At 43.0% G+C, this 576,716-nt stretch overlaps 1 protein-coding gene, 1 non-coding gene and 1 pseudogene across 2 annotated transcripts; 1 reads left to right on the forward strand and 2 right to left on the reverse strand.

The window, feature by feature from the left end:
- Positions 1 to 93,229: 93,229 nt before the first annotated feature.
- LOC126366001 (uncharacterized) lies at positions 93,230 to 444,495 on the reverse strand. The gene is made up of 6 exons (XM_050008830.1): positions 444,382 to 444,495; positions 270,485 to 270,700; positions 248,537 to 248,857; positions 205,676 to 205,879; positions 123,257 to 123,453; positions 93,230 to 93,691 (listed from the first exon to the last, which is right to left on the reverse strand). The coding sequence occupies exons 1-6, from the start codon at positions 444,466 to 444,468 to the stop codon at positions 93,472 to 93,474; spliced, it is 1,245 nt and encodes a 414-aa protein (XP_049864787.1). The 5' UTR covers positions 444,469 to 444,495; the 3' UTR covers positions 93,230 to 93,471.
- Positions 236,511 to 236,628, reverse strand: LOC126268266 (5S ribosomal RNA; annotated as a pseudogene).
- Trnat-cgu (transfer RNA threonine (anticodon CGU)) lies at positions 372,339 to 372,413 on the forward strand. The gene has a single exon. It is a non-coding gene; the product is annotated as a tRNA-Thr (tRNA).
- Positions 444,496 to 576,716: the final 132,221 nt, after the last annotated feature.

Genomic DNA, 576,716 nt, shown 5'->3' on the forward strand with positions numbered 1-576,716 from the left:
CTGCATACGACACAGTAAACCACAGAAAGCTCTTGCGGAAATTATATCACCTCACAGGGGACTGTAAGTTGACGATGGTTATTGGTAGTCTTCTGCAGAATCGAAGATTTTACGTCTCCCTAAATGGTAAGAACAGTAGGTGGCGACTGCAGAAGAATGGCTTACCACAAGGAAGTGTACTTTCTCTCATCCTTTATAATGTGTACACTAATGACCAACCTATACCTCAAGAAGCAAGACTGTTCGTATATGCTGATGACACAGCTGTGGTGGTCCAGGGGCCCAATTTTGATGCAACATCTGGAAATCTCTCTAGAGCGCTTGAAGAACTGGCTCAATACTACGACGCCAATCACCTCAAGACAAACCCTGACAAAACCCAAGTATGTGCTTTCCACCTGCGCAATAGAGATGCTGGAGTTGAGCTCGACGTTACATGGCAAGGTAAGAAGCTAAAGCACTGTCCAACACCTAAATACCTTGGAGTTGTACTTGACAGAACGCTTTCCTTCAAGCAGCATTGCCAAAACACCAAGGCTAAAGTCTGGTCCAGGAATAACATCATCCGCAGGCTGACAAACTATGAATGGAGAGATCAACTATCAGTACTGAGAACATCAGCGCTTGCTCTGTGTGTTTCTGCAGCAGACTATGCAGTGCCAGTATGGGAAGCATCTGCACATGCTAAACAGGTTGATGTAAGTGTAAATGAGATAATGCGAATTGTTACAGGCTGTCTCGGACCCACACCAACGGGTAATTTGTACCTACTTGCTGGAATTGCCCCATCCAAGATCAGAAGGCAGGTGGCAGCAGACGCTGAGAGAACAAAGAAAGAAACAGATTCTCGGCTCCCACTGAATGGGCACGTCACTCAGGCTCGGAGGCTCAGGCCTAGAAATAGCTTTATTGCAAGAACCAAGATCCTTAACGGTTCACAGGAAGATAATAGAGTACGTAAATGGGAGAATGAACAAACCGTACTATAGATAATACCAAAAGAGCAAATGGCACCTGGAAACAAACTTCCTTACACAGTGTGGAGAACACTAAATAGGCTGAGGGGTGGTGTACCCGGATGCAAAACTAATCTGTGCTAGTGGGGACTGCTGACTAACGATGACGACGTTCTTTGCGGATGCGGAGAGGTACAAGACGAGGCACATCTGCTCATGTGCCGACTACTGCCGGAGCCCTGCAGTTTTAGTGGCCTGCTACAAGCCAACGACAAAGCCGCAGCGCTGGCTAACTATTGGAAAAATAAAATTTGATCTGGACACGGAAAAGTAAAGTAATTAAGAAAAGAAGAAAGCACAGTAAGTAAAAAAATAAGACAAAATATGTCTGTGTACTTTGTTACCTTATTTGGTTTAATCTTAGGTTTTATTCCCGCAATATTATATTTCACTCTATTTTTTAGGTTTAGTCATTTGTGTATTTACTTGTCCACTGAACAAAAATATAAAGAAGTGTGGCAACAGTATTCGGCAGAGACAGGTTTCTCTCACACGAGCGTCAACTGGGCGCTGTATCGGAGCGTCTCCTGACTATGTGTCCTCACAAATGGTAATTTCACACTGTATTGTATGCCATAGTGTCGTATGCCGTAACATCTGTAACAACGTCCAACAGTTTGAGGAACTAAAAAGCAGAGGAGCTCTTAAAATACTAGATAAATAAACGTGGCTAAAATCCAAGATTGAGAGCAATGAGATTTTTGGAGTAAATCTAAGCGTATATGAAAAGAATAGGCTAATGGAAAATGAAGGTGGTGTATTCGTAACAGTAGACAACAAACTCAAATCCACCGTAAAATAGAGGTGGCGCGCGAGATGGTTTACGTAAGACTCAGTATCAAGACTGGGCATAAACTTATAACTCCCCCAGTTGACCACCACACTCTTCCAAGAAGTAAATGAAAACGTTAGGAAAAACTTAAAGTCGATGACACAGACATATAATTCCCAGTTGTGCTATCGTCATTGTAGGAGGCTTTATTCATCCAACAATCAACTGGGATATTTACAGTTTTGTAAATGGGGGGCTTGGCAAGATATAGTCTACTGAGAAATTATACTGAATGCTTTATCTGAATTCTACTTTGAACAGAAGCTTTTGAAGACCATACTAGACGAAAATATTTTAAATTTAATGGTAACATATAGACCAAATGTCTTTGAAGATGTTCACAACGAGAATGATACCTGTGAACACGAGGGAATTGGAGCAACGATGACTCCTTGGGAACAAAGATCAAACCAAGATAAGCTAAAAGATTTACACGTTCATTAAACTAGATAAAGATGAAGTAATGTCATATTTCAAGCAGGAACTGAGAACATTTAGCGGTGAATTAGAGCAAGCAGAGAAACTTTGCCTCAAGTTTAGAAGGCGAGTTGCCCGAGCACTAGATGGAACGGTTAATGATTGGAGGGACTCTTCAAGGTATGCAGTCATTGTAAAACCATTATAAAAGAAACAGCGAGTACTGCACAAAATATGTAACACAAATTATAATGCTGTAGATAGAAATATGATAAATGAAACAACTTCGACTGCCAGAAGAGCAATGCACGAAGCCTTCAGCGACTACCACAGCAGATCTCATTAAAAAAACGTATCTGATAAAACACAAAGAAAATGTGATAATATATGAATACTGTCCATGACACCCAAGTTAGAAGTATAGTCCAGGAGCTCATACATCGACGCAATAATGACGATAAAAAGTAACTGAAATTGGCATCACTGGACAAGACTCCAGGCCCTTATGGGTTCCCTGTCAGATTCTATCAGATTTTACAGCTGAGTTAGCTTCTTTTTTAATCGAAGTGCACTGTAAACCGTTCGAACAAAGAACTATGACTGTGCGGCTGGTCCTGGCGGAGGTTCGAGTCCTCCCTCGGGCATGAGTGTGTGTGTTTGTCCTTAGGATAATTTAGGTTAAGTAATGTGTAAGCTTAGAGACTGATGACCTTAGCAGTTAAGTCCCGTAAGATTTCACGCACATTTCAACATTTTTTGAAGAACTATGAGGGGCGTCCAATAAGTAACGCAACACTTTTTTTCTCGACCAGTTTTGGTTGAAAAGAAAAAAAAAATTGCAGAGTTTGTGTGGGACATGGTGATAAATTCCCGCTTCAGTCCATGTAGTTTCATGAAGTTCCGATAGGCGGCGGCACTATACGTAGTCTTCAAAATGGCGTCTGTAACGGAGGCGTGTTCCAAGCAGAGAGCTGTCATTGAGTTTTATTTATTTATTTATTTATTGCGGAAAATCAGCGCATATATCCATAGGCGCTTACAGAAAGTCTACAGAGACCTGGCAGGTACTCGCTTTGGCGGTACATATACTAAAATTGAAACCAGCGCAAGGATGAAACGCAAAATTTTGAAGCGTTCCACATTTTTTCACCAGCTGGCGTGCCGATCGGTCTACCATTCTACGACTGTATCAGGCGTTGATTCAGTCCCGTCTCGATTGTGGGAGCCTGGCTTATGGTTCGGCATCGCCTTCCATGTTGGGGTTGATCCGACTTGCAACTGGAGCTTTTTGTACAAGCCCTGTAAACAGCACACTTGTGAAGGCTGGTGTTCCTCCATTGCGGATCGGGCGCCAACGACTACCGGCTGCTTTTGCTGCACATGTTTGTAGCTTGCCCGGGCATCCAAATTACCATCTCCTGTTCCCGGGCATCCAAATTACCATCTCCTGTTCCCTAACTCGGTCGTCCACCTTCCAGAACGGCGCCCCCAGTCGGGGTGACCGGACTCTTCTCTCTGGGCTTGAGTTTTCCCTCTCCCATCTCTTTTCCACGCCCATATAAGTATACCCCCAGGCCTTCAGGTGGATTTAGCACAGGGCCCGAAGGACTCAGTCCCTCCTGAAGCCCTCCCGCTTTCTTTCCATCCTTGCCGCGTTTCACGGCTCTGACGTGGTCTATACCGACGGTTCGATGGTTGCTGGTCGAGTTGGCTATGCTATTACTCTCGGAGATCATTCTGAACGACACTCATTGCCAGTTGGCTGCAGTGTTTTCACTGCCGCCCTAGAGTATATTCGCTCCTGCTCAATAAGTCCCTCGTTATCTATAGTGACTCCCTGAGCGGTTTAACTAGTGTTTTTCTTGCTCTCGTCTGGTGGTGGCTATCCAAGAGTCCATCCATACTCTTGCACGTTGCGGTCACTCCGTGGTTTTTATGTGGACCCCGGGTCATGTCGGCATCCCGGTGTAACTCCGCAAGGACAGAAACTCCCAATTAACAAACTTTGGGGAAACTTACAGTAGGGAAGTGAATCATCTTGACAGTGACGGCCACTATTGACGATAAAATCTACACTGCTAATGTTTTGATTAACACCTATATCGTTCAGATAGTGAGAACAGCATACAAAAAGGGAAGATAAAAGGGAACGATTATAGATTCTTTATCAAACAACTATAGAATAAATTCAAAATCATACGAATGAAGATTAAATCCCAGAAAGTAATTCAGTCAAAGATAACATTTACCATGGAAGAGAGTTGTAGCCGCATCGAAAATTTGCCATAGTTGTCTGGACGCGAACGCTAATAGATTGTTTCAGTTTTGGGAGTTTGGTAATTCGTGTGTTAGAGAGACTGAAGTATTGCTCAGTCATTCGACTGATGAAAGATAATCTTTACCGTTCTCAACGCGACGGTATAGTAAGATGAGTGTTAGACTTCAATTGAGTGATACTGGTTTATCGGACTTAGCCTTCGTACTGATGAACAGTTACAAATCTTGAGAGTAATAGATCAACGACAGAAAAACAATTCGTAGTCTTGAATAGGACACAACAAAACGAAGACACGAAGAAAGACAAATACGCCGATTAGTCAAAAGTTGTCGTCAACGTCACGGTTACTGAACTGAACAGAGGTTAATATTGAATGATGTATCGGTGTGCGTGTGTTGTAGGGACAAACAATTAATTACTGAAAGAACAATAAAATCTCATTAAACGGACAATACAGTGTGTATTAATGCAAGTTGACTGGCACTTTAAACATTATAAGCGACTAAGTGAGCACATGAATAATGGACAGTGAAAAATGTTTAGTTTAAACCAGTATTACGGCTTATTAAAAAAACATTTACTCCAGCGTAAGTTATCTCTGGAGTTACGTCGGACCGTTGTTAATATCTTGACGTAGCAACGCCATAGCAACGGAATAGCAGGCAGCAAAATTTCATCCTCGCTATGTATGATGTGAAAAACGACCGTAGTGATGAAATCAAGAATCAAGATTTTACTTCGTCACTGAACTAACCGAGCCTAAAAATAAAAATAAACGACTGCAGTTTACCTGTTCACACAAGTTGAGAAGGCTGTTGCGGACAGATAACAGAATATTTCTAAACCACCAAAGGACTTGCGTTCTTACGAGAGTTACAGGTGCTGATCCACGTCATACCGACGGGGACGAACATCGTTACGAGTCGCGTCTTTTAAAAAAAAAAAAAAAAAAAAAAAAGATCGCTCTGAGCACTATGGAACACTACCGCACGACCACGAGCTGCGGACCTGCGTCTCCTCCCGGCGAGTGAAGAAGGAGGGAAGCGGCGTCACACCGGGTAATGAATATGTTGACACGCTGGCCAAACAGGCTGTCCGTGCACGGGTCCTGGAGACTGGCCTTTTGAAGTTTTGCTGCAGAAGGTACTTCATACCTGAAGTGATGAATGGCACACCCTGCCTTCACCCAGCAAACTTCGGGTCGCCAAGGAGACTACCGGTGTGTGGCGCTCCTCCTTGCGGGCCTCTCGCAAGGACTCCGATGTACTCTGCCGGCTACGCACTGGCCACACCTGGCTGACGCACGGTCATATATTGCGCCGCGAGATCCCACCTGTATGCCGCTGTGGATCAGCAGTTGCGCTCAGGCAGACGTTTGCGCTGCCTGATAAGCTCCCTGCCCTTTTTCGGATGACGATGCAATGGCAGGCTTAGTTTTGAGTTTTATTAGAGCAGGGGGCTTTTATCGCTCGATCTTTGTGTTGAGTCTGGCATTTGGCCTACGGTTTTAGATTGGGGTTTTTAGTGTGTCTCTTGGTGGTTGGCTTTTCCTTTTTTTGTTTCCATGGTCGGCTGACCACTGAAATACTATGTGTGCTTTTAATTCCTCTTTTCTGGTCTTTGTCTATGTCTTTATTGTTCTGTGTCGTCCCTTGTCACCTCCGTTGCTTGTTTTTCTTCCTTGTGGGTTTTTCATGATCATGGAAAAAGGGACCGATTGGCCTTTGTAGCCTGGTCCCCTCAACCCCCACAAACCAACCAACCAGACCTAGCAGTGAACAAAAGCACGGAGTGTCGTTGGACGTCTTCATCGCAACAACGACGCCCAAAGTTGTCCGATCCCCCGAGTGCTGACCGGCCTCACGAAACTGTAAACTGTGACCCCTACAATTTTGGAATGTGTGGGCACTATCGCTCAAGATGATCGACGTGTCTCAATCAAACACTTCGCCGCTCAACTGGACGACTCTGTTGGTAGTGCTGACACACTGGTCCACAAGTTGGGGTATTCAAAGGTGTGCGCCCGCTGTGTTCCTCGCTGCCAATAGAAGATCGTAAAGAGCAATGAAGGACTATCCGTGAGGAATTGCTTGCGCTGTTAGCGACATTACTTTTTTTTGCCGAATATCGACACAGGAGATCGAACATAAACGCTTTACTTCGAACCGGAAACAAAATGGCAATCCGTGGAGTGGTGCCTCACCACCTGACCTTCGAAGAAAATGTTCAAAGGCGCACCTTCAACAGGTAAAGTCATGGCGATGGTCTGCTGGAACTCTGAAGAGGTGATTTTGCTTGATTTACTCCCTCATGGTCCGACGACAAACTCTGAAGTTATTGTGCTACCCTCATCAAATTGAAGAAACGACTTCAGCGTGTTCGTCGCTATAGAAATTCAAATGAACTTCTCCTTCTCCATGACGACTCTAGGTCTCACACAAGTCTGAGCACCAGAGAGGAGCTCACAAAACTTCACTGGACTGTTCTTCCTCATCCACCCTACAGCCCAGATCTCGCGCTTTCCGACTTCCATCTGTTAAGCCCAGTGGAATATGAAGGAAGCAGCACGTGGATGACGGAGAGATTATTGATGCAGTAAGACGTTGGTTCGGACATCGACCAGTAGAGTGGTAACGTGTGGGTATACAGGCCCTTCCAGTAAGCTGGCGTAGGGTCGTCGCATTGAACGGAGATTATGTTGTTTCGCAGGCAAAAGAGTGGGGAATATGAATGTTCCCAGAATGAGATTTTCACTCTGCACTGGAGTGTGCACTGATATGAAACTTCCTGGCAAATTAAAACTGTGTGCCCGACCGAGGCTCGAACTCGAGACCTTTGCCTTTCGCGGGCAAATGCTCTACCATCTTAGCTACTGAAGCACGGCTCACGCCTGGTCCTCACAGCTTCACTTCTGCCAATATCTCGTCTCCTACCTTCCAAACTTTTCAGAAGCTCTCCTGCGAACCTTGCAGAACTAGCACTCCTGAAAGAAAGGATACTGCGGAGACATGGCTTAGCCACAGCCTGGGGGATGTAACCATAATGGTAGAGCACTTGCCCGCAAAAGGCAAAGGTCCCGAGTCTCGGTCGGGCACACAGTTTTAATCTGCCAGAAAGTTTCATATCAGCGCACACTCCGCTGCAGAGTGAAAATCTCATTCTGGAAACATCCCCCAGGTAGTGGCTAAGCCATGTCTCCGCGGTATCCTTTCTTTCGGAGTGCTAGTTCTGCAAGGTTCGCAGGAGAGCTTCTGTAAAGTTTGGAAGGTAGGAGACGAGATGCTGGCAGAAGTAAAGCTGTGAGGACCCTCCGTGAGTCGTGCTTCGGTAGCTCAGATGGTATAGCACTTGCCTGATGGTAGAGCACTTGCCTGCGAAAGGCAAAGGTCCCGAGTTCGAGTCTCGGTCAGGCACACAGTTTCAATCTGCCAGGAAGTTTCAATATAAATGTTATTAAAAAAGAAATTCATAACTACCATATAACATGTAGAGCGAACCCCCACATTCCTTATCACAGACAGCATCAGTTCGATCCGAGACTCGCGCTAGCGCCACCTCTCACACATGGCTCCTAATAACTACTCATCAGTTCAATTTACGCTGGCGCCGCAGATATTTCTATGATGTCTGCTACGTGGTAAGACATTCGAGGATCTATTACACTTCTCTATCGAAGTTAAGACTTACTAATGTTAGTTCCTATAATTATACAGGAGTCAGAAATTTAAATAGTTTCATCCTACTTCCTCTCATTCATAGGAGCGGCCCGATCGCAGTCAGTCTGATCATAGACAACCGCTTTTAGAACATTATTCGTTTAATATAGACAATGAAAAATGGGAATTGGCTCTTAGCATTTACTTTTGCCGCCGGCCGCGGTGGTCTCGCGGTTCTAGGCGCGCAGTCCGGAACCGTGCGACTGCTACGGTCGCAGGTTCGAATCCTGCCTCGGGCATGGATGTGTGTAATGTCCTTAGGTTAGTTAGGTTTAAGTAGTTCTAAGTTCTAGGGGACTGATGACCACAGCAGTTGAGTCCCATAGTGCTCAGAGCCATTTGAACCATTTTTTTTTTTTTTTACTTTTGCCGCGCCGTGACTGAAAAGATACAGAACTTGAGAGTACTCAGCTCTGATTGATATATAGCGCTTTATGGTATGGCACATCTATTTCTAAAACTATTGTAATTCTTTAATGTGGATTGGCAGAAATGGACTAGTTCCATGCCCCCGAGATCACCTGATATTGCTCCCTAAGATTTCTTTCTTTAGGGGTACGTGAAATATATTATACAAAACAGCAGTTCCTGATGTTGTGACATTGCAACAACACATCAGAGATACCATTGGCACTATGACATCAGAGATATTACAGAAAGTATGGCAAAATATTGAATACCGGCTCAATATTTTGCGTATTATGGCTCTGAGCACTATGCGACTTAACTTCTCAGGTCATCAGTCGCCTAGAACTTAGAACTAATTAAACCTAACTAACCTAAGGACATCACACACATCCATGCCCGAGGCAGGATTCGAACCTGGGACCGTAGCAGTCACGCGGTTCCGGACTGCACGCCTAGAACCGCTAGACCACCGTGGCTGGCTTTTGCGGTATTACCAGGAATGCATATGGTGAAGTGATTTAAATGATTTACCCGTATCAACCTCTTATGTAAGGTTCAAAACTTTATGAGTAGAGGCATATGTGGTATAAAAATGTTTCATTTAATGTACCCAATAAAGATTTACATCGTTTTCTTATCAGTGTGAATATTCACTGGGCTCAGAATGCCAGTGTCTCAAAATTCACAGTTATTTATGCTGCTCTGAGGCGCATTTGTTGCAGTTTTGCCCAGCTCCCGGTCACGTAGCTTGTAACATAGTTTTAGCCCTGGTGTGCTAACACCACCCTGCCCAATCTTGCTATTACCGTTGTGGGGCACGGGTTTCGCAGAGGACGCAGAGGACGAGTAGTCCGTCTCGCAATTCTTTTGAGTACATGTTGGTACAATCTGCATGTCGCCACATTGTTATTACTGGTCAGTGGTAGCTAACGCAGTGCTCCATCGCAGCTTCTTACAAATTTCTCCTGAGACCGGGTAGTGGCGCTAAACTGGCCCCTCCACAGGAGAGATCTGCTTCCTCGGTCTTTCTCAAGATCGGTTCCCCACTGTGAACTACTTCTACCGTTGAATTACAAAACAAGTGACACACTCCCAAGATTATACTCGGCTAGGAATGTTGAAAACCATACATTTATCATACTACATTAAACTTTATGGCTGCTTCCTTGTAACTCATTCATCACATCCACTGCTGTCCGTATTGCGACCACCGCACTTGGTGCAGGCCGCACGCGGCTTTCTCCATGCTTCTAACCTTCCTCGAGTCTAACAAATGCATCTTTTACAAATATACTTTCCATCTCACGCTCAGAGGATCCAGGGCTAGTCTCGATTAGCCACGGGTCGGGTTGCTGAACGGTTGTCCGTCTCAAATAAATAAAAGTATGCAAAACGAAATCAGAGTCACTCTAGCGCTAGGAACTGCGACACCCAGGATCACGATTACCGATCGTCTACCGTCTCGATACTGTTCAACGTGCTGCATTAGTTAATAAGCAGTGATCCGCCCTCCTATGCGGCTATCAGCTGATTCAGAGAATGAAAAATTTGGTTCACTGGTATCATTTAGGCAGGTAAGGCTTTCCTTAGCGAACATCTACAAAGATCCGTCCAGCCAGTTCAGCTGTGGTTATGTTATGCGCAAGTGCGAAACTCCGGACATTATAGTTGGCAAATGAAACATTGGTACTGCCTCTTAGCTCAAAGTATCTCATTCCCATGTGCTCGCACAGCGAGTATGCCCAGTGTCGACCGGCTTGCTGAAAGTATGGTTTCTGTTCCATCACCTCCTTTCGGCATGGCTGACCCTCTGCCTTGCCTCTGAACAGCTGCATGGCACACGCGTTTCCTCCCTTCTGGATCTCGCGAGTAGGACATATGGCGACTACCCCGTTTTTAAATTGCTGCAATTCTTTTTCGCTCATTACTGCATGCCGATCCCCATCTTCTGTTCTTAGTAAAACACCACTCTCTTTTGTCTGCACAAACTTCCCTACTGTTTGTAATCTTACTGGATAGGTGTGTACCGTGTAACTTCTAAACAATGCATGGTTGTTCGCCACTGGTACTTTCACTAATACATGCAACCGTGCAGCATCTGTTCATTCCTCCTCAGTTGCTCCATGATGGTATAAAGACAGATTTTGATTATTAGGCTCTGCTATTAACTGCAGTTCCGGTGATAGCTCTTTCCACATCTTTCTCAATCCCTTCAGATATTGCTTGGGTGACAATAGGACAGGACTCAATTGCCTATGCAGAGCCTGATTAGTGGCTTCCTTCAAGGTCGTTAACTCCGCTCTTGCATCCCAGACACTATTCTGCAGTGATTGGAAATGTCTTGTTACCGTTATTCTCACACCCAGCATTTTCATTTGTGCCTTAACTGAGCCTAAATCCCGGTTTAGAGTGCTAGCTGATGCTCTGGCATAATTCATTTCTTTCCCAGGTAGATGTCGAGACATGTATGTGTTGTTCAGCACAATGCTGTCCAAACTCACAACCCGTGTGGAACGCCACTCGACAACTTCGCTACGTATTCCCTTCAGCCAACTCTCTCGTGGCTTCCGCTCTCCTATTTAGCTGAACCACGTCTTGTGCATCCGCTGTCACAAATATTGTTTTGAGTATCCTTCCCCCAGCAGCTATCCAGCGCCCTCTTTGTCCTCCGTAATTCTCGTGGCGCCATCGCTACTACCTCTTGCTCTTGTTCCTTCAGTCGCCCATACGCTATGTTTAACTTCTTATGATCATCTCACAGCTTCTTAAATACTCCATTGCTGCTCGCTAGCTGCTACAAACCCGAGAATACCACTTCCAATCTCTTTATTTAGTTTTGTAGTTCCCGTACATTAAATACGAAACTTAACGTCTATCTACAGGGTATGACTAGATAATACCACATACTGATGCATGGAAAACAAAACTTCTCCTTCCAGCTGACGATCTCGTAGTGCCCCCACCCCAACCTAGGTGAAGAGGTACAGCACGGCCAAGACTAGCATCATGCGTTCCTCGTCCTCGTCGAACGGCAACTTGATTACAGAGACCAATATCACTCCCTTCCCTCCCCCCCCCCCCCCCCCCCACCCGAAGCCTACTTTGTCCAGTCAGCATCTCTCACACAATAACTTGAGACAATCCTTAGTCTTACACATACGTACGATCTACCCAACACTACTTTAACAACCTGCACAAAATATCCCAAGAAAAAGAATAAACTTATCAAAACACATGAATGAATATGGCGAAAACAAAGTGCATGGTCCTCCTCCTTCTCTTGTAGCATACTTCTCTGCTACTTCTTTGCTCTCTTCTTTGGTTCCAGCGATACTCCACCTGGGAATGACTCTGGCGCACCCTTGAATGGTCGTAAGCTTCTCATGTGTACAATTATTGACCTTATTGGTAACCGTAACTTCACATTCACAGGTGCCTAGGTACAGGCCCTGGTATTGTGTCACAAACTTCTCTGGTTTTCCTTTTGGAGTACATGGACTTGACATCACCACCCACTGGCCCATATAGTACTGAGGTAAGGTTCCCGTGCACTGCACTACCTTCTCCTGCCACACCACCACATTGCTGTTCGGTTTCTGGACCCTCTTCGAAACTTTTTTCACAGTTCTCACGAACTCTCAAATTGTCTCTACGATCTTGCTCCCTTTCTGCTTAATCATATCGAATGGCGACAGCATCTTTTCACTGTACACCACCTTGAGGGGCGACAGCTCCATTCTGTTGTGCACGTTCGAATTATATGCACTCATCACAAATGATAAACACGTATCCCAGTCAGCTGGTGGGAGGTGACATAATAACTGAGCACCCTCCTAATAGTTGGATGAACCTGCTCTCCTTCTGTCTGACTAATGACGGATCGCATCTTAATTTCTTCACTCACAACAAACAACGTTACTCCTCATCATGTCCAATATGAAGTTCGCCCCCTGATCCGTTATTATTGCCACCGGCAGCCCAATCTTCTACATCCATCTATTCACCAACGCTTGTTTGCCGGTGACTGCCTGCCGCCACAAGTACCATCTCGATATAAAGAGACACCAGCCAGTACAAAACGATTCCCTGCTGATTCCGTTTAAATAGTTCGGACACATCAATCCCAATCGTCCGATATCGTTCTCTAGCTTCTAGCAATCTCTGCAGTAATACACTACTGGCCATTACAATTGCTGCACCACGAAGATGACGTGCTACAGACGCGAAATTTAACCGACAGGAAGAAGATGCTGTGATATGCAAATGATTAGCTTTTCAGGTTGGCGCCTGTGGCAACACCTACAACGTGCTGACACGAGGAAAGTTTCCACCAGATTTCTCATGCACAAACAGCAGTTGCCCGGCGTTGCCTGATGAAACATTGTTGTGATGCCTCGTGTGAGGAGGAGAAATGCTTACCATCACGTTTCCGATTTTGATAAAGGTCGGATTGTAGCCTATCGCGATTGCGGTTTATCGCATCGCAACATTGCTGCTTGCGTTGGTCGAGATCCAATGACTTTTGGGAGAATATGGAATCGGTGCTTTCGGAACGCTGTGTTGGATCTCAACGACCTCTTATCACTAGCAGTCGAGATGACAGGCATCTTATCCCCATGGCTGTAATAAATCGTGCAACCACGTCTCAATCCATGAGTCAACAGATCGGGACGTTTGCAAGACAACAACCATCTTCACGAACAGTTGGACGACGTTTGCAGCAGCATGGACTATCAGCTCGGCCACCATAGCTCCGGTTACCCTTGACGTTGCATCACAGGAGCTTCTGCGATGGTGTACTCAACGACGAACCTGGTCGCACGAATGGCAAAACGTCATTTTTTCGGATGAATCCAGGTTCTGTTTACAGCATCATGATGGTCGCATCCGTGTTTGGCGACATCGTGGTGAACGCACATTGGAAGCGTGTATTCATCACCATACTGGCGTATCACCCGACGTGATGGTATGGGATACCGTTGGTTACATGTCTCTGTCACCTCTGTTTCGCATTGACGGCACTTTGAAGAGTGGACGTTACATTTCAGATGTGTTACGACCCGTGGCTCTACCCTTCATTCGATCCCTGCGAAACCCTACATTTCAGGAGGATAATGCACGATCGCATGTTGCAGATCCTGTAAGGGCCTTTCTGGATACAGAAAATGTTCTGCTGCTGCCCTGGCCAGATCTCTCACCAACTGAAAACGTCTGGTCAATGGTGGCCGAGCAACTGGCTCGTCACAATACGCCAGTCACTCTCTTGATGAACTGTGGTATCGTATTGAAGCTGCATGGGCAGCTGTACCTGCACGCGCCATCCAAGCTCTGTTTGACTCAATGCCCACGCGTATCAAGGCCGTTATTACGGCGAGAGGTGGTTGTTCTGGGTACTGATTTCTCAGGATCTATGCAACCAAATTGTGTGAAAATGTAATCACATGTCAGTTTTAGTATTATATATTTGTCCAATGAATACCCGTTTATCATCTGCATTTCTTCTTGGTGTAGCAATTTTAATGGCCAGTAGTGTATTTGTTTTCGACTCAAATGTGCATGTTGCACGCACTGCACACAAGTCTTGACGTCCTGATAGACATCACGTTTGCTTCCTTTCCACCAGTACTTCTCTGCCACACTCCGATCCGTTGCTCTGCACCCATCAGGGCCAGACAAAATGTGGTCATGCATATCTTTTAAGCACGTCTTCCCTTAGCTTTGCTTTTACTATCACTTGTAGTCTCAGTCTTGTCTCCTTACGTAACAACCTGTCATACTTGCTGAACTGCTGCTGCGTACTGTATTGCCGACATTCTTCGTCAGTGGTCTGCGCTGCATGGCATGCAGCAAGATATTGACCTAGTGCCTATATCACCACTACCTTCTAGCTTAATATGTCTGCCTTTCCCAGTTTCTTCCCTGGTTTGTGGATTACTTGGCGCTGAAATTCAGTGAGTTTTAATGCTTATCTTGCCAGTCTACTGGACAGGCCCTTAAAAACCCAGCAACCACTCAAAGCAGCATTACCAGTCACTACCTTAAACTTTCTCCTGTAAAGGTAACAGTTAAGTATGTTACTCCATGCACCAGGCTAAGGATCTCCGTCTGAGAAGTAGAATAATTTCTCTCGTCTTCGGTCAGTTGTCTCGACACAAAAGCAGTACAGGGCTCTTCTCCATCGACATCCTACCTCAAAACAGACCTGAGGTACATCGAATGACAGCACAAATTTCTCCTGAAAATTCAGGAACACCGACATCGGACTCGCTGTCAAAACTTTCTTTAGCTAGCCAAATGCTTTCTGTTACTCATCATACCGCACAAATCCCATATCCATTCTCAGCAATTGCGTAAGCGGACACGCTATATGTGCAAACCCTCCACAAATTTCCTATAATAATTCTTGAGGCCCAAGAACGACTGTAATTCTTTGGTCGTCCCTGGTACCGGAAAATCTCGCACAGCCTGTATTAGTCTCGGATCGGCCCTCACACCATCCTTACTAATTACAGGTTCCAAGTAATTCACTCTTCAGAAGTAGAATGACACTTATTGGTACTCAGCGTTAAATGTGCCGGCCATAATCTCCTGAATACTTCTTTCTGTCATTGCTTACACTTTTGCATATTTCTCAAAAAACACTAAACACTGACGAGGTTTTAATCCCTTCAACATCTAAATGCTTAAATGTTGCTGGTCTGTTCTTCAAACCAGATGGCATTCTTCTATGCTGATAATGTCCTCATGACAACGAAAACACAGTCTTTGGGCTGTCCTCTGGAATCACCTCCAACTGTTGTTACGCAGCCCTCAAATCTGTTACCGAGAAATAGCGGTACTGCACAAGATTATCAATTATTTCTGTGATGTCGGAAATGGGGTAAGCATCTATGATCATCTTACTGTTCAAATAGTGGTAGTCGCAGCAAAAGTCAATACTTCCTTGAACTGTCCGTAGATTTTGTGGGTATGATTACTTTTCCTGTCCCCATGGGCTTCTACTCTCTTCTGTTATCCTTTCGGTTAGCTAATGATTGAAAAATTATTCTAAAACTGGCTGCAAGTACCACATGATATTTTGTATGGCCTCCGACACTCCGGCACTTCGTTCCATGTAGGAATCCTGTGTTGCATCATGAGCGAAGCAGGCAACAGCCCCTATGGAAAAAGCAAATTTTTACATCAATAGTTCCTCCACATGCGCTCATCTGTTCGTTTCAAAATGCTTCACCTTCTCAAGCAATGCGGTCTTAGTAGAATCCTGTGTCTGTTCATAGCTTACACGTTCAGTGCAGCAATATTTCTCTTCTGGGATCTCTAATGTTTCCGCTAACGCTTCCTTTAACATCTTCACCTCCTCGGCGCCAAAATTATCTCCAATGGTGTGCATTACCTTGTCGTCTCATAAATCACTGCCCTTGAGCATTTCCGCTAAAACAACATACCAGCTGATAATGTCAGGCTCCACACCCACCTACAGTGACTTCCCAGTGCCACTCGACATTCAGTCATGCAAATTAAACATTAATGTCATTGTTCACTGTTTGCCTGGGTAGCCTACTGCGATAGACGCTTTTCTTGACAGATCAACACCGATGACGGCTTCCCATAGCTGAATGTCTTCCCACTGAGTTTCATAACACCTCGCCGAAGGTCAGTCATGGCATGATGCTGATGCAGGAAGTCTGGGCATAGGATCATGTTACAGCCTTTCCTTACAAGACACACCACATGTTCACACTGCCGAAACGTATTACCTCCAATTGAACTGTCATTATGCCTACCCCAGAGGCTGAATGTCGTTATCGACCAACTCACGAAAACTATAACGTGGGGGGTCCTATTTCCTCCTACCTACTAGGCTGCTGACAAATGCACACCTGTGTCCAGCAGACGTATACCTTTCACCAAATACAGTATCCTGCAATCATTTTTACAGGGAATGCTTGTCGTCACCTCTGGGGTTCCCTTTTGAGCTCAACGGGTATTTTATACCACTCTGATCACTTCTACTAATATTCCCGTGTTACTGCTGATGGTTCACACCTCTTCTATGCCGGCCGCGGTGGTCTAGCGGTTCTAGACTCTCAGTCCAGAACCGCGCGACTGCTACGGTCGCAGGTTCGAATCCTGCCTGGGGCATGGATGTGTGTGATGTCCTTAGGTTAGTTAGGTTTAAGTAATTCTAAGTTCTAGGGAACTGATGACCACAGATGTTAAGTCCCATAGTGCTCAGAGCCATTTGAACCATTTTTGAACCTCTTCTATTTCCTTCGTGACTGGCAGCACCACTTCTGCCCACAGTTAAACTATTTTACATTAGCTTTAAACACACTTCATTAGATCTGGGAAACGAGCCAGCGGCCCGTCAATATGCCAAAGCTCTGAAGTAGCAGCGCTCTCCTTCTTCTTACTGTGTCGGCCCTCTGATGTAAACTCCTGGAAATGGAAAAAAGAACACATTGACACCGGTGTGTCAGACCCACCATACTTGCTCCGGACACTGCGAGAGGGCTGTACAAGCAATGATCACACGCACGGCACAGCGGACACACCAGGAACCGCGGTGTTGGCCGTCGAATGGCGCTAGCTGCGCAGCATTTGTGCACCGCCGCCGTCAGTGTCAGCCAGTTTGCCGTGGCATACGGAGCTCCATTGCAGTCTTTAACACAGCGACAGCGTGGACGTGAACCGTATGTGCAGTTGACGGACTTTGAGCGAGGGCGTATAGTGGGCATGCAGGAGGCCGGTTGGACGTACCGCCGAATTGCTCAACACGTGGGGCGTGAGGTCTCCACAGTACATCGATGTTGTCGCCAGTGGTCGGCGGAAGGTGCACGTGCCCGTCGACCTGGGACTGGACCGCAGCGACGCACGGATGCACGCCAAGACCGTATGATCCTACGCAGTGCCGTAGGGGACCGCACCGCCACTTCCCAGCAAATTAGGGACACTGTTGCTCCTGGGGTATCGGCGAGGACCATTCGCAACCGTCTCCATGAAGCTGGGCTACGGTCCCGCACACCGTTAGGCCGTCTTCCGCTCACGCCCCAACATCGTGCAGCCCGCCTCCAGTGGTGTCGCGACAGGCGTGAATGGAGGGACGAATGGAGACGTGTCGTCTTCAGCGGTGAGAGTCGCTTCTGCCTTGGTGCCAATGATGGTCGAATGAGTGTTTGGCGCCGTGCAGGTGAGCGCCACAATCAAGACTGCATACGACCGAGGCACACAGGGCCAACACCCGGCACCATGGTGTGGGGAGCGATCTCCTACACTGGCCGTACACCTCTGGTGATCGTCGAGGGGACACTGAATAGTGCACGGTACATCCAAACCGTCATCGAACCCATCGTTCTACCATTCCTAGACCGGCAAGGGAACTTGCTGTTCCAACAGGACAATGCACGTCCGCATGTATCCCGTGCCACCCAACGTGCTCTAGAAGGTGTAAGTCAACTACCCTGGCCAGCAAGATCTCCGGATCTGTCCCCCATTGAGCATGTTTGGGACTGGATGAAGCGTCGTCTCACGCGGTCTGCACGTCCAGCACGAATGCTGGTCCAACTGAGGCGCCAGGTGGAAATGGCATGGCAAGCCGTTCCACAGGACTACATCCAGCATCTCTACGATCGTCTCCATGGGAGAATAGCAGCCTGCATTGCTGCGAAAGGTGGATATACACTGTACTAGTGCCGACATTGTGCATTCTCTGTTGCCTGTGTCTATGTGCCTGTGGTTTTGTCAGTGTGATCATGTGATGTATCTGACCCCAGGAATGTGTCAATAAAGTTTCCCCTTCCTGGGACAATGAATTCACGGTGTTCTTATTTCAATTTCCAGGAGTGTAGAATACCACTGCCCAGACGATCCAGGAATGTCTCGCGTCTTCTGTGTAGACGAAGGATGACTGTGCGCAGGGCATGACCTGCTGCCTCCTGGAAGATATCTGGTGGTAGCTCGCGTACTCAGCAGGTGTGCTGTGCTGTGGCACCAGGCCCTCTAGGGTGGACTTGTGCTTGAGGCTGCTGCCCCGTCCTGGTCTCGAACCCATAGTTGCACCTGATAGTGCCCAGTCATCCTGTCGCCTAACTTAGCGTTTGCGTAGTGGTAGTACTGTTGGGCTCTGAATGCCTCTGTCTCTAAATTCACACTTGTTTATTCTGTTCTGGTTCAAATGGCTCTGAGCACTATGGGACTTAAATTCTGAGGTCATCAGTCCCCTAGAACTTAGAACTACTTAAACCTAACTAACTTAAGGACATCATAACACACATCCATGCCCGAGGCAGGATTCGAACCTGCGACCGTAGCGGTCGCGCGGTTCCAGACTGTAGCGCCTAGAACCGCTCGGCCACCTCGGACGGCTATTCTGTTCTGGAGCTTATTTGTTGCACTATTATCCAGTTTCTGGTTACGCAGTTCACATTTACGTGGATACTCTGCAAATCACATTTAAGTGCTTGGCAGAGGGTTCATCGAACCACTTTCACAATTCTCTATTATTCCAATCTCGTATAACGTGCGGAAAGGACGAACATTTTGTAAGTAGGCTGTTTAGGTTTTTATGTTGGTAACGCCACGTAGTGCTCTGCATGAAAATCACTGACTGTGCTGTGTGCAGTCTGTGGTTGATTTGCATTGTTGGAATATTTGCCATGGTAGTGTTGGGCAGTTGGAGGTGAACCGTGCGTAGCGTTGCGCAGTTGGAGGTGAGCCGCCAGCAGTGGTGGATGCGGGGAGAGAGAGGGCAGAATTTTGAGAGCGGGCGATCTCGACATGTGTCCGTCAGAAAAAAGAAATTTGTAAGACTGGACGTCATGCACTGATACATATATATATATATTATGCCTTTTGAGCACTATTAAGGTAAATACATTGTTTTTTCTCTATAAAAATCTTTCATTTGCTAACTATGCGTATCAGTAGTTAGCGCCTTCAATAGTTAGAATCTTTTGTTTTGCTGGCAGTATTGACGTCCGCTGGATTGCAGTAGTTCGAGTAACGAAGATTTTTGTGAGGTAAGTGATTCATGAAAGGTATAGGTTTTTGTTAGTCAGGGCCATTCTTTTGTAGGGACTATTGAAAGATTGCGTTGCGGTAAAAAAATATATTGTGTCAGTTTAGTGTTGAACAGAGTAAGTAAAAAGGGAAATGTCTGAGTACGTTCAGTTCTGCTCAGCTGTTTGAAAATCAAATAGCGTAAGAGGGTTATCAGCACAGTAATTCATTAATTTTTGTAAGGGGATGTTTCAACCTACATCTTTCCGTAAGAGCTCTGATTTCTCTTCTTTTATCGTGGTGATCGTTTCTCCCTATGTAGGTCGGTGTCAACAAAATATTTTCGCCTTCGGAGGAGACAGTTGGTGGTTGGAATCTTGTGAGAAGATTCCATCGCAACGAAAAATGCCTTTCCTTTAATGAAGCCCAGCGTAAATCCTGTATCATTTCTGTGACACTCTCTCCCATATTTCGCGATAATACAAAACGTGCTGCCCTTCTTTGAACTTTTTCGATGTACTCCGTCAGTCCTATGTGGTAAGCATCCCACACCGCACAGCAGTATCCTAGAAGAGGACGGACAAGCGTAGTGTAGGCAGTGTTCTTAGTAGATCTGTTGCATTTTCTAAGTGTCCTGCCAATAAAATGCAGTCTTTGCTTAGCCTTCCCCACAATGTTTTCTATGTGATCCTTCCAATTTGAAGTTTTTCGTAATTGTAATGCCTAGGTATTTAGTTGAATTTACGGCTTTTAGATTACACTGATTTATCATGTAACCGAAGTAATTCCTTTTAGCACTCATGTGGATGGCCTCACACTTTTCGTTATTTAGAGCCACCTCCAATTTTTGCACCATTTAGATATCTTTTCTAAATCGTTTTGCAATTTGGTTTGATCTTCTGATGACTCATCTGCAAACAAGCTAAGACATCTGCTCAGATTGTCCCCCAGATCGTTTATATAGATAAGGAACAGCAATGGGCCTATAACAGTACCTTGGGGAACGCCAGAAATCACTTCTGTTTTACTCGATGACGTTCCGTCAATTACTACGAACTGTATTCTCTCTGACAGGAAATAGCAAATCCAGTCACATAACTGAGACGATATTCCACAAGCAAGCAATTTCACTACGAGCCGCTTGTGTGGTGCAGTGTCAAAAGGCTTCCGCAAATCCAGAAACAAGGAATAACATAGTTCTAGCACTGGCTTGGCGACACCGCTATGCTCGCTCCGACTATTCCCGCTGCGCAGAGCAGGTTTCACTGAGCCCAGGTAACCCGGCTCGCAATCGTCTTGTTCATAAGTTGCTATGACTACATGTCGTCATATTGCGCTTACCCACCACCGGCAGCTAACGCAACGCTTCATGGCAGCTTCTTACAAATTTCACCTAAGACTAGGTAGTGTTACTACGTTATTAACGATTGGCTAACTTTGGAATTTCCTGTCCCACATGCGTTCTCAAGCTCTTTCACCTGCTGCCCAAACAACCACCGCACCTCGCTGCAGAGATACATGCATGAGTCTTTGACGCCAGCGATACTGCGGAAAACTCTCCTTCCTGATGCTGCCCTAGCTTATTCTGTGGCCAGGTAACACATTCACTTAATATAAACAGAAATATCGATAGCGCCAAGCACACTGACTTGAACACCTTAAAACTTACCAGGGAGTTTCGAATCAGGGTAACTCCCCCCGAATTAAAAGTCGTTCTGAATGCCTCCCTGAGTTTTTTGCCTATTTCTCGTTGGCTGGTTTAAAGGCTGACTGGAAAGATAAGTTCAGGAAAATTAGCAGATATTGATACTGGGCACACAGGATTAATTTATGACTAAGACCCTCGAGCTGTTACATGTTGATGTCAGGATACAGTGTCTACAATATACTGGTCGCCTTGCCTACTGTAGTAAATTGGAACTGCAGTGTTCCTAACAAACTTTTCTTCATGTTCAACTGTATCGTCATTTTTTTTATAAGACGGCTTCTCCTACAGAGAACTGGTTGTACTGTAATCCGTACTTACGATGGAAGATGTTAACGTTACTGTGTTACCTGAGACTAGGACGTTCCTCGTTATCTGATCATAAAATTTGTCTCTAACGAGCCATCTGTGGGCTTCAGTGCTGTTAGTGTAATTTCTGTAAGCGCGATCCACTCGTGGCATTGAACGAAAATTTTGGCAGACAAAGAATGCGCTCAGGCGCATACGGAGCTAAATTTGGAACGATGTCAACAAACACCGCGGCATCTCAGAGGTTCGTGTGCGCTGGTGCGCTGCGTTCGTTAGCTTTATCTTTAATACCTGAAGCTCACCTTGACCTTACAGCCCAAAGGTTTGTTTAAAAAAAGAGCTTGGCAAGGGTTGTATCAAACACAGCAATGAAGTTTGCTTGATGACCTTTTTGCCACCGATAGCTATTTAGTCATATTGCAGTGTCAAGAAGTATATTTTATGGTACCACTGTTTGAAATTTTTCTTTTCTCAGACAGCTTACTTTCCTGTAATATGCCTATCATCTTCTTTCTTTCCAGTAATGTCGTAAAAATCTATGTTTCCGCCTCCATTACGCCCTTTTGTCTGTACACTGTTGAGGTGATGAGGTTGATGGCTTGTAGTTACAATGCCTTTTTCTCAGTGACCGAAGTAACAATACTTTCGTGTGGCTTACAAGCCTGGTGCAATTCCTTCAATTGGACGCCTCTTCGGCGACTTGTGTGTACCTAAACTACCCCAGTTATCCAGTCCGCAGCTTGTGTTCTAGAAGTTATCTACCCCTGGATCACGGGTTTGATCCCCGGCCGGGTCGACGATTTTTTCTGCGCAGGGACTGAGTGATCGTGTTGTTCTTGTTATTTGATCATCATTCAGGAAAATGACGAGACTGGAAAGTGATAAAAAAATAGTGAATTTGTATGGGCGCTGATAACCACGCCGCTGAGGCCTCCTCAAACCAAAAATCATCAACGTCATTATCACAGTTATGCAGTTAGGAAAAGAGGAACAGTAGTTTAAAGTGGAATCCAAAAGAAATGTCATTCCTGTCGATTCTTCACACCAATGAAAAGTAAAGGCAAGATTGAAGGCAGATTGAAAATTTCGGTAGTTCGACCGGAATTTGAGCCCGTCTCTTCACTGTTTCCAGGGATGTGTTTTACTTTAGACCACCAGCCACTACAAAATAGTAGAAGTTGAATGCCGCAGTCTCGTTTGAACAGAAGTGTAACGGAACAATGGTAAAGAGGTAAGATTCGCGTACCTTGAATATCAGGTATCTGGTAGAACATCAAATCTCCGATAACACTGCGGTCGGAAAAAAGATTCTGCAAGGACGGGACTAACGACGACTGAAGAGAATCGTTCAACGTGACAGAAGTGTAACCCATCCGCAAATTGCTGCAGATTTCAGTATTGGGCCATCAACAAGTGTCAGCATGCGACCATACAACGAAACATCATCGATATGGGCTTTCGGAGCCGAAAGCACACTCGTGTACCCTTGATGACTGCACGACACAAAGCTTTTCGCCTCGTCTGGGCCCGTCAGTACCGACATTGTACTGTTGATGACTGGAAACATGTTGCCTTGTTGGGCGAGTCACGTTTCAGATTGTATCGAGCTGATTGGCGTGTACGGGTATTGAGACAACGTCTTGAATCCATGGATCCTGCATGTCAGCAGGGGAGTGTTCAAGCTGGTGGAGGCTCCATAATGGTGTGTGGTGTGTGTAGTTGGTGCAATATGGGACCCATGATACATCTAGATACGGCTCTGACAAGTGACACGTACCTAAGCATCCTGTCTGATCACCTACATCCATTCATGTCGATTGTGCATTCCGACGGACATGGGCAATTCCAGCAGGACAATGCGGCATCCCACACGTCCAGAATTGCTACAGAGGGGCTGGAGGAACACGCTTCTGAGTTTAGACACTTCCGCTGGCCTCTCAACTCCCCAACCATATCTGGGATGCCTTGCAATGGGCTTTGCGGAAGAGATCTCCATCCCGTCGTACTCTAACGGATTTATGGATAGCCCTGCAGGATTCATGGTGTCAGTTCCCTCCAGCACTACTTCAGACATTAGTCGAGTCCATGCCACGTCATGTTGCGGCACTTCTGCGTGCTCGCGGGGGCCCTACAAGATGTTATGCAGGTGTATCAATTTCTATGGCTCTTTAGTGTAAGAGGCTGTGGATGTCACTCTTCTGCTGTAGAAACTTCGTCTTTCAGTTGTTAGCCTTATAGCAACCAGCTGTGTTTACAGTTCAGTGTTCGCTCTGTGAGTTAGTGGTTTGAGTCTAGATTTCCGTTTGCGTTCGTTAGGAGTTTTATCTGCCTACTTGTTATTTTTAGTGGTGAGTGACATAGTTTATACTATGCCTACGAGTGCACAATTATTTAAAAGCCCAGTTTCACCTTTTGTGTAAGTGATTCTGCTGGAATTTCTTATCGCTCTCGCAGTAAAACATATCTTCATATAGCAGCCTATTCGTGTTCCATATCACCATAAAAATCCTATCCCATTGGCTGTTACGGAAGCAACAGAGATTTGGGGTATCCTGATCATCTCAGAAAATGTCTTCATGTTTCTACAGAGTATCAAAACATGTCGTTCAAGAATCTCATATGAACTCGTGTGCTTAAGAATGTATTTGTTGGGATGAGAACTGATAGTGTTATTTCGTGTTCATTTGATGTTAATACTATCAAAGATCTCCAGCTTCTGGACAAACTGCGACTAAGCAAGGCTCAGTATGCAGCTGAATTTAATACAAAGAAAGCAAGGCCAACAAGAGGAAGAAAGCTTCTAGGTGAAGAAGAAGAACCAGAAGATGACCCTGATTTCACTGCTGGACACTTTTAACAATTACTGTTGGACATTTATGATGATAAAATGAAGGATATTTGTGAATTTCCGTACTGAATTACTTTAAACTCATTTTCTAGTATTTGACATTTTCTGTGTCATTCCTAGCCTTATCGCAGAGTGACATTAAACTTTTCAGAAATGCTACAAAATAGTTCACAGCTGATACTGAACTAGAATCATGACAATAACTGGCTTATTCTCTGCCTCAGGGAGATTTATATGCAATTTTCTCCAATTTAAAATGGCTTATGTGTAAAAAATTCAAAATATTATACCAACAAAAAACATTGATTGTAGTTCAGCGAGTTAACAACACTTTCTGAGAACAGCTGTCAAAATTCCAGTGTCCTACGTATATCAGCTACAGAGCAAAAAGTATATATAGGTAGCAAATTTAACATTGGCGATGTAGGGCATTCCAACTCCACTTAAATCTGCCACTACCTGGCCTGTACACGCGTTTGTGTCACGTGAGTCTACGAGTTTCTGCCACTTACAGTCACTTGAGAATGGCAGAGACGTGTATTTGCATTACGAGAAATAATTATTTTAGTTGCGCCTTTGTGGTATATCTGACGAAGCACAAGACCGGTTTTCTTGCTGCTGATAGTTGAGTTACGTCACACTGGGGCCCACGCACGGATACAGACGCTTTGCCGGGGCATTTACATCTCGGTCAGACCCTCGCAAGCTGCGCAAGAACTGCGGCACTGCGACTCTGCTTCTGAGCTACGTATCGTTCAGAGTTTATGAGGATGAAGACTAGAACTTTTTACTAAAAAAAAAATTACACTCGCCAGGAAGTAAAGCCAAGCAGAAGGCAAGGGCACTGAACATCCTGATCTGGACATCTTTTTGAATTTTCGGGTCAGCCTAGTGAAGCTAATGAGGGAAAAGGAAACTGCAGAACACGTTTGTTAATTGGCTGTGATGGCTGAGGGAAAGTGCAAGCCGGCCTCTGAGGCCGAGCGGTTCTAGGCGCTTCAGTCCGGACCCGCGCTGCTGCTGCGGTCACAGGTTAGAATCTTGCCTCGAGCATGGATGCGTGTGATGTCCTTAGGTTAGTTAGGTTTAATTAGTTCTAAGTCTAGGGGACTGATGACCTCAGATGTTAAGTCCCACAGCGCTTAGAGCCACTTGAACCATTTTTGAAAGTGCAAGGCGATTACAGCGTTCGTTTGTCCCATATCTGTATAGTACACGGAGGTGACAAAAGTCATCGGATACCTTCTAATATCGTATCGTGCCTCCTTATGACAGGCGTAGTGCAGCAGCTCGACGTGGTATGCGCTCAACAAGTCGTCAGAAGTCCTCTGCAGAAATATTGGGCCATGCTGCTTCTATAGTGTCCATAACTGTGGAAGTGTTGCCCGTGCAGGATTTTGTGCACGAACTGACGTCTCGATTGTGTTCCATAACTGTGCGATGGGATTACTGTCGGGCGATCTGAGTGGCCAAATCATTCGCTCGAATTGCCCAGAATGCTCTTCAGACCATTCGCGAACAACTGTGGATCGCTGAAATGGCGCACTGTCATTCATAAAAATTCCGTCGTTGTTTCGGAACATGAAGTCGATGAATGGCTGAAAATGGTCTCCAAGTAGCCTATCATAACTGTTTCCAGTCTAGTATCGGTTTCCTTGGAGCAGAGGATCCAATCCATTCCATGTAAACAAAGCCCACACCATTATGGAGCCTTCACCAGTTTGCACAGTGCCCTGTTGACAACTTGGGTCCGTGGCTTCGTGGGGTGAAATCTTTCAGCCACTGCGTTGACCGTGGTGAGAGGTACCGGCACACTCTTGACTCTGGATCTCGGAATACTGAATTCCCCAACGATATCCGAGATGGAATCTCACATGCGTCCAACTTCGACTGCAATTCCGTTTTTAAAGTCTATAATTCCCGTCCTGCGGCCATAATCACGTTGACCACCTTTTCACATCACCTGAGTACAAATGACAACTCGATCAACGCACCGTCCTTTCATACCACTTGTACACGATGCTACCGCCATTAGTGTAAGGGCATATTAATATCCCATGGCTTTTGTCACTTTAGTGTAATACTCGTAATGAAACCTTGGGCCAAAATGAAAATTCCGGAGTTGCTGTTCCGAGAAAGGTCATAATGGACTTGGTTTGCCATTGTCTTTTTGTAACCTACCACGAACCATTAGGTGCGATTAAGTATAGTTCGAAAGTGGTAATTCACCTCGGAAAAATAAAGCTATGACCATGGGAATTCGTGTTACACATTCAGCCTTCTTTCTAATATTGTCCATCGTAAGGAATGGAAGTAACGGTTGTTAAGGTAGTTATAAATATTTTAGCATACAGCCGCTAATATTAGGAACATAATCAACAGCAACGAATTTCGTGAGTTGAGTTCCCATCATCTGGTTGTCTAAGTTAATCCTATGTAAAATGCACGTCAGAAACACGCAGGGTCAAAATATAAAAACAAATACAATTATTTGGACATACAGTACTCGTTGTGAGCGATGTGAGTGCTATTCTGTCATTCTGCGCAACGGATTAATCTGAGATGTACCCTTTACCCTCTGGCTCCTGCAAGATGCAATTTCCACCCCCATACTACTACAGAAGTCAGACAGACCCTTCTAACTTTCTAAAGAGAAATAGCTGCAAAACTTTAAGCAATAAATAGCTTCTGGAGTCGTTCTTTGTAAGGAAATGACACAAAAATTCACAAAATTTCTTACGTAACTAGTGGGATACTTGGGTACTTGAGTAGTGCTAGTTAGTGTAAGAAAAACATGAAACTAAAGAAAATTATTATTTATTTTGCAAAAATTCTGAGAAATCACAATGGCACTTTTAGTTATGAACTGAATAATTTATTTCCGGGCTCTTTTCAGAACGTGAAGTTACCTCTTAAGGATAGGATTCGCTAATGAAATTTCTATACAAAGTTTGAGATTGTTATTGACTTGGCAGAATGGCTGAGAGCCGCGCCTACTCAACTTGAATAATTATCAGTTAGAGTGTTGCTAGATACGGTCGAGGCTGTCGCCTGTGAAATGCAGTGAAGTGTACTGTTGTGGAGGAAATATGGAGCTTGCAAGAGCTGTAGCGCACAATACCGTAAGTTGCGATGACTGCTGTCTGCGCCGCTCACTGCTGACAAACAAGATAACTCTCGTCCTATCTGGATTGACTTTCACCAATCAAACTCTCCCTATGCCTTGATGAAGTCAAGGACTCCTATTCGCCCATAGTCTAACTATTGGCGTGGTACACCGGTCAGATAAACAGTCCACTGCGATGTCACTCAAAAATTTGCTCGCAGGCGTTTAACTATAACTCTATCCGTTCACACGGCACAATAAGTGTGGTGGCCAACACAGTGAACATCGCTTAATCCCAAGGACGCAGTGTAGAGTCGCTCTCTGATTCGCTCTTGACAGAGGTGCTCTCCCAGTACTGAGGAGAGACTTGTTCCTCGCTTTTTGAGTAAACGTACGAGCGCACACGCTCTCGTTACGTGTTCTTGCTCCAAGAGCGACAACGGAACGGCCCCTCTCCACACCAGACGTGAAGGGGTATATCTTTCAGTCTCTTCCATTACTCCTTCAGCTCAAGGCGTCAGGAATATCATCTGCCAATGAGCACTGCTCTACTAAAACGGGAGAATGACGTTTCGTTTAAGGCGACCAATCCGGAAATCTGTAGCATCATCGTTTGGCGTTTGCTGTCTCCCTGTGAAAACTTCTGAAACTTTGTGCTATGTTTATAAAGAATGTGTAGGCTGGGCGCTCCCACACAATGTAGTGGAATTTGCTTTTAAGCCAACACAGGGTCATTCTCCCTTTCACTTCGGCAAATGCTGTCTGCTCTACGGGTGGTCACAGGCCGACATAGATAGGTTGACCCATCCTCTGAAGGGACCAGCCTCCTGGCATGCAGTTTGCCTCTCCCGAACTAAAAGCTTTTGTGACCGTCGTGTCTTGAATGTGTGTGTGTACGCCAGCCTCGAGTATTTCAATCTCGGTGCGCACTTGCAATTTATTTGTTATTTGCATATCGTTTACAAGAATTCATACAACATTGATTTTATCTTATCAAGTTTGGGTTCGAATGAAGCATCTTGATGTGAGGAATATGATTGTGAGGGCGGAATATGTAAGCAATGAAGGTCAGGAGACCACGACGTCTTACATACCTCCCTTCTTCTGACAAAATTTTTGTCTGAGGTTTGTCAATGCCGAGGAATACATTGACAAAGCCAGGAAAAAATTGTTCTTTTAGCTTTTCCAATAAACTTTTTTCAGTCATTCTTAACAATTTTTCTAATGATTTCTTTATAGTTATTGTTTCTATTTTGTAATTCTACAATTTATGTTTTGTTGTTAGGCAAATATAGACTTTACAACGGTTGTTATTCTATGTCGTTGCCAGTATGTGTCTCTGTTTTTCTTTTTCATTTCCAAAAATTGTTTTTACAATATTATTTTTTCTAAACTCGTTTGTGTACAGTGTATCATGTTTTAGTGTGGTTATATCTTTTCTTTAGTTAAGTTTCTCGTGAATGTTCGCAAAAGCTCTGTTGTGTGACTTTGTTTTATTTATTTAGGCATTATTTTTCTTTTTTTGTCACTGTTTTAAGAGTGAAGAAGTGTTTTTTCTTTATTCTATCCTCTTTCAACCTATGATTAACCAAAACCTTTTTTAAATAAAAAACTTGGCTTTACAGGGATTTTTGAGATTATCTACGTATACTAATTAATTTTCTTTACATAATATTTCAAGGTCTCTGTCACATTATGGGCTTTACATACATGATAAAATAATTACTTTTAGAAAAAGGAAAAAAATATTTTTACAATTATATCATTTTCTTACCGCGACATTTTTATTTTATAAGGCTTTTCGTTCTGTGCTACGTCAGTTTCTGAGCTCGACGATCCCCACTGAAATACTGGAAGGCATCGACTCATTTGTATGGGTGTCACAAATCGTGAGAGAAGCACTCTAGCATGCGATGCCGGGTCTTCCTTGTTGACATTGTCATCATGGAGTGGTACTTTTAACCGATGATGATGACTGTGGTTTACTGCATAAACAGTGATGTCTTGGTACTCCTTTGCTGTCACACCTGGGACAGTATGGCAGTTCGATGATTATAGTTGACTAACGACGGTCGTCACCCAGTATTGTGTTGTGACGTCTTGGTACTTCACACATGGTTTGGTATGGCAACTTGATGATGTGGTAGGGAGAATACTGTTCATTTTGCTGAATCTATTTCTAGATAATGTCGGTAGGTACTACATAATATTCCGTGTGACATTCGCTTGTATTTGTTTGACGATTCAAGGTTTATTTTTGGAGAGGTGGTTGTAGCAGTTGCCATGTGTCAAAGTTCATGGAAATCCTTTTTTGGCAATTTGCTTTGTACGACAGGAGAGAAAGGTATTTTGCTGTCTTCTGCCCTTCTTCATCTTGCATCTTTTGTTCTTCTCTTCTTTCTTGTATTTTTCTGTTCTTCTTGGGCTAGGAATACGTGAATTTTAGTGTAGGAGTGATATAGCATTTGTAGGATCTGACTGCCTTTCCAAATGTTACTTGATGAGTTTGTAGATATTACTAACTTTTTGTACCTTCATTGTCGTCTCATCATATTATGATTCTCTCCACGCTCTTCCGTTGTGTAGCAGTGACGTGACATATGAAATGTCCATGCTGCGTGTTGTCCTCCTGAAGTCCAACCTGGTTGCAGCCTGCATTTCCAGTGTGGCGTTGGTCTTCATGTTGTTGTTATTGCTCTAAGTGCTTTCTCAACATGTCTGTACCCTCTCCATCGCTATCTCGAAGCATCTGGTGTTAAGGGAACTGGTGATTGGTGTTGGTGGCGATGTCTCTTTTTTCGTGTAGAGAAATTTTATAATGTTTTGTTTTATACAAACAACAAGAGATTTTGACTGTATACAATGCATTGCTTATAAAATTGAAGAAAATTATTATTTATTTCTCATATGATAATTTAATTAAAGCACATATCTATCATTTTTGTAGCCTACCACTTCTTCATTCTTTTAATTGCTGTGTGCCATTTATTGTTTGTGTGGATGTTGTAGTGTACTTGATACTACAAGAGACTGTTAGTGTGTAATGTGTCTCTTTTTATTTTAATTAATGTGTTCTGTTGACCTATTAATTTAACTTGTATTTAGTGATTAGTATAAGATAGGATAGACGTTAGTTTGCCTAACCTCTTCCGCATTTTTCACTTCAATATTTACGTTTTGCAGTATTAGGTGGTCTAGCTTTTACTTCTGGTTTCTCTTTGCTGTGTTGTTCTTATCTCTGTGGATCATAATTTCCCCTGTAATTATTCGATCTTTGGTCTCGCCAGTTGCTGTTTCTAACATCGTGACCTCTTTCAAAGTACCCTTGACTGTTAGCATTTTGATTCCTAAACCCATATCAGCCACTGTATGAGTGTCCATTACCGTTCCTATTTCGGTACCAATTATTCTGGTTATCGTTTCTATGCCAACTGTCCCCATTGTGCCACTGTCCTTGTCTGTTAAATTGCCTGAAATTATTGGTGTTAGGATTACGATTATTATTATTGGAATATTCGTTCCTAGTCCTCTCAAAAAATGGCTCTGAGCACTATGGGACTCAACTGCTGTGGTCATCAGTCCCCTAGAACTTAGAACTACTTAAACCTAACTAACCTAAGGACATCACACACGTCCATGCCCGAGGCAGGATTCGAACCTGCGACCGTAGCAGTCTCACGGTTCCGGACTGAAGCGCCTAGAACCGCTCGGCCACACCGGCCGGCTAGTCCTCTCCTTTTTCTGTTACCTTTCCTTTCTTTCTTCTTTTACCTCGTCTTCTTTAAACATAAATTCAAGTTTCCTTAAAACCTCTTTGAATTTTTCGGTATTTTCATTTTTTCCTGCTGTCGCCTGTTGATACTTTACCGGTAATTACATTCTACATAGACGTATCAACTCTACGTTACTGTATGGTTTGTCGAGTCATTGTTTCTTTTTGTCCGTTGTATCAAAGAATTTTACCACGCTTTTCTCTCCTGAGTTTTAATATGGTGTCATCTGAAGTAACTCGTATTTAATTTTGTTTTGCGCCTCCTTAGACCAATATCTTTCGAGAAATGCTGTTCTGAACTTTAGGTAAGACGTACAGGTAGCCGCGATCTTTTGCATCACCTCTGCTACTGTCCCTGACATGTGTGCACAAATGAAGTCAAGTTTGTGAGCTACGCTCCAATGGTTTGGTAAGCCTACTTGAAACTGATAGATGAATGTGCGTGCATGCAAGCTATCGTCTTCTTCCTTGAAATGTTGAAATTTTCTAGCTGTAAGGAAGTGGTCTGTATCATATCTACTCATAAATCATGTTTGTGGTTAATTCATGGACTCAAATAATCTGCCACTGCTTGTGTCATCGTGTTTATTCTCCGGTAATCTACTGCCTGTCTGCCTGTTCTCAATTTCCTGACTCATATCCGCGTCATATCGTATCATTGGTGAACAAAAGTGTTGTTCGTGTGTTTCTACTCTCGTCGTTCGCGGTATAGTACCTGTGCTGCTATTATGTTGTGTCATTGGATTTACTGGTTCAGTTGCCTGTCTTTCGATTGGTATCGGCTGAGTATATGTGTTCCGTTTTTCTAGATACTGTACCTGGTCCTATGGCATGTCATGTATTACTTTAATCGGGGTTTTCTGTTTCGATTTCTGCGCGAGTGTTTTACGTCTAGCCTTGGTTCTACTTGAACGTTCTTAGACGGCGCGTGTTCGTGTGCTGAATTAATGCTTGACGTGTCAGTTGTTTCGCTACATGTGTAATCGATCTCGATCTTTTTTTCTGTAGATTTTATCAACTCTGTTCGAAGCTTTTCAAACTGATCTTTGTTTTTAAGTTCTATTTAATTGATTCGCTGATCATATTTTTTCAGTGCAACCTTTACGACCTTGCTTTGAATTGCTTGTTCTTCCGAAATTTGTATAGTTGTTCGAGTGGCTTTTTTCGTAAAACGTTCTACCTTTTTGTCAACGTTTACAGTGTCCAATTGGACCTTGTCCACGTCAGTGCGTAATTGCTGCTGACCTTGTGTTAGTACCTGAATTCTTTCTCTAGATTCTTTCACGTCTTTGTTTATCTGTGTGATCTATCAATTCTGGCGATCCCCTCTTCCATCTGGATTTTAACCTGTTGGATCTGTGTCTTAATAGCCTGATTATCCTATTTCAGTTCCTGTTTCAATTCCTGATACTGTTTTGTCATCTGTGTATTCTGTTTCGTTATCTGTGTATTAACATCCTGATTCTGTATCGTCATACTAGCGTTCATTTTTTGCAACACCTCCATGATCGCGTCCTGTCCTGTAACACTACCTTCTGCTGAACTATGTATTCTCGATCGATTGTTTTCTACTCGGTCAGTTACGTCGTTTACTGGGCTATGCTGTGGCGTTTCTAAGTTTGATAACTGCAATAACCCGTGCTGTCTGTGTTGAGGACTAGTTGCGTTTGTCATTGAACAATTACGTGGCGCAAACAACTGCGCATTCTGCCCTCTCTGTTTCATATGTCTTGTGTTTGCAGGTACAGTTGCGTCTGTTACGGAACCTTTTCGTGTGGGTCGTAACTCCGCAAAATTCTGTGTCTGTTGTTGGGGCATATTTAGAATGTGTACGATAGGTTCGACGTATTCTAAATGTTCCCCCTCTTCCTCACTGTCTACTTCTCTTTGAACGTTAGCTAACTGCCGGTTCATTGACTGTATTGACGCGTATTCTGTCCCTGAATATGCGGCAAACAAACGCGTTTCCTGTGCTCGTTTCGCTTCTACTCTTTTCCATTTCCTACGTGGGATGTCTATTTCTGGCTCAGAATGTGCCCTACCTGGAATTTCCTATTCTGGAAATTCGATGTTCTCGTCCCTTCGATTCCCATCTGTCTGATCTGTCTCAATTTTATCCCAGTCTAGCTGAACCTGCTGATTCTGCAGCTCCCTGACTGTCCTATTCTCTGATTCACCGTCTGCCCTATTCTCAGGTTCACTTTCTGTCCTATTCTCAATAAGCTCGTTTACTTGCTGTCTATCTGGTTGATTCTCCTCCATCTTGTCTACTTGCTGTCTCTCACGTAACCTTTCGGCTTGTGCTCTCGTTAACATGGAAATTCTTTCAACACTCCATAACCGTATCTACAAAACTGTACGACCACTTACCAGTTGGTTGAACCAACAACAACAACGTCGTGACTTCTCGGCTAATGTTTTGTCTGCTCTGCTACAGTCTCCAATCTCCACCTGTACGCTTACAAAGGGAGAAAAATGTTATTTCTTAATTCTAACTTATATGAGGCTGCGTCACACTGCGTCTCTGCGTCACTCTGCGTCTGTGCCTATTACCTGAAAATCCTATGCGCTAACAGCTACATAATAATCGTAAGAAAATGTTAAATTTTCCAACACAATAACACATGCCCTTTTCGCTACAATTCTGCTTTCTTCACTACCTGTATCTATTCTGATCCCAGTCTTTGCAAATAGCAATTTAATACATCAAAGATAGTTCGTCAAAGTGCTACTGCTGCGACCTACCGTACTTTCAGCAATGAATGTCTTCTGGAATCGTCCACTGTAAGGAAATGACACAAAAATTCACAAAATTTCTTACTTAACTAGTGGGATACTTGAGTACTTGAGTAGTGCTAGTTACTGTAAGAAAAACATGAACCTAACGAAAATTATTATTTATTTTGCAAAAATTCTGAGAAATAGCAATGGCACTTTTACTTATGAACTGAAAAATTTATTTCCGGGTTCTTTTCGGAATGTGAAGTTACCTCTTAAGGATGGGATTTGCTAATGAAATTTCTGTACAAAGTTCCAGATTGTTATTGACTTCGCAGAATGGCTGAGAGCCACGCCTACTCAACTTGAATAATTATCAGTTGGAATGTTGCTAGATATGGTCAAGGCTGTCTCGTGTGAAATGCAGTGAAGTGTTCTGTTGTGGAGGAAATATGGGGCTCGCAAGAGCTGCAGCACACAATACCGTAAGCTGCGATGACTGCTGTCCGCGCTGCTCGCTGCTGACAAATAAGATAACTCTCGTTCTATCTGGATTGACCTTCACCAATCAAACTCTCCCTGTGCCTTGATGAAGTCAAGGAATCCTATTCGCCCATAGTCTAACTATTGGCGTGGTACACCGGTCAGATAACCAGTCCACTGCGTTCCCACTGAAAATTCGCTCGCAGGCGTTTAACTATAACTCTGTCCGTTCACACCGCACAATAAGTGTGGCGGCCAACACAGTGAACAACGCTTAATCGCAAGGACACAATATAGAGTCGCTCTCCGATTCGCTCTCGACAGAGGTGCTCTCCCAGTGAAGTACTGAGGAGAGACTTGTTCCTCGCTCTTTGAGTACACGTACGAGCGCACATGCTCCCGTTCCGTGTTCTTTCTCCAAGAGCAACAACGGAATATCCCCTATCCATGGTCTTCCATTACTCCTTCAGCTCAAGCGGTCAGGAATATCGTCTGCCAATCAGCACTGCTCTTCTAAAACGGGAGAATGACGTTTCGTTTAAGGCGACCAATCCGGAAATCTGTAGCATCGGCATTTGCTGTCTCCCTGTGAAAACTTCTGAAATTGCATGCTATGTTTGTAAAGAATGCGTAGGCTGGGTGCTCCCATGCAATGTAGCGGAATTTGCTTTTAAGCCGAACACGGGGTCGTCCTCCCTTTCACTTTGGCGAATGCTGTCTGCTCTACGGGCGGTACCTGACCGATGTAGATAGATTGACTCGCCCTGTGAAGGGACCAGCCTCCTGGCATGCGGTTGCCTCTCCCGAACTAAAAGCGTTTGTGACCGTCATGTCTTGAATATGTGTGTGTACGGCAGCCTCGAGTATTTCAATCTCGGTGCGCACTTGCGATTTATTTGTTATTTGCATCTCGTTTACATGAATTCATAAAACATTGACTTTATCTTATCGAGTTTGGATTCGAATGAAGCGTCTTGATGTGCGGAATATGATTGTGAGGGCGGAATATGTAAGCAATCAAGGTCAGGAGAACATGACGTCTTACACCGTCATACTTAAAAAATGGCAACACCAGATTCTCTGCTCCGATATCCATTTTACCCTACATCCACCAAAATGTTGCTTCCGTGATGTGGTGAACACCGGTCACATGAGCTGCCCCTCTGGACGCCATTATTTTGTAAACATGGGTATTCTGATATAGACTGCACTGAGTCACAACGGTTCCATACCATTTCAAACACGTTACAGTGGACATGGAGAGACATCATACCAATTATTATCTCTAAAAAATCGCTCGTAGATATCGTACTAACACCAACCCTAAGAAAGCTCTAAAAAGCCATTGAAGAAGGCATTACTAGTCTCGTAAGTTTGCATATTAACACTAGTACACTAAAGTGGGGAAAATGTTACGTTGTAACTACACCATCGTAAATTTTACTACTCCATATTTTATTCAAAGGAAGTCATAATTAATAGTTTATGTACTAATTAATTACAGTTGTAAGGTCTCCAATGGCATGTCACATAGAATGTGGGGAAGATTGTAAATGAACTGGAAGAACAAAGTGGCTTTAGAAGGGGCAGATGACATCTTTATCCCAAAACAGATCGTGAAGAGGAGACTGGAAAGGAATATAAGCAGTCATTTGGTCTTCGTAGATCTTGAGAAAGCAAATGACACAGTTCAACTAAAATTATTGTTCGTGGTTCTGTGATCAGAGGAACTGCCAAAAAACTTTGTAAGAAGTATCATACACCTATACATGTCAGCAGATAATGTCATTAAAGTATGGAAAAATATTTATACCACTTCTAGAAACAAAAGGGTGAAGATACTGGAATTAATGAATTGAAGAGCATATTTCTTGCTTTGTTTCATACAAATATTTAACGATGTATCAAAACATTATCCTTGCCACAAAACAACTCGTTAATTTATCTTTGGCGGTGCCTATTAACTCATTCACTTTACATGTAACTTACATATAAGAAAAGAAAAGAATGAAAAAATAATATGATTCAACACAAACTGCGAATCGGTGTCAAATGCAGTTGTAATTACGAGAGTTTAGTAATCTAAGGTTAAGTATATCATCAAACTTAAACCGTTGGATTGCTGTTTATAGTTCCTCAAGCCAGTCGAGTTTCTTATCTATATGCCTTTATGGACGTTTTTTCACAGATAACGATTCGTATAGTGTTTCTCCATGCCCTTTGTAACATCTTTTGAATGTTACAGAGCCGCTGATGGTTCGGTGCAGTATTTCAGAGCCGTAAGCATGTTTACAAACTAGTGGTTCAGGGAGAGGCAGTTGATGTAACCGGTGTTTACAGACTCACGGAAGCAAGGCTTTGGTTGATCTGCGGTAACACTGAAAGCGGAGCAGAGAATTTGGTCTTGACATTTTTAAAGTAAGACGAGGACTGCATATTCAAATAATTTTATTTGTCAGTTGCTGTAGTTCATTAGAAAAACGTCTTTTGCGTGCTACACATTAAGTTTCTTTGTTTAAGATGTGCGCCGTGGCGCGTTTGGCCTAGTTACAAGGCATCTTCAGTGAATGCCCTGAAATATATATTTTTTTCTTTTGCATGTATAGCTTATGGTTTGTATATACAGGCTATAGGTTTAAAATAGTCCATTGAAGTTTTTATAATAAAATGGAAAAGCACTTACGTCTGTTCATTATTCGTAAGCCAAACAGCTATCTCTCATGTGGCGAACTGGTGGAAAGTTTGCAGTTTTCCTTGCGGTAACTGTTTTAAGACACTGTGACTACCAGTTTCTGTGTCTAGAGCGTCATTTGCTTCTGTAAGTGTTGCCAGTTTCCTCAGGTAGAAGAAGTACTTCAGTTAATCGATGAAAGGAGAAAGCACAAAAATGTTCCGGGAAACTCAGGAAGACAGAAATTCAAGTCGCTGAGAAATGAAATACGTTCGAAGTGCAGGGAATCTAAGACAAAATGGCTGCATGAAAAATGTGAAGAAATCGAAAAAGAAATGATTGTCGGAAGGACTGACTCAGCTTACAGGAAAGTCAAAACAACAATCGGTGACATTAAAAGCAAGGGTGGTGACATTAAAAGTGCAACGGGGCTTCCACTGTTAAATGCAGAGGAAAAATGATTGAAATGGCGCTAAGCACTATGGGACTTAACATCTCAGGTCATCAGTCACCTAGAATTAGAACTACTTAAACCTAACTAACCTAAGGGCACCACACACATCCGTGCCCGAGGCAGGAATTATGCTGCGACCGTAGCAGCCTCGTGGTTCCGAATTGAAGCTCCTAGAACTGTTCGACGACAGCGGCCGGCCGCAGAGGAGAGAGCTGGTAGGTGGGAAGAATACATTGAAAAACTCTATGAAGGGGAAGATTTGTTTGATGTGATGGAAGAAGAAACAGGAGTTGATTTAGAAGAGATAGGGGATCCAGTATTAGAATCAGAATTTTCTAAAATCATTTGGGGGAAGTGGCAACAAAACGACTATTCAAGTTGCTGTGTAGAATGTGTGTGTCTGGCGACATACCATCTGACTTCCGGAAAAATATCACCCACACGAATCCGAAGGCACAAGAGCTGACAAATGCGAGAATTATCACACAGTCAGCTTAACAGCTCATGCGACCAAGTTGCTGACAAGAATAACATACGGAAGAATGGAAAAGAAAATTGAGGATGTGCTAGATGACGATCAGTTTGGTTTTAGAAAAGGTAAAGAGACGAGAAAGACAATTCTGACGTTGCGATTGATAATGGAAGCAAGACTAAAGGAAATAAAGAAACGTTCATAGGATTTGTCAAGCTCGAAAAAACATTCGACAATGACAAATAGTGCAAGATGTTTGAGATTTTGAGGAAAATAGTGGTAAGCAATAGGGAGAAACAGGTAAAATACAATATGTTGTTCAAATGTCAAGAAGGAATGATAAGAGTGGACAACCAAGAGGGAAGTGCTTGGGTTAAAAACGGTATAGGACAGGGATGTAGCCTTTAGCCCCTACTGTTCAATCTGTTCATTGAAGAAGCAGTGACGTAAATAAAAGAAAGGTTCAGGAGTGGAATTAAAATTCAAGGTGAAAGGATATCAATGATACAATTCGCTGATGCCATTGCTATCCTGAGTGAAAGTGAAGAAGGTTCAAATGGTTCAAATGGCTCTGAGCACTATGGGACTTAACACCTGAGGTCATCAGTCCCCTAGAACTTAGAACTAATTAAACCTAACTAACCTAAGGACATAACACACATCCATGCCCGAGGCTGGATTCGAACCTGCGACCGTAGTGGTCGTGCGGTTCTAGACTGAAGCGCCTAGAACCACTCGGCCACTCGGGCCGGCAATGAAGAAGGCTTACATGATCTGCGGAATGGAATGAACAATCTAATGAGTACAGAATATGGACTGAGAGTAAGACGAAGAAAGGCGAAAGTAATGAGAAGTATCAGAAATGAGAACAGTGAGAAACTTAACATCAGGACTGATGGTCACGAAGTAGACGAAATTAAGGAAATCTGCTACCTATGCACTAAAATAACCAATGACGGACGGAGCAAGGAGTACATTGAAAGCAGACTGACAATGACAAAAAGGGCCTTCCTGGCCAAGACAAGTCAACGAGTGTCAAACATAGGCCTTAATTAGACGAAGAAATTTCTAAGAATGTACATCTGGAGTACAGCAATGTATGGTAGTGAAACACGGACAGCGGAAAAACCGTCAGAGAAGAGAATTGTAGCTTTTTAGATGTGGTGCTACAGACGAATGCCGAAAATTATGTGGACTGATAAGGTAAGGAATGAGGAGGTTCTGCGCAGAATCAGAGAGGAAAGGAATATGTGAAAACACTGATAAGGAGGAGGTACAGGATGATAGGACATCTGTTAAAAATGATGGAATGAATTCCATGGTAGCAGAGGGATCTGTAGGGGGCAAAAATTGTAGAGACTGGGATACATCCAGCAAATAATTGAGGACATAGGCGGCAAGTGCTAAGGTTGGCGCAGCACAGCGATTCGTGGCTGGTCGCATTAAACCAGTCAGAAGACTCATGAAAAAAAAAAAGCTAGAATATTTAAACGATTCACCCTTCAATGCGACTCACTTTTCCCGAGGGTGGAAGACCTGGTGGAGATCTTGGTGTACATGTCTGAATTTCGGCTGTCCAGGAAATGATCCATCTCTAAAGCCAGTATGTCGCCATTCTGGAAGTGCCTGCCACGTAATGGTTTCTTCATCCACGGAAAGATGAATAAATGACTGGTTGCTATGTCGGGAGGATATGGAGGTAAGGTAAAATTTGGCAGACCAAAGAAGCAGCATGTGTGACTCTGCCCTGTGTAGAATGAGAGGGGGCGTTGACGCTGAAATAAAATACCGTTTTGCAAAACTTAACGTGATGAATCTTCCCTACAGCTTCGTGTAACCTCGTCAGATTTTGGTATGAAGCTCTTGTGGTCGCTTGCCCCTTACAAGCATTGTCTGTTAGTACCACACCATGGCATTACCAAAAAACGCCCTGCATCTATATCTACATACACTCTGAGCAAGCTGCAGTACGGTGCCTGACGGACAGGGGGAGAAAGGACTAACTGTCTATGTGCCTCCGTATAAGCCCCAATTTCTCGTATCTTATCTTCTTTGTCCTTACACGAAATGTGTGTTGGCGGCAGTAGAATCGTTCTGCAGTCATCTTCAAATGCTGGTTCTCTAAATTTTCTCAAGAGTGTTCCTCGAACTTTGCCTTCTCTCCAGGCCTTCCCATTTGAGTTTCGAAGCATCTACCGGTAACAAAGCTAGAAACCTGCCCCTAGGTTGGTTGGTTGATTTTCCAAACAGTAAGGTTATCGGTTCCATAGAACTAAGGAGGGACGTCGGGCGTGTCCTTTCATAGGAACCATCCAGCATTTGCCTTAAGCGTTTTAGGGAAATCACGGAAAACATTATGCAGGATGGCCGGATGCAGGTTTGAAACGTCATCCTCCCGAATGCGACTCCAGTGTGCTAACCTCTGCGGCACCTGTCTCGCTAACCCGGTCCAAAATGGTTTCGATGTCTTCTTTTAATTCAAATCCCCAAAACTCCAGCAGAACTCAAGAATGACGCACAACGTCTCATATGCCGTCTGCTCTACAGATCAACCATACTTTCCCAAAATTCTCCCAGTAAACCGAAGTCGACAATTCACCTTCCCTACCACGACACTCAAATGCTCGTTGCCTTTCATGTCACTCTGCAACGTTAGGCCCACATATATAAATGACGTTTCGCACAAGCTATGCTTTCTAAAACCGTGCTGATTCGTGGACATAAGGCTTTCCGTCTCAGGGAACTTAATCATATTCCAGCTGATAATATGTTAAAGTATCAAACAGCAAATCGTTGTATTGGATATTGGGCTGCAGTTTTGCGGGTCTGTTCTTTTACCGTTCTTATATATAGGAGTCACCTGCGCTTTTTTCCAGTCGCTTGGTACTTTGCGCTGCGAGAGGGTTTGCTATAAATACCGACCAAGGAGACAGTGCCGTAGAGCTCTCCTTGTAATCCCAAACTCGGATTCCATCCGGACCTAGCGACTTATTTGTTTTGAACTCTTTCAGCTGATTCTCTATGCCAGAGATGTCACCCTTACGGCATCTTTCCCGATGAGCGTCACCCTAATTGCCGTTTTCGGTGGTGGTGAATCCACATCTTTTCTCTGCTTGCTTTCCTCCTTTGTAATGATATTTAAAACTAATCTGTGGCCGATTTTCAATTTATCTGTTATAACTTCGATTCTTATACGCCGGTCTGCAGCTCATGGTCTAGTGGCTAGCGTTGCTGCCTCTGGATCAAGGGGTCCCTGGTTCGATTCCCGGGCGGGTGGGGAATTTTCTCTGCCCGGGGACTGGGTGTTTGTGTTGTCCTCATTGTTTTATTATCTTCATTATCATCCGTGACAGTTGGTAAGGTGGATTGAGTTAAACATTGGACTGTGTTAAAATTGGGACTTTGTACGGGCGCTGATTACCGCGCAGTTAAGCGCCCCAATAACCAAGCATCATCATCATCTTATAAGCCGGTTTTGTGCACCACACCCTCCATTTTTCTGGCGATTCCCGGTACTTCGCAGAGAGAGATAGTGTACCAGTTCATCCTTCGCCATTTAGATTTGTTTGACGGCACTGGAACCATCTGCGCGACCCAACCTCTTTCTCAGTTGTTGTCATATGATGGCGGGTTGTTGCCATAAACGTCCTACAACTCAGCATGCATTGTGGCATCGTTGTTGCCCTTCAAAGCACGCAAAAAGCGCATGATACACCAAATTGTCAATGTGGCTGAGCCAGTTTCTCTAGAGGATGCTCTAGAGGCTTGTTACCATACTGTGATGAGCAGATTTTAGTGAGTACCAGGGATCTACATCTACATCTACATCCATACTCCGCAAGCCACTTGACGGTTCTCTCTTCTATTACAGTCTCGTATTGTTCGTGGAAAGAAGGATTGTCGGTATGCCTCTGTGTAGGCTCTAATCTCTCTGATTTTATCCTCATGGTCTCTCCGTGAGATATACGGTGGAGGGAGCAATATACTGCTTGACTCCTCGGTGAAGGTATGTTCTCGAAATTTCAACAAAAGCCCATACTAAGCTACTGAGCGTCTCTCCAGCAGAGTCTTCCACTGGAGTTTATCTATCATCTCCGTAACGCTTTCGTGATTACTAAATGATCCTGTAACGAAGCGCGCTGCTCTCCGTTGGATCTTCTCTATCTCTTCTATCAACCCTATCTGATACGGATCCCACACTGCTGAGCAATATTCAAGCAGTGGAGAACAAGCGTACTGTAACCTACTTCCTTTGTTTTCGGATTGCATTTTCTTAGGATTCTTCCAATGAATCTCAGTCTGGCATCTGCTTTACCGACGATCAACTTTATATGATCATTCCATTTTAAATCACTCCTAATGCGTACTCCCAGATAATTTATGGAATTAACTGCTTCCAGGTGCTGACCTGCTATGTTGTAGCTAAATGATAAGGGATCTTTCTTCCTATGTATTCGCAGTACATTACACTTGTCTACATTGAGATTCAATTGCCATTCCCTGCACCATGCGTCAATTCGCTGCAGATCCTCCTGCATTTCAGTACAATTTTCCATAGTTACAACCTCTCGATATACAACAGCATCATCCGCAAAAAGCCTCAGTGAACTTCCGATGTCATCCACAAGGTCATTTATGTATATTGTGAATAGCAACGGTCCTACGACACTCCCCTGCGGCACACCTGAAATCACTCTTACTTCGGAAGACTTCTCTCCATTGAGAATGACATGCTGCGTTCTGTTATCTAGGAACTCTTCAATCCAATCACACAATTGGTCTGATAGTCCCTATGCTCTTAATTTGTTCATTAAACGACTGTGGGGAACTGTATCGAACGCCTTGCGGAAGTCAAGAAACGCGGCATCTACCTGGGAACCCGCTTCTATGGCCAACTGAGTCTCGTGGACGAATAGCGCGAGCTGGTTTTCACACGACCGTCTTTTTCGAAACCCATGCTGATTCCTACAGAGTAGATTACCAGTCTCCAGAAGAGTCATTATACTCGAACATAATACGTGTTCCAAAATTCTACAACTGATCGACGTTAGAGATATACACTCCTGGAAATGGAAAAAAGAACACATTGACACCGGTGTGTCAGACCCACCATACTTGCTCCGGACACTGCGAGAGGGCTGTACAAGCAATGATCACACGCACGGCACAGCGGACACACGAGGAACCGCGGTGTTGGCCGTCGAATGGCGCTAGCTGCGCAGCATTTGTGCACCGCCGCCGTCAGTGTCAGCCAGTTTGCCGTGGCATACGGAGCTCCATCGGAGTCTTTAACACAGCGACAGCGTGGACGTGAACCGTATGTGCAGTTGACGCTCACGCCCCAACATCGTGCAGCCCGCCTCCAGTTGTGTCGCGACAGGCGTGAATGGAGGGACGAATGGAGACGTGTCGTCTTCAGCGATGAGAGTCGCTTCTGCCTTGGTGCCAATTATGGTCGTATGCGTGTTTGGCGCCGTGCAGGTGAGCACCACAATCAGGACTGCATATGACCGAGGCACACAGGGCCAACACCCGGCATCATGGTGTGGGGAGCGATCTTCTACACTGGCCGTACACCTCTGGTGATCGTCGAGGGGACACTGAATAGTGCACGGTACATCCAAACCGTCATCGAACCCATCGTTCTACCATTCCTAGACCGGCAAGGGAACTTGCTGTTCCAACAGGACAATGCACGTCCGCATGTATCCCGTGCCACCCAAAGTGCTCTAGAAGGTGTAAGTCAACTACCCTGGCCAGCAAGATCTCCGGATCTGTCCCCCACTGAGTATGTTTGGGACTGGATGAAGCGTCGTCTCACGCGGTCTGCACGTCCAGCACGAACGCTGGTCCAACTGAGGCGCCAGGTGGATATGGCATGGCAAGCCGTTCCACAGGACTACATCCAGCATCTCTACGATCGTCTCCATGGGAGAATAGCAGCCTGCATTGCTGCGAAAGGTGGATATACACTGTACTAGTGCCGACATTGTGCATGCTCTGTTGCCTGTGTCTATGTGCCTGTGGTTCTGTCAGTGTGATCATGTGATGTATCTGACCCCAGGAATGTGTGAATAAAGTTTCCCCTTCCTGGGACAATGAATTCACGGTGTTCTTATTTCAATTTCCAGGAGTGTAGGTCTATAGTTCTGCACATCTGTTCGACGTCCCTTCTTGAAAACGGGGATGACCTGTGCCCTTTTCCAATCCTTTGGAACGCTACGCTCTTCTAGAGATCTACGACACACCGCTGCAAGAAGGGGGGCAAGTTCCTTCGCGTACTCTGTGTAAAATCGAACTGGTATCCCTTCAGGTCCAGCGGCCTTTCCTCTTTTGAGCGATTTTAATTGTTTCTGTATCCCTCTGTCGTCTATTTCAATATCTATCATTTTGTCATCTGTGCGACAATCTAGAGAAGGAACTACAGTGCAGTCTTCCTCTGTCAAACAGTTTTGGAAATAGACATTTAGTATTTCGGTCTTTAGTCTGTCATCCTCTGTTTCAGTATCATTTTGTTCGCAGAGGGTCTGGACATTTTGTTTTGATCTACCTAACGCTTTGACATGAGACCAAAATTTCTTAGGATTTTCTGCCAAGATGTGTAGGCGTAAACAGCCGAAATATTAATTATGCAACTTTCTTTATTTACGAGATGATAATTAGAACTTCATGACTACCTTTCTGTTAACGATTAGGTTAAGTACCGGGTGTTTACAATTAAGTGCAGCTGCTCACGGAGGTCCAGTGTGGGCTGTTATTATAGTACGGCAGTGAAATTCAGTAGTACGCTAATGCGTTAACCTGGAACCGATTTACGCTGAAAGAAATTAGTTCCTATTTTGGCCAATGTGCGCAAATCTGGCGCTGTACAGCAACTCGTCCATATGTCAAGTGCTCATATTGAACAAGTTGCATAAGCGGTGGTAAACCTGTGTCGTACGAGCAACACACGGCCAGGGCAAAAGCACCACAGGTGCAGAGACTCGAGCTGGAACCAGTGCCGCAGAGTCGGGGCAGCTGCGCGAGTTTGAGAGTAAAGATATCCACTTCACCTCGGCCAATCTCCAGCTTAGTAAAATCCGCAAATGATTGGACCATAAAGCCTACTCGGCAGATAGAAGAGCAGCTCTCGCACACTTCGTTATAGATCATCGTGCAGGGCTGTCTTAGACAGGGAACGTCGTCAGATGGAATCCTAGAAATGAACAGAGAGTTGTTGTAAATTGCATTTGCTATGTTCTCTGAAGTTTACCTACGATCATTTGCACGTGTCCATTGAGGGCCTTGTTTTGTGTTATATTAGATGCAGTGTTGCACATTTAATCATTCATCTAGTTACAAAGAAAGTAAACCATTTAATTCATTTATGTGATAAATGAAAGGCACCAGTTTGCTTTTGCTCTACAACATTACTTTCATTGTTAACCTGTTTTCGGCTTACAATAAAAGTAATATTGTAGAACCAAAGTAAACTGCTGCTTTTCATTTATTATAATGTTGCTCTACCAAGAACCGACGGAATATTCTGTTAATATAATTTATGTGACTTTGTTACTGATTTGTTTGAGTGCTGTAGAACCTTCGTTCTCCTATCCTGTTATCAGATCTGAGGTCATACCTGTGTAGTAGTGGCAGGAAGAAGTTGTCTTAGCGGTCTGCTACACCAGAAGCCGTTTCACGAACTCACGAACTCAGCATACCGTAAAAACAGTGGCAACTCGGCCTTCACAGCAGTAGCGACAACGCCTTTACAAAACTGTCCACGAGAGTTTACAAAAATGTTTCCTCACTTGTTTCACCTCTACTGCCCAAGTCCCGTTCCTAATCAATTACAAATGGAAACATTTCTATAAGTCTTTCTTCCATTCACAGCGCCAGATTTGTGCCTGGTGTTCAAAATGGGAACTAATGTTTTTCCTGCGTATGTCGGTTCTGCATGAACGCATTAGAATATCTACGACGTTTCGCTGCCATACGGTAATTACAGACTATGGTGGAACTCTGTGAGTAGCTGCACTTTAATTATAACCACCTAGTACTTGCGCAGTGTAGTGTTATATGTGTAATATTATGGGAGAATAGGGAGTAATATCCAATACTGGGCCGGCCGCTGTGGTCTAGCGGTTCTAAGCGCTTCAGTCCGGAACCGCGCTGGTGCTACGGTCGCAAGTTCGAATCCTGCCTCGGACATGGATGAGTGTGATGTCCTTAGGTTAGTTACGTTTAAGTAGCTCTAAGTATAGGGGACTGATGACCTCAGATGTTGAGTCCCTTATTGTTTAGAGCCATTTGAACCATTTTGAATCCAATACTGGTATAAACACTACTTCTCTTGAGGAGCTGTAGCGGGCTGTCGAGTGTAATGTCCCTTCCACGTGGACGTATCACTATCAGAAGTGTTACATCCCTTCACTACAGTTGTGACACTGTGAATAGATTCAGCATGTTAGCATGTAGCCTATAACACTGCCACGTAATACGTCGATCGGGAAGTGGATGTCCTCTTTACCCGTTACCTGAAAAATTGATGAGAACTACTTACACTATCAAAATCAGAACCTGCTAACCTTACAGGTAAACGAGCAAGTTTAACATTGAATGTCTACACTGTTACGGACAATGGACAAACCGAGTTGAAGAAGAATGCGAGAAGCTGTTGTGACTTGTACACCCGTATTCAGCCGCTTTTATTTTGGCCGACCACAGAGGCCGTGAACAAGTAGCTGCAGAATGATTGGCAAAGAGCAGTGTTTTCCAACAGGTGGCTCTTTAAGGCCCGCTTCACATGAGAGGAGGAGCATCTGGATGCAGTGAACCGGTTCCTGCAGCCGGTCTCCGGCATACTGAGCCCACGCCGCGCTCTCTGTAGCGCAGATATTACGTTGCACCTGCAGCGTGTAGTGCGACAAGATATTGCTCATACAAGTGAAAAGACGTTGTAGTAATTTAATAGATGTTAAAGAGATCTATTGATGCGAATTTAAAAGATTAGATTTTGTGTAGTGCAATATTATAATATAGTATATTTCATAAATGTCTTGGATTTTTTTCTGTTTCACATAGGGACCACGAGCGACGCAATACGCCGACGGCAGAATCTCGATTACAGCGGTCATGAACGTTGAGCTGGCCACTGCCACAGCTAATGCGAAAGCCAACAATCGCAACGAGATCCCACCGTCCACTGTTTCTTGATATCTGACCTCACTGTAAATGAGAATAACGCATTGTAAAAAAATAAAAGAAATCGAAGAATTCGTGCATCTGTAATGTAACACGACATCACGTAACGTTCGCTTATGACTCAATCTTCATTAAGCTCACAGGCATTCATGTTAAGTGCTACAGAGTGCCGCCCGGTGTGGCCGAGCGGTTCTAGGCGTTTCAGTCTGGAACCGCGCGACCGCTACGGTCGCAGGTTCGAATCCTGCTTCGGGTATGGATGTGTGTGATGTCCTTAGGTTAGTTAGGTTTAAGTAGTTCCAAGTTCTAGGGGACTGATGACCTCTGATGTTAAGTCTCATAGTGCTCAGAGCCGTTTGCTACAGAGTAGAGGAAAGTGCCGCAAATCAGACTACGTCATAAGGTCTTTTGGTTTTGCATTCTACTGAACCTTAATGGAGGACAAGTGTAAGTAATAGTTTATGCTTCGACCACTCTGTAGCAGAATGTACAATTCCTTTCTCTTGTTGCTGATTAGTTCGCCAATACATTTTTTGACAACGGAAAAAAGTTGTTACATTGTGCTATATCTTACGTTATTTCTCCTAGATATTGCTACGTCAATCGAAAACTGTATGTTTTCTTCATTAGTAATGTTTAAGATTAATGTTTATGACTAAACCGTTTCATTTAGATGTTTGGTTAAAAATTTATTGCGTTAAGAAAGGCAGGCTATAATCGCATAAACTGGATACCATTCACTTGCTCAAATCGGACTCCTCATTTTTTTAAAATGTGTAGTGTCTGCCTGTAGTAGTACGCAATTATGTTCTCTTGGAATTCACTTGCAGGTGCAAAGAGGATAATGGGGAAGGCTGATCAAAGAAAACGGAGTTCACCTAAAACGACTAAGGCTATTGATGTAGTTCAGAAAATGAAGATGGTTTGGAAGGTCAGCATACAGTTTAATGTTCCAAAAACAATGTTTACGAGGTTGTTCAACAGGTCGTTCGGTACACCTGAAGAAACAGCAAAAACAAACAAAAGGAGACCTACAATTTTGGGTAAACATCTCTTGAAGAAGAGCTGGTCTAGTATTGTCTTGCTACTAAGTCTTTGCACGTTGGCCTTACTTGTAATTAATAGTAAAGAATGGCCGTACAATTGCCAGTGAGAAATAACATTAAACACTCTGTCATAGGCTATATAACTGGGAAAAATTGGATTAGTCTTTGTCTTAAACGCCACAAAACCAAGCTGTCAGAAAGTAAGCCTACAGGAACTTTTTACTGCAGGGGTCTTGGATTCAGCGAAGGAAACGCAGAGAAAGTCTACAACCTTCCGTCAGATGTTATGTTACAACTACTTTGAAACTAGATTGCGTTTCATGTAATACCTTTGTATAATTTTGTGTAGTGTTGTTTTGATTATTTTTAGAAGGAGTCTTATTTTGGAACTATCTTTCAAAAACACTAAGTTAAAATAAATTTTTTTTCACAGTAACTTTTAGTTGCATTTTCTGAGAGTAAAATAAAAATGGCGCAAAATATTATGAAGTAAACATTGCCTGGTTTTAAAACATAGTTTTCTACTATATTGTAGTTTAAAAAAATAAAAAAATGAGGTTCCCTTTTGGAAACTCTGCCTGCCATGCCACAACAGTATATTGCCTTAATCAAAAAGCATGCGTAAGCAATAAATTCATGGTAAATGCAGTCGCATCTAATGATGTTCTCATCTTTAAAGACTGCTGGCCAGAATTTTACTAGAGGACCTGTTATTGAGTAGCCACGCTTGGGATAAAGAGTAAAGAGAAAATTAATGTTTTCTGCAGAGAGTTTAATGAATTTGCTTACTCAAGCGATAAACCTTGATTTGCCAGTGATAATATTTACAATGGTAATAAAGTTACTCAGCTCATATTTTCTATGTGGAAACCTGACACTGGATGTGTAACGTTGCCCATACAAAAGGCATAGAATGGAAAAATTTCTGTTAATACGAAAAAGCTCCAGAACATTCAAAAAGCGAAGAAGTACATTCCAACAGCACATATTTCCTTCTGTGAAGACAAACAGAACTGACAAATTCGTGACACGGAATGTGCTGACTTTTAGGCATGCTCACTTTGAAATATGTATTGTGAGACTGAAATAATTCGTTATTAAGCGACAGTAACGGTTACCCAGAGCAAGACTGGAAAATAGCAACACCGATTCTTCTTCATATGCAGTGCCTTACATGTTTCTTTTATAGGAGAAATGAAGTTTATAAACTTCACAATATTGTGAAATACAGGGTACGCCCTTGTATACTAACGATAGGAGTGACTGTCACAGGGTAACTATTATTGAACTACATGAAATAAAATCGTCACAACTGATGAACGGTTTGCGTCAGGACGTTCAAACTGCACATTTGGCTGCAGGGCATGATGGGAATTAATAAGTGCATGTATGGTTTGACTTAGCGACGGAGCCCATTTTCATTTGGATGGGTTCACCAATAAGCATAATTGGCGCATTTGGGGGACTGAAAATCAGCATTTCGCGATCTAGAAGTCTCTTCACCATCAACGGGTGACTGTGTGGTGTGCAATTTCCATCACGGAATAATCGGTGGGACATTGCTTATGCCACTGGACATCCGAACGGTAGGTGAAGGTTTTGGTAGAGGATTTCATCTCCATTATCCAAAGTGACCGTGATTTCGACAAGATGTGGTTCATTCACGACGAAGCTCGACCCCATCGAAGCAGAAGAGTGTTTGATGTCCTGGAGGAGCACTTTGGGGACCGAATTCTGGTTTTGAGGTACCCAGAAGCCATTGGCATGCGCCTCGATTCGCCGCCATGTTCTCGGGATCGGAACATATGCGACTCCTTTTTGTGAGGCTATATTAAAGACAGGGTGTACACAATAACCCCAAAAGTATTGCTGAGCTGAAAACAACCATTCAGAAGGTCATAGGCAGCCTCGATGTTCCGACACTTCAGCGGGTCATACAGAGTTTCGCAATTCGTCTGTGCCACATCATTGTCAATGATGGCAGGCAGGCATGTCGAAAACAGCATAACCTAAATCCGAATGCCTGTAGTGACGTTTACCTGTTGAATAAAGTGTGTGCATGCCGTAGTTCGTAACTAATTTACTTCTTTCATATAGTTCAATAACTGTCACCTTGTATGTACTTTTAGAACAATAACTGTGTATTGTAAAAACGCAGAAAGACACATATGTTTGCTATTACAGGATTCGATATATTTCTGTGGCATTGTTACATTAAGTTATTACACTTTTTTCATTATGTCCATCATTTTACCCACTTTCTGTTTCTTTTCTCACAGCAAATAATTTAAGGAACACGTCAACAACCGTAAAGAGAGAGATAAATTTTTTGTAAATTGTAAATTGTATTCAGAAAATAAAATAAAAGACTAAAAATTTGTAAGTTAGTTGCATGTTTCATAGGCAATTCACAAGATTTTCATCGAAATTACCAACATTAGAGGTCATGTATAAATTATTTTTCATATATGACTTTCAAAACTACGAGCGAGATTTTCATATTCTCTCGCTCGCTACGCACAAACTGTTAGTCCTACAGAAAAAATGAACATGGCCTTTTTGAAGAAGATTTAACGTAGTTAAATTTCGTACTGGGGTACGTTTTCGTTGCAGGTCCAGTTTTAGAGTTATTGAAAAAAAACGTACAAAAGTGACCTTCAAAGGCACGTCCACTCCCACACTCATCCCTCACCATTCAGGATATTTAGTACGAGGTTTGGAACTTTAATGGTGACAACTATTTATTTACAGCTAGTACAAAATACATACGTGTTTCAAAGTTTTAGTGACCTTCAAAGCAGTCACCAGCATTGTGTATAACCCGTTGCCAGCGATGTGGAGGTCGTGGGATACTCTTAGCAGTGCCAGTTGTGTTAACAGCTTGAGCGGCGCGGTCTGTTGCCCGACGAATTTGTAGCAGTTCTGAGACTAATGCCGTGAAGCGTTTTCTTCAGTTTAGAAATCTATTTGAACTCAAGTCAGGGGAGTGCAGTAGGTGGTATAGCACTTAGCAGCCCCATCAGTCAAACAAATCGGTAATAGCTTTCACTGTGCGTGCTTGAGCACTGTCCTACAAAGTGATGGTCAGATCCTGCACAAAGTGTCATCACTTATGTCTCTATGCTGTTCATTTTTGGAACACAACCTAAGACACGCTTAGAGACTGATTTGTTTGACTGATGGGGCTGCTAAATGCTGTACCACCTACTGCACTCGCCTGACTTAAGCCCTCGTGAGTTCAACTCGATTTCTAAACTGAAGGAAACACTTTACGGCATTCACTTCAGAACTGCTACAAATTCGTGGGGTAATAGACCGCGCCGCTCGAACTGTCAACACAACTGGCACTGCTACGACTTCCACATCGCTGGCAACGGGTTATACACGATGCTGGTGACTACTCTGAAGGTCAGTAAAACTTTGAAACACGTATGTATTTTGTACGAGCTGTGAATAAATAGATGCCACTATTAAAGTTCCAACACTCGTATGTTGTTCGTGGTACTCTCTCCCACCACTCCACAAAAATTTCCGACTGCGCTAACAATTCCCGATATTCAGCCTAAATTTCCGACTGCGCTAACAATTCCCGATATTCAGCCTATTTCGTCTCTATTGTCTGGGCTATTACGCCACCAGAATAGTCGGCTATTTGGTTACCATCACTAATTTAAACGACTTTTGTAAACGTTACGTTAAAACTAATTACTTTGACGATTCGACTCAAACTTAACCACTAAAAGCAAAGTAGTTTCGTAGTCAGAAGACCTGACGAATACAGCGATATAATTATTTATTTTATGTTGTTAAAATTCACAACATTGTTGGGTAAAAGTTACACAAACGTCAATTTTACAATTTGCAAGTGGCGTAATAAGGCCAGTCAACTAAGACGGAAGAAGGTCGAATGTGATACATAATTCGTGCAGTCGCAAATTTTTGTGGTAGGAGGGAGCGCCATGAAAAACGCACTAGAAATCATAAAAGGTGGGGGCTGAGTGTGGGGGTGGACGTGCGTTTGATGGACTCTTTATTTATTATTTTAATAACTCTAAAACTACGGCCTGCAGCGAAAACGTATCGCAGCACAAAATTGGACTACATTGAATTTCACACAAAAAGCCTTGTTAACTTTTTTTGTAGGCCTAATAGTTTGTGCATAACGAGTGAAACCATATGAAAATCTCGCGCGTGGCGTCTGGAAGCCAACTGTAACATTGTGGGTTGCAAAAACATCTGTAGGTGCAGCTGAATCGCTGTGTTACTGGCGTTGCAGTTAATTTTTTTGATTCCAGGTGATACCACTATTAATTACTAAAATTAATTTATGGTATAGAAGGAGATGTCTAGAAGAAACGAATTTTAGACTTTATCCAAAATTTGCTTTGCTATCTTTCAAAATTTTATGTTATCGATCAGAAGTCAAAGATTTCTGAGGCAGCACTTCGCCTTCTTTCTGAGCCTCTGACAGCCTTAGTAATAAGTAACAAACATCGTATCTTGCACCAAATTTTATAGGTGTGGGCATACCTATTCTTCATAAATTGTGGTGAGTTATTTGTGACTATACGCAGATCCAAAGGCTACGGTTCAATCCCCAGAACGTCCGTCACTTACAGCTTCTTTCGACTCTTGCTTTATTTGTACACTACTAGATATTAAAATTGCTGCAGATGATAAACGGGTATACATTGGACAAACATATTATACTAGAACTGACATGTGATTACATTTTCACGCAATTTGGCTGCATAGATCGTGAGAAATCAGTACCCAGGACAAACACCTCTCGCCGTAATGACGGCTTTCATAGGCCTGGGCATTGAGTCAAACAGTGCGTGGATGGCGTGTACAGGTACAGCTGCCCTTGCAGCTTCAAGACGATACCACAGTTCATCAAGAGAGTGACTGGCGTATTGTGACGAGCCAGTTGCTCTGCTACCATTGACCAGCCGTATTCTGTTGGTGAGAGAACTGGAGAATGTGCTGGCCAGGGCAGCAAACGAACATTTTCTGTATCCAGAAAAGCCCGTACACGAACTGCAACATGCGGTCGTGCATTATCATGCTGAAATGTATTGTTTCGCATGGATCGAATGAAGGGTAGAGCCACGTGTCGTAACACATCTGAAATGTAACGTCCACTGCTCAAAGTGCCGTCAATGCGAACAAGAGGTGACCGAGACGTGTAACCAATGGCTTCTCATACCATCACGCCGGGTGATACGCCAGCATGGCGATGACGAATACATGCTTCCAATGTGCATTCACCTTGATGTCGCCAAACACGGATGCGACCGTCATGATGCTGTAAACAGAACCTGGATTCACCCGAAAAAATGAGGCTTTGCCATTCGTGGACCCAGGTTCGTCGTTGAGTGCACCGTCACAGGCGCTCCTGTCTGTGATGCAGTGTCATGGTTAACCGCAGCCATGCTCTCCGAGCTGATAGTCCATGCTGCTGCAAACGTCGTCGAACTGTTCGTGCAGATGGTTGTTGTCTTGCAAACGACCCGATCTGTTGACTCAGGGATTGAGACGTGGCTGCACGATCCGTTGCAGCCAAGCGGATAAGATGCCTGTCACCTCGACTGCTAGTGATTCGAGGCCGTTGGGATCCAGCACGGCGTTCCGTATTACCTTCCTGAACCCACCGATTCCATATTCTGCTAACAGTCATTGGATCTCGACCAACGCGAGCAACAATGTCGCGATACGATAAACCGCAATCGCGATATGCTACAATCCGACGTTTATCGAAGTCGGAAGCGTGATGGTACGCATTTCTCCTCCTTACACGAGGCATCACAACAACGTTTCACCAGGCAACGCCGGTCTACTGCTGTTTGTATATGAGAAACCGGTCGGAAACTTTCATCATGTCAGCACGTTGTAGGTGTCGCCACCGCCGCCAACCTTGTGTGAATGCTCTTAAAATCTAATCATTTGCATATCACACCATCTTCTTCCTGTCTGTTAAATTTCGTGTCTGTAGCACGTCATCTTCGTGGTATAGCAATTTTGATGACCAGTAGTTTATATGCAAGGAATGCCAAATCACGCCATGGTTGGAAACCTTCGTTAAAATGTTGGTTTACATTTGGCTTACATCTACGGCTACATACGTACTCCGCAAGCCACAGTGCCGTGCGTGGCTGAGTGTACTCTGTATCACTACTACTCGTTTCCTTTCCAGTTCCAGTCGCAGACAGAGCGAGGGAACAACGACCGTGTACGTTCCTCCGTGCCTTATCTTCGTGGGCCTTACGTAAAATATATGCTGGCGGCAGCAGAATCGTTCTGCAACCAAATTCAGTTGCCGCTTCTCTAAAGTTTCTCAATAGTGTGTCTCGAAATGAACGTTGCCTTCTATCCAGGGATAGCCACTTGAGTGCCCGAAGCACGTCCGTAACACTTGCATGTTGGTGAAACCTTCCAGTGACAAAGCTAGCAGCCCGTCTCTGAATTGCTTCGATATCGTCATCTAGTCCGACTTGGTGTGGCTTCCAAACACTCGAACAATACTCAAGGAAAGGTCGCACTATTAGCCCAATTATGGTCTCATTTACAGGTGAACCAAACTTTCCCAAAAATCTGCAAATAACCCGAAATCGACTATTCCTCACATGCTCGTTCCATTTCACATCGCTTTGCAACGTTATGCCCAGATATTTAAGCGACGTGACTGTCTGAAGCAGCACACTACTAATGCTGTACTCGAACGTCATGGGTTTGTTTCTCCCACGCTTCTGCATTAACTTATAGTTTTGTACATTTAGAGCTGGCTGCCATTCATCACACCAACTATAAATTATGTATAAGTCATCTTGTATCATCCTACAGTCATTCACCTTCGGCACCTTCCCGTACACCACAGCATCATCAGAAAACAATCGCAGATTGCTGCCCATCCTGCCCAACAGATCATTTGTGTATACAGAGAATAGTAGCAGTTCTCTCACAATTCCCTGGAGCACACGTGACGACAGCCTTGGCTCTGATGAGCACTCGTGGCCCTTCTATAACCGGATTAGTAAGTGAGTTGAAAGGTTAGACCGTGTTTAATACAGAACTCCGGTGTTCGAACTAACCTTCTGATTGAGAACAGATTATATTATAGCCTTCTTCCATCCATTACACGAAATTCATGATCCACCTCAATTGGACCTGGTAATCTTCGCCAAGGTTTGGATGACTTTTTGGCATTTGTTGCGCAGATACTAATAAACAGTATGGTCCATTTACCCAGTGTCAAATGTTAAACTGTTTACTGGAATCGTTTTTCAAAGCAGTAAATGTCGCAGAAATATACACATACCTGGGTGTTGCGTGACGCTGATGGAGGTTAAACGTTATGCCACAATTTTTTTAAGTCTCAGAAAAAATATCTCAGCAACTGAAAAGCGATGATAGACGGAAGTGGCGTAATTACGAGATAAAAATTAAGAAATAAACTATAGTATAATGCGTAGAGACAGGATAATTGTCGTCAATTATTGCCAATGCTCTGATTAACTCCAAACGCAACTGCATCACTCGTTTCAACAACAGTCAATGAATTCGAAAGAAAAATTCTGCCGATCCATCTGAAGGAAAATAATAGAAGTTTTTGTCTTACGTGACATCAGTAACCAACTTAGAAGCATCTATTCAGTTACCCTGTGAATATACTGGCGCTGTAACGGAATATGAGTACAGAAGGTCAGAATAGGTGCACTGCGGAATATCGTAATATAGTTTGTCCTTCCAGTCATCGAACGGGCACCGAAAATGGGAAATATTGAGGTAAGGACTTGTAGAATGACAAAATCAACTAAAGTCGGTCAACAGAAGAGACGTGTCTGCACCTACTGAAACACTTATACGTTTCTCTACAGATTGTGCTAGAGGACTTGCTCCTCTTCTAAGAGCAGTTTTCCTTAGGTTACTGAAGCAAAAATATTTCCAAGCGACTGGAAAAATGTGAAGGTGTTTTCTGTTTACAAGAAAAGTTTTCAGGCTGGGGCACATAATTCCAGGCTTCTGTTGACGACGTTAAACTGCTACAGAATTATGGAACACGTTTTGTCCCCACGTTAAGACATTTTTGGAGGTCGAATACCTCCTTTATAGCGATCAGCACGGAGTCGTCATATAGCGTTCTCGCGAAAACCAGTTAGCTCGGAACTTCCGTGAAATCTAGAAGGGCGCAGATAACAGCGCCCCGGTTCATGTTGTGTTCCTTGACTTCTGGAACGCATTCGACACCGTTCCGCACTGCCGCTAAATGAACAAACACGGTGTTATGAAATAGTGGACCAGCTTTGTGATCGGATTTATTGCCTCCTAGCAGATGAAAACCACCATGTGATTCTCAACGGGACGAAATCATCAGAGGTAAATACAGATTTGAGAGTATCCCAAGGTATGTCTCACGTTTTATATGATCTAGTGGTCAACGCCGTGAGAACCAATGAAGCTGTTGTGTAGCAGACAATTGCAACGCTATAGAAAAATAGCAAACTGCAAGCAGACCCGCAGAGAATCACGCAGTTTGCGTGGGGAAAGGCAGCTGACCCTGTACGAAAAATACATGTATGATCATCACCTTTATCATTATCATGTTCCTCACATTGAGGGATTCGGTGTGATGCCAGTTCCGTCTTGGGTAGTCAGCATTATTCATGCCACTTCTTCTTGAGTCTTCCAAGACATTGTTTTCCACATGATGTATATATTGCACGGCTTGCACTGATATCCAGTGTTCTAACTTATGGTTCTTACGTTTATCCCAACATTCATCTGTTATAATGTTTAGCTATTCAACTTTCAACTCTTTTCTAATGTATTTGCTTGTTGACAACGTCGAAAGTTCCACGAGGCTTTTCGCGGATCACACTCTTATATACAGAGAAGTTACTACGCCAGAAAGTTGTAGCGAAATAAAGTGTAGTTATAATTAAACATTGGCCACTTGAGCCAGTGTAGATGGAAAACTATTTACCGTATGGGTACCAAACTTTATAGGGACGACATTCAGACTGAGCGTTGCAGGATTCGCTTTGTTAGTAGTGTTAGTGTCACGATTCACCGTTAGGCGCCGGTACTGGTACGGTGACATGCGGTTAGGACAAAAGCATCATAGCGCTTTACAATTGCAGACAGTTAACGTGGGTCTCCACAAGGTAAGCAGGGCTTACTGGTAAAGCTCTTTAGCTCTTTCATAAAAAAAACAGCAATGGTGCTGCTGCTCTTTGCGAGAGTCGACGAATTAAAAGGATACGGAGAAACCCTCTTTCCGCAACATGGTTGAAGAACATGATTCGGAAGTATGAATTAACTGGTGATTTTGGAATTACTCCTGAGAGAGACCGACGATCGATTGCATCACAAATTGTTGAATACGTTACTGCTGCCACGACCCAGAATGCTGGACTCAATGTGCGTTCTTCAAGCAGAGCATGAGCTTCGACACGACTGCTGAACACTCCATGGTCCACCGTTGTTTCGAGCAGCAGTAGAGCAATCTCTAGTGCGGGTCCAGGCTATAGTGGATGCAAATGGTTGTCACTTCGAGCAACGTTTGTAACGTGGAACGTAAACCTGGTACGCAGTTAACAGATGGTACCTTTCCATGTGAAAATGAAAATGTGTTTCTTTCAATGTTTTATTCGTTGTTTTTCTTCCATACGTGCTTAAAAATGCTGCCACAAAGTTTAATTGTCCTACGATCACTAATTCTTCACGGGGGCCTTCTCAAGTAGCTAAGCTTTGATTATATCACTCTGTATAGAAATATGTAAGGCAACGGCCTTACCGCAGTGGATACACAGGTTCCCGTGAGATCACCGAAGTTAAGCGCTGTTGGGCGTGGCTGACGCTTGGATGGGTGACCATCCAGCCGCCATGCGCTGTTGCCCTTTTTCGGGGTTCACTCAGCCTCGTGATGCCAATTGAGGAGCTACTCGGCCGAATGGTAGCGGCTTCGGTAAAGAATACCATCATAACGACCGCGAGAGCGGTGTGCCGCTCCTATCCGCAGCCTCCCCTGAGGACGACACGGCGGTCGGATGGTCCCGGTAAGCCACTCGTGGCCTGAAGACGAGGGCCTTTTTGTAGAAAGATCTGCAGGGAATCGACGCTATGTGCAAGGTTTGGCAGCTGACTCTCAACAAAAGCCAATGTAACGTATTTCGTATTAATACCAGGATGACCTATTGTTTTTAACCAATCGCAGGGAAGGCAGATACTAGACTGAGGTCACTGGAAGAATCCGCCGGAAATGTAATCAACTTACAAAGGAATAGTTTTAAAACCCTCGTTCGACCAGTACTTGAGTATTGTATGTCAGTCTGGATCAATACGAGATAGGATTGATGGGAAAACTGAGAAGATGCAAAGAAGAGCAGTGCGTTTCTACACGGGTTCCTTTAGTCCCGTCTCCGATGACCTTATCGATGGTGTTCTTCACGGCGGCGTTTACTGTTAAAGTTCCGGGAGAGTATGTTCCTAGGAAAATCAACAATTTGCCATTTCCTCCTCCTACGTATGTCTGACGAAGCAACCGTGAAGTAAAAGTTATAGAGATTCGATTTCACACGGAAGCTCGCCAACTGTCGTTCTTTCCGCGAACCATTCCCGACTGGAACAGAGTGACAGTGGTACACAAGGTACGCGATCAGTTGGCTTTTGGAGTGTGGGTGTAGATGTAGATGTAAATTCGTAATTTTAATTCTAATTTTAGATATATTTTCATAGCTTTTTGGAATATCATTCTGGACTCTTGAATGTCATTTCTCTCTCGTTTGATAACGGTTCAAATCTCAGTGCTGTATAGAAGTACGGAATTGTCATAGTTTTATAAAATTTAAGTATAAGTCCTGACCTCAGCTTCTTCTTGAAAGTTCTGTTACAGTACGAGGAAACCATTAGCATATGCTCACGATACATGTACTGCTCTTCACAAGGGTGACAGGACCTTCATTGTTAGATTACACTATCGCCGACCAACCGGAATCGTATCTAGGGGTAACCGTCCAGAGCTACTTTAAACAGAACCACCATTTAAAACTATTAGTAGGAAAAGGAGGCATGAGAGAGGAGCTCTTACGACGGCTTGCCGAGATATGTTCACCCTGTGTGTCGTTTGCTGTTGGCACAGGAAAGGGATGAAATCATTGTGGTAGGAAATGTGTCCCCTGTGACACACTTCGTTTCTTCCTTGACACGATTATATTTTCATTTACACTTCGTAAGTCACCTATTGCTGTGTGACGGAGAGTACACTCCTTTTACAAAACCCCTTGGTACATTCAAGGTACCTTCTAGTGATATGTGGACTGTGTTTTATTGCTGCTAAAGTTTTAATTGCATTTCGCCCATCAGCTGCTGCCTTTTACATTGACATATTTTATCCTTCACACTTTCAGGAACCGGAATTTTTAAAAATTATGTTTCCAAAGACATCTCATGAGGGCTTGGCGAGGGCGGAATACCTGTCAGTATAGAACCGCATTGCTGCTCTGACAGTCTGCCGACATTTTTACTTTTTTCGGATAACACTTGTTCTAATTTAATTTCACTCGTCCTTGATAAGGTCACTGGAGACAGAGACAAGACCGGATAGTGTAATGATTGAAACTCGGTAGTATCTTCCAAAGGGACCATTCCATTCGATGTGGGGAAACCTTAATCCGATGTACGAATGAGTTTCTGGACCCCTGTTTTCCGAAGGCGAGCCAAGTGCCTCATACCGCGCATCCTCTCACTCCGTAACTTTAGTGCCAGTACTACAGTTACTTGTAGTGGTTATAGAGAAATAGTCACCTATCTGGAGAACGCAGTCACATAGTCTGCTATTCACATAACTACGTGGCATGGCAAACAACCGCTGCGGATAATGTGCGAAAGAAATCACTGTTCTCCATTAGAATTGGCGATAAAAGGAGTATATATAAGAGATTGCAGTAGTAGATAGAGACATAGCAAACATTTATCAGTACATATTATTTGCTGTCGAGAATGAGTTATTTTGTACCTGAAATTGAAGTCTTTTCTTTTCTGTCCATTTTTTCCGCAGGTACCGATTTGCTGTAATAACAGTGCATAAGTAGCAGAATTTTGGACGAATGTTGTCAATGATATTTTCGATGTCAGTCTAGTCTGTTTACTACTATCCAAGAGAGACCAGCCTAAAACGTGTAGCTAATATCACTGGATGCACAACTCACAGACGGCCTAACAAGAAATCTAGCAAGGATGGCATCAGCACCGAAGCATACTAGTGTTGAGTTTGTATCTGTTCTTGGGGCCATGACCGACCTCATTTGAACTCTTCTGTCAAGAGAGGTAATATGTAGTTGGAACGGCTGCTTATGTTGGGTGCAGGGTCACACATTGGTGTAGTTACTGTTGATCCTCTCAATAGGTGGGATTATACTAGGCATGGCCTTCACCTCAACAGGAAAGTGAAGGGTAAACGGGCTGGGAAAATAGCAGGAAAGTTAAAGGGGGGAGGCACTGTCATGAGTGATAAAATACCCGTGTTTACAGGGTTCAGAAAAGATCCTTTTTTAGGGTAGGGAGGACAGAAAGAAACCAAGTCTTAAGAGAGGTTAGGATTGAGACAAACCTTCAGTTTGAGAAAGAAAACAAAAACACACTTCTATCTTATTATATCAGCATAAACAGCTGTTGTTTAAGAATTTTCAACAATCAGCAGAAATTTCAACTCTACCCAATTTTAATTCAGTCAGTGTGAAGTGTCAGCTATCTTTATTGCATCAAAATATTCGAGGGTTGACAAATAAAATTAATGAAGTCATTATCTGCATAGATGAATTAGAGTCCTCAAACCCAGCTGACATAATCTACCACTCTGAACGTCGTGTGACCACTGGTATAGAACTTTTAAGTGTTACAGGATTTAGGTTTGTATCCTACTTTTGTGGGGCAGAAATAGAGGAAGGAGGAGTTGCCACATTCATCAGCTACTGTCATAAATTTAACAACATAGACATTCATAAATTTTGCCTAGAACAGCATATGGAAGCTCAGCAACAGAAGTAGAATTTCACAAAAAATCCTTCATAATATTAAGTGTATATCGAGCACCTACAGGAAACGTTAATCTGTTCATAAACCACTTTGAAGCTATACTGGCCCATTTAACAACCAAAACAAAGAAATAGTGTTTGATGGTTACTTCATTGGAGATTTCCTTAAAGACTCTCCCAATAAGTACTTATTTAAGTTAGCAACACTATCATTCAACCTAATTCCCACTGTTAAGTTCCCCACTAGGGTAGGTAGCCAATTGCTTACAAACAGCTATTGATAATATATGTAAAAAAATTCCAATGAACAAAATTATATTACAAAACCAATAGTCAATGGCCTCTCTGACCATGACATGCAGTTCCTTCCATTAAATGTTAATACTAAACAGGATATAAAATCTGTTAAATCTGAGCTCAAGAGGGTAATCAATAAGCCAAAAATTGATTTTAGGACATTCCTCAGAGACATTCACTGGAGTGACATTTATAGTCTTCATGGCATGAATGGAAAATATAACACTTTTGCTATTAAAGTGCTTACCTTGTTTGAACACTGTTTTCCCCCAAAACTAATCAAGGGTAGGGCAAAGTCTACAAAGAAGCCATGGATGACTCAAGGAATAGAGTTATTTTGTAAAACAAAAAGAAAACTGTATGTGTCAATCTGAAGCAGTTCTGATGTTGATGCTATAGCACATCATAAGAAATACTGCAAAATATTAAATACTGTAATACGGATATCAAAGCAAATATATTAGAAGGAAAAGATAGTCATATCAGATAACAAAATAAAGACAATAAGGAATATAGTGAAGGAGGAAACTGGTAGAATCAGACATGAAGAGGGCCAAATAGCATTAAGAATAAATGATACATTGGTGACAGATGTGTATAGTGTTGCAGAACTTTTTAACAAGCATTTTATAACTGTTACTGTAAAGACAGGGTTGTAAGGTTCTGTAAATGCTGCTATGGAATACCTCAGACCAGACATTTCAAGTAACTTCCATGATATGAATTTGACCCTCACTATACCAACAGAAGTAATGTCCATCATAAAATCTTTAAGATCAAAAACATCTAATGGGTATGATGAAATATCAACAAAGTCAATTAAGGAATGTGATTCTGAGTTAAGTAACGTATTAAGCTATATGTGTAACCAGTTGTTCATCAGTGGAATATTTCCTGAATGGTTGAAATATGCTGAAGTTAAGCCACTGTTTAAGAAGGGAGATAAAGAAATAGCATCAAATTTCTGTCCAATTTCACTTTTGCTAGCATTCTCAAAATTTTTGGAAAAGTTAATGTAATTGTTTCAGTTGTAAATAGTTGTCAAGTATTATTGCTTTTCTGACATGTTCTACATCCTGGAGGACCTCCTCACTACGGATCAATTGGAATGAAAGTAAATCTAATCTAATATAATCTGTGAGGGATAAGGTGTGTTATACAGCAGCAGGCACGTTGTAACTCTGGATACGGACTTTGTACCTGTTTTCTAAAGAAAACAATACTGCCAGTACACACTATAGTATCTACTCAGTACCTGTAATATTGTGTGACATCGAACATGCTCACTAAAAGATCATAACAGATCAGTCTTTCTTCACTGCTAGCCATTCAAATTACATCATGGCAATGTGTATCTGGCAATCCATCTGGTCCCATCATGCCAGATACTTAGATGTTTTGTCCCATTCTGCACAGATAACTGTGATCCTTCTACATAGATATTTATGGATCGTTGTATCGACCTTTCGGGAAACACAAAGTGTCCGCACGCTCAGCAGACATAACACCTCTTGATTTTAACCTGCGGGAAAATTTGAAGAAGTGCTGTAATTGTAGAAAAACGCTGATTACGCTAAAGAGATGGAATGCCGTATAACACCTGCCTGTGGTGTGGCAAGTCTAGATGCCATTCAGCGTTTTAAATGCATCACCTTCATAAGGCACTGTTTAAAAAAATGTAACTCTTTGCTGTAGCTCTGTGGAAAATAAGTAAATTGTGTTCATAATTCCGAATAAAGAATAATGTTTCTTACGTTTATCTATATATAAATAAATAATCCTTTCGTTTATTATCTTGGAAGTTACAGTGAAAAACGCTTTATCTGTGACACACTGTGTGTGTGTGTGTGTGTGTGTGTGTGTGTGTGTGTGTGTGTGTGTGTAAATGTAAAAAGTAAAAAATTGACCAAAAATAAAATAAAATTATGGCCAGACTTACTTCAGGATGCGAAATGTTTAGTGCTGCCGATGGAACCATACGAAGGTACAAGACATTCTCCCAGCTTTCGGAACTGTTAATTCCTTCATCCGGAGGGGGAGGGAAGGGATAGGTATAGATTATCAAAGCTTAAAAAGACCTTCAGGATGAGAGAGACACACTTGCTATGGCTTGTTTTGTTATGTCTCCCAGTAATTTTCATCATTCGTCTCTCCACTGATCGCTGAGAAACACTCTGTCAGTGCATACTGTTTGTGAATTCTCAGTTTCTCTGCTGTTTACCAAAAGCTCTCCAGATTATTTTTAGCCCCCCCCCCCGCCGTTTATTTCATTAGGCATAATTCCAACCGAGGTATCCAACTTCCGTCAATCCAAAGCTCATAAAAACATTGTATGGGATTTCGCCGTTAATTTGAGTAATTTTCTTTTTGATTTGGACATTATACATTCTTCCCTCTTAGATATTGGTTTGTAGGACCAATTTCAAACTTTATAAATTTATACCAGTAGTTGTCAAAATGTATTTGTATTAGAGGGAAAGAGTACATGCCATCAGCAAAACTAAAATTATTCAGGTATATTGCTTTTACGTACATTACTCCTACTTTTCTCCAGATTAGAGAATAGAAAACTTCCTCTAAGTCTGCTGAAGCCAGGTTTGATGATATGGAATTTCCATCAGTACTGCCTCCTCCTTCAGTACTGAAATTTCTTTCATCGTCTTGAAGTACCATTGTCGTATACAGTTTTCGATATACTTACAACGATGGAGTCAGTTTCTTGTTTCTGAAAGGCTGTCGGTACATATTTTTGTGAATGTGCACCAAAGGATGTCGTAAAATGATTGATGACATCTGGCGTTCATCAAGGCTCATTCTTTCTCCTCTACAAGAATTCGGCGTCCATTTAAACATCCACTAGACTCAGTACCTATAAAAGATTCCGTCGTGAAACTCTAAAAAAAGCACTCTGTCTTCAGGTCACAAGTGGCCCATCGGGACCATCCGACCGCCGTGTCATCCTCAGTTGAGGATGCGGATAGGAGGGGTATGTGGTCAGCACACCGCTCTCCCGGTCGTTATGATGGCTTTATTTGACAGGAGCCGCTACTATTCGAGCGAGTAGCTCCTCAATTGGCATCACGAGGCTGAGTGCAACCCGAAATAGGGCAACAGCGCATGGCGGCTGGATGGTCACCCATCCAAGTGCCGACCACGCCCTCAGCGCTTAACTTCGGTGATCTCACGGGAACCTGTGTATCCACTGCGGCAAGGCCGTTGCCCGTGGAACTATACAAACTATACAAATTAATAGAGATCCTCTTACCACATTCCAACATAAAGATTCTCGACTGCATAGTGACGGCTATATGAAGGAGGATGTGCGATCGAGAATAAAAGAGACCTAGATGTGACTGAGTCACTAGTCTTGTTTGTGATAAGAAGATGTCTACCTACCTAACATCAAAGACATACTAGAAGGGTGAGACCAACTGCATTTTATGAAACCAAATATTCGGTTGCACCTAGAAGTTCTTAACACTCACTGCATGGCATGAAAATGCGGAACTTGAGAAGATCTTTAGGCATTTCGCTGCTCGTCCACATCAACATTTAATGAGAAAGTGTGAAACGTCTCCTTAGAAAAATTTATACAAGACTGGTCTATGTGAAACGTCCTCTTTGAACAGTTATACACGAATGTGCTTAAACTGACACACAATATTTTTAGCGCAACGCAATCTGACTTCCAAAAATCCCTACAAACGAATGGCCCGGACTAACATTAATCTATACCTTTCACAAATCACTTACCTCAGAAAAATCTTCGTTACTCGAACTACTGCAATACAGCGAGCGCCACTACTGCCAGCTAACTAAAAGAATCAAACTACGGAAGGCACTAACTACTGATAGGTATAGTTAGCAAATGAAAGATTTTAATAGAGAACAAACAGTGTATTTACCTTAATAGTCAATATATATATATGGTAGTTCATGACATCCAGTCTTACAAATTACAAAACTCCGCCATTTCTCTCCTCACATCCACCACTGCTGGCGGCTCGCCTCCAACTGCGCAACGCTACGCGCTGTTAGCATCCAGCTGCCGCTGCCCAACACTACAATGGCAGACAACAATGCAAACTAGCCACAGACTGCGCACAGCACAGCCAGTGATTTTTCATACAGAGCGCTATGTGGCGTTACCAATAAGAAAACCTAAACAGCCTACTTACAAGTGCAAATAATGGAGACTTCAGTGATGTGGACACATCATACGGGCACCACCTACTTTGTTCGTCAGCTCAACCTATTGTTTCACTGTCGAAGGCGAGGGACAAGTGAAAGAGTCATACTACGGTGGCTAGTCACTATAGACGCAGATCTGAGATCAGGAAGTTTAAATCCACAGGAAGCATTGGACAGTAAGAAATGGCGTGCATTGACACAAAAACTGGACCACGCTCCAGGGGTAATGCACTAATAAGACATGAAGAAGGAGAAGAAGAAGAAGAAAGAGGAGGAGGTCGAAACTGAGGAGAAGCGAAATTCTGAATAGTGTTACAAAACGATACCGACAAACTTCGAAGGGTTGTACAGGCTGTCTTGAGGAACAAGTTGAGGATAGGAACCTGTGCCTCTAGACGTCATCCAACGAAATTACAGAGTGGCGCCTCTCACTGGGCCACCCCTCTAGCAGCAAACGTGAATATACACAAACGGACTGTAGGCGGAACATCTTGCAATGTTGTTTGTCATTCAGTAGTCGCGACTGATTGTCGCGATCGCCAGTTGAGAAGATGGAGCCAGCTGCTGCATGAACAGGCCTTGTCTCCTATGAATGCGATGTCCTGTTGTATTGGTGGAGGACGATTCCGGACACTGGGTTTCATCTGCAGTTTTCTCCTGTATACCGAAAAACAGTGGAGATTTAGGAGGATTCCAGGAGAGAAACTACAGATTGAATCCCGTGTTCGAAGCCGTCATTAAAGGAGGCAACAGAGCATCGCATTCATAGGAGAGAAAGCCCGTCTACCCAGCAGCTAATTCTATAGTCTCCACTGGTGATCGTCACAATCAGTCGCGATCACCGAATAACAAACAACACTGTGTGACATTCCCCTATCTTCCGCTATGGACCGTCAGCGAACAGACTCACGTTTTCTGCCGAAGAGGTTGCTTAGTGGCAAAGCACTGTGTAGCGTCACTGACTGACGATTCCGACACGGGTTCTTATCTTCAACCTGTTTCTAGAGACACCCTCTACAAACCGTGGAAGTTTGTCGTTATCGTTTTGCAACACCCTGTATAATTTCACGGCTTACAATGAAATCATTGTTTACAATTGAAACAGCAGGAAAAATAACATGTGATGAAATTTTACTTATAGTGCATATACAATGCATGTTGAACTTAGTAGGTAATTTGGGCGTGTACTGGGTGAGAAATTTATTTCACTGAGCTGCCACCTCTAGCAGCAACAACGGGTCTATCACGGATGAGCATCGAGTGGAACTGAACTTGAGTGATAGATAATGGCTACGTCATTCCATGGTGCCTCAACTCTGTTCCTGATTTCATCTCTCATAGTGACTGGAGAGTGGTAACATGTCGGTGTGTCAGCAACCTTTGACTAATCGTTTTCAGTGGGCGATAAATACGGAGAACATTTTTGCCAGGACAATAGTTGAGCAAATGCTGTAGGTAGGTGGATCAGGACAACAAGGGAGAGATGCAGCATTGCGTTATCCTGTTAAAACATAACGTCACAGCGGCGTCGCCACTGACCCTAATGCGTAAGACACATGGCTGCTGACTTATTTCCTCGCTATGCGAACCTGAGGTGATCCTGTTGTGTGCCCTGTGAGGCCCCATACCTACAAGGGAGGTCCGTTCGACGACAACAAACGAAATCTAGCAACGATCTCCTCGGAGTATCCACACATTGTCGTTATGCTGTCCCTAGAATATGATGAGATGATGTCATTCCTGTGTCCATTATTGTCTTGGACATACCACGGACGACGCGCCATACTCTGCTGCCGCTTCAAGGGAAGCCTCAACAATGGTCGCAATTCTAACAATCCATGTTTTTCCATACGTCACGGCACTCTACGTGCTCGTGTGGATACTGGTGTTTCTGCAAATAAGTCAATTTCCTGTCGTGGTTGTACGAATCTCTGCGGCTTGGTGAACAATGTGCGTGCCTCTCGGGCGCTAGGTGCGTGACTGGGGTAGAAAGGTCTTAAGTGATGTGTCTCTCTTGGAACTAAGCCCAAGTGACGAGCAAAGACGAGTCTGACAACCAGGAATGATGGCCTGGGGTGCCATTTCTTTTCATATCAGGACCCACTTTGTCATTTGTGACACCATTCATAGCACAGTGGCACTTCGACGTTATTCTACGCCCCGTTTTGATGTGCTTCATGGTAAGCCATCCTGGGCTTACATTTCAGCAAGATAGTGCGAGTCCTCACATGGCGAAAACTTCTACATCTTAGTGCTTGTGTAACCCTGCAGCAGGGTCACCAGATCTCTCCATAATTGAGAACGTTTGGAGCATCATGGGCAGCGCCCTTCAACCAGCTCGGGATTTTCACGATCTAACGGGCCAGTTGGACAGAACTTGGCACGATATCCTTCAGAAGGCATCCAACAATTCTATCAATGCTAACCCGAATAGCTGCTTACATAAGGATTAGAGCTGACCAAAGCGTTATTGACGTTCTCAGTTTGTGAAGCTGTTTCTCTGGAATAAATCATCCAGTTTTTCGGAAATTGTAATGATTTGTTTGCCTCTACGTGTACATCTCATCTTCTGATTGCCGACACATTCGGATAATTCCTTAGTGGTGAGTCGTTCTTTTTATCTCAGAGTGTACATATCCAAGTACGTACAGCACTTATTTTCAGTTTGGTGTTTGCTACGTGTCACCTTCAGGCTGTTACAACTGAAACGGTCCTCAGTGTATTTGAACTTCTCAAACCAGCTTCTACAGTTGCCTGAGTAAATGAAATGCTTTTTGTTTGCAAATGACCATGAAAGTGATAATTTTAGTGACTTAGTGACTGTATTACAGACAGGGGGCTGATATGTCTATGGCTTTTATGTCTTGCCAGTCGTGTCTCTTGTGAAATAAGATAATTACAGCATTTTCAGGTTTCCATAACTGAATTACTCTGCAGACATTGTCTAAATACTCCTGCGAATTCTTTACTGTGACTTTTCTTGCAACCATAATCACTTCTATTGCAGCACAATTTACATAGGTTGAGTGATGGTACACGCCTTAGTGTCGATATGTGATTATTCAGATGTTTGCATTGTACAAGTGACTAATCAGAAACACAGGTAGTTAACGCTGATGCCTTACTTCAGTGGCAGTTGCGATTTAATGCAGGCGATTTCCGGTTCCGACCATTATCGCTCTTCGTTGCATTGTAAAGCGTCAACTTCATCGACGTCTAGGCCTGCCTCAGCTCTAAAATACGTTAAATTGTTACTAATCTGGGAATTATTAAATCACAATTGTAACTGAAGTAAATAATCAGCTATAAGTTTTCAATAGGTGCTCCACCTCTCCACAGACGTTATGTCTATCCTTGTGAAGTAGATAATTAACGTGTTTTTGGTTTAATTCTCTAACTCTGCAAACTTTCAAAGAATTCTTCAGTTGTTTAAAGACTTGTTAGAATTTTTACTGTGTAATCAAACGCTGTGTCGTCTTTTATCTTAACTGAGGAACAGTGATGTCTATCTAATGTAAGCTTAGGCTTCCTTCTCTTTACGTACTTATTGTGTACAGTCGTCTTTTAGTCAAATCTTCATTGTAACCCACCTCCCCACCCCAAATCTTCTCAAAGATATTTCTAACTAGTTTTTTAAAACTTTTTATTTTACAATTCTACAAACGCTTCATCTTCCTTCATAACAGCTGATGTAAGCAAAACACTTCAGCGTTGTTTCAATGGCTATGAAGTGCAGATGGAGTTTTGACGTTTGTTACCAACAAAAAAAGATTTGATCCTTGTCTGATTACGCCGTATTGCGAAATTTGTGCTTGTTTCCTTAATCACGAAATACCAATTTCATCCCTGGTTGTGTTAGACGTTTCAGAAGGACTTGATAAAGAAAGTCTTGGTAGCAGACACTCCCGCAAATCAGCTGTTGGTGAGAAACTGGATGTTGGAATGAAGAAGCATTCATTTTAAAAATCTAGAAAAAAGTTAAGGTCTATCATGGTCACTTTTTCGTTTTATTTTGTCCAGTTTACTGCCTGCATTTCCATTACTGTACATTGTAATTATTCTGGTGTCTGTTGGATTATTTTTACCTACGATGTGAATTGTGAAATGAAAAGTTGTTAGAATAAATAAGATTTGGTTGACCACATCTGAACTAAGGAAGCTTCATTTTTTGTATTTTATTGTTAATATCACGACAAGTGCACTATCCTCTTCCACCAGATCAGTCGTTAGCTTCATCGAGTCAGTGTGCAATACAGCTAGATTACAGGTGTCTTTGTACTGATATTTTGTAATGAGTGTACACGTTTGCATAACCAAAACTGTTCATGGTAGTCCTAATATTTTTATGACGCTTGTAGGATATCAAAGTCATTGCAACACATTAAAAGCTTTACTTGCGTTGTAGTACGCCTATTCGGTTAGAGACACAGGTTACTTTAATAAATTTCATTCTACCCGTTATGGATGACGAACTGCGCCTGTGATTTAAACTGGAGATTTGTTTTTTTTTTGGATGTTACATACGATTTAGTGTACCATTAATTAGTATTCCAACCACGATTCTGTGGATAACTGTGAAATAAAGTGCTGCTTAACACTGTGCATATTTGTGAGTACCCCTGATAGGAAAGAATTTGCTATGAAAACCACAATGCAGTGTACTCCCCATCACCACAGCGTCTAGGTACATTTGGTCCAAGACATAATGTTCCAGTAACACCTCCATCTGATGATGAGCCTCCAGTGCCTCGAAAACTACACTCCTGGAAATGGAAAAAAGAACACATTGACACCGGTGTGTCAGACCCACCATACTTGCTCCGGACACTGCGAGAGGGCTGTACAAGCAATGATCACACGCACGGCACAGCGGACACACCAGGAACCGCGGTGTTGGCCGTCGAATGGCGCTAGCTGCGCAGCATTTGTGCACCGCCGCCGTCAGTGTCAGCCAGTTTGCCGTGGCATACGGAGCTCCATCGCAGTCTTTAACACTGGTAGCATGCCGCGACAGCGTGGACGTGAACCGTATGTGCAGTTGACGGACTTTGAGCGAGGGCGTATAGCGGGCATGCGGGAGGCCGGGTGGACGTACCGCCGAATTGCTCAACACGTGGGGCGTGAGGTCTCCACAGTACATCAATGTTGTCGCCAGTGGTCGGCGGAAGGTGCACGTGCCCGTCATCCTGGGACCGGACCGCAGCGACGCACGGATGCACGCCAAGACCGTAGGATACTACGCACTGCCGTAGCGGACCGCACCGCCAAGCCACTTCCCAGCAAATTAGGGACACTGTTGCTCCTGGGGTATCGGCGAGGACCATTCGCAACCGTCTCCATGAAGCTGGGCTACGGTCCCGCACACCGTTAGGCCGTCTTCCGCTCACGCCCCAACATCGTGCAGCCCGCCTCCAGTGCTGTCGCGACGGGCGTGAATGGAGGGACGAATTGAGACGTGTCGTCTTCAGCGATGAGAGTCGCTTCTGCCCTGGTGCCAAAGATGGTCGTATGCGTGTTTGGCGCCGTGCAGGTGAGCGCCACAATCAGGACTGCATACGACCGAGGCACACAGGTCCAACACCCGGCATCATGGTGTGGGGAGCGATCTCCTACACTGGCCGTACACCGTCATCGAACCCATCGTTCTACCATTCCTAGACCGGCAAGGGAACTTGCTGTTCCAACAGGACATTGCACGTCCGCATGTATCCCGTGCCACCCAACGTGCTCTAGAAGGTGTAAGTCAACTACCCTGGCCAGCAAGATCTCCGGATCTGTCCCCCATTGAGCATGTTTGGGACTGGATGAAGCGTCGTCTCACGCGGTCTGCACGTCCAACACGAACGCTGGTCCAACTGAGGCGCCAGGTGGAAATGGCATGGCAAGCCGTTCCACAGGACTACATCCAGTATCTCTACGATCGTCTCCATGGGAGAATAGCAGCCTGCATTGCTGCGAAAGGTGGATATACACTGTACTAGTGCCGACATTGTGCATGCTCTGTTGCCTGTGTCTATGTGCCTGTGGTTCTGTCAGTGTGATCATGTGATGTATCTGACCCCAGAAATGTGTCAATAAAGTTTCCCCTTCCTGGGACAATGAATTCACGGTGTTCTTATTTCAATTTCCAGGAGTGTAGTTAATGGTACAACAGACCGTGTCTACAATCCGAAAATAGCGACTGGTTCCATATTTGTAACCAGATAAATCGCCACTGTTAATAAATGTGAAATCTAGTTTACGTTGGCCTTTCCTAACATTTTGTTGTTGAATACTGGATCACAAAAACAATGTTTCGTATTTCACGAAATGTGTAAGTCTTTGATTTGGACGAGGTTGTTGACATGTGTTGTGTTATAGGGAGGTAGAGGAATACGGAAGAGAATCTATTAATAGCTATTTTTCTGCCACACGTCACCATCATCACATACGTTTGACCCACACCTTCGACGCCATTGAAGAACGGGCCTCTTCTACCTTACAACGTTGGTGGAAAACGGATCAACGTAAATCCATGACAACTTGATGGAAAAGTGGTTGACGGATTTGTTTTGGTGCACGCAGTTAGAATGCACCATTGCCTGTTCTAGAGGCATTTACCTTTTAATGTCCCGAGTGTAGCATGTGCACATCCTTAATAAACTTAAAATACACAAAGATAAAGGACCATCGACTTCTTCATTTCGTCCGCAGCTGGTGTAATACTCTATTCTACGCACCCTTTGTGCGCGTCGTAAGTTGTGGTACTTACGCGATGTCGATTCCATCATAGAGATACTCTTATGTGAACAAAGTGGCGTCCTTTCAAGCTAATTTGCGAGCCAGGTTTGTAATAAGTTGGGATGAAATTGTTGATGATCATCTGTAGCACCCGCCGGCCGCGGTGGTCTCGCGGTTCTAGGCGCGCAGTCCGGAACCGTGCGACTGCTACGGTCGCAGGTTCGAATCCTGCCTCGGGCATGGATGTGTGTGATGTCCTTAGGTTAGTTAGGTTTAAGTCGTTCTAAGTTCTAGGGGACTAATGACCACAGCAGTTGAGTCCCATAGTGCTCAGAGCCATTTGAACCATTTTAACCATCTGTAGCACTGTCTCATTTTTGCATCCCAGTCGACGTCCAGAGCACATTAGAACGTTGTTCCGAAAATATGCTTTTAGTGATGTGAAGGAACTTGTGGCTCTAGAATCTGGACACGACGATTGACGTTAGTTTGAATTTACAATCACATTATTTGCGCAGGTATCGGTATTTTTTGAGGATATTTGGAAAATATTCTGTTGGCTTTCGTGAGGGGTTATTAGGTGGTTATTAGAAGTTCATGAATAAATTTAACGCAAATGCCAGGCCTGCCAGAGGTCGTCATTAATTTCTGTAACGTGCGATGTTCGTCTATATTATAGTTTGAGAACCACTGTGAAATCCATGATGGAAAGTACTTCGCATTGTATTTCTTATTAAGGCTTCCTCCTCTTCCATGCTCTTGTAGATAGCAGGAAGAATGATTGCTGATATGTTCTGTGGTTAGTCTAATTTGTCTTCACGATCTCTATGCAAACGGTTGCATTCGGAAGACTGTATTGTATTCCTAGATTGCTCACTAAAAGCACGTTCTTGAAAATTTATGAGTAGGCTTTAGCGAAAGAGCTGATGTATGTCTTCAAGCTACTGTCATTTCTCCGTGACGCTGTCCTATGGGTCAAAAAAACACGCGCCTCTTCGTGTTGTCATTTATATACGTTAAATACTCGCTGTCAGCCCTATTTGGAGCAGGTATCAAACACTTGAATAATATCCTACGACGGGCCACACAAATATTTTGTATACAATCTCCTTTGCAGACTGGCTGCACTTTCTCTGATACTCTACCAACGAATTGCAGCCTGTCATCTGCTTAACCCCTTCACGCATTCGAAGGCAGGCTGCAACAGAAGTGGAGAAGAAAAAACAAGAAATCGGCCCTAGACATCCTTTGTTCAGACATGACCCTCAACAGCCAAGACTGAGGTCAAGAAAAAGCTTCCTACAGAAAGCTATGGCAATTCGTCCATCTCCCAGAACTCGCAGAGAGGAGGTTTGGCGAGACTCTCAAGCTGAAGACAATCACATAAAGGCCAAGGAGGATATAGCCGAAGGTTCACACCTGTCGTACGTGACCTGGAAGACTTTTGAACAGACTGCGAGTAATCCCATAGTGCTCAGAGCCATTTGAACCAACCTCAGGAAGTGGGGCTTCAGTAATGAGGAGGAAACTTGTCAGTGTGGTGACGTACAGGACGAACAACATCTGCTAGTCTGCAGGAACCACCGGCTTCATGCACTATCTGTGATCTTGCTGCAGCAAGCGAAACTGCTGTGATAACCGCCGAATACTGGGCCCGTCAAAAATATAATCATCTTGCTGCTTGTTTATCTGCTGCTTGTTTGAATATATTATTGAATCTGTGTCATAAATACTACTGTACATATTTAATTTTGCAAATTTGTTATGTGAATCAATACTTATTACTTTTTGTAATTATTTTATGTCCTGGACTCGAAAAATAAAAATAAATATGCTTTGACTTTCACAGAACCTATACGATCGTTCCATTTTATACACGTACAAATTGTTACACTCATGTGTCTGAATGACTTGACCGACGGGAATTATAACTCCCTGATACTGTAGTCATAGGAGATCACGATTATTGCTTTTCGTGAAGTCCGCAATTTTACATTTCTGAACAGTTAAAGAAAACTGCAAATGTTTGCACCTCTTTGAAATCTTATCAAGGTTTGACAAAATTTGTGCAGTATCTCGGGCAGTACTCCATTAACGTACAACATGAAGAAAGTGGTAACACAGTTCCGTGCGGCACTACAGAAGTTACTTGTTCATCTATCCATCCAAGGTAATATACTATGCTTTCCTTCCATGGAATCTTCAATCGTGTCTCAAATTTCGCTTGATAACGCGGATGATCTTACTTTCGTTTAAAAGCGTTGTTGTGGCACCGATTAAAGGATTTTCGGAAGTCTAGAAAAACTGCCTTGGTATGTGACTCCCAGAAAGTCGTGCGAGAAAAGCGTGAGGTGAGTTTCACATGACCGACGTATTCTGAATCCACACTGATTGCCATGGAAGAGGGTTCATTCTATTCCACATATCTCATTGACTTTGAGATCAGATTATTTTCCAAGAGTCTTCATCGTACATTGTTCCTGAAGGAAACTTAGTAATAACGGTCGTTTACATAACTCGTGATATAAAGGTAACGTAACAATTATCTTTACAACGCAGCTTTGTAATTCGGCGCAGTTCGCTGCGTTTTATCGTAACTTTGATTTGCATAAGTCAGTCACTTTGCTAACTTAGCTCCACCTGTAGTAATCGGCATTATGCACGAGCTGCTCTGCTTAACGATTTCTTGCAGCAAAATGGCGTATTCGTGTCAAAGACCGGTTTCTCCCTTCTTACCACAAAACTTGCAGGTAGCCAGTAACACAAGCAAAGACAGTCATCTGAAGTCCTGCCGTCAAGCTCTCTCTGATGTGTCCAAATCGGGGTCTTCAAATGAGGTTCATGAAGTCGTACGTCTATTTTCTTTAAGAATACTCTCATCGAAGTGCACAAATAAGCCTTCGAACGTGCTAAAGCATCTTGAAAGTGTATATTCTTGATTATAGAAACGAGAAGTGTTGGTATGACTTATATGTAAATGTGTCCAGTAGGTAGCAATCGCATTATGATTTGTGTCTTAATGTTACTCTTCAATTTCTCTCTTTAAATCTGTATTGGTTGTATGCAGATGTGATGTTCAACATACCAGCATCTTGAAAGTCTATATTCTTGATTATAGAAACGAGAAGTGTTGGTATGACTAATATGTAAATGTGTCCAGTAGGTAGCAATCGCATTATGATTTGTGTCTTAATGTTACTCTTCAATTTCTCTCTTTAAATCTGTATTGGTTGTATGCAGATGTGATGTTCAACATACCAGCATCTTGAAAGTCTATATTCTTGATTATAGAAACGAGAAGTGTTGGTATGACTAATATGTAAATGTGTCCAGTAGGTAGCAATCGCATTATGATTTGTGTCTTAATGTTACTCTTCAATTTCTCTCTTTAAATCTGTATTGGTTGTATGCCAGATGTGATGTTCAACATACTGGCTTTTGGGATTACTTTACTATTTGCAACGTACTTTTCTGCGCAAATTTGACGAATAGCTCCTTCTCTAGGCTACAAGATTTCATAACAGTCTGCCAGATCTATATTATCTGCAATAATCTTTTATTTTTTGTTTATTTTTTTTAAAGGCAGGGGTCTTCTGACTGTTTTGAATTCCTCTCCTGTGCTAACCTTTTTATTTCGGAGTAGCACTTGCAATCTACGACCTCAGTCATTTTCCGGATGTTTTCCAGTCTGTTTTCCTCTACAATTTTTGCCCTCTACAGCTCCCTCTAGTACCGTGGAAGTTATTCCCTGATGTCTTAACAGATGTTCTATCATCCTGTTCATTTTTCTTGTCAGCGTTTCCCATATATTCCTTTCTTCGCCCATTCTGCGGAGAACCTCCTCATTCCTTACCTTATCAGTCCATTTAATTTTCGACATTATTTTGCAGCACCAAATCTCAGATGCTTACATTCTCTTCTGTTCCGGTGTTTCCACACTCGACGTTTCACTACCACACAATGCTGTGCCCCAAACTTCCTCTCTCATAAATTTCTTTCTCCGATTACCGCCGATGTTTGATACTAGCACACTTATCTTGGTCAAAAATGCCCTCTTGGCTCGTGCTATTCTGCTTTTGATGTCATCCTAGCTTTGTCTTTCAAGTGCTATTTTGTTTCTAACATAGCAGAACTCCCTCACTTCGTGTACAGAGCGGTCCTCAAGTTTGATGTTAAGTTTATCGCTAATCTCATTTCTGCTACTTCTAATTATTTTCGCCTTCTTTCACTTTACACTCAGTCCATATTATGTACTAATTAGACTGTTCATTCCGTTCAACACATTCTGATATTCTTATTCACTTTCACTGCTGATAACAGTGTCATAAACGAATCTCATCACTGATATCATTTCATCTTGAGTTTTAATCGCACTCTTGAATCTTGCTTTTTCGACGAATATATTGAACAACAGGCGTGAAAGACTACATCCCTGTCTTAGACTACTTTTTATCCGAGAACTTCGTCATTGGCCTTCCATTCTTATTTTCCAACTTAGTTATTGTACATGTTCTATATTACCCCTTCCCCTTTCCCTTTACCTTATTACTATTTCTTCGGAATTTCGAATCATTTCTTGGATCATTTTACATTGTCGAATGCTTTATTAGGTCGACAGTTCCTTAGCCTTGCTTCCATTATAAATCGCAATATCAGAACTATCTCTCTGGTGCTCTTACTTTCCGAAAATCTGAACTGATCGTTATACAACAGATCATTAGTGTCCTTTTCCATTCTTGCGTATATTATTCTTGCAAGTGTGATGATTGTGGTGTTTATCTGACCTTGTTGTCTTCGGGAGTGTGTGGATTATGATTTTCCGAAAGTCTGGTGGTAGGTCTCCAGATTCACAGTTTCTACACATCAACTTGAATAATCGCTAGGTTGCCACTGCTCCTAATAATCTTCATGATGTTGAGGCTACAGCTGACACTAATTTAATAGTTAAAGAAAACCACCTCGGCTGTTTCATTACGCATTTATTGTGCTAGACCGGTTTCTTTCTTAGGTTCTTCAGATTGCCGAGTTTGCTAAAGGCGTGATACAAATGTTTCGTTTGTCGTAAGTAATGTTAAAGACCAAACCCAGAAACAATCATGATATCTGGATTTCGTCTTTAATATTACGTACGACAACCAGACCATCTATATCCTAACATTAGCACAATTCGGAAACGTGAAGAAGTTCTAAGGACTAAACTGGTCGTAGCACAATAAATGTTTAATAATACAGATGAAGTGCTTTCCAGTAATGTTTAAAGCTTCCCCTAATGATTCCATAAATGCCGAAGGATTATTGGTTATTCCTTCTGCCTTATTTGATCGAAGTCTTCCGAAGATCTTTCGAACTGTGCCTCTAATACTGGATCCACCGTGTCCTCCATATCGATTCGCTTTCCTCCATGAATCATGTCAGCAGACAAGACCTCCTACTTGTAGAGGCGTTCTGTGTACTCTTTCCACTTATTTATGATCTCTCCTCTGCGCTTAATAATGGAATTTCGACTGCGCGCTTAATACTGAAGTCCTTTCTTTTAATTCGTGGAAGGTTGAATGGTTCAAATGGCTCTGAGCACTATGGGACTTAACTGCTGTGGTCATCAGTCCCCTAGAACTTAGAACTACTTAAACCTAACTAACCTAAGGACATCACAAACATCGAGGCAGGATTCGAACCTGCGACCGTAGCGGTCGAGCAGTTCCAGACTGTAGCGCCTAGAACCACTCGGCCACTCCGGCCAGCGTGGAAGGTTGATTCGACCTTTGGTTTGACTTCCCTGCACGGTGAATCAGGCCTTACGACAATCATTTATTTTTCGATTACTTCATATACATTTCACAAAAAGAAAAAAAAGAAACAAAATGAAAGAGAACGACGCACCACGATGGAATCATCCTAATGGGACGGGAATGGGTAGATGTGATGTACATGTACAAACAAATGATAACAATTGCAGAAAAATTAGATGATTTATTAATGTGGAAGACACTAACTGGTTGGTCCATCTCTGGCATTTATGCAAGCAGTTATTCGACTTGGCGTTGAGTGATAGAGTTTGTTGGATGTCCTGCTAAGGGGTATCGTGCCAAATTGTGTCCAACTAGCGCATTAGATTGTCAAAATCCCGACTTGGTTGTAGAGCCCTGCTCATAATGCTCCAAACGTTGTCAATTGGGGAGAGGTCCGGCGTCCTTGTTGGCCAAGGCAGGGTTTGGTAAGCAGTGGAAACTCTCGTCTTGTTCGGGCGGGAATTATCTTGCTGAAATGTGAGCACAAGATGGCTTGTTATGAAGGACAACAACACGGGGAAAGAATATCACCACCTTCCCGCTCTGCTGTAATGGTGTCGCGAATAACAACAAAAGAGCCCTCCAGGCCATCACTCCTGGCTGTCGGACCTTATGGAAGGCGACGGTCAGGTTTGTATCCCACCGCTGTCCGGGGCGTCTCCAAGCACGTCTTCGGCCTGGAATCTCATTGCCTGGAATAAAACTGTCTTCAGTGTCGAGTCCTGCTTCGAAGTGAGCCCCGGTGACCAGTGAACACATGTTGCCCTTCAGTTTGAATATAATTAATATTCTTAATTAGTTTGATTGCTTTAACTGTAAAATTTTCAATCCCATCTCCCACCATAACTGGGGCCACTAGCAATTAATCCCGGCCCCTACTTTCTACTGGGACATGAATGTGCTGCCAACTTTACCCACCACGCAAGGCGTAACCCGCAGAGATCGCCCCTGCGGAGAGACTTTGCGGACGCAACATGTGGCATCAGAGAATCATTACACCTAACTACACTACTGGCCACTAAAAGCTACACCACGAAGATGACGTGCTACAGACGCGAAATTTAGCCGACAGAAACAAGATGCTGTGATATGCAAATGATTAGCTTTTCAGAGCATTCTCACAAGGTTAGCGCCGGTGGCGACACCGACAACGTGCTGACAGAAGGAAGGTTTCCAACTGATGTCTCATACAAAAACAGCAGTTGACCGACGTTGCCTGGCGAAACGTTGTTGTGATGCCTCGTGTAAGGAAGAGAAATGCTTACCATCACGTTTCCGACTTTGATAAAAGTCGGATTGTAGCCTATCGCGATTGGGGTTTATCGTATCGCGATATTGCTGCTCGCGTTGGTCCAGATCCAATGACTGTTGGCAGAATGTGGAATCGGTGCTTTCAGGAGGGTAATACGGAACGCCGTGCTGGATCCCAAAGGCCTCGTATCATTAGCAGTCGAGATGACAGGCATCATATCCGCATGGCTGTAACGGATCGTGCAGCCACGTCTCGATCCCGGAGTCAACAGATATGGACGTTTGTAAGACAACAACCATCTGCACGAACAGTTCGACGACATTTGCAGTAGCATGGACCATCAGCTGGGAGACCATGGCTGCGGTTACGCTTGACGCTGCATCACAGACAGGAGAGCCTGCGATGGTGTACTCAGCGACGAACCTGGTGCACGAATGGCAAAACGTCATTTTTGCGGATGAATCCGGGTTCAGTTACAGCATCATGATGGTCACATCCGTGTTTGGCGACATCGCTTTGAACGCACATTGGAAGCGTGTATTTGTCATCGCCATACTGGCGTATCAACCAGCGTGCTGATATGGGGCGCCAGTGGTTACACGTCTTGGTCACCTCTTGTTCGCATTGGCTGCGCTTTGAACACTGGACGTTACATTTCAGATGTGTTACGACCCGTGGCTTTACCCTTCATTCGATCCCTGCGAAACCCTACATTTCACCAGGATAATGTACGACTGCATGTTGCAGGTCCTGTACGGACCTTTTTGGATACAGAAAATGTTCGACTGGTGCCCTGGCCAGCACATTCTCCAGATCTCTCACCAATTGAAAACGTCTGGTGAATGGTGACCGAGCAACTGGCTCGTCACAATACGCCAGTCACTACTCTTTATGAACTGTGGTATCGTGTTGAAGCTGCATGGGCAGCTGTACTTGTACACGGCATCGAAGCTCTGTTTGACTCAATGCCCAGGCGTATCAAAGCCGTTATTACGGCCAGAGGTGGTTGTTGTGAGTACTGATTTTTCAGGATCTACGCACCCAAATTGCGTGAAAATGTAATCACATGTCAGTTCTAGTATAATACATTTGTCCCATGAATACCCGTTTATCATCTGCATTTCTTCTTGGTGTAGCAATTTTAATGGCCAGTAGTGTATTTTATATCCCACTTCTTCACACATTGATTCTTTCAGACGAATCCCTTGAAGTTCAACCTGATCCTCATCATTACTTAATTGCGATTGGAACAGATATCTGTTTCTGCCTTACTAATCAGTATCTGGTTTCGGAATTTCTCTCTGAGCATGATGTAAAACAGTTGGAATATTCCCGTATCTTCAGGTCTTTTCTAAGCATAGTTCCTTCTCTTTTGAATTGAGATCAGTGTATTCAATATTACTATCTGAAATTTGTTGCACAACTCAATTACTCTTTCTCCTCTCTCATTTCTACTACCAGACGCTGGCCGTTGTGGCCGAGCGGTTCTAGGTGCTTCAGTGTGGAACCGTGCGACCGCTACGGTCGCAGGTTCGAATTCTGCCTCGGGCATGGATGTGTGTGATGTCCTTAGGTCAGTTAGGTTTAAGTAGTTCTAAGTCCTAGGGGACTGATGACCTCAGATGTTAAGTCCCATAGTGCTCAGAGCCATTTGATTACTACCAAACACGTATTCTCCAGTAACTGTTTCTTCTATACCTTCCACCATTACCGCGTCCCAGTCGCTCATGATTAATTATTAGGTCATTATCTCCTTTTACCAACTGAATTATTCCTTTAATGTCCTCATATACTTTTCAACCTCTTTATCTTCTGCTTCTGGCGTCGGCATGAATACCTGAACTAGCGTTTCTTCCACAAGTTAAAAAAATCAGCCAATCAGTTGCAAATAAAGGTTTAGTGGAACCTTTGACCTAGGTTTCGACAATTTTAAAATTGTCTTTTTTGGAAGGTATAATGGACCTTTCACATCCGATGTTGATTAAGTACGCAGAATAAAGACAAAGAGCTCTTGTCATATCCGACATCCGTATTTTGAACACAGAAAATCAAAAGCCATGACTCAGGATAACAGCCCTATAGTATTACAGGTGTATGCAAGCGTAATGGCAAGTTTAAAATTATCGAAACTTTGGTCAAAGGTTCCAATAAACCTTTAACAGCAACTAGTTGGTTAATTCTTTCGATCAGCCCAAGTTCATTGTCACACAGTTGCTGAAGTTGCAGCCATGTTTAAGATTTTAAACTGCTGTTGTTTTTCATTTGGTTGCTAACGATTGTGATGAGAACAACCCTATTAGTGAACTGTTCGCAGTTACTCGCTCTCTGCCCCACTTTCTTATTCACAAAGAATGCTACTGCCGTTGTCCCATTTCCTGCTGCTATTGATATTACTCTATACTAATCTGGCCAGAAATTCTTAAAAATGGTTCAAATGGCTCTGAGTACTATGGAACGTAACATCTGAGGTCATAAGTTTCCTAGAACTTAGAACTACATAAACCTAACTAACCTCAGGACATCACACACATCCATGCCCGAGGCAGAATTCGAACATGCGACCGTAGCGGTCGCGCGCTTCCAGACTGAAGCGCTTAGAACCGCTCGGCCACAACGGCCGGCAAAAATTCTTATCTTCTGTCTGTTTCGCTTCACCGAGCACATTAGTTAGACTGAGACTTTGCAATTCCATTTTCCGATTTTCTAGCTTCACTAAAACGTTCAAACTTCTGACATTCCACGCCCTAACTCGTAGAACTTTACCTTTCCGTTGGTTATTTTGTCTTTTTCTCGTGGTTACCTCCTCTGAAAGTTTTAGCAAATTGGTAAGTTTATTTTGGCTTACCACTAGCTCAGTTAACCTTCCTCTGCACAGGATTCCAGCAGTTACAATGACATACCTGCATCGTGCATTTGTTTTAACAAAAATCAGAATAACGCTCTACCGTTTTCTCATTTACTAATGTATTTCTTACGATTATTTGACATTTGACGTTGACGGTGGAATGTGTGGTATTGTGCTTCAAATAACAGATTACTTTCAAAAAATTGTTGCAAATACATGGTTCCTGCATATTGCACGACTATTACAACAAATAAGCTTTAGGAAACTGCAGATACTTTCTGAGATTACTACTGACATTAGAAGCATTGAACAATGCAAGTTAAGCATACTGTCTGTTAATTAATAAAAAAAACTATGCTTTCTCTTTGAAACGATTTTTGATGTTAGACAGTTATCTTAAGTTTACGTTCTTTGAAGAACCATATTAGAACTTAATAATGAACTCATTGTTTCCGAACGTTCCTCCAGCAGTGTGAATTTTCACTCCTCAGCAGACAATGCACGAATCATGACGTAATTTGTTAGGAATGTGGATGGGTTATTGGGAAAACACAACAGTGGTTTCGTAAAAATAGTTCAAATAGTCTAATGTTACCATTTTAGTCTCATTGTCATTTTATAACATGTGGACAGCACTGTATAATGTTGATCAGTGTGTTTCCTCATATCACAAAAAAAATCTTTGAAGATAACAAAGCAATGGACATAATCATTTCTGTATGTTTGTGGTTGTCAAATACTTCGTTCGATGCTGAGGTACTTTTATTACCACTATGTTTATCTATTTTGCAATACCTTTATGTCGAAACATTACGATGTGTTACTTTCATTTACCTTCTGTTTAAGATTCGGTAAACTGGATTTACTTTGCGAAGGACAATTTGTCTGAGCCCAACCAAAGGGGTTGCGGGCACTTTGTAGCAGGGATAGCTGGTCACGATATGGATGAGAGACTGTGTAATATACGAAAACTAAGAAGAACACGTAAATGCCAGCGTATCAAAAAAAATTTTTTTTGCTGTGATAATTTGATTCCTCTATGCTGAAACAGTATTTTGTGTGTAGTGAATGCAAAGTGGACTGGTAATTGTATGCAGCAATGATTTTTTACGACTAATGCTTCCTGCTGCATCGAGGAAAGTGCAGATGTGGCTGATTAACGTTGGGTTTTGTAGCAGTCAAGATAATTGTGCACACTTCGAGTATTATGTAAACCCAAATACTAAGCACTACGCTACACGGTCTTTGTTTTAGAAGCACTAGCGTGGGAACTCGCCTCTCATCTGCTAGGGTAGGTGGCGGTAAAGCCCAGCAATTTTCAGTTTTTCTAACCTTGTGATTAAAGAGTAGTAGATTTTCCAAAGATTTGATACTGAAGTCATAGAAGGAGCTGTTAGCCGTAACCCATCCAAATTCCAGATCTGGACATTAATTACAGAGAAATTTACAAATTAACAAGAGAATAATTGTGGGCTTTTAACCCACAAAATGGGGTAAAGCCCCGCAGTGTGGATCTTTACTCCGTCTTCAGTAACTGAGGGTAAGCTACGCTATGTGATATAGGTATGCGTATTCAGATACAGAGATACACTATGTGATCAAAAGTATCCGGACACCTGGCTGAAAATGACTGACAAGTTCGTGCCGCCCTGCATCGGAAATGCTGGAATTCAATATGGTGTTGGCCCACCCTTAGCGCTGATGACAACTTCCACTCTCGCAGGCATACGTTCAGTCAGGTGCTGGAGGGTTTCTTGGGAAAAGGCAGCACGTTGTTCACAGAGTACTGCACTGAGGAGAGGTATCGATCTCAGTCATTGGGGCCTGGAACAAAGTCGGCGTTCCAAAACATCCCAAAGATGTCCTACAGGATTCAGGTCAGGACTCTGTGCAGGCCAGCCCTTTACAAAGATGTTATTGTCGTACAACCACTCCGCCACGGGCATTATAAATAGGTGCTCGATCGTGTTGAAAGATGCAATCGCCATCCCCGAATTGCTCTTCAACAGTGGGAAGCAAGAAGGTGCTTAGAAAATCAATGTAGGCCTGTGCTGTGATAGTACCACGCAAAACAACAAGGGGCCCAAGCCCCCTCTATATAAAACACGGCCACGCCATAACACCATCGCGTCCGAATTTTACTGTTAGCACTATACACGCTGGCACGTGACGTACACCGAGCATTCGCCACACCCACACCCTGCCATCGGATCAGCACATTGTGTACCGTGATTCGTCACTCCACCTAGCGTTTTTCCGCTGTTCAATCGTCCAATGTATACGCTTCTTACAACAAGCGAGTTGTCGTTTGGCACACGTGATGTGTGGCTTATGAGCAGCTGCTCGACCATGAAATTCAAGTTTTCTCACCTCCTGCCTCATTGTCATAGTACTTTGCAGTGGATCCTGACGCAGTTTGGAATTCCTGTGTGATGGTCTGGATAGATATCTGCCTACTACACATTACGACCCTCTACAACTGTTGGCTGCCTCTGTCAATCAACAGACGAGGTCGGCCTCTACGCTTTTGTGCTGAACGTGTCCCTTCAGGTTTCCACTTCACTATCACATCAGAAACAGTGGACCTATGGATTTTTACGAGTGTGGAAATCTCGCGTACAGACGTGTGACACAAGTACACCCCATCACCTGACCACGTTAGAAGTCCCTGTGTTGCGTGGAGCGCCCCATTCTGCCCTCTCACGACGTCTAATGACGACTGAGGTTTCTGATACGGAGTACCTAGCAGTGGGTGATAGCACAATGCACCTAATATGAAAAACTATGTTTTTAGGGTATCCGGATACTTTTGATCACATAGTGTATCTCGGTATCCAGTAAATATTAGACTTCTTTAGATCCTCAGAGAAAGTTTTTGCATTATGGAACTGTATCGCGGTCGTTCCTGTGGATTTTAACAGTATCATTATCACACTGCCAGTGCCAGTTAATGACTCTTGCTGTGTCTCAATAACGTTAGTAGGATCCTGGAATTTGTTTTAAACGCAGCCATCGTTCTCGTGTATAGGAATTATCTTGGCCACAAAGAGATTGACTCAGTTTCCGGTTTTCCCGTGCTCTTTTAGTACAGCGAAGCCACTGGGTTATGGGGAAATCTGATTCTTCATTGAAGTTCCAGGCTCTTGTGCTTCTTCTTCGGATACCTTTTTTGCTAAATAGTGTGCCAGTATCTATATGTTAGCTGCCATGAACTGAGAAGTCTGAATTTGAAGAATAATCAACTGTCTATTTGATCTGTTTTCTTCCTTTTTTGGGCAGCGATATAGTGAAGTCTAGCTTACGTCGTTTTGTTCCTACAGGGTGCTCTTTTCTTTCTTTGGCACGTCCCTTCTTCTCAATAAAAAGTTTTTCTTTTCCCAAGAATTTTTCTTCCATTTGGTCTTTATTGGTTGTCGACGTTTCAATGCTTTGCCAAAACGTTTCCTTTTCATCTTTATTTTACTGAGTAGTGTTACATCTTCAGCTGAGATAATCTGTCGCCGTGCGTGTTGAATGACATCTTGTGCGGGAGTTAGCACTGACCAATTGTCTTCACATTTTGTTTCTTTTTTGTTTCCAATGGGCCGGCAGCTCGATTTAAGTCGTGTAAAGACATTATGAATTAAGTCCAAAAAGCTGCTTTTATTTTGAGATATTTATTTAATCACGACAGGCCTGTTTCAGCACTATTTCCATCATCAGGCGACCTATAACATCGCTAGTTAGTCACTCAAGCATTTATCTTACGTCTTTTAAAGTTATTTTATGACGTAGCTTTCATAGGCTATAATTTGCAACAAAAATAGCCTACGAAAGCTACGCCATAAAATAACTTTAAAAGACGTAAGATAAATGCTTGAGTGACTAACTAGCGATGTTATAGGTCGCCTGATGATGGAAATAGTGCTGAAACAGGCCTGTCGTGATTAAATAAACATCTCAAAATAAAAGCAGCTTTTTGGACTTAATTCATAATGTCGTCACATTGTTGCAGCTGCAGTGATTTATCCACAAATACCTGCAGGGATTTAACTAGAAACAACTGCAGGAATTTACTCCATTTCGCCGTTCTCTGAAAAATGCAGTGTTCATTTGGATGTCCAACTGGAACACTCATTTCCACACGAAAGTGAAAATTAAATTCATTAGTGTCCACGAGTAATTTGTTGATCCTTCTACAGTATACAGTGTTCAAGCATAACATAAAAATGTTACATGTAAATAATAGAAAACAGACTTACCTCATTTTCTCATCTCCGGAGCGACCTGCCGGGACGAACTTTCGTGGAACGGTAAGTTACAATAAGATAAACATACCACTTGGTCATCAACTCCTGAATCGCTGGCGGTTAATTAAAATACTCGGTTCGGGTTTTTACCCCACGCGGGGCTTTATCTCCACCTACAGCTAAGTGACTGAAACTTTACACAGTCAGGAAGCTCTCACTCCGCAATATATTGTCATAATACACTCATGTTCAGAAAAAACTGAATACCTTGAACGACTACAGATAGGATGTTCATATTCACAGGGCATGTGCATTAGTATGTTTCACAGGAATGATTAGCATTTGAACCATGTCAAGGTGCAAGGTCAACGTCGATATCACAGCGCAACGTCACCTACGTGTGAAATGTGCCTGTGGCTCTTGTTGACGCTACAAACCGAAGGTAATGGATCAGTGTGACTTGAGCAGATGCGCAGGATGCCTCGCAGACGTACGTGCGAACCGTACCATCAAATCAGTGAGTCTGGAAGAGGGTGCAATTATTGGCACAAGAGATTGTTACGTATCCATCCGAGAAATTGCTGCTGTTGTGCGACGAAATGTTTAGTCAGTGCAACGTGTGCGTACAGAATGGTTCACGGCAGGCCGTAGAACACGGCGAGAGGGATCAGATCGCACTACACCGACCCTCAACCGACTGACATTGCGGGACAGATCTGCCTCGTCCTGGGCTCTGGGACAACAGTGTAACATCGCACACTATCAAGGTGACAATCCGTCGCAATTTATTGCGGCATGGGTTATGTGTGCGTCGTCCAATTCCCCGCCTACCTTTGAGGAATGTGCAGAGAGGTGCTAGACGCCAATGGTGTATAGAACCACGTCACCGGAGACAGGAATCGCATCAGATAGTGTTTTCGGACGAATCAAGGTTCTGTTTGTATGAAAATGATGGCCGCATTTTGGTTCGCCGCAGAAAGTCGAGAGGCATCACAGTGACTGCATTCGCACAAGACATACAGCACTAGTTGAAGGCTTTATGGTATTGAATGCCATTGGATACAACCACGAATCACAGCTGGTGCGTGTCCAGGGCACTGTGAGCGGTGTGACGTACGTGAATGACGTCCTGCGACCTGTAACCACACCCCTTCTGCTCAACAAACTAGACACCATTTTTCAGCAAGACAATGCCAGACCACATGTTGCTGCACGAACACATGCCCTGTTGGTGTCAAAGGATGTCTGTCTTTTGCCCTGGCCCGCTAAATCACCAGATTTGTAGCCAATCGAAAATATGTGGTATATGGTGAAACGACGGGTGCAGCGCTGTGACCCAATGCCAACCACCACAGATGGACTTTGGAAACAGGTGAATGGAGCACGGATGTCTATACCACAGAAGGATATTTGCGCCTTACACGCGTTAACAGAACGCTTGCTAAACTGAATTTCTGCAGAACATACTAATGCACGTGTTCTGCGAATATGAACGTCCTGTCTCTACTCGTTCAGGGTGGTCTATTTGCTCTGAACATGAGCGTATTTAACGTAAAAATAGTATCTCTTTAGAATAAGTGTTCGTTACGGAGTATTCAAGCCGGCCGGTGTGGCCGTGCGGTTCTAGGCGCTTCAGTCTGGAACCGCGTGACCGCTACGGTCGCAGGTTCGAATCATGTTTGGATGTTTGTGATGTCCTTAGGGTAGTTAGGTTTAAGTAGTTCTACGTTCTAGGGGACTGATGACCACAGATGTTAAGTTCCATAGTGCTCAGAGCCAAAGTATTCATTGTTGTCACTTAGTAACTATCTAGTCGCCTTAGTCAAATATTTTGTGTACCAATAAGAGCATCAGTATCTCAGTGAGCATAGTATATGTACATTTGCCGCACTTTATTTACTGTGTGAATTTCCATACCTAACATTCTTTAGTTTACTTGTTGATGATGATGTTTGGTTTGTGGGGCTCTGAACTGCGCGGTCATCAGCGTCCGAGTTTATGTGTGTGTCGTAATTTCTGGAATTGTGTACACGATATCCGATATATGTTATCTTCCTTTTAACTGTTTGTGTATGTAATTTTAAAGTGATTTGTTGAATGTACTTTGGTGTGCGTGGACGACTAAGGATATTTATTTCGAAATTTGTCTGAAATATTAGCGCAGTTTAGCGTCTTTCATTGCCCTGGGCCCCGTCGGTCAGTCAGATGGCAGCTGTGTTCGTCATTGGTAGAATGTACGTACGTAGCGGAACATATTACATCGACAGCTCGCACATGACATCAGTATTTCTTTACATTTTGGGCGTCTCTTGGACCACTCCTTTCTGGTTAGTGGGTGAGTTTTTACGCTTCAAGTTTTTATACATAGTCATTACAACACCAATAGGACTCCAGAATAGGACTGTTTTAAGAAAATGAAAAAGTGTTTTACTTTTATTTTCTAATTTTCGCTTTCTTACCTCACTTACGATTGGAGTTTAGGAATTATATTTTAACTCCAATAGTAGTCGATGAGGTTTTCCATTTTAGAAACGATTGTCTTAATTCTGAAATTATTACATTTTTATTCTTGATATATGGTAATGACGAGTGCATATATGGCGTTACTCGATTCCATCACAAGTATAACTTTTCGTAGAGGAACATATCCTTTGTTTATGGGTTATACTTATGAGTGAGGCACAGGAAACACGTTGCAACCAATTTGTTGTTAGTAGAAAGCCAATTTGTTGTTAGCATGCTTCTGAGCATTCTATGTGCCGGAACAATGGTTTGCACGTTAAGTTCTGGATCCACGATAGAGAACGAAACCATTTGGGAGAATTGTGTGGATACAATCTGCAGGAAACTCCCTATTGTGCATCTCTTATGGAATTTGTGCAACAATTTCTTCTTCAAAATGCTATGACAGTCAGACGACTGTATGGGATCCGTACCACATACGACTGTTAGAGGAAACCGATAAGATCCAAAGAAGAGCAGCGCGTTTTGTTGCAGATTCATTTAGTAAGCACGAAATCGTCACAGACATGGTCAATCGACACCAGTGATGGTCACTGCAAGAGAGGCATTCTGCGTCAGGACGAGGTTTGTTGTTAAAGTTCCGAGAGCGTACATTTCTAGAAGAGTCAACAAATAAATTACAACCTCGCACGTAGGTCTCGCCAAAAGAACATGAAGATAAAATTAGAGAGATTCAAGCAGACACGGAAGCTTACTGACAATCGTTTTTTCCGCAAACTACTCGCGATTAGAATGGGAAAGGGAGGAAGTGACAGTGGTATACAAAGTACCTTCCTCCACACGTTACAATCTGTCTTGCGAAGTATAAATGTATATGTATATGATGTTGACTTCCACACATGTGTTATTCACAAATGAGTGCCTGCTATTTTAGAGGTCACTGTAGCCACATCTGGAGCTACGAGAGCCCTCAGGTGACTGCCTTTAGATCTCATCAACAGAAAAATTACTGTGAACGCTTGGGCTTAAATTGTTAATATCGTCTTCTAGGACTTGAATTTTTTGCAGCTCACTAAACTGGAGTTGCTGTACTTACCTTTCTTATTAAACTGGTGGACACAGTACAGTTTACTATGGGCAGCAAGTTTTAGTACCATTTCACTGTAGCTCTAATACATTTCAAAGTTAGTGCTAAAACACACGTAACTGTTTTCTTTAAGGAGCTTTCCACAAGCCGAACAGGACGCACTGCCATGTTTAACGGTCACCATCCATCCGCCACGCGATGTTTTTCGTCTAAGACAAATAGAGAGTTGAACAGATCGTCCGAAACCGTGATTTAGTACCGGTCGGTTCAATAGTTGTTGTATTTTAAGGTAACGGCCCGTGAGTTTAGATGAGAATCCTTGGATAGAAGAGAACCTGCATGTACCACAGCCCGCAGAACGATGGTTCATACAGAGTGTTTCAAAAATGACCGGTATATTTGAAACGGCAATACAAACTAAACGAGCAGCGATAGAAATACACCGTTTGTTGCAATATGCTTGGGACGACAGTACATTTTCAGGCAGACAAACTTTCGAAATTACAGTAGTTACAATTGTCAACTACAGATGGCGCTGCGGTCTGGGAAACTCTATAGTACGATATTTTCCACATATCCACCATGCGTAGCAATAATATGGCGTAGTCTCTGAATGAAATTACCCGAAACCTTTGACAACGTGTCTGGCGGAATGGCTTCACATGCAGATGAGATGTACTGCTTCAGCTGTTCAATAATTTCTGGGTTCTGGCTGTACACCTGGTCTTTCAAGTGCCCCACAGAAAGAAGTCACAGGGGTTCATGTCTGGCGAATAGGGAGGCCAATCCACGCCGCCTCCTGTATGTTTCGGATAGCCCAAAGCAATCACACGATCATCGAAATATTTATTCAGGAAATTAAAGACGTCGGCCGTGCGATATGGTCGGGCACCATCTTGCATAAACCACGAGGTGTTCGCAGTGTCGTCTAAGGCAGTTTGGACCGCCACAAATTCACGAAGAATGTCCAGATAGCGTGATGCAGTAATCGTTTCGGATCTAAAAAATGGGCCAATGATTCCTTTGGAAGAAATGGCGGCCCAGACCAGTACTTTTTGAGGATGCAGGGACGATGGGACTGCAACATGGGGCTTTTCGGTTCCCCATATGCGCCAGTTCTGTTTATTGACGAAGCCGTCCAGGTAAAAATAAGCTTCGTCAGTAAACCAAATGCTGTCCACATGCATATCGCCGTCATCAATCCTGTGCACTATATCGTTAGCGAATGTCTCTCGTGCAGCAATGGTAGCGGCGCTGAGGGGTTGCTGCGTTTGAATGTTGTATGGATAGAGGTGTAAACTCGGGCGCATGAGACGATGCGTGGACGTTGGCGTCATTTGGACCGCAGCTGCAACACGGCGAACGGAAACCCGAGGCCGCTGTTGGATCATCTGCTGCACTAGCTGCGCGTTGCCCTCTGTGGTTGCCGTACGCGGTCGCCCTACCTTTCCAGCACGTTCATCCGTCACGTTCCCAGTCCGTTGAAATTTTTCAAACAGATCCTTTATTGTATCGCTTTTCGGTCCTTTGGTTACATTAAACCTCCGTTGAAAACTTCGTCTTGTTGCAAGAACACTGTGTTCTAGGCGGTGGAATTCCAACACCAGAAAAATCCTCTGTTCTAAGGAATAAACCATGTTGTCCACAGCACACTTGCACGTTGTGAACAGCACACGCTTACAGCAGAAAGACGACGTAGAGAATGGCGCACCCACAGACTGCGTTGTCTTCTATATCTTTCACATCACTTGCAGCGCCATCTGTTGTTGAAAATTGTAACTACTGTTATTTCGAAAGTTTGTCCGCCTGAAAATGTACTGTTGTCCCAAGCATATTGCAACAAACGGTGTATTTCTATCGCTGCTCGTTTAGATTTTATTGCGTTTCAAATATATCGGTCATTTTTGAAACACCCTGTATCAAGTAAGCACAGTACGGAAATAAAGAAGGATGATGTGGGCCTCATACAGAGGCACGAAGGCAGTGCTCCGTGAACTTAGATGGTAATCATTGGATAGAGGAAGACGATCCTTTCAGGAAACACTATTGCTCGTTTTTGGGAATGGAACAGGAAAGCGACTGAGTAGCAATGCGACGAAGTACCATCCCCAAGCACTGTACAGTCATCTGTGGATTGTCTATATAGATGTAAAGTAAATGGGTATTGCCATCAAGCATGTAATAAAACATAGAGAAAACTGTCTGAACACATGTTGTAAATTTATTCAAAAAATGGTTCAAATGGCTCTGAGCACTAAGGGACTTAACATCTGTGGTCATCAGTCCCCTAGAACTTAGAACTATTTAAACCTAACTAACCTAAGCACATCACATACATCCATGCCCGAGGCAGAATTTGAACCTGCGACCGTAGCGGTCGCGCGGTTCCAGACTGAAGCGCCTAGAACCGCTCGGCCACTCCGGCCGGCTAACTTTATTCGATCGTGATTTTAGTAAGCTGTAATCTGTCTCTCATTCTGACAAACATACAGTGATGTGCGTTAATTTCAATCGACAAGTTAAAAATATTAATCCTTCAACAATAAGTTATCATCATTTTGTGACATATCGTTCCACGAATATTGTCGGTAAGGCTATGTAAAATTTAATGTTATCAGAATTTTTAGATGCTTAGGAGAAAGACAGAGCCTCAGACCTCTAAGCTTTCCAAATATTCTAAATAAAAACAAAAATATAATAAATAAAAATAAATAAAAAGTAGAATAAATAGATGACCTTAAAGATGCAGAGACAATAAAACAGAAAATGCAATACGAATAATTTCAGGACTTGACTTTGTACCAGGCAGAAGAACCCAAGAAGACAGAATTACTTAGTCAGAGGATAGGGAAATAGCGCATTCTGAGGAAGTGGAGGTAAAAAGAAGGGCTGTAGTAAAATTCTGTAATGCCCTTTGTAGTATACATTGTATGGTCCAGCAGGACCCACATAATAATAAAATGTATGGCTTTAGAAGTCAGTAGTCGGCAACGGATGTGTGCCCGAAGGGCAGCTGCTCTCAGACTGAGGACACGCTCCAGCTGGCCGCAAGCCGTTGAGCACGTTGCCGGTGGGTAGCGAGTTCTCGATGCCGCCTGTACTGGAGAGGGGTGCGCGGCGTCTCAGACACCGCTACAGTTGCCCACTGTCCACCAGCTCCTTGACGAGCCCCGCCATGCGCCGCGCGCACTCCTCGGTGCACTGGTAGCTCCAGGCCGGGCCGGCACCGGCTCCAGAATCGCCGCCCTCTCGCAGCCGGGGCATTTCTCCAGTCTCGCACGTCGTGATAGGTAGCATGTCCAGCGCGAGGCCCAGACCGAAGCGGCCGCAGTCTCGCATCTCCACCTCCAGCCTGGAAACGACAGCAACAGAACCTTGAATGTAAGCCTATCTTTATGCAGATGGTTGAGGAACTTCGCCTATTAAACATGGAGTGTCGAATCAAAAGATCTTCAGCCGCCTAAATTTCCATTTGTTGTTTTACACTGAACCGACAAAGAAACTGGTATAGCGAAGTGTATTCAAATGCATCTACATCAACATCTACATGTACATCTACATTTATACTCCGTAAGCCATCCAACGGTGTGTGGTGGAGGACACTTTAAGTGCCACTGTCGTTACCTCCCTTTCCTGTTCTAATCGCGTATGATTCGCGGGAAGAACGACTACCGGAAAGCCACCGGGCGCGCTCGAATGTCTCTAATTTTACATTCGTGATCCCATCGGGAGGTATAAGTAAGGGGAAGCAATGTATTCGATACCTCATCCAGAAACGTACCCTCTCGAAACCTGGACAGCAAGCTACACCGTGATGCAGAAATTGCAGAGTCTGCCACTTGAGTTTGCTAAACATCCCCATAACGCTGTCACGGTTACCAAATAACCCTGTAAAGAAACGCGCCGCTCTCCTTTGGATCTTCTCTATCTCATCCGTCAACCCGATCTGGTACGGATCCCACACTGATGAGCAATACTCAAGTATAGGTCGAACGAGTGTTTTGTAAGCCGCCTCCTTTTTTGATGGACTACATTTTCTAAGGACTCTCCCAACGAATCTCAACCTTACCAACAATTAATTTTATATGATCATTCCGCTTCAAATCGTTCCGTACTCATACTCCCAGATATTTTACAGAAGTAAGTGCTACCAGTGATTGTTCCGCTATCATATAATCATACAATAAAGGATCCTTCTTTCTATGTATTCGCAATACATTACATTTGTCTATGTTAAGGGTCAGTTGCCGCTCCCTTCACCAAGTGCCTATCCGCTGCAGATCTTCCTGCATTACGCTGCAATTTTCTTATGCTGCAACTTCTCTGTATACTGTAGCATCATCCGCGAAAAGCCGCATGGAACTTCCGACACTATCTACTAGGTCATCTACATATATAGTGTGAAAAGCAATGGTCCCATAACGCTTCCCTGTGATACGCCAGAGGTTACTTTAACGTCTGTAGACGTCTCTCCATTGATAACAACATGCTGTATTCTGTTTGCTAAAAACTCTTCAATCCAGCCACACGGCTGGTCTGATATTCCGTAGGCTCTCACTTCGTTTATCAGGCGACAGTGCGGAACTGTACCGAACGCCTTCCGGAAGTCAAGTCAAATGGCATCTACCAGGGAGCCTGTATCTAATATTTTATGGGTCTCATGGACAAATAAAGCGAGTTGGATCTCACACTATCGCTGTTTCCGGAATCAATGTTGATTCCTACAGAGTAGATTCTGGGTTTCCAGAAATGACATGATACGCGATACAGAGATATGTAAACTGCAGAATACGGTGTTGGGGTCGGCAACGCCTATATAAGGCAACAAGTCTCTGGCACCGTTATTAGATCGGTTATTGCTGCTACACTGACAGGTTATCACGAGTTAAGTGAGTTTGAACGTGATATTACTGTCGGTGCACGAGCGATGCGACTCATCATCTCCGAGGTAGCAATAAAGTGGAGATTTTTCCGTATGACCATTTCACTGGTGTATCGTGAATATCAGGAATCCGGTGAAACATCAAATCTCCGACATCGCTGTGGTTGCAAAAATATCCTACAAGAAGGGGACCAGCGATGACTGAAGAGAATCATTTAACGTGACAAAAGTGCAACCCATCTGCAGTCTGCCGCAGACTTCAGTGCTGGACCATCATCAAGTGTCTACGTGCGAACCACTCAACGAAACATAATCGATACGGGTTTTCGGAGCAGAAGCCCCACTCGTGTACTCTTGATGGCTGCACGACACAAAGATTTACGCCTCACCCGGCCTTGTCAACACCAACACTGGACTGCGTTGATGACTGTAAACATGTTGCATGGTCGAACGAGTCTCGTTTCAAATTTGATCGAGCGGATGGACGAGTAGATGTATGGAGACAACTCCATCACTCCATGGACCTGCATGTCAGCAGGGGACTGTTCAGGCTGGCGGAGGCTTTGTAATGATGTGAGGCGTGTGCAGTTGGAGTGACATGGCTCAAATGGCTCTGAGCACTATGGGACTTAACATCTAATGTCATCAGTCCCCTAGAACTTAGAACTACTTAAACCTAACTAACCTAAGGACATCACACACATCCATGCCCGAGGCAGGATTCGGACTTGCGACCGTAGCAGTCGCGCGGTTCCAGACTGAAGCGCCTAGGACCGTTCGGCCACACCGTCCAGCTGGGATCCATGATACGTCTAGATACGGCTCTCACAGGTGACACATACCTAAGCATCCTGTCTGATCACCTACATCCATTCAAGTCGATTGTGTATTCCGACGGACTTGGGAAATTCCAGCAGGGCATTGCGGCTTCCCACACGTCCAGAATTGCTATAAAGTGGCTCCAGGAACACTCTTCCGCTGCCCACCAGACTTCTAAAAACATGAAAATTATTGAGAATATCTGGGATGGCTTGCAACGTGCTGTTCAGAAGAGATCTCCACGCCGTCGTATACGTACGGGTTTATGGAGAGCCTTGCAGGATTCATGATGTCAGTTCCCTCCAGCACTACTTTAGACTTTAGTCGAGTCCATCCAACATCGTGTTGCGCCGTTTCTGGGTGCTCGCGGGGGCCCTGCGCTATATAGGCAGGTGTACCACATTCTTTGGCTCTTCAGTGTATTTGAGTAACCAGTTTCAGCGCTACATTACGCCACCTTCAGGCACCCTGACCGACGTGTACGAAGAATCCCACCTCTGCTCCATTCAAAAAGAGGCCAGCATTCAGTGACTGGTATCCGTAGATTTCTTCGTAACACAGTGATCTCTTCCACTATCACTTGCTGAATCGTCGGCAATTGTTATTTGTGACAGTATCACTGAAGAACTTCAGTGATATTAGTAAACTGAACTGTGCTTATTATGTACAAACGTTTTTACCGACGGTATGAACCCAGTTACAAACTTTATATCAGTTCTAGGTCGCAAAAATATTCTGAACTTAATTTAATGATAATGAATAATCAAGAATTAATTTTGACCACACAAAAAATTATCAAAGTTGAAGTGCATCTGGTTATTTTAATTGATGGAGTTTCAGAATATACCCTAGCGAGTTTTTGAGTTTGTGATGCGTCATTCGAAACGTATCTTCCTACTTGTGTAATTCACACTTTCAGATACAACGTGTTGGAGTGTGGGCAATCAACGGTTGCAGTTTATGTATCGTCGCAAGATGACTGACCGATATAAACTGTGTCGTATTCTGGTGATACATGAGTGAAAGTACTAATGTACCCAGCAGTTTGTTTTCTTACTAATTCGCAATGTACAGGTATAGGCAACGTGGTCAAATATCGTAATAAAAACAGTACAGATGTACCGAGAAAGCTCGGGAGATGCTTACATCAGTGACTCTCGAGATATTTGATCTAACCATGAATGTTTGCGTAAGATACGTATGGATGTATATGACCATTTAGACCACATGATTTTCACACAGTTCCCTTTATTGGTATCTTAGCGGCTGATAGCCTCAACAACCCTCCTCGCATATCAGTTATGTATCATTAGTCCACTGATTTGCAAGATCTGCTAAATCCCACATGTTGGTTGTACCTACACATAGCGCTAAATCTTTCTCCATATAACGGGTGATCAAAAAGTCAGTGTACAATTTGAAAACCTAATAAACCACGGAATAATGTAGATAGGGAGGTAAAAATTGACACACATGCTTGGAATGACATGGTGTTTTATTAGAACCAAAAAAATGCAATGCTCCATCCCATATTACTAGATTCGTGAAAGTTCTCTTGCGACCGTCGTTTGGTGATGATCGTGTGCTCAGCCACCACTTTCGTCATGCTTCGCCTCCCAGGTCCCCAGACCTCAGTCCGTGCGATTATTGGCTTTGGGGTTACCTGAAGTCGCAACTGTATCGTGATTGACCGACATCTCTAGGGATACTGAAAGACAACATCCGACGTCAATGCCTCACCATAACTCGGGACATGCTTTACAGTGCTGTGCACATGATTCCTCGACTACGGCTATTGTTGAGGAATGATGGTGGACATTTCCTATAAAAAACATTATCTTTGCTTTGTCTTACTTTGTTATGCTAATTATTGCTATTGATAAGATGAAGCGCAATCTGTCGGACATTTTTTGAACTTTTGTATTTTTTTTTTGGTTCAAATAAAACCCCATGTCATTCCAAGCATGTGTGTCAATTTATACCTCTCTAACTACATTATTCCGTGATTTATTCAGTTTTCAAATTTATGCTGACTTTTTGATCACCCAGTACTTCTGCGTCACAGATGTACGACTCTGAAAGAAACTGCGAAGGAGAAATCCAAAACCACTCTGAGCTATTCTATCACTGACGTAGCTTCACTCTCAGTATACCTCAGCTGTCATTCATGTCTCCAACAGCGAATTAATAATTCTGAGAAAGTGGCAACATTAACCCACCTTTACTCATCCATATCGATATCTGTTTAGTTTTTCTTCTTCTATCTCAGCTCTGATTCTACTCCACTTGCTTCTCTCTCTGACCTGGGTCAAATGGATTCTCCTGCGGCACCCGAGACATGCATTACTTTTCGACAGGAATCTCATATTATCAAAAAAAATTAACACATTGATAGTAAGACTAATTTTACTGTAGCAGCATGTATTCATTACTGTAATTACCATATTATTTATGTAGATGAAATAAGTGCATAAATAAAGAAAGTTATTGTTAATGACAGAAGGTACCACAGTTGTGTTTGCTTACTAACCACCTGTTCTTCGTTGAGGAATGATGGTGGACATTTCCTATAAAAAATATTATCTTTGCTTTGTCTTACTTTGTTATGCTAATTATTGCTATTGATAAGATGAAGCGCAATCTGTCGGACATTTTTTGAACTTTTGTATTTTTTTTTGGTTCAAATAAAACCCCATGTCATTCCAAGCATGTGTGTCAATTTATACCTCTCTAACTACATTATTCCGTGATTTATTCAGTTTTCAAATTTATGCTGACTTTTTGATCACCCAGTACTTCTGCGTCACAGATGTACGACTCTGAAAGAAACTGCGAAGGAGAAATCCAAAACCACTCTGAGCTATTCTATCACTGACGTAGCTTCACTCTCAATATACCTCAGCTGTCATTCATGTCTCCAACAGCGAATTAATAATTCTGAGAAAGTGGCAACATTAACCCACCTTTACTCATCCATATCGATATCTGTTTAGTTTTTCTTCTTCTATCTCAGCTCTGATTCTACTCCACTTGCTTCTCTCTCTGACCTGGGTCAAATGGATTCTCCTGCGGCACCCGAGACATGCATTACTTTTCGACAGGAATCTCATATTATCAAAAAAAATTAACACATTGATAGTAAGACTAATTTTACTGTAGCAGCATGTATTCATTACTGTAATTACCATATTATTTATGTAGATGAAATAAGTGCATAAATAAAGAAAGTTATTGTTAATGACAGAAGGTACCACAGTTGTGTTTGCTTACTAACCACCTGTTCTTCGTTCCAGAAAACTTTTATCAAAAGGAGCTACACGACTTTACGGTTATTTACCAAAATGCCAAGCCGTGAGACATAATGGAACATTAGCAACAGCCCAGCCGCCTCTGAAGGAGGCGCCATTTTGTGCAGTTAAAGTCTTGGGGAAACATTTAATTGCTTCTTTGTAGCGCCGTAATTAATTTTCTTGTCACGCCGCATGGAAAAAGAGGCCGCTCCGTGCCAGCGCCATTTAAGTAAATTAATTTGGAGACTTCCGAAGAGGTTGTTCGCCGTCGCAGTGAGCAATATCCGTAAAACTAAACAATTGCGCGCCCAAACTGTGTAGGAGAACGGGCACATACAACTACATGAAAATTTCGAAGTTAATTTTGGTGAAATTTCGGAAGTGTTCTACAAACAGGGCTTTCATGTCGCTGAACAATTACGCCGTTTCCGTATTTTGGGTATAACGCTCACTTGACACTTAAACTACACGAGGGCAAACTTGGTAAAACATGAACACAGAAAACAATGAAAAACGGAAAAGAATTTTCTAGTGCAATGCAAGAAGAAGTTTCTTTTAAAGAAGGATGGAGTTGGACTGTTGTGTGGTGTTGACAACAAAATATCTTAATGAAGCCTGTCCCTGCATAACCCATTTACAGCGGAATCAAAACCGGTTATAGTGGGAATATGTAAACACTTTCTAAAAGCAGTAAACATTTATGGTGTTAACAACAAACCTCTATGCTGTACAATAGTGAGTATTAATCTGAAAGGACACTGAGATATAATAAATAACTATTTTATGCCCCATCGGCTACATAATCTGAGCATGAACGTAGGTGAATGTTCACTCGTAAGAACGTCTTAGAATAAAACAAAAGTAGTTAAATTACCACATTTGTCTCTTCTTTTGATCCATGGTGTAATTATTCATAGTCACAGGAAGTAATTAATACAGTAGCATTTTCTACGTTATACATTAAACAACATTATTTCACAATCAAATGTTCGTTTAAATGGTTCAAATGGCTCTAAGCACTATGGGACTTAACATCTGAGGTCATCAGTCCCCTAGACTTAGAACAACTTAAACCTGAGGACATCACTCACATCCACGCCTGAGGCGCGATTCGAACCTGCGACCGTAGCAGCAACGCGGCGCCAGGTTGAAGCGCCTAGAACCTCTCGGCCACACCGGTCGGCTTGAAACAATCGCTAGATTATTTTACTACTGATTACTGTCTTGAGCACTTAACATAAGAAAGTACCAGTAAGAGGGCCGTTCAACAAATAGTGCAAAACTTTTTTTTTCTCGGCCTATTTCGGTTGAAAAAATTCGGATTTTGTAGTGGAACTTTTTGGAATATTCCTGGTTTGGCCCCTATAGTTTCATGAAGCTCCGATTGGTGGCGCCGCTATACGTTCAAAATGGCTTACGTAACTTAGGCACATTCCAAGCAGAGAGCTATCGTTGAGTTGCTTTTCGCGGGAAACCAGAGCATAACAAATATTCATAGGCGCTTGCAGAATGTCTACGAAGACCTGGAAGATTAGAAAAGCACGCTGAGTCGTTGGGCGTGGTGTCCGTCATCGTCGCAACAGGGTTGGGCAGACATGACTGATTTCCCGCTTGCCGGCCGGCCGCACACAGCTGTCACTGCTGCAGGTTTGGAACGTGCAGACACTCTCATGCGAGATGATCTACTGATCACAATAAAACACCTCGCCGCTTAAGTGGACGTCCCTGTTGGTAGTGCAAACACGCTCGTCCACCCGTTGGGGTACTCAGAGTTGTGTGCCCACTGCGTTCTTCGAATTCCGACTTCCAAGTGTTTGGCCCAATGAAGGATTCACTCCGCGGGAAGCAGTACGTGAGTGGTGGGAGGTTATTGATCCAGCAAGACGTTGACTCCGACGTCGACCAGCATACTGGTACCAGACGGGAATACACGCCCCCCTAATAAGGTGCTTTGTAGCCAAAAGAGTGGGGAATAATATGTTGTATTGGAATTATGAATAAAACCAACCTGCTTTCAGAAAAAAATATGTTGCATCGCTTATTGAACGCCCCTGGTATTTGGAATATCACTGAACCTCTATTGACCTATTAGGCAGCAGATCTCATAGCATAACTTCTAGAAAGCACAATATTATTTTCATGAGAGAGTTTTTGTATGGCATAGTGAAATGTATTTTTAAATGTAAAATTTTGAACATGTATTCAACTCGTGCGATATTTAGTTTCATTTTTTGGACAACTATACGTAAAACGCATCAAATAAACAAATGAAAATGCTGAATATTGTGTGCTTACCTATATGAGAGAGGAAAATTTGGGAGAAAAGTAATGGACAAGAATGTGAAATGAATTACTGATTTGTTGCGTACCACAGCTTGATATTCGATATTTTTGTGAGGCTTTTATTGGTCTTGGAATGTTATGACATCATTTAGAACAAAGCTGCAGCATAATTTATTACAACAGAAACTCGACAGTACGATAAACTCAAGTATAAGACACAAGAAACAGCGTTGCTATGCCTTCTCGGCCTTTGCATTTTGTTTTTCAAAGCCTTAAATCAAGATCATTAGAGATTTTTGTTTACTCATCAGTCTTCTGACCGGTTTCATGTGGCCCGAAACGAATTCCTCTCCTGTGTGAATCACTTCATCTCAGAGTAGCTCTTGCACCCTGCCCCATAAATTGCATGTTGGATGTATTCAAATTTATTTTTCCCCCTACAGTTTTTATCCCCTACAGCTCTGATCATTGCCACGCAAGTAATTTTCTGATGTATTAACACATGTCCTTTAATTCTGTCCCTTCTTCTTCTCAGTGTTGTTCATATGCCCCTTCCTTCATCGATTCTGCGGAGAACCTCCTCATTCCTTATCCGTCCATCTAATGTTCAACTGTCTTCCGTAGCACCACGTCTCAAATGCCCTTCTTTACAGGTTTTCCCATGTCCAAGTCTAACTACCATACAATGCTGTTCTCCTTCGCACGTTCTCAGAAATTCCTTTCTCCAATTAAGGTCTAAGTTCGATACTAATAGATGTCTCTTAGCCAGCAATGCATTCTTTGTCTACGCAAGTCTGCTTTTTAAGTCCTCAAGTGTTATTTTGTTGCCTAGCCAGCAGATTTTCTTAACTTCGTCTTCTTCCTGAGCACCAGTTTAATTTTAAGTTCTCATTATTCTCATTTCAGCTACTTCTCATTACTTTCTTCTTCCGGTTTCATCTCAATTAATATTTTGTACTTTAAAAAGGGAAATGGATAGGTTAAAGTTAGATATAGTAGGAATTTCTGAAGTTCGGTGGCAGGAGGAATACGACTTTTGGTCAGGTAAATACAGGGTTACAAATACAAAATCAAATAGGGGTAATGTAGGATTAGGTTTAATAATGAATACAAAAAGTGGAGTGAGGGTAAGCTACTACAAACAGCATAGTGAACGCATTATTGTGGCCAAGATAGACACGAAGCCCACGCCTGCTACAGTAGTACAAGTTTATATGCCAACTAGCTCTGCAGATGATGAAAAAATTGATGAAATGTATGGTGAGATAAAAGAAATTATTCAGGTAGTGAAGGGAGACGAAAATTTAGTAATCATGGGTGACTGGAATTCGACAGTAGGAAAAGGAAGAGAAGGAAACGTAGTAGGTAAATATGGATTGGGGCTAAGAAATGAAACAGGAAGTCGCCTGGTAGAATTTTGCACAGAGAGTAACTTAATCATAGCTAACACTTGGTTCAAGAATCATGAAAGAAGGTTGTATACATGGAAGAACCCTGGATGTACTAAAAGGTTTCAGATAGATTATATAATGGTAAGACAGAGATTTAGAAACCAGGTTTTAAATTGTAAGACATTTCCAGGGGCAGATGTGGACTCTGACCACAATCTATTGGTTACGACCTGTAGATTAAAACTGAAGAAACTGCAAAAAGATGGGAATTTAAGGACATGGGATCTGGATAAACTGAAAGAACCAGAGGTTGTACAGAGTTTCAGGGAGAGCATAAGGGAGCAATAGACAGGAATGGGGGAAATAAATAGAGTAGAAGAAGAATGGGTAGCTTTGAGGAATGGAATGGTGAAGGCAGCAGAGGATCAAGTAGGTAAAAAGACGAGGGTTAGTAGAAATCCTTGGGTAACACAAGAGGTACTGAATTTAATTGATGAAAGGAGAAAATATAAAAGTGCAGTAAATGAAGCATGCAAAAAGGAATACAAACGTCTCAAAAATGAGATCGACAGGAAGTGCAAAATGGCTAAGCAGGGATGGCTAGAGAACAAATGTAAGGATGTAGAGGGCTATCTCACGAGGGGTAAAATAGGTACTGCCTACAGGAAAATTAAAGAGGCCTTTGGAGAAAAGAGAACCACTTGCATGAATATCAAGGACTCATATGGAAACCCAGTTCTAAGCAAAGATGGGAAATCAGAAAGGTGGAAGGAGTATATAGAGGGTCTATACAAGGGAGATGTACTTGAGGACAATATTATGGAAATGGAAGAGGATGTAGATGAAGATGAACTGGGAGATAAGATGCTGTGTGAAGAGTTTGACACAGCACTGAAAGACCTATTTCGAAACAAGGGCCCGGGAGTAGACAACATTCCATTAGAACTACTGACGGCCTTGGGAGAGCCAGTCCTGACAAAGATCTACCATCTGGTGAGCAAGATGTATGAGACAGGCGAAATTCCCTCAGACTTCAAGGAGAATATAATAATTAAAATCCCAAAGGAAGCAGATGTTGACAGATGTGAAAATTGTCGAACTATCAGTGTAATAAATCACAGCTGCAAAATACTAACGTGAATTTTTTACATACGAATGGAAAAATTGGTGGAAGCCGACCTCGGGGAAGATCAGTTTGGATTCCGTAGAAATGTTGGAACACGTGAGGCAATACTGACCCTACGACTTGTCTTAGAAGCTAGATTAAGGAAAGGCAAACCTACGTTTATACCACTTGTAGAGTTAGAGAAAACATCTGACAATGTTGACTGGAATACTCTCTTTCAAATTCTGAAGGTGGCAGGGGTAAAATACAGGGAGTGAAAGGCTATTTACAATTTGTACAGAGAGCAGGTGGCAGTTGTAAGACTCAAGGGACATGAAAGGGAAGCAGTGGTTGGGAAGGGAGTGAGACAGGGTTGTAGCCTCTCTCCGATGCTATTCATTGGCCGATGACATTGTAATTCTGTGAGAGACAGCAAAGGACTCGGAAGAGGAGTTGATCGAAATGTACAGTGTTTTGAAAGGAGGGTAAAAGATGAACATCCACAAAAGCAAAACGAGGATAATGGAATGTAGTAGAATTAAGTCGGGTGATGCTGAGGGAATTAGATTAGGAAATGAGAAACTTACAGTAGTAAAGGAGTTTTGCTATTTGGGAAGCAAAGTAACTGATGGTTGAAGTAGAGAGGATATAAAATGTAGACTGGCAATGGCAAGGAAAGCGTTCATGAAGAAGAGAAATTTGTTAACATCGAGTATTGATTTAAGTGTCAGGAAGTCGTTTCTGAAAGTATTTACAGGGTGTTTCAAAAATGACCGGTATATTTGAAACGGCAATACAAACTAAACGAGCAGCGATAGAAATACACCGTTTGTTGCAATATGCTTGGGACAACAGTACATTTTCAGGCAGACAAACTTTCGAAATTACAGTAGTTACAATTGTCAACAACAGATGGCGCTGCGGTCTGGGAAACTCTATAGTACGATATTTTCCACATGTCCACCATGCGTAGCAATAATATGGCATAGTCTCTGAATGAAATTCCCCGAAACCTTTGACAACGTGTCTGGCGGAATGTCTTCACATGTAGATGAGATGTACTGCTGCAGCTGTTCAATTTTTTCTGGATTCTGGCGGTACACCTGGTCTTTCAAGCGTCCCCACAGAAAGAAGTCACAGGGGTTCATGTCTGGCGAATAGGGAGGCCAATCCACGCCGCCTCCTGTATGTTTCGGATAGCGCAAAGCAATCACACGATCATCGAAATATTCATTCAGGAAATTAAAGACGTCGGCCGTGCGATGTGACAGGGCACCATCTTGCATAAACCACGAGCTGTTCGCAGTATCGTCTAAGGCAGTTTGTACCGCCACAAATTGACGAAGAATGTCCAGATAGCGTGATGCAGTAATCGTTTCGGATCTAAAAAATGGGCCAATGATTCCTTTGGAAGAAATGGCGGCCCAGACCAGTACATTTTGAGGATGCAGGGACGACGGGACTGCAACATGGGGCTTTTCGGTTCCCCATATGCGCCAGTTCTGTTTATTGACGAAGCCGTCCAGGTAAAAATAAGTTTCGTCAGTAAACCAAATGCTGCCCACATGCATATCACCGTCATCAGTCCTGTGCACATTATCGTTAGCGAATGTCTCTCGTGCAGCAATGGTAGCGGCGCTGAGGGGTTGCTGCGTTTGAATGTTGTATGGATAGAGGTGTAAACTCTGGCGCATGAGACGATGCGTGGACGTTGGCGTCATTTGGACCGCAGCTGCAACACGGCGAACGGAAACCCGAGGCCGCTGTTGGATCATCTGCTGCACTAGCTGCTCTTTGCCTTCTTTGGTTGCCGTACGCGGTCGCTCTGCCTTTCCAGCACGTTCATCCGTCATGTTCCCAGTCCGTTGAAAATTTTCAAACAGATCCTTTATTGTATCGCTTTTCGGTCCTTTGGTTACATTAAACCTCCGTTGAAAACATCGTCTTGTTACAACAACACTGTGTTCTAGGCGGTGGAATTCCAACACCAGAAAAATCCTCTGTTCTAAGGAATAAACCATGTTGTCAACAGCACACTTGCACGTTGTGAACAGCACACGCTTACAGCAGAAAGACGACGTACAGAATGGCGCACCCACAGACTGCGTTGTCTTCTACACTCCTGGAAATGGAAAAAAGAACACATTGACACCGGTGTGTCAGACCCACCAGACTTGCTCTGGACACTGCGAGAGGGCTGTACAAGCAATGATCACACGCACGGCACAGCGGACACACTAGGAACCGCGGTGTTGGCCGTCGAATGGCGCTAACTGCGCAGCATTTGTGCACCGCCGCCGTCAGTGTCAGCCAGTTTGCCGTGGCATACGGAGCTCCATCGCAGTCTTTAACACTGGTAGCATGCCGCGACAGCGTGGACGTGAACCGTATGTGCAGTTGACGGACTTTGAGCGAGGGCGTATAGTGGGCATGCGGGAGGCCGGGTGGACGTACCGCCGAATTGCTCAACACGTGGGGCGTGAGGTCTCCACAGTACATCGATGTTGTCGCCAGTGGTCGGCGGAAGGTGCACGTGCCCGTCGACCTGGGACCGGACCGCAGCGACGCACGGATGCACGCCAAGACCGTAGGATCCTACGCACTGCCGTAGGGGACCGCACCGCCACTTCCCAGCAAATTAGGGACACTGTTGCTCCTGGGGTATCGGCGAGGACCATTCGCAACCGTCTCCATGAAGCTGGGCTACGGTCCCGCACACCGTTAGGCCGTCTTCCGCTCACGCCCCAACATCGTGCAGCCCGCCTCCAGTGGTGTCGCGACAGGCGTGAATGGAGGGACGAATGGAGACGTGTCGTCTTTAGCGATGAGAGTCGCTTCTGCCTTGGTGCCAATGATGGTCGTATGCGTGTTTGGCGCCGTGCAGGTGAGCATCACAATCAGGACTGCATACGACCGAGGCACACAGGGCCAACAACCGGCATCATGGTGTGGGGAGCGATCTCCTACACTGGCCGTACACCTCTGGTGATCGTCGAGGGGACACTGAATAGTGCACGGTACATCCAAACCGTCATCGAACCCATCGTTCTACCATTCCTAGACCGGCAAGGGAACTTGCTGTTCCAACAGGACAATGCACGTCCGCATGTATCCCGTGCCACCCAACGTGCTCTAGAAGGTGTAAGTCAACTACCCTGGCCAGCAAGATCTCCGGATCTGTCCCCCATTGAGCATGTTTGGGACTGGATGAAGCGTCGTCTCACGCGGTCTGCACGTCCAGCACGAACGCTGGTCCAACTGAGGCGCCAGGTGGAAATGGCATGGCGAGCCGTTCCACAGGACTACATCCAGCATCTCTACGATCGTCTCCAAGGCAGAATAGCAGCCTGCATTGCTGCGAAAGGTGGATATACACTGTACTAGTGCCGACATTGTGCATGCTCTGTTGCCTGTGTCTATGTGCCTGTGGTTCTGTCAGTGTGATCATGTGATGTATCTGACCCCAGGAATGTGTCAATAAAGTTTCCCCTTCCTGGGACAATGAATTCACGGTGTTCTTATTTCAATTTCCAGGAGTGTATATCTTTCACATCACTTGCAGCGCCATCTGTTGTTGAAAATTGTAACTACTGTAATTTCGAAAGTTTGTCCGCCTGAAAATGTACTGTTGTCCCAAGCATATTGCAACAAACGGTGTATTTCTATCGCTGCTCGTTTAGTTTTTATTGCCATTTCAAATATACCGGTCACTTTTGAAACACCCTGTATATGGAGTGTAACCATGTATGGAAGTGAAACATGGGCGATAAATAGTTTAGACAAGAAGAGAATCGAAGCTTTCGAAATGTTGTGCTACAGAATAAGCTGAAGATTAGATGGGTAGATCACATTACTAATGGGGAGGTATTGAATAGGATTGGGGAGAAAAAGAGTTTGTGGCACAACTTGACTAGAAGAAGGGGTAGATTGGTAGGGCATGTTCTGAGGCATCAAGGGATCACTAATTTAGTACTGGGGGGCGGCGTGGAGAGTAAAAAGCGTAGAGGCAGACCAGGAGATGACTACACTAAGCAGATTCAGAAGAATGTATTCTGCAGTAGGTACTGGGAGATAAAGAGGCTTGCACAGGATAGAGTAGCATGGAGAGCTGCATCAAACAGTCTGAGGACTGATGACCACAACAACAACAACAACAACAACAACAACATCAATAACTTATTAGACTGTTCATTCCATTGACCAGGTCCTGTAATTCTTCTTTACTGTCACTAGTGATAGAAATATCATCAGCGAATCATATTGTTCGTAGGCGTTTATCTCAAATTTTAATCCCACTCTTGAAGATCTTTTTTATTTCCGTCATTGCTTCCTCAGTGTATAAATTGAACAATAGTGGAGAAAGACGGCATTCCTGTCTTACTCTTTAATCCAAGCATTTCGTTCCTGGTCTTTCAAACTTAATGTACCTCCTTGGTTTTTATATACATACTGAACATTACCTGTATTTCGCTATAGCTCACTGCTTTTTTCTCAGAATTTCAAGCATCTTGCACCATTTTACACTGTCGAATGCTTTTCCTAGCTCGAGAACGTGTCTATGAACATGTCTAGCTAAGAGCGTGTCTTGATGTTTCTTCAGTCTAGCTTCTATAATCAAGCGTAGCGCCAGAATTGCCTCCCTGGTGCATTTACCTTTCCTGAAGCTAAGCTGATCGTCATCTAACACATCCTCAATTTTATTTTCCATGCTTCTGTATATTATTTTTGTCACCAACTTGGATGTATGAGCTGTTAAGCTGATAATCCGGTAGTTCTGGCACTTATCTCTCCTTGCCCCCTTCTGAATTGTGTGGATGATATTTTTCCAAAACTCAGGCGGTACGTCGCCAGTCTCATAGATTCTGCCCACCAACTTGAATAGTCACTTCGCTCTCACTTCGAATTTGATTTTTAGATATGGAGTGTTTGTTGTACCAGACGAAATATACTCGTCGGCACAGTGGTGGATTCTTAGTTTTACTCCTGAAGGAGGCCGAGATGATACTGTTGTTGTTGTTGTTGTTGTTGTTGTTGTTGTTGTTGTCTTCAGTCCTGAGACTGGTTTGATGCAGCTCTCCATGCTACTCTATCCTGTGCAAGCTTCTTCATCTCCCAGAACCCACTGCAACCCACATACTTCTGAATCTGCTTAGTGTAGTCATCTCTTGGTCTCCCTCTACGATTTTTATCTTGTACGCTGCCCTCCAATACTAAATTTGTGATCCCTTGATGCCTTAGAACATGTCCTACCAACCGATCCCTTCTTCTGGTCAAGTTGTGCCACAAACTTCTCTTCTCCCCAATCCTATTCAATACTTCCTCATTAGTTATGTGATCTACCCATCTAATCTTCAGCATTCTTCTGTAGCACCACATTTCGAAAGCTACTATTCTCTTCTTTTCCAAACTATTTATCGTCCATGTTTCACTTCCATACACGGCTACACTCCATACAAATACTTTCAGAAATGACTTCCTGACACTTAAATCTATACTCGATGTTAACAAATTTCTCTTCTTCAGAAACGCTTTCCTTGCCATTGCCAGTCTACATTTTATATCCTCTCTACTTCGACCATCATCAGTTATTTTGCTCCCCAAATAGCAAAACTACTTTACTACTTTAAGTGTCTCATTTCCTAATCTAATTCCCTCAGCATCACCCGACTTAATTCGACTACATTCCATTATCCTCATTTTGCTCTTGTTGATGTTCATCCTATGTCCTCCTTTCAAGACACTAACGATTCCGTTCAACTGCTCTTCCAAGTCCTTTGCTGTCTCTGACAGAATTACGATGTCATCGGCGAACCTCAAAGTTTTTATTTCTTCTCCATGGATTTTAATACCTACTCCAAACTTTTCTTTTGTTTCCTTTACTGCTTGCTCAATATACAGATTGAATAACATCGGGGAGAGACTACAACCCTGTCTCACTCTCTTCCCAACCACTGCTTCCCTTTCATGTCCCTCGACTCTTATAACAGCCATCTGGATCTGTACAAATTGCAAATAGCCTGTCGCTCCCTATATTTTACCCCTGCCACCTTGAGAATTTGAAAGAGAGCATTCCAGTCAACATTGTCAAAAGCTTTCTCTAAGTCTACAAATGCTAGAAACGTAGGTTTGCCCTTCCTTAATCTAGCTTCTAAGATAAGTCGTAGGGTCAGTATTGCCTCACGTGTTCCAACATTTCTACGGAATCCAAACTGATCTTCCCCGAGGTCGGCTTCTACTAGTTTTTCCATTCGTCTGTAAAGAATTCGCGTTAGTATTTTGCAGCTGTGACTTATTAAACTGATAGTTCGGTAATTTTCACATCTGTCAACATCTGCTTTCTTTGGGATTGGAATTATTATATTCTTCTTGAAGTCTGAGGGTATTTCGCCTGTCTCGTACGTCTTGCTCACCAGATGGTAGAGTTTTGTCAGGACTGGCTCTCCCAAGGCCGTCAGTAGTTCCAATGGAATGTTGTCTACTCCGGGGGCCTTGTTTCGACACAGGTCTTTGAGTGCTCTGTCAAACTCTTCACGTAGTATCGTATCTCCCATTTCGTCTTCATCTACATCCTCTTCCATTTCCATAATATTGTCCTCAAGTACATCTCCCTTGTATAGACCCTCTGTATACTCCTTCCACCTTTCTGCTTTCCCTTCTTTGCTTAGAAATGGGTTTCCATCTGAGCTCTTGATGCTCATACAAGTGGTTCTCTTTTCTCCAAAGGTCTCTTTAATTTTCCTGTAGGCAGTATCTATCTTACCCCTAGTGATATAAGCCTCTACATCCTTACATTTGTCCTCTAGCCATCCCTGCTTAGCCATTTTGCACTTCCTGTCGATCTCATTTTTGAGACGTCTGTATTCCTTTTTGCCTGCTTCATTTAATGTCTTTTTTATATTTTCTCCTTTCATCAATTAAATTCAGTACCTCTTGTGTTACCCAAGGATTTCTACTAACCCTCGTCTTTTTACCTACTTGATCCTCTGCTGCCTTCACTACTTCATCCCTCAAAGCTACCCATTCTTCTTCTACTGTAGTTCTTTCCCCCATTCCTGTCTATTGCTCCCTTATGCTCTCCCTGAAACTATGTACAACCTCTGGTTCTTTTAGTTTATTCTTGTCCCATCCCCTTAAGTTCCCACCTTTTTGCACTTTCTTCAGTTTTAATCTACAGCTCATAACCAATAGATTGTGGTCAGAGTCCACATATGCCCCTTGAAATGTCTTACAATTTAAAACCTGGTTTCTAAATCTCTGTCTTACCATTATATAATCTATCTGAAACCTGTCAGTATCTCCAGGCTTCTTCCATGTATACACCCTTCTTTTATGATTCTTGAACCAAGTGTTACCTATGATTAAGTTGTGCTCTGTGCAAAATTCTACCAGGCGGCTTCCTCTTTCATTTCTTTGCCCCAGTCCATAATCACCTACTACGGTTCCTTCTCTCCCTTTTCCTACTACTGAATTCCAGTCACCCATGATTATTAAATTTTCATCTCTCTTCACTATATGAATAATTTCTTTTATTTCATCATACATTTCTTCAATTTCCTCGTCATCTGCAGAGCTAGTTGGCATATAAACTTGTACTACTGTAGTAGGTGTGGGCTTCTTATCTATCTTGGCCACAATAATGTGTTCACTATGCTGTTTGTAGTAGCTTACCCGCATTCCTATTTTCCTATTCATTATTAAACCTACTCCTGCATTACCCCTATTTGATTTTGTGTTTATAACCCTGTAGTCACATGACCAGAAGTCTTGTTCCTCCTGCCACCGAACTTCACTAATTCCCACTACTTCTAACTTTAGCCTATCCATTTCCCTTTTTAAATTTTCTAACCTACCTGCCCGATTAAGGGATCTGACATTCCACGCTCCGATCCGTAGAATGCCAGTTTTCTTTCTCCTGATAACGACTTCCTCTTGAGTAGTCCCCGCCCGGAGATCCGAATGGGGGACTATTTTACCTCCGGAATATTTTACCCAAGAGGACGCCATCATCATTTAATCATACAGTAAAGCTGCATGCCCTCGGGAAAAATTACGGCCGTAGTTTCCCCTTGCTTTCAGCCTTTCGCAGTACCAGCACAGCAAGTCCGTTCTGGTTAATGTTACAAGTCCAGATCAGTCAATCATACAGACTGTTGCCCCTGCAACTACTGAAAAGGCTGCTGCCCCTCTTCAGGAACCACACGTTTGTCTGGCCTCTCAACAGATACCCCTCCGTTGTGTTTGTGCCTACGGTACGGCTATCTGTATCGCTGAGGCACGCAAGCCTCCCCACCAACGGTAAGGTCCATGGTTCATGGGGGGAGATGATTCTATAACATTGTAACTAAAGCAGGCAGAGCAGGTGTTCCCCAGTTTATACTCTGGGAGCCTCTTTGTTGTAGCCTCACGTGAGAAAGGCAGCGGGCTACGGGATCGACCCCAGTCCGTCATGGAGAGTGAATATTGGACAATGCCATCGACTCGTAGTAGCGAAACGGCAAAAACATCCTTAAACAAACGCCGGCAAAAGATCTCGAGACGGAAAGCAACAAGCAGTACCTAATCAACAATGTTTGATATACTTTATTTACTGTTAGGCCCGCATATACTTTTAGCAAGTGCCAGAATTACCTTTTCTTTAGATAGATTCCTTTTTTGCTATGCAGTGAATCATGTGGTTCGCCACTCACGTAGTACTGATAGGGCGAATTTCGCTTTCATATGATTCGTGAAAAGTATTAACAAGAAGTTGAAACACAGAAACAGAAAACTTATTCGGTTTCATCCGTAGTGTACGTTTTCCATAAAGTGGGATTATACGTCTTGTGACTGTTATTAAATACAGGAGAGATTCTGGAGCAATAATAAAACAAAACGCAGAATAAAGAGGAAAACTCGATTATTAAGAAAACTGTTGTAGTGATTCAGAAAACGTTAACAGTTCGTCTTCTCAAAATATTTGTTTGTTGTCGCTACAGTAATATCGGTAAAAGTACAGATTAAATGCGTGTTACATTCAAAGTAAAACTAAAAACCAGTGGAACAGCATTTGACTTTAGTTCCGTCCGATACCAGATGCCTAATTGCCAAACCGGCCAGACGAAAAAGTATTCTACATAGCTTAGTGCGGTCGTTTGTGTAAAAATTCCTCCTTTGCGAGGCAAGAGTTCAAATGTCCATTAGTATTTTAGCAGACGGAAAACTGTAGTCGTTATTAATAGTAACCTACAAATAAGTTTAAATTTTTTGTAACTGTCACAAAAAGAAAAAAAGAAAATGTTTTAGTTATGACAAAATTTTTACACTATGCTGTTTTTTATTCACATGATAACTCGACGTGAAGGCCAACTTAAAATGAACACGTTTCATAACAAAAAGATATTTTTAGACCCAAAAATGGCAGCAAAGTCTGTCGAACCGGTTGTTTTAAGTGAAGAAATATTTATTCGGTCTTGACTTTAGAATGTTTTTAGCAATATACAGCACAAGAAAGAAAAATAAATGTTTAATGCCTGAGCCGTCTGAATCCTGACCGAGATGTTCGTATTAACGTTATGACGTCATGCACTATCTCATTTATGGTCTAAGGGTTGTGTGCGCAGGTGGAATGTTATTTTAGTGAACTTGAGTTGGATGTTTGGAATGCAAATTGAGCATATAAACAGCTGCTCAAGGTGGAACGGTGGATCATCCACTTTCAGAGTATGAGTTAATGAAACGTATTATCGCCGTCACGGCGTTTTAAAAAGCATGGAGAACTGCGTATCACGAATTAAGTATAATTTTATTCTCCGTTTCAACAGTCAGTCAAGTCGCGAGTCGGGCTCAACGACTTGTGTCATGTGAATGTTTAATGTGAATAATACTGTAGACTTTCTGTGTTGTTTGGCCCACTGACTACGTGCAGTTTAAGTATCGCTGTGGACAACGGCCTTTTACGAGATCCTCGACTGAAAATTTCCATTGAATGCACTTGACTTCGCAGTGTTCACTCTGAAACTGGTTAAAATGCTGACAGTTTACGGAAAGTGTTGACACTAGTTTCGAGTCGCTGTCGGTTACGATATTTTTTGCTATCCTTATGCCGTGTTACATGTCTAGTATTTTGAAGGAAGACTGTGGTTCAGCGTACCATCGATATCGGGGCCATTACAGACGGAACACAACCTCTGACTGTTTCAAGCATTGGGAAGGAAATCGGCCGTGGCCCTTCAAAGGGAGCGTCCTGGCATTTGCATCTACCAATTTAGGAAATCAGGGAAAACGTAAATCTGGAGGGCCGGACACGGGCTAGAGCCGTCGTCCTTCCGAATGCGAGTCCAGTGTGTTAACGACTGCGCCACGTCACTCGCTGATGATGTAGAATATAAATAAACTGTAAAACATTAAAATATGATAACTGAGGTCAGAACAGTGTATTTAATGTCAAAATGTAGACACAGAGATTAGTGGCTGTGATTTAGGAGTGCACTTACCCTGTGTTAAATAGCTAATAGCAGCCAGAATTAAATATCTCGAAAACTAAGATCGGTAGACGAGGGCAACAAAACTTACGTTTATTGTGAAAGCTGTAAGAATTTTATACACTAGTTTTGAAGTAGTTCGAAAAGCTGAAAGCTGCAAGCGGATGACGTTCTAAGCTGTACATCTCGTACAGTGTCAGCGGGCGTAATTAAATTCGTTCTCTGAAAGGAGTCTTTGCATTCATGTCACAATGCTTAAGAAATTTCCACAGAGGTGATGCAAACTAATAACGAAATTTGGCATCACGTCTTGTAGTGTCTCAATGAAGGTGGATTCAGATGCCACACAGATCACCGATTCAAGCGTGTTCAGTGTAGTGGGATGGTTTCAGTAGACAGTGTCTTCCAATGTGTCCCCGAGTAAGATCGGGCAAGTATGAGGCCAATCCGTCCCTGGGCCAGTCATTTTGCAACACTCCAACGCAATGGGTCTATTTCCGAAGCATTCATCAAGAAAACGAAACTCCTGTTCGGTGTGACGTGGTCTGGCCCCATCTTGCTTGAACCACTTGGTGTCTAATAACTCCTCCAACGCTAAATGTGTGGCGACAAATTTTTCCAAAACTACAACGTAACGTTCACAAGTGATCTCTTCTCGCATGAAAGAAGGAAAAAAATGCCTCTGCTCCACATCGGAGCCAAAACAGTAACTTTGGGAGAATACAGTAGTTTCGCTTCACATTTTCAGAACTCCATAATCGCCAGTTTGTTTACTCACGATTCCATTAAGGCGGAAGCGTGTTTTCTCTGTGAACCAGATGCAGGCAACATGAAATCCTTAATTACTAATCATTGTGAGGATTTGGTTCGTAAAGTCGGACCTTCGTCGCACATCTCCTACACGTATGGCCTGTTGTGTTAGGTTTTTGAATGGAATCATGTATACGCACTGTCTCAGTATTTTCTGCGTGATGGAAAGCTTTAAACCAGTCTCTGCTACAATTCTTCGGACGGATTTTCTTTGACTGACAGGATAATTCCAGAAACCGTGGCGACATTTTCAGAAGTAACTACAGTTTGCTCGGGCCCCGCAAGAACCATTACCGGATTGCAACAAATGGTGCAAGACACGTGAGAAAATTTATCGCAGTATGTCATTACGCACCCTTATGACCGTCTGCATGCGAGAATACACTGAAGCGCCAAAGAAACTGGTATAGGCATGCATATTCAAGTACAGAGATATGTAAACTGGCAGAACACGGCGTCGCCTATATGAGACAACAAGTGTCTAGCGCAGTTGTTAGACCGGTTACTGCAGCTACAATGGCAATTATCAAGATTAACATGAGTTTTAACGTGGTGTTGTGGTCAGCGCACGAGCGATGGGACACACCATCTTCGAGTAGCGATGAAATGGGGATTTTCCCGTCCGACCATTTCTCGAGTGTACTGTGAATATCAGGATGCCAGTACAACATCATATCTCCGACATCACTGCGGCAGGTAAAAGGTCCTGCAAGAACGGGACCAACGGCGGCTGAAGAGAATCGTTTAACATGATTGAAGTGCGATCCTTCTGCAAATTGGTGCAGATTTCAAAGCTGTGGCAACAAGAAGTGTCAGTACGCGAACCATTCGACGAGTCATCATCGATATAGGCTTCGCAGCCGAAGGCCCACTGGTGCATACTAGATGACTCCACGACACAAAGCTTTACTCCTCACCTGAGCTCGTCAACATCGACATTGCACTGTTGAGGGCTGAAAACATGTCGCCTGGTCGGACGAGTCTCGTTTCAAATTGTATCGAGCGGTTGGACATCTACGTGTATGGAGACAACCTCATGAATCCATGGACCCTGCATGTCAGCAGGGCACTGCCCGAGCTGGTGGAAGCTCTGTAGTGTGGGGTGTGTGTAGTTGTGATATGGGACCCCTGATAGGTCTAGATACGACTCTGACAGATGACACGTGCGTCCATAGTGCATTCCGACGGACTTGGGAAATTCCAGCAGAGCAATTCGACAACCGACACATCCAGAATTGCTACAGAGTGGCTCCAGGAACGCTTTTCTTACTTTAAACAGTTCCGCTTGCCTCCAAACTCCCCAGACATGAACATTATTGAGCGAATCTGGGATGCCTTGCAAGGTGCTGTTCAGAAGAGATTTCCACCACCTCGTACTCTTACGGATTTATGGACAGCCGTGCAGGTTTCTTGGTGTCAATTTTTTCCAGCACTACTTCAGACAGTCGATTGCATGCTACGTCGTGTTGCGGCATTTCTGCTTGCTCGCGGAGCCTAGACGATATTAGAAAGATGTACCAGTTCTTTTGGCTCTTCAGAGCATGTGCCTGCGTTTCCGCCAGAGGAGGTAGAGTGTGTCCTTTTACTGTGACAAGTGTGGATTTACAATATACTCCTACCTGTGACTTCACTTGTCACTAAAATGACCTTGTCCTTGAAGAAGTTGAATTTTTTCCTGGCAGTGTACATTCTTCTACCAGCAACATGATATTCTCTTCAGCCTACTCCATCGCTCAACCAGCACCTGTCATTAACAACAAAAGTGGACAAGATAGCACGCAAAAGCTTTCTGTACTGCTAGCGTCTTATCAGAGAGGGCACGAACTTTCTTTGATGGCTTGTTAAAAGATCGACAACCAGCTGAACAGGCCGAACAGTAGCGAAAGCGAATCGAGTATGACCAAATGTACGCTGACGGAAAAAACGTCGCACTTGTTAGGTGTGTCTCTACATTCGAGAGATGATGTCTATTCAGATTTCGTGCCAGTCGCATAACAGTGGCAACAGTAGAGCCACTATGAACATGAAAATCAGATTTGCTTTAAGTATACGCTGTCACGGTCGTGAACGCTATTTACCTTTGAGATTGGACGTTGATCAAGAACGCAGTTATAAATACTTCACCGAGTTTGAACGATGTTGTGTAATAGGGCTACGAGAAGCTGGATGTTCCTTCGGCGATAATGCAGAAAAACGTGGCAGAAATGTATATGATTGCTGGAAGCTGTGGTCACGATAGTGTACGGTCGCAGGAAGACTGAGTTCCGGACTGCCACGTGGAACCACTGTGAGGCTTATGGCTCTGGCGCATCGTACTGGATCTGCAGCAACAGCAGCAGCAGCAGCAGCACAGCAGGTGACACCATAGGATAGCTCCGAGCCAGACACCCTTAACGTGCATTCCACTGATACCAAACCATTGTCATTTGCATCTTCAATGGTATCAAGCGTGAGCTCAATGGCAAACAAGATGGAGGTCTGTAGTGTTTTATGATGAAAACTCGTTCCGCCTCGTTGCCAGTGATGGCCCTGTGTTGGTTAGAAGGATGAGAGTTGAGCTCTGCAACCGACCTGTGTTCATGCTAAACTTAATGGAGCTACACACTGGAGTTATCGTCTGGAGTGTGATTTCGTATGACAGCAGGAGCACTCATATGGTTAACCCACGCATCCTGACGGCAAATTCGTTCGTCAGTCAGGTGGTTAGACCTGTTGTGCTGCCAATCGTGAGCTGAATTTCAGGGGATTTGCACCAATAGGATGACGCCAGCCCAAATACCGCTGTTGTACTCAACATGCTCTACAAAGTATCAAATGGTTCAAATGGCTCGAAGCACTATGGTACTTAACATCTGAGGTCATTAGTCCCATAGACTTAGAACTACTTAAACCTACCCAACCTTAGGACATCTCACACATCCATGCCCGTGGCAGGATTCAAACCTGTGACCGTAGCAGCAGCGCGGCTCCGGACTGCAGTGCCTAGAACCGCTCGACCACAGCGGCCGGCTTACAGAGTGTCGACATGTTGCTTTGGCCTGCTCCATCACCAGATCTGTCTCCAGTCCAGCACATATGGGACACAACTCCATCGGCTTCCACAGATAGCGTTAACTGTCGCTATATAGACCGGCCAATTGCAACAGCTATGGAACTTCATCCCACAAACTGTCATCAGCAATTCTTATAACTGTGTGCATGCATATCTGCATGCTTGAATTGAACATTCCGTTGGTTATGCCACTAATTCATGTAACAGCATTTCAGAATTGCAATGGCCTATCTCGCACCTACGTTAACCTGTGAACTTGCAATGTTATCACTTAAATATGTTACCTAGACAAATGTTTACGCGAAATTTGGTTCTACATTAATTGTTTTCTAGTGTTGCGATTTTTTTCCGTAAGTGTAATTCAGTCTCGTTAGCCAACCGGAGAGAATTCTCATTCTCTGATGCCCATACGCTTGTGTTCGCTCTACATCTACATGATTACTCTGTAGCTGACAATTAAATGCTTGGCAAAGGGTTCATCAAACCGCCTTCAAGTTATTTCTCTACCGTTCCACTCTCGAACAGCGTGCGGAGAAACCGAACACGCAAATCTTTCTGTTGGAGCTCTGACTTCTTTTATTTTGTTAGGATGATCATTCCTTCCTACGTGAGTGGGCGTTAACAAAGTATTTTCACATTCGGAGGAAAAAGTTAGTGATTGAAATTTCATGAGAAGATCCTGCCACAACGAAAAATGCCTTTGTTGTAATTATTGCCACTGGTGTAAACAAGGCTTCACATCAACCAAGTAGCATCTGATTTAGTGACGCTAGTATTGATCGCCTCCACTACACCAAGCCCACAGCTGAGTGTGAAAGAGCGGTTACTTTGGTGTGCTAGCTAGACATGAACAGTGACGAAATGTCACGGTTTGTTCTCTGCCTGTCCTTGTCTGTAGCGCGTTCGTTTTGAAATTCCCGCTTCGCGCTCTGTTGTTACCTTATCGTAGCCTGAGGGGATTTGCCATGTTTGCGGGAGAGCGTTGGTCTGGAGGAGGAACTCTAATTGCGGGGATCTGGGAGCGTACAGGAGGCCACGCCGTTTTGTTGATGTTTGGCGTGTCTCGTGTCAGGTGTGATGCATCGTTAAAGCCATGATAGCAGCCAATGTTACTGTCTTAGTCGCAGACGGATCAAAGGGGATGAGGCCTGGTTGTCCATTGAAACTCCTATCCTACTGATGTCGTCGGACTTTACGTCTATTACGTCTATGGTCACAAACTTTTTGTTAACAGGTTACCGGTTTCGGTCTATAATGACCATTTTCAGATCTGTTGTTAAAAACAAAGTCCTAATAGCTCGTTTTAAACAGTAGTGATACTGATAACATGACTCGTGCATATGATGTTATTTATACATATTTGACGATGCTTTTGCTGATTCTGCATTTAACATTTGACGATGCCACTATGGCTGCAGTAGATTAGGACTTTGTTTTTATGAAACAGATCTGATGATGGTCATTATAGACCGAAACCGATAATCTGTTAACAAAACGTTTGTGCCCATAGACGTAAAGTAAAGGAAACTTATTGCATCTACGGGTCACTGTTTTATTCGCGACAATGTCGCAGCTTGTGATTAAAGTAAGACGTTTTGACCATTATTTTGAGTTGTTTGCAAGCAACTGGGCATTCCGCCGTCTACAGTAATTCGGTGAAGATTATTTGTTTCGTCGGTGTGTAAATGACCGAACAAGGAGCAGTTTATTTAATGTTCACCTTATGCTCGTGTTCTGCGTGGGCTGTTTGCGAGTGCAAACGTGACTCTCACCATCATCTATTGATTTGGAGCGCATCATCAAGTACTGGATCTAAGTAGTGACTTTCAATTAATTAGCTGGCTTCGTCCTTTGGCCCGTCACGACCCCTGTTAAATGGCAAAGTAGAATTGTAGACCTTAACCTGTTACTTCATTTTCTTAGCTTCAGTAACAGAGCCTAACCTGTTAACTAATTAAGGCACATGGTAAACAAAGGTATTTAAGTATATTGTTTTATAGTATTATCTCAAATGTGTCAATAATTTATGTTGCGCTAGTTGATCCTGGGGTATGAACGGATGTGTTGGCACGTCTGCCGTGTAAGGGAATCCTGCTAGTTTTGATTACCGTCTGACCAGGGTCCTTTAAATACACCGCTAACCTAGTTAGCGTATGTTGTGGCTATTTTAAATTAATCACTGCTCAATAGCCCAATCCAGTTTGCCGGCCGTCAGAAGCCGTGTGTGTGTGTGTGTGTGTTATTTATTCCTTTATCCTAGTCTGTCGATAAGCACGCTATTCTTAATTTGTTACTCTAGGTAGCCATTAAGTTGCTATTTTTGGGGTGTTTAGATGAAGTGCGGCTCCTTTGAGTATACATTTGTCAATTTCCAATTCATTGTTTTTCCACAAGTTTTTAATTGTGCTTATGCGTGTATACGTATTTGTATACACAGTGTCGTCCATTGATAGTGACCGGGCCAAATATCTCACTAAATAAGCATCAAACGAAAAAACTACAAAGAACGAAACTTGTCTAGCTTGAAGAGGGAAACCAGATGACGCTATGGTTCGCCCGCAAGATGGCGCTGCCACATGTCAAACGGATATCAACTGCGTTTTTTTTAAAAATAGGAACCCCATTTTTGATTACATATTCATGTAATACGTGAAGAGATATGATTGTTTTAGTTGCATCACTTTTTTCGCTTTGTGATAGATGGCGCTGTAATAGCCACAAAGTACGTGGTATCACGTAAAATTCTGCCAGTGCGGACGGTATTTGCTTTGTGATACATTACCTGTGTTAAAATGGACCGTTCACCAATTGCGGAGAACGTCGATATCGTGTTGATGTATGGCTATTGTGATCAAAATGCTGCTCGTTATCCTGGACGACATCATCCAAGTGTCCGGACCGTTCGCCGGATAGTTACGTTATAGAAGGAAACGGGAAGCCACATGTGAAACGTCAACCACGACCTGCAACAGATGATGATGCCCAAGTAGGTGTTACAGCTGCTGTCGTGGCTAGTCCGCACATCAGTACCAGAGAAATTGCGCTAGACTCGGGAATCTGAAAAACGTCGGTGTTGAGAATGCTACATCAACATCGATTGCACCCGTACCCTATTTCTACGCAGCATGAATTGCGTTGCGAAGACGAACGTCGTGTACAGTTCTGCCACTGGGAACAAGAGAAATTACGGGACGATGGAAGATTCTTGCACGTGTTCTATCTAGCGACGAAGCGTCATTCACGAACAGCGGTAACGTAAACCGGCATAGTATGCACTACTGGCCAACGGAAAACGCACTATGGCTGGGACAAGTGGAACATCAGCAACCTTGGCGGGTTAGTGTATGGTGCGGCATTATGGGAGGAAGGATAATTGACCTCCATTTTATCGATGGCAATCTAAATGGTCGCAGTGTATGCTGATTTCCTACGTAATGTTCTACCGATGTTACTACAAGATGTGTCACTGCATGACAAAATGGCGATGTACTTCCAACATGATGGATGTCCGGCACATAGCTCCTGTGCGGTTGAAGCGGTATTGAATAGCATATTTCATGACAGGTGGATTGATCGTCGAAACACCATACCATGGCCCGCACGTTTACCGGATCTGACGTCCCCGGATTTCTTTCTGTGGGGAAAGTTGAAGGATATTTGCTATCGTGATCTACCGACAACGCCTGACAACATGCGTCAGCGCATTGTCAATGCCTGTGCGAACATTACGGTAGGCGAACTACTTGCTGTTGAGAGGAATGTCGTTACACGTATTGCCAAATGTACTGAGGTTGAGCATTTATTGCATTAATGTGGCATTTACAGGTAATCACGCTGTAATAGCTAGCGTTCTCAGAAATGGTAAGTTGACAATGGTACATGTATCACATTGGAACAAGCAAAATGAAATGTTCAAACGTACCATTCCGTATTTCAATTTAAAAAACCTACTTGTTACCAATTGTTCATCCAAAATTGTGAGCCATATGTTGGTGACTATTACAGCGCCATCTATCACAAAGCGAAAAAAGTGATGCAACTAAAACATTCATATTTCTTTGCGTACTACACGAATATGTAATAAAAAGTGGGGTCGTACTTTAAAAAAAAAACGCAGTTGCCATCCGTTTCACCTATGGCAGCGCCATCTAGCGGGCCAACCATAGTGTCATCTGGTTTGCCCCTTCAAGCTAGACGAGTTTCGTTCTTTGTAGTTTTTTCGTTTGACGCTTATTTCGTGAGATGTTTGTCCCGGTCACGATCAATGGACCATCCTGTATATGGGTGGAATCTAAAGTTTTTTTATTACTATTGAGCTGTACTTAATTTCATATTGTAAAGAAAGGAAATTATTGGAGGTTAACTGTGTTTTCTGTTATTCATTTTAATGTTCTAGTCAATGTGTAAGCTTGCTAATTATTTTCTCTTTACATGGGGTGTGCCTGCCTTGAAATTATAAGCGATCGTTTCATAACCTACGCGCATATATATATATATATATATATATATATATATATATATATATATATATATATATATATATATATATATATTTGGGAGAACTAAGTGTTTTGCCCTGTTGAACTTTAACTAAAGTGCAGGAAACTGAATCAGGTGTTTATTTTTTGTCTAGTGCTATTATCTGTCAAGTACGACATTTTCTTGGTCTGTCATCAAGTGTTACAATAAATACCAATTTGCAGTGAAGTGATGTCCTATTTCAGTTGTTCCCGTGATTTCCTATCTCCGCACTGGTTAATCTAAACTCAGCATATTTGTTTAAATAGTGGAGAGAGGTGCGTGTGTCCCAAGACAGGTGACTCACATGTCCCAGAGTTCCTCGGCGGAGGGCTGTTCGCAGCCGAGACCCCGCAGCGTGTCGACCAGCGAACTGTGGTAGTCACGCAGAAGTTGGCGGCCGTGCTGGGCGCGCATCTCGGGCGTGGTGCAGACGTACAGCAGGTTGCTGATGTCCAGCGCGGGCGACGCGTACCGCGCGATCTGGAAGTCGATCAGGCACACCTGCAACAGGTCGGCACCCAAGTCAGCTCAGAGACATTCAGGAGAATCAACACTCAAAATAATTAAAGACATTTGCGCGTAAAAGTGCACACTGTAAATTTGTACAAAACCGGAATTAGAATTCAGATCTCCTGTTTACTAGGCAGATGTGCTGACTGCTTAGACCTAAATTCTCAATTTACACCTCGTACTATTGATGCAGTGCCTCCGCTCATGAGCCTCATTACTCGCGGCTTCTCGTCGATTCCCTCAAGAGTTGGTGTTTGGTGCGCATCTGCACTGGAGGGATCACTGGCCTTGGGTCTGATGGGAGGATTGCAAGGGTAGTCCACGCGGTTATGGTGGCCACTGTGTCTGGACACCCTAGCGGTCAATGCATATGCCTTGTAAGCTGTCTCCAGCCGTTCTGATTTAGGTTTTCCGTGATTTCCCTAAATCGTTTCAGGTAAATGCCGAGATGGCTGCTTTGAAAGGGCACGGCTGATTTCCTTCGCAATCCTTCCCTAACCTGAGCTTGCGCTCCGTCTCTAATGACCTCGTTGTCGACGGGACGTTAAACACTAACCTAACCTAACCTAACCTTATAAGCAGGAGACTCGGGTTCGAATCCCAGCCTGGCACAAATTTTCAACTTGCTCGTTGATGTAAATCAAAGCTCACTGGCAACTAATGTCTTTAATTACATTGTGTCTTCATTCATAGTGGCCGCAGGATCAAAATGGGGCCTGACCCGTCCCGAAGTACAGATATCACATATATTCAGACGTATCATTGCACTGTGCATATCTACCGCAATTGCTCAGGATTGTAATACAAGGCTTTGTAAACTACAAGCTGCTGTACGAGCCAAGTTGATTCCTGGAATTCTTGCTATGTCACAAGATATCAACTAACGCAACTAGCTTTCATACTTCACTACAAAATTATAACTTATTTATGTTACATTCTTTTAGCCCACCCGGTTGGCCGTGCGGCCTAACGCACGGCTTTCCGGGCGGGAAGGAGCGCCTGGATCCCGCCGCGAATCCACCCGGCAGATTTGTGTCGAGGTCCGGTGAACCGGCCAGTGTGTGGATAGTTTTTAGGCGGTTTTCTATCTGCCTCGACGAATTCGGGCTGGTTCCCTTTATTCTGCCTCAGTTACACTATGTCGGTGATTGCTGCGCAAAACAAGTTCTCCACGTACGCGTACACCACCATTACTCTACCACGCAAACATAGGGGTTACACTCGTCTGGTGTGAGACTTTCCCTGGGGGGTCCACCGGGGGCCGAGCCGCACAATAACCTTGGGTTCGGTGTGGGGCGGCGGAGGTGTGAAGGGGACTGCGGTAGTCGTCGTGGGGTTGTGGACCACTGCGGCTGCGGCGGGGACAGAGCCTCTCTGTCGTTTCTAGGTCCCCGGTTAACATACAATACAATACTTTCTTTTAATGTACATGGTGTTCCAAAAAGATTCTCAAAATTACAGTTTGAATTTGTACGGATATGAAATGGAACGATCAGATATATTCAGTCGTAGATAAAATAGATGACAGATTCGGTCAATTGATGCGATACTAGGAAAATGCGATCAGTCAACAAAGGAGATTGCTTACAAAACACTCACGTGACCTCACTAGAATATTGCACATGTGTTTCGGACACATACCACTTATAATTGACAGGGTATTTTGAAGCTACACATAGAAGGGCGGCACGAGTGGTCACAGATCTGTTGGACCAATGGAAGATCGCCAAGGGATGCTGAAAAGCCAGAACTGACAGATGTTTCAAGACAGACGTCATCTGTCCGAGGAAAGTCTGCTTACAAAGTTTCAGAAACCCTTATGAAGTGAGGAATCCAGGAATGCTCTGCAAGGCCCTCCGTATCACGCGCTTAGGGAAAACAAAAACGAGATTAGACTAACTGCAGCGCTTACAGAGGTATTTAAGTAATGATTCTTCCCCACCTCCACATGTTAATGGAATGTGAAGAAAACCTAACAGTGGCAGAATAGGATGTACCCTCTGCCATTCACTTCACAGTTGTTTTCAGAGAGGAGGTTCAGTGCGGATGTAGAAGCTAACAGGAAAAGAGGTCTCGCAAACGTGTATCTCACTGGACGAAACGTAGGCCAGATCGTGACTCAGGTAGGTTTTGTTGGCGAAGAACACAACCGAACACAGTGCCGCAACCGGGTTAGGGCAATCTTACCCCTGCACTTAGCAGAGAAATAAGCGTGTTTTTGCGATCTAGACAACTTATAAAGTGCACTGCATAAAAGGACGACATGCTGATGAGAAATACATTTATGTAACTGCAAAAATTATCAATTTGAAGATGAATTCGTCCAGATATCTGTGCACGCTAATGCGCACGTTCCTGGGACACAGGAGGTCAGCCACCTCATATTGAATCCTCCTCTCAGACTGATGACAAGGGCTGGTGGCCGGATAGCCTGGATATGGTTTTCAGGTGGTTTTCCCCATATCTAAGTAACTAAAATCAGATACACACTGCACACTACACACTACGCTTAGAAAAGGTTGTCTCACTCTCACATGAGATCTACACCAGATGCCGACAGAAAGCATTCCTTCGCAGGTTGGGGGGCAGAAGTGGCATTTGGTCACGAAATGTCACCAACATTGCCAAAACCGATATAACAAAGCCGACACTGTGGAGAAACAGGAAAGGAAGTAGGAGCTGTATGAGGATGGGCATGACACACCGAAATCGATTATCACATTAAAATGAAGGTTATTGAAAGTACTTGTGGCTGGTTGCGTTCTTTACCGACAATACTAAACAGTCGCAGAGTTCACTTGATAGAGCATGGATAAAATTTTGTATGTTTACCTGTCCGATAGGTCATCAGTCGGTTCTCTGCTGTAGTGTGGATTAGAAAACTTACTACTGAACCTCCTTAGACTTTTGCGATGCATACGACAGTCGACAAGTACATAATGGTCTCTGCCTACGGTGAATGACACCAATCTGAATAAATAACACTAATACGGTCGCCAGTCCACTAAGGAAAGATTACGAAGCCTCAGAAAGCAGCTTATCGGGCTGTTAATTTCGATATTTTAACTCAGTTTGCACCACGAATGGCGTAATTTATGACATTTGCGTATAGAAAAAAAACCATAAGAAATCTCTTAATGCTATAAAATTCCAAGGTTGCATTTAAAAACGTATTAACTGGTAACTTTTGAAAGTAATACGTGCCGGCCGCGATGACCGAGTGGTTCTAGGTGCTTCAGGCCGGAACCGCGCGACTGCTACGGTAGCAGGTCCCCTCCCGACCACCCCCCCCCCCCTGCCTTGGGCATGGATATGTGTGATTTCTTTAGGTTAGTTAGGTTTAAGTAGTTCTAAGTTCTAGGGGAAAGATGACCTAAGCTGTTAAATCCCATAGTGTTCAGAACCATTGGAACCAAATAATACATACTAGCAGTCTCTACCCTGTTTACTAAATATGGGTATTGGTGAACATGTGGGTGCTATTCTGTTATTCTGCACAACGGATTAATCTGAGATGTACCCTTTACCCTGTGGCTCCTGCAAGATGTAATTTCCATCGCCACACTACTTCAGAAGTCAGACAGACACTCCTAACGTTTTTAGAGAAATGCCTGAAAACTTTCAGCAATAAATATCTTCTGGAGTCGTCCGCTGTAAGGAAATGACACAAAAACTCACAAAATTTCATACGTAACTAGTGGGATACTTGGGTACTGGAGTAGTGCTAGTTAGTGTAACAAAAATGTAAAACTAACGAAAATTATTATTTTTTTACAAAAATTCTGAGAAATCACAGTGGCACTTTTAGTTATGAAGTGAACGAGTTATTTCCGGGTTCTTTTCGGAGTGTGAAGATACCTCTTAAGGATAGGATTCGCTAATGAAATTTCTATACAAAGTTTCAGATTGTTATTGACTTGGCAGAATGGCTGAGAGCCGCACCTGTTCAACTTGAATAATTTTCCGTTAGAATGTTGCTAGATACAGTCGAGGCTGTCGCTTGTGAAATGCAGTGAAGTGTACTGTTATGGAGGAAATATGGGGCTCGCAAGATCTGTAGCGCACAATACCATAAGCTGCGATGACAGCTCTCTGCGCTGCTCGCTGCTGACAAATAAGATAACTCTCGTTCTATCTGGATTGACCTTCACCAATCAAACTCTCCCTGTGCCTTGATGAAGTCAAGGATTCCTATTCGCCCATAGTCTAACTATTGGCGTGGTACACCGGTCAGATAACCAGTCCACCACTATGTCACTCAAAAATTCGCCCGCAGGTGTTTCACTATAACATTGTCCGTTCACACCGCACAATAAGTGTGGTGGCCAACACAGGGAACAACACTTAATCGCAAGGACTCAATATAGAGTCACACTCCGATTCGCTCTCGACAGAGGTGCTCTCCCAGTGACGTACTGAGGAGAGACTTGTTCCCCACTCTTTGAACACAAGTACGAGCGCACACGCTCTCGTTAAGTGTTCTCGCTCAAAGAATGACAACGGAACGGCCCCTCTCCACTCCAGACATGAAGGGGTATATCTTTTGGTCTCTTCCATTATTCCTTCAGCTCAAGGCGTCAGGAATATCGTCTGCGAATCAGCATTGCTCTTCTAAAACGGGAGAATGACGTTTCCTTTAAGGCGACCAATCTGGAAATCTGGACTTTCGGCGTTTGGCGATTGCTGTCTCCCTGTGAAAACTTCTGAAACTGTGTGCTATGTGTAAAGAATGCGTAAGCTGGCCACTCCCACACAATGTAGCGGAATCTGCTTTTAAGCCGGACATGGGGTCGTTCTCCCTTTCACTCACGCAAATGCTGTCTGCTCTATGGGTGGTCGCCAGCTGACGTAGATGCGTTGACTCGTCCTCTGAAGGGACCGGCCTCCTGGCATGCAGTTTAGCTCTCGCGAAATAAAAGCTTTTGTGACCGTCGTGCCTTGAATGTGTGTGTGTACGCCAGCCTCGAGTATTTTAACCTCGGTGCGTACTTATCATTTGCATATCGTTTACATGAATTCATACAACATTGACTTTATCTTATTGAGTTTGGGTTCGAATGAAGCGTCTTGATGTGAGGAATATGATTGTGAGTGCGTAATATGTAAGCAAAGTGAAGGTCAGGAGACCACGACGTCTTACAGCATGTAATGATGCATGAAGCGTCAGTAAATGCCTATTGGACTGAAGTAATAAGTAAGCTTACCAAAATTGTTTTAAACTGCTCAGTGAACTACGTTTAGTACACTAGCAACAACAAAACACGAAACAACCTTAGAATGCTGCACGCCAAGTAATACACAAGATACACTGTTCCACTATTATGTAAGAAAATTTATTTTAGTTGAAGTTCGATAAAAATTTGTGCCTTTGTCTTTTTTTTAATTTATAATATTACAGTTTTTAAAAGGAAAAGCCCTCAAGTAATGAGTACCCTGGCAATCAAAACTTTGTATCTTTTTATAAAATTAAAGATAAAGTTCATTTTAAAACTTTTATCAGGCCCTTTTGCTTTGTTCTTTTATTCATGATGATACTTTTGCTTCCACATAGGTAACGATGAGTAAGGAAATAAATGTCTCATAACTAACCTCAAAATGGTTCAAATTGCTCTAAGCACTATGGGACTTAACATCTGAGGGCATCGGTCCCCTAGACTTAGAACTACTTAAACCTAACTAACCTAAGGACATCACACACATCCAAGCCCGAGACAGGATTCGAACCTGCGACCATAGCAGCCCCTTGGTTCCGGACTGAAACGCCTAGAACCTCTCGGCCACAGCGGAAGGCACAATTAAGCTACAGCCAGCCTATGTCAATGGTTGTTCCGTCGCAGACGATGCCGCCGAGGACGACTACGTAATAGTGACGTAGTCGTGTGACGAAACACGTCAGTGTTCCATCGCACTTCCTTTAATTATGCCGCCTTGGATCGTCAGAAAGGTACTGGAATTATGAGATGGATTTCTTTTCGCTGACGACAACGCTCGCTCCAAAGTGTCAGATACCTGACGACTAGCACATCTGATATCTAATAAGCACGTCTTGCATGTATTCACTGGTCCTACATTCCATCGAATGCACAGGACAGGCACCCAAAGATGAGAGCAGGCGGCGAATCTGCACGGATTGTTCTTCAAATCAGTTGGTTTGATAATACCCTACGTCTCATAGTCACAGTCTCTAGCATGCCCTTTGTGATGTAATTTACGGATAGCACAAAGAGACATAGTTTACACTGTCTGATTAAAAGTATTCGGGCACAACATATAATGAGGAACAGACCACTAGGTGTCGTGAGAGTCAGATGTGACGGTATAAAATCAGGCGGGGAGTATTTTGTTGCCAGTAGGACAGCGATAACAGCAGACTGGGTCGACCAAGAGAGCAATGTAGAAGCAACATTTTAATCCTTGTATAGCCACCACAGTTGACTGTAGGTGATGTGTTGGGAAGTGGTAACGTGAAGGAACAACGGTAGCTGAACCGGCAACAGGCAGGCCTTACGTACTGATGGACATGAACTGTCGAGCATTGCAGAGAGTAGTTGTGAAAAATCAGTGGAAAGGATCACTCATGAATTCTAAAGTGATAGCAGCAGTACAGCGAACACAGTGACCCTGCACAGGGAGCTAAAAAGAGTGGCGTGTAGTGGTCGATCAGCTCCTCACTAGGCACGCATTTCTATAGTCAACGTTAAGTGACATTGAGGTGTTGTAAAGCAACGCAGCTGGGTAGTGGGTGACCGTAAATGGGTAGTTTGGCGTGATGAATAACCCTGCACCCTGTGGCGAATGCCTGGAGAACGTCCCCTGCCATCAAGAGTAGTGCCAACGGTGAAATACGGAAGAGGTGATGCTACAATGTGGGAATGTTTGTCGTGGTTATTGGCATAAGAAAACGCTAAAGACTGAAGGCTATGAACACATTTTACAGCGTTATGTGGTGCATACAGTAGACGGAAAGGTCAGAGACAATGACTATTTGTGTCAGCATAACTGTGCACTTTGCCATAAAGTAGCATCTGTGAGGGAATGTCTTGTGGACAATAACATTCCTGAAATGTATTGTCCTGCCCAGAGTCCCGACCCGTACCCAGTGGAACACCTTTTGGATGAGTCAGTACGTCGACTTCACTCCAGACCCCAGTGTTCTACATCACTGCCTTCCCTGGTTTTGGCTCTTGAGGAAGAGTGGGCTGTCATTCCTCCACAGAAATTCAGACACATCATCAAAATTGTCCACAGTAGAGTTCAGCCATGTCAAAAATCACTTCTCCCTCACTTTGGAAATGCCTGCCCTGCCATGGTTTCGGCATCCGAGGAAAGTGGATGAAGTTACTTGGTGCCACGACACGAGAATAGTGTGGATGAGACCATATGTGTCTGTAAATGAAATGAAATGATTGTGTGCCATCATTGGCTCCTCTCGGGGATGTTCGACCGTCGGGTGCAAGTCTTATTTTAAGTGACGCCATATTGGGCAACTTGCTCGTCAGTGATGGTGAGATGATGACGATGACAACACAACACCCACTCTACGGGTGGAGAAATCTCCAACCCGGCCGGGAGTCAAACCCGGGCCTGCTGCATGATAGGCAAGCACGTTACCACTCAGCTAAGCAGACGGACTGTGTGACTATGTCCTGTATAGAATGAGCAGGGGCGTTGTTCAAACAAAACACTCAGCATCAACTTTCCCCAGTCCGCAGCTCGTGGTCTAGTGGCTAGCGTTGCTGCCTCTCGATCACGGGGTCCCAGGTTCGATTCCCGGCCGCGTTGGGGATTTTTCTCTGCCAGGGGACTGGGCGTTTGTGCTGTCCTCATTATTTCATCATCATCATCATTCTTGACGGTAGCTAGACTGGACTGCTAAAAAAAATTGGACTGTGTAAAAATGGAATTTGTACGGGTACTGATGACTGTGCAGTTGAGCGCCCTCCAAACCAAACATCATCATCATCATCATCATCAACAACAACTTTCACGATGCTCAATGGGTCTTCGCCTTCGTCGGCGGTGATGAATCCACATATTTCCACTGTTTGCTCTGCTCGTTTGTTCGTCCATGGTGATTAGCTGGATAAAAAAGTCGTCTAAATTGATGCGACACAACTGCAACATATCCATTGCTGGTTGGCTTTTTGAATAGGCACAGTCAGATTCAGAACGCAGAGTTCAACTACCTTTGCCTCGTACCACATTGTTCTGAGAGATGTTGAAAAATGATCCAAGACTGATTTTCAGTTTTTACACTGGCGCCCCGACTATGAGAGAAGTCTGTCTTCAAGCACCAGGGCCTCTGCTTCTCTTGCGATGCCCCGTTTCTCACGAGAGATGGCCATCCATTTCTTTTTTCCTCATTCGGATTTGTCTGTGCTCACCGGAAACGTCTCTGCCACCTAATCTCTGTGCCATACGTTGATGTGCAGTTGTCGTACACTTTCACCAACTCAGAATTGATTGTAGCATCACTGTTCGCCTTCAGACACAGAAAACTAGTTATTACCATACTCTTCTTTATCGATGAGCTACAGTATTGTGGCACAAGGATTCTAGTTGACCACCTAAAAAAGCAGCTTTATTTTTTCGAGGTGATAATCAAAACTTCATGACTACCTGCCACGTACAAGCAATCACAATCATCCACACGGTACAAGACACTTTTTTTTGGTGTGGAACTCCCACTGGCTTTTGTAGGACTTTCGAAAATCACTTGGAGTGCGAGCATATCCAGGGGTGGCACATGTGGCTGCTAATCAGAGGCAGCAAGGGAGGTTGGGCATCCTCACTTTACTGTAGTAGGTGTAGTATGAGGGGAATAAGCAACAATTATTTTCGGAATAAACTTTTGTGCACTTTTGTTAGAGAACTTGAAAGATTATAGCTTGTGTTACTTCTTTTAAACCACCACCACTAGAGAGCAAACCAAAGTGCGAAAGCTTAGACCTAATCTAAAGCAGATAGAGACGCGAAGTATATGGCGAGAAGGTCAGACGCAAGCCAAGCCGCCTGCAAACGCATGGTTGCCATGGCAACTGGTACGTCACTGCTGGGAACAGGAGAGGTGATGCAGGCTGCTTTAGCTGCGTTGCCGTGCGCCTTTAGGCTACGGGAAGCCAGTTGCTACGGTGCCGCCTCTGTAGGATTCCCTTGCTCCCATGTGCAGTGGTATGGATGAAGTCCAACCATGTATGGGTGCTGTTGAATGAGGACATCATTACTTCTTTGTAGGAGCTTTCGTTTTCAATAAGATATGAAACTGAAGGACATAAAACTTCGAAGAAAGGACGCCCAACACCGACGTTACACCTTCTTCAGAAAAATAAATTCGAAATACGTGCAGTACCGCTTCATGGTATAAGCAGCACAAGTGGTTATGTGCTAGTCCTACAAAAGGAAAATTATTCAGCTGGTGATGTTTGCTTTTAAGCACTGTATATTCGCCTGAGGGTTTCAACGATCTGAAGAATATGTCTAGAGGTTTATCACAGCATGCTTCTTCTAAAGTTCATCTAAGTAGTTTTATTTCATTTCAAGACCTATCCAAACAAGTGTTCAGTATTTCAGAGCTACCTAACAAACAATACAAACCAATGAAACTCGTACACAGAAATGAAGTAAAAACTAACGGAGAGATCATGAAAATTCTAACTGGTGCCACATATCTTTCGTGAAATCAGAACTACCATTCAGAGGTCATGATGAACACAGAAGACCCGTCAATCCCAGAAATTTCAGAGCTATTTTTAAACATGGTCTAAACAGAAAAGAAGATTTGAAAGCACACTGGAAGAAAATGGGCTATTTCCGCGATTTTTAGAAAACTGTACAGAATGAACTGGTTGAATGTATAGATGAGTCTGTCTGTGAATAGATACATTCAGGTTTGGACAGAACCTCATTTTATGCTTGCATTGTGGACGAAGTAACAGGAGTGCTGGGCAAGTCACAGTGCTCTGTTTTTATGAGGCTGATGGACTGTAACGCGACATTGAAGAACATTTTCTTGGTTTTCATGGTGTTGAGATCTGCTGCTGCTTGATTCACTGAGCCGAGTGGGGTGTTTCATAATTATGACATAAGGAACAAACTGGTGGCCCAAACCTCTGGCGGTGCTTCTGTTCTGGGAGCAGAATTAAATGGCCTTCAATGTAAGGTCCATGAAATTGCCTCTCAAGCTCGTTTTACTGACTGTTATCCACTCTTTTAAATTTAGTTTTATAGCAGAGCTGTTCTTACATAACAGCAGTATCTTCTACACGCTACAGGGTATTCCTGCTTTTCCCACCGGTCTTCCAAACGCACAGCCATTGTGGACAGTACTGTTGGAAAAGAACACTTCTTCCAATAGTGAACTGAAATAGAACTGTAACGTCAGAATAATATCCGCCATTTTCGAAAATTGTCCGGAGGTAACTGAGGTTTAAATAATTGGCGGTCCAGACGCTAGTACAACGATTACGAGAGAAGCCTGTGCTTTCAAAAATAGCTTCCTAGAGTTTGTTTTTCTTCTCTCTGTTCTAAACATTAATGATGGTGTCTGATTGTTCTATATCGTGTCTCCCTACCACTTTCGCGCAACGATGCTCTGAGCGTGTTTTTTTAGGGAATTGACTAGTTTGAACCTGGGACCTGTTGCTGGTAAGGAGACACCAGACCACACATGATATGTAGAATTCAGAAGAGTTCAGTGAGACTGGCTATGATATAACCAAATACCAAATGATCTCAGCGTCAGCTCCACTGCACTCCCTGTAAAAGAATCTTAATACTAACTAAATTTTGTGGAAGGTGTTCAAGGCTTTCCTATTTTTAGTTAGCTGGTAAAATAGCGTCGAAAAAGCAGTTAAGTTTACCATTGGAAATTTTATTCTACTCACAAAACATTGTTTATAAATTGCATTATTGATAAAAGGAAACGTTTTAATACAGGATGGTAAAAACCAACTGCGTTCAACAAAAATCTGAACGAATATTCCTTGAATGAGTTTCCAAGCTCTACAATGGATCGAAGGATGACCTATGCCATATCACATCTATAATCTAGGTTTAAATTAAGTTTCACAAAAGAGAAAACTATCAAAATGGTCTACAGTGACCCTCAATTATCTCTAATTACTTATCTAACTTGTCGTAAATTACAGTGGCTGATGTGGCTTCTCAATAACTACATAACAGAAAAATCATCGCGTTTCAGATTTTTACTTCAAGTGGCAAATGTGAACACCATGAGCTTTAATTTACGATCGACACTAGTATTACGCAAAAAGGAGGTGTAACAGATGAGACTTCTGCAGTTCTGAGTGAAGCTTTATGCGGTGCTATGCGGCATCGCGTACGTTCATTACCTTGTCGGTGTTCGTCAGGGGGCGGCGGCCGGCGCAACAGCCATCCAGCTCGCCGTCTCGGCAATAACTCTCCACCTAACTTCTCCTTACTACAATTTACCGAAGTTGGTTAAAAAAAACTATCTGGCAGTGTTTTCATCTGGCCAATCAGGGTCTCAATGTTAACCTTATGCTCCGCCTACAAAAATTCTGTCTATCCAATGAGAAACGTTATACTTTTCGTGGTGGGGCAATGTTTTTAAAGTTTGCAGCGTAACAGAGACGCGAAAAAGTCTCACGCTAAAACTTGCAGCTGGTGTGGTCCTTTTAGCGTTATCGTGAGATCTATACTGTTCTTCTGGAGGGCTCTATCTTTTAACATGGTCTGGGGGGTGGTCCTAATGTAAGAGACACGCGAAAAAGTCTCATGCTAAAACTTGCAGGTGGTAGTCTTAGAGGTAGGCTGGCGACGTGGGTGTCCAGTCCGTCCCTTATCGTAGGGCCTTCTAGCTTAACATGCTACTGCTCTCGGCTTCTGTTCTCGTTTCTCCCCTCGGAACTGCATCTGTCTCACGGTGGGAAGGTATGACATGCATTTAGGCATTCTTGTGTTAGTCTGTGGTATTCCATTTGCTCACTCGTTACTCGTATTACTTTGGTTAATTTAATTCACGATTTATTCGGAGCTATGCGACATACTTCTGGATTTGCTTATCATGTCAGGATTTTCATGGAAGGTGTTGGATTTGCCTGACACCTTACACTGTATTTGAAAGCATATTTTTAAAGACTGAATTACTTTTCAGCATTCTTCAGAAAAATAATTGTGCACAGTTTCGCTATAACGCTGTCTCAGAATGCATAGCTCACACAAAAAACTTCAGAAAGGTAGATAAATTGATTGACCTTTTTAAATTCCATGAGATGCTCGACTAATTCTAACCTAAAGCTTCCAAGAACAGAGGTGTAATGATGGATGAATACGTTGGCAATCCATTGACGTCAAAATACAAACAGGTGTACTTCGACGCCCTGGATAATTTTGTAACACAAGTAGAAACAATATTTTCACATGGTAGTTAACAGCTCCTACTTAAATTAAGCGACACTGATGAGTTCGACAATTATGCTCAGCATGTCCATGTAGACTGGCTGGATGAATTCATTAATTACGCGTACATGGTAATGCGCGCGCTGTCCTTACGTCGCTCGCAATTGCGTGTATAACTGGAGACTGTATTGTTCTGTGTAACGTTCCCTGGCAGCACACACACTATTAAGAATTTGAAATGACATTTAATTGTACTATGTACGCCGCTATGCAGCAATTCGTATGTACTGTAATTGTTTAACAAGAAATATTATTTAATTTTGTATAAAGGACGTTGGTTATTATTGAAATATTTTCTGTAATAATATTGTCGATGTATTTATGATTGGAATATTTTTATACTCATAATGTAATTACGAAATATGTTAATATCTGCAATGAAAAAAATGTAAAATATAGGCGCAGAGGAGAATAATGTTGTAGGATTACAAAGAGATGTTAATGGTCAGCAATTATATAAATAGCACTGCATGGCTTGCGTTCTTTGTCATCTTCCTCGAGAGCTGAGAGAGAGAGAGAGAGAGAGAGGAACCTGTGACGTAGCATTATATGAATGAGTAGACTTCGTTTTGTCTGTATCTATCTTTAGCCGCCATTAGAGGAGAAATTGTAAAGGTGTGTAATTTCAATTATTGTTATGGTCTAAATACATTATAATTTATCAAAATTGTGTATTACTAATGTAAGTTAGCTTGTCCATGTCATCTATAATATTTCTTTAAAGAATATTCAGCACTTTTAGCGATTATCGTTGGTGTTGCTGGGATGTGCCGCGACCGAACGATTTGCAGCGGCGGCACATTTAAAAAATTGTTCCGCTACAAAATTAACCAATCCCGTAAATCGGGAGCAGGTAAAATTAGCAGTGAATTACGAAATATTTTTCTTTTACAGCGATCCTGAGGGTGACTGACTGAATTTATTACTGGTTTTACATTTGTGCATTCATAGGCGGATAATTAACGTTGAAGTTGTTAATCTGTTGGTTCTTTCCATTTCTAAAGCAAATAACTTAAACGTATAGTGAAGTGTGTTTTGTCAATGATAATTAAACGTTCAGGTCGGCTTGGCAATATTTAACCATTTTATGCTAACAGAGACAGTCTTGTGTTCCATAGCTAACGCCGGGAAAGAATTCAGTAAATATTTAAAAACCCACTGACTCTAGAAAATGTGTGCCAAGGCCGAAATACGTAAAAAAATGTAACTTAAATAAGTTTCAAATAAATGTTATTAATCGGTTAGTTTGAATTTAACAGCCTGAGAGGGTTGCTAAGGCTCACGTAATTTTAAATGTGCTTAATTCTGTCTACATGAATTTTTATTACCATACGTAATTAAGGGGTTCTGCAACAAAGTTCGTACTGAAAGAGTAAATAACATAAATTTTTAAAGCCATTTCTTCTCCATTTTTATCCATTCACATTTACATAATAATAATTTTTTTTCTCTTTACACCTGTCAGCATAAATAAACATTTTACTCTGTCAGTTTGGGAGACGTAATAAAACAATGACTGAGAATGAAATGGACTAAATTCTTCCAGAAGCTCTCAAACTATTATTTCTAATTGCTGCCTTCCTTACAACAAGTGCTTTAGTTGATAAGACTTTTTCTTGCCTTAAACGTATTTGAGCCACATAATGGTCCAGGATTGCTAATTAGTTATAGCTTGTGCCTCAGCTGAGAGACAAGTACTGCGAATCCAGAATGAGATTCTCCTGCGCAGGAGACCTTCTGTAAAGTTTAGAAGGTAGGAGACGAGGTACTGGCAGAAGTAAAGCTGTGAGTACCGGCCGTGAGTCGTGCTTCGGTAGCTCAGTTGGTAGAGCACTTGCCCGCGAAAGGCAAAGGTCCTGAGTTCGAGTCTCGGTCGGGCACACAGTTTTAATCTGCCAGGAAGTTTCAAGTACTGCGAATGTTTGAAAGCTGAGAGAGATGATATGGCGATGTCATCGAAAGATTCGCGAAGAAGAAAGATCGTCGAGTTGACTTTTTTTTACACGTAACAATGCTCAGAAGCCCAATTTACCAGTTCGTTTGTACATAAAGCTGAGTGTCATTATTATTATTATTATTATTATTGTTATCCGTAGTAGCAGTCGCTGTCCTCGTCCTTTTAGGAGTAACTCTAGTAGTGGTGGTGGTGGTCGTTAGGAACGTTAGGTATGAGTACATTAAAAGGGAAAGAAAGGACGATTTCCAATATGTTTCCTGGCCTCTCCAGAGTTTGGGCCTCTCGACGTGCTTGTAGCGTGGGTCGTGCGTGAAAGTGCGTATGCAGCGGAACAGCTGAGGGGGCCTATCGATCTGCCACGTGGCCTGCGGACGGCAGCGCATTCAGCCTTCTGCGGCACTTCTACGTGGGAGGAACGCCCGCAGTTGGCAGTGCCCAGAAGGCCCCATACCCGCGCAGACTGCCCCTCACGGATCACCTGTTGAATTACCACGGCCTGTTGTTTCTCCCGTCTGCCACCCAGTTTCTACCTGAGGTCCGTCCACTAATCTGACTTCGACGAGTTTCAATTACAATTCTACTTCTGGCGTTTTCGCTATGCCTGCTAACCCTGTTACAGTGTATCGTGTGAGAGCCCATGCTGCCAGTGAAGTGTAGTAATTCAAAGCGCAGGAAGCATCTTAAATATATCCGATGTGGCCGGAAGTCTTTGCACAAGACTCTGGACACAATTATGTAGCCCAAATTCGACGACGCTTAAGTAAAATGAAATGAGGTAATTTATTTAGTGAATAAATTATTAATGGTAAAATTGAAATAATGATTGTTACATGTTCTCAGTTTTAGTTTTACTTACTTTCATATTCCATGAATCATCTGCGCGATAAATTGTAATGATGTGGAACGAATTATTTTACATTCCTCTCGGAAATTAATTCGTAAATATGGCTACATCAGGTTTTCTTTAAAGAAATACACAGATAAGAGTTAGTAATTCCTGTCCACAACTTTTTACACATTATAGCAATAGGAATTCTTCTACGGAATAATAGAAGGTGTCACGGAGAAACTTTTTCATTTTGTTTTCAATTTTTGCTTTGCTGTCTGTCAAACATTTTATACTGGGTTGGTTGTGTTTTTCCTTAAGCTCAATAATCACCATAGACACACACAACAGGGACTTTAGTAACGAACAATATATTTCTTCACTTTTTACAACAGTTTGCCAGCGCTGGGGTAACTTTTAGATTTCGCGACTGTAGAAATCATGTTGTGTTGAGGCGAAGAACACGGCGAGCAATGTTTGAAGCACATTTTCATTCGGAGATGAAGTTTCCTGAAGGTTGTTCCATAGCGAGCGAAAAAAGTGGAAATCCGAGGGTGTATAAGATGGGTCGGCAAATGTAAGTAGGCTGTTTAGGTTTTTACAGGGTGTTTCAAAAATGACCGGTATATTTGAAACGGCAATGGTAGCGGCGCTGAGGGGTTGCTGCGTTTGAATGTTGTATGGATAGAGGTGTAAACTCTGGCGCATGAGACGATACGTGGACATTGGCGTCATTTGGACCGCAGCTGCAACACGGCGAACGGAAACCCGAGGCCGCTGTTGGATCACCTGCTGCACTAGCTGCGCGTTGCCCTCTGTGGTTGCCGTATGCGGTCGCCCTACCTTTCCAGCACATTCATCCGTCACGTTCCCAGTCCGTTGAAATTTTTCAAACAGATCCTTTATTGTATCGCTTTTCGGTCCTTTGGTTACATTAAACCTCCGTTGAAAACATCGTCTTGTTGCAACAACACTGTGTTCTAGGCGGTGGAATTCCAACACCAGAAAAATCCTCTGTTCTAAGGAATAAACCATGTTGTCCACAGCACACTTGCACATTGTGAACAGCACACGCTTACAGCAGAAAGACGACGTACAGAATGGTGCACCCACAGACTGCGTTGTCTTCTATATCTTTCACATCACTTGCAGCGCCATCTGTTGTTGAAAATTGTAACTACTGTAATTTCGAAAGTTTTTCCGCCTGAAAATGTACTGTTGTCCCAAGCATATTGCAACAAACGGTCTATTTCTATCGCTGCTCGTTTAGTTTGTATTGCCGTTTCAAATATACCGGTCATTTTTGAAACACCCTGTATGTTAGTAGCGCCACGTAGCGCCCTGTTTGAAAATCACTGTCTGTGCTGCAGCAGTCTGTGGCTGGTTGGCATTGTTGGTATATTCGCTATTTTAGTGCTGGGCAGTTGGATGTGAACAGCGCGTAGCCTTGTGCAGTGGGAGGTGAGCCACCAGCAGGGGAGAGAGAAGCCAGAGTTTTGAGATGTTAATATGAACTGACAAGCTGGACGTGCGTCCGTCAGAAAAAGGAGATTTACCAAACTGGATGTCACAAATTATACATATATATTATGGCTTTTGAACACTATTAAGGTAAATACATTGTCTGTTCTCTATCAAAATCTTTCATTTGCTAACTATATGCCTGTCAGCAGTTGGTGCCTTCAGTAGTTAGAATCTTTTATTTACCTGGCAGTATTGGCGCTCACTGTATTGCAATAGTTCGAGTAACGACGATTTTTGTGAGGTAAGTGATTCACGAAAGGTTCAAATGTTTCAAATGTCTCTGAGCACTATTGGACTTAACATCTGTGGTCATCAGTCTCGTAGGACTTAGAACTACTTAAACCTAACCAACCTAAGGACTTCACACACATCCATGCCCGAGGCAGGAGTCGAACCTGCGACCGTAGCAGGCCCGCGGTTCCGGACTGAGCGCCTAGAACCGCGAGACCACCGCGGCCGGCATGAAAGATATAGGTTATTGTTAGGCAGGGCCATTCTTTTGTAGGGATTATTGAAAGTCGGACTGCGTTGCGCTAAAAATATTGTGTGTCAGTTTATTGATGATCAGAATAAGTAAAAAGAAAACTGAGTACGTTGAGTTTTGGTCAGCTATTTGAAAATCAACTAACGTAAGAAGCGTACCAGTACAGTCATTTATAAATTTTTCTAAGGGGACGTTTCACAAAGACTTTCCAACCCAACTCCTCTATAGCTGTTCTTCGTCAGTCTAGCACAATGCGGGCGGGCGATATCGTGGAGCAGCATCACCTCATGCAATACTCCTGGTCGTTGTCCTTGGACTGCGTCTCCAAGACGTCTCAGTTGTTGACAATAAACGTCAGCAGTGACTGTCACCCATCGGGGAACTAATTCGTAGTACACATTGTCACTATTCCGCCAGATGCATAGCACTATCCTTTGTGGAAGCACGCAGGTCATTTTACGGGGAGTTGCTGCTTTGTTTGGGACCACCCATTCCTTTCCTTTCCTTGTGCTGGCATAAAGACACGATTTATCATCACCAGCAGCGACACGGTATAGGAATGGTTGGAGTTGTTCACGAACCATTTGACGACGAGCAGGCAGATTTTTGTCGTTTTGGCTTATACCGTGCGCTACACATACTTCCCATTTTCGAACCTTCCCCATTGAATGTAAATGTTGCACGATGTTGGAATGATCACATTTCATCACATCTGTCAGTTCCCAGGTGCACTGACTTGGATCATTGTGGATTAATACGTTTAAAAGATTTTCATCAAACCCCGAAGGTCTTCCTGAACGTGAAGTATCACTAATGTCAAAAGGATCCTCTTTGAGACGAGAAAACTGTTTTCTTGCCGTGGTCCGTCCAGTGGCATTATCCCCATACAAGGCGCAAATGTTTCCAGTTGCCTGTGCTGCTGTCGCACCTGTATTGAACTCAAACAGAGGAATATGTCGGAAATGTTCATATTTCTCCACTTGACACAGCTTCACTCACTATCTCCAAATGACAAGATAACTGTGTGTAAACTGAAATAGCCATAGTGTCCTAAAAATAAAAAATGGCTATCGATAAATAGACCAATAGCAAGCGAAATACCAACATGAAAAACATAAGCCCTACGAACTTGTGCACCAATCTAATATTACTGGATAAGTTATCAACAATTTTAGTCACAAGATTGTACAGCCCTTTTTATGCTGAAGACAACCTTAATCTGGAGTAATCAATGTCATTTTTCCTTCTGGTATCGTAATTGTGTGTATCGCGGTACCTTTTTAACTCTCGTCGCCAGAGTGAGACAGAAATTCGATTATGGTATTCTTTCGGAAGTATTTTTTTGGAAGTTTGTTTTAATTTTGATGTAAGTTGTCTCAATTTTTATTATTAATTTTCGTCACTACAGATTCCTTTGTTCAAAGGAGCGTGCGATGCAGTGGAGGGATAGCTGTGCTCAGGGATAATTTGCAATTGGGACCAAGTAGGATATGGGAATCCAAAGGACGAGTAAAGTACCCTCGGCACTCCTTATGAGAGTGATCTAATTTTTTGGAGGAACCTCTAGTTTGGTGGATAATATAAAATGGTGCAAATCTCGACAATATGCTGTTTTAGTGCTAGAATCGAGTCTTTAAAAGAACCCAGCAAGGTCACTCATTTCGCTGGAACAACCAAACGCAATGTACGTGTCGTCTATTTAATGGTCAACACAACGTATCTACTAGGTGCCATGTTGAGGGACTACTTTTATTGAGAGCTTACAGAGTATGCGGCATAGTAAGAGTTTCTAATTAGATTGTATATCCGATTGCAAATAAAATGTAACTAACAAATAAGTAATATGCAGTTGGTGCAGATAAGTTTTACTTTAAACACCGTTCAACAACACCTGAAAAATGTTGAAGCAGAATCATCTGATGATTTACCCCCAGTTGCTTACTGTCACAAGCAGATACTGCACTGGTAAAAACATTAAAGGTTCATCCATGTACCACGCATGGAGTACGACGCAGCAGATCCTTAAATTAATTATTTTCCACATCTACGATGATTGTCAAATGCCAAAATACTGTCTCCAAATGTGAAAAATTGATCAACAACGAAAAAGGTGCGATGTTTTCGTGAAATTGCCATTAGAAACGTGATATCGAACTCTAAAGAAAGTAGTGCAATGCTGTTTTAATGTCTAATCACATGTGGCCTGCTAAACAGGCAGATAAACTTCATTATGGAATGTGAGAACGAGTAGAAAACATATTATCCCTAAATAGTCAAAAACCAACGTTTGCTTGTGCAATTTAGTAAGTGCATGAGTATGAAGCATACCTTTAGAAAGAGTTAAAAATAATAATTTGTTTGTGCACTATAATTAACAAATTAATAATTTAGAGTTGTCAAAGATGAATTTCTTTTAAGCACTATTCCGCAAAACTTAAAAAACGTGAATAAAATAAACTACTGATTATGATCCTGTTTGTCTTCACAGACAGATAGCAACATCCAAAGTCCGATCTATGACTCACACTTAGTGTAAGACACAACGCAACCTTGAATTAATTATTTTTTGTCAAGTGTCACAACATTCTAAACTGCCTGTAAAATAGATCAGCGACACAAAAAAGTGAAATGTCTAGTGAACGTCACGGATCACCAAGCTATTTTCTACATATGCACATATCCATCGAATTGGTGGTGTAACATGACTCTGAACTGTAAAGTATGCGCCAGAAGAGGTAGGAGCGAAGACAATATATCACTAGGAAAATATATGTAATTGTTACAAATGACTGGGACCGAGTTGAGATATAGCACAAATAGTTGTACCTTTAGTTTATGGCTCAAGAGACTTGTTTTACCTCATCTATTATGCCTTTCAAATGCCACAATATTCTGAAAATCCGTAAAAAATGCGTCAACAATGCAAGAAAGGGTAATAATATATTTACATTACTACAAAGTTTGAACGCGTGAGGTATATTCAAATTGATGATGTGTATTGTCATCACCTAACTTTTCCATCACCGATTTAGGATGGCGCGAAGATAATGTCTCAACAGAAAAAGTAAAATCGATGAAAACTGTTACGAATGGTTAACAAAATGCTACAATCTGGACCATGGCTCCGTAAAAAGCTATAATCAACTACATCAACATGTAATAATTTATCGCCAAAGGCTACACGACTTTGTGAAGAAAGTAGATTTTAATACTTCCATTTTGGGAAGGAAGAAGGTGTTCTACTGCGATGTATCACCTGAACTGAGGAACGACAAGCTTTATCTACACATATTCACTAGATGACCAAAGACTATGACAGAGACTGACACATCCAAAGACAATGATAGAGTCAATATATCAAAAATAAAAATGTTTGATAAAATTATTTATCGTCTATTTATATATGTAACGATTCACATACTTTGCAAGGACAGTAAGCTTTAAATGACCTATTCCAGAAACTAAACTGTGTGCATCACTTATTAAAAGGTTACGCAACTTGCGTAATGGAAATACCGATAAAAACTTTCAGGTTATGATGAAAGTTCGGTAGGCATACCACACTTACAAACTCTATCGATATTCAAACTAAATATTTCCACATACGAATTTTCTGTATAACTTATTAAAATAGACGCAACATGCACGCGTATAGTAATACGCAAGATATCTGCGAAAATTTGAGCAAAATAAATTTGTAAAATATGCAAGATTTCTCACACTCTGTAAGCACAATATTCCAGCACCTAAATAGTCTGTATTAGTTATTAAAATAAACGCAGATCACTTATTGGCACTACTTAAATACATTACAGGTCAGTAGACGACCGTAAGAGAGGCTTTCAGTGAGAAATGCAAGATTTTTTCTCGGCCAATTTAGGCTGAAAAAATACAGAATTTGTTGTGGGGCATGACGGAATACTCCCGCTTCATCCTCTGTAGGTTCATGAAGTTCTGTTAGGTGGTGGTGCTTTAAACATTTCAGGCCCTCTGGCTAAAATTGTGTTCATTAATATTTAGTGTGTCTCGGTTGCAACAGACATATTTAACCTGAATGGAAGCCTCATGTACACATATGTTAATGTTTAGTCTTTTTATCATGCACCAGTGCTCTTACCTGTTGGGCATTACAGTAAAAATATCAACAAGTGAAGGTGATAGCCAGAATTCCTGAAGTTATTGGTTAGTTGGACTCCACTGTGTAATTGAATATTATTATTGTTGTTTTTCATGGTAATCATTGAAGTATCAATTTATTATCAATTTATTTTCTACAACAGAGAATATTTCCAAATTATTTATTTTAGTCCATAAAAAGAAGGCAAATGTTTAAAGTATGAATTGAAAATGGACATATATATATATTTCTATAAATTCTGTAACATAAATCATTTTAAAAAAATCACCTAAGAGTATTAGAGCATAAACAAAAATTTTGCCTTAAAACAGAAAAAAAACAGATCTGAAAGAGATACGTAACCCTCAAAATGGCGTCTGTAACGGAGGTATGTTCTAAACAGAGAGCTGTCAATGAGTTTCCTTCGGCGGAAAACCAGATCATCTTAGATACTCATAGCTCTTGCGGAACGTCTACGGAGACCTGGCAGTGAACAAAAGCACGACGAGTCGTTGGACGAGGTGTCGTCATCATCGCATCAAGGTCGCGCCAAACTGTTGGATCTCCTACGTGCCTGTCTGCCGCTCACAACTGTGACTCCTACAGTGTTGGAACGTGAGGACACTCTCGTTCGAGGTGATCGATGGAACACGAACACCTCGCAGAACACGTCGCTGTCAGTAGTGCTGACATACTCGTCCTGCGGGTGTGGTACTCAAAAGTGTGTGCTCGCTGGGTTCGTCGCCGCCTAACAGAATACCAAGAAGAGCAACAGAGGACTGAGACCTGGTGCTCAAGGAAGGCAGGATTCGGTTACGATTGTGGACGGGGCCGTAATCAGTTACTATTGGTTGGCTTTTCGTTTAATCACTCACAATTTATTTAAAATCAACAACAAATCAAAATAATGACAATAACTTAAGAATTGTTTGACGGTTGAAGGCCTTAACGAGAGTAAACTACGAACTGTTTAGCTTGTTGCAACTTAAAACTACAGTTATTAAAATATTGAAAACAAATCACCAGAGTCTTAAAGGTTAACTGCTACATTAGAATTTTAAGACAAGTAGGGACAGTCACGGCTGAGTGCCTTTAACTCCGAGAATGGCAATTACTTAAAAAATTTAACAAACATAGTGTCAGACAGCAGGGCAATAGCAAGAGTTAATTTAAAAGAAAGGCAACTGATCACCAAACAAGTGACACAAAATGATAGTAAACTTGGTAGCACAACCCTTTAAACATGCTGTAACGCCAAGAATGGCAATTATATTAAAAAAATTAGAATCATACAATAAAACAGCAAATGTAATAACAAAGTTAATTCAAAAGGACAAGAAACTGATCACTTGACAGGTGAGACAAATGATGGTAACTTGGTAATCAAATATTAAAATAATAACATAATAATAAAACACACGGGCGAGTCACAGACGGTGCTCCAGGAACTGACCTCTGAGAAGGTCAGGCCAAAACACTTTTGTGAGGGATGATAAAAGCAGCCAAGAGTTGCATTCACTTCAACAAGATGGTAACTTAGACTAGTGAAAGTCTAACGAATGACTAACGATAATCTACTGAAGCTACCTAACGTCCGACAACCAATGCAAAGATGGAACACCACGCCAAAGCCGGAACCGGTGGTCAGCACTATGTCCTCAGAATGCTGTGTTTAGAGCGTCCAAAAGGAGAAAGGAACCACTACTACCAAAGCAGAAGACACACCAAACGTCCTACAAATCAAGGAAACTGTCAAAACTACACGCCTTACCGGACAGCAGCGGCAAGGCGAGGAAACGTACATTGCCGTTACATACTCTACCCTCCAGGGCAGGTCACTGGGGAGTTAGCGGCCACCAGACAGGAAAATACCGCTGGTTGAACTTAACAAACAGTAACACATAGAATGCAGCAATTAGTAACAAGAATTAGAGGAAATCTAGTTAGATCCGTCTTCCCCCAAGCACTTCATTAGCTACTCTTAGTCTCGGCGACACAGTGAGCAGCAACACGAACCCAAATCACTGGAGAATCGCGAGATCTCACTATGATGGAGGTTTCACTGCTAGGATTACAATCCACTCAACTTAAAGCTTGTTGGATCCAGTTGACGACTATGCCGTGCACCCTCGCGACCACAGCCCTTCCATCCGGCAGTGCATACCTGCCGTCAGCGGTCCCGGCATGTTCCCGCACTGCCCTCTTGGCTCCTCCAGAGTCCCCAACCGAACTGCCCAACTACGTCACCCCAAAGATAGAACCACAGTTACTACATATCGATAACGCTGGTGCTGCCACTAGCGGACAGGCAATGCTTGCAAAACCCAGTGGCGCCAGTCAACACTAGAAGAATACAACAACCGCAACCATGTCGACTAAACGATACCGTCTGGCCTCCAGTAGAGGACGGAAACCTATAACAGCACGAACGCGATCCGCAGCACGGCTCAAGGATCATCTGTGCAGAATTGCTTGTGCCTCACGAGATTGATCCTCACAGTTTTCTGAGATTATGACATCATCGCAACTGGACCATGATACTGCACTGCCGACTTATCAAATCTGTTTGCTGTAAACATCGATCAGAGAATTGCACTCACAGCTATCTAGATCACGAATGGAAAGGTATGAGAATGGGGCACCGTATGACTAAGCAGGAGCGCTGTTGTTCAACAAATAACGACAATGCAACAGAATCGCAACAAAATTCACTACCTGACGGAATCCGCTAACACGTCACAGGCGATGAAATATGGCTTCATCACTTCGAACCGGCAACTCAGAGAGGTGGCGCAATGGTTAGCACATTGCACTCGCTTTCGGGAGGACGACGGTTCAAACCCGCCTCCAGCCATCCCGATTTAGGTTTTCCGTGATTTTCTTTAATCGCTTGCGCTAAATGCAGGGATGGTTCCTGTGAAAGGGCACGTCCGACTTTCTTTCTTAATCCAATGGGACTGATGACCTCGCCATTTGGTCCCCTTCTCCGAATCAACCAACCAACCAAAACAGTAATTCATGGAGTGGCGACACACCAAAGAAAACGTTCAAAGCCGCACAGGCAGCCACGAACGCCACGGAGACGGTCTTCTGCAACTCGGAAGGGGTTATTCTGTTTTATATATGAACTCTGTAGTGTATTCAGCTACCTTCAGGAAACTGAAGAAACGAATTCAGCCTGTTTGTCTCCACAAAAATGCAAACGAACTTCTCCTTCTCTATGACAGCGCAAGATCTCACACAATTCTGCGCATCCGAGAGGAGCTCACCAAATTTCATTGGTCTATAGTTTTAATTCACCCTACAGTCCGAATCTCGCACCTTCCATCTGTTTGGAGCAATAAGGGAAGCACTCCGAGGGAAGCAGTAAGTGGATGTGGAGGAGTCATTAATTCACCAAGACTTTGGAGCCGATTTCGACCAGTAGGGTAGTACCATGCGGGCATACCGGCCTTCCCATTATGGTGGTACAAGGCCGTCAAAATTGAATGTAGATTATGTTGAGGAACAGAGCTTTGTAGCGAAAAGAGTGGGGATTAATATGGTATATTGGAAACCTGAATAAAGCCAACATGCTTTTAGAAAATTAATGTATTGCATTACTTATTGAATACCTGTCGTAGTTCAATTCAAGCACAACGCATTAAATTAATTTAAATGCGTAAGAACTGGTCGCACGTGAGACTACTGTAGATCTTATTACAGCTTAAAAAACAGCAGTATTACTCTCAAGTCTAAAATCACTGGAATGTTTACACCCTTTTACGCACATAACTTGTCTGTATACTCTATTTTAAGCTTGCTTACTGAAATAATTAAATTCATCTAAGGCGCTATTGCAGATCTAGCATACAGTTTCTAATGATGCAGAATTAAAATCCACTAGCTGACATCCATCAAGTGCTGTTGTTGTTGTTGTGGTCGTCAGTCCTGACACTGGTTTGATGCAGATCTCTATGCTACTCTATCCCATACAATCTTCTTCATCTCCCAGTACCTACTGCAACCTACATCCTTCTGAATCTACTTAGTGTATTCATCCCTTGGTCTCTCTCTACGATTTTTACCCTCCACGCTGCCCTCCAATACTAAACTGGTGATCCCTTGATGCCTCAGAACAGGTCCTACCAACCGATCCCTTCTTCTGGTCAAGTTGTGCCACAAACGTCTCTTCTTCGCAATCCTATTCAACACTTCCTCGTTAGTTATGTGATCTACCCATCTGATCTTCAGCATTCTTCTGTAGCACCACATTTCGAAAGCTTCTATTCTCTTCTTGTCTAAACTATTTATCGTTCACATTTCACTTCCATACATGGCTACACTCCATACAAATACTTTCAGAAATGACTTCCTGACACTTAAATCTATACTCGATGTTAACAAATTTCTCTTCTTCAGTAACGCTTTCCTTGCCATTGCCAGTCTACATTTTATATCCTCTCTACTTCGACCATCATCAGTTATTTTGCTCCCCAAATAGCAAAACTCCTTTACTACTTTAATTGTCTCATTTCCTAATCTAATTCCCTCAGCATCACCCGATTTAATTCGACTACATTCCATTATCCTCGTTTTGCATTTGTTGATGTTCATCTTATATCCTCCTTTCAAGACACTGTCCATTCCGTTTAACTGCTCTTCCAAGTCCTTTCCTGTCTCTGACAGAATTACAATGTCATCGGCGAACCGCAAAGTTTTTACTTCTTCTCCATGGATTTTAATACCTACTCCGAATTTTTCTTTTGCTTCCTTCACTGCTTGCTCAATATACAGATTGAATAACATCGGGGAGAGACTACAACCCTGTCTCACTCCCTTCCCGACCACTGCTTCCCTTTCATGTCCCTCGACTCATATAACTGCCATCTGGTTTCTGTACAAATTGTAAATAGCTTTTCGTTCCCTTTATTTTACCCCTGCTACCTTCAGAATTTGAAAGAGAGTATTCCAGTCAACATTGTGAAAAGCTTTCTCTAAGTCTACAAATGCTAGAAACGTAGGTGTCAGGTCAGTATTGCCTCACGTGTTCCAGTATTTCTACGGAATCCAATGATCTTCCCCGAGGTCGTCTTCTACTAGTTTTTCCATTCGTCTGTAAAGAATTCGCGTTAGTATTTTGCAGCTGTGACTTATTAAACTGATAGTTCGGTAATTTTCACATCTGTCAACACCTGCTTTCTTTGGGATTGGAATTATTATATTCTTCTTGAAGTCTGAGGGTATTTCGCCTGTCTCATACATCTTGTTCACCAGATGGTAGAGTTTTGTCAGGACTGGCCTTCCCAAGGCCGTCAGTAGTTCCAATGGAATGTTGTCTACTCCGGGGGCCTTGTTTCACTCAGGTGTTTCAGTGCTCTGTCAAACTCATCACGCAGTATCGTATCTCCCATTTCATCTTCATCTACATCCTCTTCCATTTCCATAATGTTGTCCTCAAGTACATCGTCCTTGTATACACCCTCTATATACTTCTTCCACCTTTCTGCTTTCCCTTCTTTGCTTAGAACTGGGTTTCCATCTGAGCTCTTGATGTTCATACAAGTGGTTCTCTTATCTCCAAAGGTCTCTTTAATTTTTCTGTAGGCTGTATCTATCTTGCCCCTAGTGAGCTAAGCCTCTACATCCTTACATTTGTCCTCTAGCCATCCCTGGTTAGCCATTTTGCACTTCCTGTCGACTTCATTTTTGAGACGTTTGTATTCCTTTTTGCCTGCTTCATTTACTGCATTTTTATATTTTCTCCTTTCATCTATTAAATTCAATATTTCTTCTGTTACCCAAGGATTTATACTAGCCCTCGTCTTTTTACCTACTTGATCCTCTGCTGCCTTCACTACTTCATCCTTCAAAGCTACCCATTCTTCTTCTACTGTATTTCTTTCTCCAATTCATGTCAATTGTTCCCTTATGCTCTCCCTGAAACGCTGTACAACCTCTGGTTCTTTCAGTTTATCCAGGTCCCATCTCCTTAAATTACCACCCTTTTGCAGTTTCTTCAGTTTTAACCTACAGGTCATAACCAATAGATTGTGGTCAGAGGCCACATCTGCCCCTGGAAATGTTTTACAATTTAAAACCTGGTTCCTAAATCTCTGTCTTACCATTATAAAATCTAACTGAAACCTGTCAGTATCTCCAGGCATCTTCCATGTATACAGCCCTCTTTTATGATTCTTGAACTAAGTGTTAGCTATGATTAAGTTGTGCTCTGTGCAAAATTCTACCAGACGGCTTCCTCTTTAATTTCTAAGCCCCAATCCATATTCACAGACTATGTTTCTTTCTCTCCCATTTCCTACTACCGAATTCCAGTCACCCATGACTGTTAAATTTTCGTCTCCCTTCACTATCTGAATAATTTCTTTTCTTTCATCGTACATTTCTTCAATGTCTTCGTCATCTGCAGAGCTAGTTGGCATATAAACTTGTACTACTGTAGTAGGTGTGGGCATCGTATCTATCTTGGCCACAATAATGCGTTCACTATGCTGTTTGTAGTAGCTTACCCGCAGAGCTAGTTGGCATATAAACTTGTACTACTGTAGTAGGTGTGGGCTTCGTATCTATCTTGGCCACAATAATGCGTTCACTATGCTGTTTGTAGTAGCTTACCCGCATTCCTATTTTCCTATTCATTATTAAACCTATTCCTGCATTACCCCTATTTGATTTTGTGTTTATAACCCTGTAGTCACCTGACCAGAAGTCTTGTTCCTCCTGCCACCGAACTTCACTGATTCCCACTATATCTAACTTTAACCTATCCATTTCCCTTTTTAAACTTTCTATCCTACCTGCCCGATTAAGGGATCTGACATTCCACGCTCCGATCCGTAGAACACCAGTTTTCTTTCTCCTGATAACGACATCCTCTTGAGTAGTCCCCGCCCGGAAATCCGAATGGGGGACTATTTTACCTCCGGAATATTTTACCCAAGAGGACGCCATCATCAATAATCATACAGTAAAGCTGCATGCCCTCGGGAAAAATTACGGCAGTACCAGCACAGTAAGGCCGATTTGGTTATTGTTACAAGGCCAGATCAGTCAATCATCCAGACTGTTGCCCTTGCAACTACTGAAAAGGCTGCTGCCCCTCTTCAGGAACCACGCGTTTGTCTGGTCTCTCAACAGATACCCCTCCGTTGTGGTTGCACCTACGGTACGGCTATCTTGATCGCTGAGGCACGCAAGCCTCCCACCAACGGCAAGGTCCATGGTTCATGGGGAGGGATCAGGTGCTATAATACTATTTTAGACCCCACAACACCTAACGCCTAACAAATGACGCCTAACAACGCGTAATGCCTAATGCCTAATGCTCTACAAATAGCTCTTAGCTGCAAACGCCCGTCGCCTAATGCAGAAGGCGTAACGGTTGATATAACACATAGTGAAAATGAAATGTCGTGTGGCTGGGGCCTCCCGTCGGGTAGACCTCTCGCCTGGTGCAAGTCTTTCCATCTGACGCCACTTGGGCGACTTACGCGTCGATGAGGATGAAATGATGATGATTAGGACAACATAACACCCAGCCCCTGAGCGGAGAAAATCTCCGACCCAGCCGGGAATCGAACCCGGGCCCTTAAGACTGACAGTCTGTCTCGCTGACCACTTTTTTTAAATTTTTATTTTTTTTTAATCTCATTTTGTTCGTTTTCGTTCGTTGTATCCGCTCTGGGCCGACCTCGAAAGACACCCGCTTCAGTTCGTTGTTGATCCATTAACTCAGTTTTTTTGTTACAGAGGGCAGCTAGCCCTCTGACCGAGCACTCTGAGCTACCGTGCCGGCTAATTTTTAAATCTTGTTTTTGTTCTGTATTGTTCGTTGACTTTGTTCGTGGCGGACGTCCGATGACACTCGTTCAGGTTATTCGTTGATCCGTTTACTTATTTTTTTTGATTACAGAGGGTAGCTAAACCATCTGAGCTACCGTGCCGGCGACCACTCAGCTACCGGTGAGGGACATAATACATAATGATTGACGTACAATGCATAACGCCTAACACCTAATGGCTACAGCAAGTCTCAAGTTTCCCTAACAATAATTCAGTACTAATGATCTCTAATGTCGGGATGGTTTTCACTATCTGAGAATTCCATCAAGGTAATGAGAATAAGAGTTTAATCAGAAAGGAGGTGCTGACCTTCAGTTAAAATTTACGATTTAATTTTTTCAGGTATTTACAATCATCATTTTTCATGCAGTAATGCACTCCCAACATTGACACATAATTCATAATACATTCCTCTTCAGAAATTTCTTGTAAATCAGAATGCTGGCCTAAAATCCAATAGCTAGCATCCATTGCACGTACGCACTTCAGCTTCTGTTGACACAATATTTTTAAGACGCAGCAGCTGATATCCACTGCACATACACATTATCTGCTGCTCACGATACAACGCTACTTAAGATCTAGTAGCTAGCAATCCCAGTAGCCGACACACCCAGTAGCTATCACCTCTTCCAGTTTTTGACGCTGCCAGTAGCTAACAGTGTGTATGTGCGCTGGTTGTTAGCTATCCGAGGGGAAAACTATATTCCCTCTGTAATATATTATAACGTTGTTCCATTCAGGCATTATGCATTATATGTTATGCATTATGCTTTTGGTTTGAGGTGTCAGGCATTAGGTGTTAGGCATTATGTGTTACTAGGTCTTAGTCGGTATTCTGACATCAGAAGGATGTCAACCAATGCCTCTGAAATAGTATTATATCACTAAAATCTATAAGTTAGATCTTCAGTAGTGCTCTAGTTGTATTTCGTGTTCTCAGTAAGCCAGCTGTGTGTATTTTGAGCGGTACTTCTATACTGCTACATAAAGAAAAGACGTCATTTAACGGTGTCACCAAAAATCTCGAAAAGTTCTTGTCCGATTTATTTCATATTTTTGTATGATACTCTCATAAACATTCAGACGGAAAATGTGCGGTTTAGTTTTCTTTTTCGTAGAGATAGCAGGGCATTTAACCACGAAACAGATTGGTTCTCCAATATATATATACTTTCTTCTTATGTATAATTTTAAACAAGAATTGCATTCACAACAATGCTCTGTTTTGTTTTCTGCCTCGCAGTAGATATTAACAGAAAACAGGAAAGTTGTATTTATGTCTTATTGACTTATGAGTAGAATATTACCACAGGACCTGAATCGTCTGAAATTTTGTAGTCCTACCTGTTCACAGGTTAAAACTCTGCGAATATTAACATTAAAGCTACTGTCCTCTGAGACGAAGCAGGTGGAGAGGTCTCTCTCTCATACCCAATATACCTATGATCCCAACCGATTTACCTACTTGTTTTAAGAGACTTAACTCCTAACCAATATTTGTTTACAATGACAATAAATGTTGCTTAAGGTCAGAGAGAGGTGGGGAGAGGCGATGGATAGAGAGAGGGGAGAAAATAGAAAAAAATCAAATGTGTGTGAATTCCTAAGGGACGAAACTGCGGTAATAGGTCCCTAGACTTACACTCTACTTAAACTAACTTAAACTAACCTACGATAAGGACAACACACACATCCAGGCTAGAGGGAGCACTCGAACCTCCGGCATGAGAGGCCGCGCAATCCGTGACGTGGCGCCTCAAATGGATATAAAGAGGGGAACGAGGCTATGGACCAAGAGAGGGGAGAGAGGAGATGGAATGGAGAGAGAGGGGAGAAGGCAATGGCCAGACAGAGGGGGAAGAGATGATGAACAGTGAGAGGAGGGAGGAGAAGGAAGTGAAAAAAGACAGTTGGGAGGAGGTGATGGATATAGAGGAGGTGGAGAAGAGGATTGGGATGAATATGCAATCAAAGCACATATTTTGCAGCTGCGAAGCATTTCTGGGTTTGCTGGTAGATTATACAGAAAGTTTAGATGCGTAAATATTTAATTTGAAGATCCACTGTTACTTGCAGAGTGTGGAATATCTCACATGAAATACAAACTTGTTTTTCTCGAGTTTTCGTACAGGTCTTGGATATTACGAAAAGCATGCAATCTGTGTGTATTTTAATAAACTATACAGACAATTTGGAAGCGGAAATTAATTTGAAGGTCGATAGAGATTGCAAGTGTGGTATTCCCATCGAACTTTCACCGTAAACGAGCACAGCTTAACCTAAAGGATTTTATCGGTGCCAGCCACCGCTCGCTTTAATCATCAATACTCTCCTGGAAATTGAAATAAGAACACCGTGAATTCATTGTCCCAGGAAGGGGAAACTTTATTGACACATTCCTGGGGTCAGATACATCACATGATCACACTGACAGAACCACAGGACATAGACACAGGCAACAGAGCATGCACAATGTCGGCACTAGTACAGTGTATATCCACCTTTCGCAGCAATGCAGGCTGCTATTCTCCCATGGAGACGATCGTAGAGATGCTGGATGTAGTACTGTGGAACGGCTTGCCATGCCATTTCCACCTGGCGCCTCAGTTGGACCAGCGTTCGTGCTGGACGTGCAGACCGCGTGAGACGACGCTTCATCCAGTCCCAAACATGCTCAATGGGGGACAGATCCGGAGATCTTGCTGGCCAGGGTAATTGACTTACACCTTCTAGAGCACGTTGGGTGGCATGGGATACATGCGGACGTGCATTGTCCTGTTGGAACAGCAAGTTCCCTTGCCGGTCTAGGAATGGTAGAACGATGGGTTCGATGACGGTTTGGATGTACCGTGCACTATTCAGTGTCCCCTCGACGATCACTAGAGGTGTACGGCCAGTGTAGGAGATCGCTCCCTACACCATGATGCCGGGTGTTGGCCCTGTGTGCCTCGGTCGTATGCAGTCTTGATTGTGGCGCTCACCTGCACGGCGCCAAACACGCATACGACCATCATTGGCACCAAGGCAGAAGCGACTCTCATTGCTGAAGACGACACGTCTCCATTCGTCCCTCCATTCACGCCTGTCGCGACACCACTGGAGGCGGGCTGCACGATGTTGGGGCGTGAGCGGAAGACGGCCTAACGGTGTGCGGGACCGTAGCCCAGCTTCATGGAGACGGATGCGAATGGTCCTCGCCGATACCCCAGGAGCAACAGTGTCCCTAATTTGCTGGGAAGTGGCGGTGGGGTCCCCTACGGCACTGCCTAGGATCCTACGGTCTTGGCGTGCATCCGTGCGTCGCTGCGGTCCGGTCCCAGGTCGACGGGCACGTGCACCTTCCGCCGACCACTGGCGACAACATCGATGTACTGTGGAGACCTCACGCCCCACGTGTTGAGCAATTCGGCGGTACGTCCACCCGGCCTCCCGCATGCCCACTATACGCCCTCGCTCAAAGTCCGTCAACTGCACATACGGTTCACGTACACGCTGTCGCGGCATGCTACCAGTGTTAAAGACTGCGATGGAGCCCCGTATGCCACGGCAAACTGGCTGACACTGACGGCGGCGGTGCACAAATGCTGCGCAGCAAGCGCCATTCGACGGCCAACACCGCGGTTCCTGGTGTGTCCGCTGTGCCGTGCGTGTGATCATTGCTTGTACAACCCTCTCGCAGTGTCCGGAGCAAGTATGGTGGGTCTGACACACCGGTGTCAATGTGTTCTTTTTTCCATTTCCAGGAGTGTATATGCCTGAGTGATGCAAAATGTTATTATTTTGACGTAACGATAAGTTATCTCTCAATAACCTTCAAATCGTGAGCTACACCCTTATTTATTTTGTATATGAATTAGCGAATTTACTCATATCACTTTTGTTTCCTATGTCTGTGGTGACTTTCAGATATCTAATTAATTAATTTAATAAGATCGAAACTTAAATTGCTACCGTAAACCTTTACCATCACAATAAAATAAAAACATTGAATGTTTGAGGGAGCGTGAATGAGAACAGTGGCGTATTTAAATTTACAAAATAATGACAAGTTTTATTAACCCCGCTGTAACTACAACTAGACAACTATCTGATAAATCTTACACGAAAATGACAAACACAAATCAAAGAAGGAACGCTCTTTGTTTGGCAAAGCATACATTGGGGTGGAAGCTATGCAAATTCTCCCCTGAATCAATCCCTATTACAATGCAACCAGCCTTTGTTTACGTGAATCCATTGTGGGGCCCGACTCTATTCAGGTGTAATCAACTACGACGAAGCATACCACACAATCTATGGTTCTCCTGAGAACATCGAGTTGCGATTATCATTTAACAACCCTTCACCGGTCGAGCAGTATTTTACCCTTTAACCTAGACTGAGGCAGCAGCAGAAAATGGCGTGCTATGGGCGAGGAGCGGTGCGCTGCGACAGCTGTAATGTTCTGATGCGTTCATGGAAATTTGCTAACTATGCGGTCTGGAGTTCTGATTATTAGAACGCTGAAAATTTACCCATCAGAGCCCTGAAATCCCGGCAGATTTCAGTGTGTGGTGCACCCGTTCACTGGTCTGGCTAACCCAACTTGACACACAGGCACGACGGTACAGGCTGGAATTGTCCAATGTCAGCCAACTCAGGACGAAAAATTTCACCCTCATGACACACGATATGTCCGAGATGATATGCAGTTCCACTGTTGGTACAGTTGGGAACTGCTACTAGGTCTTAGTCCACCACAAGATACAGACTACAAGTCTCACCCACTAGGGAAAGACCAGAATTTCTCCACCAGGGGAGGTCCAGAAACCGAAGAAACAAAGAATTGCAACAACTTTCCACCAAGCCTCAGTATAGGAGCCGAATTAGCTAAAACAAAACTACCCCTACATTGCGCAAACCAATCGAACGATCCTCTACTCCTTGAATCTCCCCACCTGCCTGTTCTATTGGCCTGGTAGCCAATCCAGACACAGCAATGGGGTTCCCACACTGGGGGAGCAAGCCTCCGCTTTGAATATCCTGAGAGGAGCGAATCAACGACTTATAATCTTCTTCTCTCTAAAAAGAAAATTTTAGACTAGGTTGGCATCGTTTTGCTAAAAGAACTACTTAGATGCGACCAAAGTCCCTCATTTATGGATAGATCTAATCTTTCTCGGCCTGTTGTTGTTGTCGTGGTCTTCAGTCCTGAGACTAGTTTGATACAGCTCTCCATGCTACTCTATCCTGTGCAAGCTTCTTCATCTCCCAGTACCTACTGCAACCTACATCCTTCTGAGTCTGCTTACTGTATTCATTTCTTGGGCTCCCTCTACGATTTTTACCCTCCACGCTGCCCTCCAATACAAAATTGGTGATCCCTTGATGCCTCAGAACATGTCCTACCAACCGATCCCTTCTTCTGGTCAAGTTGTGCCACAAACTTCTCTTCTCCCCAATTATATTCAACACTTCCTCATTAATTATGTGAGCTACCCATCTAATCTTCAGCATTCTTCTGTCGCACCACATTTCGAAAGGTTCTATTCTCTTCTTGTCCAAACTATTTATCGTCCATGTTTCACTTCCATACATGGCTACACTCCAAACAAATACTTTCAGAAATGACTTCCTGACACTTAAATATATATTCGATGTTAACAAATTTCTCTTCTTCAGAAACACTTTCCTTGCCATTGCCAGTCTACATTTTATATCCTCTCTACTTCAACCATCATCAGTTATTTTGCTCCCCAAATAGCAAAACTCCTTTACTACTTCAAATGTCTCATTTCCTAATCTAATTCCCTCAGCATCACCCGCCTTAATTCGACTACATTCCGTTATCCTCGTTTTCCTTTTGTTGATATTCATCTTATATCCTCCTTTCAAGACACTGTCCATTCCGTTTAACTGCTCTTCCAAGTCCTTTGCTGTCTCTGATACAATGTCATCGGCGAACCTCAAACTTTTTATTTCTTCTCCATGGATTTTAATACCTACTCCAAATTTTTCTTTTGTTTCCTTTACTGCTTGCTCAATATACAGATTGAATAACATCGGGGAGAGGCAACAACCCTGTCTTACTCCCTTGCCAGCCAGTGCTTCCCTTTCATGTCCCTCGACTCTTATAACTGCAATATGGTTTCTGTACAAATTGTGCATGGCCTTTCGCTCCCTGTATTTTACCCCTTCCACATTTAGAATTTGAAAGAGAGTATTCCAGTCAACATTGCCAAAAGCTTTCTCTAAGTCTAGAAATTCTAGAAACGTAGGTTTGCCTTTCCTTAATCTAGCTTCTAAGGCCAGTATTGCCTCACGTGTTCCAACATTTCTACGGAATCCAAACTGATCTTCCCCGAGGTCGGCTTCTACCAGTTTTTCCAATCGTCTGTAAAGAATTCATGTTAGTATATTGCAACTGTGACTTATTAAACTGACAGTTCGGTAATTTTCACCTCTGTCAACACCTGTTTTCTTTGGGATTGGAATTATTATATTCTTCTTGAAGTCTGAGGGTATTTCGCCTGTCTCATACATCTTGCTCACCAGATGGTAGAGTTTTGTCAGGACTGGCTCTCCCAAGGCCGTCAGTAGTTCCAATGGAATGTTGTCTACTCCGGGGGCCTTGTTTCACTCAGGTGTTTCAGTGCTCTGTCAAACTCTTCACGCAGTATCGTATCTCCCATTTCATCTTCATCTACATCCTCTTCAATTTCCATAATATTGTCCTCAAGTACATCGCCCTTGTATAGACCCTCTATATACTCCTTCCACCTTTCTGCTTTCCCTTCTTTGCTTAGAACTGGGTTTCCATCTGAGCTCTTGATGTTCATACAAGTGGTTCTCTTATCTCCAAAGGTCTGTTTAATTTTCCTGTAGGCAGTATCTATCTTACCCATCCTTACATTTGTCCTCTAGCCATCCCTCCTTAGCCATTTCGCACTTCCTGTCGACTTCAGTATCTATCTTACCCATCCTTACATTTGTCCTCTAGCCATCCCTCCTTAGCCATTTCGCACTTCCTGTCGACTTCATTTTTGAGACGTTTGTATTCCTTTTTGCCTGCTTCATTTACTGCATTTTTATATTTCCCCTTTCATCAATTAAATTCAATATTTCTTCTGTTATCCAAGGATTTCTACTAGCTCTCGTCTTTTTGCCTACTTGATTCTCTAATGCCTTCACTACTTCTACTGTATTTCTTTCCCCCATTCCTGTCAATTGTTTCCTTATGCTCTCCCTGAAACTCTGTACAGCCTCTGGTTCTTTCAGTTTATCCAGGTCCCATCTCTTAAAATTCCCACCTTTTTGCTGTTTCTTCAGTGTTAATAAACAGTTCATAACCAATAGATTGTGGTCAGAGTTCACATCTGCCCCTGGAAATGTCCTACACTTTAAAACCTGGTTCCTAAATCTCTGTCTTACCATTATATAATCTATCTGATACCTTATAGTATCTCCAGGGTTGTTCCATGTATGCAACCTTCTCTTATGATTCTTGAACCAAGTTTTAGCTATGATTAAGTTGTGCTCTGTGCATAATTCCACCAGGCGGCTTCCTCTTTCATTTCTTAGCCCCAAACCATATTCACCTACTACATTTTCTTCTCTCCCTTTTCCCACACTCGAATTCCAGTCACCCATGACTATTAAATTTTCGTCTCCCTTCACTATCTGAATAATTTATTTTATTTCATCATACATTTCTTGAATTTCTTCGTCATCTGCAGAGCTAGTTGGCATATAAACTTGTACTACTGTAGTAGGTGTGGGCTGCTTATCTATCTTGGCCACAATAATGCGTTCACTATGCTGTTTGTAGTAGCTTACCCGCATTCCTATATTCCTATTCATTATTAAACCTACTCCTGCATTACCCCTATTTGATTTTGTGTTTATAACCCTGTAGTCACCTGACCAGAAGTCTTGTTCCTCCTGCCACCGAACTTCACTAATCCCGACTATATCTAACTTTAACCTATCCATTTCCCTTTTTAAATTTTATAACCTACCTGCCCGATTAAGGGATCTGACATTTCACGCTCCGATCCATAGAATGCCAGTTTTCTTTCTGCTGATAACGACATCCTCTTGAGTACTCCCCGCCCGGAGATCCGAATGGGGGACTATTTTACCTCCGGAATATTTTACCCAAGAGGACGCCATCATCATTTAATCATACAGTAAAGCTGCATGCCCTCGGGAAAAATTACGGCCGTGGTTTCCCCTTGCTTTCAGCCGTTCGCAGTACCAGCACAGCAAGGCCGTTTTGATTATTGTTACAGGGCCAGATCAGGTAATCATCCAGACTGTTGGCCCTGCAAGTACTGAAAAGGCTGCTGCCCCTCTTCAGGAACCACAAGTTTTTCTGGCCTCTCAACAGATACCCCTCCGTTGTGGTTGTGCCTACGGTACGGCTATCTGTATCGCTGAGGCACGCAAGCCTCCCCACCAACGGCAAGGTCGGGTTCTAGGCCTATCATTTCTTAAGCTTCCCAGACAGTCATGCCAATGAAACACATGTTTTTGATACTTGCTAAAAGAAACTAGAGAGTTCCTGGTGTCAAGGGGTGGGGGTAGGGAAATTACAGTCTTTTGTCCACTAAACACATACACCAGCCCCTCTGTCCATATCGTCCCGGTTTCTAAATTGAGAATGCACGGAGTTTTATGGCCTTCCCACCATTTGCACAAAGACTCAGTTTATAGCAGCTTTTCTTAAATGTCTTCCCTCACCCACTTTCCGTCAACTGGCCGCCTTCACAATGGGCCGCCGCGCGGGATTAGCCGAGCGGTCTTATGCGCTGCAGTCATGGACTGTGCGGTTGGTCCCGGCGGACGTTCGCGTCCTCCCTCGGGCATGGGTGCGTGTGTTTGTCCTTAGGGTAATTTACGTTAAGTAGTGTGTAAGCTTAGAGACTGATGACCTTAGCAGTTAAGTCCCATAAGATTTCACACACATTTGAACATTTCTGAACACAAAGAGCTGCCGCATGGCATAGGGAATAGTTTTGTGAAACGGTGCCCTTCTCTGGGAGCCTAAGCAGAAGGAGGACCAATCAGCGACTCCAAATCGTCTTGTCTGAAAAAGAAACTTTTAGATTTGCGAGGCGCCGTTTTGGTAGAAAAGATATTCTTCAGCCAGAAATACCTCTGTAGGTACAATCCACTGAGCACTGCTTCCCAGAAACACTCGGACAGGTGGCTGCACTCTGCGTTTATGGGCCCCAATTCGTATCTCTTTCTGTTCTCCATCAATCGCCTCCACTGTGCCCTTTGAGTTCTCTACAGTTTACACATGCAATTATAAGAATATTCTGCCCAAAATTTCCTTGGGTATAAAAAGCCATAAACCACACATACCAAATGTAGTACTGGGAAAGACCGTGATGATGACCTAAAATATGAGTGTTAATCTAATTGACAATTTTATTAAAGCGAGAGAGTGGCATGCCACCTCTCATTGGTAGTGGCAACATACAAGCTGCGTGCATTTTAATAATTAATGCAGACAATTTAGATGGTGAAATATTAATTTCAAGCTCCACTGTGCTTGCAAAGTGAGTGAAATCTTACACATAATACACTAAATAATTAACAATTTTACCAAAAAATTTTATTTTAGAGATATCGAGTCTATCAGCATCTTTGGAGACATCACTTCTCTGTCACGGTCTTCTTCATCTCACGAGTTTGTCTAAACGAAGCATGTTATTCTGCAGTTTAAGATACGTATTGTAATAAAACGTCTTCTTTATTCGTACAACCCAAGTGATAAAAAGATATTCCTTCATAAAATCGTATTGTGTGGGGTGGTATTTTATTAGATGTTGGTGTAGTTGATTTCAGCTTTTTAGGGAGCCATAGTTCAGGCTGAAGAGTGAAGAAATTTAATTTCTTTTATGCAGCTGATTGCATTATATACGACTACGGTTGCAGAGGATGGATAAAATACTATACAATAGTCACATAAAAATATTTGTGTACTTATTGTGAAAGCAAATTAGGGAAGGCTGCTGAGTTCTCTCTGAGACACATAATCTCATGTCATGTAGCGCCACGAGAAAAATGTTTCCTAGGACAAACGCAAAGAATTGTGCGTGAGTCCGATTTCCAAAAATTGAGGATGCACTAATATAAGAGTCTTAAATGTGTTTTCCTTTGTTAGGTGCAAAAACCACATCGCGCTGCAATCTGGAAGAAAAAACGTAAATAGCATCCAATTACGCTTTCCAGAAACTTGGCACTGTGCTTGTCTCTTTACACTTCCACAAAAAATGACGCGACCTTTCGTATTTAGCTTCCAGGCTAGGCACGTAAACTTCTAACTTCTTTCGCTCGTATGACTGTTATATTCCAGCTAGCACACCGCAGTATCTATTTTCACGGTCATAACGGAAATTTTGAAGTTTTAGTTTGGTGACTTTGATATTCATGTTTCGCTGACGTTATGAATTTTTCGGTACCTGTTGGATAGTCTGTAGTCTGTATTCGGAAAGCATTCTTTTGTTTCGCAGATGAGGAAGTTCACTGCCGGAAAGCTTACGGTGAAATATGTTTTACTGCTTTAAAAACAATTATTGTAGAAGGCTATGGAGTATCTGGCCGTATGTGAGATCCAACTAAAGACACCTTAACGATCGCAACTTAGTGCGTTGTTTTCAATGGGGAGGCGTCTTCAAGAGCTAAAGTCTCATCGCATGGATCTGAAAAATATGTGAAGAAATCATGCTGTTCGCAGTATGTAAAATTAATATCACAATTAGTATAAAACATGTTTTTCATAAGTAGTTAAAACACTAACGGTTGCTTATGCAATGTAATTAACGAACTGGTAACGTATAGTTGTCAAAAATGAGTTTCAGTTTTAATACAGTTTTACAAAACCTCAAAGACGTGATATAAAATCAGCTACTGCTTTAAGCTCCTTTTTTTTTTTTTTTTTTTTTTTTTTTTTTTTTTTTTTTTTTTTTTTTTTTTTGCCAACAGGTAGCAGCAGCCAAAGTTAGATCAATGATCCACTCTTAGTGTGAGACACATCAGTGCCAGAAATTAATTATTTTCCACACGTATGATGCTTGTGATATGTCACAATATTCATAATTTGTGTGCAAAATACATCAGCAACTTAAGAGAGTGAAATGTCTAGCCGACATTATGTATCGGTGTGTTATTTTCTACGTACACACATACCGATCCAAGTGGACTGTGAATTCTGAAGTATGTGTCAGGACGGGGAGGGAGGGGGGAGGGGGGGGGGGTCAGCGAAGACAATGTATCGCTAACAAAATATAATCGATGAGAATGGTAGAGACCAGGTTGGGACTAAGCACAAACCGTTGAACGACAGTGTAAGGATCTAACTGGTTGTCTTGCCTCATCTAAGGTGCTTGTCAAATGTCACGGTATTCTTAAGTGTCCGTAAAAATGCATCAGCAGTGCAAGAAAGGGTAGCAGTTATATTACAAAAGTATCTGAATGTGTAAAGTAGTATTCAGCCGGATGCCTTGTACTGTCATGACTTAGCTTTTCATCAACAGTTTAGGAGAGAGTGAAGATATTCTACCAACAGAAAAAAAAAATCGATGACAGTTATCACAAATTATTGAACAAACTTCTTCTTCAGAAGGCTTATTAGCAATATATTTTTTATTGAAACAAATGTGGTAGGAGATCTCCAGAATATTCAGTTTATTTTTCCTGTACCGGTAGATGGCTCTCTGCGTCTGGCTCGACATTAAGTTTAGGATTTTATCCTTTCTCAACGACTGTTGTATATAATTAAATAATAAGCAACCAGTTTCATAAAATAAATTTTATTTCTTTACCAGTTTCAGGCATTTCGGAGCTTAATTTTCATACTTTATAACATTTTTCTGATGAACATTTGACTTCCAGAATAATGTAGTACCTTTTAGCTCTTAAATAAGCTTAGGGCCATTCATACGTTTGAAAAGACCTTCGTGTGATCGTATGCTTATTACTAGCTGACAATTTCATATAGCACCGACCATCATTCAAAAAAGCTGAAAAACAGGAACAGCCTGTCAGTCCGCGTTCAGTTGCCGTAAGCTATTCAGGTGAAGAAAGGTAACTGCGTTCTAAACGATTATTCAGTACTGAATGTTTGCTGTTCTTTCATGAGAAGTTCTCTCTCTGTCTCTTTCAAAATAATACTTAATGAACTATGATCAATTGCTTGAGTTGTATTTTATCATGCGTGGCATTACTCTGCTTGTATCTACACAATCCATTTGAAGGTTCATATGGCAGACGAATTGTGGAAACGTAGAAGAATTTTTCTACCACAAGATCGAGTGATTAGCGGTTGGCCAAATGTTTTGATTCAATAATTTTGCAATGCGCAGAATCTCTTAAGATTACTTCCCACATTTTTTACTGTCTTCCCTGTGATAGTTATTACGGAGATAGATTTAGTTAACCCCAATATTAGTAAGCTAGTTAATGGTTATTAGATTTATTTATTATGCAAGTTTTTGCATTTAAGTATGGCGCTAGCAACCACATCATCTAAAAAAATAGGTGAACTGGATGAGGCTTTATTAGTTGAGTGATAGAGAATATTACTGTAGTTTTATTTATACGGAATATGTCCGTTCTGACCACGTCTAGATTTTTTGCGATTATCGTTTCCGAAACTTATTCTCACACTGTTAATATCTTTCCGTCACACAACATAATTAAGATAAGTGCGAACAGGACTAGCGCTCTGAGTATTAAGTACTTACTTAATAATGTATAAAGACAATAATAACTTTGTTTGGCTCTGTGGTCTGGTGCAAGTCTTTCAACTTCGGCTACTTGAGTGTCCCTAACCTCTCCCAATTATCCAACAGAGGAAAGGGAACCTACAATATTTCGCTCAGTGTGTTTTTATTACAGACAACAGGTCCTCTGACCGAACACCCGAAAATACATTGGTGGCACCTCCAGACCACCAGGCCCATCTTGAACAGTATCATGACTTGTAGTAACTCCCTCTTTAATTACTGCCTATCAGTGACTGCAGGCAATCCTGAATACCTGTTTGCCTCCCATTCCTCTTCCCCTCCCATGTTGTAACAACTTAAGCATGGATACAGATCAGAGCTTGCCAGTATTAAAATATGTGATGTATTTGGCTCTATCTTTTGACTGCATTGACTTAGATCAAATTTTTTACTCCGCCAAGCGGCCGTAGAGCTTAGTATTTGACAAATATTAGCTTGGTACACCTAACCGTTCCTGAGCAAAATGGGTCTTAACAGATGGACTCACAGACAGAAAACAACAAATGGTAAAAAAAAAATTTTAATGTGATATAATTACAAATCAGCAATTTTAGGATTTTTTGCTTTACGTGTACTACGAAAGTATTGCTTTTTCTCCAGTTTCATGATTACGGGTAAACGGGATGTAACAAAAAGGTTTTGATGAGTGAGTTTGCGGGTAGTGAAGTATGTGACATACAGGGTCGTAACATATGAATAGATTGACTTAGAAGCTTAAAGTTTTCACATAGCTAAGTCACTGTACACCTTAGTATGTGACATAAATTTCAGATGAATCTACCAGTACGTGAGAAAAAGGGGTCTTAACAGTCTGACAGACAGACAGATCGACAGACGGAGAACAAAGTGATTTTATAAGGGTAACCGTATTTCCGGACTGAAAAAAAGAGGTCGATAGTATCCTATGCTCATCGTATTAATAATAGCTCAGAGTTGTTTTCTTATATTTCAGAATTTACTTAATATCGGAACACGTGAGGCAATACTGACCCTACGACTTATCTTGGAAGCTAGATTGAGGAAAGGCAAACCTACTTTTCTAGCATTTGTAGACTTAGAAAAAGCTTTTGGCAATGTTGACTGTAATACTCTCTTTCAAATTCTGAAGGTGGCAGGAGTAAAATACAGGGAGCGAAAAGCTATTTACAATTTGTACAGAAACCAGATGGCAGTTATAAGAGTCGAGGGACATGAAAGGGAAGCAGTGGTTGGCAAGGGAGAGAGACAGGGTTGTAGTCTTTCCCCGATGTTATTCAATCTGTATATTGAGCAAGCAGTGAAGGAAACAAAAGAAAAATTTGGAGTAGGTATTAAAATCCATGGAGAAGAAATAAAAACTTTGAGGTTCGCCGATGACATTGTAATTCTGTCAGAGACAGCAAAGGACTTGGAAGAGCAGTTAAACGGAATGTACATTGTCTTAAAAGTTGGATATATGATGAACGTCAACAAAAGCAAAACAAGGATAATGGAATGTAGCCGAATTAAGTCGGGTGATGTTGAGGGAATTAGATTAGGAAATGACACACTTAAAGTAGTAAAAGAGTTTTGCTATTTGAGGAGCAAAATAACTTATGATGGTCGAAGTAGAGAGGATATAAAATGTAGACTGGCAATGCCAAGGAAAGCATTTCTGAAAAAGAGAAATTTTGTTAACATCGAGTACAGATTTAAGTGTCAGGAAGTCGTTTCTGAAAGTATTTGTATGGAGTGTAGCCATGTATGTAAGTGAAACATGGACGAGAAATAGTTTGGACAAGAAGAGAATAGAAGCTTTCGAAATGTGGTGCTACAGAAAAATGCTGAAGATTAGATGGGTAGATCAAATAACTAATGAGGAAGTACTGAATAGGATTGGGGAGAAGAGAAGTTTGTGGCACAACTTGACTAGAAGAAGGGATCGGTTGGTAGGACATGTTCTGAGGCATCAAGGGATCACCAGTTTAGTATTGGAGAGCAGCGTGGGGGGTAAAAATCGTAGAGGGAGACCAAGGGATGAATACACTAAGCAGATTCAGAAGGATGTAGGTTGCAGTAGGCACTGGAAGATGATGAAGTTTGCACAGGATAGAGTAACGTGGAGAGATGCATCAAACCAGTATCAGGACTGAAGACCACACTTTTACAGATCATTGGCAGCCAGTGTTTTACTCTGGTGTATTCCGCTACCAGGCATTGCAGGACAGTGTGTTGCCATTATGAGACTCGTCGCCACTTGAGTGAGACCAGACTTGCTGCGATAGTTGCAGTGCCTCCCAATGGCTGCCATTACGCGCAGCAGCAAAGTCTTCTGGTGCCTCTGACCAGTAGTGGATGTGCCGTACTACAGGCAGAGCATCCCCAGGAAATTTCTCCCCTGGTGTTGCGTAAAATTTTGCCACGGTCCTGTGTACACATCTAACTGACCAACTTCAGTTCTTCATCTCAGCAAACGAATTATCTTTTATCACATTTAATTGATGTGACATATTATTTGCTTTCACCACGCTAAAAGCGTTGTAGCATATCCTTGAGTAACATCTAGTTCGGCATTTGCAAACGTTCGTTCCCTATAGAGTCATCAATACCTCGGGGTTCTTCAGCTGTCTCTATTGTACTATTTATCTTTATCGACGGACTGGAAAATGTACTGTGGTGCATCTGGTCCATCCAGCTATTACAATAGCCTACAATAGCTGGAGATGGTGCCTGCCTCTAGGCGATATTGACGAGAAGGAATGCTTTCTCTCGCTGTCTCCAGGCCAGGTGTCCTCTCAGACACACACACTACGACCTTAGCTGTTCTGATAGATTTTTAGTTTATCTGAAACCACGTCCGCACCCGGTAGCTGAGTGGTCAGCGCGACAGACTGTCAATCCTCAGGGCCCCGGGTTCGATTCCCGGCTGGGTCGCAGATTTTCTCCGCTCAGGGACTGGGTGTTGTGTTGTCCTAATCCCCATCGACGAGCAGATCGCCGAAGTGGCGTCAAATCGAAAGACCTGCACCAGGTGGCGGTCTACCCGACGGGAGGCCCTCGTCACACGCCTTTGTTTGTATTTGAAACCACAGCAAATGTTATTAATATCTCAAATCTAACACAAAAATGGTTCAAATGGCTCTGAGCACTATGGGACTTAACATCTGTGGGAATCAGCCCCCTAGAACTTAGAGCTACTTAAACCTAACTAACCTAAGGACATCAACACATCCATGCCCGAGGCAGGATTCGAACCTGCGACCGCAGCGGTCACGTGGTTCCAGATTGAAGCGCATAGAACCGCACGGCCACACCGGCCGGCCAAATCTAACACAAGGGTACGTTAGTGGTTGTAGCAGGCAGGAGCTCCAGCATGCTTTGCTGTTCAGGTACGTGAGTTCCTTGACGAGCAGTTTATCGAGGCCGTTGGATTCGGCGTGGTTCATCAACATATCCAGCCCCATTGAAATGTCCACCAGGAAGCCCGGATCTGACTACGGCACCCAACTCATCACGAGAAATAATCAACCCTTAAGAGGCGCTACAGCGGCATGAGAGAAAAGAAGAATTGCGCGAAAGGATAGTAGAAACGTTTCGAAGAATAACACCTGGGGTGCTTCGCCGGAACACAAGTACTACATGGAAACGTATAGCTGTCTGCGTGAGGCACAATGGTGCAGCCACGCATACGATGGATACATAGTTTTCATACGTAAGTGCTACAATATACTGTGTTGGCCGAATGGTATGGGGACTTTCGGACATACCGTATAAGTGTTACGGAATTACTCTGAACGAGGTACAAATGACTGGAAAAATGGAGTATTACGGGGTGCACAGGCACACTTGTTGCTGCTGACGAAGTTAATAAGTAACGACGACGACATGGTGACGTAAGTCCTGTTGGGTCACGAAGCGATCTGAATAGACTGCCTGCATCGTATCGTCGAGCGTTTCTGAAGGACAGCCGGTTCGTTCCGGTTCTGGATGGTTTGCGCCACCGAATCACTGGCGATGACGCATGAGTGCACTCAGGTGAAATCTCCTGCGACTTTGTTGCACACCACTTCACTGTTTGTAACGAATAGACGAAGAAGGCATCATGCTAAGAGGAGGTAAAACGTATTCCTCCAGTATATGTGTACAGTATAGCGGCGTCTTATTTAAGCACATTGAGCAAACAAAATTGTCACCCATACAGACGTGACGCTAATGCCGTGTAACACCACTTATAAACGCGATAATGACTGCAGTCCGGCGATGAAGAGGGTCTGTTTCTTTCATGAGGCGCACCATGTCCAGCTGAAGCCATTAATGTATAATTAGGTCGAGTAGAGCTACCAAATTGCAGGGATGATGTCTGCTACCGTTTACTCGCTGTGGAGTAGTCCGAAACACTGCTGATGTCAGCCTGGAGGACGAGCGTGTCCACAGCACACTGATCTTGAAGATATAAAACAAAGGGCGAGGCTTGATAAGTGAATCTTGTAATCACGCCCGTCGTATCGACAGATTGTACCATCCTATCGACACGCTTCAGGACGCCGAAGTCCAGTAGGGTGGCAGTGAGTGGAGAGCAACACAGTGTCTCCGGCCGATGGGTCACGTGGACTCGCAACCAACCGATTTAAAGCCCTGCTGTTGTTCCGTAGCTAACGCGCTACGTTCGACGGACGAGTTGAAGCATCGGTGATGACTCTGCGCTATTATATGTGACTGGGGTAGAAAGGATTCTTTCGACTTATTGTGTTACTTGTTCATGACGGCTAGGTCCGCTAGGGATGTGGATGCAGCGAGTTCGCCTACCGCTGTTAACTCCTCCTTCGCCGGACTTTGCTAATATTCCCGCCAAGTGACTGTTTTCAACTTCGTCCATGAGCAGTTTTAACGACTGTTTCGTCTCCTCCAGCCAATGAATAAGTACAATGAAAAACTTTATACAATGTTTGTTTATTTATCATCTGCAGACTGAAAATAAATTAGACAGAATTTAGCTGAAAATTCAAGACAGCTGAAATCAGTGTCGCCACCATAAAATTATGTCTGACAACAGTTGTAAGTAGGCTGTTAAAGTTTTTATGTTGGTAACTTCACGTAGCGCTCTATATGAAAATCACTGACTGCGCTGTGCGAAGTCTGTGGCTGGTTGGCATTGATGGAATATTTCCTAGTGTAGTGTTGGGCAGTTGGATGTGAACAGCGCGTAGCGTTGTGCAGTTGGAGGTGAGCCGCCAGCAGTGGTGGATGTGGAGAGAGAGAGAGAGATGCCAGAGTTTTGAGCGTATAAGGAAATTTGTTCAATTGGATGTCACATATATATAATGACTTTTGAAAGCTATTAAGGTAAACAAACATGTTCTATATCAAAATCTTTCATTTGATAACTATGTCTATCAGTAGTTAGTGTCTACAGTAGTTACAATATTTTATTTAGCTGGCAGTATTGGGGGTCGCTGTGTTGCAGTAGTTCGAGTAACGAAGATTTTTGTAAGGTAAGTGATTCATTAAAGGTATAGGTTATTGTTAGTCAGGGCCATTCTTTTGTAGGGATTATTGAAAGCCAGACTGCGTTGCGCAAAAAAAAAGAAAAAAAAAGCGTGTCAGTTTAGTGATGATCAGAATAAGTAAAGAGAGAACTGTCTGAGTACGTTCAGGTTTACTCAGCTGTTTGAAAATTAAATAACGTTAGAAGTTTACCTGCACAGTAATTCATAATTTTTCTAAGGGGACGTTTCACAGTGACGTAACATGTGTGGCACCTGTTGCGTCTCTCCTCGCACTTAACACAGATTGCCACATACGTTCAGCCCAGACTGCTTCTCTTGACAGAGTCGCTAATGACGTCATTGCTAGTGTCAAACGAGCTAGACGTCATAATTTCAGCTAGAATTATATTTTTCATATAGGCAGACGAAGAAGACGAATTTTCTGCATGGTACAGTACATCACAACGGAATTGGGAGAACCACCCAGATGGCTAAATCTACCAGCACGCAAGTCATATTTATAATGCAATGATTGAGCTGAGTCAACACAAGGATCAAACAGGAAAAAAAAACATGAAAAAAGAACACCGCCATATTACCAAAATGGTAATGGAATGGAATGCTACACTCAAGCGTATCAATCCATATAATTTTGTCTACGGAGATAGGGATCTGGTATAAGATTCTATGTAGACAGCATGTCTGAGAAGTGATCGATGTTTCCTTATTGAAGTTTTAATTAATTCATATTAATTAAATATTTGTGAAAACAGGACAGACAGTCAAACAGAGAAAATGTTCGTCAACTGAATTGTTACACCGTGCTTCAAAGCAGTCTTTGGCCTGGCCACACTTATTTTCACAGTGGTTCGTCGCCAGTTTCATTCGAACTGCAACATCGTCAGATCGATCAAAGCTGGAAAGTAACTAGTCTTTTATAGAGGTAATCACGACAGACTTAAGACATTAATTTTCACTGCTCAAATTCAAATGGCTCTAAGCACAATGAGACTTAGCATGTGAGGTCATCAATCCCCTAGACTTGAACCACTTAAACTTAACTAACCCAAGGACATCACACGCATCAATGCCCGAGGCGGGTATCGAACCTGCGACCGTAGCAGCAGCGCGGTTCCGGACTGAATCGCCTAGAACCGCTCTCCCACAGCGGCCGGCTTCACTGATCAGCCAGAATATTATGAGCCCCTACCTCATAGCCGGTATGGTCACCTTTGACACGGATAACAGAAGCGACGAGTCATGCCATGGAAGCTATGAGGCATTGGTTGGTCGCTGGAGGGAGTTGACACAAACTCTACACATACAAGTCACATAATTTCCGAAAACTTCGGGGAAGGGGACGATGAGCTCTGACGCCACTTTCAATCACATCCCAGATATGTTCGATCGGGTACAGATCTGGCGAGTTGGGGGGGGGGGGGGGGGGCAGCACATCAATTGGAACTCGCCGCTGTGTTCCTCGAATCACTCCATCGCACTCCTCGCCTTGTGACATGGCGCACTATCTTTTTGCAAAATGCCACTGCCGTCGCGAAATATGTGTAAGTAGGCTGTTTAGCTTTTTATGTTGGTGACGCAACGTAGCGCTCTCTCGATGAAAATCGCTGACTGCGCTGTGTGCACTCTGTTGCTGGTTGGACTCATTGTTGGAATATTGGCTAGTGTAGTGTTGGGCAGTTGGGTGTGAACAGAGCGTAGCGTTGGGCAGTTGGAGATGAGCCGCCAGCAGTGTTGGATATGGGGAGAGAGATGCCAGAGTTTTGAGATGTTAATATGAGTGGACCATCTGGACGTGTGTCCGACAGAAAAAGGAAATTTGTCAAACTGGATATAATGACTTTTGAACACTATTAAGGTAAATACATTGTTTGTTGTCTATCAAAATCTTTCATTTTCCAACTATGCCTATCAGCAGTTAGTGCCTTCAGTATTTATAATATTTTATTTAGCTGGCAGTAATGGTGCTCGCTGTATTGCAGTAGTTCGAGTAACGAAGATTTTTGTGAGGTAAGTGATTCATGAAAGGTATAGATTATTGTCAGTTAGGGCTATTCTTTTGTAGGGATTATTAAAAGTCAGAGTGCATTGTGCAAAAATATTGTGTGTCAGTTTATAAATGATCAGAATAAGTAAAGAGAAAACTGTCTGAGTACGTTCAGTTTTACTCAGCTGTTTCAGTATCAAATAACGCAGAAGTTTAGCAGCACAGTCTTTCCTTACATTCAATGGGGAAGTTTCACATGATCGTCATCAAGGGGTGTACGTGGTCTGAGACCAATGCCACGGTGCCTTGTTCGAACTCTACTGGATCCAAGGATGCCCATGTGAATGGAGCCGCCGCCAGCTTGTCTCCGTCCCGCAGCATAGGTGTCAACGAGTTGTTCCCCTGGAAGACAACGGATTCGCGCCCTCCCATCGGTATGATGATGAGGTATCGGTATTCATCACACCAAGCAACGTTAGGAGTGTTTGGTGCACTGTGTGTTCAGACGCACTTGTACTATGTCCAGCGTTAAAGTATGAGGTTGTTCCGCCACAGTCCACTGCGTGCCCTGCGTTGCCAGTCTACCCAGACTCCGACGTCCGACATCTGTCATGAGGGGTAGTCGCCCAACCCCACGACGTCTGGACGTCGTTCCACCTTGGTTTCGCCATGTGTTGAAGACAGTTACCACAGCACTCCTCGAACACCCGACAAGTGGCGCAGTTTCCGATTTGCTCGTGCCGTGTCTCTGGGCCTTCACAGTGCTCTCAGTTAAACTTCCCAGTTCTACACGCAGATACTACGAGGACTGTGCGTGTGTCTCACTAGCAATCATCCCTCTCCAACCGACGCTGCTGTCACCTATCCGAAGAAAAGCGCTGCTCCAACACCTGTAACCACTCGTATTGTACCACTCATGGCAGTGTCCCCCCCCCCCCTTTTCGTCATCTTAAATTTCCTAACATTACCACAGCCAGTTTACCATTCCCTTTCCTGCTGAGGTGTAGACCACACCTAGTATAATCCCACCTACTAGGAGAATCAACAGGAAGCACACCAATACGTGATCCCGCACCTGACACAAGCACCTGTGACTGTTTTTTAAAGCCCACCACGTACGAGATTTCCAGCGGGCCAAATGACCTTGCGTCGAACCAGATGGACTGGCGCTTTCCGTCGCACATGGGAAGCCCGATCTCAGATTGGGGAACGAAATATTCCCCGTCCTTCTCAAAAGGAGTAATCCAGCCTCGGTGGATAGCGATTTTGGACAGGCTGAAAATATAACCAGACCGGCCGAGCTACTCAAGTAGTTTGAAGTTTTCCCCATGCATGGTCAGATTCATCTGAGCTGTGGCGGCATCAAGAATGACTCACTGTAAATGTACAAAGTTCATTAGCACGTGGTGTCTACAACTGTCTTCCGCCACTGTCGCCACGCTACGGATGTAGAATTAATAAAAGAATTTAACTACCGTCCCTCTCAGCATATTGAGCAGATGCGTCGTTGTCCGGCATATAACGTGGAAGATGGTCTATATGTGCGGGAAAATACGCTTACTGTTTCACACCGCTCTCGGAGCTGCATTGTATAGGAAGCTAGAATTTACATGATACTATACGTAGTTGCGAAAACCTTTCCAAATCTCAATCATCTACGATGTATATATGCAGACTGAAACGACGAATGAAAATTTGTACCAAGGACGTAATTCGAGCCCTCGTCTTCTGCTCACCAGGCAGATGCTGGAACCACTACGCCAGCCTAGCAGATTGGCTTTACATAATTGCACGGACTACCCTAGCAAGCCTCCCTCCTCAATCCAAATTCCCATTCACGCCTCACAGTTAAGCCACCTCTGAAAAGTTTGAAGAAATACCTCTCGGAAGTCGTAGAGAAATGACATATATATAATGCTAATAAACCGAAATTAATAAACAATATAGTTATGAGGGGCGTTCTTAAAGTAAGCAACACGTTTTTTCTCCACCACGTTCGGTAGAAAAAATACAAAATTTGTTGCGTGACTTCGTGGAATATTCCCGCTTCAGCCTCTAAGTTCCGATAGGTGTCGGCGCTAGGGGCTTACACGTGAAAAGGACGGATTGAGTCAAAGATGGGGAAGGAAATCGGCAGTGCCCTTTCAAAGGAACCATTCAGTATTTGTCTGAAGCGATTTAGGGAATCAAGGACAACCTAAATCTGGTTGGCCGAATGCGTATTGTAACCGTCGTCCACCTATAACTAACCTTCAATATGGCGTCTGTAAAGGAACTGGGTTCCAAGCAAAGGGAACGGAGCGGACGAAAGGCACCTCTCGAAAGTCGTAGCTAAATGTCATACACGTGATATGAAAATGGCTTGTAGATAAGCCGAAACCAATAACCAATAAAACTGCGAGGGATGTTCAAAAAGTACCAACGTATTTTTTTTCTCAGCCAGTTTCGGTAGAAAAAATGCGGGATTTGTTACGTGACGTCGTGGAATATTCCCACTTCAGCCCCTATAGTTTCATAAAGTTCCGATAGGTGTAGGCGATAAGGGTCTATACGTAAAAAGAAAAAGGAAGGAGGATTGGGTTTAACGTCCAATCGACGTCATGGTCATTGGAGACGGAGCACGAGCTCTGATAGTCTCAAGGATGGGGAAGAAAATCGGCACTGCCCTTTCTATGGAACTATCCCGGCATTTGCGTGGAGCGATTTATGGAAATCAAGGAAAACCTAAATCTGGATGGCCGGACGCGGATTTGAATCGTCGATGTCCCGGCTTATACGTAACCTTCAAATGGTGCCTGTACAGTATTTGGGTTCCAAACAGAGAGCTGTCATTGAGCTACTTTTGGTGGAAAACCAGAGCATCATAGATATTCGAAGGCCCTTGCAGAATGTCTATGGAGACCTGGCAGTGAGCAAAAGCATGGGGAGTCGTTGGCCGGGATGTCTGTCATCAGCGCAACAAGATCGCACAAACCTGTCCGATCCCGTAGTCCTGCGTTCTGACCAGCGGCACACAGCTGTGACTTCTACAACGTTGGAACGTGCAAACACTCTCATCCGAGGTGGGTGTCTGATCACAATCAAACACTTCGCTGCTCAGCTTCTTCCTCTCAATGACAACGAAAGGTTTAACACAAGTCTGCGCTCCGAGAGGAGCTCACAAAACTTCATTGGACTGTTATCCTTCATCCACCCTACAAGCCGCATATTGAATCTACCGAATTCCCTTTGCTCTAATGAAGGATGTACTCCGCGATGCTGTCGGTGGCCTCCTGAATGGCTGTTTTCAGCTCAGCAATGGTTTTTGGATTATTGCTGTACACCTTGTCTTTAATGTAGCCCCATAAAAAGGGGTCGCATGTGCTCAGATTCGGAGAATATGGCAGTTAATCCAGGACCATGCCAGTGGCCTCCGTGTACGTCGGTCCCCAAAGTGCTCCTTCAGGACATCAAACATTCCCCTGTTACGATGGGGTCGAGCTCCCTCTTTCATGAACCACCTTGTCGAAATCAGGCTCACTGTGGACAATGAAACCATATTCCAAAACCTTCACGTACCTTTCGGTAGTCATCTTGCCATCAAGGAATATCGCACCGATTGTCACTGCACACCACACGGTCCACCCGTTGAGGGTGAAGAGACTTCTCGATCGTGAAATGCGAATTCTCAGTCCCCTAATTGCGGCAATTTTGCTTAATGTTGGTCCCATCCAAATGAAATTGGACTTCGTCGCTAAACCAAACCGTACCAACATACTAATTCCAATCATGCTCCGCGGCCAACCGTACAGTTTGAACGTCCTAATGCAAACCGTTCAGAAGTTATGACGATTTTATTCGCTACAGTTCAATAATTGTCACCTGGCATATACGTGTGGAGTCTGTTCTGTCGGATATGACCTTTAGAATACAGTCGCACACGTTCGACAGAACAGACAACACACGTCTGCATATGTGTGTATAGCTTCACGTCTCTGAGCGCGACGTTTATGACAAATATTTCAGCGTGGATACACATTACTTCCGAACTCTTGGGGGAATCAGAGCGAGCTGCCAGCAGGAGGTGAATGAACAAGGATGATGCTTGCGTATGACAGGATGGTAATTCGGGTCGGATGGGAAGCGTGTCAAGACAACTGAGGCGGTCGAGGCGACAGCTCGCGTTAAGCTGGCAATCCGGATTGGCATTCCCATACGCCACAAATTTTCACCTACCGACTTTGGATTTTTCGAGATTCCGAATGCAGCCGATGTCGTTGATTTCTCTTAATTCATATGGTAGTGGAGTACGAAGATATACAACTTTTCCTACGTTTGTGCTAAATGTCTTGCATTTGTCTGCATTTCATATGAAATGGCATTCAGTTGTTCAAGTGGCCATTTTGTTTCGCGTTTTATTACCGCTATGACACACTCATACGTACGGCACCATCATCACTGGGCAGTCTGGGATGTGGAGAACGAGAGCGGTGCTACCAAGAGCCGCAGGGGAGCTTCCGTCACTATCCGACCAAAAGTATCCGGACGCCCCTATGTTATTCGGAACTGGCCACTAAATGTCACGAAAGACCGATGTACCAGTGTATAACAAGCCGGGGAGTATTGTGTTGTCAGTGGAGAAACAGCAACAGGAGGATGGATCAGGCAGGAGAGCTCAGAGTTGTCGAGGATGAACCTGAGTAACAAATCCATTAGGGACATTTCAGCCCTTCTAAAGCTGCCGAAGATGATTGTTGATGATGAGATTGTGAAGCGGAAACGCGAAGGTAGAAGCAGCTAGATGGTATGTAATGACAGACAGGATCCGTTGAGCCGTGCGAAGACTGGTTGTAGAAAACCACATGAAATCAGAGGAAGGAACCACTTGGCGAGTTCCAAAGTGATACCAGCAGTGCAGCGCAGCTAGCACAATGGCTGTGCGCAGATATCAGAAAGTCAGACACAGTGGTCGTGCAGCTTCTTGTAAGCCTTACATTACTGCAGTCAATGCTAAGTGACGCTTGAGGTTGTGTATAAAACGAGAGCACTGGACAGTAGATGACTGGAAACATCTGGAGTGATGAAGCACGCTGTGCCCCTCCCCCACCCCCGCCCGTTGAAGGTTCGAGTCCTCCCTCGGACATGGGTGTGTGTGATGTCCATAGCGTAAGTTTAAGTTAGGGTAAGTACTGTGTAGGCTTACGGACCGATGACCTCTGCAATTTGGTCCCATAAGACCTTAAAAAAAGCACGCTGTACTCTGTGCCAATGTGCCAATCCGATGGAAGGTTATTGGTGTGGCAAACGCCTGAAGAATGGTACCTGCCATCATGTGTAGCGTCAACACTGGAGTGTGGAGGAGGTAGTGCTACGGTATAAGGGTGATTTTTTGTGGTTAGAATATGATCCCTATGCTGCGGTTTTTTTGAGTCATTACTTTTGTGGCTGGTTTGATGTGGCACGTCATGAATACCCCTCCTGTCCCACCTACTTAATCTCAGAGTAGCACTTACAACCTACGTCCTCAATTATATGCTGGATGTATTCCAGTCTCTGTTTTCCTCTACAGGTTTTATCCCCTACAGCTCCCTCCATTACCATGGAAGTGATTCCCTGACGTCTCAACAGATGTCCGCCCCTTCTTCTTGCCAGTGTTTGCCATATATTTCTGTCCTCGACGATTCTCTGGGGAACCTCCTCATTTCTTACCTTATCAGCCCACATACTTTTAAATACATAAATTTCGTGATTCACTACGATACGATGCATTACTCCACACGTACATTCCAAGAAACTTCTTCCCCAAATGAAGGCCTGTGTTTGATAGCAGTAAATTTATTTTGGCAAGGAATGCACTTTTTGGCAGTGATAGTCTGTTTTTTACATTCTCCTCGCTTCGTCCGTCATGCGTTCTTTTGCTACCTAGGTAGGAGAACTGCTCAACTTTATCTACTTTGTGATCACCAATTCTGATGTTAAGTTTCTCGCTGTTCTTATATCTGCTGTTTCTCATTACTTCTTACTCTCAGTCTATATTCTGTACTCATTCCGTTGAACAGACCCTGTAATTCTTCTTCAGTTACACTGAGGACACCAATGTCATAAGCGAATCTTATCATTCATAGCCTTTCACCTTGAATCTTAATTCCACTCTGGAGCCTTTCTTTTATTTCCGTCATTGCTACCTCGATGTATAGATTGAATAGTAGGGGCGAAAGGCTACATCCTTGTCTTACTCCTTTTCCAATTAGAGCACTTCGTTCTTTGTCGTCCACGCTCATTACTCTCTCTTGGCTGTTATACATATTGTAAATGACCCGTCTTACACTCGTTTTATTACGAGCACTTCGTTCTTGCTCTGCCACTCTTATTGTTCCTTCTTGGCTCCTGTACATATTTTATATTATCCGTCTTTCTCTACAGCTTACACCTATTTTTCTCAGAATTTACAACATCTATTGCCACTTTACATTGTCGAAAGCTTTTTCCAGGTCTTGATTGCTTCCATTATCAAGCTCAACGTTAGAACTGCCTCTCTGGTGCCTTACCTTTCCTAAAGCCAAACTATCATCTAATAATGCATTCTCAGTTTCCTTTTCCATTCTTCTATATAGTATTCTTGTCAACATCGTGGATGCATGAGTTTTTTAGTTGATTTTGCGATAATTCTGACACTCGTCGACCCTCGCAATCTTCTGTATTGTGTGGATGATGTTTCTCCGAATGTCATATGGTTTATCGCTAGATTCTTAAGTTCTGCACACCAACGCGAATAGTCGTTTCGCTGCCGCTTCCCACAATGATTTCTGATGGCATGTTATCTAATCCGGTCTGCCTTATTCGATTTTTACTCTTCCAAAGCTCTTTTAAATTCTAATATTGGATACCCTATTTCTTCTATACAGACTCGTTTTCTTCCCCTCGTAGAGGTCTTCAGTGTATTCTTTCCACCAGTCGCCTCTGTCGTCTGCATTTAGCAGTGCTTTTCTCAGTGCACTCTTGTTGTTACTGCCCTTGCTTTTAGTTTCAGCGAAGGTTGTTTTCATTTCCCTATAAGCTTCCGACAATCATTTCGTTTCCGATTTTTTCATGTTTTTCATACATCCATTTCGACTTCGCTTCCCTTCACTTTCTGTTTATTTCATCCCTAAGTGACTTCTATTTCTGTATTCCTGAATTTCTCTGAATGTATTTGCACTTCTTTCTTTCACTGATCATCTGAAGTATTTCTTCTGTTATCCACGGTTTTTTCACAGTTATCTTCTTTGTACCAATTTCTGTGACTGCTCTTTTTTTAAAGACGCCCATTTCTCTTCAACTGAATCGTCTACTGAGCTACTCCTAATCGCAGTATCTTTAGCCTCAGAGAATTTCAAGCTTATCTCCTTATTCCTTGGTAATTACGTATCCAACTTCTTTGGGCATTGATTCTTCCTGATTAGTCTCATAACCTTCAGCCTACTCTTCATCACTCTTAAATTGTGTTCTGATTCTATATCTCCTCCTGGGTTTGCCCTACAATCCAGCATCTGATTTCGAAATCTCTGCCAGACCATGATGTAATCTATCTGAAATCTTGCCCAGTTCAAAAATGTTCAATGTGTGTGAAATCTTATGGGACTTAACTGCTAAGGTCATCAGTCCCTAAGCTTACACACTACTTAATCTAAATTATCCTAAGGACAAACACATATACCCATGCCCGAGGGAGGACTCGAACCTCCGCCGGGACCAGCCGCACAGTCCATGACTGCAGCTCCTTAGACCGCTCAGCTAAGCCCACGCGGTCTTTCCCTGTCTTCCGTCCTTTTCCTACTTCCTCCTCTTATACCTCTTGAACATAGTATCCGCTATTATTAGCTGAAATTTATTGCAGAACTCAATCAGTCTTTCTTCTCTCTCATTCCCGATACAAAGCCCATATTCTCCCGTAACTGTTTCTTCTACTCCTTCCCCTACAACCGCATTTCAATCCCCCATGATTATCAAATATTCATCTCTCCTTTTAACTGCTGAATATCTTCATATAGTTCCTCTATCTCTTCGTTTTCGGCTTGCGACGTCGGCATGTATATTGCACTATCGCTCTGGTGTTGGTTTGTCGTCGATCTTGATGGGAATAACCCTGCCACAGAACTCTTCACAGTAACTCTCTTTCTGTGCCTTCCTTCTCATAATGAATCCTGCTCCCATTTTAACATCTTCTACTGCTGTTCATATCACATCGAGGGCGGTGGCGCAGTTATTAGTACACTGGACTCGCAGTCGGGAAGACGGCGGTTCAAAGTCTCCGCCGGCCGTCCGGTTTTAGGTTTTCCGTGATTTTCGTAAATCGCTCCAGGCAAACGCCAGGATCCTCTAAAAGGGCAAGGCCGATTTCCTTCCACATCCCTGACACAATCCTGCGTCTGCTCCTCGATGTCGACGGGACGATAAACCCAGCCTTCCTTCTTCCTTCCTTGCTGATATTACGCTGCACTCATCTGAGTATAAATCCTTATCCTCCTGCCATTTCACTTCACTGATCCAGACAATGAGCTTTCGCATTTGCCTTTTCAGATATTCTAGCTTCCATCCTGCGATGAAACTTATGATATTCCACACTCAGACTCGTTGGCTGTCCCATCTTTCTCTCATGGTCACAGCTCCCTTGATAGTCCCCTCCTCGATATCCGAATGTAGTCCAGAACATTTGCCACCGAAGAGGTCATCATGGTATCTTTTCAGTTACAGGCCACATGTTCTCAGGACACACATTATGAGTCTTTAATGTCTTCTGCGTTCTCATGCCGTTGATCATTGCTGATTCTTTCACCTTGTAGAGGCAGTTTCCCAGTTGAAGGGCAAGAGAGTGCCCTGGACCTCTGTCTGTTCCTCTGCCCTCTTTGACAAGGCCGTTGGTTGGCAGAATGAGAATGACTTCTTATGCTGCAAGTTGGGTAGGGTTGGGTTGTTGTGGGGGAGGAGACCAGACAGCGAGGTCATCGGTCTCATCGGATTAGGAAAGGACGGGGAAGGAAGTCAGCCGTGCCCTTTCAAAGGAACCATCCCGGAATTTGCCTGGAGCGATTTAGGGAAATCGTGGAAAACCTAAACCAGGATGGCCGGACGCGGGATTGAACCATCGTCCTCCCGAAAGCGAGTCCAGTGTGCTAACCACTGCTCCTCCCCGCTCGGTATATGCTGGAAGTCTTCAGCCGCGATTGCTGATGATTTTTATTGAACATTTAAGCGGTGGCGGGGTTCTAACCCTGGACCGAGGATGTTTTCATTACTAATCAAAGGCGCTCACCCTAGACTATAGGTAGTTCAATCGTTGTGTACTGCATACCGTAGAAGAATGGTTCGGTGACGATGTCGGTTTCTATCAGTATGAAAAAGAACCCTGTCATAAAACAGCATCTGTGAGGCATTGTTTTGTGGACAGTGACATTCCTCAAATGGACCTGCCTATCCACAGACACGACCTGACCGCAACTAGGATGAGTTAGAACCCCGACCTTTCTACAGATTCCAGTGTTCTGCATTACTGACTTCTCTGGTTTCGGCTCTTGAGAAATAACAGGATGCTGCTCCTCGATAGAAATTCAGACAGCTCATTGAACGTGTCCTCAAAAGGGTTCAAGCCATCGTAAAGGGTAAGGATGAACACATCTCATATTAACGTCCAGTAAAATGTGTTCGGATACCTTTGATTAAATGCTCTATATTGTCGCTGCTTACTGCGAACCTGGACACGGAGCACTGCGTACGGCTTTCTGTCAGGCAACGATTCTTTGACGAAAACACGAATTCGAGGTAATTATCTGTCTGATCCTATCTCTGTTTTTGGTCTACTTTGCGATACGGGGTCGAATCTCTATCGCAAATCAATCTGATCTCATGCGTCAGCAACTGAGCTGATAAGATTAATTATCGTTTCATATTTTATTTCAACTTATAATGATGAGCTTTCGGGCAAGGTTACTGCCGTGAGGGAACCAGAAATTTTTACGGGTATTTGCGTTACGCGACCAATGTCTAAACTTGTGAACCGAACCAACCTCATACACTGTGTAAACAGCATCAACACGACGCCAACTCAGTTTTCCACGCCCAACAGAGTATGCATACCCTGAAAAGTGAGCTGAAGATTTGGCCAGGTTGGCATCACTGTCGTGGTTACACCTGAGACACAGGGGGAGTATGCTGTTGAAGGCTTTTTAATCGAGCGGTCTACATCTGTATTCACCAATCTCCTGCATAGCGCAACAATGACACATTGACCTGCACTGTTGTTGATAATACTACTCGCATCATTCTGACAACATTTATTCTAAGCTTAATGTGCATGATTCGAGCTCTAGTCTAATAAGCGACTGGCAGACTTCATTCGGTATCTACATTTTCTCGCAAAGATCTATTGTAGTATGCCTTTTTTCAAACTACACTACCCGACAAAGAAAGAGAAGAACCCAGAACACATGGCTGGATATCACTATGACTTCGCACATGTACACACCACTGTCGGGTATTAAGTGCAATTCTGTGTGACACATTGAGTAGCTACGAGTGCGCATTAGCGGTGGTCGCGTCCAGCGGTGTTACCAGGTCTCGTAGAGTACATAAGGGGCATGAACAGCGTCAGATGTTGAGTGATCACTGTGAAGCACATGGACTGTTGTGAGATAGCGTTATCAGCACTAATACAGTTCGAAATGGGCCTCTTTGTGGATCTCCATTGGCCGGCTGGTCTAATAGTGCAACAGCCAGTCCATTCGGATGTGACAGCAGCCCGATGTTGCCTTGCATGGGAACTTGAGGGCAGGCACACTCGTAATCAAGGTTTTGGTCGATCACATCTGACCATCGCACGGGAAGATCGTCGTACTGTGCATTAAGCACGTCGTAGATCCTTCCATCTGCTCTTGACATCCGAGGACAAGTTGCGTTTGCGTGACCTTCAGTGTTACGAAGGACAGATATAATAAATTTATTACATTGTACAAATAAAGATTCCCAGGTTTTCGTATTACGATGAAAGTGTAATCCTGGCTTCTTAACATTCGACTGGTTATGTATCGTTTCTGGATAAGAATTTCGTTACCACAAATTCATTCTTGTGCCCTTCTTCATCATCCCCGAATGCCTGGCTTAACATCGTGGAGAAAGCCCTATACTGACGGTTGTGCCAGTAAGTCAAGCGAAAACGTGTTTCACAGATCCATTTATATGCTTCTTGGAGTTGTAAAGGGGACGTAGTACATAACGTTTAGTTAAGGAACCCATATCCAGAAATGTGCCGTTTATACAGGGTGAGTCACCTAACATTACCGCTGGATATATTTCTTAAAACACATCAAATACTGACGAATCGATTCCACAGACCGAACGTGAGGAGAGGGGCTAGTGTAATTGGTTAATACAGATCATAAAAAAATGCACGGAAGTATGTTTTTTAACAGAAACCGACGATTTTTTTAAATTGAACCCCGTTAGGTTTGTTAGCACGTCTGAACATATAAACAAATACCTAATCAGTGCCGTTTGTTGCGTTGTAAAATGTTAATTACATCCGGAGATATTGTAACCTAAAGTTGACGCTTGAGTACCACTCCTCCGCTGTTCGATCGAGTGTTTCGGAGAGCACCGAATTACGTAGGGATCCAAAGGGAACGGTGATGGACCTTAGGTACAGAAGAGACTGGAACAGCACATTACGTCCATATGCGAACACCTTTTTATTGGTCTTTTTCACTGACGCACATGTACATTACCATGAGGGGTGAGGTACACGTACACACGTGGTTTCCGTTTTCAACTACGGAGTGGAATAGAGTGTGTCCCGACATGTCAGGCCAATAGATGTTCAATGTGGTGGCCATCATTTGCTGCACACAATTGCAATCTCTGGCGTAATGAATGCCGTACGCGCCGCAGTACATCTGGTGTAATGTTGCCGCAGGCTGCCACAATACGTTGTTTCCTATCATCTGGGGTTGTAGGCACATCACGGTACGCATTCTCCTTTAAAGTACCCCATAGAAAGAAGTCCAGAGGTGTAAGATCAGGAGAACGGGCTGGCCAATTTATGCGTTCTCCACATCCTATGAAACGCCCGTCGAACATCCTGTCAAGGGTCAGCCTAGTGTTAATTACGGAATGTGCAGGTGCACCATCATGTTGATACGACATACGTCGACGCGTTTCCAGTGGGACATTTTCAAGCAACGTTGACAGATCATTCTGTAGAAACGCGATGTATGTTGCAGCTGTCTGGACCCCTTCAATGAAGTGAGGACCAATGAGGTGGTCGCCAATGATTCCGCACCATACATTTACATTCCACCGTACCTGTCGCTCTATCTGTCTGAGCCAACGAGGATTGTCCACGGACCAGTAATGCATGTTCCGTAGATTCACTGCTCCGTGGTTTGTGAAACCTGCTTCATCGGTAAACAGGTAGAAATGCAACGCATTCTCTGTTAATGCCCATTGACAGAATTGCACTCGATGATTAAAGTCATCACCATGTAACTGATGATGTAGCGACACATGAAACAGGTGAAAGCGGTGACGATGCAGTATGCACATGACACTATTTTGACTCAGTCCACCGGCTTTCGCAATGTCCCATGTACTCATGTGTGGGTCCATGGCAACAGCAGCTAACACACCAACTGCACCCGCTTCTCCTGTGCCGGGCCTGTTACGGACCCGTTTGCGTGCTACGACCATACCTGTTGCATACATTTGGCGGTAGATGTTTTTCAATGTGCGGCACGTTGGATGTTCTCTGTCCGGATACCGTTCTGCATACACCCTGCAGGCTTCCGCTGCATTTCGTCGACATTCGCTATAGATGAGTATCATCTCCGCCTTTTCAGAGTTCGAATACACCATGGTCACAGTTCCTACAACACTACACTATCACAGACGTCTGGTAACACGGTGTACTACAGTTGGTCTGCGTGCGGAGAATGGAGAATAACAATAGCAGCAAGCGCTACATGCGGACACTGCGACAGCTAGACCAAACCACAACAGTGCACTACAGCCACACTCGTAAACACGGTCGTCATCGTAAACATGTACCTGCAGATGCTGCTCGCTGACCGTGGCCCGTGTGTGTTACAACACGCAACTGCACGTCGGAGGTTTTAAGCGTCAACTTTAGGTTACAATATCTCCGGATGTAATTAGCATTTTACAATGCAACAAATGGCACTGATTACGTATTTGTTTATATGTTCAGATGTGCTAACAAAACTAACGTGATTCCATTTAAAAAACGTAGGTTTGTGTTAAAAAACATACTTCCGTGCATTTTTGTATGGTTTGTATTAAACAATTACACTAGCCCCTCTCCTCACGTTCGGTCTGTGGAAACGGTTCGTCAGTATTTGATGTTGTTTACGAAATATATCCAGCGGTAACGTTAGGTGACTCACCCTGTATATAAGAGAAGTTTGAGTATAGGGTCATTCTGAAATCTCCCGCCTCACGGTACGCACAAAAAAAATGAAAAAAGGGAGACGTCGTCAGTCCCTGTTGTAAAATAATGGCATCACATACCCGTTTGGTCGGACTACGATAGCGAGAATCTGTTACGCTCGCAACTAGGAGCGTTGATTGTGCTGCTGTATGGACGCGGCGTACTCTCGCGACTTTGAATAGAACGTCCTTCGTCACGCAGAAGAGCACCCGGCGACAAGTACCCTAAACGTTGCCCATGCCATGGGTTCTTTTAGAGAACACAGCTCAGAGGTCATTGTCTTCACCGTGTCCGTACCTTGAAGCGGGCCATTTGAAAGCGATTCAATTTTAAAATTATTCTGTAATCATACAGTAGATTTCCTTATCAGAACTTCATGTCCTAAGTCCCCCCCCCCCCCCCCCCCCCTTACAAGCTCTAGAAGTCTGTAATAGGAATTTTGAAACACCTTGCATAAGCGTATCGTGTGAGCAGGTTGTCCAAATTTAAGTTCCAGTTACAAAACGCTATAGTAAAAGAATCACTGTTAAGGATGACGTCAAATTTGAACAGCGTATTATTGACGAAGGGGGGAAACAGCGAAGGAAAAAAATAACGAAAATTGTACCAGCAGATGGCGCCGTAAGCGTCAGAATAGGCACACCAACAAACGTGCGGCACACGGCTGTTCTTCATTTTGCGTCCGAGACGCTCGACACGACTGTCTCCATGAAGGATCGGGGGCTGCTGGTAAAGCTCTTTTAGAAGAACGGCGACTGTGCTCCAGCAGTTCTGCAGAAGTTTCAAGAGTGTGAAAAAAGGCGTTGGTCCGATGCCTGCTAAGGGTCTGGAGAAAATGACTACAAAATTCGAAAACACAGATTCTTCTGCAGCTCAATGTGGCAGGAGGAGGAAATCAGTTAGAAACTGGAAATTTGTGGTAAGACCTAATCAGACCAAACAGCTGAGGTCATCGGTCTCTAACCTTACAGACTATTTAATGGGATCACACCGTGGTTAAGGTCGAAAAAATCGATTTTCCGTTTTCATTATATTTAAGGTTTTATTTAAGAACTCTGAAAAGGATTTTGCTGCAAAATATTTTTTTCGAGCCTTTAAAGAGCATTTTACGACCACGTGTGTTTATGTGCCACGCCCACTTTTCCGTCACCCATTTTTCTGCTTATATTTTAGATCTTTATATCCCCTACATTGCACGTTAGGTATCTTTTTACTCCCAAGTGTGTTAGATGTCCTTGTAATGCAACGGTCGGTATTCTTTTGTTTCTGCTGTTTGTAAACAACACGCTTCCAAACACGCGGTTAGTTATGTTCAAGTGTGATTGCGAGTAGTTGTTATAGAAAACTTGCAGGTATACTATTGGCAGGCAGTTAGGTGAAATAAAGAAAATCTGGAGGCAATGAAAGGAGATGTTTGGGTCATATTGCTCCATAAGTACTCTACTGATGATAAGCCACGTCATGAGTTGTGCCCATCAGGAGAAAATTCGTGGTGCAAATACGATAGGGCTCAGGCAACTCGAGAATCTTATTCTCTCCAGCTTTCTCTTCCTGCTGCTCTTATTACAACAATTAAACCTATTTGCAGAGACTTGGCTCATCCTGACCTTCTAAGGAAATGTCTGCATGGGCAGACAAAGAACGCAAATGAATGTTTCAGCAGCATTATGTGGAACCACTTTACTAAAACTGTATTTGTAGGCATGCATACAATGAAACTAGAAGTTCATGATGCTGTTATTACATTTAATTGTGGTAATATTGGAAAGTGTTGGGCACTGAAAAGGCTCGGAATTAATTCTGGTGAAAATATGATCACTGGGTTGCAACACTGCGATAAAATGAGGATAGCCGATGCAGACAGGTCTGCATCTAATATGGCCAAGAAAGCAGGACAAACGTCCAGGAGGGTGAAAAAGAAGCTGAAAGACCTGCCAGAGGCCAAAGAAGGGGCATCATATGCAGCAGGACAGTTTTAATAAACTGTAAGTTACAAATTTCAAAAGTTTTTTCTTTAAAGTCAATTTCCCGCAAACCAAAATTTTCTGTACATATGCCCCATTATATCAGAAACTATGTTAGATAAATGAAGGAAATTTTTAGAGACTCTGCATAACATAAAAAGCCACCTCTGGTAAAAAATTCATTAATATTCCCCCATTAGGAAGTTCACCCATTTTTCTGCTTATACACTCCTGGAAATGGAAAAAAGAACACATTGACACCGGTGTGTCAGACCCACCATACTTGCTCCGGACACTGCGAGAGGGCTGTACAAACAATGATCACACGCACGGCACAGCGGACACACCAGGAACCGCGGTGTTGGCCGTCGAATGGCGCAAGCTGCGCAGCGTTTGTGCACCGCCGCCGTCAGTGTCAGCCAGTTTGCCGTGGCATACGGAGCTCCATCGCAGTCTTTAACACTGGTAGCATGCCGCGACAGCGTGGACGTGAACCGTATGCGCAGTTGACGGACTTTGAGCGAGGGAGTATAGTGGACATGCGGGAGGCCGGGTGGACGTACCGCCGAATTGCTCAACACGTGGGGCCTGAGGTCTCCACGGTACATCGATATTGTCGCCAGTGGTCGGCGGAAGGTGCACGTGCCCGTCGACTTGGAACCGGACCGCAGCGACGCACGGATGCACGCCAAGACCGTAGGATCCTACGCAGTGCCGTAGGGGACCGCACCGCCACTTCCCAGCAAATTAGGAACACTGTTGCTCCTGGGGTATCGGCGAGGACCATTCGCAACCGTCTCCATGAAGCTGAGCTACGGTCCCGCACACCGTTAGGCCGTCTTTCGCTCACACCCCAACATCGTGCAGCCCGCGACAGGCGTGAATGGAGGGACGAATGGAGACGTGTCGTCTTCAGCGATGGGAGTCGCTTCTGCCTTGGTGCCAATGATGGTCGTATGCGTGTTTGGCGCCGTGCAGGTGAGCGCCACAATCAGGACTGCATACGACCGAGGCACACAGGGCCAACACCCGGCATCATGGTGTGGGGAGCGATCTCCTACACTGGCCGTACACCTCTGCTGATCATCGAGGGGACATTGAATAGTGCACTGTGCATCCAAACCGTCATCGAACCCATCGTTCTACCATTCCTAGACCGGCAAGGGAACTTGCTGTTCCAACAGGACAATGCACGTCCGCATGTATCCCGTGCCACCCAACGTGCTCTAGAAGGTGTAAGTCAACTACCCTGGCCAGCAAGATCTCCGGATCTGTCCCCCATTGAGCATGTTTGGGACTGGATGAAGCGTCGTCTCACGCGGTCTGCACGTCCAGCACTAACGCTGGTTCAACTGAGGCGCCAGGTGGAAATGGCATGGCAAGCCGTTCCACAGGACTACATCCAGCATCTCTACGATCGTCTCCATGGGAGAATAGCAGCCTGCATTGCTGCGAAAGGTGGATATACACTGTACTAGTGCCGACATTGTGCATGCTCTGTTGCCTGTGTCTATGTGCCTGTGGTTCTGTCAGTGTGATCATGTGATGTATCTGACCCCAGGAATGTGTCAATAAAGTTTCCCCTTCCTGGGACAATGAATTCACGGTGTTCTCATTTCAATTTCCAGGAGTGTATTTTAGATCTTTGTATCCCCTACATTGCACGTTAGGGACTTTTTTTTTTTACTCCCGAGTGTTTAGCTATCCAATCGATTTTAGGTTTTCATAATATTTAGATAGATTAAGGTTTTATTTAAGTACTCTGAAAAGGATTTTGCTGTAAAATTTTTTTTTCGAGTACTTAAAGAGCAATTTCCTACCACGTATGTTTATGTACCACGTCAGAGACAGCAAAGGACTTGGAAGAGCAGTTGAATGGAATGGACAGTGTCTTGAAAGGAGGATATAAGATGAACATCAACAAAAGCAAAACGATGATAATGGAACGTAGTCGGATTAAGTCGGGTGATACTGAGGGAATTAGATTAGGAAATGACACACTTAAAGTAGTAAAAGAGTTTTGCTATTTGGGGAGCAAAGTAACTGATGATGGTCGAAGTAGAGAGGATATAAAATGTAGACTGGCAATGGCAAGGAAAGCGTTTCTGAAGAAGAGAAATTTGTTAACATCGAGTATAGAATTAAGTGCCAGGAAGTCATTTCTGAAAGTGTTTGTATGGAGTGTGGCCATGTATTGAAGTGAAACATGGACGACAAATAGTTTCGACAAGAAAAAAATAGAAGCTTTCTAAATGTGGTGGCACAGAAGAATGCTGAAGATTAGATGGGTAAGATCTCATAACTAATGGGGAAGTATTGAATAGGATTGGGGAGAAGAGAAGTTTGTGGCACAAAACGACCAGAAGAAGGGATCGGTTGGTAGGACATGTTCTGAGGCATCAAGGGATCACCAATTTTGTATTGGAGGGCAGCGTGGAGGGTAAAAATCGTAGAGGGAGACCAAGAGATGAATACACTAAGCAGATTCAGAAGGATGTAGGTTGCAGTAATTACTGGGAGATGAAGAAGCTTGCACAGGATAGAGTAGCATGGAGAGCTGCATCAAACCAGCCTCAGGACTGAAGACCACAACAACAACAACAACAGGAAGTTCACAAAAGAATATTTTCTGCAGAAAAAACTTAATATTTTTTGTTAATAAATGTAAAAAAGTATTTCTTAAAAACTACATAATGGATGAAGTAGATTTAGTACAGTTGACTCTTTTAGCATCATGTAACATATAGTAAAAATTTTAAGATCCTGCATCAAATAGTTTTTTCAGAAATGGGTCTACAAATTAAAATGGATCAGATAGGCAGAGTGTGATCCCCTTAATCTAACTTAAACTAACTTGCACTAAGGAACACACACACACACACCCATGCCCTAGGGAGGACTCGAACCTCGGACGGGGGGAGCTGCGAGAACCGTGGCAAGGCGCTTTTAGACCCCTCGGCTATCCTGTGCTGCAGGAAAACAGTTGACCGGCATCTGTCGAAGATGTGACCATAGATTGCAAGAGCGGTGGAGCGGCGGTGTGCAAACATGCAGTTCACTGGCAATTGCCCTAACGGTGGACATGTCTGTAAACACTGGGCCTAAAATGCTACGAAACGTCCTAAATTACTGTCTATACAAAGTCACCCCTTTTCTGGAGTTGCCTCCTGCTGACCTTCCTCCAAGACAAATGTTCGCTCTGGAATAACTTGCACGTGTGAAAGTGGACAACAAATGGCCATGGAACATTCTGTGGACAGACGAAACCCATTTCCGTCGCCAAGCACATGTCAATATGCATAACTGCAGAATATGGACAACGGAAAATCCACACACACATCAACCAGCACCACTTCATTCTGCAAAGATGACTGCGTGGTGCGGATTGACAGCATCGAATGTCGTAGTGCCGTATATGAGTTCTGCAGGTCCTGCTAGCTGTAGCGTCACTGGTAAACGCTGAGACTCTTTTGCGCAGCAACATCATTCCAACAGCGTGGACGTGTGGGTGGTATAATTGTTATTCAAGATGGCGCTTCTCCGCACATTGTAAAGCCAGCGAAGCCGTTGCTGCACAGGCATTTCGGAAATGCTGGAATTATCAGCAGTCATTTCCCTCCAGCCTAGTCATCCAGATAATCTGAACTTAGTCAATGTGACCCCTGGTTATGGGGTTGTCTGAAGTATGTTGTGCTCAATGTTCTAATGACGAACGTGGCTGAACTGAAGCCACGCGTTGAGCGACGCATTCTGAACACATCTGAAATGTAACGTCCACTGTTCAATGTGCCGTCAATGCGAACAAGAGGTGAGTGAGACGGGTAACCAATGGCACCTCATACCATCACGCCGGGTGATACGCCATGGCGATGACGAATACACTCTTCCAATGTGCTTTCACCGCGATGTCGCCAAACACGTATGCGACCATCATGATGCTGTAAACAGAACATGGATTCATCCGAAAAAATGACGTTTTGCCATTCGTGCATCCAGGTTCGTCGTTGAGTACGCCATCGCAGGCGCTCCTGTCTGTGATGCAGCGTCAACGGTAACCGCAGGCATGGTCTCCTCGCTGATAGTGTATGCTGCTGCAAACGTCGTCGAACTGTTCGTGTAGATGCTTGTTGTCTTGCAAACGTCCCCATCTGTTGACTCAGGGATCCAGACGTGGCTGTACAATCCGTTACAGCCATGCGGATAAGAAGCCTTTCATGACACTGCTGGTGAAACGAGACAGTTGGGATCGAACAGGGCGTTCCGTATTACCCCTCTGAACCCACCGATTCCATATTCTGCTAACAGTCATTGGATGTCAACCAACGCGAGCAGCAATGTCGCGATAAGATAAACCGCAATCGCGATAGGCTACATAGTGGGAAACGTGATGGTAAGCATTCCTCCTCCTAACACGAGGCATCACAACAACGTTTCACCAGGCAACGCCGGTCAAGTGCTGTTTGTGTATGAGAAATCGTTTGGAAACTTTCCTCATGTTAGCATGTTGTAGGTGTCGCCACCGGTGCCACCCTTGTGTGAATGCTCTGAAAAGCTAATCATTTGCATAGCACAGCATCTTCTTCCTGTCGGTTGCATTTCGTGTCTGTAGCACGTTTTCTTTGTGGTGTAGCAATTTTAATGGCCAGTAGCGTATAAAAAACGAATTGATCTTGTGTTGCAGTCGAGGATCGAAAAACGACATCTGCGTATCACCTACTCGAAATTCTCTCGTGCTGCCAACTGAGAGCGTAAGTTGTATGGAATCAGCGGTTCAACGGATTTGTACCCGTTATCTTTAGAAGATTAGTAGGAACCTCACAGAAGCCAGGCTTGACTCTGTCCGATAACACAAGAATACTTCTTCCGTTGTTTTGTCACGCTCCGTGCACATGTTGAGTTTCTTCACCTGTGCCCTACTTCGAAAGGCACTTCTCGAGACGCGCTGGAAGGGGACCGCCGCCGGTGGATCGGAAGTGTAGTGGGCAGCGGCCGCCGGTGGAACCGGGTCCTCGGTCCTGTGTGGGCGCTTACGTAAGCGACGGGCTATCGCATCATGCGCCCGTGACTCGGCCTCCACGGACACGCGCGTGCCGTGCTGCGCCGCCTTACGCAACCACGGGAGGGACAGCTCAGATCCCTGCCACAGCACGCAGATAGCCGCTGTCTGTGTGCTCTTCCGACCGGACGTGTTGTATTTCATTACACTGAATGGAAAAGACAACATAAAACCGGAATCGTAGTGACGCCGCTACCAACATTATTTACGAAGGACTCTTACACAAGTAGCGACACACTACATATATGTTAACTACTGACTATTGTTCCCGTTCGTCATATGGTTACAGTGAAGTACAATGTTGTGAGATCAGTTGTACTTGCGTAGAGTGTGTTGCTCAAAATCCGGAAGAGGGTAACTATACAGGGTGTTCAGAAACTTCTAGGACTGGCACACGGAAGAGCGAAGATAATGTTTTGAATGGAAACCCAAGTCCGGAAACGTATCGTTTCCTTTCGAGGGTAGTTTCGGTTCAAATTTTTAACTGACCAACTTCGGTTTGAAGGGCTGAATTAACCGTGACGCAGTACAACCATTACGTAACGATTTGAAAGGAAGCAAAGCAAACCTCCATTTATCACTTAAGCAAGTTTATCTCTTCACTACTGGCCATTAAAATTGCTACACCACGAAGATGACATGCTAAAGACGCGAAATGTAACCGACAAGAGGAAGATGCTGTGATATGGAAATGATTAGCTTTTCAGAGTATTCAAACAAGGTTGGCGCCGGTGGCGACACCTACAACGTGCTGACATGAGTAAAGTTTCCCACCGATTTCTCATACACAAACAGCACATGACCGGCGTTGCCTGGTGAAACGTTGTTGTGATGCCTCGTATAAGGAGGAGGAATGCGTACCATCACGTTTCCGACTTTGATAAAGGTCGGATTGTAGCCTATCGCGATTACGGTATATCGTATCGCGACATTGCTGCTCGCGTTGGTCGAGATCCAATGACTGTCAGCAGAATATGGAATTGGTGGGTACAGGAGGGTAACACGGAACGCCGTGCTGGATCCCAACGGCCTCGCATCACTAGGAGTCGAGATGACAGGCATCTTATCCGCATGGCTGTAACGGATCGTTCAGCCACGTCTCGATCCCTGACTCAACAGATGGGGACGTTTGCGTGACAACAGCCATCTGCACGAAGTTTGACGACGAGTGCAGCAGCATGGACTATCAGCTGGGAGACCATGGCTGCGGTTACCCTTCACGCTGCATCAGAGACAGGAGCGCCTGCGATGGTGTACGCAACGACGAACCTGGGTGCACGAATGGCAAAACGTCGTTTTTTTCGGATGAATCCAGTATCTGTTTACAGCATCATGATGGTCGCATCCGTGTTTGGAGACAACGCGATGAACGCACATTGGAAGTGTGTATTCGTCATCGCCGTACTGGCGTATCACATACCGTGATGGTATGGGGTGCCATTAGTTACACGTCTCTGTGACCTCTTGTTACTATTGACGGCACTTTGAACACTGGACGTTACATTTCAGATGTGTTTTAAGACCAATGGCTCTACCCTTTATTCGATCTCTGCGAAACCCTACATTTCAGCAGGATACTGCACGACCGCATGTTGCATGTCCTGTACGGGCCTTTCTGGATACAGAAAATGTTCGACTGCTGCCCTGGCCAACACATCCAGCACATTCTCTCGATCTCTCACCAGTTGAAAACGTCTGGTCAATGGTTGCCGAGCAACTGGCTCGTCCCAATACGCCAGTCACTACTCTTGATGAACCGTGGTATCGTGTTGAAGCTGCATGGGCAGCTGTACCTGTACACGCCATCCAAGCTCTGTTTGACTCAATGCCTAGGCGTATCAGGGCGTCTATTTCGGCCAGAGGTGGTTGTTCTGGGTCCTGATTTATCAGGTTCTATGCATCCAAATTGCGTGAAAATGTAATCACATGTCAGTTCTAGTATAATTTAGTTGTCCACTGCATTTCTTCTTGGTGGAGCAATTTTAATGGCCAGTAGTGTATTAACAATTAATGATTGCGTGTTTAAATTATTCTAAAACAAAAAGAAAGACCCCAGCATACTGTGTACGAATATAACAATACTGATGCATTACAAATGCGCCTCGATGTGGCGACTACCAACTTTGCTATAGACACTGTACCTACAAAGCGTGTTCTGGTACATACTCCCCATCCCAAGTGATCTCTTCAGATTTTATTGCAGCGGCCTCAACTCGTGCCATCATATTTTCCTCTGTCTTTACAAGAGTCTCGTAAAATAAACTTTGCATACGGCCCTGCAAGAAGTAGTCCATATCGCGGTGGCCACGCGGCTGGAGCACGTCAGCCTATCCATCTTTCACCTCATCGTCTGCTGAGACGTCTCAAAACCACAGAGGCAGGTCTCGTAGCAAGCCAGATATTGAGTGACATCAGGTAACTAGCTGACGTAGTATGCGTCATCCTGTCAAGCCTATTACATACCAACACAAGCAGCTCTGAGAATTTTCTCTTTCCCTCAGCAGACGTAGACGCATTACAGGTCTGGACTGAAAGCGTCACAGAGTTTCCTGTTCAAAATATTGCGTATTGACTCCCGCCTACAAGTCCTATAAGTTTGTAACGGGAATTTCCGAACACTCTGTGTTTCAGTCTGTAGTCGTCCTCAATCATTCTGTGAAACACGCATGCTAAGTGTTCGCAGAAAAATTTCCGAATGCCAGTAACTCAGCACAAAGCAGCATATATATCATCAGGTACAGTTTGAAATTTAAAACGGAACTGCATATTTCTTTTATGATTGCACAAGCCATTGTCAATATTGAAAGGAGAATTACTGCAAGTCCAGAAAAAATCACTATTTGAGTTATCATAGCAGTATGGCGCTAAATATCCATTTTGTCGTAAAACTCTTCACAAATTAAAATTTTAACCAAACCGCGCTAAATCTGTGCAACAGCTGAAGGAGACGGAGAAACTGATACTGATTATGACAACTGTCTTCTGAAAACATTGTTAGTGGACAGACAGACATGACGTCGTACTTCATGCCGCACGTGACGTAATTTCATCTGTCCAGCCATGTCACTTCGCAGAATACTGGGATTTGGACACCGAGGAATCCTCGAGAGGTATTCTAGCGTCCACTACACGCTGAGAAAATGGGTGTTTGGGTTGCCGTCTCCGGGAATCGTATAATGGGACCAATATTTTTTGACCGAACTGACAATACACAAGTTTACCTGATAATTTTCGAAAAATTCTATGCGCAGTTAACTCATAATGAAAAATAGTGCAGCTTCTTTCAACAAGGCGGAGCTACGTGTCACAAATCCAACGATTTGCTCAATGGCGTTTATGCAGTTTTCACAGTAGACTGTGGCCTCCATGTTGCCAGAATCGTCTACCTGCAATTCTTTCCTTTGCGGCTACTCATAGGAAAGAGTTCAGGCAGGTAACCCCAAAATAATGATGAACTGAAGGTGAACAGTGAAGGAGCAATCGCCGAAATTGACAACAAAGTTGTGTGTAAGACAATATGATAAGTCGAGCACACAGCTGCATCCTGTCTTCAGTTGGCATGCAGGTTGTCACAACGTCGATGTCCAGTGATCATCTCGCAAGACTTTTGCTACAGTAGTAATAATAAAAGCACTAATGTTAAGAAACGCATCATTTAAACAACTATTCATTCATAAATTTCATTTAAACGTAATCTACAGATTCTACATCGATTACGTTGTGGGTTCGGTTTTATATTGGTCAACCTGTGCAAGAGTAGTGGAATCCTACTAGGGTCTTCTTCTGTACGCTCTGATTATGATGAAGTCCACAACATTCAGATATTTTTCCTTCCAGTTTGTATAGTTCGTAACTTAATTGTTGTTAACGATGATATCTACAGTTCTGTAATTCGTTTGGTGCTGTCTATACTGTTAACGGATCTGACCGTCTTTTACTGGCGCTGCGATTGATTTTGTGTCCAAGTTCATGGATATAGTGGGTCTGAGGCTGTTGTGTCTTTCCGTAGTAGCTCCTTTTAATAGTCGCAAGAACGACAACATGACTGATACCGTAATAAGTGACCACGAAATAGACAAGCAACTGAAATCGCACAACAGGAGGCCGTCCACTGGACCCGACAGAATACTATCATGATTCCACATAGAGTATGAAAAGGACTTGCCGCTCTATTATCAGAAGTGTACCTTAGATCTTTGGAGGAGCGAAGGGTGCTGACAATTGGAAAAAGGCGCAAGTCATTCCCATTTTCAAAGAGGATCGTCGAACACACACACAAAACTATAGACCCGTATCTCTGACGTCGGTTAGTTGTAGAATTCTGGAACATGTTTTATGCTGGCGTATTTTGACGTTTCTGGAGATGAAGATCTCCTATGCAGGAATCAGCATGTGTTCCGGAAACAATTATAGCGTGAAACCCAGTTCGCTCTGTTAGTTCACGAGTCCCAGAAAGCAGTAGATACAGGCGCTAAGGTACATGCTAGCTTCCTTGATTTCCGGACGGCATTCAGTTCAGGTCTGCACTACCTCTAATGAGCAAAATATGAGCCTACGGATAACCAGACCAATTTTTTGATTGGATGTGAAGAGTTTCTAGCAAACCGAACACAGTGTATGATTCTGAAGGGAGAGAAGTCTTCAAACACGAAAGTAACTTAGGGCGAGCCCCAGGGGAGCGTTATAGGACCATTACTTTTCACAATATATATATATATATATATATATATATATATATATATATATATATATATATATATATATAACCTAGCAGATAACGCCAGAAATTTCATGAGGCTTTTCGTCGATGAAGCTGTTGTACATGGAGAAGTCGCGGCGCTAGAAACTTGTAGCGAAAGGCAGGAAAGCTTACAGAGGATCGACGCTTGCATGGAGTACACGAAATGTATTCACAGTTGCGAATATGGGCAGCCAACAGCTCTATAATGAAATGACGAGAGTGAAAATTTATTCCGGAACGGGACTCCAACACAGATTTCCATCTTATAGCGATCGGTCGCCTAACCATTAGGCTACCCGAGGACGCTCCAGGGCCACAACCAAGCTTCCATATGTCGTCAACCATGTGTCTACACCCCGCACTAGTACTTCCATTATGTAAGGTTAGGGGCCCTAATTCCGTCCCTGCTTCTATAAATGGCAACTGATGTTCAGCTGCTTGCACATGTCTGAACTAACTCCATTGTCTTATTGAGAGAGTCTTCTGTGTGTCGTACGTTTAGTTTCCGTTTATGAGTGAACTAATATTTTTTGCGCTGAGGTGAGTTAGTGCTGCAGTGAAATTAATAGTCTGCTATTTCTAGTGTGAGCACTGACTTGTGTTCAAATATGGGGCCGCATTTCATTCGTGTGTTGTAGTTTCTGATGTATAATCGCCATAGTCAAGGGTTTGGCGTATGTCACTGCAGTCGCCATGATGATAAATCTGAGGAGGTGCGTAATTTCGCCGCCTTGGAGTTCCAGATTTCGTTCCCAGGACGAAAATAAAGATAGTTATTAAAATTGGATTTTATTTGCTATTTATAAAGATTATTTTGGTTTTCCCAGTAGGGGAAACGAAGGAGAGAGAAACGGATTTGTTGCTCGAAATGATTGGTTTGGAATGACGAAACATACTCTTCAGCTACAGAGATATACAAATTCATATGTGACACGTGTTTATGAGACTGAAAATAACTTGAGAATATCTTTTATTCAATACTATAAGTGATTTATCGTAGTTAAAGTGTTTGGCAGTATTAGAACAGAAATTACATTTAATTGTACTTTTGAGAAATTTTGTTGGGGATGAATCACGTACACTTGTTTTGTATTTGTATTTTTGAAATGTTAACGTTTGTTTGACATACTGACTATAGTATATAATAATAATTTAATTCTAACTTGCCTTCAAATGGAGAATACATTCAGGAATATATATACCAATTTTTAGCGTTTTCCATAACCTTTCAGGTCCTGTACAGGTCCCTAACTTACCGAAGTGACGAAGTATGGATCGCATATCTAACAGTGCCGTATAGGGGAGACATTTTAATTGGAAGTCGCTCGCCATGTGTCAGTAGATAAAAACTTTATTTCAGTACTTCTGAACAACACAGGCACTGCAATGTCGTACTTGCAGGGAGTGGCAGATGATCCTCGACATATAACGTATTGCGCATAAATGGAAGAAATACCCGTCGTTGTATGATTAGGCAGTTGCAGGAGAATCACTGGAAGCAGTTACTTCCGCAAAATATCTAATACTACGCGTAGAGAGGGATCTGGAATTTAACGACCACATACAATTAATCGGGCGTAAGGCAGATGCCATGCTGAGATTCATTGGAAGATTCCTCAGGAAATGTAGTCCCTCACTAAAGTAAGTAGCTTACAAAACATTCGTTCTTCCAGTACTTTAATATTGCTCTCAATGTGGGATCCGTACCATACACGACTGCTGGAAGAAATAGAGAAGATCCAAAGTAGAGCAGCGCGTTTCGTTACAGGTTCAGTTACTAAGCACGAAAGCTTCAGAGAGATGATCAGTCAACTGCAGTGGCAGACTAAGCGAGAGAAGCGTTTCGTATCACGGTGTGTGGCGTATCGTTAGAGTTCTTAGAGAGTATGTGCCTAGAAGAGTCAACAAATATACCTCTTCCTCCTAAGAGTATCTCGCGAGAAGACCACAAAGATGAAACCAGAGAGACATTCGAGCCCACTCGGAGGCTTACCGGAAATCGTTCTTCTCGCTCACTATACACGACTGGAACAGGAAAAGGGGGTAGTGTCATTCGAGCACAAAGTACTCAGAGTAATTATGAAATGTCCCTAAAACTCTCTCTACGAGACAGGGGATGGAGGGGAGGCGGAGGACGCTTGTGAGTTGTTGCGGATGGGCAACCATTTGGCGGGTGGTGTCTTAGTCACAATACACGATTCTGGACAAACTGTTTACAGGGTGTTTAGCTGGATGTGTGAATCACCAGTATTCTATCAAACTACAGCGGCGTGTTCCAGGACCAACTGGAGAGGTGTCTTGTTGAGGATGACGACAAGGTGATCGGGTAACGTAGCCACTGAGTGTAGCATCAGGTTGAGGCACGTAGGATATCCCGCTTTCCACCGCATTTCCTGAAGATGCTGGTGCCGCCTTGGCCAATGTCGAACGTCCAACGTCCAACGTGATGTCAATATATATACACTACTGGCCATTAAAACTGCTACACCAACAAGAATTGCAGATGATAAAGAGGTATTCAATGTACAAATATATTATACTAGAACAGACATGTGATTACATTTTCACGCAATTTGGGTGCATAGATCCTGAGAAATCAGTGCCCAGAACAACCACCCCTGGCCGTAATAACGGCCTTGATACGCCAGGGCATTGAGTCAAACAGTGCTTGGATGGCGTGTGCAAGTACAGCTACCCATGCAGCTTCAACACGATACCACAGTTCATCAAGAGTAGTAACTGGCGTATTGTGACGAGCCAGTTGCTCGGCCACCATTGACCAGACGTTTTCAGTTTGTGAGAGATCTGGAAAACGTGCTGGATGTGCTGGCCAGGGCAGCAGTTGAACATTTTCTGTATCCAGAAAGGCCCGCACAGGACCTGCAACATGCGGTCGTGCATTATCCTGCTGAAATGTAGGGTTTCGCAGGGAAGGGATGAAGGGTAGAGCCACGGGTCGTAACACATCTGAAATGTAGCGTCCACCGTTCAAAGTGCCGTCAATGCGTACAAGAGGTTACCGAGACGTGTAACCAATGGCACCCCATACCATCACGCATGGTGATCCGCCAGCATGGCGATGACGAATACGCGTTTCCAATGTGCGTTCACCGCGATGTCACCAAACACGGATGCGACTATCATGATGCTGTAAACAGAACCTATGTTCATCCGAAAAAAATGACGTTTTGCCATTCGTGCACCCAGGTTCGCCGATGAGTACACCATTGCAGGCGCTCCTGTCTGTGATGCGGTGTCAAGGGTAACCGCAGTGATGGTCTCCGACATGATAGTCCATGCTGCTGCAAACGTCGTCGAACTGTTCGTGCAGATGGTTGTTGTCTTGCAAACGTCCCCATCTGTTGAGTCAGGGATCGAGACGTGGCTGAACGATCTGTTACAGCCATGCAGATAAGATGTCTGTCATCTCGACTGCTAGTGATACGAGGCCGTTGGGATCCAGCACGGCGTTCCGTATTACCATCCTGAAGCCACTGATTCCATATTCTGCTAACAGTCATTGGATCTCGACCAACGCTAGGCTACAATCCGACCTTTATCAAAGTCGGAAACGTGATGGTACGCATTTATGCTTCTTACACGAGGCATCACAACAAGGTTTTAGCAGGCAACACCAGCATCTGCTGCATGTGTATGAGAAATCGGTTGGAAACTTCCTCATGTCAGCACGTTGTAGGTGTCGCCACCGGCGCCAACTTTGTGTGAATGCTCTGAAAATCTAATCACTTGCATATCACTGCTTCTTATTCCTGTTGGTTGAATTTCACGTCTGTAGCACGTCATCTTCGTGGTGTAGCAATTCTAATGGCCAGTAATGTATCAGCTCTGTTCCATTGGAAATGAGCGTTTCAGGTTGACCGGGTATTTTGACTGATGATAACTGCTCGTCTTTTGCTGCGTTGAAGTCCAGGTGTCACTGGAGAGCCGAGGTCATTCATACCTTGAAGGCGTCAGACAGTCAAGCCATTATTAGTCCGGAGACCGATCGTCGTCAGCACACAATGCAAGCAGCATGCTATCTGCGACCGACACAGTGGGGCGAGCGTCGCTGACGTCAGGCGAGAAACCAATCATTGGTGGAAAACTTGACAGCAAAATTCAGACACAAACCTTTCATGTTATTACATTAACTATTATACAGTTATGGTCCATTTAGCACTAAATTAGACTCTAACGGTTTTATAGAAACAAAATAAATCTAAAATTTTGGTATTATTTTGAACCTCACAAGGATCTAGAATGTTAACGTAAGAAACTAGAGTGAAAGATGAACAATGAGGGCGTTTCTTGGACGGAATGGGGGCTGGGGTGAGAGGCGAGTGGTGAAAGAGACGCCTGAGTGGGTCTTTTGTGAGACAGAAGCAGGCGGTAGGTTGTCACACATTCAGGCTCGCCACTGTATGTGGACGAGATGCGGCAGAGGCTGGAGCAGCCGGCAGAGGTTCATCGGCGAATGCATGTGCACTCGAAAACTCAAGTGGTTTTATACACCTACAGGAACGCCTTCTGGTATATACGTAATATATATGTAATGTAACGGGAAACGTTACAAAAACGTAAATGTTGGTCAATCAACGGAAGTTCTTGACCAACTGGTTTGAAACTTTGACACAACGTGGAACTAAAACAGTATTTTTATGTACCTAATTCTTTAAGGCACGTATATTTTTAATGTATATGTAATATATGTACTATATAGAGATCTCAGAATGTATCTTTCCGATTTACTTAAAATTTTTACGTGTTACTGTGGAAACGTTTACACATGTATAGACTAAATACTTTTTAATATATACAGGGTAACTATTGCCACCGAGAATAATTCCGACAGTATGATATCGCTGAAAAGTTTGTGGGACAAATGTTGCATGGGACAATGGGGGCCATAGTATGAAGTTGGATGTTTGTTGCTAGGTGGGGGTGGGGTCGCGTCAGAGATATAGTCAGCTTCGTTTTCTTTAAATGTGATGCTACAGTTTGGTTCTTATTTTCTGACAGCGGCTATCAAGACGAATCCAATGATGTGTAACAGTAAGGTCTCTGAAGGTCAACGAAGGTGAAAAAGGTGGCATGAAAATCTATTTACACAAGGTGTTCGAAGTGATTACCACTGGTATCAACGCAGTGCTCCAATCTTCTTATCATGGATTGAGTGGTATTCCTTATCACTTCGGCACTTATCGAAGCACATGCACTGACAATTGTCTCTCGTATATCGTGCAAATAGTAAATATTCTTCAGTCTGAAACCGCGCTACCGCTGCGGTCGCAGGTTCGAATCCTGCCTCGAGAATGGATGTGTGTGATGTCCTTAGGTTAGTTAGGTTTAAGTAGTTCTAAGTTCTAGCGGATGATGACCTCAGATGTTAAGTCCCACAGAAAAAAAAGTAAATATTCGCCGAATACGACGTATCCGTCTAATGTGCCATTCGACGGTTTCGCAATACAACAATAACAGAAACGGTAAGACTAGTATCTTCGAATCAAGCGAATGTGAATGATGTATTCTTTCGAAGAACAAGTCGATATGCTTCTCATTTACGGAGAATGGCAACGAAATTCAGTGAGAGCTGGAGACTTATCAGCTGAAACATATCCTCAGCGTACTCATCATACACGTCGAACATTTAAATATGTATATGATAAATTCAGAATAGCTGCATCCTTAACGTATCGGAAATGTATCCGGCAAAGGAAAGTTACTAACGAGGAAACGGAAATTGGTACTCTTGCCACTGTGGTTCGAGATCCTTGTGTTAGTTCGCGTCAAATCGCAAGGGAATCTGGCATGAGCCAGAGTAGTGTCGTTCATGTTCTGCATCGCCATAAATATCATCCTTACCATATCAGTCTCCATCAAGAATTAACGGGTACGAATTGTATGCGTCGCACTGAATTCTGCCTTTAGGCTCAACTTCAGATTCAGAGGGATGACACATTTATTAATTTGAATTGACGAGGCTATATTCATGAACCATGAAGATGTTAATTTACATTACATGCATTATTGGGCAGCTGAAAATCCATGTTGGCTGCGGCAAGTTGCACAACAAAAACCGTGGTAGATGAATGTATGGTGTGGGAGTCTGGAGAACAGAATTATAGGCCCCTATTTCATAGAAGGAAATATTAATGGTAGGAAGTACACCACGTTCCTACAAGAAACATTAGATGTATTATTAGAAGAAATACCTTTGGGAACAAGGAACAGAATGTGGTATCAACACAATGGGTGTCCGGCACATTTTTTGCTGATGGTTAGAAATGAGTTGCAGAGACATCCTCGTTTTGCTTTTGTTGATGTTCATCTTATAGCCTCTTTTCAAGACACTTTCAAGACAATGTCATCGGCGAATCTCAAATTTTTTGTTTCTTCTCCATGGATTTTAATACCGACTCCGAAATTTTCTTTTGTTTCCTTTACTGCTTGCTTAATATACAGATTGAATAGAATCGGGGAGAGGCTACTACCCTGTCTCACTCTCTTCTCAACCACTGCTTCCCTTTCATGTCCCTCCACTCTTATAACTGCCATCTGCTTTCTGTACAAATTGTAAATAGCCTTACGCTCCCTGTATTGTACCCCTGCCACCTTCAGAATTTGAAAGAGAGTATTTCAGTCAACATTGTCAAAAGCTTTCTCGGAGTTCAAAATGGTTCAAATGGCTCTGAGCACTGTGGGACTTAACATCTGAGGTCATAAGTCCTCTAGAACTTAGAAGTAGTTAAACCTAACTAACCTAAGGACATCACACACACCCATGCCCAAGGCAGGATTAGAACCTGCGATCGTAGCAGTCGCGCGGTTCCGGAATGAAGCGCCTAGAACCGCTTGGCCACCGCGGCCTTCTTTCCCTAAGTCTACAAGTGCTAGAAATGTAGGTTTGCCTTTCCTTAATCTTTCTTATAAGATAAGTCGTAAGGTCAGTATTTCCTCACGTGTCCCAACATTTCTACGGAATCCAAACTGATCTTCCACGAGGTCGGCCTCTTCCAGTTTTTCTATTCGTATCTAAAGAATTCGTGTTAGTATTTTGCAGTCGTGACTTATTAAACTGACAGTTCGGTAACTTTCACATCTGTCAAGACCTGCTTTCTTTGGCAATGGAATTATTATATTGTTATTGAATTCTGAGGGTATTTCGTCTGTCTCCTAGATCTTGCTCACCAGATGGTAGAGTTTCGTCCGGGATGGCACTCCCAAGGCTGTCAGTAGTTCTAATGAAATGTTGTCTACTCCCGGGGCCTTGTTTGGACTTAGGTCTTTCATCATCATCATCATCATCATTTAAGAGTGATTATGCCTTTCAGAGTTCAGTCTGGGGCATAGCCCTCTTATAAAATTCCTCCATGTTCCCCTATTCAGTGCTAACATTGGTGCCTCTTCCGATGTTAAACCTTAGGTCGTTCAGTGCTGAAATAAAGTAATATAAAATAAAATAATGACGTAAAGTAATATAAAATAAAATAATGGCATGATGGTCTAAGGATCCTTGTGACAGTGTCAGTGTAGTGGAATGAGTGGTGACGGCCGGAGGTCGGAGCGTAGGACGGCAGTACCTCGACAATGGCGCCGTCGTCGCCGTACCGGAAGAGCAGGTTGTTGGTCCAGCAGTCGCCGTGGCAGAGCACGGCGAGCGGCTCGCGCGGCTGCACCAGCGCCACCATGCGGCCGAAGAAGTCGCCGTCGCAGGCGAAGTCGCGCAGCCTCTGCAGGTAGCGCGCGCCCGCCTCCCCGTCCTCCCCCGCCAGGAACTTGCCCACCTGCGGCACCACACGCTGGCTTTCACACAGCCTGCCGTCGTTATCTGGAGGACGAGCTGAAAAGTCTTGGGACTAGGCTAGTTTGAGGGTAAAATTCCAGAGACTGGACAAAAACTTGGAAACACTGCGAGAAGCGCACGCTTGAACATAAATGCAGATCCTAGCCAAGCCAGCATGTTGCGATGTATTTGATCACGAACGACACCTGTGCAGTACATCTACATCTATATCTACATACACAACTGCGCAATCCACCATACGGTGCGTGGCGGAGGGTACCTCGTACTACAACTAGCATCTTCTCTCCCTGTTCCACTCCCAAACAGAACGAGGGAAAAATGACTGCCTATATGCCACTGTACGAGCCCTAATTTCTCTTATCTTTGTGGTCTTTCCGCGAAATATAAGTTGGCATCAGTAAAACTGTAGTGCAGTCAGCCTCAAATGCTGGTTCTCTAAATTTCTTCAGTAGCGATTCACGAAAATAACGCCTCCTTTCCTCCAGAGACTCCCGCCCGAGTTGCTGAAGCATTTCCGTAACACTCGCGTGATGCCCCTGTACGAGCCCTAATTTCTCTTATCTTTGTGGTCTTTCCGCGAAATATGAGTTGGCATCAGTAAAACTGTACTGCAGTCAGCCTCAAATGCTGGTTCTCTAAATTTCTTCAGTAGCGATTCACGAAAATAACGCCTCCTTTCCTCCAGAGACTCCCACCCGAGTTGCTGAAGCATTTCGTAACACTCGCGTGATGCCCCTGTACGAGCCCTAATTTCTCTTATCTTTGTGGTCTTTCCGCGAAATATAAGTTGGCATCAGTAAAACTGTAGTGCAGTCAGCCTCAAATGCTGGTTCTCTAAATTTCTTCAGTAGCGATTCACGAAAATAACGCCTGCTTTCCTCCAGAGACTCCCGCCCGAGTTGCTGAAGGATTAACGTAACACTCGCGTGATGCCCCTGTACGAGCCCTAATTTCTCTTATCTTTGTGGTCTTTCCGCGAAATATAAGTTGGCATCAGTGAAACTGTAGTGCAGTCAGCCTCAAATGCTGGTTCTCTAAATTTCTTCAGTAGCGATTCACGAAAATAACGCCTCCTTTCCTCCAGAGACTCCCGCCCGAGTTGCTGAAGCATTTCCGTAACACTCGCGTGATGCCCCTGTACGAGCCCTAATTTCTCTTATCTTTGTGGTCTTTCCGCGAAATATAAGTTGCTATCAGTAAAACTGTACTGCAGTCAGCCTCAAATGCTGGTTCTCTAAATTTCGTCAGTAGCGATTCACGAAAATAACGCCTCCTTTCCTCCAGAGACTCCCGCCCGAGTTGCTGAAGCATTTCCGTAACACTCGCGTGATGCCCCTGTACGAGCCCTAATTTCTCTTATCTTTGTGGTCTTTCCGCGAAATATAAGTTGGCATCAGTGAAACTGTAGTGCAGTCAGCCTCAAATGCTGGTTCTCTAAATTTCTTCAGTAGCGATTCACGAAAATAACGCCTCCTTTCCTCCAGAGACTCCCGCCCGAGTTGCTGAAGCATTTCCGTAACACTCGCGTGATGCCCCTGTACGAGCCCTAATTTCTCTTATCTTTGTGGTCTTTCCGCGAAATATAAGTTGGCATCAGTAAAACTGTACTGCAGTCAGCCTCAAATGCTGGTTCTCTAAATTTCTTCAGTAGCGATTAACGAAAATAACGCCTCCTTTCCTCCAGAGACTCCCACCCGAGTTGCTGAAGCATTTCGTAACACTCGCGTGATGCCCCTGTACGAGCCCTAATTTCTCTTATCTTTGTGGTCTTTCCGCGAAATATAAGTTGGCATCAGTAAAACTGTAGTGCAGTCAGCCTCAAATGCTGGTTCTCTAAATTTCTTCAGTAGCGATTAACGAAAATAACGCCTCCTTACCTCCAGAGACTCCCACCCGAGTTGCTGAAGCATTTCGTAACACTCGCGTGATGCCCCTGTACGAGCCCTAATTTCTCTTATCTTTGTGGTCTTTCCGCGAAATATAAGTTGGCATCAGTAAAACTGTAGTGCAGTCAGCCTCAAATGCTGGTTCTCTAAATTTCTTCAGTAGCGATTCACGAAAATAACGCCTGCTTTCCTCCAGAGACTCCCGCCCGAGTTGCTGAAGGATTAACGTAACACTCGCGTGATGCCCCTGTACGAGCCCTAATTTCTCTTATCTTTGTGGTCTTTCCGCGAAATATAAGTTGGCATCAGTGAAACTGTAGTGCAGTCAGCCTCAAATGCTGGTTCTCTAAATTTCTTCAGTAGCGATTCACGAAAATAACGCCTCCTTTCCTCCAGAGACTCCCGCCCGAGTTGCTGAAGCATTTCCGTAACACTCGCGTGATGCCCCTGTACGAGCCCTAATTTCTCTTATCTTTGTGGTCTTTCCGTGAAATATAAGTTGGCATCAGTAAAACTGTAGTGCAGTCAGCCTCAAATGCTGGTTCTCTAAATTTCCTCAGTAGCGATTCACGAAAATAACGCCTCCTTTCCTCCAGAGACTCCCGCCCGAGTTGCTGAAGCATTTCGTAACACTCGCGTGATGCCCCTGTACGAGCCCTAATTTCTCTTATCTTTGTGGTCTTTCCGCGAAATATAAGTTGGCATCAGTAAAACTGTAGTGCAGTCAGCCTCAAATGCTGGTTCTCTAAATTTCTTCAGTAGCGATTCACGAAAATAACGCCTGCTTTCCTCCAGAGACTCCCGCCCGAGTTGCTGAAGGATTAACGTAACACTCGCGTGATGCCCCTGTACGAGCCCTAATTTCTCTTATCTTTGTGGTCTTTCCGCGAAATATAAGTTGGCATCAGTGAAACTGTAGTGCAGTCAGCCTCAAATGCTGGTTCTCTAAATTTCTTCAGTAGCGATTCACGAAAATAACGCCTCCTTTCCTCCAGAGACTCCCGCCCGAGTTGCTGAAGCATTTCCGTAACACTCGCGTGATGCCCCTGTACGAGCCCTAATTTCTCTTATCTTTGTGGTCTTTCCGTGAAATATAAGTTGGCATCAGTAAAACTGTACTGCAGTCAGCCTCAAATGCTGGTTCTCTAAATTTCTTCAGTAGCGATTCATGAAAATAACGCCTCCTTTCCTCCAGAGACTCCCGCCCGAGTTGCTGAAGCATTTCCGTAACACTCGCGTGATGCCCCTGTACGAGCCCTAATTTCTCTTATCTTTGTGGTCTTTCCGCGAAATATAAGTTGGCATCAGCAAACTGTACTGCAGTCAGCCTCAAATTCTGGTTCTCTAAATTTCTTCAGTAGCGATTCACGAAAATAACGCCTCCTTTCCTCCAGAGACTCCCGCCCGAGTTGCTGAAGCATTTCCGTAACACTCGCGTGATGCCCCTGTACGAGCCCTAATTTCTCTTATCTTTGTGGTCTTTCCGCGAAATATAAGTTGGCATCAGTAAAACTGTACTGCAGTCAGCCTCAAATGCTGGTTCTCTAAATTTCTTCAGTAGCGATTCACGAAAATAACGCCTCCTTTCCTCCAGAGACTCCCGCCCGAGTTGCTGAAGCATTTCCGTAACACTCGCGTGATGCCCCTGTACGAGCCCTAATTTCTCTTATCTTTGTGGTCTTTCCGCGAAATATAAGTTGGCATCAGTAAAACAGTACTGCAGTCAGCCTCAAATGCTGGTTCTCTAAATTTCTTCAGTAGCGATTCACGAAAATAACGCCTCCTTTCCTCCAGAGACTCCCACCCGAGTTGCTGAAGCATTTCCGTAACACTCGCGTGATGCCCCTGTACGAGCCCTAATTTCTCTTATCTTTGTGGTCTTTCCGCGAAATATAAGTTGGCATCAGTAAAACTGTACTGCAGTCAGCCTCAAATGCTGGTTCTCTAAATTTCGTCAGTAGCGATTCACGAAAATAACGCCTCCTTTCCTCCAGAGACTCCCGCCCGAGTTGCTGAAGCATTTCCGTAACACTCGCGTGATGCCCCTGTACGAGCCCTAATTTCTCTTATCTTTGTGGTCTTTCCGCGAAATATAAGTTGGCATCAGTGAAACTGTAGTGCAGTCAGCCTCAAATGCTGGTTCTCTAAATTTCTTCAGTAGCGATTCACGAAAATAACGCCTCCTTTCCTCCAGAGACTCCCGCCCGAGTTGCTGAAGCATTTCCGTAACACTCGCGTGATGCCCCTGTACGAGCCCTAATTTCTCTTATCTTTGTGGTCTTTCCGCGAAATATAAGTTGGCATCAGTAAAACTGTACTGCAGTCAGCCTCAAATGCTGGTTCTCTAAATTTCTTCAGTAGCGATTCACGAAAATAACGCCTCCTTTCCTCCAGAGACTCCCGCCCGAGTTGCTGAAGCATTTCCGTAACACTCGCGTGATGCCCCTGTACGAGCCCTAATTTCTCTTATCTTTGTGGTCTTTCCGCAAAATATAAGTTGGCATCAGTAAAACTGTAGTGCAGTCAGCCTCAAATGCTGGTTCTCTAAATTTCCTCTGTAGCGATTCACGTAAAGAACGCCTCCTTTCGTCCAGAGACTCCCGCCCGAGTTGCTGAAGCATTTCCGTAACACTCGCGTGATGCCCCTGTACGAGCCCTAATTTCTCTTATCTTTGTGGTCTTTCCGCAAAATATAAGTTGGCATCAGTAAAACTGTAGTGCAGTCAGCCTCAAATGCTGGTTCTCTAAATTTCCTCTGTAGCGATTCACGTAAAGAACGCCTCCTTTCGTCCAGAGACTCCCGCCCGAGTTGCTGAAGCATTTCCGTAACACTCGCGTGATGATCAAACCTACCAGTAACAAATCTAGCAGCCCGCCTATGATTTGCTTCTACGTGCTCCCTCAATCCGACCTGATAGGGATCCCAAACGCTCGAGCAGTACTCAAGAATAGGTCGTATTAGTGTTTCATAAGCGGTCTCCTTCACAGATAAACCAGATCTTCCCAAAATTCTACCAATGAACCGAAGACGACCATCCGCATTCCCAACAACTGCCATTACAAGCTTTTCCCACTTCATATCGCTCTGCAGTGTTACGCCCAAATATTTAATCGACGTGATATGTCAAGCGCTACACTACTAATGGAGTATTCAGGAATTGCAGGATTCTTTTTCCTATTCATCTGCATTAATTTACATTTATCTATATTTAAAGTTAGCTGCCATGCTTTACACCAATTCCAAATCCTGTCCAAGTCATCTTGTATCCTCCTACAGTCAATCAACAACGACACCTTCCCGTACACCACACCATCAGCAGCAAACAGCCGCATATTGCTATCCACTCTATCCAAAAGATCATTTATGTAGATAGAAAACAACAGTGTACCTACCACGCTTCCCTGGGGCACTCCAGATGGTACCCTCACCTCCGATGAACACTCAAGATCCAGGACAACGTACTGGCTTCTATTGCTTCTGAAGTCTTCGAGCCACTCACATATTTGGGAACCAATCCCAAACGCTCGTACCTTAGTTAGGAGTCTGCAGTGGGGCACCGAGTCAAACGCTTTCCGCAAGTCAAGGAAGATGGCATCCGTCTGATACCCTTAATCCATGGTTCGCAAGATATCACGTGGAAAAAGGGCGAGTTGCGTTTTGCAGGAGCGATGCTTTCTAAAACCGTACTGATGCGTGGATAGCAACTTCTCTGTCTCAAGGAAATTCATTATATTCGAACTGAGAATATGTTCGAGAATCCTGCAACAAACCGATGCTAAGGATATATTCGGTAGTTTTGAGAATACGTCCTTCTACCCTTTTTATATACAGGCCTGCGCTTTTTCCCAGACGCTCGGGACTTTACGTTGGGCAAGAGATTCGCGATAAATGCTAGCTAAGTAAGGAGCCAATGCAGTAGAGTACTCTCTGAGAAACCTAATTGGAATCCCATCAGGACCTGGAGATTTATTTATTTTCAACCCATTTAGCTGCTTCATAACCCCAGGGATGTCTATTACTATGTCCTCCATACGGGAATCTGTACGAGACTCAAACGGCGGCAGGCCTGTGTGGCCATGCGGTTCTAGGCGCTTCAGTCTGGAACCGCGTGACCGCTAAGGTCGCAGGTTCGAATCCTGCCTCGGGCATGGATGTGTGTGGTGTTCTTAGGTTAGTTAGGTTTAAGTAGTTCTAAGTTCTAGGGGACTGATGACCACAGATGTTAAGTCCCATAGTGCTCAGAGCCATTACAAACTCAAACGGCGGTATGTTTGTACGATCCTCCTGCGTGAAAGATTTCTCAAATGCTAAATTTAAAATTTCAGCTTTCGTTTGGCTGTCTTCCGTTGCCAGGCCTGACTGATCAGTGAGTGACTGGATGGAAGCCCTCCATGTGGTTGAATGCTTCGCGCATCGCTCTTTTCACAGCAGCACGAATCTCTACTAACTTTTTCCTTTCCTCATTCTCCCGATCTTTCTTATACCGCGAGTGCAACTGTCTTTGCTTCCTAAGTATTCTCCGAATTGCGTTGTTAAACCACGGTGGGTCTTTTCGGTCCGTAACCCACTTTTTCGGCACATACTTGTGCAATGCGTGATTTACAATGTGTTTAAAATTTGCCCATAATTCTTACACGTCTATCGTACCCTGAATACGTTGCAAGTGTCGGTCGTTCTGTATAGTTGTGAGGGCATTATGTAAGATCTGAGTGCATTCAAATGTAAGTGAATTGGTGGTGCTGGTATGGTGCGTCCTTCCGTAACCAAGGGAGACGAAATTGTTGGCAGCTGGTGAATGACGAAACCAGCCACAAATACTTTTTAAATGTTTTATTTTAGTGAGATAACGGGTTTCTAGCCACGATACCCAAAAGGCTAATATTTTTAGTTACGCAAACGTTTTGATCGATGACATGTCGTCTGCTCTCACACTGCACAAGAATATTTGAGTATTTAGTGCCACTGTATATGTTGTTTCATTAATAAAAATACCCGAAAGCGCTTGCATTCATTTACATGTGGTGCAAAATAGTTGTCACTTACACCAGTTCCAGTAGAAGGCGATTTGTTTCGTAATGGTCAGAGTGGTTTTCCAGGTCGAATTATATGTTGTTGAATTCCACACAACACACATATTATAAATAAATTACTTCGGCACATTTCTTAATATTATTTTATTGTCAGCGCTGAACATCATACATGTGCCATACGCTTGATGTGTTGTTTACAATGCAAGGATTATCATACAGATATTTGATTAACATAACGGTTGATATCATAGTTGCATGAAATACAAAATTAAAAGGTTACAAGGTGATCGATTTCTGTGAACAGTCCAAGGAAATTATTTAGAAAATGTTTATCGGCTAGCTCAGCTGCTCGTTTAGATTGTACTGGGGTGAACTGACGGGGTGAACATATATTTCTAGTTCCCGTAAGAGGTCCATTTTATTGCCTTTGTTAGTGGTATATAATACCTGTAAGTTGTCATTACTGTGAGAAACAGAGTGTTTGTATTGATTCATGTGAGTGGCTATTGCAACTTTTTTTTAAATTTTTCGTTCTAAAGGCATCCATATGTTCACGATATCTTACACTGAAGCTTTGCCGGTCGGTCCAAGTAAAAGATGGGGCAATCGTCACAAACAATCTTATAGATTCCCGATTTTTCTAGGCCCAGGCTGATGGGTTTTTCATTGTGTTATTAACTTGGAAACTAACTTGAACTCCCGTCCTTCGGAATTGATTGACCATTAGATATGAGATTGCGCCTATAAAAGGAATGCAAGCAAATAGTTCCTTTCCTGCTCAAGGTTGTGAATTTATTGCTGATGATTTACTATTTTTAATTTTATTGTACGGTGTTCGACTGTTCACAGAAATCAAACATAAATTGGACCCGTAACAGTCTCACCACTGCAGTTTAAGATACCAGTATATCACTGTGTAAACATAAACTATAATGATCAACAAATATGTTGCTCTCATTCCACCCTCCAATTTTTTAATATCGTATTTCCTGCAACTACCTTATGAACCGTAATGATATTCAAATAACTGTACGGTAATCCTTGCATTGTAATCAAAACATTAATTGTATAGCACACGTATGATGTTTAGCAACGACATTAGGACTATTATGAATTGTGGCCCAGTAATTTATTTACAATATATGGGATGTGTAGAATTCAAGAACGTATACATCGACCTTGAAAACTATATGGATCACAACAAAACATACAGCCATCTACTGGAACTTATGTGACACAACTATTTCTCATCATAAATAAATAAACTGACGCACTTTAGTATATTTTTATTCATGAAACAACTTATAAAGTGGCATTAAATACTCAAATATTCTTGAGCAGGCGACATACTGTTTGTCAAAACATCTTTAGAACTAAAAATATTAACCAACTGAAGATGGACACGGTAGCCCTAAATCGGTTATGATATTAAAATAAAACGTTTAAAATGTATTTGCGGCTGTTTGTGTCATTCACCAACTAGCGTCAACGGCCGCGGAGTTCACAAGATCCAACATGGATAAAATTAGATCGAAATATTTGGTGTTTCAAGACGCACTGCTTCGAAGATTTATACCGTGCACAGGGAAAGCGGAGAAGCATCATCTGCTAAGAACAATGCGGACGAAAGTGTGTGTTGAGTGATCGTGACTGATGGTCATTGAAGACGATAGTTACGAAAAATAATGACACAACAGCTGCGAAAGTCACCGCAGAAATGAACGCCCCGCTCGTGACCGCAGCTGGCACCAAAACAACATGAAAAATGCCATAGGCTGATAATAGCAGGGAGAGCTGAAATTCGAAAGCCACTCGTCAGGGATGCAAAAGCCCGAAAAAGGATAATGTGGTGCCCAAGCCATAAAACCTGGGCTATGGAGCAATGATCGAGTTTAGGTCCCAAGAGTGAGACATGGCGGTGATTCGGCGACGATTTGGGCAGTCATAACATGGTATTCCATGGGCGTAGTGTTTATTCTGCAATGTCGCATTACTACCTGGGATTATGTGAGCATTTTGGCTGATTGCATCAATCCCATGGTTCAGTGTTTGTTCCCCCATGGTGACCCTATGTTCCAAGACAAGACCACTGTTCGCTAAGCTCGCAATGTCCACGACTGGTTTCGTGACCACTAGGATGAACTGTCGCATCTTCCCTGGCTACCACACTCACCAGATATTAACGTTATAGAGCCTCTATGACGAGAAAGTAGCATTTTTTTAAGGTCTTATGGGTCCAAACTGCAGAGGTCATCGGTCCCTAAGCCTACGCACTACTTACGCTTCGGACAACACACACACCCATGCCCGAGGGAGGACTCGAACCTCCGACGGGGGCAGCCGCGCGAGCTGTGTCAAGGCGCTTCAGACCTCTCGGCTACCCTGCGCGGCAGGAAAGCAGTTGATCCGACATCTGTCGAAGATGTGACCACAACATGCAAGAGCGGTGGAGCGGCGGTGTGCAATCATGCAGTTCACCGGGAATTGCCCTAACGGTGGACATGTCTGAGGATACAGGGCCTAAAATCCTACGAAACGTCCTGAGTTACTGTCTATACAAAGTCACTCCTGTTCAGGAGTTGCCTCCTGCTGACCTTCCTGCAAGACAAACGACGGTGGGAACCACACGGACCGTGACAAGGCGCCTCGGACCGCGCGGCTACCCCGCGCGGCTAGGAGCATTTCTTCGCTATTAAAGATACGCTGGTACGTTCTATTTCCCCGACTTTCGGAAGATTAATGTACAATGAAAAATTCTAATATAAAAATAAAGAGTTTATGGTTATGACCATTTAACGTATTGCCTTCAACATGCCTGAGAATGCGTTCATTTTGGACGGGCCGTTTCTTACATCCTGAGATGATTCTCGAGAGAGACTTTCTGCTTGAATTCTGATTCCTTAGGGGTGCTGGGGGGTCTACATTAAATTTTATGGTTTAGCAGCGCCTGGACAAAAGTGCCTTACGTAACATGTTGAAACAAACTAAAGATTCATATTGCGTTAAATACAAATTATGTGAGACACTGAAAAGAAATTTCTCTTTGAAAGAAGGATGCAGGGACCCTTAGGAATTGATAGCAACTATCAATCTTTATGAATGTGTACTCATTACAATGTGTTTGCCTAAGGGAACCCATAACACTAGCCTGGAGAGGAAGCGTTACTATTTATCAGTGCCACCCAGCCAGGCACCTACGTTCATCTATTGTAGTTGCCAGAGGGACAAGATGGATTTCCAGTGCATGTTTTAGTCATGTTAGGTTAAATAACGCAATGGAAGCTTTGGAAGGTCTCTAAGGAATTAACCACTCAGGAGACCAGAAAGGTTTGCAGATATTGGCTAACTAAATGCCACTCAAGATTACGCAGGAGTGGTTTGAGAAAGCAACATTCCTGGCGAGAATGTGTTTCTTTTAGCGTGAGAAAAGGAGGTTTTAGTCAACAGCAAGGAAAGATGCTAGTAATAATTTTGAGTTGACCATTACTATTTAAGTAACAAAATATCACCATTTGGTATGTTCTGTAACCTTTTCAGGGCATTTCATTATGTACATCATATTATTCTCCCAGACAAACTAATTTTTCGTGGAATTGATGGCTTCATCACAGCTGGTTTGAATGATACTTAACAAACAGAATGCGAAAGGCTGTGCTGAATAATTCAAACAATGTCAATGAAAATTTTAGTGACAGGGTGGAAATCACAAACGGAGTCCCACAGGGTTCACTTTTGGGGTCCACATCTATTCCTTATTTATCTGAATGACCTTCCACTTAACATTCAATAAGCAGAATTGATACTTTTGCATAGCATGTTAGTGTAATAACATATCCAATTAGAGAGAAAGCCACAGGAGAGATAGTAAACGAAATTTTCCAAAGCATTATAAAGTGTTTCCATTGTATATTGAGAAAACACATTGCTTTTAGTCTTGTGATACTGTCAACTGATGTAGCACATGAGTGGGAGTCAGTAAATATGACAGAATAGTCCAAATTTTTGGATGTACATACTGCTGAAAGTTTTAACTGGAAGAATCATGTTACTGAGTTTGTCAAACTATTAATTTCAGCTATTTTTAGTCATGGTATAATTGCTAATACTGGAAGCAAACGAATCACACTCCAGACATAGTTTGCATATTTTCGCTCAACAATTTCTTATGGAATACTTTTCTGGGGTAATTCATCACTTGGAAAGAAAGTAGTGACTGCAAAGAAGCGAGCAGTGAGAAAAATGTATGGTGTTCACCAATAGACGTCATGTTGCTACCCCTTCAAGGGGTAGGCATTTTAATTGCACCGTCATAATACACGCATTTGCTAATGAAATTCGTTATAGATAATATATCAAAATTTGAGAAGAAAAATGATGGCCATACCTAGAAGAACTTTAAAATGAACTTTATTACCCATTATTAAAGCTGTTAGTGGCTCAAAAGAAGTGGAATATACAGCAACAACAATTTTTGGTCATTTGCTGAATCAAAAGTCTGACAGGTAGCAAAACAAGTTTGAAATATAACTTAAAATAATTCATAGAGAACTTTTTCTATTCCATCACCAATTTATGTTTAAAAACTGGTAGCCAGTAAAATAATAAAATCATCTTAGTTTCTAACTGTAGTTCATTAGTAGGACTAAAACTAATGTGTTCATTAATGTTGATACAATCACGTGTACATATTGTGTAAAAGACTGGTTCCACATCATTTCGATAAAAGAATCGATCAAATGTTACGTGGACCATGTAATTAACTAACTGACTAACTAACTACCTAGAGACTCCCGCCTATGGGTTCTTGACAATCGATTCTCTCAGCAACAACTCACCATGTTGTACCGTCTGGTAGAGACAAGCACTAAGGCACTCTCATAAAAGTCCTCTGCCGGCAGTGCATGGCAGAGGATACTGCTCACTGTACTCCTTCCCGTTCCATTCATGTATGGTACGCGGGAAGAATGGTTGCTTAAATATCTCTGCACGTGCTGTAATGAGTTTAATCTTTTCTTCGCATTCATTACGGGGGCGATACGTAGAGGGTTGTAGTATATTCCTAGAGTCATCATTTGAAGTTGGTTCTAGAAACTCTCTAATTAGGCTTTAATGGGATAGTTTGCGTCTGTCTTCAAGGGTATGGCAGTTCAGTTTTTTCACAAATGAATTTTTAACGTTAGATTAGCAATGTGTTCACCCGAAACTGTTTAGATCGTGAGGAAAAAGACCCAAAATGCTGAAAATGATCTGTCTTCTTACAATTACTGTGCAAAACATAGTTATAGAGTTACTAAATTGTTTGGGGGACTCAACTGGTCGCTTGTAATGTAGGTCGGAGGTCAGTATGACAAAAACTTCCGAAGAAATTTTGTTTCTCAAAACTCTTTAAATTCTGTTTCAGATTTCGTTCGAGGTTATCTCTAGAGGGCAGCCTAGTACAACAGCTTCAGGTGGGTCAACTGGTCCTTCCCTTCTGCCGCTTTACCCAGCGACCCCTCCCTCTCTGTCCATCCTCCTACACACACACAAACACACACACACACACACACACACATACACACACACACACACACACACACACACACACACACACGCACACTTACATCAGCAAAACACCGTCCGGCCACGAGCGTTTCGCCAAAGTTTCACTGCGGGAGTAACTTGGTGGCTGCCCCATTGCCCAGATAACACACAACTCGGTTTGTGCGGAAGAAAACTCCTGAGATAACGCCGCTTCTTCTCACTGCAGCTGTTCGGCGCTCCCTCTATCTCACGAGATAAACATGCTTATTCTAGAGGTCATGATAACGATCTGAGTCACTGGTCTTCCAGGACAAACATCTGGAAACTGGAAAATTAAGCACATCATAATCTACGTAGCTGAGACCGGGAGATGTTTTGAACTGACATCTGCACCCATGAGTTTTGCCGGTTCTTTTCTGAAACAAGCTGCAGACGGCTGCAACTGTTTGCTCGTGTAACCGGCTGGGTTAAGAGAAGCCTTGTAGTTAATGCTATAGTGACTTCTAAGACGGCCTCATAATGATCTATGCTCTTTGATATGAATTAGTTTTGACAGTCCTCTGACAGTATGTTAAAGTCCGTTTTCCAGTGTGACGTTTCAAAGGCCAAAGATGGCACCTTCCTACAGAAAAGGCAGTAGAAAGGATGGTTCAAAAATGGTTCAAATTGCTCTGAGCACTATGGGACTTAACATATGAGGTCATCAGTCCCCTAGAACTTAGAACTACTTAAACCAAATTAACCTAAGGACATCACACACATCCATGTCCGAGGAAGGATTCGAACCTGCGACCGTAGCGGTCACGCGGTTCCAGACTGAAGCGTCTAGAACAGCACGGCCACACCGTCCGGCTAGAACAGATGCACAGAATGTATACCAATATCGCTGATGTTCGCCTTTTGCAGAATTCTAAGCCACAGTTCGATCACATTATACGTAGATGAAGAGAAATAACCGTTTGTCAAAAATCGTATGAATTCAACGAAAACCTCTCATGTGAAATACAAAATCCTTTATCCGCACGCACATTCTTGCAAATAGTAGACTCAGGTGAACAGATAGACTCTGTTTCCCAAGAGGTCTGATAGGCGATCATCACTGTATGATATTACAGACTGATAAACAAGATACGATCATTTTTATCAGTATTAGCAAGCTACACAAGCTATGAAAGCTCTTCGCTGCTGCTGTCACAATACGTTGCTGGGTAATTCTGTCTTGGCATTTAATTTTACAATTTATCACATGTAAGATTTTCATATCTTTTGTTTTGTTGTCGAACTTGCGTTGTCTTGGTCTTTCAAGAGGTCTTCTCCCTTGACAATATTTTGTGCATACTTGTAAGATTTTCCTTACTTCTGCATTTCGAAGTGCGTGTCCAATCCAGTGAAGTCTCTTAGCTTTACTTTCAGATACAGTGACTCGTGCTCCATATAGATCATACATTCTTTGTTTGTTAATTGTGTCCTTTCGGCTGTATTGTTATCTTGAATCCCGCCAAACATCTACCTCAAAGCTTTCGTGGCTTTTTAATTTTGCTTCTTCTGGTTTTGTTACTGTCTATGCCTTACAGGCACAAGTCAGGACAGGCACGATAAGAGTTTTATATATGCGAATCTTTGAATTCCATGAAATAAGCTTCCTCTTTAATACGTCCAGTAATGCGAAATAACATCTATTCGCTTTAATAAGCTTCCTCTTTAATACGTCCAGTAATGCGAAGTAACATCTATTCGCTTTTTCTATTTACTATTTATTTCTTCTCTGACATTTTCCTCTGTATTTAGCAAGCTTCCAAGGTGAGTGTAATGAGTTACTGTTTCGCTTTTCTCTGTACCAGTCTTAAATGCATCGATATGCTTCAGTTTGCCACGAGGCAATGAGGTGTTCGATTTTTCTGGCATTAATCGCTATTTCGGTTCCGAGTCAACTGTTATACTAGAGTGTGGTGGGTGATTTATGTCTCTTGTTCATGTTCTCATAAGGTTACGATGTCATCTGTATATGCCAACGTGTTACAACTATAGTTTTGTTACAAGTTGTGATGGTTTTATGTTCCCTATGATCTGCTCCGTAACGAGGCTGAAAACTGATGGTGAAAAAACATCTACTTGTTTGACTCCTAAAATAACATGGGCCTGTGCATTTTTAACTCTAAAACTTAAATTTTTAATGCACGTTTTTATCAACTGTATTACTTTATCTGGGATTCCATATACATTCATAGTCATCCATAGTTTCTGTTAATACTATCAAATACTTTCTTAACGTCTATGAAAAGGATGTGTACATCTTAAGCACATTCAGATTTCGTTTTAAGTAGGATTCATAAAATTAAAGTATTATCCACTGTTGATCAGCTTCTTCTAAATCCATCAATCATTTCTTCCAGATATGGTCGCAGGCTTGATAAAATTGCGTTTGTCTTTTCATGGTTTATATTCACAAATAGGAGATCGTCCCGACGATTCTTTGACCAAGAGATCCTAGTGCGTCATACTGGCGAACATTCGGCAGAAATGAAAGTAAAGCGGCATAGTCCAAGGGCGGTTATTGCTGATTTATGAGATAGGATCAGCAGCGCTGTCAGACAGTTCGCTGCCGATGCTCTGGTCTACAGGATAGCATTGTCGTTCCACGGGAAATGCAGAAACACACAGACAAAATCTTTGCTAATTTAACACATGGTAGCTTTTCTTAAATGGCGATGGATGCCTAAAATAAAGAAAAAAAGCCTAATAGTTTCGCTCCCAAGACAAATGATGAATATCTCCAACGTGTGACATCTTTTAAATATACTGATGTTCAGAAGAAACCAGGATATCTTGAACGAGTAGAGACAGGACGTTCATATTCACAGGACGTGTACATTAGTATGTTCTGCGGAAATGATTAGCATTTGAACCACGTCGTCCTCCGGTTTCAAGGTCAACATCGATATCGAGCCCCTACATCACCTACCGGTAAAGTGTGCCTGCGGCTCTCGTCACTTTAAACCGAAGGTAATGGGTCAGTGTGACCTGAGAACGCGCAGGATGCCTCGCAGACGTACACGGGAATCGTTCCGTCAAAAAAAGTGAGTTTGAAAGATGGTGCATTATTGGCACGAGAGAATGAGATGCATCCATTCGGGAAATTGCTGGTCGTGTAGGACGAAGTGTTTCGGCAGTGCAACGGGTATGTGCAGAATGGGTTGACGGAAGGCCATAGAACACGACGACATGGGTCTGGTCGCAACACACAGGCCACCCCCGAGTAGACCGACACAACATCCAAATGGCATTGTAGGACAGATCTTCGTCCTCCTTGGCTCTGGCGCAACATTGGAACAGTGTAACACACCGTAACCATCAGGGGTGACAGTCCGTCGCCGTTTATTACAGCATCGGCTACGTGCTCATCGTCCACTTCTCTGCCTGCCTTTGGCGAGTGTATAGAAACATGCTAGATGACAACGGTGTATGGAACGACTTCACTCGGAAGAAATAGCATCAGATAATGTTTTTCGGATAAATCCATTTTCTATGCGAGTAGAAAATGATGGCCGAATTTTGATTCGCCACAGACAGGGGGAGCGGTATCACAGAGATGCATTCGTACAAAGCATACAGTGCCAACTCAAGGCCTTATGTTGTTAGATGCAACCACGAATCACACCTGTTGCGTGTACAGGGCACTATAACCAGTGTTAACTACGTGAATGACATCCTGCGACTTCTAACCATACCCTTTCTGCACTACACCCCAGACGCCATTTTTCAGCAAGATGGTCCACGACCATACGTTGCTGCTCGTTCCTTCTTGGTATCTCAGGATGTCAGCCTTTTTCCTGGCTCGCCAGATCACCAGGCTTGTCGCCAATCGAAGATGTGTGGGGTATGGTGAAACGACTGGTGCAGCACTGTGACCTAAAACCAACTACCACAGATGAATTTTGGAGCCAGTTGAATGCAACACGGTTGGCTATACCACAGGACGCCATTCTCGCCTTATTCGTGCCGACACCGTCACGCATGGAACAAGTTATTACGGCCTGTGCGTACTAGGCAACAGGAGACATGCTGAACCAAGGTGACTGAAATGCTGATCATTTATGCAGAACATAATGTACGTGTCCTGTGAATATGAAAGTCCTACCTCTAGTAGTTCAAGGTGTTCTGTTATTTTTCTGAACATGAGTGTATTTAGCAATAACACTGAGAAGCGAAATGAAAACGGATGTACACATTAAAACAGTATCAGGAAAGACGAATGGAACACTTAAATTTGTTGGAAGGATTCCAGGGATGTGCGGTGCACCTGTAAAGATAGTCGCACACAAAACGGCAGGGCAGGGCGACCACTTCTAGTGTCATGTTCCAGTGTTTGAAGTCCTTATCAAGTACGCTTGACAAGAGGCACCGAACTAATATACAGACAGACTGCTATGTTCGTAACCAGTCGGTATAGTCCATATGAAAGTGTCGTAGGGATGCTCAGAGACTTAAATGGATGTCTTCTGAAGAAAGGCAGTATAGCTGAGTAGATTTAGAGAACCCATATTCGAAGTCAAGCAGGAGACCAGATAGAAGTACGCAGGTGGCGTCCGCGGGGACCCGAGCTGAGTCTGACGTTGCTTCCACTTACTTGTGTCAGGCTCCTTCTTTCTCCGTCCCTGTCGGCCTCCGTTGGCCCACTCTTACTTTTTCGACCCCACCGGTATTAGGTTTCGAGGCCAGAGGGTGTCTTTCCAATTTTCTTATTCCTACTTGTAACATTACAGGACATATTGGGACATATTGAAGTATTCGATACTGTAGACTTTTAGGGGATGTCGATACAGATATGCAAAATGTAAAGGGAAACTTTGGTGATGTTTAAATATTGTACTGTGTCAATATTAGGACATTTTGCACAGAAAGAACAAAAATAGAATTAATGTAAATATATATTAGTGTTAGTAACCTATTTTCATTCAATTTTGTAATTATATTTCATTTTGTAAAAGAAAGACTCACTGTTTGCTGTAGCTCTGATTAATTGTATAAATTATCAGTTTTGAGCTAAATTATTCCGTATAATATGGACAAGATACTTTTAAAAACTCACCAGCTAAAGAGAAAGTCTGTAAATGAACGTTTAATGTACACTTCTGGAACTTTCTATGGAGAAATTCTATATTATGATCGCAAAAATGCGAAAACTTGTGAAAACTGTTTCATAACCTAATTTCGAAAGACGGTTTGTATCAAAAAATATTGCTAACAAGATTTATTTACGTTTTGAAACACGATTTGAATCATTTTACATATGAATAGTTGTTCTAAATCACTCAGGAAGTATCCAGAATCAAATTTCAAGATATTTCTGGAAACATCAGTACAAATCTGGTGAAGGTTATCCAGAAGCTGGTAGAAAAATGTTATAAAATCTATTTGGAAATTATGCTTGTAAGAATTTATATGTACTGATCCTTTTACTTACTTTAATCTGTACTAAAATTCTGTAATGTCTAATTTAGTTTTAAGTCGTGAATTGCTATCGTATTGTAAACAAAACATTGTCAAAGACTCTCATTGTTTGGAAAGATATTAATACACCTAGGAGTTGTCAGTTGCCTGTTCGGATATGCAGTGCGGTTAGCTCGGAGAGTCAGTTGTTGAGTCTGTGAAGTCTGTCAGTTCTGTTTGTAAATAAACGTCTGTACTGAAGAATTACTTGTTGTCGTCAATATGAACTCAAGACCTTTTGCACGAAGCAGACACCTCCTAATGCAACGTTTTAATTTGGTTGAGGAAGCTGGGATCGCTATAAGTGCAAACAAATTGAAGTGGAACGTTTTAATTTAGTGTTGAGGAGCTGAAATGTTATAATTTGGTGGAGGAGCTGGGATGTTATATACTCCTAACCCAACTCCTGAAGGGAGCCCACCCCTTAAGAAAAGCCAGCAATCCTGTAAGCCGTAAGGGTAACACAGCAGATTGGACGAGATGCCAGCACGCTCTCTTCGTAAAAAATTAAACATGCTTTCAAGAATGCAAGTAAGCCTTGGAACATTACTGACAAAAATTGACGACGTCAATGGCAAAGAAACGGTTTACGATTTTGAACGTGGAATGTAAGGAGTCTGTACAAGACAGGAGCTGCAACCAGTGTTGTTAAAGAAATTCAGAAGTACGAACTAGACCTAGTTGCACTGCAAGAAATCTGGTGGGACGATGCTGGCAGCATTGATGTCGAAAACTGTACTATTCTGTATGGAGCCTGTGAACGAGGTCATCTGCTAGGCACTGGGTTCTGCGTCAGTAAGACTTTGGCCACTAATGTTTCAGAGTTCGTTTCAGCCAACCCAAGAATATCTGTTCTAACACTGGACGTAAAGCACTTGTGAACCGTCATGCTCCCACGGAGGAGAGCGAAAGTGAAGTGAAAGACGAGTTCTATGCACAACTAGAGGCAGTGATGGACGCTGTAACAAATGGACAGCTGAATGGTGATATGAATGCCAAGGTTGGGAAAGAACAAATATTCCAAGACACAACAGGAAGGCACAGTCTACACAACCTAAGCAATGACAGTGGGGTTAGGTTCATCAGCTTCGCTACATATTTAGGACTGTTCATCTCCAGCACAAACTTTCAGCGGAAAAACATACATAAAGGAACCTGGGTGTCACCAGATGGGAGAACTATAAATCAAATAGACCATGTTGCCATTGATCTCAGAGCCAAGAGCTGGGTGTTAGACGTTAAGACAGCGTGAGGTGCCGAAGGTGAAAGTGATCACTTCCTGGTCTGAGGCCATTTACACATACAGTGTAAAGGAAGAACGGGGCCTAAGTTAAAAGGAGTGGAGAGGTACCATGTGGAGAAACTAAAAGATGAAGGAACGAAAACGGACACCACGTGCAACTTAGTAACCGCTTTGAAGCACTCAGTGAAATGGACGCGAATCAGGACTTTGAACTAATTTGGAGAAACATCCAGAGCTCAGTTAGGGATACAGCAAAGGAAACACTCATGGGAAACACAGTGGGCAAGAAGATCTGGTTTGGAAAGAAATGTGCAGATGCCCTGGAAAAAAGGAAGGAAGCCAGGAGCATGTGGCAGAAGGGGACAAATCTGGCACAGGGCAAAGCGCAATTTGAGGAGGTCCAAAAGACTACACAAGCAACTCCGAGAAGAGCAAAGAGGAAATTCATAGGGGATATCATCACTGAAGCAGAAACAGACTTCAGAGGACAAAAGACTAGCGAAATGGTTCTGAAGGTGAAATACCTGTGCAAAGGTCACCAGGCCAAGCAGAAATTTGTCAAAGATTCCCGTTATAAGATCCTGAAGAAGGAAAGCGACATATCTGAGAGATGGAAAGAGTACTTTCGACAGCTGCTAAATTGTGATGAACCCGAATTGCAGTTTGATTTCCAGTACCCAAACACAGCCGATGCAGATGATCGCCCACCTACCCTGGATGAGATAAAAACCAGAATCAGACACCTTAAGCAGAATAAGAGTCCAGGCGAAGATGGAATGCAGGCTGAAATGATCCTGCCAGGAGGAGAGAAACTTGTAGAAAGACTGGCACAGGAAATATGGAAAACAGCTCTGATTTGTCCAACACATAAGGAAGGCGACAAACTGAAATGTGACAACTATCGAGGAATCGCCCTGCTTAACGTCTGCTATAAGATCCTGTCCAATTGTCTCAAACATAGAATTCAGCCAGTGGAAGAATCGGTGATTGGGGAGTACTCGGGAGGTTTCCGGCCAGGGCGGTCAACAGTAGATCACATCTTCAGTCTCCGGCAGCTCACTGAGAAACTGCGTGAATATGTTAAAGATTTGAATATTTTATTCATTGATTTTAAGAAGGTCTATGATTGCATACATCGCAAGAGCCTGCTCAGCTGTTTAAGGGAGTTTGGCATGGCAGAGAAACTCATCAATCTGATAAAGATCTGTCTGAGCAAAACAAGGGGAAAGGTGAAGATGGGAAATCGTGTAACTGAGGAATTTGAAATTGTGACAGGATCCAGGCAAGGTGATGGGTTGTCCCCTATCCTGTTCAACTTTGAACTCGAGGAGATCGTATGCGAGACCTTCCAAGGGAACGAAGGGATTGAAATCGAAGGAAAGAAACTGGCATAGTTAGCCTATGCAGACTGTGGTGTCACCGCCAGACACCACACTTGCTAGGTGGTAGCCTCTAAATCGGCCGCGGTCCGTTAGTATACGCCGGACCCGTGTGTCGCCATTATCAGTGATTGCAGACCGAGCGCCGCCACACGGCAGGTCTAGAGAGACTTCCTAGCACTCGCCCCAGTTGTACAGCCAACTTTGCTAGCGATGGTTCACTGACAAAATACGCTCTAATTTGCCGAGACGATAGTTAGCATAGCCTTCAGCTACGTTATTTGCTACGACCTAGCAAGGCGCCATTATCTGTTACTATTGATACTGTGAATCATGTAATGTCAAGAGCAACGTTCTCCATTAATGGATTAAAGTTAAGTATTCCACCAGCTACGTCCGTTTTTCTCAATTCTAATTCCCTTGTCATGTTCCAGACCTCACGCCAGCCTGCGTGAGCTAAAACGCGTGCATTTCGGCCTTCTTTAGCAATACGGTTGGCTCTCCTGCCAACCACAACAAAGACGACATCTGTTTACTCTCTAGGTCGGAAGAGGAGTTGGAGCAAATGACCAAAGCACTAAAGGGGGCTGCCAGCAATTTTTGGCTAAATATAAACGAAGCCAAGACAGAGTACCTCGTTATGACGCGTGGTCATTGTCAGACTGCTGGTCATCTACAATCACTGCAGGTTGGGGACCAGTCCTACAAGAGAGTGCATGAATTCAAATACCTAGCGGCATTTTTCACTGAGAACTCGTCGTGTGAAGCAGAGATCAATGTCAGAATACAAGCAGGAAACCGATATTATCACAACTGCTTCGGTCCAGATATCTCTCCAGACAGTTCAAGATTCGACTGTACAAAACCCTGATCCAGCCTGTCGTGCTATATAGCTGTAAGACATGGAGTGTCCGGAAACAGGACTTCCATAAGCTCCTCGTTTTTGAGAGAAAAGTGCTTCGGAAGATCTTCGTTCCCGTTCTGGATGCTGATACAGGGGAATCGAGGTTCAGATACAATCAAGAGCATGAGGAACTATACCAGCAGCCCAAAATAGCAGGAAATGTCAAACACAAATGAATGCATTGGGCCGGCCATGTAGACCGGATGGAGGATCACAGATGGCCTCGGAAGCTCCTGGATTTCACATTTACAGGAAAGAGACCCCCAGGGAGACGCAAGAAGCGTTGGAGGGATGGCCTACATGAAGATTTAAAGCAAGTGTCAATAGATGTGGACGGATAGCAGATAGCAGCAATGGACAGAATACAGTGGAGGAGATAAATTGCAGAAGCGTGCAATCCACAGGGCCTGATCACGTAATAGTAGTAGCAGTAGTAGTAGTATATTCGAAGTACGGAGAATATAAGAAGCAGACAAGTACAGCCAATGACATTGCTTGCTAAAAGTTATCTACTTGTATTAAATACAGGCCTTAATCTAAGGAAGAAATTTCTGAGAATACGCCTAGAGCACGGCATTCGATAGCCGTGACTAACAGCGTACGGGGAAACTGGAAAAAGAGACTCATATGAGGTGTGGAGCCACAAAACGATGATGAAAATTAAGTGACGTGTTAAGATAAGAAACGTTGAGGATTCCATAGAATCGGCGAAGAAAGAAATATGTGGAAAACACTAACCAGAATAAAGGAGACACATGTTAAGGCATCAGAAAAAAATTCGGTGGAGCCGTGGAGGTTACAAAACTGTAGTGGAAGGCAGAGCCTGGAATGTATTCAATCAATAATCGAGGGCGCTAGGTGTAAGTGCTAAACTGAGATGAAGACGTTCGCCGAGGAGATGATGTCTTCGCGTGATGTATCAAACAAGACAGGACACAGACGGTAATTAGAATGGAGAAAGCCCGTGTCAAAGTTCTATTACTTCTATCGTATATGTCATATAGTGATTGTGAGAATAAGATAAGAGAGATTATGGTGCGCGCAGACAAACATAGATAGTCATTTTTCGTCGTTCAGCACAGGAATGGAATTGATCAGAATGTTGTTAATACTGGTACGAATTACCCTCCTCCATCAGTGTCTCGCGAAACATATTTGAGGATGTAAATGTTGGTGACCAGGAGATAGATAAGGCCAAGAACTCGGCCGACTGGATTTATAATAGCATTTAAAGGACATAGCATATTCGTGACATACTGTGAATGTTATATACAGGGTGATTTAGGTCCATATCTATGGGTCTTGTGCAACCAAAAACGCCAATTAAAATTGCTACACCAAGAAGAAATGCAGATGATAAATGGACATTCATTAGACAAAAATATTATACTAGAACTGACATGTGATTACATTTTCAGGCAATTTGGATGCACACATTCTGAGAAATCAGTACCAAGAACAACCACCTCTAGCCGTAATAACGGCCTTGATACGCCTGGGCATTGAGTCAAACAGAGCTTGGATGGCGTGCACAGTTACAGCTACCCATGCAGCTTCAACACGATACTACACTTCATCAAGAGTAGTGACTGGCGTATTGTGACAAACCAGTTGCTCGGCCACCACTGACAGACGTTTTCAATTGGTGAGAGATTTGGAGAATGTGCTGGCCAGGGCAGCAGTTGAACATTTTCTGTATCCAGACAGGCCCGTACAGGACCTGCAACATGCGGTCGTGCATTATCCTGCTGAAATGTAGGGTTTCGCAGGGATCGAACGAAGGGTAGAGCCACGGGTCGTAACACATCTGAAACGTAACGTCCACTGTTCGCCGTCGGTGCGAACAAGAGGTGACCGAGACGTGTAACCAATGGCACCCCATACCATCACGCCGGGTGATAGCCAGTATGGTGATGACGAATACACGCTTCCAATGTGCGTTCACCGCGAAGTCGCCAAACACGGATGCGACCATCATGATGCTGTAAACAGAACCTGGATTCATCCGAAAAAATGACGTTTTGCCATTCGTGCACCCAGGTTCGTCGTTGAGTTCAAAAAATGGTTCAAATGGCTCTGAGCACTATGGGACTCAACTGCTGTGGTCATTAGTCCCCTAGAACTTAGAACTACTTAAACCTAACTAACCTAAGGACATCACACACATCCATGCCCGAGGCAGGATTCGAACCTGCGACCGTAGCAGTCGCTTTTTGTCCCGCCCCCCCCCCCCCCCCCCCGTCGTTGAGTACACAGACGCAGACGATCCTCTCTGTGATGCAGCGTCAAGGGTAACCGCAGCCATGGTCTCCGAGCTGATAGTCCATGCTGCTGCAAACGTCGTCGAACTGTCCGTGCAGATAGTTGTTGTCTTGCTAACGTCCCCATCTGTTGACTCAGGAACTGAGACGTGGCTGCACGATCCGTTACAGTCATGCTGATAAGATGCCTGTCATCTCGACTGCTAGTGATTCGACGCCGTTGGGATCCAGCACGCGCGTTCCGTATTACCCTCCTGAACCCACCGATTCCATATTCTGCTTGCAGTCATTGGATCTCGACCAACGCGAGCAGCAACGTCGCTATACTATAAACCGCAATCGCGATAGGCTACAGTCCGACCTTTATCAAAGTCCGAAACGTGATGGTACGCATTTCTCTTCCTTACACGAGGCATCACAAAAACGTTTCACCAAGTAACGCCGGCCAACTGCTGTTTGTGTATGAGACATCGGTTGAAAACTTTCCTCATGTTAGCACGTTGTAGGTGTCGCCACCGCCGCCAACCTTGTGTGAATGCTCTGAAAAGCTAATCATTTGCATATCACAGCATCTTCTTCCTGTCGGTTAAATTTAACGTCTGTAGCAGGTCATCTTGGTGGTGTAGCAATTTTAATGTGCAGTAGTGTATTAGTTCTACAGAAAGAATGAACAGGACATTTTTATAGGACATATGATATAGTTAAATTTTCTCCAGTTATGCTTCCTCGATGGAGGCCATGGTGTTCGAGTTGTTGAAAAAAAAAACGATTTGAAGGTCACTTTTGTATGTTTTTCTTGAATAATTCGAAAACTACTGTTCTAGAGAAAATATTTACAGTCCAAAATATTACTACATTAAGATTCCTACAAAAAGGCCCTGATCATTTTTTCTGTTGGACTAATAATTTGCCTATAGTGAGCGAGACAATGTGAAAATCTCACGAGTGGTTTCTGACGGCGTTTTGAATTGCATGCAACACATAGTCATGTGTAGCTGAATCACTCTATACTTGTATACTGCTGTCTGTTCTGTTGGGCATATCTGACAAAATAGACATCGCACACTACTATGATTCAGTGGCCGTTAATCTCAAAATTCTGGGACATTGTTCAGAGGGCGGCCGCATTAGGGCAGTGAAATTAATGAATGAAGCGACACGAAAAACTGAGCAGGGATGCTCCGCTACTCCATAACGGTTGCTTTACCTGCCTTGGCGATTCAGAAACGCTTGTCGGCCGACTCAAATATCCAACTCGTCATACGCCAAAGTAGCGTCCCCATCCATGTATCTCTCGCTCGCTGCGCGACCCGTAAGCTCACGGGAGGAAACGAAATCTATGTGCATCCACACGGAAGGAATCATATTTGGCTATCAGACCTATAGAAATGTATTTCTACATGCAAAGTGTCAGGAAGTCTTTTCAGAAAGCATTCGTAGGGAGTGTAGCCATGTATGAAAGTGAAACATGTGCGATAACAGTGTAGAAAAGAAGAGAATACATGCTTTCGAAATGTGATGCTACAGAAGAATGCTGAAGGTCAGATGGGTAGATAATGTAACTAATGAGGAAGTTCTGAATAGAAATGTGGAGAACAGGAATTTGTGGCACAATCTGACTAGAAGACGGGGTTAATAAAGCACATTCCGAGGCATCAAGGGGTCACCAATTTAGTATTGGATGGAAGCGTGGAGGGTGAAAATCGTAGAGGGAGAGCAAGAGATGAATACACTAAGCAGATTCAGAAGGCGGTAGGTTGCAGTAGTTATTCGGAGATGAAGAGGCTTGCACAGGATAGAGTAGCATGGAGAGCTGAATGACACCAGTCTCAGGACTGAAGACCACAACAACAACAACATGCAAAAAGTTTTTAATCACTTGTCGAACAAAAATGATTCCTTCATTGCGGAAGCACACAGGTTTCGTTTCCTCTCGAGAGAATACAGGTAGCGTTGCGAGCGAGAAACACATGGACAAGGATACGACACTGAATTTCCGAGGGCGTTTTCCAAGACGGTAACGCTTGCCCATATACCTCTGTTGTAAGATGATATACTCTAGAGAGAGTCGACATGTTGCCTTTGTGATTTCAATCACCAGATCTATCTCCAGTCGCGCAAATATGTGACATCATCGGACGACAACTCCAGCATCATCCACAAACAGTAATAACCGTCCATGTATTGACCGATCAAGTGCAACACGCATGTAACTGCATCCCACTAGCACATATTCGGCACAGCAGAATGCATGTACATTTGCATGCCTACAATCAACATTTTGGTTGCTACACCGTTTATTAAAGTGAAGTGTTCACATTTGTAATGGTTTATCTAGCACTTACATTAGTCTGAGATCTTGCATTGTTAATCACGTAAATATGCTACCTTCATAAATGTATTCCCGAAATTTCATTACTCTACATTAATTGTTCTCTGCTGTTGCAATTTTCTTCCATCAGCGTAGTTGCTTATCTAGTGTCATATATGACTCGCCTAGAGAGTTTCATAAGAAACAGGGCGAATCTAACACAGGACTTCAGTCTGAGTTGCTAGTGACGTGAATTACGTTGAATTTTATGTAGAGGCCTTCTAATTCCGTGCTATTTTCTGAGCATCGGTGCAATGTCCCCCTTTCTTTACATCGTCTTACACCTTCACAGCTTCATTGCCGTTTTTTCTCTCTCAACCCTCCTCTTCTCGTCTCTTCTCCTGCCACTCTTTCACTCTAGTCTTTTGGGCGCTTCGACGGATATTCTCGAGCCCTCGCTGCACGCTCCAGAGCACTTATTAAAGTCCAGTCTTTGATGTCACACTTTGACGTCGCATCTTCGTCTGAGTCAGCAGACAGAGTCTTTGATGTTACTTTGTCGTAGTTTCTCCTTTCAGGGGAAGCCGTGCTCGAAGTATCTCGTTTATTTCTTCGTAAAGTGCGACAGCGAAAGTTGAGTTACCGCGTATTATGCTAGACGGCAGTCCTCTGTCACCGGCCCGTTTCGGTTAGATGTAAGTCAGGCATTCATTTATTTATTTTACTATCACATCACTACACAGGCGGACCTGTACTATACATAACCAGCACAGTCAGGTTCATATTTGCACAAATCACTTTTCTAGCTGCCACTGTCAACACTGTCGGATGTTCAACACTGTCGAATGCCGTTACTTTATCAAACATTCTGCAGACATTCGCGATTTAATTCAATGCACTGGTACACAGAACAATGGTTAGGAACTGTTCGCCGCCACATTTCCTCCTCTTGCCAAGCAAACACTGACGACGGAATACATTATACCTCAAGGATCTGAACCGGCTACCACGAATTGGTGTACCGCACTAGTGTGCTTAAAGTATCTTAGCTACGAAGACATGCAGATGTGTTGAGAAGCCATGTTGGTCCACCGCCAATCAGTATTCAACAATGCACATCTCTTTCTCGAGATGATTCAGTTGCGTCGTGTGTACTCAGTGCCCCACCATATACACAAACATTCATGGGTTTCTTATCCAACAAGAACAAGACTGTTGGCAGATGATGCTAGAAGACAGTATCTACTTGCAGAATGACCTGCAGAGAATTGATGAATGGTGCAGGCTCTTGCAGTTGACCCTGGACGTAAATATTGCGCATACATAAGAAAAGAAAGCCAATGTTGTACAACTACACCGTTGATGAGGAACTACTGGACACATTATCTACCGTAAAATAACTAGGAGCAACTATCCAGAGCGACCTTAGTTGGAATGACCACATAAAACAAACAGCAGGAAGAGAGTTGTCAGACTGAGATTCTCAGGAAGGATCTTAAGGAAATGCAACTCATCCACGAAGGAAGTTTCTTATACGGTTTCTTCTGACCGATTCTTCAATACTGTTCATCAGTGTGGGATCCTTATCAGGTAGGACTGATATAAATAGAGAATATTCAAAGAAGAGTGGCGCGTTTCGTCACGGGATAATTTAGTAGGCTCGACAGCGTTGCGCAACATTTCAACAGATTCCATGGGCAGACGTTTCAAGAAACGCTTTGAACACCGAGGAGAGATTTACTATTGAAATTCCGAGAGAGTACTTTCCGGGAAGAGTCGGACAACGTATTATTTGCTGCCACACACATCTTGCTTGACGGCCAAGACGAGAAAATTCGAACAATACAGAAGGTTACTGACAATCATTCTTCCATACTCCATTTGCGAATGGAAACTGCGTAGGGGGATCAGTTAGGGGTACCAGAAGTACCGTCTGCCACACGCCATTACGTGGCTTGCGTAGTGTAATGTAGATGTATAACGAAACACTGGAATAATGTGCCAAACATTCAAGAAAGGAGATAAAATAGCCTAGCGGCCTAGCTGTCCTAGGCGCTACAGTGTGGAACCGCGCGACCGCTTCGGTCGCAGGTTCGAATCCTGCTTGGGACATGGATGTGTGTGTTGTCCTTAGGTTAGGTAGGTTTAAGTAGTTCTAAGTGCTAGGGGACTGATGACCTCAGAAGTTAAGTCCCATAGTGCTCAGAGCCATATTTTTTAGCTTAGTGAATTGTCTCAAGTTGCTTATGAAGTAATGAAAATTATGTTTTCATAACCTTGTCATCCACTGATACTTTGCTACAGAATAGAACTGACCAAGTAAACCTCTTTCGTAACTCTGAAGCTGTGAACACTCTGACGGCTTGCAGGATCTTGTCAGCCGTTAGTCAAAGTTAATCTCACTCATGATGTACAAGATATTTGTGGTAAGAAAATCCACTCGCTCGCTCTGTGCAGGGATAAGAACGACAAAAAATGGTATGTTACTTGCTGTACTTTTACATATGCCAAATAGAACTGAGGTGAAGAAAGAAAATCCTGTGGTAAGTTTCATTCATAGCTGTTCACCATTAAAGATTCATTAGGTTACGGGATTCCCCTAAAATTGGAACATAATTGGCAATTTCTTTTCATCTGAGTTGCTAAACTTTTTTTCTTCAGAGAAGTGTAATCAGTGACGAGTTCTGAGTAACGCATACGTTTATGTAATTGCCACGATAAATTTCGCTTTTTTTCTTTTTCAAAAAATTGTATACATTGCACAAACCTGGAACAGCTGTTACTACAGGATATAGTAATATCCTGACCACTCGTCTGTTATAGGGCGCCTAGGAATCTGTCTTCTCGGATCGGTAGGCAACAATTCAAGAAAACCATATTAATGGAGTTTATTGCAGTAATAAAATAAACGTAAATGTCTTGTGACTAGGGCCTCTCGTCGGGTAGACCACTCGCCGGGTGCAAGTCTTTCGATTTGACTCCACTTCATCGACTTGAGCGTCGATGGGGATGAAATGATGATGATTAGGACAACACAACACCCAGTCACTGAGCGGAGAAAATCTCCAACCCAGCCGGGAATCGAACCCGGGCGCCCTTAGGATTGATTTTCTGTTGCGTTGACCACTTTTCTTTTCTTTTATTTCTTTTTTTTTTTACACTCAGCTACCTGGAGCGGACATTATAGTAAGTTAAATTGACAATACTTAAATTTTCGTATTCAAAAGAGGTGTCGAAAGCAAATGGTGACATGCAAATAATCAATGTCCTTTGGTGTATAAGATTCCAATGCAAGCAGTACAGTTCAGTTCATAGGTCACTGCTATAGTGTTTGAATGATGGCTTGTCTTCTACTGCCATCGGCTAGGCGAAACGGCGCTTACATTCTTTTGGTCCAGACGCCGCTCCTGTGTTGGTGTCGCCCTAGTCACCGTACTATTGGCTGACGTCGCCTCGCAGCCCTCTCCGCTCTTACCTTCTTGATCTTCGTGTCGGCTTTTGTCGCTACGCCGGAACTGATATTAAAACAGTTTCTTATTAAACAAGCAATGTGCGATCAGAGAGGAGAATACCTCTAGAACACCTCATTGTGTTGGTTTACTGTAACACAAGAGAAGAAAATTCACGTTTATTTTCATGCTAACAATTTTGCTTTTCACTAGATAGCAATGACTTTTAAAAAATCACACTATTGCATTGAATAAAAAAATTAAGTAAAAACTGTAGCTCAAACTATATCGTCGTAGGTAACGAAGTTCCATGTGGTAACTATGTGGCAAAAAAAAATTCTTATCGTAGTGTGCTATCATTTACCAAAATCTCGTTTCGATATCTGGAACGATTTAGGAGATTTGAGGTTTGTTATGAATATTTCATTCTTGTGCGCATCCGGTCGGAAGTGAACTCCCCAGATGTTCCATTTTCTCCAGACAGGAGATAGATAGAGACCTCCTCAAGTCTAAAGAAAAATTAAATACCATAACTAAATTTCATTTGCAGCAACATATGGCGTAATACGCATCAAACGCAAAATAATAGTGACCTATATTCTCCATTGCGAACTTTTTCGAATTTCTCGCAGCATCGTACTTAAATTCGAGTATCACAGTGAGTATGACCATTAGTTAGATAATGGGCACTTTACCATGAAGCTGACCTATAAAAATATATGAAACCTAAAAGTAGTTTTATATGAATATTTTCCGTAAAATCATGTGGGAAAGATACAGAGCTAACGGGGCGTGCATGACTTTCACCCGTGATGGCTGCGTCTTTAGCATTCGTTGTGTGTGCCAGTGTGCGCCTTTAGCTGCGCTGGACAGTGCGGCGAGACGGCAGGCGAACTACCGGCTTTCTTTCTGTTCTTACACTTAGATAAAAAAAAGCACTTCGTCTTCAGGCCACGAGTGGCCTACCGGGACCATCCGACCGCCGTGTCATCCTGTGGAGAATGCGGAGAGGAGGGGCGTGGAGTCAGCTCACCGCTCTCCCGGTCGCTATGATGGTATTCTTGACCGAAGCCGCTACTATTTGGTCGAGTAGCTCCTCAGTTGCCATCACGAGGCTGGGTGCACCCCGAAAAATGACAACAGCGCATGGCGGCCTGGATGGTCACCCATCCAAGTACCGACCACGCCCGACAGCGCTTAACTTCAGTGATCTCATGGGAACCGGTGTATACACTGCGGCAAGGCCGTTGCCATTACAGTTAGATACCTAGTCAAAAACGGGCTCTAATTATATTTTTGGTTTTTGGTCAAAAAATGGTTCAAATGGCTCTGAGCACTATGGCACTTAACATCTTAGGTCATCAGTCCCCAAGAACGTAGAACTACTTAAACCTAACTAACCTAAGGACACCACACAACACCCAGCCATCACGAGGCAGAGAAAATCCCTGACTCCGCTGGGAATCGAACCCGGGAACCCGGGCGTGGTTTTTGGTCACATAGCCGCGTTTACACCTGGGGTACTCCGTTGTACGTAATCAGTGCTTGCAGTTATAAACAATTACTCCAAATGAAATTATTTATCTACGAGTGTAATAACTTCCTTTCAATTGTTTCTTTCAGCTAACGACGAATCATGAGTGAGGCAATGTTACAGTGCCGTTTTGATGAGAATGCCACGCTTTCTAAAATGTCATGAGCGAAGGTCACGCGATTACAGCTGTTACTATCTGATGAATCACCGATACAGATATCAGAAGGTGATGATCTTATCTGAGTGATTCGCGGTATGATAGAACTTGCCTCTCCTTCTAGAACTATGTATCGTCGGCACTGCGGCAGACTCTTGTCCTGTAAAGAGTTAGAGTTAATTTTCCACGCACTGTAACGGGTGTTTTAGATACTGAAATGTCGTGTGACGAGGGCCTCCCGTCGGGTAGACCGTTCGCCTGGTGCAAGTCTTTCGATTTGACGCCACTTCGGCGACTTGCGCGTCGATGGGGATGAAATGATGATGATTAGGACAACACAACACCCAGTCAATGAGCGGAGAAAGTCTCCGACCCAGCCGGGAATCGAGCCCGGGCCCTTTGGATTGACAGTCTGTTGCGCTGACCACTCAGCTACCGGGGGTGAACTTTTAGATACTGTTGTCATTGCAGTACGTCGTACGATATCATATTTTTAGGTAACTCATCAAGCAAAGAAAAAAATTTGCGGGTCGGGAAACGGTGAACTGTGCAACGTCTTTCAAAAGCTTATTCAAGTAAGTGTATACACAAATTACTGATACTCAGTATATTTATTCCTTGATGAAATTTGTCTTCAGTAATATATCTCTCTTTCAAAGCACGTTCTCAGTTTATGGAATCAACGATAAGAAAAATATACGTAGAGAAAAACTAACCCATCTTGAGGCATAGAAGCGGTCACGTAAATCATAGCTTTACAGCAATCGTAAAACATTCGGTTACTTATAAAATATTGTTTATGAGGAGCCCAAACAAGCCTAAATGATTTGCCGGTGGCCAACTACAACAGTGATTAAATTCTTAGGAGAACCAGTTGATGTACTTATTATTAACTGTATCACATAGCGGGAACACCGGCGAGCTGAGAAACTGGACTCGTATTCGAGTGGACTGTTGCTCAAATTCCTGTTCGTCTTAAAGTTATCTCTGATTTCGCTAAATTGGCAAAGGGAAATAGCGGGGCCGTTTCTTTGAAGGGGCATGGCTTATTTCCTTCCTACGCTTTCCCAGTTAGTGGTAGGGCTCCGCCTCTAACGTCCTCGTCGGCAACGAAAAGATAAACCCTAACATTCATTCCTTTTTGGATAACACGAATGCTATGGAATACCTGACTTCTTGACAGTTTCGGTGCAGTAATGTTACCTGTATAAGCAAGTCGGGAGCATACTTTTATTTGACGCTAATCCAGTGGTCTCGGTATTATTTTATGGAGTTTAGTACGTATTAAATTAAATTATTATGCTAAGCATTTTATTAGAGTGTGCATGAGAAAATATATAAAATTTTTGACACTTTCTCATCCTTGAGAACTACCTCAGAATCTGTGTAGGAAATATTAGCATAACTGTTCCTTGGTAAACGCTAGAAAATATTTTATCCTGGCTTTCAACATCTTCGAGGATTTTCTCTCTATGGTTCTACAGAACTAACACTGTAACCAATCTAACATTAACTGAGAGAGCAGCAAAAACCCAAGTTCACTCTGAAACAACGCAATTAAAATACAGGGAGTTTCGAATCGATTCAACCGATTTCACAAGACTACAAGGTATATCTTGTACAAGAATGAAGGCATGCGCTGGAAGAAAATTTTTACTTACACTTCGGAACTAACAGTTTACCGTTGTATTTTACCGATACAGGTCTCCCTGATGCACCTAGATCACTCGTTCATTACACAACTCCCGGAACATGCAGAGAAATTCATTTTTCAACAAGACGGAACACCGCAGAACTGGTACCTGCATGTACTGCGAGAGGAATTGTTAACAGTGATCTTCCAAAGCGATGGAATCATCGTATGGACCGTATGGAAAGCGTGCCGTGCAATTGGTCTCCAAGAACGCATGGCCTCAAAGTATGTCCACAGTTTTTGTTGGAGATTGCTTCCCTTTCAACAACAACAACTACTACTAAAACGGGTGAACTCCGACGCAATAGAGCAACAGCAGTGAACGCAGTGTTGCGCAGTAGAATAGTAAATAAGTACAAGAGTAAAATTTTGTTGATAATCAACGGAGATGGCTAAGTGGGGTGCTGTCTGCATGCTACGATACGGTTACGTAAATTAATATCGGGGAACCCGAAGTACAAATAAACTATGAGCACATTTCATCATCCTATGCGAGAGGGAAGCCAAGAACAACTGTTTCACCACTTCAGGAACACCTCGGAATAGACAGAACAGGCTACTGTAACAAGACTAAATGTAGTAACTTCACTTAGAATGCTATATGAAAACCTTTCAGGATGTAAACTTCTCATGAGGAACGTTTTGAAATGCTACAGTTAAACACTAGAGCAGCCTAAACAGCTGATAGGCTCAGAAAACGAGAACACATTCGGTCACCAGTAGCTGATTGAGTGGGGGGAGGGGGGGGGGGGGGGGGAGAAATCGCGTCATCGGCAGCTGTAAAACCACTGCCCTCCTCAACCTGACTCTCAGAGTTTGGCCATTACATCTGCATTACGGATACCGATGGAAGACCAGACCTATTAAACTGCAGCGTGCTCTGGTGAATTCACCAAGTGTCTACAAGCTGCCGCCATTTTGGACTCCGCTGCTGCAAATCCACAGCCGTATGGCCGGAAGGAGACTTCTGATGAGCAAGTCGCATACCTGTCAGGCACAGCTGTGACTAACTAAGAATGAGGGCCGGACCGATCTCCCGTGGATGAAGAACCAACGTGCCCGTCTGCAAGCTGTTCAGCTTAGGTTCAAATGGCTCTGAGCGCTGTGGGACTTAACATCTGAGGTCATCGGTCCCCTAGAACTTAGAACTACTTAAACCTAACTAACCTAAGGGCATCACACACATCCATGGCCGAGGCAGGATTCGAACCTGCGAACGTAGTGGTTGCCTGGTTCCAGACTGAAGCGCCTAGAACCACTCGGCCACAATCAGCTAAGGTGATTGGCGGCTGTGTCGCCGCTGCCGGAACCGTACAATTACCGCTTTATACACTGATAAGCCAAAGAAACTGGTACACCTGCCAAAAACCGTTTACGGCCCCCGCGAGCAAGCAGAAGTGTCGCAACACCACCTGGCATGGACTCGACTAATGTCTGTTAGAGCTGGAGGGAACTGACACCATGAGAACTTCAGAGCTGTCCATAAATCCGTAAGAGTACGAGGGGATAGAGATCTCTTCTGAAGAACACGTTGCAAGGCACCCCAGATATACTCAATAGTGTTTATGTCTGGTGAGCTTGGTGGGCAGCGGAAGTGTTTAAACTCAGAAGACTGTTACTGGAGCAACTCTGTAGCAGTTCTGGACGTGAGGGGTGTCGCATTGTCCTGCTGGAATGGCCCAAGTTCGTCGGAATGCAGACTGGACATGAATGGGTCCAGGTGATTGAACAGGATGCTTACGTACGTGTCACTTGTCGGAGTTGTATCTAGACGTATCAGGGGTCGCATATCACTCCAACTGCACAGGCCCCACACCATTACAGAGCCTTCACCAACGTGAACAGTCCCCTGCTGACATGCGAAGTCCATGGATTCATGAGATTGTTTCCGTACCCGTACACGTCCATCTGCTCGATACAATTTGAAACGAGACTTGTCCGACCAGACAACATGTTTCCCGTCATCAACAGCCCAATGTAGGTGCTGACGGGCCTTTATGTCGTGAATTCGTCAAGGGTACACGCGTGGGCCTTCGGCTCCGAAAGCCCATATCGATGATGTTTCGTTGAATGGTTGGTACCCTGACACTTGTTGATGGCCCATCATTGAAATCTGCAGCAATTTACGGAAGGGTCGCACGTCCATCGTGTTGGACGATTCTCTTCAGTCATCGTTGGCCCCGTTCTTGCAGGATCTTTTACCGGCCGTAGCTATGTTGGAGATTTGATGTTTTACCTGATTCCTGACATTCACGGTACACTCGTGAAATAGTCGTACTGGGAAATTCCCACTTCTTCGCTATCTCGGAGATGCTGTGTTTCGTCGCTCGTGTGCCGACTATAACACCACATTCAAACTCACGTAAGTCTTGATAACCTGCCATTGTAGCAACAGTAACCGATCTAACAACTTCGCCAGACTGGCTGTCTTGTACAGCCGTTGGCGACTGCAACGCCGTATTCTGCCTGTTTACATATCTCTGTAATTGATTACGCATGACTGTACCAGTTTCTTTACCGCTTGGGTGAAATATGCTACTCGGGTTGTTATTGACGTTGCTGCTGTGTCTTGGGCCTGCACGCCACAAAGATAGGCGACAACATGGGCAGGCACATATTTCTCTAAGTGCAACTTCACCCGTCGAGAGCGCTAAGGCTCTGACAGGCGTCCAGAGCCACACCAGGCTGCAGGGACACACGGCTATCCTTCCTCCTGCGACGGGGCAGCAGTACTGACCACAGGCAACGTCAGGACACGTTCTCAGCAAGTTCCTCTCCGGTCACTGACGTGCCACCCGGCGCTTTCATGCAGCGCAGACTCGGCACGGTCGTTGCTAGGCAACGCGGGGAAGAAGTGATTGCAAACACTCGCCAATAAATGGCTGGTAATTGAATGATGTTTCATTATCTCCAGATGCTCTACAGGATCATTCACCCTTGTTCTCCACTCGACCTCCTGATAAGAAAGCGACACCGGCTCGGGTCGTAACACCAGTAGCTCTAAAACAGGCTATCAGAGCTTGAGACCGACGTTCGTGTCTATGTTTGTTGTGCGCCCGGTGGAGGGGACATTGATGGCTCTGAGCACTATGGGACTTAACATCGATGGTCATCAGTCCCCTAGAACTACTTAAACGTAACTAACCTAAGGACATCACACAACACCCAGCCATCCCGAGGCAAAGAAAATCCCTGACCCCGCCGGGAATCGAACCCGGGAACCCGGGCGTGGGAAGCGAGAACGCTACCGCACGACCGAGGGGACATTAAATAAATGTGAAAAGTCATTGAAAACTTTGCCTCTAACCGAAATTGTGAAAAGTGTAGCATGACTGTGTGTGCGTGCATACAGAAGATATTCCCTTGTGAAATCAGTTGGATCTTTTGAAAACAATAACAGAGAACTGTTTTGTATTATTACTTATTCCAACGAGTCCAAATGAACTATCTCTGACAGTAAACTCTTGTAAATGGTAGTAACTCCGAGAATATGGACCGGATGTTATGTCAAACCACACAAATGATAATTTTCACATATTCACGTTTAGAATGTATGGACGAACAAATAGTATAGAAAATATGAGGCATTGTTATCAGACGAGAAAACGGGGAGAGTGAAAGATTAACACTTAGTTCTTGGCCACGAAACGTCTTCGGATAGCTCAGTGCGTACAATAAATTCAGGAGTCCACTAATACCTACATCAGAAGCTGAATTCATTCCCAACCCTTTCAGTGACCCTAGATAAAAGAATTACTTTTCGTGTTATGATGTTCTTGTCCCAGTCTCCGGAATTTGAGCACTACTCCTCATGTACAGATATATCTGTATGGGGTTGTTGTGCGTTTGTGGAATTTTGTATGGCGACAAATCCTCAAGCTCTTTGACACAGCCTTATAGGTTCATGTGCTGCACATCACTTTTGTTGAAGGTGTCGTATCTCGGGTGACAGAAAAGAAAGCCATACAGCAGTAGCCACACACCGCGAGGGATTAGCCGAGCGGTCTCGGGCGCTGGAGTCATGGATTGTGCGGCTGGTTTCGGAGCAGGTTCGAGTCCTCCCTCGGGCATGGGTGTGTGTGGTTGTCCTTAGGATAATTCAGGTTAAGTAGTTTGTAAGCTTAGGGACTGATGACCTTAGCAGTTAAGTCCCACAAGATTTCACACATATCTAAACATTTGAAGTGCCCAAGGACAGTTCGCAAATCCCCATAACGTGGAAAATTAATCGAAAAGTCTACATTTCAAATATAGTTGCGCTAACTAGGGCAATCTTTTATACAGAAGCCAATGACGTCTCTTTAACCACATATTCACAATTATTTTGCAAATGGCTCATTAGCGGACCCAAATGTACTGGAACGACGTTGCTCCTACTATCGTGTATTTTGACTAGTATCCATCCTGTTAATTATGATACATGTTCAACTTGGAGTTTGTGTTCACAGAAGATTAAAGTAACTCGATGGTCAGTACTAACTCTTCGGCGGTCGGCAGTAATGCGTTTGTCTGTCATGCAGAATTTGAGGCTATACTGAACCGGCGCAGAACCCCGTTGAGTGGGAGATGCCACATTAACACTGTTCAGTGGTCCACATTTACTTATGAAGGAGAGCCGACATCAGGACGAACACTAACTCACCAAATCTGTTGTACTTTTAGTTACATTTCACTAGCAGCACTGTATAGTACGGAATGGTAAGCTACAGGTTATCATACGTTTTCAATGCCCCATCTATAAATCAAATGCCCGTCCTCGACAAATACTGCCGTTTCACAATGATCGTTAACAGTTATGAAAAGATAAGCAGTTCACTAAGAAGCTGAGATGGTACACTGTTACTCGTAAAAATAAAAGACGTATATTAATAAAATAATTTCTCCAAAATTGACTGAGAACCGTTAAAATATTAGAAAAATATGTGAAGTGAAAAGTAATTGTTTATTTTTTTCCCTTCGAAACTAACATTGTCTAATAGGAGCGGATTTTGTAATATTTCTGGCTTAGTCAGCTATCATATTAGGCTGCAAGAAGCTGTTCCCAGAGCAGTGGAGATGTAAGAGGTATATACACTCCTGGAAATTGAAATAAGAACACCGTGAATTCATTGTCCCAGGAAGGGGAAACTTTATTGACACATTCCTGGGGTCAGATACATCACATGATCACACTGACAGAACCACAGGCACATAGACACAGGCAACAGAGCATGCACAATGTCGCCACTAGTACAGTGTATATCAACCTTTCGCAGCAATGCAGGCTGCTATTCTCCCATGAAGACGATCGTAGAGATGCTGGATGTAGTCCTGTGGAACGGCTTGCCATGCCATTTCCACCTGGCGCCTCAGTTGGTCCAGCGTTCGTACTGGACGTGCAGACCGCGTGAGACGACGCTTTATCCAGTCCCAAACATGCTCAATGGGGGACAGATCCGGAGATCTTGCTGGCCAGGGTAGTTGACTTACACCTTCTAGAGCACGTTGGGTGGCACGGGATACATGCGGACGTGCATTGTCCTGTTGGAACGGCAAGTTCCCTTGCTGGTCTAGGAATGGTAGAACGATGGGTTCGATGACGGTTTGGATGTACCGTGCACTATTCAGTGTCCCCTCGACGATCACCAGAGGTGTACGGCCAGTGTAGGAGATCGCTCCCCACACCATGATGCCGGGTGTTGGCCCTGTGTGCCTCGGTCGTATGCAGTCCTGATTGTGGCGCTCACCTGCACGGCGCCAAACACGCATACGACCATCATTGGCACCAAGGCAGAAGCGACTCTCATCGCTGAAGACGACACGTCTCCATTCGTCCCTCCATTCACGCCTGTCGCGACACCACTGGAGGCAGGCTGCACGATGTTGGGTCGTGAGCGGAAGACGGCCTAACGGTGTGCGGGACCGTAGCCCAGCTTCATGGAGACGGCTGCGAATGGTCCTCGCCGATACCCCAGGAGCAACAGTGTCCCTAATTTGCTGGGAAGTGGCGGTGCGGTCCCCTACGGCACTGCTTAGGATCCTACGGTCTTGGCGTGCATCCGTGCGTCGCTGCGGTCCGGTTCCAGGTCGACGGGCACGTGCACCTTCCGCCGACCACTGGCGACAACATCGATGTACTGTGGAGACCTCACGCCCCATGTGTTGAGCAATTCGGCTGTACGTCCACCCGGCCTCCCGCATGCCCACTATACGCCCTCGCTCAAAGTCCGTCAGCTGCGCATACGGTTCACGTCCACGCTGTCGCGGCATGCTACCAGTGTTAAAGACTGCGATGGAGCTCCGTATGCCACGGCAAACTGGCTGACACTGACGGCGGCGGTGCACAAATGCTGCGCAGCTAGCGCCATTCGACGGCCAATACCGCGGTTCCTGGTGTGTCCGCTGTGCCGTGCGTGTGATCATTGCTTGTACAGCCCTCTCGCAGTGTCCGGAGCAAGTATGGTGGGTCTGACACACCGGTGTCAATGTGTTCTTTTTTCCATTTCCAGGAGTGTAGATGACGAAATGTGGTGTGAGGTACCTTTGACAGATGTTAGATTCGGAACCATTCCCGTGAGAAAGACCGCCTGCATAATGCAACTCCTCTGTGATTGGCTGCTGTGTTCGGAGCAAGGGCGCCAAAACGTTATAGTTATTATTATTAGTTAACCTACTCATTGGAATGACTTCTTTTTTAATATAATTATCTCTCAACAGCTGACTATCAATCAGTCATTTTGGAATTATTAAAAACAATTTAAATAAAAAACAAAAGACTGAAGAAATTACAGACGAAGCACTTCGGAAGCGTTCGGGTCACGCCTTTTCTGGTATGGCGCGCGAAGTATTTCGGTCTCTTCGTCACTCTGGATTAGGCAGTCGAGAAGAACAGACATGTTGTCTGTCGTAGGATGTGTTTTCAATTTTTATTTAAGTTCCTGTTCGTCACTCTGGATTAGGCAGTCGAGATGTACAGTCATGTTGTCTGTGGCAGGATGTCTTTGCCAGTATTCGGTATTAAAAGATTCACTCCGGTAGTCATGAGGTACAGACACATGCCACAAATAGTGTAAAGGTACATTTTCTGAAACATTGCGTTTGATCATGTGCTCTACTGTGTATTAAGATCATATAGTCTTCTCGTGTGGCTATTTTAAAATACGCGAGTGGTATCCCAAAGAAGTGATACATTATTTCAGAACAGAACCTCTTTAAAAGTCAGTTCAAGTGTCAAGATACAGAACCTACGACCTGCGTGCTGTTTTCTACGCTGAAGACAGCAGGTTAGTGAACTATAACAGAACCTTCGTATTCCACACAGTGCAATGGAAACAACTAGGCCCCTAGCTTGTACTGCATCCACAGAACAAATGTGGTGAGTGACACGCCATCTGCAGTAATGCAGAGGAGGTGAGGAGGATGGTCGTTATTAACACCAACAATCAGTTCATCCTTCCTTTCTTGACGTAATTTGACAAAGTATACGTTTCTAGCATTTTTAGACTTAGAGAAAGCTTTTGACAATGTTGACTCGAATACTCTCTTTGAAATTCTGAAGGCGGCAGGGGTAAAATACAGGGAGCGAAAGGCTATTTACAATTTGTACAGAAACCAGATGGCAGTCATAAGAGTCGAGGGACATGAAAGGGAAGCAGTGGTTGGGAAAGGAGTGAGACTGGGTTGTAGCCTCTCCCCGATGTATATTGAGCAAGCAGTAAAGGAAACAAAAGAAAAATTTGGAGTAGGTATTAAAATTCATGGAGAAGAAGTAAAAACTTTCAGGTTCGCCGATGACATTGTAATTCTGTCAGAGACAGCAAAGGACTTGGAAGAGCAGTTGAACGGAATGGACAGTGCCTTGAAAGGAGGATATAAGACGAACATCAACAAAAGCAAAACGAGGATAATGGAATGTAGTCTAATTAAATCGGGTGATGCTGAGGGAATTAGATTAGGAAATGAGACACTTAAAGTAGTAAAGGAGTTTTGCTATTTAGGAAGTAAAATAACTGATAATGGTCGAAGTAGAGAGGATATAAAATGTAGACTGGCAATGGCAAGGAAAGCGTTTCTGAAGAAGAGAAATTTGTTAACATTGAATATAGATTTATGTATCAGGAAGTCGTTTCTGAAAGTATTTGTTTGGAGCGTAGCCATGTACGGAAGTGAAACATGGACGATAAATAGTTTGGACAAGAAGAGAATAGAAGCTTTCGAAATGTGGTGCTACAGAAGAATGCTGAAGATAAGGTGGATAGATCACGTAACTAATGAGGAGGTATTGAATAGGATTGGGGAGAAGAGAAGTTTGTGGCACAACTTGACTAGAAGAAGGGATCGGTTTTTTAGGACATGTTTTGAGGCATCAAGGGATCACAAATTTAGCATTGGAGGGCAGCGTGGAGGGGAAAAATCGTAGAGGGAGACCAAGAGATGATTACAGTAAGCATATTCAGAAGGATGTAGGTTGCAGTAGGTACTGGGAGATGAAGAAGCTTGCACAAGATAGAGTAGCATGGAGAGCTGCATCAAACCAGTCTCAGGACTGAAGACGACAACAAAAACAACAACAACAAGTTACACATTATTATGGCTGTCGAAGTAACTTTTATTGAACAATACACAACATTACAAAGTGACAGATTTTTCTACATGGTCACCAAGTCTACGCACACAGCAGTCGGAAAGTTTCACCAATCGTTCAGTTCCTCGATGATTGAAATCTGCTCCTCGGTTATGAAACAGTTCTAGAACCGATGTCTAAACGTTCTCATCGTTGGTAAACAATCTTTCCCGCCCCACTCCCCTCCACCCAACCACCAACCAAAAGTCCTTTCACCTTGCCGAACATGTGGTAATCGCAAGGTAAATAAAATGTCGTGTGACTAGGGCCTGCCGTACGGAGTAGTACGGTTCTAGACGCTACAGTCTGGAGCAGAGCGACCGCTACGGTCACAAGTTCGAATCCTGCCTAGGGCATGGATGTGTGTGATGTCCTTAGGTTAGTTAGGTTTAATTAGTTCTAAGTTCTAGGCGAGTGATGACCTCAGACGTTAAGTCGCACAGTGCTCAGAGCCATTTGACTAGGGGCTCCCGTCGGGTAGACCGTTCGCCGGGTGCAAGTCTTTAGATTTGACGCTACTTCGGTGACTTGCGCTTCGATGGGGATGAAATGATGATTAGGATAACACAACATCCAGTCCCTGAGCGGAAAAAAAATCTCCGACCCAGCCGGGAACCGAACCAGGGCCCTTAGTACTGACATTCTCTCGCCCTGCCCACGTTTCTTTTTTCATTTTGTTCGTTTTTGATCGTTGTGTTTGGTCATTGCGTACGTCACATGACATCTGATCAAGTTCGTATGTTGATCCTTCTACTTAGTTTCTTTAATACGGAGGCCAACCAGCTCTCCGACCGAACACGCTGAGCTACCGTGCCGGAGACAACTCAGCTAACGGGCCGGACAACCGCTAGGTGCAAGATCTGGACCTACCGCTTTGCATCACTCACTCGTAGACGTGTGGGGATGTCCGGGTTGATACACCAAGAAATCGAGCAACTTGATTCATAGTGTGGTCATGGCACGATAGCGTCTTCCACTGTGACACATCTCTATATTAACAAAGGTTACTGCGCTAACTTAGTACGACCAACTGGCGGATACAGCCTTGACTTACGTGAGCGGTGAAGGATCACAGGTTTATACCGTCTACAGCTTCCCAAAGCGAAAGGGGGGGGGGGGGGGAGTAATATTTTGCCCGTTGAGACTAGTTGCAGAGCGAGCCTCGCTGGCGTACCATGGCAACGGCGTTGTCGGCGGCGGAGCGGTAGTACTCGCGGTACCAGGCGCTGTTGTCGGCGACGAAGAAGGTCTCCGTGAGGGCGCCGGCGACGCGTTGCCGGAAGCGCTGGGGCCGGTGGCGCTTCATGGCGAGCGCGAGCCCGTGCAGGCGCGCCAGCTGGCGCAGAGCGGCGCCGCAGTGCGCGGCGTCCAGGCCGCGGCGGCGGTCCGCCATGCGGAAGCCGCGCTCCGCTAGGTCCTCCAGCACCAGCAGGTCGCCCCGAGCCAGCAGGCAGCGCGCCACGCCGCGCCACGCGCCGCCGCCGCCCGCCTCGCGCTGCAACAACACCACCAGCACCGTCTGATGCCGCCCCACTCAACAGCAGTTCTGACGCCAAACACGCTAGCAACGTGCGCCCTTAAAGTCGTATCTACTGGCCACAGCATACACTACTGGCCATTAAAATTGCTACACCAAGAAGAAATGCAGATGATAAACGGGTATTCATTGTACAAATATATTATACTAGAACTGACGTGTGATTACATTTTCACACAATTTGGCTGCATAGACCCTGAGAAATCAGTACCCAGAACAACCACCTCAGTTCGTAATCACGGCCTTGATACAACTGGGCATTGAGTCAAACAACTTGGATGGCGTGTACAGGTACAGCTGCCCATGCAGCTTCAACACGATATCACAGATCATAACGAGTAGTGATTGGCGTATTGTGACGAGCCTGTTGCTTGGCCACCATTGACCAGACGTTTTCAATTGGTGATATAACTGAAGAATGTGCTGGCCAGGCTAGCAGTCGAAAGGCCTGTACAGGACCTGCTACATGCGGTCAAGCATTATCCTGCTGAAATGTAGTGTTTCCCAGGGATCGAATGAAGGGTAGAGCCACGGGTCGTAATACATCTGAAATGTCACATTCACTGTTCAAAGTGCCGTCAATGGGAACAAGAGGTGACCGAGACGTGTAACCAATGGCACCCATACCATCACGCCGGGTGACACGCCAATATGGCGATGACGAATACAAGCTTCCAATGTGCGTTTACCGCGATGTCGCCAAAAACGGATGCGACCATCATGATGCTGTAAACAAAACCTCGATTCATCCGAAAAAATGACGTTTAGCCATTCGTGCACCCAGGTTCGTCGTTGTGTACACCATCGCAGGCGCTCCTGTCTGTGATGCAGCGTCAAGGGTAACCGCAAGGCGTGGTCTCCTAGCTGATAGTCCATGCTGCACCAAACGTCGTCGGACTGTTCGTGCAGATGGTTGTTGTCCCTCAAACGTCCCCATCTGTTGACTCATGGATCGAGAGGTGGCTGCACGATCCGTTACAGCCATGAGGATAAGATGCCTGTCATCTCGACTGCTACTGATACGAGACCTTTGGGATCCAGAACGGCGTTCCGTATTACCCTCCTGAACCCACCGATTCCATATTCTGCTAACAGTCATTGGATCCCGACCAAAGTGAGCAGCAATGTCGCGATACGACAAACCGTAATCGCGATAGGGTACATCCGACCTTTATCAAAGTCAGAAACGTGATGGTACGCATTTCTGCTCCTTACACGAGGCATCACAACAACGTTTCACCAGGCAACGTCGGTCAAGTTCTGTTTGTGTATGAGAAATCGGTTGCAAACTTTCCTCATGTTAGCACGTTGTAGGTGTCGCCACCGCCGCCAACCTTGTGTGAATGCTCTGAAAAAAATGGCTCTGAGCACTATGGGACTCAACTGCTGTGGTTATTAGTCAATGCTCTGAAAAGCTAACCATTTTCATATCTCAGCATCTTCGTCCTGTCGGTTAAATTTCGTGTCCGTAGCACGTCATCTTCGTGGTGTAGCAATTTTAATGGCCAGTAGTGCACATGGTCCGTAATGCTTATAAAATTATTCATCACATACAGTGCATGTTTATGAGGCATATTGTGTCTCTCCTTTACCTCCGTTAAAGATGTAGGCCGAAACAATCAATTAAAATTTATATCAGCTCTGGGATTCTAATGCAGGTTCATGTTCACTAAGACAAATGCGCTAGCACTTACGCCCAATTCACACTGCGACTACCACCGCTGCGTGCGCTACATTAGTGTGAGGAGGGAGACGTATTGTCTGTGCCAGCTGCCGTTGCAATGTGACGTAATGACTAGTGCATCTGCCTTAGCAAGCAGGAACCTGGTTCGAATCCCTGCTGAAAAAAAAAGTTGATTCATTGCTCTAGCCTATAGCATTGTCGTAGATAAAGGTGAAACTCAGTATGACTTAGGGACATCAAGTGCCATGTGATAAGTACTGGGCGATGCAGATAAATGTAGCCTGTGTAAGTACAAAGGAAATGCAGTAAAATTACAGAAATGAAGAATTGAAATGGACGTACCATTTATTTAGAATGAAAAATACAGTGAAAAGAATTTATAGAAGAATTTGAAACTGACCCCCTGCAACATCAGAACGCAGCTGTGCACGCATAAACATACTCAGGTACATCCGGCATTAAGTTCGGATATCGATGGCGACAACCTCACGGCTGATATTGCCTTTAGATTTTTGTATTGCGTGTGCATTTGCTTCTTAGACATTGCTCTTTATGTTACACCTCATGAAAAAAATCACATGTTTTTAGTTGCGACGAACGTGGTGCCCATAAATGTTTGCTGACTGTTCGTTCCTCAGTGAAGACATCATGGACTCAAAATAGTTCAAATGGCTCTGAGCACTATGGGACTTAACATATGAGGTCATCAGTCCCCTAGAACTACTTAAACCTAACTAACCTAAGGACATCACACACATCCATGCCCGAGGCAGGATTCGAACCTGCGACCGGAGCGGTCACGCGGTTCCAGACTGCATCGCCTGGAGCCGCTCGTCCACTTCGGCCGGCGGAAAAGCTTTGTTTCGCACGTTTGTGAGGTTGAGGCCACCGTTCCGGAACTGTAGGGTTAACGTGTCATATTTGATCTTAAATAACACCCCAGTACTAGTATAATAACCAAAGGCAGCAATGAGGCGGTCTGCAATACCCTTCAGTACTGGTAGGATCTGCGCAAAATCGGAAGTCTTGACGCTACGTGGACGTTGGTTTATGCCACACATTGGATCATGTCAAAGGCTCTAAGTGAGTTGTTGCGTATCGTCAGACGAACATTCTGCAGAACCAAACATCGATTTTTTCATCATAGAATGGTCACTGACTCACCATGTTAGGATTCTCCGTTGCCCAGCACCTCGTGTTTTGTGAATTCACGTAACCAGAAAGATGAAACCATGCTTCAGCACTCATGATGTAATGGAAAGGGCCTAAAAAACCATCGTTGATGTTATTGAAAGCCACGTGCATTAATCTACACGTTTCTGCCTGTCATCCTCCCGTCACTGCTGCACACCCGTCACAGGATATGGCTTCAAATTAAGACTTTTTTTCAGTATTCGCTTGCAACTCCTCCTACTTACATGCACCTGTTGGGCCAGTTTACGATTAGACTTCTTTTGGCTCCGAATAATTCTTATGTGAATGTCTCCAATAACTTCTGGTGTGCGAACTGAAGGAATTCTTTGTCGCTTCACATTTTGCAGGGAGCTATAAATGGGGACTCTGTATTGCTCTCTTTCCTGGTAGTCATCTGTGCGGATACTCTACCTCAAAAATTGCGCCAGTTTCCTTAATCAATTCTGTTTTCATATATCCTTCCACAATTTCAATACTTTCTTCTATCGAGAAAGTCATTTTGCAGACTGCAAAGAGAAATGTCTTCCTTCAATTATGAAATAAACTGAAATGCTGACAGAAGAATGCTAACAATTGGTTAGTATATAAAACTGTCTATTTCATTAGCTGTTTAACTATATTTCGGAAATCGTAATATTTCATTCGCATTCAAAGGGGAGGCGAACTACTTTCGACTTTGCCATTCTTATATTACCTGCGCCTTATGTACAGGTAGGATTAACACAATTTAGCCCACTGCCAGGGCGCTAAGCCGTCCGCGATGGCCGTGCGGTTCTAGGCGCTCCAGTCCGGAGCCGCGCTGCTGCTACGGTCGCAGGTTCGAATCCTGCCTCGGGCATGGATGTGTGTGATGTCCTTAGGTTAGTTACGTTTAAGTAGTTCTAAGTTCTAGGGGACTGATGACCACAGCAGTTGAGTCCCCTAGTGCTCAGTGCCATTTTGAACCAGAGCGCTATCCCAATACTGGTTAGCGTCGGTGATACTGATTCATATTTGGAAGAAGTAACGGCCTTTCATATACCTTACAAGGGAAACTCCCGATCGCACCCCCTTCTGATTTAGTGGCAAGATGGCCCAGTGGATAGCCTGTCAAAACCTGAACAGAGATGACATATGAAAACAGGAAGAAGATGTAATGAAGTGTGAAACAAAAAGCAAAACAGAAACAGAAAACGGTCCGAGATAAAGAAGTGCATCAGCAGCGGCGTTGTGGGAGCGTGGTCACAGTGTTGGACTGCCACGTGGGCGAGATGTGTGCAAAACTTCTTCGTGCCATTTATTTTTTTTTCCCACAACATTTTGGACTGTCCGTCCGGTTACCGAAACGTTTGTTCTTTTTCTGTAGTCTTGGCAGTTGTCATACTATATATTGGTTACAGAATATAAATCATCTGGTAAGAATACGTTACCGTCGCAAATAAATGTGATTAATATCGAGAGCAGGCGAGATATCACAAAGACGTCTCACAGAAATGAAAACAATAAATAAACGAGTTTGAACTATGCTACAACGAAGGAATTCAAGAGTCAAGACTTCCAAAACGGAACGCAACTTTAAAAACGTTAAAAACATATGTTTTAACAGAGCACAGAGAAACTATGTAATTTTGAAACTGTTGCGTTCATTTGTTGCAGCTTATGTGACAAGCTATTGAGTTTTCATCATTTCCTTGGGAGTGTTCCAATTCACATTCAACTACAACCGGCAAGGTGTTATACCTCACTCACTTACCAGTCGTACGAATGAGGTCCGTCGATAAGGGATCCCTACCATATGACGCACGTGCTGCCACTAACGCTTTGTATGACACACGAAATGTATTTTCCGATGGAGGATTCGGTTCAATTGTCGCCTCGTCATCAAACGTTTGCGGTTCCCGTTGGAAAGCCATGTCCTTTCGACTGCTAATAGAGGAGTTCTGCAGGATCAATTGCCATTGCAGGTCCCTCCTACCTTATACCTGGACACAGACGCAAATTTGAATACAGCGAAGAGCAGAAAAAAAGTTGGCTTGAGGGAGGCTTGAACCCGTATCCTCTGCTTAGCACTTCAACACTGAAACTGCTTAACCACTACGCCATGTGGTTCAGCAACTCCTGTATATCACACTTCTGAATCTCGAACCGTTCACTGTTTCTATTTTTCTTTTCTTTCACGGCGCAGTACACCTTCTTCCTGTTTTCATGTTGAATCTGCATTCAGTTTTTGATGGGTCCTCTTACCACTAAATCTGAGGGAAGTGCGAAAGGGAGTTCCCCTTATTAGTAAGACGTCGTTTGAAATCCTAGTATTGGCACAACTTTTAATTAATTGTTTTCGCTTACATCAGTATTGTTTATAAAACTGTTAGAAACTGTCAACTAACTGTGATGGCTCAATCAGAGGTGTGTTATCCGAATGGCATGTGCCAACCCATTACCTTGATTAAAGAGGAAGCCAGGAAACATGTTACCCCGCCGAGCCTGAGTAAAATACCTCCATGGCTAATGATCCTTGGTGGAAGAGAATGTCCTGTGTATTGTGCAGGATCTTGGTGCAGGTGGGAAGCAGCTAAGCGCTCATGTTCAAGAGGCCCAGGAAACACTGCACCCAGTAAAGCTGACCTGTGAACGCGAATTTGTTCTAAATAGCTGTGAGAGACTAGCGAGGGGACGTGCCTGCTCTTCATAACCGATTTCTTCCAAATTTATGGTTTTGCGGAACTTGGTCAGAACTAGAAGTGACAGAATTTATGAGTTCCAGATGCCAAAGCATCTACAAAGAAAGTAATCTTGGTGCTGGTCGGGTGAGATATTAGCCAGTTATTCTAGCGTTGTCTCAACGTAGCGGTTGGCGCAATATAAAGAGTACCTAAATATAATAAGAGTGTCGTGGTTCAAACATGGCGAGGAAACTTTTTCTTTACTTTTCTAAATTTTTTATTTTTACGATACTTACACTGCAAATAACCGTAATAATGCTCAGTATACTGTATTTTTTTAATTTGTTCTCAAAAGGCATACAAAGGAAAGTCAAAAAATTGGGATTGCAAATATTTTCCAAGAAAGGATTGTACCAACAGCATCCTCGAGGACACTGAAAATAACTATTCAAGGAGGAATTGTAACCCTACAGAACTTCCTTTTGTGGAACTTTGACCTTAGAGTAGCCCCAAATGATAGGAAGTTCCCTGCTGTTTATGCGTAAATCGTCAACTGTAAAATAACAAAAGAATATAATTTTCAAACCGACTTCAACTTTTAATTCCATCTGGAAATTAATTTACAGTCGCAAATTTTTATTTACTTCCTGCTTTCATTGTTGTTGTTGTTGTTGTTGAAGTACGCAGACTGCGTGCATTGCAGCCGCTCGGGGTTATCTGAAATCAAAAATGGGTAACATGAGTCGATATTACATTAAATTTATAGTAGCTTATACCTAACCACGATTGTTGTTGTTGTTGTCTTCAGTCCTGAGACTGGTTTGATGCAGCTCTCCATGCTAATCTGTCCTGTGCAAGCTTCATCATCTCCCAGTACTTACTGCAACCTACATTCTTCTGAATCTGCTTAGTGTATTCATATCTTGCTCTCCCTCTACGATTTTACCCTCCACGCTGCCCTCCAATGCTAAATTTGTAATCACTTGAAGCCTCAGAACATGTCCTACCAACCGGTCCCTTCTTCTTGTCAGGTTGTGCCACAAACTCCTCTTCTCCCCAATTCTATTCAGTACCTCCACATTAGTTATGTGGTGTACCCATCTAATCTTCAGCATTCTTCTGTAGCACCACATTTCGAAAGCTTCTATTCTCTTCTTGTCCAAACTATTTATCGTCCATGTTTCACTTCCTTACATGGCTACACTCCATACAAATACTTTCAGAAACGACTTCCTGTTTTCATACTCACAGGATAATATTAATAAATACAACATACTGAGCATTACCTCGATTTATTTATAGTATAAGTAACTTATAAATTGAAAATAAAATAAAAGATTTCTGCACTATGTGATAAAAAGTAGCCGGACACCCCCAAAACAGCCGTTTTTCATATTAGGTGCATTGTGCTGCCACCTACTGACAGGTACTTCATATCAGCGACCTCAGTAGTGATTCGACATCGTGACAGAGCAGAATAGGGCACTCCGCGGAACTCAAAGACTTCGAACGTGGTCACATGATTGGATGTCACTTGTGAGACGTGTCTGTACGTGAGATTTCCACACTCTTAAACATCCCTAGGACCATTGTTTCCGATGTGATAGTGAAGTGGAAACTTGAAGGGACATGTACAGCACAAAAGCGTACAGGCTTACCTCGTCTGTTGACTGACAGAGACCGCCGACTGTTGAAGAGAATCGTAATGTGTAAAAGGCAGACATCTATCCAGACCATCACACAGGAATTCCAAACTACATCAGGATCCACTGTAAGTACTCTGACAGTTAGGCAGGAGGTGAGAAAAGCTGGATTTCATGGTCGGTTGGCTGCTCATAAGCCACACATCACGTCGGTAAATGCCAAAGTACGCATCGCTTGAAGTAAGGAGCGTAAACACTGGACGACTGAACAGTGGAAAAACGTCGTGTGGAGTGACGAATCGCGGTACAGGATGTGGCGATCCGATGGCTGGGTGTGGGTATGGCGAATGCCCGGTGAACGTTATCTGCCAGCGTGTGTAGGGCCAACAGTAATTTTCGGAGGCCGTGATGTTATGGTGTGGTCATGTTTTTCATGGAGGGGGCTTGCACCCCTTGTTGTTTTGCGTGGCACTATCACAGCACAGGCCTACATTGATGTTTTAAGCACCCTCTTACTTCTCATTGTTGAACAGCGATTCGGGGATGGCGATTGCATCTTTCAACACGATCGAGCACCAGCAGTCCATAATATAATGCCTGTGGCGGAGTGGTTACATGACAGTGACATCCCTGTAATGGTCTGGCCTACACAGAGTCCTGACCTGAATCCTATATAACACCTTTGGGATGTTTTGGAATGCCGACTTCGTGCCAGTCCTCACCGAACGACATCGATACCTCTCCTGAATGCAGCACTGCAACGGGCAACCCTTCCCCAACCCAACCCTTCCAGAACCTGATTGAACGTATGCCAGCGAAAGTGGGAGCTGTCGTCAAGGCTAAGGGTGGGCCAACACCAAATTGAATTCAGGCATTACCGATGGAGGTCACCAGGAACTTTAAAGTCGTTTACAGGCAAGTGTCCCGATACTTTTGATCACATAGTGACTCAGACCAACAACCCTCGTATTAACGTTTCGTTTTCTTGTTGCTGACCCAACCGATGCTTCAAATAATATAAGAGAACGTAACTGCCCTATGCATCACCCGATCTGTACCAGAAGGTTTTTTTTGTTTTGTTTTGTCCACTTGTTAGAGTAGTTAATAAAGCATAGCGGCTCTAGGCACATTGAGGCTATTTGTCACCACGAACATTCGTACATCATTAGCTCCAACGTGTACTGTTCCCTTTTAGAGCTACGTACCTCACTCTGTGAAAACGAAACCCCTACGGGATCACCTTGTTGAAAGTCTGACTAGCTGAATATTAAGACCCCTTTTCCTCAGGAATGGGTTGACGTATCAAGTTGAAATTTATGTCACATTGATGAGTTCTATGTTTTCTTGACAGTGTAAAAAATTTATGATTCTAAGTCAATGCGATCAAAAGATCCGGCCATATACGTCATAAATTTTGATATTCGTTACCACACTCATCAAAATCTATGTATGAAATATCTTTATCGATGTCGGGTCTGGTGTTCTAGCGGTAACGGTCGTGCCTGCGAATCGGGGTCGAATCTCAGTTGGACCACGGATTTTTCAATCTGCGTTTAAACTAGCTTCCCTTTTCAGTTACTTGAGAAATAACAAGAAACGATATGCGATTTGAATTCCATGTTAAAATGTAGGTACCATTCCCCCAGTTGGATGGGGTAGACTACAGACACGAAAGTCGCTGAAGTGGTATCCAATAAAAGGACTTGCACTGACCCACTGGGCCAAAAAATGGTTCAAATGGCTCTGAACACTATGGGACTCAACTGCTGTGGCCATTAGTCCCCTAGAACTTAGAACTACTTAAACCTAACTAACCTAAGGACATCACACAGATCCATGCCCGTGGCAGGATTCGAACCTGCGACCGTAGCAGTCGCACGGTTCCGGACTGCGCGCCTAGAACCGCGAGACCACTGCGGCCGGCCCCACTGGGCCACACGAAATTATTATTATTATTTATATACATAACTGGGATACTGCGGAACCCACAGAACGCGAGTCCTTTTCGGGCATCTCTATTTTTTTAAATTAACGTTTATGACTTCCAGACGACAGCTGGAAGGGCCTATCACGGTGGTGTAGTTGAAGGGAAACGTGTGATTACTGGAGGCTGGTTTATTATGGATATTTTTTGGGACAATCAATCAAAAGAATAAAAAAAGAACAAATGTGTTTTGTGGTACAGCAGTACTAGAAAGTCGGTGTTCGTCTTGTGTGTAAGGCAAGGGAATGGTGAAGGCTGAGTATGGCGAAGACCTATAGAGACACTGAGTAACCAGCTGTTGGGAGATCTGCCTGGAGTGACGGAAAGCGGAGAGTCCCGCCCACTACATCCTCATCTATGCCAGACTAGTAAGGGCTTCTTCTCCTGTCAAGTCATGCCGCTCCCTAAAAATTTTGCAGTGACTTTCATTCTGCCTCACTTTATTTACCTTTTGACAGTACACGTGATTTATTTGTGAGATAGAAATGTCCGTTCAGAAATCTAAGTCTACTAACTCTTACTTTGTCCTTAGACGGGTTTTGAATCTTCACAGACCCATTTACTCTGACTGTGGCTGAAAAAATCCTCTTTGTTCAGAGCATTCCTCTCTGGAACAAAGTACCAGGTAATGTCGAAAATTTCCCTGTTTCGAGTTTAAACCAAAACACAGTTACTATTATTATGTGAAGGTGACTGCTTTGTTGGATAGAAATATATTCAGGAGATAAGACTGTATATTGGCGATTAATAACTACCATTCACTACTGGCTATCTGTTAGATATATGTATAGAGCAGACTATGTGTGTGTATGTCCAAGATCTCCTCCCAAACTCTTGGATTAAATTTATCCAAATCTGGCACAGAAACATCAGGCCTGAGGAGTATCAGCACTGTGTGGTTTATAACCTCCTAGCTCCAATAGTAGCAGAGATTCGCACAAGAATGTGTTTTTCTTTCAGCTCCTGGTGTATAGGCCGCCCTGCATGGGAGGCATTTTGTATGGGAATATTATTGGCCTACTGAATGAATCTGTTCTGTAGGACAGCCAACACATCAGAGGAAAGAGTTTTCTGGGCCTCAACATGTAGGTTGCCCTGCATGACAGTCATGTTGTGTTGGAGTGGTACTGGCTTGCTTTGGCGACCTGCTTTGCATGGTGGCTTATATTCAGAGGCAAGTAAATGTGTTTCAAGCCTCTGACGTATAGCCTCCCTAGTGTGACAGGTGTATTATGGGAATAGTATAGGCCTGTTTTACTGAACTGTATTGCAGGGCTACAAGTGCCAATGAGCATGGCTTTGGACAGTGTGAGATGTATAGAGGGGATGGACAGAACACGGGGGGAGATGTGCAAGGCAGTTGAAAGATGTAGAGTGGTGGTCAGGTAGAAAAGAAAGAGGAGGAGGTAGAGATCAAAAGGTAGAGACAGAGGAGAATATCGTCAGAGGAAGGGAGTGGAGAAAATGAACAAAGAGAGGTGGAGGAAGAGATAAAGAGACGGAGACTGAAGAGGAGGATATAAATTGAGAGAGATTGAGGGATGAGGTGGCCATTCAGAGGGAGCAAGAGGTGGACACAGAGGGTGAGAAGAGGAGGTGTGTTCAATACATTTGTCGATTGCATATGCGGGTGAAGCTGTGGGGAAAAGATGGTATTCATCCATTTTAATGAATAGTTTCACTGACAGGTCCTCGAACTGTACTTATCCCAATGAAAAATGTACATTCCACATGCACTTTTATATCCGAGTACTCTATGCTATTTAGTTCATACATGACGCAACTAGAGCGAGTCTACATGTAGCCATCATGCATTGCAGGTAAAGGAAACTTTCAGCCACGCTCGTCACAGAACCGAGAAATCCTCCTATTTAAGCCCTCCACTCGTCCCCAGACCGGAGGAATGGGATCAACCCTTCGAAAGAATTATTTAAATCGAAAGCAGCTCTGAGACTTGCATCTATCTCCGAAAATAACCGAGAACAGCCTCGGATTTTAGGCACGAGACATCTTTGTTTTCTTACTGGGATATTTACCGATTGGCTGCATTATACTGAAGTTAAGCCTCTGTATTAGAAAGAAAATAACGAAATACTGTGAAACTAACATCCAGTTTCACTTTTGTCAGCATTCTTAAAATTTTAGAAATGGTAATAGATGTACATGCTCATTGAGGATTTAGTTATTTCATTAGAGAATGTAGTACTTGTACAGTCTTTAGTACGTTAGTTACTTTTGACAGTAAATCACAAAACGTTTTTTAATAAATTGGGATGCTATCGTAAAACAGGAAAAGCAACAAAATGATTCAAACCGTATGTCTACAACTCAAACCATCGGGTGCCAGTGGAAAGACTCCTCCATTAAGCTACTGGTAATCATCGAAATGGGAACTTATCACATTTGTCCCACAAAATTCTAACTTAGGGCAGTTAGTTTTTCTTGTGTACATTAATTATCTTCCATCAGTAATGTCACCAGATGACAAGTAGCGTATGTTTCGTTTGCAAATGGCACAAAATTGCAATATATAACAAATCCAGTACACTTATAGAAAAATCGGTTAGTGAAATTGTAATTTGCATTCATGCAAGGTGCGTCTGGAAAGATCGGTGAATGGTCTCAGAAAATAAAGAAATCAACAATTGTAAACACAATATCTTTAGTGGCCTCCAAAATAATCCCCATTAGCTACAAAACAACTCTGACGTTGCATATAAATCTGTTATGAACTGTCGGCGGACTCTTCTTGTGAAATTGCTACAGGCACCGCGGTCATGCCTTTTTGGATATCAGCATCGTTACAGGAAATGAGACTTAGTGGTACCAATACCATTCAGAGAACAAGCGACAGTCAATAGCATGTCTTCCCGTTTCTCTCGTGTAGAGCTTCATGCTGTCGAAAAAGGCAAGCAACATCGTCTTAACCTTGTATTACGTCAACCGACTTTTTCTTGGGAGGCGGGAAAAACAATGAACATTACACTATTGACTGTCACTCGGTCTCTGGCTCGTACTGCTAGCACTAGGTCTCATCTTCTGTAACGATACAGATGCCAAACGACGTTTTCATCAAAACTTTGATAAGACGCAGTGTATTCAGTTTAGAAGTTGAAATAAAAAGCACTCCGTTTTCAGGCCACAAGTGGCCCATCGTGACTATACGACCGCTATGTCATCCTCAGTTGAGGATGCGGATAGAAGGGACGTGTGGTCAACACATCGCTCTCCCGGTCGTTATGATGGTTTTCTTTGACCGGAGCCGCTACTATTCGGTCGAGTAGTTCCTCCATTGGCATCACGAGGCTGAATGCACCCCGAAAAAATGGCAACAGCGCATGGCGGCTGGATGGTCACCCAACCAAATGCCGTCCACGCCCGACAGCGCTTAACTTCGGTGATCTCACGGGAATCGGTGTATCCACTGCGGCAAGGCCGTTGCCTTAGAAGTTGAAAGAGGTTACCTCCAAATATATATATAAAATGTGATAACAGTTAATAAGAAGAGGATGATAGTGTAAAATTCAAGGTGTACAACTTGATATAAAATTCAGGTGAGAGGCCAAAACCACATAGCGGATTAAGCGTCTGAACAAATCTTTAATTGTAATGAGGCATTTGTCAGACATAGGTAATAGAAAACAAAACTCTTACATACTTTGCTTGCTTTCTGTTCCATAATGCCATACATGACCTTTATTTGGTCAATTAATTTAGCAGAACCACTTTTTCCGAGTGCAAATGCGTGTAATACGAATTCTTTGTGGTGTTAGCTAAGGGACGTCCTATAGAGGCCTGTTAAAGGAACTGCTGATGAAATTTGTCGTAAAAAATGGTTCCTTTTTCAAACCAAAAGCTCAGTTTATGGAATCCATGCTAGAAGTAAAAATAATCTTCGTAACGACATAAAGCTATTCATTTCAATCCGCGAAGATATTCATTATTCAGTAACACATACTTTCAGTAAAATACTAGCAGCTATATAAAGCTTGACTACCAATAAAGTTAAGTTCAAGATGAACTCGAAGGATTTATTGGTAGCTAAATTGTACAACTCCACTGATGAATTTCCTAGTAGACCCGTTTGATATATGACATAAATGTGAAAGGTTTTGTGTAATTAATACGAATATAGTAATTGGAACAAAATACAACAGAATATGGTTACCATAAAATAAAACACACACAGGTAATGATGGAATTGCTGGTGCTCTGATGTAGATGTGGGTGTTGCTTCTGCCAGTTTCATGGTCACGTTTCACTAAGTGCCTCAAGAGTGGAAATGGAGGATGGACGGGTGGCAAAAATGTATTGACCGCTGTCTTTGGGATTGAGGTAGCTGATGTTGGGCTGGGAAGTGCCTGATCGGTAAGTGGTGGGACAAGGCTGGAAGAGGACAGGTTTATGATGTTTAGGAAACTGGCAGGTGTGTAGGAATTTCGGTATAAGAGGATCTGAGGACTAGTATGGATAAAAGTCACTGTGGAGTTATGAGTTAGGAAGGGCGGCCTGTTGAAATTTGCTTGTAATAGGATGATGGGTTTTGAAAGGTGGGTAGGTGGAGGAAATGGGGGGGGGGGGGGGGGGGATTATGCTGAAGAAGGCATGTAGGCATGGCAGCAACTGGGGAGTTTTAAAGGGTCAGAGAGACAATGGAATTTTGATTTTAAAATTTACGGCAATCGTACGGTTTTTGTCGATGTTCTAGAGATTTGCGGGAGAGGGAATTTAATCAGCCGTAGGGAATCCTTGTAGGACGGGGAAGACGAAAATGGAAGTCGTGGCGTAGTGCATGACCCCTCAGTCAGTATGTTATTCCATTCCCCTTGTCACACAATAGGGACTGAGGTCTGAGAATCTCCTGGCCTGAAGTGGAAATGAGTATGAAAAGTCTGAAAGTGAGTTGGGGATCCCTGGTTCACGATAGGAACGGGAGGAAACAGCCAGAGATGAAATAAATTCATAGTTGGGGAGCTTTTTTTGTCATACATCAGTTTTCTAACTGGTTTAACAATACCCACCTCAAATTCCTCTCCTGTGCCTATGTTTTCATCTCAGAGTAGGACTAACAACCTACCTCCTCAATTATTTGCTGGGTGTATTCCGATCCCTGTCTTCCTCTACAGTTTTTTACCTCTATAGCTCCATCTAGTACCATAGAAGTCAATCCGTGATGTCTTGACAAGCGTCTTATCATTCTGTCTCTTCTTCTTGTTAGTGTTTTACACATTTTCCTTTCCTCGCCAATTCTGCTGAGAACCTCCTCATCCGGCCTCATCAGTCCGCCTAATTTTGAGCATTCTTCTAGAACACTTCATCTCAAATGCTGCCATTCTCTTCAGTTTCGGTTTCTCCACAGTACATGTCTCAAATTACATACAGTGCTGTGCTCCAAACGTACATTCTTAGAAATTTCTTCCTGAAATTAAGAGCCGGCCGCTGTGGCCGAGCGGTTCTAGGCTCTTCAGTCCAAAACCACACTGCTGTTTCGGTCGAAAGTTCGAATCCTTCCTCGGGCGTGAATGTGGGTAATGTCCTTAAGTTACTTATTTTTAAGTAGTTCTAAGTATAGGGGACTGATGACCACAGATATTAAGTCCCACAGTGCTTAGAGCCATTAGAACCTGAAATTAAGACCTAAGTTTGATCCTAGTAGACTTCTCTTGGCCGGCCGAGCGGTTCTAGGAGCTACAGTCTGGAACCGCGCTGCCGCTACGGTCGCAGGTTCGAATTCTGCCTCGGGCATGGATGTGTGTGATGTCGTTAGGTTAGTTAGGTTTAAGTAGTTTTACGTTAGGGGACTGATGACCTCGGAAGTTAAGTCCCATAGTGCTCAGAGCCATTTGAACTTCTCTTGGCCAGGAATGCCCTCTTTGCCAATGTTATTCTGCTTTTCATGACCTCCTTGCTCTGTCTGTCATGGGTTATTTTGCTGCTAAATTAGCAGGTTTACTTAACTTCATCTACTTCGTCATCACAAATTTTGATGTTAAGTTTCTCGCTGTTCTCATTAATTTCGTCTTTCTTCGATTTAATCTCAATTCTGTTTACTCTCATTAGAGTGTTCATTTAATTCAACACATCCTGTAGCTCTTCTTAACTTTGACTGAGGATAGCAATATCATCAGCGAATCTTAACATTGATATCATTTCACCTTGAATTTTAAACCCTCTCTTGAACATTTCTTTTAATTTCCGTCATTGATTCTTCGATATGTAGATTCTACAGTAAGGACGAAAGACTACATCTCTGTCTTACTGTCTTACACCGTTTTTAAACCGAGTACTTCATTAATGGTCTTCAACTCTTATTGTTCCCTTTTGGTTCTTGTACATATTGTGTACTCCAATTTTTCCCCTATAAACTACCCATATTTCTCTCAGAACTTTGACCATGTTGCACCATTTTAGATTGTCGAATGCTTTCTCCATGTCGATAAATCCTATCAACGTGACTTGATTTTTCTTCAGTCTTGCTTCTATTGTCAACTGCAATGTCAGAACTGCCCCTTCAGTGCCTTTATCTTTCCTAAAGCCAAACTGATCGTCATCTAACATTTCCTCAGTTTTCTATTCCATTCTTCTGAATATTATCCTTGTCAGCAATTTGGATGCATGAACTGTTAAGCAGATGTGCGGTAATACTCGCACTTGTCGGCTCTTGCAGTCTTTGGAACGATGCGGATGATGTTTCTCCGAAAGTCAGATGGTGTGTCGCCAGACGCACACACTCTGCACACCAACGTGAATAACCGTTTTTTGCCACTTCTCGGAATGATTTTAGAAATTCTCGTGTAAAGTTATCTGTATCTTCTACCTTATTCGATTTTAAGTCCTGCAAAGCTCTTCTAAGTTTCGCTTCCAGTACTGCAGCCTCCTATCGCTTCTCTGTCGACTCCTATTTCTTCATCTGTCACGTCAACAGGCACGTCATCCTCCTTATAGAGTTCTTCAATGCACTCATTCTACCTATCTGCTCTCTCCTCTGCATTTAACAGTAGAATTCCCGTAGCACTCTTAGTGTTACCATCCTTGCTTTTCTGTAAGCTGAGTCAGTCCTTCATTGAATAATTCATTTAGTTACTGATTTCTTCACTTTTTTCATGTAGCCGTTTTGTCTTATCTTCCAGATCTTCCTATTTATTTCCTTCCTAAGTGACTTGTATTTTTGTACACCTGAATTTGCTTGAACATTTTTGTACTTCCTTCTTTCGTCGATCAACTGACGTATTTCTTCTGTTATCCATGGTGTCTCCGCAGTTATATTACTTGAGCCTACGCTTAACTCTCCACCTGCTGTGGCTGCCATTTTATAACCGCCGATCCCCTTCAACTGAACGGCCTAATGAGCTATTCCTTATCGCAGTTTGTATGCCTCAGACAACATCAAGCGTTTCTCTTCATTCCTTAGTACTTCCGCACTCTACGCCTATGCGCATTGCTTCTTTCTGACTAGTCTCTTAAACTTTTCATCATTACCAAATTGTGATCTGAGTCTATATCTGCCTCTGGGTACGTCTTACAGTTCAATATCTGATTTCATAATCTCTGTCTGACCATTATGTAATCTGAAATCTTCCTGTCTCTCTCGACATTTTCCCAATATCGCTCCTCCTACAAATATTGAACAGAATGTTCATTACTACCATCTGAAATTTCTCAATTAGATTTCCTCCTCACATTCCTGGTACCAAGCCCATATTCTCCCGTGACCCTTTCTTCAACTCCTTCCACCACAACTGCGTTCCAGTCTCCCGTGAGTGTTAGATTCAAGTTCCGATTACTTACTGAATTACCCGTACGGTATCTCCGTAGCTCTCTACATCTTCATCTTCTGCTTGCGATGTCGGCATGTATACCTGAATTCCTGTTGTCGGAGTTCGTTTGCTGTCGATTTTGTTGAGGAGAGCCCTATCGCTGAACTGTTGACAGTTCCTCACCCTCTGTCCTACCTTCCGATTCATACTGAATCGTGTTCATGTTACCTTATTTTCTGCTGTTGTTGATGTTACCCTATTCTCGTCTGACCAGAAATCGTTGTGTTTTTTTTCCATTTCACTTCACTGTCACCTACTGTCACTAGATTGAGCGTTACCATTTCCATTTTCAGATTTTCTAGCTTCCCCACTTCCGACACTCTGCCCCAACCCCCTACCCCCCCTCCCCCCACCCAGTAGAACATCGTCCTTTCATTGATCATTCAGTCTTTTTCTAATGGCTACCTGCCCCTTGGTTCTCCGCTGCTGGAGATTCCAATGGGGTCTAGTGGAGAGATCATCGTGAGATTTTACAGTTAAAAGCCATATGTCCTGCGGATATACGTTGTGTCTTTAATACAGTGGTTTCCATTGCCTTCTGCATGCCCGCGCCGCTGATGATTGCTGATTCTTCCGCCTTATAGGGGCAGTTTCCCGCTCCAAAGGGAACGGAGTGGGCTAAACCTCCGTCCGCTCCTCTGCCCTCTTCGACAACGGCGTTGACAGAATGAGGGTGACTTCTTATGCCGGAAGACTTTGGCCACCATTGCTGATCATTTTAATTCAAAATTGAAGCAGTGATAGGTATTGAGCCTTGGACCGAGGACGTTTTGATTATTGGTCAAAGACGCTACCCCACTTTTTTCCCTTCACTGTTCTCGCCGTTTGAACGTGCAAACGTCACAGGTCGCCCCTTCAAGTTGACCATTGTGTACTTCGCTCAGTTTTTTTTATTACAGAAGGTAACTAGGCCTACGATCGGACATGATAAGCTTCCGTGCTGGTGTCTCTCACCTACCGTTGGAGATGCAATGGGTTGAATTTTAAGTGAAAGAAGAGTGAGCTGTGTGTTAACTGTATGGTTGATGGGAAATAACAGTATTAGGCAGGTAGCATACGGCGATTGTACATTAGAGGAGCAACAATGAAATTATTGTATTCGAGATTGCGGAAGATGTAGAATATACAGGAGTGGTACATGTGAGCGAGGAGGGCTAGGAATTTGTCAAGATAGCAGAGGATCCAAGTGGGAAAGATAAATGGATGCAAAAGGCAAGGTGGAGTGCTTAACATTCAATGATTTGAAGGGATTAATATATCCCTTTGGTGTATAGGATATCTAGGCAATGTAGGAATAGGAGAGGAGAGATATTGTGGATAGTGGAGTTGTTTTGGTTAAGACTGAACAGATAGCCAGTCATTGTAGGTATAGGAGACGAGAGAGCAGAACAAGGTTTCGTAGGCGCTGAGAGTAGTGGAGGTGCCTCAGTTAGGAGTGGACGTGCTGCACAGTGATATACGCTCATGCTCATAAATTAAGGATAATTGCAGAATTTGGTATCACACTACGTGGCACTACACAAAACTGTCGCTAATAGCATAGGTACATAGGGAATACACACGACACAGATCTATAAGTTCACAGTATTGGTGATAAGTTGAGAAAACTGTCCCGAAACACATGTGCTACAAAACGCCAATGTTTCCTGCGCATATACCCCGACATCAAAATAGGATATGATCACCATGCACACGTACACAGGCCGCACAACGGGTTGGCATATTCTGTATCAAGTGGTCGAGCAGCTGCTGGGGTATAGCCCACCATTCTTGCACCAGTTCCTGTCGGAGCTCCTGAAGTGTTAAAGAGGTATGAAGATGTGCAGCGATACGTCGACCGAGAGCATCCCAGACGTGCTCAATGGGGTTTCGGTCTGGAGAACGGGGAGGCCACTCCATTTGCTAAAATCTTCTGTTTCAAGGTACTCCTAGACGATGGGGCCGTGTGTTATCATCTATCAGGAGGAAGGTGGGACCCACTGCACCGCTGAAAAGGAGGACATTCTGGTGCAAAATGATTTCCTGATACACATGACCTGTTACAGTTCCTCTGTCAAAGACATGAAGGAGTGTACGTGCACCAATCATAATCCCACCCCGCACCATCAAACCAAGACCTCCATACAGGTCCCTTTCAAGGACATTAAGAGGTTGGTGTGTGATTCCTGGTTCACGCCAGATGAAAACCCGGCAAGAATCGCTGTTCAGACTATACCTGGACTCGTCCGTCAACATACACTGAGACCACTGTTCCAATGGCCATGTACTATGTTTTTGACACGAGGCTTTACGGGTTATCCTGTGACCAGGGGTCAGTGGAATGCACCTTCTACATCTACGTGATTACTCTGCAATTCACATTTAAGTGCTTGGCAGAGGGTTCATCGAACCACAATCATACTATCTCTCTACCATTCCACTCCCGAACAGCTCGCGGGAAAAACGAACACCTAAACCTTTCTGTTAGAGCTCTGATTTCTCTTATTTTATTTTGATGATCATTCCTACCTATGTAGGTTGGGCTCAACAAAATATTTTCGCATTCTGAAGAGAAAGTCGGTGACTGAAATTTCGTATATAGATCTCGCCGCGACGAAAAACGTCTTTGCTTTAGTGACTTCCATCCCAACTCGCGTATCATATCTGCCACACTCTCTCCCCTATTACGTGATAATACAAAACGAGCTGCCTTTTTTTGCACCCTTTCGATATACTCCGTCAATCCCAACTGGTAAGGATCCCACATCGCGCAGCAATATTCTAACAGAGGACGAACGAGCGTAGTGTAAGCTGTCTCTTTAGTGAACTTGTTGAATATTCTAAGTGTCCTGACAATGAAACGCAACCTTTGGCTCGCCTTCCCCACAATATTATCTATGTGGTCTTTCCAACTGAGCCGGTCACAGTGGCCGAGCAGTTCTAGGTGCTACAGTCTGGAACCGCGCGACCGCTACGGTCGCAGTTTCGAATTCTGCCTCGGGCTTGGTTGTGTGTGGTGTCCTTAGGTTAGTTAGGTTTAAGTAGTTCTAAGTTCTAGGGGACTGATAACCTCAGAAGTTAAGTCCCATAGTGCTCAAAGCCATTTGAACCATCTTTCCAACTGAAGTTGTTCGTAATTTTAACACCCAGGTACTTAGTTGAATTGACAGCCTTGCGAATTGTGTTATTTGTCGTGTAATCGAATTCCAACGGATTTCTTTTGGAACTCATGTGGATCACCTCACACTTTTCGTTATATCAACTGCCACCTGCCACACCATACAGAAAGCTTTCCTAAATCGCTTTGCATCTGGTACTGGTCTTCGGATGACCTTACTAGACGGTAAATTACAGCATCATCTGCGAACAACCTAAGAGAACTGCTCAGATTGTCACCCAGGTCATTTATATGGTTCAGGAACAGCAGAGGTTCCAGGACGCTTCCCTGGGGAACACCTGATCACACTTCAGTTTTACTCGATGATTTGCCGTCTATTACTATGAACTGCGACCTTCCTGACAGGAAATCACGAATCCAGTCGCAGAAGTGAGACGATACCCCATAGGCCCGCAGCCTGATTAGAAGTCGCTTGTGAGGAACGGTGTCAAAAGTTTTCCGGAAATCTAGAAATACGCAATCAACTTGAGATTCCCTGTCGATAGCGGCCATTACTTCGTGCGAATAAAGAGCTTTCTGCATTGCACAAGAACGATGTTTTCTGAAACCTTGCTGATTACGTATCAATAGATTGTTCCCTTCGAGGTGATTCATAATGTTTGAATACAGTATATGCTTCAAAACCCTACTGCAAATCGACGTCAATGATATAGGTCTGTAGTTCGATGGATTACTCCTACTACCCTTCTTAAACAATGGTGCGACCTGCGCAATTTTCCAATCTGTAGGTACAGATCTCTCTGTGAGCGAGCGGTTGTATATGATTGCTAAGTAGGGAGCTGTTGTATCAGCGTAATCTGAAAGGAATCTAATCGGTATACAATCGGGACCTTTCAGGTCTGCGTGTTAATAAACCATGTTCAGTCGTCTGTAGACTGTGTGTATCTGAAGACAGCTGTTCCAGTGGCTGCGGTAAGGTGCGGAGCAAGACTACCTGCAGTACTCCATGGCCGTCTGCGGGTAGTGATGGTGAGATATGGGTCTTCTTAGGGTGTTGTGGGTGTCCCGTACTATAGCGTAGCGCCTGGCCACGTTTCCTGTCTGCTGAAATTGTTGCCATAATCTTGAGATCACACTTTGTGGCACACGGAGGGCCCGTGCTACGACCTGCTGTGTTTGACCAGCCTCCAGTCGCCGTAGTATTCTGCCCCTCATAACGTCATCAGTATGTGTTCTGTGAGCCATTTTCAATTCACAGTCACCATTAGCACGTCTGAATACGTTTGCACACTTACTCACTGCACGGTACTGTGACATGCACCAACACACCTCTGCGTATGTGGACTGCTGCCAGCGCCACCGTGCGACGGCCGCAGGTCAAATGCACCGCATGGTCATACCCCGAGGTGATTTAACTCCGCAGACCGCCCACCACAGCGTTTCACCATGTATCAGCATCATCCTCAACTTACGAGCATGAGTGTAGATGCCGGTAGTTTCTGCCCGCAGGGAGACGTCACGTACCTGGAACTCGAGGAGCGCGGGCAACGCCTCGGTGTAGAAGGCGACCTCGTTGCGGAAGAGCAGGTCGGACTTGAAGACCTGCCGCTGCTCCGGGTCGGCGGGCAGGCACTTGCACATGAGGGAGCGCCGCCACGGAGCGCCGCCCTCCGTGCCGCTCACGCTCACCCGGTAGAGCGTCGACGTGTAGTTGTCGCCCGTGCCCGCACCCGACCGCACCTGCAAAGCGGACCGCAGCTGCTCACACGGACTCTGCTCAGCTGGAGGCAACACAGTACGACGCTATCGCATTTCGCTACTCAACGTAAAGCGGTGTACGAGCCATACAAAGTATCGGCGATTCTACATCTACACTCCTGGAAATGGAAAAAAGAACACATTGACACCGGTGTGTCAGACCCACCATACTTGCTCCGGACACTGCGAGAGGGCTGTACAAGCAATGATCACACGCACGGCACAGCGGACACACCAGAAACCGCGGTGTTGGCCGTCGAATGGAGCTAGCTGCGCAGCATTTGTGCACAACCGCCGTCAGTGTCAGCCAGTTTGCCGTGGCATACGGAGCTCCATCGCAGTCTTTAACACTGGTAGCATGCCGCGACAGCGTGGACGTGAACCGTATGTGCAGTTGACGTACTTTGAGCGAGGGCGTATAGTGGGCATGCGGGAGGCCGGGTGGACGTACCGCCGAATTGCTCAACACGTGGGGCGTGAGGTCTCCACAGTACATCGATGTTGTCGCCAGTGGTCGGCGGAAGGTGCACGTGCCCGTCGACGTGGGACCGGACCGCAGCGACGCACGGATGCACGCCAAGACCGTAGGATCCTACGCAGTGCCGTAGGGGACCGCACCGCCACTTCCCAGCAAATTAGGGACACTGTTGCTCCTGGGGTATCGGCGAGGACCATTCGCAACCGTCTCCATGAAGCTGGGCTACGGTCCCGCACACCTTTAGGTCGTCTTCCGCTCAAGCCCCAACATCGTGCAGCCCGCCTCCAGTGGTGTCGCGACAGGCGTGAATGGAGGGACGAATGGAGACGTGTCGTCTTCAGCGATGAGAGTCGCTTCTGCCTTGGTGCCAATGACGGTCGTATGCGTGTTTGGCGCCGTGCAGGTGAGCGCCACAATCAGGACTGCATACGATCGAGGCACACAGGGCCAACACCCGGCATCATGGTGTGGGGAGCGATCTCCTACACTGGCCGTACACCTCTGGTGATCGTCGAGGGGACACTGAATAGTGCACGGTACATCCAAACCGTCATCGTACCCGTCGTTCTACCATTCCTAGACCGGCAAGGGAACTTGCTGTTCCAACAGGACAATGCACGTCCGCATGTATCCCGTGCCACCCAACGTGCTCTAGAAGGTGTAAGTCAACTACCCTGGCCAGCAATATCTCCGGATCTGTCCCCCATTGAGCATGTTTGGGACTGGATGAAGCGTCATCTCACGCGGTATGCACGTCCAGCACGAACGCTGGTCCAACTGAGGCGCCAGGTGGAAATGGCATGGCAAGCCGTTCCACAGTACTACATCCAGCATCTCTACGATCGTCTCCATGGGAGAATAGCAGCCTGCATTGCTGCGAAAGGTAGATATACACTGTACTAGTGCCGACATTGTGCATGCTCTGTTGCCTGTGTCTATGTGCCTGTGGTTCTGTCAGTGTGATCATGTGATGTAACTGACCCCAGGAATGCGTAAATAAAGTTTCCCCTTCCTGGGACAATGAATTCACGGTGTTCTTATTTCAATTTCCAGGAGTGTACATCTACATACATAATCCGCTTGAACATAAATGCAGATCCTAGCCAAGCCAGCAAGTTGCGCTGTATTTGATCACGAACGACACCTGTGCAGTACATCTACATCTACATCTACATACACAACTCCGCAATCCATCATACGGTGAGTGGCGGAGGGTACCTCGTACCACAACTAGCATCTTCTCTCCCTGTTCCACTCCCAAACAGAACGAGGGAAAAATGACTGCCCATATGCCTCTGTACGAGCCATAATCTCTCTTATCTTATCTTTGTGGTCTTTCCGCGAAATATAAGTTGGAGGCAGTGAAACTGTCCTGCAGTCTGCCTCAAATGCTGGGTTTCTAAATATCCTCATTAGCGATTCACGAAAGGAACGCCTCCTTTCTTGTAGAGACTCCCACCCGAGTTCCTGAAGCATTTCCGTAACACTCGCGTGATGATGAAACCTACCAGTAACAAATCTAGCAGCCCGCCTCTGATTTGCTTCTATGTGCTCCGACCTGATAGGGATCCCAAACGCTCGAGCAGTACTCAAGAATAGGTCGTATTAGTGTTTCATAAGCGGTCTTCTTTACAGATGAACCACATCTTCCCAAAATTCTACCAACGAACCGAAGACGACTATCCGCCTTCCCCACAACTGCCATTATATGCTAGTCCCACTTCATATCGCTTAGCAATGTTACGCCCAAATATTTAATCGACGTGACTGTGTCAAGCGCTACACTACTAAGTGTTTCATAAGCGGTCTCCTTTACAGATGAACCACATCTTTCCAAAATTCTACCAATGAACCGAAGACGACTATCCGCCTCCCCACAACTGCCATTACATGCTAGTCCCACTTCATATCGCTTAGCAATGTGACGCCCAAATATTTAATCGACGTGACTGTGTCAAGCGCTACACTACTAATTGAGTATTCAAACATTACGGGATTCTTTTTCCTATTCATCTGCATTAATTTACATTATCTATATTTAGAGTTAGCTGCCATTCTTTACACCAATCACAAATCCTATCCAAGTCATCTCGTATCCTCCTACAGTCACTCAACGACGACACCTTCCCGTACAGCACAGCATCATCAGCAAACAGCCGCACATTGCTATTCTCCCTATCCAAAACATCATTTATGTAGATAGAAAACAACAGCGGACCTACCACACTTCCCTGGGGCACTCCAGATGATTCCCTCACCTCCGATGAACACTCACCATCGAGGACAACGTACTGCGTTCTATTACTTAAGAAGTCTTCGAGTTAGTCACATATTTGGGAACCAATCCCGTATGCTCGTACCTTAGTTAGGAGTCTGCAGTGGGGCACCGAGTCAAACGCTTTCCTTTAAGTCAAGGAATATGGCATCCGTCTGATACCCTTCATCCATGGTTCGCTAGATATCATGTGAAAAAAGACCGAGTTGCGTTTCGCAGGAGCGATGCCTTCTAAAGCCGTGCTGATGAATGGACAGCAACTTCTCTGTCTCAGGGAAATTCATTATATTCGAACTGACAATATGTTCGAGAAACCTGCAACAAACCGATGTTAAGGATTTTTTTTCTTTTGTCATCAGTCTACTAACTGGTTTGATGCGGCCTACTTCATCTCAGAGTAACACTTGCAACCTACGTCCTCAATTATTTGCTTGACGTATTCCAATCTCTGTCTTCCTCTACAGTTTTTGCCCTCTACAGCTCCCTCTAGTACCATGGAAGTCATTCCCTCATGTCTTAGCAGATGTCCTATCACCCTGTCCCTTCTCCTTATCAGTGTTTTCCACATATTCCTTACCTCTCCGATTCTGCGTAGAACCTCCTCATTCCTTACCTTATCAGTCCACCTAATTTTCAACATTCGTCTATAGCACCACATCTCAAATGCTTCGATTCTCTTCTGTTCCGGTTTTCCCACAGTCCATGTTTCACTACCATACAATGCTGTACTCCAGATGTGCATCTTCAGAAATTTCTTCCTCAAATTAAGGCCGGTATTTGATATTAGTAGACTTCTCTTGGCGAGAAATGACTTTTTTGCCATAGCGAGTCTGCTTTTGATGTCCTCCCTGCTCCGTCCGTCATTGGTTATTTTACTGCCTAGGTAGCAGAATTCCTTAACTTCACTGACATCGTGACCATCAATCCTGATGTTAAGTTTCTCGCTGTTCTCATTTTTACTTCTCATTACCTTCGTCTTTCTCCGATTTACTCTCAAACCATACTGTGTACTCATTAGACTGTTCATTCCGTTCAGCAGATCATTTAATTCTTCTTCAGTTTCACTCAGGATAGCAATGTCATCGGCGAATCGTATCATTGATATTCTTTCACCTTGTATTTTAATTCCGCTCCTGAACCTTTCTTTTATTTCCATCGTTGCTTCCTCGATATACAGATTGAAGAGTAGGGGCGAAAGGCTACAGCTTTGTCTTACTCTCTTCTTAATACGAGCACTTCGTTCTTGATCGTCCACTCTTATTATTCCCTCTTGGTTGTTGTACATATTGTATATGACCCGTCTCTCCCTATAGCTTACCCCTACTTTTTTCAAAATCTTGAACAGCTTGCACCATTTTATATTGAGGAACGCTTTTTCCAGATCGACAAATCCTATGAACGTGTCTTGATTTTTCTTTAGCTTTGCTTCCATTATTAGCCGTAACGTCAGAATTGCCTCTCTCGTGCCTTTACTTTTCCTAAAGCCAAACTGATCGTCACCTAGCGCATTCTCAATTTCCTTTTCCATTCTTCTGTATATTATTCTTGTAGGCAGCTTCGATGCATGCGCTGTTAAGCTGATTGTGCGATAATTCTCGCACTTGTCAGCTATTGCCGTCTTCGGAATTGTGTGGATGATGCTTTTCCGAGTCAGATGGTATGTCGCCAGACTCATATATTCTACACACCAACGTGAATAGTCGTTTTGTTGCCACTTCCCCTAATGATTTTAGAAATTCTGATGGAATGTTATCTGTCCCTTCTGCCTTATTTGACCGCAAGTCCTCCAAAGCTCTTTTAAATTCCGATTCTAATACTGGATCCCCTATCTCTTCTAAATCGGCTTCTGTTTCTTCTTCTATCACATCAGACAAATCTTCACCCTCATGGAGGCTTTCAATGTATTCTTTCCACCTATCTGCTCTCTCCTCTGCATTTAACAGTGGAATTCCCGTTGCACTCTTAATGTTACCACCGTTGCTTTTAATGTCGCCAAAGGTTGTTTTGACTTTCCTGTATGCTGAGTCTGTCGTTCTGACAATCATATCTTTTTCGATGTCTTCACATTTTTCCTGCAGCCATTTCGTCTTAGCTTCCCTGCACTTCGTATTTATTTCATTCCTCAGCGACTTGTATTTCTGTATTCCTGATTTTCTCGGAACATGTTTGTACTTCCTCCTTTCATCAATCAACTGAAGTATTTCATCTGTTACCCATGGTTTCTTCGCAGCTGCCTTCTTTGTACCTATGTTTTCCTTCCCAACTTCTGTGATGGCCCTTTTTAGAGATGTCCATTCCTCTTCAACTGTGTTGCCTACTGCGCTAGTCCTTATTGCTGTATCTATAGCGTTAGAGAACTTCAAACGTACCTCGTCATTCCTTAGAACTTCCGTATCCCACTTCTTAGCGTATTGATTCTTCCTGACTAATGTCTTGACCTTCAGCCTACTCTTCATCACTACTATATTGTGATCTGAGTCTATATCTGCTCCTGGGTACGCCTTACAATCCAGTATCTGATATCGGAATCTCTGTCTGACCATGATGTAATCTAATTGAAATCTTCCCGTATCGTCCGGCCTTTTCCAAGTATACCTCCTCCTCTTGTGATTCTTGAACAGGGTATTCGCTATTACTAGCTGAAACTTGTTACAGAACTCAATTATTCTTTCTCCTCTTTCATTCATTGTCCCAAGCCCATATTCTCCTGTAACCTTTTCTTCTACTCCTTCCCCTACAACTGCATTCCAGTCGCCCATGACTATTGGATTTTCCTTTACATACTGATAGTGGTCTGTTATTTTGAAGATCCGTCCTTCTACACTTCTTATATACAGGCGTCACCTGCGGCTTTATCCAGTCGCTCGGGACTCCACGTTGGGCAAGAGATTCGCATTCATGTGCATATCAGACACACGTAACTTAACGATGACTGAGCAGAAAAAATGAAACATCTCGAAGTGGCTAAACAACCTGTTGTAAGATATTACAGTACTTTCATATAGATGGTGTATCCATATAGTTTCCACATTACATTTATCACATTCTTCAGAAAACTATTTCGTCCTTTACTTGTTAACTGTACATTAGCCACAATGCTAGTTATTGGTACTTCCATAATATATTTGTTATAAATTAGTGGCATTGTAGTTGTTAGTTATCTTCAGAAGCACATGCGCTCACAACGTGTTTGCATTTCAGAGCAGAGGATTTGACCAAAGAGTTTACGTCTAAGAAGAACAGAGATGTTACATATGCAGATAGATGACATATTACAAATTATGAAAATGAAATTGTTATATTAGTGTGGAACCACACTGCCAATTGTATTATACAGAATAGTTACTGGCAAATTATATTAAGTTAAATACTTCTTTTCACAAAAATTGCTAGTTGTGAAGCAGCCATGATTTACAATTTTCGATTTTTGAATATTTCATTAAACGTGTGTAAAAATGCCAAGTTTGCAAGGTCTACACAAGCCAGACACAAAGGAGTTTCACTAGAGGGTACAAGGAACACATGGATGCCTCTTGGCTGAGTAACTTTGATAAATGAACTTTTCCAACACGTCTGGAAGAACATGGCCACTCAACCATAGCCGCTAAAGATAACCTGCAGACGCCACACACTTTGAGCACAAGAAAGAAAATTAATCTCCTAGAAGAGCTCTATATTTACATCCTTAATTCCAAATCACCACACCTAACTCTCACTGAACAAGCACATCTTGCAAACAAGTCATTTCTGCACATTTTTAATGGAACATTTAAAAATCGAAAACTGTAACTAATGCCCTCCTCGCAATTTTTACAACTAAGACAACATTTATTTACCCTTATATAATTTGCGTAGAACAATTCTGTTGATCATAGATGACTGTCATATAACAATTCCAGTTTCATTATTTGTAGTATCTGTAACATCTCTGTGTTTTTTAGAAAGCTGTTTGACAATAACGTCTTTTTTTTTAAAAAAAAAAACTGTGATAAATGTAATGTGGAAACTGTATTGATACTCCAGCTATATGTAAGTACTGTAATATTTTAGAACACATGTCGGTATTTTAGTACACTTCCAGACGTTTCATTTGTGTTTATTTAGGTATCATCAGTTATTTGTTTGTGATTTAAACAGTGATTTTGAACAGTTTTTATGCAAACATGTACATAAATATAAAATACCTGAAGATGGGCACAAGCCCGAAACCGGTAGTGCGTTAAATAAAAGTTGTTTCTATCGTGACTGGTAGCGGTTATTACTCTACAACCTATAGTTTCTGACAGCTGTGGAGTAAACCAGAGCCCCGCATAGTGCCGGCCAGTGCAGTGCTGACGTAGCCTTGTGCAGTGTTTCCGCTTCGCCGCTCTCAGGCAATGCTCTGCTGCCGTTGTACAATGGTACTAGCCAGCCAGGGTTAAACTGAGCACGCGTCGAGACTAAGCATTGCGTTAGAAACATACTCGTGCGGGCGAAATGCAAAAAGGCCTGCATAGGATTAAAGATTCTTGTTGGGACTGGCAGCCGAGCCTGAACGTAAATAGATGTAACTTGTTGCGCATAAACAGGCGAAGAGATCCACTGCTGTTCGATACACCGCTGGCGACAAGTCACTGGAAACAATAACTGCCGTAAAACAACTAAGAGTAACCATGCACAGGTAGCTAAATTGGAATTACCTCGCATAAAAACTAGTAGCAGAAGCAGATACCACAGTGAGTATCATCGAGAGACTCTTAAGGAAATGTAATGCGTCCACGAAAGGAGTGGTTTACAAAAAACTTTGCGACCTTACTGCCACAATGTGACGTTACTGTCACACATCACTATGCGATATATTTCATTTTTCTACAGCTGTTTCGCAGTTACCTAGTGAGTTTACTGGAGGAGTGTGTCTGAGAAGGCTGCCATTCGCTCGTCACGGTGGGCAGTATGCCGCTGGGAGCAGCTCTACAGCCTCCTTTGTCGGCCGAGACACAGTCTCTGAATCTCATTAGGTCACATGGACCTACGTTGGAGGGAATGGCTAGTTCGTGCAATACGGGCAACGACACGGTTTGTCGCTATCGAAACCCGGGCTGGCGTCTGTACCCATGGGGACAGTGTACATTACGGCCAGCCCATAACCCCCAGAGAAAACTGAACGTGACATTCTTTTTTTTCTGCATGATTTCGAACGTTCGTAGATAGCGGTATCTCCTCGCCAACATGAGAGTCTCATGCCCTTTCTTTGTGTATAAAAAAACATCCAGTACTATTGGTTTGGATAAAATAATTTTTTTTAAATCCAGAATGACACTGGCTATGGAAGCTTATGAACTTATGTCAACAGTATTGTGTCACTCTGGGCAGAGTTCTTGATGATCAAGGTTGACCGATCATAAAGACACTGCTTTGGATAAGTTCTAACTTTATGCTAGAAAAGTGCATCTTGTCACAAAAGGAGGGAAGTTACATGTGTGGTATCATAGATAGATACTACCCCACCAGTGTCTCACAGCTGGCAACGGAATCGCACGTTTCAGACAGACCCCGACAACGGTCGCGTAGGGTCCCGGCGGATCCAACGATGCGCGCCTGCTGAGCCACGCATTCAGCGGTTGCGACTACGAGAGCCCTCTACCGCCGTGATGTAGGATGGCCGGCAGCAGACATCGCCGACTCCCAGTCGCAGTATTCGACTGTCTTGAGTCTTAGTCAGCCTTCGGCAGTTCGCTCGGGCATTAGTAGCGGGAGCCTCTCATTGCACGACGCACTTTAGTCTGCTTCTTGCAATGGCTAGGGTTTATCACTGGTTGTTCTTTCGCAATATTTAGGGAGTTTACGAGTTAGGAGAGGGTTACTATCTTTTGGATAAAAAATCGATTATTTGAAATTGCGGTTTTGGATCCATAGAAGTGTTTAGAATGCAACCCTGAAACGGTTATCCGAATATGGAACAGAAATGTTTGTTATTCGCGGTTGAACAAAAAAATACACCTGCCTTAAATCGGCCTTTTTCACTCACCAGTTTTTTTCTTTCGGAGGACGAGTCAATGTAACGGTGCTTGGGGGGAAACACACAAAATTAAAATGAAAGTTTGAACGCGTGTGTTTGGAAGTTAACCCTCAAGCATTTGAATTCTGGTGCGGAGACTGTGGAGATTGCGACTTTCCTGGCAGTGAGCACCTTCCACAAAGGGTATTCAGCAATTATGAAGACCATGACAACGATGGACGTCACCCTGAGACTCTGTTCGGCGCAGTTCGCCAAGCATTCGGACGACCACCGGATTCAAGCGGCCGAAAACCGCTTCTCACCGGCCGTACGAGCGGCTCTGGAGCAGCGGAGGATGGCCCAGAACGAGCAGAACGCCTTCTATGAGGAAGAGGAAGGACTAGTTTATGGACCCGGAATAACAGATTGAATGTAAATTGCATAATATTGCATTTATATGTAGTCAAAACTTCAAACGTGTTTTTCTCGAAATGACTTCTTTTTTTTTATCGCTTGGTAGGGTAACTTTAAATCTACTCAACCGATTAGCATGATTCTTTGTTTCCGATGAAGCTAACTGAATTGTCTAGGAGTTGTACCACAATCATTCCGATCGATCAACTGTTAATATTTTGCTTTGCCGACGAAGTCGAAAAATCGATGGAAAAAATCCTATTTTTCTCAAATGGCTGCTATCTTGTTTCCTATGGTCCAAATAATTTACGAGACGTACAACGCCTAAAGAAACTTATATACTTCGCTAACGTCGACTCCAGGTTTATAAACACAAAATCAAATAGGGGTAATGCAGGAGTAGGTTTAATAATGAATAGAAAAATAGGAATGCGGGTAAGCTGCTACAAACAGCATAGTGAACGCATTATTGTGGCCAAGATAGATACGAAGCCCACACCTACTACAGTAGTACAAGTTTATATGCGAACTAGCTCTGCACATGATGAAGAAATTCATCAAATGTATGGTGAGATAAAAGAAATTATTCAGGTAGTGAAGGGAGACGAAAATTTAATAGTCATGGGTGACTGGCATTCGAGTGTAGGAAAAGGGAGAGAGGGAAACGTAGTAGGTGAATATGGATTGGGGCTAAGAAATGAAAGAGGATGCCGCTTGGTAGAATTTTGCACAGAGAACAACTTAATCATAGCTAACACTTGGTTTAAGAATCATGAAAGAACGTTGTATACATGGGAGAACCCTAGAGATACTAAAAGGTATCGGATACATTATATAATAGTAAGACAGAGATTTAGGAACCAGGTTTTAAATTGTAAGACATTTCCAGGGGCAGATGTGGACTCTGACCACAATCTGTTGGTTATGAACTGTAGATTAAAACTGAAGAAACTGAAAAAGGTGGGAATTTAAGGAGATGGGACCCGGATAAACTGAAAGAACCAGAGGTTGTACAGAGTTTCAGGGAGAGCATAAGGGAACAATTGACAGGAATGGGGGAACGAAATACAGTAGAAGAAGAATGGGTAGCTTTGAGGGATGAAGTAGTGAAGGCAGCAGAGGATCAAGTAGGTAAAAAGACGAGGGCTAGTAGAAATCCTTGGGTAACAGAATAAATATTGAATTTAATTGATGAAAGGAGAAAATATAAAAATGCAGTAAATGAAGCAGGCAAAAAGAAATACAAACGTCTCAAAAATGAGATCGACAGGAAGTGCAAAATGGCTAAGCAGGGATGGCTAGAGGACAAATGTAAGGATGAAGAGGCTTATCTCACTAGGGGTGAGATAGATACTGCCTACAGGAAAATTAAAGAGACCTTTGGAGATAAGAGAACCTTTTCACATGAATCACCTGAGCCCGCTCTATTAGTGACTGCCCATTTATGTCTACTTTACGCTATGTGTATATGTGCATATCGCTATCCGAGACTTTCATCACCTGAGTGTGGATCACAATAAGAGTAATAGAGAGCAAAGTTCTGTATAATTCAGATTAAATCATAGAATGACGATAAAACAGTGGGAGGTACCAAAAATTGTGGAAGACTGTATGCAGCTAGCGCAACGAGATCAGCTTACCTGTGCAGCTTGCTTGATCGTAGTCAACATTACAAAAAGAAGCCACAAACATAACCATAACAAGCAACAAATTTTGCAAGCCAAAACAAGCAACAAACAAGCTGCTCAGAACATGGAGCGCATTCCTTTAAACAGCCTTTGTAGGGCAACCAGCATGAAACGTCCGCTGGACATTGCAACCTCTCTATCGGCCCGCAGCAGAACCTCCTGTCCACGACTGCCCAGAACAGAGCACAGTCAACATCCACAGCTCTCAGATCTCTATAATTCTAGATGTAAGGGATGGTGTTGCCCATATGACAGGCGAAAATTATTGCTAAGTTAACGGAAAAGTAGGGGGAGGCATATGCTATTGTGTAACGATAAGGAGAGGTTGGCTACAGTGTTGTGCAGCATCTGTCACTGTAGGAAAAATGGACAGGAGCAGAAATAAATAGCGAACACATAAATACAGTAAACAGAAAGGGTACTTAAGAGGAGGTTTACTATCTTTGGCCAGAAAAAACATATTTTTTGAGAATTTTTTTCTCGGGATGCGTTATAGAGATCAATGTAAAATTTGGAGGAAATGTTTAATGATATTTCCTCTACAAACTGGAATTTTTTCGATCGGAAATAACGAAGATCAAAGGCTGAAGAGTCGTCGGAGCGAAACAAAATTTCGATGTAGACCTCCACGCGATGTATGTCACAGGTCAGCCGGCTCGTCTGAAATCAAAATTGAGTCGACGTTGTTGTTGTTGTTGTTGTGGTCTTCAGTCCTGAGACTGGTTTGATGCAACTCTCCATGTTATTCTATCCTGTGCAAGCTTCTTCATCTCCCAGTACCTACTGCAACCTACATCCTTCTCAATCTGCTTAGTGTATTCATCTCTTGGTCCCCCTCTACGATTTTTACCCTCCACGCTGCCCTGCAATACTAAATTGGTGATCCCTTGATGCCTCAGAACATGTCCTACCAACCGATCCCTTCTTCTAGTCAAGTTGTTCCACAAACTCCTCTTCTCCCAAATCCTATTCAATACTTCCTCATTAGTTATGTGATCTACCCATCTAATCTTCAGCATTCTTCTGTAGCACCACATTTCGAAAGCTTCTATTCTCTTCTTGTCCAAGCTATTTATCGTCCATGTTTCACTTCCATTAATAGCTACACTCCATACAAATACTTTCAGAAATGACTTCCTGACACTTAAATCTATACTCGATGATAACAAGTTTCTCTTCTTCAGAAACACTTTCCTTCCCGTTGCCAGTCTACATTTTATATCCTCTCTACTTCGACCATCATCAGTTATTTTGCTCCCCAAATAGCAAAACTCATTTACTACTTTAAGTGTCTCATTTCCTAATCTAATTCCCTCAGCATCAGCCGATTTAATTCGACTACATTCCATTATCCTCATATTGCTTTTGTTGATGTTCATTTTATATCCTCCTTTCAAGACACTGTCCATTCCATTCAACTGCTCTTCCAAGTCCTTTGCCGTCTCTGATAGAATTACAATGTCATCGGCGAACCTCAAAGTTTTTACTTCTTCTCCATGAATTTTAATACCTATTCCAAATTTTTCTTTTGTTTCCTTTACCGCTTGCTCAATGTACAGATTGAATAACATCGGGGAGAGGCTACAACCCTGTCTTACTCCCTTGCCAGCCACTGCTTCCCTTTCATGTCCCTCGACTCTTATAACTGCCATCTGGTTTCTGTACAAATTGTAAATAGTTTTTCGCTCCCTGTATTTTACCCCTGCCACCTTCAGAATTTGAAGGAGAGTATTCCAGTCAACATTGTCAAAACTTTCTCTAAGTCTCCAAATGCTAGAAAAGTAGGTTTGCCTTTCCTTAATCTTTCTTCTAAGATAAGTCGTAAGGTCAGTATTGCCTCACGTGTTCCAGTATTTCTACAGAATCCAAACTGATCTTCCCCGAGGTCGGCTTCTACTAGTTTTTCCATTAGTTTGTAAAGAATTCGTGTTAGTATTTTGCAGCTGTGGCTTATTAAACTGATTGTTCGGTAATTTTCACATCTATCAACACCTGCTTTCTTTGGGACTGGAATTATTATATTCTTCTTGTAGTCTGAGGGTATCTCGCCTGTTTCATACATCTTGCTTAACAGATGGTAGAGTTTTGTCAGGACTGGCTCTCCCAAGGCCGTCAGTAGTTCTAATGGAATGTTGTCTACTCCGGGGGCCTCTGGTCTTTCAGTGCTCTGTCAAACTCTTCACGCAGTATCGTATCTCCCATTTCATCTTCATTTACATCCTCTTCCATTTCCATAATATTGTCCTCAAGTACATCGCCCTTGTATAGACCCTCTATACACTCCTTCCACCTTTCTGCTTTCCCCTCTTTGCTTAGAACTGGGTTTCCATCTGAGCTCTTGATGTTCATACATTGTCAAAGCAATAAGTATTGAGCGCACTCTTTTTATATCAGTGCTACTTAGTTTCTCAAGATATTGTTTTGTCAAAGCAATGACCATTGTACTTGGCCGCCTTGCGTCAGTGCATTGTACTCGTAAGTGTTTTGTAATGTGAAAGCCGGCCGGGGTGGCCGAGTGGTTCTAGGCTCTACAGTCTGGAACATCGCGACCGCTAAGGTCTCAGGTTCGAATCCTGCCTCGGGCATGGACGTGTGTGATATCCTTAGGTTAGTTAGTTAGTTCTAAGTTCTAGGGGACTGATGACCTGGGAAGTTAAGTCCCATAGTGCTCAGAGCCATTTGAACCATTTATTATGTGAAAGCAACGAGCGTTGTATGCATTCGACTTTCATCACCGGAACACTGGTATAACGATGCAACTTATTCGGCCGAATTTAAAATACTTTTCATCAGTCTTGGACCGTTACCAACTAGGACTAACAGTAGAGACAGAGAAGGTCCAATTGAGAGTGGTGCGATTCGACACTGGTTCGTTTAGTCAATCGATGTGAGAGCGTTACGGAGATGCTCAGCATATCTCAGTAGCAAACACTACAAGAGAGCCGTTGTGCAGAACGGAGAGGCTTGCTGTTGAAATTTAGAGAACGTTCATTCTAACAAGGGTGTGGAAACAAACCATTTACTTCCTCCCCATTTGCCTCTCGAAATGATCTTGAGGAGAAAATGTGTCATACTTAGTTTCACCGGCAACCATTCTTTCTACGCGCTGTTCGTGAAGGGAACAGAAAAGAGAGGGAAAGATAGTGATGACAGAAGTATCCTCAATTACACACTGTAAAATCCCTTGTGGAGTGCACATTCTAACAACCCTACCACAACAGAGGTCAAACTTTAGTAATGATTGTGGTGTTGCTCACGCTGCTAAGTACTGCATTTTCAGGCAACAACAGTCATATTATGTGGCAGGTGTCATTAGAGCACAGTTAATAGTCATTTCATGTTATAATGAAAAAACTAGGCACTCATCTTTTTGTAGTTCCCAAGCTGGACTCGTCGTAAAATCATGTCTCAATCGTTGAAAATCTCGGTGGTTATGATTCCAAGCTCGGATGCAAAGAGGCCTAGGTTTTATTCTGATATATTCAAAAGTTATGCACATGCGCTTCACAAACCATCCTTGAAGATTACACTTTTGCTGGACAATGGTGATGTAAAAAAATAGTCAGCACTCCGAAATTAAGTTACACTTCCTTTTAATTGCTTTTACTGCAATATCACGTAAACACAAAACATCACTTCACAATACAAAACATACTTGAAAACATCTCTCTCACAGTTACTGTTAAAGTTAACATTTTATAAGCGAATTGCGTTATGCGTCTTTCCATTATAACGTCCAACGCTTGACTTTCTCAAGGTCCGACTCTCTAACAAGTTAGCAACTAACTAACTATCGCTTAAGCGCCCAAAAATCAGAGTTACAAGTACGTCAAACATCATAGCGACAAAAGAAATAATACACATAAGAATAATATCATTGCAATATAAACATATCGATGTATCAAAAGTGAAATCAAATCTGAATGTTGTCTCAGAAATATGTTAAGTAATTAACAGAAAGACAGTAGAATATTACTGGTATCGAGAGGTTCAGGTGAGGTACCATAATGGCTACGTAATTCAAGTACCATAACAACATGCATTAGATGTAGATCGTAAACCATGATAAATCTACATCTACATCTACATCTACATCCATACTCCGCAAGCCACCTGACGGTGTGTGGCGGAGGGTACCCTGAGTACCTCTATCGGTTCTCCCTTCTATTCCAGTTTCGTATTGTACGTGGAAAGAAGGATTGTCGGTATGCTTCTGTGTGGGCTCTAATCTCTCTGATTTTATCCTCATGGTCTCTTCGCGAGATATACGTAGGAGGGAGCAATATACTGCTTGACTCTTCGGTGAAGGTATCTTCTCGAAACTTTAACAAAAGCCTGTACCGAGCTACTGAGCGTCTCTCCTGCAGAGTCTTCCACTGGAGTTTATCTACCATCTCTGTAACGCTTTCGCAATTACTAAATGATCCTGTAACGAAGCGCGCTGCTCTCCGTTGGATCTTCTCTATCTCTTCTATCAACCATACCTGGTGCGGATCCCACACTGCTGAGCAGTATTCAAGCATTGGACGAACAAGCGTACTGTAACCTACTTCCTTTGTTGTCGGATTGCATTTCCTTAGGATTCTTCCAATGAATCTCAGTCTGGCATCTGCTTTACCGACGATCAACTTTATATGATCATTCCATTTTAAATCACTCCTAATGAGTACTCCCAGATAATTTATGGAATTAACTGCTTCCAGTTGCTGACCTGCTATTTTGTAGCTAAATGATAAGGGACCTATCTTTCTATGTATTCGCATCACATTACACTTCGCTACATTGAGATTCAATTGCCATTCCGTGCACCATGCGTCAACTCGCTGCAGATCCTCTTGCATTTCAGTACAATTTTCCATTGTTGCAACCTCTCGATACACCACAGCATCATCTGCAAAAAGCCTCAGTGAACTTCCGATGTCATCCACCAGGTCATTTATGTATATTGTGAATAGCAACGGTCCTATGACACTCCCCTGCGGCACACCTGAAATCACTCGTACTTCGGAAGACTTCTCTCCATTGAGAATGACGTGCTGCGTTCTGTTATCTAGGAACTCCTCAATCCAATCACACAATTGGTCTGATAGTCCGTATGCTCTTACTTTGTTCATTAAACGACTGTGGGGAACTGTGTCAAACGCCTTGCGGAAGTCAAGAAACACGGCATCTACCTGTGAACCCGTGTCTAAGGCCCTCTGAGTCTCGTGGACGAATAGCGCGAGCTGGGTTTCAGACGACCGTCTTTTTCGAAACCCATGCTGATTCCTACAGAGTAGATTTCTAGTCTCCAGAAAAGACATTATACTCGAACATAATACGTGTTCCAAAATTCTACAACTGATCGACGTTAGAGATATAGGTCTATAGTTCTGCACATCTGTTCGACGTCCCTTCTTGTAAACGGTGATTACCTGTGCCCTTTTCCAATCCTTTGGAACTCTTCGCTCTTCTAGAGACCTACGGTACACCGCTGCAAGAAGGGGGGCAAGTTCCTTCGCGTACTCTGTGTAAAATCGAACTGGTATCCCATCAGGACCAGCGGCCTTTCCTCTTTTGAGCGATTTTAATTGCTTCTCTATCCCTCTGTTGTCTACTTCGATATCTACCATATTGTCAACTGTGCGACAATCTAGAGAAGGAAGCACAGTGCAGTCTTCCTCTGTGAAACAGCTTTGGAAGAAGACATTTAGTATTTCGGCCTTTAGTCTGTCATCCTCTGTTTCAGTACCATTTTGGTCACAGAGTGTCTGGACATTTTGTTTTGATCCACCTACCGCTTTGACATAGGACCAAAATTTCTTAGGATTTTCTGCCAAGTCAGTACATAGAACTTTACTTTCGAATTCATTGAAAGCCTCTCGCATAGCCCTCCTCACACTGCATTTCGCTTCGCGTAATTTTTGTTTGTCTGCAAGGCTTTGGCTATGTTTATGTTTGCTGTGAATTTCCCTTTGCTTCCGCAGCAGTTTTCTAACTCGGTTGTTGTACCACGGTGGCTCTTTCCCATCTCTTACGATCTTGCTTGGCACATACTCATCTAACGCATATTGTACCATGGTTTTGAACTTGGTCCAAGGATCCTCAACACTGTCTGTACTTGAGACAAAACTTTTGTGTTGAGCCACCAAGTACTCTGAAATCTGCTTTTTGTCACTTTTGCTAAACAGAAAAATCTTCCTACCTTTTTTAATATTTCTATTTACGGCTGAAATCATCGATGCAGTAACTGCTTTATGATCGCTGATTCCCTGTTCTGCATTAACTGATTCAAATAGTTCGGGTCTGTTTGTCACCAGAAGGTCTAATGTGTTAGCGCCACGAGTCGGTTTTCTGTTTAACTGCTCAAGGTAGTTTTCAGATAAAGCACTTAAAAATATTCCACTGGATTCTTTGTCCCTGCCACCCGTTATGAACGTTTGAGTCTCCCAGTCTATATCCGGCAAATTAAAATCTCCACCCAGAACTATAACATGGTGGGGAAATCTACTCGAAATATTTTCCAAATTATTCTTCAGGTGCTGAGCCACAACAGCTGCTGAGCCCGGGGGCCTATAGAGACATCCAGTTACCATGTCTGAGCCTGCTTTAACCGTGACCTTCACCCAAATCATTTCACAATTCGAATCTCCGTCAATTTCCTTCGATACTATTGCACTTCTTATCGTTATAAACACGCCTCCCCCTTCACTGTCCAGCCTATCTCTGCGGTATACATTCCAATCCGAGTTTAGGATTTCATTACTGTTTACGTCTGGTTTCAGACAACTTTCTGTTCCTAGTACTATATGGGGGTTGTGACCGTTTTTTAATGAGAGCAGTTCTGGGACCTTTCTATAGACACTCCTGCAGTTTACTATAAGCACATTAATATTGTTATTCCTTGTTGCATTTTGCCTACTCCTGTCTTGCCGCGTCTCAGGAGGCGTCTTGTCGGGCCTAGGGAGGGAATTCTCTAACCTAAAAAAACCCCATGTGCACTCCACACGTACTCCGCTACCCTCGTAGCCGCTTCCGGCGTGTAGTGCACGCCTGACCTATTCAAGGGGATCCTACATTTCTCCACCCGATAGCGGAGGTCGAGAAATTTGCAACCCAGCTCTCCGCAGAATCGTCTGAGCCTCTGGTTTAAGCCTTCCACTCGGCTCGAAAGCAGAGGACCGCGAACGGTTCTAGGAACGATACTACAAATAGTTAGCTCTGATTCCACCCCGGGAGCGAGGCTTTCCTCCTTCACCAACTCCGCCAACCACCTGTACGAACTGAGGATGACCTCTGAACCCAGACGGCAGGAGTCATTGGTGCCGACATGAGCAACAATTTGCAGTCGGGTGCACCCAGTGCTCTCTATCGCCGCCGGTAGGGCCTCCTCCACATCTCGGATGACCCCCCGGCAAGCAGACAGAGTGAACACTGGCCTTCTTCCCCGACCTTTCCGCTATTTCCCTAAGGGGCTCCATCACCCGCCTAACGTTGGAGCTCCCAATAACTAATAAACCCCTCCCCCCATGTGCCTGCTCGGACCTTGCTGAAGGAGCAGCCACATGTCCACTCACAGGCAGAGCGGGCGATGCCACACGCCAGCCTCCACATTGACCCTCCGCCTCGTGCGCCGCGAACGCCGCTGAACCCACCACTCCCCTTGGGGAGAGCGTGGCCCAACCGCGCCTGGTACCCGCGAAGATGTCTCGACAGCAGGTACAGTGGGTGAAGCATGTAACACCTGGGGTGTACCTTGCGACGCACCAGACTCCCCACTGCCGCTACACTCCGAGGCAGCAGCCTGAAGACGGCTGACCGCGGCCATCAACACGCTCAGCTGTTCGCGAAGAGTGGCCAGCTCCTAGGATGCATTTGTCTTGTTTTACTCTCTTACCTGCATTATTCTTAAGCATATAATCATTAGTTACTAACATGTATGTGATACGATTCCTAATTTATATAAATTTTTTAAATTCTGAACGTCACCGTTTATCTAAATGTAGGACTGGGAAAAAATTCGTAAGTGCAGACTTGTACCGTAGAGAGACTCTGGTAATATTGACGGAAGGTACTGCTTGTGTTGGGCCCTGAGTGGAAGACGAAAATGGCTAGGTCTGTTCCCACTACCTCTATTTCAATGAAAGGTGCTCCGTATTTGAGATTGATTTCTGAGTTAGTGGCCGATGTTGTTACGGCAAGCTACGGTAATGGCGCTATGACCAGATGACGTTGTTTCCATGTCCGTTCGCAGCAGTTTTCTTCATAAGGAATTGACCGGCTTGTTATCGTGGCGTATTATTCCTGATTATCAGACTGCCAACCCTTCAGATTTAGGGTTTTCGTCATTTCCACAAGTCACTTAAAGCTACCGCCGTGATGACTGCTTTGAAAAAGTATACTTCCGATTTCCTGACCCAGCCTTGCCCTGTCCTAGCTTCTGCGTTGTCTCTAATGACATTGGAGTTCGACGTCAACACGCTTTAAACCAAATCCTCATTTTAGGGCTTGCGATGCTGTACATCAAAGTAAAAAGTTGGATGATCTTCTGTTTTGTTGTTTTTGTAACGACTTGTAATGGACAAATGTGTGAGCTCCTTGGTCTCATTACTGACAGTTATCAGTAAGGTAAGCACACGGAAGAAAAAATAGTCACCCGCTGAAGGTAGGATAAAGTTCCTCGTTCTGGCTCTAGATGAGGCAATCAGGCACAATCGACAGACGTGTCATCCATGGGCAATGGCAGCAGGTCAAACCATCAGAGTAACGTACAGTTTTGCAGTCAGGGTGCGTGAGCTAGCGGCGAGAGAGGTCTACAGTCGTACGAAATCGCACTCCAAATTATAACTCCAGATGTAGGTCCAGTGTGTTGAGCATACAGACAAGTTGGTTGCAGATCCTCAGCTGGCTTCTTTCTAAACAACGCACGGCCACACTGACAGCTAGGCAGAACCATCCTTCACCAGAAAATACAACACACCTCCAACCTCCCCTCTAATGAGCTCTCGCTCGACGCCACCGAACTCACAGATGGCGATGGTTTGGGGTCATCGCAACGCATGGGTGTGGCTCGGGGCTGTCCTTGAAGTAACCAGTTTGTAGCAGTTCGTTGTGTCACTGTGGTGCCGACTGCTGCTCAGATTGCTGCAGTAGATTCAGTTGTGATGCGCCAGAGCTATACGCCGAACACGATGGTCTTCCTCTCGATAGTGTCACGTGGTCGTCTTGAGGCCTATCTTCTTGCGATCGTACATTCCTGTGACCACCTTAACAAGCAATCATGTGCAGTGGCTACATTCCTGCCAAGTCTCTGTGCAATATCGCAGATGTAACATTCAGCTTCTCAAAAGCCAGTTACACTACTCCAGTCAAACTCTCAGGAAAATTCGCGTCGTCTAGAACTGGTCATGAATGCCCGAGTCCGATATATCTGTGACCTTCGACTTTTTGATCGCAATTCACCAGCATATGCAAAATTGTCCTGGCTGCGTGCAGACATACGCAGAGATTTCCATACACTCTGTCCCGTCTACTGCATAACGCTCATGTCGGAACGACATGACAGAAACAGACGTTCCCATTATAATAAAATCCTCTCTGTTCCACTGCATCGCTCAGTCACCTTCTCCAAGTCCTTTACAGCAACGGGAACCCGACTGTGGAATAACCTCCCTCGTTTTGTTAGAGAACTCAAAAACAGGCCCGGCTTCAAAAAACAGTTAATGACATATCTACTTAAGCAACAGTAATGCCTTCGTCTGTACATAAATGCACTTCACCTCATTACTTCCCTCTTTCCCCCTCCTTAAATCTCCCTTCCCCAAAATTCGCTTTACTAGTACACATGTACTTAACACATCAAGATATTAATGTACATCTGCAAAAATCTTCATTACTATTGCCAATTTTTCTCATGTTTATCATTATTATTTGATTTTTTTACTGTTATGATTATTGATTTTATCATAATCTGTATGTATTGCACCAGTTATAAAAATACTGCCACATTTACTCTATTAGGTCTTAGTCACCACTCTTTATTCATATTGTCACTAGAGTAATCTAATTTTCTCATTTAAACTATTTTCATGATGTAACTCTGATGTGTGAAATGCTGCACGTGTGGAACACTGGTCCGATGTAAGAGACGGCCTGATGGCCCTAATCTGATCAGGTTAAATAAATAAATAAATAAATAATGTGTTGATAATGGCGTCTTCTGTCGTCTTAAAGGCATTCTTGACTATCGTCAACACACCACGACCAATTCCAAAGGTAGCTTACGTTCACGACAATTACAGCGTGTATTTAAAGTGTTGTGTATCAGGCGGAATTAAGGGCCTCATGGAAAACGGATGACACGGCTGAGTCACGCAATTTGACTCTTAGTCTGATGACAAACGGTGGCCATTAATTGCACACGTTGATCACGTAGGCTGACGTGAGGATCAATGAACTATACTTGACGGGATGTACCTGGAACATCTTAGGTGATTAGAAAGTTAGTAGACAGGAATACAATCAAATATTTAGCTTTAATTCAGCATCAGCGGTGAACGTCGATCTTGACTTTGTACAATAATATTTACAAGTGAAGTTATAGACTGAACTGCGAATACTTCTATACAATTCTGATTGCTTCACACATATAGTGGGTGATCAAAAAGTCTGTATAAATTTCAAAACTGAATAAATAACGGAATAATGTCGATAGAGAGGTACAAATTAACACACATGCTTGGAATGACATGGGGTTTTATTAGAACCAAAAAAATACAAAAGTTCGAAAAAAGTCCGACAGATGGCGCTTTATCTGATCAGAATAGCAATAATTAGCATAACAAAGTAATACAAAGCAAAGATGATGTTCTTTACAGGAAATGCTCAATATGTCCACCATCATTCCTCAACAATAGCTGTAGTCGAGGAATAATGTTGTGAACAGCACTGTAAAGCATGCCCGGAGTTATGGTGAGGCATTGGTGTCGGATGTTGTCTTTTAGCATACATAGAGATGTCGCTTGATCACGATACACTTGCGACTTCAGGTAACCCCAAAGCCAATAATCGCACGGACTGAGGTCTGGGGACCTGGGAGGCCAAGCATGACGAAAGTGGCGGCTGAGCACACGATCATCACCAAACGACGCGCGCAAGAGATCTTTCACGAGTCTAGCAATATGGGGTGGAGCGCCATCCTTCATAAACATCGTAGGTTCCAGCAAGTGTTTATCAGCCAGGCTAGGGATGATGCGAGTCTATAACATATCGGCGTATCTCTCATTCGTCACGGTAGCAGTCACTGACGTTTTGCTGTCCATCGCCATCTGTCGGACATTTTGGGAACTTTTTTTGTTCTAATAAAACCTCATGTCATTCCAAGCATGTGTGTCAATTTTTACGTCTCTATCTACATTATCCCATGGTTTATTAAGTTTTCAAATTTACACTGACTTTTTGATCATCCGGTAGATCAATTGTCATTGCATAAACTGTATGTGGCGCTTGGCTAGGTCGTAGCTACTGACTTAGCTGAAGGCTATGCCAACTAGCGTCTCTGCAAATCAGATCTCTGAAGCTATAACAAGTGAACCATTGCTATTAAAGTCGGCTGTAGAACTGGGTAGTGCGCTAGCTTGTCTCGTAAGACCAGCTGAGTGGCGGCGCTCGGTCTGTTAGCGTCGACAGTGGCGACTAGAGGGTCCGTTGTGTACTGACGGACCGCTGGCGATTTTAAGCCTACAACCTAGCAAGTGTGGCGCCTTGCGGTGACGCCACGTTAAGTAAACCTGATTTGCATCCTCATAGTGGCGCTACCAGAGTCACTCTTATGCGACTGGCGCGAAATGTTTATAGATAACAGTTTTCAGACGTAAAAGCACGACTATCAACTTCCGTTTAAGTCTCAGAACTCTTTCTTGGTGCTGCGATCTTTTTTCGTCAGTGTATTTTTTCCGGGTGAGCGGCATTCGCACTAACAAGAAGCAGACGAGACGTCAGAGGATGGGCAGCATTGTTCTCAGAACCTGAAACCGGTCTGCATCGTGCTAAATCTTACAAGTACCGGGTGATCAAAAAGTCAGTATAAATTTGAAAACTTAGTAAACCACGGAATAATGTAGATAGAGAGGTAAAAATTGACACACATGCTTGAAATGACATGGGATTTTATTAGAACAAAAAAAGTTTACAGAATGTCCAACAGATCGCACTGGACAGCAAAACTGCAACCGTGACAGGTGAGAGGTACGCCGATATGTTACAGAATAGCATCATCCCCAGCCTGGCTGATAAACACCTGCTGGAATCTACGATGTTTATGCAGCATTGCGCTTCATCCCATATTGTTAGACGCGTCAAAGATCTCTTGAGCGCGTCGTTTGGTGATGATCGTGTGCTGAGCCGCCACTTATGTCACGCTTGGGCTCTCATGTCCCCAGACCTCAGTCCGTGCGATTATTGGCTTTGGGGTTACCTGAAGTCACAAGTGGATCGTGATCGACCGACATCTCTATGTATGCTGAAAGACAACATCCGACGCCAATGCCTCAACATAACTCCGGGCATGCTTTACAGTGCTGTTCACAACATTATTCCTCGACTACAGCTATTGTTGAGGAATGATGGTGGACTTATTGAGCATTTCCTGTAAAGAACATCATCTTTGTTTTGTCTTACTTTGTTATGCTAATTATTGCTATTCTGATCAGATGAAGCGCCATCTGTAGGACATTTTTTGAGCTTTTGTAGTTTTTTGGTTCTAATAAAATCCCATGTCATTCCAAGCATGTGTGTCAATTTGTACGTGTCTATATACATTATTCCGTGATTGATTGCGTTTTCAAATTTAAACTGACTTTTTGATCACCCGCTAGTTTCTGTAACGTTGAGTCACACATGACTCGAGACATATTAGGATTCAGTGGTAGCTGCAAACTCGTTGACATCAGCACGGTGGTAGCGACTGTAGTCAACTGTTACAAAATTGCTGAGAAGTAAGATCATTGGAGAGAGCAAGAGAACTCATTTAGGCTGCGACTAGACCTTCACTTAGCATCGAAACGGCGGTCTGCGCCTACGTGTGCGGCGACTCCACTATCCCTTGTCAGGCGCTGTGACGTAAGGCAGGGGTCGTGTCCGGCGCTGGTGAGTGCGGCTGGCTGGTAAACTGCCGCTTCGGCGCGACAGGCTCCGCCTGCTGGCTGGCGCACCTGCCACTCAATACGACGCCTGGGTGGGGAGACAGGAGGCTGCGGGCGACGTTAATTGGAGCTGCGGGACAGCTGCGACGCGGCCGCGTCACCCGCCCCTGCCACACTCAGACGCGGTAGTGCTCGCTCTACCACTCTCACCTGTGGAAGATGTTCCCACGCGCGAACGCTCGCGTAGCGACCTGTGGCTTTATGTCCTCCTCCGTACTGTTTGCATCACGTGACACAAGACAGCCGGAGTCAGTTGCGGCTGTTGTATCGATCAAACGTTTGCGTTAAGCCTTCGGCACCCAGGACGAGCTGGCTAACGTTGACGTGGCGCCCTACGAGTTTTCTGACGTCACTTCCTGCAATTTCACTTTATGGATCCATTTCGTCACATGAAACACAAAATAAGTTCTGCGGCATGTCATGTAAAGTAGAAAAAATAAGAATCAAGAACGCACCCTTCGTCACAAGCAGAAACCTTGATGCCTACAGAGAGTAAGGTGGCATATTGCATCTGTCGTTTTCAGTGGAAGCCCACATTCGGTGAGCTATACGTTATAATAATTTACGTTGTAATAATTGTAATCCCAAAGAAAACAAGTGTTGACAGATGTGAAAATTACCGAACTATCAGTTCAATAAGTCACAGCTGTGGGAGCCTATATTCGGTGGGATTTACGTTATAATAATTCCAATCCCAAAGAAAGCTGGTGTTGACAGGTGTGAATATTACCGAACTGCAAAATACCAACGCGAACTCTTTACAAACGAATGGAAAATCTAGTAGAAGCCGACCTCGGGGGAGATCAGTTTGGATTCCGTAGAAATGTTGAAACACATGAGGCAATACTGGCCTTACTACTTATCTTAGAAGAAAGATTAAGGAAAGGCAAACCTACGTTTCTAGCATTTGTAGACTTAGAGAAAGCTTTTGACAATGTTGACTGGAATACTTTCTTTCAAATTCTAAAGGTGGCATGGGTAAAATATAGGGAGCGAAACGCTATTTACAATTTGTACAGAAACCAGATGGCAGTTACAAGAGTCGAGGGACATGAAAGGGAAACAGTGGTTGGGAAGGGAGTGAGGTAGGGTTGTAGGCTCTCCGCGTTGTTATTCAATCTGTATATTTAGCAAGCAGTAAAGGAAACAAAAGAAAAATTCGTAGTAGCTATTAAAATCCACGGAGAAGAAATAAAAACCTTGAGGTTCGCCGATGACATTGTAATTCTGTCAGAGACAGCGAAGGACTTGGAAGAGCAGCTGAACGGAATGGACAGTGTCTTGGAAGAAGGATATAAGATGAACATCAACAAAAGCAAAACGAGGATAATGGAATGTAGTCAAATTAAATCGGGTGATGCTGAGGGAATTAGATTAGGAAGTGAGACACTTAAAGTAGTAAAGGAGTCTTGCTATTTGGGGAGCAAAATAACTGACGATGGTCGAAGTAGAGAGGATATAAAATGTAGACTGGCAATGGCAAGGAAAGCGTTTTTGAAGAAGAGAAATTTGTTATCATCGAGTATAGATTTAAGTGTCAGGAAGCCGTTTTTGAAAGTATTTGTATGGACTGTAGCCATGTATGGAAGTGAAACATGGACGATAAATAGTTTAGACAAAAAGAGAATAGAAACTTTCGAAATGTGGTGCTACAGAAGAATGCTGAAGATTAGATGGGTAGGTCACATTACTAATGGGGGGGGGGGGGGGGGGGTATTGAATAGGATTTTTGAAGAAGAGAAATTTGTTATCATCGAGTATAGATTTAAGTGTCAGGAAGCCGTTTTTGAAAGTATTTGTATGGAGTGTAGCCATGTATGGAAGTGAAACATGGACGATAAATAGTTTAGACAAAAAGAGAATAGAAACTTTCGAAATGTGGTGCTACAGAAGAATGCTGAAGATTAGATGGGTAGGTCACACAACAATCGAGGAGGTATTGAATAGAATTGGGAAGAAGAGGAGTTTGTGGCACAACTTGACTAGAAGAAGGGATCGGTTGGTAGGACATGTTTTGAGGCATCAAGGGATCACAAATTTAGCATTGGTGGGCAGCGTGGAGGGTAAAAATCGTAGAGGGAGACCAAGAGATGAATACACTAAGCAGATTCAAAAGGATGTAGGTTGTAGTAAGTACTGGGAGATGAAGAAGCTTGCACAGGATAGAGCAGCATGGAGAGCTGCATCAAACCAGTCTCAGGACTGAAGACCACAACAACAACAACAACAACAATCACCAGCACATTGAATGTCTCGAAAACGAATAGTTATTGGTACGATTTGTTGTTATAAAACGATGGTAAACATCATATTGGTGATTGAAGAATTTTAGTTCAAAAATGGTTCAAATGGCTCCCTTAGAACTTAGAACTAATTAAAACTAACTAACCTAAGGAGAGCACACACATCCATGCCCGAGGCAGGATTCGAACTTGCGAACGTAGCGGTGGCGCGGTTCCAGACTAAATCGCCTAGAACCGCTCGGTCACACAGACCGGCGAAGAATTTTAGTATTTAATTATAATCCCATTATAGCTTGATTGTTATGGGAATAAGCCATTGTAAGGCAACAGCACATTGAAGATTCGTGGAAAATGTACCGTTCTTGCTATGATTCTTATAATTAAATATAACTTAGTAACGTTTCGGCGATTGAAGCTTCTACATCTACATTTAGATGGATACTCTGCAAATCACACTTAAGTGGCCGGTTGGGAGTTCATCGAACCACCTTCACAATAATTCTGTTATTCCATTCTCGAACAGCGCGCGGAAGAAACGAACACCTATATTTTTCCATGAGATCTCTTATTTCCCTAATTTTATTATGATTATTGTTTCTCCCTATGTAGGTCGGCTTCAACAAAATATTTTCGTATTCGGAGGAGAAAGTTGGTGATCGTAATTTCAAGAGAAATTTCCGCCTTAACTAAAAAGCCTTTGTTTTAATTATGTGCACCCTAAATCCTATATCATGTCATTGACCCTCTCTCCCCTATTCTTCGATAACACAAAACGTACTGCACTTCTGTGAACTTTTTCGATGTACTCCGTTAATTCTATCTCGCAAGTATCCCACACCGCACATCAGTCCTCCAAAAGAGGACAGACTAACATAGTGTAGGCAGTCTCTTTACAGAAGACAGTGACATAAACGCATAGTTGTTCGTTATGGAGCTATCGCTTAGCATAATACAGAACACAGGTGGGGTAGGTAGAAGGTTCGAGCCCTGTTGCATGAAAAATTTGTTTCGCCTTCGCGTTTGTTGGAAGGCTGTGGGTCTCTCTTACGAAGTTAATGGAAATAATTTCTGTAATACTTGATGTTATGTAAATGTAAGTGCGTTCTCTGTCAGGAGTGAGTTTGTTCGGTTTGGAAAACTTTTTCAAGCTGATGTTCTTTCTGACTGGATATGTATCTTTCCCTTTTGTCATATTACACGTTCGCGGATATTGAAGTTTTTCTTTATATGTACCACAGACAGAACAAAATGACGGGAAGAACCGCGCGTTTTAAAACAGCTGCTGTAGTTATTTTAAGCGCCTCAGTTGTCGTGAACAAACTGTATGGTTTGCGAGCCAAATAAAGCCAACAACTGCCGCTGGAGTGCGCTGAGAGCGACAAATCACGAGTGAAACGAATTCCTGAATCTTTATTCCAATTTGAGCTGCCGATTTTTATCGATATACCATGATTGTAGACGGACTGACTGAAGTTATGATCCACTCACAATAGGATCTTACTCAATTTCCTGATCAAGTGGAGTAGTTTCAAGTCAGGGAAGGTGTGGATAGCTTGGAATTTGTTGGAACTGTTAGAACTTTAGTTAACACGGTGGATTTAGTTCATGGTTTTATTCTAATTCATCTGTAACAAAATTGCTTGTTGCTGTACGAATTCTGTCAACTTCGTCCTGTAACTTCTTATCACCTAGTAAAAGTGCTTATTGCATCTCAAGGGCATCCACGTCCTATCGTCTCTGCATAAAGATGCTTTGCAGAGAGAATGACGTTAAGAATGTTTATTAGAAGTCCATCCCCCTTTTAAAGAACCAGATCAACAAATGTGCTCTGCTTTTTTATAAACGATGAACAGATCGCCACGCGGGATTAGCCGAGCGGGCAGGGGCGCTGCCGTCATGGACTGTGCGGCTGGTCCCGGCGGAGGTTCGAGTCCTCCCTTGGGCATGGATGTGTGTGTTTGTCCTTGGGACACTTTAGGTTAAGTAGTGTGTAAGCTTAGGCACTGATGACCTTAGCAGTTAAGTCCCATAAGATTTCACACACATTTGAACATTTTGATGAACAGGTCGAGAAGGGAAAACTTACACACTAGTAAGCGTTTATTTCATAGTAAACAGCTCGCATTTCGTTTCTCCCACCATGGACACTCTGCTATTTACCTATACCCTCTGCGATCACTAGTAGAAAGGACCCTATTTGAGAAAGTAATCGCAAGTATTTAACGAAACACATCCCTGGACCGTGTACTGAACAGTGTTAGTATCCGTTGCGCTTGTCAAACAACTTGCTAGGTCAAACAAAAGCAAATTCCCTTAAGTGCTTCACTCAACATTGCACTCGGTGGAATTGGGGTACAGCGAGACACTGTTTACTCTTGACAATAAGTATGGTAGCTTCCTAAAGACCGTGGCATACGGAAGTAGGTGCATTCAGAAATGATAATAAATGACATTTCAGTGAGAGTCTGTGTTAGTTATAATAAGGTAGACTGTTAACCAACAATCGATACCTTTTAGCCTTTCATTAACTCATTCGTGAATATAGGTCATGGAGGGATTAGAAATTATATGTGATTCTTTTTGTTTTATTTTTGATGATTTGTAGTGTAGTATTCCAAGTGGCCCGTGGAGGAGGTATGTAATTTCATTACTGAATTTTTGTGCTTTTTTCTTGAAAAATAATCAAAAGTATTATAAACTCTCATAAATTATTTTTCATCCCGAATCCACTTATAACTTACGACGTTTACATGGTCACCTGCCAGTGCTTACTTATCCTTTGTCTAAATTCGTAGTTGATTCAAACACACGTCACTCAATACGTACTGCTTCAGTGTAATGGTTATTCAGATAAGCTGCCATCAACAGTTAATACATTTCGTAGCATGCCTGTTACAGCAGGTGTACGGTAGGTCTGAGTTCCTGAGAAATTCTAGACGTATGCTCATTCCGAATGAGTTGAGAGTGAGTACTGTGATTAATCCTTCTTGGGGACAGGACAATGCAGCGTGAGGTCTACACCTCCACTGCAGAGATTTTCCCATCAAAGACGATGTAACCATACAGGGAGTCCATAATTCCACATCCAAAACGCTGTAGAAAGAGACCCACTGCCCAGAATGACGTGAAATTTAAACAGCCCATAATTGGCGAGGAGAAAACTTCGTGGATGAAATAAATATTTAACGAAAGTCTGAGCAATGGACGATGCGGTAAGGGTCAGAGTATGTTCATCAACAGACGTGCGGCACATGGCAGTTCCTCAGTTTGCGTCCGGGGTGCTTAACATGAATGTCTCCGTTAAGGATCGCGCGCTGCTGGTAAAGTCCTTTTACAAGAAAGGTGGCTGTGCGGTTGTTGCTCTGCAGTAATTGCGATTATTTAAGCGTTCAAAAAAGGCGTTGTTAAGATGTCTGCTAAGAGTTGGAGAAAATGATTATATAACTATAAAAGACAGGTTCTGTTTAAGTGCAATTTAGCAGAGGGAGGAAAGCAGTTGACCCTACGTCTGAGAGCGGAGGTATGCAAACATGCAGGGCACGAGGAACTGTCCGAACGTTGGACATGTTTGACAGCATTCTGCACAAAGTCCTGCGAAACATCGTGGATAACTGTCCACACATAATCACCCACGTTCAGGAACTGATTCCTGCTGACCCACCAGCAAGGAAAACGTTCGAACTGTAATTTTCACGCCGCGCGGGATTAGCTGAGCGGTCTTAGGCGCTGCAGTCATGGACTGTGCGGCTGATCCCGGCGGAGGTTCGAGTCCTCCCTCGGGCATGGGTGTGTGTGTTTGTCCTTAGGATAATTAAGGTTAAGTAATGTGTAAGCTTAGGGACTGATGACGTTAGCAGTTAAGTCCCATAAGATTTCACACACTTTTTTTTGGTGTAATTTCCACACTGAAGTGGACAACGAAAAATCCACACGCATGTCAAGTGGTATCTTTTGATCCTGCAAAGGTGACTGCGTGGTGCGATTTGACGACATCATTTATGGTAGGGCCGTATGTTTTCAAGGAGATGAGTCCTGCGGGTCCTGTTACTTATACCGTCACTGGTAAACGCTATGAGAGCCATTCCAAGCCTTTAACAGCGTTGTGTATGTGTAGGATTACTTTTATGCGAGATGGCGCTGCTCCGCACATTGCACAGCCAGTGAAGCGTCTGCTGCAGATGCTTTTCGGAAATGCTAGAATTTTTAGGCGTAATTTCCCTGCAGTCTGGCCGTCCGAATCTCCTGACCTTAATCCCTTTGAGTTCTGGCTATGGGGTTATCTGGAACATGCTCCAATTACGAAGGTAGCTGAATAGAAGTCACGCATTGCGCAACGCATTCTGAACGTGACCCCTGAGACACTTCGATCTAATGTGGAACATGCTGTTTCTCTATGTCAACTTGCAACCCAAAACGGTGGACGGCTATTGAACACGTCTTGCACCAGTCTCACAACGATCAGAAATTGATTTTTATGAGATTTTCAACGCCATGACACTTAAAAACCGATGTCATATTGCTTTTTATGCAGATTCTGGCCTCAGGACAATTAGAGGCCGACTTTTCCCATCCGATGTGGTACGACCTTGCCGTGATTGATTGGCTTGCTTAACTAACAGTGCCACAACTGTTGACTGCGGAACTCGTGCAGTCATGCACTTTGAACAGTATGGTTGATATAATGTTCAGCTCAAACCATAGCCGTCGTATTGCTATTTATCTGTCATTTGTAGCCGACCACATTTATTAAGACGCTTACAGCGCCATCTATTGTTAAATTTTTGTAATATTATTTTTGTTCCATGACTTTTTCCCCTGCGTCAGAAATATGCTGTTCTAATTTGTGGTCATTCTGAGCAATTATACACTTTCCATATCGTTTTTAAACAGGAACTTTAAGTATGGACGTTCTGTGCATTCATGTTGTACGGGGATAAGTCAAGGGGCAAGATCGTAACTGTATGGAGGATGATGCAGTACTTTAAATTTGAGTTTCGGGAGCGTTTCAGCAGTGTGGGCAGCAGTATGCGGTCGGGCATTGTCGTGCAACAACACAACGCCACGTGACAGCAATCTTCGACGTTTGATTCGAATTGTGGGCTTTAGACAGGCAGTAAGCATCTCACCTTAACGTACACTGTTTATTGTAGTGCCCTTCTCCCCACAATGTTGCAGTACTGGACCTAGTGCGTCCCAAGAAACCGTAAGCATCAGTCCAGCGGACGGTTGGGTCTTGAACTTTTTTCTTGCACGGCGAATTTGGATGTTTCCATTCCGTACTCTGCCGTTTACTTTCCGGCTCGTTATGATGGATCCATGTTTCGTCACCAGTAATAATCCTGTCTAAGAAGTTCTCCCCTTCGTTACCCTAGCGATCCATGGTTTGCAGATTTCAAAGAGCGTTTGTTTATGCAACTGTGTGAGTTGTTTTGGGACCCATCTTGCACAAACTTTATGAGACCCAAGTCTGTTGTGGGTGATTTCTTAGGCAGAACCGTGACTAATTTGCAGACGATGTGCCACTTCGTCAATAGTTAGCTCGATGGTTTCTTCATTTATGGCGGTAGACGGTCGTCCGGCTCCTTCATCGTACGTAACTCTTGTACGACCATTTTCGAATTTTTCAATCCATTCGTAGACACTCCGTTGTGGCAGAACATTGTTCCCGTACTGTACCGAAAGTCTTTGAGGAATTGCGGCCCCTGATACGTCTTCCGACCACAAAAATGGGTCACTGAACGTTGCTCTTCTTTGGTGCAGACAGACATCGGAGCAGCCACGATTAACAGCGATAACGAAACCAACCTAGCAGCTTGAAAATTGCAAAGATGTAACAACAAATAAACAAAGGATTCGTCATCAAGTATAACTAAATTTCGGGCAATAATTGACTTACATTCCCATTAGCAAGTTTGGATAATTGGTCGTAATTCTGCATTACCTCAACCTATGTTCAAGATCCCTATATCTGTCGTTGCTCTATGGAAGTTCTCTTTACTCCCGAATATATCGTAAATGGAAGTCAACTCACGTTATTATTTATCCATGGTTCAAAATTTTGTATACGAAGGGGAATATTTTCAGAGTATGAACGCTGAGTTAATAGCAGTTATCTACTCAGATGATGTTTAAAAAGGGGTATGAGGCTTTCAATCTTCATTATTGTTAAGTACATGTTTTCATGGTTCAGCTTCCTTTTATTCTGTATCTTGAAACTTCTTGTTTCAAATTTATATGAATAACACACATACTTGTAGCTTCACTGGTGTAGTAATGCAACAAGAACTTATTAATGGTGAACATAAGTCTATAACGCCAATGGAACTGGTTGAATAACAGCAAGGCGTCGTGGCGTACACTTAGTTAAGAACTTATTGATTACTAGAGCTGGCACTCATGGTCTATAAATAGGGAAACAACAAATCTGTGTAAATACCCATTTCACATAGAACCAAAGAGAATTAATTCTCTTGGTGTTGAATTTAAATAACACAGTGACCACCAACATCGAAGAACGAAATGAATAACCAATCCCATCCATAAATGAACTTATACGACGTGAACCTGAAAGAGCAAGTGCTACTCACTATGGTGACACAGGCAGAGTGCTACTCTCACATATTTTAAAACCTCCTTTAGACGCCGTTGTCCGGCGCAAAATTTCAGTGTGGGAGTGTTGGAAAGCCACACAGGCGCCAGGTGTTTGCTCAACGAGGTGGATGCTAAAAGCGTGGGAACTGGCTGTTCTAGGCTCACACCAGTATACCAGACAAGCTTTTGAACAGAGTTCAGTGGAAATTTCTATAAATATGCACGTCGGTTTGCTTGAAAAATCGCAAGGTATGATTTTTAAGAGCGGGACGTCTCCAAAGAGAAATAAGAACAACTACCCTAATAACTACTGGTCCATGTGACCCCCAGCTACCCATATATCGGCAAATTGCAGAGCTTATTCATTATGCGGAATACGGAAAAGGATAACACAGGTGTCTGAAGAGGAACACAACAATGAAAATCAGTAAAGAGATGATTCCCTATACCGTTCTGCTCCCAGCTACGAAATATTTAAAGCAAATAGTAGAAGGGCAATGTGTTAGAAGAACTGAAATTAAGTTAAGTATTACAGATAATGATTTCATGAAAAGTAGCCGAAACTGACCACTATCATGACCAATATTGACCATTGAACATGGAAAAAACTGTCTCACTCAGAACAGCAGATTTAATCTGCCTCACAAAGAAGTCACATCAACAGACGTTGTAGGAAGGTAGCAGATGAGGTATGGTGGAAATAAAGGTGTGAGGGCGGGTCGTGAATCGTGCTTGGAATAGCTCAGTCAGTGCTGGAGCTCCTGTTCAGGTTCAGCCGGAGTCTATCACTTCGGACGAACCTCGACGTCCAGATACTGCTTATTTTCCCGTCCGCTAGAACGAACGCTGTCAACTGGATGAAGGACGTGGAACTGTATGACTGTTTGCAAGCCGCGCCCGAAAGCGCTCTCGACTTGTGGTTTCACCTGCCGACCACTCACGCGGCGTTCCACCGCCATGCATTGCACCGGACACACCTGCGAATTATTTGGGTGCATTATTCGAGGATCCCCTTGCCCTTTGGGGCGTTTCGAGTAAGAGAACGCACACCTGAAGACTACTCAAGGACCACGATTGATGCTACGAGGAAAAGGAGTCCTCACTCCATTATTTTGCGAGAAGGCGACTTGGAAGCTTCCGATGGCGGTAGCGGGATCTGTAGGAGAACGAAAAAAATTAAATTTGTCCAAATAAAGATCTCTTTATCCTGTAAGACCCCTTTCCTTCCTTCGCTCCGGGAAGGCGAGAGCGGGACATTGTGATCAGCCCTCGGCAGGTGACCGATGCCCTTTTTTCTCCCGATCCTTCTGTTAAAAACAGAAATAAAAAAAGTGGGAAGAGCATTTTCCAAAGAAAAGCAAAGGTCCCAGGTTCGAGTACCCATCCGGAAAACAGATATTTCAGATTAAGAGAATTGAACTCGTGTAAATACACACAAGAGCAAAAGAAACTGGTACTCCTGCCTAATATCGTGTAGGGCTCCCACGAGCGCGCAGAAGTGCGGCAGCAAGACCTGGCGTGGACTCGACTAATGCATGAAGTAGTGCTGGAGGGAACTGGCACTATGAATCCTGCAAGCCTATCCATAAATCTGTAAGAGTACGAGAGGGTGGAGATCTCTTCTGGACAGCACGTTGCATGACATCCCGTATTTACTTAATAATGTTCATGTCTGGGGAGTTTGGTGGCCAGCGGAAGTGATTAAATTCGGAAGAGCGTTCCTGGAGCCAACCTGTAGCACTTCTGGACGTGTAGGGTGTCGCATTGCCCTGCTGGAACTGCCCAAGTCCGTCGTAATGCACAATGGACATGAATAGATGCAGGTGATCACGCAGGATGCTTACGTACGTGTCAGTTCTCAGAGTCGTATCTAGACGTGTCAGGGATCCCACATCACTCCGACTGCAAGTGCCCAGCATCATTACAGAGCCTCCACTAGCTAGAACAGTCCCCTGCTGACATGCAACTTCCATGGATTCATGAGGTTGTCTCCATACCTATAGATGTCTATCCGCTCTATACAATTTAAACGAGACTCGTCCAACCATGCAACATGATCCTAGTAACGAACAGTCAAATGTAGGTGATGACGGGCCAAGGCGAGGCTTAAATCATTGTGTCGTGCTATCATCAAGGGTACACGAGTGGGCCTTCGGCTCCGAAAGCCCATATCGATGGAGTTTCGTTGAATGGTTCGCACGCTGTCAGTTGTTGATGGCCCAGAATTGAAATCTGCAGCAATTTGCGGAAGTGTTGCACTTCTCTCACGTTGAATGATTCTCTTCAGTCGTCGTTGGTCCCGTTGTTGTAGGATGTTTTTGCGGCATCAGCGATGTTGGAGATTAGATGTTTAACCGGATTTCTGATATACTCGGTACAAACGTGAAATGGTTATACGGGAAAATCCCCATTCGATCGCTGCCTCGGAGCTGCCTTGTTCTATCGCTTGTGCGCCCTCTATAACGTCATATTCAGACTTACTTAAATCTTGATAACCTGCCATTGTAGCAGCAGTAAACGACCTAACAACTGCACCATTGTTGTCGTATATAGGCGTTGCTGACCGCCGCACCGTATTCTGCCTGTTTATATATCCCTGTATTTGCACACGTAATTAGGTGGTCCTCGAACTGCAACGCTCCCAGTATTCTAGTTACTTCAGTTCAGCTATGGATATCTTCTGGTTCATAATGCTACTACTTAATGGTCTAGGTTGTTGTAAACAAGCTTTGGAAGGTATTCCCCAGGCTACCGTATACCTGGTACGATGGAAGGTACGGCAACGGTGTACTATTATCTATTCTCAGTAGTCTCTACCATAGGGCTCTAGCGAGTATCTACTGTGTCACCGGACGCACCCAATGCAAGTGATATTAAACAAATCAGAGGCCTCTAGTGGAGCCACTTTGGAATGAGCGTTCCTTTGGATTACCTTTACGAAAAAAGGAAAATAACCTAAATATAGAAATTAACAAGTAGTTGCTTGCAAGATACGACGGTGTTGCTCGATTTCTGATTAAGACGGAAGCAGAGCTACTAAGTTACACGTGCAACGTCAGTTGGTACTACAGGTAGTCTGAAGGGCCTTCTGGGGCAACGAAATCAGAAATTATTGGCCGCCGAAGGTTATGCTAGATACAAGAGCTACATTTCTGTTACCTTGGAGTTCGTTTCAAAGCTGTTCTGGTTACTCTTGACACAATTAATAGTCACAGATATTAGAATCACATTACCTTTTAAATACTATCACACACTCTCATGCAGACTGTAGTAAAAAGACGAACATGATGCTTCCTCATTTCACAGTACTTAGGGCTGTGTCAAATTCACGTACGCTTGAACTGATGGCACTTTGCTCATGTGTAGACATTTTTGCTGTCGGGAGACCAACAATGCTCAAGTGATGGCTTAATATCGATGACGTCTTACGTCTTACGAACGGCTCTAAACGTCTGCAGGAGTACTTACGTAATAACTATATACATTCGTTTAAGCTAAAATTAACATCTTCTAGGCTACTATGTTGCTTATCCAACAAGTAGGAGATCTAGAAGAGCAAAATTACGACACAGTTGTCAACGGCAGTATTTCGGTTCATTTTGTTATCCTGGACGCTTTTGTCGCGAAATATTAGTAAGCTGCTCTAAAACTTCAAATAGGAGACGTACGAAGAAATACTCGAAAATTTCTCAGGATACATAACACGAGAGTGTAACATGACACTGCTTTCCGCTATTTACGCTACGTATTTAAGTGAGGCAAGAATCCAGATAAACAATACTGGCATCCGACAGGGGAAGCGCTGATAAACCTACTTTTCGATGTCTGGGGGATAATCGTAAAAAAGCTAAATATTTTTCATATTGTGTCTGCAAAAAAGGGAGAACTGTTTAGACGGTTGAAACAGATACAGAGCTGATAAGCACCAAGCGAAAATACTCTCACATCCTCATACGAATAGTGGCAGCCAAAAATAATCTTAAGAATGAAATGAAACTGTCATACTTCTGTTGGCGCCTTAGATGCATCGTATTTATGAAATGACTTTTTATGAAATTTGTTGCGGAGGAAGATAGTAGCGAAACAATAGCGCGGCTGAAACTTCATGTACAGTCCACATTATTTATCCCACAATGAATCGACGACCTACTACAGTGTTGTAGCTACACGACAATAGAAAATGAACCTAACTCATGTCGCTTGGAAGTGATACAAAACATGATTATTCGCATCCCAAAATACGGGATTAGTACCCGTTGGATTTCCGGCAAGCATATTGTTAAGTCCCAAGAGTATAAGATGTAATACCCGATGTCTGGACTGCAGAGTGACATCTATTACAACTTCTGTAATGAAATAAGTACGAAAATAATTGTGAGAAAGTCATGTCTGAATTTTTCTAAATACTCCCTGCTAGTTCCTTTTTATATCTTATGTGCTAAATTTGAAGAATATGGTTAAGAGATTGGACACTCTCTCAGGTGGAACAGGGTTAAATTTACGTCGTAACTCCGAGATTAATTTCTCCGCTGTTTCCGTAAAACCTTTACAGTGTACGTCTGGATGTTTGCTTTGAGTAAGCCGTGGTTGAATTCCTTCCTCACCTTAATATTCAAGGCCGAATCACATCACCATGGACGTCAATGCTATTTTCAGTTTCAACCTACGAAAACCTCGTTTGAAATAATGACGTCGACATACTCGGGATGCAGGTAGTTTTGTATCTGAGAGTGTAATAGATATGTAAAGATAGGAAGGACGAGCACATTTCAGAACGGACGTAGGTAGGATACTGTTTTACGCTCACGTTGAAGACACATAAAGTAATGTCTTTCATTAGAGACTGGTGGCACACGTTTTTACACCGAAAACAGAGTTCTTTCAAGTACTGCACTACATCAGATCGTGGGAGTTGCAGAGCAATGAACAATTTTCTCTACAACTTTTTATGACACGAAGCTGTACATCAATTGAACGAATCCGATTATCTGTGTCAAAATGTGTGGTATTTGTCCGTGATACAATGCAGTTCAGTAGATCAGGCGTCGTGGCTTTCTCCGGTTGACAGAATGTCAGTCTCTTATATACAATAAAGAGAGTCATAGGAAAGAGACCAACGTGGAAGACTAGCAAAGTATGTTAGGATCGTAACGTGAGGCCAACGTTTTCATTTCAGTAGAGAAGGCATGGCACAAGAAAAGTCCTTTCAATATTGGTACTTGAAAATCGAGGCGTCTCCAATCTCAAACCTTGCACTCAATCAAGGTATAATGTAGTGTACTAGTCTCCCCCCCCCCCCCCCTCTCTCTGTGTGTGTGTGTGTGGAAATATTTGCGTGGATAGGGGACATAAGCACATGGAATTACAGAAAGGAAGATTCTGCAGTCACTCGAAATGTGGTTCTGCAGATGGATGTTAAAACATTAAACTTAAACAAATGGAGAAAAGAAAAGATAAGAGCTGTTCATTGGAGTAGGCGGGGAAAGAAATAAAGAGAAAATTTTATGGGTAGAAGAGACTGCTTCCTGCCGCCGTTCGATAAGCAGCTGCCAGCGGCAAGTCGTATACTCTTAGCTCACTTATTTGTTACATAGTTTAATTCGTAATTTCTTTGCGTGTTTTTGGCCCTTGCATTGTTTAATTCATACATTTCGGGCATATTATAGTATTTGAGAGTTGTAGCATCGCGTTTTAGTACCTGAATAGTGAAAAATCGCGTAGTGTCCTTCTGCCGCCAAGCAGTGTGTCAGCAGTGCGCAATGAGCAGCATTACTGCATTTACTAGGCTATCTTGTATTTTAATAACCGTTTAAATTTTGTGTCGAATTGTTTGTGCTCTCTGTAGATTAGTTCAGACGTTCTTTGCACAACAGTTTTTAGCATGGATAGGGACTGCAACTGCTGTGTTCGGATGCAGGCTGAGTTGGCATCCCTTCGCTTCCAGCTTCAGGCAGTGTTGGCTTCGGTCACACAGCTTGAGGCTGTTGTCAATGGGTATCACTGTGGGGGTCCGGATGGTGGTTTGTCGGGGACGGCCAGCTCGTCCCACGCATCCCCCGATTGGACTACGACTGTGGCTGCCCGGGATACTGCCCATATTGAGAATGATCCCTCACCTGTGGTAGAGTGGGAGGTCGTCTAGAGGTGTGGCAGGGGGCGAAATACATTCCGGAGGGCTGAACGGAAGGCCTCTCCAGTTTGTCTGACGAACCGGTTCCAGGCTCTGTCTCAGGCTGATACTGATCTTCGGCCAGACAGGGCTGCTTGTCCTTTTCCAGGGGTTGCCCCTCAGTCTGCCAGACCTGGGCAGTCGCAGAGGGCGGGCTTACTGGTAGGTAGTAGGGAGCTCCAACGTCAGGCGCGTAATGGGGTCCCTTAGGGATATGGCAGCAAGAGAGGGGACGAAAACCAATGTGCACTCCGTGTGCATACCGGGGGGAGTCATTCCTGATGTGGAAAGGGTCCTTCTGGATGCCATGAAGGGTACAGGGTGCACCCATCTGCAGGTGGTCGCTCATGTCGGCACCAATGATGTGTGTCGCTATGGATCTACATCTTCATCTACATCCATACTCCGCAAGCCACCTGATGGTGTGTAGCGGAGGGTACCCTGAGTACCTCTATCGGTTGTCCCTTCTATTCCAGTCTCGTATTGTTCGTGGAAAGAAGGAATGTCGGTATGCTTCTGTATGGGCTCTAATCTCTCAGATTTTATCCTCATGGTCTCTTCGCGAGATATACGTAGGAGGGAGCAATGTACTGCTTGGATCTTCAGTAAAGGTATGTTCTCTAAACTTAACCAAAAGCCCGTACTGAGCTACTGAGCGTCTCTCCTGCAGAGTATTCCACTGGAGTTTATCTATCATCTCCGTAACGCTTTCGTGATTACTAAATGATCCTGTAACGAAGCGCGCTGCTCTCTGTTGGATCATCTCTGTCTCCTGTATCAAGGCTATCTGGCATGGATCCCACACTGCTGAACAGTATTAAAGCAGTGGGCGAACAAGCGTACACTAACCTACTTCCTTTGTTTTCGGATTGCATTTACTTAGGATTCTTCCAGTGAATCTCAGTCTGGCATCTTCTTTTCCGACGATCAACTTTATATAATCATTCCATTTAAATCACTCCTACTGCGTACTCCCAGATAATTTATGGAATTAACTGCTTGTCCTTTTCCAGAGGTTGCCCCTCAGTCTTCAAGATCCGGGCGGTCGCAGAAGGTGGGTTTCCGGCGGCTATCTGATTTAGTGAAGACTGCCAGTCCCGCTAGCGGGTTGAAAGCAGAGCTCACCATCTGCAGCATCGTCGACAGGACTGACCTTTGGTACAGAGCCGAGTGGAGGGTCTGAATCAGAGGCTGAGACGGTTCTGCAACCGTGTGGGCTGCAGATTCCTCGATTTGCGCTATAGGGTGGTGGGGTTTCGGGTTCCGCTGAATAGGTCAGGAGTCCACTACACGCCGCAAGCGACTACACGGGTAGCAGGGGTTGTGTGGCGTGGATTGGGCGTTTTTTTTTTAGGTTAGATGGCCTCGGGCAAGTACAGAAAGGGCAATAGCCTTAAAGGGTGCGGGGCAAAGTCAGAATATGCGGGGACCAAGCAGCAATCGGTATTGTAATTGTAAAATGTCGAAGCTGCATTGGTAAAGTACCGGAACTTCAAGCGCTGATAGAAAGCAAGGAAGCTGAAATCGTTATTGGTACAGAAAGTTGGCCGAAGCCAGAGATAAATTCTGCCGAAATTTTTACAAAGGCACAGAAGGTGTTTAGAAAGGATAGATTGCATGCAACCGGTGGTGGCGTGTTTGTCGCTGTTAGTAGTAGTTTATCCTGTAGTGAATTAGAAGTGGATAGTTCCTGTGAATTATTATGGGTGGAGGCTATACTCAACAACCGAGCTAGGTCAATAATTGGCTCCTTTAACCGACCTCCCGACTCAGCAGCATTAGTGGCAGAACAAGTGAGAGAAAATTTGGAATACATTTCACATAAATTTTCTCAGCATCTTATAGTCTTCGGTGGAGATTTCAATTTACCTTATATAGACTGGGACACTCAGATGTTTAGGACGGGTGGTAGGGACAGAGCACCAAGTGACATTATACTGAGTGCACTGTCCAAAAATTATCTCGAGCAGTTAAACAGAGAACCGACTCCTGGAGATAACATCATGGACCTACTGATAACCAACAGACCCGAACTTTTCGACTCTGTAAGCGCAGAACAGGGAATCAGTGATAATAAGGCCGTTGTAGCATCCCTGAATATGGAAGTTAATAGGAATATAAAAAACTGGAGGAAGGTTTATCTGTTTAGCAAGAGTAATAGAAGGCAGATTTCAGACTACCTAACAGATCAAAACGAAAATTTCTGTTCCGACACTGACAATGTTGAGCGTTTATGAAAAAAAAAAAAAAATCAAGGCAATCGTAAAATGCGTTTTAGATAGGTACGTGCCGAGCAAAACTGCGAGGGACGGGAAAAACCCACCGTGGTTCAACAAAAAAGTTAGGAAACTACTGCGAAAGCAAAGAGAGCTTCACTCCAAGTTTAAACGCAGCCAAAACCTCTCAGACAAACAGAAGCTAAACGATGTCAAAGTTAGCGTAAGGAGGGGTATGTGTGAAGCGTTCAGTGAATTCGAAAGTAAAATTCTATGTACCGATTTGACAGAAAATCCTAGGAAGTTCTGGTCTTACGTTAAATCAGTAAGTGGCTCGAAAGAGCATATCCAGACACTACGGGATGATGATGGCATTGAAACAGAGGATGACACGCGTAAAGCTGAAATACTAAACACCTTCTTCCAAAGCTATTTCACAGAGGAAGACCGCACTGCAGTTCCTTCTCTAAATCCTTGCACAAACGAAAAAATGGCTGACGTCGAAATAAGTGTCCAGGGTATAGAAAAGCAACTGGCACCACTCAACAGAGAAAAGTCCACTAGACCTGACGGGATACCAATTCGGTTCTACAAAGAGTATGCGAAAGAACATGCCCCCTTCTAACAGACGTGTACCGCAAGTCTCTAGAGGAACGGAAGATTCTAAATGATTGGGAAAGAGCACAGGTAGTCCCAGTCTTCAAGGAGGGTCGTCGAGCAGATGCGCAAAACTATAGGCCTATATCTCTGACGTCGATCTGTTGTACAATTTTAGAACATGTTTTTTGCTCGAGTATCATGTCGTTTTTGGAAACCCAGAATCTACTCTGTAGGAGTCAACATGGATTCCGGAAACAGCGATCGTGTGAGACCCAACTCGCTTTATTTGTTCATGAGACCCAGAAAATATTAGATACAGGCTCCCAGGTAGATGCTATTTTCCTTGACTTCCGGAAGGCGTTCGATACAGTTCCGCACTGTCGCCTGATTAACAAAGTAAGAGCCTAAGGAATATCAGACCAGCAGTGTGGCTGGATTGAAGAGTTTTTAGCAAACAGAACACAGCATGTTTTTCTCAATGGAGAGACGTCTACAGACGTTAAAGTAACCTCCGGCGTGCCACAGGGGAGTGTTATGGGACCATTGCTTTTCACAATATATGTAAATGACCTAGTAGATAGTGTCGGAAGTTCCATGCGGCTTTTCGCGGATGATGCTGTAGTATACAGAAAGGCTGCAGCAGTAGAAAATTGTAGCGAAATGCAGGAAGATCTGCAGCGGATAGGCACTTGGTGCAGGGAGTGCCAACTGACCCTTAACATTGACAAATCTAATGTATTGCGAATACATAGAAAGAAGGATCCTTTATTGTATGATTATATGATAGCGGAACAAACACTGGTATCAATTACTTCTTTAAAATATCTGGGAGTATGCTTGCGGAGCTATTTGAAGTGGAATGATCATATAAAATTAATTGTTAGTAAGGCGGGTTCCAGGTTGAGATTCATTGAGCGAGTCCTTAGGAAGTGTAGTCCATCAACAAAAGAGGTGGCCTACAAAACACTCTTTCGACCTATACTTGAGTATTGCCAATCAGTGTGGGATCCAAAGATCCAAAGAAGAGCGACCCGTTTTGTCACAGGTTATTTGGTAACCGTGATAGCGTTACGGATATGTTTAGCAAATTCAAGTGACAGACTCTGCAAGAGAGGCGTCTGCATCGCGGTTAGCTTGCTCGCCAGGTTTCGAGAGGGTGCGTTTCTGGATGAGGTATCGAAAATATTGCTTCCCCCTACTTATACCTCCCAAGGAGGGCACAGATGTAAAATTAGAGAGATTCGAGTGCGCACGGAGGCTTTCAGACAGTCATTCTTCCCGCAAACCATACGCAACTGGAACAGAAAAGGGAGGTAATGACAGTGGCACGTAAAGTGCCCTCCGCCACACACCGTTGGGTGGCTTGCGGAGTATAAATGTAGATGTTGATGTTGACTGAAATGTATGTTATGCGCCAAGGTATCTACATCAACATCTACATGGATACTCTGCTAATCACATTTAAGGGCATGGCAGACGGTTCGTCGAACCATCTTCACAAGTATCTATTATTCCAATCTCGTATAGCGCGCGGAAAGAGTGAACACCTGTATTTTAACGTACGAGCTCTGATTTCCCTTACTTTATCGTGGTGATCGTTCTCCCCTATGTAGGTAAGTGTCAACAAAATATTTTCGCGTTCGGAGGAGAAAGCTGGTGATTGGAATTTCGTGACGAGATTCCGTCGCAACGAAAAACGCCTTTCTTTTAATTATTTCCATCCCAAATATTGTATCATTTCTGCTGCACTGTCTCCCATATTTCGCGATAATACAAAACGTGCTGCCTTTCTTTGAACTTTTTCGATGTACTCCGTCAGCCCTACCTGGTAAGGATCCCACACCGCGTAGCAGTAGTGTAAAAGAGGACGGTCAAGTGTAGTGTAGGCAGTCTCCTTATTAGGTCTGTTACATTTTCTAAGTGTCCTGCCTCTAAAACGCAGCCTTTGGTTAGCCTTCCCCGCAACATTTTCCATGTGCTCTTTCCAATTTAAGTTGTTCGTAATTGTATTACCTAGATATTTAGTTGAATTTACGGATTTTAGATTAGACTGATTTATCGTGTAACCGAAGTTTAACGAGTTCCTTTTAGCGCTCATGTGGATGACCTCACACTTTTCGTTATTTAGGCTCAACTGCCACTTTTCGCACCATTCAGATATTTTTTTCTAAATCGTTTTGCAGTTTTTTTGATCTTCTGATGACTTTATTTGTCGATAAACGACAGCATCATCTGCAAACAACCGAAGACTGTTGCTCAGATGTCTCCCAAATCGTTTATATAGATAAGGAACAGCAAAGCGCCTATAACACTACCTTGGGTAACGCCTGAAATCTCACTTATGTTTTTCTCGATGACTTTCCGTCAGTTACTAAGACTTCTATGAAAGGAAATCGCAAATCCAGTCACATAACTGAGACGATATTCCATAAGCAGGCAATTTTACTACGAGCCGCTTGTGTGGTACAGTGTCAATAGCCTCCCGGAAATCGAGAAATACGGAATCGATCTGAAACTTCTTGTCAATAGCACTCAGCACTTCATGTGAATAAAGAGCTATTTGTGTTTCACAGGAACGATGTTTTCTAAAGCCATGTTGACTATGTGTCAATTGATGGTTTGCTTCGAGGTATCAATGAGTGTTTAACTTGACAATAGACAGAACTCGCAGCTTGTGAAGAAAATAGGCAGCGGACTACGTTGTGTGCAGGTTTGGCGACTGAGGATGGAAGAACATGGAGAATTACAATGTGGAGAAAAATTCGTGCACTTCGACTTTAAAGCGCTCCTTTAGTATATGTGATTACAGGGTTGTCAAAATGCCATTCTTTGACGTTAATTTTGTATCGAAAATTTGGAGGATAAAATTTAGTTTCAGATATTTTTGTATTGCTAATACGCAAGATATAGAGCTGTAAAGTCCAAGTACCTGAATATTCCAGAATGAGATTTTCACTCTGCAGCGGAGTGTGCGCTCATATGAAACTTCCTGGCAGTAATTTGTACAGGATAAAATTTAGGTTCAGATGTTTTTGTAATGCTAATACGCAAGATATATAGCTGTGAAATCCAAGTACATGAATATTCCAGAATGAGATTTTCACTCTGCAGCGGAGTGTGCGCTGATATGAAACTTCCTGGCAGATTAAAACTGTGTGCCGGACCGAGACTCGAAGTCGGGACCTTGGCCTTTCGCGGGCAAGTGCTCGACCAACTGAGCTACCCAAGCACGACTCACGCCCCGTCCTCACAACTTTACTTCTGCCAGTACCTCGTCTCCTGCCTCCCAAACTTTACAGAAGCTCTCCTGCGAACCTTGCAGAACTAGTATTCCTGAAAGAAAGGATATTGCGGAGACATGGCTTAGCCACAGCCTGGGGGATGTTTCCAGAATGAGATTTTCACTCTGCAGCGGAGTGTGAGCTGATATGAAAGGCAAAGGTCCCGAGTTGGAGTCTCGGTCCGGCACACAGTTTTAATCTGCCAGGAAGTTTCATACGTGAATATTCTTTCTCCTTGTGGACTTAGTCAAATGGCTGCTGACAACGGAAATAAGAAGCGTGGTACCATTTGCCACATACCACGCGGTTTGCAGAGCTAAAGGTGGGTGTGTGAGGACAGCGTGGCGGCGCCTCGCTGTCCGGACGGTGTCGACCCCTGCTGGCAGGCTTCCAGTGCGGCCAGGCAGCGGAAAGGTACCGTCACGCGCGCTGAGCTCGTGGTTGTTTAAATTTCAGATGCAGGCAGTCACGCGGCGCCTGTGACGCCTCAGCGGCTGCTGGGAGCAACATTGCTCCTGGAAGGCCTCCAGCTATAAATAGAGGCGGAGGCAGGTCCGGTGCACATCACGGCGTCGCCCCCTCCCGACCTGAGTCACTGCGACCGGTGAGGAGGTTGGCGCATTCGTGAGTTGATGAACACCTCCCTGCGGGTTGGTTGTCCACACAGTTTGAATCTCAGCACAGCTGTTACATATTGCTACACTTCATTGTTGAAATCAAAAATGGTTCAAATGGCTCTGACCAATATGGGACTTAATTTCTGACGTCATCAGTCCGCTAGAATATAGAACTACTTAAACCGAACTAACCTAAGGACGTCACACACATCGATGCCAGAGACAGGATTCGAACCTGCGATCGTAGCGGTCGCGCGGCTCCAAACTGTAGCGCCTAGAACCGCCTACCACCCTGCCGGCCTGCCTGCATGGATATTAAAATTGTTTGTAATTCCCATGAATGCTTTCTCTAAATTATTTTATTTTGGAAAACCACTAAATTAACTTTTATTTAACTTCTGCAAAACCCAAATTCAGAACAACGAAGCACATGGAATGAAACGAGATAATCCAATATCTGAAAATCAACAAAGCTTCAGGAGTAGAGAAAATGAGTGCAGAATAATAGAAAGGTACAAGACAAAACTTCATTATGGTACTGAAATATATTTTTGATTAAACGCAGTGACGCAAGGTCTTGAAAACTGGAATATTGCAATCACACATTCATAAGACAAAAAATGTGATAAGACATATCTAACCAACTCTCGTCAAAAAAAATTTAAATTAAAAAAAAAGGTTGAAATGGCCCTCAGCACTATGGCACTTAACATCTGAGGTCATCAGTCCCCTAGAATTTAGAACTACTTAAAGCTAACTAATTTAAGGACATCACACACATCCATGCTCGAGACAGGATTCGAACCTGCGACCGTAGCGGTAGCGCGGTTCCAGACTGTAGCGCCTAGAACCGCTCGGCCACTCCGGCCGGCTCTCTCGTCCAATCTCATTACTTTTAGTTGCCCTCAATATTCTATACAACTCCAATATCAACCGAGAAGAGCCTCAATTAGTTTCTCAGCTCCGTGAATAATGGCTGATTCAGAATAGGGCGATAGTGCCTAGACCGAAGTCTTAACCTGAAAAATTCGATGGAGCGCACGGCACACGTTTGTCGATTTCAAAAAGCATATGACGCAGTAGAGTGACATGCTCTCTTCACAATACTTCCTGGCTCTGGATTAGCTCACGGTACAACAAACATCATAAAACAAAAGCAAGCAAAGACAAAAGAAAAGGTGAAATTCAGCGAGGATTAAACAAGGAATATAAAATAGACACAGGGATATGACAAGACCATGACTCATTTTTCCAAGCAAGCAAAGACAAAAGAAAAGGTGAAATTCAGCGAGGATTAAACAAGGAATATAAAATAGACACAGGGATATGACAAGACCATGACTCATTTTTCCATTATTTTTCAACTAGTCCTTGAAAAATTGTACCACAATGGGGAAGGGCACATACACCAACAGACCAACTAGCACCTAAGTACAGATATGTAAAACTCGACTGTCTAACCTCTATAGATTACACAGCACTAATTACCAAAGGCTTACGAAAAGGAGCAATTCCCGGAAATAAAGCACAACTTCAAGAAGAAGAATATCAGAGACTCACGATAAAGCTTCATGACCTGCTGTATGAATACTTTCAGTAAATTAATTCTGAAGGACGAACGGAACTGCGACTGTCTGGTTAAGTATTTCCGACTTCTTCTTGACCAATGCCTGATAATGACATTAAATAAAGTGAACATTTTTATTTGCTGAAATAGTTTTGACTATACGCAAACACTTTGATAAAGGGGCGTGTAAAGAAAAAGGAGCTAAAATTAATTTAAGAATAATGTCGATGAGATCGGCATAGAAATTGTATAATAATAAAAAAACTCTTTCTTCAGTGCAATTAGAATAAAAAGATTTTATTTTTTAATCACTGTTCATGGACAATGAATTCACAATTAGGTCCCTCTTGTCTTGGAATGCTCGCAACGGTAGACCATTGAACATTGCACGTCTGTAATAATTTAGTAATTGTTAAAGTATATCATAGAAAGAGTCTGAGCCGTGTGGCTCGATCAGCGATATTCCCACCGCCGGTATGGAACATCTTTCCGGTGGTGTGCGCAGAGCGCGCGGTGGCGCCACCTACCGGGCTGACCGGGGAGCGAGGGGTAAGCTCTAGCAAGTAGCGAGGATTTGGCTTTGGGACGCCTAGCAGTAACATCGTTTGGGAAGTGTGGCGGACAGTACACGTGCTGTGCGAGGCAGCGGGAAGAGCACATCTAAAAGGGGCTGTTTACCGGGTGGCGGCGCCGTAGCAAATATCGCGGGCGTGGAAGCAGTCACGTTACTGCGAAGCACTTGGTGTATTTCGCTTCCTGCATGTTCCCTGGCACCGGAATCTTCAGCGGCTGGCTTCGTCGAACAAGCAAGAGGGCAAGGGCCTTGCCTGTGCTGTAAATTGTGGCCGGAATCGACTACTGGGTTCAGTGCCGTTGCTACTCCTACTGAGTCTGTCCTCGAATGTGTTTACTTTCAACTTACTTAGTACGCAAGGTTCTAGTGAGAGATGTATGTGATGTGATAACATTTACTGGGGCCTGTGGAGTGCTGATACATGCTGTTTGTAGATTGCTAATGTCAGTGTTACACAGCCATTGAAAACAGTTTGGCTAGTTCTTGTCTAAGTGCCGCCTGGTTATTGCAATTATATCACACGACAGAGCCGAGCTGGCTAATTGCTATAGATATACATGGGTAAAATTTTCACTGGATACTATTTTGCTCCGAATTGCAATAACATTACTCTTACGTCTCTATCTGAAGTGATAGTGTGTCTGAGAGACACGTGTCTAACTCTAAATGAGAGGTCAGTTGTTATTGTATGTTTAAATAGTTTGAAATTGATTCTATTAATAAAAGTACAAGAGTTCCTTCAATGACAGTATGTGGATATTCTAATTATTTCTGATTTAGTCACAAATTTAAATGTGACTACTTGCTGTAAGTTGTCTTGTTTTGCGTTGGGGGGAAAAGGGGGGGGGGGGGTGGTCTCGATATACCGTTAGCATTCACGCTAGTTACTTGCATTTGGCTGCTGAGAATATTTTCGGTATGTATGGTGGTTGTCCATGGAACTCTTCAATCCTGACTCAGTCGGCAAGACTCAGCACAACCAGGAGCACCTCCCAAGATATCCAACGTAGCCTTGGATGAATCGTCAGGGATTGAAGATTTCCAAGGACCACGGCCATACAACCCGGTTCTAGGCGCTTCAGTCCGGAACCGCACGAGTGCTACGGTCGCAGGTTCGAATCCTGCCTCGGGCATGGATGTGTGTGATGTCCTTAGGTTTGTCAGGTTTAAGTAGTTCTAAGTTCTAGGGGACTCATGACCTCAGATGTTAAGTCCCATAGTGCTCAGAGCTATATACAACCCGGAAAAATTCTCAGCAGCTGAAACATCTGATCGTGAAAGCCTCTATTGTATATTTGCATTTGATTTCGTTTTATCGGGACTTCTGCTGTTTGTCTTGGTAGCAGGTGCGAGGTCCTGGGTTGCGTCCTACTTGTGCTGTTGTGTATTTTCCGCTCCCTTTGCCCGCGCGTGCCGGCTGGCCGTGTATCTAGTTCGCTCGCGGCTTAGTGTATAATTTACCTTACACACACAATAGATTTGTACTGCTTAGCTGATCTTCATTAATAGGTTTATTGATTATACAGATGATGTGTTGTAACGAATTATTGTCTTTCTACACTCCTGGAAATAGAAAAAAGAACACATTGACGCCGGTGTGTCAGACCCACCATACTTGACCCGGACACTGCGAGAGGGCTGTACAAGCAATGATCACACGCACGGCACAGCGGACACACCAGGAATCGCAGTGTTGGCCGTCGAATGGCGATAGCTGCGCAGCATTTGTGCACCGCCGCCGTCAGTGTCAGCCAGTTTGCCGTGGCATACGGAGCTCCATCGCAGTCGTTAACACTGGTAGCATGCCGGGACAGCGTGGATGAGAACCGTATGAGCAGTTGACGGACTTTGAGCGAGGGCGTATAGTGGGCATGCGGGAGGCCGGGTGGACGTACCGCCGAATTGCTCAACATGTGGGGCGTGAAGTCTCCACAGTACATCGATGTTGTCGCCAGTGGTCGGCGGAAGGTGCACGTGCCCGTCGACCTGGGACCGGACCGCAGCGACGCACGGATGCACGCCAAGACCGTAGGATCCTACGCAGTGCCGTAGGGGACCGCACCGCCACTTCCCAGCAAATTAGGGACACTGTTGCTCCTGGGGTATCGGCGAGGATCATTCGCAACCGTCTCCATGAAGCTGGGCTATGGTCCCGCACACCGTTAGGCCGTCTTCCGCTCACGCACCAACATCGTGCAGCCCGCCTCCAGTGGTGTCGCGACAGGCGTGAATGGAGGGACGAATGGAGACGTGTCGTCTTCAGCGATGAGAGTCGCTTCTGCCTTGGTGCCAAAGATGGTCGTATGCGTGTTTGGCGCCGTGCAGGTGAGCGCCACAATCAGGACTGCATGCGACCGAGGTACACAGGGCCAACACCCGGCATCATGGTGTGGGGAGCGATCTCCTACACTGGCCGTACACCTCTGGTGATCGTCGAGGGGACACTGAATAGTGCACGGTAGATCCAAACCGTCATCGAACCCATCGTTCTACCATTCCTAGACCGGCAAGGGAACTTGCTGTTCCAACAGGACAATGCACGTCCGCATGTATCCCGTGCCACCCAACGTGCTCTAGAAGGTGTAAGTCAACTACCCTGGCCAGCAAGATCTCCAGATCTGTCCCCCATTGAGCATGTTTGGGACTGGATGAAGCGTCGTCTCACGCGGTCTGCACGTCCAGCACGAACGCTGAGGCGCCAGGTGCAAATGGCATGGCAAGCCGTTCCACAGGACTACAGCCAGCATCTCTACGATCGTCTCCATGGGAGAATAGCAGCCTGAATTGCTGCGAAAGGTGGATATACACTGTACTAGTGCCGACATTGTGCATGCTCTGTAGCCTGTGTCTATGTGCCTGTGGTTCTGTCAGTGTGGTCATGTGATGTATCTGACCCCAGGAATGTGTCAATAAAGTTTCCCCTTCCTGGAACAATGAATTCACGGTGTTCTTATTTCAATTTCCAGGAGTGTAGTTACTTAAGGGAGATGTCAGACTGTTGTAGATACCCACTAATTCTGGGATTTTGTGTCCCTATTGGTGCCCTTTGCTGCTCCATTTTGGGGTCCCATGTCGAGCATGTACTGGAAACAGCTGAGTGGGAGGGCCTCCGCTTCTGGGCGTAGTTTGTTAAATCCCACGAGGTTGCTTGGTCACATGAAATTTTATATTTTATATCCTACATTGTAGGGTGTCTGCCATTTAAGTAATGTGGTTGTGTGCCATGGTATCAAATTCGTTGTTCCCTGTACTCTGAATTACTTTTGGTAATACCAATCCCTGAGGTAACGAAAGACTACATTTCCTCGCTAAATTTTAGTAAATTGTTCTTCAGGTTGATCATAGTGTTTGAGTAAATAATTTTTCACCCATTTTTCCAAATGTGTAACAGACCATAAGTGCCGTGGTCTATGAATGTTTAAATTTTGAAGTAACTTTCTCTCACCTAAATAGTAATTTTAAAATTGTATTGATGGTTTTATTTGTTACTTGTCTTGTTTAAACTTGTCAAATAAATGTTCAGTGCAACTGTCGCGGGTGATTGCCTGAAGTGTCACTTGGTCCAGTCCTACCACCTCACAGCCTATTGTGCTGATCTTGTGTCATTGAGTAAAAGATGAATTCCAAATGTGCTGACACATCAGAGTTATTACTGTTTCATTTAAGTAGGCAGTCCTTCCCCATGCAGGAAGTAGTAACATTTATAAATTTTAGTGACTGCATAAAGATCGCGCCGTTAAGTCAATGTTGGCCGCCATTACCGGCCGTAACATTTCTTTTAATATTTTCACAACTTCTCTCAGGCGTAAACACCTAAGAGCGTATAAATAATTTCACATTGACAAGCCTTATATGTATATACACTCCTGGAAATTGAAATAAGAACACCGTGAATTCATTGTCCAAGGAAGGGGAAACTTTATTGACACATTCCTGGGGTCAGATACATCACATGATCACACTGACAGAACCACAGGCACATAGACACAGGCAACAGAGCATGCACAATGTCGGCACTAGTACAGTGTATATCCACCCTTCGCAGCAATGCAGACTGCTATTCTCCCATGGAGACGATCGTAGAGATGCTGGATGTAGTCCTGTGGAACGGCTTGCCATGCAATTTTCACCTGGCGCCTCAGTTGGACCAGCGTTCGTGCTGGACGTGCAGACCGCGTGAGACGACGCTTCATCCAGTCCCAAACATGCTCAATGGGGGACAGATCCGGAGATCTTGCTGGCCAGGGTAGTTGACTTACACCTTCTAGAGCACGTTGGGTGGCACGGGATACATGCGGACGTGCATTGTCCTGTTGGAACAGCAAGTTCCCTTGCCGGTCTAGGAATGGTAGAACGCCTCACACCGTCAGGTGGCTTGCGGAGTATGCATGTAGATGTAGATGTAGATGACGGTTTGGATGTACCGTGCACTATTCAGTGTCCCCTCGACGATCACCAGAGGTGTACGGCCAGTGTAGGAGATCGCTCCCCACACCATGATGCCGGGTGTTGGCCCTGTGTGCCTCGGTCGTATGCAGTCCTGATTGTGGCGCTCACCTGCACGGCGCCAAACACTCATACGACCATTATTGGCACCAAGGCAGAAGCGACTCTCATCGCTGAAGACGACACGTCTCCATTCGTCCCTCCATTCACGCCTGTCGCGACTCCACTGGAGTCGAGCTGCACGATGTTGGGGCGTGAGCGGAAGACGGCCTAACGGTGTGCGGGACCGTAGCCCAGCTTCATGGAGACGGTTGCGAATGGTCCTCACCGATACCCCAGGAGCAACAGTGTCCCTAATTTGCTGGGAAGTGGCGGTGCAGTCCCCTACGGCACTGCGTAGGATCCTACGGTCTTGGCGTGCATCCGTGCGTCGCTGCGGTCCGGTCCCAGGTCGACGGGCACGTGCACCTTCCGCCGACCACTGGCTACAACATCGATGTACTGGGGAGACCTCACGCCCCACGTGTTGAGCAATTCGTCGGTACGTCCACCCGGCCTCCCGCATGCCCACAAAACGCCCTCGCTCAAAGTCCGTCAGCTGCACATACGGTTCACGTCCACGCTGTCGCGGCATGCTACCAGTGTTAAAGACTGCGATGGAGCTCCGTATGCCACGGCAAACTGGCTGACACTGACGGCGGCGGTGCACAAATGCTGCTCAGCTAGCGCCATTCGACGGCCAACACCGCGCTTCCTGGTGTGTCCGCTGTGCCGTGCGTGTGATCATTGCTTGTGCAGCTCTCTCGCAGTGTCCGGAGCAAGTATGGTGGGTCTGACAATGTGTTCTTTTTTCCATTTCCAGGAGTGTATTAGTAACTTTAAGACATTTACAGTATTTCTCGTAATTTGTGGTGTCATTTCACTGGTTCAAATAGGCTGCTTCACGGCGATTGAGTACCATCTCAAAGACAATAGTTTGAGGTACAAAATAGTAAATAATTTACGTTTTCTTATGAAGAGACAACTGTATTTCACCACGCGATACTCACGAATAATATTTTCTCATTCTCAATTTTATCAGCCATACCTTCTGATGTTTAGATTTTCGATAGATCACAATAAACATTTTACGTATAATATTTTAGTGCTGCTCATGCCATGTATCCATAACAAGGCTGGGCGCTGTTATTTTAAACAAAAGTTATTTTAATTAATCATAACAGATTTCAGTATATTGCCCTCCTTTTGTAACTGGAATGATATCCTTTCTTGTAGTATATATTTCATTGCAGTACTTTTCAGAATAGTTTTCCCCTTTATAATAGATGCCATAAAATAACACATTTAAAACACCATTACATTCTCATCTGTGAACCTCAGGTATCCAGAGCACCACCGATAAAATTTCCCGACTGAATCCCACACGAAGGACATAAAAATTAGGATAATAAACGCAAAAGAATAAGAAATCTGGCAAGAACTAAATCGCTGTGGAACTTTTGAACCCGTTATGGAAGAAGGGAGGAAAACAAACGTCATAAACTACAGGGGTGCATCGCTTTTTCCAGTCACATACGAGGGCTATTTTTTAAGGTCCAATTGGTTGCGAAATGGAAACCAAGTAATAATCAAAACTGTTTTATTTCCGATATTAGGCTACACTTTCCATCTACTCCACTCCATAATCGTCGTTCTGGCTTAGGCATTTGTCGTAGTTTGCTACCAGATTTCCAGTACCCTTGTCATAGAAAGGCAGCCGCCTATGCTTCCCGCCAATTCTGTGCTCTAATCAGCAGCTCGTTACTTCTGACGAAATTTTGCTCATAGCTAGCGGTTCATGTCAGCAAACCGAGGAAAATCAGAGGGAGCCAAGTCTGCGATGTATGGTGGGCGATTAAACACTTCCTACTGAAAACGCTGGAGGGGCGTCTTTGTTGCAGGTGCAGTCAGAGGCCGTGCATTATCATGAAGAAGCGCATTCCTATTCGCTTATTCTGAACTGCGCTTCCTTGATGATTTTATCGTATCGCCTGATCCACTAGCTGACCAAGCTCGTTGGCTGACGCTCGCTTCCTTTCCTGACTGCCAGCATCCTACTTCACAGTTCTTGCAATGTTGCTGCACTGTGCTGTCATGCATGATAGTTACGTTATATTGGGTGCATGAAATCGGGAGGAATCCCCTTAGCATGCAGACATGGAATAACAGTACGAAATTCACACTTGCTGGGAGCCTCTATTGTACTAGGCATCTTCTTGCGCTTACTGTGTACTCAGAATTGTAAAATGGGATGTGACGCGATCAATGGGCATATTAGAGACACTGTGCAACACATCTGCACAAAGCTTCATTGGATTTTCACTGACGTTTTAATATCGTAAGCGATGCAATCTTGGAAAAAAAATCCCTAATAGCAGACACTCTTCAAAACACAACGTAATAGAAGTGAGACTCATATACAAAAAGATGAAGCTCCCAGAAGTGGAGAAGAAAGCGAAATTAAATTTCGTGAGTTGAATGGGTATATGATGTTATGTTGGTGATTACAAAATCTAATAAAATTTAGATATAATTTGGCAATATGAGCCAAAGTCTAACAGGGGGTGTGATAATTGGGTATGGGTTTAGGGTAGTAAGCCATTTTTAACAACACTGGGGCTCCAGAACTACCACGTGGCGGCCCCAGTAAATATAAGCACAGCCAAAACGTCCGCAATGGCGGAATATTGCTTATGGAGCTCAGTCGATGGCTAAAAAAATAGGTTTTAGTTGGATATGGGTTCACTGCTGCCTGTCGAAAGTTTGGACCTTATGGAGAATAAGAGGTTGGGACCATTAAAATGTAGGTTAAATGGAATAAATGGAAATTTGTTTTTGCCATGTTCAGAGGTCTTGAGTTTTCAGGTTGAGGCAAAAAATTTCCAGATTTGTGTGCAAGTATAGGCGATCGTTACTGAGACAATTTTAGAGATAGATGTCTTGCTTGAATATCACGCTAAAATTGACCTTTAATAATGCTTGCTGGCCGTTGTGGCCGAGCGGTTCTAGGCGCTTCAGTCGGGAACCGCGCTGCTGTTACGGACGCAGTTTCGAATCCTGCGCTGGGCATGGATGTGTGTGATATTCTTAAGTTGGTTAGGTTTAAGTAGTCTAGGGGACTGATGACCTCAGATGTTTAGTCCCATAGTGCTCAGAGCCAGTAATGCATGGTAGAAATCGATCAGACATCACTCCATCTGTGGGAAACTGCTCACAGTCCCACAATGCCACGAGGTTCATCTGTGGTGCAAGGGAACCACTTAGACAATGTGCATGATCACTCAGGATGAATTTGACCAAAACATACTGAAAGGTATGCGAAAAATACTGTATGTGAGTGTACAAACTAATTTGTTGGTAAACATAATGTATATACTGTTGCTGCAAAAGGTAAATGAGCAATTCGATACAGCACAGTATTTCCTGCATGGATGCAGGAATAAGACATTGACACCCTAAGCTAAAGCTGGTAACCAGTTTAACTGCATTGCAGGAGAATGAAATGCACTGGAAGGAGCAGAGCAGATAGCAATGGAGCAATTATTATTAGAATATAACGTGTTGTTCAATCCACTCAAGTCTTTCCCAGCGACTCGAGTGACATGGAACTGAATACTACCTGCAAGTAAACTACCTGTGTCTTGTAAGCCGCATGATATACCTTATTACCTGCAACCAGTGATGAAAAATTTGTTAACCAACAGACGATGTTATCAAGGAAAAGTCTAGTCTTTTGGGAACATCAATGGTAATCATCTTAACGAGAAGTGCAAATGGAATGAAGGTGTAAAACGTTTCTTGGACTACTGGTTCCTGAAGAAACATGTTGATACAGATGCTTATGCAATCCCAAATACAATGCAAACTTCAGATAACCTAGGGAAATGGAGATATTTTTCTACTACACATGTGGAGTGATTAGCGCCAGCTAGAGGTAGCACGAGAACACAGTTTTAAAAGATCCATCTTGACGTTATCAGTATATGCTGTTTGGGTTTAATAACTCCCTGGCATATTTCAGCGTCGCTGAGGCTGGATACAGCGTTGATTGACACAGCGCCATCACATGCATTTAGATGACATAATTGTCTTTGTGGACGACATGGAAAAGCACATACTGCAGTTGATAGAACTGTTTAAGTGGTTGTGTGTCATGCACTTAACACCCAGATTAGAAAAGTGTTATATCAAGCTGTAAGAAAGAGAGTATTTTATGCATATAATTAGTCTTGTGGAGTCTTCATGGACGCCTGGGTAATAAAAGCCACACAGGATTTTTCTGGACAGTTTATGGAAAAAGAGATGCAGTCTTTCCCGGGGCTAGCGAACGATTACTGGAAGTTTGTACCAAAATTTACAGAAGTTCCATTGCTATTCACTCATCTATTGAAGGAATGAGTGACGTTTCACTGTACACTGGAGTGCAAAAGTATGTTCAGCTGATTGAAAGAATTTTTAACAACTGTGCTGATATTAGTTTTCCAAATTGTCTGAAGAAATTTGTGGTCATAACAAGTAACATAATGCTCAAATGGCCACTATGTTTAAAAGATCCAGTTTGCTGGTTAATGCATTGGGCACTAAAACCCAATGAATGTGATTATAACTGATTCAAAAACCTGCCAAGTTACACAGAAATGCAGATGATCTGAATCAGAAAGTTTGCGTCATAAAACGAGTTGGTTCCAACTTTGTGGAATGGCAGGAGGTGCAATAAGGTGATGTGGCCTGCAAGCTGTCTGCAATACAACCACAATTCAGAGCATGTCAAAGAGTTATGTAAACATACAAACCTTGGACCACATGTTGTGCAACCATACAATTCGCGATATGAATGATTCAAACAGGTACAAGATCATGTGTCGCCTGGACATGCAATTTGTGGAACAACAGAGTGATATGTAGGCAGACAATATTGTAACAGGACATAGAATATTTTGTAAAGAACTGTGTGCCATGTACAAAATGAGCCAAATGAAGTCATCAGCATATTCCACTGGGGATATTATCGGAGGTCAGCAGATCATTTGAGATGACTGGGTTTGACCTTTTAGTTCCTTTTAGGCAGATTCCAGCAGGGTACCGTCATGTTTTAACTAAAATAGGTCAAGTTTCACAGTTCACGGATACGAGAGGTATTCCAAATCAAAAAGCCGACATAGCGACACATGCAATGTTTAATAATTGGTTATTAAAATTTAACTACAGATCAAGGTACTAACTTAATGTTAGAACCAATAAAACATGTTTGTTCTTTGGTATGAACTCATAAATTAAGACTAAGCATATTATGCCCTAAAATAAATGGTATAACAGACCATTCTTAAGTTCACTCCTAACACACCATGTCGACTTTTCTGTTCCAGACTGCTGCCACCATAGGACCGAAAGGATTAGAACTGTAACAGGCTGTTGAAGTGTTGAGAAGTCTGTATGAGTAAATGACTAATTGCCTAATAACAGTAACTGCGCTTATGTTTAAATGCATTTCGCAATATCCAAATGTTTACTAAATGTTTTGAATATTATTTTTCTTCTACTCATTGCGTTGTATTACAATAGTCTTAATTTAATTTCATATTTCATTTCCAAATACTTACCGCATTTGAAGTGACCGTCTCTACAATTCCCATTCAGAAATCCATTTTACTACCATCAGAAGTTTATGCCATTGCAACTTTCGGGTCCAGTCGCGCACACCCTTTAATTGTCAGTATTAGTAGACATGCAACAAAACATTTAGTATCTCACATGTTCTAACCACACGGTGGCCATGCTCATTACCCCTCTGTCCATGAGACAGAGGGCCAACTGTACTTAGCTTACTGCCAAACTCCCCAACGCCAATTAAAATTAAGCACATTCTAAAATATTTATATCTCTGTGTTTTTGTTACTGAGCAGGAAAACTATACTCTTAAGAAGCTGTTAACGTTATCTGACGGTTTTGGATTCGGCTATTAGCTGCTGGATGCATATTATTTAAAAATCTATCTGTGAATCGTGGGATGCACGAATACTTAATTCAAACCATATTCTACCTGCAGACGGCTCTTTGACGACCACTAATTTAGACTAAATAATATTAACTCCTGTCTTAAGAAAAACAGGAAAGCAACGGTCATGTGGAGCGCGATTCGACAGTGAGTTGGACCAGTGGACAAAAGGAATCTTGGCACGAATATACATCATTAAATAATGATTTTCAATCTGAAGAATCCTTTTTTTTATTCTGGACGTTTCGGAAGTTCTTGTGGGCAAGTTAAGTAATTATTACACACTGGTCACTCCTATTGTGTTACAAATGATTGCTGGTAGTAATTAACTACGTGTGTGGCTGCTGTGTTACCAGGGTACTCTTCTGAAATATTTACCCTTCGATTACTTTCCGTATCAGCGACAGGGGATTGACTATAGCAACAGAACAGTCATTCAATAAGCACCCGATGGTCATATTTCTATGAGAAAGTTTTTCTGGGAGCTAAAATAAAAAAGTAGTACAGTCGGAAAGTCACGAGTGTAGAAAAAAGTGACCTGCTTCGTTCACCTTACCCCATAACAGTGATATTATGCTTAACGTGCATGATCTGCTGATAACTTTCAGGTATTTGCTGCTCATCTATGTCAACCTTTGAACTTGTTATTCGACACTGTTTTAAGTCTAAAAGTGTCTGGTAGCATCCAATGTATTCGATATTACAGAAATGGAATGAAACTGGATGACTAACAAATACCAGTATTAAGGTCCACAACTGTCATCGCCGATCTCACTGAAAGTGATGTCCAGCCGGAGGAGGTGTCACTGAAGGTAGACAGCCAGCTACCTTGGTAACAAAATTACGCTTATATTCGACGTCATTTAGAACATAAATAATGGAACTGCTCAGATGAATGAAGACTTTCTCAAAAGAGAAGAAAAGGACATGTGTTTAAAGTGAGACGAAACTCTGATGGTGGAAGTGTCTCGAAAGTAGATATAGATTTTAAAAGTAATAGTTCAGGAAGATCTTAAAAATTACACTAACATTTCAGAACGAAAGTGAACTAAGAGAGTAGAAAATGAAAACAAAACGGTAGCCTCAAGGAGGAAAGAGTACAAACCTTCAGCTTCACTTTCTGACTTCTTCCAAAAACAATATCGTATTTGACTTTTTGAGGTGGCTCGTTAGCTACTTGTCAGGAGGAGACTGAATAAAGCTGGAAAGGAATAAAAGGTGTTAAAAGTCTGAATGTTGTACATAAATCTGAAGTCCTGAATAGTGAACCAGAGAAATTATAATCAAGTGCAGAACGAATAAAAAAATGGACGAATGGGAGCAATACTAGAAATAAGAGTTGAGTAAATTCAGAAACACGCTATGAATTTCGTATTTGCAATGGCATTTATCACTGAATAAAACAAAAATTTTGCAGAAAGAGAAAAATTTTGTACGGAAAATACGAAGAAAATAGGTATTCCTGGAGATGTTGTAAGAAATAAGAACGATAGAAGCGAAAATACTTCCGGACGACTATACAGATACACCTCTCCTAGGTGATTGAACAAATTACAACAAAATCGAGGTCTCAGAAAGAAAACAGTTAGGCACCGAATAGCGAGTTCAGATTGCTCCTTGGCGATGGTGCAGTCCACTGAAGACGGAGCAGCTATAATAAAATCCAACAGGACTTTGAAAAAATTTATGCTGGGATTAAGTAATGGCACCTAGGTATAAAACCGAATAAAGAATAAAAGATGACGCAAAAGGAAATAAATTCCATAAAATTTACTTACATCATAGTGATAAATCAAAGAACTCACAGATATTAAATAATATCCGTGGATAGTGATATACAGCGGTGTAAAGTGGGACACATAATATGAAAGTGGAATGTTGCTGTTACGTTATTTCAGATAGCCTCCATTAATATATTTATTTATGATGCAGCTAGTTTCGAGTATTCAGCTCTCATTTTAGTATGTCACAAAAATAGTCGTGAGCTATTAATGATCTAAAAACATTTATTCTTCTCATGTGAGCCTGAATATAGTTTCATACTAAATAAATTTATTTTAAATCATCTGGCATTGTTCTAAGTTCGTATTAACGTTTCTAATGCTGTTTTCACTTTTCACTGACTCATAAAATTGTTTATATACAATTATAATTAAAAGGAATAAAATAAACCACAAAAGAACAATTTTAATGTCAATTCCGTAATTAGATTTCTAGCTAAGAGAAGCTAATTTTGGAGTTTTCGAAAATTCGTTATCTGTAATTCTGAAAGCACTCACGACAGACATCGGTTCCGAGTAGCATCTGCATGCAGACATGTAACATTAGAACTCATTGATCACTTTGGAGACGTCGTATTGAAGTTGTGCTGGTGTAATGGTATAAATATAAATTTGCTGTCAACAGATATTTATGTAAATTAGTTTTACTATTTTGTTATTTTGCACGGAATATAACATTGCCAAGTGAAGATGTTAATCAGCGATGCTGGAGAAAATTTATAATTTACGCATGCGTAATAGTTAAGATGACTCAGGAAGCGAGAGAGAGAGAGAGACAGGAGAGAGAGAGCGAGGAAGACTAGTGTTGAAAGAAAACAGCCATGTTAGTGCCTTCTGTATATTGATGAAAACTATAACAGTAAAATAATTGGAACTGTAAGCCGTGTATGCTTAATCAAAAAGGGATTAGAGAAGTGACGACCAGTGTGTATCTGTAGTGGAACTAAGACCTGTCTTAAAAATAAGTGCTATGAAGCTCTGTCAACTCTGTCTAAAATAACAAATATAATTGACTACGCGGAGACGCTGGGTGAATATCAATTATTCTAAAATTATTTGTGAAGGCGTTGTCTTATAATTCAGAATTGTTTCATAAAATAAATCCATGAATAGAAGTTATTAAATTTCAATGTCTGTACACACAGCAGAATTTTTCAGCGCTATAAGAATATTTGATGGTCCCCATTTTGAACTGTGATTCTCACAGACTGTTTTTTAGATTTCTGAGGGCGAAATACATTGGCTGAACTGTATGCTGCAGGTCAACTGAATAACAATTTGCCGGTTTCAACTATCGGATGTTGTCGTCGAATGACATCGACAATCAAAGCGAGTTATACACAGACAGCAGTACGGCGAGAACGACATTCACCACAGAAGATATAATCGCTGATACTGTTGTTTTCTAAGTCAAACTAGTGCACCCACCGCGTAAAAGCGAACAGGGGCTTGGAAGTGCAAACCTTAGTTGCTGTTAATGACTCAAAGGGTTAGACTTAGAATAAACATGAAAATTAATAAGGTGGGCTATTTGGCGTAAAACAAACTAACGACGACTTGAAGTCGGGATTACGTTTTGTTGCTATTCCAGAAAATATTTCTTTTAGTCGTAATCTATTCACACACACACACACACACACACACACACACACACTCACACACATACATATTTTATTACTCAAGTAACTTCACTAAATTGTAATTTTTGTGTCCGACAATGGATAACGTTCTCCCAGAAATAAATTGAAATCGTCCCAATCCCGCAGTACGACCATGGTTTTTGGCAGTTTTCCCGTTACTCTCCCAAGTATTGCCTGCCAGCATCCTCGGTACCCCAGTCACAACCTACTGGACTATTAGTCTGGAAAGACCCAAGACTTCATAACGGCATCTCGAACAGCCACAGAGTACAGCCTGAAAGGATTTCTCACCTATGTGGTAATAAACAACGTTTTTGTGCAGCAAAAATTATTTGTAATCTGTTCACACAGTTTTGGGAAATAACTCGAATCTGTTCAACAGCAGCTAACAATTGTACTCTGATTATTCTGACAGGAAACTATAGAGGACGTAGTTGCTAAACTCGTTTATTGTTGTGTGGATGAAAAGTTAAAGTTACTAGGAAACAAACCATGAATTTTATGTAAATGTTACAGAAAGAAGTGAAGTCACCGGACATAATTGTTTTAAATACGTCTGTACGACATTTATATTGCGGTTTTCAGTCCTAAGACTGGTATGATGAAACTCTTCATGTTACTCTATCTGGTACAAGCCTCTTCAGCTCCGAGTAACTACTGCAACATACATCCACCTGAAACTGCTTGCTGCATTTATATCTTTGTCTCTCTCTACGATTTTTACCTCTCACACTTTCCTGCAATAATAAATGGGTGATCCCTTGATGCCTCAGAATGTGTCCTACCAAACGATCGCTTCTTCTGGACAGGTTGTCACAATTTTGTAGGTCTCTAGTTCTGACAAGTACTTCCTCATTAGTTACGTGATCTACCCATCTAATCTTCAGCATTCTACCGTAGCACCATATTTCAAAACCTTCCATTGTCTTCTTGTTTAAACTGCTTATCGTTAATGTTCCACTTCCATACATATCTACACAGCATACAAATAATTTTAAAAAAGACTTAAACCTATATTCGATGTTTTCAAATTTCCCTTCTTCGGGAACTCTTTTCTTCTCATTGCCAGTCTACATTTTATATCCTCTCTACATCGGCCATCGTCTGTTATTTTACTGCCGAAATAGCGAAATTCATGTAAGACCACAAGTGCCTCACTTCATAATATTCCCTCAGCATCACCTGATTTAAGTCGACTACATCCCATTATCGTTGTTTTGGATTTTTATGTTCGTGCTGTATCCACGTTTCAATGTTCTTCCGTCGCTCTATCTGACATAATTACAATGTCATCGTCTAATTTTAAAAGTTCTTACATCTTTTTCCTGAACTTTAATTCTTTCTCCATATTTTCCTTTGGTTTCCTCTACTTTTGTTCAGTGTACAGATTGAATAACAGCCTTTCTCAATCACCGCATCCTTTCCATATTCCTTCACTCTTCTAACTGCCGTCTGTTTGCTCCACAAGTTGTAAATAACCTTTGACTTCCTATAATTTATCTCTCCACACTCGGAATTTCAAAGAGAGGATTCCACTCAGAACTGTAAAAAACTTTCTCTAAATATACAACTGCCATAAATGTTCGTTTGCCTTCCCTTAACCTACCTTATAAGATAATTCGTAGGGTCAATATTGTCTCGCATGTACCAGCATTTCTCCGGAATCCAAACTGATCTTCCTCGAAGTCAGCTTCTATCAGTTTTTCCATTCATCTGTAAGGAGTTCGTGTTAGTATTTTGCAACTACTGTCAGGTCCTGCTTTCTTTGGTATCAGAATTATTGTACTCTTCTAGAAGTCAATGGATAATTTGCCTGTCTCCTGTATCGTGCTCACCAGATGGAAAGGTTTTGTTATGACTGGCTCTCGCAAGGCTGACAGTAGTCTGACAGAATGTCGTACACTCCCGTGGGCTTGTTTCTACTTACATCTTTCAGTACTTTGTCAAATTCTTCTCGCAGTTTGATATTTCCCATCTCATCTTCATCTACCTCCTCTTCCATTCCGTCAATACAGCCTCCAAATTCATCTCCCTTGCAAAGATCCTCTATATACTGCTTCCACTTTTCAGTTTTCCCTTCTTTGCGTATGACTGGTATTCTATCTGAGCTCTTACTATTCATACAGTGGCTACTCTATTCTCCACAGGCCCCTTTAATTTTCCTGTAGAAGATATCTATTTTTCCTTTAGTGATCTGTGCATCTAAATCCTTACATTTGTCCTCTAGTCATTCCAGCTTAGGGATTTTTTACTTACTGTCTGTCTCAAATCAAATGGCTCTGAGCACTATGGGACTTCACATCTGAGGTCATCAATCCCCTAGAACCTAGAACTACTTAAACCAAACCAACCTAAGGACAACACACACAGCCATGCCCGAGGCAGGATTCGAACCTGCGACAGTAGCAGTCGCGTGATCCGTACTGAAGCGCTTAGAACCTCTCGGCCACCACGGCCGGCAGTCAGTCTCATTTTTTAGATATTTGTATTCCCTTCAGCATGTTTCACTTGCTGCATTTTTGAATTTTCTCCCTTGATCAATTAAATTCAGTATCTACTGTGTAATCCAAGGATTTCTACGAGGCCTTGTCTTCTTAACTACCTTCAACTACCTTCACTGATTTCTCTCAAAGCTATCCACTCGTCTTCCCCTGTATTCGTTTCTCCTGTTCTAGTCAATCGTTGACTAATGCTGCTTCTAAAACTCTCAACAACCTTTGGTTCTTTCAAATTACTCAGGTCCTATCTCCTTTATTTTCTACCTTTTTGCAGTTTCTTTAGTTTTAATCTGCAGTTCATAACAAATACACTCCTGGAAATTGAAATAAGAACACCGTGAATTCATTGTCCCAGGAAGGGGAAACTTTATTGACACATTCCTGGGGTCAGATACATCACATGATCACACTGACAGAACCACAGGCACATAGACACAGGCAACAGAGCATGCACAATGTCGGCACTAGTACAGTGTATATCCACCTTTCGCAGCAATGCAGGCTGCTATTCTCCCATGGAGACGATCGTAGAGATGCTGGATGTAGTCCTGTGGAACGGCTTGCCATGCCATTTCCACCTGGCGCCTCAGTTGGACCAGCGTTCGTGCTGGACGTGCAGACCGCGTGAGACGACGCTTCATCCAGTCCCAAACATTCTCAATGGGGGACAGATCCGGAGATCTTGCTGGCCAGGGTAGTTGACTTACACCTTCTAGAGCACGTTGGGTGGCACGAGATACATGCGGACGGGCATTGTCCTGTTGGAACAGCAAGTTCCCTTGCCGGTCTAGGAATGGTAGAACGATGGGTTCGATGACGGTTTGGATGTACCGTGCACTATTCAGTGTCCCGTCGACGATCACCAGAGGTGTACGGCCAGTGTAGGAGATCGTTCCCCACACCATGAAGCCGGGTGTTGGCCCTGTGTGCCTCGGTCGTATGCAGTCCTGATTGTGGCGCTCACCTGCACGGCGCCAAACACGCATATGACCATCATTGGCACCAAGGCAGAAGCGACTCTCATCGCTGAAGACGACACGTCTCCATTCGTCCCTCCATTCACGCCTGTTGCGACACCACTGGAGGCGGGCTGCACTATGTTGGGGCGTGAGCGGAAGAAGGCCTAACGGTGTGCTGGACCGTAGCCCAGCTTCATGGAGACGGTTGCGAATGGTCCTCGCCGAACCCCAGGAGCAACAGTGTCCCTAATTTGCTGGGAAGTGGCGGTGCGATCCCCTACGGCACTGCGTAGGATGCTATGGTCTTGGCGTGCATCCGTGCGTCGCTGCGGTCCGGTCCCAGGTCGACGGGCACGTGCACCTTCCGCCGACCACTGGCGACAACATCGATGTACTGTGGAGACCTCACGCCCCACGTGTTGAGCAATTCGGCGGTACGTCCACCCGGCCTCCCGCATGCCCACTATACGCCCTCGCTCAAAGTCCGTCAACTGCACATACGGTTCACGTCCACGCTGTCGCGGCATGCTACCAGTGTTAAAGACTGCGATGGAGCTCCGTATGCCACGGCAAACTGGCTGACACTGACGGCGGCGGTGCTCAAATGCTGCGCAGCTAGCGCCATTCGACGGCCAACACCGCGGTTCCTGGTGTGTCCGCTGTGCCGTGCGTGTGATCATTGCTTGTACAGCCCTCTCGCAGTGTCTGGAGCTAGTATGATGGGTCTGACACACCGGTGTCAATGTGTTCTTTTTTCCATTTCCAGGAGTGTAAATTGTGGTCATAATTCACATCTGCCCCTGGAAATGTCTTCCAATTTAAAAAACTAATCCCTAAGTGGCTGTCTTACCATTGTACAAGAAGCATTTAGTAAGTAAAGCAACACATCTCCGGCTCCCAGGCCGCCTCACACAGCTGTGATTCCTGCAATGCTGGAATGTGCGGACACTCTCATTCGATGTAATCGAAGGATCACGGTCAAGCTTTTCGCTCTACAACTTTACGTCTCCGTTGGTAGTGCTTACACCTTTGTTCTCCACTTTGGGTACTGAAAGGTGTGTCCCCGTCCGGTACCTCAGTGGTTAACTGAAGACCCTTAACAGCAACGAAGAGCCATCTGGGCGGAATAGTTTGCGCGTTACGAGGTGGATCATGACAATTTTTTGTCGAACATCATTACTGGCGATGAAAGATTGGTTCATTAATTCCAACTGGGAACATAACTGCAATCCATGGAGTGGCTCCACGCCAGTTCTTTTTCGAACAAAAAGTTCAGTGCTACACTCTCAGCCGGTAAAGTCATGGTGACTGTCTTCTGAAACTCTGAAGAAGTTCTTCTATTTGGTATCATCCCTCAAGGTGTGTAAGGTGCCAGGCAAATCCAACACCTACCATGAAAACCCTGACATGATAAGCAAATCCAGTAGTATGTCACATAGCTCCGAATAATACGAGTAACGAGTAAGCAAATGGCATACCACAGACTAACACAAGAATGCCTAAATGCATTTTATACCTTCCCACCGTGAGACAGACGCAGTTCCGAAGGGAGAAACGAGAACAGAAGCCGCGAGCAGAACCGTGTTAAGCTGGAAGGCCCTACGATAAGGGACGGACACCCCTGTCGCCAGCTAACCGCTAGGATCACACCCCAGCAGCAAGTTTTAGCGTGAGACTTTTTCGCGTCTCTGTTATGTCAGGACCACCTCCCAGCCCATGTTAAAAGATAGAGCCCTCCAGAAGAACAGTACAGATCTTATGATAACACAAAAAGAGCCACCGGAACTGCAAGTTTTAGCGTGAGACTTTTTTGCGGCTCTGTTACGTTGCAAACTTTAAAAACATTGCCCCACCACGAAAAGTATAACGTTTCTCATTGAATAGACAGAATTTTTGAAGGCGGACCTTAAGGTTAACATTGAGACCCTGATTGGTCAGATGAAAACACAGCCAGATAGTTTTTTTAAACCAACTTCAGTAAATTGTAGTAAGGAGAAATTAGGAGGGAGTTGCTTCCGAAACGGTGAGGTGAGCGGGGCTGTGCTGCCCGCCGCCCCCTGACGAACACCGACAATGTAATGAACGCACGCGATGCCGCATAACAGCGCATAAAGCTTCACTCAGAACTGCAGAAGTCTCATCTGTTGCACCCCCTTTTTGCGCAATACTAGTGTCGATCGTCAATTAAAGCTCATGGTGTTCACATTTGGTACTTTGAAGTAAAAATCTGAAACGGGATGATTTTTTCTGTTATATAATTATTGAGAAGCTACATCAGCCACTGTAATTTACGACAAGTTAGATAAGTAATTAAAGATAATTGAGGGTCACTGTAGACCATTTTGATAGTTTTCTCTTTTGTGAAACTTAATTTAAACCTAGATTATAGATGTGATATGGCATAGGTCATCCTTCGATCCGTTGTAGAACTTGGAAACCCATTCAGTGAATATTCGTGCACATTTTTGTTGAACGCAGTTGGTTTTTACCATCCTGTATTAAAACATTTCCTTTTATCAATAGTGCAATTTATAAACAATGTTTTGTGAGTAGAATAATATTTCCAATGGTAAACTTAACTGCTTTTTCGACGTTATTTTACCAGGTAACTAAAAATAGGAAAGCCTTGAACCCTTTCCACAATATTTAGTTAGAATTAAGATTCCTTTACAGGGAGTGCAGTGGAGCTGACGCTGAGATCATTTAGTATTTGGTTATATCATCGCTAGTCTCACTGAACTCTTCTGAATTCTACATGTCATGTGTGGTCTGGCGTCTCCTTACCAGCAACAGGTGACATGTTCAAACTTTTCAATTCCCTAAAAAACACGCTCAGAGCGTCGTTGTGCGAAAGTGGTAGGGAGACACGATATAGAACAAACAGACACCACGCAGAATGTTAGAGGTGCAACAGCCAACTCGGAGATGTATAGTGCCGTCCCCTGGAAACGATTTAAGCGCTGACGTCGTCACAAAAAGGCAAAAAAACTCCTTCTCCACGACAACGCAAGGCTTCACTCAAGTCTCGTCAGCCGAGAGGAACTCACATAACTTCACGGGAATGTTCTTCCGCATCCACACTATAGCCTGGATCTAGCACCTTCCGCTTTCCATCTGTTTTGCCAATGACGTATGCACCCTACGGGAAGCACCCTACGTGGCTGTTGTGGAGGTTATCTACGTAACAAGACGTTAGTGATGATTAAATTATGCTCTGTGCAGAATGTATGACTATATGTGTGTATCTAATATTGTGTTATATTCAGTTCGTTTAGTCTTGTAGTGCTTGTCTTATGCTGCACTGAGGTGATTTTCGAGTGTGTGAGATCAATGTGCTATAATTTATTTCTTCTTCTTCTTCTCCACTTCAAGTATTAGGCTGTATTCACAGTGACAACGACCGTCAGACACAGTTGCCAGAGGTCGCATGATAACACTGCAGTCGGTCTCCGTCAGTTTTAGGTGGGGTCAAGGAGATTAGCTTATGTTACGAGATGCATGAGAAAATTAATGAGGGTCGTTCTTATCTACTAAAGTATTTTTTTTTTAACAATAGAATTGTCCCCTTCGCCAGCTATAGGCCGGCGGAGTCATTGTTCTCAGTCTTGGCAACACCACTGAAAGGGTTGAGCCTTGATTTCTGTCCCATTCTTTTGAATGTTCTCCAGGGTCACAAAATGACGTGCTCTTAAGAGTTTTTCAATTTCGCGTAAAGAAAGAAGTCACACAGCACTCATACGAGGTGAATAAGGTTGTTGTGGAACAACAGGGATGCCGTTTCAAGTAAAAAAATTCGTGATGTCAGTGGCCGTGTGACAGGGTGCGATGTCATGATGCAGGACCCAGTTGTTTTCAATCTCCGGCCCCACTCGATTCGCCCTTTTCTTGAGCCTTCAAAGGGCTTATTTGTAAAACACTTGGTTGGCAGTTTGTCCCAGAGGAGCATATTCTTTATGCACGTCACCCCTACTGCCAAAAGTAAATCAGTATTGTTAAGATCTCTGATTTACTTATTCGAGTTTTTTCAGTCAAGACGATGTCTGAATGCGGCGCTCCTCACTTTACCGCTTTCTCAGGATCGTACTCAAAAACTCACGAACTGTGGATCACACGACTGAACCATTCATAGTCATTGGCAATCCTCTCAAGAAGATAAAAGCACATGTTTTTTCGATTGTCCTCACAAGTGCACACACAAGTGAAGTTGGAGGTCTCCCTGAGCTAGGTTAATCTTCAATGTGTTATCGGCCTTCCAAAAACGATACGTGTGTATGTGTGTGTGCTGTAGATAAGCAATGATTCCCATAGGCCTGTTTCAACTTTTCGAAGTTCACACTTGAGGATTCCCCAAGTTTAACACAAAACTTGATCGCACAAACTTGTTCTATATTCAATTGTTCCATTTTCCTAAATCTTCACTGATGGCGTTCTCAAAAAGTCACGTGATGGCTTTACGGAGCTGAAATTCTGACTGAGAATCTGGAAGAGATGAATACACCAATTTACACAAGCAGAACAACAAAGCGATTCCACATCGCTCGCATAGTTGTGGGTCTCTTTGCTTTTCTCACAGACCTCGTAGAATCTATTCTATGTATGAAGTAGGTTAGGTTTTACCCTCAGCGGGTGGGCGGATACCACAACACCTCCGTGCTTGGAAACCATTGCTACAACGTGGCTTTTTCTATTAAAAAGATGTCGAAAGCCTGTGAATGAGCTATATCTGTCTCAAAAAGAACGTGACGAGCACTATACACTCTGTCGTCAGTTACTGGAAATACCACACAAGTCTTACGAATATATAAGATGAAGGGATAAATGTTCTGTTACATACTCGAGATGATTTGTAGTGACCATGAATAACAAAATTACGAACACTCTGTAATCCTGAATTCATTTGAAACTGTGTAGACATACGTCAATTAACCTTCAACGAAAGTCATTCAGGATAGTGTGAAGACAAACATTAAGTTTGGAATAAGACACTCTGAACTCCTAAGGCAGTGAACCGTGGAAACACGCACAACACATTTGCAAACAAGTTTATGAAATAGAATCTCCACCTCCATGGCATAAAAACAGAATGCAGTAACAATTTCTGGACAACTATATAATAAAAAAAGATACATTACTTACAGTAACTCTAAGCATAAGATACACCATCCTTCTCAATCGAACAAATTATTTTTGAGGGTACAATTTACGGCTAAAATTAACCATAAGGTTCTTTATAATATTGCTGTTTATGAATCTGTGTAGTCGTGCAGTATCAGTCCGGTTTATCGGAATATTAATATACTATTCTCTTACCTCAACACATGTTGTATGTATAGCAAAGCGTATAGTGCTTAATCCCATCGAAAGTGAAAGAGCTAGAATTACAACGCTTGTAGAAAAGTGTTTCGCAGCATCTGTCATTTTCTTTTCTGTGATAATGTTGGCTATTAATTATACACTGCATTGATACTTACCGAATAATAATAGAACACACAAGCATGGGAACTGATTGTTACTATTTCAGCCCAGTTCACCAATGTCTAACTCACTGTTTTACAGAGATCACACATACGGTGCAAAATATTGTCCTGATCCACAAATCCAACATGTGCACAGTCTCTACAGTTGGTGCTGTGTACCAAGTACCCTGTTTTCTGTAAATGACTCCAAACACATAGTGCGCTTTTCAGTCTGTTCTGTTGACCCATCATTTTCTGTAAATTCTTCTCCGCTTTGTAATTGTCTTTCCATGGCCATCATTTGCATGTTTATTTTGTTTTGGATCACTTGACTTAAGTTCAGCTTTCTTCAACTCCTGCGCAGACATTATTTTTCTGCTCCTAATCTGTTTTCTCCGGTGGTGAACTTTTTCTTTTCTAATTGTTGAAAGTACTTCAGCAGCCTCCCTCGTGGTCATTTTGTTAGACATAACCTCGCTCACAGCCATTTTCATGCACTCTTCATTCCATTTTTCTCTTATTTTTTTCTCATTTTCCGCCATTTTAGTGTAAAAAGAAGTAAGAGGTAGAGAATATAATTTAAAAAATTACTTCAGGCTGATACTGAAAGACGTTCAGGTGGCCGGTGCTGCATGACAAACACGCAGTAGGATCTTATGGGACCAAACTGCTCAGGTCATCGGTCCATAAGCCTGCACACTACTTAATCTAAGTTAAACTAACTTACACTACGGACAACACACAGACACACACACACACACACACACACACACACACACACACACACACACACATGCACACACACCCATGCCCGAGGGAGGACTTGAACTTCCGACGGGGTAGCCGCACGGACCGTGACAAGACGCCTCTAGACCACGCAGCTACCCCGCGCGGCAGTAGGATCTACTATATTGTATGTTATTTTATAGAAATTATCATGAAACGTTTGTTAGACGTCATTCCTTAAGTAATATAGATAATCGAAATATAGCAACGAAATTAATCACTTACCTTATAGACGGATACCACAGGCACCTAAATATCGAATCCAGTGCACATGGATACAGAAGACTGCTTCTACTTACACTTTTGTCATTTGGAGGCGGAAAGGCAAATCGCAGCAGTGGCCGGTGCTGTAAGTCTGCCGACCTGCACGAGCTTTCCCTACTCTGGTATGTCTTCCGCAACATTAAGAAACCTCATGCCGGTGGCCCGAATCTTAGTTTCTTTTCGTTTGCAAACGGCCCACGACTCGTTTCTGTAGAATGATGTGGGAACGGCCATTACTTGATAACAACACGTTCGTGATATTTTTTGTGCTTTATTTGTAAAGTACCATTTCACTGTTCCGCGGATGTTTACATATTTTGCTACTTTCTTGTGTATACACTTGTTATAGTCGTATTTTTCGTGAAAACACAAAACAAGCCGCCCTTCTTCGAACTTCTTCGGTGTCTTCTATCAATCCTGCTTGTTTATGAGACACTTAGAAAACACAGCTATACTTTCTGTAAAATGTGTAGGGTGTGCTAATGGCTGTGTGACGTCGAACACTGGACCCTAAACGTTTTATGATATCAAGCATAAATGAACGGCGTCCAGTTTCAACGCCGTACTATTCACTGATATTCGTGAGCCTTAGGAATGTATATGAAAATTAGACCACTTGTTTCACACTTAAATGCAAACATCTGTATGAAGTGTTCTTTCAGTTACCGCTTTTCTCTTCTCTTTCGACTGTTGTATTACTGGGAACACAAAGGCTCTAGGCTGGTCCATTAGGTCTAAACGAATCTCCATAAAGAGAATATTCCTGTGCCCGGAGACTGGGTGTTTGTGTTGTCCTCGTCATTTCATCATCGTCAACATTCGTGACAGTGGCTCGATTGGAATTTGAAAAAAAAAAAAAAATGAACTGTGTGAAGAAAGGGAGTTTGTACTGCCGCTGATGACCGCGCAGTTGAGCCCCCTACAAACCAAACCAAACATCATAAAGAGCATATCATCGATAAGAGGTAAATTTGATGGCCTTGTTTGTTGCAATCAGTACTGGTAAGTTATTGCTGATAATATTCATTCTAAGTGACCTTTGCTGCATTCAGCACGTTCAGTGCCAATTAGAAAGTAACGGGAGCGTCTCCTTCCAACTTAACGGTACTTAAGAAAGTGAGTGCAATAAAACGTCTTATCTTGGTAATCGTTGAGGATACTTCAAGTACGTGCTACAGTTTTCTTATTGCTCTGCACCTGGAGACATCTACACTAAACCTGTTGGAGTGCTATGCGAGATACTTCGCCTTTGTTACAGCATATCCGCCAGTTGAGTATTGAACCCCAGTCATCTTGCACCCTGTCCTAATTTCTTTGAAACTGTGTGTTCCTTTCATCTTGTGGTGGGAATTCATGAATCCCACGTTGCTTTTCGTAACACTGTTCACGCATGCGTGACAACCTCATTTTTATCTTTAACAGCAAGCTATAAGACATTCGATTTATCAGTGCAAAAAATTAACCGTATGACGTTGTAACTTCGAAGGAGATGACTGGAATGATGTTCTTCTGCTATAAAGATCCAGTCAGATCTAAATATGTTGTAGGGGGCTCACTCTTACAAAAAGTGGAAGTGACCAACCATGAGTTAACAGAGTGGACTTTAATATGGACGATAAGCGTCCCACGAAGTTTGTAAGGGATTATGGTCTGCAGTTAACGCCACCTGTGCCCTATCCACATAAAGGGAGAATTTTGTGAAATAATCGTATGTTGTAATTATTTGAAATGAAAGACAAAACTGTATGATGCAAACAGTCAGCAGAAATATCGTACAGAGGAAACAACTCACATCTACCGCCCCCAGAAATGCAACTCTAAATATTCATCATAATATACTAACCTCATAATAGACCAACATTTTTGGTATGAGACAGAACTGATTCATATTGCACCGGAGTCGATATTAGAGATGCATAAGCATATCCAACAGATTAGAAAGATTTGTGACACATCTCAATCAACAGGTATTTCAGAAACCTGTCGATGATAACAGGTATGTCACTGATGACTTATAGGGCACCTGTAGAAATGATGTTATTTTGCGGGAAGTAACTTACTGAAGTTGCCTAATCTAGTGCTCTATTTTCTCTATTACAAACATTCTACTGCACCCCAAAGCTGTGCCAATGTTTTGTCGTTTCTTGGAGTTCACTGTGATTTAACATTCCACTTGCACCAGCTCTTGAAGAGTCGAAAGTACAGACGATTGCGGAATCGTTAACTTGAATATTAATGATCTGTTAGCATGTTACAATCTTTCCTTTCTACAGTCATCTGTCAAATATTGCTGGGGTGTAGGAGTGTGATGATCCATCGCGAATAGCCAAGTGGTCAAGCAAATGGCAAGAAGTCTGCGCCTGGCAGACTACAAGCCATAGCCGTAAAGGACCTTTTGCTTCTGAGCGGTACACATCTGTATTATGTCCTTCGTGAAGATTTCAAAACAGTTGCAGTAAGTAACATTCAAAAAATTTTCCGTGTAATCTACCACTTGTCCTTGTGGAGGGAGAAGATCGCAGACAATTAGCTCCAGGTTCTCATTCAAAATTGTCGAAAATTCGATTTTTTAATTGCGTGTTTTGAAGGGTGTATGTGTTTAGAACGTTAGGACGAAAAGGTTTCGTAAGCGGTGCGTTGCAAAAGCTTCTTTGTAGTTTGTTCGAAGCAGTGTCACGGCCGCAGCAGGACTCTCAGCAGGAGACGCCCTGCTCAGGTTGAAATCTCGAACCGTGACGCTCGTTCACAGTATGTATGCAAACATATTCGCCGAAAAAGATGACGAACAACGTATGGAAGCTGCCGAACGCTGCATATCCAACTCAACCAGACTAGGCACAGGAGACGAATACATTTAGTTTTGGTCAAATTTTGGTCAAAATTGGTCAAAACATAATTTTTGGTCCGCCATATTGCATTAGCAACTTTGAATTTCGAAAATCTACCTTGAGATTCGCGTTAAGCGAAATCAAGAATGAGTAATAACACGTAGTTTTTATATAAACTCAACTAATAATACATATAGATGTTTTCCGTAACTTTAAACGGTTTTTTCTCAAGAATCTATTTTTCATTACTACTTGCAGCCTTAAATAAAAACTGTTCAACCTTTTAACTTCTAACTTTGACCCCGCAAAGTAAACTTTTTTTCTTGGGACCTTATACTATAATATAAGAAATTTGGTAACATTAACTATTTTTGTAAAGCCATAATGAGTGAAGCAAAGCCCCAAAAACCGAAATGAATTCGAGTTAGCACCAAATCGTTAAACTTAGGGTTACTTCATTGTGGTTAGGTATAAGCTACTATACATTTAATATTCGACTCATGTTATCCATTTTTGATTTCAGATAACCCCCAGCAGCTACATTGCACGCAGTCTGCGTACTTCAGATTTGCAGGCCCTTGATCAAACCATAATTACGGGCGCCATTCTGTTTTTGTATTGAGAATCTAAAATAAAGTTCGTAGTATCAAGGTCATTATCTCCAAACAGATCCTTTGTATGTCTTTTCATGGACTCCAAAAAAATTTACAAACTTTTCCTGTTTGTTGCTCATTTGAGAGAGAACCTGGCTTTAAAAAAAAAGTGCTGTTTGCGAGGGTGGTTTAGGTACCTTCCACGACGAGCAAAGTAAAGCGATTATGTATCTATTTCTATAGCAACACCTGAGTGTTGCCAAGCGACTATGGCTTTCAGGGTTCCGTAGAATTTCTGACCGTAGCTTTACCACTTTTGTAGCTGGCCGATGTGACCGAGCGGTTCTATGCACTTCAGTCCGGAGCCGCGCTACTGCTGCGCACGGAAGTTCGAATCCTGCCTCGGGCATGGATGTGTGTGATGTCCTTAGGTTAGTTAGGTTTAAGTACTTCTAAGTTTTTAGGAGACTGATGACCTCAGATGTTAAGTCCCATAGTGCTTAGAGCCATTTGAACCTACTTTAGTAGGTGCCGTGGGTACTGCAGAACTTCCGAGACTGACATTTCCGACCAGAGACTTCCCCACCGTTGCGGCTTTCCTTGACTATCGGAAAAACCATGGCTGACTTAGCAAATTCCAAAATACACTATCGGAACGTCCATGAAGCCGCTTTCAAGAAGTACTGATGGCAGTCTTCTGCCTTCGTGCATGGAAGCTGGCAACAACGCTGCCTGCCATCAGGAATCTTATTTCGCCATTTGAAGTATAGTGTTTAGCCATGTGCGTTTTTAAAATGATGAAGTACACTGAAGCGCTAAAGAAACTGGTATAGACATGCGTATTCAAATACTGAGATATGTAAACAGGCAGAAAACGGTGCCTATATAACACAAGTGTATGACGCAGTTGTTAGATAGGTTACTGCTGCTACAATGGCAGGTTATCAAGATTTGAGTTTGAACGTCGTGTTATACTCGGCGCACGAACGATGGGACACAGCATCTCCGAGGTAGCAATGAAGTGGGGATTTTCTCGTACGATCATTTCGCGAGTATGCCGTCAGTATCAGGAATACGGTAAAACATCATATCTCCGACATCGGTGCGGCCGGAAAAGGATCCTGCAAGAAAGAGACCAATGACGACTAAAGGGAATCGTTCAACGTGACTGAAGTACAACCTTTCCGTAAATTGCTGCAGATTTATATTCTGGGCCATCAATAAGTGTCAGCGTGCGACCCATTCAACGAAACATAATCGATATGGGTTTTGTTGACGAAGGCCCATTCGTGTACCCTTCTACATCTACATCTACATCCGTACTCCGCAAGCCACCTGACGGTGTGTGGCGGAGGGTACCCTGAGTACCTCTATCGGTTCTCCCTTCTATTCCAGTCTCGTATTGTACGTGGAAAGAAGGATTGTCGGTATGCTTCTGTGTGGGCTCTAATCTCTCTGATTTTATCCTCATGGTCTCTTCGCGAGATATACGTAGGAGGGAGCAATATACTGCTTGACTCTTCGGTGAAGGTATGTTCTCGAAACTTTAACAAAAGCCTGTACCGAGCTACTGAGCGTCTCTCCTGCAGAGTCTTCCACTGGAGTTTATCTATCATCTCCGTAACGCTTTCGCAATTACTAAATGATCCTGTAACGAAGCGCGCTGCTCTCCGTTGGATCTTCTCTATCTCCTCTATGAACCCTACCTGGTGCGGATCCCACACCGCTGAGCAGTATTCAAGCAGTGGGCGAACAAGAATACTGTAACCCACTTCCTTTGTTGTCGGATTGCATTTCCTTAGGATTCTTCCAATGAATCTCAGTCTGGCATCTGCCTTACCAACGATCAACTCTATATGATCATTCCATTTTAAATCACTCCTAATGCGTACTCCCAGATAATTTATGGAATTAACTGCTTCCAGTTGCTGACCTGCTATTTTGTAGCTAAATGATAAGGGACCTATCTTTCTATGTATTCGCATCACATTACACTTCGCTACATTGAGATTCAATTGCCATTCCGTGCACCATGCGTCAATTCGCTGCAGATCCTCCTGCATTTCAGTACAATTTTCCATTGTTGCAACCTCTCGATACACCACAGTGAACTTCCGATGTCATCCACCAGGTCATTTATGTATATTGTCAATAGCAACGGTCCTATGACACTCCCCTGCGGCACACCTGAAATCACTCTTACTTCGGAAGACTTCTCTCCATTGAGAATGACGTGCTGCGTTCTGTTATCTAGGAACTCCTCAATCCAATCACACAATTGGTCTGATAGTCCGTATGCTCTTACTTTGTTCATTAAACGACTGTGGGGAACTGTGTCAAACGCCTTGCGGAAGTCAAGAAACACGACATCTACCTGTGAACCCGTGTCTAAGGCCCTCTGAGTCTCGTGGACGAATAGCGCGAGCTGGGTTTCACACGATCGTCTTTTTCGAAACCCACGCTGATTCCTACAGAGTAGATTTCTAGTCTCCAGAAGACATTATACTCGAACATAATACGTGTTCCAAAATTCTACAACTGATCGACGTTAGAGAGATAGGTCTATAGTTCTGCACATCTATTCGACGTCCCTTCTTGAGAACGGGGATGACCTGTGCCCTTTTCCAATCCTTTGGAACGCTTCGCTCTTCTAGAGACCTACGGTACACCGCTGCAAGAAGGGGGGCAAGTTCCTTCGCGTACTCTGTGTAAAATCGAACTGGTATCCCATCAGGACCAGCGGCCTTTCCTCTTTTGAGCGATTTTAATTGTTTCTCTATCCCTCTGTCGTCTACTTCGATATCTACCATTTTGTCAACTGTGCGACAATCTAGAGAAGGAAGCACAGTGCAGTCTTCCTCTGTGAAACAGCTTTGGAAGAAGACATTTAGTATTTCGGCCTTTAGTCTGTCATCCTCTGTTTCAGTACCATTTTGGTCACAGAGTGTCTGGACATTTTGTTTTGATCCACCTACCGCTTTGACATGGACCAAAATTTCTTAGGATTTTCTGCCAAGTCAGTACATAGAACTTTACTTTCGAATTCATTGAAAGCCTCTCGCATAGCCCTCCTCACACTACATTTCGCTTCGCGTAATTTTTGTTTGTCTGCAAGGCTTTGGCTATGTTTATGTTTGCTGTGAAGTTCCCTTTGCTTCCGCAGCAGTTTTCTAACTCGGTTGTTGTACCACGGTGGCTCTTTCCCATCTCTTACGATCTTGCTTGGCACATACTCATCTAACGCATATTGTACGATGGTTTTGAACTTTGTCCACTGATCCTCAACACTATCTGCACTTGAGACAAAACTTTTGTGTTGAGCCGCCAGGTACTCTGTAATCTGCTTTTTGTCACTTTTGCTAAACAGAAAAATCTTCCTACCTTTTTTAATATTTCTATTTACGGCTGAAATCATCGATGCAGTAACCGCTTTATGATCGCTGATTCCCTGTTCTGCATTAACTGATTCAAATAGTTCGGGTCTGTTTGTCACCAGAAGGTCTAATATATTATCGCCACGAGTCGGTTTTCTGTTTAACTGCTCAAGGTATTTTTCAGATAAAGCACTTAAAAATATTTCACTGGATTCTTTGTCCCTGCCACCCGTTATGAACGTTTGAGTCTCCCAGTCTATATCCGGCAAATTAAAATCTCCACCCAGAACTATAACATGGTGGGGAAATCTACTCGAAATATTTTCCAAATTATTCTTTAGGTGCTGAGCCACAACAGCTGCTGAGCCCGGGGGCCTATAGAGACATCCAATTACCATGTCTGAGCCTGCTTTAACCGTGACCTTCACCCAAATCATTTCACAATTCGAATCTCCGTCAATTTCCTTCGATACTATTGCACTTCTTATCGCTATAAACACGCCTCCCCCTTCACTGTCCAGCCTATCTCTGCGGTATACATTCCAATCCGAGTTTAGGATTTCATTACTGTTTACGTCTGGTTTCAGACAACTTTCTGTTCCTAGTACTATATGGGCGTTGTGACCGTTTATTAATGAGAGCAGTTCTGGGACCTTTCTATAGACGCTCCTGCAGTTTACTATTAGCACATTAATATTGTTATTCCTTGTTGCATTTTGCCTACTCCTGCCTTGCCGCGTCTCAGGAGGCGTCTTGTCGGGCCTAGGGAGGGAATTCTCTAACCTAAAAAAACCCCATGTGCACTCCACACGTACTCCGCTACCCCCGTAGCCGCTTCCGGCGTGTAGTGCACGCCTGACCTATTCAGGGGGACCCTACATTTCTCCACCCGATAGCGGAAGTCGAGAAATTTGCACCCCAGCTCTCCGCAGAATCGTCTGAGCCTCTGGTTTAAGCCTTCCATTCGGCTCCAAACCAGAGGACCGCGATCGGTTCTGGGAACGATACTACAAATAGTTAGCTCTGATTCCACCCCGCGAGCGAGGCTTTCCACCTTCACCAACTCCGCCAACCGCCTGTACGAACTGAGGATGACCTCTGAACCCAGACGGCAAGAGTCATTGGTGCCGACATGAGCAACAATTTGCAGTCGGGTGCACCCAGTGCTCTCTATCGCCGCCGGTAGGGCCTCCTCCACATCTCGGATGAGACCCCCCGGCAAGCAGACAGAGTGAACACTGACCTTCTTCCCCGACCTTTCCGCTATTTCCCTAAGGGGCTCCATCACCCGCCTAACGTTGGAGCTCCCAATAACTAATAAACCTCTCCCCCCGTGTGCCTGCTCGGACCTTGCTGAAGGAGCAGCCACATGTCCACTCACAGGCAGAGCGGGCGATGCCACACGGCCAGCCTCCACATTGACCCTCCGCCTCGTGCGCCGCGAACGCCGCTGAACCCGCCACTCCCCTTGGGGAGAGGGTGGCCCAACCGCGCCCGGTACCCGCGAAGATGTCTCGACAGAAGGGACAGTGGGTGAAGCATCTAACACCTGGGGTGCACCATGCGACGCACCAGACTCCCCACTGCCGCTACACTCCGAGGCAGCAGCCTGAAGACGGCTGACCGCGGCCATCAACACGCTCAGCTGTTCGCGAAGAGTGGCCAGCTCCTCCTGCGTCCGTACACAGCAGCCACACATCCTATCCATCCTAAGAAATCAATTTACTATAGAGTGTTAATCAACTTTTAACTAGACTGCTAATTCACTAAAGGCGGTTGATTATTGACTAAACTGTGATTGCTAACCACTTCTTGTAGAAACAAGGAAAATAGCACTACCTGTCTCTGGACGGTATTGAAAACAAACACTAGCACTACTAGCACTATGGCTGACTAAAGGGACTCTCTGACTGTATTCAAAACAAACACGAGATCTATGGAACACTTAATAGCACTCTACTATTAAAGCTTCCTAAAAGCAAAAACACGCAGAAGAACAAGTGACAAGTAAGAAAAATACAGATAATACTTAAATTAAGGTAGCTCGCTGCACAGCAGACGTGAAGCAGACGGCGGTTAGGGCGACACTGACACACTACCCTTGATGCCTGCATGACACAAAGCGTTACGCTTCGCCTAGGCCCTTCAACACCGAAATTGGACGTTGATGATTGCAAACGTGTTGCCTTTAGGGGACGAATCTCGTTTCAAATTGTATAGAGCGGATGGACGTGTACGGGTATGGAGACAACCTCATGAATCCATGGGCACTGCATGTCAGCAGGGGACTGTTCAAGCATTTGGAGGCTGTGTAATGGTGTGGGGAGTGAGTAGTTGGAGTGATACGACTCTGACAGTGGCATGTACGTAAGCATCCCGCATCTATTCATGTTAATTTTACATTCTAACGGACTTGGGCAATTCCAGCAGGACAATGCGAAGCCCAACACGTCCATAATTGCTGCAGAATGGCTTCAGGAACGCTCTTCTGAGCTTAGAAACTTCGAATGGCCACCAAACTCCCCAGGCATGAACATCATTGAGCATATATGGGATGCCTTGCAACATGCTGTTCAGAAGAGATCTCCACCTTCCCTCGTACTCTTACGGATTTATAGACAGACCTACAGGATTAATGGTGTTAGTTCCCTTCAGCACTACTTCAGACATTAGAAGAGTCCATTCTACGTCACCTTGTGGCACTTTTGCGTGCTCGCGGGGACCCTACACGATTTTAGGCAGGTATACCAGTTTCTGTCGCTTTTCAGTGCATATGGATGTATGTAATCTGTTCGCCAAATTTTTGCGATTTTTATAACATACACCAGTCTCACAGCAGTCCACCTCCGTAACTCACTGGTCAGTGTGCCTGACTCGTATATAGAAGCCACAGGTTTGATTCCTGGTAGTGACAGAGACTTTTTACTTGGTGGGAGGATTGTAACTGGATGGACTCAGCCTCGTAATGCCAATTAACGAGCTACTTGTTTGAGGAGCAGCGTCTCCATGATCTAGAAAGCCGACAGCGGCCTGGAGAAGGGTGTGCTGACGCTACGCCCCTATACAGCACACAAATGACGTCATTGGCTGAGCACGACATGGCGGTCAGACGGTCCAGATTGGCTCGTCTGGACCAGAACACAGACCTCTCAGTCTCACTATTACAGCTCACCATTTATCTTGTCTGTATGATTCGGAACTTATATTAAAAAGTAGACGGTCGCAAAGCAGGTAGCTGCCAGTGATACTAAGAAACGGAAGAGTCTGGTGGTATCTAATTAATGTACTAATTTATATGAACTTTGAGAATGATAACTTGGTACCGGTAGACTGTATTCTTTCTATTATCCATGCCCTCGACCATTTTCAACCTTGGGTAATTTTCAAGCATTTATCTTCAGCTTCCAGTTTCATGTTGCATTGTAATACACCGCTGGTACAAGTGGACAGGATTATGTCTTTCTTCTGCGCGTATGTGGCAAAAAATATCGTATATGATCAGGCCTATTATAATGAAATTGATAATGGGCTTATAACTACATCAAACGAGGGCTGCAGAGTTGCTACGAAAATCTTGAACGAAGGGAAGAATTGGACTTGTCCGACAAAATACGAGGTATTACCACAACAGTAGAATAGATTGCAGTTTGTGGTGTAAAAATATCTAGTCATACCTTTACGTTGTTTTCGTTCAGTGCCCATCAATAAATGTCTCAACGTAAATCGTTCTACTCATACATCATTGTTTTACCTCATAATTCTCAACCTAGATTCCACAGCCATGTAAATTTTCTAGTTCGAATGGCAGAATAAATTCGAATCCGCTACGGTCGCAGGTTCGAATCCTACCTCGGGCGTGGATGTGTGTGTGGTCCTTAGGTTAGTTAGGTTTAAGTAGTTCTAAGTTCTAGGCAACTGATGACCTCAGACGTTGAGTCTCATAGCGCTCAGAGCCATTTTTAGATTCGAATCATTACAACCATTGTTGTGAATTTAAATTATTTGTTTTAGTTCCAGTTTTAATCCGTTGCACGGAAGCAAAGGATTTGTTTCTTCAGACTGACTACGTTTGTTCCTTTCACAGTACGAAGAATACGCCATTAAACTACAGACACAGTACTTAAATGATTCAGTTGTGTGCTAGGTTTTCTTGTCGAATACTAATGAGTGGAACTGTTGACAAGAATGTTTGTATGAACGAGATTAACTATTAGCCTTTAAATGATATATGTAGTCGTATGAATGACAGAATTTCTGAGTGTATTATTTGAGGAACATCGGAGATCAATATATGTTAGATTGAACCAATTTTTGTGGCACCTATTTGAGTAACTTCTGTTAAGACATTACTGCTAGTAGCCGGGCTTCAGTGCGCTATTGGAATGAGAACATTTTCGTTTTAGGTTGATCTTGTTGTGCATTTAAGTTCTTGTAAACTATTTGGAGGAGACGCCAATACGTTTATGTTGCTTAGGGAGGTAACCTGACGGTGGTGATAAGTTAGCTTATTTGAGCTTCTGCGGTCGTAATCTTATTATTCATCTGTCTGCTGACTTATTTCATTGTAGAATCACAATATGGTACACAACATAAAGTGTTCACTGTAATCTGAGAAAATTACGAGATTCACGAGTATTCACTACAAGCAATTGAATTAAGGACACCTCTCCAGTAGGTTATACCACCTCTATTTAACCTGACGTCAGCGGTGATGAAACTCCATAAGGTTCCGAGAGCACTGGGGAGCTATCGAGCTCCATGAGCGCTAACCCCATCTTGTAACTTACAGAGAAATCTGTAGAAGGTTATCACATCTCGCTCGAATGCGTTTTGAGTAGGACGGAGGTCAGATCATCCGGGGGTGGGCAAGACAGCCAGACAAGGACCTTCGTGTCCTTGGTGTATTTCTCAAACCATACTGAGACAAATTAGAAACAACAGCATTGATGAAGGTTCAGATCGCATACGGGCTGCTGTTGGCAGATAAACGGATGACCATGATTAACGAGTAGGTTTCTGTATAATTCGCAGGGGAGAGGCAATGACGGACGTGTCAAGGACCACATTTCATTTCGTGTAAACGTCCCACAGATGTGCCTAACCTGTGGTCTGTTGTCATATTGGGTGCTTAGTGTCATGCGATTTCTGGCGTGGTACCCTGTAACTATAACTGGGTAACGTCAATCAAAAAGTTAACATCACTACTCGTTAATCCGTTATTAAAAAAATTAACTTCGTTAAACTTTGAGGAATTACTTTACAGGAGATTTATCAGAAGTTAAACTTCATGATTAATAGTTAACCCATAACAGTGAACTTTATGTTGTGGTGTAGTGAAATGAACAAGTGAATCAAACCGAATTACCGTTGGTTAAATAAAAAATTTCGGTTGGGGAAGTATAGATAGGACATCGACGGCAACTAAAAAGAACAGTTTAATCGTTTAGTACTTTGGTTTTATGATTATTTACTTATCAATATTAGATCATGGGAGAATCAAGACACAGGAGAATAAGGTAGTATCTGATTCTCGGTGCATATTTCCTTTGATAAGATTTTGCTTTAATCGAAAATGCTCATCAGTGACGTGTCTGCCCAATATTATCCTCTAAATTGAATCTTTGTTGGAGTTTAAAGTTTTTATGTTCTTCTCGAATCACTTCGATTCGACGACATGTAAAGGAATCATGTTCATAACGACAAAGTGTACTATGTTTTGGTCCACACTAGCTTCAGACCCGCTGCTGCCAATTGCTGCAATACCAAAGGCTCTCCAACACTTCTCTGTCGCATCCATTTACGGGGGTTATTCGGAAAGTAAGGAACGATCAATCGCGAAATGGAAAATACAGTGAAAATCTGATGAAACTTTACACAGATACGTTAGGCACTGTGTCTAGTACGCCGGTAGATCGCATCATGCGACTCTTTTCAGTTCTGAGCTCACAGTGAGAACGTAAAGATGGCTAGAAATTAGCGACTCTGTCCAAGTATGAGAGCCTGGCGAAAGATGTCGCATGAAGCTATGCAATTAACAGAACATAAGTGTCATGCGGTTCGTTGTACACGACAATTCTCGGCAATGAAGATGCTCCTGCAGCATTTTCGATGAGAACTGTTTAACCACCCACAATACAGCCCGTAATTGGTTAACCCTGAGGTAAATCTGTGCTCAAATGAACCGATGGCTATGCATACAATATTTTGACACAGAAAACGGGCTGCAGTCCAGAGTAGAATATTGCCGAAAAGCACTGGCGGCTGTCTTCTGTAACGAGGGAATTTAAAACTTGGTACAACGCTACGACAGATGTAGCTGGAAGGTGTAGCTAACCGTTGCAAATAATACAGATTTGATTTTCGCTGTGGTTTCCATTTCGCTAACTATCGTTCCTTACTTTCCGAATAGCCCTCGTAACCGGAATGTTGCTTGTGGCTCCGCTGTCGGTATCTTATTGCTGATTTTTCTTTTCTGCCTTTCTCTAATTGATGCTGCCTTCACTGTTTCATCAGATTGTACATACAGCGATTCATGTGCTCTCCTTATGTGTTGTTTCGAATCTGGATACAAAATTAACGTAGTCGTTTAAACGCGTCCACGAATTTTCATCAGTAGTATAGCTAGACTCCGAGTCCATGAGTAGTTGCCACAGTCAATCCACTAACTAAGAGTAGTACTTAAGGCGAAGTCAGTAAAGAAACAATAATAAACAGCCAACACCTGTCGTTATTTTCGCTCACATTCGACTGTTTGCAACAGTCCCGCGAAACATGGATAAGCCACACGTCTACATGAGCCGAACTTGTCAGAACATGAGTTCCACAGGTGGCGCGGTGTCATTTTTATAATAAATAGTAGTTACCTAATTATCGATTAACGGACTCGAATTTAGTGATAGTTAGAGGGTCCATTAACGTTTTCCAAAATTAACTTAAAAGTCAATCCGCTACTCGAAAAGTGAACTTCGTTAATTAGCGGTTAACGGATTAACTGTATTGCGCCTATTTAAACCTACAACAGGCGTACAAGTATATCAATGTGTATCATGACTCATGAGCCCAAGCTTCGAGTACCCACTGCGGCCCTACAGACCTCTTCCCTGCGACGTACGATGCGTATATATATCCCTGGGGTGGCTGGCTCTGTATGCTAAGGTTAGGACAGTATGGGTGCTAGCAGATTGTGATTTAGGACGGGAATTGGCGAATGATTTAGAGCGGCGTTGCCTGTCTTTCCACTGCTAGACTTCACGGAGATGGACGACAATCTTTGTCATCAGTAAACTGGTACCCCCTGCTGCTGATTTTGATGGTGCGACGTTTCTTATAATCGAGGTAATCATGATACACTCTGGACGTGGCGGCACCCGAAAAGCCCAGTGTTGGCTTTACATCGAAGATCACGGTTAAATAAAATAATAGCGTGTGTCTTTCCCAAATTGCATTCAGCTGTAGCAGTGATGGTCAGCACAAGGCTGAGGCAATGAACTATTCCAATCACCTGGAAGACGTGAACGCTCACTTTTCAGCGCAGCAGATCCCTCTAATTCAATTGTTCACGAGTGTAAATTACTTTCTTTGCCAACTCAATATACCGACGAACTGTCAGTTTCGTTTAAAAATTTGTTGTTAATGCTTGCCGTGTGCGACCAACATTGGCACTTGGTGTGAAAGCGCAAAACGAAAGGTATAAACACAATAAATTTTACACTGTACCGTGGAGTGTACATTGCTACACCTTTCCTGACAGAATTAAACTGTGGGCTCTGACTGCGTTTTAGCTCCGACATTCTTACCTTCACTGCTTACTTAACAACACGTCAGTTCCATGACGATTTCTTGTATTTAACCTTTTAATTAATGCGTTAGCCTCACTTCAGTTTTACATTTTGCAACAGCAATTCACGATATTAAACGCATATAGATATTAACGATGCTACTTTGTTGAATTTCGTCTGTAACATTGATGACGACTTTGCACTCTCGAGGTGAAGTTGAATATTGGGGTATTAAAAGACTGTTGGAGTTTCAATTGCGTCACCTCATGTGGTCAATACTTTAAGTATTACTCTCTGTTATTTATAATCTCGTCGATATAAGGAATTAAAAAAGGGACTAAAGTGGACACCTAGCACAAGTTCTTTGATATGTGTCTTCGGAGTTTGATACAGGTGTCACAGTCTGCGTATAGATCTGAGAGTGCTTCCTCTCGTAACACTGTAATCTGGTTGATAATAAAAGATGAAATAACGTAGTGTCTGGTACAGTTTTACTGATGACAATGTAATTTATATTAGTATTTGACAATTTCGAATCATGGCTGTAATGCTATTTGAAGTTACTGATTTTATATTGCCTTCTAATTGAATTTTCATTAAATGATGAATATTTATAGAAGCACACGACTCACAAATTATGATTTGTTTATTTTATAAGGTATCACACTAAATATTTTATCGTGGAAACTAAAATAATACGTAGGAACTGTAAGAATTTTTCTGGAGGATTGCATAATGATCACTTTTCTTTATGTGTGGGGGTAACGTAATCAGTCCCATCCCAACAGGATATCTTCTAGACACCTTGATGCCATACTACACTCCTGGAAATTGAAATAAGAACACCGTGAATTCATTGTCCCAGGAAGTGGAAACTTTATTGACACATTCCTGGGGTCAGATACGTCACATGATAACACTGACAGAACCACAGGCACATAGACACAGGCAACAGAGCATGCACAATGTCGGCACTAGTACAGTGTATATCCACCTTTCGCAGCAATGCAGGCTGCTATTCTCCCGTGGAGACGATCGTAGAGATGCTGGATGTAGTCCTGTGGAACGGCTTGCCATGCCATTTCCACCTGGCGCCTCAGTTGGACCAGCGTTCGTGCTGGACGTGCAGACCGCGTGAGATGACGCTTCATCCAGTCCCAAACATGCTCAATGGGGGACAGATCCGGAGATCTTGCTGGCCAGGGTAGTTGACTTACACCTTCTAGAGCACGTTGGGTGGCATGGGATACATGCGGACGTGCATTGTCCTGTTGGAACAGCAAGTTCCCTTGCCGGTCTAGGAATGGTAGAACGATGGGTTCGATGACGGTTTGGATGTACCGTGCACTATTCAGTGTCCCCTCGACGATCACCAGAGGTGTAGGGCCAGTGTAGGAGATCGCTCCCCACACCATGATGCTGGGTGTTGGCCCTGTGTGCCTCGGTCATATGCAGTCCTGATTGTGGCGCTCACCTGCACGGCGCCAAACACGCATACGACCATCATTGGCACAAAGGCAGAAGCGACTCTCATCGCTGAAGACAACACGTCTCCATTCGTCCCTCCATTCACGCCTGTCGCCACATCACTGGAGGCGGGCTGCACGATGTTGGGGCGTGAGCGGAAGACGGCCTAACGGTGTGCGGGACCGTAGCCCAGCTTCATGGAGACGGTTGCGAATGGTCCTCGCCGATACCCCAGGAGCAACAGTGTCCCTAATTTGCTGGGAAGTGGCGGTGCGGTCCCCTACGGCACTGCGTAGGATCCTACGGCCTTGGCGTGCATCCGTGCGTCGCTGCGGTCCGGTCCCAGGTCTACGGGCACGTGCATCTTCCGACGACCACTGGCGACAACATCGATGTACTGTGGAGACCTCACGCCCCACGTGTTGAGCAATTCGGAGGTACGTCCACCCGGCCTCCCGCATGCCCACTATACGCCCTCGCTCAAAGTCCGTCAACTGCACATACGGTTCGCGTCCACGCTGTCGCGGCATGCTACCAGTGTTAAAGACTGCGATGGAGCTCCGTATGCCACGGCAAACTGGCTGACACTGACGGCGGCGGTGCACAAATGCTGCGCAGCTAGCGCCATTCGACGGCCAACACCGCGGTTCCTGGTGTGTCCGCTGTGCCGTGCGTGTGATCATTGCTTGCACAACCCTCTTGCAGTGTCCGGAGCAAGTATGGTGGTTCTGACACACCGGTGTCAATGGTGGCAATATACATCAACATGTCTTGTCCCCGTCCCTTTTTTCTACGTAGTCCCCACTACATTTTATGGCCGTACGCCAATGTTGTGGAAGAGAACGTATTCCCTGCCGGTAAAAGTTCTTGTCCTGTATTCGTAGCCATTTTTTCACTGCATGACTGACACTCTCGTCATCTTCAAAGTGTGTTCCCCGTAGAGAATCTTCAAACCGCCCAAAGAGATGGAAGTCCGAGGGTGCCAGGTCTTGACTGTTGATGTCCAACCCAATTTGGTGATGTGCTCCAGAGTTCTCAGACTTGTGTGTGGGGGTGCACTATCGTGTGGGAGCACGATTTCTGCTGGACACTTGTCCTGTCGAAAACGTCGGAAACGGTTCTTGTGCGGCTGGTCCCGTCCGAGGTTCGAGTCCTCCCTCGGGCATGGGTGTGTGTGTTTGTCGTTAGGATAATGTATGTTGAGTAGTGTGTAAGCTTCGGGAATGATAACCTTAGCAGTTAAGTCCCATAAGATTTCACACACATTTGAACATTTTGAAACGGTTCTTGAGTTTGAGTCTTCACGTATGCCTGTGGATTGATGGGTGACCCTCTTGGCACCACATCCATGAGAATGACGTCATCACAATCTCAGAAGACCGTCACCACGACTTTTTCGGCAGAGGGGGTTGTCTTGAATTTCTTCTTTGTTAGTGAATGAGGATGACGCCACTCCATGGACTGCCTTTTTGTTTCCGGTGCAATGTGGTGCACACAGCTTTCGTCCTCCATAACGGTCCGCGACAGAAAGGCCTCTCCGTTGGTCTCAAAATGCTGCAACAATTCAGATGAAATGGTCTTTCTTTGGATCTTGTGGTCATCTGTGATCCTCCTGGAACCCATCGTGAGCACCTCTTTGAATATCCGAGAGACTCGATCATTTTAGACTCACTTCCAATGTTGACCGACAGCTGAAGAGCCAATCATCGAGTTGTGATGCGCCAGTCGGCACGAATAATGGCATCCGCACGTTTCAGCATGTCTGGAGCAATGGCTGTGACAGGACTTCCAGAGCGTGGCTGATCATGGAGCTCTTATACACTGCACACAAACGTTTATGGATGTTCACCACGTTTCTTTTTCTGCACACAAGAACTGAATAACAGCACGCTGCTTGTAATTTGAGCCGTATTTAGACTCCATTTTGACGCTGTACTACGGCGCAGCCATCTGCCAGGACGATTCGTAACTTCACCGGCGCATAAAACAAACATAAAATGTGAAGCACCAACAAGGACGTTTGTCTATGTATATTAATAGCTTTTTTTTTAAAAAAAAGTAGGACATTACTTGTTGAACAAGCATCGTGTTTTAGGCCAAATATAGCACAACAGAGGCGGTTTTGAATAATTAATTAAAAACTGGTAACGAAGGCCAGGTGATAGCCTTTTATTCGTATGTAAAAGGGGTTAATAGTATTCTCATCTGTAGTATTATGGATAACATAAGAAAGTAAGCAATTCTTATTGGGGTACACACCTTGGCCACTTTTCCCGACGATTAGTGTGGTCACTATTTCCTATCGGACGCTACGTAGGCATTAGTGCTTCAGATCATTGATGAAACCACAAGATCGTAAGAAATAACAAGGAACTACAATTGTAAGCTGCAAGAAGTTGTTTAAACATTGATATTGTACAAAATTATTACTCTACTATACGTAGTGTAACAAGAATAATATAAACAACTTACCTTACATCATACGACTTGAAATTAGAAAAGTTGTTACTACAAAATAAGGATACAGGTTTCATCAGCCAAATTCACTACAACGATGGTGGTGCATATTAGAACTAATTTTAACCACTTATCGGCAGGGCAAAAAAGTGCAGAGGCTACTTTTCCCGCCCTGGTAACTTCACGCCTCCTTCCTCTCCAAAGTTTCTGGTACATGATAATGTTTTGTGGCCGGAAACTGGTTTTGTAAGAAATTATTATTTGCAGCTCTTGGCGATGGATCATGACGTTCTAAAAATATAAAGGGTGCTTGTACTCAAAATTTTTTTCACTATTTCCGTAACAGCTTCCTCTCCATCACGTGAAATAGTCCTGCATACTCTATGATCACGTAGCGTGCGGATAAACAGGACTATCTAAATATCTCACTTAGATGAAGACAAACAAAGTCTAGACATAAAACAGTAACTATAATTGGCATCTGTTGTTATCGATTTGGCTAATACGTTACTGATCTATAATACTATGCCTGACAGTGGCGACAGCAGTAAAGAAACAAACACAAGTTGAATGATGTTACTGAAACTATTTATTATGTAATAAGCGTATCCAGGTTTAATTCGTGCCAATTATACTTGTAATTAAGAGTAGAATAAGGGAGTTGTATAGTATGACTTCATTAGTTTACACTACTACTGACAATTAAATGGGAATGCTAGAAGGAAAAGACAGGACAAACAAGCACGGGGATCCGTCGCCGGTGGAGAGAGATAAAAATGTATCATATGTACAGTTTAACTCATGAAGGAAGTTGAAGTGAGGTTCAAGCGAGCAGCATGCTGAAAGATAATGGGAGTTAAAGAGGAGATATGAAACTTCCTGGCAGATTAAAACTGTGTGCCCGACCGAGACTCGAACTCGGGACCTTTTCCTTTCGCGGGCAAGTTATCTACTATCTGAGCTACCGAAGCACGACTCACGCCCGCTACTCACAGCTTTACTTCTGCCAGTATCTCGTCTCCTACCTTCCAAACTACACAGAAGCTCTCCTGCGAGCTTCTGTAAAGTTTGTATATGAGAAGTCGGTTGGAAACTTTCCTCATGTCAGCACGTTGTTGGTGTCGCCACCAGTGCCAACCTTGTGTGAATGCTGTGAAAAGCTAATAATTTGCATATCACAGCATCTTCTTCATGTCGGTTAAATTTCGCGTCTGTAGCACGTCATTCTCGTGGCGTAGCAATTTTAATGACCACTAGTGTAGTTTCTTAATTTTTATTGCCCGACTCTCTATATGTCGTTTCCCGAGAGTTCAGTTGTAAACGAAAATCAGCAGAAAATACCCCTTTAATCCTAGGCACATATTTGACACAAGCAATTTCGTTGTTGTTTGTTTTGTCATCTGAGCTCTATAGTCTTCCTTGCATCTGTTGTGTTGTTGTGTTCTTCAGTCAGAAGACTGGTTTTATTCGGCTCTCCATGTTACTCTACCTAGTGCAAGCCTCTCCAGCTCCGAATTACTAACGCAACCTTCATTCTTCTGAATGTACTTACTATATTCAACTCATTTCTCCCTCTACGATTTTTAACTCTTCCTCCCTCCCACTCCCGCACATGCACACGCATACACTTCCCTGTAGTACTAGACTAGTGATTGTTTCATCTCTCAGAACGTGTCCTATCAACCGATCCCTTCTTTTAGTCCGGGTGTATCACAAATTTCTTTTCTCCCCAGTTCAGCACTTCCTCATTAGTCAAGTGATGTTCCAATCTAATCTTAACCTTTCTACCGTAGCACCACATTTCGAAAGCTTCTATTCTATTCTGGTTCGAACTATTTTTCTTCAGTGTTTCACTTCCATACATGACTATACTCCATATAAATGCTTTCAGAATGCAATGCCTGACAGTTGTATCTATATTCGATGTTAACAAATTTATTTTCCTCAGAAACGCTTTTCTTGCCATTGTCAGCATACATTTTGTATCCTCTCTTCTTCAGCCATCATCAGTTACTTTGCTGCCCAAATAGCAAACCTCATCTACCACTGTAAGTGTCTCGATTGCTAAATCAATTCACTCAGCATCGCCTGATTTAATTCGAGTGCATTCCATTATCATTCTTATGCTTTTGTTGATTTTCATCTTATATCCTCCTTTGAAGATACTGCCCATCCCATTCAGCTGCTCTTCGAAATCCTTTGCTGTTTCTGACAGAATCACAGCGTCATCGATGAACCTTAGAGTTTTTATTTCTTCTCCCTAGGCTTTAATTCCTAATCCAAATTTTTCTTTGGTTTCCTTTTCTGCCTCTTCAATGTACAGATTGAATAACATCAGAAATACGCTACAACCCTGTCTCACTCCCTTCTAATCATTGCTTCCCTTTCGTGCCCCTCGACACTTATAACTGCCCTCTGGTTTCTGTACAAGTTGCCAATAGCCTTTCGTCCCTGTATTTTATCCTTCCTATCCTCAGAATTTCAAGGAGAGCATTCCAGTCAACATTATCAAAATATTTCTCTAAGTTTACAAATGCTATAAAAGTATGTTTGCTTGTCCTTAAGTCGTAGGGTCAGTGTTGCCTCGCACCTTTCTGCATGTTTCCGGAATACAAACTCATCTTCCCTGTGGCTGACTTCTACCAGTTTCTCTTTTCTTCTTTAAAGAATTCGAGTTAGCATTTTGCATCCATGTCTTATTAAATTGATAGTTCGGTAACATTCATAACTGTCAGCACTTGTTTTATTTGTACCTGGAATTACTTTGTTCTTTGTAAGGTCTAAGGGTACTTCGCCTGTTTCATTTATCTTGCACACCAAATAGAAGAGTTTTGTCATGGCTTGCTCTTCAAATGCTATCAGTAGTTCTGACGGAATGTCGCCTATTCCCGGGGCCTTGTTTCGACCTAGGTCATTCAGTGCTCTGTCAAATTCTACTCACAGTGTGATATCTCCCATCTCATCTTCATCTACCCTCAAGTACATCTGTCTTGTATAAGGCCTGGTGAAACGTTGTTGTGATGCCTCGTGTAAGGAGGAGAAATGTGTACCATCACATTTCCGACCTTGATAAATGTCGGATTGTAGCCTATTGCGATTGCGGTTTATCGTATCGCGACATTGCTGCACTCGTTGGTAGAGGTCCAATGACTGTTAGCAGAATATGGAATCGGTGGGTTCAGGAGGGTAATACGGAACGCCGTGCCGCATCCCAACGGCCTCGTAGCACTAACAGTCGAGATGACAGGCATCTTATCCCCGTGGCTGTAACAGATGGTGCAGCCACGTCTCGATCACTGAGTCAACAGATGGGGACGTTTGCAAGACAACAACCATCTGTACGAACAGTTCGATGACCTTTGCAGCAGCATGGACTATCAGCTCGGAGACCATAGCTGTGGTTACCCTTGACGCTGCATCACAGACAAGAGCGCCTGCAATGGTTTACTCTACGACGAACCTGGGTGCACGAATAGCAAAACGTCTTTTTTTTTTTGCATGAATCCAGGTTCTGTTTACAGCATCATGATGGTCGCACCCGTGTTTAGCCACATCGCGGTGAACGCACATTGGAAGTGTGTATTTTTCATCGCCATACTGGCGTATCACCCGGCGTGATGGTTGGGGTGCAATTGGTTACACGTCTCGGTCACCTCTTGTTCGCATTGACGCCACTTTGAACAGTGGACGTTACATTTCAGATCCCTGCGAAACCCTACATTTCAGAAGGATAATGCACGACCTCATGTTGCCGGTCCTGTACGCGCCTTTCCGGATACAGAAAATTTTAGAGTGCTGCCCTGGCCAGCACATTCTCCAGATCTCTCACCAACTGAAAACGTCTGGTCAATGGTGGCCGAGCAACTGGCTCGTCGCAATACGCCAGTCACTGCTTTTGAAGAAATGTTGAAGCTGCATGAGGAGCTGTTCCTGTACACGCCATCCAAGCCCTGTTTGAGTCAATGCCCAGGCGTATCAAGGCCATTATTACGGCCTGAGGGGTTTGTTATGGGTACTGATTTCTTATTATCTATGCACCCAAATTGCCTGAAAATGTAATCACATGTCAGTTCTAGTATAATATATTTGTTCAATGAATACCCGTTTATCATCTGCATTTCTTATTTTAATGTGCAGTAGTGTAGAAAGAATGAAAAGTTGAAACTGAGAGGACGAGTAAATTAATGAAGCGATTGAACTGACGTTGAAAGAAACTTGTGAAAAATTATTAACAGAAGAGGAGAGGTTAATGAGACATTGATGAAATCATAGAGCAGTAACTAATTAGCTTGGCAATTGAACTAGCAGTAGACGGTCACCGCATGTCGCAAAGAACAGCTTCTTTCACATTAGTTTCTGTCCACATCGAGACAATGGCGTCCAGCATCATGACTACAGAGCGAGAAGCACAGGATTTTTCCTTAGGCTCCTTGCTGCCAGGTCCCCTGGCCCAGGTCCACGGTTTACTGATACGCTCACTGCTGGAAGAAGCTGATAGCCCAGTTGCTAAGCTGCCGTGACCAATTCATGTCCTCAGAGTCGTGCCCAAGCTGTTATCTCCTGTATACGTGTTTTTGTTACGCCCAACTCATCACTGTCTTCATCCCACAAATCTTACTTATACTTTTAGGGTCTAAAACGCTACAAAAATATTAGAAACTGCTGAATTCCTTAGTTTAGTGTCGTGTTCTTACACAACACAGAATATTTCTTGTTCACAATTGCAGCTAAACCGGTTCCTACTCTTCTTTTACTTTGCGCTGCCATTACCAAAAAATAAAACTATTTTCAACTACTCAGTTTAATGGATATGGTTTTGTCTACGTTTGCATGCTAACACGAATTCTTTACAGACGAATGGAAAAACTGGTAGAAGACCTCGGGGAAGATCAGTTTGGATTCCGTAGAAATGTTGGAACACATGAGGCAATACTGACCCCACGACTTATCTTAGAAGAAAGTTTGAGGAAACACAAACCTACATTTCTAGCAGTTGTAGACTTAGAGAAAGCTATTGACAGTGTTGATTGGAATACTCTCTTTCAAATTCTAAAGGTGCCTGGGATAAAATACAGGGAGCGAAAGGCTATTTACAATTTGTACAGAAACCAGATGGCAGTTACAAGAGTCGAGAGGTATGAAAGGGAAGCAGAGGTTGGGAAGGGAGTGAGACAGGGTTGTAGCCTATCCCCGATGTTATTCAATCCTTATATTGAGCAAGCAGTAAAGGAAACAAAAGAAAAAATCGGAGTAGGGATTAAAATCCATGGAGAAGAAATAAAAACTTCGCCGATGACATTGTAATTCTGTCAGAGTCAGCAAAGGACCGGGAAGAGCAGCTGAACGGAATGGAGAGTGTCCTGAAAGGAGGGTATAAAATGAACAGCAACAAAAGCAAACGGAGGATGATGGAATGTAGTCGAATAAAATCGGCTGATGCTGCGGGAATTAGATTAGGAAATTAGACTGTTAAAGTAGTAAATGAGTTTTGCTATTTGGGGAGCAAAATAACTCATGATGGTCGAAGTAGAGAGGATATAAAATGTAGACTTGCAATGGCAAGGAAAGCGTTTGTGAAGAAGAGAAATTTGTTAACATCGAGTATAAATTTAAATGTCAGGAAGTCGTTTCTGAAAGTATTTGTATGGAGTGAAGCCATATATGGAAGTGAAACATGGACGATAAATAGTTTAAACAAGAAGAAAATAGAAGCTTTCGAAATGTGGTGCTACAGAAGAATGATGAAGATTAGATTGGTAGATCATATAACTAATGACGAGGTATTGAATAGAAATGCGGAGAAGAGAAATTTGTGGCACAACTTGACTAGAAGAAGGGATCGGTTGGTAGGAAATATTCTGAGGCATCAATGGATCACCAGTTTAGTATTGGATGGCAGCGTGAAGGGTAAAAATCGTAGAGGGAGACCACGAGATGAATACACTAAACAGATTCCGAAGGATGTAGGTTGTAGTAGGTACTGGGAGATGAAGAAGCTTGAACAGGTTACAGTAGCATGGAGAGCTGCATCAAACCAGTCTCTGGACTGAAGACCACAACAAACAACATGTTTGCATCAATAATCTTGCGCTGCGTCCTAGTTTCCCTCGTTTTATAAGTACAGTTTAAAGTGCGGTGCGTATATTTGCTAGTTATCCTTGCTACACAGCTTAAAGGGTAAGATCACGTTAGGAGGGTCAAAAAATCCGATTTTTTATTGCATAAATTGTTAGCTTAACTATCCATAAATACGCTCTCAAAATTTCGGATTCGTTTGGATTTTGAGTGCAAGACACGAAAAAAAGCAATTGCGGCAACACACTATCATATGATTTCCACGGATGAAAATCCTCGACACGATTATTGCCCAGAGGGAGAAGACAGCTCGTGCGAGTGGTAGAAACGAACAACCCTTGGAATGGAACATGAACCGCATTCTGATTAATTCTTCCCACCCAAAAACAAATCCCAAAAAACCAGTGTCAACCTGCCTCCGAATGTGTTTTCCCCCTTAAGCAAAATCATTGTGGTAGAGAACTTATGCACGATGTGTACAATACAACTAGATACATTCACATTCCACTTGCCTATTCAAAAGATTTCTAAACTAAGATTTTCCGGACACGCTTTGCACCTCCGACTACTAATAGGCGTATGTGATTTTATGACGCTTGGCCTGCTCGCATTGCACTTAGCGAGATTTGTTTAAGTAATATCAAAAGCAGTGTGACTTCTTCCACCTCATCTTGTTGCAGATGACAATAACTGCTTTGCACATTGGAACTACGTTTATGCTTTTGCACATTTAAGCCATATCATTATTAGAGCCAGGTTCAGACATTGTCTAGTGCGTTTAGGCAACAGTGGTTATTTATTAATTTCTCGTAGATTCATATTACCTCTAGCTTCTATATATGTTTATTTTTTATGTGTATTAATTATTTTTGTAGGGCGAAAAATCCTATCGCACTTAGAGCAATGTGTCAAGAAATATTGTGGTGCTCTGTACTCATAGCAATGGATGGGGACACTTTATATTCAGTCGTGATGCAAGTATCCTATATGAGAAGCCCAAAGATAAAGAATTCACATAGAGTTTATATAGTTACACAGTAATCGCAGCTAGGTCAAACCTGTAGACTTCACAGAGATTGCATATAGCGTACAGAACTGTACACGTAGGAACTCCAAACTCGAAAGTTTCACATAGGTATAACTAATGCTTAAGGCAACCCTGAGCAGAACGGTAACGCTAACATTAAATGGCCACAATTCTAGTAAAGAGGCAAAGAAAAAGATAAAAAAAATCAGTGTGGCATTTACGAGTAACATATACTTTAAACTGAGAAGCAAAGAAAGCAGATGTAAAGTTACTATAGAAAATTAAAAAAGCCCTGGAACGGCTATTACTAATTTACATTTTCTTGAAAGTTCAACTTTAAGATCTGATCATATTTCCTAAAATCTACAAATATGTAATAATCATATTAGTTTTACGAGACACGACAAATTTTCGCTTTTTTTTGTCAGTCTGCAAAGTCTCATTTTGAAGTCTGTTCTGAACTGCTCTCTGAAGACTTGTCTTACGAACATTGAACTAAATACTGACTTTCCGAAATCTCATTTCCCTTTCCTCAAGAGCTGTAGCTGCAAATTCCATGTTTTCTGTAGATCAACTTTGACGATTACTTTTGTGTTCGTGTCATTTAACTATCTATGAAAAAGAAGAATTGTCACTAGAGAAAATTTGAAAGGCCTGAAAGTATAGTAAGGTGTCTCAGAACTGTTAGAATAAATATGAATAAACACTGGGGCAGATCGGAACATCGGTCCGTTCCGTCCCGGTCCGTTCCTCTCCGACTTGTGAGGTTAGGTGCAATTCAAAGCCGACAAAGCGCTCTGAAAAATATACTGATAAATACTCTGAACTAAATGGCCTAGAGTGCTTTTAGAGATTTTAAGGAAGAGTAAATTAGTAGATAAATTATTTACGCTTGCATTGCAGATAAAGAGTTACTAACAGTGTAATATACACGGAAAAAACTAGTACAATCACGTTAATGTTACATTAATCAAAGACAGACTCTCCTAGAATGGCTTCCTACCATCCTGTCGCTTTGTTAAGAGATCCTCAAGGTGTTTCTAAAGTGCACCACTTATCAGCCAAAATAAACCTCTAGTTACAGAAGGAAAAATGACATTCATCGTTCCACATAAAGGGTGTCTTTAGCACAGAAAGGGATTCACAATGCTGTAACAAAAATTTTTGGTCTTTACCCAGTGATATAAAATGTCTGACGGACAGCAAAGTGAAATTTGAAAACAAAACGAAAAAGTTTCTCCTTGACCGTTACTTCTATTCCTTAGATGAATTTCTATTGTTGTAAGGTGTAAAATGTGATGGGTAGGAATTACTGACTCTAATCTGTATATTAAAAAAGGCTTGTAAATGTTCAGCAGGTAGTTCAAAAATGGTTTAAATGGCTCTAAGCAGGTTCGAATCCTGTCTCGGGCATGGATGTGTGTGATGTCCTTAGGTTAGTTAGGTTTAAGTAGATTTAAGTTCTAGGGGACTGATGACCTCAGAAGTTAAGTCCCATAGTGCTCAGAGCCATTTGAACCATTTTTTAAAATTATTATCAACACTAGCAGCAACGTATACCATATAAGCCCACTATCAACAGACATAAAGTCGTAGCCGCCATGTTGTTCCTCGAAAAAATTGTTAACTTAATAAGTGTTTTATTATTACTACATTTATTTTTTCTACATTACATAACGTTTGAAGTTGAATGATACTAACGCATATTCACTTGAAGCGTGTGATTCAGTGATAAGTATATATGTAAAGTATTGCAGAATAAACACCATCTGCAATATTGAAACTGACCGTAAAATAGGAAATTTGCCCCCATTGTCGAATTATAAACAACATAAACAACAGCGCGATGCTGCCCACTCAGGAAAGAGCCAAGTCTGAGTATGTAAGATACAGTATCTCACCAAGAAGGGAGGTGAAATGTTTTGGTGTCTACTGTCCGCGTGTGTCCTGGGAGGAATAATAAACTTCTTCGCTACGTCAGATGGGGTCAATAAAGTTGGTGGGCACTAGATTTTCACCCTTTCTCTTAGACGTAGGTAAAGCCTTGGTGGACCCAGGGGGAAGAACATCATGTGGTACCCCTTCTCCCTCTAACATGCCTACACTCATTCCAACCATTCCCAACATTGTCCGCAATCGTCTTTCACAGAAAGTTCCCCCTCCTTCCGCCTCTACCCCCCCCTCCCCCCCACACACACAGACACACACACACCCACAGACACGCGCGTACTCACATACCTCCACGCAACCAAACCTCGGAAATAGTCGATACTGAATGTTAGCAACCAGTTTATGAGCAAATAGCATGACACCTGGCCAGGCAGATTATAGGATTCCACGCAGAATTTAAGCAAAAACTACCACCTCTATTTAAAAGGTCAGTTTCTAATTTAATCTCATTTACTTTCTTAACTACACTATCCCAATATCTTTAAGCACATCGCAGAATCTGCATGTTGTATTCCATAGGATCACCGGTGCCAAGCCACTCTTCTGCAATAACAGATTTGCTCGGCTGTTGTTATCATGTGTATCGTTTATGCCCAATACATCGCTCCTCCACGGTCCTGATGATCTGGCAAACATATGACAGGCCACAGCTGCAAGGGATGTGGTAGACACAGCCCTTAAGGGAACCGGGATAATCGTTTACGGAGCTCTATTCCCAGATGTACCATTCGTGAACATAACAGGGAAGAGTAAAATGGCTTGAAATTACAGACGTGTATGTAAGTATTCAGAAATTATATCAACTCAGGTATGTGTGGGAATTTGCTCATTCTTTCTCCTCTATTAGTAGTATTTTTGAAAGTAATAAAACACAAAGAATGCTAAAGTCAGTAAGGTGACATTATTAAGTTGAATTTAACTCATCTGAAATTAGGGTAGGGTTCTGAACTCATATTTATTTCTCATATTCATTGCCCCTCCCCCCTTTCGCCCAATTCCGCTCCCCGTGAAAACATTGGTGGCTTGTTGTCCTCAAGTGAAAATTGTTTTAGCAAATACTGCATGTTCGACGAGCACAGAAAGTGACATTGTCTGTTGTCGGTGGATGAAGCCGCTGCGAGACATCGCACTGTCTTGGAGAGTCGCCGAGTTGCCGCTCTGCGGTGAAACCCAATCTCGCCTGTACCCTTGGCCACGCTCGGTCACCTTGCCTTGGCGCTCACTCTCCGTGTCGCTGCGGCGAGGCCGACTGTACACAGATCGCGTTTCTTCTGCGGTGGACGCCGCAGCCCGTCCTCTTCTCTCTGGTGCCTCTCAGCTGTTTTGCCCGCAGTCATCGGCCCGTCTCGAGCGGATGTTGCGTAAGGTTTCTTGCGGCACGGAACCGGCGCTCGGCGACCACACTTCCTCTTCGTGCCCCACTTCCTCACGCCAGAATTAACGCCGGTGCCGCGCAAGCGCTACCTGGCAGGCAGAGAATATTCGCCAGAGGCGAACTACTGATTTGCACTCACACGAAAGCACGCGGTGTACGCCGCACAGAAACCAAAGGGCGACCAGGGTTTAACGTTTGGTCGATGACGCGGTCATTAGAGACGGAGCACAAGCTAGTATTGCAAAAGGATGTGACGCGAAATCGGTCGTGACCCTTGTACGGGAAATCTCGCATCAGGTAAAGTACCGAAATGCTACATCGGGAGAGCCACCTAAGAGACGCCTCTCCAAATCTTTCCAGAAGGAATAATATACGAAGGTGCAGTTTTAACTAAGTTTTAGCGGAAAATCTGGCGAATTTTATGACGTTCGCAGGAACATTTTAATGCTTACAGCTTTCGTTTTATGACATCGAATTTCATTTGAAATACATGCTTTTTACGATATTGCAGTGCCATGTTGTTCAGAAAGACCATGCAACATTCCCTCGGACACGCATGCTTATCGTATTTATCCCCTGACAACTGGCAAGCGACTTTCAATTAAAGTATACTTATGTGGATATGGTGTCTGTTCTTTCGGACATATCCGAAAGAACAGACACCATTGATGACCTTCAACCGTCTAGAACTAAATTAGAATCATATTAATACCTTCAGCTGCTGACGAGCGTTGATGTATATCAACGGGGACAGGCGAAAATTTGTGTCCCGACCGGGACTCGAACACGGATGCACACATATTCCCCGAACTCTTACGGGACTTGGTAAGAATGTCTTCCACGAGTAATGAGTGTGCTGGGGTGGTACACTACGAATGTAGTGTGGGGACATACAAGGTGAGAATGTGGGTCTCGCGGGAGGCTTGCGCGAAATAGTCCCCGCAGTCGCACTGTCTTCTGTGCCCTCGGTGGCTCAGATGGATAGAGCGTCTGCCACGTAAGCAGGAGCTCCCGGGTTCGAGTCCCGGTCGGGGCACACATTTTCACCTGTCCCCGTTGATATATATCAACGCCCGTCAGCATCTGAAGGTATTAATATAATTCTAATTTCGTTCACTTAAAATGTCTCCCCAGTACCAGAGCATGCAAAATGGATGTACCAGTGCATATTATAGACATATGGCTGATGACATAAACAGAAGGTTGGTTTTCCCGTGAAACGTGCTCGGATAGCCTATTGGCAAGGGGACCGCTCGTGATAAGCAGGAAATGAGGATTCGAGTCCCGGTCGAGCACAAATTCTCATTGCCCTGGTTCCATTATACAGCTGATGGTTGTCCATATTCGCAGCTGCGAATGCATTTCATGTAGCTGTATTTGTTTTCTGTAGTAATGGAAAGAGCCTTGGAGGAGTGCTACAACAAATTGACATGTGTGTTATTTGCTCAAATAACAACAAGATAAATCACTGCCCAGCCGTCAGACGAAGAGGTCTCAGAAACATCTGCCGATAATCCGAACAAACATATCTCAAGTTTGAAACACATAACATATGAGGCTGTGCTGATTACTAACGCCCACTGAATTTTTTTTATGTGAAAACTCAACAAGCTTTTTAAATAAGACAAACGTTACTAACATTCTAAATCTTTATTCCTTACGGCTGCATATTGACAGCCCTCTGCCGATAGAGGGTTCCGAATTGTAGTGTGTAACATGGCGGTGCCTCAGAAATAGCGTGGTGTTATCGAGTTTCGAATTCGGAGAGTTCGTCCAACACATGGATCATCCTCTCCTTCAACATGATAGTGTCAGAGCACACACGAGCAATGCGACATCAGCAACAATCTGACTCCGTGGATTCACTGCCATCGATCATTCTCCATATAGTTCCGATATCCATCAGTTGCCAGAAATTAAAGAACTCCTTGGAAGACTTCACTTCCATAGAAATGAAGCGCTGCGTGCAGAGGTGAGATTGTGGCTGCATCAACAATGAATCTCTACCACTCTGGAATAACGTGAATGAAATGTGCTGCAGCTCCGATCCGCATAAAATGCATGTTTCCACTCATCTGAGGCGCCATGTAGAGCAGCAATGGGTCTTAACATCTGTGGTCATCAGTCCCCTAAAACGTAGAACTACCTTAACCTAACTAACCTAAGGACATCACACATATCGATGCCCGAGACAGGATTCGAACCTGCGACCGTAGCAGTCGCGCGTTTCCGGACTGAAGCGCCTTGAATCGCTCGTTCACCGTGACCGGCCTCCATTTATCCTTGTGAATCGTATGAACGGAAGTTTTTCTACCTCGATCTGCTTATTGCAGTATTGCAGATGCAATTTCAATTAGGCGCTAATAATCAATAGCAAAAGATTCGATTATTTTGAAGTCTTTCTACGACAATCAGCAGAATATGTTCGATTACTTCAGTCACATAAGTGAATACTGATTAATCTCAATCCACCGTGTTTGTACTAAAGGTAATGGAAGTTATTAAAGAAGTAGTGTTCTGATTAAGAATGGCTCAGGAGGTTAAAGGTAAAAGCCTATTCTGAATAATGAGAAGCAGTACTTATTATATCTGAAGTTTCAACTGAGGTTCTATGGTTATCGTGGAGAACAATCCAAAATGACATTAACTATCGTGAAAATGGTATTCTAACAATAGCCACGAGTACGAGTAGGAATTAACTGCTAAGGTTGAAATACTTCTCAAATAAACAGTAACTAAATTTATATACATCACTTGATAAAACAAGTGGGGCACACAGAAGGGGAGATGTAAACGAAATAAAGCTCCACTGCTTGAGAAGGTATGTGATGTTATTTCAGTGATTGCAAACTCAAGTTAAATTTGAAAACAACTTCGCGCTATGAGCGCGCTTATCAGCATGACGCTGACCACGTTCTGGTCTGGATGTTTGCACTGACCTGGTTTGTAAATGTGTCATAAAGCCGTTGTATCCTATCCAAGGGCAAGCTGGCCCACATGTGTTGTGACTGCGAGAGAAACTCAACACCACACAGACAGTTCATAGACACACGTGTCGTCTGCAGACGAGCATTGTCCTATTGAAATGTGGCACCGCGATACTCTCGCCTGAGAGGTAACACATGAAGGCACAGGATGTCCGTGACGTACTGTTGTACCGTCAGAGTTCCCTCAGGTACTACAGTCTGATCCACAAACGATGGCGGTTAGCGCATGTCGAGGCACAGACGGGAATGACATTGTTGACGGTTCCAAGAGACAGTTGCGGTACGCGCATGCGCGTGCTTTCTTCTTGAAGGAAGCGTATATCCTGCATATTATGTCTCTCGCTTGCTTATGTAGAATTTATCATTTACCACCACCATCAGCGATGACAACTAGCGACAAATGAAATAGAAATTCACTAAACAACTTGCTACTATCACGTTTAATTCTCGCATTAGCTACAGCATTTAGAGCAGAGCGCTCAGAACACTACTGAACGCTCATTGGCTGTCGGAATACGCGTGACGTAGGTGCCCAGAACAAGCCTAAACTCGAGAGCCATCGTTCGTGACTCCAACTATACCAGCCGTGAAGTCATACCCGATAGCTCCCCACACCAAGACGGCAACAATAAGTCCACTTTGCTTCTCCAAAACAATGGAAGAATTGGATCTCTTGCCAGGTCGCCGTCATACTCGCCGACGATGATCATCCGCGGTATGCAGATCCGCGACTCATCGCTGACCACAATGCCACGCCGTTCATCGGCAGTCCGTGGTCCAAACGCAGACGTATGTTTTCTGGTGTTGACGGCAGGCTACACATGGGGCTATAATTCCCTAGTCCAGCTTCTAGTCACCGGCTAATGGTTCGGGATGATACGGAGTATTGCAGGCAGTCCATTACTCGTTCTCAAATGTGAGGCGCAGATGTGCCTCCCTTGTAGTGGTTGGACGTGGTCGACGAATATACCTGGCCTCACGCTGCCATGCAGTCCAACATTGGAGCACGATCAAATCGGAATGCCCCACAAATCAAGATATCCTACGATCCGACCAACTGGCCAAACGAAGACCGACAATGAGGCCCCCTTCAAATTCTGTCAGATGCCAATAACGCTGTCTGACAAGAGTTCGCGAAGTCTCCGGTTCCTTCACAGTGGTCGTTCAACATCTTACAATGTTGACGCTCCTTGTATGCCCTGACAAGCCTAGTGACAACACTAAACATGAGCAATATTAATGGACTCTTGTGGCCGTTCTCCCTTCCACAGAGAATTGCTACTCTAAATCATATCATACCCACTGATGATGACTATGTTACACTGGGATCCGACCACGTCTTTTGGGTACATCTTGAAACGTCCCCTTGGAAAAATTATACATAACTGTGCTTAAACTGACACACAATATTTTTAGCGCAACGCAATCTGACTTCCAAAAATCCCTGCGAAAGAATGGCCCTGACTAACATTAACCTATACGTTTCACAAATCACTTACCTCACAAAAATCTTCGTTACTCAAGCTACTGCAATACAGCGAGCGCCACTACTGCCAGCTAAATAAAAGATTCATACTACTGAAGGCTCTACTGATAGGCATAGTTAGCAAATGAAAGATTTTAATAGAGAACAAACAATGTATTTACCTTAATAGTCATAATATATATAGCAGTTCATGACATCCAGTCTTACAAATTTCAAAACTCCGCCATCTCTCTCCCCACGTCCACCACTGCTGGCGGCTCACCTCCAACTGCGCAACGCTACGCGCTGTTAGCATCCAGCTGCCGCTGCCCAACACTACAATGGCAGACAACAATGCAAACCAGCCACAGACTGCACACGGCACAGCCAGTGATTTTCATACAGAGCGCTACGTGGCGGCGGCGTTACCAATAAAAAAACCTAAACATCCTACTTACAATCTCTTTTTTGGTCAGGCAGAGCATTTTAGTCGTTCAGAAAGAATGACTGGGAACTATTCAAGTTCTATTGCATATTTCAGTTTAATCGAAATTTCTAAGACTTTCCCGGCGATTTGTTGTCATCGGGTGTACTGCCGGTGGTCCGCGCCTTCCCAACATGATATTTCGACGTCGTAACTCGGCGTCTTCACAGGTGTTCCCTGAGACTGGTTGAGGAGCTGACCTTGTCCCATATTTATGCCTTGGCGGTGTGTGGCGCTCTCTATGCCGTCCGGGTCCACTGTGGCCATTTATGGCGGTGGTATCAGTCGCTAGGTGCTCCATCTTCGATCCACATCCGTTGCGGCTCTCTTCTGAGGTAGCGGACATCCCAAGGCGTTCCCTATTGGGTCCGTGCCCGATAGGTGCGATCCAAGCACTATCATGGCTCTGTTGAAGTGCCTTATGCTGTCCGAGACCGCGGCGATGAAAGATCATAAAACTTGTACTGAAATAGAAATAAGGATACGGTATCGGTTCCAGGCACGCGATAACAACTCTTAACCTTCCTGCATCTATCTCCCTCCCTGTCCCTCCGCCTGAACTAAACGTATGTCCTCTAGTATCCCTGAAATGTGGTGTATATTGGGAGTGAAAGCTCACAAACGTACTGTGTGCTTCTTTGTCTAAATGTTCCGATAAATCATATATACAGCGTGTCCCAGAAATGTTGCAACAGATTTCTATGGCAGGTAGGCCACTTCACAAAGATTTAGAACTACGTAGCAATCCATTGTCGAAAATCTCAGAGGTAAGTGATAGCCAGGGCCGAGAAAAGAAACAAGAGAGTGATTTGTTGGAAACAGTTACTGGATATAATGAGTACACACGATGTACAAGATGAATACATCTTTGATGTTACAACAGACGTTCGAAGTTTGCACCATCAGACGCAACGCAAGCCTGACACCGAAAGAACATTGACTACCGGACATGCTCGACACACTGGAAGTTTCTTTGATTGTAGCAGCTGTGCAGACGATTCTTCGGACAAGATCCATTCCAGGCTGTACACGATCGTGGTCCATGACGGATTTCATGGCTCCTCACAGAAGGAAATCAAGGCTCGATAAATCTATTAAGCTAGGGGCCAGGGATCCAGTCCACTACATTCGATCCATCGATGAGGGAATGACCTGTTCAAATACTTATTAACCAGTGGCGGCACCTGTTCTTTGAAGAAGAATCACTCTTTGTGATTAAAAAGAGACTAATGGGAGAGATTCTTCAGTACATGCAAATGAGCATAAACGCCCTTAACGATGTTGATTCTGTTCAAGCGCTGTCTATTTGTCCTAGATCTGACTATCCTGCTTTGCACACGCTGTACAAAATATCTGCTTGTCTACCTGTATCTATTGCTACAGTAGGGAGCAGTTTTTGAGCATTGCGGCGTACAAAGACATGACAGTGAAGGAGGATCGACTTAATGGCTTAGCTCTGTGGAACACTTACCCTGACATCGATTGTCCTATTGACAAAGTAATTAACCAATTTGCCAGTAAGAGTAGGCGCACAGAATTCATCATTTTAGGAAGAGAACCACAATGTTATATTATTTATAACATAAGTTGTCATTGTGTTGTATATGTATATAGTCAGTTTAAAAAAAAAAACTTTATTAAACTTTGTATGTGACTTGATTATTTTTTATTACGGTAAAAGTAAAGGTAGCTCAAGATATCTTTAGCACCCCGTCCTTGAGGTTTTTCTGTATTCATGTTGGAACCACAGTCTGCGTTGTTGGAACATCTTCAAGCAATCCGGGAAAAGCCTGTTCAGGAGGGTCTGATAATTCGCTGCGACGAAGCGGGAAGGTAGAAAATACGACCCGAATAAGCAGTCGCCGTCGTGGCCCGCCCACACGTTAAGTGTGAAGCGATGTGGTGCAGCACTCCGACGTGGTTTTCAAAAAATGGCTCTAACCACTAGGGGATTTAAGATCTGATGTCCCCTATAACTACTTAAGCCTAACTAACCTAAGGACATCATACACATCCATGCCCGAGGCAGCATTCGAACCTGCGACCGTAGCAGCCGCGTGGTTCCGGACTGAAGCTGTAAGGTGTCAGGCAAATCCAACACCTTACATGAAAAGCCTGACATGATAAGCAAATCCAGTAGTATGTCACATAGCTCCGTATAAATCGTGACATTAAATTAACCACAGTAATACGAGTAACGAGTGGCCAAATGGAATGCCACAGACTAACACAAGAATGCCTAAATGCATGTCGTACCTTCCCACCGTGAGGCAGACGCAGTTCCGAGGGGAGAAACGTGGATAGAAGCCGAGAGCAGAACCGTGTTAAGCTAGAAAAGAGAGGGGCTGGGCACCCACGCCGCGAGCCTACCTGTACAACTATACAACCCGCACGTTTTAGCGTGAGGCTTTTTCGCGTCTCAGGTATGTCAAGGACAACCCCCAGCCCATGTTAAAAGCTAGAGCCCTCCAGAAAAGCAGTATAGATCTTACGATAACACAAAAAAGGGCCACTACCACCCGCAAGTTTTAGCGTGAGCGTTTTCGCGTGTCGGTTACATTAGGATCACTCCCCAGCCCATGTTAAAAGATAGAGCCCTCCAGAAGAACAGTATAGATCTCACGATAACGCTAAAAGGACCACACCAGCTGCAGGTTTTAGCGTGAGACTTTTTAGCGTCTCTGTTACGTTGCAAACTTTAAAAACATTGCCCCACCACGAAAAGTATAACGTTTCTCATTGGATAGACAGAATTTTTGCAGGCGGAGCTTAAGGTTAACATTGAGACCCTGATTGGTCAGATGAAAACATAGCCAGATAGTTTTTTTAAACTAACTTCGGTAAATTGTAGTAAGGAGAAGTTAGAGTAGAGTTAGTTCCGAGACGGCGGGCTGGATGGCTGCTGCGCCGGCCGGTGCCGCCCTGACGCTGCTTAGACACCGACAAGGTAATGAACGCACGCGATGCCGCATTTTTGAGCGCATAAGGCTTCACTCAGAACTGCAGAAGTCGCATCTGTTACACCCCTTTTTTCCGTAAAACTAATGGTGATCGTTAATTAAAACACATGGTGTTCACATTTGCCACTTGAAGAACAGATCTGAAACGCGATGATTTTTCTTTTATATAGTTATTGAGAAGCCACATCAGCCACTGTAATTTACGACAAGTTAGACAAGTTATTAAAGATAATTGAGGGTCACTGTAGACCATTTTGATAGTTTTCTCTTTTGTGAAACTTAAATTAAACCTAGATTATAGATGTGATATGGCATAGGTCATCCTTCAATCGCTTGTAGAACTTGGAAACCCATTTAGGGAATATTCGTTCACATTTTTGTTGAACGCTGTTGGTTTTTACCATCCTATATTAAAACATTTCCTTTTATCAATAGTACAATTTATAAACGATGTTTTGTGATTAGAATAAATTTCCAATGGTAAATTTAACTGCTTTTTCGACGTTATTTTACCAGCTAACTAAAAATAGGGAAGCCTTGAACCCTTTCCACTATATTTAGTTAGAATTAAGATTCCTTTACAGGGAGTGCAGTGGAGCTGACGCTGAGATCATTTAGTATTTGGTTATATCATCGCTAGTCTCACTGAACTCTTCTGAATTCTACATGTCATGTGTGGTCTGGCGTCTCCTTACCAGCAACAGGTCCCAGGTTCAAACTAGTCCCCTAAAAAACACGCCCAGAGCGTCGTTGCGCGAAAGTGGTTGGGAGACACGATATAGTACAATCAGACACCACCATGAATGTTTAGAAAGCACCTTGAACCGCTCGACCACAGCGGCCCGCCGTGGTTTTCGTGTGGCCACAAATGCTCATTGTGTTGTCTAGTAAACGTGACCTATCCGGTGAGCGACACATAAGCTTGGAAATGCACGTCTCGGCCGCTTTGTTGCAGAGACCACTGTGCAAAACGGACACGTGCAGTATGGTCGTCGGGGTGTAATAACTGCACCCTTTCCAGATGAAAGCCTTGAAGGGACTCGGTTGTTCAGAACACGCTGGACACTGCTACGAGGCATTCTTAAGCCGGAGACAACGGCACGTATGCTGGTGCTCAGAGTAGTTGTCACGGCATCCAGTACACTTTCTTCCCTAAGGAGTGAACGCATCGATCGTGATCTGCCCTAACTAACCCTGCCACTTCATAACGACCCGTACACGTACGAATTTCGATGCAGACGCAGAAAAATCTGTAGTGCGATAGATGACTGTCCGGGAAGCGTACTCGATAAATGCGTCCAGCGGATCGTCCATTGCACTCAGCTATTCAATACATAAAATGCTTGTCTCCAAACTTACCGTTCGCTTACTGTTCCATGCTCCTCGTAATAAGGCTAGCGCTGGAATGAGGAAATACTCTTGTTTGCCCTCCTGTACTCTAGTGTACAGGACCACCCAGCGGCGTTCCTCTCCGGCACTCTCGTACACAGCGTCATCTAGCGGCGTACAACGTCGTTTGAGGCCATATGTTGTTATGCAATTCCCAATGCTTACGACGTGCCCTACCTCCCCTAAAATCTTGTCGCAACATTTCTGGTATACCCCGTACATGGCATGACACGGTTTCCATATAAATTGTGCAAAAAGTATGTGGAACATATAACTAAGTACCCAGTTAAATAACAATCTAGCTCTGGCACCTACTAGTGTCGCACCTACTCCGCAGCTGAGAGTCGGTAAGTTCTACCGCAGCAGAAGAATCGCCTGCTCTCTCTATCGCGCACTTGGTTCTTGCGCGCTCACTTGTTGTTATGAAGGCAGCTGCAAGCAGAGACTTCATGGACTGTACTGTAAGCATAAGACAGCTGAAATATCAATTGAGAAAATTCTTTCAACTTTTTTAAAAGTAATCTCTGAATTTATTCTAGACTTTTCGCGAAAAAGGCGGAAATGTACTATAATCTGTCGTTTAGAACCTCATTTCTTTTCAGCTTAGGAAACACGAGCTTAGTATTTTCACGTGCAGACTGTAAAATCACTTTAAAAAAAGCTGAGTCTTTCGTCATATCGAACGAAATAGTAACTGCACGTCCCTGTATATGCCGTGGAACGATATGAAGCAGTCGCAGTTGTCACGGCAGCGCAGACCAGTGTACATAATTTTTACCCAGGCGGGAAATACGGTGTTACCATGATTTCTAACACACATTCAGAAATATAACTTATTGTCTAATGGCAGATAGTACTCAATGAAGATTCTATCTCCAAAAGCTTACCAACAAACTGTTGAAACCCTGACTCGTCGAATCAATTATGTACAGTATTTAGTTCCAAAGACGGGCAAACAAGCTAATAAGCAAATGGTCATAATGTTTTGGCTCATCAGCTTTTGTCTTTATGTATGTATGTATGTATGTACGTTCACGAAGATACGCAAATATTTTAACATGTTATTCGACAAGTAAAACTAAAGAAAGTAGTTCATAAAAACATAGGTCGGCAAATGTTTAGTTACGGAGTAACGGCTAATAAAAGATTTTGCCAGAAATATAGCAACTTCGCTAATATTAAGCCATGGCAAAACTGAAGTGAAGCACGATTTCCAGTTATTTTGTTGTTATTGGTCTTCGAATCTAATAGAAAATGTCCCAGACGTGTATCTGCAGTAGTTTTACCGATCGTCCATAGAAGCAAAGAAATAATTTCGTAAAATTTTTAATTTGTTAACTACTTGGCACAATTTGTTTTTTATATTCCAGACAATTTGCACAAAGTTTTCAACAGAAGATGTAGACAATTAAATTTTGGAAAAATGATGGTAATAACATTAACTGAAACTGAATGAATCTGTCAGATAATCTGCTTTTATTAATATCGTAGCACACGTGATTTCTTGTTAAACCGAAAAAAAGCCCAGTGTAAAGGAAGTTGTACAGTCTACATACAGTTTCACAATACATTAACAATACATGTTTAAAAATGTCTTCACCGAGTTCAATGCATTTAGCTGCACGTGTATGAACATATTTTGTTTCTCGTTTCAGTTTCGTAGGGTTCATTCTTAATGTCGTCTATTGCATTCATAATGCGAGCGAGTAATGCCTCACGTGTATTAACTTTGTCCTCATAAACAATGTCTTTCATCCATCCCCATACACAAAAATCCATTGGTGCTAAGTCGGTCGATCTGGATGGCCAAAGACGTGTAGCACCACGACCAATCCATTTCAGGGGAAAATGCTCATTTAAATGTGCAGTAATGGCGTTGGTGAAATGTGGAGGCTCGCCGTCATGTTGAAAATACATTTTCAATCGCGTAGCGAGTGGAACATCTTCGAGCAAGCGGGGCATTTCTTCTTGAAGAAATTGTAAGTACGTCTATCTAGTTAGACGTCCTGGGTAAATTAATGGTCCAGTAAAGTGTGTTTCGATTCTACCGCACCACACATTTATGCTAAATTGCTGCTGGAAATTGCGGTGCAATGTTGCATGTGGGTTTGCTTCAGACCATATGAGCTCGTTATGTAAATTGTTTATACCATCTCAGAAAATAAAATGTATTTATGTAACTGCCGATTAGTATATTTAACCAGTTGCACAACTCCAAGTGAAGGGCAGGATCTCCCGGATGTAAATGATGCAGTTTTTGTTTATGATAGGCATACAGATTATTCTACTTCAGTGTACGCCCTACCTTAGATTGTGAAATGCCTAATCACTCAGAGATTCGTTGTGTACTGATACCTGGGCTACGTTGAACAGGATCCATAATATCCTCATCACCAACATCACGTATCAAGCGCTCTTACTGATTATGAACGCCAGATAGAGAACTTGTCTCCTGTAACATTCGAAATACTCCTCAAATGGTTCGCTCATTGGGAATACTTCGAGTTGGATAACGTACGCGATATTTTTTAACTGCAGCCGTAGCGTTACCATCACACTTGCCACAAATAATCACCATATCGGCGTATTCCTCTACTTCATAAATAATCTACAGACTACAACAGTTACTATGTGAAACTTCCTGGCAGATTAAAACTGAGTTCCGGACCTAGACTCGAACTCGGGACCTTTGCCTTTCGGGAGTGCTGGTTCTGCAAGGTTCGCAGGAGAGCTTCTGTAAAGTTTGGAAGGTAGGAGACGAGGTACTGGCAGAAGTAAAGCTGTGAGGCGGGGCATGAGTCGTGCTTGGGTAGCTCAGTTGGTAGAGCACTTGCCCGCGATAGGCAAAGGTCCCGAGTTCGAATCTCGGTCCGGCACACAGTATTAATCTGCCAGGAAGTTTCATATCAGCTCACACTACGCTGCAGAGTGAAAATCTCATTCTAGTTAAATGTGGTTTCACTTAAATACACTGTTGTTATTATGTTATTTTAATGAAAAATACAGAAAACTAACTCCTTACAAAGTTAGGAAATGACTGAAACAACTCACTAACGGTTGCCAACAATGACAGAAACGTTTCTACATTCTTAATGGAAAGTAAACAAATTTACTTCTTTAAAAATCTTTGCTTCTCTGGAAAAGTTGCTAAATTTCAGGCAAAACCTTTTATTAGCCGTAATTCCATAACTAAAAATTTGCGGACCTATTTTTATATGAACTTTTTCCTTTAGTTTTACTTGTAGAATAACATATTAAAACATTTACATATTTTCGTGAATCATCTTTTATCTATAGGTCAGTATGTTCTACATCTCCTCCTAAACCACTGGATCAATTTCAAGCAAACCTCGGCACATATGAGTTACTGTCTAGAAATAATCGGTGTGGGGTAAGAGCCATCTACCTATACAGTCGTGGGGATGGGGGATGAAAACACAGTACAGATCACGACTCGCAATATCCATACTTCTTTCATCCAGTATCTGAGAACGGGAGCACTTCGTGACTTCCAACAAACTTACATTTAGTTTTAAACATTTAAGAGACTTTTTCTCGCTGACAGGACCCACAAAGTTTATTGTTTACTGCACTGATGAACTAATCAATGAGAAATAAAAGAAATGAGAACAGCGAGATACTTAACATCAGAATTGGAGATCACGAAGTAGACGAAGTTAAGGAATAACCCTTGATGGACGGAGCAAGGAGGACATAAAAAGCAGCCTAGCGCTGGCAAAAAGTTCATTCCTGGCCAATAGAAGTCTACTAGTATCAAACATAGGTCTTAATGTGAGGAAGAAATTTGTGAGAATGTACAGTTGAAGCGTAGCATCATTCCTTTACAGTAGTTGTAAGAGAAACTGTTTGAATAATTAACACATCTAGCCTTATAAAATTAGCCAGTAAGCCCTTGCTGTGCTTGTACTCCTAACAGCTGAAAGCAATTAGACTTTTTTCCTTCTTTTTCGCCGAGTAAATGAACCACCACTGTGTGGCTTGATGATGACGCCATCGTCTTGAGTAAAACAATCCGGAGATTCAGTAGTCCCCATTTCAGATCTGTGGGCAAGAACTACTCAGGAGGCTGTTGTCAACAAGAAAAGCAAAGCAAGTGTTCCGCGGGTCCGACTGTGGGATGTTAGATCTCGCGTAGGTAGGTAGAGCAGTTATAAAGGGAAGTGGATAAGCTAAAGTTAGATTTGACAGGAAGGACAGTGTCCCTAGTGATGTCACTGAAGGGCTATCAACGAAAAATCAGATAGGGTAATGCAGGGTAATAATGAATAACAAATTAAGAATATGCTTAAGGTACTATGAACAGCACTGCTATCGTAGCCGAGATAGATACGAAGTCAATAATTACGACAGTATTATAAATTTATGTGCCAACTAGCTGAGCAGATTATGGAGAGACTCAGAGTGTACGACGTTCTAAAATAAATTTTTCAGATGGTTACTGAAGGCGATAATTTAATTATGGTGGATGAATGGGGATCGGTAGTAGGAAGAGAAAGGGAAGGAAAAATAGTAGGACAATAAGGACTGAGGGTCAGGAACGAAAGAAGAAGCCGTCTCGTAGAATTCTGAATAGAACATAATTTGAGCATTGGAAATACTTGGTTTAAGAATCACAAGAGCAGGTTGTGTACGTGAAAGGGGCCTGGGAAAAATAGAAGGTTCCAGCTTGATTATACAGGGTGTTACAAAAAGGGACGGCCAAACTTTCAGGAAAAAGATGTTATGTGGACATGTGTCCGGAAATTCTTAATTTCCATGTTAGAGCTCATTTTAGTTTCGTCAGTATGTACTGTACTTCCTCGATTCACCGCCAGTTGGCCCAATTGAAGGAAGGTAATGTTACATCGGTGCTTGTGTTGACATGCGACTCATTGCTCTACAGTACTAGCATCAAGCACATCAGCACGTAGCTTCAATAGGCCAATGTTCATCACGAACGTGATTTTGTAGTCAGTGCAATGTTTACAAATGCGGAGTTAGCAGATGCCCATTTGTTGTATGGATTAGCATGGGGCAATAGCCGTGGCGCGGTACGTTTGTATCGAGACAGATTTCCAGAACGAAGGTGTCCCGACAGGAAGACGTTCGAAGCAATTGATCGGCGTCTTAGGGAGCACGGAACATTCCAGCCTATGACTCGCGATTGGGGAAGACCTAGAACGACGAGAACACCTGCAATGGACGAGGCAATTCTTCGTTTAGTTGACGATAACCCTAATGTCAGCGTCAGAGAAGTTGCTGCTGTACAAGGTAACGTTGACCACGTCACTGTATGGAGAGTGCTAAGGGAGAACCAGTTGTTTCCGTACCATGTACAGCGTGTGCAGGCACTATCAGCTGCTGATTGACCTCCACGGGTACACTTCTGCGAATGGTTCATCTACCAATGTGTCAATCCTCATTTCAGTGCAAATGTTCTCTTTACTGATGAGGCTTCATTCCAACGTGATCAAATTGTAAATTTTCACAATCAACATGTGTGGCGCTGACGAGAATCCGCACGCAGTTGTGCAATCACGTCATGAACACAGATTTTCTGTGAACGTTTGGCCAGGCATTGTTGGTGATGTCTTGATTGGCCGCATGTTCTTCCACCTACGCTCATTGGAGCACGTTATCATGATTTCTTACTGGATACTCTACCTGTGCCGCTAGAACATGTGGCTTTACAAGTACGACACAACATGTGGCTGATGCACGATGGAGCTCCTCCATATTTCAGTCGAAGTGTTCGTACGCTTCTCAACAACAGATTCGGTGACCGATGGATTGGTAGAGGCGGACCAATTCCATGGCCTCCACGCTCTTTTGACCTCAACCCTCTTGACTTTCATTTAAGGGGCATTTGAAAGCTCTTGTCTACGCAACCCCGGTACCAAATGTAGAGACTCTTCCTGCTCGTATTGTGGACGGCTGTGATACAATACGCCATTCTCCAGGGCTGCATCAGCGCATCAGGGATTCCATGCGACGGGGGGTGGATGCATGTACCCTCGCTAACGGAGGACATTTTGAACATTTCCTGTAACAAAGTGTTTGAAGTCATACTGGTACTTTCTGTTGTTGTGTGTTTCCATTCCATAATTAATGTGATTTGAAGAGAAGTAATAAAATGAGCTCTAATATGGAAAGTAAGCCTTTCCGGACACATGTCCACATAACATATTTTCTTTCTTTGTGTGTGAGGAATGTCTCCTGAAAGTTTGGCCGTACCTTTTTGTAACACCCTGTATAATGATAAGAGAGAGATTTCGAAATCGGGTTTTAAAGTGTAAGACATTTCTAGTAGAGATGTGGGCTATAACAACGATTTTTTGGCTATGAACTGCAGATTAATACTGAAGTAATTACGAGAAAGTAGGAATTTAAGAAGGTAGGACTGCGGTGAATTGAGAGAATTAGAGATTGTGAGAGTTTCAAAGGATGAATTATGCAACGTTGGACTGAAACAAGGAAAAGAAATTCAATAGAACACGAATGGGTAGCTCTGAGAGGTGAAATAATGAATGTAGGAGAGGGTAACATACAGTGAGGCGGAAAAGTCATCAGATACCTCCTAATATCGTGTCGGGACTTGCCTGCATCTCTTGGTCGTGCGGTAGCATTCTCGCTTTCCACGCCCGGGTTCCCGGGTTCGATTCCAGGCGGGGTCAGGGATTTTTCTCTGCCTCGTGATGGCTGGGTGTTGTGTGATGTCCTTAGGTTAGTTAGGTTTAAGTAGTTCTAAGTTATAGGGGACTGATGACCATAGATGTTAAGTCCCATAGTGCTCAGAGCCATTTGAACAATTTTTTTTGTCGGGCCTCCTTTTGTCCGGAATAGTGCAGCAACTCTGCGTGGTGTGGACTCAACAAGTCGTTCGAAGTCCCTTGCAGAAATACGGAGCAATTCTGCCTCTATAGCGGGCCATAATTGCGAAAGTGTTACCGGTGCAGGATTTTGGGTACGAACTGACTTCTCGATTATGTTCTACAACTATTAGATGGGATTCATGTCAGGCCAATTTGCCGGAATGTTATTCAAACCAATCGTCAACAAATGTGGCCCAGTGAAATGCCCCGTCAACAAATGTGGCCTAGTGACATGGCTCAGTGTTGTCCATAAAAATTCCATCGTTGTTTGTGAACACGAAGTCCACTAATAACGCCGGCCGGTGTGGCCGAGCGGTTTTAGGCGTTTCAGTCCGGAATCGCGCGACTGCTACGGTCGCAGGTTCGAATCCTGCCTCTTGCATGGATGTGTGTGGTATCCCTAGGTTAGTTAGGTTTAAGTAGCTGATGACCTCAGATGTTAAGTCCCATAGCGCTCAGAGCCTTTTTTTTTTTTTTTATAGAAACATGCATGACTAGTGGAAAGGTAGATATTACCTATAAGAAAATTATGGAGACCTTCACAGAAAAGAGAAGGAGCTACATGGTAGCCTGGAGCTCAGTTGCGTACGTTATTGTGACAGTCGGGGAAGGAAAGCCATCTAATCGTCAGCGCTTAACCTAAAAGCTACTGGCGTAACACAAGGATGTGCGGCGTGCGCCAACAACTAAGAGACGTATATTTGCACTGGCCGTCGCTGATAAGGAAGCCGTACGGGACATGTGCGCGTCATGCCGGCTGATAAGATAAGGGGGAGTGAAGCCCGCGGCCACGACGCCTGGGATCGATGTGGGCTGCTTCGCTTTCACCTGCCAGGAATTGTCTAGAGCAGCGGGCTGCGATGAGACGGAGAGCACGCACAGTGCGAGAGGCTTCACAGCGGCCACCGTTTTATTGCTCGCTCAGGGCTACCTTGTCAACTATAGGGAGAAGCTCCTCCGTTTTGTATCACTTTCCTTTATGTCTGTGAGCTTATAAGCTCACCGCACAAAATACCGTATTAGCACCCCTATAAAAGAGCACGCTTATCAAAAAAGTTCAAATGGCTCTGAGGACTATGGGACTTGACTTCTGAGGTCATTAGTCCCCTAGAACTTAGAACTACTTAAAGTTAACTAACCTAAGGACATCACACACACCCATGCCCGAGGCAGGATTCGAACCTGCGACCGTAGTGATCGCCCGGTTCCAGACTGTAGCACCTAGAACTGCTCGGTCATCCCGGCCGGCACACGCTTATCACTTTCGAGCGGTGCACATGGTGTAGTGATGATACCAGGTCGTCACGTGAACCTCCATTGCTGACAAAAGACAGTGAAGTGGTCAATGGCTTGTATGAAATCAGTGCAGTAAGATAGACACTATAGTAGAAAGGAACTATCAAGTTTGGACTTGTCCGTGGCTACAATGATTTCTTGGAGGACAGTTCAACACTAGTACAAGAATGGTGTATCACTCAGAGCGATGTAAAATACCGTAAGAGATTGATAGTGAATAGAATCTAATCGGCACGGATTGAAGGCGTCACACCTTGTCGTTGATCACCTGTCTCAAAGGCGACAGGAATTTTCTGTTCTGATGAATACTGTGGCACCCAACCACACATGGAAGGACCTGCTGTGAGCCTGCTGCCAGTAAATGAAGATCCATCTCAACCAGTTTCCTTGAGAACATTGCGAAGGAAACTGCATACTGTACAGGGTGTTACAAAAAAGTACTACCAAACTTTCAGGAAACATTCCTCACACACAAAGATAGAAAATATGTTATGTGGACATGTGTCCGGAAACGCTTACTTTCCATGTTAGAGCTCATTATATTACTTCTCTTCAAATCACATTAATCATGGAATGGAAACACACGGCAACAAAACGTACCAGCGTGACTTCAAACAATTTGTTACAGGAAATGTTCAAAATGTCCTCCGTTAGCGAGGATACATGCATCCACCCTGCGTCGCATCGAATCCCTGATGCGTTGATGCAGCCCTGTAGAATGGCGTATTGTATCACAGCCGTCCACAATACGAGCACGAAGGGTTTCTACGTTTGGTACCGGGGTTGCGTAGACAAGAGCTTTCAAATGTCCCCATAAATGAAAGTCAAGAGGGTTGAGGTCAGGAGAGCGTGGAGGCCATGGAACTGGCCCGCGTCTATCAATCCATCGGTCGCCGAATCTGTTGTTGAGAAGCGTACGAACACTTCGACTGAAATGTGCATGAGCTCCATCGCGCATGAACCACATGTTGTGTCGTACGTGTAAAGGTACATATTCTAGCAGCACAGGGACAGTATCCCGTATGAAATCATGATAACTTGCTCCATTGAGCGTAGGTGGAAGAACAAACTAAAATGAGCTCTAACATGGAAATTAAGCGTTTCCGGACACATGTCCACATAACATCTTTTCGTTATTTGTGTGTGAGGAATGTTTCCTGAAAGTTTGGCCTTACCTTTTTGTAATACCCTGTAGATATTTGGAATCGCATACCTCGCAAAAGAACACGAAGCTGCACGTCTTCAGCTGACCAAACAACACAGAAACTGGGTAGTAACTGATTATAGGTGTGTAATATTGTCCGGCAACTCGCTATTTTCGGTCTCTTCAAATGATACAAAGACGAGTGCGTAGGCGGCCAAATGGGGTTTTTAACCGGCCGTGTGTGGTGGATATAGTTCACTTGTAATTGTGACATAAGTTCAAGCAAGAATAATACGACCATACTGCAGGTAAATAGGAGAACTGCATAACTGCTGTACTGGTCAGTAAATAAGAAGCTACCCCGATGATGAACCACTGACTTTATTTGACGAGTTTCGCTTAGAACTCATCACCATATTGTCTGCAAACCAGGCATACATAGCAAATAACAGAAAATGTAACTATAAAAAGAATATACAAGAGTATGGAATCATAAGTATCGTCAAAATTGAACAGCTGAAATACATACCGTGAACATCTTGGTGGTCAGATGTGTAAAGACAATGTGTAACAAACGAAGTTGTTAATGACAGACTAACTAAATAGCTACAAGGCAGTAATAAGGAAGACAGTTTAAGCCACCAGGGGACGGTGATGAATACAAAAGTAATGTCATGCCGCGTTAAAAACAATTTTTTTTCTTTTTCAAAGAAATGGTTCAAATGGCTCTGAGCACTATGGGACTTAACATCTGAGGTCATCACTCCCCTAGAACATAGAACTACTTAAACCTAAGTAACCTAAGGACATCACAAAAATCCATGCCCGAGGCAAGATTCGAACCTGCGACCGTAGCGGTCACGTGGATCCAGACTGAAGCGCCTAGCACCGCTCGACCACTCCGGCTGGCTTTTCTTTTTCATAAGAAACTTAGTATACACTGTTAAAACATCTCCATTATACTTATCCGGGCTGTTATGCCGTGGTCGTTTGATGAATTTTGTCTCAATTCCCAACGTTTCGTCTCCGACTGCGGGAGACATCTTCAAGGGGGTCCGTAGGTCGATAGAAGGTCCAACACACCCACTGGCTCGCTACTGACTTCAACAGCGTTACAAAATGAACAAAATGTTGTCAGATTATCGTCTGAAATAAGTTCTACGTGAGAAAGGATAATTTATTGACCTACGGACCCCCTTGAAGATGTCTCCCGCAGTCGGAGACGAAACGTTGGGAATTGAGACAAAATTCATCAACCGACCACGGCATAACAGCCTGGAAAAGGATAATGGACATGATATTTCCGGCCGTGAAAGTCTACATTTTACTGTTAAAACATTTACAAAGGTTTACAAAGTGTGAATAATAGAATGAACGAAAAATAGAAAGTTACAGATACACAAAAAATACCTTTGACAAAAATAAACACAATTAAAATTCCAGAACATTTACATAAATTCTAACCTTCATACAAAATTACATAAGAAACAAGTGAAGAAAAACAGTGTAAATAGATGCACTAAAATAGAAGTAATAAAGGCAATTACAAGATCGGGCAATGACTCAAACTCTCGCAAGATTAGGTGAGTAATTCATACCGGTGGTTGTTCTTTGGCGTAAGGGGGTGTTTTGCCTAGTACGACTTCGGCCCACACATTTAACTTATCGACAACATGAGCCATTATGTTTATTTCACAGTTTTCTGTGACCAGGTGTTGGCTGAGGCGGTGGGATTCCCAATTTGAGGCCGGTATCTTCGATAGAATGATTCTCTATTCGTGTCTGTTCGCTTGCATCCTTCCTTATCGCGTCACGTCCTTGCAAAGTCACCAGGTGGCATTCAAACTTGCAATAGGAATGATCATAAGTGCGCAAGACTATAGACATAGCTTACGTCAGTACACTTTAAAGTTATGGAACATACTATGTGCTCTCATATTTTTCTGGACACTAAACAACTCCTTTCTAGTAATCAATAAGGTTTCGGCAAGCAGACAGTATGCAAATTTACTCTTACGATTATAAGACCTACAAGATAGTAAATTGTAGAGCTCAGATTGAAGCCGCGTTTCGTTACTTTTAGGAAACTCTAGATTCACTTCAACAGCGTTACAAAACGAATAAAATGTTGTCAGATTTTCGTCTGAAATAAGTTCTACGTGAGGAAGGAAAATTTATTGAGGTTTTACAGGCATGGGAAGAGACTGACGTTTCAATAATCTCATTTTTTTTAAATTTGCACCAAATGATTGCATTACTCAGGATAATGGAATGTAGTCGAATTGAGTAGGGTGATGTTGAGGGAATTAGATTAGGAAATGAGACACTTAAAGTAGTAAAGGAGGTTTGCTATTTGGGGAGCAAAATAACTCATGATGGTCGAAGTAGAGAGGATATAAAATGTAGAATGGCAATGGCAAGGAAAGCGTTTCTAAAGAAGAGAAATTTGTTAACATCGAATATAGGTTTAAGTGTCAGTGAGTCGTTTATGAAAGTATTTGTATGGAGTGTAGCCATGTATGGAAGTGAAACATGGACGATAACTAGCTAGGACAAGAAGAGAATAGAAGCTTTCGAAATGTGGTGTACAGAAGAATGCTGACGATTAGATGGGTAGATCATATAACTAATGAGGAGGTATTGAATAGAATTGGGGAGAAGAGACGTTTGTGGCACAACTTGACTAGAAGAAGGGATCGGTTGGTAGGACATGTTCTGAAGCATTAAGGGATCACCAATTTAGTATTGGAGGGCAGCGTGGAAAGTAAGAATCGTAGAGGGAGGCCAAGAGATGAATACAGTAAACAGATACGGAAGGATGTAGGTTGCAGTAGTTACTGGGAGATGAAGAAGCTTGCACAGGATATAGTAGCATGGAAAGCTGCATCAAACCAGTCTCAGGACTGAAGACCACAACAACAACAACAACTCAGTTTACATCTTTTTTTTCTACATATTTCCGGGTAAAGATTTTCATACCCTTGCAGATCCTATTTTGTATAATATTTTATAGCTGTTATCCAGAGTTGAAAATAGATACAAAAATTTACTGCTATCAAGTCATATTGAAAGGTAATGTACATAAAATAACTCATGAGTTTTGAAAAAAAGTCGTCATTTCCTACAGAATCCCAAATCGTTCAAATGGCTCTAAGCACTGTCATCAGTCCCCTAGACTCAGAACTGCTGAAACCTAACTAACCTAAGGCCATAACACACATCCATGCCCAAGGCAGAATTCGAACCTGCGACCGTAGCAGCCACGCGCTTCCGGACTGAAGCGCCCAGAACCGCTCGACCACAGTGGCCGGCTACAGACTCCCACGTCATTTCAGTTTTATATCTTTGTTGAAAAAACAATATTCGAAATTTTCAAAACGAAAGTCATTTAGGACTGTACCGCCATGTTTCTCAACCTCCTTTTTCAACCAATGCACTACCGTTTTGGAGAGTTACACCGTTCCAAACTAATACCTGAATTGTTTGAATCTGAGCACCACCATTTCGGACTTCAGGTAACGCTCACATTTCTTTTCTTCTGACGAATTCAACTACCGTCAGTTATAGACCACCATGAAAGTCACAGAAAAGACCTGTGTTGAGAGTTTAAATAAAGAATACTTTTGAATCTTGTATTTAAAGTGAGGAGGACGTATTCAGACAGTTATCGAAAATTAGAGGTAAGAGAGCAGAATACTTAATATTCACTTACGTTTTAACTTAGCCTTGATGAGGTACTGTTTTTCAAAGAGTGTTATGCTGATAGCGAAATCTCTGTACTTTCTCCATCTCTGCGCCACTCTTCCGGAAACAAAAGCTAGCTAGCGCCGTAGAGCGCCAGTCTTCTTTACATACACCACGCCGATAAATAACTGTTCCCAAGTTTATGGGTATTGAAATTTTGGCATTTGGTATTTGGATTTTACGTGATATTAACAACGACATAGAGCTGCGACTTGTTTGCACACGGCACGCCAGACCACTTGTGTTGCACATGTTACTCTGCATCATGAATTGTACGAAGTTTACGTTTACCGAGCTGTGTACGGCAAATGAATATCGATTCGTGACAGTATTACAGGTTACAGGTAATATACAGTGGCGTTAATCAAGCTCATTCAGATGTTTCCATAATTCAGTTAACCTTATGTGCATGTAGTGCTGGCTGCAGTAACACTATTTGCGGTATTTGTCGGAAGGCACTTTGCCTTGTTGTTGCTGTAGAATTAGGTTACGTTGGTGCTACTGACATAAAACTGGTCCCCAACTGCAGCTAACTGCCACGAAGTAGAAGGACGTTCAATGATCATGCAATTGTTCATATCAAATACGTCAATTAACGTGTACCTGTTCTGTTTAAGCTGTCTGACTTTCAATTTGTTTGATACTGTCCTCTGTCTTTTTTTATCTTGAGCTAATCTTTTTATCTCTGCGTTACTACTTCAATCAGGAGCCCCTAAATCTATATTGCATAATTTTAGTCTTTGTCTGCCCCTACAATATTTTTTCTTTACTGCTCCTTAGAATGACAAATTAACTGGTACCAGATGACACAACAGATAACCAATTATCCCGTCCCATTTTTTGGAGAGGGTCTCCCGCAGACTTTTTCCTCAGTTGTTCTTTTTAGTGCCCAGTCAAAATCTGACATACTTTGATAGCACCATATCACCTTTCAAAGAAACGATCCCAAAGATACACAAGGAAGAGGTTCCTTTCCGTCCTACAGTGATAAATATCGGCCCTCCGACATATCTTGTAGCCAACATCTTGCTTCCCTGTTAAGTCCACAAGTTGGTCGGTGCGAGCATCATATCAGGAACTCAGCTGATTTCTTACGTCGTTTGGAAGGAATGCTGCTGGACAACTCGGATATTTTAGTAAGTTTTGATGTGGTCTCTCTCTTCAGTCGTATTCCTTTGCAGATTAGTTGCGGTTAATTCAGGTTAGGTTTGGTGTTGAATTAACTAATCTCTTTCGGCATGTGTTAACATGTGACCAGTATTTCGAGCAGACAGATGGAGTTGCGATGGTTGGTCCGTTGTCTCTTATGACTACAAATTTGTTTAAGGAAGACTTCGATGAACGTGCATTGGAGTTGACGCCTTTGCCCCCCCCCCCCCCCCCCTGTTTCCTCAGAGATGTTGATAATACTTTTGTTGTTTGGACTCATGGTAGGAAGAATGTGAATACCATTTTAGAACATCTGAACTCGATCCTCCCGAACATTGGTTTTACGGTGGAGATGAAAGATGGTGGTTGCCTTCCCTATCTTGATGTTTTGGTTAGGAGGAAGGTTGATGGATCATTGGACCATCGATGTTTCAGCAAACGCATTCACATTGTTTTATATTTACAGGCTGATAGTTGTCACCATCCAGCTCAGCGTGAAAGGGGTACTTCGTTCCTTGGTACCATGGCCCATCTTGAAGCTACATTTCGTCAAAATGGATATAGTGAAAGACAGATTGAACTTGCGTTGCGCTATCGACCAAGTGTGCAAAGGGTGACTGATGATAATACTGAGCCGTCACCCAAGTCTACTGTCTCTTTGCCTTACGTAGGAAGCACTTCCAGCAAGATCGGTCGTATTTTACGGAAATACGATGTGAAATGTGTTTTCCGACCTCCATCTAAAATTAGAGTACTTTTGGGTTCTGTTAAGGATGATCGTGGTTTGAGTAAGGCGGGTGTATATAGCATTCCTTGTAGCTGTGGCATGGCGTATATTGGTCACACTATCAGGACGGTGGAGGACCGATTTATTGAGCATAAACGGCACACACGATTACAGCAGTCAAGTAGATCTGCTATTGCCGAACATTGTTTGGATACTGGTCACACTGTGTTATATAACAATAATATTGGCGTACACTTCCAGCTGCTGGAACAGTGTTATTAAGGAGGCTGTTGAGATTAAATTAGCCAGTAACCTTGTAAACAGAGATGGATCTTTTTGCTTAAACTCTGCTTGGAATCCTGCTCTCTCCCTCGTCTAAAAAACAGAGGAACAGATTCAATGTTAGCTCACTTGCTAGTTCGTAGTCTTTCACTGTCGATACCTCTGACTTTGGTCACCTTTGGTGTGCACTAGTGTTCACTGTTTGTGTGTTATCTTTCCTGAATTGCTCCAAGAACCGAGGTTTTAAATTTGCCTGTACATCACCCGTCCGTTGCAGTTTGTACCTTGAAAATGTCGGGGTGTACTCCTGCCGAAAAATCGGCTGTCACTGTAAACATTACCTGGCTGAATTCCTGTAACTTGTTTGAAAATTGTATAAGCCAGAAGAAATGCAGGTGTCTCCTGTCGAACATGCCTGGGATAGATGGAAAAGGGCTGTTTATTGACGACGTGACCCACCAGCCACTCTGAGGGATCTATGCCAAATCGCCATTGAGGAGTGGGACGGTATGGACCAACAGTGCCTTGATGAACTTGTGGATAGTATGCCACGACGAATAAAGGCATGTATCAATGCAAAAGGACTTGATACTGAGTGTTAGAGGTACCGGTGTGTACAGCAATCTGGACCACCACCTCTGAAGGTCTCTCTGTATGATGGTACAACATGCCATGTGTGGTTTTCATGAGCAATAAAAACAGCGGAAATCATGTTTATGTTGATCTCTATTCCAGTTTTCTGTACAGGTTCCGGAACTCTAGGAACCGATGTGATGAAAAACTTTTTTTGATGTGTGTATCTCAGCCGATGACATGTACAAAGTTACATTTATATCGGACCTAGACTTCTTGGTAATGCACTTTTTGTTGTTGTACAGTGTCCTTCTTGAGTCTTCTTCTCCACATATCTGATGGCCCTTGTCTCACTTTCAAACAATGCTGTGTCTAACTTCTTTCACATTGCGAAAACGATGTCTGATAGTTGTAGAACTCCTGTATTGAAGAAAATTTTGTTCACTTGCACCACTCTACTTCTACTGTCTTCCTAGTTCCAGTAATCCTGTTTAGTCTAGCTTCTTAGAAAGAAGAATTCAGTCAAATCTTCCTATACTCTTAAGAAGAGGCTACTCCCCTTTCTACTACTCCTCATCACTTTCACCATTACTTTCTTTATCCTAATTTGTAGTTACCGTAATGTTAATCATCAACTGTAACAAATGAAATTTTTTCTGTGACCAGAATTAGAAAGCGGATCTACTATTTATCTCTAGCGGTCGTGTTACGCATCTGAGCAAAACTTGATGACAGTCTGTTTTTTCAGGAGTAAGAGGAGGAAAACCTAAATGACATTGCAACTGTGCAAAAGTTCTGGATGCACTCTCGGGTGGCCTAATAGTTAATGCAGCTGCTCGCTTCGGTTACTTTATTGTCTTTCGAATCCCATTGCCTCGGAGCTTTGCACTTGTCACAGCAAGATAAAGAGTTTTGACGTCCCATCTATGATTACTTCATTAGAGATGTAGTGCAAGTATGTATCATAGAAGGAAATAAGCTGCGATCTTTTCAAATGAAACAGAGACGTGTTAGTGATCTGTTATCTCACTGATCACGCTCATTTACTTCTAGTAAAATTACGTAGTCAAGTCAGTAGATTAATGGTAGTGGAACATATCATTAAGGTGTGCCCTAGTTAACTTATTATTGACTGGTGTAAATCACAAGATAGTCTGGCCTTTGAATCGGTAGACACTTGAATTTAACTGAGCGCTAGCAACAGAATTCCCTGGAGTGAGCTACGGCTGTGTCCGACGATTGTAGCGGTGAAGGCCACCAAGAGCCCGATAAATGCAAGTCACCGGTGGCGGGGCTGGAGCGAAGCCTAGAGAACGCCCTGGAGCTTTCATTAGTATGCTACGGAAAGATAAGCTAGAAGTAAGGCGCAGTTTGTAGGTGCGGACACCCATTAGCAACAAGTGGTGAACTCATCGCAAGCCTTGTCGATGGACGTCCATTGAAAAAACACACTATTTAAAAGGTATACCAAATCTACAATTATGAAGATATAGCAATGAAATCTTATACCTTGCTTTACATAAAATTAATATATTTACTGTTAAGTTCTTTGTATTAATTCTATAGGACGACGATTCAAATCCCCGTTCGGCCATCCAGGTTTAGGTTTTCCCTGATTTTCCTAAATCGCCCCAGGCAAATGCTGGGATGGCTCCTTTGATAGAGATGGCCGAGTTCCTTCCCCATCTTTGACACAATCGGAGCTTGTGCCCCGTCTCTAATGACCTCCATGTCGACAGGACCTTAAACCCAATCTTCCTTCCTTGTCCATGTATTATACACATTTAACTTCTTTCATAGAATTCAGAAATTCTATTTCCAAAAAAATATATTTACCTTTCCCTCAGAAAATACTTAAGAGAGTTGTGCAAAATTTTCTCTGTTTAATTTCCTTGCATATCGCGAACTTCCCTTATGATATGTTAAATAGGAAAATTTTAGTAATTTTTAGTTATAATTCTGTAAGCATAATATAAAATTCATGCAAAATTCAAAGTAATTTGCTCCATATCTCATATTATACCCAGACTTTCAAATATTGCTATTGAGACAGCATTTGTTGGGTCTATAGAAATACGCGTCTGAGGAGAAGGTGCATAAAATTTTTAAAAAATATAATTCTCCGAAAATGTAATTTGAAGTTCAACCTAACGTTTTTTGTTATTTCAGCACTTCAGAACGCCCCAGAATTCTATTCAGTGTCCTCTTTTCCTTCAAGGCTTCCCTTTTGCTTTCTTTTTTCTGCCTTTTCTGCCTTCTTTCCTTTACCACGTTTTCTACTGACTGCAGAGGGGCGCTGTAAATCTATTTTCTTCAAGATGTCTTAAGTGAAATTTGCTATCTTAAATCCCATTCTCTCTTATATCCTCATCCTCCCTACATTTCTATAATAAATACAAGAACTGCATCATAATCGAAGACTGGCTCAAATCTCCGTCAGCAGCACAATGCTAAACAGGCATTGTTAATTGTTTTTTCATAAACAAAGAAGCTGGCTTGTTATTGTTTCTAAGGTATGGAGGACCTATAAAATCAAAGAGCATATATCACAGCCTTCTAGATGTATTACGTGCAAGTTTGCTTGAAAGTAATCCACGGAATCGTTGTTCACCGAGCAAGTACTGAAGTTTGTTTCAAACGTGTGCATGGCATAAATGTCGCGTCATACATTTAATTATTTTTCAGGCACTTCGGATGTGATTTCATCATTGAAACTTCAGGAACTTGTTGTCCGTTAGCTTTCCTAGTAAATAATAACTAAATTGAAAGCTGACACTTCAAGTTCATAAACGTCGCTCCTTAAAGGCAGGGAGAAGAAAGAGTAGTCCATTCGGAAAAATACGAAGTTTTTAAAGAGTCAGCATGATTGTAAAATTATTTCAAGCAGTGTTACTAGAGAGCTGGTACTAGGAACCAGTGTAGAACATCATAACACCAAAACTGTAAGTATTATGAAATGTGTTGTACCTGACGTCACAGATGGTAGAAAAGCTACTAATAGGGGTCACAAACAACTGTGAGAGGCAGAATACGTTGGATGGGTGACTAAGAAAGAACCTGTAATTGATGGTAGTTCCAGTGGCCTAATAACTTTTCAGCTGTTCATCTTACGTTGACAACGCCAAATAGAAACTGGTAGCGTCGCGTGGTAACGTCATCTCTCACGTTGCTAATGGTAGTAAGACGCTACCTATTATCTGATTGCGAATATTCTCAGTGTTGTATTAATTGGTCGCTGATAACCTTCCGGTCTTAACTGAGGGTGCCTCAATATTTTTATTGACTTGGAGAAAATCGAGCGTCTTGTTGCCAAACAGATTCCGAACTATCCTAGCGTTTCGTTTCCAAGCCCCAAATGGCCGTAGCAGTATTATTTTGATCTCAAAAGGAAGTCGCTAGTGAGTTAAATTCAAAAGTGTTTCATGTGAGTAGGAAGTAGCGCCTACTGTACAGGCTCCTGGAATTCTGGTACATGGCGACTGTATTCTTCTTACAAACGTACACCAAATTAATCAGAGGACGTAGAGCCAAACAGTATAATGTCTTTCTGACTACCTTTGTTATTTATTAGATGGTGTGCGAATCTCTTTCTGAGTGGTGTTCGTGCAAAGATTAATTATGGCATATCACGTGGAGCGCGGCGTACGAACGACTGCAGACCACCTATAAGCAAGTAGATTTTAACAGGTAGAAGACGTGCGGATGGACCACGAGCACACAGAGCCAGTGTTATCACTCGATCATGGCACCTGATATTCCTCCACTTGTATTTGCAGACAGTTGGTTCTAACATACACTGTATGCGAGTTTTTGGGACTACTGTAGGATGGGATACATCCCCTCGAGTTTCACCAATGCCATCAGAATTTACCAGACATGACATACCACACAGATTTAACTGAAAAGACGAGTGTTCAGAAACAAAGAAATGCAGGACAGAGAAAACAGATGGTAGACATATATCAGGTACAGCCATATTTCGAACATAATGTTAAGTATATAGCTTGTTTGAGTCCCAGTATCCTATTCTTCAGTTGACGTATATTGTTTAACAAAAGAATGGGATACTTGTGCAGAAAAAAAGGGGACAGAACTAATGTTATCATGGGATACCTCAGTTGACATACGTGTGAACTGCATCCTGAACTTTAGTTGATCTGTATAGGTTAACTGCAGTGCGGGACACAGATTTAATGTACGTCCATTTCTTCGTTTTCATTAACAGTAGTATCTTATTCTTCATATGACCTACATAGGTCAACTGAAGTACGGGATACAAATTTTATAGGTGCTGCTTTTTCCGCCTCCGCTACTACTAGCATTCTGCTCGACAGGTGATACTAGTACAAGCGAAGGCGAAAACCGACATACGTAAAATTTTTACCCCACACTTCATTTGACCTGTATACTAATGTTAACGAAAATGAAGAAATCGACGTACGTAATATTGGCATCCTGTATCTCAGCTGGACGACACAAAGGAGAGAAAAAACGACACACATAAAATTAATACCCCATTACGAGAGTTGTCCAAAAAGTAAGTTCCGATCCGTCGCGAAATCGAAACCACTGGGAAAATCCGGTAAAGCTTTGCACAGATGTATTGGGCAGTGTCTCTAGTATGCCCATCCATCGAATCGCGTCGCTCTTTTCGGTTCTGGGTGAATAGTGAGCACGTAAAGATGCGAAGGGAATAGCGTCTCCCGCCAAGTATGCGGGCCTCGTTAGAGATTTCGCGTGAGTCATGCAGCCCACGTAACACAACTGTCGAGCAGTTCCTTTTTCATGCCAATTCTCGGCCGCACATTGCAGGGGCAATGAAGAGACTCCTGTAGCTTTCCGATGAGAAGTGTTCGATCACGCACAATACAGTCCGTAATTGTCTCCGCCTGAGTCTTAGCTCTGCTCACAAGAATCGGTGGCTATGAAGACAATTTTTTTTCCACAGACATACCAGCGCAGATAACTGGCCAAAAGCACAGGCGGCTGCTTTCTATGACGAGGATATTGGAAAGTTGAGACAACACTACGACAAAACTCAAAGTTGGAGCGGTGACTATGAAGAGAACTAGGCGAGGGTGTATCTAACTGTTGTAAATAAAACGTTTCTGGTTTTCACTGTGGCTGCCATTTCGCGACCGATCAGAACTAACTTTCTGGACAACCCTCGTTGTATAGGTCAGCAACACAGTTCAACTGAAGTATCTGCTACTAATTTTGTGTGTGTCGTACCTGTATAGGTCAACTGAAGTATGGAATACTTATAGTAACAAAAACTAAGAAATCGATATACATAACAATGACATCCTGTACCTCAGTTGAACTATGCGAGGGCGGAGAAGAGCGACATACATAAAATTTATATCCCATATTTCTATTAAACTATATAGGTCAACTTAAAAATCTGATACCAGTGATAGCAAAGACGAAAAACAGCGACATACATAACATTTGTATCCTGTTCTTCAGCTGACCTATGTAGGTCAGGAACAGGATATTTACCTTCGTAGTTCAACTGCGGTAAAGCATGCCAATGTTAATATTTTCTTTTTTTCGTTGTTGGTAGCACTAGTACCCTATTCTTCAGTTGTCCTATATGGGTTACAAATTTTACGCATGTCGGTCATTATGCCATCACTAGTACTAATATGGACTCTAACTCATCGTAGTGATGCAGGTCCTGGCAAAGGCGAAAGAAGCAGCATCTGTAAAATTTGTATTCCTTACTGCAGTAGGTGAACCCAGACGTAATGGAGACAATACAATACGATAAAGAAATACATAAAAAAGACAATTCAATACAATATAAAAATAAGACACTAAACTTACCAAACACGAAAGCTGGCCTTGAGAGACGTCAACAAAAATCACGTACCCACATACAAATACACAAGAAACAGAGCATCACAAAAAACACACATACATACAAACGTATAAACCCAGACGTTCACATCATCCAAATAAAGTAAACTTATAAAAAATAGTATCCATAGATAAAACATTACCTAACACAAGAAAAAGAAGAATGATGCGCCAACCTCAAAAACTTCAAATCAATACCTTAATCATTTCGACCAAATCCACATTTTTCCTTCATTATCATTTACCCCACACTCCCCAGTCCAACCTGAAATTAACTAACAAATTTTAGAGGATACGTCTGCCCAACACGTTTAAGGAAGCACTTATACGGGCAATATGTATCGGATACATTATGCCTCCATCAATATTCATCTAAATGGCTCTGTAGTGTGGAAATGTGTCGTTTTCCCCCGCCTTAAAAAAAGATTTTATGGCTGAGAAATAACCTTCTATATTATTAGTACCGGCCCCAGTTGTTGAGCTTCTGAATTCAGTGTTAAGATTCACGACAGGATGCTGAAAACATCTATTTCACAAATCCCTGTATATAAAAAAACACATCTGAAATAACTACAGAACCTTCTTCCACATGATCTTCAATTAATTTCAGCAACACTGAAATTACAGCCCCGCAAACGCATAATCCCATGTACTTTGTTTTGCTAAGATGAGACTCATTGATGTCTACGACAACGCCCCCCCCCCCCCCACCCCCCCACCCCCCATCACCCCAAAAGCACCCTGTACTTTATGTATTGCCACAAACTTCCCTACAAAACGAATACCAGTCTAAAGTGGTTCGCTCACTCACACCACATTCATGCACACACAACCACATATGATCCTCTAACAACGACAGTATGTAATTTTATTTACCCCTCAATGCCAGCTTCGATTTCTTAAAGCATATCCCTCGTTGAATTGAACGCCATACTAGATCTTGGTACACTTTGTAACATCGAAAATGCAGATAACATACCTTCTGCACCATCCAAAATTTTTCGCCGTTTAATGTCCGTTGATAACTTAGGTTGTACTTCTAATTCGGAATCTCGAGACATTGTTATAAAAACTATATTTTATATGTAATGGATGTAATAGTGTATTTATTTGTGAATGTATATAACTGGTTGTAATTATAATGTAAATATTGTAAATTGCTAGGACGTAGCCAAGGGAACTTTATTCTAATGTACCAATAGCAACGACGAAATTGCATTAGCTGTGCCGTTGTTCATCTTTGCGTATGGAGAGTCTCTGTCGCACTGCTACCAGAGAGGAAGCAGAGCGGCGCGAGTCAAGAAAGAGTGCGGAAGTGTTTGTTGGGCGCTCCCGTAGACGCGGTGTGAAGCTACGATTGCGCCAGCGTAGGCGCACCCAATATAAGTATTATTGTAGAGGCACTGCCCAGACACTTTTCTTTCAATAAGTATGACTAACTTGAATAATAACCTGCAATTGTTAAAACTTGTAGGACACCTGTGTTGTCATTGTCTTTAGACATCAATACCAAGCAGAGTCTCTTTCCCTTTCATATAATCACCGAATGTCATATAAATGTGAAAACTGATTAACTACTTATTTCCAATTTTGTTTGTTTCTGTCTGCATTTTCTGACTCAGTAACTGCTCATTCTTGTACTGCATAACAGAGGCTTAACTAATTTGCAATTTCGAGTATTAACTACATTCACTGAAAGTAATGCATAATTTTACTGGCAAAACAAATAACTACAGAAAGAGGACAAATTAAGAGGGCACAATTTCGTTTTAATTTTATCCATATTTTGCAGCTTAAAATAAATAGTTAATAAAACACGAAAAAATTGTGACTGAAGGCGTTGTTTAATTCATACCTCCAACAATTTCATTTGTTCTGTATTTAGCTTAATGAGTGACTTCTGCTGACATGGTACGTGTTTTATTGTTGTCTTAAAACAAAATCAGTTGCTCATTTGCTTAAGGTAAATTCAATTCAGTCTTTCAATAATCAAAAGGAAAATACTTCCTTTTTTCTAAATTTTGCATTACGTTACGGCGAGGTTAACTAAAGTCACTTTTTGCATAACAAAGTTTTAGTTAAAGCCAGCCGTTTATTTAACCATTAACTTCATTTAACTTTACTTTTAAAATTTAATATTTCAGAATAAATAACTACAAACTCAGTGCTTCAGATTCATTTATTTTCTCGAAAACGGTTGTGTTGCGGAAAAGCGGTACAACCTTCTGCTGTCACTCCAATGGTCATTTGCTTAAATTTCTTTGTCATTACCTTTCTTAAGGTTCTGGAGATTCGTTGCCCTAGTGGTCTGTCGACCAGTTAATTATCCCCTTCTCAGCTAACCAGTATTTTTTGTATTATCAGCATTTTTGCATTAAACGTTACGTGGTACCATCCCCCCCCCCCCTCCATCCCTCCCCCTTCCCCCTGTGCGGTTCGTGAGCATTTGCACTACATTCCACCTATTTCAAAATTATCATTAGTATTAGGTTAGGTTTACAATAGATTCTCCCTTCAGAAGGGTCTCTAGTACACTTTCCTTCTGCTACTCTGTATTAGTTTCCTTCGGCAACGACAGTCTTACTCTCCGTAAAATTTCATTAGGCATAAGCGACTACGGTCAGTTATATAAAAATGCAGTGGGCCAATCAGTAAGGGGGAGGTTAAAACCTCAATACGAATAAATCGAGAGTAGGACGAACAGACACACTTACCTGGCGCATATGTTCGCCGCTCTCACGACGCCGATCAGTATCAGAAAGAAGATCACAAAATTGCAAAAATTGCGTAGTTGACATCGAATCTACCCCCAGAGCCTGCTTCAAGGCCCGTTTCACAGTGGTACACTGGTGACCGTCGCCAGTGATGGTCACCAATGACTGTGGTGAACACTCTCGGATCACTGGTGTCCGACATCGCAGGTACTGCCAACTGATTAGTTAGTGAAATGGACTAATACAGGAGTAGCAACTACATTTCGCTAACCTTTTAAGGTCCGAAAAACAAGGTATCAAATTTGAAAAAGGAACTTACCAATTACATTTTTTTATCCATGCTCTTCTCATTGACATCTGGCAGAAAGTTCGTTATGATTTCTTGCCACGCATTCGTTTTCATCACTTTGTTGCTATAGTCATCGCTTTTCACATCCCAAGTAGCTGGACGGCCTTCTACTACACTTACAAAAACTTCCGTGTTAATCAAATCAAAACTCATGGGTACAGTGTGTACAATATAATGTACAATGAATATTTCACGGCACTGTCTCACAAATGATTGCCTGTCGGTTGGAAAATCTGCAGCGCTGTGTCTGTGATCAGTGTTCCAGTGCGAACACTCCAATTCAGACTAATTCAAGTCTGGCGCTGACTGCTGTAAACACAGTGACCTCGATCGTCACTGCTGGGTCACAGTGGCTGGTTGAGGCAGTATTGTGTCCTGTGCCTTTAATAGGTTCCACAACGAAACAATGTCTCGAAATTTGGTAGAAAATCTGAAGAAATTCTTGTCGCATGTAAAGTTCACAAACGGCAAGACGCAGTCAATACCTTCGCTGTGCAGTGCCGGTGGTACTGTTACCGACGACTGTGCTTCTAAAGCGGAGTTATTGGACGCAGTTTTCCGAAATTCCTTCACCAGGGAAGACGAATGGAATATTCCAGAATTTGAAGCACGAACAGCTGCTAGCATGAGTTTCTTAGAAGTAGATACCTTAGGGGATGTGAAGCAACTCAAATCATTTGATATGGGCCAGATTGTATACCGATTAGGTTGCTTTCAGATTACGCTGATACAATAGCTCCCTGCTTAGCAATCATATACAACCGCTCGCTCACCGATAGATCTGTACCTACAGATTGGAAAATTGCGCAGGTCGCACCAGTGTTTAAGAAGGGTAGTAGGAGTAATCCATCGAACTACAGACCTATATCATTGACATCGGTTTGCAGTAGGGGTTTGGAACATATACTGTATTCAAGCATTATGAATCACCTCGAAGGGAACGATCTATTGATACGTAATGAGCATTGTTTCAGAAAACATCGTTCTTGCGCAACGCAGCTAGCTCTTTATTCGCACGAAGTAATGACAGCTATCGACAGGGGATCTCAAGTTGATTCCGTATTTCTAGATTTCAGGAAAGCTTTTGACACCGTTCCTCACAAGCGACTTCTAACCAATCTGCGGGCCTATGGAGTATCGTCTCATTTGTGCGACTGGATTCGTGATTTCCTGTCAGAAAGGTCTCAGTTCGTAGTAATAGACGGCAAATCATCGAGTAAAACTGAATTGATATCAGGTGTTCCCCAGGTAAGCGTCCTGGGACCTTTGCTGTTTCTGATCTATATAAATGACCCGGGTGACAATCTGAGCAGTTCTCTTAGGCTGTTCGCAGATGATTCTTAGGCTGTACGCAGACGATGCAGTAATTTACCGTCTAGTAAGGTCATCCGAAGACAAGTATCAGTTGCAAAGCTATTTAGAAAAGATTGCTGTATGGTGTGGCAGGTGGCAGTTAACACTAAATAACGAAACGTGTGGGTGATCCACATGAGTTCCAAAAGAAATCCGTTGGAATTCGATTACTCGATAAATAGTACAATTCTCAAGGCTGTCAATTCAACTAAGCACCTGGGTGTTAAAATTACGGACAACTTCAGTTGGAAAGACCACATAGATAATACTGTGGGGAAGGCGAGCCAAAGGTTGCGTTTCATTGGCAGGACATTTAGAAGATGCAACAAGTCCACTAAAGAGACAGCTGACACTACACTCGTTCGTCCTGTGTTAGAATATTGCTGCGCGGTGTGGGATCCTTAACAGGTGGGATTGACGGAGGACATCGAAAGGGTGCAAAAGAGGGCAGCTCGTTTTGTATTATCACGTAATAGGGGAGAGAGAGTGGCAGATAAGATACGCGAGTTGGGATGGAAGTCATTAAAACAAAGACCTTTTTCGTCACGGCGAGATCTATTTACGAAACTTCAGTCACCAACTTTCTCTTCCGAATGCGAAAATATTTTGTTGAGCCCAACCTACATAGGTAGGGATGATCATCAAAATAAAATAAGGGAAATCAGAGCTCGAACAGAAAGGTTTAGGTGTTCGTTTTTCCTGCGCGTTGTTCGGGAGTGGAGTGGTAGGGAGATAGTATGATTGTGGTTCGATGAACCCTCTGACAAGCACTTAAATGTGAACTGCAGAGTAATCATGTAGACATGTAGATGTGAACGATTCAGCTCAAACGAATGTACCTCTGTCGGTGACTGTCGCTGGTGACCGTCACCAGTGCCCCAGTATGAAACGGGCCTAAGCCTTTCATATTCATGCGAACAGATAAATCCATACCTACAAAATAAAATCAAAGACAAAAATTGTCCGAAATCAAAAACAATTATTCCAAATTGTATGAAACTCACTAAGAATGGAAATAACTACCGAATGAACTGGAAAGAAGCAATGATTTGAGTTAATACAAACGACAACTATCTTACACTGAGTCTAGCCTTGTCCTTCAAAAACAGATTCATTTATTTCAGTTTCCAATGATGACACTTAGCCAAAGAAGATAATTGATTTATTATCTATGGCTAGAAAGTAACGACATTAATATCTGTGAGTAAAGGCTCGAAAATAAAGACGTTGATATGTGAGAGTAAACTGTGACATGATTGGTCAGAGCCGACAGATTGTATCCCATTCTTCAGTTGACCGGAGATTTTTGGCGTATACCTACTGTCTTCCGATAAACTGATTATTAATGGCTATATAGTCTGTGCCAGTGTAGTGTAGGTCTTAATCTGTGCCTAAAATAAATTATAGTTAGTGGGAAGTGAGGTTTTAATGTTACATACTCGCTTGAAGACACAACCTTTTCAGTGGCTAGACAAATATTAGTAACCACTCACCTCCGGAATGCGAGACCAGTGACTTAACAACTGTGTGTGTCTGTGTGTGTTTCTTGTATCAAAACAATACGATACAACTCACAGGTCAGTTGCCCAGCAACGGACATTCTGTAACAGTCGCTATCGATGTTCGTTGTTTTCATCGTCTTGAATCATTTCCGTCAATCCAAGAAGTTTTCGAGAGTGAATCAGTCTAATCACTGTTCGCTGGGCAGCTCGCTTCGAGCTGGAAAGGAGTTGTGGTGTTGCCTCAATACGCAGCACGCGGTTATGCAGTTTCAGTGATATTTCGTCTTTGATTGAGTGTTCCTACCCCCTTACCAGCCAACACTAGTTGCCGGAATCCACGGGGAGGGGGATGTTTTAAGGGAAGGTTAGAGCGCATTTCACGCCTACCAGCAACGTCATAACAGTCTTCGGCAGCAAATCCTCGAAACCCTCGACTTCGCCACAGTCGATGCAACTCAAGAAGATCAGCGCCAAAAACAATAGGAGGAGGATAACGCCGAGCAGCGAAGTTGAGAATCAAGGATATCACTGGTAAGAGAATACTAACTAATTGTAGCCATTAACATCTTATTCAGTAATCAGGAAGTGATGGGGTTGGTTCAAATGGCTCTGAGCACAATGGGACTTAACTGCTGTGGTCATCAGTCCTCTAGAACTTAGAACTACTTAAACCTAACTAACCTAAGGACATCACACACATCCATGCCCGAGGCAGGATTCGAACCTGCGACCGTAGCGGTCGCGTGGTTCCAGACTGTAGCGCCTAAAACCGCTCGGCCACCGCGGCAGGTGAAATGATGGAGTCCAAAGCGTCTAAATCTGTAATAAGTTTTGATGCTGTACAAGTTTTTCAAAAGCACATGCATGGAATAGCGGCCACGGGGATATTTAAGGTTTTTGTGGGGGGATAAAGACAAAGACTTCATCCTGTGATTCTCAATAAATTTAAATCTAAATCTAAATTGTTATTTTCGGATAGTTTCATGAACAACTGGAACTTGGTAGGAAGAAGATTCGGGTAAACTGTTCACCTTTGATATTTCCTGAACCATTTTAGATATTGTAATTCTGTTTTAACTCAAATGAAACGTGAAAATGTCTTCACCAAAATACTTGTAGCCTTTCCTCATAGCTGTTAAATAAAGAGATACGGATATCATCTTGCTAATGGAGCTTCTATTATTTCTGCTGCAAGTGTACCGTATCTCTGAAAGGGAGAATTCAAGAATCCGATGAGTAGTTTCATAAACGTAACGATATTTGGAACTTAGGATTTCTCCGTTCTAAACGTGAAACCGTTTGCTACATTTTGCGGAAGTTATTGTTGTTATGTTGCGTCAGGATGCTGGTCGCTCCAGCCTGATACAACTCACAGTCTGTTTGCAAATGCGGAATAATGGAGAAGTGTGTCATTCAAAACTGACACTAGTCACATTTGGCTACATATAGTTGGACCGACACACCAGTTGTAAGTCAAAAGCCGAGGCATGTATGGATGATTAACCACTAAAAACACGATAACATTGTTCTTGTTTGTACGAGAGCTCTGAAAGAAAGGTGCCTGTCAAAAATTAAATGGATTAGTAAAATAATAAACTGAGGTATAAAGACTGTTAAATAATCTCTGCACGTCATGAATTGAATGTCAGCCGGCCGGGGTGGCCGAGCGGTTCTAGGCGCTACAGTCTGGATCCGTGCGACCGCTAAGTCCCATAGTGCTCAGAGCCATTTTTTTATTGAATGTCAATATACACACATTGCAGTAGTTCAGCGGCATCGGTAACAGAAAGGAAGTCTCAAAAGAATGAGATCATACACGCTTCTTTCAAATTCTCGCCTGTAATCAGTCACGGTTTCACAAGTGTGGCAATACAGTGTTGTAGCAAAACAATACATTCCGCCAGGTACGGGGCGTTGTAGGAGTCCTGAGCAAATGAGCAGCCTGAAACAGTATCAAGCGCAGCATGGAATGGAAATAATGTACTACTGGCCAATACTGTCCCCTTGAGCGCTGTTATCTCACTGTTGACGAATAAAATCGTGTGTTAATGGCAGAAGTTTTACTGGAAGTACAAAATGAGACATTAAGGCTGATAAAACGTTGTCCCACCAAATACATGGGAAAAAGTGGCTTTCACACGCCTCATACTGGGGCACTGTCCTCAGACATGCAAGAATCTCCTCCCACCGGTGTGTTGTGCTTGTGGCGTACCAGTGTCGGTGCCCCAAATCTTAGTTCACTGAATTTTATATTCTGACAAGGGGCCACCAGCTTTCTTTGATAATGATTTATATACTATTTTAAATATTAGTAAATAAGTATGCAAAAGATTTTACGATTTTGTCTGTTGTCAGGTTTTCTGCCTAAGTTACTGAGTCGGTTGTTTTCCTATATTTCAGAGAGTCTGGTTCATCAATTTTTTAGTCAGTGATCAAGCCAACCATGTTACTCGAATCTGTTTTCGATTTCGACTTCGTGTTAATTTCTCTTCTAATGCATGAGACTCAGGTTTTTCTTCCAGCCCTTTTAACAGCCATGTATATAATTGTTGCCCAGAATTTACTTATTCTCACAATGACTCGAGCTTTTCCTGCTTCTATTAGTGGTCATTCACCAGTAAGTACGATACTTCAAAGTATACCACATTTTTCAGATGTTTCTCGTTTTAATTAGTATTTTATGACTACCTTGCAGTTTTATGCAAGTCTGAAGAAAAGATGTAAACATTCACGTAGACACGTGAATTTTAATAGACTGATAAGCAGTCACGGGTTGTTTCATCATTGCCTGGCGGTCTTTCAAGTCTCTCACATGCATTCTTGGACCACTGCCCCAAGACGTTTATTTACGAGGAAAAAATTTAATTTCACTAAGCGTTTGGTTGAAGGAGTGCAGACAACCTCGTGATGCCAGTTGAGGAGCTAAGTGACGAAATGAACGGCTCCAGGGTCTAGAAATACGATAACGTCAGGGACAGCGGTGTGCTGACCACACCCCTCCATACCGCATCCGAATGATGCAACTGGCGGAAGATGACACGAAGTTCGGTCGGTCCAGACTGGCCCGTCTGGGCCAGAACACGGAGCTATCAAGCATTTGTTTAGTATTCTCCTAATGCGCTAACAACCACCATCATCATCCACAAACGAAGCGAGGTGGCGCAGTGGTCAGCACACTGGGCTTGCGTTTGGGAGGAGGACGACGGTTCAAAGTCGCGACCGGCCATCCTGATTTAGATTTTCCGCTATTTCCTAAGTCGCCCCAGGAAAATGCCGTGATGCTTAAACTATCCAAATCAGCCACAATACTGACAAAAATGCTTTTCGTCAGCTTCAAACAAAGGAGACCACTAAAACAACTATTTGTTCCCACAGTTGTACAAAATCAGGACGGGATACCAGGTCTTCTCAGGCGCGTAGTGGAATCATCATGGCTTTCACCGCGCTTCTGATCACGTTACCAAACTTTTACGACTGCACAGTAACATGTGTAAATTTAGGAGTTCTTGGATCTTGACCCAGATATGACCATTCTAAATTTTAAAAAAATGGTTTGTTAATATTAAGTGTACAAATTATAGAAATACTACAACAATATTCACGTCAGATAGTACAAGTCTTTGTTCTTCGGCATACCATTTTTTTTTTTCACCACCAGTTATTGATCGTCATCTTCTTCCTCTTAGTCTTCTTTTCTATTTATGGTGCGGTTATGAATTTTAGCGTACTGCCAAAGCTTTCCATATATTTGGTATATTCCTCCAGCGTTTGGTTTCAGTACATGACAAATAGTAGTAGCACGTTGCAGAGCGGCGATGTGTGAAACAGGGAGTTCAGAAACGGACTGTAAGCTTTTAAGGGTTTTGCAAGGTAGGCTGTACTGGGAAATAATTGTCAAGAAAAAAATTCTATACGTTGTTCCATTCCCGAGTTAATTATTACTGAAATTAGCCAGTCAGGCCGTTGTGGCAGAAAATTAAAGCGACCCTACAGAGACGCTGTCGTCAAAACTGTTCTTTGTCTGGTTCCCTAAAATCGAACAAGAGTCATGGACATGGCACGGTAGTAACGGTAGAATCCGAACCCAGGGCTTAGCAGCTTTATGGGCTATCACCCACACTATGAGCACAAATAGCACTAATTATAGATGGCCGCTGTGGCCGAGCGGTTCTAGGCGCTTCTGTCCGGACCCGCGCTGCTGCTACGGTCGCAGGTTCGACTCCTGCCTCGGGCATGTATGTGTGTGGTGTCCTTAGGTTAGTTAGGTTTAAGTAGTTCTAAGTCTAAGGGACTGATGACCTCAGATGTTAAGTCGCATAGTGCTTAGAGCCATTTGAACCAATTTTTTGATACTAATTATATCTGACGGGCAGCTTGAATTGCTGCATGTGCAAGGGTCTGATGGGCTTACTTCAATGGCAATTTACTCGGAAACGGTGCAACGAATAGAATTTTTTCTAAAAGTTATTTCTCAGCATTACCTACCTTGCGACTCCCTTACAAGCCTTTCATACTTTTTCTAACCACCCTGAATACGATGCAATATGCGCAAGCAGCCTTGTTACACAGTACTGTCCTTTGTTTTTGGGCGTCCGAGCCCTTTCAGCTGTATCAGTTGTCATGTCTATATTTGTAGGGGTTTTGTTCTGCATCGCTGACAATTTCTGACGGAGGAAATTCCACATATCAGCTGATTGCCGACAAGTCCACAAGTAAATATGTGGACTAATGTATCAACATTTCTACATATATGTATGGTGTCTGTTCTTTCGGACATGACCGAAAGAACAGACGCCACATTATAATTAAGGAGAGCACGACCAGTTGATCATTTCAGTGCGGATGTACATCACGCTCGAACTCTTAAGGGAATCGGCGAAATGCCACAAATACTGAGGGTAATGTCCAAGGAGCACTACAGCAGCAGTGTGTGGATACGTTCAGAATTTAGGTCTGACTGGTGACGAGCTAGGCTAGTCCGTGCAGTTTCGCTGACCGCTGTGTCCACATGGTGTCAGTTCCGCTTCGAGCGCCGAGTGGGAAGGTTCTTGTTTATTTCAACTGCAGCAGCGTCGCTTGTGCGAAGTTTTCCTCGGTAGTGTTGTTCAGTCTGCCGATTGAGTCGTAGCGCCTCCACTCCTCCTTACTGCCTGTTTGTGTTCATCTACTTGCAGCGGCGTCGGCCGCTATGCTATGGCTACCATGGTTTCCACGTGTCTTCAATGAAAAGGTACTGTGAGATTCACTTTAGATGAAACAACGCAACATGTGCAGCCCGCGTCTCTAGAAATCCACGATTGGCTTGTCGATACCATTCATGTGAACTCTGATCAGGTGCACAGGGCTCATGTTGACACAGACGACCACGTGTTTTACGTGAAGTTTATGGATCCCCTTCACGTTGAAAGATTTTTCTAAGTCGAAACAAGGTCCCCGGAGTAGACAACATTCCATTAGAACTACTGACGGCCTTGGGAGAACCAGTCCTGACAAAACTCTACCAGCTGGTTAGCAAGATGCATGCGACAGGCGAAATACCCTCAGACTTCAAGAAGAATATAATAATTCCAATCCCAAAGAAAGCAGGTGCTGACAGATGTGAAAATTACCGAACTATCAGTTTAATAAGCCACGGCTGCAAAATACTAACGCGAATTCTTTACAGACGAATGGAAAAACTGGTAGATGCAGACCTCGGGGAGGATCAGTTTGGATTCCGTCGAAATGTTGGAACACGTGAGGCAATACTGACCTTACGACTTATCTTAGAAGAAAGATTAAGAAAAGGCAAACCTACGTTTCTAGCATTTGTAGAATTAGAGAAATCTTTTGACAATGTTGACTGGAATACTCTTTTTTAAATTCTAAAGGTGGCAGGGGTAAAATACAGGGAGCGAAAGGCTATTTACAATTTGTACAGAAACCAGATGGCAGTTATTAAAGTCGAGGGGCATGAAAGGGAAGCAGTGGTTGGGAAAGGAGTGAGACAGGGTTGTAGCCTCTCCCCGATGTTATTCAATCTGTATATTGAGCAAGCAGTAAAGGAAACAAAAGAAAAATTTGGAGGAGGTATTAAAATTCATGGAGAAGAAGTAAAAACTTTGAGGTTCGCCGATGACATTGTCATTCTGTCAGAGACGGCAAAGGATTTGGAAGAGCAGTTGAACGGAATGGACAGTGTCTTGACAAGAGGATATAAGATGACCATCAACAAAAGCAAAACTAGGATAATGGAATGTAGTCAAATTAAATCGGGTGATGCTGAGGGAATTAGATTAGGAAATGAGACACTTAAAGTAGTGAAGGAGTTTTGCTATTTAGGAAGTAAAATAACTGATGATGGTCGAAGTAGAGAGGATATAAAATGTAGACTGGCAATGGCAAGGAAAGCGTTTCTGAAGAAGAGAAATTTGTTAACATCGAATATAGATTTATGTATCAGGAAGTCGTTTCTGAAAGTATTTGTTCGGAGTGTAGCCATGTATGGAAGTGAAACATGGACGATAACTAGTTTGGTCAAGAAGAGAATAGAAGCTTTTGAAATGTGGTGCTACAGAAGAATGCTGAAGATTAGATGGGTAGATCACATAACTAATGAGGAGGTATTGAATAGGATTGGAGAGAAGAGAAGTTTGTGACACAACTTGACTAGAAGAAGGGATCGGTTGGTAGGACATGTTTTGAGGCATCAAGGGATCACAAATTTAGCATTGGAGGGCAGCGTGGAGGGTAAAAATCGTAGAGGGAGACCGAGAGATGAGTACACTAAGCAGATTCAGAAGGATGTAGGTTGCAGTAGGTACTAGGAGATGAAGCAGCTTGCACAGTATAGAGTAGCATGGAGAGCTGCATCAAACCAGTCTCAGGACTGAAGACAACAACAACAACAACAACAACAACAACAATGGTTCTCAAATCCCGTTCTAGTATCTCGATAATTCCGTTAGTATGGTGGAACTCGCAAATGCTGAAATTGACAATACAAATGTTCGAATGTACAACCTCCCACCGTTGGTTGATGACAACTTTCTAAAGGACATATTGACTCCTTATGGTAACGTGAACGTCGTGAACGTTGGTCTACTCAACACAGATTATAGTGGAATTCCTTCCGTGGAAATTCATATTAAACGCAATATTCCATCACATTTACTAGTGTGTGGTTATCGCGTTCGTGCCATGTACACTGGTCAACCTGGGACCTGCTTTCTATGTAATAGAAGTGGACACGTTCAGTCTAACTGCCCGAGCAGGGTTTTTCTATTAAAGCCGCCGTTAATGCAGCGTCGTTAATTGACGGTTTCTGATCATGTTCCTTCTACTCCTGACGTCGAACTTGCTTCTGCTTCTGGTCATAATGAACGGAAAGTCATTTCTCATAATCGTGTAACTGAATTTCCGCATTTACCTCCGCAACAGGTTCAGAATTCTATTGCCCCAGGGATAGAACCCTAACAGTGACAAACAATTGACGTGGCACTCAAGATGGTGAGAGTGAGGATTTGGCTGTGCCTTCTGCCCCAACCTCTTCCGCATCGATTGTTTGTCCTGCTCCTCTCGATGCTACGATGTCTCTCATCCGTGGTACGGTGAGTGGCGCAGCATCCCTCGTGCTCGCGAAGTGGCTCCTCCTGAGCTGCCTGTGTGTGGAGAGGGAGCCGAGTCCCCCCATTCGTCTTTGTGTTCTGTGTTACAGTCTGAAACAACGCAATGTCCTCTTTCTCCTTCGTCTTGAGACGCCGACGGTTTCCCGAATTTGCCGCCTACAACAACTCCTGAGGAGAATAAAATTAGCGACCAAGTGTCACCTGTTGTGTTGCTAGTTCCACATAATGCTTCCGCCTTAGTGACTGGACCCGATGTACATGACCCTTGTTCTGAGGTGCAGGAAGCTGTGCCTATAACCCCTCCCACACCTTCGTCTGCAGAGGCCGCCATGTCACGTAGCCGACAGAAACAGCGTATACAACTTGACAGTGCAATGGCATGTAAGAAATCTAAAAAAAAGGCTGTTATGGGGATTCCGGTCCCCCGATGGCTGATTCATCTGAGGACTCCGCAATGGACCTTGTCGCTCAGCTGTCTACCAAATTCTGCTCAGTACCTTCCGTACATCCCTGTGTAGCTGTGATCAATGACCCAACCCCAAACATTCCGTTCCTTAAATGTTAATCGTGTGGAATCAGAATTGCCATTGGTTTCGCTGCGTCAGTTCATTTATGTTTCTCCTAACTTGGTTATCGTATGATCTTTAATGTAGCACCCGAATGTTCAACGGGGACCGTCTTATTCTTTCGCGAAGGCATTCCTAGTGCTGAGGTGGAAATGTTGGATTCTGGCAGGGGCATAAGTTGTCAACTTTTTAATCTTACCTTAGTTCTTTTATATGCCCTTCTGGCACTGGTCTCGTAGTGACTCGTTCGCGTTTTTATAAAGAGGATATTGCTTTTCTCTTGCGTAAGACTCCTGCGGGTATTCTGTTGGGTGGTGATTTTAACTGTGTATTGAGTCCTGCTGATCAATCTCCAAATTTTAACTTCTCTCGTGAATTACATGAATTGGTCCGCTCCTTACGCCTAAAAGACGTCTGGATATGTAAATCCCCGACGTTAGTTAAATTTACCCACTTTACTGCAACTTCTAGTAGCAGATTAGATAGGTTTTACTTATCAGACTGTCCGAGCTATAGTATTCTTAATGTTGAAGTCATTCCATCTTCCTTTATGGATCACTGTGCGGTGACCACAACTCTCAATCTTGAACGACACCAGTCAAATTGTTTCGCCCTCCGTGGACGTTAAATGTCGCTCACCTAGCTGATCCCTCTCTCGATGACGTGATGCAAGTCGTGTGATAGTGTACTCTACGATCCACTGGTAAATACTCTTCCACCCTTGACTGGTGGACACAGCTAACAAAATCGAGGCTCATTCAAACTATGATACTTTTCTGTGTTGTCGAAGTCCTCCATAAATAAATTGGCCACCAAGGGTGACAAAGGACTACCTATGGCAACACCGTCAGTCTGTTCAAAAAAGTCGTTATTAAATAAAAAGTATGTGGAGGTCATCACATGGTGAAACAAAGCTAAAATCTCCTTATCAAAACTTTTTCCAATGAGATCTAAAGATTCAGAGAGAGCTACCTTAGTAAACAGCGACACTACATCAAAGCTGACTAATAGATCAGAGGTGTTCATTTTCAAAGATTTGAAATCAAAGATTTGAATCAAAGTAGTTTAAAAGACGAACTTTTACATTTGAAGAGAGTTTTTGAGGACAACGGGTATTTTCCACAACAGATACGTAAGGCACTACAAATAAAACCTAAGGTGTCCGTAAGGAATGCAGAAGAAGATGACGAGGAAACATTTAAATCCATGGCTTTCCTGCCGTATGTGGGAAGCCTTTCATCCAAAATAGGAAGGATCCTCACTAAACATAAAGTAAAAGTGATTTTTCGTCCACCGGCGAAAATGGCCGCACTCCTGGGTTCCGTTAAAGATGACTTACTACTCCGCAAGCCTGGAGTTTACAAGATACCATGTGAATGTGGCCTTTCATATATCAGACAAACGAATCGTACAGTCCAAAAGAGGTGTACGGAACATCGCAGGTACACTCGGCTCTTACAGCCCAGTAAATCGGCTGTGGCAGAGCATTGTATTGATTCTGGTCACTCTATGGTTTATGAAAATGTCGAAATTCTGACTTCTGTTTCGTCTTTCTGGGACTCCGTAGTAAAAGAGGCCATTGAAATCCGCTTCACGAAGAATTTAATTAATAGAGACAGCGGTTTCACATTAGATAAATCATGGAATCCAGCACTTTCAATATTGAACTTACAAAGACGTCGCTACAGTTCAGCACCCAGTAATACATCGACCTCCCAGCATGGATCGAATGCGCAGCCACAGACGTAACTCATGCATATTGTACGTCTTTGCCGCCGATCAACATCCCTGGCGCCTTGTTTATCTGTGGCCGCAGGCGCAGTGGCGCGGTCCGCGAGTTTAAAAGGATGGAGCGAGCGCTGGAGCGTCAGTCGTACGGCTCTCTCTGAAGACGGCTGAAAGGTATACAGCAGAAATATTAGAAGAAGCAGAATTCATGCGGCTGCATTCCCGAAACTTAATGGAGCAACATCATACGTTTTCATCGTGTCGAATTTTGTACCAGAGAGTAATGATTTGCGGAAAGCATTAATTTTTTGTTTTCGTTTGAAAAAAAAGTGCTGCAGAGTCGCATCGATTGCTTGTAGAGGCATATGGTGATCATGCTCTGTCAGAATCAACATGCAAAAGATGGTTTCAACGGTTCAGAAATAATGATTTTTATGTAAGAAATGAAGAACGTGGAAGACCACCAAAAAAGTTCGAAGACACCGAATTGGAAGCAATATTGGATGAAGATGATGTTTTGAGTCAAAAGCAAATGACAGCAATGCTAAATGTTGCACAAAAAATATTTCTGACCGTTTGACAGCTATGGGAAAAATAAAAAAGTGTGGAAAATGGGTGCCACATGAATTGAATGAAAGACAGATGGACAAACGATAAATCATTTGTTAAATTTTGCTTCAAAGACGTGAAAGAAAATCAATTTTGCATCGAATTGTTACTGGCTATGAAAAATGGATTTATTTTAAGAATCCTAAACGGGAAAAATAATGGGTTACAGGGACAACCATCAACATTTACTGCAAAACCAGATCGATTCGGCAAGAAGACAATGCTCTGTGTTTGGTGGGATCAGAAATGTGAGGTGTATCATGAGCTTCTAAAACCCGGTGAAACTCTGAATACTAATCGCTACAAATGATCAATCTGAACTATGCATTGATCAAAAATGGACCAGAATGGGCCATAAGACATGAAAAAGTAATTTTTTTACACGACAATGCACCTGCACACAAAGCAAAACTGGTTCAGGGTACAATCAAACACTTGGCTGGTAGCTGCTACCCCACACGCCGTAATTCACAAGACTTGGACCCTTCCGACTACCATTTGTTTTCATCAATGGGACACGCATTGGCTGAGGAACACTTCGATTCCGACGCAGAAGTCGAAAACTGTGTGTCTGATTGGTTTGCTTCAAAAGACGAACATTTCTATTGGCGTGGTGTTCACAAATTGCCAGAAAGTTGGTCAAAATGTATAGAAAGTAGTAATTCACAAGACTTGGACCCTTCCGACTACCATTTGTTTTCATCAATGGGACACGCATTGGCTGAGGAACACTTCGATTCCGACGCAGAAGTCGAAAACTGTGTGTCTGATTGGTTTGCTTCAAAAGACGAACATTTCTATTGGCGTGGTGTTCACAAATTGCCAGAAAGTTGGTCAAAATGTATAGAAAGCAGTTCAGTTCTTTGAATAAAATGTTTTTACTTTTGAATTATAATTTGTGTTTCATTTTCACATAAAAACTCTCATTTCATACCGGTACACCTGAAATTTAATTCACATCTGAAACTGTACAGTTATACAGGGTGTCCAGAAAAGGGCTCCCTGATTTCAAAATTAAATATCTCGAAAACAAAGATCGATAGAGGAATGAAGTAAACGGTATGTTTTTGTGAAAGCTGTAAGAAGTTTATACAGCAGTTTGAAGTAATAGTTACAGATGGCGCTGTACGCTGTTCAGCTCATATCAGCATACATAAGTGAAATAATCGTATGAAAACAATCATTGCAAACAATCACATCACAATGTTTTTAAAATGTTCACCATTGGCACTACAGAGGTGGCGCAAACGAAAAATGAAATTCGCCATCACATTTCGTAGTGTCTCAACCGATATGGATTCACATGTCACAGAGATCACCGATTCAAGCTCGTCCAGCGTGGCGGGATGCTTTGGGTAGACCATGTCTTTCACTGTGCCCCACCAAAGAAAGTCACAGGGAGTCAGATCCATGCTTGCACCAGTAAATTTGGGATATTCAAAAGCAACGACTCGATTCCCGAAGTATTCCTCAAGAAAGCGAAACACTTGTCCGGTCTCATGTGGTCGGGCTCCATCTTGCATAAACCATTCAGTACCTGGTCTTTCCTCTAACGCTTGCTGCGTGGCGACAAATTGTTCCAAAATTACAACGTAACGTGAACCCGTGACCGTTTCTCGAATGAATAAAGGGCCAATAATGCCTCTGCTGCATACTGCAGCCCACACAGTAACTTTAGAAGAATACAGGGGTTTCGCTTCACACCAATATGCCTTTTCGGAACCCCAAAATCGCCAGTTCTGCTAATTCACGTATCCATTCAGGTGGAAGCGTGCTTCATCTGTAAACCAGATGCAGCCAACATCAAATCCTTCACTATCAATACTTGTGAACGTATGATTAGCAAAGGCAACCCTTTGTTGCCCAGCTCGTACGGGTATGGCCTGGTGCGTTTGAATTTTGAATGGAAACTTGTGTAGGCTCTTTCTCAGTATTTTCTGCATGCTGGAACGCTTCAAACCAGTCTCAGATGCAATGCTACGGACGGATGACATTGGATTTCGCTGAATAATTCCAGAAACTGTAGCGATATTTTCAGGCGTAACTGCAGTTTGCTTGCGGCCAACGTGCCCCACTAGATCATCAGTTACGCTGCCTGTTCGTTGAAATTTTGCGAAGAGCGTACGAATGGTTTTCGCATCGGGTCCTTTTGGAACATTAAATCGTGCTTGAAAACATGGCCTTGTTGCCGTAGGACTCTCTTCTAACCTGTGGGACTCTAGCACCAGAAAAACGCGTAGTTCAATGGAGTACATGGTTGCAATCTCTTCCTTCGGTACGCTAACCTCCTTTCACGTTTCAGTAGTGGAACTGATCGCTCTGGGCTTCGGATCACTATTTATACTAGGCATTATGTATGGCAATTACAGCGCCATCTGTTAGCAGCTTTTGTAAGGACTGGACTGATCGCTCTGGGCTTCGGATCACTATTTATACTAGACATTACGTATGGCGATTACAGCGCCATCTGTTAGCAGCTTTTGTAACTATTTTTTTAAACTGCTGTATAAACTTCTTACAGCTTTCACAATAAACATACCGTTTACTGCATTCCTCTATCGATCTTTGTTTGCGAGATATTTAATTTTGAAATCAGATAGTCCTTTTCTGGACACCCTTTAAAAAGGTAATAGAGTGATGTGTTATTTCATCCAAAGGCAGCAAGAGGGGTAAAATGTTATCATTTCCTAAGGACGTTCAGTGAGGTATTAGTTCCCAGAAGATAAAGACAAACGGTCACGCATGAGATACCAGGCGACACTGTCACACAGTACGTGACGGATGACCTCTGGCGGCAGGTAGCGTAGGACGCAGCGCTGCATTTTGGGTGGTCGCGTCCCGGGCGTTGGCATGCTGGAATGGCGTCAGCCACTATTCCGTCACAGCGGCCGCTAATCCGGCGTTGATTAATTTGCATACGAGATGCGCCGACTTCAAAAGGTGGCCGAGTTAATTACGCGCGTGTCGGCCCGGCCGGGCGCTAATTGGCTGTTCGTTTGAAAGAACCGGCGCGGCTGTCGGGCGTCGTTCGCGTGCGGGCTTTTCACACTCATGTGAAAAGAGCCGACAGCAGGGACGCCGGCGCCGGCGCCGCGACGCGGGCGGCGCTGTTGACGCGTATCCTACGGTACAGTGCTGTAATGCCTGTCCTGTTCAGTGAGACCTGCTGTCAGCACCGAGGCCATAAATATCTCCCCGTAAATCCGTCGACAGGACAGCCACTATGTCATCCACCAGCAACACTCCTTTCTTGTTAGATGCCTTTCATGTCTGCCGAGTCCCACGGGTTTCTGGGCCCTACTTGCAAACGTTTGCTGCATTCCTCATCCCCCTACAGCTGCTTTCATTCACATTGTCCACGAAAGTTACAGCCTCAAAATCTGCTGAAACCTACAGTTTTCCTGCATCCTGTATACCCTTACAACTGGTTTCAGCGTCAGCAGATACCAATATACAAGAAGGTATGGAGTGCAATAAACAGCAACAGCCCATAATGCAACTCATGTTTCAGAACAAGAATATGGACTGATGGAAACAGTCTAGGCTGCTTTGTAGATGCTTTGCAGAACTCTAACGAACTTCGGGAGCAGAATAGAACTGACGATAAACTGGGAGGAAGTGAGCAGTTTCAACATGGAGTAACTTCAAATCGCTGATACAAAACAGAGGGAAACTGGCGTGACAGAAAGACAGTCTTCATATTCCAGTTCCGTTTGCTCAGATACGGCTTACTGCTTCCATGGATTTGTTCTCACCATGTACAAGCCTGAATACCCAACGTAGTGGGCGTAATAGAGGATAACGTATGCATTTCTTACGGTAAAGAAATGTTCGACGTAGGCAGGCCTTTGTATGTAATTTTTCATTTGTGTAGGAGATGCACCCACCTATTTAGTTCCGTCATAGATGGTAAGGGGAGGAAACCTACGCCAAAATATGTACCCTAAAATGGACACAGGATGAACCGCAACTCCACTGACAAACCTTCAGACCGTGGTAGTACGGACCAAAACAATAAATAATGTCCAGTAATCATGGGCTCGAAGGTGCGCAACTTAAGAGCTACAGTAAAAGCACTTGTTCTTCATCGCTATTGTGAAACGTATCTCTTCTACTGAAGAATTCATTGCTCTTAAAGTATGGATTTTAAAGCTCATCTTTACTGGATGTTTTTTCCTTGTTTTGGTCCATACTATTAGTCGACCACAACATTAGTGCGCCTGGTGGTTCTAGGCGCGCAGTCCGGAACCGTGGGACTACTACGGTCGCAGGTTCGAATCCTGCCTCGGGCATGGATGTGTGTGATGTCTTTAGGTTAGTTAGGTTTAAGTAGTTCTAAGTTCTAGGGGACTGATGACCACAGCAGTTGACTCCCATAGTGCTCAGAGCCATTTGAACCATTTTTGCGCCTGGTGGTGAAACCCTTCGGTCGGCTTATCGTAAGTTTTTATAGCGGTAGTTCACTAGGACGCGCTGAATCTCTTGATAGTACATGGACAACATTCCTGAAGGCAGGACGTTTCAGGCAAATGTCAGGATGGTTCCTTTGAGAGGGCACGGCCGATTTTCTTCCCTATCCTTCCCTCATCCTAGCCTTTCCTGAAGGCATTCACACTAGGATAAATTTCCCCTTGTCACAATTGTACCTATTTACCGCAACAACACCGTATGTTTCCACAACGGCCACGGGAGGCCAAGTGCAATAATATCGTGATTGGATTATACCTTCTCTCATAAAATGGAAAGCAAAGAGCTAGTAATAGAAGATTCGTGGTTCATAGTATCGATGAAGAACGGGTCCTCATAGATCTTAAGGTATGAATTTTAGAGGTATTAAGAAAATGTTTTTTTGTTCTGAGAGTTTGTAGGAGCACTTATGGTTCACCTTCTGTATGTTCAATGAGACTGAGGAGTCAAATGGCTCATTACATAATACTAAATGTCACATACGAAACTTTTTTGACCCTTTTTTGTCATAAATGCAATACCTTACAAACACTGTAACATATCATATCCTAGAAGAACCTCTGTGCCTTTCGGCAGTTTACTGTGTGCCCCAATCTCTTTTCTGGGTCTAGTTAAGCTTCTTTCTTCTCTGGAGAAGAGAGGCTGATCTTTCTCTAATTCATCTAACTCGATCGTTTCTGGAGCCGACTATGCTAACGTAAGGGTTTGCGATTTTCCATTATGGCCGGTGTTTCCCAAGATCTGTTGAAAGAAGTTCTGAAAGCCTGGAGGGAATCAGTACCTTGCAGGAACACTGTTAGTGAGGTAACGATATCGACGATGCAAGAGCCTACCTTCTGCTTATGACACTGGTTGTATAAAAGGACGAAATATTAAATAATTTTATGGAATATCTTTTGAGCTTACAAAATGAGGAGTCGGCCGGCCGCGTTAGTGGGATGCGAAGACAACTTCTAAGCTCTCTGTTGCGGAGGTAGTGATTTGGAATGTGTTTCGGAAGTCGGCAATCAGCGATCCCTAAATTTGATGTCTCCGGGCGGTAAAGTTGGCAAGTAACTTCCCGTACGCGGCTGTGGAAACCGGTTGTTTGTGTTTTGCCAGTTTTCAAGACAGGTTTTGCTGTTTAGTGGGCCGACATGGACTCTACAGGAAAACATCGGAGAGCGTCGCGTCATCAGCTAGCTGCAGTTGTTAACTGAACGAGGTGGACTTGGCGAAGGTAGAAGAAAGATAATGAATTCCATTAGTCTCCGTGGTAACTTGAAATGTGCTGTTTTTGTGTGTGTGTCTGTCTCCTTTCTGACTTTGAGCTGTTAACCTGTTTTGGTCGAACAGTCCATGTTGTACTACTGTCGTAGTGCCCAACGTGCACTTAACCTGTCTTATTTATGGAGGAGATTATCGGCGAGATAGGCAAGAAACCATTTGCGGACGATGTTGTGACTGCTAGAGATGCACGTTTTGCAAGCTGGCTGTCGAATCTGAGAGCCATTTAAAAGTAGTTGAAAAGCTACAGGTCACTGCTGTCTGTGCATTTGCGATAAAATAACTGTAAAGACAGAATTAATAATTTTGTATGTATGTGTAAAATATATAGACAAAAGTGCTGAATACTATATACACGTTATAGCTGCAATTATCAAAAGTCTCTAGGGATTATGTTAGGAGTTCCGCATAAGGCAATTAAATATTAACCTGGGAGGTTCCACTGTAGGCACACACACACACACACACACACACACACACACACACGCACACACAGACCCGCGCGCGCGCGCGTGTGCGCGCGGAGAGAGAGAGAGAGAGAGAGAGAGGAAGAACTGTGTTGAGCGGAGTTGTCGAATTTTAGTTGTGGTGGACAGACGACCTGCAGTGAGATTGTTAAGATCGGTGATGAAGTGCAGGAATCTGATGCCTGAAGTGTTCTCTCATAGCCTCCACACATCGGTATGTCAGTTGTGGTGCTATGTGCAGACCTGGGACTCGTCTGAAATCTTGAGTGGTACTTAAGATAGGTGAATAAATTGGTAAAATCAATGTGAAGTGAAGTAGAAATTAGAAAATAAATGAAAAACTTAGTTTAGAAGAATTACACACTGGCAAACAGCGGGCAAAGCAGCAGTGGCAACGGCCGGCGCTTGAAGTCAGCACGTTCAGGAGAGAAATTGTCGATTCAGCCGTCAGGGCATCGCCTGACCGGCTCACGTGTTTCTCAATTGTCACATGTGATCACAGGCCCTCGCCTACATTCCAAGAGCCCATGACCGACGTTAAGTAGATTCTTCGAGAAGCTTTTCAACGTGACAGAAGAGGCAATGACCGTGAAGTCGTTCACCTCCAGTGAATTGAAGTGAATAAATACGCCAGACGCAGTGGGCCCGAGAGTAGCAGTAGTTTCAGTCAGTTTCGGTGCTGAAGACCGTCATGCAAGAAGAGACTACAACATACACGGACGCACCAAGTCTGCCGCTGTAGTGGAATAGCAAGCAGCAGCCTCGCCACCAGAAGACAGAAGTTAAAAGGTATTTGAAGACTGATTTTTACGTACCCGGGTGCCTCGTGAGGACGGGAATGTGACGGCCTCACATCAACAGTCACCTGTTAGCTGGGATGATGATCTGACAGCCGAAGACTGGCAAGCTGGAGTCCGTTGTTTGAGTCCGGGACACTGGCCTTCCTCCGCCGCGCCGCTCCGATGGCCGACGCACAACACTGACACACGCGGCCGCTTAGAGAAGAGAAACACGGGGACGCCACATCCAAGGTATCGCCATCCGTTTCACGACTTCGTTCTCAATAATTAAACAGGCCACCTCGCGCTGCGCGTCTCTAGTGAACTGGGCGAGACGGCGACACGAGACACACACCGCCACGCGTAATCAGACGCCGCCGCTGCCGCAGCAGAAGGCTTCGCAAACGACACAGCTGCCACTCTCCGAGAACATCCAGTAAGGGAACAGTTGTACAAGACTTTCAATAAAAGTTATCTTATGTAAAAATGCTGTGTCATTCTACCTCATACCCAAGCCAAGGAAGAACCCACCCTTGGTTCAAATGGCTCTGAGCGCTATGGGACTTAACAGCTGAGGTCATCAGTCCCCTAGAACTTAGATCTACTTAAACCTAACTAACCTAAGGACATCACACACATCCATGCCCGAGGCAGGATTCGAACCTGTGACCGTAGCAGTCGCGCGGTTCCCGACTGAAGTGCCTAGATCCATTCGGCCACCACGGCCGGCGAACCCACCCTGCGCACATGTTGTTAAGAGAGAAATTTTCACCCTGACATAATGCTTTAGAATCAAATGCCCTTTGCACTAATGCTTATCCTGACAATTGACTAGCATCAAAAGAGAAAACCCAGTTACATTTAAGCTACGGTCGCAGGTTCGAATCCTGCCTCGGGCATGGATATGTGTGATGTCCTTAGGTTAGTTAGGTTTAAGTGGTTCTAAGTTCTAGGGGACTGATGACCACAGATGTTAAGTCCCATAGTGCTCAGAGCCATTTCAACCAGTTACATTTAGTGACAGAAGCGTTACAGAAAATACAGTGTAATGCCCTCTTTGCTGCCGCGTCAAGTTAATACACAAGACAGTCCGTTGTGTTCCAGATATAGTCTCGATGTCCACAGGGTACTTGTCTTGCTGCAAACAAGCCCACTTCATGAATCAAAGCATGTGAAATGGTTGTACGATCGTGGATGACCTGACCCGTCCTCTCACGCCGTAGTCGTATGGAACTATTGACATCTCGTATGGTCCCTCTCAGCACACTTATTCGATATTAACATGGCAGTTGTGGGTTCTCGAAATCACTATCAGCAGTGTCGTGAAACGGTGAATCGCAGTCTGTATAGGTCAACGAATCTACTGCTTCAAATTTTAACACATACTGGGAGACGAAACTTTTTCTCACCTGAGTGGAAATACACTCATATTCAGAAAAAATAGAACACCTTGAACAACTGGAGATAAGATATTTATATTTACAGAGCAAGTACATTAGAATGTTCTGCGGAAATGATTAGCATTTGAACCATGTCGGCCAGCTGGTTCAAGGTCAACATCGATATCGCAGTGCCGCACTACCTACCGGTAAAATATGTCTGCATCTCTCGTTGTCGCTTTAAATCGAAGGCAACGTATCATTGTGACTTGAGCAAGCGTGCAGGATGCTCAGAGGATGTATGTACGAACCGTACCGTCAAATCAGTGAGTTTGAAAGAGGGTGCGTTATTGGCGCGATAGAATGTGGTGCATCCATCCGGAAAATTGCTGGTCGTGTGGGACGAAGTGTTTCGGCAGTGCAACAAGTGTGTGCAGAATGGGCCAGTGAAGGCCGTAGAACTCAACGAGATGGGTCAGGTCATACCACTCAGATCACCCTCAGGGAAGATAGACACCTCATCCGAAAGGCACTGCAGGACAGATCTATGCCCTTCTCGGCTCTGCCGCAACAGCGAAACAGTGGAATACATCTTACACTATCAGGGGTGACAGTCCGTCGTCATTTATTACGGAATGGGTGGGTTACGTGCGCGTCGCCCACTTCTTCACGTACCTTTGACGAATGTGCAAAAACATGCTAGACGGCAATGGTGTAAGGAACGCTAGCAGTGGAGACAGGAATGCCATTACATAGTGTTTTCGTATGAATCCAGGTTCGGTTTGTTTTTTATGTTGGCCGCATTTTGGTTTGACAGGGAGAACTGCATCACAATGACTGCATACGCACAAGACGTACAGCGCCAGCCTAAGGCCTTATGGTGTGGGGTATAATTGGGTGCAACCAGCTGGTGCATGTCCAGGACACTGTGACCAGTGTGACCTACGTGAATGACATCCTGCGACCCGTAGCCACACCTTGCACAACACCCCAGACGCCATTTTTCTGCATGACAAACCACGACCACAGGTTGTTGCTCGAACACATGCCTCCTTGATGTCACAGGATGTCACTTTTCTGCGTTGGCCTGCCAGATCACGAGACCACGAGAGTTGTCGCCAATCGAAAATGCGTAGGATATGGTGAAACGATGGTTATAGTGCTGTGACCCAATGCCAACCAGCGCGGATGAACTTTGTAACCACTTGAAGGTAGCATGGATGGCTATACCATAGAATGCTATTCGCGCCTGATACGCATCGATGCCGTCACACATGGAACAAGCTATCAAGGCCCGTGGCAGACCCTGCGTCTGCTAGGCTACAGGACACATGCTGAACCGAAGTGCTGAAATGCTGCAGAGCATATCGTTGTAGATGTCCTGTGAATAAGAATGCCCTACGTCTAGTTGTTCAAGGTGCTCTATCATATCTGGACATGAATGTACGGTATTCTCACAAATAACCAACAGTCAGAAGTGATTTCTGAATGAGAAAGACGATGTGGAATCTTTATTTATAAACAGAATGTGAATGCTCTTACACGTACATACCTTGTGTGGTTGCGCTGAAATGCTAAACATTTACATATTCACGTATGTGGTACGCTCATGTTAAATTGACGTTTCCTACGTGCCGTCTTCTAGGCGTTGTGGTTTTAATGGTCAGTGCTGTTCAATTGCTAATCGTGTACTGATTCGTAGATCGTACTTTTCTGAAGTTCCTGATACTTCTTATAGCATCGCGCCAAGAGATAGAAGAATCTCGCCAGTAGAATGCAGCATACGCTTTCAATTATCATCACGTAAGCCTTTCGTCGTGACGTTCATTTCTCAGTGAATACAAGAGCCATTTTGGCCTCCCATTCTCGGAGATCAGACAGAGCAGGCTGCGTATTTATCGACAGCGTGCAGTATTTGTCAGTGGGACAACCGTCAAGCTACCTGAGGGACCAGGAAAGCAGCGTCACGTATCATAATGGTCAATAGAAAACAGTGGCATATGCAGGGAGATAAAGTGGTTCCGTGTTTTGGAGAAGTGGGGAAAGATTAGTGTTTAATGTTCCGTCGACAGTAAGCCATTAAACACGGAACACAAGCTCATCATGAAGTGGGATGAGGAGGGAAATCTGCTTGAAACTCGCTTTAAGCGATTTAGGGAAATGGCAGAAAATCTAAATCTGAATGCCTGGTTGGGGACTTGAAGCGCTGTCCTCAAGAATGCGAATCCACAGTCTTTCACCTCGGACGCTTATTTTCCTGCAAGTTACGAGATGCAAATACAAATGTGTACATGCTACCAGTAGGTTTTTGTATTTTTCACCTGCGAGGAGTGACAGCACATTTTGCTTCATGTGTGTTAGATGAGTTTGTCTTCCGCTATCGACTTACAGCGAAAAGCACTTCGATTCGTTGATGGAGATGACAGTTTCGGTGATTCGAACAACTGGTGGTTATTGAATGATTGATTGATTGATTGATTAATTCATAGTCTTCAGTAAATTCTGTCAATAAGGAGAATATTTACGGATGTGGTACGAGTTGAGGTGCATAAAAATATGGAAACACCCCGAGAAATGCATTCTTGAACATAAACGCAAACTCTAGCCAAACGTATAGATGGCGCAGATACATTCCACCACAAATGGAACCTTTGCAGTGCTCTCAATATGGTGTAAGTGTCAGTCTTGGTTAGAGCAGTGTTCTGTATAGATGTGAGTGCATGAAGTCGAAGTAACGAGAAGTCGAACGTGGGGACATAGGTGGTACTCGTGTGCTCAGTGCTTCAGTAACCAAGATAGCCGCAATGACTCATGTTTCAAGAGGCGCCATATGCAACAAGGAAGCCCTTGGGTAAGAGGTGACAGAAGGCAAGTGATGTTCACCGAGTTCGGCGCTCCACATATTGTGTAACATGCAACCACAATATTGGCTGCTAATGACAACAGACAGGAGGGTGGGGAGGGGACTGGGGGTATCCACTGGTGAGCACAGAATGAGGCTACAGAGCGTGGCTGAACGGAGTGGTGGACGAGTAACTCAGAACAGTGCTACAGTGCTAGTGGTGTTGACAAGAAGCAGAGCAATGGCAACTATAGACAAAGGGAAGATTGTTCTACAGCAACAGTTACCAAAGTTGACATTTCGTCACAAAGTAAACCATAGAGTTTTGCAGAGTGAGAAAGAAGCGGCAGATAAAATATTAGCGTTTCTACAAAGTGAGTTTGAGAAATGTGTGGTGCGGTATACGTGCAGCTGTACGCTGACGGTATACATGAAGATTACAGTGATGACCATACGTGCTTAACAAGTGGAAGTGATATTGAAATAGGTGTCAGGCCACGTCATTCATCATCCTTGTCGGACAGGGAGCCACAAACCCCGTCTCCAGAGAAACGCAGTAATGAACAGTTGTTGTCCAAGGAGTGGATACTAAACACAATTACCTACAGGGTGACAATTAATGAAGTATATGTAAGAAAACGTAAATCAGTTACAAAATACGGCGTGCATGGACTTTAATCAACTTGTAAACGTCACTACAGATTCAGATTTAGGTTATGACATGTTAGATCTGCGTGCCATCGTTGGCGATGATGTAGCACAAACGAATAGCGAAATTCTGCATGACCCGATGAAGTGACGGAACATCGATGCTGTCGATGACCTCCTCAGTCGCTGTTTCCAGCTCAGCAACGGTTTTTTGGCCATTGCTGTACACCTTGTCTTTAATGTAGCTTCACAAACTGGAGTCGCAAGTGTTTAGTTCCGGAAAATATGGCGGTCAATCGAGGCCCATGGCAGCAACCTCTGGATACCCCAGAGACAGAATGCGGTCCCCAAAGTGCTGCGCCAGGACATTAAATACTCTCCTGCTTCGATGGGGTCGAGCTCCGTCTTGCATGAACAACATCTTGTCGAAATTTAGGATATTTTGGATAATGAGGATGAAATCACCTTCCAAAATCTTCACTTGGGTAGTCACCGTGCCATCAAGGAATATCGTAACAATTATTCCGTGACTGGATACTGCACATCACAAAATCACCCGTTGAGGGTGAAGAGACTTCTCTATCGCGAAATGCGATTGCTCAGCCAGCCATATGCGTCAGTTTTGCTTACTGACGAATCCATCCCAATCAAAGTGGGCTTCGTCGCTAAATCAAACCGTTCGTCAATTCTATCGGCGACAGTGTTGGCGGAACACAACCACTGTTCCATGGCCTTGTGACTCAATTGCTGATTCGTTTGAATTTTGTATGGGAAGAGATCCAGGTCTTCAACAACAATTTGTTGTTTCCTAACTGTTGTGCAGCTCGTCTGATCGGTTTCTTGCAGCTGGTTTGAAACACAGCGCCTGTCCTCTCGATGTTTTCAGGAGTGTTCACCCTTCTGATCGACCGACATTGCCAACACTGCCATCAGGAACACTATCAGTTCTCTCATACGTGAAAATCAAATTCTTGATTGTTAACACACTAGGACCGGTTGTCTTCAGCTTGAACTTGCTCGGAAACCTTCTTCGAGCCGAAGATGGGCTGTTATTGCTCGCATAGTAGGCCTTCAAAAGCCCTGTACGCTCAGGGCACCCCAGACGCAATTTTTCTGCATGACAAACCACGACCACAGGTTGTTGCACGATACATGCCTTCTTGATGTCACAGGATGTCACTTTTCTGCGTTGGCCTGCCAGATCACGAGACCACGAGAGTTGTCGCCGATCGAAAATGCGTAGGATATGATGAAACGATGGTTGTAGTGGGCAGCGTGGATGGCTATACAATACAACGCTATTCGCGCCTGATACGATGGTTGTAGTGCTGTGACCCAATGCCAACCAGCGCGGATGAACTTTGTAACCACGTGAAGGCAGCATGGATGGCTATACAATAGAACGCTATTCGCGCCTGATACACATCGATGCCGTCACACATGGAACAAACTATACCGGTCCTAGTGTGCTAACAATCAAGAATTTGATTCTCACGGAGGAGAGAACTGATAGTGTTCGTGATGGCAGTGTTGGCAATGTCTATCGTTCAAAAGGGTGAACACTCCTGAAAACATCGAGAGGACAGGCGCTGTGTTTCAAACCAGCTGCCAGAAACCGATCAGACGAGCTGCACAACAGCCCTGATATTTTCACGTGCAAATGGCCGACAAAAACAAGGCGCGTGCGTATGCACATACTAATTCCCATCATGCACCGCGACCATCGGTGCAGTTTCAACGTCGTAATGCAAACCGTTCGGGCGTTATGACGATTTTGTTTCATATAGTTCTGTAATTGTCATTCTCTACATGGAAGATAATCCACTGCACAGAAAATAAGCAATTACGAACAGATTTCGAATACGCCTGCAGCAATATAACCGTGCAGAGCATAAGAAAAATTACGGATATTTAAGGGAGAACAAGATGCACTCTTTTCTCGTATCTGCCCGTTTCGAGTATGCTTGGTATAATTTACATAGGTGCATGACAGTAACCTGTTACATTACGCACATCAAACTACAATCGACATATATTACAGTGATATTCAAACAGGGCTACATAATTGGCAGACATTAGAAAACGAAATTTCAAACAAAGCGTCAAACGGCGCAGCAAACTGCAGCATCAGCCTGAAAATTTGTAGATGAGATAAACAAACTTGTTCCATCGTTCAGTAAGGAATTCGTTTTCAACTCCGACCAGTCTGGATTTGAAGAGGAAATGCGCATGAAAGGACTCTTGGATGCGTACCAAGAGAGTTGTAACGAGATCAAATAACATCAACGCCTTAATGCACTCTTATACCGACTGTTAATCTGGAAGTTGAATTGGCTGGAAAGTTATTTATTGTACTGCGAGATGTTGGAGGTACTCTGACCCCCTACGATTATTCTCGTGTGGGTGGTGTTGAGAGGGCAGTAGGGAATATTTACGTCAGCGCAAACAGCCCTGGGAAATGGGAGTAAGGGTCTACAACTATAGTGCGAACACCGCTTTTGGCCAACAGCTGGTCGAAATAACTTGCTCTTGCCTGATCCCGGGTTTCCGTAAAAAAATCATACTGCTTTAGAGCATACTACCCCTACTGAAAACTGCATGACATTGCAGTTGATACCACCTGGAACGACTGGGCTTATCAGCCTCTAGGTGTCTGTTTTTTCCGTGCCTATAAAAAAAAATTATAACACTGTCTGCTGCTACGCCTGAAAGAATAGCTGGTTTCACAATAAGCTCCACGACAGATTGTTTAGCGTTTGGTTATACGTCATCGGATTCCATCAGTTCTCATCATCCCGTTACACCAATATGACTCTGTGTGGATACTTTAAGAGTGGATACCTATCTGAACGCCCTGCACCGTTTGAATCTCCCAGGGAGTTCAGCTTCGACCTTGATGGTGAGAACCTTTGTGATCATTGCGGCGACCATTTTTCATTCGGTGTTCATGGTGCAAGTTAATGGTTTGTTTTTAAGATTTCTTGATTGTTGACGATGTCCATTTTGTGGAGTGTAATAAGTACATCAAAGTACATCATAGAAAGCTGATCTCTGTACCTCCCCGGACACTTACACTGCTGGCCATTAAAACTGTTACACTAAGAACAAATGCAGATGATAGACGGGTATTCACTGGGCAAATATATTGTACTAGAACTGACATGTGATTACATTTTCACGCCATTTGGGTCCATAGATCCTGAGAAATCAGTACGCAGAACAACCACCTCTGGCAGTAATATCGGCCTTGATACGCCTCGGCATTGAGTCAAACAGAGCTTGGATGGCGTGTACAGGTACAACTGCCCACGCATCTTCAATACGATACCACAGTTCATCAAGAGTAGTGACAGGCGTATTGTAACGAGCGAGTTGCCCGGCCACCATTCACCAGACGTTTTCAGTTGGTGAGAGATCAGGAGAATGTGCTGGCCAGGGCAACAGGCGAACATTTTCTGTATCCAGAAAGGCCCGTACAGGACCTGCAACATGCGGTCGTGCATTATCCTGCTGAAATGTAGGGTTTCGCAGTGATCGATTGGAGGGTAGAGCCACGGGTCGTAAGACATCTGAAATATAACGCCCACTGTTCAAAGTACCGTCAATGCGAACAAGAGGTGACCCAGACGTGTAACCAGTGGCACCCCATACCATCACGCCGGGTGATACGCCATTATGGCGATGACGAATACACGCTTCCAATGTGCGTTCACCGCGATGTCGCCAAACACGGATGCGACCATCATTATGCTGTAAAGAGAACCTGGATTCATCCGAAAAAAAGGCGTTTTGCCATTAGTGCACTCATGTTCGTCGTTGAGTACACCATTGCATTCGCTAATGTCTGTAATGCAGCGTCAAGGGTAATCGCAGCCATGGTCTCCGAGCTGATGGTCCATGCTGCTGCAAACGTCGTCGAACTGTTCGTGAAGATGGTTGTTGATTTGTAAACGTCCCCATCTGGGATCGAGACGTGGCTGCATGATCCGTTACAGTCAAGCGGATTAGGTGCCTGTCATCTTGACTACTAGTGACACGAGGACGTTGGGATCCAGCACGGCGTTCCTTATTACCCTCCTGAACCCACCGATTCCATATTCTGCGAACAGTCATTCGATCTCGACCAACGCGAGCAGCAATGTCGCGATACGATAAACCGCAATCGCGATAGGCTACAATCCGACCTTTATCAAAGTCGGAAACGTCATGGTATGCATTCCACCTCCTTACACGAGGCATCTCAACAACGTTTCACCAGGCAACGCCGGTCAACTGCTGTTTGTGTATGAGAAATCGGTAGGCAACTTTCCTCATGTCAGCACGTTGTAGGTGTCGCCCCGGCCCCAACCTTGTGTGAATGCTCTGAAAAGCTAATCATTTGCATATCACAGCACCCCCTTCCTGTCAGTTAAATTTCTCGTCTGTAGCACGTGATCTTCGTGGTGTGTCAATTTTAATGGCCAGTAGTGTATTTTCTGTCGCCGTCCTGATGAACGTATCGAGATATTAGCAGCTAATACTTTTACTGTCATAATTGATAACACAGCACTTTCAAATGAATTTTGGTAAAACTTGTACTTGCTGCCTCGCACTCAAGGAATTCCTTGTAATATTTAAATCGTGTACAGGGAGAGCGGAAAAGCATCAGAAATGTTCAGATGTGTGTGAAATCTTACGTGACAAACCAATCAATTTAGTTAGGTAAATGAAATAGAACGCTGTTACTTTGAAAGAAAGAAATAAAGTAAAAAATCTGCTATCTCCTCAGTTATGCTAGATACCTGATGTTCTTCTTCTCATACTGCTAGCTTAACATTAATTGAATACATTGATATTCTTCAAAAGAAAGTATTTACTGATATTTACCGTTTACAGAGTTACAACGTTACAACGAACGCTGCTGTCTACCTTGTAGCGAACAGAACTTTTAATTCGCGAATCTAGATATGCAGATAATTTGTAGAACGAGTGGCCACTAAAAATGTTTTTTATTTTCTTTCGATCTGGTACGAATTGCGAAATTATGATTTTATGTTAGAAGGAGCATACTGAACATTATCCCACCAGAATACATAACGCCTCTCCATCCCGGACAAGGAGGCAAAAGCTAAATCTTAAAGTTTAAGATGGTTCAAATGGCTCTGAGCACTATGAGACTTAACAGCTATGGTCATCAGTCCCCTAGAATTTAGAACTACTTAAATCTAACTAACCTAAGGACATCACACACATCCATGCCCGAGGCAGGATTCGAACCTGCGACCGGACTGAGCGCCTAGAACCGCGAGACCACCGCGGCCGGCAAAGTTTAAGATACCGGTATGTAATTGCATAAATATATACTACTATGATAAACAAATATGTTGCTCTCATCGTACCCTATAACTTTTTAATTTTCTGTTTCTTATAACTAACTTATAAACTGTAATGATAACAACATATCTGTATCTATTAATGTGGTTACATATAAATACAATATGTCATCAGTTGACTTTAAAATATTTCGTCAATAATATTACTGACAGTAAAAAAAAACCTCGTACTAAAAACAAAAACAATTTCTTCTACTGTTTCTTAGTAATACCTTCATTCTTAGAGTGCAAACATTTTTCTGTTATTGTGTTGTTGTGGTCTTCAGTCCTAAGACTGGTTTGATGCAGCTCTCCATGCTACTCTATCCTGTGCAAGCTTTTTCATCTCCCAGTACCTACTGCAACCTACATCCTTCTGAATCTGCTCAGTGTATTCATCTCTTGGTCTCCCTCTACGATTTTTACCCTCCACGCTGCCCTCCAATACTAAATTGGTCATCCCTTGATGCCTCAGAACATGTCCTACCAACCGATCCCTTCTTCTGGTCAACTTGTGCCACAAACTCCTTTTCTCCCCAATCCTATTCAATACTTCCTCATTAGTTATGTGATCTACCCATCTAATCTTCAGCATTCTTCTGTAGCACCACATTTCGAAAGCTTCTACTCTCTTCTTGTCCAAACTATTTATCGTCCATGTTTCACTTCCATACATGGCTACACTCCCGACAAATACTTTGAGAAACGACTTCCTGACACTTAAACCTATACTCGACGTTAACAAATTTCTCTTATTCAGAAATGCTTTCCTTGGCATTGCCAGTCTACATTTTATATCTTCTCTACTTCGACCATCATCAGTTATTTTGCTCCCCAAAAAGTAAAACTCCTTTACTACTTTAAGTGTCTCATTTCCTAATCTAATTCCCTCAGCATCACCCGATTTAATTCGACTACATTCCATTATCCTTGTTTTGCTTTTGTTTTATATCCTCCTTTCAAGACACTATCCATTCCGTCCGACTGCTCTTCCAGGTCCTTTGCTGTCTCTGTCAGAATTACAATGTCATCGGGGAACCTCAAAGTTTTTATTTCTTCTCCATGCATTGTAATACCTACTCCGAATTTTTCTTTTGTTTCCTTCACTGGTTGCTCAATATAGAGATTGAATAACATCGGGAACCATATGGACCACAATAAAACAAATTTCCACCTACTGGAACGCAAATATTTTGCGTTATATAGAAAAAATTTAATTACTTTAGCGTACTTTTTATTAATGAAACAACTTATAAAGTGGCACTAAATTCTCAAGTATTCTGTTCATTGTGGAGCAGACGATATGCTGTCTGTCAAAAAAACAGTGTAACGCAAAATATTAGCCATCTGAAGGCGGGTATGATAGGCTGGAAACGGTTGCGGCACTAAAATGAAAGATTTAAAAATTATTTGTGGATGGTTGCGTCATTCACCACCTAAATTTAAATTTTTTGTGTCTTTTATTGTAATTACGCAAATCATAGTTCAGCTGGAAAAGATTTATATTGTCATGGGAAAAGAATCTGCGAGTAAAAACTTCCCTAAAAAAGCGTCTGTAAGATGTACCGTTATCTGCCTTCTGCAATATTCTTACTGTGCACTTCTTCTTTACTGCACTGTCCCAGAAGATAAGTCCATAAAGCAAAAGGTAGTGAAGATAAGCAAAATAATACAATGCCCTTGGCTTTAGGTCAAGGTAATGTGATGTACGAGACGTATTCCAAAGCCAATTTCCGTTTGGTTAAAAAAAAATGGTTCAAATGGCTCTGAGCACTATGGGACTTAACTTTTGAGGTCATCAGTCCCCTAGAACTTAGAACTACTTAAACCTAACTAACCTAAGGATAACATCCATGCCCGAGGCAGGATTCGAATCTGCGACCGTAGCGGTCGTGCGGTTCCAGACTGTAGCGCCTATAACCGCTTGCCCACACTGGCCGTCTCCCGTCTGGTCATAAAAAGATAAGATGATGAGAAAAAGTTTTTATTGACATTATTATTTTACTACATGTCTACTTTGTTTTTCCACATAATCGCCATTCACATCTATACAGTCTCTGTTACGCTATACCGGCTTCTTTAACATCTCTTTACAGAAGTCTGTTGACTGGGAACTGAACCAGTTTTGAATTCATGTTCATTCTGAAATCGTTTCACTCCCAGCCACTTTTCCAAGTGCAAGAAGAGGAAATACTCGCTTGGTGCCAGGTCGGGAAGTTGCCATGAAAATCCTGAATCTGCTCCTTGATTTTTCGCACTGGGTGAGGACGTGATATGTCGTGTCGTCTGTTTTGAATAGTACGTACCAGTTTGGTTATCGTTTCACAATATACGTCAGCTGTAATTGTTGACCCATGGTCCATGACATGAATCAAAAGGATGTCCTTTTCATCCACAAAAAAAGTAGCCATCCTTTTCAATTCCAGTACGGTGATTGCTTCACCATTGTATTGACTATTGTTTCGATTCTGCGTTGGTGTACGGTATCCTCAACTCGTCACCCTTTACAACGTGGAAAAACAAATCATATCCATCTCATCTACAGTCCTCCAAAACGTGTTGTGCACTTCGCTCTTCGTGCTGATCAACGAGCATTTTTGGAACTCACCTCGCACCATTTTTGGAATATCCAAGCTGTTCAGTGACAACTTTGTAACTTGAGGTTCTAGCAACATTTTGAAATTAAGTACCCAAACCGCCAATCGTCAGTCCCTGGTCACTTCGAAGTTTTTGGTTCACTTGACCAACGATGTCGTCGGTCCGGGTACTGGGCCTGCCCCTCCACTATTCACCGTGAACATTCGTGTCGCCATTTCGAAGTTCTCGACGCCATTTTCGAACTTGTTTGTCACTAATTATTTTAGGTCAGGTCCATACGCTAGACATAACTCACGATGGATTTCAGTAGCTGAAGAACCTTTTACCAGCAAATTTTAACCACGCCGCGCACTTCACAAGTGGCGGGATCTATTATTGTCTCGGCGATTGCTATCTGCTCAGACCAAACCTGCAGTTGTTTCCTAAAGAGCGGTGCATGCGTGAATCTTCATTCAGGGCTACACTTCCGTTAAATACTGCTCATCGGACCTTATTTTTGGAATACGCCTCTTACTTCTAAGGACAAATAACTCTCAACTGAATTATTGATTACACCTTGTTGCTCATACCCACAATCTTGTGAATTAAAGTTTTCTCTGATTCCTGTAACTATAGAAAAGAATTCTCCTCTATATTTGTAGGTTCAGCTGAAAAGTACTATAAGGATTAGTTTAATCATCAGAGTCAAAATTCTGTGTAGAGAAGCGAACTAGCAATTCCTAAAATTAAGTGTCGAGCTTCGAGCGTGTATCGTTTCGTGTAGATAACTGTGTCGAAGCCTGGTGCAGTTTAGTGTTGCGTTGTTGGTGTTGCTGTATTTGAGCGTGAAATGAAAAGGACAGGATGAAATACAGTCCCGGCACATAGCCCTCACCTCTCGATTAGCACGATGGAGCCGAGCGAGCTTATCAGACTCAGTCAACAGCGTCATATCTTTTCGCTCAACGATAGGCTGTCAACAACTTTCAGACTTCAGTAATAACGTTGGAGGATAACCTGGTGATCACAAATGACTCGTACCCTGCCATCTGTCTCTTCCATTGACGAATAAATGGCGGTGATTAAAATTTCACCCATAACAGCGATTAGAAAGATTTCTTGAGGGTCGATCACCACCGACATCAGCTAAGAATTTGGGTGTAATAATCCGATCCACTCCAGTGAGACAGACTTTCTTGAATCTTTGAGTACTGTTGCTTTGATTTGAGACCGAAGAGGTGAATTTCATTTTTTGCATTAGGTGATATAGTCGTATTTAAAATACTGCTGTCTTTTTGGTAGCACCCGACCAATACGGACGAATGCTAGCAGAGGAATAACTATTCATCCACAGGTATCAAGCCTTGTTGTGAGCTCATTGTGGTGTATCTCATTTAATTACAGCGTAAGGAGTCAATAACAACCGGCTGTCATTAAATTTAACGGAGATCAAATTACCCCTACCGTATAAATATATATATAAAAATCGGTCAGAACGTGCGGTGATGGAAAATAAATTGAAGAACTGCATTTCTTCAATTGATTTCAGTTGTTTTATGAAAGTCACAGAAGCACACCATCCTTTTTGTTTGGACTTCGACAACATGTCTGATGGATTCTCTTTGCTCAAATCCCAACTTACTCGTGACTTTGAGTTCCCAAAGTGTTGCACACTGCCATGGAAAAATACTGCTCAGTTGGCCGAAAGCGTACCATTTAATGTAAATTAAATTTGAGAAGGTGCGTTACCTTCGTGTAAAGAATGGCAAAACAGGACGTGTGAAATGCAGAATGCGTTAGCTTTTTCAGTTTAAACACTTGTCGGTATTTTCGCTTAGATGTGTGTTGTGAAGTCTAGACACAAGAAACGAAGGAGATGCATTTACTTTTAAAAAAATCGAATAAATTTGCTGAAGAGATATTAGTTCAAGTCAGAATTAGAAAACTTTGAATCTTAACGGGACCTTCGAGAATGCATGGTAGGACGAGATGTCCGGTATCCTAAGAATATAATAATAAAAAAACCGAGAGTAACGGTGGAGGACAATTAATGATTTTAAGAATATTTTTCTTCTGCTCGTTTGTAGAAGGACCAATGAGTGACATGCAAAAACTGATCAGAGCAGAAGTAACTTTACAAGGCGAACACGCACCGATGTAAAGCAATATCAAAACATTTGGATTAACAATAAACGAAGCTGAGGACAAAGTCACGAAGAGGTGCGGAAGAGAGTGGAAGAGAGAATACTGGACTGCTAAACGTCAGAATTTCGGAAGATATAGCAGAAGACATGAAAGCTTTCTTATGTTGAGAAAGCAAGATTTTTCATTTCTGAAGGGAGGAACACTTAGTAAACATATTGTATCCGACGATAGAAACTTCCTTCAAAAAAAGGTCCTCCTGTCGTCAGTTATTGACATACGTTTCAGGTAGATGATGCTGAAACTTTACAACTGAGGTAAAACGGCGAAATAAATTATTATCTGGACTATAAAAAAACTGAAACCATAAGAAATGGAAGCATAGGAAATGTAATGTTGCTGTAGGATGTCAAACATTGCGGGGAGAGACAAAGAGAAATTGAGAATTTTTGGAATGAGCAGCTACGAAGAGAAATATGTAAAAGAAGTAATAACTTGGTAGGGAATTTGTTTCCGAATTCAGGAATATTTAGCATGATAGGAACAACAGAAGAGAAACCTTACTGAGACAAATGAAGGTAAAATGATATAAAACTGGTAGTCCCATACTACTCATATCCATATCCAATGAGGAAAATATTAGCGCCAAGTAAATTAAAAGATTGTTGACATCACTAAAAAATACGACACTAAGAATAGCATTCAACAAGGATACAAAGTTCAGAAATTGGTCCTTGTTCAAGGTCGAAATGAAAAAGATTTTTGGACATTCACCTGCTCATTGATTTCATGTCCAACAGTTCATGAAATGCTCTATCTGTCTGATTAATTGTCATCTGTCGGTCCCAGCATCCAACGAAGAAAAAAGAGCAGTTATAAAAGTATTCTGCAGTAATGAAACATATAACTCATAAACCTATAAGTCGTCAATGGCCTAGTTTTCATACTGTTGAATGATAATTAGAAAAGCTCTTAAACATTAACCTGGGTTTGTAGGACTAAACAGTAACAAAATGACAATTTTGTAGACTGATCCTCTCACAGATGCCTAAATTTTGTTCATATTGAGACAATTCAGATGGCAGAGTACAATGGCAGTAACAGTTCATTCTCCTCGTTTTAGACTCGAGGGTTAAAGATGTTTTGGAGGAAGAGCAGCTACATATATAAGGACAGTACACAAATTCGAAAATATTTAAATGAGTGCATTTCCTAGAGCTAACCGCATACAAGTGTGGGCTTATATTTTAACACTGAAAAGCAGCTCACTTTTAATTGTAACTGTATATAGAGCCCCATTTGAAAATTGTGAACTGTTCGTGGGCCATATGGATTCCTTACTATGTTACCTGTCAGATAATAACAATCAGTTAGTAGTGTGTGGTGATTTCAGTGAATATTTCCCAAATTATAATGATAGGAAAAATAATCCTGGAACCTTATTTGCCGCCTACAGATTAATCTTAGTAATTAACATTCCAACATGGTAATCTCGAAACATGAAAATAACTGTGCACCCAGGAACAAATTCTTTCTTTGACCATGATGCAGAGTTAGGGCAAACAAGACGATTACCTACAGTATAGAGTCCCATCATTGGAAATCAGTTAGAACAATTAATGACTCCAGGACCAAAGTTTTTGAGGAAGGTATACAATAGATGGTTGGGGACAAATTGTTATAACGAAACGAATGCTGACATAAAATTTAATCTATTTTTTGACAAATTTATATTATTAATTGATAGAAGCCTTCCACATAAACTAATCAGAAAGAACAATAAACAACCATGCAAAAACCCATGGATCGCTATAGAGATAAGCGTATCTTGTGGAAGCAAAAGGGAAATGTATCTGTTGTCAATAAAAGTGAAATCCTGCAGTAGCAGAAAAAATACTCAAAATTGAACAATTTTATTAAAAAAGCGAAACACTTGCACATTGTGCAAGAAATAAGTGACTTCAAAAACAGACGTAACTCTATGGTAAATGCAGGGAAACGAAATATAGGACAACAGGCCACAGAGCAATATAACCTAACTATTAATTCAAATGGAAATGCTATAAATGATCAGTTACAGGTAGCAGGTCTAAGTAGCTCTGAAATGTAATTCGTAAATCAAGACGAGCACTTCAAAAGAAAACTCAAAAGAAGTATGCCGCTAAAGGAACTCTCATACAATTCAATCAAACTGATGTCCCCACCATTTTCCCTTCTGAAATTACGAAAACGATATATGCTCTCAAAAATAAAAGCTCATTTGGATTTTATGGTATTTCCGACAGAGTAGAAAAAAGTTGTTCCCACTGTCCTTTCTGAAGCATGTAATACATTGCTAACTTAGGGCTATTAGTACAGGAATGACAAATGGAATATATGGTGGGGAAATAATAATTGTGGTAGAAACTTCAAAATTTTATGTTGTGCACATTGATGGGATTGTAAACTGTGAAGAAAAAATATTCTTGAACTCGTAAACCATATCAGTTCAAGCAGATTTTCACATTGAATAACTGCAAAATTTGGAGTGGAACAATTCACTGTTTTAACAATTCCATTGAGTTATGAACGTGCATTATACAATCGCTGTCCACCTTCTTCTCTCTCGCTCAAAACGAATAGTGAAGAACATTAATGCAAATTTGTAGTAAATAACTCATTGCAGCTCAAAACGAAAATGATGGACATAATTACAATACCAGACGGAAAGTGAGATTCGTTGTGCTACGTTAAGGTTGCTCTTAACCCAAAAATGGGTGAACAATCCTTCCACCAAAATGTATGCTCACCAGCCCAGCGATGTTAAATATCCACCAAACAGCAAAGGTAAATTTGACAACTCTTCCCATACCATAGAAAAATTTATGTTAATGCAGTACGTAGTGGTAGTGAATAGGAATTAATAGGTACACGAGGAAAAAAATTTACAAAACTGAGGAAGTTTTTAAATGGTCACTATGTAGCCATATTTACACATGAATGTAAAATGACTCGATACACATCATGATCTATGGAATGTGAAACTAACTAGAACTAACACTTCTACGACAGCTTGTTCCCAGCGCGAAAGACTTCTTCTAGTGGAATATAGTACAAGACGCCACAGAAAATAGATGACTTCTGGACTTACTCACTGATTATGACACTAAAATTTTAGAGCTCAGTGTTTAGACATTTTCGTTTAGCTCGGGCTAGCTATAACTTTCCACAGTGGAAGTGGAGTTTAATTGAAACCAGGGCACTGTGTTCGCCTTACCTGGTTATCATCTGATTGTAGTAAGAATGAGCTTACGTCATTGCTTCTTATGCTGTCTTGAATAATGTCGACGAGATCAATTACTATATTCCAAATATCATACTGTACAATGAAACGTGTGTTACATGATATTTAGGCTGCATTTGGCACCATGATGTCCTCCGCTTATAAGAATATGACAGGATTTGCAACGGAAAGAAATCTTGCACCCTGCTTTAGATGTTATTAGACTTCAGTGCATGCGTCCCGTGCAGTACTAGAGAACGTTAGCAATGCCCGAAGAACATGGAGCACCAAACCAAGATTGACGGAACGTGTTTGTCATTCACTGCTAGTCGTCACACCAAACACTTCTTCTGCTAGACGTGTCCGGAAGCAGCGAGGGGTGCTGATGATAGGGTCAGACATGTCTGGAAGTTAGTGGTAGGGTGGGCTATAACTGGAAATTCGTGGTAGTGTGGGACATACCTGGAAGCTGGTGACGGTGACCGGAGGGTCTCCGCCGCCCAGGAGGTCCTGCAAAAACTCGAGCGTGATGGTTTCGGCCGCGTTCATCGCGGCGTCGTCAGACAGGACTGGCGCATCTACGTCCGCGTCCGCGCCCCCGTGCCCCAGCGACCCTCCAGCCAGGAAGGGACCACTTTATCAACGTCACCGCCACATGCGCTGCTGCATTACGCCTCAATTGGCCCGGGTTGGCCCCCACTGGCCGGTATCGGAAACAATCTGGCCCAGCGCGCATCCCCCAGACGAGCAATTCTGGTCATCAGTGGGAGCGCTGGGGGCTCATTTTGACAAATGACTGTCGCTCCGTTGGGATGCAGGGCATTTCGTCAGTGAAGCTTTATCCATACGTGCTATCGAGCCGAAAAAGGAAGCGTAACCTGGTATGGCTGCTTCAAGAAGCCCAAAATTTCTCTGATGGGCAGATAAACAACGCCGAGTACCGCTGCTTGACTCACCAAAACACCATAACGCAAATGACTATTTTCCGAAGTTCAGATATTGGATCATTTTTTTCTTATATTGCAGGTCTTCTCTATATGTACTGGGCAGCTAGAGCCAAATTATGCAAATGGTAAGCCTGATGCATAGGCAAACTGTCTGAGGATATACACAGCTCAAGGAACAGAAGTTCCACGTGGAAATACATTCAGGTGATAAAAGTCATTGGATAGGGATACGCACCTATACAAATAGCGCTAGTATCGCTTCCACAAGGTAGAAAAGGGCAGTGCATTGGCATGATTATGGCCGCGCGAAGGAAATTAACAGACATTGTACGCAGTATAGTAGATGGAGCTAGACATGTGGGACATACCATTTCACAAATCGTTAGGGAATTCAGTAATCCGAGATCCACAGTGTCAAGAGTGTGCCGAGAGTACCATATTTCAGGTATTACCTCTCACCACGGACAACGCAGTGGCCGACGGCCTTCACTTAAAGACTGAGGTCAGTGGCGCTTGAGTTGTCAGTGCTAACAGACAAGCAACGCTACGTGAAATAATAACAGAAATTAATGTGAGAAGTACGACGAACATATCCAATAGGACAATGCGGCGAAAATTAACGCAGACGACCGACGCGAGTGCCTTTGCTGACTCACGTCATCGTCTGTAGGCCCTCTCCTGGGCTCGTGACAATATTGGTTGGACCCAGGACGATTGGAAAACCTATGACTTGATAAGACGAGTCACGATTTAAGTTCGTAAGAGCTGCTGGTAGAGTTCGGGTGTGGCGCAGACCCCACGAATCCACCGGCCCAGGTTGTCGACAAGCCACTGTGCAAGCTGGTGGTGGCTCCATAATAGTGTGGATTGTGTTTACATGGAGTGAACTGGGTTCTCGGTTATGTTCGGCTACTTGGAAACCATTTGCAGCCATTCATGGACTTCATGGTCCCAAACAATGATGAAATTTTTATAGACGACAATGCTGCCTGTCAAAGGGCCATAGTTGTTCGCGATTTGTTTTAAGAATATTCTGGACAATTCGAGTGAAAGACTTGGACACCCAGATCGTCGGACATGAACCCCATCGAGCATTTATGGACATAATCGAGAGATCAGCTCGTCCAAAAACTCCCGCACCGGCAACACTTTCTCAGTTATTGATGGCTACAGAGGCACCGTGGCTCAGTATTTCTGCAGGGGACTTCCAACGAATTGTTGAGTCCTTGCCACGCCGAGCTGCTGCACTGTGCCCGGTAGAATGAGGTCCGACATGATATTGTAAGGTATCCTATGACTTTTGTCACCTCACTGTGAATATAGCTTACAACGTTTTAAAACGTCCTTGATGATTCTGTAACATGTATTTTTTGATTTGAGTAACATGTCTCCACTGTTGTTCATATTATTTATGGATCATATGTTGCAAAAATAGACTGGCTGGGTGTGATTAAGATATATAGGTAAAATAAATGCATAAATAAATAAATAATATATGAAGACAAAATAAGCAGTCTCGCATATGCGGATGACTTAGTTGTGATGGAAGATTCGATTGAAAGTTTGCAAAGTAATATTTCAGGCTGGCCACGGTGGTCGTGCGGTTCTAGGCGCTGCAGTCCGCGGGACTGCTACGGTCGCAGGTTCGAATCCTGCCTCGGTCATGGATGTGTGTGAAGTCCTTAGGTTAGTCAGGTTTAAGTAGTTCTAAGTTCTAGGGGACTGATGACCTAAGATGTTAAGTCCCATAGTGCTCAGAGCCATTTGAACCATTTGAACCAATATTTCAGACCCAGATCAGAAATGTAAGGACTATGGTATGAAGATTAGCATCTTCAAAACGAAAGTAATGTCAGTGGGAAAGAGATATAAAAGGTTTGAGTGGGAAATAGGAGGAACAAAGTTAGAACAGGTGTACGGGTTCAAGTATTTAGGATGCATACTCTCACAGGATGGCAACATAGTGAAAGAACTGGAAGCGAGGTGTAGCAAAGCTAATGTAGTGAGCGCTCATCTACGATCTACTCTCTTTTGCAAGAAGGAAGTCAGTACCAAGACTAAGTTATCTGTGCACCGTTCAATCTTTCGACCAACTTCGTTGTATGGGAGCGGAAGCTGGGTGGATTCAGGTTACCTTATCAATAAGGTTGAGGTTACGGATATGAAAGTAGCTAGGATGATTGCACGTACTGAAATGAAATGTCGTGTGACGAGGGCCTTCCGTCAGGTAGACCGTTCGCCTGGTGCAAGTCTTTCGATTTGACGCCACTTCGGCGACTTGCGCGTCGATGGGGATGAAATGATGATGATTAGGACAACACAACACCCAGTCCCTGAGCGGAGAAAATCTCCGACCCAGCCGGGAATCGAACCCGGGTCCTTTGGATTGACAGTCTGTCGCGCTGATCTCTCAGCTACCAGGGGCGAACATTGCACGTACTAGTAGATGGGAACAATGGCAGGAGGGTGTCCACAATGAAGAAATCAAAGAAAAACTGGGAATGAACTCTATAGATGTAGCAGTCAGGGCGAATGGGCTTAGATGGTGGGGTCATGTTACACGCATGGGAGAAGCAAGGTTACCTAAGATACTCATGGATTCAGCAGTAAAGGTTAGGAGAAGTCGGGGTAGACCAAGGAGAAGGTACCTGGAATCGGTTAAGAATGATTTTGAAGTAATAGGCTTAACTTCAGAAGAGACACCAATATTAACACTGAATAGGGGATCATGGAGAAATTTTATAAGGGGGACTATGCTCCAGACTGAACGTTGAAAGGCATAATCAGTCTTAAATGATGATGATGATGATGATGATGATGTAACATGACGATACTAGCGGTAAATTGGTGTTGGAAACTTACTTAGTCTCCAGCAGAAGTTCTTAGGGTACTTTCAATGTGAGTATTTTATTTTATGTATTTACATTTCCATTGTGGTCTGTTAACCGTTGGTAACCCTTTTGGATATACCAAAGACTAAAAGTCCTAAAGTAATTGGAAAATTTTCAAAGTATAGGGTATTACAAAGAGACACTCTTGCCTCTCACAGCTATTTTACTTTCTTTCGTGGTTGTTCATTACGTCTGTTGCTTGTATCATGCTAATACGACTTTCGTCACGTCACTAAGATCGATTTCATAATGGTAACACTTTAATGGCCTCAGATAACAGACTTCCCCCTCCCCCACCCTGCCACTTTGCGATCTTCCCACTCCCCTCCCACACCTCACTTCCATTGAGGACGTGTCACCATCCGGAATCGATCAGCATCCCTCCACGAGCACCAAAACGACGAGAATAAAACATATCAAGTGGGGGTAGCGTGGCAGTATTTCAATGCATCACGACATTAGACGACAGTTTGTTGCTGAAATATGATAGCACTTTGAGTATACAACCGTTAAGATCCCCTTGAGGTCCTTCTTCAAAAGTGCCGTCTGTGAGGACTCTCAGTATTTTTTCGTGGCTTGTATGCAGCGGGCCTCATTGGATCTACCATTTTCGTTTGTACCACAAGAGGACAGTCTCACTCCACTAAGACATCAACATATCAGATTTTCAGTATATCGTACAAGTCTTGTCAGCAATGCGATATATCGCCTGCAAAGCATCAACATTTTCGCTTTACCTGAAATTTTGATGGAATATCGAAAAGACTGATTTTTATTTGAAAAAAATTGTTAGATTTGAAACAGGAAATTACTGTTCCTTAAAATTTTCATATTAAATCTATCATTCTTGTCTCACACAAGTTTTGGTAAGAAATACGTTTGATGTTCATTATTGTTGTGGTCTCCAGTCCGTAGATTAGTGTGACGCATATCTCCATTTTAGGCTGCGCCGTGCAAGTGTCATAATTCTGCTGAACTAGTGAAAACAACTTCAACTTACTCAACTTTTCTGTAGTCCATCTCGAATTTTCCCCTCACACTCCCATTACTAAATTCTCTCTTGCCTGATGCTACAAGATCTGTCGAATCAATCTATCCTTTCTTTTGGCCACGTTCTGCCGTATAGCTATGTCCCTCCAATTATATTAATTACTCAGGCACCCACGTAATGTTAGGAATTCTTCTGTAACACCACACTGCCAAGGCGTCTGTTGTCTTTTCGTCTGCATTGCTGATCGTCGATGTTTTGAGACCACATTACCAATACAAAAAAAAGGGCTCTGAGCACTATGGGACTCAACTGCTGTGATCATCAGTCCCCTAGAACTTAGAACTACTTAAACCTAACTAACCTAAGGACATCACACACATCCATGCCCGAGGCAGGATTCGAACCTGCGACCGTAGCAGTCACACGGTTCCAGACTGCGCGCCTAGAACCGCGAGACCACCGCGGCCGGCTCCGATACACACTTTCAGAAAAGGCTATCTAGCACTCAATTCTGTTATCATTGTCAACAAATAACTCTACTACAGAAATACTTGTCCTGTAATTGCTAGTCTGCTCCTATATGTTCTTTTTATGTTCTATTTTAACAAATACCTCGTCTTCAGAAATGCTTCCCTTGCCAAGGCCAGTCTGCATTTTATGTCCCCTCTACTTCGGTCATCGTCATTTATTCTGCTCCTCAAACGACAGAACTAATCTACTACATTCAGTGTCTCATTTTCAAAATCTAATTGCCTCAGGATTATCTGATTTAATTACCCTAAACACCATTTAGCTTATACAACTTCTATTGATGTTCATCTTATGTCGTATTCCCAAGAAAAAGTCCCATTTCGTTCAACTGACCTTACGAGTCCTTCTTCATTTCTGATAGACTTACGATATCTAAGCTAAATCTCAATGTTTTTGTGTGCTCTCCCTAAACTTTAATTCTCTTTTGTGATTGCTCGCTGGATTCAATTACTGCTTGGTTAGTGTACAGAATGAGTAACATCAGCGATAGGCTACATCTCTGTCTCATTTCTTTCTCAACTAATACTTACCGTCATGCCTTTAGACTCTTATAACTACATTCTGGTTTGTGTAGAAGTTGTATATAACTTTTCGTCCCCTGTATTTTATCTTGCTAACTTTATAATTTTAAAGAGCGTATTCTAGTCTACAAGGTCAAAATCTTACTCTAAATCTAAAAGTACTGTAAACATGGATTTGCCTTTTTCTCTCTAAGTTTCGTTGTAGGCTCATTACTGCTATGCGTGTTCCTACATTTCTCCGGATCCAAAATGATCTTCTCCGAGGTCGGCTTCTATAATGTTTTCTGTACTTCCGTAAATAATTAATGTCAATGTTTTGCAGCCAAGACTTATTAAACTGGTGATGTGGTAGTTTTCACATCTACCAACACCTGAATTCTTCGGAATTGTGGTTATTACAGTCTTCTTGAAGGCTGAGCACATTTAGCCTCTCTCGTATACCTTGCATATGCAGTAGGGTTTTCTTCATTTTACGACTGATTCTCCAAAGGACATCAATAAAATGTAAATGCCGTGTGGCTAGGGCCCCCCTGTCGGATAGACTGTTTGCCTGGTTCAAGTCTTTCGAGTTGACGCCACTTCAGCGACTTGCGTGTCGATGGGGATGTAATGATGATGATAAGGACAACACAACACCCAGTCCCTGAGCGGAGAAAATCTCCGACCCAGCCGGAAATCGAACCCGGGCCGTTAGGGCATCAGTAATTCTGAGGGAATGTCCTCTTTCTCAGGTGCTTCGTTTTGACTTTGGACTTAGAGCATTCTGCTAAATTCTTCTCGCAGTATCACATCTCTCATTTTCAGCAGCAATCCTCTACTATTTTTCATAGATCGTATTAATATCTTGCTGTATTTAAATTTTAAAAATATATAAACGTTTACTTGCACTAAACTTGTATTAGTAGAGATATCAGATAGATCATATTACTCTAGTTGAATACAGCGTGTGGGAACCAGCAACGTAGCATTTTGTCATTTTTTAAATTTCTAATTAGTATCTTAGTACGAAGTTATGTTAAAGGAATGACACTAAAAGTGGTGGCTTAAACACTAAAAATTGCTAGCAAAAACCCAACCAATAAAAAAAATCGAAAAGTGAGTTAGAGGCGCCATCATGTAGTGTTGAGCTTTACGCACGTGATTACACAACGAATTTTCTCAAAAAGATTTCGATTCGTAGCGTATAAGCTTCTAAAAATACGGCGGTTCTGTGAACTCGCACTAGTCTGGACTGTTGCTAGCAGGAACACCACTAGGCAGTGGTGCTTCAGGCAGCTGCCACGAGAGCGCTCTGCTGAACACCCTATAAACCACTGACGTGCTACACTTTGTTTACAATCGCCCTTAGTCTTGTAGGTTATACTCCTGTTCTCCAGGTTAGGAGTTAATATTGACACAAATGGTCCAGAGTGGCCGCGAAAGAGAGCAAGAAAGACGAAAAATTAGAATAATATTCGTGATGCCAAAGTGTGTGGTAAAAACACATTAATCTCGTCGGAAAATTGATACCAGCTCGCACTAACTGGAGAGGACTGCAGGTTCGTTGCATTAAGTAATTATTATATTACCATTATTCATACTGCGCAAGTATGGTTCAAACGGCTCTGAGCACTATGGGACTTAACATCTATGGTCATCAGTCACCTAGAACTTAGAACTACTTAAACCTATCTAACCTAAGAAAATCACACAACACCCAGTCATCACGAGGCAGAGAAAATCCCTGACCCCGCCGGGAATCGAACTTGGGAATGCGCAAGTATGGCAGCACTCATTAACAACAGGGTGCCTATTTAGCAATAATTGTCCATAATTTTTTATTTGTTTCCATCTAATATATTGACTGAAGTAGAAAGTGTTACACCCTGACCAGGAGCTACCGCGCTGTTAATTAAATATTTCCATGCCTCTCCGGGATACAGACGAAACTTAAACCGTTATGAGAGACAATTTTCAGCAGTTTGTTTTGTTATCAGTCGTCTGATTTGCCTGGTGCGGCCTCCCTGAATTCCTCTCCTGTGACAACGAACTGTTACAAATCGTTTATTTTCAAGGAAAGGTCCAAGCCAGACGAGCTGTAGCGTGCGTTCAACTGACCCCAAACCACCGCCTGCTGTGACTTGAGGGGTGTCAAGCGAGAGCTCATTGCAGGGCTTGGTGGAGGTCTGTTGTGTTTTCTGGTGAAAGCTTGTTCTGCCCCGGTGACACTGGGGGCCGAACCGCACGATAATCCTGGATTCGGTGTGGGGCGGCGGTGGGATGAGTGCACTGCTGTAGCCCGTTGTATGGTTGGGAACCACTGAGGGCTACGGCGGGGCCGAAGCCTCTCCGTCGTTTCCAGGTTCCCAGTTCCATACAATAAAAGACAATAAATACATCTGGTCTGTGGTGCGATTTCGTATGACAGCAGGATATCCCACTCACAGTGAACGGAGATTTGTACTTCAGTCTGGTGATTCGACTAGCTGTGCTGCCATTCATGAAGAGCATTCCAGTGGGTGTTTTCAAACAGGATAACGCTCGCTCACATACCGCTGTTGTAACCCAACATGCTCTGCAGATTGTCTCCAACCGAGCACATGTGTGACACGCTTGAACGACAACTTCAGCGTCATACAGAACCAGCATTAACCGTCCTCAAATTGACCGACGAAATGCAACATATATCAAACTCCATCCCACAAACTGACATCCGACACGTGTACAACACAACTAACGCACGTTTGCATGCTTGCATTCTCTCGGTTACACCGGTTATTAATCTATCAGCATTTCACATTTGCAATGGCTTACCTTGCTCTTACTTTAGCCTGTTATCTTGAAGTGTTAATCACTAAAATTTGTCACCTAAACGAATGTTACTGAGAGCCGGATAGCAATCTTGATTTTTATGCGTCGTTTACCGCTGACAGAAGTGACTGGTATGTAGTGTAGCCAGTCTCAACGAGCAGATTTCGGGGTATTGTGTAGTGTTCAGCGATGATTCTCTCTCGTGCTTATGGCTGTCAGATTGTCTCCAGTGCGTACGTCGATGATCTGGTGTAAGCTCAAGAGTAGTAGCAGTTCTCGTAGAGACCCACGCGTCTCCATCTCCTGAAATCATGGGGTAGGGGATGAAGGGAGTTATTGAATATGACAACAGGAGTGATTTGGTAATTGCTGAAGGGTGGCTGAATGCTTGTCAGTCTATGGCAAGAATGGTAATCCTGTTGTCACACCCTTCGCTGCCAGGCAACGAAGTTCCATATTCCAGCTTGATATTGCAAGGCCCCACACTGCATTTCACGTCACTAACGCCTTGAGGAATGCACAGATTCCCGGCTAGCCTGCCTGGTAGCTTCATTTGTAAGCCAAAGAGCGTGTCTGAGATGCGGTGGGTAAACGGATACTTACATACATACCTGCAGCAAGCAATCTTATAGCCTAACCTGTTTTTCAATCATGTCAAGAAATCCCTCAAGATCACATTCAGAGGCCATGCCGCAACGAATACATCTACATCTACATGACTACTCTGGAATTCACATTTAAGTGCTTGGCAGAGGGTTCATCGAACCACAATCATACTATCTCTCTACTATTCCACTCCCGAACAGCGAGCGGGAAAAACGAACACCTAAACCTTTCTGTTCGAGCTCTGATTTCTCTTATTTTATTTTGATGATCATTCCTACCTATGTAGGTTGGGCTCAACAAAATATTTTCGCATTCGGAAGAGAAAGTTGGTGACTGAAATTTCGTAAAAAGGTCTCGCCGCGACGAAAAACGTCTATGCTGTAATGACTTCCATCCCAACTCGTGTATCATATCTGCCACACTCTCTCCCCTATAACGCGATAATACAAAACGATCTGCCCTTTTTTGCACCCTTTCGATGTCCTCCGTCAATCCCACCTGGTAAGGATCCCACACCGCGCAGCAATATTCTAACAGACGACGAACGAGCGTAGTGTAAGCTGTCTCTTTAGTGGACTTGTTGCATCTTCTAAGTGTCCTGCCAATGAAACGCAACCTTTAGCTCGCCTTCCCGACAATATTATCTATGTGGTCCTTCCAACAGAAGTTGTTCGTAATTTTAACACCCAGGTACTTAGTTGAATTGACAGCCTTGAGAATTGTACTATTTATCGAGTAATCGAATTCCAACGGATTTCTTTTGGAACTCATGTGGATCATCTTACACTTTTCGTTATTTAGCGTCAACTGCCACCTGACACACCATACAGCAATCTTTTCTAAATCGCTTTGCAGCTGATACTGGTCTTCGGATGACCTTACTAGACGGTAAATTACAGCATCATCTGCGAACAGTCTAAGAGAACTGCTCAGATTGTCACCCAGGTCATTTATATAGATCAGGAACAGTAGAGGTCCCAGGACGCTTCCCTGGGGAACACCTGATATCACTTCAGTTTTACTCGATGATTTGCCGTCTATTACTACGAACTGCGACCTTCCTGACAGGAAATCACGAATCCAGTCGCACAACTGAGACGATACCCCATAGCTCCGCAGCCTGATTAGAAGTCGCTTGTGAGGAACTGTGTCAAAAGCTTTCCGGAAATCTAGAAATACGGAATCAACTTGAGATCCCCTGTCGATAGCGGCCATTACTTCGTGCGAATAAAGAGCTAGCTGCGTTGCACAAGAGCGATGTTTTCTGAAGCCATGCTGATTACGTGTCAATAGATCGTTCCCTTCGAGGTGATTCATAATGTTTGAATACAGTATATGCTCCAAAACCCTACTGCAAACCGACGTCGATGATATAGGTCTGTAGTTAAATGGATTACTCCTACTACCCTTCTTGAACACTGGTGCGACCTGCGCAATTTTCCAATCTGTAGGTACAGATCTATCGGTGAGCGAGCGGTTGTATATGAGTGCTAAGTAGGGAGCTATAGTATCAGCGTAATCTGAAAGGAACCTAATCGGTATACAATCTGGACCTGAATACGATAAGTATTAGCGCGCGCCTGTATGACACCTGATGCTGATGTTTATTGTGGACGTAACATCTGAATGAAATGAACGTTTAATGATTTAACATCCGTTACGTGGCTTGCATCGCCACAAGTTAGATTAATGTCGGACTGGAACTTCTATTAGCTTAAGTGTGTGTGAAGGTAAACAAAGTTTATTTTGCTAATTGAAGTCACAACACATGTTATGCACAACGATTTTTATACCATTATCTGACCATGTTAACAAACATTTGTTCAGACACAGTCACCCCTATTTTTTGTCCTTTCGAGATACACCGAAGAGCCAAAGAAACTGGTACACCTGCCTAATATCGTGTAGGGCCCCCGCGAGCACGCAGAAGTGCCGCAACACGACGTGGCACGGACTCGACTAATGCCTCAAGAAGTGATGACGGGAACTGACACCATGAATCCTGAAGGGCTCACCATAAATCCATAAGAGCACCAGGGGGCGGAGATCTTTTGCGAACACCACTTTGCAAGGCATCCAAGATATGCCGAATAAAGTTCATATCTGGGGAGTTTGGTTTGCAGCGGAAGTGTTTAAGCCCAGAAGAGTGTTCCTAGAGGCACTCTGTAGCAGTACTGGACGTGTGGGGTGTCGCATTGTCCTGCTCAAATTGCCCAAGTCTGTCGGAATGCACAATGGACATGAATGGATGCAAGTGATTAGACACTATGCTTACGTACGAGTCACCTGTCAGAGTGGTATCAGGGATCCTACATCAATCCAACTGCAGACGCCCCACACCATTACAGAGCCTACACCAGCTTGAAAAGTCCCCTGCTGACATGTAGGGTTCATGGATTCCTGAAGTTGTCTCTGTACCCGTACACGTTCATCCGCTAGATACAGTTTGAAACGAGACTCGTTCGACCAGGCAAGATGTTTCCCGTCATCAGCAGTCCAGTTGCCAGTGTTGACGGGCCCAGGCGAAGCATAAAGCTTTGTGTCATGCAGTCATCAAGGGCACGCGAGTGGGCCTTCGGCTCCGAAAGCACATATCGATGATGTTTCGTTGAATGGTTTGCACGCTGACACTTGTTGATGGCCCAGCACTGAAATCTGCAGCAGTTTGCGGAAGGGTTGAACTTCTGTCACGTTGAACTATTCTCTTCAGTTATCGTTGTTCCCGTTCTTGTAGGATCTTTTTCGGCCGCAGCGATATCAGTTGATGTTTTACCGGATTTCGGATATAAACGGCACACTCGTGAAATTGTCGTAAGGGATAATCTTCACTTCATGGTTCGTGCGCCGACTATAAGACCGCGTTGACACATCTGCCATTGTAGCAGCAGTACCCGATCTAACAACTGCGCCAGATACTTGTTGTCTTATATAGGTATTGTCGACCACCTGTTTACAAACACTATGTGATCAAAAGTATCCGAACACCTACAAAATCATACGTTCTTCATATTAGGTGCATTATGCTGCCACCTACTGCCAGGTACCCCATATCAAATGGTTCCAATGGCTCTGAGCACTATGGGACTTAACATCTGTGGTCATCAGTTCCCTAGAACTTAGAACTACTTAAACCTAAGTAACCTAAGGACATCACACACATCCATGCCCGAGGCAGGATTCGAACCTGGGACCGTAGCAGTCGCGCGGTTCCGGACTGAGCGCCTTAACCCCGAGACCACCGCGGCCGGCGGTACTCCATATCATCGACCTCAGTAGTCATTAGACATCACGAGAGAGCAGAATGGGGCTCTCTGCGGGACTCGTGGACTTCCAACGTGGTCAGGCGATTCAAATGGTTCAAACGGCTCTGAGCACTATGGGACCTAGCATCTGAGGTCATCAGTCCCGTAGAACGTAGAACTACTTAAACGTAACTAACCAAAGGACATTACACACATCCATGCTCAAGGCAGGATTCGAACCTGCGACCGTAGAAGTCAGGTGATTGGATGTCACTTGTGTCATACGTCTGTACGCGAGATTTCCACACTTCTAAAAACCCTTAGGTCCACCGTTCCCGATATGATAGTGACGTGGAAACGCGGAGAGGACACATGCAGCACAAAAGCGTACCGGTCGACTTCGTCAGTTTACTGACAGAGACCGCCGACAGTTGAAGAGGGTCGTAATGTGTAATAGGCAGACATCTGTCCACACCATCACACAGGAATCACAAAGTGCATCAGGATCCAATGCAAGTACTACGACAGTTAGGAGGGAGGTGAGAAAACTTGGATTTTATTGCCGAGCGGCTGCTCGTGAGCCTCACATCATGGAGGTTAATGCGAAACGATGCCTCGCATGGTGTAAGGAGGGTAAACATTGGAAGACTAAACCGTGGCAAAACGTTGTATGGAGTGACGAATCACGGTGCACAATGTGGCCATCCGACAGCATGTTGTGGGTATGGCGAATGCTCGGTGAACGTCATCTGCCAGCATGTATAGTGCCGACAGTAAAATTTGGAGGCAGTGATATTATGGTGTGGTCATGGGTGCTATCACAGCAGAGGCCTACTTTGATGTTTTCAGCACCTTCTTGCTTTCCCACTGTTGAAGAGCAATGCGGGGACGGCGATCGCATCTTTCAACACGATCTGGCACCTATTCATAATGCACGGGCTGTGGCGGAGTGGTTACACGGCAACAGCATCCCTGTAGTGGACTGGCCGGCACAGAGTCCTGGCCTGAATCCTACAGAACACCTTTGGGATTTTTTGAAACGCTGACTTCGTGCCAGGCTCCGCCGACCGACATGGATACCTCTCCTCAGTGCAGCATTCCGTGAAGATACCTTTGATCATATAGTGTATATCTGTATTTGAATACGCATGCCTGTATCAATTTCGTTGGCACTTCTGTATAAGGCAAGTGTGAGTGCGGTTAGGGTCCTCTGTAGTAACGTGTGAAGGCTATCAGATCGATGAAATGTACGCTGCGTTAAAAGGGAAGAAGGACACCAGTATCTGAATCGCCGTCAGCTCGACATAAAGTTTAACAAATCAATTGCGCTGTAATTTGGACGCTGAAGACGACTTTGTAGCTTTTCTCCTAGACGTCTTTTCTGAAATCTGCTGACGCGGGGGAACTTCTCAGTGACAGTAGTGGCTGTAAAATTACTGAAACTACGCATTTTGTTGCGCTTTGTGACCGCGCGGTTTAGGGCGCCTTGCCACAGTTCGCGCGGTTCCTCCCGTCGGATGTTCGAGTCCTCCTCCGGGCTTGGGTGCGTGTGTTGTTCTTATCGTAAGTTAATTTAAGTAATGTGTAAGGATAGGGACCGATGACCTCAGCTATTTGGTCTCACAAATTTCCAAATTTTCGCTACGCACTTCTTTCCCTTACGGAATATGTCGAATGGGGTATAACGAAAATATTTTGCTTACACTGAAATACACCATGCACTAGAGAAAAAGGTCTACCGTGCAGAAACTGAGTGGCGTGAGTTCTCTAGTGACGTTAAAACCATGTTTTTTCATTCCTACGTCACGAAAGTGCGAACTACATGCCAATGCACAATTCAGATTTACATCTATATCGAATAATAGATCTCACTGTCCTCTAAATGTGCACATTTTATATCATTGTCTTCCTGACTAACATTTTCACTACTGTAAATGTGATTTGACTCTGCAGTAGTGATTAAAACTCACCTTCAATTTCAAAAGGCTTATTAATGCTTAACTGAACTAGCAGATACAAATGCGAACACCTGTTACACGCTTAGCTGAGTCATTTGCAGTTATGTTAGAATGCATACAAGTTTTTCCCGAATATTCTTAAAAATGTTTTAAACTGTTCTGTAGCTGCTTTTAAATAACCAACTGCAAATTAGCATCATAAACTCAAGAACCGGACGTAACGCCTTCTATGGTTGGGGTGGTATCGCACGTCGTTCAGTGTTTGATACTTGAACGCGCTAACAGATAGCGATATGTGTATTATATTTACTTTTTAAAAGATCGAAACACTCACAAGAAGTTCTGAAGGCTGCAGGCTCTATTCACAAAGTCATGAACACACAAACACTTCTATCCGTCGGAATTCTCATCAAATAGAATCATGGAGGTCGTATTCTTAAAATGGAAGTCGGTAAGCCAGCTGCAGCAGTCTCCCAGACTAGTATTTTATTTCAGACTTTTTCACGCACAGACAAGACTAGCGCGTCTTGTGAACTCGTGGAAACATTCTAAAGATGACAGTCTGATAGCAGTTCTACGTCCGGTCTAGTCGTAAGCTCATAATAAATTTTCGTGAATATTTTTCTCTTCTCGGTGTCACCAATTGCAAACAACTCAATGATAGAAGTATCGGAGATACAAAACGCACACTTTGCTCTCTTTAGTAGAACGGCTGTTAGATATCTACTGCCTGATTACCGTCCAACAGGTAATTAAGAGAAAGAGACATTATCGAATGCATTTCACATTCTGCAGTTTTATCTTAAGGTGTTTTCTTTAGTTCTCATTATCGGTTTCTCCACTCGTGCCCACAGGAAACAAGAGCAGAATTGTAACCTTTTTGAAAAATTGAAAATTTGTTGTCCTTCCTAAAAGCACCTGAAGACGATGAACGAAAAGGTAGAGTCTAAAATTCACAACGTCTTGGAACATCAGGAAAAAGGCGTACAGTTATTTACAAAAAGAAATTTCTTTGAACAAACTGAAGACGTGTGCTTCCTGGAATCGCGACCGAATTAAAATCTTTGCAACGGCTTGTTAACTTATAAACCTGTGACACCTTTCCTTCAAATGTCATCCATTAACGAAATAAAGTCTATGTTATAACTGCCGGCGTTGTGGGAGTGAAAACCAATAAAAATGTTACTGTTCGTGTTCGCAGAAAGTGTACTTTCAACTATAAATTAAAATGTCTTTAAGACAAAATTTTAAATTAAAGTGAGAAAGAATGAAAAATAGAATATTTTTGTAACAGGTACGGAAATAATGTAACACTAGTGTAAGAACTGTAAAAAGGACCAGACGATAAGCCCATAGGATTTGAAATGCATTGTGCAGTAGTAAATCTTTCGTAATTGACGGCATATTTTATTGCATATTTTATCTTTAAGAAGGTTAAAATCTTTCTTCACTGCATTCGTCGTAAGCGCACTATATCCCAAGGCGGACAGAGCAACAGTCCTCAGAGGTTTAGTTTGTCTCTCGTTCCTACGCCACTCACAGCTCTGAGCACTATGGGACTTAACTTCTGAGGTCACCAGTTCCCTAGAACTACTTAAACCTAACTAACCTAAGGACAACACACACATCCATGCCCGAGGCAGGATTCGAAACTGCGACCGTGGCGGTCGCGCGGTTCCAGACTGCAGCGCCTAGAACCGCTCGGCCACTCTAGCCGGCCTCGAGAGTAGGACTAACAGCTTAATGTCAGGGAATTCTCAAGAGCGCTTCTTGGGGTACACAATGACCTCCTTGCGGATATTTACGTGCATTCTTTCTGTGTAAATTCTCAAAACTTTTCAAATTGGAACATGCAAAATGTTTAGATCGATTTATCCGGTAAACAGATGTACTTCATGAACATCACGTGAGCAAGTTAAATAACTGTCACAACATTTTGTTTGTTTGCGTAACTTCATTTATAGACATTTTTGATTTTTTCCTTATGCATTTTTGTAAATACTGTCAAAACAGAGGCAGGCCAGTGTGGCCGTGCGGTTCTAGGAGCTTCAGTCTGGAACCGCGCGACCGCTACGCTCGCAGGTTCGAATCCTGCCTCGGGCATGGATGTGTGTGATGTCCTTAGGTTAGTTAGGTTTAAGTAGTTCTAAGTTCTAGGGGACTGATGACCACAGATGTTATGTCCCATAGTGCTCAGAGCCACTTGAACCATTTTTTTTGTCAAAACAGATGAATTATGAAAAATCGCACATTTGGCTGGTTTTAATTAAAATGAATACCACAGCAACGAACTAATTACACACCTCTCAGCTGGACTTCTGTTAGTGTTCCAGTGTAATTAATATTCATGATGATGCTGTTTTCGTAATTACGTCAGGTCCATTACAAAACGGAATGAATGTGTTGACACTACAGTAAATGAGGGGAAAAACAGTGGCACACAGGGCTCGTTACAACCACTGAAAACATACTGTAGAATAGTGAAGACCCACAAACGGATAACGTGGTTGCCGTACGTTATGCTAGCAAAACTGCAGTTTAAATATTTGACAGCTATCAATATTTAAGTTTAGCGACGGCAAATTTCGCAGATTGAGATAAATCACAAAGATTCTCCGTACAATGTAAAAAATGAAATAACATATGGTAGCTCATGGAAGTAGTAGATGAACTGAAACAAAATGTGCATAAAGTAGAACGGAAGGTTGCTGCTATCGAATCTATTTGTAATTATGAAGGTTTCTGGAGTAAAATTAATGCTTTTAGAGACACTTGTGTGCAGCCTGAAAAGAATATATGTACTCGTATGTATGTGGTGGAAACTAACGTGGATTAGTTTATTAGTCAATTTAATGCAATACCAAGTAATTTCCATTAGTATAGACTGTGTATTATAGAAAATATCATAGCTTAGGCAGTAATCATGTTGTAAATACCTCTGCAACTAAGTCATCTCAAGACGCATGTATTATGACAGTTTTTTAGCACTTGATCCTTCTTGTAATTTGTATCCAAACGAATACTGGAACGATTTTGAAACTTTGTTCCCATACATTATATAGTGATCGACAAATATCGCATTTATTACTGCAGTATTTTTGGGAGAAGCCAGAACAACAGAACTATATGACACACTAGAAAAACTTTAAGGAAACGCTTTTCAGGAATACTGGTTTCGGCATAAACAGATGGAATTGAATGTAGGTTGGAGAAAAGTTTAATCTTAGAAAAGAAAGAGTAATGATTTCATGATCTCAGTGATAATCAGATTCACCGTGTGGTTCCCTTCTCAGATGACACGCAACTATCTCTATCCGTACTGAAATGGCAGGACCATAAGATGCGTAGTTGTATCTTGCCACTGCAAAGAAAGACACAAAATTTCTAATATTTCCTAAAACCTGGCGTATTCAAGTGATGTAGTCGTTTCAGTACACAGAAAGTGCGAAGATCTTGAATCCGTTGCTTGGGTGTGAGGCTTTAATGGAAGTACAATAAAAAATTGTAAGGCTTTTTCTCACCGAAATAGAGAGTTTTGTAGTTCATCGGTATGTCATTTGTCATTTATTTTTAATATGAATAAAATAGCAACCTGAATATCAATTTACATAATCATGACTACGGATACTCACAAAGTTACCTGTCACTCCTATTAGCAAAAAATTCAACTGTCTACTTAAAGTTGATAATGTTTCAATTACGTCAAGATAGCGCACTGCTAATGAGTCCTCTCGTACTGATATTAACAAAATTTGAATATTAATCTAACGGTTATGAACAATAGAAAATAAGACATTTTGCGTGCAGGCACGAGGATAATTCAGCAGATGATCAGAAGACAAGTAGATTCATTTGGCGCAATTTACCATAACCGCCGTAACGTGGTAGCTGCATTTGTCATTTTTGACTCACTGCACCTTATGAGGTCACATATCTGCCTTTGGTCTTTGCTCAACTGCGGAATGGTATTTGGGGAAAAACCATGGCTCCAACGGCCAGAAATATTACATGTGTAAGTGCGTTTGCTTTGAAATTGGTCACAAATTTGTCATATTCGACCAATAAATTATGATCAGAGCAAAATATTATGGGTGTGACTATGAACTGGAGAAATAAAATCAGTGCCGCTTCCACGGAGCATGCTGGAAAATGTATTGTATGTAAAGGGTAGAAAAATTAATCAAAACGGGCGAGCAGGTAAAATGCAATTTTGGGAAGCAGGGAATTATGAATAACGGTTACGACATTAATGTCAATAGAATGGGTAATTATAGGGGGAGTTGAAACTACGTTCCATCAACGAAACAAATTAGTAGAGAGCAAGAATGTGTTTATAGATCGCCATCAACAATACGTGATAACGGAGGCCCACCTCCCAGCAGCAAGTGGAAGTAGTAAGTGAAAGTACCGCAGGAACAAAGAATCTCATTAGATGTCGATTATTAACAATAAATCCTCCGAAACAGGAAATTGGTGACTTTCACTTTCGTTGATTGTAAAATGGATCAATTCAAGCTGTTTAACATGACAATTTGGTGGAGTGGTCAATGCGGAAAATTTTGTAGAAAAAGATAAGGAGGAAATAGGTACTAAAGTTCTACCAACTTATAATTGTTCCAGCAGATATTGAATATAACACTGGATAAATTATTGTAAACCTGAATACAATTAGGAGAAATATGTAAAAAAGGTAAGATAGAAATGGATACTAAACTTCTACAAGTTTATAGTCGTTCCAACAAGCATATAGGCCTACTCGTATGTTGACGATATGAGAGCCTTGCCAGCAATGAAAATGGCAGTATCTGATCATTGAAGATGCACTTTTTCAGTTAGTTGCTGGCACGAGAAAGGCAGTGGACGTTTATTACTCAACATGTGTTACGTTAATAAAAAAAGGAAATATTTTCAAGTATTAGATGAATTATATGAAATACCTGGCCGACGAGTGTTTGCAACATTCGGCCTTCATGTAGAAGCGAGACGTCTGTATGTAGGGGGAAGAACAATGGCACGATAGAAACACCAGTAACTACTTAATTTAGTAATCTGAAACAGTTGCTGAAAATCATATTCTCCAAAAGGTGCTATTTTAAACGATAATTTCGATTCTGCGGGTAGGTTCTTCAGTAGCTATCCGCTGGCATACGAAAGTCTGAAATAGTAGCAGGTGGTTAAGTAGAAAAAATCTTACTGAGACGTACTTGTTATCACACACTGCAGGGCATAAAACTCTGTTCAAGTGTGTCTACCAGATTTGCACTATGATTTTTGGAAATTTGTGGTAAGTTCCTATGGGAGCAAACTGCTGAGGCCATCGGTCCCTAGGCTTACATACTACTTAATCTAACTTAAACTAACGCCCAGACGTTTGACGCAGACACTTTGAAAGACCCTGTGTACTGCTCATAGATAAGATAATAAAAATAAGCAACGTCGTTCTGGACAAAGACGGACCAGCAGAGCACGACTGACCACTGTGTTGCTCATCAGCCAGTGGCAGACCACTGTGTTGCTCATCAGCCAGTGGCATCATGCGTTTTGCTCACACACCACGCAAAAACCTGTACTGTTGACTCATTAAGGATGTCTGGTTAGATGTATAAGGGGAGTGAAAGGAGTGAGACAGTTGGAGAATAGGGAGCAAATTATTTATTATTTTAAAAGTAATCGATAAAACTGTTAATATATTTATTCCACTGTGAAATGAGACGGGCACTGCCTGGAGGCTCTGATCTTGGAAAGTGATAACATAAACATAAATAATTGTATCAAAGCTGTGGAATACAAACTGCGAAAAATGACCAACATGACTCAGGACCTGATACGTCATGTAGATGGTGTTGGTAATGGTGATACGTAAGTGAAAATTTGTCGTTATAACAAAGAAATACAGTAGATAATTTCCAGTTGCCATTTGAATACCAACAGAGCAAGATTTGTCGTGCAACGGGACAACAAGAAACGGCGCTTCAGATTTTCGGGCCCAGAGGCCGCTGAGTCAGCGGCGAACACTTGTTCCGGCGGTCGCAAACTGGCGTGGGGCGTCAGGAGTGCAGCGATCAGCGAATCGATGCAAATTGGCTCAATAACAGAGTCGCAGGTCCCCCTTGCAGGGAGCCGAGGCCACGCACTGCTATCTGCAGGAGCATTCAACTTGGTGATAGCGGCCGTGGGCTACACGAAGAAGTACTCGAGCTTCTAGCATCACATCTGCCTGTTTGTAGGTTGCACAGTACGGCTTCCCGTAAGATCACGTTCGTTCAACAGAAACGCCTCTCAGTTTTGCTGCAATGAGTCTTGATCTTTTTCTCATCTCTATGGCACACTTTTACAGCATAGTAAAATTTGCTGCTTCAGTGATGTTCACAACTGGCAATGCACAAGTAGAATCCTTCGTTTCTTCGTAATGATTCTTCTAATTCGGTAAAACAGAAGAATCTCCACTGTTTTGCAAGATATACGAGTATAGACACGTGCGTTATACAGGCATGTACGTTCACCGCGAAGCTGGTAAGGGAAATATCTTATATATACCATTCCATTACTCTAAGTGTTTTCCTAATAGTCCTTGTAAACTTCCTGGCAGATTAAATCTGTGCGCCGGATGGGGACACGAACCTGGGACCTCTGACATTCACGAGCATTGTGTTTCCTTGTTTTCCGTTTTATTTTTTTCTAATGGAACATTTTCCTACAGAAATCACTTTTCCTCTTCCATTGGTGAAACAACTGAGGAAATTCCCTTGAGGGCTAAATATTTAAAAAACTTAACTATTGCTATACATAAGAGGAAAATGTTCTTGCATGCTAAGGACAAATCATAAAGTCATACTGTGACCGCTCAATGTCATTCAATACGATCACGACGACACCCCTCGATTGGCGTTAACACTCGTGGTGTCACTCGCCTTTATACATGGCAGTGGACGTTTGAAAATTCGTGACGCAAGCTCAATGGTCGTCAGTTGATTTAAATGTTATTCCCAGATGACTCTTAATTCCATTACAGCCACGGGGGTGAGGAGAAAGAGCACATCCTGGTGATACCAGCATTATGCGTATTTATATGTTCGATTAATCTGAATGGTTTGCAATGTTCCAGCGATTCTATTCGAACTCTATGATGATGTACCGACAAGGACCATTTTCTTAGATAAACATGCAAGTACGTAATGGATGTTCAGTTTCTCAAAATAGTTCGTCGCACTCATACATTATACATCCGCTGAAAGAACAATTTCATGCATTTACATTTTTGGTGTCCCACAACATTGGTTGGCTAAATATTATGACGATACGTTGTATACAACTTCCACAGATATTGTTTATCATGTAGTCAAGACTACATAATGAAGACGAAATCTTGGATAAAATTGAAATGTAGTTTGTTCATTAACACTTTTATTTTCATTAACTAAATATGAAATATGAATCGGGATTAGAGGTGATGATCCTATCCTTTTTTCTGGTAGTTAATAAGCGAACAATTTTTATGCTGGCTCGTTGTTTGTATCAGTTACCCCCACAACCGTCTAAGGATAAGATTCTCTTAATGTTCCGCACACACGCGTTTCACAATTTATCCGTTGCGCACAATTTTCGTGGGTTCCACAACCATAATAGTTTTCCAAGAGTATTTTTCCCAATTATCACGAATTTCGAATTGTTGTTGTTGTGGTCTTCAGTCCTGAGACTGGTTTGATGCAGCTCTCCATACTACTCTATCCTGTGCAAGCTTTTTCATCCCCCAGTACTTACTGCAACCTACATCCTTCTGAATTTATTTAGCGTATTCATCTCTTGGTCGCCCTCTAGGATTTTTACCCTCCACGTTGCCCTCCAATGCTAAATTGGTGATCCCTTGATGCCTCGGAACATGACCTACCAACCGGTCCCTTCTTCTTGTCAAGTTGTGCCAGAAACTCCTCTTCTCCCCAATTCTATTCAATACTTCCTCATTAGTTATGTGATCTACCCATCTAATCTTCAGCATTCTTCTGTAGCACCACATTTCGAAAGTTTATATTCTCTTCTTGTCCAAACTATATATCGTCCATGTTTCACTTCCATACATGGCTACACTCAATACAAATACTTTCAGAAACGACTTCCTCACACTTAAATCTTTCTTCTTCAGAAACACTTTCCTTGCCATTGCGTATCTACATTTTATATCCTCTCTACTTCGGCCATTATCAGTTATTTTGCTCCCCAAATAGCGAAACTCCTTTAATACTTTAGGTGTCTCAATCCCTAATCTAATTCTCTGAGCATCACTCGACTTAATTCGACTACATTCCATTATCCTCGTTTTGCTTTTGTTGATGTTCATCTTATATCCTCCTTTCAAGACACTATCCATTCCGTTCAACGGCTCTTCCAAGTCCTCTGCTGTCTCTGACAGAATTGCAATGTCATCGGTGAACCTCAAAGTTTTTATTTCTTCTCCATGGATTTTAATACCTACTCCGAATTTTTCTTTTGTTTCCTTTACTGCTTGCTCAATATACAGGTTGAATAGCATCGGGGAAAGGCTACAACCCTGTCTCACTCCCTTCTCAACCACTGCTTCCCTTTCACGCCCCTCGACTCTTATAACTGCCATCTGGTTTCTGTACAAATTGTAAATAGCCTTTCGCTCCCTGTATTTTACCCCTGCCACGTTCAGAATTTGAAAGAGAGTATTCCAGTTAACTTTGTCAAAAGCTTTCTCTAAGTCTACAAATTCTAGAAACGTAGGTTTGCCTTTCCTTAATCTATTTTCTAAGATAAGTCGTAGGGTCGGTATTGCCTCACGTGTTCCAACATTTCTACGGAATCCAAACTGATCTTCCTCGAGGTCGGCTTCTACTAGTTTTTCCATTCGTCTGTAAAGAATTCGTGTTAGTAATTTCCATCCTGTGGCTTATTAAACGGATAGTTCGGGAATTTTCACATCTGTCAGCACCTGCTTTCTTTGGGATTGGAATTATTATATTCTTCTTGAAGTCTGAGGGTTTTACTCCTGTCTCACACATCTTGTTCACCTGATGATAGAGTTTTGTCAGGACACGCTCTCCCAAGGCCGTCAGTAGTTCCAGTGGAATGTTGTCTACTCCCGGGGCCTTGTTTAGACTCAGGCCTTTCATTGCTCTGTCCAACTCTTCACGCAGTATCGTATCTCCCATTTCATCTTCATCTACATCCCCTTCCATTTCCATAATATTGTCCTCAAGTACATCGCCCTTGTATAGACCCTCCATATACTCCTTCCACCTTTCTGCTTTCCCTTCTTTGCTAAGAACTGGGTTTCCATCTGAGCTCTTGATATTCATACTAGTGGCTCTGTTTTCTCCAAAGGTCTCTTTAATTTTCCTGTAGGCAGTATCTATCCTGCCCCTAGTGAGATAAGCCTCTACATCCTTACATTTGTCCTCTATCCATCGCTGCTTAGCCATTTTGCACTTCCTGTCGATCTCATTTGTGACACGTATGTATTCCTTTTTGCCTGCTTCATTTACAGCATTTTTATATTTTCTCCTTTCATCAATTCAGTTCAATATTTCTTCCGTTACCCAAGGATTTCTAGTAGCCCTCGTCTTTTTACCTACTTGATCGTCTGCTGCCTTCACCACTTCATCTCTCAAAGTTACCCCTTCTTCTTGTACATCTACATCTACATCTACATTCATACTCCGCAAGCCACCCAACAGTGTGTGGCGGAGGGCACTTTACGTGCCACTGTCATTACCTCCCTTTTCTGTTCCAGTAGCGTATGGTTCGCGGGAAGAAAGACTGTCTGAACGCCTCCGTGCGCGCTCGAATCTCTCTAATTCTACATTCGTGATCTCCACGGGAGGTATAAGTAGGGGGAAGCAGTATATTCGATACCTCATCCAGAAACGCACCCTCTCGAAACCTGGCGAGCAAGCTATATGGCGATGCAGAGCGCCTCTCTTGCAGAGTCTGCCACTTGAGTTTGCTAAACACCTCCGTAACGCTATCACGGTTACCAAATAATCCTGTGACGAAACGCGCCGCTCTTCTTTGGATCTTCTCTATCTCCTCCGTCAACCCGATCTGGTACGGATCCCACACTGATGAGCAATACTCAAGTATAGGTCGAACGAGTGTTTTGTAAGCCACCTCCTTTGTTAATGGACTACATTTTCTAAGGACTCTCCCAATGAAGCTCAACCTGGTACCCGCCTTACCAACAATTAATTTTATATGATCATTCCATTTCAAATCGTTCCGCACGCATACTCCCAGATATTTAACAGAAGTAACCCCTACCAGTGTTTCTTCCGCTATCATGTAATCATACAATAAAGGATCCTTCTTTCTATGTATTCGCAATATATTACATTTGTCTATGTTAAGGGTCAGTTGCCACTCCCTGCACCAAGTGCCTATCCGCTGCAAATCTTCCTGCATTTCGCTACAATTTTCTAATGCTGCAACTTCTCTGTATACTACAGCATCATCCGCGAAAAGCCGCATGGAACTTCCGACACTACCTACTAGGTCATTTATATATATCGTGAAAAGCAATGGTCCCATAACACTCCCCTGTGGCACGCCAGAGGTTACTTTAACATCTGTAGACGTCTCTCCATCGATAACAACATGCTGTGTTCTGTTTGCTAAAAACTCTTCAATCCAGCCACACAGCTGGTCTGATATTCCGTAGGCTCTTACTTTGTTTATCAGGCGACAGTGCGGAACTGTGTCGAAGGCCTTCCGGAAGTCTATGAAAATAAAATCTACCTGGGAGCCTGTATCTGTACTGTATTTCTTTTCCCTATTCCTGTCAATTTTTCCCTATGCTTTCCCTGAAACTCTCTACAACCTGTGATTTAGTCAGTTTATCAAGGTCCCATCTCGTAAAATTCCCACCTTTTTGAAGTTTCTTCAGTTTTAATGTACAGTTCATAACCAACAGATTGTGGTCAGAGTCCACATCTGCCACTGTAAATGTCTTACAACTTAAGACCTGGTTCCTAAATCTCTGTCTTACCATTATATAATCTATCTAATACCTCCTATTATCTCTAGGATTCTTCCATGTATATAGCCTTCTTTTATGATTCTTGAACCAAGTGTTAGCTATGGTTATGTTGTGCTCTGTGCAAAATTCTACCAGGCGGCTTCCTCTTTCATTTCTCTCCCCCAATCCATATTCACCCACTATGTTTCCCTCTCTCCCTTTTCCTACTCTCGAATTCCAGTCACGCATGACTATTAATTTTTCGTCTCCCTTTATTACCCGAATAATTTCTTTTATCTTATCATACATTTCATCAATTTCTTCATCATCTGCAGAGCTAGTTGTCATATGAGCGTGTACTACTGTGGTAGGATTGGGCTTCGTATCTATCTTGGCCACAATAGTGCGTTCACTATGCTGTTTGTAGTAGCTTACCCGCACTCCTGTTTTTTATTCATTATTAACCCTACTCCTGCATTACCCCTATTTGATTTTGTATTTATAACTCTGTATTTACCTGACCAAAAGTATTGTTCCTCCTTCCAGCGAACTTCACTAATTCCCACTATGTCTAGCTTTAACCTATCCATTTCCCTTGTTAAATTTTCCAGCCTACCTGCCCGATTAAGGGATCTGACATTCCACGCTCCGACCCGTAGAACGCCAGCTATCTTTCTCCTAATAACGACGTCCTCTTGAGTAGTCCCCGCCCGGAGATCCGAATGAGGGACTATTTTACCTCCGGAATATTTTACCCAAGAGGACGCCATCATCATTTAAACATGCATTAAAGCTGCATGCCCTCGGGAAAAATTACGGCTGTAGTTTCCCCTTACTTTCAGCCGTTCGCAGTATCAGCACAGCAAGGCCGTTTTGGTTAGTGTTACAAGACCAGATCAGTCAATCATCCAAACTGTTGCCCCTGCAACAGTTCGAATTACGTTATCGGAATCATTTTCACTTCACCCGACAATAAACGTCTCTGATCACTTCGTCATACGTAATGTATTTTAAACCTGCTTGAAGGGTCTTTAAATAATCTCCTTAACGAATTTCGCAGTCGCGTACCACTTTTTCATCGACTCGCCCGATCGCAATAACTGAAGGTAGGGAGCTCAAAAATGTGTTACATGTTCTTTTATATGTATTAAAAAACAAACGCGCCCCTATATCTTTCTGTCCCGCTTGGTCTTTGCTACTTTGCTTTTATTACTTTTCATTATATTGCTTGTTAGTAATACTGTGCAGTTATTAAAGTTTCGTATTACTTCCCCCGTTTTAATTCTTCCCCGATTTTAATTAATATTATGCTAATTGACACGCCTGTCCTCAAAGTACCGTTATAGTACACAAAGATGACGAAAGAAATGTAGATATGAAGTTCTTCATTGATGACGGAAAGGTAACAATGAGTAACATAGACAAAGGACTTTAACGGAATTACTCTTGTTATCCAAGCTCGACTCACGACCCGCTCTAACAGGTTTACTTCTGCCAGTAACCCTCCTCCCACCTTCGAAAATTCAGATTAATATGCCAAGAAGTTTCGAACCAACGCACACTTTCTTGCAGAATAAAAATTCTTCCTGTACATAGTCACCAGTTTTACTTTTCCTTGGTAGGGGTTGGTAACGCCCGCTTGTGCGATTGGGTTCGACTTGTAGATGACCAACCGGTAATCAAAAAAACTTCAAATGCTATATAGTATTCCCACGACAAGGTGAAGAGAGTTTGGGGTGTTAAGTTCCTCGTCGCCAAACATTATGCCAGTGTTGTTAAATCCCAACCATCTCCGCACTGTTTAAGTGGGGGCGTGTGACACAGTTGAAAGTTATCCATCAGCCGGTTAGGATAGTGAGCTCAGTGATCCTATTGGTGCTAATTGAGAGGCAAAACACAGGTCTCTTTTTCTTTCTTTCTCTCTCTCTCTTTCTCTCTCTCTCTCTCTCATCGTCATCACCATCAACACAAACCACAAACACGGCGCTATACGCATATGTACTCATCGCAGTCACCTCCACGAGATGATTACACTGAATCCAGCTGACATTTAAACTATCCTATAGATATCAATTAGATATGTGTGCAACAGCCCGTAGTCACTATAGTAAATGAAGGCTGTCGCATTTTGTCACTTATTATATGTGTCGCAGTATCTTCACCTCTGATATGAGTAAGTCTTTACGGTCGCAGGTTCGAATCCTGCCTCGGGCATGGATGTGTGTGATGTCCTTAGGTTAGTTAGGTTTAAGCAGTTCTAACTTCTAGGGGATTGATGACCTTAGAAGTTAAGTCCCATAGTGCTCAGAGCCATTTGAGTAGGTCTTCCGCCTGATTGCTGTCAGAAGCCTGGCTCAAAGTGATAATTCTCTCCCTATGATTTGTAAATCGAAGATGGAAGTTTCCTATAGTGAATAGCGACGCAGATATATATGTAGACATGATTTCTCGAAAAGTCACGTTATGGTGCGAGGCAGAGTGTAACAACATCCTTTTCCCCCATTTACGAATGGTGCCCGAGGGGAGCGAATGTTCGTAATACTCCTCATGAGAACTGGATGGTTGGTCGATTGGGGTTTAAAGGAACGAACATCAAGGACATCGGTTCCTCGATCCAGGCATAGTTCATCCAGAATTAGACACGTATATGAAGTGCATGTTGCGATGTTGAAAGTACGTAGGAGCGGCAAGACTGAGACATTAGAGGCAATACTGATGCCAGATCTGAGAAATAATTTATGGAAAAGTATGTTCATACAATGGCAGGACAAATCCTACCCGCATCTGACCACCACCAGTGCAGTCAAGCGCGAAGACAGTTGCAGAACAACGAATGTCTTGAAGTCAGCAGATGCTGGACAGTAAAAGTAAGAAGGTTAAAAATGAAGTAGACACCAGTTGGATCGTCAGTAATGAAAACATGCGGAGAGAAATGGGTAAGACCGCAATGGGTGTCCCCCAGGGCTCTGCATGCAATAAGAGTCGCCCAATGCACAACGATCCTACCCCTGCACCAGTCTAGTCAATGCATTTAAGAGCTCGCGCTATTCAAGAGGGCTACCTCAAATATAGAAAATAGGATGCGGCAAAAGGAGACAGCGCATTTAAATGCAATTAAAAGAGATTAACAGAGGGACGAAAGATAAGCTGCTCAAGGAAGTAGGGTCGGGGATCTCCCAGACCAAGAAAGCACCAGGATACGCCACAGTCCCAATCAGTCCGCCTCTGCTTCGAAGGTAGTTTAAAAACCTTATAACTGAAAATAAAAAACCAAGTTCACGCAGAAAATGGAGAAGCAGTTCATCTGTCCACGAAACGTCTACCAATATTTGAAGGCAAAGAATTAGGAAGACCACGTTTAGTACAGTGAGCGTGCCACCAGCATGTGAGCTACTGTCTGTAAGACTCTACAGCTGCAATGTTGGGGTTGCTCGTTACGTAAAATAAAACCCTGGATTAGTCTGGTATGACCAATACAGGGACGACATAGAACAGTGAATTCCTTCCAGAAGGAATGGACGGAAGAAAACAATGGAGGATTAGTCTCCTTGATACTGTGAAGTTCATTAGAGGTGACAATAGCATCCTACGTGTACTTTCATCTCTGAGTGAGCAGAAGTCTTATTGGCACCTGCAAGTCCACTCCTGTGATCGGCAATGCGAACGGGGCGGGCCGAGTAATCGCTTCTCTAAGCAAATGGCCAGTCACTCGTTCCCTGGAATACCCACATGAGTTGGGACTCAGAGAATGACAACCGACCAGTCATTACGACAAAGTTAAATGACAAGGTCACGAATCACAGACCACGGGGTGCCAAGAGGAACATCAGTTAGTGCCTTGAAGACTGCCCCTTCAGTCACTACATATTAGAACTAATTCAAGGGAGGTCCATTTAATAATGTGGAGGCTCTGTTAAGAGCTATCAACTTTGTTCTAAAACACTACGTATTGCTCGCAACGAATGGAGGTCATGAGAGACAGTGTATGTAAAAGCATATCAGTCTTGTCCATGCTTTTAGAACGATCAGTAAATCTGGTAGAACCCTGATACTCCTGAAGAACTGAATGTAACAGACGCTGAAAGATCGTGGGAATAACGGAGACTTTCGGATCTTCAAACGGACTAATGTGCCAACCATTGGGGGTTGCACGAGACAGGTGAAGTACATTCCAGGGAAGAAAGGCAAAGGTCACAGAAGAGGGCTCCAAGGGACATTACAGCTGCTAATCCCGCATGATAGCAGGTATCAGGAGGTCGATGCCCCTCGTATGCAAAAGGAATGAGATTCGTTGAATGATCAGGGAACTGGCAAATGGCGACTGCATAGGAGAACAAGAGGAGTTGTAGTCGGAACTGAAGAGGTAATGTCCCAATTTCGGCATGGGGACTGTCTATGAGACTAGTCTGGAAGGCGCTAATGGCTAGACGAACTCCTCGATGATGTACTGGTTCCAACAATTTCCAAGCCAAAGGCGCCGTCAGTGCCACAAACCTGCAAACCATAGCCCAACTAGTCGAATGAAACCAGACCCCAGGAAATAAGGAGAAGAGTAGCAAGACCGATAAACCAAGCAGTGTGGATAAGTAAGCAGAGAGCATTAAGCTTCCACAAGCAGCTAGTCGTTAGTTAACGAAGATCGGGCAATCAAGTCAGCTTTTTACCTAAAAGGACGAAAAAACGGAACTGTGCAAGAACTTTCAATCGCTGGGAACCAAGTACAGTTACGGGTCAGGATCGGCCATGGTACGGTGACAAAAATACATGACACGCGGTTTGGGAGGAGAGAACAGAAAACCAGTGAAAGGGTCAACACAGAGGCCCATTGGTTGGAACCTTGGATCTGGTGTTCAGCTGAGGCAACTGAGTGGAAGCATCCCAAATGCAATAGTTTTCGACATACAGCATAGGCGTGAACAGCTCATAGGCAGAATTCACTCACTCACTTGTCATACGTAGGTAAAAAAAAAAAAGACTGTAACGAGATGGCGTTCACAATAGGCCTGCCACACTGCTGTTTCCAGCCTTACCAAGTGATCGGTTGTAGATTGTTCCTCCCAGAAACACTAATAGGGGGACAAAGGATCTTGCGGCTTGAGAACCCAGTGGGCATCAAACCTTTGAACCGGTTTGTAAAGCACGTTATTGAAGATAACCTATCGGTAGTTGTCGAGAGCCGCCGGAGTTTTGCCTGGATTAAAGATTGGGATGATGATACTACCTCGCCCCTGCGAGGGGAAGACAACTTCGAGCCAAATACAGCTGAGGATTCTGAGAATATGTAGACTTTGACTAACATTCAGATGCTGGATCATCTGATCATGAATTCAGTTCCCAGTCAGTGAAATGTTCATTATATGATGAGGCTTGGCGATGGGGTGAAACGTAGGGAGAAGCTTTCAACTTGTCGGTTCTGAGCTAGAAAGGCAGCTGGATAAGAAAAGAACGCCGTTCTGTCGCAAAGTGGGTCGCAAGATATTAAGCAAGAGCCACTGAAACGGTACAAAGACCATCTGGAAGGATAAGATCCGGAACGTTTGTAGGTCGGAGAAGGATGTCATTTGAAATGCTGTAGGTCTTTACAGCGATCCTGAACAGTCACTGCAGTGTATTCGGTCCACTGTGGCACTGATCGGCTGTGTAAGAGGACCTGCAAAAATGGGAAAAACAGTTCATGTGGCTTGGGTGCTCGCGTCTGAGGCGTCTTGTACAACCTCACAACCTCGTCAAAGCAATATGACAATGAGTGCTGAAGGTAACAAGAAAGGTACGCAGCTGCTAATTGGCTCTCCGAAGCACCACCACGTGTGCTAGTTGGTCTGTATGTTGATAACAAGGAAGCGAAAGGATCACTGGAAAGTGGCCACTGCCACGAAGATCGTCATGTATTGACCAATGCTGTGAAGCCATGAGGGTGGCGGAAGATAGCTGGAAAGTTGCCATGGACTGTGCTGAAGTGGGTAGCAATACCGTGTTGCGTGGAGATAGATCAGTAAGAAGCTGGACAAGTACGAAACAAAACCACTACCAGAAGAAATAGTATTCCCCCACAGGGGGTGGTCCGCATTGAAATCCCTAAGTAGGAGAAAAAGGACGGAAATTTGCTGGGTTAAAATGATCAACTCAGGGTAAGTAAGTGGCCTTCCTGGAGATATATGTAGACGAGCGAATGGTGATCGCTAAGGTCGCTTGCACTCGCACTGTTGTCGCTTCCAACGTGGTGTGAAGGGGAACCAATGTACAGACCCCTCCAGATACCTTCTCAATGCTAGCACAGTTCTGATAGAACGCACAATAACCACGGCGCTTTGGGGAATGTTCGTCCATGAAGTGCATTTCTTGTATAGTAACGCGAATTGCAGAATAATGCGAAATAAGATGTTGTAGTTCCGGTAGGTGACGGTATTATCTATTACAGTTTCTCTAAATGATCACGTTATGAGTGTGCAGGTTAGGTGCGAAGTGGTTTGGAGTACTGGTCACGCCCCAGGATTGTTGCTTGTAGCTGATGACAGTGGTACACCATCAGTGGACATTGGTTTAGAATCCGACAGCGCGGTGAGGTCTGACGACTCTGGGGTCCCTGTAGTAGCCTTGTCCCGATCCTTTTTCTTCTTCTACTCCTTAGCGGGCTTTGGTGACGAGCGTGTGGACGATGAACAGTGGGCATCCCAAAGACACATAGGTCGCGGATCCTTCAGTCATTGGTTGTGATCTGAGGGTCTCTGGTGAGAGGGGTCCCAAAAGGGACCCCAGTCACTGGGGGATTCCAGAGGAGGAAGCTGCTTCTTTCTGGTGGGTGTGGGAAGTGGTTCCTGAAGTTGGTGCGGTGGGAGCCACAAGAGAGAATGACAGGGGAAGAACTGGTTTAGAAAGGAATTGAGGTAATAGCGGTGGCGGTCGTGACTCGATAGTTGGACATCGTATGAACAGGATATAACCGTTCATATTTATAAGCTTCAGTATACGACAGTCTATAGATTTGTATTCCTGTATTTTCTTTTCTTTCTTGAAAGGTGGTGAAACTGGTGAACGTGGAGGATGGGTGTTCCGCGCAACTGACACACACAAATGGCTTTTCACAAGACTAACTCCGTGGAGTGATTAAAATTACCATATTTTGAGTCCTACATGCAGTCGGATGACATATGGCCAAAGAGAGAGCATCAAAAGCACAGAACGGGTGGTGGAACACAGTATTTCACGTACGGCTGTACATCATGAATTTAACATTTTCCTTGAGGACATTCCCTTCAAGGGTAAGATATAGGCCCCCGTATCTATTATCCTTCAGAGTTTTTGGACGTGTCAGACAAATTTATACCTCGCTGTTCAAGATTAGCCCGTAGCTCCTCGTCAATGTGGAGGGTACGATTTCGGTGGAAGATGATTCCCTGGACCATATCCGAAGTCTTGCGTGGGGAATGGTCATTGGTATATCCCTTACATGCTCACCTGCCTAAAGAGCTGTAGACTGCGCAGCAGAAGAGGCTTTGGTCAACAGCAGGCCATTACGTATTTTTCCTAGGACTTCTCCAAATTTATCTTCAATGTGCTCCACAAAAACAACGGCTTTGTCATAGTTAAAGTACCCCATTAGTTAGAGAACATACTAAGTATTGAAGAAGGGCATCCACTCCTTGGCATGCGTGGACAGCTAGCAACTCAGACTCAGCACTGTGATGCCTGTGTTGTCAGGAGGCTACGTACTAAAGGGTACTTGACGACCTCACTACGTCCGTTTGCCTCCCACATTGGCTTTTAAGCACAAATAAGAGCCTACACAAGTGTTGTAGGCAGATGGTGTTTAACGTTTCAAGCAGTAGGCGCTTTTTAGGTGTTTTCCCCAGTCGATGCACAGTGCAGAAAAATTTGGAAAATGTAGCTCAGACCGAGAAGAGGACCACAAAACTTCAGCCAAACGATCTACATCTACATCTACATACATACTAGGTAAGCCACTTGAAAGTGTGTGGCGGAGGATTCTTTGAGTACCTCTATCGGTTCTCCCTTCTATTCCAGTCTAGTATTGTTCGTGGAAAGAAAGACTGTCGGTATGCCTCTGTGTGGGCTCTTATCTCTCTGATTTTATCCTCACGGTCTCTTCGCGAGAGCTACTGAGCGTCTCTCCCGCAAAGTCTTCCACTGGAGGTTATCTATCATCTCCGTAACGCTTTCGCGATTACTAAATAATCCTGTAACGAAGCGCGCTGCTCTCCGTTGGATGTTCTCCATCTCTTCTGTCAACCCTATCTGGTACGGATACCACACTGCTGAGCAATATTCAAGCAGTGGGCGAACAAGTGTACTGTAACCTCCTTTGTTTTCGGATTGCATTTCCTCAGGATTCTTCCAATGAATCTCACTCTGGCATCTGCTTTACCGACGATTAATTTTATATGGTCATTCCATTTTTAATCACTCCTAATGCCTACTCCCAAATAATGTATGGAATTAATTGCTTCCAGGTGCTGACCTGCTATATTGTAGCTAAATGATAAAGGATCTTTCTTTCTATGTGTTCGCAGCACATTACGCTTGTCTACATTGAGATTCAATTGCCATTCTCTGCACCATGCGTCAATTCGTTGCAGATCCTCCTGCATTTCAGTACAATTTTCCATTGTTACATCCTCTCGATATACTACAGCATCATCCGCAAAAAGCTTCAGTGAACTTCCGATGTTATCCACAAGGTCATTTATATATATTGTGAACAGCAATGGTCCTGAAATCTCTCTCACTTCGGAAGACTTCTCTCCATCGAGAAGGACATGCTGCGTGGTGAATGACGGAACATTCCAAGAAAGGAAGGCTGAATCTAAGGAATAACTTGGTCGACGTCAAGACTGACACTATGAGAAACACAGCAAACGAAAGGATAGTCAGAGAAGAGCGATTACAGCACAGGAAAGGAAGGGGCTGCTGCAATAGCTTGGAGCCACATGCTCGCCATGCACGTACGCACGAATGAGTCGTCAGTCTCTTGAAGGGCTACAGAGCTCTCTCGACGTGGTCATTTCAGGAGATTTACTTAGAAACATATATTTCCAGACTATGCCTAGAATGTACGCCCCAGAAATTTAATAGTAAATTGATATGTGTTGCATACATTCCTTTCTTTTGCCGACTGCCATTGAAATTGGAAGAGCTTATCAGTAACTTTCTCGCTCTTACGAAAGGAATCCATAACGAAACGTGCCTGTTATGGAATTTTCATAATTTCCCAGACTGATAGACACTGTTCAAGAGATGATCAAACAAGTATTTTGGAAGCCACTTCTTATGGATGAACTAAACTGGGACCCCTCCAATGAATTTAAGCTTGGTATCTACTCTTCAAACAAAGCTAGTTTACTGCTTTGGAGTATCTGTGATTTGCGCTGTACTGTGCAGTGTCGTTCCGAACAGACTCTGCTACGATCTACAGCTGTATGAAATACAAGTAATGTATTCTCAATCCCAGCACCAATCTTGTAAGGTCATTCTGAATCTCGCTAGCGCCATCTTGTGTTGCCGTCTTTCTGTAGATAACTGCCTCTTTGGAGAACAGCCTAACGGAGCTACCAATGTTATTCACCACATTATTTTTATCTACTGGAACGTAACGACCCTATAACACTCTTGGGAGTACTCCCAAAGTTACTCAATACTTTTACATCTGCCGATTCCGCCGGATTAAGAAAGAAGTGTTTAAAGTTCTCTCTGCTAGGGAGGCCTGATTCATGCAAGTGAGGTACGAAACACTCCAAGCTTATATTTTGTTCACTAGCCGACAGTGCAGATCTGTATCGCGTGTAGTTAATAAAAATGGCATTGAGCTTTTTGACGAAAATAGCGAGCTGAGATTCGAAATACCTCTGTTTCTGAAACCATGTTGATTCGTGCAGAGAAAATTTTTCTTGCACATAAAGGTCATAATAGGCATGTTTAAAATTTGTTCGATAATTTTGCGACAGATGGCCGCTAGTGATACAGGTGCACATTAGTGTGCCTCTGCCTGATGGGTCTTCAGGAAAACGGAAATAACCTACTTTTTTGCTTCTCGCCTGGTGCCCTTCATTACGCCAAACGACCTACGATAGACGGCCGCTAGAAGGTGTACGAGATATTTCGCATGACCTGCGTATAATCGAATACGTACACCAGCAGATCTAAGTGCCTTTGCATAATCAAGTGGTTTTAGTTGCTTATTTTCAATTCGATATTCGTCTGATGTTTGGAACGACGAACCGTGTTACGACTTCCCGTATGAAACCATTTTTGGAGACCGGATTAAGTGTGTTAATCTTTTGACAACTGGTTTCCAAATAAAATAAGGGCGGAAATTTGACGGCTGAAAGGTGTTTCATTTGACATCCTCTATCGAACACAGAGTCTCGCAACCATTTCTAAAAAGATGGACATTCAGAGATTCGTCGTCTTCCGTTTTGGTGCCAGTATTGTCACTGAGAGACTGACTAAATAATTTTGATCTGTTGTATCCTGAAATCGCCAATAATTAGACTGTTCAGATCTCTAATGGACATATTTTCCGTACATTCTTTATCAAAAGCTGTACTACTTTAGCTGCGGAGCCTTGTTCTATGTTATGACAATTCCACGTATTATAATCTTACCTTATTTGTTTTTCAGTGCAGTTAATAAAAACTTTTTCTTTGTGCAGCAATAATCCTACAGCTTCATTTTGAAACAACAGTGAAATATGTACAGGATGTACCAAAATTCCGTTAACATTTGAAAATTCAATACTTCACGGAATGATGTAGGTAGAAAAGTAAAAAGTGACACAAATGCTTGAAATGACATGGGGTTTTACTGAAAATAAAAAAGTTCTTGAAATGACCAACAGGTGGCATTTCATATGACAAAAAAGCAAAGATTAGCCTAACAATTAATTTTTAGCATTTACCAAACGCGCAACAAGTCGGCTATCATCCATCAACAGACTTGTAACCGTTCACCTGATACAGACACAACGATGTACATGGTGTAACAAAAAATGTGATTCCTATAACCGGACCAGACAATACAATTCGTTCTTCAGTCTCGATGGATCAGTGGCCATGGCAATTGTAACTTATGATGTAGTTGGGTCAGCATGGGAGTCAGGGTCGTCTGTTACGGAGTCCCGCGATAAACAATGTGCACCAGAACACTTGTGCATGGGCCAGCAATGTACAGATCTGCCACTAACTGCCGTCTATCTTGCCTTAGAGGATGGGCAAACTTCCAGTCCATGTCAGTAGTGGAACAAAGACAGTGCAAGGACAAATAATGTATTCGAAATGGCGGCTGGGTTTCCCCATCCCCTATGATGTCACATTCCCTCTGCCTCCTGGAAATGGCTGGAAATTATGAGAGGAGCTAAGGCAATTGGGTACCTCCACTAACCTGACTCCCCCATCGCTCCCTAACTCCTATGACATCATCCACCCACACCCCTCCTGTGATGTCTCCCCAGTAAATGACGGGAAATTGTGTCTAAGTCCAGCTGCCATAGAAGAAGATTACATTAGGGTACTTTTATTTGTTTTAGGTAGGAAACTGAAGTAAAAGTCGCTCCTAATTACACATCTACATGCAAGTATCTAAAATCACAATATGACTCAAAATTGACTGTCACACAACTGGTGTTATCCTACTGGAAAAAGATTAACAATGCCCCTCGAAACTAACGGCAGGCAGAGTCAAAATAAATAGTAACTCTACATAGGACGTTCCCTCCACTTATAAGTTCAAATAAATCTTTCTGCTCCACATGTAAATTGTCAGGAAAAATACTCGGCCTACAATGATAACTGAAACACCCTCTAAGTTGGTATACGCTAAAAAAAACGACTGCACAAAGAGGAACAACACTTCATCTGTAAATAGCAGCTGTATGCTGTGGGACATAAAAAAGACGAAAAAGCTATTTAAATTGCCAGGTACTAGTGTAATGGAGGTCAAAGTCTAGTACTACACATGCCGCTCACAACTGAGCATTTAATATACAGTGTGGCGCGAAGTCGCAGTCTGTCGTATGGTGACACATCGTACAGGGGTGATGGTGTGGCTCGCTCGGTGTTCTGTCAGCGACTGCGAGCTGTGGTGGAGCCGCTGTGCACGCCATTGGCCATCGAGATACCTCACAGGTGCCGGCGGAACTATAGCTGTAGCTCGCCCTGTGCTCCAGGAGGCTGATGTGTGAGACAGCTTGCGGAGTACTGTTATGATTTCAAAAGAGTCACTTGATCCATTCTACAGGATCCAAACACAAATACGCACTCGATCTCATGGGTACACATGGCCTGTCCCAAAAGTTCCCAGGATGATTTTTGGTAGTTGCCAACGCTGTCTGGCGGGGTGGAGCTTCGAGTGGAGAAGTTGGTGGGGATCTAAGCTTCGAAATGGGACTGGTCTCAGTCCCTTCAGGCAGTTGTTGAGGCAGGTTCATGCTCAGTGCAGAGGTATCTACCGCACCCACACTGAGAAAAAAGAGGACCACTTTCGATGTAGCCTTATGCAATTAATTTCTGTGTGAAACTAGGGAAAAAACGAGGCACAGATGCTCGAAATGCTTCGGAAAGCTAAGGCGAAGGGGCTATGAAACAAAGCCAGATTTTCATGTGCCACAGGAGGTTCTGGGAAGGTTGGGAGTCAATCAATGTCGACGACCGCTCTGCATGCCCTTCGACGTCACAAACGGACGACTCTATGAAAAAGTGCCTCAAGTTCTGGACAAGGGCAAATGAGTAAGTGTTCAGATGATTGAAAAGGAGTTTGGAATAGCGAAAACAATCGTTTACCATATTTTAAATGAGGATCCTCAAACGACGAAAAGTCTGCCCGAAAATAGTGCCAAAAGTCCTCACGAATGTGATGAATGAGCAGTGTTTGTGCCAGGAACTCGATGAGCGCTACAAAACAGACCGGGAATTTTTGGACAGAGTAATCACAGGGGACGAGACGTGGATTTCTGAGTCTGATCGCGAAACAAAACGTCAGAGCGACAAGTGACACACCAAGGAGTCTCCTCGCCCGAGAAAAGCAAGGATGAGCAAATCGCGAATCAAGGCAATGCTCATTGTGTTTTTTGTCAGAAATGACGTGGTTCACAGAGTATTCGTGGCACAAGAACAAACAGTCAACAAGGAGTTTTACTGTGATGTGCTCAGTTGCGCAATAGGGCCTGACGTGTCCAAAAAGAAAATTGCAACAATTGGATCGTGAACTGTGACAATGCGTCAATACTCCATGCTCATTGTCTTCGAGCTGCTGGCCAAAAAAGGTGTGTAAATACTGACTTAACCACCATACAGTCCCAATCTGGCACCAGAGGATCTCCTTTTGTTCCCAAGAATCTAACGAATCCTGGATGGAACTCGGAAGCAGTAAGAGCAGCTTCAACGACCGCACTGAAGGAGATTCCCGTTGACGACTTCCACGGCGCCTTCAGTGACTGGATGAAGCATTTGCAATGTGTATCGAAGCAGGGGGAGAATAGTTTGGAAAGTTGTCAACAGACTGTAATATGATACTGAGTAAATGATTAAAAAATAATCACTCTTGGGACAGAGCCTGTAGATGGACAAGGGCAAACAGAAACTGTCGCCGGTCCACAACAATTGTATACTTTTGTCACACCTGTGTGTGTATGTGGTATGGTATGTGGCCAGCAGTCCTCTCTGATCATAAATAACGGGCTCTATCGATCATTTTCCTCTCTAATCTCCCCTCTGTCAAAACTTTCAGCAGCAGCCTCCAATAAAACGGCTATTTCCAGAGCATTCTGCAGCTAACGCTAAAGCATTCTCAGCACCTGCAGCTAAGAGAGAGAGAGGTAATACCTGTTGAAACTAAACAGGTCCTTGTAAACAAAACTTCTTTATGGAACACCTCATCAATCTTTAAGCATTCTGGGTTCAAAGACGCTAATGAATGCTTAGTGGAAATTCTTTCTGCAAACCAACACATGCTGGCCTTGTGAACAACAGCAAAATACCTGTCTGCTGGCCGCCCCCTATTCGTAACGACTGAGCAAACACGTTTTCACGTAGTTAAAGTATCGTGAAAATCCCGTACAGCAGTAAGTCGTAGGCTGTTTCTCCTCTGAGTATTGTCTCACCTGCTAAAAAAATTTGTTCTTGTACGTTACGTCCAGCAGCGAAAAACACTTGATTACTGCTCTAACTCACGAATCGTATCTGTGGCCACCACTGTTCTCTGCCATGAAGCCAAAGTATACGTTGTCTGGTAGAAACACTCACATTTTTATTTAAAAAAAATCTTGCCTGGGGAGAACTCCCTATTCTGTGATCGCAAAGTTTATGATCTCCACCGTTAGGCCATGTGTTTCCAAAGACAACGAAATCTGCGCCACGATCCTAGAAGTGGGAAAACTGTGAAAAAAAAAAAACAAAGTCTAATAACCACAACGCACCGTCCTGCTAGGGAGAAGAAAACACCCCCGTGGTAACAATAATCAAGAAACATATCTGACTATCCAGAAGACGCTTCGTATTCTGTGTCCAAACGCCGTGCGTGCTTTTATGAAATGGAACGGGACTGCTGTACACTGAGCGAGTGGTTGTTGACGCTGTCCACTGCTGAATGGTGTGCCTTGTAAAGTACCATGAGTCCAATACAAAGACCTGCTGGATGGTTAGGGGAGAGAGAAACAGAGAGAGAGAGGTTTCTGGAAATTTGTGGTCAAAGTCTCATAGGTACTCGAAAATACCCCATCTGAACTGGATTGGGCGTCCATTCAAAATGAGGTCCTCTGATTGGCTGCCTGTGAAACGTGGTGAGTCTACATAAGCCCCAAACCAGCTGCCTCATCTACAATACAGTATAATCCTGTCCAGTCTGGTGGCTATAGTTATTTGTCTGTTTTGTCTGTCTGTGCGTGTGTGTCTTCAGAAACGAAGTGCAGCACCAACAACTCCAACATTAACAGCAAGCGCCGAAGACTTGTAAAATACGAACTATTTCATACGTAAATAATTTGTTCATAGATCTGTGGTTATGGTACGGAAATCGGGAAAATACCGCGTATTAAATTCTATAATGCATTTCTCATCAGTAATTCTTTTTCTTTTCGCTCGTTACAGCACAGCTCCAGGATTTTATTCTGCAGTGTGAGGAGAGACAGGAAGAGGAGGGGGATGGGCAATGGCTGACTCATTCCTCTTGAGGTCCAGCCTGCTCTGGAAAACTCACACCCAAGACTCCCAAGGAAGTATAAAAACAAAAGCAAAACAAAAATCTGTCATCCGTTCTCGTAGTAGTAGCAGTAGTAGTAGCAGCTGTGGTTTGACTTTCAAAATTACTTTCATGCTTGCTCTTGTCACAGCGTACGTGTGAGGTAAGCAGGCTGAGATGAAGGCAAGACTGGAGGCTACAAAGAAACAACAGCGACAGCAACATGCTGTGGAACAGCCTCCGGCAGAGAATACTCAGCAGCAACAGTCGCGTAAGTATGGAAAAAAATCTCTGTAGAGCTGTATAATCTTTCTGTATGTGTGTAATTAAACATACAAAAAAATTATAGTTTGTTTTGTTTCAGCACCCATTCTAGAGGCGCTTGACTTATTACACATGCAGATATAAACTGTTCAGCAGCAACAACAGGTGCTGGAACAGTCTCCTGCAGCCGGCCTCTGGTGACCGAGAGGTTCTAGACCCTTCAGTCTGGAACCGCGCGACCGCTACGGTCGCAGGTTCGAATTCTGCCTCGGGCATGGATATGTGTGATGTCCTTAGGTTAGTTAGGTTTAAGTAGTTATAAGTTCTAGGGGACTGATGCCCTGAGATGTTAAGTCTCATAGTGCGCAGAGCCATTTGAACCATTTTTTGAAGTATCCAGCAGACAATGAGACGACGGAGCAGCCTTGTAACGAGAAATAAAAAAATTCTGTAGTGCTAAAACCTCGTTTGTGTCCATAGTATAAGGAAGAGGAGATAGGTCTGTAACAGTTGGTATATTGTTACAACCCCAGATTTCGGCATAGTTGACCAGTGTGTAGGTTAGCTCGGACTCTGAGATGCCGAGATTACCTGAGAGCCAGCGTGAATCAAGGTTCGAGCTGCCGCTTCCTGAACGGTCCCATGCAGTGCCTGATGTGTGGAAGATGATCGCCTTCTGGCATCAGTACGATGACATCATCGGTGCTGCTGACTGAGGTAAATTATTATATTCACAATTTTTTTTCCATGCGATGTCTCAGTTTTTTTTTAATCGATGTATATTTCCTCCCCTCTCTACAGCCGACGCGTCTATGTGTTTAATTACTGTAGTTTATCATTCTACGACTAGTCAAGCAGCAGCATCTGGCGGCAGGTACCTCCGCACTTGGCCTCTGTGCGGCTGGAGAAGCCAGCGGCAGCCGACACCGACATACCCGCACACCGCTGCGAGAGAAACAGCGGCGCCGCAACCCGCAGTCGCAGCCGCAACCGCCGGCAACTCCGCAACCTGGCTGTTTGTTCTGGCCAAGCCGCGGGCCCGGCGCTCGGCATCGCCTTGGTTACTTGTAGTAGTGGAGATAGTGATAGTGATATGGCTAGTAGCAGTCCGCTTCCCTGTCCCATTACAGGACATCAGATTACAAGCGTCATGCAGGGACTAGACTACGCAGTGATCAAAGATGGCCGGCCGCTGTGGCCGAGCGGTTCTAGGCACTTCAGTTCGGAACAGCGCGAGTGCTACGGTTGCAGGTTCGAATCCTGTCTCGGGTATGGATGTGTGTGATGTTCTTAGGTTAGTTAGGTTAAAGTAATTCTACGCTCTAGGGAACTGATGACCTCAAATGCTAAGTCCCATAGTGCTCAGAGCCATTTGAACCATTTGCTAAGTCCGATAGTGCTCAGAGCCATTTGAACCATTTGCTAAGTCCCATAGTGCTCAGAGCCATTTGAACCATTTTTTAAAGAACTACCACCGACAGGACCAACTCCCGTCCGTTCGTCCGTCCAAACTTTGAGTGCCTCCTAGCTCCTGAAAATCGCTGTGAAGGTGATCCCACTGCCCCACTTACGACCTTTACGAAGAAACAAGTACCACATGCGGCACGTATCAGGTGGAATGTAAGTTTTATTCCACTGTCAGTCATCACAAATCATACGTCGGGGATAAACTTGCGATTTGGTTCCTCACTGAGCTCGACAAACTTTCATGCGAGATTTATAACGCTTACAACATCGTCCACATGACAGAGTCAAAGGTGGATGATGATTTGTACAACAAGGCTGTTGACTGTCATTTGTGCGCTGCCTTTGGATTGGAATGCGGAAACTCCCGGTAAGGACCATTTACACCTAACGGGAAAATCCTTGACTCGCTCACAATGCAAGCAATCTGGTGTATCAATTACCGGTACACATACACGTTTTCTTCCATAATTCGAGTGGGTATGATCCTCACTTTCTTGTTGAGCACGTGGCTGAATTCGGTAAGGAGAGTGATGAAGTCAGTTTCCTGTCTCAGAATGTCGCCTAGACGCCTACAATTACGCAGCGCTTCGTTTTATGCAGACACCGCTCCAGAAACTTGTTGAAACAATTTATCAAGGAGAGATGCACATCACCTGAGGTGCATTTCCTGAAGACGCAAAGTTTCAACTTGCGACCAGGTAGGGTTTTTTTCTGTATGATTGTCTGGATAGTATGGCGAAACTCGACGAAACAAGAGTATCCGACGTAGCTTCATTCTGCAGTAATTCCACAGTCGAAACCATAATGGATGCAGAGTATGAGCATGCTGTGACTGTCTCGCAGAAATTTAATATCCTAACTTTGGGCGATTACGCAAAGCTTTACGTGAACACAGACGTGCGCTAGCTTGAGGACGTTTCTGAAAAATTCTGGCCTGTATGCATGAGTACATACAAACTCGACCCTAACTTTTATTATACAGCACCGGGGTTGTGTTGGGATCCAGTGCTCAAGAAAACGAAGAAGGCCATCGAACTATTGACCAATGTGGACATATTTATTTCCTTTGAGCGACTTATCCGTGAGGGAATTTGCCATTGTGTCCATACGCATGCCAAGGTGAATAACCCACAGATGGGTTGTAATCTTCCCATTATATTTGTTTCTATATCAAATTTAGTTCAATTTTACCTTCAGCTCTATAGAAATCTACGTTTTACTAAAACTATGTCCCCATAAACTGTTATCCAACTTAAACTCGTGTGCTAACTTTGGACTAAACAGAAACTAATTTTAAGTGATCTTAACTTGTCTTATATTAAATACGTAACTGAAGTAAAACAGTTATCTGGCCCTCGTCTTGACAACATTGTTGCAGATTTCTTGGAAGCACAACAGCAAATAGCAAGCAGGCAGTAGCTAAACTAGTTTTCTATTCCTAAATAAAATTTCCAACTGGTGCATACCATATCTGGTAATGTGTAATGATAAACAGTGGGGTAGGGAGAGTAACTATTCCTATGAAAATATATTCCAAGACAACAGTTTTAGAAAGAATTATATACAGTATTCAAAAATACATAGGAAAACTTCGCGTGATCTTCGTACATAACATACGTCTGAACAATACTACGCTTAACAAAGTGAACAATGATTTAAAACGGGTACAATATCAACAGAGAATTTCCATAAAACTTAAATAGCTTAGTCAGTTAATATGATAATGCATGACTCAGGCAAGTGAGGTGGTCGTACTTTCAGCTCTGAGCAAGTGAACCAAGTTGACTAGCTCCCAATACTCATTTCTAAAAATTTGGTACACAGTGCTGCAGTCTCACCTCACACTTCTCTTCAAAAAATAATAACATTATTCAAAATTTATATTCTCTTCACTTTATAACATACACATATTATTCACCGTTGCTGTTCTTTACAGTCAATCTTTCTTCATCTAACGGATATAACCACAAGTCAACACAACACTACAGAATACGTCCATCACCTACCACACCTCAATTAAGAATGTATCAGACTGTGCAGAGATAATATGTGTCAAGACAAGACCAGACATTGTGTAACAGTTACTTTACTTGCTCTCCCTCTGACGTGCACATCGATAACACACAAAAACCAAAATGACTTGACTACCTTACAAGGTAAACTGATTGACGGGTTTTCATTCGTTCACAAAGAAGATCTCAACCGACTAGGTGAGATATATAAGAAGGTTGGCATGCAGATCATTCTGATGTGTGGTTTTGGAGGCAACCTCGCACACCCCCTTAGTATGCATAATGCATATGCTGATTTGCCGTTATGTCCACAGCGACTAGTACCGCGAGGCACAGGTTCCATCCCTAAGCTGATGACAACGCTGGAGGCAAGCAGAGGTACGTTTTTCACTGCCGTAACCTCCAGCAGTGTCTTCGGTTAGGGATGCCTCTGGTTGGAATTAGGCCTGCTACCTCCTTCAACCAGGGTTCCTGGTTGTTGGAGTATATTGATTTAAATACTGCACAGGGGTTTCCGCGATCTATGATTTTGAAAAAGATTTTTTAAAATTAACGAACATTTCAATTTTCGGCAAAAACAAGGAGAATTTAAGAAACCACCACGACATTCTTATTAGAACGGCATGGGAAGGGCGTTATGGCGTAAGGAAATGCATCGCCAGACCAAATTTCAAATGGGTCATCACATTCAATAAGAACTTTTTCGCCGTGGGGATGACGAAGGTTACAGTAGAGCTCGTAAAACCTATGTGGGAATGTGCATACTGGACCTATCGAAACTCTACATGTGTCATTTACATTACGAGTTTAAGAAAACTGATTTCGCTAGTCCGAAATTACTTTATATGGAAACTGATAGCTTCATCTATTGGCCGAAGAACTGCGATCCATATAAAGCAGTTAGGTACCATAACAATGAATTCGGCACGTCCTCATACACGGCCGGTAATCGTCACAGTAATGTTGCTCATTTCACCGGCTCTCTTTGCTTTGTTTTATTACTCGCGTAACAACTAGTATATGAGATAAAATATGTTGCTATGAAAAGAGAGCCCGAAATACTTTTTAGTGATGCTGTTCTGTGACTTTATTTGGATAATTAATTTTCAACAAAACAAATTATATTACGTTCTTATTGTTCTGGATCTGACTTTCTATTAAAGGAACATTTTTCCGCTACTGTAACTCGCCATAAAGTTCAACATATCTTCCTTACTTTACAGTTATTGAAAAGGTTAATGAAAATTATTTCGTTATCAATACTGATGTTACAATACGCATTGATTGTTCAACATCAGAATTTTGCAGTGGATTTTTGTTAACAGTAAAACACCAATAAGTACCACGACTAACACGAGAACATGACACTATTTTCAGAGAAAAAGATGTTTTTACTATAATGTTTGCCAGACCATAACTACGCACAGCAAGATTTCTTTTATGTTATGAAGGTAAATTATCTTTTTACACTGTTAATAATATATTATCCGCAGCCCGCGTCAACCAGTCCGCTTCTATGCGGTATGATAGATTTCATTTAATGCAGTTTGAATGCTTCGCGGCAGCGGCTCGTTCGTTCGTAGCGCATCTCTGCACCACGAAAAATATTTAAATAACTGAAAATGTCTTTACAATTAGTACGTAATGGCGTACGTCTCTCAATCTCGACAAAAGAATGCTACGCAAGCGCACAATATAACGTCACAGGTCCTTCCTACTCACGTAACTCCAAGACGACAGAGAAATTAATGTTCGGTCAATACTATTTATACTTGTCACATATTCTCATCTTTGTTTGATATTTAATAAGTATCGTCTCTGGCGGCCTCAGCACTCGCCGACACAGATATTATCTTTAAAAAAAATCGGTAAATAATTCTATACAAGAACAAAACACGACACACAACGCTTTCGCATAAAGTTCACACAATCGTTGTCCACTTAATTACAATCATCCAGTTCCATTATTCTTTCCCCCCCCCCCCCCTTTTTTTACCACATATAATATGTGTGTCGTTAGGAGACGTTACACTCGGAACAACAATGACGGAATATTGTTCAATGACTTGAATTACGGCCGGCTGCGAGCCTGAAATTTGCTTGAACATTGTTTGTCACAACTTTATCTACTAAATCTCCTAAACAAGCCACAGAAGCTTGTAGTAGCAATTGTGAAACGTCCTTTATGCTTCTGTATCATTCATTGTGGACTTGGGTTACACACTAATTGTGTGACGACGTGGCTCTGACAGCGACATTGACAGCAAGCGGAGAAACAGTGGCAACGGCACAGTCCGTGCGACGGCAGCTGCAAAACGGCTGCCGGTTATCCAAGGCATCCCCTTCCGGTCAGCTGTGACGTCAGTCAATTATTTGGTCTGGAGTGCTAAGCTGTGAGTCAGCGGCTTGCCGATTAGTTGTGTGCACGCGAGGTCCCTGGCTGAACCACTTCTTCCCTCTGCCAGGGGACTCCCTTTGTGTACGAGGCACGTTGCTCTTCCTCAACAACGCAAAATGCAGAAATGGTAGACACGAAATACTAACACAATGAAAAGTGTGGAAACCGTACTTTTCTTAGTCAGTCTCTATTATTACCTCGCTGGAAAGTTAAATCCATTAGCAGTAAAATGCTATTTACACATTTTACGAAATATTAAACTAACTGTTCTCGCACTACTTTGCCTGATTAGTCGGCAGCAGCTTCAGAACAAACGATAACCGAAACGAAACGGGATGTCGCGCACCTAACTGCTGTGGTGACGAGCTCTGGATCAGCTGGTGTCTTTGCGAACGTCTGGCTGCACAGAGAGAGATTCCTAATCATACAGGTCCATAATAGTACACTTTGCACGATATGGACAAAAATGTTAGCCGCGGATAGAACAGGCAAGAGTGACAATCAGAAACTCACTCTGACAAAGTATGTCGCGATCTAAACAATAACAACAACAACAGAAACTCTCTTTTAATCGATGCCCGACAGCAGCGTATTGGTTTGCAGTTTCATCAGTGATTTAGCATATTCTGAGACCGAGCGATGTGACTGTCTCACTGTCATCGTACCCTGGCGTAAAATTGTTCACTATCGAGGAAAATGGATCACAGTGGTGGAATGTGGTACTGAAAGATGATCATAAATGGTGAGGCTCTGCAGACGAATTTGTTATAGCGCTTGACCTTGGATGAACTGAGAAACGTAGCAGAAGTCGTCACATAACAGGTGACGGATCATAGGTTAACGAAGGTAATACTGACTGCAGGCTGATACCTAGGTCTCGCTAGACCAGTTCGTGTACTCTGAGTGCGGATTCACATTTATATAAATGCACAGGAATAAGTACCTAGGGACACGGTTTGCCATACAGAATGGATTACACGTTATTATAAAGGATAAATTACAGAGCAATTGTGCTACTTTAGATTTATAAATAGACTGGTATCACATGTTCTCGCGTATTTCACGATGTTCAAGGGATATAGCACCAACTACGCCGTAGGAACTTGGACACCGGGAAAGACAGAGAGGACCTAGGAATCCTTAAAGAAGAACGGTGAGAGAAATTCCACGTCTAGGCAAAGGAATGGAGACAGCGGTCAAGTACCGGGTAATGGGAGACCAGGAATCGAAAATACATCCAGGTGCAACAGAATTCAGTGGGCTAGTGTGCTGCGCGACATAGAGCGCAATGCCCGATTATGTGAGGGACCAACTAACACGAGAAATCGCTCCCATTTGGAGATCAAGAATATATTAGAGGGACAAGATCGGTAAAGAAAACGGGTTGGTAATTTCAAGAGAGTAGAAGACAGAGTCACAAAATCGATATAGATGGTGGCAGTTTTGTTGCTGCGGCTTGTGGTCTTCTGAAGTAGATGATAATAATTATCTCAGAAAGCTTTTGCAACAAATCTAATTATAATGATATCCATTAAGAATTAAGTGATGTTCGTAGAAAGTGTTCGAAGGAAGACTACATCGTACAGATTGACTAGAAGACGCTTTTCGGGAAAATTTGTGCTGAAATTATTCAAACCAGTAAACATGATTTTCCAATCAATTTACCTCCGATATTAACTGGGATTACATGTACGATTTATTTCAATGCTACCACAAAAAATCTGGAGAATCAACTCAGTTTTCTTGAGCTTCCTTTTTTATTCGTACACTGAAGAGCCAAAGAAACTGGTACAACTGTCTAATATCGTGTAGGGCCCCGCAAGCGCGCAGAAGTGCCGAAACACTAGGTGGCATGGACTTCACTAATGTCTGAAGTAGTGCTGAAGGGAATGGACAGCACGAATCCGGCAGGGCTGTCCATAAACCCATAATAGCATGACGGAGAGGAGATCTCATCTTAACAGCACGTTGCAAGGCATCTCAGATTTGCTCAATAATGTTCATGTCAGTGGCGTTTGGTGGCCAGTGGAAGCATTTAGGTTCAGAATAGTGTTCCTGGAGCCACTCTGTAGGGAATTATGGACGTGTGGGGTGTCGCAAGGTACTGCTGGATTTTCCCAAGGCCGTCGGAATGCACAATGGACATGAATGAATCCAGGTGATCAGACAGGGTGCTTACATAAGTGTCGCCTGTCAGAGCCCTATCTAGACGTAACATGAGTCCAATACCACTCCAATTCCACATTATCCACACCATTATGGAGCCTCCACCACCTTGAACAGTCCCCTGCTGGCACGCAGGGTCCATGGATTCATAAAGTTGTCTCCATACCCGTACACGTCCGTCTGCTCGATACGATTTGAAACGAGGCTTGTGCGACCAGTCAACATGTTTCCAGTCATCAACAGTCCAATGTCGGTGTTGACGAGGCATGACAAGACATAAAGCTTTGTGTTGTGCAGTCATCAGGGGTACACGAGTGGGCCTTCGGCTCCGAAAGCCCATATCGATGATGTTTCGTTCAATGCTTCGCACGCTGACACTTGTTGATGGTCCAACATTAAAATCGGCAGCAGTTTGCGGAAGTGTTGCACATCCGTCACGTTGAACGATTCTCTTCAGTCGTCGTTGGTCCCGTTCTTGCAGGATCTTTTTCAGGGTCCAGCGATCTCAGATATTTGTTGTTTTACCGGATTTCTGATGTTCACGATACACTCGTGAAATGGTCGTTCGCTAATATCCTCACTTCATCACTACCTCGGTGATGCTGTGTTCCATCGCTCATGCGATGACTTTAGCACCACGTTGAAACCCACTTAAATCTTGATAACCTGTCATTGTAGCAGCAGTAAGCGATCTAACAACTGCGCCAGACACTTGCCGTATATAGGTGTTCTTGGCTGTAGCGCCGTCTGTTACCTGCTTACATATCTCTGTATTTGAATACGCATGCCATTACCAGTTTATTTGGTGCTTTGGTGTATTTCTGGAATAGTATTTGATAAGGGTGGCAACCACGCTTTGACCTGCGATACAAGGTTGAGAAGTAACAACTCTGACATTGGTGATCACTAACATGTAGCAGTCCACTGCTCTTAAAGGTGTTAGTATTTGTTTATTCTCAAAGGTCAGTAGTACGTGAAGGTCTCAACTACCGAGATTGAACCCACGTGTCAGTTATTTTAGTTTAGAAGTAGTCACGGAGTAGACTTCAGTGGTGGTGTGCGAAAGCAGCTATTGAGGGCGACGCCCCGCTGGGTGCAGACCCTCAAAATAACCATAACTGCAACAAAGAGTGGAAATATCTTTGTTAAAAGTTGATGTAAAAGAGAACTGTATGACTAGTCTTCTAACATTCTGCGTGGTGTCTGTTGTTCTATATCGTGTCTCCCTACCAATTCCGCGCAACGACGCTCTGAGCGTATTTGTTAGGGAATTGACTAGTTTGAACCTGGGACCTGTTGCTGGTAAGGAGACGCCAGACCACACATTACATGTAGAATTCAGAAGAGTTCAGTGAGACTAGCGATGATATAACCAAATACTTAATGATTTCAGCGACAGCTCCACTGTACTCCCTGTAAAAGTATCTTAATACTAACTAAATTTAGTGGAAGGGGTTCAAAGCTTTCCTATTTTTAGTTAGCTGGTAAAATAACGTCGAAAAAGCAGTTAAGTTTATCATTGGAAATTTTATTCTACTTACAAAACATTGTTTATAAATTGTACTATTGATAAAAGGAAATGTTTTAATACAGGATGGTAAAAACCAACTGCGTTCAACAAAAATGTGAACGAATATTCCCTGAATGGGTTTCCAAGTTCTACAATGGATCGAAGAATGACCTATGCCATATCACATCTATAATCTAGGTTTAAATTAAGTTTCACAAAAGAGAAAACTATCAAAATGGTCTACAGTGACCCTCAATTATCTTTAATTACTTATCTAACTTGTCGTAAATTACAGTGGCTGATGTGGCTTCTCAATAATTATATAACAGAAAAATCATCGGCTTTCAGATTTTTACGTCAAATGGCAAATGTGAACACCATGAGTTTTAATTGACGATCGACACTAGTATTACACAAAAACGGGGTGTAACAGACGAGACTTTTCTAGTTCTGAGTGAAGCTTTATGCGCTGTTATGCGGCATCGCGTGCGTTCATTACCTTGTTGGTGTTCGTCAGGGGGCGGCGGGCAGCACAGCTCCACTCACCTCGCCGTCTCGGAAGCAACTCTCTCCTAACTTCTCCTTACTACAATTTACCGAAGTTGGGTTAAAAGAACTATCTGGCTGTGTTTTCATCTGACCTATCAGGGTCTCAATGTTAACCTTAAGCTCCGCCTACAAAGATTGTGCCCCTCCAATGAGAAACGTTATACTTTTCGTGGTGGGGCAATGTTTTTAAAGTTTGCAACGTAACAGAGACGTGAAAAACTCTCACGCTAAAACCTGCAGCTGGTGTGGTCCTTTTAGCGTAATCGTAAGATCTATACTGTTCTTCTGAAGGGCTCTAGCTTTTAACATGGGCTAGGGGGTGGTCCTGACGTAACGGAGACGCAAAAAAGTCCCACACTAAACCTTGCTACTGGGGTTGTCCTAGTGCTTAGCTGGCGACGTGGGTGTCCAGTCCGGCCCTTATCGTAGGGCCTTCTAGCTTTACACGGTTCTGCTCTCGGCTTCTGTTCTCGTTCCTCCCCTCGAAACTGCGTCGGTCTCACGGTGGGAAGGTACGACATGCATTTAGGCATTCTTGTGTTAGTCTGTGGTATTCCATTTGCTCACTCGTTACTCGTATTACTTTAGTTAATTTAATGTCACGATTTATTTGGAGCTATGTGACATACTACTGGATTTGCTTATCATGTCAGGGTTATCATGGAAGCTGTTGGATTTGCCTGTTACCTTAAAGTCTGTGAATGAATATTACGTAGCGTTCGCGTCAAACGTATCGGGAATTGTTGGACTGCAGTGAATTTTGGATTGCAGTATTGGATATTTGTGTGTGTTGTCAGAGCGGCGTGTGACGATTAGTATTTTAATTTTAGTCCAGTGTCGAAATTAACTGTTATTAATTGATGAGATGAAGCGTTGACTGCTCTTATGTGTTTCAAAAGATTGTTTTCGTCTATATTAAAACTCAAGAGTGACTTCGACTATAGTGGAACCCAAATTCAGATCAGTATCAGCACAGTGTTATAATATCGTTGTAACATTCCCTTTACAAGTCGATCGCCCTCCTCCATTACCAACGGTATCAAACAACTTTTTGCGTTCCTTATTTTATTCACTCAGTCTAATAGGAAGTGTTACACACCGGGCCGGAAACATACCTATTGAACAGTCCCGCTGAACCTCGCACTTCCCACCCCACAACTCCTAGAAAATAGAAAAATAAAATGTTTTAGTATGGAAGTTTAACACTTAAAGGCCATGTGTTACGGCAATATCAAACCCTTCAGCTTATAAAGGAAACATTACATTTTATTGGCTAGTTAGTAAAACTTCGAAGTCTGTTTGACCAGTAGCTGTTGGCTCCCCGCTCTAACAATGACACCCCATAATAACAAAAGATGTAGGTAAACCACTCTATCTAAACTTTTAAAGTCAGAGATATTACCATAACCAAGCTGCAACAAATGACATGCACCCGCCATAACATAACGAAGTTCGCCTACGAAACTAGTTACTGAGGGAGGTGGCTCTGTTTTAAAACAATCTATTCAAATTCTGATTCGACCATCTAGATTATATTTCAGTGTTTCCTCTAAATTTAAGAAGAATATCAGGGTTGTTCTTTTCAAAACGATGCGGTCGATTTCCTTCCCCACCTTTCCACAAACCGAACTGGTGCTTCTTCTCCACTGACCTCAGCACCGACGGTAGATCCCGCGATAAACGCCAATCATCTCGCCTTCGGGTCTTCGTCCTGCTAAAACTGCCTTCCTGCCTCCTCAGGGATTTACAGTTGACTCTGAGATATCTCGGGATGGCTATTACGTTTGAATACCATTAAGCTAGTCAGCACCGTGACTGCTGAATGATTTGCTTGTGTCTCGCCAATAGAATTTTGTCCGATAAATGACCCAGCCGACACCATGCAAGCACTCTGGCTGTCCTTGAATCTCTGTGTATCGTTATTACAATATCATCTACCATCGTGCTACCAAACTTGGAATAAGATGTTACTTATTAATTGCATAATTCTATGTCTGAAGAAAAGAACATTAAAATGGAAGAATTTTAATCGGGACTTACAGATGTCGGTTTAAAATTAAAATGGTTGAAAATACAACGTTAGTCAGAACCAAAGGCTTTGAGCGGTGACTGTACCAGTGATTCTCAACTAAATACGCCATATGAAAGTATGTTCTGTTTATAACAGTTTCCGAGTAAACTAATGAAAAGAATGGGAAACAGGACAAACGCAGGTTCATTGTGACCTAATGCTTTGTTTAATTGTGTATATTTCTTAACTAAAGATGGTCGATAAGTCCACCTTCAGTTACAATGTATTTTACAGCTCTTGTAGACAGCTGCTGTCCTGCTAATCTGAACTCAATCATACGGTCGTTAATTTTGCAAAACGCATATAAAATACGAGCGAGAAGTTTCTCCTTTGTGTCCACTCTGCACTTGTAGACTTCACTTGAAGTTTTTTGCTCATAATTACCAATACTATCACCTTCAAAGCATGTACCTTTCCTCCTGAATCACCCTGCGTATGAATTATGGATATTTTATTGGATAAGGGAGACAAAGGGAACATGTCAGTAGCACTTTGATTGGGATGTTGAAGGTAATGTGCTAAGAGATATAGGATTAGTAAATTTGCAACCGAGTAGCAGCTGTTTGAGGGAAAGTGTTATTGAAAGACGTAAAAGAATGTATGAACTGCTCTAAATTCGATGAGGTGACAAAAGGCATGGGATATCTCCGAGCCATTTGGACCATTTGATATCTCCTAATTTCGTGTCGGACTCAACATGTCTTCGGAAGACTCCTGCAGAAATATTGAGCCATGTTGCCTCTATAGCGATCCATAGTTGCGCAAGTGTTCCCGGTGTAGGATTTTGTGGACGAACTGACCTTCCACAGTGACCTATAAATGTTCGACGAAATACGTTTCAGGCTATCTGGATGGCCAAATAAAAGGAAAACGACCAATTGGGGCTTGGTAGCATGTTGCATTAGCATCCATAAAATTTCCACCGTTGGTTTGGAACATGAAGTCCATGAAATGGACTGCAAATGGTCTGCTAGTTGCCGAACATAACCATTTCCAGTCAGTGGTCCGTTCAGTTGAACCAGGAGATCCAGTCCATTCCTTGTAAACATAGGCCACAGTATTATGGGGGCACCACCAGCTCGCACAAACCCATCTTGAAACTTGGGTCCACACTCGAACCCTACTAGCAGCTGTTACCAAATGAAATCGCGACTCATCTGACCATGTAACGGTCTTCCAGTCGTCTAGGTTAGTGATGGGAACAACAGAATGAAAACAATCGATTTATTCGGTTGTAGTTTTATGTATCGGTTGCATTATTCATGTATTCTTTTGAGTGAACTACTCTGTGGCAGCAACCGCATGAGAACAGTCAAGTCAGTCGACTGTACTTTTACGTTTCGGCTGCAGTATTATTCGTTTATTGTTTTCGGGGCGAAAGCAGTTTGTGAGAGCAACAGAATGAAACCATTCGACACCGCTGTAGCTTTGCATATTGGCTGAATTATTCATACTTTCTTTTCATGTGAAAACAGTCTTTAGTTTTTCTGTGACTTGAACCATGTATTCTTTCTTCCAGCTGAAACCAATCTTCATTGGTTTACCTGACTGAGCTATCTGTTCATTCTTCCCAGTGAAACCAGCTTTAGTGCTTTCATTAGTTGAATTAAAGCAGTGATACACTATACCGCCAGAGTGCAGCCCTACCCCCAGCGACAAGTGAAAACACATCTCACAAGGGAATGGTCAGACTTTTCATGTCGAAACCTGTGTTGTTTTTTTCACCACTGTGAGTTAACATTGCAAGAAGTCTGTATGCAGAATTTTAGCTGCTGACGTGACCTGAAAGTCTGTAAACAATTTTATGAAGTAAGACATTATTGTCGCATAGTTTCCACGCTTATAACTGCCTCTTGTACAACCCTGACCTCTCGCTACGTTATACCAACGCCATCTGTGGACAAGGTGGCGTTAGCTACGCGCCGCTCTCTTGCCACAGCAGTGAGAGAGCTGATTCCCCCAGTGCAAGCGATCGTATGATAATTAAACATTCGTTGACAAATATGGCTGATATGTTATCTACAACATTCTTTCCAAATGGCTATGAAATAGGCACAAATGAATATACGGTTTAGAACACCTGCAAATTTTATTTCTTGTAATCACCGCAAAAACGCGAAATATGGATACAATGTTCAAAACATAGGTTTTTTGTGCACCAAGAACATACAAGCAAATACGACATATGGCAGCCCTACGAATCACAGACGTTGTTAGATGTCCGTAGACAAAACTGGGCTGGTGTTAGGAATGAATCAGGCATAGTATCAGTATATTTCGAGGAGTGTCACGCATATTTAATCAAACTCTGAAACCGTGGGGAGGAAAATCGATAATGTACTACTGATTGCAGCTTGATAGAAAGGAAATTACAGTGATCTGCACACAATAATTTTCTCTGTTAGTTTCCTGTAAAAGTCCTTCCACTGCCGGAAAAATTCTCTGTCTAAAGGTTGAATTAGTTCGTCGAGCCGGGTGGAATCTGAAATATCTCTACTTCTTTGTCAGGGTGGGCTCGAAATACAGCTTTTAATGATTCAGACATTTTATGACATGACCACGAATCTAGAAGGAGAAGAGATTTGTTTCCGCAGAACGGAGTAAAAGCATGACGCATGAGAAGTGTAACGTTTTAATTTCCCATTTTTCAAGACTTCGATGCGTCTACCACAAGATTGTTTGCGTAGAACATCGTTCTTTTGACACATGGTCCAAAACGTCCAGCTGGTTCTTGAAGACACACGTATAGTTTAGGCAGCAATGAACCATCCAGACTAATTATGGGCATTATAGTGTATGAATGAGTGAGTGAGTGCAGTCGTGGACTGCGCAATCGCCTCAATATGTTTTTCCCCTTTGAATGACAATGTTCTTTTCGCACGCATTTCTTTTTGAAAACCTGACTGATCTGCATTGTACACGTACGATTCAGTAAAACTAGCGATCTTGTTTTTTGCATTGGTAAGAAAAGCTTCTATCATTTCGATTTGTGTCACTTCATTTTCCGACAAATTTTGTTATTTTTCTTGCCACAATTTTATGTGATCTTTCGAAGCGACTAATCCAACTTTGAGAAGCTGTAAATTCTTTAGCGCCTATCGCGTTGGCAATCTCTAACGCTCAATCACGCAAAGTTGTATCGCTGACACTAAATGACTGTTGTCTGGTATCGGTAAATAGCTGAAAGAGTCGCGCATTTATCTCCGTAGCAATTTCCAGCCGACTCTTACGTCGTCCAGCGACTTCCTTTTTCCATCTATACAATTCACGTTCAGAACGGACAAAGCGATACTTATTTTGAACAGTACTGACACGTAGGCGTTTCTTACCACTTTTGTTCAACCAATACGTCACCGCTTTTTCTTTGTCTGATAAGGTAATTGTAGTTGCTGGTGTTACTTTCGGAGATAATTGATGATGGCATGTGGCACTATTACTCGAAGAGTCGTCATGAGTGCAACTTTCGTCGGTGTCCTTTCCTTCTGTAGATTCACAGTCTGCAATATCGAACGTTTCAGTTGTTTCTAGCCACATGTCTGCGCCATTTACATGCGCGTCTAGAAGTTTAACAACCATGTCGCACAACACACAGTCTTCCGCGTGTTTTCTGTTGATTGCTTCGTTTGGCGTCTGTGGTATATCTCCATGGCAAGCAACAAAACATTCAGGGTTCGCCATCACCTGTGAGGGCAGATTGAATATTCACCGTAAAGTGGCTTGCGGAGTATAGATGAACATGTACAGAACATCTTTCACATCTCTAACCAGTTTCCGGACGGTGTGTTTCGAAATACGTACCAGAAATTAAAAGGACGTGCATGCAACAGAAACGAGTATTCGTTCCCCCTTTCCACCAAAACCGTGCAGCGATATTCCTCTTTAGTGAACGCCGCGATAAGACGGCCGCACATCCCAACCAAGCGCACAACGCTCGCGACTCGCCATTTCCAGGGGTGGCCAGCCGTCACTGCAAGCGCCAAGCAGAAAACACAGCCATGTTCGTGATGTTTTTTAGGTGACTTCCAGTTCATGTCAGCAGCTACAATTTTGCACACGGATCTTTTGCACAGTTAAATAACAGTGGTAAAAAAAAAGCAATACATGTTTCTGCACGACAAGTCTGACCATTCCCTTGTCAGAGGTTATGCCAATGTTAAAATAAGTATTAAATATGTTCGTTTAGTTACGTAATGAATGTAAGAATTTCTTTCTTTTCATCATTTAAAACTGATTCGTACATTGTTGTGGATTAAGTGCCAGTAACGCGTAACTAATTAAGCTGACTTATCGCTGGGGTCGGCCTGCCATCAATCAAATTCCCGACCCCAGATAAAACCCCGGACGTCTGGATCAATTAGGGTTACTGTCTCGGGCACACACAGTCTATAGAGTATAGACGAAAAGTTGGCCGATGGGCCATGATATACCGCAGGATCATGAGAGGGGAAATGTTTCCCCGCTTGCGTTTCAGTGTTGACAACGCCAACTTGAGCGGGGCTCCTACCGAATAGCAGATATAAATTACACACTAGAGCAACAAGGATTTGTGACAGCGAATTATGGTGACTCGAGTGTTCAGACCTAGTACTCATCTGCAGTAATAAATATCAACGTAAATTGAATCAGGTTTGATACAGCTCAGTGAGTAGACGACAATTGGCATATAAAATATTCAGTTGCGTTACGGGCAGGGCGGCGTCTCGGTGCATGCGACCGCCGATTTTCGGCGGCTTCTCACTTTCTTCATAAATAAGTATGGAAAGCACATGATGTTCCAAAATTACATCTACAACTTTAATTACATATATTTCAGAAATTGGTAAAGGTAGAAACGTGCAGTTTGCGGCATAATGTTCATACACGCCTAAGCTGTCAACAGAGTAGCCGCTTAACAGCCTTCAATGTGTTAAAGTGACAAAATTTTTTAGATCAAAAACCGGAACACATTAAAAATTTAGTAGAAAGTAATAAATATACCACTTCTATTTGTTACAAAAAGTAGTTTAATTTATATTTTATTACTACCATCTAAGATGAATGAGTGCGAGCAGAGATACAGTTTCAGTGCTGTAAATTTTATTCAGTATGTCTGTATTCTTCAACACAACATGACAACATTCAGTTTCATGATGATTCATTCTAGTCACTAACATTACTTTCGTAGTTTCTACAACAAACTGTTTTGTGTCTCTGTTTCATACACTGCTTATTTTGGAAAATATCCTTTCAGTATCAGCATACTCATACAGGTGAAATGAATATCAAATTTGGAATAAATCGTTTCACAACTGTTAAATCCATTACAAATAGGTACCTCAAATTACTTCGGAAAAAATTCGGGACAGTGCTCGAAAAATAATCACTTTCACTATTTATTTAGAGGTGGCATACCACTCTCTCTCATTTCAACTACATTTTCAGTCAGATTTATATTGATTTTTAGGTCATGATCTCGGTGTCCCACAAGACTTCATTTGGTATGTGAGGTTTATGACATTTTTTACGCGAGGAAATTGTGGGCTGTTAATTCTTATAACTGAATGTGTAACCTGTAGACAACTTGTACCAGGGGCTGTAGTGGAGGTGTCAGAGGACAGGGAGAGAGAGAGATGGATTGGGGGCCATAAATTCTGAGTGCAGTGACCAGGCTGTGTGAGTGATTCTGGGAAGCAGCCTCAGTGGATCGTATGTGTAGAGGGACTTCTGGCCATAGGAGTCTCCTTCTTCCACTTAGGGTCATACAGGAGGACGCTGGTTCATAAAACATTTTACATGAGCCAGGTGGCACTCTGTCGCAAAGGCGGCTACTTGGCGGAAAGTGGGTGGAGGAAGCCATTTAAGAGGAACTGCTGTAAACTGAGATTTTGTTGAAATGGTGGGAAGGTCGTAAAACTGTGTATTATCATTTTAGAAGCTGGGGGGATCTGGATAGAGGAGCTGGTGCACGTGTTTAGTGGAGACAAGACTGTAACTCCTCTGACGCCAGGGAGTAGCCAGCATCTCTTAGCGAGCGGCAAAAAACATGTATGTGTCACGGGGACGACTGTCTGGGAAGCTTAACTGTCTTCTTTCAGAAACTGGAAATGGTCAGCCTGCAAAGATTAGATCTCTCCGTAAATGATGGTCTATAGTCCAGTCTAGGTAGTTTTTATTTATTTATTTTTTTATTTTTGCCAAACTTGGCCTTGTTTACAGTGAGAATGACGCCTCCCTACTCCAAAAACTCCTTTTTTCAGACGAGAGATGTGGAGTCACTGATTGCCTCCTCTCAGGATACGCAAAGTGGAGGCTTGATGCCCCAGTGTGAGAACCATGGTGCTATGTCTGGATTGGCTACAAGGCCAACAGAACAGTCAAGAGGGGATATTCAATGAGTAGAGGCCATGCCCGTTAGCCAAATTGGTTTGTCCAGACCAACGATATCTGCCGGGGTTTCAGGGCTCTTATAGGGAAGTTTCCCACGTTCTGATGAGCAGAGCACCTGACCGCTTACTTTGAAATCTTTCGTGGACTCGTCAGAACGTCACACCTGCCGCAGCACGCCGCTCCTCACCCACAGCGGGCCGTTTTGTGTTGCCGCCTGAATCAAGGTGAAATGGTAAAATACTGCTGCTTCGGCGTAGGGATGTTAAATAATATTCGCAGCTCCCTGTTCTCAGGTGAACCATAGTTTGTGGTGAGGTCGAGTGTAGTTGATTCCATTTGAACAGAGTTGGGCCTCAGAGTGGATTCACGTAAGCAAAGTCAGATTTCGTTGTAAATGGGATTAATTCAGGGGAGAATCTGTATAGCTTGCACCCAAATGTTTGCTTTGCAAATCAAATACCATCCCTTTTATGATTTGTGTTTGTAATTTTTTTGTGTAAGATTTATCAGCTCGTTGTAGTTGTAAAAGGATTAAAAAAACTTGTCATTATTTTGTAAAACTAAACACGCCACTGTTCTTATTCACACTCCCACGAGAATTCGCTGTTTTTATTTTATTTTGGTGGTACGTGGGTGCACCAGCAGTTCAAGGTTCAATCTAATTAAATTAATTAATCTGGTTACCAATTTGAGTTGTGAAAGTGACCACAGGCATAGACAACAAAAGTGCCACGCGTAAATTCACTAATTTCATGAATAACAATTAAGGGTGTGGCTAGTGATGGTTATTGAGAAGATAATACTTGTCTTTATGTAAAGATAATAACATTTAGAATCATTCTGACATAGGTTTATGATTGAAACAAGTCACGACTTGCATTATTTCAAATGGCTCTGAGCACTTTGCGACTTAACATCTGTGGTCATCAGTCGCCGAGAACTTAGAACTAATTAAACCTAAATAACCTAAGGACATCACACACATCCATGCCCGAGGCAGGATTCGAACCTGTGACCGTAGCAGTCGCGCGGCTCCGGACTGAGCGCCTAGAACCGCGAGACCACCGCTGCCGGCTGCATTATTTCCAATCAATCGAAATTCCCCAGACAGGAAGAAAGGTCCAGGTTTACCCCAGACAGTTGTATAAAATGCCCTCCAGTACGCTTCTGGAAGCACTCAAAACTAGGACCAATCAATGGATTCCAAGGTTAAATAATTATAAGATTCGTCTAAGCTGATTTACTCAGCTATATTTGTGCTCATAGGAACATTTAGCAAGTACGCTCACAGTTTATTAGAATATGGGTACAAGATGTTATAATGCAACTCAGCTGAATAGTTTTAAGCTATTATTTTAGGAGCGTCTTTGCTCGCTGTGTGTCGAACTTGGGAAGGCGAAAGCCGTCTCTGTTTGACTCCTCGTCGGTTCGAACCACTTTTGCCAGCCAGCCTCAGTGTGTTTTTTCATCTGGTCTCTCTACACTCGTTTAGGTGAATGCTGAGCTCGTTAACGATTTCAGCCTCATTTACACAATACACAGATGCATACGATATGAAAAACATAGCCACTTGTTAGTAGTTAATTTAAGTTAGATTAAGTAGTGTGTAGGCCTAGGGACCGTTGACAGTAGTTTGCTCCCTTAGTACTTACCACAAATTTCCAATTTTCCTAAGCAGACACATTTTAACACGCGTACGACTACGGTCATAGGTAACCTTGTGTTGCATCGTCAGGATAATTGTTCTTCGATTGTTGTAAGAAGATGCAAAGTCTGGAGTTTATAAACACTTTTTGTTCGTTTGTATCTGTTAGATGGAAAAGAATAATGCTGCAAGTGATTCTGATACACCAAAAGCCTGATGAACACAAGAAAGCATTGACTATTACATAAATATATGTATACATGACTCAGAGTATGGATACAAATGGGAGAAATCATATAAGCGAGTAAGACCAGATCGTCAAGGTAAGTTGAGTGCGATAAACCATATCTGCAAGAAAGATTCCTATTTTGAAACTATATTAAGCAAAGAAATTCAGAGGAAAGTAACGAATGGTGACAAATATTTTTCGCGAAAAAATACTTCCCACAAGTGGCAGTATATGCTTAAGATGCAACTGATCAAGTCACCAATTTAAAAAGTTGTATCGTATGTTGTTCATGCTCATGATACCTCAGCGGACTAAAATGTATTAAATAATTTCTCCTGGTCTCATACAGGTTCTTGACGCCATATAGATCGCCCTGAAAATTTGTGCTTGTGAATTTTTAACCGCTATGAAAACCCTTGTAAAATTTAAAACGGAAAACGTGAGACAGATGCAATGGGTAATTAATGCATGAATAGTTCACATAAGTTGCTAACAATTTTATTGCACTTCAAATGGCGTGACCTGTTCTGTGATTTTTCTGAAAGACGGTTACTCTCTACACTCCTTACTATTGTTAATTGCATGCGCCCCACATTTCACTTTTTCACGTACTGTCATAGCTATTAAAAATTCGCAAGCATAAATTGTCAGGATCATATGTATGGCATTAGCAATCTGTTTGGGACTAGGAAAGATTAATACTTTTGCTCCGTTTCAGAAACGTTAAATTAAAAAGTCTTTTATTTAAACAGTTATTTTCTGGTTTTTAGACTTATGTGAGTGAAGTTTTTCAACTGATTTCATTAAAACAGAGGCATTTGATATATTTATGAAAAGTAGAGAGAACAGAGCTCACACGGAAACTTAGTAGCCATCGTTCTTAACAGCGAAATATTCCCGTCTCGAACAGGAAAATAGGGAAATAGGAATGGTACACTAAGTACTCTTGCAACACTCACACCAGAAAAGAAAGCTAGTTAATATTACGTTATCATCCAGTGATGGGCAAAGTCAAAAGTTTCAAGCTTCTAGCTTATCGGGAAGTTAGTTTAAATTCAACTGTAATATTTGTACCGAATAAACAGACAGGAAACCGACCTGATAAGAAAGATGACCGTTCATTTATTTACACGTAAATTTACTGTGCAGCAGCAGATATTACACATTTAAAGCCAGCCAAAGATTGATATTTAATGCCAAAAGTAAAAAAATCCGTATTTATGTGAATTGATATATACATTTTGAAAACAATTTATTTTTCAAAATACGTGTTCTATTCAGATCTCCTTGAAATAAAATACTCGTACCTTACAAAAAGGTTGTCAGTTATAGTCCTGATTCATGCATAACCGAAAAGGCTGATAAAGTATGTAAGCAAAACCACTCAAGCACGGAGACTGAGTGAAAACATTCGTATAACAGCCGCAACCAACGGAGGCTTCGTTCAGTCAGTTATCCCGCATAGAGTGAAACCAATCAAACCTTTTGAATGAGTGAAAATATTCATAAAACTGACACGACCTCATAGACTAGTTCCATTCGGTTGTTTCATTCAGCTGAAAAATCCGACTGCACCAAAAAAGTAAAAAAAAAGACCAATCGGTGACGGCTACGTTCGTCGACGTCCCACATTGATTCCTGCGGTTATTTCACGCAGTGTTCTTGTCTGTTAGTAGGGATGACATCACCCAAACGCCGCTACTCTCATTCATCAAGTCAAGGCCGTCGGCCACTGCTTTGGCCGTGGTGAGACGTAACGTTTGAAATTTTGTATTCTCGGCACACTCTTGAGACTGGGTCTCTGAATACTGAATTCCCCAATGATTTCCCAATGGAATATGGCATCCAACTGCCATTCTGCGTTCAAAGTCTGTTAATTACCGTCGTGCGGCCGTGGTCTCGTCTGAAACCTCATCACATAAATCAGTCGAGTACAAATGTCAGACCCGCCAGTGCACTGCACTTTTATACCTTGTGTACGCGATACTGGCACCATCTGTACACGTGCATATCGCTATCCCATGTGTTTTGTTACCTCGGTGTAGGTCTTTTTACATTACGACGGAGAAAATTATCTACTTGCTGCAGTCTTTACATTTGGCGAGATTGCGTTTAACACTTTGTGTGTCTGGCAAATCCAACAACTTCCATGAAAACCCTGACATGATAAGCAAATCCAGTAGTGTGTCACATAGCTCCGAATAAATCGCGTCATTAAATTAACCAAAGTAATACGAGTAACGAGTGAGCAAATGGAATACCACAAGAATGCCTAAATGCATGTCATACCTTCCCACCGTGAGACAGACGCAGTTACGAAGGGGAGAAACGAGAACAGAAGCTGACAGCAGAACCGTGTTAAGCTAGAAGGCCCTACGATAAGGGACGGATACCCACGCCGCCAGTTAACCGCTAGGACCACCCCCCCCCCCGCCCATGTTAAAAGGTAGAGCCCTCCCGAAGAACAGTATAGACCTTACGATAACACTAAAAGGACCACACCAGCTGCAAGTTTTAGCGTGACACTTTTTCGCGTCTCTGTTACGTTGCAAACTTTAAAAACATTGCCCCACCACGAAAAGTATAACTTTTCTCATTGGAGAGACAGAATTTTTGTAGGTGGAGCTTAAGGTTAACATTGAGACCCTGATTGGTCAGATGAAAACACAGCCAGATAGTTCTTTTAAACCAACTTCGGTAAATTGTAGTAAGGAGAAGTTAGGAGAGAGTTGCTTCCTAGACAGCGAGGTGAGCGGAGCTGTGCTGCCCGCCGCCCCCTGACGAACACCAACAAGGTAATGAACGGACGCGATGCCGCATAACAGCGCATAAAGCTTCACTCAGAACTGCAGAAGTCTCATCTGTTACACCCCCTTCTGGCGTAATACTAGTGTCGATCATCACTTAAAGCTCATGGTATTCACATTTGCTACGTAAGTTAAAATCTGAAACGCGATGGTTTTTTTGTTATATAATTATTGAGAAGCCACATCAGCCACTGTAATTTACGACAAGTTAGATAAGCAATTAAAGATAATTGAGGGTCACTGTAGACCATTTTGATAGTTTTATCTTTTGTGAAATTTCATTTAAACCTAGATTACAGATGTGATATGGCATAGGTCATCCTTAGATCCATTGCAGAACCTGGAAACCCATTCAGGGAATATTCGTTCACATTTTTGTTGAACGCAGTTGGTTTTTACCATCCTGTATTAAAACATTTCCTTTTATCAATAGTGCAATTTATAAACAATGTTTTGTAAGTAGAATAAAATTTCCAATGGTAAACTTAACTGCTTTTTCGACGTTATTTTACCAGCTAACTAAAAATAGGAAAGCCTTGAACCCCTTCCACTAAATTTAGTTAGTATTAAGATTCTTTTACAGGGAGTGCAGTGGAGCTGACGCTGAAATCATTAAGTATTTGGTTATATCATCGTTAGTCTCGCTGAACTCTTCTGAACTCTACATGTAATGTGTGGTCTGGCGTCTCCTTACCAGCAACAGGTCCCAGGTTCAAACTGGTCAATTCCCTAAAAAACACGCTCAGGACGTCGTTGCGCGAAAGTGGTAGGGAGACACGATATAGAACAACAGACACCACGCAGAATGTTAGAACTTAAGTGGGAATATCTTCTATTGCAGAGGCTAAATCTTGGGTGTTTATTTTGTCAGCTGTAATACAATTAAAGCGTTCCTAAAACGATCCTGAAATTTTTAAATTTGTATGCTCTGCTTGAAACCTACAACATAGACAAAGTGAAAATAGCAGAATTGTAGCGTTGCGCGAAGTAATGTAGATGCTCTTGCAGGAGCGCTGTGAAAACATAGCAGACGTCTACAGCATTAATAATGATACGAAGAAAAAGTGCAGAATAACGAATGCCCCTTGTAATAAACGTAAAAACAACGTGCACAGAGGAAATTAACTGCGTCTACTGCGCCGTCAGGTTGACTCTGTAAATTCTCCCTCGTCTCTAAACCTGCCTCTTATTTCTGAGCGCAGCAGAGTCAACATCACTCTCTGTGCTGCCTGCCGTGCCGGGAGACAGTAATGTCCTGCCCGCTGTAGAAGCTCAGCAGGTAATGAGCGGGAGCTCCTAGTGGAACGTCTGACCTCACAGAAACGCGTGCAGCCGTCCCGACCACTCGCTCTCGGCTTTTGCGAGCGAACATTACAGTGCCGTGCCTAGGAAGGTTATTTACCGCCCACTTCAAATCAGAACTCTGATCACGTGCTATACTATTCACCTACCGATTTCATTCTGATACGAGTAACTTGTCGCGAAGCTTTACTTCGGTGGAGTGTGGATATGATTTTTTGTTCGAGGCGTGTTCGAAAAAGTAACGGGATTTTTTTGTTTTTTGGATCGAATTTTTATTTCTTCGTCCACATTAGTGTTATCCTTTCAAAATAATCCATATTAGATATTATATGAGGGGTGGTTAATAAGTAATGCAACACTGTTTTTTCAGTTCTGCTTTGGGGTGTTGCGGAATTCTCCTGCTTCAGTTCTATGAAGTTCCAATAGGAGCGAGCGTTATTCGTAGGCTTCAAAAAGTGCATTCCAAGCGGAGAGCTGTCATTGTGATTCTTCTTGCGGAAAACCAGTGCATCGCACGTATTCTTAAGCGCTTCCAGATTATGTACGGAGACCTGGCAATGAACAAAAGCACAGTGAGTCGTAGGGCGAGGAGTCTGTCATCATCACAACAAGGTCACGCAAACCTGTCCGATCTCTCGTATACCGGCCAGCCGCACACAGTTGTGACTCCTACAATGTTGGATAGTGTGGACACTCTCATTAGTAGTGATCAACGGATCATAACCAAACACCTCGCTGCACAATTGGACGTCTCTGTTAGTACTGCTGACACACTCGCCCACCAGTTACGATACTCCAAGGTTTGTACCCTAAGGGTTCCTCGCCGCCTACCAGAAGACCGTAAAAAGCAACAGAGGACCATCTGTGCGGAATTGCTTGCACGTTTCTTCTGTAGTGGTCAGTCCAAGGATTAGTTTGCAACAGCTACAATTGCAGCTTGTCTCCATTCTGTGCGTCTTTCAGCTTTTCTCTTCATTTCTTTACAGGTGTCACATCCCACATGTTTTATGATTTGAACCATGTACCTCAGCCGTGGTCTTCCTCTTGGTCTTTTTCCCTCGACATATCCCTCTATGGTTGTGTTCAGGAGTCCTTTATATCTTAATAGATGGCCTGTAAATTGCACTCTTCTTTTAGCAATGAAACTCCAGAAGCTTCTCTTCTCACCTGCTCTTCCAGAACCACTTCGTTTGTGGCCTTTTCGATACATTTTATTTTGAGCATGTGTCTATAGCACAGGTGTCACATCCCACATCTTTTATGATTTGATCCATGTACCTCAGCCGTGGTCTTCCTCTTGGTCTTTTTCCCTCGACATATCCCTCTATGATTGTGTTCAGGAGTCCTTTATATCTTAATAGATGGCCTGTAAATTGCACTCTTCTTTTAACAATGAAACTCCAGAAGCTTCTCTTCTCACCTGCTCTTCCAGAACCACTTCGTTTGTGACCTTTTCTATACATTTTATTTTGAGCATGTGTCTATAGCACCACTTTTCAAAAGAATTTAGCTTGTGGTCTTCCTCTGTTCCGAGAGTCCATGTTTCACACCCATAGCATGCCACGGATAACTGCTGTCTCGTTTTTCTACAGGTGCCATATCATTTTGCTATCTTTATAGTCTATTCCAACTTTTTTGAGTACCTCAAACATATGATTTCAAAAATCTTTTCCTGATTTCGAGGCCGTCGCTCTTAGATGTTAAGATGATTTTTTTTCTTGTTAAAAACAGCCTTTGCTTGAGCAACTTTACTTCTCACTTCTGTCTTGCTCCTTCCATCCCTGGTAATATTACTGCCCAGATAAGTAAATTTATCAACTTGTTCAAGCAGTTCATTGCCTACATGAACTTGGACTTTCACTTGATCTTTTTTGTAGCATGCCATTACTTTTGTTTTTTCTTTATTAATTCTCATATTATATTCTTCCCCCATAACTTTATCCATTATATTCCGTAGGACTACAAGATCTTCTTCACTTTCTTCTAGGACAGCTACGTCATCGGCATATCTTATCATATCTATTCGTTGGCCATGAATTACTACACCTGTCTGTGAATTCTCCCTAACTTTTTTCAGCGCCTCTTCAATGTATATGTTAAAGATAACAGGGGATAGTGCACAACCTTGTCGGACACCTTTCCGTATCTGCACCTCTTCTTGTTTTGTCCGTCCACGGATAACTGCTGTCTCCTTTTTCTACAGGTGCCGTATCATTTTGCTATCTTTATAGTCTATTCCAACTTTTTTGAGTACCTCAAACATCTTACCCATTTAACATTATCAAAGGCTTTCTCTAAAGCTACGAAAGCTATGTATGTTGTCAGGTTCTTATCTAGTCGTTTCACTGTTATTAGTTTTTGACCAAATATTGCTTCTCTGGTTCCTCTGTCTTTCCGGAATCCAAACTGGTCTTCGGAGAGTGTAGCTTCGACTTGCACGTTACGAGGCTGAAAGTCACAGGCGATGAAACATGGGATCATCACTTCGGGCTGGAAACAAAACGACAATCCATAGAGTGGTGCCACACCACTTCTCCTTCGAAGAAAAAGGTCAAAGCAGCGCTATTGACCAGTAACGTCACGATGACTGTCTTCCGGGACTCTGAAGGGGTTATTCTGTTTTCTGTCCTCCCTTATTGTGCAACATCCACTCAGGAAACTGAAGAAACCATCTCAGCGTGTTCGACCCCACAAAGATGCAAACGAATTTCTCCCTGTCCCTGAAAACGCAAGGCCTCACACAAGTCTGCACATCCGAGAGACGCTCACGAAACTTCATTGGACTGTTCTTCCCCATCCAGCCTGCAGCCCGGATCTCGCACCTACCGACTTCCATCTGTTTGGCCCAATGAAAGGACGCACTCCGAGGGAGGCAGTACGTGGATGATGAAGAGGTCATTAGTTCAGCAGCATTTTGGCTCCTACATCGACTAGCAGAGTCGTACCATGCAGCCATAAAGGCACTGCCAGTAAAGTGGCGCAAAGCCCTCGCATTGAATGGAGATTAGGTTGAGAAACAGAGTTTTGTATCCAAAAGAATCCTGGAATCCTGAATAAAACCAACCTGTTTTCAGAAAAAATGTGCTGCGTTATTTACTGAACGCCCCTCGTACACTTATGCTAGTGCTTTTTCCAGTTTCCCAAACAGTTGTGGAAATCGGATCATCGAGACAGCTTTTAGCTCTTTCAGTGGAGCGTTTTTAATCTGATCTACGCTTGTAAGACAACGCCTCTTTAACGTGTTGGGAACAGAAATAAAGTCACACTGGGCAATGTCTGGCGAATATAACGACTTAGACAAAATTTTACGAACAAGCGATGAACTATGAACAGGTGCATTATCGTAGTACAAAAGAAATAATTTGTTTCGCCACATATCTACTCCTTTTTTCAATTGCTTATTACAAAAGGCATTTAACTTGCAACTAGTATTCCTGACTGATCATTCAATCTTATGATAAGAAGTTATGTAGCACTACGCCGCTGAAGTCGAAGAACGCGGTGAGCGCAATCTACACATCTTACCGCACCTCTCGATCTGTTTTTTGACTTGTGGATCCAGAATGATTCCACTGGGACTAAAGATACTAGGTTTCATTGCCGTATCTGAAAATCCTTGCTTCATCATCTATTATGCAACTTGTAGTTCTGCATCGATACAGCGAAGCCTGAGCAATTTGAATCCGCTGCTATTTCTGTTCAAAAATCAATAATTTTGGACCAAATTTTGCTGTCGCGCCTTTCAAGTACAGAACTTACAAAAACGGTCATGGCACGAGTCAACTGGTATGCCAGCATCAGCAGTGACTTCTCCGACTGTGATTCGGCGATCGTTCATTATCATTGCTTCATCTCTACGATATCCTAAATGGTGTGTGTGTGGGGGGGGGGGGGGGGGGGGGTGCTTCCAGGGCGGCCGTTATCTTCAACATCTTCACGTCCTTCTTCGGAACGCTTAGACCACTCTTAAAGCCAGTTTTTGCGATAGTTGACTTGCTTATAGCAATATTTAACGCGGCCCCTCCCACTGGAGGTTCGTGTCCTCCCTCGGACATGGGTGTGTGTGAGTGTGTGTGTGATGTTCTTCGCATAATTTAAAATTAGTTTAAGTAATGTGTAAGTATAGGGACGGATCACCTCGGCAGGTTGATCCCTTAGGAATTCACGCACATTTGAATATTTAACATATCTAGAACTGTGTTGCACTTTATTCCGTTCTCGTAACAAAAATCAGTAAAAGTTCACATACTTTATGCAATATAAATGTACGTCAACGCCACCAAAACATAGGTAACCTTTTCGACAGCTGACCACAGACTAGATATCCGATATGTCTACATTGTACAGTTACTTTTCAGACATATTTACCGACGAAACAACGGAAACATTGCGCGAACTGGAGTAATACAGCCGGCCGGTGTGGCCGTGCGGTTCTAGGTGTTTCAGTTTGGAACCGCGTGACCGCTACGGTCGCAGGTTCGAATCCTGCCTCAGGCATGGATGTGTGTGATGTCCTTAGGTTAGTTAGGTTTAAGTAGTTCTATGTTCTCGGGGACTGATGACCTCAGAGTTTAAGTCCCATAGTGCTCAGAGCCATTTGAACCATTTGGAGTAATACAACAAGCGAAATCACAAAATTGCTGTGACTTTTGCAACACATTTCGTATTGTTGAGCTGGTGAAGCCAGTGTGCAATAATTATTTTTATCAAATTGCACTTGAATCTTATATTTGTTATCAATAACAAATTAAAGTGTTAAGCACACAGGCTACTGCAATGTTATTAAAACATACGGCAATTGGTTTTAGTTCTACAAAACGTTTTTTGTTCCGGACCATAGATATATTTATTTTAGTTAGAGCTCACAGATACTGCTCTGAAACACTAACGTATATGTACACACTAATTTCAAACTGAAGACATTAGTATACGCATTGCATTAGTATCCATCTTTAAGTCAGTTTTCTTGGCCGTAGTTACTGCTTTGAGATACATGGAGTATTGGCAGATTGACTCTACTTATGTACGTTTGTGATTTTTGTTTACCAGGAAGTGTGTGGCCGGCGTACTGGTGTAGAGTACCTGTGCGTTTCTGTCAGCAATCTGGATATCCAGGTGCTAGCAACTGGCTGTTTACAGACAGGTCTGGACCGGAACACTAGAGTTAGCAGGAATGCCTCCTAACCAATGCGATCGTAATTGCCGATGTCCACTGGGTCGATTTAGCAACAGGTGGGGAACATCTACCTTTTGCTCGTGGGCCCCCTGTTCGACAGTTTGCTTAAGATATGCTCTGACACACTTAAGCCTGCACCAGCACTGTGGACAGTCTGAAGATCTCCAACAGATCCCCGCCTATATTGCCTTCAGCCTCTATGTTCTACCATGAGGCGTGGACGTCCAATACCTTCGCGTCTACACGTAGTTTGACCGTCATTTAGTCCCTTTCCGTAGATGCTTTCGACAGTGTCATGCGAATAGATGACCAACTTCGCCGCTCCCGAGATGCTTATTTGCTGGCGCCGTATAACACTAGTGTCTGTCACTGCTGTACCATAAACTTAAAGCAGGTTGTGAAATAAAACAATATTATTAAAGCAATTATGGTATAACGCAACAGTGCAGTGTTACCCTCTGGGAAGAATTTTGTTGTGTTGACCTTGTTGTACCTAACGGAGGTGCTTTATCGGAAATGAAAGTCAGAATTACGGAAATATTTGAACAGTAACAAACAAAATTTTGCCTATCTGCACTGTTTAACAGGTAAAGAAAACGGTCGCCAGCCTAACTAGGCAAGAGAATGATTAACATTCTCGTTCAAGAAAATAGTTATTAGTAACTTGAATGGATAAACACAACCTATACTTTTCACACGCGAGTGCAGTGAACTCTTGACACATACATGTGTGTACGGTAAGATTGAAACTAACAGTTAAAGCAGCACAAACTATTTGCAAAATTATAACAGATACTGAAACACACTATTACTTTCAGGGCTTACACAAACTGAATGGTCTTTATAACGTTATTACTATTAACTGCAGAATCATTAATTGGATATAGGTTAAGTCTCTCTCAGTTAAGTACGTTACTATTTAAAATGAAAGTTACTTTGAATCCACTTAAAGGTTGCTCCTCACTATCATTTGACTAAAGAAATTATGGTTTTCATAATTAATGGTCCTTCCGTTACTTGTTACCGAGTATTAACCCAATAGACAAACTGTGGATCCTGTTATATTTTTAATAAGCACTTCTAATACACAGGAGAGACAAACACTTAGCAAACTTGAGTATGTAACGTTCCACACTGCAGTTTTCCACTTTTACTACACTGAGACACAAAATTAACATATATGTAAGATACTGACTCACCTTCTGTGATTTACAACAGACAGTAATGAGATCATTTACGAAGCAAAACTTTATAAGCCTCAGTCTTCACAACTTTTAATTTGAAGTTGGCAACAACACATTAATAAGCAGTTTTATTAGGAAAATTACTTTCATTAACTTTCTCTTTTTTTATTATGTTCAAGAGGCATTAATTAGCAAAAACACTGGTCTTTAATGTTCTTTCAGTAGGGACACTCGGAAATCACTTTAGTTCAAACGGAGAGGAACCTGAGAGGTGTTATGATAAGGAGAAAAATCAAGATAGGTACATAAACTCAGTTATAAATTACCTTATATTCATTTAGCTGATCCTTCACTGTACATTGCTATAGTGCTCCATTACAGTGATTGCGCAATGTGGTGGCGGTTGCATGTCGGTAGATGGAATTACAGGTAGAATTGCTGGACTCAGTCATTTCTTGGTAGCGATGATAGATTCAAATTCCAGAATAGTTCCAGCTATTTATCCATCCATCTGAGGCATTGGAAAGCAGCAGAAAAAAACCTCTCTCGGAACCAGCACAATATGCATCTTTTACATGGCAGTGCACGATTTGGTAGCTCGTCCCCGGCTGGTAGCTCGTCCACGACTGACTCTTGTTCCACCTTTTCTACATGGGCCAACCACAATTTGCGCGCGCTACACAGTTCCGTTCCCGAGGGGAACCACAACAACTTTTATATACAAACTAACTAAGAACCCTAATTGAGGATCAGCAGTTTACATAACAGCAACTAAATGCATTACATAAAACAGAACATTTGCACACACTGACATTTCTACTAAAAATTATTGACACAGAAATTACAATTATATACAGTAAGTTTTGTTCCCTCCAAATGTGACAAATAATTTAAATGACAGATACACTACATTGCATAGAATCAAATCATGACATCAAAGTTTTAAATAAAGAAAAGAGTATACAATTTTGTGACATCTATTCAATCAAAAACATTTACTGAAGCTTAACGATGTAATATTAAATGAAACAAAAACCAAAATAAATCATTGGAGTATTAGAGCTATGGTGTTAGAGCCGGACCATAACGATCTGCCCTTTGCAAAAGCCGCTTATGTCAGTGAATTTTTCCATCTGCAGCCCATATCGTCGCTGCAGTTGTTCTCCAGTCGCCTCTGCTCGGCTTACACACTTCCCTTACGCATCACACACCCATAACGCCACCAGGCGCCCATCGATCTTGCGGTGGCCAATAGTCACAATGTTCTGAATCAGCATTATATTGGGTTGGTGCATAAGTTCGCAGCGTTTCTCCATAAGTTTAATAAACACAACGGATATACATAATAGAGATTTTAGTCATCAATAATACAGGGTGTTACAAAAAGGTACGGAAAACTTTCAGGAAACATTCCTCACACACAAATAAAGAAAAGATGTTATGTGGACATGTGTCCGGAAACGCTTAATTTTCATGTTAGAGCTCATTCTAGTTCCGTCAGTATGTTCTTCCACCTACGCTCAATGGAGCACGTTATCATGATTTCATAAGGGATACTCTACCTGTGCTGCTAGAACATGTGCCTTTACAAGTACGACACAACATTTGGTTCATGCAGGACGGAGCTCCTGCACATTTCAGTCGAAGTGTTCGTACGCTTCTCTACGACAGATTCGGTCACCGATGGATTGGTAGAGGTTGACCAATTCCATGGCCCCCACGCTCTCTTGATCTCAACCCTCTTGACTTTCATTTATGGGGGCATTTGAAAGCTCTTGTCTACGCAACCCCGGTACCAAATGTAGAGACTCTTCGTGCTCGTATTGTGGACGGCTGTGATACAATACGCCATTCTCCAGGGCTGCATCAGCGCATCAGGGATTCCATGCGACGGAGGGTGGATGCATGTATCCTCGCTAACGGAGTACATTTTGAACATTTCCTATAACAAAGTGTTTGAATTCACGCTGGTACGTTCTGTTGCTGTGTGTTTCCATTCCATGATTAATGTGATTTGAAGAGAAGTAATAAAATGGGCTCTAACATGGAAAGCAAGCGTTTCCGGACACATGTCCACATAACATATTTTCTTTCTTTGTGTGTGAGGAATGATTCCTGAAAGTTTGGCCGTACCTTTTTGTAACCCCCTGTATACTCTCCTTCACGGCTTACAACAGCGCTGGGTAACTTCCATTCCACAACTCTAGAAATCATGTGGTTCTGAGCCGAACCATATTCGGAGCGCATTTTCATCCTGAAAAGAGTTTCCTTGAAAACTGTTCGACAGAGGGCGGATAAGCTGAAATTCTGAGGTTGCAAGATGTAACGAAACTATTGTTACATGGGGAGGCAGTGAAATTTTGCTGGTGCGAAAATTTTCAATATCTAAAAGAGAGTATTTCATTTAAACAAAAGACGTCAAAAATTTGTTGTTATTCTTGTGTTCCATAGACATCAAGAAACGTGTGATCATGGAGGTGTTTCTTACTGATCACATTGGCCTCCACCACTCGATGAATTACTTTGAGACAAATGCAAATGTTTACTGCTAGAACAGTTTAGTTCTACAGTGAAACTTATATGGTTTAGTTGATTTCTTATACGTATCTTAGTTGGGTGTAACTCGGAGTAATCTGCTTTCTGCTGCTGCTGCTGAAGTAGTCGTTGGCTCGGTCCATTTCCTCTGACAACTGGATCAAGTTACGTGAATCCCATGAAATAATCCAGGTATCAAGTCGTTTTATAGTGGTTCACTTATGGCAAGCTGCACCATTTCTTCTTAGTGGGAGCGCACTCCACATAACAGGCTGCATAGCCGCAATACTGTATTACAACAATTAGATTACTGGACAGACGTGCGACACAGTGGTTGCGCCTCAAAAATGTCTCCAACTGACCATCCTTGAGCCTTGTGCTCCCCATATTTATACTCTTTTTTAACACTCAAGTCAGCAAAACTAAAGTGCAAATTTATTAAATTAGCAATTAAAAGTTTAACATTTTTATGAGTAACTGTCCACAAAACGTTGCTTATTGTATACTGAAAGTGGCGTATACAATACGAGTAAAAAAGAGTTTTACATAGGATATACATCATATCATATGAAATGCTCAAAGATAACAATGCTAACCTAAATTTTCTTAATTATTGCTTCATTTGTAAATGCAAAATATTGTGAAAATATATTGCAGAAGCATGACTTACTAGTAAAAAAAATAGAATAATAAATTTTACGAGTTTTAGTGTATTACGGGAAATCACTTATTAGATACCATTGGAATAACGAAACTTTCAAGACAGGTATGTAAAACAAAAAAGGTTTTTTTTTTCAAAGATTAGGTGCAAAGGTGTGTGCACTATCACTTCCTAACCCAGCTGCTGTATTGTGCTTCTTTGGCAGTCCAGCAGAATGCAGGCGGGCGTTATCGTGCAGTAGCGATACTTCACGAAGTTTTTCTGGCCGTTGTCCTTCGACTCCGTTTGCAAGATGTTTCAGTCATTTACAGTAAATGTCAGCAGTGATGGTTACACCTTATAATCTTACCCTCCCACACATCACCATTTAAGTTCCATGTCTCTGCAAAAAGCTTAGAAAGCTTCGAGAGGCTTAAGATATAAACAAGAAAAAACTTTTTACTTGTCTTCATTATGTAGTTGTCGTTCTTGTTGTTGTTGGCTCTAATTCTTGTTGTGTCTGGGAGGACATTCTTCCGGCACTGAAGTTTTGGTTTAATAGGTTTCTTATAACTGAATAACTGATCAAGATTTGCCTGTTGCTGTGAATACCTTTTTATTGTATCCCTTTCTTTTGTACCACACCGACTTTACAATTTCACTGCAGAACACGAACTCACATTATTGTTGACAAGATTAGCAACCTGACTACTTCCATCAGAGGCATGCCCAAGAATACTTACATTCTGCCATGCTAACAATATTCCAAACAGTTTACAAAACAAAAGAGTTCACATATTTTCCGCATAGCAGAATAATCATCACCAAGATATAACATTATTTTATAAATGAGTCCTAAAGTAAATTTAATAACTAGCGTTAGATTGTACTATTAATAACACGGCCACAATATTTATAATTTCAATTATTTTAAAAAGAAGAGTTATTTGAAATGCTAGTACATATCTATTGTAACACATTAATTTCTTTTTATGAATTATAGCCTGAAATACACTCCTGAAAATGGAAAAAAGAACACATTGACACCGGTGTGTCAGACCCACCATACTTGCTCCGGACACTGCGAGAGGGCTGTACAAGCAATGATCACACGCACGGCACAGCGGACACACCAGGAACCGCGGTGTTGGCCGTCGAATGGCGCTAGCTGCGCAGCATTTGTGCACCGCCGCCGTCAGTGTCAGCCAGTTTGCCGTGGCATACGGAGCTCCATCGCAGTCTTTAACACTGGTAGCATGCCGCGACAGTGTGGACGTGAACCGTATGTGCAGTTGACGGACTTTGAGCGAGGGCGTATAGTGGGCATGCGGGAGGCCGGGTGGACGTACCGCCGAATTGCTCAACACGTGGGGCGTGAGGTCTCCACAGCACATCGATGTTGTCGCCAGTGGTCGGCGGAAGGTTCACGTGCCCGTCGACCTGGGACCGGACCGCAGCGACGCACGGATGCACGCCAAGACCGTAGGATCCTACACAGTGCCGTAGGGGACCGCACCGCCACTTCCCAGAAAATTAGGGACACTGTTGCTCCTGGGGTATCGGCGAGGACCATTCGCAACCGTCTCCATGAAGCTGGGCTACGGTCCCGCACACCGTTAGGCCGTCTTCCGCTCACGCCCCAACACCGTGCAGCCCGCCTCCAGTGGTGTCGCGACAGGCGTGAATGGAGGGACGAATGGAGACGTGTCGTCTTCAGCGATGAGAGTCGCTTCTGCCTTGGTGCCAATGATAGTCGTATGCGTGTTTGGCGCCGTGCAGGTGAGCGCCACAACCAGGACTGCATACGACCGGGGCACACGGGGCCAACACCTGGCATCATGGTGTGGGGAGCGATCTCCTACACTGGCCGTACACCTCTGGTGATCGTCGAGTTGACACTGAATAGTGCACGGTACATCCAAACCGTCATCGAACCCATCGTTCTACCATTCCTAGACCGGCAAGGGAACTTGCTGTTCCAACAGGACAATGCACGTCCGCGTGTATCCCGTGCCACCCAACGTGCTCTAGTAGGTGTAAGGCAACTACCCTGGCCAGCAAGATCTCCGGATCTGTCCCCCATTGAGCATGTTTGGGACTGGATGAAGCGGCGTCTCACGCGGTCTGTACGTCCAGCACGAACGCTGGTCCAACTGAGGCGCCAGGTGGAAATGGCATGGCAAGCCGTTCCACAGGACTACATCCAGCATCTCTACGATCGTCTCCATGGGAGAATAGCAGCCTGCATTGCTGCGAAAGGTGGATATACACTGTACTAGTGCCGACATTGTGCATGCTCTGTTGCCTGTGTCTATGTGCCTGTGGTTCTGTCAGTGTGATCATGTGATGTATCTGACCCCAGGAATGTGTCAATAAAGTTTCCCCTTCCTGGAACAATGAATTCACGGTGTTCTTATTTCAATTTCCAGGAATGTATAATACACCGTATTCAAAAGCATATGAATTCTTTTAGTGAAACGGCCGAGATAATGTTCACCTAACGAGAATAGTATATGAGGTATCGGTTATTCCTACAAAAAGTACAGCTAATTTTAGAGGAAGGTGACCCATTATAACTGAGCCGTGCGTCGCTCGTGCTCGTGCCATCTCTTATTTAACATCTTGTTTTTTACCTTTCTGCCACCTCATTACGTTAATTTTCAATTACTGGTGTCACTGAGTTGCTGCCTTGCCTGCCCGTGAGCGGAACCAGCAGCGCTTATCGATATAGGCCCTGCCGTTTTATCTTTGCTGGACTGCTATTACTTCCCGGTCGTCGTGTGTTGTGAGTTCGGACCTGGCAGTGTTTGAGTTGGCACGCGGCCCAAGTTCAGTCGCGGCGCGGCATCAGTTAGGTCCGGACAGCTATGACCCGCCCGACGGTTACCGACACACATGATCTGAGTGGGAACGACTTTGGTTGGTCGTCGGTCGGTCGTCTTGTCAGACGACGTGTATTTGGCCGGCGATCGCTTATGGACGGCTGTTTGTGCCGACTCGTGATTCGTCCTTGTTATTGTACAGTCACTGCCGTTAGCATTGTCTAGTTCTTTGGGCAAGTGTTCCTGAAACTGTGTGTAGTTTGTGTGATTTTGACTGACAAGTTATTTTAAATGTTGTCGACGCACTGGCTCCGAGGCGGTCAGTTGGCTTGGGCTTGGATCAGCGAGGAATTCTCGGCGGTGTGTAGTTTACCCGGGGCCCGCTCCATGTCTCTACGCGGTGTAGGAGTGTGTGGCGCTATTCCCATTGCTACGAGGTCCGTGGCTCACCGACCCTGGACACGAAAGTTGAGTTTTGGTTTAACCTACCAGCAAGTCAGTACTGTTCACATTGTGTCGTTTGGAGTTCGTCGTCGGCTGTTGGGATATTCCCTCGAATAACAACGTGGTTTTCAAGTTGGAAAATTCTAGCCACCCTCCAGTGGAGTTTCACTGTATTTGGTTATTTGAATCTTCTGCCTTGTGTCTGTTAACGTTCCCGTTACCTGCCCTGGCCGTTGACGTAAATTTCAGGCAGTTTGGTTTCCTCATCGTGTTGTTGCTGTCCAACATGGTATGCAGTTTGACAGATCCGTGTATGATTGGTTGTGGGCACCAATACCTGCTACGTTGTTCCGTTGAACTTCCTGTTGTGCCCTGGTAGGGTGAAGTGGAAGCTACCTTGTCGGCGGGTCCGCTGACTGTTGGTCAGTCGGGTTCTCGTCGGATCGCGATGGTTGGCCCGACTGCCTGTCTCATCTAAGCGAGCGTTAGTATTTGAATTACAGGCTGAACCTCGAACATCTGAGCGCCCTTGTGTTTAGTGCTCTACTTTTTTAAAATGTGTTCTTGTTGTTTGTCCTTGTATTGCTTCTAGCCGATTTTTCAAGAATTTGAGTTGTCTTGCTCTTGAGGCCTTTGCCTAGTTTATGGTACTGTTTCACAGAAGCCCTTTGGCATTTTAAAAATTTTAATGTCGAGTTTTTTAAGTCTTGGGTTTGAGCTGTTGTGATCTTAAGGCCTTCAGCCTAGTCCAAAGAACTGTATCACGTAAGGCCTTTGGCATTTTAAAAATTTTAATGTTGTTCAATTTTAAGTCTTCGGCTTTCAGCCGATTTTGGGTTTGAGTTCTTTTGCTCTTAAGGCCTTCAGCCTAAATTAAAGAATTGTTTCACGTAAGGCCTTTGGTATTAAAAAAAGTTAATGTTATGGAGTTTTGAAGTGTTAGACCTTCAGCCGATTTGAATTTAACTTGTTTACTTCAATCTAACTAAAAAACTGTTTTAAGATAAGGCTTGCCTTTTAAATTTCTGATTATGCTTGCATTTTAAGTTACTGGTCTTCAGCCATTTTAAAATTAAAGTGCCTATAGCCGGTAATTAAGACCCAAGGATTAGAGCTGTGTGTAAACAAATTGTGACCGTGTAACGTTTGATCAAATAATAAAGTTGTATGTTCAAGTGTAGCTGACAGCCCCTTATTTTGGCCCCTTTCCACAATATATACTACCTGTCCTGTGCTGCAGGTTAAGCAGGGCGCCTCAATAACCTCAGCGAAGCAATTCGTGGTAAAACGCACAGTCGTTGCTCCACCAGATGCAAAACATTATCTTTTGCGGATGCACGCTGGTTTTTGTATGGGGAGTTGCTGCTTTGTTTGGACTTAATCATTCCTTTATTTTCCTTATATCAGCATAAAATACCATTTCTCGACACAACTGACGATGCAGGACAGAAATAGTCGATGTTCACGAGACAACGGACGAAGAGTAAGCAGAAATTTACATATGGCCACACTTCGATTTTTGTGATTTTGGCTTAGAGTTTGCGGTATCCATACACTCGACTTTATAATATTCCCCATTGTATGCAAATGTCGCACGATGGTGGAATCATCGCAATTCATCGCATTTGCCAATTATCGAGTACACTGACGTGGATATTTGTGGATTAATGTGTTCAAATGAGCATCATCAAACTCTGAACGTTTTTCTGAACGTGAAGGGTCACTAATGTCGGAACGATCCTCCTTAAAACTTGAAACCATTTTCTGGACGTGCTCCGTCCAATGGCATCATCACCATACACGGCACAAATGTTCCTGGCTGCCTCCGCTACTGTAAAGCCTCTAATGAAGTCATACAAAACATGTCGGGAATGTTCCGATTTCTCCACTTGGCACTCCATTTTCTAGAGTCCGCAGCTCCGTTCACTTCCTCCAAACGACAATTTGTAAACTCAAATAGCTTCATGAACTTCAAATAAAAAATGGCAATCGATAAATAAACTCATAGCAACCAGAAAACCAATATGCGAAACAGAAACGTAGGAACCTGTGCACCAACTTCAATATAGTGCTAAACTGAATAATACTCAGGAATGATTAACTGTTTTTGTAAATGTCTGTTTCCTTTATGTCTGGAATGAAGACATTATCCAACAGCATTCATGTTTACGCGAGATATTTTCTTTTTTCGTAGAGAACTGACAGTTACGCCGTTCCATTTACTGTTAGATGATAAATTTAAGTAAATGTAACACCCAAAAAAGTCATTACTTTCCCTGAGAATGGAGCTGTAGCTCCAGTAAACTAAAAAGGGAATATAAAATATTGTGACTGAAGGTGGCGTTTTATTAACGATACGGTTCGTAACCTATAAGTTACAGTCATGGATAACTTCCGACGAAATGTGTGTTAATCACAGCAAAGACACTTTTTAGCAAATAATTGTACTGGCAAGTCAAAGAATCTGGACTATGTAGACAAATGTTAACAAACACCAGTGGCAAATCTCGCAGATCGACAAGGTTGAGACAGATGGACATAACTGATGTGGGGTACTTTCCTTCTATGTGTACTGTCCTAAACTTGTGCCAACATGTCTTTCAAGAATTTGGCCACTGGCCTAATGAGTGAATCATGCTTCTTACTGCAGCAGGTCGTTTCCGAGTACGCCGTCATCCAAGCGAGTGGTTGCGCTTTAGAGGAAACTCGCCTGGGCTTCCATCTCCCTTGTGGTTGTAATCGACGGCACCGTGGCTGGTGTGGGCTATGTGAACATCACTGCGGACTGACTGCATTCGCTCATTCTAGATATATTCGCTCCGGTGATTGCGTCTTCCAGCATTTTAACAGTCCATAGCACAAAGCCAAAATTATGCTACAATGGTTTGAGGAAGATTATAGCGAACTCACGTTGAAGTCTTGCCTGATCTGTTGCAGCTGAAACGTTTCTGGGACGGTTTCGGGCGCCAGCTAGTTGCTCACAAACCACCGGCGTATAATTTACGGGATATGCGTATACTATGCTTACAAATACGGTGCCGCATACCTCTAGAAATCTACGAAGAACTTTTCGAATCCTTTCCACGCAGAATTGTTGCTTTGTAAAGTTCCAGCACGATATTAAGAAGTGTAAACAATGGTTTGGTTTATCGGTCATTTCGGCAGCTCATATCTTTGTCAACTACTGTCTCATAAATTTTCATGTCCTATAGGTTATCCATTATGTATGAGCGCTTCAGCGAAATTACACTTATGTTGCTTTGCTGAAGCGCATACACATCGTTTTGAGTAGTCACCACGTAACTTGTTTCACGAAGGCGTGATGAAAACTCTAAGTTATTGAAATACGTGGGTGAGTCAAATTAAAACCTAAAATGTGTAATAACAAATCGAAATTTTGCTTCATTATCCTGTAAGTTGGTAAGCGTGCTACAAACAGCGTGCAGAGTGGCCTGTAGGTGGCACCATAGTCCAGATGCACACATATCGTCGCAGTATCAGTATAAAGATGGCCGCCCCACTTGTGACTTGCTCCAGGAGAGAAAAAAGTTGTGCTATTCGGTTTTTGCTTAGTGAAGGTGTGAAACCTATCGAAATTCATCGACGAATGAAGGTTCAGTACTGTGATGCATATTTGTCATAGCAGCAAGTCTACGAATGGAGTAGAAAGTTTGCAAATGGTGTGACTTCAGTGGAAGATGCTCCTCGTCCAGGTGAGGCACACCGAGTTGTGACTCCACAGAACATTTCAGCAGTTGAGGCCATAGTGAAGGAAAACCGCCGAGTGACACTGAATTACATTGCAGCATGTTTACAGATTACTCACGGGTCAGCACACCACACTGTGCATGATGTGCTCAAGTTCCACAAAGTGTCTGCAAGATGGGTGCCACAGCAGCTGACTCCTGATACGAGAGAACGACGTGTTGATGCCTGTGAATAACTTCTTTGGCCCTTTGAACGAGAAGGTGATGGCTTCCTTGCAAGAATCGTTGCTGGGGACGAAACCTGGGTTCATTTCCACTAACTGGGAACGAAGAGAGCGAGGAAGTATTGGCGCCATTCCTCATCACCAAAACCAAAGAAGTTTCGAACAGAACCATCAGCAGGGAAGGTTATACTGATTCTCTTTTGGGACGAAAAAGTCGTCATTTTGGACCATTACATGTCTAGAGGGGCCACTGTCACCAGTGCATCATAAACAGATCTCCTAAAAAATCATGTGCAGCCTGCAATCAAATCAAAGCGACGTGGATTGCTGTCAGCAGGTGTCCTTTTCCAGCATGACAATGCAAGGCCCCACATTGTCCGTACAACAGTTGCAACAATCAAAGCCCTGCATTTTAAGTGTCACCCTAATCCACCATACTCACCAGACCTTGCCCCAAGTGATTTCCATATGTGCGGTGCATGAGTGGTTGCACAGACTACCAAAAGAATTTTTTTCTGAAGGAATTTATGTACTTTGTTGGCGCTGGAAGACTTGCACTGAGCGGGAGGAAGATTATGTTGAAAAGTGATACAGCTTTGTACCACTTCTGCACAATAAATAATATTTAAAAAAATGTTTATGGTTTTTATTTGACACACTCTCGTAAAACGAACGTTATTAGCACTCTACGTCTTAATTCTTTATATATATATATGTTAGGAACCCTCAGTCCCTAGAGGGCTCTAGACCGTAACATGTGACATGCCGGTGTGAAACTTAGATATGTCGGTGCGTGAGAAATAGTGCGATGTAATCGAGTTTCGAATTCGAAGAGGACCCTTTCCTTCAGCACGACAATGCCACACCACACGTGAATGTTGCGACATCTGCAACAATCCAATGCCTTGGATTCACTGTCATCGATGGTCCCGAAATGCAGTTCCGACTTGACCCTATCCGATTTTCATCTATTTCTAGAACTCAAAGAACATTTTCGAGGACTTGAGCTTGTCAATGATGAAACAGCGCATGCCGAGGTGTGTGTTCGTGGCTCCATCATCAAAGCCAAATATTCTACAGTGACGGTATCAACAAACTGGTCTCTCGTTGGGAAAAATGTGTTCGTAATCAGGATGAGTATGTTGAGAATTAAATAGGTAGACACGAATAACAAAGATGTAGAATGTTAATAACATTTCTTTAATTTAAAAGCTATGAGAGTTGTCACATAATAAAATGGCGGGCATTACTTTCCATCACGCACGCACTTTCTAAGAAGTCGCGGATGGAAATATACAATCAAAGAATTTTGTTCAAAAGCTTCGATTCCATTTTATTCTGTTGGACTCACAGTCCGTGATTCTCTTCCATACAATACCGTGCTCCAGACGTACGTTTTAAATTTTCTTCTCAAATTAAGGCCTATGTTCGATACTATTATTCTTTTGATCTCTCGCTTTCTCTGTGTTAGTCTGCTTCTTCCGTATTTTTTGTTTTGCCTGTGTTACATTATGTTGCTTCCACTGTAGCCGGTAATTTTCATCTCGTCTACTATGTAGTCTTTAATTGTGGTGCTAAGTGTATCGCTAGTCTCATATGCGCTACTCTTCATTAGTTTGCACTTTCTTTGGCTTACGCTTATTATCGGTTTATATTATGTCCTCAGTAGACTGTTCACCCCGTTCACCAAGGTCCTGGTATACTTCCTCAAGTTCTGTTTCATGTTTTGCTCTTATTTCCAATAAATATAGAGTAATTAGACACCGCACACTGGAAAGAAATTTATAGAGAAAAGTGTGAAGCAAAGAGTTTTGGATATCCGTTTATTTCCAAGAGAACTAAGTGTTTGTAATGAAGTTACTAGAAATTTCTCAAAGATATGTGATGATCGAAGTTTATACTGGTGATGAGAAAGTTTTGTACGTGATATTTACGGTAAGTGTAGTAATTATGTATCTACTCACTAATCGAAGTTATGCTAGTGACCAGAAAGCTCTGCACGTGATATTGACGGCAAGTGTAGTAATTATGTACAGGGTGACAATAATTGAACTATGTGAAAGAAAAGAGATTTAGTTAAAAAAACGGCGTTGACACATTTTATTCAATATGTAAAACGTCAGTACAGATATTCGGCTGTAGGTTACGACATGTTCGATAGGCCTGCCATCATTGGCGACGATGTGGCGCAGATGAATACCGAAATTTTGTATGACCCGCAGAAGTGTCGAAACATCGATGCTGTCGACGACCTCCTGAATGGCTGTTTTTAGCTCAGCAATGATTTTGAGGTTATTGCTGTATATTGTCTTTGATGTAGCATCACAAAAACGTGTCGCATGTGTGCAGATCCGAAGACTGTGGTTGCCAACCGAGGCCCATGCCAGTGGCCTCTCAGTACCCCACAGCCAGAATGAGATCCCAAAAGCGCTCCTCCAGGTCTTCAAACACTCTCCTGCTTTGACGGGGTCGAGCTCCGTCTTTCATGAACCACATCTTCTCGAAATCAGGGTCACTTTGGATAATGGGGATGAAATCATCTTTCAGAATCTTCACGTACCGTTCGGTAGTCACCGTGCCATCAAGGAATATCGCACCGATTACTCCTGACTGGAAATTGCACGTCACACAGTCACCTGTTGAGGGTGAAGAGACTTCTCGATCCCGAAATGCGGATTCAAAAAATGGCTCTGAGCACTATGGGACGTAACATCTGTGGTCATCAGTCCCCTAGAACTTAGAACTACTTAAACCTAACTAACCTAAGGACGTCACACACATCCATACCCGAGGCAGGATTCGAACCTGCGACCGTAGCAGTCGCGCGGTTCCGGACTGCGCGCCTAGAACCGCGAGACCACCGCGGCCGGCCAAATGCGGATTCTCAGTCCCCCAAATATGCCAATTTTGCTTATTGATGAACCCATACAAATCAAAGTGCGCTTCGTCGCTAAACCAAACCATACATACCCATACTAATTCCCACCAAGCCCTGCAGCCAATCGTGAAGTTTGAACGTCCTAACGAAAACCGTTCAGAAATTATGACTATTTTATTTCACTTAGTTCAATAATTGTCACCCTGTATACGAGTAGTGGATATTGGGTTCGTCCATGTCATCATTAAGTGCAGCGGAACTGTATCACCGGTATTTGTGTTAACCATGTGCAGTATCCAAGAACTGTTCCCACAGTGTGTGCTGTGTGTCTCTTATTTCTAGCCCCCACTTGAGAAACCAGCCGCAGGCCTCACGTTACTTTCAAATTCCTTCGAGACAAGTGTGAATTTGCTTCCGAACTATTTAGTCTACATCTTCGGTTCGTTCGCAGGATCGATTAAGTACTGTCTGCTACTGAGAAGAAGGCGTGGCGGGAATGCAGCAGCTAACTGAGTATGCAATGTAACGGTCTGCAGAGCGGAATAATAAGTAGCATTCTAAAAACTTTTCCATAAATGGAATGACATCAGTATCGTGTGGCTGACTTGATTATGTTCTAGCGACACAATCATATTAACCGTGAAACCTCTTCAACTTACTGATACTTCAGATGTAATATCGGCCATGTTTTTCATTCTTCTGACCATGATATCCTCACCTGCAGTGTCACTAGTTTCTTAATACTGATTTTGTGTATAAAATACTGGGAAGCCATTATCGTCACGGCACAACTTTATTTTTATTCAATTAGAACACTGTCGTGGCAAGATTTTCGCGTCTTTTTCTTACTCAGACGGGAATTCGGTATCTTCTTGCACGTTTCACAAGATTTTTAACCTTTTGCACCAGTTCTTTAAGTAAAAAAGAGATCATTTAAATTTTCCTGCTCGTAGCACATCACTTTCACCTGTGGCATACAACTGTATAGTGACACGTTGACAATCATGCAAATCCATTTATTTTGGTGACTGCTATGAGGAGCATCAGCAGTAAGCAGAAATGCATACAATTTATTTTATCACATTGCTGAGTACGCTGTAGCAGTGCAATTTATATTCTTCAGACCTAGGAAGAATTTTATCACCAGTACCAAACAAAGATTTATCAGCAGAAATTTCCTGTTTTCCATATTTTGTAAGGCTTACAGATATGCCAGCATAGTTGGCATCACACATCACTAGATATTCAAAATTTCCGATCGTAGTCTACTGATCACCTGGTTTTCAAATATTACTTACGATTTCTCTACAGTCACTGTTAATCTTCTACATTTATTGGGACATTGTATGGACATTCTGGATCACCAATCACTGAATTAAACATTCACCTTCCGAAATGAAAAATCAGTAACGAAAGAAAACAGTAAAGACACAGATACAAATAATTAAAAAATATAACATTTTAATATAAGGAAATGAGAGAGCATGAAACAAAACGCAGCAAGGCTAGCAGTGACATTTAATAATAAGGCAATACATGTCTACCGGTATAAATGTAGATTTGGTATAAAAACATCACATAACATTGAATCTGGTACTAAAAATATGGTATTTTTCGTGTTCTGTGAGATATTGCTGCAAGTTATCCAAACGTCATACGTACACGAACGCAAATGTAATGTTTTTAACCATGTATCACCATTTCAATATTTGAGGAGCATCGTTTGAAATCTTATTAAGTGCACAGGCCGTGCGTAGGTTCTTTTAATGAACTACAAATATAAATAAATATTCGCGCCGTACCCTTGCGGCGAAGATACTGCACGGACGTATGATCATCTCAGTAAGCTAACAGAAACATGAAGGTTAAAATAGCAGTCGTTTTAGGTACTTCATTTGTTTTCTTCACCGATCTCGGTGTCTGTCGGTCTTTTGAGCTGTTGCGAGGAAGACGTATATATTGCTCCCTCAGCATTGTGTTAAGTAAAGGTTAAAATACGCGGAAGTCGCCAGTTTTCATTCTACTGCCGAGCTACGTCCTACGTTTCTTCTCCCGATGAGACGAGAACTTGTATTTTCAAAAGGACCTTTCGGAGACGAAGTCAACACGTAGAGAGAACAGCCGCCGTAGCCACGACGGCATTGTTGTACATCTGGAGGAGGAAAGGTAAATACCAAGGCGTACACTAAAATCAAAAGGAATTAATATTTATGCAGTGTTCAAGAGCTTTCACAACATTCTCAACACGAACGCACCTATGCCTACAGGCGTTTTTGAGCAGACAATTTTTGGTGCTACTGAACCATAATTACTGCAGCTCTGGACAATTAATATTATCTCTCTCTCCAACCACTATAATCCCTTCCTGCTAATTGAAATATGCCACAATTCTCGACAGCAGGACCTAGGTAGATAGATTACGTTCCAGAATTAATCACGATTGAAACCATTGCCCAATGCATAAAACAACCATCTTAATTTTTAAATATCGCTCAATACATTTCGAACCAATTCACTGAACATAATACGTCGTGAAGCAATCATGTTTTCTCACAGTATGATTTGAAAGGTTCATTTCAATTTTTATTTTTTTTTATTGTCTGACACATTTCATCACATAAGATAATAGAGTTATTAACGTGTTTCAAAAAGAATAAAAGTCACTGCTGTAAAACGTTTTATTGATTATGATGCGTTTCGTGTGGTTGTACCGTCTTCAGATTAACTTAAAACAACGAAAATCGCATTAGTCAGATACTGGGAATTGTAATTGTGACATAAATTCACGCAGGAGGAATGCAACCACAATGCCGATTAATAGCAGTGCTGCAAAATTGGTGGCTAAATGAAATTCCACTAGTTAAAAAATCAATGACTTTATTTGACGCATTTTGGGAGATACATATTATCAGATAGTCTGAAAACCAAAATACAAATTACGAAGATATATAAAGGTATACAGAGCAAAATGACAAGAGTACAAGCATTACAAAGTTTCGAAATATAGAGAGCTAACATACACGCCATGATCATCTAGATATTCAGACGCATTAAGACATGTTGTAACCAATACAGTTGTCATCACAAACCAATTTGAAACTACAACATGCTTACTAGTTAGGAAATTTACGCCACCAGTGGCCGGCGAAGCATACATAAGTGGTGCCGCATAGCGGCGAAGACATAATGAAATATTCTAATTTATTTACATAAAAATTTCTGAGTATAAAACATTACTTCCAGAAAGGTATAAAAAGCAAGAAAGTTAAACAACACGCCATAAAACCATTTTTACTTTGGTATAAAATGCCATCAATAGAACAGACGTATAAAATAATATATGCAATGTATACAAACCTATTATACAAAAACAAAATTATGCATAAATGATGTACTGCAAAAAGTGTGAACCATACCACATAGTGGTATAGAATAAAAGTATATGAAATTCCAATGTTAAAAGAAAAAACAAAAAAAGAAAAGAAGAAGGAAAAAGCAGTCATGGTATACGAAACGAATACGAGCACTAACAGGATCAGGTAATGGACTAGTACCATTGAAAGGTACTAAAATGACTCAAGAGAATAGTAAAATACTCGTGTATGAAATAATGTAACAAAGCTCCGGTAATACAAAGCAGAATAATGCTTTGAAAATGCTTTAGAGTTAACACAACAAAATACTACAATAAATAAGCAAAAATATTTTACATATATAAGATATCAGGGACTCAAATCATCTGAAAGACACGTCAAATGCGGTATTTGTGTACAGCCTACTTACGCATAATGAAACATAAAAATGTGATATACATATAATTAGAGCAATAAATTCCACCTTCATAGGGGAGTGCGAGGGAGCTCATACAAGAAAGAACGTTAAAATAAGGAATAAGTGAAATACTGTGCATAATGTAGAAGAAGTAATAACAGTTCATAATGATTAAATGAAATACAAAATAACATAGAATGCCAACGCTGTCAGGGACTCAAACCCTCAAGGAAAATACATATCAAAAAGTGTGCATAGGACCAATACATCTGCATAAAAAACATAGAGCAAGAAGAGTAGTATAAAATATAGATAGAATGAAGGAAAGTGGCGCAAGTACACGGAAAAACATTTCTGTATTTATTCTAAAAAATACGACGGAAATGAAAGGTTTAACAACCAACCGCATGGACGAATACATATGTGGAATTGGGTAGAGCAGGTGGGAAATGGAATTACAAGTGTAGTGTTTCCTCACATATTCTAAAAAACGCTGGTGTCTTGAAGGCAGCTGTTCATTCAACAGTGAAGATGGGACACGCGATTGGTGCATAAAACTGTTCCAAAACATCTAACTCATGTCCTTTTCGCTCTAAATGAAGTATCTTAAGGCCTCTGTCTATGGGAAGTATGAGGTGACCCTCATGTGCTAAATGGCACCCGGCTGCGGAATTATTTTTATAAGTGTTTTTACGAAATCTAGCGACAAAGCTTCTCCCAGTTTTACCCACGTAGACTGATCCATAGGAATCACATTTAATTTTGTAGGCGTCTGAGCGGTTGCATTTATCAAGTTTATCGTTAACAGAATCCCGCAACAACAGATCTAACTTTTTCCGCGTTAGAAAGTAGATCTGCACTTTCGCCTTCCTAAACGCACGCGCAGTAGTCTCACTATATTCCTGTGTAAGATATAGACGCATAAAATTTTTCAGAGGCTGTATCATCTTTAAGATGACTTTTATCGAAGAATTTTTTCTCGGTAGCACGCATGGATGAATCCGAATATCCATTGGCGCGTCCTACTTATATAATAACATTAGTCTCCTGATTCAAGCTTCAATGCTGAGCTCTAACTTGAGTGAAATGATGCACGTTTATGTGCAGATGGATGGGCAGAATAATTACTGGCAATAATGTCAGTGGCTGTTGGTTTGCGATTGATATCTAAGGTCACTGAGGTGCCCTCCCTCGTTAACATAAGATAAAGAAAGCTGACACGATTCTTATTCTCTAATTCAACAATGAAACGAATTTTCAGATGAACTTTGTTCAAAGCCTGTGTGAAGTTCAGAACATCCTGTTCATTACGACGGTACACAATCGCAATGTCATCCACGTATCTACGATAAACTAGAATTTTATTCAAAATTGACTGGTTATTTTTGAAGATGGTGTTCTGTAAGTCGTTAATAAAGATTTCATCCAGAATACTTGATAGGCTGCACTCTATAGCGAGTTATCTCTTTGATATATGTCTTACCAAGGAAACAAAAAAAAAAAAAAAGGGGAATGGAAGGGTGAGAGGAATAAGTTCAAGAAGTCCATAGGCTACCACGACTTCTAATTTTTTATGTTTCAAAAATTCTTACGTATGATCTCCAAAGTTTCGTCCACCGGAATGTTAGTGCAACGATTACTGATGTTAAAGAATTACTGATGTCGAATCTTCTGCCATACTACAATTCTTGCTTAGTGCTGCCATTTCGAAACAGTTCTTAACGGACCACGTATTAGGAAAAACGAAAGCGACTTTAAGTCTGACATATTAAAAACGTTTTATTAAAAATGGGGCTTTGGGATCCATTCACAAGAGGTCTTACAGGATTATCTTGTTTACACTGTTCACAAACGTTTCTAATTTCAGCAGTATCTCTTTTAACACTTCGTTGTTAACTGCTGTTGGGAGATTAAAATTCCAACCTTTACTTAAAATGTGCTGCTCATCAGAAGACAACTCGAGGTGTAATAGGTTGATTGCGCGCAAAAGGATGGTTACATGCGACATGCTTGTTGCCCTTGCCTACAGAGGGACTTTGTTACAAGTGCACGTAATTAGCACATGTGTCTGCGCGTTGCGACATCTCTTTCCCTAAACGGAAAATTACTGACCAAATTGCTCATATGTTCACATTTACTTTTAACAAACTCATTGCTATCAGACAGATTTCTTAACTTTAACTTGGCATGTTTGGGAATCATACCACGGAAAATACACTGCTTATTGGATGCGATCTTGTGATGGTTAACCGTAATTCTTCTTCCCGCTAAATACAAGTTACTTATTTCCTGTAAAGCCCAACAGGAGACAATAAATTGTAATTGTGACATAACGTCAATCAGGGAGAATGCAACCATAGTGAAAATTAAGAAGCGCGCGCAAAGTTGCTGAATTGGTCGCTAAATGAAGTGCCAATAGTAAAAAAACCAATGACTTTATTTGAAGCGTTTCGGGACATATGCGTCATCAGATAGTCAGGAAGCCAAACCATAAACGACAGAAAATATACAAAGGTATTCGGAGCAACATGACAAGAGTGAAAGCATTACGAAGTTTCGTCATGTTGAGCATCAGTAGCTTAAGGAGGACGGCCTAGCTGTAACAGAAACAGGTGCAGAGACAGAGAGGCGACCATAAACATGGAATACGCCAAGGGAGCAGACAGCACAGCGAATCTACGTAAGCGTCAGAGTCCCTGCCCTCCCTTGCGTAAGCGCACTTCACTTCTTTGTAGTTTTGGAGGTGATATTTCCATCGTATAACTGAGTCTGCGATCTTGTTCCACTTTGTTCGGTACAATGTGAACTTAAGTTTTTCTTTTCATTATACAGACTATTTGCATGCTTCCACACTTGAGAGCGCCTTCTTTTCGATTACAAGGCAGCTCAAAATTACTGAAATATGCATCTCGCTTGTAGTAGCCTACTTAACACGAAATACACCTCCTCTCGTCGTAACTATAAATAATAAAGCTCAATCAGTGTACAGCAAGAAGTATTTATTCAATCTTTCCCACACGAGTAATACATCAGTACACCAGCATAACAGATTTCACGGAAAATCATCATTCGCAGAATACATCAGGTGTTATTACTTACTGAGCCACCTTTTCACACTGTTTTTTGGTTCTCGCATTCTCATTCTACTTGCTTTCGATCGATCTCCCACAGGTAAACAGCCCTCCATGGACACCGAAAGTGCACAGTCATGCAATCAACACCACACTTTGAGCTGCATGATTAAAATAGCGGGAACAGCTAACAAAAGAGCGGGCTAATAATCCAGGCTGGCAAACATGACGTGAACATAATACGTTTTGAACCGTCGACTGCAACGTGCATAAAACGATTTGATCCGATAAATGTTTTCAGCACTAAATTACAATGGGAAAGAATACGGAATGTCCCGATCTGACTCAACAGCATTAAAGAGCATGCCGTTTTTCGTGTACAAATGCATCTGTGTTTTGACCTTGGCTACACGTAATAGGTTTTGAGGCGTTGTTCCTCATTTATAAAACTTTGTGGAGATGTTCGTCATACAACATGTATGAAATGATGCAACTTTCATTCTACTCGGAACTAATAGGAACCGTTGCTTACTGTGACCTTTATCAGGTCTACTACAGACACTCTGGTGACGTTGGACACCACAGAATACCACTGACGCAGTTCTATCTCAACACCATGCAATTATTTGTTTTATGTGGTAAAGTGTGAGAGGTAAACGACACGCGACAACTAGAGATCTCAACCAGATTGCACTAATCTGTTCCCGATAGTTTGCGGTGACACTCTGCCAGTAACCTCTGCTATGTCGTGAGTCTATTCTGCAGAGCCAGTCGAACAGTTCTGCCATCTTCTTGTAGTGTGGTTCTTCTGGAAGGGCACTAGCCTGCTCGTCTTGGCACAACGTCACCATTCATTTTGCAGCCAGTGCACTACACGTAGCTGTCCGTGTGATCTCAAGATGAGTCTCACGCTTCAATGGTACAATTTACTGAGCATATCACAGTTTCGATTCCAGAAAGGTTGCTCAACTGAGAAAGGTATTTATACATTCACCCATCAAACAGTAGAAGCCCTAAATAATAATATATCGGTTGTTGGTATTTCTCGTCATCTCTCCAAAGACTTTCGATAGGGCACATTATGATCCTCTCTTAGCAAAACTCAAGTTTTTTGGAACATGACTTTTCACGCAGCTAGTCTGAATCATACTTGATAAACAGAATAAACATTTGTGTTGAATAATTCAGACAATGTCGGAAAGATGGAAAATTGTAGTGACTGGGGTAAAAGCACAAAGGAAGTCCCACAAAATTCCACTCCTATTCGTTACTTATGTGAATGACCCTTCAGTTAACCTTCAACAAACAGAAGTGATACTTTTTGCACACGAAACTAGTGTTGTAATAAATCCTATTACAAAGAGAGCAACAAATGAATTAGTAAATGATACCTTTCAATGAATTATTGAGTGTTCTCTCAAATAGAATCTCCATAATTTTGGAAAAAGAGAACACTACATTCAGTTCTGTACAACAAACAGAGTCATACCAACAACTAATGTAGCACATGAACAGGAGGCGGCCAGTAGGGTAGAATCCTGAGAATTTTTGTGTGTGCATATTGTTGACAACTTGAGCTGGAAGAAGAATATTAGTGAGCTTCTCAAACAATTAGGTTCAGCTACTTTTGCTCTTAGTATAATTGCTACTTTTAGAAACAGACGTATCAACCTCCTAACATATTTTTCGCATTTCCACTCAGCAATCTCGTACTCAACTCTTAGCAAGAATGTATTGATTGCACAAAAGCGAGCAGTAAGAATAATATGTGGTGTTCGCCCATGGAGGTCATGTGGGCACCCATTCAGAGAGCTAGGCATTTTAATTGTGACGTCAAATTATAATTTTCGGTAAAGAAATTCGCCATAAATAATCCATCACAATTTGAGGAGAACAGTGATGTACATACCTACAACATTAGAGGGAAAAATGTCCTTTATTATCCACTGTTAAAGCTGTCAGTGGCTCAGTGAGGAATTCAATATTCAGCAATAAAATTTTTCGATCATTTGCCCAATTACACAAAATGTCTGACAGCTAGCGAAGCAAAGCTTAAATCTACACTCCTGGAAATGGAAAAAAGAACACGTTGACACCGGTGTGTCAGACCCACCATACTTGCTCCGGACACTGCGAGAGGGTTGTACAAGCAATGATCACACGCACGGTACAGCGGACACACCAGGAACCGCGGTGTTGGCCGTCGAATGGCTCTAGCTGCGCAGCATTTGTGCACCGCCGCCGTCAGTGTCAGCCAGGTTGCCGTCGCATACGGAGCTCCATCGCAGTCTTTAACACTGGTAGCATGCCGCGACAGCGTGGACGCGAACCGTATGTGCAGTTGACGGACTTTCAGCGAGGGCGTATAGTGGGCATGCTGGAGGCCGGGTGGACGTACCGCCGAATTGCTCAACACGTGGGGCGTGAGGTCTCCACAGTACATCGATGTTGTCGCCAGTGGTCGGCGGAAGGTGCACGTGCCCGTCGACCTGGGACCGGACCGCAGTGACGCACGGATGCACGCCAAGACCGTAGGATCCTACACAGTGCCGTAGGGGACCGCACCGCCACTTCCCAGCAAATTAGGGACACGGTTGCTCCTTGGGTATCGGCGAGGACCATTCGCAACCGTCTCCATGAAGCTGGGCTACGGTCCCGCACACCGTTAGGCCGTCTTCCACTCACGCCCCAACATCGTGCAGCCCGCCTCCAGTGGCGTCGCGACAGGCGTGAATGGAGGGACGAATGGAGACATGTCGTCTTCAGCGATGAGAGTCGCTTCTGCCTTGGTGCCAATGATGGTCGTATGCGTGTTTGGCGCCGTGCAGGTGAGCGCCACAATCAGGACTGCATACGACCGAGGCACACAGGGCCAACACCCGGCATCATGGTGTGGGGAGCAATCTCCTACACTGGCCGTACACCTCTGGTGATCGTCGAGGGGACACTGAATAGTGCACGGTACATCCAAACCGTCATCGAACCCATCGTTCTACCATTCCTAGACCGGCAAGGGAACTTGCTGTTCCAACAGGACAATGCACGTCCGCATGTATCCCGTGCCACCCAACGTGCTCTAGAAGGTGTAAGTCAACTACCCTGGCCAGCAAGATCTCCGGATCTGTCCCCCATTGAGCATGTTTGGGACTGGATGAACCGTCGTCTCACGCGGTCTGTACGACCAGCACGAACGCTGGTCCAGCTGAGGCGCCAGGTGGAAATGGCATGGCAAGCCGTTCCACAGGACTACATCCAGCATCTCTACGATCGTCTCCATGGGAGAATAGCAGCCTGCATTGCTGCGAAAGGTGGATATACACTGTACTAGTGCCGACATTGTTCATGCTCTGTTGCCTGTGTCTATGTGCCTGTGGTTCTGTCAGTGTGATCATGTGATGTATCTGACCCCAGGAATGTGTCAATAAAGTTTCCCCTTGCTGGAACAATGAATTCACGGTGTTCTTATTACAATTTCCAGGAGTGTAGTTTACAATCATTTGTCCTGGACAAATCTTTCCATTCCATTGACCAATCTCTACTTAAAAACTGGTAGGCGGTAATAAAAAAACCAACAACTTGTTTTTAAGTGTAGTTGCGTCAGTAGGAATAATATGATACTGTGTTTATTAATGTTAACAGTAATCATGTATATATAATTGACTAGGTAATATGTTTGCACGTATATAATGACAATGATTCCACCTTTATCTAAGTAAGTCGGAAATATAGCGAGAAGCTAAAGGTCATGCTGTGTCGTGATCCCCCCCCTGTAACACACGCTATAGTCATCATATCCTCAGTACATTCTTCATCTGTAGCATACGCTGATGTATCTTCTGAAAATAAGTTTCTAAAAAGATGAAATTTTAGTAAAAATATCCTACATCCACGGAAATACGAGAGTATTAGTTTGGTAGCGTTTACATTGTAAGACACTCCCTTGCTGTCGGCATACTTACTGGATATGCTAGTTTCCTGCCGGTCACTGTGGCCAAGCGTTTGGCCCTACCTGACGGTAATCTGCAGCTCCACCCCACACGTTAATCTTTAATTGTTGCTGATGTCTAATCTGTTCTGCACCATGAGGATTGCGATCGGCCGATACGTGTTGTGTTAGGTGAAAAATTAATAAGAAAACGGAGATATAAAATTTTCCGTCTGAACAACTGGCGTTACCCGATCACGCGGAAGTATCGCCAGCTGCCAGCCAGGAAGCGTAAACATTGCAGCACCGCCGGCCGCGGTGGTCTAGCGGTTCTAGGCGCTCCAGTCCGGAACCGCGCTGCTGCTACGGCCGCAGGTTCGAATCCTGCGTCGGGCATGGATGTGTGTGATGTCCTTAGGTTAGTTAGGTTCAAGTAGTTCTAAGTCTACGGGAATGATGACCTCAGATGCTAAGTCCTATAGTGCTTAGAGCCATTTGAACTTTTTTTTTTGAGCTAGTGTCCTTCTAGCGAGTCGTCCCGATGTTATGATGTTCAGGCAGTTGCTACTCTCTTATTCTAATACTCACCACCAGATTCATCTTTTCTCCGTCTACCTCTAATCAAAATTATGCACTAATTAGGCTCTTCAAAAGCGCCCCTTATTGTGGTCAGAAGTAATGTCGTCTGTGAAGCACACTGCCAAACAAAAAAAGTGAAGCGCGGTGAAGGAGACGAGGAAACAAAATGAAGTTTCTCTGATTGAGAGGGTGTATGATGTTATTTCAGTGATTGCAAAATCGAGTCAACTTTACAAAGATCTTGGCGATGTGAGTCCACTTATCAGAGTTGACGTTGGACCCCCCTGGCTTGGATACATGCACTGACTTGGTCGGGAAGGGTGTCATACTCCCTTCTCAGGCAAGCTGGCCCATAAATGTTGCATCCGGTCCTTGTTATACTGTATGTTGGTACTGGTACTCAATCGACGACCAAGCTTGTCCCACACATGTCGAGGACATACTTGGGGCTCCTCATCCACAGTCAAACAGTTCACAGAGAAAATTTCCATGGTACAGATGAATATTGTCCTGTTGAAAAATGGCGCTATGATACTGTTGCATGAGAGGAAACACATGAGGACGCAAGGGGTACGTGATGTACCGTTGTGCCGTCAGACTTCCGGCAATAGCTACTAGGCGTTACTTGAAGTAACTCCCGATGGCTCTCCACATCATGACATCAGAAGTTGCCTCGCTGCGCTTTCCAAAACACTGGAATATTAAGGCCTCTCCCTAGGCTGCAGACATACTCACCGTGACGGTCATTCTTGGTAGTGCAGAGCCGCGGTTCATTGCTAAACACAATGCGACGCTATTCTTCAGCAGGCCATGCTTCCCAGTCCTGGTACCACTCCAAACGAAGCCGTTTGTGGTGCGGTGTTAACGGCATCCTACGCATGGTAGTGTAATTGAAAGTCAGGCTTCTCTCCGACCAACGGTATGGAAAGACGCTGAATAAAGCAAAGAGCCCATTACTTTTTCTTGGATGGCAGGTGCAGATATGAAGTGGTCACTATGTGTTTGGTGCACAACACAGCGATCGTCCGTTGTGGAGGGCAGACTTGGTCGACGAGAACCTTCATGACGAGAATGCCTGCCCAGACGTTCCCATGTGGTACAACATCGGGGCACTGTCACATCCGAATGCCCCATAGACCAAGATACTGCACTATCAGTTTAACCAGCCAAATACAGATCCACAAAGAGGACTCTTTCATATTCTTCCAGATACTAATAACGCTGTCTCACACGGGTGCCCGTCATCTCCATGTCCTTCACAATTATCACTCAACATCTCATGCTGTTCACGCCCCTTATACACCCTACTGGGCGTAATAACAGCACTAAACATGATCGGCGTACCTGTCAGACGGAACTGTCGTTCTAATCATTTACATAACTGCCAGTGGTGTGTGCGTATACGAAGTCACGCTGACATCCGGCCGTGTCTTCTGAGTGCTGCACATGTTTTGCCTGGCAGTGTATATCATTACTTTATATAAACATGGTATTTTTGTCTAAACAAATCTTCGTAATACCTTACATTACAGGAGCGCTGGTCCTGTAAGGTATTGCAAGAGAACGTCTATGAAGTTTGGAAAGTACGAGAAAGGAACTGGTGGAAGTAAAGCTGTGAGAGCAGGTCGTTAGCTTGGGTATCTCAGAAGCTGAGCACATGTCGGCAAAAGGCACAGGTCCTGATCCTGCAAGCAATTTTGTAGTGCTAGAAAAATATTTTTTTCTGTTCTGAAATATCCTGTCATTTTTATTCACTGTTTCATCCTCGTGTATGTTCAGAGAAAGTGGTGATATGCTTTCTGTTCACTAACTTGTCCATTTCGTCCTTTCGTTTTTATTGATTCTATTTGGTTCCTGTAGACAATCCATATACTCGTCTGCTCCTTTCTTTATTACCTTTCTGTTCGGAATTCCTTCTTCAGTGGTGTGAGTCATTTACAGTTATCCATCGGAGACTATGTGCTACCATTTTTCCCATGTTCTAATTGTGTTTCAGATGAGGCAAACATTTGGTAAAGGTTTTTCTATAGTCCTGATAATCATACCTTCAGATGATATGTTTACACTGACAGTGTGAAACAATAATATAAAAGAGGAACTAAAAAATCTAACTAGGGGAAGGATTTTACTCTGCTGCAGATCTACAATGCCCACAGTGAGATTTTAATTCACATTAACACTGTTTTTAGGCATCCTGCCTCAACACTGCTCCTACCTCAGCCAAACTGACACCAACTCTCATACAATGAGTAATTGAAGACGAGGAATAAAATCTTGAAACGTGACAGATTTATACATGCTTTTATACCATCAGTACCAACTATCTCAAGCCATATGAAAACGTACCTAATTGTTTTACTTCCAACTGCGATACATTCGATGAGAATTTTGTTGCTCGGGAGCAAACATTTTCTGGTTCATGATTGTATCTCTTCTACATTCTCTGTTCGCTAACGTTCGTCAGAGTCTAACGGTAAGAAAATAAGCGAACTTCTGTTTTCAGATGCATTAGCTTCTAATATACTACAGATTTTTCATAGATTTTTTTTTGTATTCACGTAGTATAGCTTTGACGTTTTCACTAATATGTTCTCACTCTAGTCGTTCACTTTCTTTGTTCGGCATATCCCAATGCCACTGCATCTTTTTGCCGGTTGTTCCACTCACTAAATGTAAAAAAAAAAACGACAGAGTTAAAAAAGTAGAACAAAACAATAAAAGTAAATACACTGGTCGAAACAAATTGTTTCTGGAAAAGATAAGTCACTAAAATGACAATGTAGAGATAATGAAAGACATATTTTTTGAGTAGAACTTGAATGGATTATAATAACGCAAATCTTATCTCCAAAATACGGTGTAGATACTACGTGTGGGATAGAAAGAGAACAATTCTTAGCACACACACATAAAAATATTACCGTTTACCAGTTACGTAACGACCACTGTTGAGCACTATGAAGTTTACGTTTCATGGTGATGCCACTTACTGACGAGATATCATTCCAGATGCCATCTATGATGTGTTGATGGTGCGCCGGAAAACTATTTTTAATGCTTTTTACATATGTATGAATGTTAGGGAACATTCTTTTTACCATTCCTCACAGAATACAATGGAATAATACTTCCATACATTTTAAACGTAGGCCCACGACGAAATTGCACGAACAAAATAATTTTCCATGAAATTTAGTTTTGTTGTTTTAAGAACGCTGTTTCTTAGAGCAACGCAGATGTATAGTAATCTGAACCGGCGGCGAACACAAGGTACTTCTACACGGCGCGCACAGAGGGCAGCACTCTGCGCTTTGCGTGGAAGTCTGGAAGATGGCAGCATGTGCCGGCGTGTTGCCGGCAACAGAACACCCATTGATATCTTGAGGAAATCGTATACAAAGTGAGAAAAAGTGCTTTTATTCATTAGCAACACTGAAAACTACAATGATTAAGGAAAACGAAGGAAACTGTTGCACGTAACGTAATTACTTGATGCACAATCAAGAAAGCATGAATACTAACTGCAATCACCAAACAATTAATGTTTCATAGAACGAGCTAATGAGGTAGGATGTTAGGACAATATATACGCTACGAACAGACCTCTGTTGAACATTAGGCAATAATTTATTTATTCGGTATAGAGTAGTATTGTAAATAATTTTGTGGTAGGGAACCAGTAATGTTGAGTCCACAGAGTGTATGAGAAAAATACATCGAAAATAGAACCATGTGTCAAAGAATAAGGAGATGGCGCTTTCTGCCATTACTATGATTAAAATTAATCCGTATTAATTTTATTATGCTAGTTTTAAACTGTTTTAGATTCTTTTGGAGACTTTCGAGAATGTACAGGATAAGATTGCCTACATGATGCAAGCATCTTCACTACCCCTTCAAGAAATCGAATTTTAACGTTTTCAGCAAATGACACAATGGGAAAGGCGTACTGGAAATATGCTTAGTTTTTACTGTTTGTTACAACATTACTCATTTGCTGCCATCATCAGATCAATTATAATTTGGTGTTTAATGCAGTGAAATACAATTCAGTCAAACATGCTTTGTAAGGACTTCTTTAGGCTCCTACTCGCTGACACAGTAAGAAATATCCCCTGTTTTGATCTTATATTGATCTTTTTTATCTATGTGTATGCCAGCCTCTTTGGTAATCTGATCTGAATATCTCGATGTTCCCCTCCCCTTTTTCTCTTTACGTTATTAAATTATCGTAAATGTTGATGGTCATTGTCCTTATATGACTACAAGTAACTTGAAATAATGCCATTCTCTAATATCAATATTCGTTTAAATTTATAGCAAGCGATAATGACGTAATAATTCACTGTAAAATGCATGCTGTGTTTGTGTTTGGACAGTATGACATACTCCAGTGTTCCGCACTGCGCTAACAATAAGTCAGAAATCAGAGATTAATAAAGGAAATGAAATTTACTTTTATTCTGTCTCTATACGTATTAAAGAATAAAATAAAACGGAAAAATATGATCTGACTGTTTCACTGTTTCAGAATAATTGACTCTGACGTGAATAGTGCAGTAATTGCAGCATAGTATTGCTAGGGAACACATACTTTAACTATTATTTCCTTAAAGCTGGATCAGCAGTCAATGACATTAAACATTCAGGCTTATCCTTTACGAACAGCGAAAATTAATTATGAGAAATCAGTATTTTCTGGCGTAAACTCCTTTTAAATGCAATAAATATCTGTTTTTATTGATGTTAGTCAACAGTACACAATACGCGTCGAATAAGTTTACGAAGCATTTCGGTTCATTTACTGTGTATCGTAAGCGCCCACGGTGCGAAATTCTAAACAAAAATAAAATAAACAACTCCAGGACTACTTTGCCACAACATTCTGTTACATTTAAGTATCTGCACAAAATGTAGTTCCCACTTCTGGTACTGCCTATGGCTGACCTATGATCTCACTAATTATGCAAGGAATCTATAACAGTTCCATGATCAGCAAACATCAATTATTTTCTTGTTTTACAATAGGGTTTTCAGTTTGCTCTGACAAGAATGAAAGAAAATGGTGAAACTAGTAAGCATTGACCTCTGAGTACATTAGTGCTGCACAAACACATTGGGCATTATTCATATTATGTCTCCTTGAGCTCAAACACCGACATGCAAAGAAACATTTGTACTGTACCCTCACAAGTACCACGTGGTCCCCTAAATATGGTCATGTGGTTCAATACGTCAGCTTTAATGCCTTGTGACTTGCAGTACAGTTTTCGTTACAATTAGTTAAACCTAGTGCAGAAATCTAGTAGTACCTCTGTTTCTTCTATTGTTTCCTCTTCAGCTCACATTATATTCGCTGGTTGTGTCAGTGTGGGTATGTACTGAAATTTGTACCTGTCCCGAAATGTTTATTTATTTTAGAGTGCACCCTTATGTACCCCGCCTGTTCAAATAATATCAGTGATATCTATATATCATTTTCGCTGAATTTATCTGGCTTACAAAACACTAGCGCAAACACAACGTTATCACTTCCTACTTTGACACAGAGTTGTTTACATTCCAACGATTCGTAGCTGTTAAGTATAAAACTTATTTCAGTTGTTCAAACAGTAAACGTTTTATGGATACAGACATTTTTGTATAAGCAACTATATGTCATGGCAGATATTATATAGTGTGATGGTTTTAGGATTTACTGGTTAACTCGGTATTATTAAGTCAATTTTTAAATTTACATTGAGAGGGTGAACATTAATAAAATCGACGACCTGCAGGGACGGATTCCTGAATCGAAATGGAGGAAAAAAGTTCCTATGAACACGTGTCCGGAAATGTCTCGTTGCCACGGTAGAAGGGGGCTGATGAACGACACTTCCGCTGACCCCGAGCAGTGTGTTCTTGCTGCTTTGCGGGCTGTGTGATTGACGAGGTGTACTGTACCCAGCAGAATCGTCCAGTATTCCTGTTGGAAACAAGCTGAGATGGTTTTTCTGTACGGCCATGCAGATAGAAACGGACGAGAGGCAGCGCGGTTATATCGAAACAAGAACCTTCACAGATACCAACCACATCACACAACATTTCAAGCCCTTTTTTGGGTATTTGTGTGACTGTGGGTCCTATTATACACACGAACTTGCAGGGAGGCGTACACCAGATTTGGAGGACCATCTTCTGCAGGATCTTGAGACGAAGCATAGTACAAACTCCACGCCATTGGCCTGCCAACGTGGTGTAAGTCGAAGTACGATTATGTGTATCCTGCATGACAACCGCCAATATCCCTATCACGCGCAACCCCAGGAGACCATTTTGAACGTATGTTGTTATGTGGCTGCGATGCAGCTCTGTACTGTGTTCAGGAACGATTTGTCGTCATTGCACACACACCGTAAATTTCGAGAGACGTGTTCATTGGACATTTTTTCCTCCATTTCCAGACATGAATCTATCCCTGCAGTTTGTCGATTTTATTAATATTCAGCGTGTATTTAAGTATAATGTGAGATTATTTTCCATTTATTTTACTGATTTAACTTCATTTTTCTAATGTTTATATACACTACTGGCCATTAAAATTGCTACACCACGAAGATGACGTGCTACAGACGCGAAATTTAACCGACAGGAAGAAGATGCTCTGATAGGCAAATGATTAACTATTCAGAGCATTCACAAAAGGTTGGCGCCGGTGGCGACACCTACAACGTGCTGACATGAGGAAAGTTTCCAACCCATTTCTCATACACGCACAGCAGTTGACCGGCGTTGTCTGGTGAAACGTTGTTGTGATGCCTCGTGTAAGGAGGAGAAATGCGTACCATCACGTTTCCGACTTTGATAAAGGTCGGATTGTAGTACATCGGGATTGCGCTTTATCGTATCGCGACATTTCTGCTCGCGTTGGTCGAGATCCAACGACTGTTAGCAGAATATGGAATCGCTGGGTTCAGGAGGGTAATACGGAACGCCGTGCTGGATCCCAACGGCCTCGTATCATAAGGGTCAACAAGACAGGCATCTTATTCGCAAGGCTGTAACGGATCATGCAGCCACGTCTCGATCCGTGAGTCAACAGATGGGGACGTTTGCAAGACAACAACCATCTGCACGAACAGTTCGATAACGTTTGCAGCAGCATGGACTATCAGCTAGGAGACAATGGCTGTGGTTACTCCTGACGCTGCGTCACAGACAGGAGCGCCTTCGATAGTGTACTCAACGACGAACCTGGGTGCACGAATGGCAAAACGCCATTTTTTCTGATGAATATAGGTTCTGTTTACAGCATCATGATGGTAGCATCCGTGTTTGGCGACATCGCTGTGAGCGCACGTTGGAAGCGTGTATTCGTCATCGCCATACTGGTGTATCACCCGACGTGATGGTATGGGGTACCATTGGTTACACGTCTCGTTCACCTCTTGTCCGCATTGACGGCACTTTGAACAGTGGACGTTACATTTCAGATGTGTTACGACACGTGGGTCTACCCTTCATTCGATTCCCTCGAAACCGTACATTTCAGAAGGATAATGCACGAACGCATGTTGCAGGTGGTGTACGGTTCTTTCTGGATACAGAAAGTGTTCGACTGATACCCTGGCCAGCATATTCTCCAGATCTCTCACCAACTGAAACCGTCTGGTCAATGGTGGCCAAGCAGCTGGCTCGTCACAAACGCCAGTCACTACTCTTGATGAACTGTGGTATCGTGTTGAAGCTGCATGGGCAGCCAAGGTGGTTGTTCTGATTTCTCAGCATTTATGCACCCAAATCGCGTGAAAATGTAATCGCATGTCAGTGCTAGTATAATATAATTGTCCAATGAATACCCGTTTATCATCTGCATTTCTTCTTGGTGTAGCAATTTTAATGTCCAGTAGTGTAGCAACCATTCCAGAACGGATAAATTATTGAATAAATATGCGTTATTACTTTCCATCATGTCATTTCCCATGTGTCTGCCTGTCAGTTTTATGTCCCTTGGTCATTTTATGTAACATATTAAGATCATCAGTGGTATCCAGAATGGGGTATCAGCGTCCTTAATGTGAATGGCTAATATTAATTTAGTACAATTATTTGTATGATACACACTTGCGTGTTCATTGCACGTTTTTCGAAGGCTCTCTCAGTTTTACCTTCACAGAGGGCCTTGCATTTTTAACACACTATTTTATTATTGTCTGGTTGTGTGTGTTTATTTGCTTGTTTGTTTACCTCTTGTCTGAGTATGTGCTGCAGTTAACTGTATGTTGGGAAAGCGATATTAATGTTGTCTGTTCTGATAATGTTTGCTATTTTGTAGCAGAACTCGTTTATGAAGGCCTGGGGTTTCTTTACCATTTTCTGTGAATCAGATGGTTCATTAATTTTGCTTTTCTGTGCTAGACTGTCAATAAATGTGGGATATAGCGATTTGGTACAGCCATTAGTTCACTCATGCTGATTTCCTCGTGCTATCAGCTTTATCCAGTGGTATATTACGTGCTTTGGTAACTAATTCCCTGTGTACGGCATGTTTGTGTATTGTTGTGTGGTAAGATGGACTGAGTTCAGTAGTACATGTTCCTTTATAAATATTAATAATTAGTGCATTTTCAGATCATCCATCAAAATACGTCTCTGATCGTTTTCAGAATAATGCTAATCTGCCAGAAACAACAACTTCTACAACAATATGTTCAGCATTATAAAATGTGTGATTTAAAATTAACATAGAAATTCTCTGAAATTATTAAAAATAGCTGATACTCATAGCTGCATACATGTATAAGTAGTTCTACTATGATGACAGGTGGTGAGTAAGTAAGCTGCTGTGTGTGCAGTAATGTCAGCTGCCCTCTTGTGGCTGCCTGTTCTGGAAAGCATAGCTAGTGATGTAGAGTGCAAATGGAGAGGCGTTGTCAGGAGCATGTATCTATGTGTCATGGTACTGAAGTGACTACACATCGTACAGTGTGGATGTTACGCAACAAATTTAATAATTTTTAAGGTTCTGTACGTCAATCTTTGAAAACGGAACCATTGTCCATTCGTCTGCCTGTCTGGCTGTTAAAGGCTCAGTTTGTCACTAAAAGTAAAGGAAAAAAGTCAGACAGTTTGTAAGTAGGCTGTTTAGGTTTTCTTATTGGTAATGCCACTTAGCGCTCGGTATGAAAAATCACTGGTTGTGCTGTGCGCAGTGTGTGTTTAGTTTGCATTGTTGTCTGCCATTGCAGTGTTGAGCAGAGGCAGCTGGATGATAACAGCGCGTAGCGTTGCGCAGTTTGATGTGAGCCGCCAGCAGTGGTGGACTTGGGGAGAGAGATGGCGGAGTTTTCAAATTTGTAAGAATTGGTGTCATGAACTGATGTATATATTATGACTATAAAGGTAAATACATTGTTTGTTTCTGTGATTGTCTCTGTAATATTCATTACTACGGAAATGCGGTCTTTCTCTGTAACTATTATTCTGCCAACGGTTGTCATATGGGTGGTGTCAGTTTTGGTCACTATTTGCGTTGTACGAATAGCCTTGTCGTGTATTATTTCTGTCATTGTGGAATTGTGACAGCTGTGACCTGTAATTGTTGTGCCCCTGTTTTCGCGTTCCGTGATTGTCAGTGTCAATTTCCAGTTCTTGTAACAGTCCCTGAAAAGCTTCAATGTCATCTTTGCATCGTCCCGCTAAAATAATCTGTCGTAAATGTTCAGGTAATTTGATTAAGCAAACGCGGATGAGTTCTGAGGGGCTGTATGGGTTTGAAAGAGACTGATTCTTATGTAACATGTCTTCAAAATATTTCACAAGACTGGAAAATTCAGATTGTTCGAAATGTTTCATCATAATGATGCTATGTTTTACTCGGTCTTGTGTAGCTTGAGACCAATATGCTGAGAGGAAGGCATAATAAAATTCTCCTTCAATGTGACAATCGTGAATGACCGATCGCATTCTTACAGCTGGTTCATTCTCCAAGTAGACACACATAAATTCTAATCTGTGCTCTAATGACCAGTTGGGAGGAAAACAATGAGAGAATTGATGAAGCCACGCTTGTGGATGAATTTCGTTGCCAGAAATCTTAAATGTTTTGAATTTAAGTGTAGTAATGAACAGCTTATAGTCAAAATCATCGTGTCGGCGGGTCGCATGTCGGTCATTTTTACGTCGTTTCGGCGGTTCCATCTCAAAATTCGGTGTACTTTGCCAATTTCTTTCATAATCTCCAAAGTGCCCTGTGTCATTATTTTGTGGCGGTTCCGTATTTTTATGTCCCTCTTCCCGTATTGGAGTGCCGAGTGTCCTCTGAAATACGTAATTCTTGTATTACCTGTGTCAGCTGATCTTGTACTTCCCGGATTTCTCTTTGGTGTTGCGTATTAATTTGATTCAGATTTTGTTTGAATTTCCTAAATTGTTCGAACTCTTCTGTGTCATTAAAGACTACCGGTTTTGTGTCATTCAGATTATCATCTACCTTCGTAGATAAATTATTTAGCTGATCCGAAAGTTCAACTACTTTCTCTGATAATGAATTAATGTCCTCCATGTGTCTTTCTGAACCAATTTTCAGAGTATCTACTGTGTCCTTTAAGTTTTCTTGAGTTTTTGCAAGTTACGTAACCGAATCGCTAGATGCAACTGTGTCAATTTTAACTTGCAAGGTCTCATGATTTTCATGTGCAGTAGTTTGCAGTTCTTTTATGGCTGCTTCGTGATTCTGTAATGCATTTTCATGCCGCGAAAAAATAGGTTGGAAATGCTCACAAATTTGTGTTTTTACGTCATTACAGACTTTTTGACATTTCGATACGATTTTATGTAATTCAGTAGTTAAATCTTCTCGTGTTTGTTCAAGCATATGTTCCACTGTGTCTAACTTTTGAAGATTTTGCTGTGTTTGTCTCTGATTTTGTTCCATTTGTTGCATTAATTGCAATAATAGTGTATTAGTGTCTGGAATCTGTTTTACTATGCTTTTTGGCAGTGCATTTTCACCGGCAACATTTACATTTTGACAGGCAGAAAATGTGTCTTGACTCATTTGAGAAAACGGTGAGGACCCATAACCTAAGTCTACAGTATTTGCAATATTGTGTTCTGTCATTTCGGATTCCTGAGGCGAGCTGTTGCCGACTGATCGATCGATAATTGTTCCCTGTTCACTACTTGTTTCATTGTCTACACCATTATTTGCCGCCCGCTCCATTTCCCTATGCACAATTACCAAATTACTACTTCGAATGTCTGTTAATTCACTACACATTGGTGCTGATAAGCGACGCTCGTTGTCACTATTATTTCTCAGTTTACTTTGGAGCCTAGTGTTACGTTTTTCACACGCCATTATTGTCACAATATTTCACACGATAACACATAAAAGCACAATTTGAAGAGCAAAAATAAGAGAACAAATTAACATAGCACTGAAAATAATATCTAGTTAACTGCAAGCGCAGCTGAGAAATACTTCGTGCAAAACTACATGCATGCCACAACTGTTTTACTGTACAACAATGAAAGACTGCAACTACAAAGGAAATTCTCTCTATGATTATGCACTAGCAATAAACAAAGGCTACACAAACTACAAGAAAAAATCAGAAGATTCCAGTGAGGTATCCTTGGCTAAGGGTCGACATATGAAACGTCCCCTTTGAACAATTATATAAGACTGGACTACGTGAAACGTCCTCTTTGAACAATTATACACGAATGTGCTTAAACTGACACACAATATTTTTAGCGCAACGCAATCTGCCTTCCTAAAATCCCTACGAAAGAATGGCCCTGACTAACATTAACCTATACGTTACACAAATCACTTACCTCACAAAAATCTTGGTTACTCGGACTACTGCAATACAGCGAGCGCCACTACTGCCAGCTAAATAAAAGATTCAAACTACGGAAGGCACTAAGTACTGATAGGCATAGTTAGGAAATGAAAGATTTTGATAGAGAACAAACAATGTATTTACTTTTATAGTCATAATATATACATCAGTTCATGACACCAATTCTTACAAATTTCAAAACTCCGCCATCTCTCTCCCCAGGTCCACCACTGCTGGAGGCTCACCTCAAACTGTGCAACGCTACGCGCTGTTAGCATCCAGCTGCCTCTGCTCAACACTACAATGGCAGACAACAATGTAAACTAAACACACACTGTGCACAGCACAGCCAGTGATTTTTCATACCGAGCGTTAAGCGGCGTTACCAATAAGAAAACCTAAACAGCCTACTTACAAGTTGTTCATTTGTTACAATATAACACGACCAAATATTTTTTTGTATTTGTTATCTATTTGTCTGTTTATATGTCCGTCTGTTAAGACCTCTTTTTCTCGTGAAAAGTTGGAGTATCAAATTCAAATTAAGTCACTTACTGAGGTCTACAGTCCCTTCACGGTGTAAGAAATTTAAACTTATAAGTCAATACAATCAAAAGATTCGGCTATTTATGTAACTATTTGGATATTCGCAAAATCACTCATCGAAAGCTATAGGGGACGTCCAGTTGACGTAGAATCAACTGGATGAATTTTAACAAAAAGTAAGGCTTCGAAGTACAAGTAAAATGAAAAATATCTGAAACTGTTCAATTGTAATTACTTCACATAAAAAATATTTTTGCCATTAGAACATACACTGCATTCATCATCCGTAAAAAGTATAATATCCAAACATTACTGCATACAAACATAAAAATCTAAACTGTAACCCTATTTTAGTAAGTAAATAAAAAACATATTTTATCAAATCTTCTATATCTGCATATATAAACTGAAGTCCCAAATCTGAGGAACAAGAACTTCTGCTGAGACACTGATACGGTCTCGGATTTCCTGGAACAGTTATTTTGCCTATATCTATACAGAAAATAGGCGAAAATCGTTAAGAATCTTGGAGTTTACAGAGAATTATACGCTGAAATCGCCAATTTTTTAACATAGCCTATGTTCACTGACGCAAAAAAAAGATGTTCAGTCCCCTATTAACCCTTTCAGGGGCAAAGTAAAAAAATTAATTTTTAATTTTTCCTTGTTTTTATTTTATTAATTTTCATTTAGTGAGAGAAAAACAAAAAAAAATAAATGAAATATAGATAAACTGAACACATACAGGGTGGTTTCAATTGGAACCACCGCAACGTTCACGGAAATAAATGCATTATTTTGGTTATTATTACAGTACATATAGTATTAATGTAAACAGAACAGTATTCTGCACTTAATACATGCATAAAAGTTACCTAATAGAGAAGAATACAGTCACAATTTGAGAACAAAGACGTTCGCTCACAGCATACAAAAATGGCTATCCAGCTCGCCTCACTACTTGCAAATATTTACAGATTTTGAAGCGGTTCCAGTGAGAGCCGCTACAGGGCATCATCAACTAGGCTGTTGAATGGTGTCCCAGATGTATCCATTGCCCTTTTGCCAAAAAATGAGAAAATTGTAGGTGGTTTCAAACGGAACAACTTCCCCTGAAAGGGTTAAACACGCATAAGGGTAGAATTTTTCTTTCTTTGCTTTCTACGTTCTTCCTGAGGGTTTACTCTACCTCCTTACTAAATTTCATCGAAAAAAGTTCAGTAGCTTGTAGAGAAAATGTAGCAGACAGTTACTTTCGCATTTAATAATACCGGTGTGGAAGTATACATCAAGCACATTGAGGATTGCATAAGTGTTGCATTCAACTCATTGAATCGTATTACGAAGAATGTACCACTTAATATAGTAATTTTCACATATGTGATTAGTTACTTTGATGAGCCAAAACATTGTGACCACTTGCTCAATAGCTTGTTTCTCCGTCTTAGGAACGAAATACATCACTAATTCTGCTTGTCATCGATCCGACAATTAGTCGGTAGGTATGTGGCATTAGAGGTATACGCGCAGGTCACGTAATTCGCGTAAATAACGTGCCGCTGATTTGCGAACGCGATGATGGCACCCGATGGCGACCCAGATGGATTCCATAGGATTTACATCAGGCGAATTTGGTCGCCGTGACGTCAACGTGAGTTCACTATAAAGCACCTAAAATCACTGTAACACGGTTCTGGCTCCGAGACACGGACAAATATTCTGCTCAAAGACGACATTGCCGTAGGGGAAGACATCAACACGAAGAGATGCAGGTGGTTCGCAGCTGTCAGCGTATCTTCGATCATTACCACAGGCACCATTCGAGAGCAGGAGAACGTATTCCACAGGATAATCCTGCTCCCACCAGCCTGCGTCCGTGGCACGTTGCACGTTTGAAGACGGCGTTCACCTCGATGATGGCGTTTCTGCAGACGACCATCGACTTACGTTAGCAGATATGATTCATTCGAGGAGCCGACACGTTTACATTGATCGATTTAAGAACCCCTGTGGTCCCGTGCCCACTGCACCGTAGCTGACGATGTCGTTGGATCAACATGTGAACACGTAGGGGTGATCTGCTGCGGAGCTCCATGTCCAACAGTTTATAATGAAGGATGTGCTCCGAAAAATGCCACACATCACCATCTATCCTACTTCACAGAGCAGATGATGCTTCGAACCCCATATTCTGTGAACAGTCGTGCAGGTTCAACCATTTAGCGCCTAGTGGTAGTTTCACTGTCCTTCTACCGCTTCCCGTAGATGCTCACGACAGTAGCACGTGAACATTTAACCAGCTATGCCGTTTTCGAGATACTCGTTCACACAGTCTGCGTAATAATAATCTGCCTTTGGTCAAAGTAGCTTATCTCAATGGATTTCCCCATTTGCAGCCAATATCTTCGTTACGGTGATCCCTGTCCGTGTCTCTTCCACTTGCATACACTACTGGCCATTAAAATTGCTACACCAAGAAGAAATGCAGATGATAAACGGGTATTCATTGGACGAATATATTATACTGGAACTGACATGTGACTACATTTTCACGCTATTTGGGTGCATAGATTCTGAGAAATCAGTACCCAGAACAACCACCTCTGGCAGTAATAACAGCCTTTATACGCCTGGGCATTGAGTCAAACAGAGCTTGGATGGCGTGTACAGGTACAGCTGCCCATGCAGCTTCAACACCATACCACAGTTCACCTAAAGTAGTGATTGGCGTATTGTGACGATCCAGTTGCCCGGCCACCATTGACCAGACGTTTTCAGTTGGTGAGAGTTCTGGAGAATGTGCTGGCCAGGGTAGCAGTCGAACACTTTCTGTATCCAGAAAGGCCCGTACAGTACCTGCAACATGCGGTCGTGCATTGTCCTGCTGAAATGTACGGTTTCGCAGGAATCGAATGAAGGGTAGACCCACGGATCGTAACACATCTGAAATGTAACGTCCACTGTTCAAAGTGCCATCAGTGTGGACAAGATATGACCGAGGCCTGTAACCAATGCACCGCATACCATCACGTCGTGTGATACGCCAGTATGGCGATGACGAATACACTCTTCCAATGTGCGCTCACCGCGATGTCGCCAAACACGGATGCGACCATCATGATGCTGTAAACAGAACCTAGATTCATCAGAAAAAATGGCGTTTTGCCATTCGTGCACCCAGGTTCGTCTTTGAGTACACTATCGAAGGCGCTCCTGTCTGTGACGCAGCGTCAGGAGTAACCAAGCCATGGTCTCCTAGCTGATAGTCCATGCTGCTGCAAACGTTATCGAACTGTTCGTGCAGATGGTTGTTGCCTTGCAAGCGTCCCCATCTGTTGACTCACAGATCGAGACGAGGCTGCATGCTCCGTTACAGCCTTGCGAATAAGTTGCCTGTCTTGTCGACTACTAATGATACGAGGCCGTTGGGATCCAGCACGGCGTTCCGTATTACCCTCCTGAACCCAACGATTCCATATTCTGCTAACAGTCGTTAGATCTCGACCGACGCGATCAGCAATGTCGCGATACGATAAAGCGCAATCGCGATGTGCTACAATCCGAACTTTATCAAAGTCGGAAACGTGATGGTACGCATTTCTCCTCCTTACACGAGGCATCACAACAACGTTTCAGCAGAGAAACCAGTTGGAAATTTTCCTAATATCAGGACATCGTATGTGTCGCCACCGGCGCCAACCATGTGTGAGTGTGTAAGTATGCTGTTTAAGTATTTTTATTGGTGACGCCAACACCAAGTAGCGCTCTGTATGAAAAAACACTGGCTGTGCCGTGTGCAGTCTGTGGCTGGTTTGCATTGTTGTCTGCCATTGTAGTGTTGGGCAGCGGCAGCTGGATGCTAACAACGGGTAGCGTTGCGTAGTTGGACGTGAGGAGAGAAATGGCGGAGTTTTGTAATTTGTAAGAATTGGTGTCACGAACTGATATATATATATATATATTATGACTATAAAGGTAAATACATTGTCTGTTCTGTATTAAAATCTTTCATTTGCTAACTATACCTATCAGTAGTTAGTGCCTTCATTAGTTTGAATCTTTTATTTAGCTGGCAGTAGTGGCGCTCGCTGTATTGCAGTTGCTTGAGTAACGAAGATTTTTGTGAGGTAAGTGATTTGTGAAACGTATAGGTTAATGCTAGTCAGGGCCATTCTTTCGTAGGGATTTTTGGAAGTCAGATTGCGTTGCGCTAAAGATATTGTGTGTCAGTTTAAGCACAGTCTTGTATAATTTTACTAACGGGACGTTTCATATGTCGACTCTTAGCCAAGGATACCTCACTGGAATCTTCTGATTTTTTTCTTGTAGTTTGTGTAATTAGTGTAGCCTTTGTTTATTGCTAGTGCATAATCATAGAGAGAATTTCCTTTGTAGTTGCAGTCTTTCATTGTTGTACAGTGAAACAGTTGTGGCATGCATGTAGTTTTGCACGAAGTATTTCTCAGCTGCGCTTGCAGTTAACTAGATATTATTTTCAGTGCTATGTTAATTTGTTCTCTTATTTTTGCTCTTCAAATTGTGCTTTTATGTGTTATCGTGTGAAATATTGTGACAATAATGGCGTGTGAAAAACGTAACACTAGGCTCCAAAGTAAACTGAGAAATAATAGTGACAACGAGCGTCGCGTATCAGCACCAATGTGTAGTGAACTAACAGAAATTCGAAGTAGTAATTTGGTAATTGTGCATAGGGAAATGGAGCGGGCGGCAAATAATGGTGTAGACAATGAAACAAGTAGTGAACAGGGAACAATTATCGATCGATCAGTCGGCAACAGCTCGCCTCAGGAATCCGAAATGACAGAACACAATATTGCAAATACTGTAGACTTAGGTTATGGGTCCTCACCGTTTTCTCAAATGAGTCAAGACACATTTTCTGCCTGTCAAAATGTAAATGTTGCCGGTGAAAATGCACTGCCAAAAAGCATAGTAAAACAGATTCCAGACACTAATACACTATTATTGCAATTAATGCAACAAATGGAACAAAATCAGAATCAAATGGGACAAAATCTTCAAAAGTTAGACACAATGGAACAAAATCAGAGACAAACACAGCAAAAGCTTCAAAAGTTAGACACAATGGAACAAAATCCGAGACAAACACAGCAACAGTTGGACACAATGGAACATAATCTTCAAAAGTTAGACACAATGGAACAAAATCTTCGGAAGTTAGACACCACACTGGATCAAACACGTGAAGATATAACTACTGAGTTACATAACATTGAATCTAAATGTCAAAAAATCTGTAATGACATAAAAACACAAATTTGTGAGCATTTTCAACCTATTTTATCGCGGCATGAAAACGTATTACAGAATCACGAAGCAGCCATAAAAGAACTGCAAACAATTGTTCATGAAAATCATGAGACCTTGCAAGCTAAAATTGACTCAGTTGCATCTACCGATTCGGTTACGCAACTTGCAAAAACTCAAGAAAACTTAAAGGACACAGTAGATACTCTGAAAATTGGTTCAGAAAGACACATAGAGGACATTAGTTCATTATCAGAGAAAGTAGTTGAACTTTCGGATCAGCTAAATAATTTATCTACGAAGGTAGATGATAATCTGAATGACACAAAACCGGTAGTCTTTAATGACACAGAAGAGTTCGAACAAATTAGGAAGTTCAAACAAAATCAAAATCAAATTAATACGCAACACCAAAGAGAAATCCGGGAAGTACAAGATCAGCTGACACAGGTAATACAAGAATTACGTATTTCAGAGGACTCTCGCACACCAATACGGGAAGAGGGACATAAAAATACGGAACCGCCACAAAATAATGACACAGGGCACTTTGGAGATTATGAAAGAAATTGGCAGAGTACACCAAATTTTGAGATGGAACCGCCGAAACGACGTAACAATGACCGACATGCAACCCGCCGACACGATGATTTTGACTACAAGCTGTTCATTACTACACGTAAATTCAAAACATTCAGGAATTCTGGCAACGACATTCATCCACATGCGTGGCTTCATCGATTCTCTCATTGTTTCCCCCCCCCCCCCCCCCCCCCAACTGGTCATTAGAGCACAGATTAGAATTTATGTGTGGCTACTTAGAGAATGAACCAGCTGTAAGAATGCGATCGGTCATTCACGATTGCCACAGTGAAGGAGAATTTTACCTTGCCTTCCTCTCAGCATATTGGTCTCAAGCCACACAAGACCGAGTAAAACATGGCATCATAATGATGAAAAATTTCGAACAATCTGAATTTTCAAGTCTTGTGAAATATTTTGAAGACATGTTACATAAGAATCAGTATCTTTCAAACCCATACAGCCCGTCAGAATTCATCCGCATTTGCTTAATCAAATTGCCTGAACATTTACGGCACATTATTTTGGCAGGCCGTTGCAAAGACGACATTGAAGCTTTTCAGAGACTCTTACAAGAATTAGAAATTGACACTGACAATCGCGGAACGCGAAAACAGGAACACAACAATTACAGGTCACATCCGTCGCAATTCCACGATGAAAGAAATAATAACTGGACACGACAAGGCTATTCTCACAACACAAATCGTGACCAAAACAGACACCACCCGTATGACAACCGTTGGCAGAGTAGTAATAATTACAGGGAAAGATCACCTCTCCGCAGTAGTGACTATCACAGAGACAATCAGAGAAACAGACAATATGGGAACCAAAATATTTATTATCAAGGGAGATAGAATAACTTAAGACGCAACGGTCTAGCGCGCAGTTACGATTCAGAGAGAAATTCTCCACCACGTGACCGACAAGAAAGAAACTATGGAATCTACCGACATGACGACAGACCATATGATCGTAACGACAGACCTGAATTGCAGCAGAACTGGCGGGATTCAAACAGAGCAGGGCCCTCTCGACAAGGTGAATTTGTAGAAGATAGGTCTCCAAATCCCAATAACGACGCGCGCCAACAAAGACACAATAGGCAATGACTCATACCGCTGGCAGCCACAAAACGTACTTATGAAACTGACGACGCAGCTGCCGTAGCTAGTAATTACGTTAAAATGGAAGACATTAGGGACATATTACTCCAGGAACACGACGTAAAACATAACAACATTGCATATCCTGTGATTCACATTACTGTAAATGACGTAAAATTTACGGCAGTACTTGACTCAGGCAGTTCCATTTCAGTAATTAGTGAAACATCTTTTAGCAAATGCAGCAAATCGAACGATTCCCCCACACTACCGTTACGCAAGATTAAATTACAAGGTGCAGTCATTGGAAAAAGTTTAGATGTACGCCAACAAACCAACTTAGGATTCTTTTGCCAAAGCCACAGCTTCTCTATGAACTTTCTTATTGTTCCATTATTGTCGACGGAAGTTATACTGGGAGTAGCCTTTTTGAATGAATACAAAGCAATCTTAAACTTTCACGATGCTGAAATAAGTTTAGAGAAAGAAGGTAGGTCAATAGCTTTGAAATTTGAAGATTGGCTCTCAAACCATGACGAGGAAATTAATCAACTTTACCTTCTGTTAGACAACAGTTCGGAATTTTCTACGGAACTAGACACTAACAGTCGCTCTGCAAGTACTGACAGGGCTGATATCGACGGCACATTTGAAACTAATGAGTTAATTCAGAATAAAATTCAAACAATTGAGAATTGTAATGACACTGATAGGCAGGACCTTTTTGAGATTTTACAAGCACATTCCACAGTTTTTACTCACAAAACAGGAACAATCAAGGGACTTCAATACCATTTTCGTGTTCGTGAGCATACTAAATTTTGTGTTAGACCATACGTAATTCCAGCACATTATAGGTACCGTGTTAGAACAGAAATACAATCTACGCTTGACGAGGGCATTATTGAGCCTGCAGTAAGCTCATACAATAATCCATTACATGTCGCTGAGAAGAAAAATGGATCGATCAGGCTTGTCTTAGATTCGAGACAAATCAATACTATCATTATTCCTGAAACAGACAGGCCGCAAGCGTTGGAAGAACTTCTTCAAAATTTTAATGGTGTAAAAGTGTTGTCTTCCATTGATCTCAGATCCAGCTTTTATCAGATCGAACTTCATCCAGAATGTAGAAAATACACAGCTTTCCTTTGTTTGCGCGTTTGTTATCAGTTTCGGAAACTTCCTTTTGGTTTGAACATTTCCTCGGCAGCATTCATTCGCGGGCTAAATTCCATATCACCTGAGCTCTTAAAACGTCACATCACCTTATATGTGGACGATATTCTGATAGCAGAAGCCTCATGGGAACAGCATAATCGCATCCTCAACAGCGTGTTACATATTTTTGCAGAATCTGGAATTACAGTTAACTTGGAAAAGTCTGAATTCGGTAGGACAAAAGTGAAGTTTTTGGGACATATTATTTCTTCTGAAGGCATTCAGCCGGATCCTGAAAAGTTAGAAGCAATCAGAGCCATTCCAGTTCCATCCACAAAAAAACAAGTCCGCAGTTTTCTAGGTCTCGTAAATTTTTACCGTCGTTTTCTGAATATGCAAATTCTAGTTACACCAAAACTTTGTTCTCTCACTGGAAAAAATACTATTTGGAACTGGGACGAACAAACACACTTGGAATTCAATTCTTTGAAAGAATCGCTACTTAACGCGCCAATGCTAGCTCATCCAGATCTGTCACAAGATTTCTGCCTTAGCACGGATTCTTCTAAAGTCGGTCTTGGTGCCCATTTATTTCAAGAAGCCATAGAAAATGACACTACCGTTCAGAAAACCATTGCTTTTCCTAGCCGAGTGCTAACAAAATCTGAAAAAAAATTATTACGTTACTGAATTAGAAGCTTTAGCTATCGTTTGGGCATTTAACAAATTCCGTTTCTTTCTTTATGGTAAGCACGTAAAAGTATACAGTGATCATCGTGCATTACAATTTCTTATGTCTTCAAAGTTAAATCATGACAGGTTAAAACGTTGGGCACTGTCTCTGCAAGAATTCCACTTCACAATAGTCTACATTCCCGGCAAGGAGAACATTGTTGCGGACGCACTGTCACGCGCACCGGCTGGGCTTGAGAAAAGTAACACAGAAAGCAACCTCGATAAAAATTTCAGTATTCTTTACATTCAGAAAGTTGCCTTTGAAAACTTCATCACCACATCTTTAGAGGACATTGCTCATGAACAAGATAAAGATCCGATTTGGAAAGACATCAAAAGTAAATGGCATGAAAAGACACACACACAGAATCGGCATTATTATCAGGTTAGAAACAACATACTGTTCAAACGATGCTCTGTTGATGACAAGCTATGGGTACTTTGCATTCCAGACGATTTTGTTAATAAGCTCATTTGGTACATTCATTTCAGCTATGCACATTTTGGTCCACGAAAATGTTAACATATTCTTCGAACGACTTGTTATTTTAACAATATGGAAAAGATAATTCGAAGAGTCTTGTCTATTTGTAAACTTTGTCAAAAGGCGAAACCATCTACTGTCTCGCATCGTGCTCCATTGTTTCCTATCATTCCTACTAAATTAAAAGAATTTGCTGCTGTAGATCTCTTGGGACCGCTTGTTAGAACATCTAATGGATTTTCGTACGTTCTAGTCGCTGTTGAACTTACTTCAAAATTTGTTTCTTTCACTCCGTTACGTAAAGCCACTGGACGGTCTGTATCCATCGCCTTTGTTAAAAATTTCTTACGTGAAGTTGGACACGTTAGTAAAGTCATTTCAGATAACGGACCGCAATTCAGATCTGCTGTTTGGTCACGCATGCTTCGTAACCATAAAATCAAATCTGTTTTTATTTCATTGTACTCACCACATTGTAACCCGTCTGAACGGATTATGAAAGAAATCAATAAGCTTTGCAGACTTTATTGTCACAGAAAGCATCAGCATTGGGACAGATATTTACACTTATTTCAAAACGTGCTGAATGAAATGCCTCATGACTCCACTGCTTTACCACCTGTTCTTGTACTGAAGAATAAAGAACCACCGAACAGAATCAGAGAGCTTGTACCTTTTCCGAATACGCGTAAACTTCGACACAAAGACATTATTGACTTGGCTATTAAAAATATAAATTCTGCTGCAGACAAAAGGAGAAAATTACACGGTATAGCAAATGCAAAGAAATTATATATTGGTCAGAAAGTTCTCATTATAGCTCATTCATTGTCACATAAGGAGAAACACTTGAGTCACAAATTCCTTCTAGTTTACAATGGACCTTACAGAATCCGACGTATACCACATGATAATTGCGTTGAAGTTGAAACTCTGCGTACTAGGAAGAGTAAAGGTTTACACCACATTTCACATGTAAAACCGTTTATTGAAAGATAATCTGCTTTTTAACTTTGTCTTTGCCATAAAACATTTCACTTCACATTTCCAGTATGCTTTGTCACACTGAGAAACTGTTAACATGCAACAATGTTTTGAAGTCAACTATACAGTCTAGAACCTAGGGAACATTTTTAAACGGAAATTACGAATGCATTGTTATAGTGAACAGACGACACAGTGTTGCTATTTGTACTTTCTTGCTTGTTAGTTGCACGATTACGTAACGACTATAAGGCTTACATACTTAGAACAGTTACCAGTACTGTTAATGAGGTTTTAATGCAACATTTTGGTTCAGTTGAAAAGACATTCTTTATTTGAAGTACTTTCTGTGAGATTAAAGATGACTATGCGTTTGGTTTCTTTGATAGCTCCATGATTATATCACGACGCTACTAATGTGTGACACAATTTACATTGTGCTTTTGCGGTGTATATGTTTTATATCTGCACAGTTTTTCTGAATTATTCTGGAAAGTAAAACATGTTTTAGTGGTAACTTTTGTGGTATAGCTACAATTAGACAGCCTTTTCCATAGCACAGCAATACGTTACAGCATAGTACTGTCTTCATCATGGCAATAAGCGTAATAACTAAGATATTTATACGCAAAGCAATTCACTTTCTTTATTACGAGGTAAGTACATTGACTTCAGCAGAACTTTGCTTACAGAGGACGATAACTACGACACTTCCACATAATTATCTTACAACAAGACGCACAGTTTATCGCTACAGTACACGTATTTGAGTGATTAATTTTGAACTTAAAACATTTATTTTTAAAGATATTTGAAGTACAATGATACAAAGGTTTTCGGTGATACATTTCATTCCATTGCTGTAATCTGTAACACCTGAGGATATAATCACATTAATCCTCAGGGGGGTACACGCTTACTTTGTGTACCATGTGTTTGGTAAGCAAAAGGAGCCCTAGCTAATATGGTATTTGCTTATACAACTTTACACATCGGTACCATATTTCTCTAACACAGAATTACACAGCTATCTGATTATTTTACAGAGAAACAAACATCTTTTTACTACGTCAGTGACACATGTTTAAGCAATTACGCAGGTGGATAACTTCACACTTATGAAATTCTATTTTGTCTGTACTTTGTGAAATGTTCATATTTTTTCGGAATCATTGTGATACTATGAGAGGTTTGAATAATGTATTTGGTATGGGATCATGATTTTTAAAGTACGTTTGAGATAGATGACACTTTTGACATGAGCAGAGAATTTTTTTTAGGTTTGAAGTTATTGCAGAAAGCTACGATGATTTTGAGATTTAGCTGAGTTTTTATGATGTTATTATGACGATGACAATGTGTATTATGCTGTTGCGGGATGTTTATGATCAATAAGCTGATGGTATAAGAGTTATTTGATTATGCTACGTATCTGTTATGATGAAATATTGAAGAAGTGTCGACGAATAAGGTAAGGAATAATGAGTAGTAGTTAGGGACTCTGGTTTGTGAAAAAGGTTGTTGGAAACCAAGAATCGTACTTTAAGAGTTATGAAATGTATGTAAATGCGTGAATGTGTTATAATGCGGTCGAAAATTTTTGAACACTATTATTTTTAAATGATTTTCTTTCTACAGGTTTATAATGCAAATTCTTGACCTGTGAATTTTTTTATATGAGACTGCCACTGTAGCGGAAACTGGTGTCGTAAATATTTCGGTAAGAAACTTAAGTGACCACCTGCATGTAATGCGTCGTGGGCGCCCAGCTGGGCGACAGCCACCAGGAAACAAGCCATTAGTGTGTGCTTTTCAGAGGCCAACAAAAAAAAGGGGAGGCCATTATCCTCGCTATTGACATTCCTTTGTAGAAAGCGTCGCAAAAACGACAAGCTCATTACTTGGAAAAGATACTTATTTACTTCTGCACACCTGATAATGACAAGCGTCTTTCTACGAGAGTTGAGAGAATTTGTACTAAATTATGAAATGTCACATGACTATTGAATGATATTATTATGCTTCGCCTTTCATAGTTGCTTATTTCATTTGATATCTGGTTGACAGCTGTGTTGCAGCATTGGTTTTATAAAATAAAATTAAATGCATTTGCTAATGTGAACACTTTCTGTCAACAGATCTATTAAACAATTATTTCATGACCCACATTCTTCGAAAAACGAGCTCTTAGACTGGAAAGAGCAATAAGAAGCGACTAATAACAGTAACTGTATATATAATTTTCTTTTCAAGTACTTGGTAATTTGTTGTAGCATTAGTTTTTGTGGTGCACCACTTTAATTGCATAGACATTAAGATGTGAATAGACATTGTCCTTATCTGCATTGTTGTCTTTAGTCTAACATTTTTTCTGCTTGAGCTTTGTCATGTTTAGGTATAAGTTATAGCATTTGCTGCTGCTGTTTGCCATGCATAGTGCTACTGAATGTCACTTTGTATTACTAGGTTAAGCCAATTTTATTATTGACTTATTTTTTCTTGTTTGCTGCACATTGCATTATATTAGTTGTAATATTGCTGCCTTTTTTTGCCAATTTCCATTTTTTTGTCATTGCTGTTTGTATTAAATGTTTTCTGCTGCTGCATTGCCTCGTCCCTTAGTTCAGCATCTGAGCTCAGTAGACTTAAGTTAGATTAAGAGGGGGTAGCCTAAATAAAAGAATGAGTTGCGATGAATTGGAAGAAATGCACTGAGAGGTTATACAAAAAATGTACAGAAAGCACGTATAGGAAAATAAATGATGAGGTAAGAAATATGTGAACACATAAATACAGAAAGCATGCTTGGATACGATATTTTTGGTGGAAACAAATGTTAAGATAAGATGAAATATCTACAGAATGAAGTTTTGGGTTGGACTGAAGTACCAAATGTCACACTGAAAACAAACCCTGTCCCATATTTTGTGTTATTACACTATGTGAATTTGTACTTTTTCCGCCTTTATATGTTTATCTGATAAGACTTACGTTGCAGAATTTTTTTTAATACTCAGCTTCATGAACTATGATGAGGAATACTGTTATCCTCAAATATAATTTGAATTAATAACATGTTATTTACTTTGTAAAGATGTTTACACATTATTTATTCTGTTTTGTTCTAATGCTTGTGTGTGAAGTTGATGTTTCAAAAGTTATTCTGATTCTTTATGTATGTACTTATGTCGTAATTTTTGTAACACTGATGTATTTGATATTTCGATTCTTTTGTAAAGCCTGTACTACTACAAATGTTATCTGTGTTATGTTCTTTAATGATATATTTTGTACCTTTGTTATTGTATTCTTATGTTATAAAATTGTAATTGACACCAGTTCATCAAATTAAGTAATTTGTAAATTACATTTCACTGCACACGTTTCTGTTGGTCATAGTATATGGACAATATGTGAGAAGTAGGGGCTGATAGTGTCTGCATGTGTATTAATAATTCAGTAAGGGACTGGATAACAGCATTGCTGGTTCTTTCTGAGTGGACGAGTGGTGGTTTATGGACTTGCTATATTCTCTGCGAGACTCTTCGATGGTGATTGTGCTCCTGCACAGTCGCAACAGATGGCTGCTGGTCGTCTCTACAAGGACTATAGTGGGTCTGCATCTTTGATGGCCCACCAATACCATTATTTCTACAAGGACTGCACTGCGTCTGCACCTTTGACGACCCACCAATACCATTATCTCTACAAGGACTGCAGTGGGTCTGCTCTGTGATGACCTACCTACAAATTGTCTTCAACTTCGACTGACTCTGCTGTGGGTTTGCTCTGTTGTGACCCATTACCTGTCAGCATGTCAAGAGTCAGCACTGTCTTTCCTTTGGAAGGACAACACTACTTCTTGAAGACTGCTTAGAAATCCACTACTTCCAAGTGCAATTTCTTTTATTGCTCAGACTTTGAGAAAAACACTGCAATTTTACTGTGATGAACGATCAGGACTGTCTTTATGGACTGTGAGAAAATTTTAGCCTTTGACCAACATTGTATCAATAAGTGTGTGCATTTCATTTCTTTGTTATTGTAATTATGAAAAAAATTTCAAATCTGTATTGTCCACTGCCCAAACCAATTTGTAAATTTTTTTGTGGGGAGCATGGGGACTATGTAAGTATGCTGTTTAAGTACTTTTTATTGGTAACGCCAACACCACGTAGCGCTCTGTATGAAAAATCACTGGCTGTGCCGTGTGCAGTCTGTGGCTGGTTTGCATTGTTGTCTGCCATTGTAGTGTTGGGCAGCGGCAGCAGGATGCTAACAGCGGGTAGCGTTGCGCAGTTGGAGGTGAGCCGCCAGCAGTGGTGGACTTGGGGAGAGAGATGGCGGAGTTTTGTAATTTGTAAGAATTGGTGTCATGAACTGATATATATATATAATGACTATAAAGGTAAGTACATTGTCTGTTCTGTATTAAAATCTTTCATTTGCTAACTATACCTATCAGTAGTTAGTGCCTTCAGTAGTTTGAATCTTTTATTTAGCTGGGAGTAGTGGCGCTCGCTGTATTGCAGTAGCTAGAGAACGAAGATTTTTGTGAGGTAAGTGATTTGTGAAACGTATAGGTTAATGCTAGTCAGGGCCATTCTTTCGTAGGGATTTTTGGGAGTCAGATTGCGTTGCGCTAAAGATATTGTGTGTCAGTTTAAGCACAGTCTTGTATAATTTTACTAAGGGGACGTTTCAAGTGCTCTGAACAGCTAATCATTTGCATATCACAGTATCTTCTTCCTGTCGATTAAATTTCGCGTCTGCAGCACGTCATCTTGGTGGTGTAGCAATTTTAATGGCCAGTAGTGTAATATAACGCAAAAGAAGCCCTCAATAGGTAAGTGCAAATAATCGTGGGTGAACTTCAAAGTACATAGCAGATGCAATTTACAACAACTATTTGATTACTTCTAATAGTTCACTAAACGACGTTCCCTGTCTAAGTCAACCCTGGACGATGGTCTTTAACCAAGTGGGCGAGATCCGCTCTTCTAACTTCCGAGTAGGCTTCTATCCGTTGTCGTCCAGTCACTGGTGATTGCTACTTGGCCGGCAACTGGCGGAGGCGAAGTCGATATCTTCGTTGTCAGCGCCGCTCGAGGAACTCAGGCAAGTGACTAGTCTGTGACATTGGCACCAGCTTGCATCTTTGCGCCTGTGGTGCGTTTGCACTGGCTGTGCCTCGTTCGGACGACACAGTACTGTGAATATTAGTTTTACTGTTGTACATGTGCATCTTAAACTGGGAAACCGGTCGGCCCTATTTACTTGGGACCGCTATGCTGTGTAACTGCCTTCCTTTTCGTGGGAAGTTTAAGGTATCAGCTAGCCGGTAGAATCATAACACAGTCGTCCTGGGCTGTGCTTATTCAATTTTAAAAGCAGTGTGAGCGAGCTCACTTAATTTCCTGGCACTCTCTGCTACTTTGATTCGCTCTCTCCTCCCATGTTAAATTTTGGCATTAGTCTAACCTGACCTCTTTCTGGAGCTCCTCGCGAGCCGTTTACCATTTCGGGGAGATCTTAACACATATTCATTGCGTTCTTAGATCACTCACCTGAAGATTTTGTTTCACAGATCTGTCCTAACCTGAACTCACACCTGATGTTACGGTCTGAACCTTGAATTCGTACTTAACTGTTATTGTGTTCACTGTAAATGATAACAGCTAAACAGTTGCAGAATAAAGATTTATTGAAATCCTTAACCACGGTTTTGGTATATCTAAATATACCTTCATCAGATGCAAAAATACACCTTAACAGGAAGAAACCTTCATTATCAAAAAACTTAGCAACATTTTCTATTGTTTGCCGGTGTTTTTAATGGTTTATTTATTAAGATAGAGAGTTTAAATTAGCACAAGCTTTAAAATTTTGATGCGCATGATCCTGGTGTTTTATTATGCACGAGTATCTCGCGCATACGACAAGAGCCCTCTCTCGGTGAAATTGTCTACCACACCCTCTTCACGCTAGTTCACAGGCTAAGTACTGATAGTATGCCGTGTTGGCATCGACCATATCTTTATAATTATGATGTACAGATGGAGGTGAGATTTTAATTTTAGCTACTGACGACGCTTTGGCACGATTGTTTTATGCAACTCCACTGCAGGATCTAAGTTTAGTAAGTGCCTAAAAGTTTTTGTGCTTGTAATACTTTGGTAATTTTCATGGTTACTTAAAGCTGTAAGTGTTTTTTTTTCTTGTATCTCAGTTATGTTGCTAAGTTTTTCGGTAATGAAGGTGTCTTCCTGTTCAGGTGTACTTTTGTTTCTGATGGATATATGTTTAGATATACCGAAACCGTGGTCAAGGATTTCAATAAATCTTTATTCTGCAACTGTTTGGCTGTTATCATTTACCGTGAAGATTTTCAACAGTTGCTGCTTCAGCCATGTTTAAAATTTTGAGCTATTATTGTGTTTTTCTAAGAGAGTATTTTGTATGTTAAAGACTCTTTCTTCTCACGTGCTTAGTCTGAAGGTCAGTGCGGCGGTTCGATTGGTCTGTCGGCACCTAATGTGACAGTAAGTATACTTCTGCCTGGGTGGCTAAGGCTGTTTGCACTAAGTCTGAAGCTGTTCTGTAATTAATTTTGTTGGTAAAATGTTATTTGAGCTCTGATACATCTCTTGGAGCATTTGATCTTACCCCTTTTGGGTTTCTGATTAGTAGATATAGTTGTCATTCGTCTACAGCCAAAAAACTGCTTAATAATACTTGTTACATTATATTCAGTTGGGTGTTAATTTGCCATTAGCACTTCAGAATGATTGTTCAGTTGTTATTTCAAAACTCTAACGAAGCCTAAGGGCTCCTGTTCTATATTAATCAAAATATTGTTATCACTACTAAAATTGTTTTAAATATTCTCTAAAGATAGCATTGCAATCTACTAAAATTGTTTTAAATATTCTCTGAGGATAGCATTTCAGTCTCGTTTAGTTGTTCAGTTGTAACTTCAAAGCTTTAACGAAGCTTAAAGGCTCTTGTTCTGGATTAATCGAAATGTTGTTATCACTGCTAAAATTGTTTTAAATATTCTCTGAAGACATCATTTCAGTATTGTTATGTAATTTTAAATATCATCAGGTTACCTTCCATTCTGAAGCCTGTTGCACGCAGCGACTGTTATAGTGACTTGTAAATAATAGCTTTCAGCTATCAGTCGTCCTTTTTAAATTTTATTGGCAGATCTAGATTTTAGCTAGAAACTAGCCATTCTCAATGCACTATTATTTTTGATCAATACATGTAATGCCTGTTGGTCGGGCTTTGTCCATAGTTCACCGAATAATTTTAAATAATTTCTGTTATCCATTTTGCGAATGGTGCTCAACCTTCGTTTGGGTTCATCCCTTCCAACCTTTGGGCAATAAATAAACCACAGCAAGCGTACCAATTACGATATCTATTTTTCCGTAATCCGGTTTTGATGAAATAAAGCCTGTACGTTTCCCCAGGCTATGTTCAACTTACATGTCAAAACACCATGACAATTCGTCTAGTAGTTTTGTTGATTAGCGTGTTCAAACAGACAAACAGGTAGGCAGAATAGTTTTCAAGTCTTATCATCAGTACGGATATATTTTGGACATAGGTAAATTTAATTTATCGTACTATAAAGTTATAGTATATAAAAATTTACTGCTTTTTTACGCTGAGATTATGATAACAGATAACAGGAAGGTTTGTATGGATGGTAAACATTGACTGCAGTGAAACACGAGGATTTCTACTGGTGAGATTCACAGAGTAGGGTGACAGGAAGCCACGATTCCAGGTTATTAGGGGAGCACTGAGCTAAAAAAAGTATGATAATCACTGGTCTTATGAAACAATTTTCTTACAATTTTTAATCACCCCATCGCTGTTTTAAGGTCAAGAGTCTAGACAATAGTTAACTTTCTACAGTCGGTTAGACGTGAGATCACGTACTTTGGACACTTGATGTCAGTGATCCACTGTTAATCCACTTCTTCCCGTCTGACGTCATTACACTCTCCGACGGAAAATGGTAGCACCAACCAGCCGGCGCTGTTCTCGCAGAAACCTTTTCAAGCACCCATCGGCGAGACTGCTGGGGTGGAGAGCCGCCGGGGAGCGAGGGGTCCGGAGGCAGTAAAAAGTGGCGCGAATAATCCGGAAACTGCGCGATACATTTGAGCTGCCTAGGAGGTGGGGAGGCGGTGGGGCCGTGGGGTGTAGTCGGGCAGGTGGGAGCTGACTTATGGCGCAGTACCCACCTCCCCAACCGCTCGCTTGCGTCGGAGTGGCTTTTAACCTCGCGTTCCGAAGGCGAAATGAAGACGGAAATGGGCCCATGTGGTAGGTTAAGGGAAGCGACTCTTCTTTTTCTGCGCCATTCTGAACCCATCTCGAGTGCTGCGCTCTACTAAAACCAGAGAGTATAAAACGCGGCTGTCTGGGCGCGTAACCAGAAAAATGTATGCCCGAAATCTTTTATTCTTGTATAACTTTCCTCGAGCAGTTTATAAATACCCTCGGCACTGTGAAAATATCGTACCACATGCTCTGTTCGTAAGGGTGCTTTCCCGAAGCAACAAAATCTAAGTTCAGTACCTTTATGTTACGTCTACTTGGGTAGACAGCTCTACAGTTTTCAGAAACGACAACCTGTTCTGCATGGACTGCTACTGGGTTTATTCATTTCATAATTGCGGTGACAGAATATAGCCAGATTTCCGTTGGTAAACCGACATGAAGTGCTCCAGTGCATATTCCGTACTGTTAAAACACCACTTTCACATATCCCTAGATATTATACAAATAGACGTATGTCTATATGTTTGTTCCACATCTTCTAAACCACTGGGCCAATTTCAACCAAACTAGGTAGATATTATCGCTTACTGTCTGGTAACCAACACTATGGGGTAATAACCACCTACCTACACTACTGCCCATTAAAAGTGCTACACCAAGAAGAAATGCAGATGATAAGCGGGTATTCGTTGGACAACTATATTATACTAGAACTGACATGTGATTACGTTTTCAAGCAAATTTGGTGCAAAGATACTGAGAAATCAGTACCCAGAACAACCACCTCTGGCCGTAATAACGGCCTGGGCATTGAGTCAAACAGAGCTTGGATGGCGTATACAGGTACAGCTGCCCATGCAGCTTCAACGAGATACCACAGTTCATCAAGAGGCGTGACTGGCGTACTGTGACGAGCCAGTTGCTTGGCCAATATTGACCAGACGTTTTCAATTGGTGAGAGATCTGGAGAATGTGCTGGCCACGGTAGCAGTCGTACATTTTCGGTATCCAAAAGGCCCGTACAGGATCTTCATTATGCTGTCGTGCATTATCCTGCTGAAATGTAGGGTTTCGCAGGGATCGAATGAAGGGTACAGCCACGAGTCGTAACACATCTGAAATGTAACGTCCACTGTTCAAAGTGCCGTCAATGCCAACAAGAGGTAACCGAGACGTGTAACCAACGGCACCCCATACCATCACGTCGGGTGATACGCCAGTATTGCGATGACGAATACGCATTTCCAATGTGCGTTCACCGCGATGTCGTCAAACACGGATGCGATTATCGTGATGCTGTAAACAGAATCTGGATTTATGCGAGAAAATGAGGTTTTGCCATTCGTCCACCCAGGTTTGTCGTTGAGTACACCATCGCAGGCGCTCCCGTCTGTGATGCAGTGTCAAGGGTAACCGCAGCCGTGATCTCCGAGCTGACAGTTCATGCTGCTGCAAACGTCGTCGAACTGTTCGTGCAGATGGTTGTTCTCTTGCCAACGTCCCATCTGTTGACTCAGGAATCGAGACGTGGCTGCACGATGCAGTACAGTCATGCCGATAATATGCTTGTCATCTCGACTGCTAGTGACATGAGGCAGTTGGGATCCAGCACGGCGTTCCGTATTACCCTCCTGAACCCACCGATTCCATAATCTGCTAACAGTCATTGGATCTCGACCAACGCGAGCAGCAATGTCGCGATACGATAACCCTCAACAGCGATAGGCAACAATTCGACCATTATCAAAGTCGGAAACATGATGGTAAGCATTTCTTCTCCTTACACAAGGCATCACTACGACGTTTCACCAGGCAAAGCTGGTCAACTGCTGTTAGTATATGAGAAATCGGTTGGAAACTTTTTTCATGTCTGCACGTTGTAGGTGTCGCCACCGGCGGCAACCTTGTGTGAATGCACTGAAAAGCTAATCATTTGCATATCATACATTTTCTTCCTGTCGGCTAAATTTCGAGTGTGTAGGGCCATTAGTGTATTAAAGGGGTGGAGGTGAAAAGCAGTGTATCCCACGTCGCGGCAATATCCACAACTTAGTCATCCAGTATTTGAGAAAGAGAGCTTTTAGAAACCTGTGATAAAATTTACAAAATGTTTCAAACCTTTACAAAACTTTTTCTTGCTGACGATCCACAAAATGAGGGAAGTTTATCGCCTACTACATTTTCGTTGTTCACGCAGTAAAGCTGCTGCATGAGGCATGACGTTTTAATTTATTACACTCCTGGAAATTGAAATAAGAACACCGTGAATTCATTGTCCCAGGAAGGGGAAACTTTATTGACACATTCCTGGGGTCAGATACATCACATGATCACACTGACAGAACCACAGGCACATAGACACAGGCAACAGAGCATGAACAATGTCGGCACTAGTACAGTGTATATCCACCTTTCGCAGCAATGCAGGCTGCTATTCTCCCATGGAGACGACCGTAGAGATGCTGGATGTAGTCCTGTAGAACGGCTTGCCATGCCATTTCCACCTGGCGCCTCAGTTGGACCAGCGTTCGTGCTGGACGTGAGACGACGCTTCATCCAGTCCCAAACATGCTCAATGGGGGACAGATCCAGAGATCTTGCTGGCCAGGGTAGTTGACTTACACCTTCTAGAGCACGTTGGGTGGCAGGGGATACATGCGGACGTGCATTGTCCTGTTGGAACAGCAAGTTCCCTTGCCGGTCTAGGAATGGTAGAACGATGGGTTCGATGACGGTTTGGATGTACCGTGCACTATTCAGTGTCCCCTCGACGATCACCAGAGGTGTACGGCCAGTGTAGGAGATCGCCTCCCACACCATGTTGCCGGGTGTTGGCCCTGTGTGCCTCGGTCGTATGCAGTCCTGATTGTGGCGCTCACCTGCACGGCGCCAAACACTCATACGACCATTATTAGCACCAAGGCAGAAGCGACTCTCATCGCTGAAGACGACACGTCTCCATTCGTCCCTCCATTCACGCCTGTCGCGACACCACTGGAGGCGGGCTGCACAATGTTGGGGCGTGAGCGGAAGACGGTCTAACGGTGTGCGGGACCATAGCCCAGCTTCATGGAGACGGTTGCGAATAGTCCTCGCCGATACCCCAGGAGCAACAGTGTCCCTAATTTGCTGGGAAGTGGCGGTGCGGTCCCCTACGGCACTGCGTAGGATCCTACGGTCTTGGCGTGCATCCGTGCGTCGCTGCGGTCCGGTCCCAGGTCGACGGGCACGTGCACCTTCCGCCGACCACTGGCGACAACATCGATGTACTGTGGAGACCTCATGCCCCACGTGTTGAGCAATTCGGTGGTACGTCCACCCGGCCTCCCGCATCACCACTATACGCCCTCGCTCAACGTCCGTCAACTGCACATACGGTTCACGTCCACGCTGTCGCGGCATGCTACCAGTGTTAAAGACTTCGATGGAGCTCCGTACGCCACGGCAAACTGGCTGACACTGACGGCGGCGGTGCACAAATGCTGCGCATCTAGCGCCATTCGACGGCCAACACCGCGGTTCCTGGTGTGTCCGCTGTGCCGTGCGTGTGATCATTGCTTGTACAGCCCTCTCGCAGTGTCCGGAGCAAGTATGGTGGGTCTGACACACCGGTGTCAATGTGTTCTTTTTTCCATTTCCAGGAGTGTATTTCTGTAGTGGTGACTGCATTAGCGTAACGTGTTGCAGACAGTATTGACGTATACCACTGAAGGTACCTTAAAAATTGTATCGTTGTACAACATATAGTTCAGGAGATATGATGTGGAAAACATTGAGATGAGCGAAAAACGACAGCGTCATACAAGACGTTCAAATTTATTATATCGTTGCTGCTAACTCTATTCGCAATACTTTTCTCAGACAGTATCCACATCTCCCGCAGAATGTACCTACAAAAATATTTCGTTGTTTGAAATATAATTCAAGATATATGGCGACATAAACACTGAGAAGGGTCAAAAACTGCGGCATCATGCATGGAACATTAATTTATTACGTAACTTCCTGGCACATTAAAACTGTGTGCTGGACTGAGAATCGAACTCGGGACCTTTGCCTTTCGCGGGCAAGCGCTTGCCCGCGAAAGGTAAGGGTCCCGAGTTCCCGTCTCGGTCCGGAACCAGGTTTAATATGCCAGGAAGTTTCATATCAGCGCACATTCCATTGTAGGGTGAAAATCTCATTCCGGAAATTTATTATGTCTTTACTACTAACTCTATTTGCTACAAATTTCGCAAACAGGATCCAAATATACCACTGAATGAGCCTATAAAGTTGTGTTATTGCATAGTACGTAGTTTAGGATAGATGACATAAAAATTGAGCTACGTGAAAACGAAAGTACAGGGCGAAATTCGCTAGAGATACTTATGAAATATGTATACAAATATGCGTGAAACATGTTTATTATATCTGAAATACAGGGTGATTTTTTCCACCGTGTACAAACTCTAGGGATTGATCGAGAGAGGATACGAAACAGAAAAGGTCTAATCAACTTATGTCCGGAAATGCATAGTTTCCATGCTCAAATCCATTTATGCATCACACATTGTTACAAAGATTGCGGTGTAGTAAACACTGTACCAAGCAGCTGCCGGCCGCGGTGGCCGAAGGTTTATGCGCTTCAGTCCGGAACCTCGCGACTTTTACGGTCGCAGGTTCGAATCCTGCCTCGGGCATGGAAGTGTGTGATGTCCTTAGGTTAGGTAGGTTTAAGTAGTTCTAAGTTCTTGGGGACTGATGACGTCAGATGTTAAGTCCTATAGTGCTCAGAGCCAATTGAACCATTTTCTAACAAAGCAGCCACAGTTACAATATGTGTTGAAAATGGTTTCCATGTGCCTAAAAGCATGCGTATACGCCCTGTAGCGTGCACTATCTCATACGTTCACATTGTCCAGGCTGCAACCGAACAGTGTCAAAGGCTGTATGAATATGCCGCTCCTGTGCCTCCACATCTGGAATGGGCTCTGCATACGGGACACCTTTGAGATGACCCCTTAATGAGAAAGCGCACGGGTTGAGATCCAGTGAACGAGCAGGCCATGCAACCAGACCCCCTCGTCCGATCCATCAACCAAGGAAGACACGTCTGAGATGCATCCGGACGCTAACGGCTAAGTGGGCTAGAGGACCATCACGTAGCAGCCACATAACCCTTCGAATCATCAATGGCACTTCTTCCAGCAGGAGAGGTAAAGTCATCGGCAAGAAACGCCGATTGTTCCAGCCTGTTAGGCGACGTGGAAGGAAGACTGGTCCCAAATTCGGTCGCCAACTATCCCGGCCCACACGTTCCAACTGCTAGTGATTCGCTGTAAGCATAACATAGGGGCCCTGCACACTACCACACAGACGACTGTTATGAAAGTTGAAGATACCACTCCGCACAAAG

The sequence above is a fragment of the Schistocerca gregaria genome, chromosome 4 (assembly GCF_023897955.1).
Source record: "Schistocerca gregaria isolate iqSchGreg1 chromosome 4, iqSchGreg1.2, whole genome shotgun sequence".
Lineage (NCBI taxonomy): Eukaryota > Metazoa > Arthropoda > Insecta > Orthoptera > Acrididae > Schistocerca > Schistocerca gregaria.

Bases quoted from the DNA above. Each gene is read 5' to 3' on its own strand.
- LOC126366001 (XM_050008830.1), bottom strand. From the start codon at position 444,468: ATGAACGCGGCCGAAACCATCACGCTCGAGTTTTTGCAGGACCTCCTG. The intron at 123,454-205,675 runs GTACTGCCGTCC...GACCTGTTGCAG, and splicing joins ACGACGGCGCCATTGTCGAG to GTGTGCCTGATCGACTTCCA. The intron at 93,692-123,256 runs GTGAGTCACCTG...TGTCGTTTCCAG, and splicing joins GCCGAGGAACTCTGGGACAT to GCTGGAGGTGGAGATGCGAG.